Genomic DNA, 573,938 nt, shown 5'->3' with positions numbered 1-573,938 from the left:
GCCACAAGTTCTTTGTGTTGGAGGGCACCTACACCATCCGATCTGAATCGAGCTCAAAGAATTATTTTTACCATTGAGACGCCGCGGCAGCATAGCAAACGCTGCATCTTTAGGTCAGCGGCGCAGAAGAAAGCCATGAAGATAAAAAAAAAATGCTTATGCGCAGGAAATGGGCTTTTGTGTCTAACTTTGCATTTCGTTCCAGCCTGCGGTACATACTGAATGTCTGCTAAATAAATAATCGTTAGCAGGAGGAAGTTCTTTGTTCTTTTAAAGGCTACGAATGCAAGCTCGTTGGCAAGAAGCCATGCAGAAAAGACCGCGCAAAATAAATACGGACAAGGGAGGAAACAGGATGAGAGTGATAAAGAAATTATTTCCATTGTGGCGGAAAATAACCGAGGGCGCTTCAACGAGTAACAGCCGATAACAAAATCGTCTGTGGCACCCATGTCTTGCCTGTGTTGCTGATGGCAACAGGTCATGGCAGAGCTGCTGTGCCGACACATTCATGATTGACATTGAGGGTGCCACGAAGCGATTTATTGCTTAGAAACATCTAGAATAAAAGGTCGTCTAGTTGGGCGCGTTGGTCAAAATTCTTCTTGGGTACTAAGCACGAAGACACAGAAGAAAAAAATTACCGACGATTACGTTACTTCCTAATGCGAAATTTGAGCGCAGCAAATAAGCTGTTTCACCTTTTCGATAGATTGAGGCAAAGAAATCGAGCAACACATGTATGCGCTATGTATCACAGAATTTATTTTTTATTTTTCACACGTATTCCTTTAACAAAGACTCCACTAACAGTTCTTGACAGTCACGAAGGAAGCTTTGTGGTCGGAGAAATAGACTGATATATGTTCGACTTGGTACACCAATGCTTGATTCTCAAAGACGAGATCTATACAAGTGCCTCGCGAGGTTGTCACAGCCGTGGGACGCGTTACGAGCGAGAGGAACGGGATGTTCTCCCGCATAAGTGTTAGGAAATTGCTGTTTGTCTTTATGTCAACATTAAAGTCCCCCACTACTAACATCGGTGTGGATCGATGGACGGTTAATGCGAGTTGCAGGAAGTGCACGACGCATTAAGTTGTGGAAGGTGCGCTGGCCTCGAGGGATATTTGTAACCGTTTGTTGTCGAAAAATGAGGAATGTCACCTTTCCGCACAGATTGCATGCATGAAGAACACAGTCTGAATTGACACAAGTCCGAGTTGGGAAACGCACACCGGAGATTCTCACGGCACGTATCCGGAAGCGGTTTCACGTCATTTTGGAACCAGAGCCGATCACACACTGAACACACACTTCCAAACGGATTGTCTGTAAACTGTCGCCGGAAAGCATTTGTTGCACCCTGACTGTTTGCGAGCCTTTGTTTGCGTTTGGCCTCGGCCTCGGCCGCGCGAACGGTAGAGTCTTCTCTGCGACGGCGATGAGCTTCTGCTTCAGCCTCGCTTACTGCTGGTTGCTCTCGACCGCGGCGATGAGCCTCCGCTTCGGCGGTGCGAACGGCAGGGTCTTCTCGGCGGCGGCGATGAGCTTCTGCTTCAGCCTCGCTTACTGCTGGTTGCTCTCGACGGCGGCGATGAGCCTCCGCTTCGGCGGCGCGAACTGCAGGGTCTTCTCGGCGGCGGCGATGAGCTTCTGCTTCAGCCTCGCTTACTGCTGGTTGCTCTCGACGGCGGCGATGAGCCTCCGCTTCGGCGGCGCGAACGGCAGGGTCTTCTCGGCGGCGGCGCTTAGCCTCTGCTTCGGCGACGCGTACTCCTGGATCATCTCGACGGCGGCGACGGTAAGCTTCTGCTTCGGCGGCACGCACCTCTGGATTCTGACGGCGACGGCGCTGGGCCTCTGCTCTGGCAGCTCGTTTAGCAGCAGCAGCAGCAGCAGCAGCAGCAGCAGCAGCAGCAGACGGAGGACTTCCATCGGTCGTCTCGCTCATGGCTCAGAAAGAACTGGCAGATAATTTCGCAGTGGCGAACGGCAGCGGCAATTTCGGCTCGGGCGGTGCACATATACAGATCCGCCGCCACCGATCTGGCTCTCTGATTGCCACCGCACAGGGCGAACGGCAGCGGCAATTTCGGCTCGGGCGGTGCACATATACAGATCCGCCGCCACCGATCTGGCTCTCTGATTGCCACCGCATAGGGGTTGCATTGGAGGAGGAGCGAAGAAAGGAATTAAGTTCGAGCCGGCGCTTTGACAACCGGAGACTCGCAGGAAGAGGGGGGAGGGGGGCGGCGTGTACACCCAGCGGCAAACGATGGGGGCAGAAGCGCGCGCAGCAAGCGGACAACACGATAAAGGGAGGAGGGAAGAGATAGCAGCGACTGACTGATGCCGCTGACGCCGATAGTGAGTCAACCCCAGCTGCGGAGTTGGTTTCAGGGACAACGCCGCCAATGCCGACACAAACAATATGATACCCTCGCTTCCGCAGCGCTAAGAACCAGGTCTAGCCGTGGGAAGGTGGTCACGTATTCGTCGACGTGCCGGGGCCTACGTGAAATAACCGGCGCGTCGGCAACTGAAGAGCACCCTATCCGCCACACAAGAACAGGGGGGGGGGGACCCTTTCCTCCTCTTTCCGCATGGCGGCGACGGTGTTCTATGCAGTCACGTTATCTTGACTCTCTAGCGGCGTCAGCGGCATCCAGCGGTATCAGTCGGTCGCTGCTAGCGCTGGGGGGATGAAAGGGGGGCGGAGCTGGTTACGAGGCCGACGACAACGCCGACGACGACGCGAAACCCAGGAACGGACGCCAAAGAGCTGCGCTCTAAAAAGGAAGGAGAGGGGACAGAGCGCCTGTCCCGTCTCCTTCCTTGTTTCCGGTGTGTGTTCGCGCCAGCACCCAAGAAGGGTCTAGAATACTTTAGAACTTCATTCAAAAGGTAGTTTTCTTTGCCTCGTCTTTCAACTTGCTCACTGGTGCTGTCTGGCCCACCACGTCGGATTATGGCTCAGAGCATTGCATACATGACAGACCGAGGCAGACACAAAAAACGATGCGTGAAAATACTTTGGACCTCACCGCGACGAATTTGCACAATGGCTTCTGGAACTCCCTAGTCGTCAACAAATCTATCTCCTTACAGCTGTCATTATCCGTGACCCCTCTGCAATCATTCCAGAAACTGCAGCGCTTACCTTATTTCTAAAGTGCGAGTCAAAAGGGACAAAGATAGAACTTTACAGAGGAGGGGGAGAATAGGACGCTCCCGTGCTATGGGGTGGAAGGGTGGGAGGGGATAGGCAAAATGAGGCGTGAGAAGGCACGGGAACGCGGCCGCTGCAACACGAGAAGGGTTCCGGGAAAACTGGAGAAACTATTTCTCAAAAATACGCACCACGGAAGTATGTCAAGTGGGCACTAACGCAGGACGTGAAGAAGCAGAACTGCATTGTTGAAGCGCACTGCAGGGTCAAGGCGACACTACGGGAGCGATCGCACATCAAATCAACACTTTTTTTGCCCGCAGCAGTAGCTTTGCGACAAGGGCATCGCTCGAAAGAATCTCGCGTGTATTCGCGAGACTCTTTCACAATCGGAAAAACACTTATGTAGCGCGTGCTACCGACAGAAAGCTGCATGGGGAGTTTTTTATGTAGCTCTACAATTTTCTCATGGGCACTTTTCCTCTAGCTATAATGTTCGAGAAGTTGATTAAATAATTATGTAGAATGGTGTAAGTTGGCGTGATGTAAACAATCATCCGAGTATGTACCATAGACGCAAAATAGCATTTCATTTCAGTTTTATTTTGCAGAAAAAAATAGACATTTCTGGTAGGTATACCTGGGCACAAATCTATTTTTTGACAGTTTACTGGGCCCAGGCAACCTGGAAACATTTAGCAGCGGCGATATTTTAGAGATGAAATTGATTGATGAAAAAACATAGCCATTAATGAACACATGCAGGTGACATGCACATATTCTTCGACATATACCCACATATATACTAACACACACATCTATACCGACTTATACATATACACATATATATATATATACACACATATACTAACAGTAAAAGTTTAGAACATAGCCATTTCCAAGAATAATATAGGCTAGAACTTTAGTCGAGATGGAAAATAAGACCACTCATGAAATCTGCATTGCATCATGATATTTAACAGTTCAACTTTCAGAAATATTTCGGAAATATTCTTTAAGCTGTTTCAAAGTAAAGCCCGTGGTATGCTTGCAGTAGCTGTTTAAGATACTAGGTAAATAAATGTTCAAGGGTTTGTAACTTGTAGTTCGTTCAGAAACGCGGCGTAACCCACAAGTCCGTCTTTTGCGTGCACGTGTTACTTAGTGCGGGCTTTACTGATGCTGTGTGTGTAAGGAAATCGTGAAAGGAGCTAGCGGAAAAATAGAACGAGTCCAGAATACGAAAGTTGTACATGTGATGAGAGGCCGTAGTCTTATAGGTCTGGACTGCAACGCCAATGTGTGGTAAGTACGGAATGTGTCGAATGTATCGTACTATTTAGGAATGTATTAGGAATGTACTATTTCGGAATGGATCGAACTATTACCTTGGTTCGGTTCAGCTACATTTGCATATGATTAATGTGTGGCTCAAGTTACGTGCAACACCATGTATTGGCCTCCGACCTGGCTGGTGCACGTTTTAGTGGAGTTCGAGATTAGACGAAAAAAACAACAACATCGGTGTTTGTAGCTTGCAGTGTCAAATTCGTGCCCCTCAGACCACTGTAAGTATAACGCCGTGTTGTTGCAAAACGAGGCTTAACTCTCCGCAGTGCGAATGCTTAACTGTGTGACCACTACGTGAAATCACATATGCGACAAATTCGTGATCTTTAATGTCAATCGGGTTGGTGTCTTTCTTAAATATTTTTTACTTCATTTCTCGGGTCGTTGAATACACGGCCGTAAGCACTTGCAACTGACCGATGTTGCTTTCTGTGTCACTGTGATGCGAACGACCGTGGAATCGGATCTTTTCTTATCGTTTTATTTTTTATAATAAATTCGACCGATGGCGAACAGCAACCGCATATCGCGTCGCCAATCACTATACCAGAAAGCACGCCGCAGTCGTACACGTTCTTGCAGCTTCTGCTATAAGTATGCCACATCCGGCCAATAAATGAGCCATTGCCCGATATTGATGTAAGTTCCTAGTCGAAAGAAAGAAGTACCAATATAAGGATGTTAATCTCAGCCGCAACGTGCTACAACAATGTCTCATCCGTTGCATATAAAGGTTGCTCCTGCTTACGCGTAAGACCTTTCGTAACGAGACCCGTGGCTCACTGGTTTGCGGTAGCGTATCATAGATCCAAAACAAAACAAGAGAAAAAAGGATTGTGTCCGTGTCTGCATCGTGCATATTTCTTCGTATAACTGCGCGCATCCACAGCTAGCCTATGGCTAATGATACAGACGTTGTCGCATACCAGTCTTGTACAATGATCTGAATAAAGTTGTCATTATTATTATTGTATTATTACATAGCTTGGTGCCTCGGAGACGAGACAGTAGCCCGATATAGTCGGTTTGCGGGTCGTCGACGTTGTACACTTGCTTCTGTGGGAGAGAACGGCGCGCGGACAACACAGATCGGCATAAATTACCACGCAGATTACTCGTGCGTTTGTCGTACAGGCATCCTGCACCAACATACGCGAATATAGGCTGTTTACAAGTCACCGTCATGTTAGGCGCGCACGCGAAACGTGTCCTTGCTTGCGGGAAACTAGCGCAGAAAGTTCGGCTAGTTGGTGTTGACGCACTTGCTGAGACATATTACTAGCGCTAACGAGACTAACGGAAACAAAAAGTTGCGACAGGACAGGACACTAGCGCTCTGTCCTGTCCCAACTTTCTTTTTTCCATTAGTCTTGTTAGCGCTAGGTAACTTTGTCTCAGCTTGCAGATATTTTTTTTTCGCTGAGTTTGTTGACAATAAACGCTTGGTGATCATAAACAGCAAAAAAAAAAATAAGGAAAGAGGCACTAAGCGTCCTGTTCATCGCTGCCTTTGTTATAGGCTCTTATACTGATATCGGGGACGAGCGAGATAATAAATGCATAGATGCGTTTACATTATCCGTCTCCTCACATCATCAAACGGAATGGCTACACAGACAGAAAAAATAATGATTTTGAAAGTGTATCCTTGTACGAACTATTTAATACTACAACATAGCCTTCCAAACGAATGATGATTTACGTTCTTTACTCTTTCTGCTGATTTAATATTGCTTTCACGAAACATGAGTGCAGAAATTCTAAAGACAGAATTTCTAGCACTACCTAGACTTCCAGATTTATTGAAGCGATATTTTATTGCGTGTACTGTAATGGTCTTCTGTCGCTATTTGTGTGCAAACGAGCTACACTGTGTTAAGGGTGGGGGGGGGGGGGGTCTTTTGAGTCGTGCCTGCAGGACGCATTCCATAGACAACCACAGACAACCACCTACCGCAAAAAAATTTATAACAGTGGGGGCACAGCGCTGTGGCCTCCTCCGCTTCCCTGAACTGTCGAAGCAAGATTTTCTGTGGCCGCCCGACTAGGTGTGCAAAACTTACGGCGACTGTTTTCCACAAGTACTTTGTGTTGAAGGGCACCTACACCATCCGATCTGGATCCAGCTAAAAGAATCATTTTCACCAATGAAACGCCGCAACAGCATAGCTGACCTTGTATCGTTAATTCAACGGCGCAGAAGAAAGCCAAGAAGAAAAAGTGCACGTGCGAAGGAAATGCGCGTTTGTGTCAAGCTTTACACATTAAATATCTCTAAGGCAAAATATCTTTTCACACAGTAATTTACCAGCTAAATGAATAATCGCTAGCATGGGGAAACTTCTTTTTTCCTTTAAAATGTATGAATGCCAGCTAGTTGGTGCGAATTCATTGAGAAAAGGCAGCGCAAAATAAACGCAGTCAAGAGAGGAAACATGACGAGATTGATAATGAAATGAGTTCCATCGGTGCAGAAAATAACCGAGGACATTTCGTCGAGTAACAGCGGATAAGAAGATCGCCCTAGGCACCCATGTTCTGCCTGTGTCGCTGATGGCAACAGTTCATGGCGGAGCTGGTGGGTAGGTGCGTTCATGTTTGATAATAAGGATGTGGCGAAGGCTTTTATTGCTTAGAAACATCTAGAATACTTTAGAACTTGATTCAAAGGGGAGCCTTCTTTGCCTCTTTGCTTTTTCTTCGCCACCACGTCGGGGTCGCCTCGGAGGGTTGCATACATGACATGGACGACGCCGAGAGGAAAGGCGACGCGAGAAACTTGCTTGCGACCCACCACGTGGAATGTGGCCAATGCCCTCTGGAGCTGCCTGGTCATCTACGGGTCACCCTGTTGACAGCTGTAATTATCCGTGACCCCTCCACAATCATTGCAGAAAGTGAAGCGCTTACCTTATTACTTAAGTGCGAGTCGAGATAGGACTTTAACCAGTAAGTGCAAACTGTTCTGATTTCTGCCGCCCCGCAGGGGCGTCTGCGTCAGCAGGCGTTTGGTGTGTTGCGACACCACGGACCCGAGCACACGAGGGTTGGACCCTCCCGCGTGTAGCCGTGCGCGGCTTAGCCGTGTCTGGGGAAAAGGGGATCCTGGGGGTTGAGCTGATGCTGGGTGTTCGGACCTTTAAGGCCCCCCGGCGGAGGCAACACACCCCTTTGGCCTCTGCTTCACATAGACGGCACCCCCGGACTGACCCACCCGGGGGAAATCGGTAGTCGCCTTTTCCTGTCTCTCTCTTATCAAACCTTCGTCTTTATCTCTCACTTTATATCTTTCCTGTCTTCTTCTCTCTTCCATTTACTTCCTTTCTCCACGGCGGCAAGGGTTAACCTTGTGTGGATATCCTACCTTGGGTACACCATATTGGGTTATAGTGATGGCGTACGGCTGGCGTCGTGCAGGCTTGTACACAAGCTCTGCCGCGTCCCCTCGTTGGGCTCCGTGGTGGGCGGTCGGCGCTGTTGCCGAATCTTATATATTCTCATGGAAACTTCTTTCCCCAAACTTCCTGATCGCCCTCCGAAACGAGGGCGCACCGAAGATGTATTTCAGTTTTTCGGACACCAAATCCAGAATTTTCCCCGGTTCCACGTCATTCACTCTGAAAGGCCAAACAAAGCAGTGCGAAACATCTCACCATTCCTTGTCTCAAAGTCCTTGACTGATGTTTTTGGACCAGGTTACAAGGTGTCGAGGATGGCAAGCGGCGACCTCCTCTTGGAACTCCGCGACGTAAAACAATATGAGAAACTACCGCAACTAGTGTCATTCGGGGAGACCCCTATAACAGTAACGCCACACCGTACAATGAACACCACCCGCGGTGTTGTTTCCGATGATGATCTGCTTGAGCTGACTGAAGCGGAACTCCTGGAGGGCTTCAGTGAGCAAAATGTTATCAATGTTAAAAGAATAAAGATCAGGCAAGATGGTAAAGAAATTCAGACGAAGCACTTAATAATCACCTTTGGTTCAAGTGTCCTGCCCGAGTCAATCGAGGCCGGGTACATCAAGCTCCGTGTTAGGCCGTACGTGCCCAACCCACTCCGTTGTTTCAAATGCCAGCGCTTTGGCCACAGCTCGCAGAGCTGCCGAGGCCGCCAAACTTGTGCTAAATGTAGTGCCCACGAACACACATCTGAATCTTGTGAGAATGCTCTCCACTGTGTGAACTGTGACGGGGAGCACGCCGCATACTCGCGGTCGTGCCCCTCCTGGAAGAAGGAAAAAGAAATCGTAACGATCAAAGTCAAAGAGAATATTTCATTCAAAGAGGCACGTAGGCGGGTATCGTACCTGCCCAAGAAAGCCTTTGCCGATGTGACGCGTCAGGGGGCAGCGACACAACGGCTTCCGGCGGCTGTCCGACCCGCAAGCAGTGAGTCGGCAGTTACGCCACCTGCCCCCGCGGCGGTTGCAGCTAGCGCTGCTCCGTCACCCCAGCAGACGGGGCCATCTACCTCCGGGCAGGTGACATCGAGGGTCTCGTCGTCGAACGTGCCGAGGCCTTCACATCAAGCAAAGCGCTCGGAAGAGCGCGTGTCCAGCGCCTCGCTAGAGGCGATGGACACTACCACCAGCAAGACGGCGCCACCACCGCCTAAGGAGCGGCGAGAATCTCTCGATCGCTCCAAAAGAGATAAAACTCCTGTCACGGCGACTGCAAAGCGCCGGTGAAATAACCTTTCCTTTCCAGAACACACAGTATCCAACTCCATCAAAATGGATACACAAATTATGCAATGGAATGTGAGAGGTCTTATCCATAATCTTGACGACGTAACAGAACTCCTTCACAAACTTAATCCAAAGGTACTGTGTGTTCAGCAAACGCACTTAAAAGCTACACAGACAAATTTTCTCCGGTCACACACTATTTTTCGTAAAGATCGTGACGAGGTCAACACCTCATCCGGCGGTGTAGCGATAATTGTCCATAAAACTGTTGCTTGCCAACAGTTGCCGCTTCGGACATCCCTCGAGGCAGTTGCGGTTCGCGCAATTCTTTTTAAGAAGTTAGCCGTCTGCTCTATCTATATACCTCCAAACTATCACTTGAATAAAATTGAATTCCACGAACTCATTGATCAACTTCCAGAGCCATTTCTTATTGTCGGGGACTTTAATGCGCACAACAGTCTCTGGGGAGATTCCAGGACTGATTCGAGGGGTCGACTAATCGAATCGTTTCTTGTTACGTCCGGTGTGTGCCTCTTTAATAGAAAAAAACCCACCTACTACAATGCTGCGCACAATTCATACTCCTCCATAGATTTAGCTCTTGGATCTTCTATACTTTTATCTTACTTACAATGGAATGTTATAGAAAATCCATTTGGGAGTGACCACTTTCCGATAACTTTAAATTTACTAACACGACACGACACTAGTCCACAGGTACGTCGCTGGAAACTTGACTCCGCTGATTGGAAGGGTTTTAAGGAATCTACTTACTTATCACAAGATTTTATACGCGATTTTAGCATTGATGACGCTGTAGCATATTTTACCGATTTTATTATTGATGCAGCTGAAACGTTCATTCCACAAACAAATAGTCACTCATCTAAGAAACGAGTTCCTTGGTGGAATGAAGAGTGCAGAGATGCACGAAAAAGACAAAATAAGGCATGGGGCAAATTGCGCCAATACCCTACGGCGGAAAATTACATTGCATTTAAACATATCAAGTCGCAAGGACGGCGCACGAGACGGCAGGCTAGAAGAGCAAGCTGGGAGAGGTTTCTCTCAGGCATCAACTCCTATAACCAAGAGGCTAAGGTGTGGGACGGTCTGAGAAGGCTAAAGGGCCAGCAGATCAATCCATTACCTTTGATTGATGAGCGTGGAAATACTTTGGAAAACCAGGCCGATGCGCTTGGATTACATTTTGCTCGTATATCTGGTTCCATAAACTATTCACAAACATTCCTTAAATATAAGCAAATAGCAGAACTTAGGTCAATAAACCGCAAATGCAAACCTAATCTACCGTACAACTGCCCTTTCAATATTACCGAGCTTAGAGCTGCGTTGCGCTCGTGTATGAGCTCTGCACCTGGAGCTGACAGAATCATGTATGACATGATTAAAAACCTACACACTGACACACAGATGACACTTCTGGCGCTCTTTAACTCTGTCTGGGCTGCTGGATACCTCCCATCCTCCTGGAAAGAAGCTATCGTAGTACCGGTCTTGAAACAAGGCAAGGACCCATCCGATGTTTCAAGTTACCGTCCCATAGCACTCACAAGTTGCTTATGCAAGCTCTTCGAGAAAATGATAAATCGTCGTCTTTTACATTTCCTTGAATCGAATAAATTGCTCGACCCTTATCAATGCGGCTTCAGAGAGGGTAGGTCGACTACTGACCAGCTCGTGCGCATTGAGGCATGCATTCGCGACGCCTTTATCCATAAGCAGTTCTTTCTTTCTGTTTTCTTAGACATGGAAAAGGCATATGACACGACTTGGAGGTATGGGATTTTGCAAGACCTCTCAGAAATGGGTATTCGAGGGGATATGTTTAATGTAATTGAAAGTTACCTATCAAACCGTACATTTCGCGTTAGGGTGGGAAACGCTCTATCCAGGCCATATACACAAGAAACTGGCGTGCCGCAAGGAGGGGTATTAAGCTGCACCCTTTTTATAATCAAAATGAATTCGTTGCGCTCATCTATACCGCAGAGCATGTTTTATTCGGTATACGTCGATGACGTTCAATTAGGCTTCAAGTCATGTAACCTTTCTATTTGTGAGCGACATGTCCAGCTTGGCTTGAACAAAGTTTGTAAATGGGCTGAAGAAAACGGCTTTAAACTGAATCCTGTTAAAAGCTCATGTGTCCTTTTCACACAAAAAAGAGGATTATTTGCAGAGCCCAGTGTAGAACTACATGGACAGCACATACCAGTTGTCAAACAACACAAATTTTTAGGAATCATATTGGATTCAAAACTGACCTTCATCCCACACATAAAGCACCTAAAACAGAAATGTCTAAAAACATTGAACCTTCTTAAACTTTTATCACATGCAACATGGGGCAGCGACAGGAAGTGTCTGATAAACCTGTACAAAAGTCTTATACGCACACGGTTAGATTATGGGGCCATAGTATATCAATCTGCCAGCCCAAGTTCTTTGAAGATGCTTGACCCTGTTCACCACTTAGGTATCCGCTTGGCGACCGGTGCCTTCAGGACAAGTCCTGTAGAAAGTCTCTACGTTGAAGCTAATGAGTGGTCGCTCCATTTTCAAAGGTCATACTCCAGTTTCATGTACTTTCTAAAAGTGAATGCAAACCGCGACCATCCCTCTTATGTAAGCATAAACGACGTGACATCTGCAATGCTTTTTAATAACCGACCTGCAACTACAGAACCATTCTCTCTGCGCATTAGAAAGCTTGCTGAGAATATGCAAGTCACAATTCTACAGCAAAACCTGATGACCCCACCTAAGCCATTGTCGCCATGGCAGTGGAAGCCCATAGAATGCGATATATCATTCGTAGAGGTGACAAAACACGCTCCAGAAGCACATATTCGAATGCATTTCTTGGAACTTCAGTCTAAATACTCGTGCATAGAATTTTATACTGACGCTTCTAAGTCGCATGCCGGCGTGTTTTATGCTGCAATCGGACCATCCTTCTCCCAGTCCGGCGGACTGAATCCGGAAACAAGCATATTCACTGCGGAAGCTTATGCAATTCTATGTGCTGTTAAACAAATCAAGAAAGCAAAGTTGCACAAAGCCATTATATACACGGACTCTCTAAGCGTTGTAAAAGCCCTAATGTTAATCCGCAATCACCGAAACCCTGTACTTACCGAGCTTTATTCTGTCATTTGCACATCGTACATGTCTCAGCAGCAAATCATAATATGTTGGGTACCTGGACATAGGGGCATTGAGGGTAATATGCTGGCTGACCAAATAGCCACATCAATTGCATCACAACATATCCATCCTACCACTGCACTACCTGCCTTAGATCTAAAGCCTTTCATACGCAAGAAACTCAGAAGCCAGTGGCAGCGCTTATGGGATGCTGAAACAAATAATAAGCTTCACTTGATTAAGCCAAAACTGGGTTATTGGCCCCCCGCATCAAAAACACGACGAACAGAAGTCCTATTCTGTCGTCTCAGAATAGGACACACATATGCCACACACAGTTTTCTGCTAACTGGAAATGAACCACCATCCTGCGGTAGATGTGGTGAAAGGCTCACCGTCCTCCACGCTCTCCTGGAGTGTCGGGAAGCCGAAACAGAGAGAAAGAAACATTTTCCGCTAGCATACCAGCAGTACATCCCCCTTCATCCTGTAATGTTTCTCGGTAGCGAACCGTTGTTTGACACCAGAGCAGTCCTAAATTTCCTGAACGATGTTGTCTTACATGTTGTTAGCCCTACGAATTTGTAGCACCACCTCTCTCCAGAGGACGCTGCTGCAATAAAATATTTTTGTATAGCACATGCCTTCAGGCCCTTTGTCCCAAGGGCTCTCTTAGGCAGTAGTGCTTCTTGCAAACGTTTACCTTCATGTATTTTTAAATATCATCATTCTATCACAATGTATCTTTTGTGTTCTTAGTAGTACTCACTCGTCATTGTTATAACTTTAATACGTATAGCGTTTATGCACTTGATTTTACATCATTCTTCTATGATGGATTTTATTGTTCATAGTATTCGTCCTTTGTCATCGCCATAATTTTATAGCAAGTAGATTTTACGCACTTTACAGCGACTATTTTAGGCCACTTCACAGCCAAGTCACATCCTCCATAATACGTCGTTAACACTACCACTTGTCATGGCGCTCTTTGGCCAAACCTGGCCCTTGCGCCAAAAAACAACACACATCATCATCATCTGATTTCTGCCGCATATTTTTGGAGATTTCCGCGTTCCCAGAAACGAATTATCTATTGTAACTCACTGAGCATAAAGAGCCACTGATTACGATCAAAGCGAGCTACTCTAGGTTTATTCTCAATCAAGTTGGCATAGAACCGCGTCTATGCAGCATAATCTATTTGATGCAGACGAATCTAGCAGCACAAATGTCGCAGTGTGTGTATTTGACTGGCAACTGCGAAAATGCTTTTAAACGTAAAACAAAGCCACGTTTTATACGACGCCGTAACTTGGGCTACCAACGTTTAGGTTTATATCAGTGATTTGCGTAGGGCTGTCATTAAAGCCGTCTCCCGAAGAAGTTTCAAGAACTAACTGCTTTCAGCGAAAAAGCAAGCAGTACGACAAGGATCACTCACGCCGGTTGGCGAACTGAAAGTGCGGGTGACTGAAAGAACAATCAGCGGCACTTGCCATACGGTGTTGAGTTACGCTTCTATGGTTTGCTTAGTTACGGATTTTGTTAATTTCTGTATTGCAGTTGCGACTTTGACATCTTTGTAAATGTCATGTGCTGCACAGCGATCGCATGGCCACCAATCACTCAGTGAATAGGTAGAGAAGCGTCATTGCATCATTGTGCTCATGTTGCGATTAAGCACTCGCTGTCATAGTGCGGGATCGGAGAGGCACCATACGGATTTCGATGATAGCACTGGCGGCAGTTGTTATTGCAGTGAAGATCATGCCCATGTGAGGGGGCTGCCTCAAAAGAGGCACGCTGCACCAGAGAATAGAAGTTGACGCGAGGGAAATAATAGTGTACCTCTTAAATTTGCTTATTAGCGAAGCAACTGATATTGAATCTTGGAGAATGCAAAAGAGAAACCGCGCAGATGCATCCATAAAGGCAATGACGAATACTTGTAACGTACCTCGAAAATATTGGAAGGAGTCTAATACGTACTTTTAGCTACAGCTTTTTTTAACGCGGAAAACTCATACGCTCATTGCGACTACTTAGTGCATCATCAGACTGGCTCGATATAAGGCCACTTATTGCTAGTTTTACTATATATTATAGTTTTACTATATACTATATAGTTTTACTATATACCGACAAGTATACGCCCATCCAGGAATCCAGCCACGGGGAAGAAAGGCGACGATGAGAAAAGAAGAAGGAAAAAAAACACCTGGTATGTACCTAATCAACGTGCTGCAGCTGTTCAGGCCGTTTCCAGCCGACCACCGCATGGCACGCGAATAATGGAACAATTGGGGAAAGGACAAACAACATTTATTACGCACTCGAGCAGTGCAGGCATATCTTCAAAGGCCGCTGTTTCGAAGTTCAGCGCACGTGGTCACAGGCTACCCAATTGAAGTGGTCTATGCGGCCCGTCGTAAGCGGCACAGGGCTAGATCCACCGGTTACTCCAGGCCTAGGCGCCAGCGATGCTACCAACTCCGAAGATGCATTCCCGCAGGTGATGCTGAAGTTCTCCAAGTACTCCGTTGAACGGGCAGCCCAGACTGGCATGGAAACAGCGCACCGGCAGGGCCATAAGATGCTCTAGAGGGAAGTACACGTCGACGGCGTCTTCCTCCAAGAAGTATCCACCGTCGAGAGGACACCGGCCGAAACGGTGCCTGTGTTCGCAGCTGTGGCCATCGCAAGCGTCTTTGAGGCATCGACCACACAAGGTGTGACGGCAGGGAAGCTGCACCGCATCGTCCGCAACCACCCTGCAGTTCGCGCAGACGCGCACCCACGGCAACCGCTGCTCGAAGGTGATGGGTTGCTCGTTAACAAATGGCCAGCCGTATCCTCGAAGGGTGTACGTGGTCGCTTCCATGGTGTAAGTGTTGTCGTGGAGATCCTCGGAAGACCCTGATGGCTGCGACGGAGAACCAGGCTGCCTGTCTGCCCGGTCTGAGTCGTTGTCGTCGGGAGCGGTAGTCCGGTCGCAGGGTCGGCGATGGAGAGATTCTCCGTTCCTGCCAGGCAGTTGTGGCTCCCTAGGTCGAAGCTAATACTTCCAAGACGACGGGGCAATGATGGGCGCCTCACTGCTTTCGTCTGGGGCCAGCCGCAGGTCGTCAAGGTTGTTCGCAGCGAGGATGTGCGCGACGTCACGTCGGTCTGACTCGGACGAGCTGGGAGACGAGAAGAGTGTCGCCGAGATGCACACTGTGCCTTTTATAGCCTGGTAGGTGGGGCCTCCCTTCGGGGTCGTGATTGGTGACAAGTTGTTGGAGAGTGAGTTTGAAAAATTAACGTATCGCTGGACGTGTTTCGAGCAACAATGAAAGGAATGCCGGCAGCAGAGAGAGAGAGTGGGACACATGCACGCTCATCGTCCAAGGAGGGGTGAACTTTTCCAGGAAAGGCAAATAGCAATTCATTCGTCATCATTCAGCGCAGGAACTACACAAAGAAGAAACAAAATAAAGGCTGAAAGTCACGAAGGTATTCCAACTCTCTCAATTCTTGGTAGTTGTGGGAAAAAATGCAAGCTGTAGTAATTGGCCTAACCATGTCCGCATACCTCTCAACCAGCTGCTCCCACCTGACAATAGACAAAGTTACTGACACCCTTTCAGTTATGGTGCTTTCAGCAAATATCTTTAGAAGCATGGCTGCGCATTTTTTAGCAAGTTGCTTTCACACTATATGTTGTAAGCGCTAATAGTACAGGCTGTTTAATATAAATATATATATAGAAAAGGAACCTAAGTTCGTTAGGTTCCGGGCATAGGTAGCTGAACAAATGAAGTGGCACACTTACGAAAATCGAAAATTATATTTGTGATGTCTTAACTTTAGAATAAATGTGGCCTGGTTGATTCTGACGAAGGCCATGCCACTTCTGAAATGTTAGTACATATATATATATATTGTTACGGTGAAGTGAAGGAAGACGTTGAGTTGGACTAGAAAAAGACGAAGTCTGGCGGTTGCCTGAACGTCATATCCATCATTTGTAAATATAAGTTATTTTACACTCGTGGGCCTGCTTTCTTCCCGCAACATTTTGGTGGAAGGTGCGGGGTACCACCACGGAACTTCGCAGCGGACGTCATCTACCTGCTGCCACAATGGCAAATCAACCGACACAAGCGACAACGCCTCGGCAGCCCGTGCCCACGGTCATCCTCACTCACCCACGGGACCCGGGAACATTTTGTGGCACGGACAACGTCGACGTCGAGGACTGGCTTACGATGTACGAGCGAGTGTGCGACAACAACAGGTGGGATCCTACAATGATGCTTGCAAACGTAATATTTTATCTGAAGGGAACTGCGAAGCAATGGTATGACACACATGAAGCTGACCTAACGAGCTGGGATGTTTGCAAAGAAAAAATGCGAGACCTGTTCGGCAGACCTGTCGGTCGTCAGCTGGCAGCAAAAAAAGAACTTGCGTGCCGCGCTCAGACGTCCACAGAATCCTATGTCGTGTACATACAGGATGTGCTGGCCCTCTGTCGCAAGGCTGATGACAACATGACCGAGGCAGACAAGATTGGCCATATATTGAAAGGTATTGCAGACGATGCCTTCAATCTCTTGATGTGTAAGGATTGTGCCACTGTGGATGCAATTATTAAGGAGTGCCGGCGCTTCGAACAAGCGAAGGGCCGCCGCGTCACTCAAACTTTCGACCGGTTGCCCAATACCGCCGCGACATCTTCTTGCGAAGACCCGCCGCGGTTCGTTCAGCCCGCAGGACCGGAAGAAATAACGCGCATCGTTCGCCGTGAGCTTCAGGCCATGGCCCCGGCTCCCGTTCGTTCAGGCTGTCGGGAAAGCGTACCCGCTATCTCCCTTATACAAGCGGTCGTTCGGGAGGAAATAGCAAGTTTGGGCATTCCATCTCTCTGCTCAGTCCGCCATACCAACACCTACCAAATTTCTCCGACCGCTCGCTCCCGGACGCAAAGCTTTCCACCACTCCGTCGCAACCCAGCTGAATGGCGCACAGCGGATGATAAACCCATCTGTTTTAATTGTTCCGGTATTGGACACATCGCCCGTCATTGCCGCAACCACTGGTCGTCGCCTCCTCGGTGGTCGTCTCCGAGTCACTACAGCCAAGTACCCGACAATCGCACTTTCTCGACCTATACGCCGACTAGGAACATCAACGCCGACAGTGCTCCACCAAGATCCAGCCGATCCCCGTCTCCGCAAGGTCGTAGGTCCCGTTCGCCTCTCGTTCACCGCTCTTCGTCCCCTTCTGCAACCGGTCGCTTCGCTTCGGGAAACTAGGCGGTGCAGCTCCCGGAGGTGAAGCTGCAACTCCGACCCGGCCCACAAATCCTCTATTGACCCTGCCTACATGTGGAAACCTGCTGGACATTGAAGTCGATGGCGTTCCTGTTAGATCTCTCGTTGATACAGGAGCGCAGCTTTCAGTTATGAGCGCTGCTCTCCGCCGCCGGCTCAAAAAGGTTCTGACCCCCGCCGTACCGTGCACCGTGCGAGTCGCCGATGGGAGTACGTCACCTGTCCTTGGAATGTGCACAGCACGTGTGACCATTGGGGGCCATTATACCGTTGTTCTATTTATCGTCCTTGAACACTGCCCACACGACCTAATTCTCGGCCTCGACTTCCTTTCGAAACACTCTGCCCAAATTGACTGCTCCGCAGGTGTTGTACAGTTGGACCTGCCGCTTCCTGCCGACGCAACCACTTGTGCTCCACACCGCTTATGTGCTGCTGAATTTGCAAGGCTGTCTCCACAGGCTGCTACAAATGTCCTGCTGACGCCCTGTCCTCCCGTACCTGATGGCGAGTACGTCCTGTCGCCGCTTACTGACGTGGTTTTGTCGCGTAATATTGCCCTACCGAGCACCTTAATTCGGATCCGCGAAAACTGCGCTCGCGTGCCCATCCTCAATTTTGGGTTCTCGTCACATGTTTTGCCACACGGTATCGCCATAGCGCATATCACTCCTTTGGAAGAATTTCAGATTTCTGTTTTGACCTCTGAATCCTTCCTCAGTACGAACGGACGTTTGTCATCCACTCCTTCGTACTCGACGCCTGCGGACGATGTTTCTAAGATGATCGCCCCCGACCTTCCTTCCGAGCAAACCACAGCTCTTCGTCATCTCCTGTCATCTTATCGGGACATCTTTGATTTGGACGACCGTCCACTTGGCCAGACATCTGTTGTCACGCATCGCATCAACACCGGTGACGCCAGCCCCATTCATAGGCGGCCATATCGTGTCTCGGCAACAGAAAGGGCCATCATACAGAAAGAAGTAGACAGGATGATGGACAAGGACATCATTGAACCCTCCAGTAGCCCGTGGGCATCACCGGTTGTCTTAGTAAAGAAAAAAGATAACTCGTGGCGCTTCTGCGTTGACTACCGTCACCTCAACCGGATAACAAAGAAGGATGTTTATCCCTTGCCTCGCATTGATGACGCTCTTGACTGCCTTCACGGATCCCAATACTTTTCATCAATTGACCTCCGCTCCGGCTATTGGCAGATTAGCGTCGATGAGATGGACCGCGAGAAAACCGCCTTTGTCACACCGGACGGTCTGTACCAATTTAAAGTCATGCCCTTTGGATTATGCAATGCGCCAGCTACATTCGAGCGCATGATGGACTCTCTCTTGCGCGGCTTGAAGTGGTCTACATGCCTGTGTTACCTCGACGATGTGATTGTGTTTTCGCCGAACTTTGAGAGCCACCTGCGGCGCCTCACAACCATACTCTCCGTGTTTCGCAGGGCTGGCCTTCAGCTAAACTCCTCCAAGTGCCATTTCGGTCGCCGTGAAATTAACATGCTTGGTCATCTCGTCAACGCCGCCGGAATCCAACCTGATCCACAGAAAGTTCACGCCGTGCGAAATTTTCCTGTACCTTGTTCAACGAACGATGTCCGTAGTTTTCTGGGCTTATGCTCTTATTTTCGGCGATTTGTGAAAAATTTTGCGGACATCGCTCACCCTCTCACTGACCTTCTTAAGAAAGACGCCTCTTTCTCTTGGGGACCGCTACAGGAGAAAGCCTTCTCTACCCTGATTGAGCGGCTTACCACTTCCCCGATTCTCTCCCACTTTGACCCTTCTGCGCCCACTGAAGTACGAACTGACGCGAGTGGTCATGGCATCGGCGCTGTCCTCGCTCAGCGTCAACAGGGCCAAGACCGTGTCATCGCTTACGCTAGCCGCCGCCTTTCCACGCCCGAGCGAAATTACTCCATTACTGAGAGAGAATGTCTCGCGCTCGTATGGGCGGTCGCGAAATTTCGCCCGTACCTTTTCGGTCGGAGCTTCTGCGTTGTCACCGACCATCACGCCCTCTGCTGGCTCTCCTCTTTGAAGGACCCAACTGGACGACTTGCACGTTGGGCATTGCGCCTACAAGAATATACATTTTCTATTATATATAAGTCAGGACGCCTGCATAAAGACGCTGACTGCCTGTCCCGCAATCCCGTGGATCAACCGGACGATACCGATGCAGACTCGGACATCAGTATTCTGTCCCTCTCCGGCTTCCTCCACATTGGCGACGAGCAGCGCAAGGATCCTGTTCTTCGAACACTTATGGACCGCCTCAGCTCCTCGCCCAATGACCCGTCCCTTCGGATGTTCACCTTGCGCGATGGAACTTTATACCGTCGTAGCGTTCGTCCTGACGGCCCGGAGCTCCTCCTAGTCGTCCCCAAGCACCTTCGACTCACCGTGCTCCAGCAACTTCATGACGCTCCTACTGCTGGACATCTGGGCGTCACTCGTACTTACGACCACCTGCGGCGCCGCTTCTTCTGGCCTGGTATTTATCGCTCTGTGCGCCGTTATGTCGCTTCTTGCGACCTGTGTCAGCGCCGGAAGACGCCTGCTATGCCTCCCGCTGGTTTGCTTCAACCCATTGATATACCTACAGAGCCCTTCTTCCGTGTGGGCCTCGACCTCCTTGGTCCGTTTCCAATTTCCATCAAAGGAAACAAATGGATTGCTGTAGCAACCGATTATGCCACTAGATATGCCATCGCACGAGCCCTGCCAACCAGCTGCGCTACAGATGTCGCCGACTTCTTACTAAAAGACGTCATCCTGCACCACGGCGCCCCTCGCCAGTTGCTGACGGATCGCGGCCGCTACTTTCTATCGAAGGTCGTTGATGATCTGCTCCGCTCCTGTTCTACAGAACATCGGATTGCTACCGCGTACCACCCTCAAACGAACGGCCTCACCGAGCGACTCAACCGCACACTCACTGAAATGCTCGCCATGTACGTCTCCAACGATCACCGCGACTGGGACGTCGCTTTACCATACGTCACTTTCGCATACAACTCGTCCCGTCACGACACTGCCGGATTTTCACCATTTTTCCTTTTGTACGGCCGCGACCCCACCTTGCCTTTTGACACGTTGCTACCTTCCGCAGTACAGTCACCCAGCACTGCTTACGCTCGCGAGGCTATTGACTTAGCCGCCCAGGCCCGAGATGTCGCCCGTCATCGCCTCACAGTCTCGCAAGCTTCTCAAAAGCGACGCTACGACCTTCGGCACCGAGACCACCATTTTTCACCTGGTTCCCTTGTCCTTCTCTGGACGCCTTCACGTCGTGTCGGCTTGTCGGAAAAATTACTGTCCCGTTTTTCTGGTCCGTACCAGATCTTACGCCAACTGTCCGACGTGACCTACGAGATCGCCCCACTCGGTCAGCCTTCCGTGCCTCCCAACTTAACCAGTGATGTTGTTCACGTCACCAGGCTCAAGCCCTATGTCCCCCCAATAAGTGAGGCTGTTTAACTTGCACCGGGACGGAGCTCCCCCACCGGGAGGGTGATGTTACGGTGAAGTGAAGGAAGACGTTGAGTTGGACTAGAAAAAGACGAAGTCTGGCGGTTGCCTGAACGTCATATCCATCATTTGTAAATATAAGTTATTTTACACTCGTGGGCCTGCTTTCTTCCCGCAACAATATATATATATATATATATATATATATATATATATATATATATATATATATATATATATATATATATATATATATATAATAGGTATATACAAACAGCAGTGGTGCACTCAAGCTAACGTTTACAACAACGCGCTAAGCGTTGCAGAAGTTAGGCTTTCGCAGCCGACATCCTCGCTAATTATCGTCAATCAAAACAACCGGTGCAGAAAGCGTCGCTTACATCGATTCGGACAGTGCGTGGGAACTGCGTAACTTTTCATCTGAAAAAAAAAAATTGAACTTCCGTATTTATTCTGATTTTTTTTCTTCTTTTGGACGCCCTCCAGGCTCAAACATCATCCCTTGACATTTGAAAGGACAAACGCGGACTCTTGTCCTTCATGCTTTAAGGACGCATTCCATAGACAACCGCCTACCGTAAAAAAATTTACAACTGCGGCGGTACAGCGCTGTGTCCTCGTCCCATTCGCTGAAATGTCGAAGCATGAATTTTCTGTGACCGCCTGGCTATGTGTGTAAACTTTACGGCGATTGTTTGCCACAACTTCTTTGTGCTGAAGGAGACCTACACCATCCGTTCTGGATAAAGCTCAAAGAATTATTTTCACCACGGAAACGCTGCGAAAGCATAGCCAGCGCGGCGTGTTTAAGTCAACGGTGCAGAAGCCACGAAAAAAGTGCTTATGCAAAGGAAATGCGTGCTTGTGTCAAGTTTTACATTTATTTACTACCTCCAGCGCATATTTAATGGCTCTCAGGCAAAACATCTTCTCATACAGTAATTTACCAGCTAAATAAGTAATCGTTAGGATGAGGTAACTTCTTTTTTTCCTTTAAAAGGTATGAATGCGAGCTAGTTGGTGCGAATCCACGAAGAAAAGACCGCGCAAAATAAATACGGACAAGGAAGGAAACAGGACGAGATTGATATGGAAATTATTTCCATTGTGGCAGAAAATAACCGAGGGTGCTTCTACGAGTAACAGCCGATAACAAAATCGTCTGTGGCACCCATGTCTTGCCTGCGTTGCTGATGGCAACTGGTCATGGCGGAGCTGCTGTGCAGACAAATTCGTGATTGACATTGAGGGTGCCGCGAAGTCATTTATTGCTTTAAGACATCTAGAATAAGATGTAGTCTTTTTGGGCGAGTTGTTCACAATTCTTTTTGGGTACTAGGCGCGAAGACACACAAGAAAAAAGGAAGGAGAGGAGACAGAGCGCTTGTCCCGTCTCCTTCCTCGTTTCTGGTGTGTGTTCGCGCCAGTACCAAGAAAGATCTAGAATACTTGAGAATTTGATTCAAAAGGTAGCTTTCTTTGCCTCGTCTTTCAACTTGCCCGCTGGTGCTGTCTGGCCTACCACGTGGGATTATGGCTCAGAGCATTGCATACATGATAGAGCGAGGCAGAGAGGTAAGGCGATGCGTGAAACTTGTTTGCACCTCACCGCGTCGAATGTGCACAGTGGCCTCTGGAACTCCCTAGTCGTCAACACATCTTCCTCTTTACAGCTGTCATTATCCGTGACCCCTCCAGAATCATTCCAGAAACTGCAGCGCTTACCTTATTACAAAAGTGCGGGTCCAGAGGGGACGTTGATAGAACTTTAGAGACGATGGGGGAGAAGACGCCTTTGTCATGCAAGGGGGTTGGACGGGGGGGGGGGGGGGTAAGAAAAAGCAGACGTGAGAAGGCAAGCAAACGCTACTACTACGACACGAGAGGGGTTCCGGGAAAACTGGATCAACTTCAGTTCAAGGTACGGCCCTGTACGTCTCTGCTATTTCTCAAAAATAGGCACCATGGAAGTATTTCAAGCGGACAAATTGCGCAGGGCGTGAAAAAGCAGAGCTGCATTGTTAAAGCGCACTCCAGGGTCAAGGCGAAACTACGGGAGTGGTCGCACATCAAATGAACACTTGTTTTGCCTGCAGCAGTTTCTTTGCGACTATGGCATCGCTCGAAAGAATCTCGCGTGTATTCCCGAGATTCTTTCACACTCGGAAAAACACTTTTATGTAGCAGGTGCTGAGCAACAGAAAGCTGCATCGGGAGTTTTTCATGTTGCTCTGCAATTTTGTAATTGCCACTTTTCATCTAGATACAATGTTCGAGAAGTTTATTATGTTAATTAAGCAGAATGATCTAATTTGGCGTGATGTGAACAGTTATCTGGGTATCTCCAAGAGACGGAAAATAGCATTTCATTTCATTATTATTTTGCAGAAAAAATAGATATGTCTGGTAGGGATACGTGGGCAAAAAAGCTGTTCTTTGACAGCTTGACTGGGCTCGGGCAACCTGAAAACTTTTAGCAGTGGCGACATTCTGGAGATGAAACAGATTATTTATGAAAAAAAAACAAACTATACTGAATATATACAGGTGACATGCACCTATTCTTCCACATATGTACTAACACACGCATATATTGTAAATACGCAATTAAACCGATTTGACTTCGACAGCTCATACATATATCAACAGTAAAAATTTATAACATATTCATTTCCAACAATATTATAGATTCGAGTTTCAGTCGAGATTGAAAGTAATACCACTTGCGCAGTCAGCATTGCATCCTGATAGTTAACAGTATTATAAGGCTACATGTTTTGGAAATATTTAAGCTATTTTAATGTAAAGCCTATGTGATGCTTGTACCTGTATAAGATTATATTTAAATTATGTTCAAGGCTTGGCAACTTGTAGTTCATTCCGGAAACGCGGTGCAAACCACACGTCCGTGTTCCGCATGCGTATGTTACTTATTGCGGGTTTGAATGATGCTGTGTGTGTAAGGAAATCGTGAAAGGAGCTGTCCGAAAAATAGAAGCAGCGCAGAATACGAAAGTTCTACGTGTGAGGAGAGGCCATTATCTTATAGGTATGGAATGCAACGCCAGTGTATGCTGAGTACGAAATGTTTGCAACGTATCGAATTATTACCTTGGTTCGGTCCAACTACATTTGCATATGTTCATTGTCTGGCTCAAGTTACGTGCTACACCATGTATTAGCCTGCGACTTGGCTGTTGCCGCGCTTTAGTGAGGTTCGAGATTAGACAAAAAAAACGTACATCGGTGTTTGTAGCTTCCAGTGTGAAGTCCGTTCCGCTCAGACCGCTGTATGTACGACGCTGTGTTACCACAAAGCGAGGCTTAGCTCTCCGCAGTGCGAATGCTTAATTCTGAGACCACCACTTCAGATCATGTATGCGACGATTCGCCATCTTTAATGCCATTCGCGCTTGTCTTCTTTAAAATATCTTGTTCTCTGGAGGTTGAATACACGGCCTCGGGCACGTGGAAGTGATTGATATTGCTTTCTGTGTCACTCTGATGGGAACGGCCGTGGAATGTGAACTTTTCCTGCAGGTTTTTTTTTATTTTTTGATACCTAATACGACCGATGGCGAGCAGCGACTGCACATCTCGTCGCCATTCACTATATCAGAACCCACGTCGCAGTCGTACACATTTCTGCAGCTTTTTCCTGCTACAAGTGCCACATCCGGCCAATAAATGAACCGTTGCCCGATATTATTCGATGTTCCTGGTCGGGAAAAAGAAGTGCCAGTATAAGAATGTTAATCTCGACCCCAACGTGCTACAAAAAAATGTATCATCCGTTGCACATAAAGGTTGCTCCTGCTTACGTGTGCGAACTTTCATAAGCAGACCCGTTGCTCATGCACTGGGTTGTGGTAGCGTATTATATGTCCAAAACAAAACAAACAAAGAAAGAACGATTGCGCCCGTGTGTGAATCCTTTATTTTCCTTCGTATAATTTCATGGATCCACCACTATAGCCTATGGCTAAGGGTTCCGTCGCTGTCGCATACAAGTCGTGTAATTGATCTGAATAAAATTATTAATATTATGAAGTTATTATTATTAGACAAAAGAGTAGCTCAATGTCGCATTTCGTGCGTAGCTCATTAGTGGGTCGTCAGTGTTGTACTCCTGCTTCTGCGCACGACACGCATCGGCATAAATTAACATGCAGATTACTCGTACGTTTGTCGTATAGTTACTAGCGCTAACAAGACTTTAAAAAAAAGTTGGCACAGAGACAGGACACTAGCGCTCTGTCCTGTACCGACTTTTCTTTTTCGTCAATCTTATTAGCACTAGTTACTGCCGTATTTACTCGGTTCTAAGCACCGCCTTTTTTTCACGATCGCAATGCCCAAAGTGAGGGAGGGTGCTTAGATTCGAAAAATCTAGAATAACCCTACCCCCCTCCCTCTTTTCGCTGCGACATCACGACGAGATGGGCTCGAGAAATACCATTTTATTTTACAAACATTCGGAAGAAAAATCGGTGTAGACAATGAATCCACCGCTTGTGTAGGATGCTCAGTCACCATCACTGCCACTCGAGTACGTCGCACTGTTTGAACCGCTGCTCTCGGTATCCCACAGCAGGTCGTCTTCCGTTCCGTCGAAGTTGTTTGGGATCGAGCACTTCTCAAATTATTTGACCACAACGTCCACTTGGACCCTCTTACACGCATCCGAAATCCACTTTGCGATGGTTGATGGGAACGCTTTCTGCAGCTTTCCCGTCGGCGTCATCTTCCGGTCAGGATTTCGCACCCGCTCTTCGTGCTCCTGTCGGAGATTGGCTTTGAAGGGCTTGTTGACTGAAACGTCGAGAGGTTGCAGCACTGGCGTCATGCCACCCGGAATCACAACCACGTCGCTGTCGATGTTACGAAGCTTTGTCCTTACCTCCGGAGTCAGATGGCCGCGAAACGCGTCCAACAGAGACATCGAACGCGTGCCTGCAGGTCCGCCGAGCAATGATTCTAGAGTAAGCAAACGCGTTTGCCGGCCTTGGCTACGCGGTCTTCCTAACAAAGACGGGGGGTGCTTAGATTCGCAAGCACACCTTTTTTCTAACTTTTTCCCGCAAATAGAGTGTGTGTGTGTGTGTGGGGGGGGGGGGGGGGCTTAGAATCGGAGGGTGGTTAGAATCGCCAAAATACGGTATGTCTCAGCTTGCGGGTATGTTTCTTTGGGTTTTTTGTTTTTGTTGTTGTTGTTTTAACGCCTTCTTCTCTGTCCTCTTTCTAACCACTGTTTCCCATCCCCACTGTAGGGTAGCAAACCGGAGACTGATATCTTGTTAACCTCCCTGCCTCTCCTCTCCATTTCTTTCTTTCGCAATGTTTGGTGACAATAAAGGCTTCGTGATCATAAGCAGTGAAAAAGTAATAATAAGGAACGTGGCCCTAGGCGTCCGGTTCATCCCCGCCTTAGTTATAGGCTCTTGCAGATATCAGGAACGAGCGAAATAATAAATTCATAGATGCGTTTACATTATCCATCTACTGTCATCATCGCAAGACACAGAGAATGGCTACACAGACAAAAAAAAAAGATTTTGTAAGTGTATTTTTATACGAACTATTTATTACTACGACATAGCCTTCCTAACGAATCCTGATACAGCCTCCCTGTGATATGCAACACCTGCAAAACAAACTTGCGTGTACTCCAGGGACTACAAGCTCGGGCCCTAAGGACGTGTCTCGGTCTTCCGAGGTGTGCGTCTACAGCGGCAACGATCGTCATAGCTCGAGATCACCCAATATCAACGTACTTGGCAACCGACGCTCTCAGGGCGCATATTCGGCACGTTGCCCGATTGCCTTCTCACCATCTTGCCGCTCTACCCACAGAAAGGCCACACACAACTTTCAGTCGTTTAATTGATGCCAATCGCCCCTCATTGCCATCGAACTACATGCCTGCAGCAAGACCATCCTTACCTTTATGGTGCCGGCAAAGACCTGACATACGCCTCACCATCCCAGGAATCATGAAGAAAGCCAACATGTCCTCGTTTGCCCTTAAGCAGGCCACGTTAGAACATTTACATGAGGTGCACAGTGGCCGCGTACACGTTTACATCGACGGTTCAGTTACATCTGCAAGCGTAGCTGGCGCTGTGCTGATACCAAGAAGATCCGTCAAGATACAGCTAAAGACGTCACATCTATCATCAACGACAGCTGCTGAACTCGTAGCCCTGCGTGCGGCTCTTCATTTTATTAAGGAGGAACCATCCCAGGCATGGTCAATCTTCTGTGATTCCAAGGCAGCCCTACAGAGTGTACTCTCAGCACTGCGCCATGGATCACATGAGCAGCTCGCCGCAGAGATCAGAGAAGTCAACCATCGACTAGTTGACGAAGGACACGATATAATATATCAGTGGTTGCCTAGTCACTGTGGCATACATGGCAATGATCGAGCAGACGCAGCTGCCCGATCTGCCCATGACAGCGTCAACTGCGTTGCCATTCCTCTTTCGAGAGCCGACGCAGCGAAAAAACTTGCCACACTTGCGCGTGACCTGACATTAGCCCAGTGGAAATCATCCGATTTCACAATTGCACGCCTCCATACTCTGGACCCTAATTTACAACTCCATATTCCGTCCGAGCTTCCATGACGTGACTGCACCCTTCTTATCCGTCTATGGCTTAGAGCAGCATTTTCAAATGCCTACTCTTTCCTTATCGGAATGGTCAACAGCCCACTGTGTGACTTCTGCGGGTGCAACGAAACGATCGAGCATCTTCTTTGTCAGTGCTCTCGTTTTAACCGACAGAGAACTGTCCTGTCAGCCACCTTAGACAAACTGGACAAGCGCCCTATGACAGAAGACAAGATCCTCGGGACCTGGCCTTCGCGAACATCAGCGCGATCCGCTATGAAGGCGCTGCTGCGATACTTGAAAGACACGGGACTTTCTGACAAATTGTGACAGTACACTGTGTGGCGCAGGACTGTACGGTGACACTGCGTAAGACTAGGAATGCCTTTGCGGGTTGCGTGACAGTGCCCACATAAATAGTTCGTGTGTACGTGCGTGTGTGTGCTTAGGTTTTTTTTCCTTTTTTTTATCCTTCTTTCTTTCTCACCTATTGCATCCCCTTTCCCTTCCCCCAGAACAGGGTAGCCAACCGGAGATAATCTCTGGTTAACCTCCCTGTCTTTCCTTTGCCTTTCTCTCTCTCTCTCTCTCTCTCTCTCTCTCTCTGATTTGACTTCTTTACTCTTTCTGCAGATTTAATACTGGTTTCACCAAACGAGAGTACACAAATTCAGCAGACAGCATTTCTAGCACTACCTAGACTTTCACATTTATTGAAGCAATATTTTATTTCGTGTATAGTCTAATGGTCTTCTATCGCTATTTGTGTGCAAACGAGCTACGTTGTGTTGTACGTTTATTAATAAAAAAAATTTTAATTTTGTCGACTGTATGTTTTCTAGCAGCATCTTTGTGAATTACCGAAAGTTAGCTACCACAATTCTCTTTTTAATTTCTTATGCGTTGTATGTTTAAGCAGTAACAGTGCTTATATACTCACAATTTATATAGTTATCATTCGTTAGATGTTGCACAGATTGTTTTCACAACCCCACTTAACAGAGGGACCTTCCACAAGTTATTTTTCAAGTTCTTCGGTCGACCCGCCGCGGTTGCTCAGTCGCTATGGTGTTAGGCTGCTGAACACGAGGTCGAGGGATCGAATCCCGGCCACGGCGGCCGCATTCCGATGGGGGCGAAATGCGAAAACACCCGTGTACTTTGATTTAGGTGCACGTTAAAGAACCCCAGGTGGTCGAAATTTCTGGAGTCCTCCACTGCGGTGTGCCACATAATCAGAAAGTGGTTTCGGCACGTAAAACCCCATAGTTTAATTTAAGTTCTTGGGTCCCAGAAATGTAACATTTTTATGCATTCTATTCAGCTGGTGACCAAATAAGTGGTTCTATTTTGTTTTTTATTCTATATCTGTTACACCGGATTGTTCTCATTTCTGCAGCATGCCTATAACCACAATAACGCAGAATGTATAGCCTGAAGGACAGCTTTCCAGATTTTCAAGATTCACTAGGAGTATGTAAAACTGGGTGTAACTTTAAAACGCTCAGCCCATAGGGAACAGGAGGGAAAGTGGGAAAACATGAACGCGATAGCTACAAAAAAAAAAAAGATCGCATAGTTCACGTTGGCCGTGTGTCTCCTTTCTTTGAGGGGGGACCAGTCATTGCTACATAAGTTTAGTAGCTTTAGAAGCTGCTTTAGATGCTGACCGAATTTAGAAGCTGCTTCTTCGAGATGTCACTTTACAGCCAAATGATGTACCTTTTCTTTACGATGCATCAGGTCGTGCAATGGGCGCTAGACGTTGTGCCTTTTTTTATTCTGCATATAATATTTCCTATGAAGCCGCTCCGTTGTGCTTCAAGTTTACCTTCATGCTTTCGGAATCTCATATCTTCGAGCTTTCGCCATCGTCGTCGTGGTTGTCTCGTGAAAATGATTGGGCAGCGAAAGACTACAGCCGCGGAATAGCAAGCCATAGTGAAACATCTTGATAGGACAAGAAAAAGACAGCTAATGAAACTCGAACACTAACATATATTTCAGTAATTTGCTATTATGGTTCGACTGTAATCTGTGTTTGCAGAATATCAAATCATTTTCAATATTATATTCATAAACACAGACTAATGAGCGTGCCTCGTAATAAGATTGTGGTTTTGGCACGTAAAACCCCGTAATTGAATATATTAAAGATGCACATACATTTGCAGCGAAAATACTTCAACGCAGATAAAGAAATTCCCTGCCTTAATCCCGGCATCTCAGCCACCAACGGTTCTGAATGACTTTGATCCACGCATGATAGCGAATAGACTCTTCAACACCTTCTCTGTGACTGTCCTCGCTACAATTTACACACACGATCACTCGCAATTACGATAGCGCGCTTTGACCAAATACATCTAACAGAGGAACTTATTTCAGAATGCCGACACCACAAGCCATCGCAGCGGAGGGTGACGAGGGCACTGTTGTAGTTTTTAAGTGCAACAGAACTGGAGAAGCGGGTGTAGCCGGAACAGATGTTTACAATGCTGCAAGTGGTATACAGTGATGTGCGGTGACGGTACGCGGCGACAGTGACCGACTGTGACTGTATGACGGTGCTCCGTTCTTTCTTTATCTCTACTTTGATATCACTTTGCTTCTCCTTCCCCTATCTCCCCAGCGTAGGGTAGCAAACCGTATCTCCCCATCTCGTTAACGTCCCTGCCTTTCTCCTTTCTTCTGTCTCTCTCTCTCTTGATCCACGCATTTACCATTCACGTGCGAATTTCTCATGTAAGCAACCAAAGGCAGTTCGGAGAAAAAGCTAAAAAGTAAATAAAAATAAGAATATTTAAATGAGATCACACCGGTATCCAGTTAAAGGAGATCGAAAGACCGATATAAATGTGAGGAGGCTAGCAGAAGTCATTCCGGCTTACTGCCTTACGCAGAGGCTCAAGGGGGAAGTGTAAAAAGCAAGGAATGAGATCAGTCGTACAGATGGGACGGGGTTATAAGTAGCACTAATATATAGCACGGCATGCACGCGAGTATGTCGCGTAGTATATTTTTTATTTCGCGGGAATCCGCAGTAAGCTGAAACACTAATGCTTAATAGATATAAAGTTAGAAACTGCCTAATCGGACGTTTTTCCAAGCGTCCTACAACTTTCTACTTATAATTTTTTGCCCAACTTTGCTGCTTCAGAAGTTGGCAAATTAATCTTCACTAGTTATCCAATTCAGCAAAATACAAAAGATAGCGTGACACACTACCTACAAAAGTGAGCAACATGCACCTCGTCGCGTCGTCTTGGAGTGCATCAGCATACGTTTAAATTCAGGCTAAAGTTAGCGGAAAGTTAGTCAGCGATTCTATATATAATCTCTGGCTTACGAACTGCGCCCTTTACCTGAGCCTTCATTATCGTGGTCCTAAGATATCTTGTTCAGATAAAGCTCTCACTCGACATTTGTTGGGAATAATGAACTTGTACATTTATTATAATTAGTTACCAAGCTAGCTTGAACCAGGCTCCAAAGGAATGTACTAATGGTGCAAGATCCCGGATTCACCCCGATCATCACGCAAATATGCTTTCCGCGTATCCAAGGATCAATTCACCAGTGTTCTTGCATTCTGCCTGCACTGCCTGCCTGCACAAACGTCAATATCTTTTGGTAGCAAGCAATAACACTGTCTTGTTTCTTGACTGCAAATGTGAAAAAGTGCAGTGCAGATTTTGTAATATGCTTCACGAAAAATACTGCGTGCGTGGTTCATTCTATTGAATTTTTATTATTATTGGCTTCCACATGAAAACCTTGAATTGATGAGGTGCATTTGGGGACTTCTAATGTTTATAGTCGTTTATTTATGCATTTATTTAGTTATGCTTGCGCTGTTATTATTTGCTTGGCTTGCAGGATATCTTCGTCGTAAAAGCGTTCGCTGTAGAGTAGCAGCAGTACCTTGTTCCCATACCAATTGTGTAAAGGATATTCCTGGGAAATCCTTTCGCGCATGCGCAGTACCACTCTCTGAAGCACGGCAGAAAAAAAATGGAGATCTCTAATCTGAACACTCTTCATGTCCGCTTGTTCGTCGAACTCTGTTTGGCCTACGATGGCTTCTCGTGTTGACGCGCGAGAAACTGGGCATGGCCATTACTGTCAGCAAGTAAATCCAGAAATGAAACTAGATAAGGACAAGTAATAAGTCATACTGAATTAAACGAAGCAATGGCTTATGACTGTCACCCTAGTATTAGAGACCTTTCCCAACCCGCGTCTCTGCGTAAGAACAATGATGTAGAGTTTCATGACTGACAAAATATTCCATCGCGTATCAGTTTAAAAAATCAATTCATAATTATGCACGGAGGCATCTTTGCAGAAGATGTAAAATATTGACAATACGTTCGTCATGTCAAGTTTGCAGGTTCTCTTGCCATCAAAAGCAACGCTCTGTTTGTTACCCATAGATATTTCCCAGTGAATCTGGGGAATATCAGAAACGTTAACGTTATTAACGTTACTGTACAGAATTTAATTAAATCGATTCATTACGTCACTTGTTTTCGTTAGCTTAACTTTTCTTGGCTGCTATTGTTGTGCGCCCGGTTTTATTGGAGGGCGGGGACGCTTCCCTCTGCTGGTCACGTGGTAATAACTGTCGTGAAAGAAAAAGTCTGAAATGCATATCGTGCGGCACTCATGTAATCAGTTCTTTACGGCAAATGCTTGTGGCACCTGTTCAAGGTTGACGCGTCCTATTTGAGAATGTTAATTTCTGCCGGTTCAAGTACGTACGTCATATCCGGTGTGAGACAGCGCTGTTCTTCAATTTCTCGCATATTACTGAAGGACATGGGAATTTCTTTTTATTGAAATGAATATTATGTGAGGTTGCCGCCTCTATGGTGGCACCGGCTACTCCTTGTCAGTTGGCAAAGCAAACAAACTTGTGTAAAAAGGGAGAATAGCGACACAAAATATGGCACTCAGTGGAGAACACTGGATGAATAAAAAATATACAGTCCAATAGCACGTGAGTCGCAAAGTTCAATGCATCAGAATTACTCGCGTGGTAAGTCGTAGTGTCGGGTGGCGATATTAAAAGTGCAAAAATGTATTTTTATTTATTGATTGGAGGGGGCCTCAGGTTGCTAATGTTGTGAAAATAAGTTCTACCACACACTGGCATAAGGATGTATTGTGTCCATTCACCAGCTCCGCCTTTACCATCCCACAATGGTTCGCACCCAATTACACAGAGAGGGTTTGGTACTGCTAAAGGCTATTCATTGATAACAATGCTTCGCTGGGCTAACAAGGGCTTGGCTTGGGCTATTTCAAGAACGACAATTCGGAGTAAGTGCAAATGCATTTGTGTTTGTGCTTCCTCTTGGGTGGGGAAGAGAAAGGGAAGGCAGACCGTATTTGAGGCAGAAATGCCTGTAAACAGGAGGTTTTTCGTTGAAAAACAGCTTCGCGTACTTTTTTAAAGGTAATATTGCTCGACGTGCGCCACTGTGAAGAGCGAAACGGGACGGGGCAAGAGTGTGCCAAAATAATGGGGGGAGGGGGGTGGGGGGTCTTGTCGGTCGCGCTTAAAGGACGCATTCCATAGACAACCGCCTACCGTAAAAAATATAGAACTGCGGGGGTACAGTGCTGTGTACTCTGTTTCGCTGAACTGTGGAAGCATGATTTTCTGTGGCGGCCGGGCTACGTGTGTAAACTTTACGCCGATAGTTTGCCACAAGTTATTCGTGTTGGAAGAGACCTACACCATCCGATCCGGATCGAGCTCAAAGAATTATTTTGACCATTGAAAAGCAGCGACAACGCAGCCAACGCTGCCTCATTAAGTAAACGGCGCAGAAGAAACCCATGAAAAAAAAAGAGCTTATGCAAAGAAAATGCGCGTTTGTGTCAAGCGTCACATTTATTTCCTGCCTGCAGCGCATAATAAATGGCTCTAAGGCTATATATGCTTTCATACAGTAATTGACCAGCTAAATAAATAATCGTTAGGACGATCGAGGTAACTTCTTTTTTTCGTTTAAAAGCTAGGAATGCGAGCTAGTTGGTGCGAATTCATTGAGAAAAGACAGCGCCAAATAAACGCGGAGAAGAGAGGAAACAGGACGAGATTGATAATGAAATGATTTCCATGAGTGCAGAAAATAATCGAGGACGTATCGCACGTGGCACCCATGTCTTGCCTGTGTCGCTGATGGCAACAGGTCATGGCAGAGCTGCTGTGCCGACGCATTCATGACTGAGAATGAGGATGTGGCGAAAGCCTTTATTGCTTAGAAATATCTAGAATACTTTAGAACTGGATCCAAAGGGAAGCCTTCTTTGCCTCTTCTTTCGACTTTACCACTGGTGCTGTATGGTCCACCACATCGGGTTGGTGCTATAGCATTGCATGCATGGCATGGACGACGCTGAGAGAAAAGGCGACGCGAGAATTGCTTGGGACCCACCGCGTCGAATGTGGCCAATGCCCTCACGAGCTACCTGGTCGTCTACGGGTCACCCTGTTGACACCTGTAACTATCCGTGACCCCTCCACAATAATTGAAGAAAGCGGCCCGCCTTGGCTTGAGAAGTCGAGCCTCTGGACCTCATTACAATAAAGGTTTTCATACACACACGCTAAAGTTCGAGTCGAGATACAACTTTCACCAATCAGTGCACACTGTTCTGATGTCTGCCGCACAATTTTTGTAGATTTCCGCGTACCAAGAAACGAATTCTTTATTGTCCTCCACTGAGCGCAAAGAGCTACTGATTGCGATGAAAGCGAGCTGCCGTAGGTTTATTCTCAATCAAGTTGGCGCAGAACCCCGTCCATACAGCATAATCTACTTGATGCAGACGAATCTAGCAGCACCAATGTCGCAGTGTGTGTATTGGACTGGCAACTGCGAAAATGCTTTTAAACGTAACACAAAGGCACGTCTTATACGACGCCGTAACTTGGGCTACCAACGTTTAGGTTTATATTAGTGATTTGCGTAGGGCTGTCATTAAAGCCGTCTCCCGAAGAAGTTTCAAGAACTAACTGCTTTGAGCGAAAAAGCAAGCAGTACGACAAGAATCACTCACGCCGGTTTGCGAACGAGAAGTGCGGGCGACTGAAAGAACAATCAGCGGCACTTGCCATACGGTGTAGAGTTGCGCTTCGATGGTTTGGTTGGTTACGGATTTTGTTAATTTCTGTATTGCAGTTGCGACTTTGACATCTTTGCAAATGTCATGTGCTGCAAAGCGATCGCACGGCCACCAATCACTCAGTGAATAGGTAGAGAAGCGTCATTGCATCTTTGTGCTCATGTTGCGATAAGCACTAGCTGTCATATGCGGGATCGGGGAGACACTATATGGATTTCGATGACAGCACTGGCGGCAGTTGTTATTGCAGTGAAGATCATGCCCATCTGAGGGGGCTGCCTCGAAAGAGGCACGCTGCACTAGAGAATAGAAGTTGACGCGAGGGAAATAAAAGTGTACCTCTTAAATTTGCTTATTAGCGAAGCAACTGAAATTGAATCTTGGAAAATGCAAACGAGAAACCTCGCAGATGCATCCATAAAGGCAATGACGAATACTTGTAACGTACCTCAAAAATATTGGAAGGAGTGTAATACGTACTTTTAGCTACAGCTTTTTTTAACGCGGAAAACTCATACGCTCATTGCGACTACTTAGTACATCATCAGACTGGCTCGATATAAGGCCACATATTGCTAGTTGAACTATATAATATAGTTTTACTATATACTGACAAGTATATGCCCATCCAGGAACCCAGCCACTGGGAAGAAAGGCGACGATGAGAAAAAAAGAAGGAAAAAAAACACCTGGTATGAACCTAATCAACGTGCTGCAGCTGTTCATGCCGTTTCCAGCCGACCACCGCATGGCACGCGAATAATGGAACAATTGGGGAAAGGACAAACAACATTTATTACGCACTCGAGCAGTACATCTTCAAAGGCCGCTGTTGCGAAGTTCAGCGCACGTGGTCATAGGCTAACCAATTGAAGTGGTGTATGCGGCCCGTCGTAAGCGGCACAGGGCTACATCAACCGGTGACTCCAGGCCTAGGCGCCAGCGATGCTACCAACTCCGAAGATGCATCCCCGCAGGTGACGCTGAAGTTCCCCAAGTACTCCGTTGAACGGGCAGCCCAGACCAGCATGGAAACAGCGCACCCGCAGGGCCATAAGATACTCGAGAGGCAAGTACACGTCGACGACGTCTTCCTCCATGAAGTATCCACCGTCGAGGGGACAGCGGCCGAAACGGTGCCTGTGTTCGCAGCTGTGGCCATCACAAACGTCTTTGAGGCATCGACCACACAAGGTGTGACGGCAGGGAAGCTGCACCGCATCGTCCGCAACCACCCTGCAGTACGCGCAGACGCGTACCCACGGCAACCGCTGCTCGAAGGTGATGGGTTGCTCGTTCACGAATGGCCAGCCGTATCCTCGAAGGGTGTACGTGGTCGCTTCCATGGTGTAAGTGTTGTCGTGGAGATCCTCGGAAGACCCTGATGGCTGCGACGGAGAACCAGGCTGCCTATCTGCCCGGTCTGAGTCGTCGTCGTCGGGAGCGGTAGTCCGGTCGCAGGGTCGGCGATGGACAGATTCTCCGTTCCTCTCTGGTAGTTGTGGCTCCCTAGGTCGAAGCTAATACTTCCAAGACGATGGGGCAATGATGGGCGCCTCACTGCTTTCTTCTGGGGCCAGCCACAGGTCGTCAAGCTTGTTCGCAGCGAGGATGTGCGTGACGTCACGTCGGTCTGACTCGGACGAGCTGGGAGACGAGAAGAGTGTCGCCGAGATGCACACTGTGCCTTTTATAGCCTGGTAGGTGGGGCCTCTCTTCGGGGTTGTGATTGGTGACAAGTTGTTGGAGAGTGAGTTTGAAAAATTAACGTATCGCTGGACGTGTTTCGAGCAACAATGGAAGGAATGCCGGCAGCAGAGAGAGAGAGAGTGGGTCACATACACGCTCATCGTCCAAGGAGGGGTGAACTTTTCCAGGAAAGGCAAATAGCAATTCATTCGTCATCATTCAGCGCAGGAACTACACAAAGAAGAAACAAAATAAAGGCTGAAAGTCACGAAGGTATTCCAACTCTCTCAATTCTTGGTACTTGTGGGAAAAAATGCAAGCTGTAGTAATTGGCCTAACCATGTCCGCATACCTCTTAACCAGCTGCTCCCACCTGACAATAGACAAAGTTACTGACACCCTTTCAGTTATGGTGCTTTCAGCAAATATCTTTAGAAGCATGGCTGCGCATTTTTTAGCAAGTTGCTTTAACACTATATGTTGTAAGCGCTAACAGTACAGGCTGTTTAATATAAATATATATATATATAAAAGGAACCTAAGTTCGTTAGGTTCCGGGCATAGGTAGCTGAACAAATGAAGTGGCACACTTACGAAAATCGAAAATTATATTTGTGATGTCTTCACGTTAGAATAAATGTGGCCTGGTTGATTCTGACGAAGGCCATGCTACTTCTGAAATGTTAGTACATATATGTATATATATATATAATAGGTATATACAAACAGCAGTGGTGCACTCAAGCTAACGTTTACAACAACGCGCTAAGCGTTGCAGAAGTTAGGCTTTCGCAGCCGACATCCTCGCTAATTATCGTCAATCAAAACAACCGGTGCAGAAAGCGTCGCTTACATCGATTCGGAGAGTGCGTGGGAACTGCGTAACTTTTCATCTGAAAAAAAAAATTGAACTTCCGTATTTATTCTGATTTTTTTTCTTCTTTTGGACGCCCTCCAGGCTCAAAATTCATCCCTTGACATTTGAAAGGACAAACGCGGACTCTTGTCCGTCATGCTTTAAGGACGCATTCCATAGACAACCGCCTACCGTAAAAAAGTTTACAACTGCGGCGGTACAGCGCTGTGTCCTCCTCCATTTCGCTGAATTGTCGAAGCGTGAATTTTCTGTGGCCGCCTGGCTAGGTGTGTAAACTTTACGGCGATTCTTTGCCACAACTTCTTTGTGCTGAAGGAGACCTACACCATCCGTTCTGGATAAAGCTCAAAGAATTATTTTCACCATGGAAACGCTGCTACAGCATAGCCAGCGCGGCGTGTTTAAGTCAACGGTGCAGAAGAAAGCCACGAAAAAAGTGCTTATGCAAAGAAAATGCGTGCTTGTGTCAAGTTTTACATTTATTTACTACCTCCAGCGCATATTTAATGGCTCTCAGGCAAAACATCTTCTCATACAGTAATTTACCAGCTAAATAAGTAATCGTTAGGATGAGGTAAGTTCTTTTTTTCCTTTAAAAGGTATGAATGCGAGCTAGTTGGTGCGAATCCACGAAGAAAAGACCGCGCAAAATAAATACGGACAAGGAAGGAAACAGGACGAGATTGATATGGAAATTATTTCCATTGTGGCAGAAAATAACCGAGGGTGCTTCTACGAGTAACAGCCGATAACGAAATCGTCTGTGGCACTCATGTCTTGCCTGCGTTGCTGATGGCAACTGGTCATGGCGGAGCTGCTGTGCAGACAAATTCGTGATTGACATTGAGGGTGCCGCGAAGTCATTTATTGCTTTAAAACATCTAGAATAAGATGTAGTCTTGTTGGGCGAGTTGTTCACAATTCTTTTTGGGTACTAGGCGCGAAGACACACAAGAAAAGAGGAAAGAGAAGGGACAGAGCGCTTGTCCCGTCTCCTTCCTCGTTTCTGGTGTGTGTTCGCGCCAGTACCAAGAAAGATCTAGAATACTTGAGAATTTGATTCAAAAGGTAGCTTTCTTTGTCTCGTCTTTCAACTTGCCCGCTGGTGCTGTCCTGCCTACCACGTGGGATTATGGCTCAGAGCATTGCATACATGATAGAGTGAGGCAGAGAGGTAAGGCGATGCGTGAAACTTGTTTGCACCTCACCGCGTCGAATGTGCACAGTGGCCTCTGGAACTCCCTAGTCGTCAACACATCTTCCTCGTTACAGCTGTCATTATCCGTGACCCCTCCAGAATCATTTCAGAAACTGCAGCGCTTACGGTATTACAAACGTGCGTGTCCAGAGGGGACGTTGATAGAACTTTAAGAGACGATGGGGGAGAGGACGCCTTTGTCATGCAAGGGGGTTGGAGGGGGGGGGGGGTAGGAAAAAGCAGACGTGAGAAGGCAAGCAAACGCTACTACTACGACACGAGAGGGGTTCCGGGAAAACTGGATCAACTTCAGTTCAAGGTACGGCCCTGTACGTCTCTGCTATTTCTCAAAAATAGGCACCATGGAAGTATTTCAAGCGGACAAATTGCGCAGGGCGTGAAAAAGCAGAGCTGCATTGTTAAAGCGCACTCCAGGGTCAAGGCGAAACTACGGGAGTGGTCGCACATCAAATCAACACTTCTTTTGCCTGCAGCAGTTTCTTTGCGACTATGGCATCGCTCGAAAGAATCTCGCGTGTATTCCCGAGATTCTTTCACACTCGGAAAAACACTTTTATGTAGCAGGTGCTGAGCAACAGAAAGCTGCATCGGGAGTTTTTCATGTTGCTCTGCAATTTTGTAATTGCCACTTTTCATCTAGATACAATGTTCGAGAAGTTTATTATGTTAATTAAGCAGAATGATCTAATTTGGCGTGATGTGAACAGTTATCTGGGTATCTCCAAGAGACGGAAAATAGCATTTCATTTCATTATAATTTTGCAGAAAAAATAGATATGTCTGGTGGGGATACGTGGGCAAAAAAGCTGTTCTTTGACAGCTTGACTGGGCTCGGGCAACCTGAAAACTTTTAGCAGTGGCGACATTCTGGAGATGAAACAGATTATTTATGAAAAAAAAAACTATACTGAATATATACAGGTGACATGCACCTATTCTTCCACATATGTACTAACACACGCATATATTGTAAATACGCAAATAAACCGATTTGACTTCGACAGCTCATACATATATCAACAGTAAAAATTTATAACATATTCATTTCCAACAATATTATAGATTCGAGTTTCAGTCGAGGTTGAAAGTAATACCACTTGTGCAGTCAGCATTGCATCCTGATAGTTAACAGTATTATAAGGCTACATGTTTTGGAAATATTTAAGCTATTTTAATGTAAAGCCTATGTGATGCTTGTACCTGTATAAGATTATATTTAAATTATGTTCAAGGCTTGGCAACTTGTAGTTCATTCCGGAAACGCGGTGCGAACCACACGTCCATGTTCCGCATGCGTATGTTACTTATTGCGGGTTTGAATGAAGCTGTGTGTGTAAGGAAATCGTGAAAGGAGCTGTCCGAAAAATAGAAGCAGCGCAGAATACGAAAGTTCTACGTGTGAGGAGAGGCCATAATCTTATAGGTATGGAATGCAACGCCAGTGTATGCTGAGTACGAAATGTTTGCAACGTATCGAATTATTACCTTGGTTCGGTCCAACTACATGTGCATATGTTCAATGTCTGGCTCAAGTTACGTGCTACACCATGTATTAGCCTGCGACTTGGCTGTTGCTGCGCTTTAGTGAGGTTCGAGATTAGACAAAAAAAAAACGTACATCGGTGTTTGTAGCTTCCAGTGTGAAGTCCGTTCCGCTCAGACCGCTGTACGTACGACGCTGTGTTACCACAAAGCGAGGCTTAGCTCTCTGCAGTGCGAATGCTTAATTGTGTGACCACTACTTGAGATCATGTATGCTACAATTCGCCATCTTTAATGTCATTCGCGCTTGTCTTCTTTAAAATATCTTGTTCTCTGGGGGTTGAATACACGGCCTCGGGCACGCGGAAGCGACCCATATTGCTTTCTGTGTCACCCTGATGGGAACGGCCGTGGAATGTGATCTTTTCCTGCAGATCTTTTTTTTTTTTGGATACCGAATTCGACTGATGGCGAACAGCGAATGCACATCTTGTCGCCAATCACTATATCAGGACCCACGTCGCAGTCGTACACATTTCTGCAGGTTTTCTCTGCCACAAATGCCATATCCGCCAATGAATGAGCCGTTGCCCGATTTTAATCTATCTTCCTGGTCGAGAAAAAGAAGTGCCGATATAAGGATGTTAATATACCCCAACGTGCTACAAAAATGTTTAATTTGTTGCATATATAGTCTGTTGCTCCTGCTTACGTGTAAAAACTTTCGTAACAAGATCCATGGCTCACTGAGTTGCGGTAGCGTATCATAGATACAAAATAAAACAAACAAACAAAAAAAACAAAGAACGATTGCGCCTGTGTATAAATACTTTATTTTGCTTCGTATAATTGCATGGATCCACAACTAGCCTGTGGCGAAGGATCCAGACGGTGTCGCATACCAGTCTTTGTACATTGATCTGAATAAAGTTATTATTATTATTATTATTATTATTATTATTATTATTATTATTATTATTATTATTATTATTATTATTATTATTTTATAGCAGTGGGAGCGAGCATCTCGGAGGCGAAAGGGTAGCCTGAAGTCGCATCTCGTGCGTACCCGATTGGCGAGTCGTGGCTGATGTACTCCTGCTTCTGCGCACGACACGCATCTGCATAAATTACCACGCAGGTTACTCGTACGCTTCTCGCACTGGCATTCTGCGCCAACATGGCCGAATATCTCGGCGCGAAATAGGTTGTTTACAAGTCACCGCCAGGTTAGGCACGCATGCGAAATGTGTCCTTGCTTGCGGGTAACTTATGCAGAAGGTTGGGCTAGTTGGTGTTGATACATTTGGTTGGACATAGTTACTAGCGCTAACACGACTGACAGAAAAAAAGTTGGGATAGGGACAGGACGCTAGCGCTCTCTTCCGTCCCTACTTTTTTTTTCGTTATTCTTGTTAGCGTGGTAACTATGTGTGAGCTTGCAGGTTTTCTTTTTTTTCTTAGAGTTCGTGGCCAATAAACGGTTGGTGATTATAAGCAGTAAAAATAATAATAATAAAAAAGAGGCACTACGCGTCCGGTTAATCACTGCCGTATAGTTACAGACTCTTGGTGATATCAGGAACGAATGAGAGAACAAATGGACAGATGCGTTTACAGTATCCATCTCCTGACATCATCGCAACACAGAGAGAATGGTTACGCAGAGAAAAAAATATTATGAAAGTATATTCTTCTACGAACTATTTATAAGTAGAGCATAGACTTCCAAACTAATGCTGATTTACGTTCTTTGCTCTTTCTGCTAATTTAATATTGCTTTCGTGAAACATGAGTGCAGAAATTCAAAAAACAGCATTTCTCGCACTACCTCGTCATGGACATTTATTCAATCAATGTGTTATTGCGTGCAGTATAATTGTCTTCTATCACTATTTTTGTGCGAACGAGCTACATTGTGTTGTACCCTTAATAAAGAAAAAAATACTTTTGTGGACTGTAATTGTTTTCTAACAGCATCCTTGTACATTAACAATAGTTGTATATCTACCGCGATAATTTCTTTATTTCTTATAAGTCGTGTATTTAAGGAGTAACAATGCTTAATACTCCCCTATTTATGTAGTTATCATTGCTTAGTTACTGCACGCATTGTTTTCCCAAGACCACAAGACAGGCGGACCCTCCACATGTTTTCTTCCAGTTCTTGTGTGCCAAAAGTGTAATATTTATGTTTCATCTTCAGCTGCTGATCAAATAAACGGTTCTGTTATGTTTTTGTATTCAATATATGCGACAACTGATGAGCACCCCTATGACCACGATAATACAGAATGCTGACATGTAATAATAATAATAATAATAATAATAATAATAATAATAATAATAATAATAATAATAATAATAATAAAGGTATGGCGCCTTCGCTCAGGCAAGAGCTCGCCATATGGAACTGGAGGAAAACTGCAAGAACATGAACGCCATAGCAAAAAAAAAAAGATCGCGTGGTTAACGTTGGCTGTGTGTCGCTTTGACCTTGGAGAGGCATATTCAAAACGTTCCCGAAGCAATAGCAATACCTGGAAAACCTATTTGCATGGCGGCTTTAGAAGCTGCTCCTTCGAGATTCCACTTCACAGCAAAATGATGTACCTTTCTTTTACGACGCCTCACATTGTTGAACGGGTGCGAGATGTGTGTGTGTGTGTTTTTTCTGCATATATTATGTCGCATGAAGCCGCTTCGTTGTGCTACAAGTTTACCTTCATGCTTCCGGAACCTCATATCTTCGAGCTTTCGCGATAGTCATCGTGGTCATCTCGTGAAATTGCTTGTGCAGTGAAAGACGACAGCCGCGGTATAGGAATCCAGTAAAGCCAGTAAAACTCGAACGGTAATATATATTCCAGTTAATTGGCTATAACGGTTCCACTGTAATCGGTGTTCGCGGAGTAGCAAAACATTTCCAATATTATGTTCATAAATACAAACTACGGACCTAAGGGTCGCATAAATGTTTGTTAAGCGAAAATACTTCTACCCTTTTGGAGTATATGAAGGGGAAATACCCTGCCTCAATCCCTGCGTCCCAGCCACCAACACCATTGGTTCTGAAGTGACTTGATCCATGGATTTACCATTCACGTGCGAATTTCCTTTGTAAGCAACCAAAGGCATTGCGGAGCAAAAGCTAGAAAGTAAATAAAATCAACAACACCAAAATGAAATGACATCGCACAAGTATTCAGTTGAAGGAGATCGAAAGACCTCCATAAATGTAAGGAGGCTAGCAGAAGCCATTCTGGTTTACTACCCTTAACGGAGGCCCCTATAGACCTTTTCATCGGGCGAGGAGGAGAGGGTGGGTGGCGAGCCTTTCCACCTCTCCGACTTGTGTGATCCGGTGCGGCGCTGCTTCAAAGTATATGTATCGCGCGCTGTGGAACGATTTCGAGATGTTTTAGACCATACTTTGCGAAATATACGCAATGTCCGTTCATATAAGATCGTCAGGGAAGCCTTTCGGTGCATCGGAAACTGCAGTACGCGGAAATCTCCCTCGGGGGCGCCAAGATGTGACCCAAATTATCAGCCGCGGTGTGTGTATGTGTCGTAACCTATTTTGCGTATATCGGTTTTAATTCAATGAAGAGAACCGGTGTGCTCACTATCTGATCGCTTGTCGCAGCCGACCCTCGGAAGGTGCCAAACTCGGTTTCAAGCGACATGCACGCTCCAAGCCGTTGCCGGACATCCGAACTTATTTTTTTTTATTCTCTTTCTGTGAATTTTAAATCGCGCGAAGCGCAGCAAGTGCTTGTCTTTGTGCGTCCTTCAAGCTTACCTCCGCTCATCTTTGCCAACTTACCTTCGCTCACCCTTGCCCCTCGCTCAGCGAGATAGAAAATCGGATCGCGGTTGCTCATCTGCTTCGGTTGTCGTTCCAAGTACGAAGATGGGAAATATAAGACGGAGAAGCTCGATCAGGCGTGCAACGAACGGAAGACGCAGCAAAGGTCAACCAAGCATTAGACGACCGCGGCTGAACGAGGCATCGCATGTGTTCCGCGGCTGTGCGGTGTTCCAACACCGGGAATTCCAGTTCTGCAAAGATGTTCTGCTTTAATAATGACAGCTGGTAAGCACGAGTTTTTCACTCTATTTTATGAGCGCGTACTCATATGGCACGAGTAAACCAGTTCTTTGCAAGCCTCAGTGAACTGAGAGCTTGCACAGAAGCGTGCATTCGATGCAAGCATGCACGCATTCGATGCAAGCGTGCATTCAAGCGTTTACAAGCGTGTATTCAGTCCAAGCCTCAGTGAACTGAGGCTTGCACTGAATGTACGCTTGAGAGCAACACGATACCAGTGCGAAAACGCTCTGCCACGTGTTTCATTTTTTTTTTCATATTTCGCGGGCTTTCGTTGCAACCCGGAAAAAAAGGACTACGTGAGACGTATGGTACACGAAAGAACTCTGTCGGCGGTTTCAGAAGGTGCTCCACAAATTTGCTTCTCTCTGCCGGCTGCGATGCGTCGTGGTGACCTCGACGTCCGAGTTGTGTTCTTGCTGTTACGAAGTGTGTTCGCAACATATGAATCGTCACCTGTATGTGCGATGCGTCGCGGCTGTGCTCGGCGTTAAAGTGTTCGTTTTACACAATGTGCGTATGCTCAGAAGTCTGCGTAAGTGTTGCCGATCGCGTTTTCTTATGTAGTACCCCGAAAGGGAAAGCCGCACACCGGCCTCCTCTGCTTCGTACATGTATTTGTTTCAAAAGCTGTTACTGCGCACTTGAAGATGTTTCTGTCGGTGAGGGGAACTTAACGAACGCCTTAAGAGTTACATACTGCGAAACATGCAGCTGTCCTTGAGTAACCCAAGTGACCAGATGTCGGCTCGTCGTGGCAGGCTAATAGGATGTCGTCGCGAAGGGCTTGAGGAACTACTAGAAGATGTGGCTTGTCGCCGGCACCTGTGTTTCTTTTGTATAGGATGCCCTCTCGAAGGCAAAATGACGACAACCGTCGCGAAAGTGGGCGAGGAATGGGCGCGATGCCGCCTTCTAAGTGATCAATGATGGGCCTGAACTCAGCGTCCGATCGTTGTTTAGCGAGTAGGTCCGCTCTGCTGAGGGCTCCCAGGAAGGCGCTGTCGTCTTCCTCTTCAGGATTCTGAGATGCAACAGGTGCTCGTGATAGCGTGTCAGCATCTTCATGTTTCCTACCAGACTTGTATACGATGGTGATGTCAAACTCCTGGAGTCGCAGACTCCAACGTGCCAATCGTCCAGAAGGGTCTCGGAGGTTGGTATCGTATGTATGTATGTATGTATGTATGTATGTATGTATGTATGTATGTATGTATGTATGTATGTATGTATGTATGTATGTATGTATGTATGTATGTATGTATGTATGTATGTATGTATGTATGTATGTATGTATGTATGTATGTATGTATGTATGTATGTATGTATGTATGTATGTATGTATGTATGTATGTATGTATGTATGTATGTATGTATGTATGTATGTATGTATGTATGTATGTATGTATGTATGTATGTATGTATGTATGTATGTATGTATGTATGTATGTATGTATGTATGTATGTATGTATGTATGTATGTATGTATGTATGTATGTATGTATGTATGTATGTATGTATGTATGTATGTATGTATGTATGTATGTATGTATGTATGTATGTATGTATGTATGTATGTATGTATGTATGTATGTATGTATGTATGTATGTATGTATGTATGTATGTATGTATGTATGTATGTATGTATGTATGTATGTATGTATGTATGTATGTATGTATGTATGTATGTATGTATGTATGTATGTATGTATGTATGTATGTATGTATGTATGTATGTATGTATGTATGTATGTATGTATGTATGTATGTATGTATGTATGTATGTATGTATGTATGTATGTATGTATGTATGTATGTATGTATGTATGTATGTATGTATGTATGTATGTATGTATGTATGTATGTATGTATGTATGTATGTATGTATGTATGTATGTATGTATGTATGTATGTATGTATGTATGTATGTATGTATGTATGTATGTATGTATGTATGTATGTATGTATGTATGTATGTATGTATGTATAGCTGCAGTAGCTCAATGTGCTAACAAACATCAATATCCTTTGGTAACAAGCAATAACACTGTCTTGTTTCTGGAACGCAAATGTGAAAAAATGCAGTGCAAATTTTGTAATATGCTTCACGAAAAATACTTCGCGGGCGGTTCATTCTATTACATTTATATTATTATTGGGTACCACATGAAAACCCTCAATTGACGAGGTGGATTTGGGAACTTCTAATATTTATATTCGTGTATTTATGCTTTATTTAGTTATGCGTGCGCTGTTATTATTTGCTGGGCTTGCAGGATATCTTGATCGTAAAAGCGATCGCTGTAGCGTGGCAGCAGTACCTTGTTCCCATACCAATTGTGTAAAGGATTTTCCTGGGAGACTCTCTCGGGCATGCGCAGTGGCACTCTCTGAAGCATGGCAGAAAAAAAGGAAATCTCCAACCTGAACACCCTTCATGTCCGCTTGTTCGTCGAACTCTGTTTGGCCTACCACGGCTTTTCGTGTTGACGCGCGAGAAACTGGGCATGGCTATTGCTGTAAGCAAGTAAATCCACAAATGAAACTAGATAAGGACAAGTAATAAGTCATACTGAATTACACGAAGCAATGGCTTACGGCTGTCACCCTAGCATTACACACCTTTCCCAACCCGCGACTCCTCGTAATAACAATTAGGTACAGTGTCATAACTGGCTAAATATTCCATCGCGTATCAGTTTAAAAAATCAATTCATAATTATGCACGGAGGCATCTTTGCAGCACGATCTAAAATATTGACAATACCATCGTCAGGTCGAATTTGCAGGTTCTCTTCCCATCACAAGCAACGCTCAGTTTGTTTCCATCGATATTTCCCAGTGAATCCGGGGAATATCAGAAACATTAACGTTATTAACCCAACTGTATAGATTTTAATTAAATCGATTCATTACGTCACTTCTTTTCGTTACCTTAACTTTTCTTGGTAGCTATGGTTGTGCGCCTAGTTTTATTGGAGGGCGAGGACGCTTGCCTCTGATGGTCTCGTGCTAATGACTGTCGTGTAACAAAAAGTATGAAATGTATATCCTGTGGATGTCATGTAACCAAATATTTATAGCAGATGCTTGTGGCACCTTTTCAAGGTTGACGCGTCCTATTTGAGAACATTCATTTCTGCCGCTTCAAGTAGGTACGTCATATCCGGAGTGAGACAGCGCTGTTCTTCAATTTCTCGCATATTACTGAAGGACGTGGGAATTTCTTTTTATTGAAATGAATATTAGGAGAGGTTGGCGCCTTTATGGTGGCACCGGCTACTCCTTGTCACTTGGCAAAGCAAACAAATTTGTGTAAAAAGGGAGAATAGCGACACAAAATATGGCACTCAGTAGAACATTGGATGAATAAAAAATATAAAAAATATACAGTCCAATAGTACGTGAGTCGCAAAGTTCAATGCATTAGAATTACTCGCGTGGCAAGTCGTAGTGTACGGGTGGCGATTTTAAAAGTGCAAAAATGTATTTTTTTTATTGAGTGGAGGGGGCCTCAGGTTGCTAATGTTGCGAAAATAAGTAAGACCACACAGTGGCACAAGATGTATTGTCTCAATTCACCAGCTCCGCCTTTACCATCCCACAATGGTTCGCACCCAATTACACAGAGAGGGTTTGGTACTGCTAAAGGCTATTCATTGATAACAATGCTTCGCTGGGCTAACAAGGGCTGGGCTTGGGCTATTTCAAGAACGACAATTCGGAGTAAGTGCAAATGCATTTGTGTTTGTGCTTCCTCTTGGGTGGGGAAGAGAAAGGGAAGGCAGACCGTATTTGAGGCAGAAATGCCTGTAAACAGGAGCTTTTTCGTTGAAAAACAGCTTCGCGTACTTTTTTAAAGTTAATATTGCTCGACGTGCGCCACTGTGAAGAGCGAAACGGGACGGGGCAAGAGTGTGCCAAAATAATGGGGGGAGGGGGGTGGGGGGTCTTGTCGGTCGCGCTTAAAGAACGCATTCCATAGACAACCGCCTACCGTAAAAAAATGTAGAACTGCGGGGGTACAGTGCTGTGTACTCTGTTTCGCTGAACTGTGGAAGCATGATTTTCTGTGGCGGCCGGGCTACGTGTGTAAACTTTGCGGCGATAGTTTGCCACAAGTTATTCGTGTTGGAGGAGACCTACACCATCCGATCCGGATCGAGCTCAAAGAAATATTGTGACCATTGAAAAGCAGCGACAACGCAGCCAACGCTGCCTCATTAAGTAAACGGCGCAGAAGAAACCCATGAAAAAAAGAGCTTATGCAAAGAAAATGCGCGTTTGTGTCAAGCTTCACATTTATTTCCTGCCTGCAGCACATAATAAATGGCTCTAAGGCAAAATATGCGTTCGTACAGTAATTTACCAGCTAAATAAATAATCGTAAGGACGAGGTAACTTCTTTTTTTCCTGTAAACGGTAGGAATGCGAGCTAGTTGGTGCGAATTCATTGAGAAAAGACCGCGCAAAATAAACGCGGACAAGACAGGAAACAGGACGAGATTGATAATGAAATGATTTCCATGGGTGCAGAAAATAATCGAGGACGTATCGCACGTGGCACCCATGTCTTGCCTGTGTCGCTGATGGCACCAGGTCATGGCAGAGCTGCTGTGGCGAGGCATTCATGACTGAGAATGAGGATGTGGCGAAGGCCTTTATTGCTTAGAAATATCTAGAATACTTTATAACTGGATCCAAAGGGAAGCCTTCTTTGCCTCTTCTTTCGACTTTACCACTGGTGCTGTATGGTCCACCACATCGGGTTGGTGCTATAGCATTGCATGCATGGCATGGACGACGCTGAGAGAAAAGGCGACGCGAGAATTGCTTGGGACCCACCGCGTCGAATGTGGCCAATGCCCTCTCGAGCTACCTGGTCGTCTACGGGTCACCCTGTTGACACCTGTAACTATCCGTGACCCCTCCACAATCATTGAAGAAAGCGGCCCGCCTTGGCTTGAGAAGTCGAGCCTCCGGACCTCATTACAATAAACGTTTTCACACACACTCTAAAGTTCCAGTCGAGATAGAACTTTCACCAATCAGTGCACATTGTTCTGATTTTTGCCGCATGATTTTTGTAGATTTCTGAGTTCCTAAAATAAATTCCTTTTTGTAACCCACTGAGCGCAAAGAGCAGCTGATTGCGATCAAAGCGAGCTGTTGTAGGTTTATTCTTAATCATGTTGGCGCAGAACCCCGTCTATACAGCATAATCTACTTCATGCAGACGAATCTAACAGCACCAATGTCGCAGTGTGTTTATCGGACTGCCAAGTGCGAAAATCCTTTAAACGTAAAACAAAGCTAGGTCTTATACGACGCCGTAACTTGGGCTACCAACGTTTAGGTTTATATTAGTGATTTGCGTAGGGCTGTCATTAAAGCCGTCTCCCGAAGAAGTTTCAAGAACTAACTGCTTTGAGCGAAAAAGCAAGCAGTACGACAAGAATCACTCACGCCGGTTTGCGAACGAGAAGTGCGGGCGACTGAAAGCACAATCAGCGGCACTTGCCATACGGTGTAGAGTTGCGCTTCGATGGTTTGGTTGGTTACGGATTTTGTTAATTTCTGTATTGCAGTTGCGACTTTGACATCTTTGTAAATGTCATGAGCTGCAAAGCGATCGCATAGCCACCAATCACTCAGTGAATAGGTAGAGAAGCGTCATTGCATCTTTGTGCTCATGTTGCGATAAGCACTAGCTGTCATAGAGCGGGATCGGGGAGGTACCATGCCGATTTTGATGATAGCACTGGCGGCAGTTGTTACTGCAGTGAAGATCATGGCCATCTGAGGGGGCTGCGTTGAAAGAGGCACGCTGCACCAGAGAATAGAAGAAGTTGACGCGAGGGAATTATAAGTGTACCTCTTAAAATTGCTTATTAGCGAAGCAACTGAAATTGAATCTTGGAGAATACAAAAGAGAAACCTCGCAGTTGCATCCATAAAGGCAATGACGAATCCTTGTAACGTACCTCGAAAATATTGGAAGGAGTCTAATACGTACTTTTAGCTACAGCTTTTTTTAACGTGGAAAACTCATACGCTCATTGCCACAACTTAGTACATCATCAGACTGGCTCGATATAAGGCCACATATTGCTAGTTGAACTATATAATATAGTTTTACTATTTACTGACAAGTATATGCCCATCCAGAAATCCAGCCACGGGGAAGAAAGGCGATGATGAGAAAAAAAGAAGGGAAAAAAACACCTGGTATGAACCTAATCAACGTGCTGCAGCTGTTCAGGCCGTTTCCAGCCGACCACCGCATGGCACGCGAATAATGGAACAATTGCGGAAAGGACAAACAACATTTATTACGCACTCGAGCAGTACATCTTCAAAGGCCGCTGTTAGCGAAGTTCAGTGCACGTGGTCATAGGCTAACCAATTGAAGAGGCCTATGCGGCCCGTCGTAAGCGGCACAGGGCTAGATTCACCGGTGACTCCAGGCCTAGGCGCCAGCGATGCTACCGACTCCGAAGATGCATCCCAGCAGGTGACGCTGAAGTTGTCCAAGTACTCCGTTGAACGGGCAGCCCAGACCGGAATGGAAACAGCGCACCCGCAGGGCCATAAGGCACTCCAGAGGGAAGTACGTGTCGACGGCGTCTTCCTCCATGAAGTATCCACCGTCGAGGGGACACCGGCCGAAACGGTGCCTGTGTTCGCAGCTGTGGCCATCACAAGCGTCTTTGAGGCATCGACCACACAAGGTGTGACGGCAGGGAAGCTGCACCGCATCGTCTGCAACCACCCTGCAGTTCGCGCAGACGCGTACCCACGGCAACCGCTGCTCGAAGGTAATGGGTTGCTCGTTCACGAATGGCCAGCCGTATCCTCGAAGGGTGTACGTGGTCGCTTCCATGGTGTAAGTGTTGTCGTGGAGATCCTCGGAAGACCCTGATGGCTGCGACGGAGAACCAGGCTGCCTGTCTGCCCGGTCTGAGTCGTTGTCGTCTGGAGCGGTAGTCCGGTCGCAGGGTCGGCGATGGAGAGATTCTCCGTTCCTGCCAGGCAGTTGTGGCTCCCTAGGTCGAAGCTAATACTTCCAAGACGATGGGGCAATGATGGGCGCCTCACTGCTTTCTTCTGGGGCCAGCCACAGGTCGTCAAGCTTGTTCGCAGCGAGGATGTGCGTGACGTCACGTCGGTCTGACTCGGACGAGCTGGGAGACGAGAAGAGTGTCGCCGAGATGCACACTGTGCCTTTTATAGCCTGGTAGGTGGGGCCTCCCTTCGGGGTCGTGATTGGTCACAAGTTTTTGGAGAGTGGGTTTGAAAAATTAACGTATCGCTGGACGTGTTTCGAGCAACAATGAAAGGAATGCCGGCAGCAGAGAGAGAGAGTGGGACACATGCACGCTCATCGTCCAAGGAGGGGTGAACTTTTCCAGGAAAGGCAAATAGCAATTCATTCGTCATCATTCAGCGCAGGAACTACACAAAGAAGAAACAAAATAAAGGCTGAAAGTCACGAAGGTGTTCCAACTCTCTCAATTCTTGGTACTTGTGGGAAAAAATGCAAGCTGTAGTAATTGGCCTAACCATGTCCGCATACCTCTCAACAAGCTGCTCCCACCTGACAATAGACAAAGTTACTGACACCCTTTCAGTTATGGTGCTTTCAGCAAATATCTTTAGAAGCATGGCTGCGCATTTTTTAGCAAGTTGCTTTCACACTATATGTTGTAAGCGCTAATAGTACAGGCTGTTTAATATAAATATATATATAGAAAAGGAACCTAAGTTCGTTAGGTTCCGGGCATAGGTAGCTGAACAAATGAAGTGGCACACTTACGAAAATCGAAAATTATATTTGTGATGTCTTAACTTTAGAATAAATGTGGCCTGGTTGATTCTGACGAAGGCCATGCCACTTCTGAAATGTTAGTACATATATATATATATATATATATATATATATATATATATATATATATATATATATATATATATAATAGGTATATACAAACAGCAGTGGTGCACTCAAGCTAACGTTTACAACAACGCGCTAAGCGTTGCAGAAGTTAGGCTTTCGCAGCCGACATCCTCGCTAATTATCGTCAATCAAAACAACCGGTGCAGAAAGCGTCGCTTACATCGATTCGGACAGTGCGTGGGAACTGCGTAACTTTTCATCTGAAAAAAAAAAATTGAACTTCCGTATTTATTCTGATTTTTTTTCTTCTTTTGGACGCCCTCCAGGCTCAAACATCATCCCTTGACATTTGAAAGGACAAACGCGGACTCTTGTCCTTCATGCTTTAAGGACGCATTCCATAGACAACCGCCTACCGTAAAAAAATTTACAACTGCGGCGGTACAGCGCTGTGTCCTCGTCCCATTCGCTGAAATGTCGAAGCATGAATTTTCTGTGACCGCCTGGCTATGTGTGTAAACTTTACGGCGATTGTTTGCCACAACTTCTTTGTGCTGAAGGAGACCTACACCATCCGTTCTGGATAAAGCTCAAAGAATTATTTTCACCACGGAAACGCTGCGAAAGCATAGCCAGCGCGGCGTGTTTAAGTCAACGGTGCAGAAGCCACGAAAAAAGTGCTTATGCAAAGGAAATGCGTGCTTGTGTCAAGTTTTACATTTATTTACTACCTCCAGCGCATATTTAATGGCTCTCAGGCAAAACATCTTCTCATACAGTAATTTACCAGCTAAATAAGTAATCGTTAGGATGAGGTAACTTCTTTTTTTCCTTTAAAAGGTATGAATGCGAGCTAGTTGGTGCGAATCCACGAAGAAAAGACCGCGCAAAATAAATACGGACAAGGAAGGAAACAGGACGAGATTGATATGGAAATTATTTCCATTGTGGCAGAAAATAACCGAGGGTGCTTCTACGAGTAACAGCCGATAACAAAATCGTCTGTGGCACCCATGTCTTGCCTGCGTTGCTGATGGCAACTGGTCATGGCGGAGCTGCTGTGCAGACAAATTCGTGATTGACATTGAGGGTGCCGCGAAGTCATTTATTGCTTTAAGACATCTAGAATAAGATGTAGTCTTTTTGGGCGAGTTGTTCACAATTCTTTTTGGGTACTAGGCGCGAAGACACACAAGAAAAAAGGAAGGAGAGGAGACAGAGCGCTTGTCCCGTCTCCTTCCTCGTTTCTGGTGTGTGTTCGCGCCAGTACCAAGAAAGATCTAGAATACTTGAGAATTTGATTCAAAAGGTAGCTTTCTTTGCCTCGTCTTTCAACTTGCCCGCTGGTGCTGTCTGGCCTACCACGTGGGATTATGGCTCAGAGCATTGCATACATGATAGAGCGAGGCAGAGAGGTAAGGCGATGCGTGAAACTTGTTTGCACCTCACCGCGTCGAATGTGCACAGTGGCCTCTGGAACTCCCTAGTCGTCAACACATCTTCCTCTTTACAGCTGTCATTATCCGTGACCCCTCCAGAATCATTCCAGAAACTGCAGCGCTTACCTTATTACAAAAGTGCGGGTCCAGAGGGGACGTTGATAGAACTTTAGAGACGATGGGGGAGAAGACGCCTTTGTCATGCAAGGGGGTTGGACGGGGGGGGGGGGGGGTAAGAAAAAGCAGACGTGAGAAGGCAAGCAAACGCTACTACTACGACACGAGAGGGGTTCCGGGAAAACTGGATCAACTTCAGTTCAAGGTACGGCCCTGTACGTCTCTGCTATTTCTCAAAAATAGGCACCATGGAAGTATTTCAAGCGGACAAATTGCGCAGGGCGTGAAAAAGCAGAGCTGCATTGTTAAAGCGCACTCCAGGGTCAAGGCGAAACTACGGGAGTGGTCGCACATCAAATGAACACTTGTTTTGCCTGCAGCAGTTTCTTTGCGACTATGGCATCGCTCGAAAGAATCTCGCGTGTATTCCCGAGATTCTTTCACACTCGGAAAAACACTTTTATGTAGCAGGTGCTGAGCAACAGAAAGCTGCATCGGGAGTTTTTCATGTTGCTCTGCAATTTTGTAATTGCCACTTTTCATCTAGATACAATGTTCGAGAAGTTTATTATGTTAATTAAGCAGAATGATCTAATTTGGCGTGATGTGAACAGTTATCTGGGTATCTCCAAGAGACGGAAAATAGCATTTCATTTCATTATTATTTTGCAGAAAAAATAGATATGTCTGGTAGGGATACGTGGGCAAAAAAGCTGTTCTTTGACAGCTTGACTGGGCTCGGGCAACCTGAAAACTTTTAGCAGTGGCGACATTCTGGAGATGAAACAGATTATTTATGAAAAAAAAACAAACTATACTGAATATATACAGGTGACATGCACCTATTCTTCCACATATGTACTAACACACGCATATATTGTAAATACGCAATTAAACCGATTTGACTTCGACAGCTCATACATATATCAACAGTAAAAATTTATAACATATTCATTTCCAACAATATTATAGATTCGAGTTTCAGTCGAGATTGAAAGTAATACCACTTGCGCAGTCAGCATTGCATCCTGATAGTTAACAGTATTATAAGGCTACATGTTTTGGAAATATTTAAGCTATTTTAATGTAAAGCCTATGTGATGCTTGTACCTGTATAAGATTATATTTAAATTATGTTCAAGGCTTGGCAACTTGTAGTTCATTCCGGAAACGCGGTGCAAACCACACGTCCGTGTTCCGCATGCGTATGTTACTTATTGCGGGTTTGAATGATGCTGTGTGTGTAAGGAAATCGTGAAAGGAGCTGTCCGAAAAATAGAAGCAGCGCAGAATACGAAAGTTCTACGTGTGAGGAGAGGCCATTATCTTATAGGTATGGAATGCAACGCCAGTGTATGCTGAGTACGAAATGTTTGCAACGTATCGAATTATTACCTTGGTTCGGTCCAACTACATTTGCATATGTTCATTGTCTGGCTCAAGTTACGTGCTACACCATGTATTAGCCTGCGACTTGGCTGTTGCCGCGCTTTAGTGAGGTTCGAGATTAGACAAAAAAAACGTACATCGGTGTTTGTAGCTTCCAGTGTGAAGTCCGTTCCGCTCAGACCGCTGTATGTACGACGCTGTGTTACCACAAAGCGAGGCTTAGCTCTCCGCAGTGCGAATGCTTAATTCTGAGACCACCACTTCAGATCATGTATGCGACGATTCGCCATCTTTAATGCCATTCGCGCTTGTCTTCTTTAAAATATCTTGTTCTCTGGAGGTTGAATACACGGCCTCGGGCACGTGGAAGTGATTGATATTGCTTTCTGTGTCACTCTGATGGGAACGGCCGTGGAATGTGAACTTTTCCTGCAGGTTTTTTTTTATTTTTTGATACCTAATACGACCGATGGCGAGCAGCGACTGCACATCTCGTCGCCATTCACTATATCAGAACCCACGTCGCAGTCGTACACATTTCTGCAGCTTTTTCCTGCTACAAGTGCCACATCCGGCCAATAAATGAACCGTTGCCCGATATTATTCGATGTTCCTGGTCGGGAAAAAGAAGTGCCAGTATAAGAATGTTAATCTCGACCCCAACGTGCTACAAAAAAATGTATCATCCGTTGCACATAAAGGTTGCTCCTGCTTACGTGTGCGAACTTTCATAAGCAGACCCGTTGCTCATGCACTGGGTTGTGGTAGCGTATTATATGTCCAAAACAAAACAAACAAAGAAAGAACGATTGCGCCCGTGTGTGAATCCTTTATTTTCCTTCGTATAATTTCATGGATCCACCACTATAGCCTATGGCTAAGGGTTCCGTCGCTGTCGCATACAAGTCGTGTAATTGATCTGAATAAAATTATTAATATTATGAAGTTATTATTATTAGACAAAAGAGTAGCTCAATGTCGCATTTCGTGCGTAGCTCATTAGTGGGTCGTCAGTGTTGTACTCCTGCTTCTGCGCACGACACGCATCGGCATAAATTAACATGCAGATTACTCGTACGTTTGTCGTATAGTTACTAGCGCTAACAAGACTTTAAAAAAAAGTTGGCACAGAGACAGGACACTAGCGCTCTGTCCTGTACCGACTTTTCTTTTTCGTCAATCTTATTAGCACTAGTTACTGCCGTATTTACTCGGTTCTAAGCACCGCCTTTTTTTCACGATCGCAATGCCCAAAGTGAGGGAGGGTGCTTAGATTCGAAAAATCTAGAATAACCCTACCCCCCTCCCTCTTTTCGCTGCGACATCACGACGAGATGGGCTCGAGAAATACCATTTTATTTTACAAACATTCGGAAGAAAAATCGGTGTAGACAATGAATCCACCGCTTGTGTAGGATGCTCAGTCACCATCACTGCCACTCGAGTACGTCGCACTGTTTGAACCGCTGCTCTCGGTATCCCACAGCAGGTCGTCTTCCGTTCCGTCGAAGTTGTTTGGGATCGAGCACTTCTCAAATTATTTGACCACAACGTCCACTTGGACCCTCTTACACGCATCCGAAATCCACTTTGCGATGGTTGATGGGAACGCTTTCTGCAGCTTTCCCGTCGGCGTCATCTTCCGGTCAGGATTTCGCACCCGCTCTTCGTGCTCCTGTCGGAGATTGGCTTTGAAGGGCTTGTTGACTGAAACGTCGAGAGGTTGCAGCACTGGCGTCATGCCACCCGGAATCACAACCACGTCGCTGTCGATGTTACGAAGCTTTGTCCTTACCTCCGGAGTCAGATGGCCGCGAAACGCGTCCAACAGAGACATCGAACGCGTGCCTGCAGGTCCGCCGAGCAATGATTCTAGAGTAAGCAAACGCGTTTGCCGGCCTTGGCTACGCGGTCTTCCTAACAAAGACGGGGGGTGCTTAGATTCGCAAGCACACCTTTTTTCTAACTTTTTCCCGCAAATAGAGTGTGTGTGTGTGTGTGGGGGGGGGGGGGGGGCTTAGAATCGGAGGGTGGTTAGAATCGCCAAAATACGGTATGTCTCAGCTTGCGGGTATGTTTCTTTGGGTTTTTTGTTTTTGTTGTTGTTGTTTTAACGCCTTCTTCTCTGTCCTCTTTCTAACCACTGTTTCCCATCCCCACTGTAGGGTAGCAAACCGGAGACTGATATCTTGTTAACCTCCCTGCCTCTCCTCTCCATTTCTTTCTTTCGCAATGTTTGGTGACAATAAAGGCTTCGTGATCATAAGCAGTGAAAAAGTAATAATAAGGAACGTGGCCCTAGGCGTCCGGTTCATCCCCGCCTTAGTTATAGGCTCTTGCAGATATCAGGAACGAGCGAAATAATAAATTCATAGATGCGTTTACATTATCCATCTACTGTCATCATCGCAAGACACAGAGAATGGCTACACAGACAAAAAAAAAAGATTTTGTAAGTGTATTTTTATACGAACTATTTATTACTACGACATAGCCTTCCTAACGAATCCTGATACAGCCTCCCTGTGATATGCAACACCTGCAAAACAAACTTGCGTGTACTCCAGGGACTACAAGCTCGGGCCCTAAGGACGTGTCTCGGTCTTCCGAGGTGTGCGTCTACAGCGGCAACGATCGTCATAGCTCGAGATCACCCAATATCAACGTACTTGGCAACCGACGCTCTCAGGGCGCATATTCGGCACGTTGCCCGATTGCCTTCTCACCATCTTGCCGCTCTACCCACAGAAAGGCCACACACAACTTTCAGTCGTTTAATTGATGCCAATCGCCCCTCATTGCCATCGAACTACATGCCTGCAGCAAGACCATCCTTACCTTTATGGTGCCGGCAAAGACCTGACATACGCCTCACCATCCCAGGAATCATGAAGAAAGCCAACATGTCCTCGTTTGCCCTTAAGCAGGCCACGTTAGAACATTTACATGAGGTGCACAGTGGCCGCGTACACGTTTACATCGACGGTTCAGTTACATCTGCAAGCGTAGCTGGCGCTGTGCTGATACCAAGAAGATCCGTCAAGATACAGCTAAAGACGTCACATCTATCATCAACGACAGCTGCTGAACTCGTAGCCCTGCGTGCGGCTCTTCATTTTATTAAGGAGGAACCATCCCAGGCATGGTCAATCTTCTGTGATTCCAAGGCAGCCCTACAGAGTGTACTCTCAGCACTGCGCCATGGATCACATGAGCAGCTCGCCGCAGAGATCAGAGAAGTCAACCATCGACTAGTTGACGAAGGACACGATATAATATATCAGTGGTTGCCTAGTCACTGTGGCATACATGGCAATGATCGAGCAGACGCAGCTGCCCGATCTGCCCATGACAGCGTCAACTGCGTTGCCATTCCTCTTTCGAGAGCCGACGCAGCGAAAAAACTTGCCACACTTGCGCGTGACCTGACATTAGCCCAGTGGAAATCATCCGATTTCACAATTGCACGCCTCCATACTCTGGACCCTAATTTACAACTCCATATTCCGTCCGAGCTTCCATGACGTGACTGCACCCTTCTTATCCGTCTATGGCTTAGAGCAGCATTTTCAAATGCCTACTCTTTCCTTATCGGAATGGTCAACAGCCCACTGTGTGACTTCTGCGGGTGCAACGAAACGATCGAGCATCTTCTTTGTCAGTGCTCTCGTTTTAACCGACAGAGAACTGTCCTGTCAGCCACCTTAGACAAACTGGACAAGCGCCCTATGACAGAAGACAAGATCCTCGGGACCTGGCCTTCGCGAACATCAGCGCGATCCGCTATGAAGGCGCTGCTGCGATACTTGAAAGACACGGGACTTTCTGACAAATTGTGACAGTACACTGTGTGGCGCAGGACTGTACGGTGACACTGCGTAAGACTAGGAATGCCTTTGCGGGTTGCGTGACAGTGCCCACATAAATAGTTCGTGTGTACGTGCGTGTGTGTGCTTAGGTTTTTTTTCCTTTTTTTTATCCTTCTTTCTTTCTCACCTATTGCATCCCCTTTCCCTTCCCCCAGAACAGGGTAGCCAACCGGAGATAATCTCTGGTTAACCTCCCTGTCTTTCCTTTGCCTTTCTCTCTCTCTCTCTCTCTCTCTCTCTCTCTCTGATTTGACTTCTTTACTCTTTCTGCAGATTTAATACTGGTTTCACCAAACGAGAGTACACAAATTCAGCAGACAGCATTTCTAGCACTACCTAGACTTTCACATTTATTGAAGCAATATTTTATTTCGTGTATAGTCTAATGGTCTTCTATCGCTATTTGTGTGCAAACGAGCTACGTTGTGTTGTACGTTTATTAATAAAAAAAATTTTAATTTTGTCGACTGTATGTTTTCTAGCAGCATCTTTGTGAATTACCGAAAGTTAGCTACCACAATTCTCTTTTTAATTTCTTATGCGTTGTATGTTTAAGCAGTAACAGTGCTTATATACTCACAATTTATATAGTTATCATTCGTTAGATGTTGCACAGATTGTTTTCACAACCCCACTTAACAGAGGGACCTTCCACAAGTTATTTTTCAAGTTCTTCGGTCGACCCGCCGCGGTTGCTCAGTCGCTATGGTGTTAGGCTGCTGAACACGAGGTCGAGGGATCGAATCCCGGCCACGGCGGCCGCATTCCGATGGGGGCGAAATGCGAAAACACCCGTGTACTTTGATTTAGGTGCACGTTAAAGAACCCCAGGTGGTCGAAATTTCTGGAGTCCTCCACTGCGGTGTGCCACATAATCAGAAAGTGGTTTCGGCACGTAAAACCCCATAGTTTAATTTAAGTTCTTGGGTCCCAGAAATGTAACATTTTTATGCATTCTATTCAGCTGGTGACCAAATAAGTGGTTCTATTTTGTTTTTTATTCTATATCTGTTACACCGGATTGTTCTCATTTCTGCAGCATGCCTATAACCACAATAACGCAGAATGTATAGCCTGAAGGACAGCTTTCCAGATTTTCAAGATTCACTAGGAGTATGTAAAACTGGGTGTAACTTTAAAACGCTCAGCCCATAGGGAACAGGAGGGAAAGTGGGAAAACATGAACGCGATAGCTACAAAAAAAAAAAAGATCGCATAGTTCACGTTGGCCGTGTGTCTCCTTTCTTTGAGGGGGGACCAGTCATTGCTACATAAGTTTAGTAGCTTTAGAAGCTGCTTTAGATGCTGACCGAATTTAGAAGCTGCTTCTTCGAGATGTCACTTTACAGCCAAATGATGTACCTTTTCTTTACGATGCATCAGGTCGTGCAATGGGCGCTAGACGTTGTGCCTTTTTTTATTCTGCATATAATATTTCCTATGAAGCCGCTCCGTTGTGCTTCAAGTTTACCTTCATGCTTTCGGAATCTCATATCTTCGAGCTTTCGCCATCGTCGTCGTGGTTGTCTCGTGAAAATGATTGGGCAGCGAAAGACTACAGCCGCGGAATAGCAAGCCATAGTGAAACATCTTGATAGGACAAGAAAAAGACAGCTAATGAAACTCGAACACTAACATATATTTCAGTAATTTGCTATTATGGTTCGACTGTAATCTGTGTTTGCAGAATATCAAATCATTTTCAATATTATATTCATAAACACAGACTAATGAGCGTGCCTCGTAATAAGATTGTGGTTTTGGCACGTAAAACCCCGTAATTGAATATATTAAAGATGCACATACATTTGCAGCGAAAATACTTCAACGCAGATAAAGAAATTCCCTGCCTTAATCCCGGCATCTCAGCCACCAACGGTTCTGAATGACTTTGATCCACGCATGATAGCGAATAGACTCTTCAACACCTTCTCTGTGACTGTCCTCGCTACAATTTACACACACGATCACTCGCAATTACGATAGCGCGCTTTGACCAAATACATCTAACAGAGGAACTTATTTCAGAATGCCGACACCACAAGCCATCGCAGCGGAGGGTGACGAGGGCACTGTTGTAGTTTTTAAGTGCAACAGAACTGGAGAAGCGGGTGTAGCCGGAACAGATGTTTACAATGCTGCAAGTGGTATACAGTGATGTGCGGTGACGGTACGCGGCGACAGTGACCGACTGTGACTGTATGACGGTGCTCCGTTCTTTCTTTATCTCTACTTTGATATCACTTTGCTTCTCCTTCCCCTATCTCCCCAGCGTAGGGTAGCAAACCGTATCTCCCCATCTCGTTAACGTCCCTGCCTTTCTCCTTTCTTCTGTCTCTCTCTCTCTTGATCCACGCATTTACCATTCACGTGCGAATTTCTCATGTAAGCAACCAAAGGCAGTTCGGAGAAAAAGCTAAAAAGTAAATAAAAATAAGAATATTTAAATGAGATCACACCGGTATCCAGTTAAAGGAGATCGAAAGACCGATATAAATGTGAGGAGGCTAGCAGAAGTCATTCCGGCTTACTGCCTTACGCAGAGGCTCAAGGGGGAAGTGTAAAAAGCAAGGAATGAGATCAGTCGTACAGATGGGACGGGGTTATAAGTAGCACTAATATATAGCACGGCATGCACGCGAGTATGTCGCGTAGTATATTTTTTATTTCGCGGGAATCCGCAGTAAGCTGAAACACTAATGCTTAATAGATATAAAGTTAGAAACTGCCTAATCGGACGTTTTTCCAAGCGTCCTACAACTTTCTACTTATAATTTTTTGCCCAACTTTGCTGCTTCAGAAGTTGGCAAATTAATCTTCACTAGTTATCCAATTCAGCAAAATACAAAAGATAGCGTGACACACTACCTACAAAAGTGAGCAACATGCACCTCGTCGCGTCGTCTTGGAGTGCATCAGCATACGTTTAAATTCAGGCTAAAGTTAGCGGAAAGTTAGTCAGCGATTCTATATATAATCTCTGGCTTACGAACTGCGCCCTTTACCTGAGCCTTCATTATCGTGGTCCTAAGATATCTTGTTCAGATAAAGCTCTCACTCGACATTTGTTGGGAATAATGAACTTGTACATTTATTATAATTAGTTACCAAGCTAGCTTGAACCAGGCTCCAAAGGAATGTACTAATGGTGCAAGATCCCGGATTCACCCCGATCATCACGCAAATATGCTTTCCGCGTATCCAAGGATCAATTCACCAGTGTTCTTGCATTCTGCCTGCACTGCCTGCCTGCACAAACGTCAATATCTTTTGGTAGCAAGCAATAACACTGTCTTGTTTCTTGACTGCAAATGTGAAAAAGTGCAGTGCAGATTTTGTAATATGCTTCACGAAAAATACTGCGTGCGTGGTTCATTCTATTGAATTTTTATTATTATTGGCTTCCACATGAAAACCTTGAATTGATGAGGTGCATTTGGGGACTTCTAATGTTTATAGTCGTTTATTTATGCATTTATTTAGTTATGCTTGCGCTGTTATTATTTGCTTGGCTTGCAGGATATCTTCGTCGTAAAAGCGTTCGCTGTAGAGTAGCAGCAGTACCTTGTTCCCATACCAATTGTGTAAAGGATATTCCTGGGAAATCCTTTCGCGCATGCGCAGTACCACTCTCTGAAGCACGGCAGAAAAAAAATGGAGATCTCTAATCTGAACACTCTTCATGTCCGCTTGTTCGTCGAACTCTGTTTGGCCTACGATGGCTTCTCGTGTTGACGCGCGAGAAACTGGGCATGGCCATTACTGTCAGCAAGTAAATCCAGAAATGAAACTAGATAAGGACAAGTAATAAGTCATACTGAATTAAACGAAGCAATGGCTTATGACTGTCACCCTAGTATTAGAGACCTTTCCCAACCCGCGTCTCTGCGTAAGAACAATGATGTAGAGTTTCATGACTGACAAAATATTCCATCGCGTATCAGTTTAAAAAATCAATTCATAATTATGCACGGAGGCATCTTTGCAGAAGATGTAAAATATTGACAATACGTTCGTCATGTCAAGTTTGCAGGTTCTCTTGCCATCAAAAGCAACGCTCTGTTTGTTACCCATAGATATTTCCCAGTGAATCTGGGGAATATCAGAAACGTTAACGTTATTAACGTTACTGTACAGAATTTAATTAAATCGATTCATTACGTCACTTGTTTTCGTTAGCTTAACTTTTCTTGGCTGCTATTGTTGTGCGCCCGGTTTTATTGGAGGGCGGGGACGCTTCCCTCTGCTGGTCACGTGGTAATAACTGTCGTGAAAGAAAAAGTCTGAAATGCATATCGTGCGGCACTCATGTAATCAGTTCTTTACGGCAAATGCTTGTGGCACCTGTTCAAGGTTGACGCGTCCTATTTGAGAATGTTAATTTCTGCCGGTTCAAGTACGTACGTCATATCCGGTGTGAGACAGCGCTGTTCTTCAATTTCTCGCATATTACTGAAGGACATGGGAATTTCTTTTTATTGAAATGAATATTATGTGAGGTTGCCGCCTCTATGGTGGCACCGGCTACTCCTTGTCAGTTGGCAAAGCAAACAAACTTGTGTAAAAAGGGAGAATAGCGACACAAAATATGGCACTCAGTGGAGAACACTGGATGAATAAAAAATATACAGTCCAATAGCACGTGAGTCGCAAAGTTCAATGCATCAGAATTACTCGCGTGGTAAGTCGTAGTGTCGGGTGGCGATATTAAAAGTGCAAAAATGTATTTTTATTTATTGATTGGAGGGGGCCTCAGGTTGCTAATGTTGTGAAAATAAGTTCTACCACACACTGGCATAAGGATGTATTGTGTCCATTCACCAGCTCCGCCTTTACCATCCCACAATGGTTCGCACCCAATTACACAGAGAGGGTTTGGTACTGCTAAAGGCTATTCATTGATAACAATGCTTCGCTGGGCTAACAAGGGCTTGGCTTGGGCTATTTCAAGAACGACAATTCGGAGTAAGTGCAAATGCATTTGTGTTTGTGCTTCCTCTTGGGTGGGGAAGAGAAAGGGAAGGCAGACCGTATTTGAGGCAGAAATGCCTGTAAACAGGAGGTTTTTCGTTGAAAAACAGCTTCGCGTACTTTTTTAAAGGTAATATTGCTCGACGTGCGCCACTGTGAAGAGCGAAACGGGACGGGGCAAGAGTGTGCCAAAATAATGGGGGGAGGGGGGTGGGGGGTCTTGTCGGTCGCGCTTAAAGGACGCATTCCATAGACAACCGCCTACCGTAAAAAATATAGAACTGCGGGGGTACAGTGCTGTGTACTCTGTTTCGCTGAACTGTGGAAGCATGATTTTCTGTGGCGGCCGGGCTACGTGTGTAAACTTTACGCCGATAGTTTGCCACAAGTTATTCGTGTTGGAAGAGACCTACACCATCCGATCCGGATCGAGCTCAAAGAATTATTTTGACCATTGAAAAGCAGCGACAACGCAGCCAACGCTGCCTCATTAAGTAAACGGCGCAGAAGAAACCCATGAAAAAAAAAGAGCTTATGCAAAGAAAATGCGCGTTTGTGTCAAGCGTCACATTTATTTCCTGCCTGCAGCGCATAATAAATGGCTCTAAGGCTATATATGCTTTCATACAGTAATTGACCAGCTAAATAAATAATCGTTAGGACGATCGAGGTAACTTCTTTTTTTCGTTTAAAAGCTAGGAATGCGAGCTAGTTGGTGCGAATTCATTGAGAAAAGACAGCGCCAAATAAACGCGGAGAAGAGAGGAAACAGGACGAGATTGATAATGAAATGATTTCCATGAGTGCAGAAAATAATCGAGGACGTATCGCACGTGGCACCCATGTCTTGCCTGTGTCGCTGATGGCAACAGGTCATGGCAGAGCTGCTGTGCCGACGCATTCATGACTGAGAATGAGGATGTGGCGAAAGCCTTTATTGCTTAGAAATATCTAGAATACTTTAGAACTGGATCCAAAGGGAAGCCTTCTTTGCCTCTTCTTTCGACTTTACCACTGGTGCTGTATGGTCCACCACATCGGGTTGGTGCTATAGCATTGCATGCATGGCATGGACGACGCTGAGAGAAAAGGCGACGCGAGAATTGCTTGGGACCCACCGCGTCGAATGTGGCCAATGCCCTCACGAGCTACCTGGTCGTCTACGGGTCACCCTGTTGACACCTGTAACTATCCGTGACCCCTCCACAATAATTGAAGAAAGCGGCCCGCCTTGGCTTGAGAAGTCGAGCCTCTGGACCTCATTACAATAAAGGTTTTCATACACACACGCTAAAGTTCGAGTCGAGATACAACTTTCACCAATCAGTGCACACTGTTCTGATGTCTGCCGCACAATTTTTGTAGATTTCCGCGTACCAAGAAACGAATTCTTTATTGTCCTCCACTGAGCGCAAAGAGCTACTGATTGCGATGAAAGCGAGCTGCCGTAGGTTTATTCTCAATCAAGTTGGCGCAGAACCCCGTCCATACAGCATAATCTACTTGATGCAGACGAATCTAGCAGCACCAATGTCGCAGTGTGTGTATTGGACTGGCAACTGCGAAAATGCTTTTAAACGTAACACAAAGGCACGTCTTATACGACGCCGTAACTTGGGCTACCAACGTTTAGGTTTATATTAGTGATTTGCGTAGGGCTGTCATTAAAGCCGTCTCCCGAAGAAGTTTCAAGAACTAACTGCTTTGAGCGAAAAAGCAAGCAGTACGACAAGAATCACTCACGCCGGTTTGCGAACGAGAAGTGCGGGCGACTGAAAGAACAATCAGCGGCACTTGCCATACGGTGTAGAGTTGCGCTTCGATGGTTTGGTTGGTTACGGATTTTGTTAATTTCTGTATTGCAGTTGCGACTTTGACATCTTTGCAAATGTCATGTGCTGCAAAGCGATCGCACGGCCACCAATCACTCAGTGAATAGGTAGAGAAGCGTCATTGCATCTTTGTGCTCATGTTGCGATAAGCACTAGCTGTCATATGCGGGATCGGGGAGACACTATATGGATTTCGATGACAGCACTGGCGGCAGTTGTTATTGCAGTGAAGATCATGCCCATCTGAGGGGGCTGCCTCGAAAGAGGCACGCTGCACTAGAGAATAGAAGTTGACGCGAGGGAAATAAAAGTGTACCTCTTAAATTTGCTTATTAGCGAAGCAACTGAAATTGAATCTTGGAAAATGCAAACGAGAAACCTCGCAGATGCATCCATAAAGGCAATGACGAATACTTGTAACGTACCTCAAAAATATTGGAAGGAGTGTAATACGTACTTTTAGCTACAGCTTTTTTTAACGCGGAAAACTCATACGCTCATTGCGACTACTTAGTACATCATCAGACTGGCTCGATATAAGGCCACATATTGCTAGTTGAACTATATAATATAGTTTTACTATATACTGACAAGTATATGCCCATCCAGGAACCCAGCCACTGGGAAGAAAGGCGACGATGAGAAAAAAAGAAGGAAAAAAAACACCTGGTATGAACCTAATCAACGTGCTGCAGCTGTTCATGCCGTTTCCAGCCGACCACCGCATGGCACGCGAATAATGGAACAATTGGGGAAAGGACAAACAACATTTATTACGCACTCGAGCAGTACATCTTCAAAGGCCGCTGTTGCGAAGTTCAGCGCACGTGGTCATAGGCTAACCAATTGAAGTGGTGTATGCGGCCCGTCGTAAGCGGCACAGGGCTACATCAACCGGTGACTCCAGGCCTAGGCGCCAGCGATGCTACCAACTCCGAAGATGCATCCCCGCAGGTGACGCTGAAGTTCCCCAAGTACTCCGTTGAACGGGCAGCCCAGACCAGCATGGAAACAGCGCACCCGCAGGGCCATAAGATACTCGAGAGGCAAGTACACGTCGACGACGTCTTCCTCCATGAAGTATCCACCGTCGAGGGGACAGCGGCCGAAACGGTGCCTGTGTTCGCAGCTGTGGCCATCACAAACGTCTTTGAGGCATCGACCACACAAGGTGTGACGGCAGGGAAGCTGCACCGCATCGTCCGCAACCACCCTGCAGTACGCGCAGACGCGTACCCACGGCAACCGCTGCTCGAAGGTGATGGGTTGCTCGTTCACGAATGGCCAGCCGTATCCTCGAAGGGTGTACGTGGTCGCTTCCATGGTGTAAGTGTTGTCGTGGAGATCCTCGGAAGACCCTGATGGCTGCGACGGAGAACCAGGCTGCCTATCTGCCCGGTCTGAGTCGTCGTCGTCGGGAGCGGTAGTCCGGTCGCAGGGTCGGCGATGGACAGATTCTCCGTTCCTCTCTGGTAGTTGTGGCTCCCTAGGTCGAAGCTAATACTTCCAAGACGATGGGGCAATGATGGGCGCCTCACTGCTTTCTTCTGGGGCCAGCCACAGGTCGTCAAGCTTGTTCGCAGCGAGGATGTGCGTGACGTCACGTCGGTCTGACTCGGACGAGCTGGGAGACGAGAAGAGTGTCGCCGAGATGCACACTGTGCCTTTTATAGCCTGGTAGGTGGGGCCTCTCTTCGGGGTTGTGATTGGTGACAAGTTGTTGGAGAGTGAGTTTGAAAAATTAACGTATCGCTGGACGTGTTTCGAGCAACAATGGAAGGAATGCCGGCAGCAGAGAGAGAGAGAGTGGGTCACATACACGCTCATCGTCCAAGGAGGGGTGAACTTTTCCAGGAAAGGCAAATAGCAATTCATTCGTCATCATTCAGCGCAGGAACTACACAAAGAAGAAACAAAATAAAGGCTGAAAGTCACGAAGGTATTCCAACTCTCTCAATTCTTGGTACTTGTGGGAAAAAATGCAAGCTGTAGTAATTGGCCTAACCATGTCCGCATACCTCTTAACCAGCTGCTCCCACCTGACAATAGACAAAGTTACTGACACCCTTTCAGTTATGGTGCTTTCAGCAAATATCTTTAGAAGCATGGCTGCGCATTTTTTAGCAAGTTGCTTTAACACTATATGTTGTAAGCGCTAACAGTACAGGCTGTTTAATATAAATATATATATATATAAAAGGAACCTAAGTTCGTTAGGTTCCGGGCATAGGTAGCTGAACAAATGAAGTGGCACACTTACGAAAATCGAAAATTATATTTGTGATGTCTTCACGTTAGAATAAATGTGGCCTGGTTGATTCTGACGAAGGCCATGCTACTTCTGAAATGTTAGTACATATATGTATATATATATATAATAGGTATATACAAACAGCAGTGGTGCACTCAAGCTAACGTTTACAACAACGCGCTAAGCGTTGCAGAAGTTAGGCTTTCGCAGCCGACATCCTCGCTAATTATCGTCAATCAAAACAACCGGTGCAGAAAGCGTCGCTTACATCGATTCGGAGAGTGCGTGGGAACTGCGTAACTTTTCATCTGAAAAAAAAAATTGAACTTCCGTATTTATTCTGATTTTTTTTCTTCTTTTGGACGCCCTCCAGGCTCAAAATTCATCCCTTGACATTTGAAAGGACAAACGCGGACTCTTGTCCGTCATGCTTTAAGGACGCATTCCATAGACAACCGCCTACCGTAAAAAAGTTTACAACTGCGGCGGTACAGCGCTGTGTCCTCCTCCATTTCGCTGAATTGTCGAAGCGTGAATTTTCTGTGGCCGCCTGGCTAGGTGTGTAAACTTTACGGCGATTCTTTGCCACAACTTCTTTGTGCTGAAGGAGACCTACACCATCCGTTCTGGATAAAGCTCAAAGAATTATTTTCACCATGGAAACGCTGCTACAGCATAGCCAGCGCGGCGTGTTTAAGTCAACGGTGCAGAAGAAAGCCACGAAAAAAGTGCTTATGCAAAGAAAATGCGTGCTTGTGTCAAGTTTTACATTTATTTACTACCTCCAGCGCATATTTAATGGCTCTCAGGCAAAACATCTTCTCATACAGTAATTTACCAGCTAAATAAGTAATCGTTAGGATGAGGTAAGTTCTTTTTTTCCTTTAAAAGGTATGAATGCGAGCTAGTTGGTGCGAATCCACGAAGAAAAGACCGCGCAAAATAAATACGGACAAGGAAGGAAACAGGACGAGATTGATATGGAAATTATTTCCATTGTGGCAGAAAATAACCGAGGGTGCTTCTACGAGTAACAGCCGATAACGAAATCGTCTGTGGCACTCATGTCTTGCCTGCGTTGCTGATGGCAACTGGTCATGGCGGAGCTGCTGTGCAGACAAATTCGTGATTGACATTGAGGGTGCCGCGAAGTCATTTATTGCTTTAAAACATCTAGAATAAGATGTAGTCTTGTTGGGCGAGTTGTTCACAATTCTTTTTGGGTACTAGGCGCGAAGACACACAAGAAAAGAGGAAAGAGAAGGGACAGAGCGCTTGTCCCGTCTCCTTCCTCGTTTCTGGTGTGTGTTCGCGCCAGTACCAAGAAAGATCTAGAATACTTGAGAATTTGATTGAAAAGGTAGCTTTCTTTGTCTCGTCTTTCAACTTGCCCGCTGGTGCTGTCCTGCCTACCACGTGGGATTATGGCTCAGAGCATTGCATACATGATAGAGTGAGGCAGAGAGGTAAGGCGATGCGTGAAACTTGTTTGCACCTCACCGCGTCGAATGTGCACAGTGGCCTCTGGAACTCCCTAGTCGTCAACACATCTTCCTCGTTACAGCTGTCATTATCCGTGACCCCTCCAGAATCATTTCAGAAACTGCAGCGCTTACGGTATTACAAACGTGCGTGTCCAGAGGGGACGTTGATAGAACTTTAAGAGACGATGGGGGAGAGGACGCCTTTGTCATGCAAGGGGGTTGGAGGGGGGGGGGGTAGGAAAAAGCAGACGTGAGAAGGCAAGCAAACGCTACTACTACGACACGAGAGGGGTTCCGGGAAAACTGGATCAACTTCAGTTCAAGGTACGGCCCTGTACGTCTCTGCTATTTCTCAAAAATAGGCACCATGGAAGTATTTCAAGCGGACAAATTGCGCAGGGCGTGAAAAAGCAGAGCTGCATTGTTAAAGCGCACTCCAGGGTCAAGGCGAAACTACGGGAGTGGTCGCACATCAAATCAACACTTCTTTTGCCTGCAGCAGTTTCTTTGCGACTATGGCATCGCTCGAAAGAATCTCGCGTGTATTCCCGAGATTCTTTCACACTCGGAAAAACACTTTTATGTAGCAGGTGCTGAGCAACAGAAAGCTGCATCGGGAGTTTTTCATGTTGCTCTGCAATTTTGTAATTGCCACTTTTCATCTAGATACAATGTTCGAGAAGTTTATTATGTTAATTAAGCAGAATGATCTAATTTGGCGTGATGTGAACAGTTATCTGGGTATCTCCAAGAGACGGAAAATAGCATTTCATTTCATTATAATTTTGCAGAAAAAATAGATATGTCTGGTGGGGATACGTGGGCAAAAAAGCTGTTCTTTGACAGCTTGACTGGGCTCGGGCAACCTGAAAACTTTTAGCAGTGGCGACATTCTGGAGATGAAACAGATTATTTATGAAAAAAAAAACTATACTGAATATATACAGGTGACATGCACCTATTCTTCCACATATGTACTAACACACGCATATATTGTAAATACGCAAATAAACCGATTTGACTTCGACAGCTCATACATATATCAACAGTAAAAATTTATAACATATTCATTTCCAACAATATTATAGATTCGAGTTTCAGTCGAGGTTGAAAGTAATACCACTTGTGCAGTCAGCATTGCATCCTGATAGTTAACAGTATTATAAGGCTACATGTTTTGGAAATATTTAAGCTATTTTAATGTAAAGCCTATGTGATGCTTGTACCTGTATAAGATTATATTTAAATTATGTTCAAGGCTTGGCAACTTGTAGTTCATTCCGGAAACGCGGTGCGAACCACACGTCCATGTTCCGCATGCGTATGTTACTTATTGCGGGTTTGAATGAAGCTGTGTGTGTAAGGAAATCGTGAAAGGAGCTGTCCGAAAAATAGAAGCAGCGCAGAATACGAAAGTTCTACGTGTGAGGAGAGGCCATAATCTTATAGGTATGGAATGCAACGCCAGTGTATGCTGAGTACGAAATGTTTGCAACGTATCGAATTATTACCTTGGTTCGGTCCAACTACATTTGCATATGTTCAATGTCTGGCTCAAGTTACGTGCTACACCATGTATTAGCCTGCGACTTGGCTGTTGCTGCGCTTTAGTGAGGTTCGAGATTAGACAAAAAAAAAAACGTACATCGGTGTTTGTAGCTTCCAGTGTGAAGTCCGTTCCGCTCAGACCGCTGTACGTACGACGCTGTGTTACCACAAAGCGAGGCTTAGCTCTCTGCAGTGCGAATGCTTAATTGTGTGACCACTACTTGAGATCATGTATGCTACAATTCGCCATCTTTAATGTCATTCGCGCTTGTCTTCTTTAAAATATCTTGTTCTCTGGGGGTTGAATACACGGCCTCGGGCACGCGGAAGCGACCCATATTGCTTTCTGTGTCACCCTGATGGGAACGGCCGTGGAATGTGATCTTTTCCTGCAGATCTTTTTTTTTTTTGGATACCGAATTCGACTGATGGCGAACAGCGAATGCACATCTTGTCGCCAATCACTATATCAGGACCCACGTCGCAGTCGTACACATTTCTGCAGGTTTTCTCTGCCACAAATGCCATATCCGCCAATGAATGAGCCGTTGCCCGATTTTAATCTATCTTCCTGGTCGAGAAAAAGAAGTGCCGATATAAGGATGTTAATATACCCCAACGTGCTACAAAAATGTTTAATTTGTTGCATATATAGTCTGTTGCTCCTGCTTACGTGTAAAAACTTTCGTAACAAGATCCATGGCTCACTGAGTTGCGGTAGCGTATCATAGATACAAAATAAAACAAACAAACAAAAAAAAACAAAGAACGATTGCGCCTGTGTATAAATACTTTATTTTGCTTCGTATAATTGCATGGATCCACAACTAGCCTGTGGCGAAGGATCCAGACGGTGTCGCATACCAGTCTTTGTACATTGATCTGAATAAAGTTATTATTATTATTATTATTATTATTATTATTATTATTATTATTATTATTATTATTATTATTATTATTATTATTATTTTATAGCAGTGGGAGCGAGCATCTCGGAGGCGAAAGGGTAGCCTGAAGTCGCATCTCGTGCGTACCCGATTGGCGAGTCGTGGCTGATGTACTCCTGCTTCTGCGCACGACACGCATCTGCATAAATTACCACGCAGGTTACTCGTACGCTTCTCGCACTGGCATTCTGCGCCAACATGGCCGAATATCTCGGCGCGAAATAGGTTGTTTACAAGTCACCGCCAGGTTAGGCACGCATGCGAAATGTGTCCTTGCTTGCGGGTAACTTATGCAGAAGGTTGGGCTAGTTGGTGTTGATACATTTGGTTGGACATAGTTACTAGCGCTAACACGACTGACAGAAAAAAAGTTGGGATAGGGACAGGACGCTAGCGCTCTCTTCCGTCCCTACTTTTTTTTTCGTTATTCTTGTTAGCGTGGTAACTATGTGTGAGCTTGCAGGTTTTCTTTTTTTTCTTAGAGTTCGTGGCCAATAAACGGTTGGTGATTATAAGCAGTAAAAATAATAATAATAAAAAAGAGGCACTACGCGTCCGGTTAATCACTGCCGTATAGTTACAGACTCTTGGTGATATCAGGAACGAATGAGAGAACAAATGGACAGATGCGTTTACAGTATCCATCTCCTGACATCATCGCAACACAGAGAGAATGGTTACGCAGAGAAAAAAATATTATGAAAGTATATTCTTCTACGAACTATTTATAAGTAGAGCATAGACTTCCAAACTAATGCTGATTTACGTTCTTTGCTCTTTCTGCTAATTTAATATTGCTTTCGTGAAACATGAGTGCAGAAATTCAAAAAACAGCATTTCTCGCACTACCTCGTCATGGACATTTATTCAATCAATGTGTTATTGCGTGCAGTATAATTGTCTTCTATCACTATTTTTGTGCGAACGAGCTACATTGTGTTGTACCCTTAATAAAGAAAAAAATACTTTTGTGGACTGTAATTGTTTTCTAACAGCATCCTTGTACATTAACAATAGTTGTATATCTACCGCGATAATTTCTTTATTTCTTATAAGTCGTGTATTTAAGGAGTAACAATGCTTAATACTCCCCTATTTATGTAGTTATCATTGCTTAGTTACTGCACGCATTGTTTTCCCAAGACCACAAGACAGGCGGACCCTCCACATGTTTTCTTCCAGTTCTTGTGTGCCAAAAGTGTAATATTTATGTTTCATCTTCAGCTGCTGATCAAATAAACGGTTCTGTTATGTTTTTGTATTCAATATATGCGACAACTGATGAGCACCCCTATGACCACGATAATACAGAATGCTGACATGTAATAATAATAATAATAATAATAATAATAATAATAATAATAATAATAATAATAATAATAATAATAATAATAATAATAATAATAAAGGTATGGCGCCTTCGCTCAGGCAAGAGCTCGCCATATGGAACTGGAGGAAAACTGCAAGAACATGAACGCCATAGCAAAAAAAAAAAGATCGCGTGGTTAACGTTGGCTGTGTGTCGCTTTGACCTTGGAGAGGCATATTCAAAACGTTCCCGAAGCAATAGCAATACCTGGAAAACCTATTTGCATGGCGGCTTTAGAAGCTGCTCCTTCGAGATTCCACTTCACAGCAAAATGATGTACCTTTCTTTTACGACGCCTCACATTGTTGAACGGGTGCGAGATGTGTGTGTGTGTGTTTTTTCTGCATATATTATGTCGCATGAAGCCGCTTCGTTGTGCTACAAGTTTACCTTCATGCTTCCGGAACCTCATATCTTCGAGCTTTCGCGATAGTCATCGTGGTCATCTCGTGAAATTGCTTGTGCAGTGAAAGACGACAGCCGCGGTATAGGAATCCAGTAAAGCCAGTAAAACTCGAACGGTAATATATATTCCAGTTAATTGGCTATAACGGTTCCACTGTAATCGGTGTTCGCGGAGTAGCAAAACATTTCCAATATTATGTTCATAAATACAAACTACGGACCTAAGGGTCGCATAAATGTTTGTTAAGCGAAAATACTTCTACCCTTTTGGAGTATATGAAGGGGAAATACCCTGCCTCAATCCCTGCGTCCCAGCCACCAACACCATTGGTTCTGAAGTGACTTGATCCATGGATTTACCATTCACGTGCGAATTTCCTTTGTAAGCAACCAAAGGCATTGCGGAGCAAAAGCTAGAAAGTAAATAAAATCAACAACACCAAAATGAAATGACATCGCACAAGTATTCAGTTGAAGGAGATCGAAAGACCTCCATAAATGTAAGGAGGCTAGCAGAAGCCATTCTGGTTTACTACCCTTAACGGAGGCCCCTATAGACCTTTTCATCGGGCGAGGAGGAGAGGGTGGGTGGCGAGCCTTTCCACCTCTCCGACTTGTGTGATCCGGTGCGGCGCTGCTTCAAAGTATATGTATCGCGCGCTGTGGAACGATTTCGAGATGTTTTAGACCATACTTTGCGAAATATACGCAATGTCCGTTCATATAAGATCGTCAGGGAAGCCTTTCGGTGCATCGGAAACTGCAGTACGCGGAAATCTCCCTCGGGGGCGCCAAGATGTGACCCAAATTATCAGCCGCGGTGTGTGTATGTGTCGTAACCTATTTTGCGTATATCGGTTTTAATTCAATGAAGAGAACCGGTGTGCTCACTATCTGATCGCTTGTCGCAGCCGACCCTCGGAAGGAGAGTGCCAAACTCGGTTTCAAGCGACATGCACGCTCCAAGCCGTTGCCGGACATCCGAACTTATTTTTTTTTATTCTCTTTCTGTGAATTTTAAATCGCGCGAAGCGCAGCAAGTGCTTGTCTTTGTGCGTCCTTCAAGCTTACCTCCGCTCATCTTTGCCAACTTACCTTCGCTCACCCTTGCCCCTCGCTCAGCGAGATAGAAAATCGGATCGCGGTTGCTCATCTGCTTCGGTTGTCGTTCCAAGTAGGAAGATGGGAAATATAAGACGGAGAAGCTCCATCAGGCGTGCAACGAACGGAAGACGCAGCAAAGGTCAACCAAGCATTAGACGACCGCGGCTGAACGAGGCATCGCATGTGTTCCGCGGCTGTGCGGTGTTCCAACACCGGGAATTCCAGTTCTGCAAAGATGTTCTGCTTTAATAATGACAGCTGGTAAGCACGAGTTTTTCACTCTATTTTATGAGCGCGTACTCATATGGCACGAGTAAACCAGTTCTTTGCAAGCCTCAGTGAACTGAGAGCTTGCACAGAAGCGTGCATTCGATGCAAGCATGCACGCATTCGATGCAAGCGTGCATTCAAGCGTTTACAAGCGTGTATTCAGTCCAAGCCTCAGTGAACTGAGGCTTGCACTGAATGTACGCTTGAGAGCAACACGATACCAGTGCGAAAACGCTCTGCCACGTGTTTCATTTTTTTTTCATATTTCGCGGGCTTTCGTTGCAACCCGGAAAAAAAGGACTACGTGAGACGTATGGTACACGAAAGAACTCTGTCGGCGGTTTCAGAAGGTGCTCCACAAATTTGCTTCTCTCTGCCGGCTGCGATGCGTCGTGGTGACCTCGACGTCCGAGTTGTGTTCTTGCTGTTACGAAGTGTGTTCGCAACATATGAATCGTCACCTGTATGTGCGATGCGTCGCGGCTGTGCTCGGCGTTAAAGTGTTCGTTTTACACAATGTGCGTATGCTCAGAAGTCTGCGTAAGTGTTGCCGATCGCGTTTTCTTATGTAGTACCCCGAAAGGGAAAGCCGCACACCGGCCTCCTCTGCTTCGTACATGTATTTGTTTCAAAAGCTGTTACTGCGCACTTGAAGATGTTTCTGTCGGTGAGGGGAACTTAACGAACGCCTTAAGAGTTACATACTGCGAAACATGCAGCTGTCCTTGAGTAACCCAAGTGACCAGATGTCGGCTCGTCGTGGCAGGCTAATAGGATGTCGTCGCGAAGGGCTTGAGGAACTACTAGAAGATGTGGCTTGTCGCCGGCACCTGTGTTTCTTTTGTATAGGATGCCCTCTCGAAGGCAAAATGACGACAACCGTCGCGAAAGTGGGCGAGGAATGGGCGCGATGCCGCCTTCTAAGTGATCAATGATGGGCCTGAACTCAGCGTCCGATCGTTGTTTAGCGAGTAGGTCCGCTCTGCTGAGGGCTCCCAGGAAGGCGCTGTCGTCTTCCTCTTCAGGATTCTGAGATGCAACAGGTGCTCGTGATAGCGTGTCAGCATCTTCATGTTTCCTACCAGACTTGTATACGATGGTGATGTCAAACTCCTGGAGTCGCAGACTCCAACGTGCCAATCGTCCAGAAGGGTCTCGGAGGTTGGTATCGGATGTATGTATGTATGTATGTATGTATGTATGTATGTATGTATGTATGTATGTATGTATGTATGTATGTATGTATGTATGTATGTATGTATGTATGTATGTATGTATGTATGTATGTATGTATGTATGTATGTATGTATGTATGTATGTATGTATGTATGTATGTATGTATGTATGTATGTATGTATGTATGTATGTATGTATGTATGTATGTATGTATGTATGTATGTATGTATGTATGTATGTATGTATGTATGTATGTATGTATGTATGTATGTATGTATGTATGTATGTATGTATGTATGTATGTATGTATGTATGTATGTATGTATGTATGTATGTATGTATAGCTGCAGTAGCTCAATGTGCTAACAAACATCAATATCCTTTGGTAACAAGCAATAACACTGTCTTGTTTCTGGAACGCAAATGTGAAAAAATGCAGTGCAAATTTTGTAATATGCTTCACGAAAAATACTTCGCGGGCGGTTCATTCTATTACATTTATATTATTATTGGGTACCACATGAAAACCCTCAATTGACGAGGTGGATTTGGGAACTTCTAATATTTATATTCGTGTATTTATGCATTTATTTAGTTATGCGTGCGCTGTTATTATTTGCTGGGCTTGCAGGATATCTTGATCGTAAAAGCGATCGCTGTAGCGTGGCAGCAGTACCTTGTTCCCATACCAATTGTGTAAAGGATTTTCCTGGGAGACTCTCTCGGGCATGCGCAGTGGCACTCTCTGAAGCATGGCAGAAAAAAAGGAAATCTCCAACCTGAACACCCTTCATGTCCGCTTGTTCGTCGAACTCTGTTTGGCCTACCACGGCTTTTCGTGTTGACGCGCGAGAAACTGGGCATGGCTATTGCTGTAAGCAAGTAAATCCACAAATGAAACTAGATAAGGACAAGTAATAAGTCATACTGAATTACACGAAGCAATGGCTTACGGCTGTCACCCTAGCATTACACACCTTTCCCAACCCGCGACTCCTCGTAATAACAATTAGGTACAGTGTCATAACTGGCTAAATATTCCATCGCGTATCAGTTTAAAAAATCAATTCATAATTATGCACGGAGGCATCTTTGCAGCACGATCTAAAATATTGACAATACCATCGTCAGGTCGAGTTTGCAGGTTCTCTTCCCATCAAAAGCAACGCTCAGTTTGTTTCCACCGATATTTCCCAGTGAATCCGGGGAATATCAGAAACATTAACGTTATTAACCCAACTGTATAGATTTTAATTTAATCGATTCATTACGTCACTTCTTTTCGTTACCTTAACTTTTCTTGGCTGCTATGGTTGTGCGCCTGGTTTTATTGAAGGGCGAGGACGCTTGCCTCTGATGGTCTCGTGCTAATGACTGTCGTGTAACAAAAAGTATGAAATGTATATCCTGTGGATCTCATGTAACCAAATATTTATAGCAGATGCTTGTGGCACCTTTTCAAGGTTGAGGCGTCCTATTTGAGAACATTCATTTCTGCCGCTTCAAGTACGTACGTCATATCCGGTGTGAGACAGCGCTGTTCTTCAATTTCTCGCATCTTACTGAAGGACGTGGGAATTTCTTTTTATTGAAATGAATATTAGGAGAGGTTGGCGCCTTTATGGTGGCACCGGCTACTCCTTGTCACTTGGCAAAGCAAACAAATTTGTGTAAAAAGGGAGAATAGCGACACAAAATATGGCACTCAGTAGAACACTGGATTAATAAAAAATATACAGTCCAATAGTACGTGAGTCGCAAAGTTCAATGCATTAGAATTACTCGCGTGGCAAGTCGTAGTGTCCGGGTGGCGATTTTAAAAGTGCAAAAATGTATTTTTTTATTGAGTGGAGGGGGCCTTAGGCTGCTAATGTTGCGAAAATAAGTTAGACCACACAGTGGCACAAGATGTATTGTCTCCATTCACCAGCTCCGCCTTTACCATCCCACAATGGTTCGCACCCAATTACACAGAGAGGGTTTGGTACTGCTAAAGGCTATTCATTGATAACAATGCTTCGCTGGGCTAACAAGGGCTGGGCTTGGGCTATTTCAAGAACGACAATTCGGAGTAAGTGCAAATGCATTTGTGTTTGTGCTTCCTCTTGGGTGGGGAAGAGAAAGGGAAGGCAGACCGTATTTGAGGCAGAAATGCCTGTAAACAGGAGCTTTTTCGTTGAAAAACAGCTTCGCGTACTTTTTTAAAGTTAATATTGCTCGACGTGCGCCACTGTGAAGAGCGAAACGGGACGGGGCAAGAGTGTGCCAAAATAATGGGGGGAGGGGGGTGGGGGGTCTTGTCGGTCGCGCTTAAAGAACGCATTCCATAGACAACCGCCTACCGTAAAAAAAATGTAGAACTGCGGGGGTACAGTGCTGTGTACTCTGTTTCGCTGAACTGTGGAAGCATGATTTTCTGTGGCGGCCGGGCTACGTGTGTAAACTTTGCGGCGATAGTTTGCCACAAGTTATTCGTGTTGGAGGAGACCTACACCATCCGATCCGGATCGAGCTCAAAGAAATATTGTGACCATTGAAAAGCAGCGACAACGCAGCCAACGCTGCCTCATTAAGTAAACGGCGCAGAAGAAACCCATGAAAAAAAGAGCTTATGCAAAGAAAATGCGCGTTTGTGTCAAGCTTCACATTTATTTCCTGCCTGCAGCACATAATAAATGGCTCTAAGGCAAAATATGCGTTCGTACAGTAATTTACCAGCTAAATAAATAATCGTAAGGACGAGGTAACTTCTTTTTTTCGTTTAAAAGCTAGGAATGCGAGCTAGTTGGTGCGAATTCATTGAGAAAAGACAGCGCAAAATAAACGCGGAGAAGAGAGGAAACAGGACGAGATTGATAATGAAATGATTTCCATGGGCGCAGAAAATAATCGAGGACGTATCGCACGTGGCACCCATGTCTTGCCTGTGTCGCTGATGGCAACAGGTCATGGCAGAGCTGCTGTGGCGAGGCATTCATGACTGAGAATGAAGATGTGGCGAAGGCCTTTATTGCTTAGAAATATCTAGAATACTTTAGAACTGGATCCAAAGGGAAGCCTTCTTTGCATCTTCTTTCGACTTTACCACTAGTGCTGTATGGGCCACCACATCGGGTTGGTGCTATAGCATTGCATGCATGGCATGGACGACGCTGAGAGAAAAGGCGACGCGAGAATTGCTTGGGACCCACCGCGTCGAATGTAGCCAATGCCCTCACGAGCTACCTGGTCGTCTACGGGTCACCCTGTTGACACCTGAAACTATCCGTGACCCCTCCACAATCATTGAAGAAAGCGGCCCGCCTTGGCTTGAGAAGTCGAGCCTCCGGACCTCATTACAATAAACGTTTTCATACACACACGCTAAAGTTCGAGTCGAGATAAAACTTTCACCAATCAGTGCACACTGTTCTGATGTCTGCCGCACAATTTTTGTAGATTTCCGCGTACCAAGAAACGAATTCTTTATTGTCCCCCACTGAGCGCAAAGAGCTACTGATTGCGATGAAAGCGAGCTGCCGTAGGTCTATTCTCAGTCAAGTTGGCGCAGAACCCCGTCCATACAGCATAATCTACTTGATGCAGACGAATCTAGCAGCACCAATGTCGCAGTGTGTGTATTGGACTGGCAACTGCGAAAATGCTTTTAAGCGTAACACAAAGGCACGTCTTATACGACGCCGTAACTTGGGCTACCAACGTTTAGGTTTATATTAGTGATTTGCGTAGGGCTGTCATTAAAGCCGTCTCCCGAAGAAGTTTCAAGAACTAACTGCTTTGAGCGAAAAAGCAAGCAGTACGATAAGAATCACTCACGCCGGTTTGCGAACGAGAAGTGCGGGCGACTGAAAGAACAATCAGCGGTACTTGCCATACGGTGTAGAGTTGCGCTTCGATGGTTTGGTTGGTTACGGATTTTGTTAATTTCTGTATTGCAGTTGCGACTTTGACATCTTTGCAAATGTCATGTGCTGCAAAGCGATCGCATAGCCACGAATCACTCAGTGAATAGGTAGAGAAGCGTCATTGCATCTTTGTGCTCATGTTGCGATAAGCACTAGCTGTCATATGCGGGATCGGGGAGACACTATATGGATTTCGATGACAGCACTGGCGGCAGTTGTTATTGCAGTGAAGATCATGCCCATCTGAGGGGGCTGCCTCGAAAGAGGCACGCTGCACTAGCGAATAGAAGTTGACGTGAGGGAAATAAAAATGTACCTCTAAAATTTGCTTATTAGCGAAGCAACTGAAATTGAATCTTGGAAAATGCAAACGAGAAACCTCGCAGATGCATCCATAAAGGCAATGACGAATACTTGTAACGTACCTCAAAAATATTGGAAGGAGTGTAATACGTACTTTTAGCTACAGCTTTTTTTAACGCGGAAAACTCATACGCTCATTGCGACTACTTAGTACATCATCAGACTGGCTCGATATAAGGTCACTTATTGCTAGTTTTACTATATATTATAGTTTTACTATATACTGGCAAGTATATGCCCATCCAGGAAGCCAGCCACGGGGAAGAAAGGCGACGGTGAGAAAAAAAGAAGGAAAAAAAAAACACCTGGTATGAACCTTATCAACGTGCTGCAGCTGTTCAGGCCGTTTCCAGCCGACCACCGCATGGCACGCGAATAATGGAACGATTGGGGAAAGGACAAACAACATTTATTATGCACTCGAGCAGTACATCTTTAAAGGCCGCTGTTAGCGAAGTTCAGCGCACGTGGTCATAATCTAACCAATTGAAGTGGTCTATGCGGCCCGTCGTAAGCGGCACAGGGCTACATCCACCGGTGACTCCAGGCCTAGGCGCCAGCGATGCTACCAACTCCGAAGATGCATCCCCGCAGGTGACGCTGAAGTTCCCCAAGTACTCCGTTGAACGGGCAGCCCAGACCGGCATGGAAACAGCGCACCCGCAGGGCCATAAGATACTCCAGAGGCAAGTACACGTCGACGACGTCTTCCTCCATGAAGTATCCACCGTCGAGTAGACACCGGCCGAAACGGTGCCTGTGTTCGCCGCTGTGGCCATCACAAACGTCTTTGAGGCATCGACCACACAAGGTGTGACGGCAGGGAAGCTGCACCGCATCGTCCGCAACCACCCTGCAGTTCGCGCAGACGCGCACCCACGGCAACCGCTGCTCGAAGGTGATGGGTTGCTCGTTAACAAATGGCCAGCCGTATCCTCGAAGGGTGTACGTGGTCGCTTCCATGGTGTAAGTGTTGTCGTGGAGATCCTCGGAAGACCCTGATGGCTGCGACGGAGAACCAGGCTGCCTGTCTGCCCGGTCTGAGTCGTTGTCGTCGGGAGCGGTAGTCCGGTCGCAGGGTCGGCGATGGAGAGATTCTCCGTTCCTGCCAGGTAGTTGTGGCTCCCTAGGTCGAAGCTAATACTTCCAAGACGATGGGGCAATCATGGGCGCCTCACTGCTTTCGTCTGGGGCCAGCCACAGGTCGTCAAGCTTGTTCGCAGCGAGGATGTGCGTGAAGTCACGTCGGTCTGACTCGGACAAGCTGAGAGACGAGAATGACGCCGAGATGCACACTGTGCCTTTTATAGCCTGGTAGGTGGGGCCTCCCTCCGGGGTCGTGATTGGTCACAAGTTTTGGGAGAGTGGGTTTGAAAAATTAACGTATCGCTGGACGTGTTTCGAGCAACAATGGAAGGAATGCCGGCAGCAGAGAGAGAGAGTGGGTCACATACACGCTCATCGTCCAAGGAGGGGTGAACTTTTCCAGGAAAGGCAAATAGCAATTCATTCGTCATCATTCAGCGCAGGAACTACACAAAGAAGAAACAAAATAAAGGCTGAAAGTCACGAAGGTATTCCAACTCTCTCAATTCTTGGTACTTGTGGGAAAAAATGCAAGCTGTAGTAATTGGCCTAACCATGTCCGCATACCTCTCAACCAGCTGCTCCCACCTGACAATAGACAAAGTTACTGACACCCTTTCAGTTATGGTGCTTTCAGCAAATATCTTTAGAAGCATGGCTGCGCATTTTTTAGCAAGTTGCTTTCACACTATATGTTGTAAGCGCTAGTACAGGCTGTTTAATATAAATATATATATATATAAAAGGAACCTAAGTTCGTTAGGTTCCGGGCATAGGTAGCTGAAGAAATGAAGTGGCACACCTACGAAAATTGAAAATTATATTTGTGATGTCTTAACGTTATAATAAATGTGGCCTGGTTGATTCTGACGAAGGCCATGCCACTTCTGAAATGTTAGTATATATATATATATATATATATATATATATATATATATATATATATATATATATATATATATATATATATATATATATATATATATATATATATATATAATAGGTATATACAAACAGCAGTGGTGCACTCAAGCTAACGTTTACAACAACGCGCTAAGCGTTGCAGAAGTTAGGCTTTCGCAGCCGACATCCTCGCTAATTATCGTCAATCAAAACAACCGGTGCAGAAAGCGTCGCTTACATCAATTCGGACAGTGCGTGGGAACTGCGTAACTTTTCATCTGAAAAAAAAAATTGAACTTCCGTATTTATTCTGATTTTTTTTCTTCTTTTGGACGCCCTCCAGGCTCCAAATTCATTCCTTGAGATTTGAAAGGACGAACGCGGCCTCTGGAACTCCCTAGTCGTCAACACATCTTCCTCTTTACAGCTGTCATTATCCGTGACCTCTCCAGAGTCATTCCAGAAACTGCAGCACTTACCTTATTACAAAAGTGCGTGTCCAGAGGGGACGTTGATAGAACTTTAGAGACGATGGGGGAGAAGACGCCTTTGTCATGCAAGGGGGTAGGAGGGGGGGGGGGGGGTAGGAAAAAGCAGACGTGAGAAGGCAAGCAAACGCTACTGCTACGACACGAGAGGGGTTCCGGGAAAACTGGATCAACTTCAGTTCAAGGTACGGCCCTGTACGTCTCTGCTATTTCTCAAAAATAGGCACAATGGAAGTATTTCAAGCGGACAAATTTCGCAGGGCGTGAAAAAGCAGAGCTGCATGGTTAAAGCGCACTCCAGGGTCAAGGCGAAACTACGGGAGTGGTCGCACATCAAATCAACACTTCTTTTGCCTGCAGCAGTTTCTTTGCGACTATGGCATCGCTCGAAAGAATCTCGCGTGTATTCCCGAGATTCTTTCACACTCGGAAAAACACTTTTATGTAGCAGGTGCTGAGCAACAGAAAGCTGCATCGGGAGTTTTTCATGTTGCTCTGCAATTTTGTAATTGCCACTTTTCATCTAGATATAATGTTCGAGAAGTCTCTTCTGTTAATTAAGCAGAATGATCTAATTTGGCGTGATGTGAACAGTTATCTGAGTATCTCCAAGAGACGGAAAATAGCATTTCATTTCATTATATTTTGCAGAAAAAATAGATATGTCTGGTAGGGATACCTGGGCAAAAAAGCTCTTCTTTGACAGCTTGACTGGGCTCGGGCAACCTGAAAACATTTAGCAGTGGCGACATTCCGTTGATGAAACAGATTATTTATGAAAAAAAAACTATACTGAATATATACAGGTGACATGCACATATTCTTCCACATATGTACTAACACACGCATATATTGTAAATACGCAAATAAACCGATTTGACTTCGACAGCTCATACATATATCAACAGTAAAAATTTATAACACATTCATTGCCAACAATATTATAGATTCGAATTTCAGTCGAGATTCAAAGTAATACCACTTGTGCAGTCAGCATTGCATCCTAGTTAACAGTACTATAAGGCTATATGTTTTGGAAATATTTAAGCTATTTTAATGTAAAGCCTATGGTATGCTTGTACCTGTTTAAGATTATATTTAAATTATGTTGAAGGCTTGGCAACTTGTAGTTCATGCCGGAAACGCGGTGTAAACCACACGCCCGTGTTTCGCATGCGTATGTTACTTATTGCGGGTTTGAATGATTCTGTGTGTGTAAGGAAATCGTGAAAGGAGCTGTCCGAAAAATAGAAGCAGCGCAGAATACGAAAGTTCTACATGTGAGGAGAGGTCATAATCTTATAGGTATGGAATGCAACGCCAGTGTGTGGTGAGTACGGAATGTTTGCAATGTATCGAATTATTACCTTGGTTCGGTCCAACTACATTTGAATATGTTTATTGTCTGGCTCAAGTTACGTGCAACACCATGTATTAGCCGGCGACTTGGCTGGTGCCGCGCTTTAGTGACGTTCGAGTTTAGACAAAAAGAAAGTACATCGGTGTTTGTAGCTTTCAGTGTAAAGTCCGTTGCGCTCAGACCGCTGTATGTACGACGCTGTGTTACCAAAAAGCGAGGCTTAGCTCTCCGCAGTGCGAATGCTTAAATGTGTGACCCCTACTTGAGATCATGTATGCGACAATACGCCATCTCTAATGTCATTCGCGCTTGTCTTCTTTAAAATACCTTGTTCTCTGGGGGTTGAATACACGGCCTCGGGCACGTGGAAGTGACCGATATTGCTTTCTGTGTCACCCTGATGGGAACGGCTGTGGAATGTGATCTTTTCCTACAGGTTTTTTTTTATTTTGTGATACCGAATTCGACCGATGGCGGACAGCGACCGCACATCTCGTCGCCAATCACTATATCTGAGCCCACGTCGCAGTCGTACACATTTCTGCAGCTTTTTCCTGCTATAAGTGCCACATCCGGCCACAAAATGAACCGTTAGCCGATATTATTCGATCTTCCTGGTCGGGAAAAAAAAGTACCATTACAAGGACGTTAATCTAAACCCCAACGTGCTGCAAAAATGTATCATCCGTTGCATATAAAGGTTGCTCCTGCTTGCGTGTACGAATTTTCATAAGCAGTCCCGTTGCTCATGCACTGGGTTGTGGTAGCGTATTATATGTCAAAAACACAACAAACAAACAAAGAACGATTGTGCCCGCGTGTGAATCCTTTGTTTTCCTTCGTATAATTCCATGGATCCACACTTTTAGCCTATGGCTAAGGGTTCCGTCGCTGTCGCATACAAGTCGTGTAATTGATCTGAATAAAATTATTAATATTATGAAGTTATTATTATTAGACAAAAGAGTAGCTCAATGTGACATTTCGTGCGCTGCCCACTGGTGGGTCGTCAGTGTTGTACTCCTGCTTCTGCGGACGACACGCATCGGTATAAATTACCATGCAGATTACTCGTACGTTTGTCGTATATTTACTAGCGCTAACAAGACTAAAAAAAAAGTTGGGACAGAGACAGGACGCTAGCGCTCTGTCCTGTACCGACTTTTTTTTTCGTTAATCTTGTTAGCACTAGTTACTGCCGTATTTACTCGATTCTAAGCACCGCCATTTTTTCGCGATCGCGATGCCCAAAGTGAGGGGTGGTGCTTAGATTCGAAAAATCTAGAATAACACCCCCCCTCCCTCTTTTCGCTGCGACATCACGACGAGATGGGCTCAAGAAATAACATTTTATTTTACAAACATTCGAAAGAAAAATCGGTGGACAATGAATCCACCGCTTGTGTAGGATGCTCAGTCACTATCACTGCCACTCGAGTTCATCGCACTGTTTGAACCGGTGCTCTCGGTATCCCACAGCAGGTCGTCTTCCGTTCCGTTGAAGTTGTTTGGGATCGAGCACTTCTTAAATGATTTGACCACAACGTCCACTTGGACCCTCTTCCACGCGTCCGAAATCCACGTTGCGATGGTTGATGGGAACGCGTTCTGCAGCTTTCCCGTCGGCGTCTTCTTCCGGTCAGGATTTCGCACCGACTCTTCGTGCTCCTGTCGGAGATTGGCTTTGAAGGGCTTGTTGACTGAAACGTCGAGAGGTTGTAGCACTGGCGTCATTCCACCCGGAATCACAACCACGTCCCTATCGATGTTACGAAGTTTGTCTTTACCTCCGGAGTCAGATGGCCGCGAAACGCGTCCAACAGAAGCATCGACCGCGTGCCTGCAGGTCCGCCGAGCAATGATTCTAGAGTAAGCAAGCGCGTTTGGTGGCCTTGGCTACGCGGTCTTCCTAACAAATAGGGGGATGCTTAGATTCGCAAGCAAACTTTTTTCCTAACTTCTTCCCGCAAATAGAGGGGGGGGGGGGTGCTTAGAATCGGAGGGTGGTTAGAATCGCGAAAATACGGTATGTCTCAGCTTGCAGGTATGTTTCTTTGTTTTTTTGTTGTTGTTGTTTTAACGTCTTCTTCTCTGTCCTCTTTCTAACCACTGTTTCCCACCCCACTGTAGTGTAGCAAACCGGAGGCTGATATCTTGTTAACCTCCCTGCCTCTCCTCTCCATTTCTTTCTTTCGCAATGTTTGGTGACAATAAAGGCTTCGTGATCATAAGCAGTAAAAAAGTAATAAGGAACGTGGCCCTAAGCGTCCGGTTCATCCCCGCCTTAGTTATAGGCTCTTGCGGATATCAGGAACGAGCGAAATAATAAATGCATAGATGCGTTTACATTACCCGTCTACTGTCATCATCGCAAGACACAGAGAATGGCTACACAGACAAAAAAAAAGATTTTGTAAGTGTATTTTTATACGAACTATTTATTACTACGACATAGCCTTCCTAACGAATCCTGATTTGCGTTCTTTACTCTTTCTGGAGACTTAATACTGGTTTCACTAAACGAGAGTACACAAATTCGGCAGACAGCATTTCTAGCACTACCTAGACTTTCACATTTATTGAAGCAATATTTTATTTCGTGTATACTCTAATGGTCTTCTATCACTATTTGTTTGCAAACGAGCTACGTTGTGTTGTACGTTTATTAAAGAAAAAATTTTACTTTTGTCGACTGTATTTGCTTCCTAGCAGCATCTTTGTGAATAACCGAAAGTTAGCTACCACAATTCCCTTTTTAATTTCTTATGCGTTTTATGTTTAAGAAGTAACAGTGCTTAATGCTCACAATTTATATAGTTATCATTCGTTAGCTGTTGCACACATTGTTTTCACAACTCCACTTAACAAAGGGACCTTCCACAAGTTATTTTTCAAGTTCTTGAGTCCACCCGCCGTTGTTGCTCAGTGGCTATGGTGTTAAACTGCTGAGCACGAGGTCGCGGGATCGAATCCCGGCCACGGCGGCCGCATTCCGATGGGGGCGAATAGCGAAAACACCCGTGTATTTAGATTTAGGTGCACGTTAAAGAACCCCAGGTGGTCGAAATTTCTGAAGTCCTCCACGAAGTGGTTTTCGCAGGTAAAACCACATAGTTTAATTTATTGTGTGTTCTTGAGTCCCAGAAGTGTAACATTTTTATGCATTCTATTCGTGACCAAATAAGCGGTTCTATTTTGTTTTGTATTCAATATCTGTTACAACGGGTTGTTCTCATTTCTGCAGCACACCTATTACCACCATAACACAGAATGTATGGCCTGAAGGACGGCTTTCCAGATTTTCAAGATCGACTGAGAGTATGTAAAACTGGGTGTATGTAAAACGCTAAGTCCATAGGGAACTGGAGGGAAACTGGAAAAACATGAACGCAATGCTACAAAAGAAAAAGAAAAAGGAGATCGCATAGTTCACGTTGGCCGTGTGTTTCCTTTCTTTGAGGGGGGACCAGCCATTGCTACGTAAGTGCGACCTTGGAGAGGCAAACTCAAGATCTTCGCGAAGCAATAGCAATACCTGGAGAACCTATTTGCACACCGACTTTGGAAGCTGCTGCTTCGAGATTTCACTTTACAGCAAAATGATGTACCTTTTTTATACGATGCATCACGTCGTGGAACGGGCGCTAGATGTGCTTTTTTTTATTCTGCATATGATATGTCATATGAAGCGGCTTCGTTGTGCTACAAGTTTACCTCCATGCTTCCAGAATCTCATATCTTCGAGCTTTCACCATCGTCACCGGGATCGTCTCGTGAAAATGATTGGGCAGTGAAAGACTACAGCCGCGGAAGAGCAAGCCATTGGAACATCTTGATAGGACAAGAAAAGACAGCAAATGAAAATCGAACAGTAACATATATTTTAGTAATTTGCTATTACGGTTCGACTGCAATCTGTGTTTGCGGAATATCAAATAATTTTCAATATTATATTCATAAATACAGACTAAAGACCTCAAAGATGCATAAGCGTGCCTCGTAATCAGATGGTGGTTTAGGCACGTGAAAACTCGTAATTGAAAATTTTTAAGATGCATACATATTTGCAGCGAAAATACTTCCAAGCAGATAGAGAGACTGATATAGAGAGACTGATAGAGAGACTGATAGAGAGACTGACAGAGAGACTGAGGAGACTGATTACGGGCGGACACGCCGAAAAGTTCGTGACGTTCCCAAAGAGTGACAATCCCATTGAAATTGACTTGTCGTATTAGTAACACAACACTCAGAATACGAAGCGACTTGAAGAGCGGTTATGTCTCTGACCTGTTTGGTGGCACCAGGAGGACAGACTACCACGTCAGCGCCGCGCACGCGCAGACACAGCCATGGCGAACTGAGCGAGCGAGGCGTCTACAAGGTGGTTCCTTGCAGTGTGTGCCCAAGTCTGATCGATAGAGCCGTGTTGGTAAAGTAAAGTGGCCGCTATAGCTACAAAGAGAGGTTTTGTTGAAGGAAAAGAAAGGTTCCGCAGAGACAGGTAAAATTCTATAGTCTGCAATAGGTATAGTAATGCCTGATTAAGCTCGAGCAGGCTGGGTGACTATTTCTCTCCGCCCCGTTTTGAAGGGGATCCCAATAGAAATCCTGACCATACCTAATGTCATAATTATCATCGTCATTCAAGTATGCTGTGGTAGGCGACTAATCATGCAGCTTCATATTTAGCAGTTCATGCTGGCCCCACCGCCTTTTCAGATGTCATTTGAAGAAGACCTAGGTTCTGAATAACCTGTAAATTAAGATGTCACCCCTCTATACATTAGGTCGGCCACTGACCTCGCGACTACTCAGGTAATCTTCGGCTGACTCGATAGCTTCCTCGCGGTGCCTTTACTAATCCCCCGATGAATGGCCCTCGTGGGCGATCATGGAAAGGAGGGAGGTCACCTGTACAGAGCGCGGCTGCTGGGGTTCAAAGCCAACTCGAGGAGCTAATCTTTCACCGCCGCTGATGACTCCGACCAGCGGACTTTCTCAAGCGAAACCGAGGTTCGGGAGATCACGTGATAAGGAATGCGAAGTACCCGCGCTTCAATGAAAAGCCGTCTCTGTATACTCGAGCTTCAAGCCAACAACAGGTGCTGCCCTTGAATACTGTCTAAGCAATGTTCCCAATGTTTCCCAATCGGTTGGTGGTGTGCAGTCATAACGTCCTGTTTGACACCATTTTTGTTTTGTTTTTTTCTTACTATTATAAAAGAACAAGTCAGCCTGTCTGTTTCTTTTTTTAGTTTGATGAGATTTGTTTGCGTACCCTCAATCATCTTCGGGAATCCTCCCACCTGGCCTCGAAGATATATCAATGTACTCCTTTACCCAAATATACCGAAATATGCTTTGCCGAAATATACTAATGAGCTGAAGATGATCCCGGATGAAGCCTTATCTCCTTGCTTCTATGACCTCCAGAAACCGTGGCAGCTGAACATACATAGCCGAGAGGGTTACTTTTTGCGAGAACAAAACTAATTACTAAGTTGAGTAAAATATTTTCTGGGAGCTTTGACCTGCAACTTATCTAACAAGATAATTGTTCATGTCTTTTGCCGCGGTACTTTTTACATCTGTCGTTACAAGCACTCAGCCCCGGCGTTGTCAATCGTAATCATTGTCAGCCCACTTATGCGGCCTGAAGTGTAATCCCTGAAGTCTCCTACTTTGTTGCAGCGCAGAGAATAAGAGGAGCCCGTTAGACAACACACAGCGCCACTTTCTAATACAAGTTTATTTCCCATTTTAACAGCCGTGTTTATAACCCGGGGGCACATTTATCGATTAAAGAACATGGCGGCTGATCGTTTCCTTGCCTCTCAATAATCAGAGATGCGACTGCCGACCAGATTAAATGTAACATTTATTATGAGCGGAAACAAGTGCGAAACGACTCCCTCGATTATGTATGCAAAAAAGATAGCAACATTTCGTGACACATGCGCCAGTGAACCATCGATTTCGTCATAAAAAAAATGGGGGCCGACCCTAATCATTGACCTAGGTGTCTCTTATTGGCACTCGCACCTCGGCGTTGGTGTTCATTAGGTTAAGCTAAAGCCCCTTGAACTTCGTAAAGTTCCGACACGCTTTGAAGAGTGCCGCCTCCTCCTCGCGCGCTCTGGCCGAGGCCCACGCCGCGTCGCTATTGGCCTAATAGCATCACGTGGGCCATCGCGCCGTGCATCGGCGCCATTTTTGCTCGAGAAGCGTCTACGGAGTGGCGAGGAGCGCATGTTGGCGCCGTTGCTACGCTCGAGCACTGTGGGCGGCGCCACGGTCGAGGAGGGAGCGTGAAAGAGAGGAGAAACGAGGAGGAGTGAAGGCGGAGGAGGAGAGTGTCGCTACTTTACGAAGTTCAAGGGGCTTTAGGTTAAGTCAGCGAACGTCTTTCCCCTGGCGCTGTATGCGGGCGAGGAGAGAGAGAGGGTGAAGGAGGGCGAGGAGAAAGCGCAACGCACGCCACCTGCCGGCGCGTAGCCGCCTAAGGAGCGGCGCACCGTGGCCTCCGTGATCAGCTCTCCGTTGCGTTGCGCGCCGCCGGAGTTGATCGCGGAGGCCACGAGCGCACAAAGCGCACCTTACGCGCCCTCTCCGCTGATGACGTCAGAGCGACGTAACGAGCGCGCGCGCGCGGCTGTTGCCGACAAGCGAACGAGCGGGCAGGTGAAAAAAAAAATTAGGTTATTTAGTTTTACACGCCAAAACCACGATCTGATTATGAGGCACGCCGTATAGTGGGGGAGTCGAGAAAGTTGGACCATCTGGGGTTCTTTAACGTGAACCTATACCTTAGTACACGGGTGTTTTCGGATATCGACCCCATCGATATGCGGCCGCCGTGTCAGGGATACGATTCCGAGCAGGTGAGCGCCGGGAGAGAAGCCAGACAGGGGGGAGGGACGTCACATCCGCTCTCATACGCAGTTGTTCCGTCTATGCCAGGTAGCTGTTTTCCATTAATTAGCCCGTTGGCTATCGGGCCACCTTCTTGCGTGCGACGTCATTAGTGATGTCATTACTTCTGCTTCCTACTTCCGGGTTTCCAGGAATTTCGCCAATATCGTGCTCACGTGGTGGTTCTCTAAAGTCTGCGATTCTGTGCTTCGGTGTGCAGTAATCAGTGATGGCCCATTAATTCTAATTATTCCAGACACTTCAGTAACTCAACATGTAACTAAACTTATGCTCTGATATCATATCTATAATGAGACCCATGAATTTTGTACCGTACCATTTTGTTTCGATTTTTTTCTGGTTTATATTGAATTTCGTCCTCCGTCGTCTCGGGAGGTGAACCGGAAGTGTTGTGTAAGAAACAATAGTGTGATTCGTTGCTTGTGGCAGTAATAAAATACATTGAATAACTTTGTGCGCGTTGGACGCACCCTCCGTAATAAGTGTTGCCTCAGAAGTGTTTGCCTGCGGTTATCCCGGTTTGGTTTCTGCTCACCCAGCATCGTGCCCGTGTCCTGTGACGTTTTGAGGAGTATATAAGCACGGTTGCCCAAAGTGGAAATAAACCGGCTGTTGGAAATCAGCGTTGTGGTGTTGTCTAATGTACATTTCTGTGTCCCTGTCGTTCTGCTCGCGCTTCCACAAAGTAGAAGATGCCAGACCAACAGGCCCATATAGCTACTAGCTTCATCGACCTGATATTTCCATCCACCCCTGTCCTGCCAGCACAGTCCTACGCCGGCTAATCTCCATCCATATATTCGTTTATGTGTCGTCATATGCCGTATATTACCGTAATTTGGCACCACTTATGTTACTCTAATCATCATCATCACCATCACAGCCATTGCGATCATATTTATGTCCACTGTAGGACAGATATTTCTCCCAGCGATCTCCAGCTGTTCCTTTCTTGCGCCGGCTGGCCTCATATTATTACCGCAAGTTTACGAATTTCATCACACTACCTAATTGCCTCGACCGTCCTCGTCAGCAAGTTCCCTTCCGTTTGAACATTTTCTGTAACTCTAATAGACCCCTGGTTATGTACCCAACGCGTTATATCACGTGTCCCTCCAGTGTCATAGCATGCTCTATAGTAGAGCTCCGGCAAGCATCCCCTACATTGGCGACGCATCTTACTCAATAAAAACTCAATTATAAGCAGACACATCGCGGTGTTTGTGTCTACAGAGACACATCGCGACAGAATCAAGAAAGCCTTCTTGTGCTGTGCCTTACGATTTCTGTACAAGACGGTGCCAAAGTGCGCAGTTCCCATTCGTTGGAGAAAAAATGTTCGAAATTTGATGACTGTCTTTACTTTTCCCATACAGCAAAGGTGGGAAACCGCAAAGTAAAAAGTTGCAAAACTGTAGCTCGAACGGGACTAAGGAGTTAGCCAGAGGCCTAACTCTAATATTTGAAGTTTGTAAGTGGAAATATAGAAAACCGTAATTCGATTATACCGGGTGGTCCTTCGGAACCCATCTGAAAGGTTGTTTGTACAGGCAGGAGGCGGAAGTGCACGTTCGCAGTCCCATTCACAACAAGAAAGACGGCCGTGCGAGATCCATCTTTGTTTGAAAGTATAAACGGGCAAACGGATAAAGCAGACGGCACAGACGCATCACCTTTGGGGGGGCGCAACGATATCCTTCGCTTTGAAAGCCGTCACGGCCCTGTATTTACCTACCTGCCACGGTAAATCGATTTGAAATGTCGTAAGACCTTCTCGAAACAGAATTCCATCTACTTCCTTGGGTTCCGCCTGGTTAGCCAGTCTACGGGTCTCATACGCGATAAACTTATGCGATGCGTTATGCGATAAACTTGGCCAAGTCCTACGGGCCGAGACATCGCATTAGGGGCGCGAGTTTTTCGAGAATCCCTTGCACAGCGTTAACGCCTCGAGCGTTGCGTGGAAGCATCGATTATCATCGCCAGCCTGTGCGGTATGCAGTTCGTGCCGACTACACACCAACTCGCGCTGACGAGGTGCTATCGCAACGGCTTGCGGTTCCTCCAGGCGGCCTCGGTGAAGCAGTTTAGTGAGGCAGAAGCGCGATATTACGACAGTGCGCGGAACTCGGTCGTTCTCGTGGTGTAGTGCGGTGAATTGCCCGTATACCCGCAGACTGCCCTGGGCTTGGGAACTTCCATGTTTCTCAATCATCTTGAAAGGTTACTTCGTTTAGTGTTGCGCGGTGTGTGTGCGCTGGGGTGTCTTGCGTGAGATGCACGTCGATGGAGTGCAGCCGTTGTGGCGTAGATTGTTGCATTTGCCATCACGTTCATTTGTTAACATTCGTGGCCTTTTTTTTCTAGGTGTGTCAACAGGCAAGCTTCTCCAGCTTTATTACACAGTCATCCATTCCTTATTTCCTTTGTTCCTTCCTTCCTTATTGGTTCCTTTTTTTCCTTTGTTCTTTCCTTCCCTTCGTTCCGTTTATCTCGCCATGTTTTCAAAGCCCTTATGTCATAAATAATACACGGATACGTTGTTTAATATAAATGCTGCATTGCTTGATGTGCTCTAGGAAGCAGTTAGGTCGTTTAGCGAAATTGTAAGATTAAATGTTCTGTGTGCATGGATTCAGCGTGTATATATGCTTGTTTATTTAATATACAAACTCTGTCTATAATAGGCCAGTGGGTTGTAACAGAAAAACAGGAATGAGCCTGAGAAAAAGCGTGACAACATGAATAGAACTAACTTGGGGCAGAAGGCTCATCTGTCGTTGATCATGCATTCAAAGAAGGAGTAACGTGAGATGTCACAATTAAAAGAAATCTCTGGCTCTTTCGTATGTGTGCCTGCATGTATGCCTGGATGCATGTGTTAGTGTGCATCCCCGTTAAAGGCACTTGGTCGACAAAAGAAAAAAAATATTTTGTCTGGTACTTGCTGCTTTAAGTCATCAGAGACAATCGCCGCAAAAAAAAAAACACGCCATATGAAACGGCGTCAATTATGAAAGTCAGCATGTTGAGTCAGAACTACGCCTTTAGTGACCCTCTATAGGAAGGAGCTTAACGTTCCCACGCAAATCAGACAAACGTCCATGCAGAGCTCGAACATAAACATTTAGTGGACGTGTAGATGGTCTGACGAGCTTAATTAATAATCTGTCCCACATATTAATTAATTGTGCGCTGATCAGCACTATTGAATCTGAGCCTATCTAACAATTCTGGAAACAAAAAGTGCTGCATGCCCCATGAGAGGCGGCTCCTCATAATGAAACGTGTTTATTCCTCGTAAGACAGGTCCTACTATACTGGGAAGCACCAAGTATTACTCAGAACACTTTCATCACGTGAAGGCTTCGGCTTAGGACCGCATATTCGTTCGGTCGTTTCAGAGTGTAGTCAGAGCGTTCTGATGGTCATCCAATACAACAAAACGCTGTTATACAGACAAAATATTTCACTAGCGTTATTGCGGCTTCGTTGGCATTGTGGAGCGACATTATTGTCGCGATGAAGCCCGGATCAACGACCTTTCCAGCTAAGTGAGAGCGCACGGAAACCACCAGTCCAGTGTGCTATTATAGGATGACGCACTGTACCTCCGGACTTGTAGGGTCGCTGCGAGTTTTCCCACTGTCTCCATAGATGGCGCTGGCGTTTCATCGCGTACTCCCCCCCTCCTCCTTTCGGCTCGAGCGCGCGCGCGTCCCTCGAGCGCATTCGCATTCGCTGACCAGGTGCTCAGGCCCACGGTGCTCAGTCCTTCAGCGAAAGCGCGGGACCCTTTCGCCGAAGTTCGCGCTAAGTGCTTTGCTTATCGGGCGTGCGAGTTCCTCAGCTCTTTAAGTCTTTAAAGCCTTCAAGCTACTTCTCGTGCACTCAAACAAGAAGTTACTTGTGGATACCCGAAATCATGCAGTTCCAAATTCTCAAACCGAAGCTACTTCTTACGCAAGTATTTGAGTTGTTGTCAATTGCATTTATTTCGGCATCGACTGGCGACGGACGAAAAGGTGAGTAAGGCTTCGTATTGAGGTTAAGCTATTTTTTTTTTCCTCTAGCTCTTCTGTGGGTAGTTGTTAAGCTTACGGTATTATTTACGATCGCAGGTATTTCGCCGGCTATTATGCAAAACCTGTTGTCGACGCCGTAGTTGGGGTGTTTTGTTGTCCGTTTATGACGTTTAGTTAGACTACTGCTATGTCTTCGAATATGTCAGAAAATTCTTAGTAGCCCTGTTTAGAAAGAGATGCAATAGGTGTGCAATTTTCAGATGTTTATATTGCTCTCATTCCATTGATCTCTTTTGGTGCGAAATCTTCATACGTGTCGTCCGTGATCAGATGCTGTATCACATTTCCTTGTGGTTGGCGTAGCCAAAAGAAAAAAAGAAAAATACATGCGCTGGGGGTTTAATTTTGTTCCTCTTTACATTTCTACAGTGTATTTGATTAGACATGATAGAGAGCTTCCTGTAGCAGCCCTAGTGGCGATGGCATGTGCCGGTTCTTATTTTCTAGGCTGTTTGCTTCACCACTACGCATTTTATCTGCTTTGAAAATAAATATTTCTTTTTTTGTCGTGACCAGAGTTAAGAGGTTATGGAGCAAATAAGCTTACCGATTTGTGTTCATTGCTGCTTCATTCATGAACACATTGATTTGTGTCCACTGTTCTGCTTTGATAGCATGATATTCGGGTGGTGACTCCAAAAGTTGAGATGATATGCACCCTTCGTTATATTTCTTATTAGGTTTACACGCTTTGATCAAGTATAACAGAATACGATATTGCAGTAGCCTTTATTATCTAATAATATTTAATAACAGTGAGTAACATATATTGACTATACAGGTTTCCTTTTCCTTGGTGCTTTATCTCGAATTGTCGCTGAGAGCGAATATTTATGTCATAATCGAATTGGGATAGACAGATAGGCAATATTATCGAAAAAGTGAGAGCTACATTTTCACTTTCTTGCTTATCAATAAAATCATGACTCGTTTATTTTGTACCACCTCGCGAAGTGTGACGTTTTGCAACTGTCTCAGATCATCGTAGCATTCCTCGTTGCCTTGTGCGAGAATCCCGAATTCCCTAAATAGTCGGCGTACATTGCAGCCGATCGATTTGAGCAGGGATATTCAACTATTTTTCATTAGCAGTGCACTTCAATGCTAAATAACGAATCCCTCGCTGTGTAATCAGGCTCAGATTAAGGAGCATTCGACTGACCCATAGATTGACGACTTCGGCCTATTCGTTATCATATCTTTCAAAAACTCTGCGCAGTTTGTTTCAATGAAGCACCTCTTATATCAAAGAAATACTACTGGAAATGTTTTATGTACTACCGTTCGTGAGAATAGTATAGCAGCAACATTGGATCAAATCCGCAAAACTATTCATTCCTAAAAGCTACTTGAGACTGGTCGGCAATTTTAGGAAATCCTTTTGTTCGTTCTCATGCTCCGCGGCTTCTTGTCTTACGAACTTGTGAAGTATACAAATCGCTCTGTCATCCCTACAAGTACAATTTGAGCAAGAGAAGAAACTTAACACTTAGAGCTGAGTCATAGCATTATTACGCGGATGTCACGCACTGCAAGAATGCGAAAGGAATAGAACATAGAGTCGACGTGGGTTCATTAAGAAACTGAATACCTTGAAACCACAATCATGAGGAACTCCTTCATTCTTGAGGAATTATTTACTGTGCTGGTACCCCGCAGGGGCGTCTGCGTCAGCAGGCGTTTGGTGCGTTGCGACACCACGGACCCGAGCACATGAGGGTTGGACCCTCCCGCGTGTAGCCGTGCGCGGCTTAGCCGTGTCCGGGGAAAAGGGGATCCTGGAAGTTGAGCCAATGCCGGGTGTTTGGACCTTTACGGCCCCCCGGCGGCGGCAACACACCTCTTTGGCCTCTGCTTCACGTAGACGGCACCCCCGGACTGACCCACCCGGGGGAAATCGGCAGTCGCCTTTTCCTGTCTCTCTCTTCGCACACCTTCGTCTTTCCCTCTCACTTTTAGTCTTTCCTGTCTTCTTTTTCTTCTGATAACTTCCAATATTCCTGGCGGCGAGGGTTAACCTGGTGTGCTATGACCTACCTTGGTTATAACATATGTGGTTATAGCGACGATGTACAGTTGGCATGGTAGGGTTTGCTTCACCGCATACCCTGCCGTGTCCCCTTGTTGGGCTCGGTGGTGGGTGACTGGCATCGTCGCTGAATACACAACACATTTCATGGGAACTTCCAACCCCTTCTGTACCGATCGTCCCTCTAAAAGGGGGCGCACCGATGCTACGTTTCAGTTTTTTCTAAAAGGCACTCAGACTTTCCCTACATTTCATGTTGTCCACAGTGACAAACCCGACAAGAAAGCAAGAACTATTTCACCATTCGTTGTAGCGAAGCATCTCGCAGAGACCATTGGAGGCGGCTATAAGATCACCAAGCTGGCCAGTGGGGACCTATTACTAGAACTAAAAGAAAAAGCACAACACGACAAGCTAACAAACCTTGTACAACTTGGAGACATCCCTGTCAGTGTGACAGCACACCGAACCATGAATACAGCCAAAGGCGTAATCTCTGACATAGACTTGATGGACTTGACCGATGAAGAACTCCTGGAAGGATGGAAAGATGAAAATGTAATAAACGTACAAAGAATTAAGATCAGACGGGACAACAAGGAGCTGCCAACTAAACACCTAATAGTTACCTTTGGCTCTAGCACGTTACCAAAAACATTAGAAACTGGATATATCAAAATCAGAGTACGACCCTACATCCCCAACCCGCGACGCTGTTTTAAATGCCAGAGGTTTGGCCACGCTTCCCAGAGCTGCCGAGGGCGGCTAACATGTGCGAAATGCGGCATCAATGATCACTCTGCAGATGACTGTAAGGCTGAGCCCCGTTGTAGTAATTGTAACGGTGGCCACCCTGCATATTCTCGATCATGCGCAGTCTGGAAAAAAGAAAAAGAAATAATTACGATAAAGGTAAAAGAAAACATAACTTTCAGAGAAGCAAGACAGCGCATCTCACCAACATTTGCACAGAGCACATCTTTCGCCGAAGTGGTACGTCGGGGGGCAGTACCACAAAGGCACTTGGCGGACGCCAGCGCCACGCATAGCGAGCGTGCGGCAACGCCACCCGCCCCCACGGTGGGAGCAGCGAAGGCTGCCCTACCTCTCCCGAAATTGTCCACAGTGGAGGCCTCTGCTGGTGCTGGCACCAGTCAGCCCAGCTCCGAGGTCAAGACAAGCCCACCAACCACCAGGACGGTGGGCTCCAAGGCCTTGTCTTTAGAGACAAGGCCTTCGCGGAAAACTCACCGCTCGCAAGAGTGCGTGTCCAGTGCCTCTCAAGAGGCTATGGACACAACACCCAGTCAGAAGGCGCAGTTGACGCCTAAGGAGCGGCGCGACTTTGTCGACCGCTCCAGGAAAGACAAAACTCCAATTACAGGGCCTCAAAAGGGCGCTGTAAGCTAAATCAAATCTATTCTCCTTGACACATAGCACAACATTTATGTTAATATGGATACACTAATTATTCAGTGGAATATCAGTGGCCTGCTTTGCAACCTCGACGATGTCCAAGAAATCCTTAAAGAACAAACTCCAAAAGTGCTGTGTGTCCAGGAGACTCACTTGAAATCTAATCATAAAAACTTCCTACGTCAGTATGTTATTTTTCGGAAGGATCGCGATGATGCCCTCGCATCATCCGGTGGCGTAGCCATCATAGCTGACAAATCTATAGCCTGTCAACACCTACGGCTACGAACACCCCTTGAGGCAGTGGCCGTTCGTGCTGTACTTTTAAATAAACTGATAACCATTTGCTCTTTATACATACCGCCGCATTTTCAGCTTCACAAACAAGAATTCCAAACATTAATAGATCAGTTACCCGAACCCTATCTTGTGCTTGGAGATTTAAATGCACACAGCAACCTATGGGGCGACTCGCGCTGCGACGCGAGAGGTCGCCTGATTGAACAATTCCTTTTTTCTTCAGGGGCATGTCTTTTGAATGGGAAGGAGCCCACGTATTACAATCTGGCAAACAAAACATACTCCTCAATAGATCTTAGCATTGCATCTCCAACTCTTCTACCCGACTTTAAATGGAAAGTTATTAAAAACCCTTACGGGAGTGACCATTTCCCTGTAGCTCTATGCACACCAATGTCTAATGAATGTCTCCCACAACTACCTCGCTGGAAAACTGACTCAGCTGACTGGGAAAAGTTCAAAAATCTTGCTACTTTATCCTGGGACGACATGTGTGCTTTAAGCATAGACGCTGCGATTGAATATTTTACGGTTTTTCTCCTTGACACCTCCTCCAAATGTATCCCTGTAACAAGTGGATTGTCCACAAAACGCCGTCTTCCGTGGTGGAATGATGAGTGTCGAAAAGCGCGAAAGAAGCAAAACAAGGCATGGGCTTTACTTCGGGATTCTCCGACGGCAGAAAATCTAGTTAATTTCAAGCAGGTCAAATCCCAGGGTCGGAGAACGCGGCGACAAGCTAGAAGAGAGAGTTGGAGAAAGTATATATCGGGAATTAACTCATACACTGATGAAACAAAGGTTTGGAACAGAGTGAATAGAATAAACGGTCGACAGCCTTACTCGTTGCCTTTGGTGAATACTCAAGGCGACAGCATGGAAGACCAGGCGAACTTTCTTGGCGCACATTTCGAACAGATATCCAGCTCGTCGCACTATTCTGAAACATTCCAAAGGTACAAAAAGCAAATAGAAGGAAAACCACTAGACCGGAAAAGCACAAAATGCGAGGCATACAATAGACCTTTTTGCATGGCAGAGCTTCAGGCAGCCCTAAACAGCTGCAACAAATCTGCCCCCGGTTCTGACCGCATCTTATATGAAATGCTAAAACATCTGCCGCCTGAAACACAAAAAACGCTTCTTTGTCTTTACAATTCTATATGGTCGTCCGGCCAAATTCCCTCTGCTTGGAAAGAGGCCATCATAATTCCTATATTGAAGTCGGGTAAGGACCCTTCTTTGGCAAATAGTTATAGGCCTATAGCTTTGACGAGCTGCTTATGCAAAGTTTTTGAGAAGATAGTAAACAGACGCCTGGTACATTATCTAGAAATTAACAAGAAATTAGATCCATATCAATGTGGCTTTAGAGAAAGCAGATCGACGACAGATCAGCTTGTACGCATGGAAATGTACATCAGGGAAGCGTTTGTCCACAAACAGCTTGTGTTATCAGTGTTTCTTGACATGGAGAAGGCGTATGATACTACGTGGCGCTTCGGGATCCTTCGGGATCTTTCTGCAATGGGCATTCGCGGCAACCTCCTAAGAATAATTGAAAGCTATCTCTCTGACAGGACATTTCGTGTTAGAGTTGGCAACGTACAGTCTCGACCATTTTTGCAGGAGACAGGTGTACCGCAGGGTGGAGTACTGAGCTGTACGTTATTTATTGTTAAAATGAACTCCCTCCACACCGTATTGCCTCGCACACTTTTCTATTCCGTCTATGTGGACGACGTACAGATAGGGTTCAGGTCATGCAATCTTAGAATTTGCGAGAGGCAGCTACAACTTGGCTTGAATAGATTCTCAAGGTGGGCGGACGAGAATGGTTTCAAATTGAACCCCCAAAAGAGCACATGTGTCCTGTTTTCTAACAAGAGAAGTGTACTGCCACAACCCGATATTAACCTTAATGGAGAAACACTAACTTTCAGCCCTGAACACAAATTCTTAGGTGTCGTCCTGGACACAAAACTTAACTTTATTCCCCACCTAAAATATCTGAAAGAAAAGTGCCTGAAAACCATGAACCTCCTCAAACTGCTCTCTCGAACAACCTGGGGCAGTGACAGGAAGTGTCTGCTTAGCTTGTATAAGAGTCTCGTACAATCACGCCTCGACTACGGAGCCGTCGTGTACCATTCCGCTACAGACAGCGCGCTAAAGATTCTCGACCCAGTCCACAACCTCGGTATAAGACTGGCAACAGGCGCCTTTAGAACAAGCCCTGTTGAAAGTCTCTACGTTGAGTCCAACGAATGGTCCTTACATCTACGAAGAATATTCTTAAGTTTATCATACTATATTAGGGTAAAATCAGACACCGAACATCCATGCCATTCGGTCGTTAGCGACCTGCGTGCTGCCAGACTTTATAGTAACCGCCCGCGTATTAGAACTCCTTTGAGCCTACGCTTGGAAGCAGTGACAGAAAAAACAGACATACATCTCCCAGAAAATATCCTAATGCCTCCCACTCGCATTCCACCGCCTTGGGATTGGCAGACCATAGAGTGCGATACCTCGTTTATCGAAATAACAAAACATGCACCTGAGGCACACATACAGTCACACTTCCTCGAGCTCCAAGCGAAGTACTGCTGTCCCGAATATTATACAGATGCTTCCAGATCATGTGCTGGTGTCGCGTATGCAGCTCTTGGGCCATCTTTTTCGACCTCGGATTCTCTAAATCCCTACACAAGTATTTTCACGGCTGAGGCGTACGCGATACTCTCTGCTGTAAAACATATCAGACAAACAAATCTCAATAAGGCCATCATTTTCAGCGACTCATTAAGCGTAATAAGGGCCTTAATGAGTTTTCGAAAACATAGGAATCCTGTTTTAAATAAACTGTACATAGAACTATGCTTAGCCTTAGTATGCAACCAAAACATCGTCCTATGTTGGGTACCTGGCCATAGGGGCATAAAAGGCAATGTAGCTGCTGACGAAAATGCAGCGTCAGTTGTCTTTAATGAAACGGATGTTAATAGACCCATAGCAGCAACCGAACTTAAGACCTTCTTACGCCATAAACTTAGGAAGTACTGGCAACATCAATGGGATAATGCACTACAGAATAAGCTACACGTTATAAAACCAAAATTAGGGAACTGGATAACTGAAAGAACAGCAAGGCATAAGGAAGTACTTCTGTGTAGATTAAGAATAGGACATACGTATGCCACTCACTCTTATCTTTTGACGGGAAGCGAACCTCCTACATGTCCCAAATGTGGCAACAGGCTTACAGTTATTCATGTTCTTATCCAATGCACTGAAATAGAGGCAGAAAGGAAAAAGTACTTCCCCTCCGCTTATCTCCAACACATACCATTACACCCAGCATTCTTTCTAAGCAACGAACCACTTTTTACTTTTGGAACAGTATTAAACTTTTTAACTGAAACTGACACCCTAAATGTAATTTGGCCAGGCTACTTGTAGCACGGCCTCCACCTGGAGGTCGTAGCTGCAATGGAACCATTTTCTAGAGCACGTGCCTCCCAGCCCTTGCTTTCAAGGCCTTGCTGAGGCACTAGTGCTACAGCCATTTGTTGTTTTACTGATCACCCATATCTCATGAAACATCTATTTTCATCGCAGACACCATCACTCACTGTCATGTTTTTAGACTTGTATTTTACGCACTCCAGAGCGAATGAATTTTAGGCCCTTTTACAGCCACATTGCATCACATGTATATTTTCCACCTTTTAGCGAATATTTTTAGGCCACTATGCAGCCATGTATCATATACTCCCCGCAATCAACACCCACATATCATTGACACGCACAGATCATCGACTTGGCGCTCTTTGGCCACATCTGGCCCTTGTGCCAATAAACTATACAAATCAATCAATCAATTACTGTGCTGGTAGAAAGCGAAATGAAAACCTCGGTGTCTATTAATTCCAGTCAAATACGGCTTGGCGTCAGGGTTAATTTTTCTTGACAAGATAGATTCAACAGAACCGTCGCTATGAAACTTTAATGAGCGTTCTTTAGCGAGTCTCCCATGATAGAGGACCATACGTACTGGACCGTCTTTCGGCGGTGCACCAAAACGCATTTTTTTACATAAGTTTATAGTGTCCCTCCCACACGCACTCAGAGCTTACTCTCTCCCTTTCTCCCTCTTTCTGTTCCTCTTTCCTCCACCCAAGCTGTAGGGTAGCAAACCGGATGCTCTTCATGGCTGACCTCCCTGCCTTTCGTGTCCTTGCTTTCTCTCTCTCTCTCTCTGTCTCTCTCTCCCTCTTGATTGCGCATTGCTGCTGTTCTGATTTCGGATGTCTTTCTTTTTTGCATTTTTTCATAGTGTGGATGAGTTGCAGTAGTTTTGTTCTACGAAGTGTTACAGAAACGGTAAAAGGTGGCTTTATTAGTTTTTAAATAGTTAATAACTAAGGCGGATCCTAAGGAACATTGACCGTATTGAAATTTTATCTTGTGCACTGTGTAACTTCCGTTTTGTTTCCTTTTCTTCCTTTTTTTATTGCTCTAGTTTGTCGATTAGAGAACTGCCACCAATCGGGAGAGCACAAAACGGCCGTTTTAAGCTCGAGAACTTTGCTCGAGTCAAGCCTCGACATGCGAACACGTCAACTTAAACTTCAAAGAAAAAAAGCAAACAAACAAGTAATTTCTGCATACGTGAGACGTTTTTGACATTACGTATTTTGCTTTCGAAAAGCCGGCATTCGCTTTATTCGTGCGCGTATAGCTTGATCATACGTTTCTGATCTCACCATCCGTCGATAGCATGTAAATACGCTGCCCGAAACTTAGGTGGATGAAGCATGTCTTGCGTGACAAGAGAGCTTACGCAGACGAAGGTCTGGTTCTTTTTCTTGGCATGGCAACATAACCTTTACCGTTTCGAATGCACAACAGCGGCCAAAAACTATCGCGCGTGGAAAGAACCCACCATCAGCGCTGGTTGGCGGTGTGTATCGTGCTTCCTATCCGTCTTGGTGCTATATATATATATATATAGGATTGATGATGAATGACCGACTCGCCCAAGTCACAGCTTTATTGCGTAAACCGCACGCTTAATTATGTGTAGGGTAGCAAACCAGTTAAGCTAGCTGGTTAACCTCCCTGCCTTCCTTCTCCACTTCTTCCTTCCTTCCTTAATTATTTGCTCGCTGGTTTCTGTACAAACTCAAAACTAGGACTTCTCACTCGTGCACCGCCTACCTATTTGACGCGATGAAAAGCACGTCACTCTTTTGATTAGAGCCGCATTAAATGCCACATCATAGATGATTTGATTTGAATTGTATAAACGTGATGGTGGCAGAGAGTTTGTAAAAATTGCCTAGTAGGCAGGCCGGGGGCGGAGGGGGGGGGGGGGGGGTCGGCAGAGGGGGTGGTCGTTACAGGTGCCAGCATCAAGAAGGAGAGTAGAATTTTGCAACGAAAAAAAAAAACACTTTGATAACACTACATCAGAATAATAATATGCGCCACGGTTCAGATAAGCTTTCTTTTTTTTTTGAGAGAGAGACGAAGCTGTGCTGTAAATGGAACTCGCGTTTTATAGTCCCATAAGGCCTAGCGTTTACGCATGGTTAACAAGGGCTACCTAACATGTATTTAATTGCAGCCGCGAAAGTTGAGAAGAAAAAGTAAACAGAACGCTTTGGGAAAAAAATACAAGGAATTTTTTTACGACACCTCAAAACAAGAATAGTCGGCGCTGCGTCCAAAATGATTTCGTTATAGAAAAGAACAATTAAGGCAGCAAAATGGCTGAATTCGTGTTGTGCGACCTGTTTAGGCCTAACGTCCGCAGGGCTTTTCAGGAAAGTTTGAACTGCCGCTTATTGTGTATCTGAAACAAACGCCTGGATTCTCTTTTGAAGTTTCGTCCTTCACCTCAGACTTCTTATCAGTAGTGTAAGTTTGCGTTCAAACGTAGTTTGTTTCGCTCGTATTTTTGCTTTAAGAGATCTCTTTGTCATGTGCTACAAGATGGCACCCAACTCTCTCCGACTCGTTTTTGAAAGTCAATTTTACTTTTTACCATACTTTTTCCCGTTACTTCCGCGTAACTTCATCTAATGCAACCGCCCTGCCTGTCAACCCAAGAACACTTTTTTTGTATGTGTGTGTGTGTGCGTGTGTGTGTGTGTGTGTTTGTGTGTGTGTTTGTGTGAGGACATGCCGGGTAATGTGTTTGACATAGAAGGGGATGAAAATGCTGTCGTTATCATGCTCTAGACAGCAATAAAATAAAGGGTTCGAGGAAGCGAAGTTGGGTATCTGGATTAAGTATCATGACACTACCAACTTTTGTTTTGATAGAAAAGTTCTTCACGATAATGCGCATTACGCATATAGATATACACACACACACACACACACACACGCACACACACACACACACACACATATATATATATATATATATATATATATATATATATATATATATATATATATATATATATATATATATATATATATATATATATATATATATATATATATATATATATCAGCCCATACCGGGCCCATGCTGAAGGAAAGGTCCCCTTTGTTCGATCCAACGCCATCGGCATTCTGTTGTCCTAGGGGATGACGCAAGAACAAAAAAAAAACTGCGTTTCGTGATCAAAGGTAGAGGGCGCTCTGATGTGTGATGGCCCCGGTTTTATGCGTACCTAACCAGAGATCCTTGCTGCATTTACTGGGCGCCTTGCTCGTATGAAGTTAGCACCCGTGTTCACATTTTGGTTTTACCTGCGTGATCCCGATGCGCCTTACGCTTGCATTTTCTTCCTTTTATTTTTTTTTAAATTTTTTTCTCGACTTCTTGCGCAGGCTTCGAGTCTGATGTTTTTGGCTGAACCAAAGTTTGCGTTGTCGTAGAAACGGTAGAAAAGCATGATAAGAAGGCATAATTTTGAGTCTTATTGATATGTTAACGTGTTTCTGTTCTCTTTGAGCAAAAAAAAAATGAATCGCGTTTCCAGACTGCAGAAACGTTTTGAGAAACCGTATCTATAGAGTGATAACCCTCAGCCACTGTGTGCATCTCGTCCACATATTCGCCGGATTATATATATATATATATATATATATATATATATATATATATACACACCGACAAAGGCCGTGCCACGGCCGGAGCGTTACAAACATTCAAGGTACAATTATCGTAAGTGTGCACCTCCGTTTCTTCAACTACCTACGCACCGGACCTACAGAAATTTTCATTGAACTATATATATATATATATATATATATATATATATATATATATATATATATATATATATATATATATATATATATATATATATATATATATATATATATACGAACCCATTGACTGCGTTTGCCAAGTTATTGTTTTGAATCTGAGTTCAATCAGCGCGTCTGAAATCATGGGCACAGGTATTGTAAGGGAAAGCAAAAGGCTGACTTAAGGCTGGCTTAGGCACAATATGATGTAATGTACCACAATGCGGTGTATCGTTCTCAAGCAGAAAATACAGGGAACTAACATAAAATTTCAAGTCGCTACGAATTGAAGAAAACCTTTCACGCTTCGTAAAAGTTTCATGACATCGTATACCGAAGAAGTTTGCTTTTCTCTTCTTTCGGGCAAAAAATTGCTTCTTTCGGGCTATGCCGTCGCTATCAAGAGAAGCCTGAAACTTCATTCCATATATTACAGGAGTGTGAGTCAGTTCACCTCGCACGAACAGAACGACACAACTTCGCTGCTGAGCAGGTAGCCCGTCTAGTTAAAGAAAAGAGCCCGAGCGTTTCGGCTCGCGAAGAACCACGCTTAACGACTCGGGAGGGTACTAGACTGAAACCCGACTTAGTCATTGAGACTGCAGACGAAGTTGGGGTGTTGAGGGATAACGTTGGGGTGTTGAGGGATAAGACACGTGAAAACTCTGCGAAGTATGCTCCATTGCGGAGCTGCTTTGATCCGCACAAGACATTCTCCTCCCTTGTAATGGTTTTTGGTGCTCGGGGTATGACTTGTTTAGAAACTTTGCAGTTAGGTAAGACCTTGGGTCTTTCACGGGGTGATCTCGCTTGGTTAAGTGCGTGTGTCCTTAGGGGTAGTCTGATAGGTCTAAACAGATTCCGAAAACGAGTGTAGAGGTTCCTTGAGATTCGTTGCGCGTATCCTTTTTGTCGTTGTCGTTCTTTGTTCCTTTTTTGTTTTTTTTTTGTTTTTTATTTAATTATTCCTCTTTTTCTACTGCTACTGTGTTGCTCGTTATGACGTGTTAAGTTCGGAGGTTGGCCACAGCTTGACAACATAAAGATAGCAAAACACACAATAGCTTTCCTCAAGATAGTTCACACTCAAATGACGTCTTGGGGAGGCCAGTGCTGGACTGCAAGGACCGACGTGTGGTGGGGTTTCCCCTCCCGCGCTGGTCCTCTCCAATCGTCCTTCACACTAAATCTTGCTGTGGCCACCAACACCACAAGTATTGTGGTAATTTATGTTATTAGCTTTTTTATAGTTATGCATTAATAAAAGAGTACTTCCCTGTTGTAGTAGGGTCTCTTGCGATGTATTCCCTTTTTTTTCACTTTCGCGTGCTATGCTTTGAACGCGGTGCTTAGAACCTACCGTTATACTTATACTCTGCCTGGCGTTTGCGCATCTCACGTCCCATTGTCTAAGCTGGCTCGGTTTTAGTGAGAACACCATGAAATATAAGCAGGGGTAAGTAAAAGTATACGAAACTTTCGGGCTGTGTTACATGGCTGCTTTATGTTTAGGATTCCCATGTTCGCGCTACATTTTGTGTGACCAAGAGGTCGGGCAAAGCCGTCGTATTGAAGTACAAATCGGAGCTTTTTTTTTCTTTTCACTGTCTTAAAGATCCGGTGTGCGACGTCAATCATCGGCGCCACACCACGTAATGTTGATGCTGCGGGAAAATGCATTCAGTTCATCCACTTATAGCTTCCTACTGCAAAACTAGCAAGGAGCGTTGAGCTTGTCATAAACCTTCAACAGTTAAGTACTTTTCTCATGGAAAATACTTCTGCACGGAATAATTTAACTGGGGCTGAAGTTAGAGAGAATCCGCTTTGCTGAAGAACAGTACTTGCGGCAGTAATTCGTAAGCATCACAACCTACACATAAAGATGACCGTATACAACTGTATCACATGTGATTCTATATCAAACACAGTAGACTATACGAGTTTGATGATGATTCAATATGATGATTCGATGTGATTGATGATTACATGCGATTACGCGTTGTTCTGCTGGAGAAGATAAGGTGAAAGAAAAGACGTCCTGGCACGGGTGCTGTGGACATTGTAAATATACATATGTAACAACGCAGTCACGTGATCACAACCTGCTGCTGCTAGAGAAATCCACAGCAAATTTTCCGCGTCGCAATATGACAACGTGGTCACGAGAGAGCAGGAAAATCCGATACCAGCTGTAATTACTCCATCCCTGTTAATATGGCATTCGTACTCTTGCGAATTGATTCTTTTTGCGCCTAACTCATGGATCGCGTGTGTTACACAACACACCTTAAGCATATGTACGTAACTTTGCATTATGAGTATATAAATCGCGTCTTTCCGTGACTCTAAATGTATTCGTTGTAAGAAAACACGGACGCAATGTGGTGTGGTAGAAAATATTATGAGGCATTTTTTTAAAACTTATTTTGGGGCTCAGCGTTCTAAAGCCACTAATGGTCTGTGATAGACCGCCGTTGTGCAGTTTCGGTGCACACATTTTCACCACCTGGAATTTTTTTTCTTAACGAACACCCGAAACTCCGTATGCAAGCGCTTTCGCATTCTGCCCTTAGCGCAACGCCGCCGCCGCAGCCGGGAGTCGAGCCCGCGACTCGGTGCTCTCCAGCGATGAACGTCAGAGCACTTATCCACCGCAGCGGGTTACTGCACATATGTACCGCGTTACATACACAGGCACGATACGAAATCAGACATGCTCTACCGTCTGTGGCTAGGCGTTGCCTTTACAAACGCCTATGCTTTCCTCATAGGAATGGCCAACAGCCCCACGTGCGACACATGTAACATCGACGAGACGCTCGCACACATTATCTGTGTCTGCCCGCGATACAGTGCTGAGAGACAAGTGATGTGCAGAGTCCTGGACCAGTTGGACAATCGTCCACTTTCAGAACTAAAAGCTTTAGGCCAATGCTCCGAAAGAACATCCGCGTTGAAGGCCTTACTCGCGCTGGTAAGGTTCTTGCGGTCTACGGGGCTTCACGACAGACTCTAAGAATTCCGCCCCTTACCGCTCTGTAGTGTACGCGCTTTGTTCGTGCTTTTCTCACTTTCTATCTCCCCCTTCTACTCTGATTCTCTTTTTATCCCTCTTAACCCTTCCCCCTGCGCAGGGTAGCCAACCGGAACTAGCTCTGGTTAACCTCCCTGCCTTTCTCTGCATTATTTTCTCTCTCTCTCTCTCTTCGACGACTTTTCGGTGATTATCAGAACGATTTCCGCCGGTACATAGTTCTGCTTCCGTTTTCTTCGGTACCGTACTTGGCGATTGTCTCACCGTCCTGACACTACGGCGTAGGTAATTACTTAGCGTTTTTTCTTTCTTTTTTACAAGACCACACTACAGGAACAGTCCCAATATTATCGTGTATTGCCCGTAGTGGGGAAGAGATACGGGCCGCCATCATTAGGCTAATGACTTTCCTGGAGCTCATCGCACTTAGCCTGGGTGGGCTTCCCCGCCGCGTCAACGGATGTTGCGAGCAGGGGAGGTAGTAAACACGTCTGTGCCATCAAAAACCAAGTAGTCAATAGAAACCATGATTGATCCTGGCTCACAAACGCAGCCTGTAACTCTCAATGCGCGGCTGGAAGGAATCCCCATGGCATTGTGGAAAGTACGAGAGGCTGGCGTCAGCTAACGACGTGGCTTCAATCTCGGGAATCGGTTCGTTGATGAAAAACAGGACAGTCGTGCGTGCTTTGAATATACTCTAAACCTCCGCTGCCTGAGTGGGCTTGTTAGCGTACCTTATCTTTGACGTCACTGAAATAGTGTAAGACACTGTAAACTCTCGCCTATAATGCGTGTTCTTTCTATCTTTGTATAGTGGAAATTGAGTCTTGTGCTAAAATCCTGTTTTCATAAAATGTCACCTGGTTATTCTCTCTCTCTCTCTCTCTCTCTCTCTCTCTCTCTATCTCTATCTCTCTCTTTTTGTCTCATGTAGTTAAAACAGGGAGGCATTGCTTAGTCGATTGCGTCGAGCTCTCCTTCTTGCTCTTCATATTAAGTACAAGGTGCATGTTTCTATAGGTCTTTCTTGGAGCCGTAGCATGTGCCACTTAATGTCGACAGGGAAGGTTGCCATAGCGTATTTACAAAAAAAAAGATAATATTCTGCATCATGTTGCAACAACGCTAGTATACGCAGTCGAGCGTGATCTATGCAACTTCGAATACCTGGTCATGTTGTTCGCCACGTTCACGTAAAGGTAAAATGTTTTATCACTGGGTTCTTTAAAAAACGATGGGGTTTACATATTTTTCCCAGTTTTTTTTTTCTGCCATAAGTCGTGCGCACTGGAACTAGTTTACTGCTTGCCGCGGCCCTGCGAGGCCTCTTAAAGAAAGCCCTTACTGAGCAGACCTCCTCGAAACTGTTACTTAAATCTCGCCATCTCACGAGTTTCTTGTTAAAAATGGTGCCGCCACTTAAAGTTGATTCCTCGTACTGCGTTGAGTTTTCGTTCTTTACAAGTAGTTTGTCAACTATTTCTGAATATCTTTCTCTCCCGAAGCCTCCCCTTCCTTACTCCCGCCTCCTCTTTTCTTTTTCGTGTCTTTTTCACTGTATCATCCCAATGGGGCCAAATACTTCGAGGTCTATCTATATCGTTAGTATAGGGCTTGCAGCTCCCTTGGCGCGTTCAAGATGATGCTCTTAACGTTTCTTTCCCGCCGAAGTGAACCATGCTTTACTTGCGTGTTTGGTTATCACTGCCGGTGCCATAGCGAAAGACTGAGTATCGAACACCTCTTTTACCCTAAGGGCGTAGGTGTTCAATGTTGGTGCTTCTTCAAAGCTCGGTAATCTTCAGAAAAGTAAGTGCACTCAGGGAGACTATTTTCTATCATTTTTGGTTTATATGGCGCTGGGGAGTACTTTGCAAGTACTACGCCTCGCTTACAAAGCGCCTCCTTAACAAGAAACGGTGAGCCAGGCTTGTTTTTCTGCGTCTTGCGAACAGACCCCGCACTTTCTTCTTGCTCAGGGTTCGTTCGAGCTCGCCTTGGTTCTAGCAGGGTCTGCGAAGCTCACTTGCTTCTGTATTGTTTCCCCAATATTGTGTTAATTTCTGGTCTTTGCTTCAGTAGCTCAAAAGAAAGAAAACAGTCGACCCCTTGAACCTTAGTGCGTAGTCAGTATTCGCGAACTAAGAACTCGTACAGTCAGCATTTCCTGAGATAAAAATAAAAAGCGAGAAGCCTCTCCAATGTGTGAAGAGTGCTTAACAAGGAGGCACACTGATTGGAGTCCTCGGTTTGGCCTTTATATTTGTCGAAGACAGTCGACTATAGATTCTGTTTTGGCTTCATAAAGCGTTGAAAAAAATAATGGATGTATTCGTTACTGTTGTTTTTTACTGGCAGCTTCTCATTGTTTTATTACTAATTAATTATTTACTTCTTTAGGTCATTAGACTTAGTTCATTGGTTATAGTTCATCACTTATATTTGTGCTTCACTAGCCCAAGTTATTGCTTAATTCCTCACGGGTGGTTCTTCATTGCTCTTGTCCCTTTTATTATACTCTTGTTCTCCGTTGTTCTTCATTAACTATTTACACATCCAACACAATAGCGTCACCTCTACTGAATAAAATTACTTGCAGATAGTATTTTTGCTTTCACTAAGATGCATTGCTTTACTGATTCAGTAAACAATTACCCATACAATAGACTGACTACCTTGTTAAAAGTTACATTCCAGACCACCTCAGATGCTCAGAAGCTTGAATGCGCCTTACCTATACTTACCTTGATGCAGGTACTTAAAAATCGCTGAGGAAAGACAGGCCTACGCTCAATACGGATGTGTTTACTATGTCGGGAAATATCTCAACCACAAACAAGCCGAACTGAAAACGCCAGGAGCGAAAGAGAATTGCACTTCACCATGTCATGGTTACATCATCATCATCATCATCATCATCATCATCATCATCATTTATTGACCCTTATAGGCCCCTGTTGGGCTATTACATAAGGGGGGAGCATACATAAGAAAAAGAAACGTACAAACAGTCATGACTGAAGTGAGAAACAATAATAATAAACATTCAGAAGGGCAAAGAAGGTGCAATCAAACGAATGTCAAACACAAAAAGTAATAACCAATGCACTCAAAAAAGTGTGATGTAGTAAAAAGTAAAATCCATTGAGCATCAATATTCAGAAAGTTCGTTAGCACGTTTCGAAACTTGGTAGGGTTACGTTCGATTACTACGCAGTCCGGTAAACTATTCCATTCTGCAATAGCTACCGGCAAGAAAGAGCTGCTGGAGGATTTAGTAGAGCCGTGAAGACGTTGAATACTGAGGTTGTTTGAGAGGCGGCGTGAAGTATGGTTGGGTGGCAAGAGAAGTGTCTCGCGTAAATACGAAAAATTGTAATAGAGCTTTTGAAAGAGGCATAAGCGTGATATTTTTCGGCGATGTGCTAATGATTGGATGTGGAGGGATGATTTGATGTTTCTAACACTTAGCCGATAGTCGAACTGGGATGTAATAAACCGGGCTGCGTGATTTTGGACGGCTTCCAGTAGCTCAACAAGGTACGCTTGATGGTGATTCCATATTGCCGACGCGAATTCTAGTTTGGTACGGATAAATGTTTCATATGCTAGTTGACGGATCACAGGAGGTGATGACGATAGTGACCGTCTTATGAATCCCAGGGATCGATTAGTGGCAGTAACCACATTTTGGATATGTTCTGACCATGTAAGCTTGCTAGTGAAGGTGATACCAAGGCACCTGTATGATTGGACCAGCTCAATAGGAAGGGAATGCAAAGAGTAAGAGTATGACATGAGAGAGTGTTTCCGCGATACGCGCATGAACTTACATTTTTTGGCGTTCAGCTGCATGAGCCACTCTGTGCACCATTTCTCAATTGTAGTGAGGTCACGCTGTAAAAGCAACTGATCATTGTATGAGTTTATACGGCGGTACAGCACGCAGTCATCGGCAAAGAGCCGGATGGATGACGAAATACCAGAGGGGAGGTCATTAAAGAAAATTAAAAAAAGGGGGTCCAGGGACTGAAACTTGCGGTGCTCCAGATAATACTTCGGTGGCTGTAGAGTGACGGTGTCCAATCACCGTAAACTGTGATCGGCCAATTAGGAAGCACCGGATCCAGGACGTGATTAGAGGATGGAGACACAAGCTGTACACTTTGATCATTAGTCGTTCGTGAGGTACACGGTCAAAGGCTTTCGAAAAGTCTAGATAAATTACGTCTGTTTGGAAGAGAGAGTCAAGGTTTAAATGGAGGTCAGTAGTGAATTCAAAGAGTTGAGTTTCACAAGAGTGACCTGTCGGAAGCCATGCTGGTTACGAAAAGGAAAGAGTTAGCTTCAAGATGAGAGGCAACATGAGAATAGATTATATGTTCAAGAAGTTTGCAGGCAATACAGGTGAGTGATATCGGGCGATAATTCGATGGATCAGTTCTTTCGCCACTTTTGAAAATCGGGACAACCTTGCTTAACTTCCAGTCTTTAGGAATGGTACTGGTAGTTATGGACTGCGTAAAGATGATTTGTAGAATTTTATTAGTCAGCACCTTAGTGCTTTTAACTTTAGCGGGAATGTTATCCGGGCCGGGAGCACTGGAGATCTTGACATTATAGATGAGGGCCAAAATGCCTTCAGATGTGACGTCAGTTGAAGGCATGCAGGAAAAGTTGCAGTCAGGAAGGGTACTGTCCTTCCTACTGTACGGCCCTTCCTACCCTTCCAGTACTGCAGTACTGCAGTACTGGAAGGGTAGGAAGGGCAAAGGCTTCCGAGCTTCCTTCAGCCCCAAGGAAGCTCGGAAGCCTTTGCTCCTAAACAGCCAAAAGAAAGAAAAAAGAACTGAAAAAGGCTGTGGAACCAAACATGGGCGACCTTTCATGAAGTGTGCCGAAGGGGTTGTCTACGAGATCCCCCTTTCGTGTGGTCATTCCTATATACGTCAGACCGGGCGCTGTGGTAATGAGCGTGTCAGGGAGCATGAAAGAAATGTTGAGCAAATGAGAGAGGGTCCAAATTTGCCTAAATTTGACATCGGGACCTGTCCCTCACGCTCTTGTGAACCACGTTTTTCAGATGTGCGGATTCTTGCCCGAAGTAAAGATACTAGAGCGAGGGAACTGGTTGAAGCCTATCACATAGGCAAGAAAGGCAGCTTGTGCGTTAGCCAAACTTCGATATCATTATATAAGGCCGAGATGAAGTATCTTGAGCGTTGTGCGTCATGAATGTTTGATTAGATGCGTGAATGAATGATTGCTCTGAGCACATGTGTTGACTGACTGTATATATGTGCCTGCGTTTTGTAAATAAAACAGTTGCGAGGGGCGCCCTGTCCCGTTCTCTTCTCTTGTGTGTGTCGGTTTATTTGGCGTCTTCACATTTTATAATGAACAGCTACCAACTAGCCCAACAAGAAGTGCTTTTAAGATTACAGGATGGTTTCTCCCGTCTCCAATGCAGGAACAGGACCATTTCCTCCGTCACCGTTAAGGCTAAGCCTTCTGGAAGGCGAGCAGACGTCACTTCCTTGCCCCATCAACATGGCGTCGAAAGAACCCGTCTCTGTCATCTGGTTCCGCGTAGCAGACGTCAAGCTGAGCTCGTCCAGCGGCTTACCTCAAAGCATTGACACCAGCCAGGCACCAGAGAAAGTTTACGCATTGGTGGCTCCCGAGCCACCAACGATTACAGTGTTGGGATCAGCTGTCGGACTAGTTGACGGTGCCCACTGGAAGCAGCCATCGTGGATCGGCAGGGCGTTCTTTTCACTGCTGAGCGATCCGCCCGCTTTGCTCCTCAACCAACTGAATCGCTCTGACACCGGAAGTTACGTGTGCAACGTTTCGTACCGCGGTGACAACGTCACCGACGTGGGTGTAACCATAACAGAGGCTATCGTCGAACTGTTCGTCGCAGGTGAGTAGTTTCGTTGGGGCAACTGAAATTTCCTTGAGGAAATAGGTAGCGTTTTGTAAACAAACAGGAATAGTGCGGTCAGTAAGTTTGGACGACTACGTGCATTTTTCTTCTTGGCTTTTCACTGCTCCCAACAATAATCTCTGCCCCAAAATGATTTGGACACTCGGTCGAGCGTATTCGTTCTGCCTTCACGTAAAATTAGCGCAATTACCGTACGTCAATAATTGTTACATTATTATTATTATTCGCTAGTGCACATTTAAACAGCAGTGCCTATTCAACTTGGTGACTTTGCATTCTGCAGCTTGCTTGCATGATTGGATTTATGAAGATCACTGCCAGTATTGTTTCAATGTGATTTCTTTCGTGTAGAGTTTATTTGTTTTTGCTATCACTCTGAGCAGTTACAGCTATTGTGCCCGTGCAATCTCGTGGATATAAACTGGAAAGCAGTGGTATGCGTAATTAACCACGTAATGGGAGCCATGAAGAAACCATAGAAAGTTAAGCCTACATTTGCCACTTCGTCACAAAAAGAATGAAGAAGAACAAGAAGAAAGAAGAAAAAAATTTAAAATTGCTTCTTAATACAATATTTACTCGGCTGCACCTTAAGTCAGTCTTGAAAATTTTGTTTCCAGACGCAATTTTGATAACTCGGAGATTTCAACTACGTAGTTAATTTCACCGTGCAAAGAGAACGAGAGATCTTGCCGTAATCGCGGGGGCTAACGTGGTGCCCCTTCACTTTAAGAAACAAGACCACGACGCGTCCTTCAGTCATCAACGTATGCCATAACAGTGCTAAACATTCCCGCTCATTTGGTGCGCCTTCCATGTCAGTAGATGGATAACGTAATCATTGAGGCGTGCAAATGCTGCAGGTAGAAAACTGCGCAACAATATAGAGGTAACTACGCGAATAAAAAGAGACGCTTCGTCATCTTCAGTCCAACGGCCGCAGACTTTGTCATCGAGTGTCACGTGGCAACATTTCTAGTGTTTTCGCAAGTGAAAACCTTCCATGTCAACATGTCGGCAGTGTACGATTCTAAAGCATTGATTACACATATACAACTTTGGACAGTAATGTATAGACTATTCAGCAGTTTTAAAGCGACCGACTGAGAACACCTTCAATACATAGTATGCACGTGACGTCACATCCGCTGCTGTCGTCTGCTTCCGCTACCTTCCGCCATCTTGGGGTGCCTTATCAACAGGCGCGCGCATAGGCCTATAGGTTCCCCAAGATGGCGCTGCCGTAAACCGGAAGTCGCGGAATATCGTTGAATTACGTACGTGCATACTATGTATACATAGGTGTACGTGCACTATTCAGAGTCAGTCGGTTAAATACTTGGTGACGAGGCGTACTGTTTACTGTTTCATAAAATTCGAGTAAAAAAATGTCTGCATCTTTTTCTAAGCCGTGGACATGCAGCTTTTATTCGTATTACCGAAGGTCTGTTTTTCTCGGTGCAACTACCCGAAAAATACGTTTGACCCGGCAGATGTAATAGACGGAAGCAAGAAAAGTAACGCAAACACCTGGAACGCGAACTAAAGCAAAGGAAAATGTTTCGCCCCTTTCGCAAAAGCGTGAACGAATAGGGCAACTTCTAACTGAACTGCGGATGAAAACGTGTCCTGCGAAGAATATCTTGAGCCCAAAATATGCGGATACGATCGTCCGCGAGTCCTCTTCAAAGGAAAAAACGAATAAACGAAAGGAATAGACGGTTTCTCGTCTATTGCCCATTGTCTATACCGTATGTTGTCATTGCTCTTCATACTACGGTACTCTTTGAAGTGCGAGTGTCTTTCTGTACAGGAAGTCAGTATTCAATCTGCGAGCTGTCAGTTGCCACGAGAGATAGCGCACTCATACCCCCCCCCCTCCAATTTCTGAAGGGCTTTCAAAAAGCGCTGTTTCACTTTAGGCGGAAAACGTGTCCTGCCAGGCCTTTGTGCCCATCGATGGCTTTTTTTTTTTCGTCTATATTTTTCAGCTTGGGACGAAGCATTTTCTTAACATGCTGTATTTGTCAGGGACTCGGTTCCTCGCGCCATGAGAGCGATCGGCTTAAAGATACGAACGTGCTTTTGTCACTCGAAAAGTGCCGACAGGGAAAAGCGGATCTTTTGTTTTTTTTCTTCCACTGGGACGACCAGAACATCTAGCAAACTGACAGGGAAATGTGCGATCTCGGGGTTTTCATAGCTTTTCTCACTTCGTTTCACTTTTAAAACCGTTTGCGCCCGGTCGATCTTATTTTTGCTTCTTTTATATGTATATATATATATTTTTTGCGTTAGTAAACGGTTCAAAATCTCGCAACGACACCTCGAAAAAGTTCTCGAGCAGCGCTTGTTGATGTCACCGCTGTTGCTGCGTAGTTAGACGGGCATGGTCATTGCATTGGCGCACCACGCCTAAAGAAATAATGGTTCTTTAGAGACTTATGCGCGCACAAAGACGGGACGTCGAACGAACAAGGGACACACACCTTGCGGGGCCCCGTCTTCGTCAGAGCCCTGTCCAAGTTACCGAATTCCTTGCTCGCCCCATTAAGTGACAACTCTATATCGTTAACAGAATTTAGAAGAAAAAAAAACAAATTCTGCGGTTTTACGTGCCAAAATCACCGTCTGATTATCAGGCACGCCGTAGTGGCGGACTCCGCAATAATATTTCGACCACCTGCGCTTCTTTAACGTGCAGCTAAATCTAAGGACACGAGCATTTCCGCATCGCGCCCCCTTCGAAATTCGGCCACCATGGCCAGGATTCGATCCCGCAACCTCGTGCATAACAGCCCAAAACCTTATAACCATTATGCAACCACGACGGCGGGTCAGAATTTCGAAGATTTTCCCGTGGCACGTGGCACGTTTCCACTTCTCGAGCCAAACTATACTCTAAAAGGGAGATACGATCTCTCCAATGCTATTCACAGCATGTTTACAGGAGGTATTCAGAGACCTGGATTGGGAAGAATTGGGGATAAAAGTTGATGGAGAGTACCTTAGTAACTTGCGATTCGCTGATGATATTGCCTTGCTTAGTAACTCAGGGGACCAATTACAATGCATGCTCACTGACCTGGAGAGGCAAAGCAGAAGAGTGGGTCTAAAAATTAATCTGCAGAAAACTAAAGTAATGTTTAACAGTCTCGGAAGAGAACAGCAATTTACAATAGGCAGCGAGGCACTGGAAGTCGTAAGGGAATACACCAACTTGGGGCAGGTAGTGACGGCGGATCCGGATCATGAGACGGAAATAATCAGGAGAATAAGAATGGGCTGGGGTGCGTTTGGCAGGCATTCTCAGATCATGAACCGCAGGTTACCATTATCCCTCAAGAGAAAAGGATATAATAGCTGTGTCTTACCAGTACTCACCTACGGGGCAGAAACCTGGAGGCTTACGAAAAGAGTTCTACTCAAATTGAGGACGACGCAACGAGCTATGGAAAGAAGAATGATAGGTGTAACGTTAAGGGATAAGAAAAGAGCAGATTGGGTGAGGGAACAAACATGAGTTAATGACATCTTAGTTGAAATCAAGAAAAAGAAATGGGCATGGGCAGGACATGTAATGAGGAGGGAACATAACCGATGGTCATTAAGGGGAACGGACTGGATCCCAAGGGAAGGGAAGCGTAGCAGGGGGCGGCAGAAAGTTAGGTGGGCGGATGAGATTAAGAAGTTTGCAGGGACGGTGTGGCCACAATTAGTACATGACCGGGGTTGTTGGAGAAATATGGGAGAGGCCTTTGCCCTGCAGTGGGCGTAACCAGGCTGATGATGATGATACTCTAAAAGACAGGCACCACAGTCTCACGAAAAGTCTAAATTCTGAATCGACTGAATACCAAGATTTCGCTCAGCACATTTTAAACAAGTTGCATTACGGCGCACATTGTAATTTGCGTATTGTAGCCGGTGAGTTCGAGAAGAGAATCATTGTAACTAATTAGAGGTTAGAATTAGAAGACAACGAAATGCATTGATGTTCTGGTTATTTTTTAGCTTAACCGCGTGAAAAGTCGTATTGCCAAAAACGTTATGGGGAACAACAATGCATTCCTGCCGCAAGTTCAATAGCGCTTATCGCAAAACTGATGCTATAGTTTCGAAATTCACTCCAGGCGTGAATGCGCCGTGCTCGATCAGTGGCTTTAATTCACAAATTGGAGTACGTGCGTTAACGTAGTTGGTGAATTCGTTAATTAAATAATTTTTGTTAATAAGTTTAAGGTGCTCTTTTTGATTCCTTCGCAAGTAATGTCTTCCTGTTCATGTAATTCAGCTCAAGAAAAAGGTTTGTGATATATGCCATAGCAGATTTTTTTTTTAAAATTCACTTGAACTTTAAAGACATGGTATTTATCAAACACGCCTCCGTAGTTGAGTCCTAAAGCAAAAGTTAGAAAACGTGATAGCGTAATCGCGAAAGCAAAGCCGACTTTCACAGTCTCAAGAACACATGATGATGCGTGCGAATACAAACCACACTGTAAAATAATTTACACCCTAAAAAGTGAAAAAGGCTGTAAATGTGTCCATACCCTAGGGTAAATGTGTCCTCACCCCTAGGGTGCCCGTTATATAAATCACACCCTAAGGGTGCGAGTTATAGACACATTTGCACTCTTTTTCACTTTTATGGGTGTAAATTATTTTACAGTGCAGCGATATCATTAAGGGTGCTGGTGCAGCTCATTACGGTAAAGGCAAAGTCTGCTTCCTCCTGGAGTACGTAGCAGCAGCTCAATATAACTTTCGCATTTGGCTAAGGCTGAGGACCACAAGAGCCGTTTTTGAAAACGGCCTAGAGAGAGCTTCACTGAAAAGAAACAGAACCAAAAATCAACAGGACCATCGAGCGTAGTGAAGAACTGATGTCAGCGTCTGTATTTATGTGCGCAATACAGTCTCTCTACCTATATTTTTTTTCGTTTATAGTAGGTTTTGTCTATGCTAACTTCTTAAAAATTCTAATCGCTGTTTGCTCACTTACTTTTTGGCACGTTAGCCGCTTCATTTTGGAAAAAGGAAACTTTGGTACCCCAATTCAGGTAGGAATGTGGCACGTTCCATGTAATGAACACAGCTTCTGATCTTTCTCTTTCTTCTTCTTTGTCTTTAAGGGCATATATTTAGGCATGACCTTAAGGATTTCACTGCATTTGTAATATTCACATCATCTCATTTTGTGCACGTGGCACATTTTCTGGCGTGAGCGAACCAGGAGATGTTGGGAGCAATATGTGCGGCTTCTGCTACTCTTTACACAAGGAACAAGTGAGACCAGGTGTTTCTTATTGTGCGAAAGTTTAAAAAAATTATTAACATGACAACTCATACATTGGCTCCTGCCGTTTTCGCAGGTAAGCTACGTGGCTTGGCGAAAATTAGCAGCAAGAAAATCTTTGACAATAATTTCGCTTAGTGACTAATTATGCTATCTCCTGTTTTAATTAATGAATTTATGGCACATGAAAGTAGTAATGTTGACATTGAAGCCGATGAGTTGCAGAGTCATGTCTCCTTAACAAAAAAAAAAAGTCCTAAGAACCCACCCACGTTAGACCAGTGGCTTTGTAGCATTGTGCTTCTAAGCTCGAGGTGGTGCATTTCAATGGATGGGGGGGGGGGGGTCGAAATAAAAAAAAGTTGGGCAGAACCACATCCCACAATGACTGCCGATGGTAATGCGTTTAGCGCTCAATGAATATAGCAACACAACGTATTGCCAGCATCACAATGAGTTATTTACGAGGCAGTGTACTGCAGCAGGACTCCTCCCTCGCGCTTTCTTAAAAACTTAGCAAAAAGCCTACATTTTAATTAACTGTGCTTTTGTTAGCTCCGCCCTAATTACCACCAAAGGTCGTCGGGTTCAACCCCTAATTTTGATGCCATTGAATTTTGGTGCCATAACGCCGGGCGATCAATTTTTCGACCCGTGAGCCATCCAAGGCTTTCGCCTTAATAATACATAGAAGACGCAATAACGGTCCCATTCGTATGCTATGGGCTATCTCAGACGCTAGAGATTGAAAAGTGCGTTTGGTCTTTTCATCTACGATGATACCTACAATACATTCTTTCGTTTTTTTTTTCAATCGTTCCAACTTGTTACTGATATACATGACGCAGCGTTTTCCTCGCTTTGGTATCGCTGGGCCCAGGGGGGCAGCCCCTCACTAGTCTATTAGGCACCGACGCGCAGTATTCCATATGATTACCTGAGACAGAGAGAGAGCGAGAGGAATGTAGGAAGGCAGGGATGTTAATCAGTCAACAGTCTGGTTGGCTACTTTACGCTGGGGGAAGGGATAATGGGAAGACAGAGAAGGGAGAGAGCGAAGGTGCATAGACGTGCACGGACAGTACTTGAGCTGAAGCCGCTCGCGCAAACCACACGTTCTGAGCGAACACAAAAGTGCTTTCACTGCCCGGATGATACGAACTTGCAATAGAGGTGCGTCTGACACTTAGAAAGGAGCAGCTCGATGGTGGCGGCCTCTGTCTAACGTACTCGCGTAAACCAAGCGCGCGTTTTTAAGCCGCTCCTGCAAACTGCGATTTCTGGAACTCGATCCCTTTACGATGCGTCGAGCTTGCGCGAGCGCTGCATCTCAAGATTTAGCGCATAATTATATCTCCGTAGTAGAGCGTGGACGGGCTGACCCGGTTCCCGAGTTAATATAGTGCGGGGAGGCATGAATCTCCTTCTGTGTAGTTTGCCGCCTTGCGGGTTCGGTAGGCGCTCCGCCTTTCGACGTCATCCCTAACTCGCCTTGACGGCAGGCGCTGCGGCCTCGTGTACTCGGTGGCCACTTTTGAAAGAATCTTACGCTTCCGTCGCCCCTTCCTTGTCTCCTTGGCTTGTCCCACGTCTCATGATCCAGGCTTTCATGCGGAACGCCCTTAAAGTGCGTTATTCCTACCTTTCGCTCGCCTTATACGCGAGGTGTCCTGGTAGGCATCTCCCCTCGAGACCCAAGCACACCACCTAGACACAACGGCTTTTGAGTCGGTTCTTATTACTAGGCGGCATGTTATGGGCACGACAAAATAAAAATGGCCAGGCTTAGCTTGGTTAAGCCAAGAATGCGTTGCATATTGCACGAGTTGGCGCCCAGCTTTTCCTCCGGCCGTTGTGACGTCACGTCACGTGGTTGCGCTAAAGGTCAATGGTGGCTGCCCGGCCGCGCCCAAGGGCTGAATTGAGTGATTGCAATATGCAACGCATAAAAATAGAAGCAACTTAATAACAAACATAGCAAACTTAAAAGAGAATAGACCCACATATGAGACGCGCAGCAATGAACAATGGCTCATACCCTCAATGGTGGCTGCCCGGCCGCGCCCAAGGGCTGAACTGAGTGATTGCAATATGCAACGCATAAAAAAGTCGTATTGCTATAGCAATCGTATACCGATAGTTCAGCCGCACTCGCTGAGTTGACGTCGTGTCCCTGGTTTCGTTCGGCGAAAAAAGAAAGAGAGAGAGAATCAACTTGAACGAAAGAAAACGACGAAAACATTAGCGCGTAAAACTGCGACGCGATCTCATGCTGGCTGTAGACACGCTGAATATAAGCTTAAAAAGGAGCGATGCTAGAAGGTATCCCCTTACCTTTTGATCGGGCGGAAAGAGAAGTTAATAAGGCGTTTCAAAACCGCGCCATCAATAGCTGTAACCCAAAATGGAAAAAAAAAACATTTTTTAGACGCAGGGCACCCTAAAAAGAAAAGAAAAAAACGAAGTTTTAAGTGCACGTGTGGACGAGGAATGTGAGCTGTATGGATTAGTTCTGTGTATCCTTTATAATTCTTCACATAAGGAGCACGCCTTGACGTAATTCAGAACGTTTCTGGCGTTCGCACGGGACATTTTTGTTTTTCCTGTCGTTAACCTGTCCCTTGTGACAGCGTTCCGCAGCGCATCTGGTCAAGAGCATATAGCATTTGCAACGTTCATTCAGATGGCGTTTCGCGCTCCACGCGGCCTACACGAGAGGCCGCGTTTCTGCCAGAAAGCTCGCCTTCGTGCGTAGCGTTTGCCGCCAGCGTCTCCCGGTAAACTTTTAGCTTGTACGCTATTCCGGTAAACGGGAGCGGTTTGCGCGGATTACCGGATGGTCGGGGCGTAAACGTGAGCGGTGAAGCCGCCTGGTGTTGTAGAGCTCATCCAGACAAACGCATAGCTAAAACTGCAGTAACTCAGAATATCCTGCTTCGCCACTCGTGCAAATTTTTGGCAGTGGCGTAATTGTTAACACGATTACGCCACTGTCGAAAATTTACGCCAGCAGCTAAGCAGAATATCGTAATTAGCTCTGTGTTTGTGCGGTTGAGCTTTGCGCCACCAGCTGGCGCCACCAATCTGGCCGCTGACCTTGACGCCCCCGCTAAACCGGAAAACCGCCCGCGCTTGCCCGAATACCGGACACGCTAAACGTCTCTATTACGGTCGCATACGCTCCGGTTGCCGGGATGCGTGAGTTGTTGTTAAAAACTTTAATCTAACAAATGTGTTCGGGGCACGCAGGCCCCTGGGTCCCCGCACGACCGTACTCCACTCAAGTGTTTATGTTCCGTAGGTCCATGACACTGGCAGTCCGGCTGGTCGCGATGGTCTGCGTTGCCGGGTCCTCTGAGCGGAGCACGGTCTCCCAGTCCTCCCACGATGTCAGGTGCTCCAGGCCCCGCGGGGGTGGGTCCGCCGGGCAAAGCGAGAGGATGTGGATGGCGGATGCGAACGGTTCGGGACAGAGGGCGCAGGCGGGGGTGGGGAAAGAAGGATGGTAATGGGATAGGGTGACAGGGGAGGGGAGTGTGTGGGTCTGGAGTCGCCTCCAAAGTGCGTGAGAAGCAGACAGGGATCTTTGAATGCTATCGGGGCGCTCCACTCTTAAAGGCGAGGCTTAAGCGTTCTCCAGATTTTTATGTAGAGCAATGCAAACCTATTCGCAGTGCGAAAGTTTCATTATTAGGCGTGATTTTCTGGCCCGGATAAACTGGCTTGCGACGCAATAGCACCGTTGCTGAACTCAAAATTAACTTTTACGAAGAGAAAACCCTCAGGCTCATTTTTTTAGTGCGCTTGTGCTAGTTATAAATTTAAAGGACTGTGTCGCCTTCTACCATCTATTAGGTTTTAGGTCTTTTCCGGGCTTTGATGCAACATTAACGTAAGATGCTTGACCACGTTTAACAGAAAAACGTGCACAACTCAGGAGCCTCGAAAGTAGGTAAACTGGCTGTTCGATTCGTTTCAAGCGCTTCTCGAAACAACGATCAGAATTCTTTCCAATGCTGGTCATTGGCGCTGTATAGTGGTACAAGTGCAACCCAGTATTTCATACATCTCTGCATCAGTAGTCTTTTGCTCTCTACACTACAGTTCCTGCACCACTGGAGAAAACGTCGCGTTAGCCTATACGAGTCGTCTGTGCATTGCCGTAGCGTACCAGGAGGGCATGCGAACGTGCGTTTCCGTTTAAGCAGACGGCGTAAAGCACTACGGGAATAAGTAGCGGTGCGGAGACGTTCCTAAATGCGAGTCGAATCGGCCCTGCTTTTCGAGATGCATTCGATTCCAGAATTCGCCTATTTTGGAGCAGTCGAATCTTCGTTTCTTTCGTGTGCGTGTCAGGGGGCGAATCACCTACTGAAATCACGAGGGAGGCAGAACTATTGAACCCGCCGTGGTTTCTTAGTGGTTTGAGGGTTGCGCTGCTAAAAAAAAACGAAAAATAAAACCCGAAAGCGCGGTATCAAATCCCCGCCGCTGCGGCTACATTTAGATACGATCGAAACGCATAAGTGCTCGAGTACCGTGCTTTCAATGCGCATTGAAGAACCTCGAGGTGGTCAAACTTAACGTGGATTCCAACACTACGGTGTTCTTCGTAATCGTATCTTAATACATGATATATAATCATAATATATCATATATATTAGGGTTTCAGAACGGGTGCCAAGAGAAGGGAAGCGCAGTCGAGGACGGCACAAGACTTGGTGGGGTGATGAAATTTAAAAATTCGCAGGAACTAGCTGGAATCGGTTGGCGCAGGACAGGAGTAATTGGTGATCGCAGGGAGAGGTCCTCGTCCTGCATTGGACATAGAATAACATGATGATGATGATGATGATGACAACGACGACGACGATGTCTTGGTTTTGGCAAGTAAAACGGCAAAACTAAACAAAAACTGTTGAACGGGAAGGACAGGGACAAACGATTCCGCATGCAGAATACTTGCGGTTGCGGTACATGGCCATCAGTTCTTGAATGATCGCACGGCGCTGCGGACTTCTGCAGAATAATTTGTAGTCATTCAATAAAAACTGCTCGCTTTTAATCATCCTATGCGGGAATGTGTTCCAATTTATTCTCTGGTCAGTCTCACCACGTTTGCATTCATTTAAAACATTGTGTGGCGCTGTATGATGCCACATTTTGCTTCTTCAATACAATGCTGTTCATTCGTCTCTTAACGCGGTGTTCCCTTCTTTTCTTTTCATTGCTGTCAATACCGTGGTGCTTAAGATAATTGAAAGTAGCGGAAGGCTAAACGTACAGAGAGACGAAAAACAACAGTGCGGTAAGCCCTGTCTCACCGGACTAAAGCCCAAACGTTTGCCTTACTAAATTGAAGGCTGCTCGTTGTCATCAAGAAACGCCTCAATTACTCGGGTGTCTAATTGCAACCGGTTTCACGTGCGCATCTCAATGTATGGAAGCCTGATCTATTTTCTTTTTTACTTACCAAACAGATTCCTGCACAAACCGCCTATTTGATGCTGCTTCAGAAATGATAAAACCTTCATTATTGAATTCGTTATTCCTGGGTCGTTTCTCGCAAGTATTACAATTCGATTATATTCGAAGATTTCTCCTTTCTAGCACCCCTAGAATAAGATGAAATTAAGAGTGTCACTTGTCTGTTTGCGTAGCGTTTATGTGAAACAATTCGAGAACGTGTCGCCTAATGTAAATTCCAATGAACATGTGAGTTAGATCTGTTGTAATCGTTTTCTTTCCATTCGTTTTACTTGGATAGGCCTATTTGTTCTGGTGATCCAATGCCACTTTATTTGTGTCATATTATGCCTATAAGAACGTGGATATGATTGCGCTTTAAGAGGAAGCTTTAGCTCGGGTGCTCATATTTAAATACATGTAAAAGAGAATTCGTTTTTCTCGGCAACCATTGCACCGAATTTGACGAGGTTTGTTGCGTTTAAAACAAATACTTAAAATCTAAAGACTTTTAGTTTTCAATTGTTGGTTTAGATCGTCAATTTTTTCTTTAAAAAATGGCAAACAACGCAAACTTTCTGAAAACTAAACTATTAAGTTTACAACTCCATAACTCAGCAACCACAAATGATATGACAATTGTGTGCATTGCATCTTACAGCACATTTAAAGGGGACAAAATTGATATGTCACACATGTCAATATGTCAAATATATGTCAATTTAGTAATATGGAAATACAGCTTCTGCAGAACCCTTGTACACAACGTAACGAATTCACGTAATATGTAAATTGACGATCGGATTTCTCCATTTTGAATAATCTAACGGATACCGTTTACAGAACCGCGACATCTGTTCTTGATGCAGAGCTGTCAATGTGTAAGCTTCGTGCTCCTATATTTTTCAAACTTTCGAATTTTTGAATATTCTTTCAAGACAATTCAAGCCCTTAATCGATATTCCGCTTCCAACAGCCACTAGAATTTACCTTCTCTCTCAAATGCAACACATTTCATAAAAATCGGTCCAGAGGTTCTCTCAGAAAAGCGTTTTGGCATTTTACATGTACTTGAATAGGCCGCGACGTGGTTGGGCCCGATCTAAAAGCTTCCTCTTAAGGCTTGTAGAGGTGCCGGAAATTCTGGCGCACCCTCGTACGCCATGTTCGCGTTAATCGTGACCGCGTATAGTCGGAACACGTGCCGGATATCATATCGACCGCCCCGCGTCGTCCTTTCATATTCTCTTCCCCTGTCCTCGTCCTAATTAGCGGTCAATATGACATGCATCAGTAAATGCCAACTAGGCCATACTGAAGTTCTTCTGGAGTCAGAACACCAGCCTAGAAGTTCGAGAACAGCGCAGTGAGTAAACTGCCGATTTTTTTTTCTTTCTCTTTCGAACGAGCCCATAAACTACCAACCGCGGTGCCAACCTGTGTTGACATTGTCCCGGAGCATAAGAATACGTCTTAACTGTCAACGCTTGGACAGATGAATGGATTACCGGGCTTTTTTTCCGTATTGCACTGTCGTACGTCCGCGGCCATGGGCCGACCCGTTCCTGGTTCGGACTTTTTGCAGGAAATTTGTATGCACTGAGGGCCGTTCATTGATATGCAAGGCGCGGTTTCCGGACCTTGCGCTTGGTCGCGCGGTTACGGCGCTTCAGCGAGAGCGAACCCTTTGTTTGTTCCGGTACACTATAGGCAAACGAGACTTCCTGGCCGCGGCTTTCATCCAAGGCATGTCTGCGCCGTCGGCTTATTGTTATCGATGCGTTCGCTCCGTAGTACATTGAAAGGCACCTGTTCTCCGACTGGGTGGCGAACGGGATTGCCACACACGCGTTTTGATGAAGTCTTTCGTGTTGCCTCCTGAGCTTATACTCTCGAATGAGAGCTGTGGAGAGCGCCTCTTTCTTCGATTTCGACTACGTCACCAAAACGCTGACAACCGTCTAGAAAGGGGAGACCTTAAGTTTGGCTGTGTATACGCAAAAGATTAAGTTAGAAGGTCTTCTGACCTTGATTAGGAGACCTTAAGTTAGGCTGTGCGTGCACAAAGCTTAAGTTAGGCTTCGTGTACACAAAACGTTAAGTTGGCAGACCTTATGACCCCAAATAGGACCCCATAAGTTAGGTTTTTGCTCTGCAACAAAAACACAAATCTGGTAGTTGTGTAACATGTGCTTCTTAAAAAAACAAAAGAAAACTGAATGACGTCATTCGCGGCTCTATTTCACCAGTCAAACGGTTCAAATGTTTGCGGTTACCTAGCAACCACAGCAGTTGTAAGTGGCAATGATAATGGTTTTATTAGGCTTCGCACAAAATGTGAAGCAATGTTTTTTTTTTTTTCGTGCAACATATTTGGATGATGTAGCCCTAGCGTAAATGTTGTGCGACCTAGAGTTTAAAAAACAGTCTTTACGCTTAGTTTCCTCACCGGTACTCGGAGTTTTGGAAGCACTTACGTACCGTTTAACAGCCATGTCGCGTTCGTTGTCAGGCAGTAGCCACAACTGAATCAAGATGTGCCTAACCAGTAACGAGCTGCATTTCCCGGTAAAATTCTGCGCACTCCTGCTCGATCGCGTTGTAATGCGGCCGAAATATTCCACCTCGTTTCGAAGTTTGTACCGCGAAGTGCCTCTCGAATGCAGTTGACTCCACCAACCGTCGTCAAACTTGGAGAGACGGGGGCAATTTGCCGGCGGCGCATTTGCATAAGCGCCGACACGCGTCAGTTCTATAAGTGGCACAAGAATACGTGTACGCGAAGGAGACTTCTTGCTTCGGAGCTCGGGGAGGAGGAAGGGTGGCGGCCCCCGACGTATTTTCGACTGGAGGGCGCTCCCCATCGGCGGTTTTAATATCATTATTTGTTTTTTCTGGCGGATCATTTACATAATACCTAGCAGTGCTGTGCTATAAATGTTGATCTCGCTGCGTCTGAACTATAAGGAGCGGAATCGTGGAGCAAATTTTACGCAGATATCTCTTCGCAGCGACGTACTTGATAGTGAGCAAGTCTTCAGTAGTTATCATGTTAATAAATTTGAATTGCATAAGAGGTTGGTAATAAAAGTAAGAGTTGCCTATATTTTCGCCCGTCAATAAACAGCATAGTTATTATTGCGATAACAATTATATGGACACTCCAACCGAATTCTGACCATCGCCGTCACCGTCGTCGGGAGGCGTAGGCAGTACTGGTAATCGCCTAATTTTAAACATCTCTCAAATAATACGATACGAGACGAAATGAGCAGTTGCATGTTAGAGGAAATGACACAGATTTACATGACCACCAAAGACTTCAGCTCAATGCGGGTTCTCAGCGTTCTGGGTTCCGTGTCAACACCGATAAGAGGGAATGACTGCGAGTTTTTTTTTTATTTTTTCATCATGAACGTCTGTTTTCTTACGAGATGTTCGTGACACACACATTTTTGTAACAAATGTGAGAGAACGTCATGTACGTACGATGCAGACTAACAAATGTGAAATTTTACACTGAAAGGTGTTGCATCTGTACACTGCCTGAACATATATAGACTTTAAAGTGTACCGCCCCAAATTTTGTAGCTCTTGGCCATTGAGTCACGTATTCTTCTGTTTGACATAAATAAAGTTGACTCCAATCCAATCCAATCTGTTTGACCAGTCTCATTCTCGTTTCCAGGTAATACAACTTACGATGCATTTATTTTTCTCGCGCAGTCCCTCAGCAGCCGCCGGTTATTAAGGACTCCCAAGGTAACCATCTGCTTGCGACAGCAGGACCTTACGCTGAGGGCGACACCGTGCGGCTGACTTGTGCAGTGCCGGCCGGTATGAATGCACAGTTTCGCATTTACGTTAACCTCTGTGACTTCAAGTAGAGTAAGCGTTTAGTCTTTTCCGTGCCTGCAATACTATCTGGTTCCGCGATCGCTTGCTCACCGCATTACATTTTTACATTTGAGTTTACCTGCGTTTCGCCAACTCTTGCTTGTGTTTTTTCGCCAACCTCCCTTGCGACTTTGCCAGACGTCGGGAATCTCCCATCGCGAAGCATCTTTATTACATGTCGCGTGGGGTAGAGCGTCGCAATTGCGAATGCCTATGCATTCCTAAGAGGAGTGAAAAAAAAAACATTGCGGCATGACAGTTTTGTGGATGTGACGAGACAGCAAAGAAAAAAAGAGATTGAGAAGGAAGGCCGCACAGCCAATAAGAAATACACTCGTTGATAACACTAACACACCGGTTAGTCTCCGGTTGGAGAAGTATGAAAAGGGGCTGAAAGTGGAATGGAAACATAGCAAACGCACGTGCTGCGCCTTCACATTAGCAATGCCACAGGCGTTCGCAAGGCCTAGTGGTCTTGGACAAGGGCAGTATTGCTCTTATCACCTTTCTGCACCAAGTTATCTTGTAGCCAGGTTGCCAAGAAAGAAAAAGAAGCTGGGACTCTAGCGTAGCAGCAAGGACCGATAGGTGCTCAGCGTGTGAAAGACGGCACTAAAACACTCGCTTGCTTCCCGAGGCCACTCCACCGAACACCGCTATTCTAGCGCAACGGTTCCACAGCAGTCGTGCTAGCTTTGTGCGTAAGCATTGGACACTATTGAAAGGTATCTGTATAGCGCAACAAAACAAAGACGCAAGAAGAAACGAAGACGAAGACAAGCGCTTGTCTTCGTTTTCATTTCTTCTTGTGTCTTTGTTTTGTTGCGCTATAGAGATACCTTTCAATGATGACCAACCAACAAGCCCATATCGCCACCCTCGTCGACTGGAAACTATTTCGCCCTTTTTGTGTTTGCAGCCGACCACAATCTCACGCTTGCATGGAGGCGAAACGGCCAACCACTGCGCTCGACACTTGCTACTGTTGCGACGCGTAGCGGAGGATGGGCGAACCATCTCGGCCTCGGCCCTCTTTTCCGCGAAGATTTGTTCGCGAACATCAGCTGCATGGTGACCAGTGACGTCACTCTGCCCGTAGAGAGCTCGGTGCTTATCGACATGTACCGTAAGTACGTACAACCTTTCAATAAGAAGCGTTCGAATCGTCGGACCGTTTTCGTCGGACTGTACGGATGACGTTTTATTTGCGAAATTTTTCTGCTCACACGTTAGGTCACGTTACAGACAGTAATTAAGGCATGACGTCATACTCAAATACGTCATACGTCATGCACCAAAAAAAGCTTAATTGAAGTAATAAGATTCGCATGTCAGTTCCTTCCTTTATCCATTCATCCGTTATTTCATTTGTTAATTAAAATGACCTGAATAATTCCTCACTCATAATCAGCTCTCCCCTGAAAGCGCAATTCGCGCAACTCACGTTTTTTCAGTTGGGCGCAACTTTTGTTTCCTATGTGATGCGCATTTTTAATTTATTATTTGACGTTTCTTTTTTCCACATATGAATGGTGACTACAGCCACCAGTTACGTCTCTTTACTCCAGTGTTCCACCATATAGCTTTGTGTTCATAGTAAACGAAATAAAATAAATACCTTTCTTCACCCAATACGCCCCCCGCCCCCTCCGACCAATAACACCATGAATCCATAGACTTGCACATTTCTTTATAGGACTTCCCGCACAAAGCGAATTGGTTTGGTTATGGTAACCATACCTTTTGCACGCCTAAAACCCCACAATAGGGAAAATATGTACACTTCTTCCCCAACTACTTCTAGTGCCGTCTGCTGAAATTTCCATCTGGAGCGGACCTGATATGAACGTTGATGCCTCTGAATGGGCTATGGGCGCCCCCTTGGCAACTGGGGCTACGTCTTCGGCTCGGGCTTCCACATCCTTTCGCGAGCCTAGGAAGGGTAGCTCGCCCGTCTTCCAAGGAACCTCTCGGCCTGGATATACGGATCCGGATTTGTCTACCGGTTTCTACGCCCCACGCAGCTTCGAGTGCGAGGCAACCGGAAGTCGTCCAGCAGCAAACATCACGTGGTTCCTGGACGGACTGCTGTTGGACGAGCGCCTGAGTCACACTCACACCGATGGCAACGTGACGGCAAGCGTGCTTCTCCTGCCAACTCAGAAGTACGCGGGAAAGCTTCTGGAATGTCGGGCGACCAACGACAATTTGAGGGAACTCCGAGGAGTGCTCAGTCGCTATTTGGACGTGAACGTGTCAAGTAAGTAAAAATATATATACTGCTGTATTCTGTGGGCGACAGCACGCATATGTCATCCGCGACACGTTTTTTTAAAGGTTGTAGATCCATGCGCCCAGAACAAAATGTTTTTAAAAAGAAGCTTTTCCTCGGGCCCACTCTTACTGCCCTATTCATATACATGTCAAAGGTACAGATGCTTTTTATGAGAAAACTGATGGACCGATCTGAATAAAAATGGTTGCGTATGGCAGAGAACATTCCATTGCAGGCACTGTAGACCGCATAGTTTTCATTTATGGTGCGGATCATTCTTATAGTATTTACCTAAAAGTGCTAAGCTTAAAAAGCAATTGAAACACGAAGTTTACAAATACGTAACGCCCTAACAAAAAGAGCATGAGCAGTCAGCGGCAGCAAAAAAGAGTCAAATGCAGGACCGGCTGTGAATTTCCTAGTAGTACAAATTTAAGGGCAACGTCAAAAAAAAAGGAATGCATTGAACATCAGCGCTTTCCCTCGAGAATCATCAGGAGGTTACAGGCGTGGTTGCTAACCACAAAGTTAGCCGAACTTAAACTCAATAACATATGTCAAAGTAGCATATTTTCTGGAAGAACCGTATTGCGCAGAAACGTTCACCAGGCATAGTGAGCAATTGCATTATGGTGCAGTAGTATAGAGGCGATGAAAGAGCGGGATCAACAGAATAAAATGCAGTTGTCGTCCATGTAAAAAAAAAATGCAACGAGTAACAAAAAAAAACAAAAAAAAGATATGCGTGGCTCTGCTATCGCAAATACCAGAGACCAGTGGAGCTGCGAAAAGGCCAGTAAAGTAGTGCCACACCGCAAACTTAGTCATGCGTGGCTCTGCTCTCGCAAACACGAGAGACCAGCGGAAATGCCGGAAATTAAGGATTCAGCAAAATCCTCTGTGGGGGGTTTCGGTTGGGACGGCGCGCCACTTGAGGCTACCGCAGCAACAGCAGCGATTTGTTGAGACGCCACCGGCGAGAAAACACTCCTCCGTGGGGTCACGGTCACCGTGACCCCACAGTGACCGTGACCGTCACGACCATGACCGTCACGGTCGTGACGGTCACGGGTCATCACGATGGCTGCGTTAAGCAGGCATAATTGTATCACTGGGGTCTTTTCGTTCCGACAACCCGTTTTAGAATTTCTTTTTTTTGCGCAGACAAGCCAGAAGTGAGCGTCAAGCTAGGCACCGGTCTCAACGCCAGCCACATTGCGGAGGGAGCGGACGTGTACATGGAGTGCTCCGTCCTCGTCGCTTGGAGAGTCACTGACGTCGCGTGGAGCCGCGACGGGCTGGAGCTGGCGGGCGCGGACCTCGACGAGGACACGGTGGTGACTTCTCGCTATTTGGTGATCCGGCGCGTGACACCCCGGCACTCCGGAAGTTACTCGTGCCGAGTCACCAGCACCCGCGGAGACACCCTCGAGAGCACGCCGCTTCTCATCCGCGTCAGATGTAAGCAGCGAGTTACCCACAGTTCGGTGCCCCAGTGACTATACGGCGTTTTGCAGCTGAGCGGGAGGTCGGAGGTTCGACTGCCGGCTGGAGGGCCGCTTTTTGATGGGGGGGGGGGAGTAGAGTGCAAGAAAAAGCTCGTTCACTTAGGTTTACCTTCTGATGGAATAACGCCAGGTTTCCGAGCATATAACCTGGAGCCTTCGACTAGGACGTATTTCACGGAGCCAGCGTTAATCTGGCGCAGTAAATGCCACGAATCATTCGATCAACCAATCGATCGATTGATCAATAAAGTAGCAAATTTGTGGATGTACTTGTGGTTAGTGGCGAGGAAACCTGACAAAGCGCACTGAAGATGAAAACGACACGTTGATTACGTTCTACAATGAAAGCGAGTCATTATGACTCTTTTAGCGATAGTATCGTTTCGTCCAATAGTTGACTACAGTCTGGCGCGCTTTCAACCATCTCGATGGAGCACGACCATAGCACGTTAGTAATAACCTGGGCAGATTGATTTCATTTGCTGGTGGGAAAACTCTTGAAAATGAGTTAAATACAAGAATAGCAGTTCTGCCTGAAAAATATTCCTTACGGCGTCCTCGATTCTGAGCGAGTGTAGTTCACAGACAAAAACGAAAAAAAATCTCACAATTAAGGAGTCAATCGAACCACATTACTGCGTCGATTCGCCGAGTGGTAGTGACAACACTCAGTGCTGCACTATTACACCAGTTTTGTTTGCAGCCGCATTCGTTTCATTGGGTTCTGTTAAACGCACAAATTACTTCTCTCGTCAGCCTATCTGTTAACCTTCAAGCTTATGTAAGTCTAGCGTTTCATTGGATGACGCCATACAAGCGAACCTCGAATGTCATGTAAGAATGCGCATCGTTTATTACGCTCACCATTGCGGAATACACAAGTATCACCTTTCACGGACGCTTTCTGCCTTACCAAACTAGTGGTAAAATCGTAGCTGCTCTTCGCAACATGACTCAACACCTATTGACCTATATGTGCATCCTGTTCAAGTCGCCTGCCTTGCGAATTTTCATAGGACTGGCGTTCTTACGCAATGTTCATGCGTTTCAAGTTGTCTATTAATTCAGCCTCGCACAGCCATTCTTCTTAGCTTCCTTCTTAGCCCAGATGATGGGGCACCAAAAAACCTTGGCCCCGGGTGCAATACTCAGCCTAGGACCTGCGTTGCGACACCACGGACCCGAGCACACGAGGGTCGGACCCTCCCGCGTGTAGCCGTGCGCGGCTTAGCCGTGTCCGGGGAAAAGAGGATCCTGGGGGTTGAGCCGATGCCGGGTGTTCGGACCTATAAGGCCCCCCGGCGGAGGCAACACACCCCTTTGGCCTCGGCTTCACGCAGACGGCACCCCCGGACTGACCCACCCGGGGGAAATCGGTAGTTGCCTTTTCCTGTCTCTCTCTCCCTCCAGCCTTCGTCTTTCTCTCACTTTCCACCTTTCCTGTCTTCTCCTAGCTTCCGTTTACTTCCAATTTTTCCAGGCAGCAAGGGTTAACCTTGTGTGAATAACCAACCTAGGTTATCTCATATTTGGTTATAGTGATAACGTACAGCTGGCGTTTGCAGGACCTGTTTTTACAGTCCCTGTAACGTCCCCTTGTAGGGCTCCACGGTGGGTGGTTGGCGTTATCGCCGAAAATTACATTATTCTATGGCTAGTTCCTTCCCTCTCCTCCTTGATCGCCCTCACAAAAGAGGGCGCACCGAAGATGTGTTCAAGTTCTTTGGTCGTGAAAGACCCAACTTCCCACGGTATCATGTCATCCACTCTGAAAAATCCGATAAGCAAGTACGAAATATCTCCCCTTTTCTAGTTTCCAAGTCCTTAACTGATGTCCTTGGTCCAGGCTACAAGGTATCAAGGCTGGCAAGTGGCGATCTCCTGTTAGAACTACATGACCAGAAACAATACGAAAAGTTGCCCAGTCTAGTGTCATTTGGGGATGTTCCATTGACAGTAACTCCTCACCGCACTCTGAATACCACCCGCGGCGTTGTGTCTGATGACGATTTGCTCCAGCTGACAGAAGCTGAGCTCTTGGAGGGCTTCAGTGAGCAGAACGTTGTCAATGTCAGAAGAATTAAGATCAGAAGGGATGGTAAAGAAATTCAAACGAAGCACCTAATACTCACATTCGGTTCAAGTACTCTGCCCGAGTCTGTAGAGGCCGGGTACATCAAGCTCCGTGTCAGACCATAAGTACCGAACCCCCTAAGGTGTTTCAAATACCGGCGTTTCGGCCACAGCTCGCAGAGCTGCCGAGGCCGCCAAACATGTGCGAAATGTAGTGCCCTTGAACACGCCACTGAAGCATGTAATAACTCTCTCCACTGTGTAAACTGTGACGGGGATCACGCCGCGTACTCGCGGTCGTGCCCCTCATGGAAAAAGGAAAAAGAAATAGTTACAATCAAAGTTAAGGAAAATATATCGTTCAAAGAGGCACGAAGGCGGGTATCATACCTGCCCAAGAAAACCTTTGCCGATGTGGCGCGTCAGGGGGCAGCGTCACAACGGCCTCCGGCGGCTGTCCGACCCTCAAGCAGTGAGTTGGCAGTTACGCCATCTGCCCCCGCGGCGGTTGCAGCTAGCGCTGCTCCGTCAACCGAGGAGAAGGGATCATCGACCCCGAAGGTGGGTGCAGCCGAGGCTGCCTCAACCTCCCAGGTCCCTTCCAGCGCTGGCAACGGCCGGCGCAGCCAAATCCCCCAGGGAACCCCATCGACCTCCGGGCTGGTGGGCGCAGGGGTCTTGCCCTCCAAGGCGAGACTCTCCCTGGTGACTTCTCGCTCGCAAGAGCAGGTGTCCGGCGCCTCACAAGAGGCAATGGACACTACACCTATCCTCCAGGGGCGCCAAGCGCCTAAGGAGCGGCGAGGTTCACTCGAACGCTCCAGAAAGGGCAATACTCCCGTTACAGGGCCTCGAAAGGGCTCTGTAATTTAATCACAGTAATTTCCATAAACACTACTTCTGTTTCTGTACACACAGCACATATTATCACCCAATATGGATACACAAATAATTCAATGGAACGTCAGAGGTCTTCTCAGAAACCTTGATGACGTGCAAGAGCTCATTCAAAAACACAATCCAAAAGTGCTGTGTCTACAGGAAACACACTTAAAACCAAAACACACTAATTTTCTTCGACAGCACATTACTTTCCGCAAAGATCGCGATGATGCTATGGCATCATCTGGCGCTGTTGCCATTGTAATTCAAAAAAGCATAGCGTGTCAATGTTTACAGCTACGAACGGCCCTCGAAGCAGTAGCGGTTCGAGTTGTCCTGCTGAACAAACTCATCACTATTTGTTCGATTTACGTACCCCCGCATTACCAACTAAACAAACATGAATTTCAGTCCTTGATAGATCAATTGCCAGAACCTTATCTTGTTCTTGGCGATTTCAATGCACACAGCAGCTTGTGGGGAGACTCTCGTATTGATGCGCGAGGTCGTCTCGTTGAGCAGTTCCTTTTTTCTTCTGGAGCGTGCCTTCTTAATAAGAAAGAACCCACATATTACTCTCTTGCAAACAGAACCTTTTCGTCAATAGATCTTAGTATAGTTTCCGCGTCTATACTGCCCCAACTCGAATGGGAAGTTACAAATAATCCCTACGGAAGCGACGACTTCCCCATACTATTAAGAACACTTAAAGAAAATGAATATCTACCACAGGCTCCTAGGTGGAAGATTGACACAGTAGACTGGGAGGAATTCCGAAATTTAACTAGTATATCATGGGATGACATGTGTTCTTTAGAAATCGATGCTGCTGTGGAATACTTCACAGCCTTTATAATGGATGCCGCATGTAAATGCATACGTGAAGTAAGTGGCTCGGCATGCAAACGGCATGTCCCGTGGTGGAACGATGAATGTAGAGTCGCACGTAGGAATCAAAACAAGGCGTGGGGGTTGCTACGTGCTTCGCCCACTGCAGAGAATCTTGTTAACTTCAAGAAAGTTAAGTCTCAAGGCAGGAGAACCCGCCGACAGGCCAGAAGAGAGAGTTGGCAAAAGTTTTTATCGAACATCAACTCGTTTACAGATGAGGCGAAAGTCTGGAACCGCGTAAATAGAATTAGAGGCAGACAAACATATTCACTCCCTCTCGTAAACACCCAGGGTGATACGCTGCAACATCAGGCAGACTCACTTGGCGAACACTTTGAGAGTGTGTCAAGTTCAAAACATTATTCGAAATCCTTCCTAAAGTATAAACAAATAGAAGAATGTAAGCCACTCAAAGGAAAATGTCTACAAAATGAATCGTACAACTGCCCTTTCAGTATTGCCGAGTTCAGAGCTGCCTTGAGCTCATGCAAGAGCTCTGCACCTGGATCAGACAGACTCATGTATGAAATGATCAAAAACCTACCCAGTGATACCCAAGTTACACTACTCAGACTTTTCAACACCATTTGGGCTGCAGGATACCTCCCAACTGCATGGAAAGAAGCCATTGTGGTTCCTGTTTTAAAACAAGGCAAAGATCCTTCCTTAGTGGCAAGTTACCGCCCGATCGCCCTCACGAGTTGCCTTTGTAAGGTATTTGAAAAAATGATTAATCGGCGACTCATCCATTTCCTTGAAATGAGCAAAATGCTTGATCCGTATCAGTGCGGCTTCCGAGAAGGGCGGTCCACAACCGATCATCTCGTACGTGTTGAAGGAAATATCCGGGACGCATTTATACATAAACAGTTCTTCCTATCTATATTTCTCGATATGGAAAAGGCGTATGACACGACGTGGCGTTACGGAATTTTAAGAGACCTGTCAGAAATGGGCATCCACGGTAATATGCTTAATATAATAAAAAGCTATTTGTCAAATCGTACCTTCCGGGTAAAAGTCGGCAATGCACTCTCACGGCCTTTTACGCAAGAAACGGGTGTACCCCAAGGAGGCGTTCTCAGCTGCACACTCTTTATCGTGAAGATGAACGCGCTTCGTGCTTCATTACCACCCGCCATCTTTTACTCTGTCTACGTCGATGACATCCAAATAGCTTTCAAGTCCTGTAACCTCGCCGTCTGCGAGAGACAGGTACAGCATGGTTTGAACAAGGTGTCAGGGTGGGCAGAGAAAAATGGATTCAAAATCAATCCTCACAAGAGTTCTTGTGTTTTGTTTACAAGGAAGAGAGGCCTGGTTCCAGATCCCTGCTTAGAAGTGTGTGGACAACAGATACCTGTAAACAAAGAACACAAATTTCTAGGTGTCATACTTGACTACAGACTCACTTTCGTCCCCCACATTAAACATCTTAAAGAAAAGTGTCTAAAAACAATGAACATAATCAAACTTCTATCCCACACTACTTGGGGCAGTGACAGGAAGTGTTTATTGAAACTCTATAAAAGCCTCATTCGATCACGATTAGACTATGGTGCTGTGATTTATCACTCTGCCGCCCCGAGCGCACTAAAAATGCTAGACCCTGTCCACCATCTAGGAATCCGACTGGCCACAGGCGCTTTCAGAACAAGTCCCATACAAAGTTTATATGCAGAATCAAATGAGTGGTCACTTCATCTTCAGAGAACATACATGAGCCAAACATATTTTCTGAAAGTCCACTCAAATCCCCAACATCCCTGTTTTAATACCATTAATGACATGACATATGCTACACTCTTTCGCAAGCGTCCTTCCGTAAGACAGCCTTTCTCGCTGCATGTGAGGGAGCTTAGTGAAGAAATGCACGTTCCACTCCTCGAGCTTCCCCTAATGCATCCAGCCAAGCTACTGCCTCCGTGGGAGTGGCAGCTCATACAATGTGATATATCTTTCATGCAAGTTACAAAACACGCTCCAGAGATTGAAATCCTAATGCATTTCCGGGAACTCCAGCACAAATACTCCTGCACGGAGTTCTACACAGACGCATCGAAGTCACACGACGGGGTGTCCTATGCAGCCGTCGGTCTATCCTTCTCGGAATCCGACGTACTGCATCCGGAAACTAGTATCTTTACGGCTGAGGCCTACGCACTGCTGTCGACCGTAAAGCATATAAATAAATCACAACTCCAGAAATCAGTTATATATACGGACTCCCTCAGTGTTGTGAAGGCCTTCATGTCATTTTCTAAGCACAAAAACCCAGTCATCAACGAACTCTATTCCGTCCTATGTAAAACGTATATATGTAACCAGCATGTCATCATATGCTGGGTGCCCGGTCATAGGGCCATTGAAGGCAATGTTCTGGCGGACCAGATGGCCACATCAGTTGCATCGTATTCTGTAAATCCTACCGCAGCAGTCCCTGTCACAGATCTGAGGCCCTACTTGCGCAGAAAACTGCGGAACTACTGGCAACGCTCGTGGGACATGGAAACAAACAATAAACTGCATGTAATCAAGCCACAATTAGGTTTCTGGCCTCCCGTAACAAAATCCCGCCGGACAGATGTCCTATTCTGCCGTCTAAGAATAGGACACACTTTCGGCACACATAACTTTTTACTCACGGGAAACGAGCCTCCAACCTGTGGTAGATGCGGGGAGAGGCTGACCGTCCTCCACGTCTTACTGGAGTGTCGGAAAGCCGAATCTGAACGAAAGAAACATTTTCCCGTAGCATACCGCCAGCACATCCCCCTTCATCCAGTAATGTTACTAGGCCCAGAACCTTTATTTGACACCAACGCAGTACTAAGCTTTCTGAAAGATGTTGTCTTGCATGTTTTTAGCCCCACATGTTCGTAGCGGGTCCTCTCTCCAGAGGATGCCGCTGCGATAATTATTCTGAATAGCACATGCCTCTAGGCCCTTATGGTTCAAGGGCTCTGGCGAGGCAGTAGTGCTGTAAGCAATTTAAAGTCTCGCATATTTTAAACATTGCATCATTCTTTTACGATGGATTTTAAAGTTCATAGTATTCGTCATCAGTCATCGCCATAATTTTATAGCACGTAGATTTTACGCACTTTACAGCGACTATTATAGGCCACTTTACAGCCAAGTCACATCTTCCATAATACATCCTTAACACTACCACCAGTCATGGCGCTCTTTGGCCAAACCTGGCCCTTGCGCCACAAAACAACACACATCATCATCAGCCTAGGACCAATTTTCTTTTAAACTGCGAAGCACTTACGAAGGTTATACAGGCATCTTTTGTTTAGCTTTGTGCTGATAATTTCGCTCTTTCACTAAAGTCACTGTAAATAAACCTAGTTAGCCATACAACTCGATATAATTGACGCTGTTTCACCGCTCGCAAGAGCGCGTGTCCAGTGCCTCTCAAGAGGCCATGGACACAACACCCAGTCAGAAGGCGCAGTTGACGCCTAAGGAGCGGCGCGACATTGTCGACCGCTCCAAGAAAGACAAAACTCCAATTACAGGGCCTCAAAAGGGCACTGTAAGCTAAATCAAGTCCTCTTTGACACATAGCACAACATTGATTTTAATATGGATACACTGATTATTCAGTGGAATATCAGAGGCCTGCTTTGCAACCTCGATGATATCCAAGAACTCCTTAGTCAACTAACTCCTAAAGTGCTGTGTGTCCAAGAGACTCATTTGAAATCTAAACACAAACACTTCCTACGTCAGTATCTTATTTTTCGGAAGGATCGCGATGATGCCCTCGCATCATCCGGCGGCGTTGCCATCATAGCTGACAAATCTATAGCCTGTCAACACTTACAGCTACAAACACCCCTTGAGGCAATGGCCATTCGAGCTGTACTGTTAAATAAGCTGATAACCATCTGCTCCCTATATATACCGCCGCATTTTCAGCTCCACAAACAAGAATTTCAGGCACTAATAGATCAGTTGCCTGAACCATATCTTGTGCTTGGAGATTTAAATGCGCACAGCAACCTGTGGGGCGACTCGCGCTGCGACGCGAGAGGTCGCTTGATTGAACAGTTCCTTTTTTCTTCAGGTGCATGTCTTTTGAACGGGAAGGAGCCCACGTATTATAACATGGCAAACAAAACATATTCCTCAATAGATATTAGCATAGCATCTCCTACTCTTCTACCTTACTTTAAATGGAAAGTTATTAAAAACCCATACGGTAGTGATCATTTCCCTGTAGTTCTAAGCACACCAATGGCTAATGAATGCCTTCCACAATTACCTCGCTGGAGAACTGATTCGGCTGACTGGGAAACGTTCAAAAAGCTTGCTTGTTTATCCTGGGACGACATGTGTGCTTTAAGCATAGACGCTGCTGTTGAATATTTTACGGCTTTTCTCCTTGACACCTCCGCCAAATGTATCCCTGTAACAAGTGGATTGTCCACAAAACGCCGTCTTCCGTGGTGGAACGATGAGTGTCGGAAAGCGCGAAAGAAGCAAAACAAGGCATGGGGTTTACTTCGGGATTCTCCGACAGCAGAAAATCTAGTCAATTTCAAGCAGGTCAAATCCCAGGGTCGAAGAACGCGGCGACAAGCTAGAAGAGAGAGTTGGAGAAAGTATATATCAGGCATTAACTCTTACACGGACGAAACAAAGGTTTGGAATAGAGTTAATAGAATAAAGGGTCGACAGTCTTACTCTCTGCCTTTAGTGAATACTCAAGGCGACAGCATGGAAGATCAGGCGAACTTTCTTGGCGCACATTTCGAACAGATATCCAGCTCGTCGCACTACTCTGAAACATTTCAAAGGTACAAAAGGCAAATAGAAGGACAACCATTAGAGCGGAAAAGCACAAAATACGAGGCATACAATAGACCCTTTTGCATGGCAGAGCTTCAGGCAGCACTAAACAGCTGCAACCAATCTGCCCCCGGATCTGACCGCATCCTATGTGAAATGCTCAAACACCTGCCACCTGAAACACAAAAAACCCTTCTTTGTCTCTACAATTCTATATGGACGTCCGGCCGCATTCCCTCTGCTTGGAAAGAGGCCATCATAATTCCTATTTTGAAACAGGGTAAGGACCCTTCCTTGGCAAATAGTTATAGGCCCATAGCATTGACGAGCTGCTTATGCAAAGTTTTTGAAAAGATGGTAAACAGTCGCCTTGTCCACTATCTAGAAATAAACAAGCAATTAGACCCATATCAATGTGGTTTCAGAGAGGGCAGATCGACGACAGATCAGCTGGTGCGCATGGAAATGTACATCAGGGATGCCTTTGTCCACAAACAACTTGTATTATCAGTATTTCTTGATATGGAGAAGGCGTATGATACTACGTGGCGCTTCGGGATCCTTCGGGATCTTTCTGCAATGGGCATTCGCGGCAACCTGCTGAGAATAATTGAAAGCTATCTCTCTAACAGGACATTTCGTGTTAGAGTTGGCAACGTACAGTCTCGACCATTTTTACAGGAGACAGGTGTACCGCAGGGTGGAGTACTGAGTTGTACGTTATTTATTGTTAAAATGAACTCCCTCCACACCGTATTGCCCCGCACACTCTTCTACTCCGTCTATGTGGACGATGTACAGATAGGGTTCAGGTCATGCAACGCTAGCATTTGCGAGAGGCAGCTACAACTTGGCTTGAATAGACTCTCAAGGTGGGCGGACGAGAATGGATTTAAATTGAACCCCCAAAAAAGCACATGTGTCTTATTTACAAACATGAGAGGTGTACTGCCACACCCAGACATCAATATTAATGGAGAAAGATTAACTGTTAGTCATGAACACAAATTCTTAGGTATTATTCTGGACACAAAGCTTAACTTCATTCCCCACTTAAAATATCTTAAAGAAAAATGCCTGAAGACCATGAACCTCCTCAAGCTGCTCTCTCGAACAACTTGGGGCAGTGACAGGAAGTGTCTCCTTAGCCTGTACAAGAGTCTCATACAATCACGCCTCGACTACGGAGCCGTGGTGTACCACTCCGCAACAGAGACTGCGCTAAAGATTCTCGACCCAGTCCACAACCTCGGTATACGACTGGCAACAGGCGCCTTCAGAACGAGCCCTGTTGAAAGTCTCTACGTTGAGTCCAACGAATGGTCCTTACATCTGCGAAGAATATTCTTAAGTTTATCATACTATTCTAAGGTAAAATCAGACACCGAACATCCATGCCATTCCATCGTTAGCGACCTGTGCGCTGCCAGACTTTACAGTAACCGTCCACGTATTAGAATCCCTTTGAGCCTACGCTTGGAAGCAATGGTAGACGAAACAGACATTCATCTCCCCGAAAATATCCTACCTCCCACTCGCCTTCCACCGCCTTGGGAATGGCAGACCATGGAGTGCGATATCTCGTTTGTCGAAATAACAAAACATGCACCTGAGGCACACATACGATCACACTTCCTCGAACTCCAAGCGAAGTACTGTTGTGCCGAATATTATACAGATGCTTCCAGATCATCTGCTGGTGTCGCGTATGCAGCTCTAGGGCCATCTTTTTCCACCTCGGATTCTCTAAATCCCAACACAAGTATTTTCACGGCTGAGGCGTACGCGATACTCTCAGCTGTAAAACATATCAGACAAAGTAATCTCAATAAGGCCATCATTTTCACAGATTCATTAAGCGTAGTAAGAGCCTTAATGAGTTTACGAAAACATAAGAACCCTGTTTTTAATGAACTATACACACAACTATGCCTAGCATTAATGTACAGCCAGAACATCATCCTATGTTGGGTACCTGGCCATAGGGGCATAAAAGGCAATGTAGCTGCTGACGAAAGTGCAACGTCAGTCACCTTTAATGAAACGGATATGAATAAACCAATATCAGCAAAAGAACTTAAGCCCTTCTTACGCAACAAACTGAGGAAGTACTGGCAGGACCAATGGGATAATGCAGTATTGAATAAGCTACACGTTATTAAGCCAAAATTAGGGAACTGGATAACTGAAAGAACAACAAGACATAAGGAAGTGCTTCTGTGTAGATTAAGAATAGGACATACGTACGCCACTCACTCCTACCTTTTGACGGGAAGCGAACCTCCGACATGTAGCAAATGTGGCAAGAGCCTTACAGTTATCCATGTTCTTATACAATGCACTGAAATAGAGGCAGAAAGAAAAAAGCACTTTCCCTCTGCTTATATCCAACACATACCGTTACATCCAGCATTTTTTCTTAGCAATGAACCCCTTTTTACTTTTCAATCACTATTCAACTTTTTATTTGAAACTGACACCCTAAATGTGATTTGGCCAGGCTACTTGTAGCGCGGCCTCCACCTGGAGGTCGTAGCTGCAATGAAAACATTCTCTAGAGCACCTGCCTCCCAGTCCTTGATTTCAAGGCTTTGCTGAGGCACTAGTGCTACAGATTACATAATTTACTGAACATGCCCATCTTGTGAAACATCTGTTGTCACCGCGGAAACGATCATTCACAGTCATTTTTATACCATGTATATACTTGTATTTTACGCACTTTAGAGTAAATAAAATTTAGGCCCTTTTACAGCCACATCGCACCACATGCATATACTCAGCTTTTTAGCGAATATTTTAGGCCACTATACAGCCGTGTTTCATTACTCCCCGCAATTAACACCCATATATCATTCAGAAGTACAGACCATCGACTTGGCGCTCTTTGGCCACATCTGGCCCTTGCGCCAAAAAACCCTACTAATCATCATAATTGACGCTGTTTCTCATTTTTTAGGTGCACCTAATATTAAAAAAGCTTGATGAAAAAAAGTTTAGTTGGCAGTTTCCACTACCTAGTACACATAATATTTGTATAGAAAGCATTCCATGATTTGATCCGATGCGATTGATGCGGGTTTGTTGTACTCAAACTGCGCGTCGCCAATGTGAAATGTTGTGTGAACAAACTATAGCAATCTGGTTCTGATCACCTGGCCTTCTCGCTTTTCATCCAGACCCTCCGAGGTGCGATTCCGAGGAAGACCGCATCCTGAACGTCGAGAGAGACGCGGCCGTCAACGTGACCTGCGGTGTGCGAGCTGATCCTAGCGACGGCCTACGCTATTTCTGGCAGCTCGCGGAGAACGCCACGGGCGGCACCGAAGCCACGGGGAGAAGCCCGCCTGCCCGGCGCATGCAAGCGCGCCTGCCGCTCGTCACGACATCGAACCGCCTGGAGATGATCGTCAACGCTTCGCTCTTGAACGCGGCGCTAGCGTGCTGGGCGGAGAACGCCGCGGGAACTCAGAAGAGGCGCTGTCGATTCAAGTTCCTATACAAGGGTGCGTGCGCAAGCAGTCGTTCCGATACCACGTGCCCGAGCCATATTAATGTTTTATATTTCACTCCTTCTTTTTTATTGTGATAGCAATTATATGGACACTCCAGGCGCATTTATGCCGTCGTCGTCGGCGTCGGCGTGAGGTTTCGTAAAAAGTCCAACGGCGATAAAAGCGCCCCCGCGCGCCATATGCTGTATGAGCAAGTGAAGGCGTGCGAGGGTGGCCCGCTATCACGGCTCAATCTCGCGCGCGAAAGGGAGGAAGGCGGGGAGGAAGCGCGCCGTCTTCCGTCGTGAGCAAGAGGGTAGGGCAGGGGAGGGGGGGGGCGTTATATGAAAGATCCTCCAAAACGTTCAACCAGACTAAATCATTCCGAAACAATCTATCTTCCCCCAAGTCGTGTTAATGTTCGCAAGCATTCCCTTTTTCCGTCAGCCATTTCCCAGTGGAACAAGTTAACTAACGATATTGTGTGTTGCAATAACATCGACCTCTTTTGTTAACCGTATTCAGTGTATTGACTTGTCATCATGATTTTTTCATTGCATTTCTCTACCACTCCTTGTGACGGGCCGTGAGGAGCCTACAGTATACTCAAATAAAAAAAAATTCCAGGTGACCCAGGTGGGTGCGTTCGGCCGCCCGGGCCGCTGTATCTTGAAATCGATCTGCGACAGGCACGGCGTCTGCCGTGCGCTGTGTTTTCGCGGCTTAGTTCGCGTTGTTGCGAGAGACAACGCGAAGGTCAATTCGCTCGCTGTTGCTGCCGCGCTTCCTCATTCCTGCGTTTTGACAGCCAGTTTCCGCGATCGTGGAATGAGATGCGTTCATATTTGCTTCTGCGCACGTGACACCATGGTTGGTAATTTAGTTAGTACGCTCATGTTAGACGTTTATACGTCTGATAAAACTATTGTCCTTACTTGGTAGACCTGTCGACTAATTGGCTATTGCAATCAATGCTTCGCCTTTCGGGCGAAACTGCAACTTTCTTTCAAGCTGCTGGAGAACACAAAGGCTTTCTCTTTGAAATCGTTGCTTCGAGCTGCTCGTGTCTCTTTTCCCAATATCTTTCCAAGAACTTCGAACAAAAGAAAATGTGTCGATTACGTTTATGTATATACTTTTTTAAAGCTAAAAGTTTTGTTAGGTAATATGTATCCCTCTCTATCACCAGACATAGACGCCAGACACAGACAGCAGACATCTTCGCATTACCAGGAAACAGAAGCTTGACCTTAAAACTAGAGAATTTAGTCTAATTACATAGCAGCGATGCTAGTTCATTCATCTTTCATAATGAAATGATGAAAGGCAAGCAAAATAACACGCAAACAACGCGTACACTCCACGCGTTTCTTTAAAAATTTATTTGGGAAATTTTCCGCACAGCAAGACGACTTCTACGCATTACCACGGAACTATGCTGTGCTAGTGGGGGCAAATAATAGTGAATGGTGTTATCGTTTATTTTCTGTCTGGTCTGCGTAACGGTATGCTGGCTAAACCCGCAACTGAGATGCCCTAGACTGATACTGTATCGTGCAATAGTTCTTAACTTTGACAACGACTTGATACTTAAAGTAATTTGTAGATTCTGCGAAGTGTAATAATGTTCGTTTCTCTTTCTCGCTGTCTCTCTCGGTCTCTCTATGTGCAACTTACGGCGGGGTTCCACAAACACCAACTGAAGCCAACTCGCTTGCTTCAGCTCAGTACAATTTATAGGCCTAGGTGTTTCGCGAACTGATGATTCTTAATATCCCAAAGAGTGAGCGAGTGAGTGAAGCAACTTTATTTGGTCCACAATATACGGGAGTAAGCTCAACGTCACCTGGCTAGGCCCACTCGTGGGCCATCAAGTGAAACCTGACGGCCCTCTCGCGGGCCCTCAGGACTGCCAGGATTTGAGAGGTCTGGTCCTGGGCCCTAATGAGCTTCATCATTTCCTCTTGGGTGAAAGTGGGACCGGCAGAGGCGCAGCCCCACAGGACATGCTCAGGAAAAAAAATCAGTGCTCCTTTAAACAGCCGTAGAAGTTGTCGTCAAAAATAAAAAGAAACAGCGTCCACCGGCCGTCTTCGCAGGTCGGAACTCGCCCGCTCTGACGTGCAGTGCGGGAAACTACACGGACAGCTCCTTCTCGCTGACCTGTTTCGCGCCTCTCGTCAACGGCACGACGGCGACGTCCACGAAGTTGAAACAGGAACGGCGACTCCTAGTAGAAGTACTTGACACCAGGAGGGGCAACCGGTCGGAACGGAGCTTCTGGAGCACGGACCTGGGCCCGATACTCGTCAACCGACTCCGCTCTGCCACCGACTACTTGGTCGTCGTTCGAATGCCTCCGGAGGCGAGCTTTCGGACTTACGTGCGCACCCTGGGCCCGGCTCAAACCCTGATTGGTCAAGGAGGTGAGACAACGTGTCGTGCCGCATGCTTCTTAGAGCGTGGGACACGATATAATGAAATAGTGCATCGTGGAATGCAATTCGAACCTCTGAAAGGAGACTGTGTGAACTGGGTGCTTGCGTTCTTTTGCATCGTCAGATTTCTCCTGTGAGGATTGCTGATGGACCTTAATGAGGGCCTGTCACAAAAAAAAGAAAAAGGAAAAACGTGATACCCTGATGTGTGACTGCGCCTTCGAATCTGTCTTGCCTCTCTATAGTAAGTGTTGTAAATTGCTTCGGTGGAGACTGACGCACCCGCTTTTCGCCTCACTAGATGACCCCGACTTCCTTGAAGAATGTCAGAGAGCAATGCTTTATTTAGACTACGTTGTGCCAAAGCATGGCGAATGACTTCACCTTCTATGAAGCTGGCAGCAGGGCAGTATACATTTAAAAAAGAAGAGAAAGCTGATAAATCAAATACAAGAAATTCTGTTGGCGTATATGTAGGCGCCGTATGCTACTCCCCATAGGGAAGAAGGTCGGGAACAGAAAGGCCCTAGGGAGAGGAAAGCGAAAAAAAAAGCAAGCAAATGTACGATCATGGTACGTGCAGGTAAGACAGAGGTGATGTACATGGACGTTAATAGGCTAAAGCGTGTCGATTATTTCAGCGCCTTGAAGGAATGAGAAAAGAAAATTTAAAGCTCTACGTTCCTTTGGAGGAGAATGCACAGTAACTGCTATTCTTGCTATATCTAGTGGTTTCTCAGAAGAAGAACCCGTTCTACTGAAGTTACAGCTTCTCTCGTCTCTGAAACCTGAACATTCCAATAGAAAGAATGTGTTCCACAGTTTGTAACGCACCGCACTTGTCACACTACGAGTTGATTTGTCAGTGCAATCCCCGAAAGGTACATTAATACAACCTGTAACACATTGTTAAGATGTGACGCCGGAGTATGGGCGTACTCCAAGGCCTAAGAACGACTCCCTTCGAGCCGTCTTCCTCGCATTACCCTACCGTGTCATCTCTCAGAAGTTTTCCCTCTAGACAGTAGGCAGGACTCAGTGAATTGACGTTCCCATTGAACTTTGAGAGTGTAATTTTAACTCGCCCGCAGATGTCAAGAGGAACTCTCCTGGCGGAAGCTCGACGCTTGCCCTGAGCGTTGTCGTGCTGGCGTGCAGCCTCGCCGTCACACTGGTGGCACTGATCGGCCTTTACTGCGCGTCGGCCCGCGATAACTGGAGGAGGAAGCGGCAAAAGCCACCGGACAAGGATTACAAAAGCGACACCGGCTCCGCTGGTCGTGAAGACGTGGACTCCGTGCACACTCGAGACCACAAGGCCTACCTCGCCGCGACGGATAGCGGCTGACAGCGTGGACTGAACGCGCAGTGTAAAACCCAACCTGGATCGATAGTCATCGATAGAAGAAGGCAGGGCCACGGATATTTCGTGAAGCGGAACGCCGTTTGATGATGATCGGAGCAGATAAGGAAGTTAGCTAATTGCGGACGCTAAGTTACATTAGCGAGCTTAATGGACATTAGAGAGCAACACGGTAACATGTTGCCGGTGCTGTAGACGGCAGTGGCAACGCTGTGAGCGACTTCCGTGACGCTTTGTGCAACCGCAGCCTCTTAGAAATGTTTGTTACACTGGCGTTCTTGTCGAAGAAAAAATGAGAAAGGAACTGCCACGATAGATACTGTGTCGTTGCCGAATCTTCAATCCGGCAGCTAAGTATAATGTGGTTGATTACAGCACTGTATGCTCGGTGACCTCTCTGGTTAAATTGCGCGCCACAAGACGGCGCGAACAGCGCGGACGACGTCTCCGGTAGCCTGGCTACCCGTGAAACGCAATGCGTTTTACGGACAAGTTAAATATCTCTAACAGCTTGCCATAACAGCGATCGAGAATGCATGGCCTGTACTACGCGAATGTTGCGAGCAGCAAAACGACTGCTTTCTATTTCTGTCCAAATTGAGTAGTTTTGAGCAGTAGACATATTCTTAAGGGGTATGTATATCTTACGGGCTTTGGGTTGCTTGGATAAAGCCATATTCTGCGACAGACTGTGACTGGGTGACACTGTGCACAGCATGACGTGGCATATCTCTGTGTGCCACACTGACACTGTTCGTGAGCGCGTGACGCTTTGACAGACTGTGCGTGACGGCGCCCACGACGGTAGTCTAGACAGTTCTTTCCGTCATTTTCTCCTCCGTTTTCTTTTCTGTTGTGTTATCTACTCTTTTTTGGAGCATACTGCAGTCTGCGGGGGAAAGCGTCGGGTAGAACGTTTTGCCTTCCCTTATGTTTTATTTTTCCTTATTATCTCCATTAAATAGTGGGGAAAGAGGTTTCTCAGACGATTGCACACAGCATCTGGTGTTTCCAGGAGGTCACCAGACTATCCGAAGAGAGGTACAACGTCGTTCTCTTACGTTTCTTGCGAACAGTCCGATACTGTATATCCAGAAAAAGGGGCTACCGACGGATCTCTTTCCGACATCGTCTGCAAGGCTAAAACCGCCCGGAACACCACCACCATCGTTGTATCTCTGATTACGAAGCCGCTACATCTCCGGGAGGCAAAAAAAAAAAGAATCGTAACACAAGGAAAATTAGAACGAAACATTTGAGATCGGTTCTAAGCTCTGTGCCGTGTGTTATGTACTTTCTCGTCTCTCGTCTGTGTGCACTCGTTTCTTGTTCCTTTTTTTTTTCTTAATCGTTTACGTGTCTTGACGAAGTGCGTACTTGGGTAGATTTTCACTAACAAAAGCCTAAAGAGACAAAAGGAGCCATCGAGAAACAGCGACCCCCTCCCAACATTCAGAGCTCTGAATGATTGGATGGGTTAAAGCTACCACTACAAGGTTTCTACGCATTTTTTTTTCCTCTGCAGAAACGAGTTGACACAAACATATGTGAAGGCTGCCTGCTTTTCCTTAGTCTATCAAGAGGGTTCTTAACGCGGAGTTCCACATCGAGGAAAATTAAAACAGCTATATATGTGTGCAGATTTTGTACTTTGTTTGTTTTATCTTGGTCTGCAGTGCAGTCCAATGTCATGAGTTGGCGAACAAGGAGGCCCTCAGCATAGTGTCAGTACTTGTACACATGGACGTGTGTGTTGAAACGTTGGCTCAGTGAGGAGGGTTCACTTGTTGGCCTTTTCTTGGTGAATTCGAGTCTCTATCAGCGAAGGCTGGAAACTGCTCGTGAGACAGACTGCGTGAGACGTCAGGTTGGACACTTCTTTTTTTTTTCTTGTAAAGTTTGACACACGTTGAAGGTGTATCAAATTAACTACTTATTAATGAGACGTTTTATTTATTGTCCATGCGTGCGGCTTCAGGCTATCGTGGCTGTGCATTTCGATGTTAAATTCATTTTCGGTGGAGCAAGTGCATGAGTACAGGAATCTAATCATATACGTTCAGGTTTATATTGACGGTAGACACGCAGCAATGTTAGCTACCTAACTGGGAGAATAGGTGGGAAACATTTTCCGCCTTTCGTTATTTTTCACAATCGAAATAATGTGTGAGGATAAAACGAAAGCTCCAACGAAAGCTCTTAGAGATGCACAAAGTGCTTTAAAGTAGTTCATGCTTCACAGAATAGAAAGACAGCGATATTTCACCGCCCCTACTTTTGCGCTACTTGTCGTTAAACGTTGAAATGGAGAAGTTGTCGCTGGGTAAATATCGAAAAAGAAAGCGAGCAAAAGTAAAAGAGAAGTCGCATATTTCCCGAAAGGATACGTTGCTTTATATAATGCATTAGACAGCTACATGAAGTAAGGTTAGTACTTTTATCGGCCGTCTAAACTCCAGTAAAAGTTCACTGAATGATCAGGTTGACAAGCGTTGTGTCACGCGTGCACGGGAAACTATGAACACATCTCACTCGATGGCCACGAACACTCACTGTCCCAACTCTGGCGTGACAAAGGGCGCCGAAGCGAAAGTTTCGTATTGCCTTTCGCCTCGCCCCTTCTTGGAAACTTGAAATTACGCGACCTCCAACAGTGGGAACGCGGGAACACAATGCACATGAAGCGACCCGCCATCCCGGCTCACCCTGGCTTTGCACCCGCCGCAGATTACATCCGTGATTGAGCACGCAGGCCGCGTATGCGCTCAGTCACGTGGACACCCATACGCAGCCACGGCCGGGTCAGAGCAGAAGACGCGTGCTCACCTGCCACCCCCCCCCCCTCTTGGCATACGCTTCATCCCGTGACTCCCCATGACGAGCAGGCGGAACGGCGACTCGAATCTAGCCACCGTCGGGCGCTCTCTTATCGCATTTGCACTTTACACGAAACATTGCGACAAAATGTATTAATTCATGCAATGTTAAGGTACTAATAGGAGGTCCTCCTGACAGTTCTTGTAACTCCGGGACTTCCTTCTGTACTAATGATGAATGATTAAATAAACATGCCGCAAAAAAAATATGTGACGACACGGAAAGCAGAAAAAAAATCGCGAGGACGGCGTCGAAAATTCGCCTAGGGTGTCCGTATACTTGTCACAATAAAATACCGCGGTGGTTCTGCTGTGAAGCTCTACGTCACTGCTTCGAGTGCCGGTCGTGGCGGCCGAATTCCGATAAAGGTTGAAAGCATAACCGCATTAGCACTATAGTTTGCTTTCTGAACCTCATGCGGCTAGATGTCAGAATTTTGATGGCTCGATGTTCTGTAAGGGGTGACACCGGAGCTCCGGTACCGCTCGTAGGCGTCCAGGGAGCCCGATGTCAGCCTAAGGGGCAGGGGTTAGTCGACAAAGCGCTTTGCCGCTTTACTCAGCGATACAAAAATGCACGCAGAAACTCCAGTTGTATATAAGTATGCGTAAGCACTGTACCCCTTGCTCATCTCCACAAAGCTCGGTCTCATTATCAATGTTATGAGACTCGAGACAACCGGTATAAATGACAGCGCTGCGGCAACGCCAACTGTTGCGGATTTCGGCGCAAGAAGCACTGATAACGCAAGCAAACTACTTCAGATGGCGGCGAAAGGTGCGCTGATGATGTTCCGATCACTAGAACCTGGTATCGCTCTTTATGGCGCCTTATCCATCCATGTTGAACCACTGTGCTCCGCGCAGACCATATCTTGAACGCGACCTGCGATGCAGACAGAGTGGCGACGGCTGATAGCTTCGCGCGCTGTGTTCTCGCCGCTTCGCGTTGGATAGAGACGCGCGGACCCGTATAAGCAATCAGCGAAAGGGCCGGGGTGCGGTGTGTACTGTGCGCTTTAATAATATTTGGGGTTTTACGTGCCAAAACCACTTTCTCATTATGAGGCACGCCGTAGTGGAGGACTCCGGAAATTTCGACCACCTGGGGTTCTTTAACGTGCACCTAAATCTAAGCACACGGGTGTTTTCGCATTTCGACCCCATCGAAATGCGGCCGCCGTGGCCGGGATTCGATCCCGCGACCTCGTGCTCAGCAGCCCAACACCATAGCCACTGAGCAACCACGGCGGGTGTGTAGTGTGCGCTTTGTGAACGCTGTGCTCGCGCCGCTTCGTTCGCGTGGAAGCGACAGGCAGCACGAAGCTGAAGCAAGTAAAGCCTCCGGCGGCTACGGGCTCTATCTGTACTACAAGCGTGATTGCTGACAATGTATGCACTTTGCGTTTCACTTTGCCCAGTGCTTGAAGCCTGCTTCACCTCCGCCGCGGGTCGACCCGATATTGCACAATCTCCGGGATCGGCCCACACTGCATGTCTTACGTGACGGACGGTTTTCTCGTTGGGCAAGCATAGAAATGCTTACGCATTTAGAGTCACACAGTGGTGCGGTACCACCGTGCGACGTCACCGGTGGTAAGGACAGCGTCTTCGTACAATTCTCACGTTTTGCTACGCTGCCGTTGAGACGCTGCTCCTCTACTGACCAGAGCTGCTCGCGGTGACTGTACGGGGTTAAGAACTGGTCCTTGAGGAAGTGGCGCTCGAAGTACCGGTTGGCTCCCGCGTACGCGTAAGCTTGGTGCTAAGGGGTGCGCAACCCACAACGCATAGTGCAACATAGTGCCACAAATCACCTCTCTCAGAGCATACAAAATGCTTTCTTGAATAGCAACCGGGGCTGGTTCTTCGCAGATAATTCAACGTATTCATGACAAGCAGGAAAAGCGGTCGGTTCTTTGTAAAGAATATAGAATTCCAGCAGCCACTTCTCAATGAAGCCAGATGCAGCATATAGATTCTTCGCTGTTATTATACACATCCCACCTAGCTCTCCAGGTGTTCCAGCTAAAAGTTCATTTATATATTAGCAGAACCTCCCGCAACCTTTTTATGCAGGAAACTATGATTGAGAACTTCTTATGCGGCATACGCCTTTTATTTGATTATCTTGAACACAGTCACCGTATCTCTTTTTGTGCAAAAGTTATAAGTTGTAAGCGTGCACTTGTGTTACACGTTGTTTTTTTGTAAGAGTGATGTCTTCATTCCTTACTTCATATGTTTCTTCTTTTTTTTTGCTTTCCGTCCTCGTCCCCCACGTTTCCTAGACTATCACTTTCCTTACATTATTCGGTGAACCGGCATAGCTCCTCCTGCTCCCCACTTGAGTGGGGAGAGACGCATCGACGCGTTCCTAAAGAAACCAGTCGCTTCACTGACGAACACGAGGGCCCCTGTTTGGCTTCGGCGACATTCTTTGTTCTACAAACTGCTAATCACGAGCAGACCAGAGCGATCATACGCTTTAAAAAGTCAAGGTCGCGTCTCCCCGATGACGACTCGGTTTACGAAACGTAAGGCTATTGTTTTCACGTTGCCTTGTATCATTTCTCGCATCAGGCGCCCCCGTTCGTGTACTTGCGTGGAAGTCTAAACGAGCCGGGTGCAGCTATACTGGCCGAGAAGCCGAAGGTTCGTCCATCGGAGCGCACGACAGAAGTCAGCGAAATCACCGCACCCACTGACCGCTGACGGCACTGGCAGTGGACCAGTGACGTCAGCGTCTTCGCAATGAAATGGGCAGCATGGGAACGCTGGCACGATGAGCGGCATCGGAGCCAGCTGTGAAAGAAGACGACGACGAACGCGCGAAGAGTGACACGAAGGCGTCTCTCTGACAGCGTCACTTTTTAACGCGAGAGCGTTAAAGAGTTCGTGTCGCAGGTGTCAGCGTCGGCGTCGTTGGCGTTGGCCGTGAGTGATAAATCCCAGCAGGCACTTCATGAATAAAAAAAATGGCTGTGGCTTAGGTAAGGTTAAGCCCAGGATGCGAAGCATACTAGCCTTTATTTTAGTTGTTGAACCACTGTTTAGCCTGGTGAACTGCTGTTGCTTGGCTATATTTGGTTCGGCTAGACGAAGAAACAACTCATGCATTACTTCTTCGCCTTCAAGAGTGGAACGCGACAGCGTTCCCGTCGACCCGCCAAGGGGTGTAAGACAATGGGCTACAGGGCAGCGACTACGCGCCCCGCATTGGACGCGGTGAGCGTCGAGCAAAGCAGCGTTCGGCGCGGCAACGAAATGTGCGCCTGAGCAAGAGACGCACGCCTTAGAAACAGCGCGTTTCTAAGGCAACACCGCATTCACTAGAGGCGCTTTTGTACCGCTTTGAAGCGTTGTACTCGTGGCTCAGTGGTAGCGTCTCCGTCCCACACTCCGGAGACCCTGGTTCGATTCCCACCCAGCCCGTCTTGCAAGAGTTGAGCCAAAGCCACTTCTCCTCTGTCGTGACGTCACGGTGTCACGTGATTTCATGGTCACCGCCGCGCCTGAGGAGCTGGGTTGAGCCCTCGTAATATGCTTCGCATAAAACAACTTGCAAGATGGGCTGGGTGGGAATCGAACCAGGGTCTCCGGAGTGTGAGACGGAGACGCTACCACTGAGCCACGAGTTCGATGCTTCAAAGCGGTACAAAAGCGCCTCTAGTGAATGCGGTGTTGCCTTAGAAACGAGCTGTTTCTCAGGCTCAGGCGTGCGTCGCTTGCTCAGGCGCACATTTCGTTGCCGCGCCGAACGCTGCGTTGCTCGACGCTCACCGCGTCCGATGCGGGGGGCGCGTAGTCGGTGCGCCGTAGCCCATTGTCTTACACCCCTTGGCGGGTCGACGGGAACGCTATCACGTTCCACTCTTGAAGGCGAAGCTTAAGCGTCCTCCAATTTTGCATCTCTGGCCACGCCACCGGTTTTCCGCTTCATGCTTGCTCATTCAATGCTTTGGCATTAAAATTATTAGGGAATGCTATCGGCCCTTTCACTGTTTACAAACATAGGCCCTGGAAGGCTTCCGGTTTTGCTCATTCACGTAGTCCCCTAAATTTAGTGAATAAGAAATTCGTTCGCTGCAGTATCAAGTAGCCGGAGTGCGTTAAAATCTAAGCCCGCAAAGATTTTCAGCATTTTTTTGTACATAACGACAATTTTACGTGTGAATGTTACCGTAAATTATACGAACATTTTTTGTACTAATCTTGAGGCGTAAAGGGCATGACCTTTACCTCAAAACATAAATACAGACTTTCCGCACGGTAAGACAACTGAAAAACGCGCTTTGTGTTCCGGCGCAGTAGACCGATAAGGCACGTGACCGGAAGTTTCTTCAGGCCGTGCTCTCGCTGCTGTTACAGGGCGAATGAAGCCTTGGACAGCTTACGGGTTTGCTCACTGACGTAGCCCGCAAAATGCAGCGAGCAAGAAAGGGATTGGTGGCGATATCAAGCATGCATTAAAGTCTAAGCCCGCAGATTTTCAACAATTTTCCTTTGTCCATAACGACAATCTTACAAGGCATGGTTGCCGTAAGTTATACAAAAAATTATGCATTAGTCTTCACGTGCATTGCGTATGCATATTATCTAACAACTTAAAGATAGACTTTACGCACAGTGAAACAACTTAAAAACGCCCTCTGTGTTCCGGCGCAGTAGTCTCATATGGCCCGGGACCGGAATGAATGAATGAATGAAAAACTATTTTCACAAAGGAGGTATTTCGGCGAAGGTGGAGCCCTCGGTCCAGGGCCCCTGTGGCCTTTGCCATCTTGGTAGCTCTGTCGATCAGCTTGAGCCATTCTTCAGTGACCGGAAGTTTCTTGGAGTCGCACTCTCGCTGCTGTTATCGTGCGAGCGAAATCGTCTGTACTTTTCTTCCTGTCGAAAGCAGAAAAACGCAAGCCCTTTCGACTCAGACAAAAGCGTACACCGCCGCAGTATTCAAATGCCATGCCATACCTTTGCGCAATCGACCAGCCGGTGCTCCACCGGAGGATGCCCGTTCGCTGTCTCGTGATCTCAGTCGAAGCGTGATTCCGAAGAGGGAGAACGCCGTTTGCTGGTGAACGTAGCGATGGATTCCGGCACGGAAGGACTTGTTCTTTTGTTTTGTTGCGGTGTTAGAAGAGGCGCATCAGAGAAAGCTGTTGTGCCTGTGCTCGAGTTCATGATGAGCGTGCCTCGGGAAAGGAACAAATCGCGCGGTTTCAATAAGAGTGTGAAAGCGAATCAAGTGTTGAGGCATACGGCTAAAGGCGCTGGGAGGTGCGTGGTTTCTTTGGGTGCGTGCGTGTGTGAGGAAAATGGGAGGGGGGTAGCAAGGCGATGAGAGTTGAGGCAAACAGAGCAGCTGCCCTTGCAAATTCTCATGAACGTGTGCTCTAAGGAAACTTTATTTAACGCTATATGAACTCAGAGGAAAGTTGCTGGATTTGTTCTGCCGTTTAGTAAGAAAAAATTGTGCGTAACTATGTGGACGACAGGTCAAAGCAGGCGTATATACAAAAATAGGGACCGACAGCCCCGTCTGTCCTCATGCATGCGTGCGTGTCCTTTAGCGCTTGTTATCACCGCAGTTAGGTTTCAAAACAGTTTGTTACGTGGGAAATCCCGCTAACTATGTTTTACTTCAAAGAATGTTTCATCGGTTTTGTATGATTGTACTCTCCACGACGAGATATGAAGGTAAGTAAGAACATGAAAGCCAACAGGCAACGAAGGCAACGAAAGCGTAAGGGTAATTATCCGTGGTTGACATGGATAGGCAGATAATACAGAGTAAACAATTCACCGGAGATTACGATAGTCCCTAAGGTAAAATGTGAGCGTAACTCTATACGGGTTTTCACAGCGCGAACAATCTGTCTATTGCGGAGCGTTGTGAACGGAGCAAAATGTAGCGTGACTGCCTCGCCAACTTGACGATCGCGAGAGGCATCGCACGGGTGGCGCGTGGGCGCAATGCACAACAGCCGCCGCAGACAGACCTCCGCTCACGCAGCGCTTTGTTTCCATTTGTGGTAGCAATGGCTTCATCGGTGAACAGACGACGCGTGCTACTCTGGAGCCAGCTCGTAGCCATCGTCGCCGCTGAGCCCATCTTGCGCGGCACTACGCTTCTCACGCTTTCGCCATACCTTCCTCCTCCGCTTTCCTCCTCGTGCTCTCTTCGCTATTGCTGTCTCTCACCTCACACTGCGCTTCGTATTCGCTCTTTCATTATGTGCTCGTTCACTCGGATACGAGGGACGCCGACGCCGACGCTCGCCGCAGGAACGGGTGCCTAAGAGCTGCGCTCTAAAAGGAAATGAAAGGTAACTTGTCGCCGGTGGCAGATGAACCCGCAACCCGCGCATTACGCATGTGTTGCACTACCAGTTGTGCTACGGCGACGACCATCAGTTCATCCCCTGTCTTGGGTATTTATGTGTACTAGATCAAACACTGAGAGTAGAGCCACTCGGTCCATGACATCGGGCCATGCCATGGGCCATGCACTCGGGCAGTGCCAGTGCCACTCGCGCCATAGCGTGGTGAAACATCTTTTTTCTTTTGCCTGATGGAATACGTAGCACATGAACTTAACCATGCGGGCACAGTGGTAATAAACCCTTTTATGCTACTTATAAAAGCATGATGACTGCCAGATTCAAGACCTTCGCTATGTATGAACGAGGTAATTTTAATTGTAATGGTAACTGTAATTGTACTGATTGAGCTGCTGTTTCTTGTCAATGAACTTGTATGTTAACAATGTACAGGAGGTCCCAATTCAGCGTTTACTATGGGACCTCCTTCTGTATACCTCTATCTGCACAATATGTTTATGTAATAACATTGATTGATTGATTGATTGATTGATTGATTGATTGATTGATTGATTGATTGATTGATTGATTGATTGATTGATTGATTGATTGATTGATTGATTGGGAAGCAGAGCGGCTCGATTTATTGTTAACCACGACCAGGAAAACCTACTATAAATGATGTCAAGGAAAGCATAGGGGTAAATACCTGTAGCTGTAATTGAAAAGTCGGATATAATCAGGAAAAGGGAAATGAAAGTGGACGAAGAGATCACTTGCCGAACCCACAACCTGCGCATTACGTGTGCGTTTCGCTACAACTTGCGCTACGGCGACGGTCATCAATCCAGTGGCCAAGTAACTGGTAGCTCAAGTTATTCTTTTTTTTTCCTTGATGTAGGATTTTGTTCGGACATCATAGGGCTAAGGACCTATTGATAACCAGTCGACAATTAAAAGCTCCTGACCGGATTAACGCCAGTCCTTTTGATCACCCCTTGTTATTAACGTTTGTGTATTTTTTGGAAAACACAACCAGCAACTTGATAATAATAATGACGACGACAAAGTTGGTGATGACAATGAAGATGATATGATCATGCCCATCGTAACGAGAGGATGGCAAACGCCCACAAGCTCGTTCTCTATCATTTCTTGTATATCAAGATATTTCAAAATTTTTTTCATAAATTAATAATTCTTAAACCAAGGAAAATTCTGCACATCTAGCTTAAGATCCCAATTCCGCATTGCCTTTCGTAGCCGAAATGCATTCGGAATTGAGGCCGCAGTTTGTGGCCATTGGAATGTGTGAGAAATTGGAAGTGGTTATGCGCAACGAAGGCGAGCGAGAAACTACTGCGTCGATTGGAATACTCCGGGTTTTCGGAAAGCTGGAAGCATAGAGTTTCATACGATTACTAGAGGGAACTGTGGTGCTAGTGTCTGCTGGAGCTGCAAGCGGGGCAGTACGGCCAGCATGAACGATGATGGGTAGTACACGGATCTGCCTCAAGTTCGTCCTTTCGGCATTACACGGCTTCGTGGGTTTGCAAAGTGATCATCTTTAAGAAAGTACTGTGTTATGAATAACGAAATGACGTTATTAAACTTGTCCGACGGCAGGATTCGAACAGAGGACCTCTAGCCCAGATTGCCGATATTGAAATCATTACGACACATTACGAAATCATTACGACATTATGCGTGCTTTCAGCGTCTATAACTTGATATAAAGCTGGAAATTGATTTGGAATTTAGGCACATTCATGCTCAGATAAGGCGCAAAAAAGTATACACCGACGATTACGATGCTCTCTAACGCGAAATTTGAGCGCTACTCTATACGTCTTTTTATTTCACGATATATTGGCTGGCGCGGACAGCTGCCTCGTGCGACACGTCGCAAACGACCGAAATGTGGCGCGAATGCCTCGTTATTCGGAAGATCGCGACAGGGTGGGGCTGGTGACGCGTGGGTGCGATTCAGAGCAGCCGCCGCAGACGGACCTCCACTCATGCAGCGCTTTGTCCTGACGCGCTCGCCGCATGCCTTATCGATTGCGTCAAAGCTGAACAGACGACCCGCGCTACTCTGTCGCTATTTGCTCGGTGCACCGCCGGCGGTAAATCGCAGCTGCGGCATAGCGGTCACACCAACTGACGGCGAGACGCTGCGGGAGTCACGTGACGGTATGAAAATCTCGCCTCCTCTTTGTAGGTGCGAGACGTCGCGCGCGGTTTCCTTCCCCTGCTGACAGGTCAGGGCAGTGTTTACGTTCTTCGTCCTTCGTTGTCAACGCGTGTAATTCCTTATGAATATGACGTCATTGCCACTGATTATAGTCATTTTGATGGGCTCTCTTCTGTTGTGGCGTCGCCGCGTTCTAAAGTCAACGAGAATGAGGCACTAGGTGTCGCCTCTGCGTCCTTGTATTTAGGGCTTGTCGTGTCGTACAGAATCAGATATCGCGCACTGTCTCCAAAAAAAACTTTCCATCAGGACGTCTCGGTTTAGACTCATCACTGTAAAAAACAAACTCAAACCATGACAACTGAAACAAGCACGAACGACACCAAACCAAGCAAACCAAACAGGCGCGAGCGAGAGCTGACGCGAGCAAACGATAGTGCGAAACGAGTGATCCGGCTGAGACCAGATAGGAGTACGCATCGAGTGGTCAAGCGGGACCGCAGGACACAATTTCCGGCACGCGCGTCACTGAAGGGGGCGCTCTCATTGGTCTCCGTCTTTCGCGGCTCTCGTCTTTCATCTCCCCATCTGAGTTCGCTCTTTCATCCTTAGCTGTTGTGATCGTTCTCTCGGTTATGCCAACAACGAGGCCAACACTGACACTTGCTGCACGAACGAGCGCCTAAGACCTGCGCTCTAAAAAAAGAAGCCACAAGAACGTCTGAAGCCCAAGCAGAAAGACAAGACAAATCCACGCACTACTTATCATTCCCATGGTGGCTAAACAATCGTAGCGTCAGAGTTCCCTCTAGTAATTGTAGGAAACTCTACTGAAAGACTACGTGCTTTAAGCTGGCCGTAAAACAAGTTTTGAAACGATCAAAGAGTTGTTTCGATTGAATTGTTATCTTCGAAACGCGGTCGCCAAATCAAAAGCAGACCGCTTGATATTAGCCTCCCGTTGAAGTCGCGGTCACGCGCTTTTCACAAATGGAGATAAATATCGCTGATAAGGTGAACGCGGGATCGCTGGTCCGACTACAGTGTGCGGCACTTTTTTTTCGGCATAACGTGGCACAGCTCAGCTATTGACAACATGTGGTGGAGCTCTACGTGTAACTGCATTCGTTATAGCAGAAATTTCGAACTTATTACTGACGGGCTGCCTTGTGACCTCAGAGAGACCAAGTTCCCTTCTAAAGTCTCCGTTTCCTAGCCACAACCTTTTTATTTGCTGTCCTTAACGTTTTGCCTGAAGGGCCAACACGGCTTCCTTTAAAAAAATGCAATCAATTTAAATCTTTCGGCCATATGTGCATACATACTGCCAGCAGTTTGAATGAATCTGTCTATGCCAAATGTTTCAAGCCGTGTTCAAACGAGGAGCTTAGCTTCCAACATAAGCGACTCCCCGGAAAACCGTCCTCGGCTAATGATCTGGATTGTGTACTAGTCTGAGTGCGCGCCCGGCAATTAACTCTCTTAGGAATCGAAGCGGCGTATTTCCAACACATCGATCTTTCGCGTGCGTCGCACGAGCCATATGGGGGGTCAGTGATTCGGCGCGCGCTAACCGTGCGCAGAAAGTTTCTGCAACGAGCGCTGCTGGGGTGTTATAACCTCAAATACTGCTCGCCGGTTTGTCGCTAACTATCTAACTAGGTGGCAACGAGGCATCCTGTCGCGTATTGTATATGCAGACGTTGCGTTATTGCTTAAAGCCGGCTATGAAGAATACGGAGCACAGAAGAAATTTAATGTTGTTGTCTTTGCGCTCAGAACCACTGGGTATCTGATTAGTTCCAGGCTTAGCTCACTGAGAGCGCTTTTGCTAGCAGTCGCTATAAGGAATCGCACATACTCTCAAATCCCAGCAAGCATTACGAAAGTTTACTAATTCACGATACAACACATTTTACGTTTCTGTTTAGGGTTTAGATAAACGATGTTGTGCACTAAAATTTCTCAGTTTAGACGAAGGTTGTGGTTATGCAATTGGCACAAACATCCTCTTTTCTTTCTGTTCATCGCGCTCTAACGAAAATGGAAAGAAAAGGAAAGCAGAGATTTATGAATACTTAAAATAGTTCGTCAGTATGCATCCGTCTATGCGATATTCTGTAAGTAAAGACGGGAGGAGGCCTAAACATCTCCGCTCGGGTGAGCAGAATAAAATAACAGAAAATATGAGCCTCATAACACTCGCTGCTCTCATATATCAGTGGAATTTATTATATCGAGTACACTTCAACCGAAAGTACTCGAGGTAAGCCAATGTTTCGAAAGGCAGCCTCTTGCTTGGAGGCGTGCGAAGAGGCTCCACGGATTCGTGCCCCTTCGGTCGCAAGGTCTCGGGGATCCAATATCCAGCTTTCGATTTCTCGGTTTCCCGATATTGATCCGGTTTCAGTTCCGCTCGGCGGCACGATCTTTCAGTTTCCGCGAGATGTGTTCGACCAAATACACAACGTCGCAGTGATAGCAATACGAATTTCCGGTCTGATTAAAGAGGCACAGGTGACCCTTAGTTGCTGGGATGTTTGGTCTTACCTGGTTGTTTTCTGTTGGTGCAGTTGTAGGTGTACGAGACAGGGTCGAGTAGTTAGCCTTGGGTCGTGCAGTGGGCAGGGGTAATCCCGTACCCCCCACACCCCGGGGCGTCATACTATAGGCAACCCCCCAATTACCGGCTGCTACAAAGGAGAATGTTACAAGGGGATTATTTTTACAGCGTATGCTGTTCTGGGCTCATCCCAGTAGCCGTTTCGATTGGCGATGGTGTCCACCGCCGCCGCCGCCGCCACCGCCGATGTCCGGTGTCCGGTGTCCATGCCGGCTATCACCGGGAATGAGAAAAAAAAATGTCCAGTTCAACATGTTCCTAGGGATGGGCAGCGCAACCCGGACGAAAGATCAAAGGAAGTGCACGATACGAACTCCGCCTTTCGACAGAAGTGGCCACTGTGCTTCAATGACACACCATGACAATTTTTAACAAGCGAGCTCGCTTCTCAAGAATTGTCAGCATCTTCAGCCTATGGGCAACGCCACTCGATGGTGGCAGAGCTTCTAGTCGAGGGTTGGCGGGCATCGTATTCAAAAGGAGGAGGGGGGGGGGAGGAGGTCAAAGGCTGAAATGAGCAAGTTTCAAGAACTTTGCCTAAACAACTATTTGGCTCCGCCATGTTTTGAAGAGAATGCCAATAAATTACATTATCATCATCACCGAGTACAGGAGGCGGATTGTTGAATGAATGAATCCTCTATAATGAGAGCGTAAGGGTGCGTTTACGCCAGACCACCATTGTAGACAGTCTACTTTTACTCCTTAAGAAGATGACTTCGAGCACAAGTAATGGATCGCATCTCGAACAGCCTGGAAGGTTCCTCTGCGACATGACGCCACTTCACTTCGAAGATGACACTCCAAACAAATTATACTATATTATTATATTTTAACACTTTGCGCGTGCGAGCCCATGAAGAACCCAACGTCGCTTGCATCAGGCGGTTAAGAAAGCGTGACTATGTTTTCCTGTAAGCAGACGACCTCCTCATAGAGTTCCAAGCGTTCTGCTCAGCCACCATCTTGTTTGGACAGCAAGGTAGCCCGTAGCGTTTCCGATTTCGATGCCGTCTTCTCGAAGCCGTCTGTTTTGCAGAATTAATAAGAATTGGAGCGAGTCTTAAGGCGGCGGCGTTCGCCTTGTTGTTTATTGAGTTCTGCACGGCATTGGAATGCAACTATAAGATGCGAACTCCAGCCTCGGCCACCCTCCTGGAAGACTTGCCGCGAAAGGCCGTATGTGGTTCCTGCTTGGAGTCACATTTACGGCAACTAGCTCTTTCAGTGTTCTGGCAGCTGCAAGAAGCGCTTCCATCGCAGTTGCATCAACGTACGCCCGGAAGTCTAGAACGTTTTCGCGGAAACGGGACTGAGCACTTTTAAGTGCACGTCCTGCATTCGGCGGTCATCTAAGCATCGTAAAAGAATGGCGGTGTTGCAGGCCCAGGAATCCCAACATTCCGGCATTTCAGCGCGACAGCACCCAACGGTGTCGTGCTTTCGCCAGAAGTTGTGCGCACGTTTTCTGGTATTCTAAACGAAGTGGCCTCAATCACGACAGAAGTTAAACGTTTGAAATGAGACGAAAAAAACTTCTTGCGCTCAGAACTGTCGCGACTACGCAAGAAGACCGTGGCAGGCACTTCCTCCTTATCGAATGTGACACGCCCACTTTTCTCGTCCACTGCTGCGGCGAACGCGGCCGTGCCACCTACTATACGACGAATGCGGCAGTCCAACAACGCCTGACTAACTCGGTTTCCAGCGCTTCCGGGTGCCCTGGTTCGTGGCAAATTCCAGCCGAGTGCGCGAATCTAAATTGCCCCAGTACACCTGACAATGTGAGCTTTGACGTTGCCGGCGTTGCGTGGACGTCGTTGGAAACCCCTAGGGATGGGTTCACATCGTGGAAATCCAGACGCCCAAAAGAGGCCTCCAAAGGGACTTCCACGGAACGCAAGGTAAAAAGTGCCTCGTAAGGCCCAAAGGCTTGTTCGTTTCTCGGCTTGATACGTACACTACAGCCCATGGTATTCTTGAAATAATCACGCCTTGTCTAGATGGTGTAATCATGCCTTGTTTGAAGCTCCGAGACAAAGTTCCCATCCTACGCCTCTTTCAATGTATCCGGGGACGAGGGGGCATTCCAGGCGCTGAAATTTCCTGAGCTTTGGCCAGAGGGGTGAATCTTCAATATATTTCACGGCAAACTGAATCCGTATCGAGTTTGTGAACCCAGTGTCAGATCTGATGGCGATTGAGAGTAAGATTAAAGTATACTACCATAATGTTAGTGGAATGCGTATGAAGGCTGACCAATTTCTGTCCAGCTGAATAGGAACATGTTTTGACACAGTTTGCCTTACTTAAACGTAGCTGTGCCCTGATTTGTTGGATGCAAATTATTTCACTGATGATTTCACTGATGTCTTCCTGTAGACATTATATTGTTTTCCGCCGTGACCGATGTTATGCGGTGACTGGTCAAATTTTTTTATCGCGTAGTCCTCGTAGCAATATAAAAAACGCTGAAAGCACGCATTAGGCCCGATCTTGAATCTTGGGAAGAACGCGTTCGGGTAGAACTTCCTTAATGTGACTATTGTAGTTACCTCATAAAAAATTACCACTTCCCACCAAAATCTGACTGCTTTTAATTCGTAACACACTTCTACAGCCTTTCAAGTGATACTGATTTTAGCAAACACAGAGTCCAACTATGTCGTAACCTTAAGTCTCCCCATATTCACTGGGTTTATCAAAGTACTAACCACTGCGATTTGATCACCGCAAGTGAGGCTTATGTGTTTATCCCTTTTATCAACTTTTGTGGGCTCACGCAATGCAGTAGCTTAAAAAGATTCTCGAAAATGTGCTCGACTTACTGCTATTGCGTTTTCCAGTAGACATTGTGGTTTGAGCTGTGGACCCAACGGTAAAAGTTGCTCTCTTTCGACCACCTTTCGTGGCTGAATTTAGGTGTGCCTTTGTAACCCGTGTGTGTGTGGCGGGGGGGGGGGGAGCAGGGGAAGAGGGACGAGGGTGTTTTTGAGGCCAGTTTACGGTAAGCGCAGGTGCACTACATCGACCTTTATCAGCACATCTAATTTTTGAGGTGGTCAGAAGTCTTACCTTGAACTGATGCCAGTTCAGCCGCTGCTCATCTAATGTGGCTGGTAAAGGAAGGTATCTCTAGACACCTGCCACAGAGAATGTTAAAGCCTGACAAGTTTGCTTTCTGGTTCTGCGGGGAGTTGGAAATAGCTCTGTGAAAAAAGGACGCTTTCATGCTTGCTTTAAAATCATCATCATCATCATCGTCGTCAGCCTGGTTACGCCCACTGCAGGGCAAGGACCTCTCCCATACTTCTCCAACTACCCCGGTCATGTACTAATTGTGGCCATGTTGTCCCTGCAAACTTCTTAATCTCATCCGCCCACCTAACTTTCTGCCGCCCCCTGCTACGCTTCCCTTCCCTTGGAATCCAGTCCGTAACCCTTAATGACCATCGGTTATCTTCCCTCCTCATTACATGTCCTGCCCATGCCCCCCATTTCTTTTTCTTGATTTCAACTAAGATGTCATTAACTCGCGTTTGTTCTTTCATCCAATCTGCTCTTTTCTTATCCCTTAACGTTACACCCCTCATTCTCCTTTCCATAGCTCGTTGCGTCGTCCTCAATTTCAGCAGAACTCTTTTCGTAAGCCTCCAGGTTTCTGCCCCGTACGTGAATACTGGTAAGGCACAGCTGCTGTACACTTTTCTCTTGAGGGACAATGGCAACCTGCTGTTCATGATCTGAGAATGCCTCCCAAACGCACCCCAGCCCATTCTTATTCTTCTGATTATTTCAGTCTCATGATCCGGATCCGCGGTCACTACCTGTCCTAAGTAGATGTATTCCCTTACGACTTCCAGGGCCTCACTGCCTATTGTAAATTGCTGTTCTCGTCCGAGACTGTTAAATATTACTTTAGTTTTCTGCAGATTAATTTTTAGACCCACTCTTCTGCTTTGCTTCTCCAGGTCAGTGAGCATGCATTGCAATTGGTCCCCTGAGTTACTAAGCAAGGCAATATCATCAGCGAATCGCAAGTTACTAAGGTATTTGTCTTTGTCTAGATGCCATGGACATTCGAGGATCAGGTGCGCTAAGGTGTCCGGTATGCCGCACATAGGGCAGTGGTATCATTGTAGCGTTGGGTATAGTATATGCATGAGGATTCCGGGGGTGTAAGTATTACTTTGTAGTCTTCTGAGTGAATAACTTATATTCTAGTTGATATAGAGAGGGAAAATCAGAGCTCGGCAGGCCCTGTAACACGTAGGGCAGGTAACCTATGGACGATAAAAGTTACAGCATGGTTCCCAAAAGAAGGGCAGCGCAGTTGAGGACGGCAGGTAATCAGGGGGTGTTATGAAATTAGGAAATCTGCAGGAATAACTTGCCTTCATTTAGCCCTATATAGGGGTAATTTAGATCGCTGGGGGAGGTTTCCGCCATGGGCAGTCGACATAAAAAAATAAGCTGCTGATGACGATGACGACGATTCAATTTAAAAAGCGCTATCTCTAGTCGTCATCGAATATTTGAACCTAAAACTGCAATTTTCATTACCCACTTCTCAAGTACTTTCCCTCCGGGAGCCTTGAGGAATAAATAAATAAATAAATAAATAAATAAATAAATAAATAAATAAATAAATAAATAAATAAATAAATAAATAAATGAACGAACGAACTCGCTTCGGCTGTGAATCAACTGTAGCTCAGTTAAGTGCCGATCTTTTTTTTCTTAAGCTTAATTAGCTCCTCTACCCGAATTCACACTTAGATCTTGCTCTAGAACTGTTTGTAAGAGACAGCTTCGGCCAATCCTGATGCCGAACGTAATATAAGTGAAGGCGACCGGCTAATTAGCAACAAGCACTTGCGACAGAAAGGTCCTGTATATTCGGCCCCATAACTTTTGCTGTGGACGCAGCCCCAAATGAGATTGAACTCCTTTCTGCCAGATCTGGCGCTTGCTTCGCATTCACAATCGTTGATAAAGCCTTTTTTCCCAGCTCTCCTCGCACAGTCCTTATAAACACGTCTTTATATATATATATATATATATATATATATATATATATATATATATATATATATATATATATATATATATATATATATATATATATATATATATATATATATATATATATATATATATATATATATTGCTGCACACCTCTCCAGGTGAAAGCATCGAACTGAGGAACAAATCCATCTTCACTGTTGATGCACTGTGGGGATGCTTTCGAGAGCGATTGGCTCGAAAAAGTTTTACTCTCGTGTATAAGATGCTGTTTCTTCCGCACTGCTGTCATGCTACGTTCCCGCGCTCGGTATAATAAATTGTTCGTCTTATTTTCGGGTATCCCGACTCGATCTGCCTTTTTTTTTTTTTTTGAATAAGTGAAACCTGCCTGAATGCACCGGAAACTGATCCCGACAACAAACAGCCCATACCTTGAGTTTTCTGAAGCATGCGTGGCTTCCGCTTTCCGAGGTCAGTCCTTTCCTTTTGGTTTCGCAGCAGATTTACATTTGCTGCAACTACGCTTGGTGCAAATTTCAGAATTCTTCACATCAAAGGAAAGAAGAATTCTGGACCCTTTCCACTGAATATCAAAATGCATGTCAGTGATCAAAGCAATAAGATTACAAGTTAGCCTGTACGTCTGTCTATCTATACGATCAATATTTATTTCGCTTCTTTATGTTCGTTTATTTATTTGTTTATGTAACTCTCAATCAACCGGATCGCATAACCTGGATGAACTTATTGTGAGGGGTAGCGTACGAAAAATTCCTGTCAGCTTCTTCTGTGGAATACTTCAGAACGGTACCGAGGAGGTGGATAACACTTGGCTGAATAATAACAATCCGACCGAATATGTGCTTGCAGCATTGACATTTCATCGAGCTTGATGCGAAATGACATATTCGTGTTATGAGAAAAACAATAAGAAATAAGGTATAGTGGCAAATATCTCAGGCCCGCAATTTCGCCCCGCCTCCGCCACCCAAGTTCCTTTGTTTTGTTTTTTTTTGTTTTTTTTTACAGAATAAGAATTTATTGTTAGAAGTTGGGTCACATTACAAGTATTCAGTATGCAGAAGGAGGTCCCATAGTGAAAGACTGTATCGGGGACTCCTAATGCAGTGTTGTATTCCTCGCGTTCCGATATATCATCCACGACGTGTGTAGAACACATGTCGATATTTTAGGGTAATTTCGTGTATTGTTGCTGTGTCGGTTCGTCCCGTAAGCGATTCTTTACGTTTGGTCCTAAGCAAAATATACTGACTGAAAGAAGTACAGCTCAGTTTACACCACAAAGGATTTTTTATCCTTCCTTATATTTTCTCTCTATTATGTTTAAAGTTAGAGATATTAGTTAATTCTGCTCCGACGTTAGTTTGCAGCCACATCAAGCGAATTTGTTTCCGCGCGAAATGTCTACATCGCAGCGAGTGACGTCAATCTCTCGAGCACGAACAGCCCTCTCCCTCTCCCTCTCATCTCATCCTTGCTTGCGCTGCGCCGAATCCTTCCTCGAACACATTTTGCTTAAAACCATACGTAATCCATTGCCTATAATTTGAAGTGGCCGCCTCTCCTCCACAACATATACCCTCTCCATGGTGCTCGATTCAAAGCAAGCCACTGCATACTTCATCAAGAAGCCTCGGAAACGTCTCTAGTATAAACATAGAATATTTCTGTTTCTAATATGGCACAGGTACGCAGAGGTTTCCCTTTAGGAGTAGCCCTCACACACGGCAACCACTTAGAAATAAGAGCCTTCCTCCCAAGAACGCCTCCTGTATCTCTTTTGCAATAACGTATTGGTCCATCCACGTCCCCACACTTTGTTCCCTTATGCCAGACACGTAGCGCACATACCTGGCTGCACACTCAGCAATCGCTGAAGCAGCCGTGAGCTGTGCGCCAAGCGGGCGACAGCGTATTGTCACGTGGTAGTGACGGTGACGAAAGAAGCAGTACGGTGGAATACAAAACTAGCTTTTATTGGGCGAACCTGTGCCCACAAAACAGGCTACACTTATAGCACAACGAAAGCGGCGATCGACGCTCGGCGATCGTCGAAAATCTGATCAGCGGGTCAAGCGCGTCGGCTTTTATAGATCAGTCGTCGAATGTTCCAGATTAACTGATGGGACCCGCGTGTCTTCCACAAAGTTCTACACCATTCGTGTCACGCGATGAAATCTGATAACACAAGGTTCGGCGACAACAGACACGCGGATAGAAGCGTCGATAACTTTCCAGAAACGTCGGATACATGCAGGCGCGTCCCTCGCTCTGCGATTACAGTTGTTAAGCGGCGAAACGTGGTTGCGCGATAAAGATCAGTACACGTGTCAGTATCTTCCTTCCTGCATGGATCTCGAGTCCTGGTGCAGTGTGATGCTTGCGAGTGTCTTTCCCGCGCGGTGCTTGGTTGCATCTGGTATTGCTTGGACGCGGGCGCTTGGTGGATGTTTCCGGCGTGGTGCCCAATATCGCTCGCACCGAGAAGGCTAACCCCTGATATCAGGTTGGATGACTCTGAAAATGCTGAAGCAGACCTCGTTCCCGACCCTGCATGATTGCGATCCCCTGAGACCCGCAGGCATTTCAGGGGCATAATCGATTTTCGTGCTGACTTTTATTACCGGCTATTAGAGTATGCGAACGTGAAAAGCCTTTTTCTCTCGGTTAACGCCATGGTCGTATGCTCAAAGCTGCGTCTCTTGGTATCTGGAAAAGTAATCATCCCCGCCCAATTTTGATGGCAAAACGCTAACTTACTTGTCTAAACACAAATTTCGACAAAGTTTTCTAAGTTGGCATGTTTGTAGCTACGTGCTCCGTCTGTATGCGTTGTACATGAAACTCAGATCAGCGTTGCTTTTTGTCGTCTGGAACGACGGTCTAAATCAAATTTGGTTTAATTTTCATCAAACCAAAATCACTATGATTAGACTACTCTCATACTATACCGCATGCGCCAAGCTGACTTCCTAACGGACATGAATATTTTACGTAACCGTTATTCGCTCTCGCCTCTCCTATGCTCACGCGCGGTAACCTTTCTCTTTATGTAACCGCTCCCGAGTTAACCTTTAAAAGTTCTGAAGGTCATGCGACAACATAACCTACGAGGTCCTTCACGAGGATTTAATCACTAGCAGACGGGTGAATCGGCTCATCGCATTGAAGCTCATCGCATTGAAGCTAATCCACAAGCAATTTGTGGTTGTTACACCTGTGAGTATTTTTTTAGATCAACTTTAATACTATATACTTGGCTCTTGAGCAAGATCGCACCCTGCTTTCTTTTTACACCGCAGAGAAGGCTTTTCTCCAGGTCTCCTACAGGCTTCTGTTTCACGAAAACGGCGTCATTGTCCCCGCGTAACGCAACCAAAGTACTTCAGGAAAGTGGCACATATGTATCAAGTGTGCACATACGTATAGCCAGCCATCTGCACTGCCCATGGATACATGCCAGTTGCCGGTTGTCAACGAATGATCAATAAGCAATCTCACTTCATTGCAGGAAGTATAGGAGTTTAATCCCCATCATTACTTTAATAGACCTCACTGATTTATTTGACTTTTTTCTTGCCGCTTTACCGGACTCTTGACTGATTATCATCCCGGCCTTCCTTTTACCTCTCTCTCTCTCTTTTCTTGCCGTTTTAAAGCGAATCGCTTTCCTTGATTCCGATGGCCATTTTAGAACACGAACGTGCGCGTTCGTTGCTGAAGGCAAACTAACTTTCTGAGACGCACGTCTCAAAGAGCTGATTCCGGGTATTTCGATCATACATATCTCAAACTGCGGTTCATGATCTCCGAATGGGTCATGAGCCTTTTTTCTGGGGTATCACGGATGGTCCAACTATCACTATCAGCGGTTATGTCAATGCACGTTACCGACCTTTGACTGCGCGCTCTAAGCTGTTCGCTTTCCTTTTCGCACTCCTCCGTTTATTGGCGCGAGACAATGAAATCTTTCCGGAGAGGTAGCCAAAGAAATGCTACCGCATCTATAATTCGGGACTCAGGGGCTAAACTACATCCTTCTCATTAAAACATATGGTTAAGTCAATCCTTGTTAAAGATAATTGACAAGTACTTTAGTAGTTCTGCCTGCAGTGCCTAACATCATTTAAATAAATAAAATTTATATGTACGGCATCGTTGCAAAGCGGTAAATTTTCAGAACACTTATAAAGGTGTGGTGTAGTGGTAGGTTTGGTAATGATAAAAGGGGTCACGTACTGGAAAATTTTAAGAAACACTGGTTCAGACGCTGTTACCGGTGGTGGACGTTTGTCGTGTTTTTCTGTTGCTCAATATTTTCTTGCCTTTTGGTTCCTGCTCTGAAAATGTGCTGCCTTCCTATGAATAATACACATTTCAATGCAATAGACTTGCATACCTGGCCACAAATGGCCACTCAGTGGCTGCTGCTTCTGCGATAACCTAGTTTGTTTCAGAAATAACACGGTGCTAATTTTTGAACATAATTTTAAAAGAGACACGCCGACCTTCGTCCAATGCACGAACATAGTGAAGCATATTAAAAGGCTGGGGTACAGCGAAAGAATAGGTGGTGTCCATATCCCCACCCCAGCGACGTCTTTCTCTGGACAACTGGACCACATCTCAAAGGCTACACCTTTTGCTGGTTGCATACGCCGGATGTGATTCGGCAGCTGCCAACACGTCATATTCTCCGTGTTTTAGACGTCATCCATTGCATCCGATATAGAGAGGAGTTTGTAAAGTCTTAGGTACCATATTTGCACATAAATAATGCGTACACAAATTTAACGCTGGAAAGAAAGAGGGGGTGGTGTCTTTCGGTCTTTGCGGGAGAGAATTACAATCATACATTACAATTACATTAGATTATATGTACAATTATACATTACAATTATAGCTCGAATATAACGCGAGGCGCGTGCTAAAGCTGGAAACTTAGCAAAATACAAAGGACGCGTTATATCCTAACTTTCGGGCAGTGGCAAAACTGGTCCCTAGGACTTCCGGAGACTGGCAGAACGGCCTTGCCCAGCCCGGCTGTCTTGGATGTGCGAGGTGCATGGATTGACATACATCTGCGTTGAAAACGCCAGCGCCCCCCCCCCTCCCGAATACGATACTTGCTCCCAGTATCCTTTGTGACAAAGGTAAGGCGCAATTCTAATCCGTCTTCACTCACACAGCCGGTGTCATCGTCTGGTCTGACACCGTGGACCATTACTGGACACAGAGCACTACAGGTCCAACAGGAAACGTGGGCCGGTCTCGGAATGGTAAACTCGAGCCGCCATCGTGCCACGCATGGCCCAGTAATCGTCATGCTGCGAAACGTGGCACATATGACGAACAGTTTGATAGCATTTATATAACATTTATATATGACGCAAGCTTCGCTTCACATATAATCCGGCGCGTGCGTTGGATATGGCGTCAATGTGCCTACGTAAAAACACATACACCTCACAAAACTTATAAGAATGTTTTTCGCATGCTTTGACAATTAGCGGTGGCCAGATAGCATAGCGAAGATTCATCGAACAGGAAATTGTTGTGCGACTCATTCAAGTGCAGGCACTCGGGTTACAACGAAAGTGTAACGGGGTCACGGAGCCAGCTTGAAATGGCAGCGCTACGCACTTGCCTGCCTTGATTCCTTGGTCAGCGAATTAACGTTTCTCTTTCTAATATTACTAAAACGTTGAGCAACCTGAACGTACAAAAACTACAATAAATAACTTCATACGTTGAAGGTGCTATTTAATTTAACCTCCCAAAGACAAGTAGCAGAAAGACAAAAATGTGGGATTTTGTGCTATTAATATTGCAACTTAGTTTTCTAGAGAGGGGACAAAACGATAGCAGTTCTAACCCCCCTATTCAGAAATGCAACTTAAGTTGAACAGCATGCTTGGCTTTATTTAAATGACGCCTGGCGTTAACGTGCCCAAAGACGCTCACTGCATTTCCTTCGGCGCGTTCACGGTAGGCGTCATCTAGATCAATTCAAGCGTGGGCTTCAAATTAAGTTGCATTTCTGAATACGGGGGATAGACAACCGCATCGCAAAAAGATATATCTCGCTGACGCGAAAACGTTATGTTGATGAAAAAATTGTGGTCACTGACCAAGTCAGAGTAAAAAAAAACCCACAGACTTTTCGGGACCCTTATGGCGTCCTTAATCGCACGCATGGACCATCCGGAATGTCCGTGGGTTTTTTTGAGAGTGTGATGAAGAAACCTGTACGGGTCCCGAAACATTTGTGCGGGTTTTTTCGCCTTGACTTGGTCAGTGACCGCAATTTCTTCATCATCATGTTACCTGGTCAGACGAACCTTCATCGAACTCTCGACTAAGAACGTCATTTCTTCTTATTGGCACTGAGCGAATATTCGATCTTGGGAATGCGAATGTGATATTATTCATTAACTATGCGTGTTCGTATTCGAAAAGAAACTATTCCCTATTTTCAAACATTCGAAACTAATTAAGTATTTCGCTACAATCGAATGATGCAGTCTGGTTTGCCAATTATCCGGAGCGCGACAATTACATCTTTTTTTTCTTTTTCGAAGCGTTCACGATACAAAATGGGCTATGAAAGCTTTCTTTTCGGTTTCGCGGAGGGATCCTACATGGCAACCTGGGGATTTTCACTTGTAGTCTGCCATTTAGTTTGTCTGGTAGTCCAGTCTTGTAGCAGCTTTATTTTAACACTGATATCTGCCGTGGTGGTTTCCTTGCATCAGGCGCTTTCACATGTGCATACGGAAGAAAATATTTCCAGCAGCATTTTTCTTTTCAATAACTTTCTGTATTTCCGGCAACCAATAATTTCGATTTTATGGAAAGCTAGTCATGCAGCCGCCCCTACATTTTTGGAAAACTTGCTTGCAACCGGGCTCTAGAGACGTTGAGAGGCTACTCGTTCAGTTTATTTATGGACGATTAGTGATCTTGTGTTCAAAGACTAGTCCTAGAGAACTAACGTTTGGGGTGGTGTGACTCGCTGGTGATGCTTCAACGTGAGGTAAATAGACGGCCGTTAAGTACTTTTCCTACTTCTTCATTATTCTTGTAATATGTCATTCCAAGCCATAGTTCTTAAGTCTGCTAATCAAAGTATCCCCAGGCGGGAGGCACATATCTGGACACATATAATTTAAATATGTATTGAACGTTACTTGGTCTATGCAAATTATGCCTCGTTGTAGCCCACATGACTTCCGTAATTCTGCCACACTTCGTGGACAACGTCACGGAAAATTTGCACACGTATGAAATTGAAGATTCCAGCTATGAAGAAGGAGGCTAAAATAAAAAAAGAAAGTCACGCGTCCGTCTTTTTTTTTTACAACGTTTTTTATTGTTGAGTAACTTCAGTGGTCCCAAAATAAACTTCCTGCCGTTAATCTTACAGCGAAGGTCTCGAATCCGGCAGGCTTGAGCCCTTCAGGGGTACACGAGGGTTTATTTGTTAGCTGACTGCCCATAGTGTTCCTTCTTAACCTCCCTGCCTTTCCAGTCGTCTCTCTCTCTCTCTCTCTCTCTCTCTCTCTCTCTCTCTCTCTCTCTCTCTCTCTCTCTCTATCTATCTATCTATCTATCTATCTATCTATCTATCTATCTATCTATCTATCTATCTATCTATCTATCTATCTATCTATCTATCTATCTATCTATCTATCTATCTATCTATCTATCTATCTCTCTCTCTACTCGTGGAAGGTGTCATTGTTCAAAACTATGATTCACGTCCGCCGCGATTACCTGAGTGGCGTTGACTAACACTCCCGGGGTTACGTACACCTAAACACCCAAGAACGTTGACGTTGGAACCGCCGCCGCCGTATCACAAGTGCTGGCGCGTCGCACGCATAATGCAAAGGTTGTGGGTTCGGGTCCCATCGCCGACAAGTTGTCTTTTCTTTTTCTTCTCCCAGTTTAACTTCTCCTTAATTTATCAAAGATGAAGGCGAGCGCTTTTTTGGCGCACTGTGACTGCATTTTGCTGCCCAGCAAGAGCCCAGCGCTCAACGGCAGCGCAAGAAGTGCCGGCTGATTATCGGGTTTGAATTGTCGAGAACTGTACACGGCATTTATGTTGTCTGTTTTTCACGCAACTAAGAATAAGCGCTGCGGCGTAAGCGTGGGTCCCGCTGCTTAAATGATTTTGCGCGACATAAAAACGACACGGACGTGACAGAAGACGACACACCAAGCGCAATGGTGTGTCGTGTTCTCTCACGTCCGTGTCGTGTTTATGTCGCGCAATATCATTTAAGCAATGGATTACCAACTTGCCCGGAACGCTGCTCTCATTAAGTTCATTTCTAGTTCAACGGGCCCTTTTCTAAATGTTCTTCGTATTGCGCTTGGTGTGTCGTCTTCTCTCGCGTCCGTGTCGTTTTTATCTCGCGCAATATCATTCAAGCAATTGATTATCAACTTGCCCGGAACGCTGCTCTCATTAGGGTCCCGCTGCCAAACTTCCATTCAGACGTCACGAGTTCCGCTTTCTTCCCTTGCCGCTTTTTATTTGCTTTTTGTCACGCGAAACGAATCAATATGCAATTTTCCCAAGTGCTTCTTAACGAGCCGCTGCGGCGTTCCGGCCATTCTCGTAAATTTTACCGCATCCAAATCGCCACTTGACCCTGCGCACGCTCTTTGCGGCATTACTTCAATGCAGGCTTGTTTTCCTTTTCTGTAGCAATGAGTCCCACTTAAACGTAGATAGCGAGAAATTTCTGGAAACTATTGGTATTCGATAGCTGAAGTACCTCGAATACCGTGTTTGTTTTCGTGATCTGCGAGGACGTTCACTGTGTGCCACTTCCTTGCCCAGACACGCTCTTAGGACATCAAGTTTGCTTGTATTCTGTGCGCTAGGAATCCTCACAGCAGCCGGCACTTGCCTACTGAAAGAAATTATTAATTTGTGCTGCAGCCTTGCATATTAAGTGGTTGGGTTTTTATAGCGCTGCTTTCTTTGCCTATTTTCCCCAGATTTGGTGAGGCTGCCTGGTCGGGCATTATCCCGGCCGATACGTGGGTGGATGAATAAACGAAAACTGCGCGCCGAATGCTAGCGCCAGCCAAAGGGCTGGTGCTAGCATTCCGGTATTACTGCATAGCATTCCGCTAGCATTCCGGTATTACTGCATAATACCGGAACGAATAATGAAGTCTCACGGGTACCTTTAACTCACATCGACCTGTTAATAGATTGACATATTATAGCAAACATTTATATTGTATTTACTTCATTTTCATTGATTTATTGATTGCTACTATTGCGAAGTCATCAGGATGAGCATTTGCCACTGCGACAAAAGAAGGTCAGAATCCTTAAATATAACGAGACGTGTGTGACACTTCTATGTGCACACACCCTGTCATCGTCATTCACGCCTCGACAAGTGTCGTACATTGCCTTCGTCCTAATGACATCGCTGCATAGACGTCTAGAACTGCGCATGCGCCTGATCTGGTGTTTTCATTTCTACAAGGCTTGTGAGCGGTGTAGTGCGTAAACATAAAAATTTCCATTATAATGAAATTATGACTTCAACCCGGTGGTTATACAACAGACGTAAAACACGGGAAGTTATAGTTTAGCCTGCTGCCCAGGGACTCCCGACTTTGCGAATAAATTGATTGTTTGTTCTCGCCATTTGTGCTTTTATTAGGCAAGTATTTATAAAAGGCAATTTAATGACGAAGTTGCTAACTTCATGAATACACTCGGATGCGGAGCTCGATGCGTGAGAACGGCAGTTTATTATTCGAAAAGTACTCGAAACTCTACTCTATTCGCGTCTGGAACTACTTCATTCGTATCAGACTCGGTCACAAAAAAAATTGCTCGCACACACCTGCTTTTATTAAAGGGAAAGTCAGAAATCCACCCGTTCGTAGCAAGTGCTACAAAGGAAACCCGTACGGGTGCCTCGAAAGAAAAGCCTCGCAGTAGAAGAAAAATTCGTCCTGGTCCGGCACTCGAACCCGGGACCACCGCCTTTCTGGGGTAGCCGCTCTACCATCTGAGCTAACCATACGGCTAGCAGACAGTAGGGCGAAGTCGAATTTGTCAATAACTCGAAGCAAAGGCAAGAGTCTGGCGTAATAGATCTGCGCGAACCCGCAAGATGGAGTGGCGTTTGGGTTTCCTTTCTAGCAATTGCTACGAACGGCTGGATTTTCCCTTCATTAATTACTTCTCTCCACCTTGCGGGTTTCCACAGAATTATTACGTCAAACGCCTGCTTTTCTGTCTGCGAAAGAAGCACCAGAACCTTCGCATGCAAGAAAGTTCACCATTGTTTGGGTCTCACAGGATCTAGCTTTCTCTGGTCTCACTCGCCTTCGCAAGCAACCGCTATGTTTTTGTAAGGACAAGCTTTCCCAAACGGAAGATACTCGCTAGGCGGAGCCATCTTCGTGACGGTAAATCCTGGATCTTGTACACTTTGCTTTTCCGCAGTACGTACATTTATGCCGTGAACCACGCTTTACAGAGCGCACATGCGTAATTATTTCGGGATGGTTGATACCTACTGCTTGCTTTCCCGCAGTATGACTCTTAATGCCGTGAACCACGCTCTACAGAGCGCACAAGTATAGGTATTTTTGGCGGTTTGTTATCTTTTCTGGCGTATAGAAACAAAGGTAAACATTTGGCACATATCTGCCTGGTTGTGGACAATTAAATAAAAGCGAAGGAAAACTATAGTTATTTTTAAATATTTGACGTTTCATAGCCCGATCGGCTCCATCTTCAGGGGTGAGATGGTGTGAGGCATAACAGTGCTTATATGCGCTTTTGGCGCTTTGACAGGCGAGCACCCACTTCTTGTACACATTGAGAGTAAACGATAAAAAGTGCTCCTGACGAACGGTTGATATTACCCGGCGCCTCCTGCATTTGTCAGTATTCCAAAAGGAGCCCCCACCGGTGGTTGTCTTTTCTCTCCAAGACGACAGCGACGTCGGGGCTAATCTGGCGATGCAATAGCTCACAGTGTTGTGTCACAACACTGCGTTCTCTGTTTAGGTGGCGAAAGTCATTCTTGTGTTGACAATTATTTCCGAAAAGCTTTTCGCCTCGGAAATATACGACGCCGGGCAGTCGGTGCAGGTGATATTGCACACAATGCCCTGCACCTTTTCAACAAGAACGAGGTTCTTCAGAGACGCTAAGCAGCATCGAAAGACACCGTGCGGTGCTTTCGATGTTCACTAGCGTGACAGTGCCTCTTGGCGCTTTCCGTGACACGTTTGTGCGCTCGAATATGACCCCACAACTGAAAGACCACACTCCCCTTTCTATTAACCACACCTTCTCGGTTGTTGGAATTCTGCCTTGCAAGCACTTCTCTTTCTCAACAACCAGTTAACAGAAAGACTAGTGAAACTGCTATAGGTTCCCCAGTCTCGGTCACACATGCCGCACTCGCCATGCAGGAATGAGGAAAAGCGACAGCTTTGCACTTTCACCCCAATCCAAGTATGTTTGTGCGCTACGTGCACGATTGTTTTTTGCGGAGTGAAGTCATTCGAGGCGGACAATTTGCTCGCGCTATGGGACTCCGCCGAGCCGGCTATACAGTTTACAGTGCAATGCCAAAATTCCGGTTCTCTCCATTTCTAAGATGTCCTCGTGAAAAGAGAGCAACCGAACTTTTCCTTTTCCGTTTTCATAAAAACGAAACATGCAGGACGATATCTTCACTTCAATTCCGATCACCCCACCTGCCACAAGTTTTCTGTAGTCCGAAGCCTCATCGAGAGAGCCGAAGGAAATTGCTCGTCCACGGACCTCTAGAAGGAAGAAGAGAGCGCGACTATCCGTGGCCTTGAGCTGAACGGTTATACAAATACATTTATTCACCGTGCCCTCCGCCCACAGAACGACAATGAGAGGAAGGTGGTGGCTGCCGCACCAAAAAGACAACGGCGCCATGTCTCGATACTCTACGTTCGAGGCGTCAGCATGACATTAGCCCTTGTGCTGCGAGAGCAAGGAGTTGACGTCGCTCACAGGCCTCCCTCTACGTTCGGTATCCTCCTCCCTCGTTTAAAGGACCGCGTTCCTATCGAAAAGGCCCGGGGCATTGTGTACGAGATCACCTGCACCGAATGTCCCGCGTCGTATATCGGGATCCTGGTGCACCCACAAGACGCCGGGTAGCATCAGTCGTTCGTCAGGAGCACTTCCCGGCGTTTACCCTCATGGTCTACGAAAAGTGTCTGCGCACCTGTCAAAGCGCCAAAAACGCATAGAAGCTCTGCTACGCCTCATGCGATCTCACCTCTGAAGAAGCCGTGGTCGGGCTTCGAGATGCCCGTTTTTTTTAATAAGCTTTTGGGCGGAGTTTTTATTCTGTTTAATTATTTTGGGGTGGGCTACACTGAACACAGCGGTGTCAATATCAAACGACTGGAGCCCATGTTATATTGCGTCTGAGTAAACGGTGCAATATTGCAGGCAATAGGGTTTGAATGGGCTATCCAGGTAGCAAAAATACTGGAGCTTTCCGGGGTTTAATATGCTGCATCACAGGCCACAAGCCTCTCCGTCGTATATCGTAATTCTACAGAGCATGTGCACAATGTATTGAAGACGTATTTGTGTAAACAAACTTATTGGCGAGAAACAATTAACTGAGCAAAATTTTCTCTGATGAGAAGACGCACAGATTCATTGAAAGATAACGTGTTTCGTCACGTCTTACATTTCTTTCGTCTGCATTCCTTTTCTTCCACTCCGCCTATTCTTTATTCGTCTGCTACAGCAGCGTTCTTTCCTATTTTTGGTTAAGAAAACCGCTATCAGCAAACGTAATGTAGCAGGGGACGAGCATTCGTGATGGCCTCCTTTCTCATACCCTGTGAAAATGGATTCTCTCGTATTTTACGTGAAGTTGAACGCGAATCGCTGCACCTCGCTGTCTCTAAACTTTAGAAGGAAAGACAGAGAAGCGATAATACAATGACGAGAAGTCACAAAAAAGGCAGAAGGCCATCTTCTCTGGTTTCAAAGTGCAGCTCTCGTCTGAACCAAAGCCAGCGTGCACCAAGTCACGTCTCGTGCCTGGCCCCTACGCCGCAAATCGATGGGGCGCAAAAGTAGAACTGACGTCTCAAACTAGCGTGCAAAGCCGCGTGTGCGGCTCTTCGGCTTGTGAAGGGTCTTTGTGGACAATCTAAGAACGCATATACAGTTATCCATGCGTTGGCTCTCTAGCCAAACCTCCTCGGGTGTACCTGGCCTTTTCATTTTACCGTTTCTGTTTTTTTTTCTTACTCTTGAAGGCGAAGCAGAGTAACGCATGAGTTGTTTCTTCGTCTAGCCGAACCAGATATAGCCAAGCAACAGCAGTTCACCAGGCTAAACAGTGGTTCAACAACTAAAATAAAGGCTAGTATGCTTCGCATCCTGGGCTTAACCTTAGCTATGCCACAGCCATTTTTTTTTCTTCTTTACATTCCGAGAAGCAGTGGCTGAGAGAAAGACTCGCGTCTGTTTGGGTTTAGGGTTAGGGAGTTAGGCAAGTCTGGCTAGCTCTATAAGCTTTTTATATCCGTAAGCCTCCCCAGCATTTCGTCATCTTTCTTCCGCTTCGCACTAGATATAGTCAGACGGCAGTCTGTTCTAGGCTATCTATATTCCTTAGGTTTCATAGTTTGTTCAGATCCTACTTTTTTTAATCGTGCTTGATGCCTCACTTAGATCAAGCGTTTTCCACTCTTTAGTAAGCTTGTGGTGGCACTAACCCTAACTCACGCTGGCTATATTTATTCTTTAATAATTGGTTTTTTTTTTACTTTTGGTTTTGCTGAGCACATCTATTGGACGCAGGTCGAAGCGAAACAAACTTGTTTTTCTTTTGCGAAAACTGCTGTTAACTGATGTAAAGATGTGGCTGTTGGAAATTCTTCATTTAAAGAGCGACTGTTTAGTTACAACTAAAATTTTGTGGTGACTCTTGCATTCATCATAGCGTGTATTATTAGCACGTGTAACCGTGACGGGAAAAAACAGGCTGTCACAAGTCGTCAGTTTACCGCAAACTTGATGAACGTTGAAAAGAATGTTAAGAAACGACTATATTGCCTTATATGATGTGCGAAGATATCAGATGGAAATGAGTGGCTACCGCCCGCACATGTCTAACCTGTGGAACGCTGATCAAGCAACCGCACTCCAAAAGAATGTCAGATATAGCGGACCTATTTATCGCATGTCGCAGTGTCTGTAGTGACGCCTGCAAGGCAGTGGTATGGCTCGTTCCTTGCGGAGCTTTCATGTAACGCGATGAAGGTTACGCCGAAGTCTAAGAAAACGCCGTCGACGATGCTCCTGAAGACATTTCCGATGATGTTAGCTTGGCGGCAACGCATGTGATTCACTCGCGATGAAGTGCTCGCTAAATGTTATCGCTGCGAATAACGCGCACGCAGGTGCAGGAAGACGACGACGTTTCCACGCAGACGTGGTTTCCTTGTGTTCCTTGGAAATTGCTCGGCAGCAAAGAAAATCTCGCCCTTATCCGGATACGAAGCTCATCGGAAGCCTATGGGGACCTGTGGACTCTGGTGAGGACTCTTCTTTGCCTTGTCCTACTGATCCTGCTCGTCTGATAGACTCAAAACAAGCACGGCTGGCGCTTAGGCTTAGTACGGCCGAGCCGCCGCGCTCGCCCGACGAAGAAGTGTTTGCGCCAGATGTGAGCTCCTCATCTGTACCTTCCACCGGACTGCTGCGCGTGACAACATCCATGCCAACCATGCAGCCGAAGTGTGCATCCGATAGGTCGAATACCCAAGATGAAACACCGAAGGACAGTCCTCTTCGTGATGTGAATGTGAACCTATCCGCAGTCGTGCCGACGGACACTGGTGACCCTATGGACGTGCAGCCCTCTGGCGGTTCGACGAATGCAGCCAAGCGAGGTCCCCCTATCAACGTGCTTCAACAAACCGGCAAAAAAGGTAAGGGCCACCCCAGACTATTCCTCCACGGCCTCCCCTACGCCCGCTCCCTCTCAGTCTTACCCAACGCCCACCCCTTCTCAATCATATCGAGTTCACATACGGCCCCTTTCATGCTACGACATAACTTCAGTAGCCACAAAATATGTCCAAAGGGTCATCGACCAATCTCTTGAAACCACCGGATACAAAGGGTTCGCAGCATATAAATCTACCAACTCGATCACTGTGCACTTGGCATCTCTCAGTGATGTGCAGAAAATGTGCACTTTAACATCTATCCCGCTGTCAGAAGATCAACACCTGCCTGTGCAGTGCTACTTTGCATCGGGCCCTAATATACAGAGGTGTGTTGTCTATGGCATTGACCCAGAAGACACCCCTGAGATAATATGTCGTGAATTGACCTCCACGACACACAGGGTGCTCGCAGCTAGATTTATGGGCAAAAGCCGTACATGCTTAGTGACGGTACAGGGCCCTCAATGTATCCCAGAACGGTTTTATTAATATGGTTGCATATTGCGACCTAAACCATACCTCCCTCGAGCAATATTCTGCTACCGCTGCTTTCAACGTGGACACATGCAGGCATTTTGCCCACAGCGTACTATTGATCCAGAAAAGCTCACACCAGAAGGCCAACCACGATATCGATGTGGCTTATGTAAATCTGATGAGCACGATTTGACAAGCACAAATTGTCCGACTAAACAGAAGGCCACAATCCGGATACGAAAGGCCACACCAAAAACGACTATAGTAACAACACACAACCGTTATGAGGTTCTTGCAGAAGAGCCAGAGATGCTCCTGGCAGAAGAAGAAAAAGCCCCAGAAACACAACTGTATTCTTCTGTTCTTAAACGTGGCAAGCAGTCGCAGACAAAGAAACAGAAATTACCGGAACCTCTGCATCAGTCAGATGATGACCATGATGACATTGACGCTCGGATAGACGCACTGGCCAGAGAGATTGAGCGACTACGCAAACATAAAGAATTGGTAATTCTGCGTCGTCAGAAAATAGGACTGACACGTGACGCTTCAACCACTGCTAATGCCACCGTTACGCCTGGATCCCGTCCGGCACCACAGGTCAACCAAGCTGTTTGGACAGCAGTTTTAGATCAACTTGCTCAGCTAACGTTACTCATTCAGAATTGCCTGCATCATGGCTAATTCTCTGCAGCAGCTGTCACAGGATGAAATTCTTCAGTGGAATTGTCGGGGCCTAAACTCCAAGTTAGGAGAAATTAAAACCAAGCTTCAATACAATAAGCTACATGTGTGGGCACTGCTTATTCAAGAGCATAATAAGCTATTCTCCCTAACCAATTTCAATGGGTACCATAACCCATCTATTAGAGATAGACGTACTACTACAATGGCTTCAGCTCCGGGAAAAGCTGCAGTTTATATATCATCGCAAATTGCTCACACAGTGATTGACCTGGAGCCATGGTGTAGTGGTAATCAAGAAGTTCTCGGGGTCCTGACACGACCAGTGAAGACTCCTGTCATTCTAGTGTCATTCTACGCCAGACCGCAGCGCACACGTTTGAACTTGGGGTGGATAGCCCATCTCCGGTCTACGTACCCGGGAATTCCTATTCTCGTGGGTGGAGACTTCAATGCCCCACATACAGAATGGGGGTACAAGTACAACTCCCGAAGAGGATACCAAGTTAAAAACATCATGAGCGATGCCACTTTTACACTGCTGAACCATCATGCTGTGGCTACCTGTACTGTACCCGCAGTATCTAGAACAAACGCCCCAGACCTCACGTGGTGGTTGGGTCCTGGAATGCCGCAGTGGCGGGTGGAACCAGATACATGGGGCAGTGATCATATGCCAATAATAATTAGTTTGCACAGAACGTGCATAAAGAAAATTCGACGACGAGTAACAGTCACGCATTGGGATAAGTTTCGGGAATCATCGACTGATAAAGTACCCTCAGAGCCCTCAGAAATTCTTCCCGCTTTGAAAGAACTGCTACGGAGGAACACCACTGTAACCACAGTTGACGAGGAACAACCTCAACCGGACCTCACCCTTTTGCAACTTTGGGCAAAGCGACGTCAGGCAGAATTGTATGCGTCGAGAAATCCCGATGCACCAGGTAGCCGTGCACGTGCTAACCATATAGCGGCGAAGGCGCGTCAGCACGAAAAGCAACTTTCTCGACGACGATGGTATGAGTGGTGCGAGAATCTTGGATCGGGCATTGGAAACAGAGCACTTTGGCGCACGTTCCGGTCAATGGAACGCGGTCATAAGCAACCTGACCCTGCAGCGAGCGTTAGGTTAGCGATGCAGAGTTCGCCGCATCAATTTGCAGAACACGCTGCTAGAGCGTTTTTCCCGAAATACGATCAAGCGTCACCTATAAACTGCCCCGAAATTGATGAGTGTGACACAACTTCCATATCCGATATATCCAGCCCTTTCACCATGGCCGAACTAATAGCGGCGATTGAAACTTCGAAGAAACGAACAACACCTGGTCCCGATGGTATTCCTTATGAGGTTTTCAAGAACATGGAAGGAGCAGCTCTCGACGCACTTCTTCAGGCTATTAATAAAGTATGGGAGACTGGAAACGTTCCACCTGATTGGAAGCACTCAATTGTTGTCGCGATTCCGAAACCAGGAAAGTCTCCAAATAGCCTGCAATCTTTACGCCCAATTTCACTAACCTCAACTGTCTGCAAACTCGCTGAAAAGATGCTGGCCACACGAGTTTCCTGGTGGCTTGAACGCCACGATAAATATCATCCTGCTCAAATTGGATTCCGTTCTTACTTGGGAACTGAAGACGGACTTTCTATCTTATCAGACGATGTTTTACAGATTTCTCCACACAGTCACGCTGTGCGCACGGTAGTAGCAACAGACATAACGAAAGCTTATGACAATATAGACCATGAAATCATTATATCCAACCTCATCGACCTGGGACTTCCACCGCGGGTGATAAGATTCATCTACTCATTCCTTCAGAATCGCACATTTGCGATTAGAGTAGATGGAAGGCAAGAAGGATACTTCACATCGAACAGAGGAGTTCCACAAGGTTCGGTTCTGGCTCCTCTTCTCTTCAACGTTGCTCTAATACCTCTAGCCTGGCAACTACATCGGATTCCAGATGTGAGGTTCTTAATCTATGCAGATGACGTCACTTTGTGGTCCGCGCATAAAGATATATCTAGACAAACCCAACAGCTTCAAGAAGCCCTTGATGTGCTGAACAACTACGCTCGGAAAGCAGGATTGGACATTTCCGCCCAAAAATCAAGCTATGTTGTGGTGGCCAACAAGAAAGGACGCACAAGAATCACGCAGCACCCCTTTACATTTAGACTCGGCGCAGTGACAATCCCTGAGGCTTCTGAGGTCCGCATACTGGGTCTCGATATTCACCAATCCGGCAGTGGTGCACACTGGCTCCGTAAAACCAGACAGAGTTCGACAAAAACACTTCACCTTATTCGTCGCATTGCAGCAAAAGCAGCTGGAGCTCGTACTGACGTAGCTCGACGGTTGGTGCGTGCAGTCTTGCAGCCACGAATTTTATATCAAGCACAATTTCAACGGCTGACGTTGGCACAGCTAGCACAGTTGGAGACGATTAATCGCGATGCTATGCGCACAATCACAGCACTGCCCCGCATCACTCCGATACCAGCCCTACAGGAACATGCCCAGCTCAACACAATTGCAGAGCTAATTTTGCAACGTGAAAAAGCACGTGAAATAAAAAAGCAACTTATTCCGGCTGTCGCTGCGCTGCATGCTCATTTTCACCGCGGCTCTCGGATTGACAATCAGCCCTGTCCAATGCCTCCCTGGGAATTCACCAGCATCAGAACTAATAAGCCAACGAAGTTACGACGCAGCGATACAACAGGTACTATTGACGAACACAACATCGTCGATGCATTATGCGTTAACACCTGCAAAGTCTATACGGATGCTGCCATTCTCCCAGACGGCGGAAGGACATCATTCCTGAGTACAACGCATAATTTCATCAGCGGCCACCAGCGCTATTTATCTACGGAAGCCAGCGCTCTAGTAATGGAACTTCAAGCCATCCACGACGCTATGCAAGATGCGACATCTAAGCTGCCTACCATCAAGCAACTAGACATCTTCACGGATTCTTTAGCGGCTATTCAGGAACTCAAGAAGGTCGATAAGGCGATGGAAATCTGCGAGAGAATACACACTATGAATAGTAAGACAGCTACTTGCGTCAAGGTACACTGGATTCAAGGCCATTCAGCGAACCCTCACAACATTGCTGCTGACCAGCAGGCACACTGCCCTCCTAATCCTGATCCTCCACCTATTCCCCTCCCACCCCAACCCCGTAACTCGCTGCGAGCCCGTAAAAATGTTCTCCGGCAGGACACACGCGCTCTTATCCCACCGTGTGTCTGCTCCCTCCCCCTTCACCTTACTAGGGCGGAGGAAGTTGTGCTTAGGAGGCTTCGGGCCGGGGTGGCCCTTACACCGGCTGTTGTCTCAAGGTGGAACTGGTCGCATTTACCACTGGGTGCTACGTGTCCATACTGCTCCGTTCCTGTGGTGGAATCTGATGCATACCACCTAATATGGACATGTACGGGTTTACAATCGGAACGCTCGCGTCACCTACTGCAAGCCGGCCTCCGCTACAGTGTGACAACCAGCTATGACCGCTGGACACATGATAACAAATTTCACAAAACACTGCTTCAATTCATACACAACACAGGCCTCACAGCACACATATAATACACATATACGCTCCAACAATTACGCCTTAAGGGCAAGCCTTCATCGCAATAAAAAAAAAAGGTGCGACTACGTGGGTGCGTGCCATGACCTAGCGCAGACTCATCGGCACGCGAGAATGGCGATCTGCCCACCTGGTATTCCCAACACACGGATAGCTCAGCTGCTAATATTAACCTAGGAAACGGAAGCGCTGCCACTACTAGCATTAGCAAACTTTGGCGTGGTACGACAACCCCAAAAGTGAAAGAAACCTACGAAAGAACAACCTAATAGAGAAGTGCCTTCACGACCTTCAGCATCTTGATTGTAGAAACGCAGGGCCGGAAAATTAAATCGTGCTGCCCGCTATATACCATTATGCGTGATGCATATGAGTCTCTCGCCTGTCACAGTTGAATATTGTAAGAGGTTCGCCATGGCTTCTGAGTCGTATGCGCCAGCAGACAACTGATATAAGAAAAAAATATGTTCTAGCGCCTCCATCGTATAGATCGTATCATGTAGCACGGTGATTTATACTTTATCCTCTACACACAACAGCACGAACTCGATGCTACCAACCCAGAATTCAGGAATATTCGTTGGAAAGGCTTCGCGAAAACCCGCAAACAAACGGCAGGCATAAACATCTGCGTGCATCTTCATTCGCCACCAGAGCGGCAAACCTAGAGTGAACGCCAGGAAGGAGAGGGGGGGGGGGGGGGCGGGGGTGAGGATCGCAGGTGCCACTCGAGCCGCCAACAAGCAGCTTTTTACCTTCGCCCCTCTCAATTCGCTTGCAAATGGGCGCAAGTAAATGAAATGCGCGCACAAAACTACTGCACAAACTAATTCACTCGAACAGCGCGTCCCGCAGGAGCTAAGAGCATTCGCGAAGGAGCGATTAATCAAGGAGAACGAGGTTCGGTGGGAGAACACTCGCTAGCACCGAGGCGCGTGGGAAACCCAAGTGCACCGAAAGTAAGTGCCGGTAATTTCTTTTTTAAAAAGAAGGAAAGAATATATGAATTACACTGATTGTTTACACATTTATTGTTTTATGTGTGTTTGTCACAAAAGGAAGGCTTCCCAAATCTAGAACAGCTTCTTATATTCTGCTAGTAACAGCGCAAGATGTAGACAAGAGACGAGACAAGAAGACACCACAAGCGCTGCTCATATTCTGCTTGATTTTTGAGATTTCACGAAGTCCCAAGCGGAGTACATTTATTCTCGTGTTCGAAGCGCACAGCAGTAGGTTATGCCAGAGCGCTATGAAATGTATTTAAATATGAAACACGTTGTGACGCGAATCGCTAGCCCTTCGTTTGTAGGCCAAGTTCATGTTTTCACAGAGGGGCATGGTGCTTAGGAAGATGAATGGATGTAGGGCTTATCACTGTTTCGTTACAACGATGTCTATCTTCGTCGTCGGTATCGGCTGTACCGCCGAACAATTTAATATATATAAACTCTAGATGCTGGTGAAGTAACTGCACGTTTGAAACACATCGATGTGCTTATGTTACACACCATTATCTTGCTTTTTTTACATATTGCCACGTGCGTTTATTTCAGCTTCTAGCGACGCGAGGTACGCAGCTCGCGTCGCTGCGACGCGACCGGCGTCGCTGCGCCGCAGGCGGCGTCGCTTGACGCGTTTCGATCATGCACGCGAAACGTATAAATGCGGGACCACCGCCTGCGCTGGCTCAGTCCGACGAGCGCCCCAGACGCGCTTGCTGCTTTCGCCGTCACCGCGTTGTTCACTTGATTTCGGGCACAAGTTCGCCCATTAAACTCTTTTTACATCTAACCTCGACGAAGTGTTCCTTTCTGTCTGCCTGCGTGCCAGGTAGCTCACCGTGACCTACGTGACATTTTGGTGGAGGTGCTTATGCCCCGGACACCCCCTCAAAGCCGTGACACCAGCCCAAGTGCATCTGGAGCTGGCGACGCGGAAGACAGCTCCAGAGAAGACAAGAAGGAAGAAACCCGGAGCAGCCGCCGACTTCAAGGACTGCTGGCTGAATTGGGACCACTACCTGCCCCTGGTCGCCGTGTGAACCACCGCTCGACGTCACCAATGCAAGCCGCCACTACACCTGCGCCGCTCGTCGTCCAGCAGCCGCGAGTACCTCCGCTTTTTAGCGGCTCCACTTGTGAAGATGTACAAGATTGGCTGGAACGTTACGAACGAGTTGCAACCTTCAACAAGTGGTCTGATGAAGACAAACTTCGGAACGTCTTCTTCTCTCTCGAAGACTCTGCTAGAACCTGGTACGAGAACCAGGAGCTGTCCCTGACAACGTGGGAGGCTTTCAAGAGGCACTTATCTGCAACTTTCGCAAGTATTCTGCGCAAAGAACGAGCTGAGGCCTTGCTTCAAACTCGCCAGCAGCATCCAAACGAGTCCGTAACCGTCTTTGCGGAAGAAATGCAAAAGCTCTTCCGCCACGCGGATGCCAACATGACTGAAGACAAGAAGCTTCAGTACATTATGAGGGCCGTCAAGGAGCAACTTTTCGTTGCTCTCATTCGCAACCCACCGAGGACCGTCGCCGAATGGATTAGCGAAGCGGCCACTATCGAGAAGACGCTCGAGCTGCGCGCAAAGCAATACGACCGCAACTTACGCACACCTCCGTCAGACTGCGACGACTCCCGAAGTACCTCCGCAGTGGCCCTTCGAGATACCATCCGTGCCATCGTGCGCGACGAGCTGCGCAAGTTGCTACCGGGTCCGCAACCACAAATATCCTCGCTCGCCGACGTTGTAAGGGACGAGGTACAACAAGCGCTGGGCACACTCGATCCTGCCGAAACGGCGCCAACCATATCGCCACCTTGCCAGGAGCCACGCGTTTCAACTTACGCCGCCGCTCTGCAAAGCCAAGTGAGGCCGACCAGCTGGCGACGGGATACGTACGCGCCACCTCAACGCAGCCAAGCCTACCCGCCACCGCCGCGTCCGCAGCAGGCCGTCCGCTCAAACACGTTTCGGCAAACCACCACGAGGAAGACTGACATCTGGAGAACCCCAGATCGACGACCGCTTTGTTTTCACTGTGGTGAAGCCGGCCACCTCCTTCGAGAATGCCCCTACCGTCAGATGGGCCTCCGCGGGTACAACATCGACGCCCCACGACCTCTTCCTGGCCAACGGCCTCGAGAAATTGAAGCCTATCTTCGAGCGACCGAAGATGCCGCCGCACGTCGTTTCAGGTCCCCGTCACCCTACCCACGCCGTTCGTCTTCGCCGTACCCAGGGCACGCGAGGGAGAGGTCACTGAGCCCTCGTAGGGGAAACTAAAGCCAGCGACGTCAGGAGGTGACGCCGCTCTCGAGCGAAGACCGAAAAACCCTCCTACAACCACGACGCATTCCGCCGCCTCGACGCATTCCGACGCCTCGTTGCATTCCGACAACAAGACGCGACCCGACGCACCGACGCCACAAAACACGAAGCCGCAACCCGACACCACAAATTCGATGACGCGGCTGAAGGCCACAACAGCACCTTGCCACGAGGCTTCCACCCGACGCAGCCGCGACCGTGCGAAGCGACAGACCGCACAGTCGGTGACCGATCGACATAGAACGCGAACACCAAGTGCCGACTTACAAGTTACCCTAGATGGACATTCAGTGGTTGCACTCGTCGACACCGGGGCTGACTACTCCGTCGCTAGTGGACGATTTTTGTCACAACTCAAGAAAGTCAAAACCGCATGGGAAGGTCCTCAAATACGCACAGCAGGAGGCCACCTCATAACCCCGACGGGACGATGCACTGCGCGAGTGGCTGTTCACGGTCACACCTACCCTGTGAACTTCATCATCCTACAGCACTGCTCTCGCGACGTAATCCTCGGGATGGACTTCCTGAACGAAAACGGTGCGGTGATCGACCTGCAGACGAAAACCATAACACTGACGACAAAACGGTCAGAAAGAATGCAAAGCAATCATCATCGCGCCGCGTTCACCATCCTCGACGATCAAGTGAGCCTCCCGCCAAATGCTGGCGTCATCGCACTCGTCGAAACAGACGCGTCCTCAAGCGGCGATGCGATTGTCGAAGCGAACTTGCAGCTGCTTCTGGATCGCCAAATTTGCGTCGCACGCGGTGTCGTCCACCTGCGTGAAGGCAGAGCGGCTGTGCTAATAACCAATTTCAGCACAGAACACAAGCACCTCAACAGGGGTACGACGGTCGCTTTCTTGGAAGAGTTCGCCGAAATAAGCGACGCATTAGCGCTCTCCGAGTCGTCCCATGAGGCGTCGTCGACGGCGGCTGATGAGGTGAACTTCGACATTAATGCCTCCCTGCCTCAACAAAAGCAAGAAAAGCTACGTTGCCTTCTTCTGCGATATTCCGAATGTTTCTCTAAGTCGTCGAGGATCCGGCAAACGCACATAGCGAAGCATCGCATTATAACCGATGAATCGACTCGTCCCGTCCGCCGAAGTCCCTACCGCGTTTCAGCGCGAGAACGTGAAACAATCAAGACACAAGTTGAAGAAATGCTTCGCGACGACGTCATTCAGCCGTCCAAGAGCCCGTGGTCTTCACCGGTGGTGCTTGTAAGGAAGAAAGACGGTACCCTACGATTTTGCGTCGATTATAGGCGTCTCAACAGCGTCACAAAAAAGGACGTCTACCCGCTTCCGAGAATCGACGACACGTTAGATCGACTGTGCGGTGCCAAGTATTTTTCGTCGATGGACCTCCGCAGCGGCTACTGGCAGATTGAGATCGATGAAAGGGACCGTGAGAAGACTGCCTTCATCACGCCGGACGGTCTTTACGAATTTAAAGTCATGCCATTCGGACTATGCTCAGCGCCGGCCACATTTCAGCGTGTCATGGACACCGTGTTGTCTGGGCTGAAATGGCAGATATGCCTCGTATATCTCGACGACGTAGTCGTTTTCGCATCCACCTTCGACGAGCACCTTAATAGGCTGGAGACCGTGCTAGAGGCAATTAGGGTGTCGGGACTCACTCTGAAACCAGAGAAATGTCGTTTCGCCTACGAAGAGCTCCTGTTCCTCGGTCACGTAGTTAATCGCGAAGGCGTGCGTCCGGACCCCAAAAAGACGGCAGCCATCGAAAGTTTCCCGATACCTAGTGACAAGAAAGCTGTCCGTAGGTTTTTGGGGCTCTGTGCGTATTACAGGCGTTTTGTCCGAGATTTCTCTCGAATTGCAGAGCCTCTCACTCGCCTTACGAAAGCCGACGCGCAGTTCACATGGAAGAAGCCCCAAGAAGACGCTTTTCGCGAACTTCAACGACGCTTGCAGTCACCGCCCGTACTCGGCCATTTCGACGAGAGCGCTGACACCGAGATCCACACGGATGCAAGCGGCATAGGACTCGGTGCTGTGTTGATTCAAAAGAAGAACGGCCTGGAGCGAGCCATCGCCTACGCGAGCAGATCACTGTCGAAAGCCGAATTGAACTATTCGACTACCGAAAAGGAATGCCTCGCTGTCATCTGGGCGGTCACAAAATTTCGGCCGTACCTTTACGGGAAGCACTTCGAGGTCGTCAGTGACCACCACGCTCTGTGCTGGCTCGCTAACCTGAAGGACCCGTCAGGTCGCCTCGCTCGTTGGAGCCTGCGACTACAGGAGTTCGATGTCACCGTCGTGTATAAGTCAGGCCGAAAGCACACAGACGCCGACTGCCTTTCGAGAGCCCCTGTTGAATCCGCCCCGACCTCTGACGATGACGACGATGCCTTCCTTGGGCCCATAAGCTCTAACACCTTCGCACAAGATCAACGTGCCGATCCTGATCTACGCTGTGTGGTTCAATATCTCGAAGGGAAGACCGATTCAGTGCCAAAGGCATTCAGACGCGCGCTTTCATCGCTATGCCTGCGCGACAATGTGCTTGTGAAAAAGAACTTCACGCCGTACAAAGCGGCATATCTACTCGTCGTGCCAGTCAAGCTAAGGCAAGAGATTTTAGAAGCGTCTCACGATGAGCCGACAGCGGGGCATCTGGGATTCACTCGATTACCTACCTTGGCTATTGAAAGCATCCGCCGCACCCGAATGGTGGCTCTCTGGGGTGCGGAGCCGGGTTCCGGCCCTGACGGAACCCGGCTCAAGATAGATAGATAGATAGATTACAAGATAGATACAAGATAGATAGATAGATAGATTACTATACTCGTAGTTACTGTATAATGGCGTCCTAGTATTATGAGTGTTGGACGAAGGGGATGTTGATTACAAGAACCTACGAAGACAATGATAGGCCACATGACGCAACTCTCAGAAGAATTCAAGAGAAATACTACTGGCCGGCCCTGAACGCAGACGTCGCACGCTACGTGAAAACCTGCCGAGATTGCCAACGTCGGAAAACACCGCCTACAAGGCCAGCCGGCCTCCTGCAACCAATCGAGCCACCATGGAAACCATTCCAGCAGATAGGCATGGATCTGCTTGGCTCCTTCCCGACGTCTACTTGCGGGAACAGGTGGATAGTGGTAGCAACGGACTATCTGACGCGCTATGCCGAGACAGCGGCGTTAGCATCGGGAAATGCAATCGAGGTCGGCAGATTCTTCTTAAAGAACATCGTTCTCCGTCATGGTGCACCCGAGGTCCTTATTACAGACAGAGGTACGGCATTCACAGCTGAACTTACGCAACAGATTCTGCACTTGAGCCACACGAGCCATCGGCGCACTACAGCGTACCACCCGCAGACAAACGGCCTTACGGAGCGTTTAAATAAAACACTCGCCGACATGCTCGCCATGTATGTGGACGCCGGGCACAAGACTTGGGACGAAATCCTTCCGTACGTGACGTTTGCCTACAACACCGCGCCACAGGAGACAACGCAGATGACGCCATTCGAGCTTGTCTTCGGTCGCCAAGTCTCCACGATGCTTGATGCGATGTTGCCTCACGTTGAAGACGACAGCATCCATGCAGACGTTGCCGGCTTCCTTCAACGTGCCGAGGAAGCTCGTCAGCTAGCCCGAATGCGTATTAAAGAGCAGCAAAACGTCGACGCCCGACTCTACAACCTACGACGACGAGACCAAGAGTACGCACTTGGTGACCGCGTTATGGTGTGGACACCGATTCGTCGCCGCGGCCTTAGTGAGAAGCTCCTGCGCCGTTACTTCGGGCCCTACAAGATAACTCGACGACTTGGACCGCTGGTGTACGAGGTTGTGCCCGATGGAGTGACGCAGTCACAGCGACGTCGCGCACGACCTGAGATGGTGCACGTCGCGCGCCTCAAGAAGTTTTTTGAACGTTAGCGGACTAACAGACATTCTTTTTTTTTCCGTTATCCTTGGTTGATTGCATGCTTACAGGTTTCTTGTTTTCCTTAGCATCGGGGCGATGCCTTTTCACGGGGGGGGGGGGGGGGGGGGGTAATGCCACGTGCGTTTATTTCAGCTTCTAGCGACGCGAGGTACGCAGCTCGCGTCGCTGCGACGCGACCGGCGTCGCTGCGCCGCAGGCGGCGTCGCTTGACGCGTTTCGATCATGCACGCGAAACGTATAAATGCGGGACCACCGCCTGCGCTGGCTCAGTCCGACGAGCGCCCCAGACGCGCTTGCTGCTTTCGCCGTCACCGCGTTGTTCAGTTGATTTCGGGCACAAGTTCGCCCATTAAACTCTTTTTACATCTAACCTCGACGAAGTGTTCCTTTCTGTCTGCCTGCGTGCCAGGTAGCTCACCGTGACCTACGTGACAATATGCAAAGAATATTTCATTCAGTTTAGTCCTTATAGAATATACATTCAGGTATGCAGTATGCACTGAAAGACGTCGCAAGGGAGTGCAAGACAGGATTTCCTGGTAATGCGAAAAGAAAAAATTAAGATTACATCAATGAGAAAACTGGGATGACACGTAGAAATCGGAGTGTTAACACATTTATAAACAAGAGAAGCTAGTTATGACAACGCAAAAAATACTTCAGAATACAAAATGGAGCTTATATGCTGGATCCTGTGCCTTCACTCGAGAAGATTGCTTTTTTTAGTTCACTGCTGGAAATGGGGTGTACCAATCGACTTTCTTCAATTTGCAAGGAATTTTTTTTCTTCAAAAATTTGCCTGTGGTATATAGCGTTGCTCCACCTATTCAGGTGGAAAGCAATTCTTCTGGAAGGCGTGGAAATGAACTTAATGATAAATAGCAGTGTCCTGGTACCGAGTAAAAAAATGTTAGGTGAATAACTCATAGCCTTGTATATAGGAAGCTATGGAAAAACTCTTAATTATTTGCTTTAGATGACACGTAGCATTCGAGAAATTGAAGTCAAACCTGTAACGAAAGACAAATGTAAGCTTAGCAGAATTTCGAAGAAAAGCGCTGCTCTCGAAATGTGCGTTAAGATGAGCTGGGAAGCGCATTAGCTTCTTTCCGCGAGATGGCACCTTAATGGCCAGCTTCAAAGAAAATTCATTTTGGCTAAATTTGTTGCAGATTAACTGCTTTGCCAATGAAGCAATCTTCGTAAGTACTTAGTGTAGATCACTGCTATATTTTTGCTTATTATCTAAGCGCAACACCCGATAATTCTTGAGGCAGCACCTTTGATGAGGTAAAGAAAAAAGCTGACCTCATTTGCACTCGACTATGGAGCCGTAAAGCTATTGAAAACCCTCTCAGTAAATCTAGCTATCTCTGCCCGGCGGTAACACTGAACGTTAAACACTTTTATGGAGCGGACGCAGCCGTGAGTTAAAAAATCGTGCCCTGGGGCAATGAAAATTCGCGAAAATGTACTTGGAGGTGTGAAACTGAACAGTGATCAAACTGAAGACTATGAATGATGGATTATGGACGATCCGTTCTATTGGTCACTACTGCAATATCTGCACGAAACGGGCCTGCGTGCTTTTATTTAATTTCATACTGACGTTATGCCGCGTGGCAACCCAAGCGAAAGAAGAAAAATGAAGCTTATAATTTCCATCTGGCGCTTCGGTCAAATCTTCTATAATAACGACCTCCTTAAAAGCACCCGCAGCCCCTTTTTCCGGTTTCCAAGCAGCATATAATAACCCTGCAAGTATAAAAAGCGTCCCTAAAAGGAGTCCACAAACCTGGATTTGAAGCCACCTTGCCTTGTCTTGTGTCCCAGACAGTGGCGCGTACCCACTATGGGGGATTGGCCAAAAAGCAGGCGGTTTTCCGCATGGTTAGAAGTAGAGAGCCACCTCTTGTGTATTCCTCCTCCTTTTCCTCCTCCTCCTGCTATTGGTATTCGACCACGGGTTAAATACGACAACAATGACAATGAGGGCCGTACTGAGATCGGCAAACCGGCGATGATGTAAATCATACCGTTTCCTGCCATTACTGCACGAAACTATGGGATCTGAACCCGGTGGTGTCAATCCTTCTGCCCTGTGACACAGCAGTTTCTGCCGACTCCCTCGTTCAGCACACCCGACACATTCAGGAACACCCCGGTGTGTTACAAGTGGCGACGCTTCGGAGAATGTGCCATTGGGACAAATATTTTGATCTCTCTCTCTCTCTCTCTCTCTCTCTCTCTCTCTCTCTCTCTCTCTCTCTCTCTATCTATCTATCTATCTATCTATCTATCTATCTATCTATCTATCTATCTATCTATCTATCTATCTATCTATCTATCTATCTCTCTTCTGTGAGGTAACCCATTTTCAGCGACGATATGCGGCGGTCCAAGTAGACGCTACCACCGTGGCTTTGCGGCGACGTCACAGTTTTTTCGACGCAACAACACGGAGCGGGAAAGGTAACAACCGGAAAGCTAATGCACGTGACCGTATAGAAACTAAGTGGGACCGGTGCTTCAGGATGTAAGAGCAGGGAGAACGTAACACGCAGGAACGTATCGACGAGGTTTCATACTGTATGACGCAAACATCAGATTACAACCACCGATATTTTCAACGCGCCGTGGGTGCCAACCAATACCAGAGGTCACGCCGAGGGCGAGTTCTGTGTCTTTCTTTGGTGAGTGCCGATGACGCCATATATGTCTATTGCGTCTGTGTGAAAAATATTAAATTTTACCAGCTTTCTGCGACGCATCCGCTCGCCTTTCAAACGTTTTCCGCCTCGTTCGCAGAATCGCAAACCGGCATCGAGGCATGAAGGAAAGCAATCTTCTCAGGCTGATCAATGCCTTCGTACTCTGCCACCTCACGTACACGATTTCTATGCACAACTGGCTCAGAGCGGAGCGCGACAAGCTCAACGTTCTTATCCGCAAAATAGTCAAGAGGGCTCTCGGGCTACCCATCAGGACGCAATAGGGCGCAAGCCGTTTCGCTTAGGCTCCTACAGACCAGCACATATCAGTGTCTGTCCGCTCTCCATGAGGCTTACCCCGACGTGTATCGCGACGACGCCTGCCCGTCCTGCGGCCAGACCTCCACTCTACCTCACATGCTCTGGGAGTGCGGGTCGACATACCCCAAGTTCATCAAGGAGGAGTGGGACTCGCTTTTGCGTAGCCCCGCTCTAGAAAAGCAAATCCTGGCCGTCCGGCGTGCCCGCGACCGGGCTGGTGGGCTAGACCTGCCGGTCCTGACGTGGGATTAGCCGGGTGCGCGAAGAGTTCGCGTCCTCGCCGGACCTACAATCAAGTTTATTTACTCACTCACTCACTCAAACTCGTGACCTCGCACGGGAGACTTCTGTCTATCTACACTTTCTAAAACTAGCTAGGCTAGTTTGTTTCGAAATAACGTCGCAATTGGGTTTTCGTGCAGTTTATTCTGCGAAAATTCAGCCTGTAGCACATAATCTAGAGGCATATAATAGTAACACAGAGGGCGCGATGGGAAGTGCGACGTCATCGAGGGCGGCAGAGGATGATGAGGATTGAAGACGTAAGGACATCCTTCAGGGATAGAACAGGTTTGCCTGGCGATACGGACGACACGCCTCGGCCACCTCTTGCAGATGTCTTCACCCTGCGGAGATTTAAGAAAAAGAAATTGGTTGATGGTGGCTGCTGCTACTGATAATAACAAAACTCAAACGCTCCATTCTAGAAACGAGGAAGAAGAGCGAGACCTCGCGAGGCACGCGTTTTAACCCGCTGGCTCGTGCGCAGAAAAGAACACGACGGCATCGCTGAGGACAGGAACAGAGCAAGAACAAGAGAACGGTGAGCAGGCAACGCACCACAGTTTATTATTTCTGCTCGCCTCCTCTTCGTGTTCTTTTATTTTTACATCGATGCTGTTAAGGGCTAGTTCCCCTGGGCTCGTGTCCGTGTGTAGACGCAAAACAATTTTCTGTTAAGACTCACGCTGTGGTAGGGGGCCGCAGTTTAATTTTGATTGGCGGGGGTCTCTTTAACGCGAACGCAACGCATGGCACACGGGATGTCTTTGCAATCCGCCCTCACCGGGAAAAGCCGTTGGAATCGAACCCGCTACCTCGAGCTCCGCAGCGTCACGTCTTAGAATGAGCGACGCATGAAGAGTCATGAGAATGAGAGACGCATGTGAGTTGGGCTAACCTGTTGACAGCGTTCATACCAGCACCAAGGACGGTAAACAACACATGCATAAGCGTGCCTCTAGTCGTATGTCTTCCTTTCGGTGCCTGTCCTGCGCGCTGTTACGAATACCGCTAGCGAGAAGAGTCGTTGCCTGCTGTTTCCCACCTAGCGTCGTCGTAAGATATCTAGGTACCGTATACACTCGCGTATATCGGCACTGTAGGTTTAACTACTCGATCTCGGGCGTACACCTACAGAATCGTTCGTTACGCCCTTTCAGTATCGCGCCGTTTAATGCGCCGCATGAAGCCAGCAGCGCTTTTTCTCTCCCTGTAGAATGCGTTGCTCTTGAGCCTGCAATGTACGTACCAAGATATGCATTCTAATAGCTTTTGCGTTGCGGCAAAGTTGGCCGGTATTTGCCCCAGCCCATGCAGGAGATTTCGGGCATAACGATGACAGTGAGCGGCATATACAACATATCATTTTGCTTTTGGCACAGCCTTGCGAGGGAGTGACCTCCCGTTCGCCATTCTCCCATCCGATGCGGCTGTGTCTCATTAGCCGATCGCTGACCACAGGCCATCCACGGGCAGCTCAGCGCGCAGTCTTGCCAAGGCTCGGTCATCTGGCAGTCTTTCACAGTGAATACCAGGTAGGCCATGGCCTCACTCTTAGTCGGGTTTGGATGGTGCATACATCGTAAATAACATTCTGTTTGAGGGCCTGTAAAGTACGCCGTTCAAACGTTCCACGCGATGTTTTGTTGTTCATGCGATGTGTACAAGTGCAATAAAATGAGCTACTAGAATCCAGTCGGGACCGAGCAAGTTGTTTATTAAATTGATGCCATGGAAGCTTTAGTATGAGTTGGTCACTGTAAAGACGGCGTTCACTGACACACACAAAAAGGTTTTGTATAAACGTAGACAGGCCTGTTTCTTGACATGCCGGATGATGTTGGCGTAGAATTTCCTGTAACCGGAGTTTTAGAACCACTCCAAGCGAATGTGCCTTAAACACAGGCGAATATGTTTTCTTGGTTCATTAAGAATCAATAAGAACGTTGAATTATTAGTTGCAAGTTACAAAACTAGTAGTAAGCTTTGTTATTTAGGCGGCTATACAACGGGAATTTCAACCTTGCGATTCAGAAACAATAGCTTGCAAAAGGCAGGTGTTGCAAAGAACCATCAGAGATCCAGCCTAGGCTTAACGAGACGTTAATAGTTTACACGTACAGTTGAACTTTCAGCCCGTTTGTCGCTATGAGCAATATTTTTCGGTGATAAAAGGGCAGTTTGGGTGACCAGTGTTTAATAAATCGATTTTTTCTGATTATTCAATCTCCAACACAGCTAGTTTTCTTCCTTGCCTTGCTGCACGAATTGCAAGAATAGGCAGCTTCCATGGCGCCTTTACCCGCGGAGAATCTTCGAAGGTAACAGAAGGCCGTACTTCAGAGTATGCAGGTGAATGAAGCGACGATAGATAGATAGATAGATAGATAGATAGATAGATAGATAGATAGATAGATAGATAGATAGATAGATAGATAGATAGATAGATAGATAGATAGATAGATAGATAGATAGATAGATAGATAGATAGATAGATAGATAGATAGATAGATAGATAGATAGATAGATAGATAGATAGATAGATAGATAGATAGATAGATAGATAGATAGATACATACATACATACATACATACATACATACATACATACATACATACATACATACATACATACATACATACATACATACATACATACATACATACATACATACATACATACATACATACATACATACATACATACATACATACATAGATAGATAGATAGATAGATAGATAGATAGATAGATAGATAGATAGATAGATAGATAGATAGATAGATAGATAGATAGATAGATAGATAGATAGATAGATAGATAGATAGATAGATAGATAGATAGATAGATAGATAGATAGATAGATAGATAGATAGATAGATAGATAGATAGATAGATAGATAGATAGATAGATAGATAGATAGATAGATAGATAGATAGATAGATAGATAGATAGATAGATAGATAGATAGATAGATAGATAGATAGATAGATAGATAGATAGATAGATAGATAGATAGATTACTATACTCGTAGTTACTGTATAATGGCGTCCTAGTATTATGAGTGTTGGACGAAGGGGATGTTGATTACAAGAACCTACGAAGACAATGATAGGCCACATGACGCAAGCCTCCTAGGTGTCCTTTTAGTGCGTTCGCCCACGTTTACTTTCATAATCATCACCATGATTATCGTCATCAGTCCATTTGTTGTCCGTTGCAAGACCAAAGCTCTTACAAGCTTTCTCCTATTACCCTTGTCTTGCGTCACTTCACTCTATGTATATGTACATTTCCTAATTTTATCACGCGACCCCCTCGTCACATACAACGATCTCACCCAGCACTATCAGTTAGTCAGGAGAACCATGCTGCTACCACACGAAGCACTCAATAAAGCACAAGAAGTCACGTACAGGCGGCTTCAGACGGGCACCTACCCATGCCCGGCCTTCCTGCAGAAAATCTTTCCGGACGCGCACCCTCACAATGCGTGTCGCTTTTGCAAAGATATAGCTAGCCTTCTCCCATGCGCTGGGGTTGCCCCCTGGCACCAAAGACCAGGACCACAAAGGAAGAGTGGGACCGAGCTCTACGCAGCTCGGACCTTGAAGCACAGCTCTGTGCTGTCCATCGAGCCCGCGATGCGGCAGAAGGGCATAGACTCTCTGTCCCGACGTGGGAGTGGCCCGCTCCACGCTAATCGCGCGTACCGAAGGAACTTAAGAAAGTTATTCATCCATCCTTCACGCCACCTGCTTCCCACCAGGTACAACATGCCCGTCGTTAAAGATTATTATGAATGAACCAAGGCTGTGAAGGACGGTAGTTTTGACAGTGTGAATAAAACTCGTCTTACGAGCCAAGCACCTGTTCTCACCATAAAAATGCACAGACCGTCACCAGGCATGGCCAGGCTGTATGCACGCTAGATACGCTCGTAACTAACTCATGTAGAACCAGGCAGCTACTAGGCATTCCTAGAGAACCCGAGAGCTGTAATTTGCATTCTACGTGAATCGTCTTTGGTCAAGGCGTTTCGGGTAGAAAAAGTAAGGCGTATGTAATTCTGCTCTAAAGTGATTCCAGCCCCCTGTTTGTGTGTCTCCGATCCATACGCTTGGCAAATTCGATCGCAGGCAATCGCCGATATGTTTCCAAGTCATGGAGTCACGCCTGTGTCCCGAGCGGCAGTCTCCATTCACTCGCATCAGGCTCGGTTTACGTGCATCGGGCTCATCGTGCTGTCGCAGCTGGTGGTGATCACAACAGCGATGCTCAAGCGCACCCGAAGTCATCGAGGGTTGCCGCAGCGGCTACATGAGAGCGCCAGCGCGGCCGAGCGCTCGATGCCTCCGTCAGCGCAGCTGCACAACACTACCTCACGTGGCGGGTTGCCGCAGCGGCTACATGGGAGCGCCAGCGCGGCCGAGCGCTCGACGCCTTGGTCCGCGCAACTGCGCAACACTACGTCACGTGGCGGTTTGCCGCAGCGGCTACGTGGGAGCGCCAGCGCGGCCGAGCGCTCGACGCCTTGGTCCGCGCAACTGCGCAACACTACGTCACGTGGCGGGTTGCCGCAGCGGCTACGTGGGAGCGCCAGCGCGGCCGAGCGCTCGACGCCTTGGTCCGCGCAACTGCGCAACACTACGTCACGTGGCGGGTTGCCGCAGCGGCTACGTGGGAGCGCCAGCGCGGCCGAGCGCTCGACGCCTTGGTCCGCGCAACTGCGCAACACTACGTCACGTGGCGGGTTGCCGCAGCGGCTACGTGGGAGCGCCAGCGCGGCCGAGCGCTCGACGCCTCGGTCCGCGCAGCTGCGCAACACTACGTCACGTGGCGGGTTGCCGCAGCGGCTACGTGGGAGCGCCAGCGCGGCCGAGCGCTCGACGCCTTGGTCCGCGCAACTGCGCTACACTACGTCACGTGGCGGGTTGCCGCAGCGGCTACGTGGGAGCGCCAGCGCGGCCGAGCGCTCGACGCCTCGGTCCGCGCAGCTGCGCAACACTACGTCACGTGGCGGGTTGCCGCAGCGGCTACGTGAGAGCGCCAGCGCGGCCGAGCGCTCGACGCATCGGTCCGCGCAGCTGCGCAACACTACGTCACGTGGCGGGTTGCCGCAGCGGCTACGTGGGAGCGCCAGCGCGGCCGAGCGCTCGACGCCTCGGTCCGCGCAGCTGCGCAACACTACGTCACGTGGCGGGTTGCCGCAGCGGCTACGTGGGAGCGCCAGCGCGGCCGAGCGCTCGACGCCTTGGTCCGCGCAACTGCGCAACACTACGTCACGTGGCGGGTTGCCGCAGCGGCTACGTGGGAGCGCCAGCGCGGCCGAGCGCTCGACGCCTCGGTCCGCGCAGCTGCGCAACACTACCTCACGTGGCGGGTTGCCGCACCGGCTACGTGGGAGCGCCAGCGCGGCCGAGCGCTCGACGCCTCGGTCCGCGCAGCTGCGCAACACTACGTCACGTGGCGGGTTGCCGCAGCGGCTACGTGGGAGCGCCAGCGCGGCCGAGCGCTCGACGCCTTGGTCCGCGCAACTGCGCAACACTACGTCACGTGGCGGGTTGCCGCAGCGGCTACGTGGGAGCGCCAGCGCGGCCGAGCGCTCGACGCCTCGGTCCGCGCAGCTGCGCAACACTACGTCACGTGGCGGGTTGCCGCAGCGGCTACGTGGGAGCGCCAGCGCGGCCGAGCGCTCGACGCCTCGGTCCGCGCAGCTGCGCAACACTACCTCACGTGGCGGGTTGCCGCACCGGCTACGTGGGAGCGCCAGCGCGGCCGAGCGCTCGACGCCTCGGTCCGCGCAGCTGCGCAACACTACGTCACGTGGCGGGTTGCCGCAGCGGCTACGTGGGAGCGCCAGCGCGGCCGAGCGCTCGACGCCTTGGTCCGCGCAACTGCGCAACACTACGTCACGTGGCGGGTTGCCGCAGCGGCTACGTGGGAGCGCCAGCGCGGCCGAGCGCTCGACGCCTCGGTCCGCGCAGCTGCGCAACACTACGTCACGTGGCGGGTTGCCGCAGCGGCTACGTGTAGCGCCAGCGCGGCCGAGCGCTCGACGCCTCGGTTCGCGCAACTGCGCAACACCGAAGGTGAGCGCATGTTTTGTTGATCTCAAACTTTCCAATATGTATCTTTACATCGTTATCGCGGAACCAATAATGATGTCTTCGTATGGTGTTGAATAGTAATTCGGCAGCCCCAATGCCACCGAATACCAAATTCAATGCGAGAATTCAAGAATAAGCAGACTGTCATAATCAAGATTTATTACACTCATTGCAGCCAGCTTTATTCAGAATATAACTTAGTGGCTGTAGCACATCGACTTTCGAGAGTTGCCGAAAACACTGCCATACGACCAGTCCATGACAGCATAAAGAACAAATGCAATGATGGTAAAAAACCAAGCCTCTCTGATTGGCTCAAAACTCGAACATGACCAACTGTGACAACGTTGTGTAATTTGACAGCATTCGAATTGGCCCTTCCGAGCGTAGCAAACCTCAGAATTGTTGCTTTTGCAGACAGGCAGTTCTGTCGTTTAGGTGCCTTTCTGCATATATAAATATATATATATATGCAGGAATGCAGTAAGGTCGGCCTGAGCCATAGCTTGCTCTGGCATGCATAAGGGCATAAGGGAACAGAGTTGACGCTGGTCCAGTGCTTGTGCGTGTCCAGTGTGTCCAGTGCTTTCTTTGCATTCGCGTCTGTATTGCTCAATATTTAATGAGTTGCTATTAGGAGTATTAATATGGAAAGAAGTGTATGTTCGTGAAGTGTGGGAAGCCAACCACGTGGTATAGGTAGAGAATGAATGGGAGAGCTCAGAAGAGCGTGCACGCATATATATTGCAACTGGAGCCGACTTCACAAAGCTTTTCGTTCTTAAGTTCTGTTTGTCATTGGCTAATCGCCTTCGCTAATGATAATGTCCCACATCACTATTGGTTGGCACGAACGCTTTTAGCGTAAGAACGTTCTCGTGAATACGGGCCCTGATGGCCTGCTCCGGATCACCACCAGTTGCAGTTACCTTCTCGAAGATGCAGGCCATGTGTCGAGTGAGCTCCTGAACAAGCAGCTGGCAACGTGGTGAACGAATTTAAGTTACGGATCTGGTACCTCAGATAGGTGCGACGAAATGCTCACGCATTTCTCTCGCATTTACCGCGAAATGTTGACTGAAGTTGTTTTCGTTCACAAGCATGTACCAACTCTCCTAGTCAGAAACTCTTGCTGAAATTCAGAATGGCCATTGTCCAAGCCCACGCCCTACTGACGAGTGACCTGTGTCTAGCAGAAACCAATCTCGAATGTCGTGCTTTTTTTGCTGGCTGATTTCGGGATGGCGAAATACGTCATGTTTCCATATTTCGGACATCACCATTAATAGCATGCTCCTTCTCGAACGCAGGAGACGCTGGGCCGCGGCGACGACCCGTGCGACAACCTGTACGAGCACGTGTGCTCGGGATGGCTGTTGCGGCTGTCGGGGAAGCTGCTCAAATTGCGCCTGGCAGAGCGCAGGGTCTCGATGGCTTCCAACAAGGCAAGGGCGCGTACCCGCACATTCGCCGTTATCCCAGATTCTCTCTCACACGCTCGGTCTTGTGAGAGATAGAGATACAGTCAGATACGGTTTTGATACGGTCTTGATACGGTCGGATAGAGATATAGTCTTGAGAGATGATAGAGATACAGAGTCTTAACTCGCCGTTACCACGCACCGATGCCGCACTTGCAAGTTGACGTGGCCAGTACTAGAGCGTAGTACGTCATCAAACGGAGAAACTGAGTAAAAGCTCCGAAGCCTTAAGACAAATACAACATGCGGCTGCAACTTACATAAACACATACATTGTTTTTATGTTACAGAACCATTCGTATTCATATTTCATGGTTTCTCTTCTGGCACTTTTAGAACGTACAAGTTGTGCAGCTTCAGTGGTATGAAAGGGCGTATTCTCTGTACTGGATTTAGCGCGAACATACATTCCAAGCCTCTCTCTTTCGTGCCACGTACGTATGACCCTGTGTTATTCTCAGAAGAGCCATGTCGACATAGATTAGATTTTATTTCTGTTTATACTGATCAAATATATATGAATTATATAAATATGTCTTTCTTGTTATTATTTTTGTAATATATTTTCTAGTCTAGAATTCAATTCGTACTGTTCAGTTAAATCAACTGCTGAGGTGCACACTACTAGCGCAAAAAAAACGCATTGTCCAGGAAGCTAATTGGAGAAATTCCATAATGAACTTTTGAAGTATTCAACGTGGGACACACGCTCCAAATGCAAAATTGAAGATGAGCAGTAGTGAAACCATGCCTCCTTAGTATAAATGCTACAAATAGTATGATTTTCGACATCTCCTTATACGTATTCTGCTAAAATAATCTATTCGCGTTCCATCAAAATCGTCCTAATAATCGTCTTAGAGGGACTCCCTCTAAGACTAAAATCGTCTTAGAGGGACTCTATTATGCCAGCGTATTCGGCAGCACAGACGGATGAGGCCTTTAACTGTAACAGTTTTGATAATATGCGTGGTCTAAGTCAGTGGTGTGATTTCTGTAGGGCGGAACACTGATGAGCGGATACAGAAAGAACGAAGGGGTTAGCGAAAGAAGTACAAACACGAGCGCTCTGTCTGTCTGTCTTTCGCTAGCCATTCGTTTTTTTTTTGCCACACTTCAGTGCTTCACGATACAAAGAAAAAAAACGCGCCACGAACTGTAACGTCAGTGTATTCGGTAGCAAACTCGGACATGGCGTTTGTCCTGTGCTTTTGTGCTAAGACGCGAAAGCACTATTTCCTAGCTTTGCTTTTTGCAATTGCCACTGGTGCCGTAAAGTCAGCAATTGAAGAGGTTATACCTGACCCGTCTTAATAATTTTTGGCCTAGTAGTGGTAATCATAACGTTTTGCAACCAATTTCCGACATAGGAAAGGAAAAGTGAATACCAAGACCTGTCTCAGAAACGTGAGCGTCCGCATCTCAGATTACGAGAGTGGTCAATTCTTGCCACAGGTAAATGTGATTTTACATGATGTTGCGCAAATATACGTGCGTCGCATCAAGTCCAGGTTATGCCTTCGCACAGTATCACTAGAGCATGCTGCCTAAGATATATGTCTTCTGGTGGCACGAAATTCTCGTCAAATATTTTGCGGCCACAATTCCCGCCTTTGCAATTACGAATAAAGTAGTTCGTAGAAACATGCGGAATCTCTAACGCCCTGATTTCTTGGCAGTTCACGGGAAAAACTTTTGATATGCTTCCAAAATGTGCACTAAGAATGTGCATGGGCTTTTTTTTTGCTAGTGTTTATTGAGATGCAATAAATATAAATTTCTCACTACATAGATAAATTTTGCGCCAGGCAGGGTTATTTACCCACCAGGCAACTGTTACCTCTCATGCAGGTAATATCCAGGTTTTGTAGAAGTTTACCCGAAAAGAATGAGCAGCGCTGTCTCACAGAGGCGATCTTTAAAGAATGCAAATGAAGCAGTAAGCAGAATGGGTGTCATTTTTACTTAGAGATAATATTTGTAATCTGGAGTGTACGCATTCACTTCCAGAGGACTGGGGCAATGCAATAGTAATTCCTGTTTTCAAAGGTGGCGATAGCATGCAAGTAAACACTTGCCATCCGGTATCAATGACGTCAGTATGCTGCAAGCTTTCGGAGCACATTATAGCAAAATGTGTTATCGGTTCCTTTTTCAATCTAACCAGTGACTTTGCCCAGATCAGCACGGATTTATGAACTGCCTTTCTACGGTGACACAATTATTAGGAACACTTCGTGCGTTCCACTTGAACGTAGACAGACACCTGCAAACAGATGCAATAAGTGTTGATTTTAGAAATGTGCTTGACACGGTTTCTAAATGCAAATTGCTTTTTAATCTCTAGGAATAAGTGAAGGACTAAGTAAACAACTAATAAAATGGCTAAAGGCTTATTTATCTATGTGCAAGCAGGCAGTAACAATAGGCAGTTGTTCTTCAAGCCCGTTCAGCTGCATTCGGGGGTTCCCCATGGATCCGTTTTGAGGTCAATACTGCTCTTTCTGTATGTTAAGGATATTTCTGCCCTAGTTGAAGCACCTGTACAAATGAAGCTTTTTGTCGATGATTGTTGCCCCAATAGCATGTGGAGATGGCCAGATTAAACTGAACGGACGTTTACAGGCTCTAGATGGGTGGCGTGCGAAATGAGGCATGGAAATAAACTATAGTAAAGCAACATTTACGCATATTAACAAAAGCAGGCGCCAACTTTCCTTTGTGCACAATATCAGAGATCATCTTTTAGAGAATGAAAATTGTTTCAAATACCTAGGAGTTACGTTATGCACACGTTGCAATGGCACTCACACATTGATATCGTTTGCTATAGGGCGCATCAAAAGCTGTCCTCTCTAAAGAAAAGGCGAAATTATGCTGCACGAGAGGTAATGTTAGCAGCCTGTAGCATTTTTGTTCGTGCGGTCTTGGAGCATGCTTGTGTGGCGTCGACTCCGCATCGAGAAGTTTGGAAGGCTAAGATAGAAAGAATGGCAGCCCGTTTTATATGCTCCAAATAACGACGCAGAAATTCTGCTTTACGGCCATGTTATAATTATGCAAGCTAGACTCACTGGAAAATCACAGACGTAAGCGTAAGCTAAAGTTTCCTTTTTAAGATTAGAAAGGACACACAAGGGTAAATAAGAAGTTGTATTTGGCAACCTCAAAGAAGAAGCCGTGCTCGCACAAACTGCAGCAGTGCTAATCAGCTTTGCTGCAGAATCGCAGGGCACCCCTCTGAACCCTTGCGTTGCTTTTGGACCCCGTCAGTGAATCACTCAGTCAACCCTGTCCCTCATCATCATCGTAATAATCATAATCCGCCTACATCTATTGTCTACAGCGAGATGAAGGCCTCTCCCAGCAGTAACCAATCACCACTGTCTTGAGCTCGCTGATTTCAAGTTGTTACTTCAAAATTTTCTAGAGTCGTCGCGTACCCGCCGTGGTTGCTCAGTGCCTATGGTGTTGGGCTGCTGAGCACGAGGTCGCGGGATCGAATCTCGGCCACGGCGGCCACATTTCGATGGGGGCGAAATGCGAAAACACCCGTGTGCTTAGATTTAGGCGCACGTTAAAGAACCCCAGGTGGTCGAAATTTCCTGAGTCCTCCACTACGGCGTGCCTCATAATCAGAAAGTGGTTTTGGCACGTAAAACCCCATAATTTAATTTTTTTAAGAGTCGTCACACCACATAGTTCTCTGAAGTCATCGCCTGCGTTTCCCTCCCTTGGCATCCATTTTCTAACGTTACAGACCACCGGTTACCTGCCCTACGCATTAAATGGCTTGTCCAGCTTCATTTTAATGCGTTCGCATTCTTATTGTAGTTCGCACGCTTCTGGGGGATTTGTATCCATCTATATAACCGTTTTCTCGCCTACCTGGGTCACTGGTTATTTCGTGGTCGTATGGTTAGCGCATCGGGCTACTGCGCTGTGAGGTAGCACGGTTCCAAACCAATCATCGGAGCAACTTTGGTCACTGAGTATGTGCCGATATGCACAATCGAGTGCAAAAGTTTAAGGACCAGAGTTGCCGCTAAATTTCATTTTTCTTCTCAGCCTAGGCATAGAAGGGCTGAAATCAAGTGTACTGCCCACGTGCGCCTGCTTGACTAACACCATGCTTTTATACAAGTTCACGTTGCAGGGCTGTGCTGAAGAACTTTGTTTTTTGCATATGCCGTGGTCTCTAGACTTTTGCAAAATGCAAAGTTGCATTCGTCTTCGAATAAGCTAGCTGCTACCAAGGCTGTACTAGCATAAACCCTTGTCGCCGCCTATCGGCAGCTGCGGAAAGCAGCCGTTCAGGGATGTTTGTCATGCGTTCCCCGATTCTCTGGAACACACGGCAACGCTAACGTAACAACTACGACACAGTTCAACAACGAGGCTGTTGCGCCTTCATTTGTGTCAAATACAGGACATCGTGACCAAAGCAAAGTGCGTCACGAATACTAGCAGTAAGAAAAAAAGTTCACAAAAAGTTCACAAATAATCCGTAATTTGACGTAATCTTATCTCTACAAGTTGTACTTGTAATGTATGAAGCATGTGTAGTTTGTACAAATCGTCGTAGGGTTTAAAGCAAACAGCGGTGCAGAACGCGCGCAGTTGAAACATTTTATAACCGTACTACTTTGCGCAGCTTCCGCAGCGTTGCCTGCCAAATACGTAACGGAGTACAGCTTTGCGATTACAGGTGGCGCTGCGTATCGTTCTCGGTTGCGCAGGCAGACGGTGCCACCAAGTGGACAGTTCTGTGACGGCACCGCCATGTTTACTCTGACGCCAGCCAAGCTGCGCCGAGTAGGGCCACGACTGCAAAGGTGTCTGGGCAGCTCCTGCTTTGCGGCGTGCGCGGAGATTCGCAGGATGTGCGCAGCGTTTCATCCGCCGTTTCTGGCTGAACGCGCTACTTAGCCACGTCGACACGCTGGCTTCATCACGCTCGATTCGCCGGCGTGCATCTCCCGTGCATAACTGCTGGATGATCAAATTTGTTTATCGACTTGAATGCAGGTGTTAGCGTAATTTAAAATAAATTCAGCTCATCTATCGAATCAGCTAGCCTTTTCTTTCCTAATACATAAATACTTGAAGTAGTGTCTCCTACTTCCCCGTGCCCCCGTGCCTGCGAGTCCAGCTTTACCAGGATGCCACTTGTCCAAGCCATCGGGCGTCAGGAGCAATCCAATGCTGGCCTGGACTCTGTGTGCGCCATCGCTCCTTCCAGCCTAACTGTCCGTTTCCCTGTTTCGTATGTCCAAGGCCAGAGGCTACGTCGCCGCAATCCGGCCAAGTGGAGGACAGCTCAGGACCGGCTCATTTGTCTTAATTGCCGTCGGATTGGTCACGTCGCCCGCTGTTCAGCCCTATGCTCCTAACCGGCGTCCTTCTGGCCACCCATGCAGGCCGCTTCCAGCCTTACCACGAGTCACCTCGGGACAAAGGTGGTGACGCTCCGACGATATCGTACCATCGTTCGCCATCTCCGCATGGTCACCATTGACGTTCGTCCTTGTCTCGTCGCCTCTAGTGAGTGTGCGAATGGTATTAGCTTGTTCAGGACCCCACGAAGTCCAGGCCAGGCGCGTGAGGTGGCTCGTGGTGGCGCGTGGTGTCCTCTGTCCTCTGTCGTCTTGTCCGTGTCAATCCAGCGCTATGACTCCAGTTGATGCAACTGACCAACTAGCCCAAAAATCTACACTCCTGTTTGGCAGCTGCCAAGCGCACCCTCCCGCCAAATGACGTCACCAGGGGAGAGCACGGCGCAACATGTTTTCGAAAAGGTCCATTCCATTAAGTGCATGTGAGAGCTACAGGTTGCGTCTGCGTACCAAGAAAAACCGGAAGTGCTTCCCTCGGGGTGACGCCGACGCGGTGGAAGTTTCACGAAAGGATCTGTACCGCAACAGGCGAGCGCCCCCCTTTCGCTCTTCAGTTAACACAGCACGCACTCGTTACATTGGCGCTCCCGTCTCCTAGATGGCACAAGGAAGGTGCACTTCGACCCACGACGTCATGCTAGCTTACACGGCTGCCGTAGAATGGGAATACTGCAGAGTAAGTCGCGGTGATTTTTGACATCGCTTTTGTCATGCGGGCTTGGCAATGGCTATTGCGATCCACGTAGCGTGACGTCATAAAGCTGAGGCCTGTGCTGCGCCGTGTTAAGCAACAGCTTTTATCGTGGTGACGTGGATGCTGGGCTGGCGTCACGACGTGCGAGAAGGGGAACCGGAACAGCCAGGAGAGCAGCGTGGAACTTTTTCTTTTTTTTTGCCGCACACAGCTGCCCACTTCGCCAAGGATAGTAGCAGCGGCATTCTGCACACGACACGCGTTTCTTTCTATTGAATATGCTCAAGATGTCGAAGAGATAGTTGGTCTCGAAGTTAAAACAAGGATGTGGGAGCTCCTGTAGTCGTAAACAATAAAGTAAGGAAGAGACACAGACTAAAACAAGTTTATAATACTTTGAAATCGGGCATTAACAATGAACTGGAACTGACGCCAAATTACACGGTTATTTCATCGCCAGAAAGGGGGCAAAAGAACTTGACAAGAGTAATCGCACAGGCACGCGAAGCAGGAAAGAGAACATGGCGCCGCGAAGCACGGACAGCGCTGACAATCGTGAAGTACTTCAGACCACGGTCTCGTGCAATAACTCTAGGTGGATCTCGAATATCACCTTGCCGTCCATCAGAAAACCACCGTTTCTCAAAAAATCCAAGCCTATGTTGAACTCGCGGTGGAAGTGTTTCATCGAGTCGAGATCGCGCGCGCATGCGCATTGAGCGTCGTTGGGACCGCCTAAGGAGCAGTCATTGACCGGATGTCGCACCTTCACGCGCCAGTCCTGCAGAACGCACCGAGAGCCCGCCAGCAGCCCGTCAAACGCGACGTCCACAACGAGGTCACAAGTTTCGCCGTGGGTGCGCTTGGAGACGGCTATCGTCAGATACGTGTCCCTCGTGTGCCACAAGGTGACCTCGGCGAACCGTCCGTCGTCCTCCCGGCAGAGGAGGATCTCGTTCGCGTTTTCGAGTGTCAGCACGTAGCACACGCTCCGGAGTACTTCGGCCAGTCCCTGTTCCACGGACAGCGAACTGGCGAAACGCCGAAAGGTGTCCGAACAGACGACGAGAGGCTCGCAAGACGCGGTCACCGGGCTTTGACCGTGCCGGGCGACGTTCTGCCGCAAGTACTCCAGGGCGTTGAGCGCCTTGTGGGCGAAGTGCTCCAACTTGCGGAGTATGAGCCCGTTCTCCGAGCCCAAGGAGAACGGCGACGTGCTGGATGCGCGCGCCGAATTCTGCCGACTCTCGGGCCGGGGCGTGTCGGCGGCGGTGGCGATCTGGGTGAGCTCGTCCCTCAGGTCCTGCTCGGACGTTCCGAGCGCCCGAGAGATGTCCGCGAACCTGGCCCTCCGGTTCCGGGCGGTCTCCGCGAGGTTGGCGATCAGGCTCTGAAGTCCGGAGAGCAGCTCGTCGGGCCGCACGTCCTTGGAGAGCCCCTTTATGTCCTCCAGCGCGTGGCCCAGGTCCCGAAGCGTCACGCCCGCAGCTCTCAAGGGCGGCTGCTGCGTGGCCGCGGAAGAGTCGGAGACGGCGCATCCGGCCGCGAAGTGCGCCGACAGGTCGCGGTGTAGGACGCCCTCGCCGCAACGCAGGCATTCCACCGTGTGGAAGGCGCATTCGGTCTCGTAATGACGCAGCAGTTCATCCGCGGTGCCGACAAACTTGCAGCCGTGCGATTCGTTCCAGCAATGAACCTTGAAACGAAAAAAAGAGCAAATATTAAAAAAAATTAACAAATTTGAGCAATTTGCGCTCAACAGTTGAACAACCTGGTGCAGGGATAGTAACGACATCGCACAAAACCGGGATCCCAAAGATGGCAGGAAGACCCCGCCCTGCAAACTGTCTCTGGAACAGGGGCAGCTGCGATGAGACCTTGGAAACCATGCAGTATGTTTAAATTAAATCCAAGGTACCTTGAGGTTAGTGTGTTCGGTTTATGGAATTTCACTGCATTTACAGGCATAAATAGTATCTACAGTGGGCCTACTCGAACTGTGTTAAGTTTAATGTTGAAAAATGTGTACTGTTTAGTGACGAAGAAACGGGGCAACTTGATACAAACGCGAGCAAAAGAACATGGTGAAAACAGAATATTAATGAGCACTCGCATTCACCCGAATGCAGAAATTGAAGATGCAATAAAATCACGAAAAAATTGCAGAAAGAAAAACTAGCAATTATAGAAATCAGAACCATTAGAAACGAACAGCCCATTAGAAACGCCCTCTCCAAAAAATGTTCAGGATGTTCAAAAATGTTCAGGTGTCCAAAAAATGTTCAGGATGGGCGGCTGGCGCATTTGCTGTATTTTGTTTTTGTAGAAGACATTTGTCTTGTCGGCTAATTGACCCGTGGGCAAAAAGCAGAACCATGGCGCATTCATTAGCTAATTCTGACCCGCACACTTCGTCTGGAAGTCACGCTGAATATTCAGTATTACCCTAGACCGAACAGCTCGGATTACTCTAATCGTAAATGTAACCTTTACCTTTTCATGTCAAGTCACGCAGAAACTCCTCTGGTTGTTGTCTAAGTATGCGTGAGCATTGTCCCAGTTGCTCATTGTGTTATGCTACCTGTACGCACGTTTTGCAGGCAACCTTACACTCTTCAGGGACAACGACGTCTGGAGTGGGATGTCTCAGTAGGTTACGAGACTTCCTTGAAGGTTACGCTCATGCGAGACCGTTTGCCCACCAGGAGTTCCCATATCACTGACAGCCTTCGATCCTCATTTGGCCACGCATAATTTAAGGAAATCGACACTATGTACAGCCACCACCGTATTTAATAATATCACGCGAGCGTTGAAATGGCAGCATGTCCATGTTAGCGCCTGATAACGAGAAGTGGCGAAACCTGCGACAAACCACTGTAGAGTAATTTACGCCCTCCAAAGTAAATAACGCGTAAATCTGCTTATAACACATATTTGTACTAAAGAAGGCGGGAAGTTATAAATAGATTTACACCCCTCTTATTCTTTTAGGCATGTAGCCTATTTTACAGTGCAGACGCAAGCGCTGAAGCGAACGTTGTGCAAGCAATGCTCCGGTTTCTTGCGATGCATACGCCCTGCCGCACTAGATGCGTAGGCCAACTTTTCAAGCGAAGCATGTATTAGTTCGCAAGATAAGTGGCGTTGCCGCCGTCACGTAAAAATAATACACAGTTGCTCCCATGGCAGAGCAGCTGTGGGAAAGAGCAATTCGATGAGTTGACAGCTAGCTGCGCCTGCGCCGGACCGCGAGACATTAGCAAGGATTCCAGCTGCATAGGCGCGCGCTTAGGCCATGCGCGCAACCAATCAGAGCCGTTTCGGGTCCACCGGGGAGGGAAAGAGCAGGAAAGGGTTTCGCGCGCGCTGCGCCGGCTTCATTTCTGTGCAGTTGAGTCTCAGAAAAACGGATGGGAGGGCCACGCATCGTGCGTTCCTCCAAGAAACTGGCAGCGTTAAACGAGCGACGGCCTGTGAAAGAGTGAGCCATCGGCGCGCTGGTCCAGCAGTTAGAGCGAGCCGAGCCTAGGCAATCCGACAGCAAGAAGATCCCGAGATGAGCGGATAGGGAGGCCGAAGCAATCCGGCACCTTTACTCGTGGGTTACTTAACCGTGACGAAGGTCAGGTGTACACAGGACAACCTTCGCTTACCGCCATTTTTCGGCAGGGGAAGTGTTGGTCATTTTCATTTTGCGAAGATATGACGCGAAGAATAACAAATGAACGGGGAATACACCGTCCGCAAAGCGCGTACGATTTTCTTGAGTCGTTAAATTAACAAAAAACCCAACGCATCCCCCGTCTCGCATTTCTAGAAGTGACCGTTTTGCCACCCATTCGAGTCACAAAGTGCGCCGCAATGTCGTTAATATTTGGGTGAAAGTAAATTTAGCGGCACCTTACCAAGCATTTGACTGTGCAGCAACGCCTCCACTGTGCGCACAACAGCGGTTCTTCCACATGCTCCGCACGTCATTCCTAACTCGGGTCACTGCAACGTGCCGAGCCAACACCACCTAGATTGCACAAGGCACGTTCACTCCAATCCATGACGTCATGCTAGCTGGCCCGACTGCCATATATTCTAATGGGGATGCGCCCGAGTAAGGAACAGCGATTTTGACGTCAGCGCTTTCATCACGCCAGCCTTGGGAACGGAAATTGCGGGCCAGGTAACGCAACGTCATGGATCGGGGTGAACAAACCTTATGGTATCTAGGTGACGCTGGACGAGTAGTCACTTGTATTTAGAGATACGCCGACGCATGAAAAAAAAATACGAAGGTAGTGGTATTATAGGTGCACGATACTAGCTGTGCAGTCATGGTGATATACGCTGGTGCATCGCTTGTAACAAGCGATGAGTATTTCCTGAGGACAACGGCGTAGCAGGGGATGCAGAGCAGTAAGAGCGTGCCGCGAGCGTTAACGCTAGCTATCTGCAATTTTTTTCGGACACCAACTCCAACACGTATCATGTTGTCCCCTTGCAATCATGCCTTGTCGGTGCCGGACTTAATCGTAAACAAATAAATCGACAAATAAAATTTAGAGCGCCGTTCTTTTTTTGGTGTTTTTTTTCCTTGAAGGCAGCCATTTTTCTGCGACTACGGGAACTGGTCAAAAGAAACGAAGGAACAACCACGGTAACATTCAGTCTCGTATCGCCTGCTTGGTGGCAGTGTTCACTTGCCATAGCTTTGTGGTCAGCTGCCCAGTCACCAAGCCCGCAACCCAGCGTGGGCAGCGCCGACAGCTGTCGATGGGGCGAGTGCAGATTAAGTGCACTTGTTTGAAATGGCCCTGTGAGAGCAAAATGCAATGGTCTCTAAGGCACCATTTAGCGACCACAATGTTTCGACCCACAGGCTGTCTAACAACTATCGTGAGGCCACATGTGGCGTAAGAAATGCATGTAGCGTCTCGTTGTGCGAATTCCTCGAAAAACCATTCCCTGGACACAGGAAAGCCGCACTGAAGGACCAAGGAATCCGGCAGAGGGGAGATGAGTTCGTGACAAGTTGAATCTGTCGAACAACTATCATGTGGCAACATGCGGCGTAAGAAACGCATGTAGCGCATTACAGAGGATGAAGTTATCGACATGCATGCATCCTATATATACATATATAAGCGAGAGAAGGAGAAACGGTGGGATCGATTTTCTTTGCCATGACCACATAAATCCAACAGACAAGGAAGCCAAGTAAAGCATCGGGAAAATCAGCTGCAGTTGAATTAAAGTAAAAAAATAACGAAGCAAAGGAAAATGAAAGTGGACGAGAAGATACCTTATCGAACCACGTACACATAAGTTGTAAACTGCGGCTTTTGATTCAATATTTCACCCCGCATGAACAAGCGTGAAAAAGGATTAATGCTCGACATCCCCCATAAGTATCCGCTGGTTTCTGAAAAATTAGGGACGCTAAACAGGAACGCAAAGACAAGCTGCATTATCGGTACGTCGAACTTCGGCAACCGGAAAACAGCCACTGATTACTCTTAGGCGTGCAAATACGCATGAGTGCAACTAATGCAAATTATGGGAGGTTTAAAAAAACAGCAGAAGCCGTTTCGTTGGTGTTTTTCTCACCTTCCACTTGTTCGCTTCCCGCGCGCACAGCTCGACAAAGGCGCACTGCGTTTCCCCGAACGGCTCTCGATCCAAGGGACACGACGTAACGCCTCCCTGGGAGTTGTCTGCGTAGCAGGGCTGGCAAAGGACGTGCGAGCAAGGCAGTACCAGCGTCCGCAACGGAATCATGCGGCAGAGGCCGCACACGCGCACGTTGGGCACGTCGTCGACAAACCGCGTCGGTCGCCAGTTGACGCCTGCGACCGCGTGATCGCGAAAACGGTGCACGGGTCCCCGCTTGGCGTCCGGCATGGCGATGTATGCACAGCTACACTGAGTACCGAACTCACGGGATGGCGGCCTGGCTTGTAGTGGAGCCTGCGGCTTCTTGTAGTCCGATAGATGCGGCGCGGCAGGCGTGACAAGGGAAAGTTATGCGACGATAATGCCACGTGACGTCACGCGCGCGCAGCTCCTCACCGTGCTGGTACCAGGGCGTGGCGGTAGCGGTGACGTCACTGTGCCACGTCATAACGTGTGGATTGTCATGCTTCTTTTTTTCGACGGTGATAGTTTTTTATCCGGATGATCACCGTTTTCGATTCGACGCAAGACACGGCTGTCGGGCTGTCACAGTGCCTGTTTATCAGTGTAAAATATTTTGCACCCTTAAAAGTAAATAAGGGTGTCATTGTGTGTATACGTCACACCCTTGCACTCATTTTTGGGTGTAAAGGTGCGAGTCATAGACAGAATTGCGCCCTTCTTCTCTTTTATGGGTGTAAATTATTCTGCAGTGTACGCGGCTTCTCCAGCGCTCCAACATAGCGGTCACGATGACGTTTAAAAAAAATCCCGAGTTTTACACGCAAAAACCATGACTTGATTATAAGGCACGACGTAGTGGGGGCACGGTCATTTTTCGTGGTTGTAAAACCTTTGACGAAAAACGGTCCAGGTCCATTGGTGAGTGACCTATACAAAGAGGGAGTGCTGTTTGAAGCGCGAATAGGTGAGAGGGAACAAACGCCATTAAGAAAAAATGCCTCTTAAAGGAAGGAAAAACCATGAAAAGCTTTATTTTATTTAAACAAAATGTAATTATTAATTAAGTAGTCAAGTGGGATGCGCTAAAGAAGAAAGGAAAAAGACGATTGCCTTTTACTTTAGTATTAATAAGAATATTTTTATCAGCGCCCCTAGAAGAAAAAAAGGGGGCGTTCACGCAGCTATGGCAAAACTCGGTCGCAAAGTTGGTCTGCTAGGAAAACGCCCCCCTTGAAATGTTTTCTTGTTTCGCTCCTCCGTGCGGGACTTCTGAATACCGGTGGCACGCGCTTTACGCTCGCCGAGCGAGGTGTTTCCGAGGTGCGTTGCATCATCAGTCAAAGCGTTCAGTTGAAGAGTTCTCACGCGAAGCGAGTCGGGAACGCCGTGCAACTGTCGGCTTCAGCGGTCCAGGTGCGACTGCTATGACCGACGTGCTCGCACCTGAAGTTGCACCTGAGGTTGCACACAAGATACACAAGGGGTACGTACACACTGCGGGAGTGTTTCCCCCACAAGCAAGGCTTCAGCTCATTCGTGAAAAGCTGGCTGTTTCCTCGCACGCTGCGCCTCTTTTTTTTGTCCTCTTGATGAGACGTTTCTTGTGATTGATTGATTGATTGATTGATTGATTGATTGATTGATTGATTGATTGATTGATTGATTGATTGATTGATTGATTGATTGATTGATTGATTGACTGACTGACTGATTGATTGATTGATTGATTCGTCGCAGCCACCTTGTCACTTTGCACTACAACGTCTTTGAACGCATAGCAGGCCGCGTGGTGTGCAAAATGCCAGATCAATTACTAAGTTAGGCTTGTGTCTGCGTCAAGGTTCCTGCGCGCGCATCTTTCCTCTCATCCTGAAGAAGTGTGGAAGATAACATGTCCTATGTTTGTTGGGGGGGGGGGGGGGGGGAACACACATATCACTTCTTTTTTTGAAAAACAGTAAAGCTAAGTGTGCAAACCGAAATGTTACATCGACCCTAAACATAAATCTAGAACGTTCCCACCAACCTGCCGATAAACAACTAAAGAGGGCATATCTTTATGACAGGTACGCAAGGCAAGAATCAACTTTTGAAGTTGCATCTACATTCTGGTATAACAAGTTACGGTATGTACGCATGTTCTCTAGTCACTCTGCTATTGAGGCAGTTATGCGTTGATGTCGATGACGCATTGTGATTGTTATGCGTAAGGGTTTTTTTGGGGGGGAGGGGGGGAGGGGGTGAGCGCCTAGTGCTCATATTTTTCGCTGCCACAGTTATAGTTGACTGTATGCCACACTATAATTCTCGTCTTGTGGTTTCAGCCAATAAAACTCGATTATTGTCATAAAATTGGGCGTAAATGGGAATATCTTTGTTTCAGCACGAACTCATTAGCAAGGCGGAGCATCACTCTGTATTTCAGGATCCCCTACACACCTGACAAACAATGAAATAATGCAAGAACATATGGTACGTGGCCGGGTGTTAGCCAGCTGAGAAATAAATAATAGCCAAGGTCAAGGTAACAGCAAGGTCACGAACGCGTAAAGACCTGATAAGCGAGAAAACGTACCGAAGAAAATTATCGTTGTTCTTGCCGATTTGTTTTGGACACCATTTCAAGCAGGGCACTAAAGGTTGTAACATTTTGGTTAGAACACCTGCCTCAAGGCCTTAAGAAACTAATCACTAATTTGAACTCCATAACTTGAGGTCTGTACAGCCAGTTTCGCGACCACTTGACTGCTATACAAAAAAGTGCGTGCTACGTAGAAGTACGTGTAGATTCCGAGACAATTCTCGCTAAACGCGCAATTGGTTACTGATGGACTCGCTACTTCAAGTGATTCTCTTAAGTGTCAAATTGATTGGGAGGCTAACATCCCATTCTCTTTCATCGTATTTAACCTGACGCAACTTGTGCACCGAATTTCCTTCGTTATATGTAGACGTTTACTATAAGAAGCTAGCGCTAAGTCGTGTGTTGCGTGATATTGCGACAGACCATAGCGAGAGTCAGACAGATTAACCCTATGTGTTTAGTGTTTACCGGCGTAGGGCCTTGGCACCTGATGCATAGTCTGCTGTGGACCATTCATCAGGTTGGTTGTGCTCTTGTCGGTGTTCGGCGCAGTTTCGAAACCGGTGCCTATACCTACAGACCATCCGCACACCGCAGGGTGCCGCGAGCCGTTAGGGACATCAATTGGTGAAACCTGCTAGTTGGCACAGTGCTCGCTTAATTCGTGCAGCCCTACTCACTATGGCGCAGATCCGGAGTGCCAGGACCATGTCTGCCGCGGCGACCTCTGATGTAAATAGTCAAGAGGGGAAGAAAATTGTAAATAGACGTGTTTCGACGACAATATCATAAAAGATCGTACTGAACAATGCCCCCGCAATTCTATCTCTGAAGAGTGACTACGAAAAACAAATTCCCTCAAGCGTCTTCTATAATACTAGAGCCACGAAAAGTTAGGAAATGATGTTCACAGTCTCAAGCATATTTGTTCAATTTACTGGGGAGGTATAGCAAACCGAAGCGACACGGGAGCTGATGGGGACCCTGTAGAGGAGGGCTTGAAATTAACTTTGACCCATTACGGCAGTGTAACGCGTACCGAAAGCTCAGTGCATGCAAGTTTTTTAATACTCTGCGCCCAGGGAAGTGGGCACCGAGGCTAGGAACGAAACATTGCAACCACGTGCCCACCAGCAGTATGGTCTAGAAAATCGAGCCGCCACGCTGGATATCATGCAACTTAAAATGCTGAAAAGTTCGAAACACTGGGTTTAAAAATTGAGATTCGATAAACTAACGTTTGGTCAGCTAACTGATGTTTAGAAAAAGTTAGTTTGACTGGTGTTAAATACGTTTGCTACGCGTTAACTATTGGTATTGTTGCCTGTCAATCCGAGCCTTTAGTCACTACGAGGCTACCAAGAAAAAATAGCCCCAGGTTAGAGGCACATATACCGACACACATTTCACATGTGCCTCGGAAATTGCGTGACTTGGTCGCGTACGCAATTTATGACACTCTCTAGCGCGCTTTACTTGCGTGCTTGTTCCACTTCGTGAGCAATGTTACAAAAAGTTGATACGCCTGAATTTGAAAATACCAGTTAACAGAAAGGAGACTGACCAGTGCAATGTTCAATGAGTTTATTAGAACGAAAGCACATGAGGGAAAACAGAGCCGCACAATCGCGTTACATATTGCACAAACCTATAAAACAGGAATCGTGCTGCGCTTGCATAAAGTCACAATAGCTTTGAATTATTCCTGTAATGGCAATTACAGTAATTGCGCTGTGACGAGATGTCACATGGCGAGACCAAAGAAAGAACAAAGAAAAACCCATGGGAGCGAGTATGGTTCTGTCAACATTGTCATCGCACAAACGTCTAATGCTTGCGACGGTGAGCATTCTGAACAAAATGAACCGCGGAAATGAAGTTTAGTAGTGTGGTTCGCTCGGCCAGTTGGTGCATGGTGAACGTACATGGGTTTCCGGCAAGTACGGACGCGAGCACAAGTAAAACGAACGGACAGGAGAACGCTTGACTTGGGAACCCAGCTTTCCAAACCAGCAAGTGCTCACGTTCTACACTCCGCTTCTCAGAGTAACCAAGGCGTCGTAGTGCCGTTCGACGCTTCTTTAAGGCCTCCGTCTCTTCCATACTCAGTGCACGCTTTGTGTAGTGACTAGTTCAATGTTCCTTACGCTAAGCCAATTTTTATCACGTCGCTTCTTTCTCCACGCTCAGATGCTTTTGTTACCGTGTTACCGACTGCTGCAAGTTACGGCAGTTCAACCCACATCCCTCAATGCATACTCTGGTCTCATTTTGTTCTCTTCCCTTCTTTCGACACACTGCTTCCACTTCTCTGCAGCCGATTTTTTCGCTTGTTTTTCGTGGTGGATTTTCTTCTTCTTTTCTTTTCTTTTTTTTTTCACTTCCCGGCAGGTCAGCGCTCCTCACTCGGTGGAGGTTTGTCCTAGTTTGTTCACTTCATTACTTTCTCCTCACTCGCCTGCTTCTTATGCCGAATCCTTTCTCACTCCTGTGTAGCCTACTTCAATTTTCTGTTATCCGATTTCTTCCCTTCTTGCCTCTTCCTCTGCTTGTCTGTCTGAGCACATACCCATTGTCACATTACCCGATGACACATAAACAGTGGCCGAAGTTAAAACCGCAAGGTGTGACGAAGAGGCAAAAGAAGCAAAACACGAGGCACAATTTTTGCCTGTGCTTTGAACTGACCGCATTTTTCACTCGACGCAACACATGTATAAATTGCCCCCTTTCAGTGATTTAAGACACTGCTCGCCAATTAATATACAGACTTCTCCAACGTTACAAGCCAGTATGTCCGCATATCCTTCTACAAGCCAGACTGCGCTGCAGTACTGTGTCTAGCTATGGCTGTTGGGTACAGAAAAAAAGATACCACAAAACACACGCACCATAAAACGCAGGCTTCACAACACACATGTAACACGAACCATGCAAACGTTATGCCTGATGGCAAGTCTTCATCGAAATAGTAAAAAAAAAGAAGAGAGAGAGAGACGTTCATACACCAGCCTCGTTAGCATCGATATCAACGAACCGTGTTGTACATCACGTCCAAAGTTCTGTCCACTTCGTCATCGGCTCTGACGGCTCGGTTCATGGCGCAAACGCAGGCTGTGGTCACGTCTACGGTCTTATTTTGCACAGACCACTGGGAGCCGCCGTTCCAGCGTGGGTACGACACCTTGATTTTTTCCCTCACTTCCTGGCACCGAAAGTCCCCCGTAGGGCTGCACAGGTTTCCGGGACACTTGCACTTGACGCTGGGTATCTCTGGCGGAATCCTGTGGGAGTCGATGTCCAGGACCCGGGTGAAGGTGCACGTTGCCCTGTTTCCGACGCCGTACGAATTGGGCTGCGGGGCGCACTTCCCGCTCGAGGCCTTGAGGACCGCACCACCGGCGTCGTTGAGGGCGACTCCCGCTGAGAACGTGCAGGAGGCCAGGAGGACCATCTCGCGCATTCCGATCATGCTGAGGGTCGGAATTCCGGGTAAATCTGCGGATACACATGGACACGAATCATGAATTTGCTCTTGGTAATTCGCTCAGGCGAACGGGTCGAAAAAATTTACCATCCGGCGTTATGCCACCAAAATTCAATGGCGTTGGGAGTTGGAGTTGGGAGTTGAACCCACGATCTTTGGTAGTATTTACGGCACAATAATTAAAGCACATTTAATTAAGGTATAGTTAATTACGGCCCTCGAACCCAAGTATTTTGGTGGGCGTCGGATACACGACTTTTGGTGTTAGTTAAGGCAAACTTAGTTAAAGCACATTTTATTATTGTAGAGCTAATTAAGGCACGCGAACCCACGACCTTTGGTGCTTATTAGGGCGCAGTTAATTAAGACACAGTTGATTAAGGTAAAGTTAAGGCACTCGAACCCACAAGCCTTTGGTGGGAGAAACAAGTAATATGAAGTAACGCATTCGAGTGAGAATGTCAAGTAATTTAGCGAATGGGAGTTGGGAGTGTCAAGTAATTTAGCGAATGTTTCGTGAACGTGGAGGCCTTCACCTTCATCCGCTTTAGTGCATGCTAAAGTGACTGTCAACTATACATAACCAATTTACTGGTTGAATGAGATAAAGGCTTAACGGTTCGTTGATTGAGCTTAACGTCCTAAAGCAGCGCAGTAGTTGAAGACTCCGAACTGGTTCCGACCATTTGGGCCACTGTAAAGTGGACCCAAATCTCTCGTTTCCATTCCGCCTCCATTGTAATTTGTAAGCTGCGGCTTGGAATCGGAGCCTCTATCTTGGGTCCAGAAGCACAACGTCATGGCCATTTGCCACAGGGGCCTTTCAGAAACACCTACAATTTCTTAGCCTAGCAGATACGTATTATGCACCGGAAATGTGTAACGGAATATCAGAAGATGTACCCAGGAACATAACCACGGTGTCGAAACCTTGTTACGCGGTGGAATTCAACACAAGAGGAAGCAATAGTGATCAGCAGTCGAGATTAGCAAGAAATATTTTGTGCACTGGTGCAAAAAAAAAAGAAAAAGCAGAGAAGCGTTTGATATAGCCCGACTCGTTACAGGCAACTGTTCGATATAGAGATAGAGGGTTTAATGAAGAGAGAAAAAATATCAAGGAGAGATAGGCCAAATGCTAGGCTGTGACATGCGTTTATAATACTTGATTAGCTCAAGTATAGCTAGGTGACTATTGGTGGCTTAGCACGAGGTCGCGGGATCGAATCCCGGCCACGGCGGCCTCATTTCGATGGGGGCGAAATGCCAAAACACCCGTGTACTTAGATTTAGGTGCACGTTAAAGAACCCCAGGTGCTCGAAATTTCCGGAATCCTCCACTACGGCGTGCCTCATAATTAGAAAGTGGTTTTGGCACGTAAAACCCCACAATTTAATTTTTTATTGGTGGCTTCCCCGTTTCGAAGTGGGTGCCAAGAGAAATCATCTATCATCGCCGCCGTCTTTCAGATAGTTTCAGATTCGTTCCATTCCTTGGTCTGGAATCTGCCTTCTTATCAGCCAACGTAAACTGTCTCCAACACTGGCCAGATTTGTACCAAACCTTTAATAGGTTGTTAATTCCGTACATGCCTCTTTTTAGTCCGTATTTTCCGTCCGTTGTCACTGGCTCGCCATTCGCCGCGCCGCGTTTAACGCTAACATCCAGTAGCAAATAGTTTTAGCTGGAATGATGTCGTTTTAGCGTGGCCGTTTTAGCAGAATTCTCGAAAGGGAAGGTAAACAGCAATGTCTTAAGTGACTGCTGGTGACGACGCATGTCCAAGTCAAAATGTGTTGGACGCGTTCCTCTCTATATAGTGTGACTGTTCCGCTGCCGGAAAAGCGCGAGTATGAGGAAGTTTGCGTTCCTGCGAAGATCTATGCACTGAAAGAGCCGAAATCCACTGAACGCAATAAATTACCAAATGGCCTTTTTTTTTGCGAGCAACATGGCACATTGTCGCCACTGGCGCTGGAGGTCGTCGCTGTAATTGTAGCAACCATAATTTTAGTAGCGAAAGCTGTCTAGTATAAATCGATAAAATTGAAAGCAACGAATTTTTGCAAGACCTGACGCTATAGATTTCATATCTCCATTAACAAGCCCCGTCGAATAAAGACACCAGCCACGAAACGATGAGAAATATAAACAAGCATAGCCGTCATCTCGAAAAGTGAATCCCGACCAGGAACTTAGGTTCGTGTAATCACTGCTTATTATCGCGGCACACTGCCTTTGCAAGCCGATGTAACAGAAGCTTAGAAGATAGCAAGAATCACGTAAAGGAAACGGATAAAAAAGGACCAGGCAACAATCGACCTAATTATGAATTGTATGCCTAACGGTTTGAAATACACAGCAGTATGCATCAGAGCGCCTCGTATTTTTTTATGTGCAGCAGACATCGTTGTTGAGATTAAAAGTGGAGTTGGGCAGGCTACGTAATTCGTAGAACTGACAACCTACTATCTTTCGTGGAAACAGAGAGGGTGCTGAAGAAATTGAAACAGAAAAAGGGCTTCTGCTTACAGCTAGGGGGCAGGGGAAACATAATCGGAGATCACCCACAGGTGTCTTAGTTCCGCAGTTGGGCCTACATTTGATTACGCCGGTTATCCGATCGACCCCGTAGAGTCGCTGCCTACGAGCACCCATGTATGTAGTCTATTACGCTACCTCGCAATTCTGCCACGAACTGAACGACAGTTCCGACGTTATGAGTATGACGATTACGATGTGCAAGTCTTACCCTCAATGCAGGAACACAGCACAAATAGGGTATACGACGCACAAGCCAGAGACGAACTAATACATACGACGGTACTCGGGGCGCAAGACGGCAACCAGCTTCCCCGGGAATCTGCGTCAGTCTTTATGCTCGTGTCGCGTCGTGAAGTTATTCGAAAACATAGTCGCGCACGGTCGGGTGAGAACCGGATTTTGCCGTGGCAATTTCAGTCGGAGGGCATTCAGTTCCCCGGAGTATGCGCACTAGTGTGCTAGTACGCATCTACAAAAAAAGAAAGAGCTAATAAACAAAATTAACGCCGGGAGCTGTCAAGGGGGAATCCCGCGCTAACTTTAGGCGCCTGATGGTTTCCTGGACTTCACAGGTAAGACCGAGAGCGTACCGAAGTACAAAAACAGGCCTACGCTTTCTTTTTTTTTCGCTTTGCTTTATACGTCGAAAGATTTCGAGCACCATGTATACGAAGTTTATGAGGCGTGCAGTGGTGAGACCTCTGACTTATTGACACTGGTCGCTGTGCATATACATATATATATATACATATACATATATATATATACATATATATATATATATATATATATATATATATATATATATATATATATATATATATATATATATATATATATATATATATATTCATGTGCCGTCATGGACGCAGCACTCACTGCGCTAGTACCCAAACATGGCGGCCAGGATGACGTCACTGCGCTGTATTATCACGCGCACATTGTTTTCCTTATTGGCGGTGATTGTTTTTCCCCGATTCATCACTGTTACCGCTTTGTCGTTTGACACAAGACGGGGGTCCACGGTGCTGTCATGCTTTCACGTTTTCTTGATTGCGCTCTTTCTCGCCGTGCTAGTGCCTAAAGATGGCGGCCGCGATATGACGTCTGTGCAAACCTATCTATCGCGCGCTCGCATGGCGGCGCCAGTGCTGCCGAACGCGACAGCGCCACTGCGGCAAGGTCGTCGAGCGACGGTCTCACGGAGAAACGCGCGCCCTGCGATACATCGAGCGACTGCGGCCGAGCACGTTCAACGTGTTCCCCTTCCCCCCGCGCGCGTTGACAAGTGGTGTGTGCGGTGGCTGTCGCCGTGCGATAATAATGACATCGCGGAACGCGAGCTCCCGCTTGTTGTTTTGCATCTGCGGAAGGGCGCGCCACGTTGACGGGTTACATACTTCAAACGAGGCACTTTGGTTCGCGATGCTGACTTGTACGCCGCTAAATCGCAGCCTCTCGGGGAAGAAATCAACGAGCGCTCTCGGTTTGTCGAAAAACTCTACGGAAAGTGTGTGGCACGAATAAAAGAATTCAGAGCCACTCCACTCTTTGAAGGTTGATGGCCAGCGGAGCTGTATGTAGCGTGATAAATATGTTGATGATAAATATGTTGATTGAAAATACAAGACACGTACCACAATAAATTTCGCTTCTTTATTGATTATTTTTGTTGTTTCATTACACTGCAAACTCGATGCATTTGTTTTTATTTTTAACCTCATTTTGTTTGCTTTTTTGGATTTATTACTTGGTCATCAAGGTGACTGTCATTTTATGACCGCTATGATATATGGACAGTTGCTCTGTGGCGACACTGGAACGCTTCTGGGCCAATGTGAGGTCTATACACTACCGATGACGCGTCAGGGACACGCTGGTGTTCGTGCGACATTGAATGCCGAACCTTTCCAAGAGAAACGCCACGAACCACTTTCCTTCTCGCCGAGACACGTTTATGTTGAAATCACCCGCAATCAAGATGGGAGTGGAGTCGGTAGTGTTTATCCAACCAAAGGTACGTACGCTTGGCGTTTGCGGCACGATCTTCGTCCGTATTACGTGCCGCCCGCCCTCGCCGCCCACGTTCCCTCTTCTCTTCACGACGGTGCTATTCGTAGGCGCGCTGTCTTTCCGCAGTCCTCAACGCACGCGGCCAACCCATTGCACGGGTGGAAGGGAACTGAGATAAGGTTACGCTGGTTTGCCTATGGAGCCCTTGACCTCAAACCACAATCCATACGAAAAAGTGTCTATTCCGGTTTTACTTTTCTTTATTACGATATTTTTTTATCACGATACGTTTTGACATTTCTCTCGATTGAACGCAGCTGGTGCGTATCCGGCGATACGCTTTTATCACCGTATTTGTCACCGGGATAGACCGGTCGTGAGCTATGGGGAGACCGCCATCTTTTTTGCCTACGAACAAAACCCCTAGAACCTAGCGTGTATCAGCTCCGCTGTAAAAATCGGGAATTACGGCGTGCGCTTAGACGTGAAAGCGCTGTTTTCTTGCAGAGCGCTCTGGTTGTTGTTTCTTTTTTATTTATTTATAGAATACTGTCAATCCCCCATGGGGATTTTTACACGGGTGAGCAACAAGTCACATCAATGAACAGTACTAAAACATTCTCTAGAAAAAGAGCACATAATGAGTGGACACTATTCAAGAATAGCAGTGTTACATGCATACATAATAATACACACAACGAAGCCAATGTACATCAACCAGCAGTAAAACTAGAAAACAAAAATGCAGTGTAGAAGGCCTCATTGAAATACAACATGCAAAGAACAAAAGGTGTAGGCAAGTTCTTTCCTATCACAAACTGAATCGGGATGGATTGCATGGCGAAAGCAATTTAGTCGCTTATATTGACAACTTTTAGGCAGATACAGCATGCTCAATTAAATCCATAAATTTTGCTAGTGTTGGCTGGCGTTTTGCGACTACATCCAGTGTATTCCATCCACGAATTGAACGTGAGAAGAAAGAATGCATGCTTACAAACAGGCTTCCCAGAAGACTTCCGGTTAAGCCCTCTGGAACACCGCAAGTTAAATCATCATCATTATCAGCCTGGTTACGCCCACTGCAGGGCAAAGGCCTCTCCCATACTTCTCCAACTACCCCGGTCATGTACTAATTCTGGCTATGTTGTCCCTGCAAACTTCTTAATCTCATCCGCCCACCTAACTTTCTGCCGCCCCCTGCTAGGCTTGCCTCCCCTTGCAATCCAGTCCGTAACCCTAAATGACCATCGGTTATCTGCCCTCCTCATTACATGTCCTGCCCATGCCCATTTCTGTTTCTTGATTTCAACTAAGATGTCATTAACTCGCGTTTGTTCCCTCACCCAATCTGCTCTTTTCTTGTCCCTTAACGTTACACCTGTAAAGATGTTTATTGAGCGAGTCCAACAAACGGGCGGTAGCTCGGAACAGTGAGCGCGGAGAGCAAGATGGTGGTCTTCGAACGCCGGTCTCGCGCCCTCTGTTCTTGATGATGATCGGTATGCCATTCTCCTCCTTTCTTCATTACAATTGCCCCCGTCGAGAAAGGTGGAGCCATCCTGGCGATCTAACAGGTGGGTACAAGAGGGTCGAAGTACGGCTTGAGGCGGTTTACGTGAACAACATCACGTCCACGTCGACGACGGTCGCCTTGCAGCGTAAGAGGCTCAATGACATAGTTTACGGGGGAAGTACGCTCGACGATGCGGTAGGGACCATGATAATTTGGGAGCAGTTTGGACGACAAGCCAGGGGAGCAGGGTGGTACAAGCAGCCACACAAGTGCTCCAGGAGCGAATGTTGCGGCCGGAGAGTGATCATCATCGCGGGCGTTTTTCTGGCGTTGTTGGTCGGCTGTAGTAAAGCGCTTGGCTAGTTGTCGGCAATCTTCAGCGTAACGGGCCGCTGCTGACACGGGCGTGCACTCTGAGGTATCTGGTGCGTATGGCAGCAACGTGTCGATAGTGTGCGTCGGCTGGCGACCGTACAAAAGGAAGAAGGGGGAAAACCCGGTTGTGACTTGCGTAGCGGTGTTATACGCGTATGTCGCAAATGGGAGAACCAGGTCCCAGTTTGATTGATCAGATGCAACATGTGTCGCAAGCATGTCACCCAGAGTCCGATTAAACCGCTCAGTGAGACCGTTCGTCTGAGGGTGGTAGGCAGTACACGTCCGATGTACAATTTTGCACTGGTGGAGAAGTGCTTGAATTGCATCGGAGAGAAATACGCGGCCACGGTCACTGAGGAGTTCGCGAGGAGGACCATGCCGAAGCACAAAACGCCTCAGGATGAAAGAGGCGACGTCCTGTGCTGTCGCCGTGGGAAGAGCAGCGGTTTCGGCGTATCGTGTAAGGTGGTCGACAGCAATGATAGCCCATCGGTTTCCGGCCGTGGTCAAAGGTAAAGGTCCATAAAGGTCAATTCCAACGCGGTCGAATGGGCGTTCTGGGCATGGAAGGGGCTGCAATGAACCTGCGGCAGGATGCGGTGGTTTTTTTCGTCGCTGACACTCGTGGCAGCCGCGAATGAACTTGCGGACAAAGCGAAACATTCCGCGCCAGTAGTACCTTTTCCGTAAGCGTTCATAGGTCTTGAAGACACCACCGTGAGCACACTGCGGGTCGGAGTGAAAGGAAGCGCAGATTGTAGAGCGAAGCGTTCGAGGGATAACTAGGAGCCACTTCCTACCATCTGGCGAGTAGTTGCGCCGGTACAAGAGGCCATCACGGATGCTGAAGTGTGAAGCTTGGCGTCGCAGAGTTCGAGTGGTCGAAAGAGTGGGTGCCCCGGATAAAATGTCAAGAAGCGAAGCGATCCAGGGATCGTGGCGCTGTGCAGAGGAGACGGTGGCGACGTCAAGAGCTGACAATGGAAGGTCTATAGTGGATATGGACGCAGTTTCGGTGGATAGTGGTGACCGCGACAGTGCATCAGCATCGGCATGCTTGCGTCCGGAACGATATATAACGCGGATGTCAAACTCTTGAAGTCGAAGAGCCCAGCGGGCAAGGCGACCTGACGGATCCTTCAACGAAGACAACCAACATAATGCATGATGGTCCGTAACTACATCAAACGTGCGGCCATATAAGTAAGGGCGGAACTTGACAAGCGCCCAGACTATTGCCAAGCATTCTTTCTCGGTGACGCTATAGTTTGATTCAGCCTTGGTGAGCGTTCTGCTGGCGTATGCGACGACATACTCTGCGAACCCAGGCTTTCGTTGCGCGAGAACAGCACCGAGGCCGACACCGCTGGCGTCTGTGTGCACCTCAGTTGCGGCCGTAGGATCGTAGTGGCGCAGTATAGGTGGTGACGTCAGGAGACGGCGAAGGGTGGAGAAGGCTTGGTCACACTCAGAAGACCATGACGAGATATTGGAGGCGCTGCTTAGTAGTTGGGTCAAAGGCGCAATTATAGAGGCGAAGTTGCGCACAAACCGACGAAAGTAGGAACATAACCCTATGAAGCTTCGTAACTGCTTTAGAGTCGTCGGTTTGGGGAAGTCAGTCACGGCACGTAATTTAGCTGGGTCCGGAAGCACACCATCCTTTGATACAACGTGACCAAGAATTGTAAGTTTTCGCGCAGCAAAACGGCACTTCTTGAGATTTAGTTGCAGCTGAGCGGTTTTCAGACACGTCAGGACATGGTTGAGGCGTTCTAGATGGGTTGCGAAATCTGGCGCAAAGACAACAATGTCGTCGAGATAGCAGAGACACATGTGCCACTTCAAACCCCGCAGAACCGAGTCCATCATGCGTTCGAAGGTGGCAGGCGCATTGCAGAGGCCGAAGGGCATGACATTGAATTCATATAGACCGTCAGGCGTGACGAAGGCTGTCTTTTAACGGTCGGCCTCTGCTAAAGGTACCTGCCAATACCCGGAACGCTAATCTAACGACGAAAAAAACTCGGCACCTTGTAGGCAATCAAGGGCATCGTCAATTCTGGGTAAAGGGTACACGTCTTTTCGAGTGACCTTGTTTAGGCGCCGGTAATCCACGCAGAAGCGAATCGATCCATCCTTTTTTTTAACGAGAACCACAGGGGATGCCCACGGGCTTTGTGAAGGGCGAATAACGTCGCGTTTAAGCATATCGTCAACCTGGTCGGTAATAACTTGACGTTCCGCGGTGGAGACGCGGTAAGGGCGTTGTCGCACTGGCGAGTTGGAGCCGGTGTCGATGTTGTGAACAATGGTAGAAGTTCGGCCAAGGGCACGTTGGGCAACATCGAAGGAGTCGCGGAACTGGTAGAGCAGCTGGAGAAGAGCAGTGCGTTCAAATGGGGACAGTCCGTCTGCGATGGACGAATCGAATAGGTCAGCAGCTGGAACATCAGAAGGGGTAAGAGCACTGATGACGTCGAGGTCGCGTCGAGCTGAATCTTGCTGCACGGAAAAAATTTGGCCGACATCAATGGGTTGCACGCATCCAAGGGATTCACCTTTAAGCAGTCTGATGGGATATGGAAGAGGATTTGTGAGGCAGAGAGAGCTTGTTCCATTCGAAATAGAGAGGGTCGAATAAGGCAAAAGAAGTGGCTTCCGATTTAGAAGAAGGCATGATGGTTCAAAGAATGCAGCTTCATCACATATGCTGTTGCAGAATACGGGGAGCAAAACAGCTGCTGTCGGCGGAATTTCTGTGTCTTCTGTGACGACTATTTTGTGTGCGGCTTGATGAGCGGGGTAGTAGGACTCGTCACACAAGGGGAAGAGCTCAAGTTCAGATCTGGCACAATCAATAACGGCGTGATTATACGATAGAAAGTCCCAGCCAAGTATAATGTCGTGCGAGCAAGAGGAAAGGACGATAAGCTCGACAATGTAGTGTTCTTTAGCTATAATAAGTCGAGCAGTGCAGGCAGCTATAGGCCGAACAGGGTCTCCATTTGCTGTACGTAAGGGCATCATCTCAAGAGGCGTGGTCACCTTCCGAAGCTTGCGGCAAATTGTGGCGTCTATAACAGAAACGGCAGCACCGGTATCGACAAGAGCATATGCACGGATGCCTTCTACGAAAACTTCGACAATATTCGACGGCAAAGTTCGAGGACTTGAGCATTTCGACAGCGCAGTTCTTGCCTCACGAACTGCGGAGGCTAGTTTCCCTCATTTTCAGGGGCTGGTCGACGACGCATGGGCGACAAGGAGCGGCGACGGGGTGAAGGTGAGCGACGAGACGTGGGCTGCGGATAGTCACGTGAAGACGTGCTTGGTTGGGGACCCGGATCTTCATAACGAGAGCGGGGACGATCTATGTAGTTCGGTGAACGGGCGTCTGAATATCCTGGCGCGCGACGGCGGCAGAATCGGGCGATATGACCAGGGCCACCGCACGCAAAACAGATCGGCCGGTTGTCGCGCGTTCGCCAGGGATTTGCAGGGATGGGAGCAGACCATGTCACGGACGGCTGAATCGGGGCTGCAGCATACGACACACCATGGGGTGGTGAGGGCTGTTGAAGCTGCTGCCGCTTTACTACCTCAGCGTAACTAAGAGGCGCGGCGACAGGTTGCTGCTGAATGGGCACCAGCATGGCCTCGGAAATCTGCTCTTGAATGACGTGTCGAAGCACGGGAGCCAACGGGATTGGTCGCTGCAGTTGCTGCTGTTGTGGGAGCTCCTGACGCTGAGCAAACGGCAGGAGAGACAACTGACGGGGCACCTCCTCACGCACAAATTCTTTCATTTGTGCGATAAGGTATGGCTGGGCAGGCATGATGTCCAGTGCAGCGAGCGGTTGATTGTACGTCTGAGATGAACGTCGGGTGAGAGCCCGCTGCCTTCTCAACTCGTCGTAGCTGTGGCACAGAGTTACCACTTCAGACACTGTGCCAGGAGACTTCGCAAGAAGCATCTGAAAGACATCGTCGTCGACGCCCTTCATGATGTGCTGTATTTTGGCACTTTCGCTCATTGAGGCATCGGCGCGCCTGCAGAGATCGAGTACGTCCTCAATATAGGCGGTAAATGTTTCATTCGGTTCCTGTGCCCGTGTGCGCAGCCGTTGCTCGGCGCGTAACTTCCGCACGGCAGGGCGACCGAAAACGGCAGATATTGCCTCCTTGAAAGCAGACCAGTTTTCAAATTCCGATTCGTGGTTCGTATACCACAGCTTCGCCACGCCAGCCAAGTAAAAGTTGATGATGATGATGATGTATGTTGTTTTGTGGCGCAAGGGCCAGGTTTGGCCAAAGAGCGCCATGACTGGTGGTAGTGTTAAGGATGTATTATGGAAGATGTGACTTGGCTGTAAAGTGGCCTAAAATAGTCGCAGTAAAGTGCGTAAAATCTATGTACTATAAAATAATGGCGATGACTAATGATGAATACTATGAACATTAAAATCCATCGTAGAAGAATGATGCACAATAAAAATATATAGGATGGTAAAATTACTTAAAGCACTGCTGCCTCGCCAGAGCCCTTGAAACACAAGAGCCTAGAGGCATGTGCTATACTAAAGAGCTATCGCGGCGGTATCCTCTGAAGAGAGGACCCGCTACGAACATGTGGGCTAAAAACATGCAAGACAACATCTTTCAGAAAATTTAGGACTGCGTTGGTGTCAAATAAAGGTTCTGGGCCGAGTAACATAACGGGATGAAGGGGGATGCGCTGCCGGTATGCTAAGGGAAAATGTTTCTTTCTTTCGTATTCGGCTTCCCGACACTCCAAGAGGACGTGGAGGACGGTCAGCCTGTCCCCGCATCTACCGCAAGTTGGAGGATCATTTCCAGTGAGTAAAAAGTTATGTGTGCCGAAAGTGTGTCCTATTCTTAGACGGCAGAATAGGACATCTGTCCGGCGGGATTTTGTTACGGGAGGCCAGAAACCTAATTGTGGCTTGATTACATGCAGTTTATTGTTTGTTTCCATGTCCCACGAGCGTTGCCAGTAGTTCCGCAGTTTTCTGCGCAAGTAGGGCCTCAGATCTGTGACAGGGACTGCTGCGGTAGGATTTACAGAATACGATGCAACTGATGTGGCCATCTGGTCCGCAAGAACATTGCCTTCAATGGCCCTATGACCGGGCACCCAGCATATGATGACATGCTGGTTAGATATATACGTTTTACATAGGACGGAATAGAGTTCGTTGATGACTGGGTTTTTGTGCTTAGAAAATGACATCAAGGCCTTCACAACACTGAGGGAGTCCGTATATATAACTGATTTCTGGAGTTGTGATTTATTTATATGCTTTACGGCCGACAGCAGTGCGTAGGCCTCAGCCGTAAAGATACTAGTTTCCGGATGCAGTACGTCGGATTCCGAGAAGGATAGACCGACGGCTGCATAGGACACCCCGTCGTGTGACTTCGATGCGTCTGTGTAGAACTCCGTGCAGGAGTATTTGTGCTGGAGTTCCCGGAAATGCATTAGGATTTCAATCTCTGGAGCGTGTTTTGTAACTTGCATGAAAGATATATCACATTGTATGAGCTGCCTCTCCCAAGGAGGTAGCAGCTTGGCTGGATGCATTAGGCGAAGCTCGAGGAGTGGAATGTGCATTTCTTCACTAAGCTCCCTCACACGCAGCGAGAAAGGCTGTCTTACGGAGGGACGATTGCGAAAGAGTGTAGCATATGTCATGTCATGAATGGTATTAAAACAGGGATGTTGAGGATTTGCGTGGACATTCAGAAAATATGTGTGGCTGGTGTATGTTCTCTGGATATGAAGAGACCACTCATTCGATTCTGCATATAAACTTTGTATGGGACTCGTTCTGAAAGCGCCTGTGGCCAGTCGGATTCCTAGATGGTGGACCGGATCTAGCATCTTTAGCGCGCTCGGGGCTGCAGAATGATAGATCACGGCACCATAGTCTAGTCGTGATCGAATGAGGCTCTTATAGATATTCATTAGACACTTCCTGTCACTACCCCACGTAGTCTGGGATAGAAGTTTCATTAGATTCATTGTTTTCAGACATTTTTGTTTAAGATATTTAATGTGGGGGACGAAAGTGAGTTTGTAGTCAAGTATGACACCCAGAAATTTGTGTTCTTTGTTTACAGGTATCTGCTGTCCACGCAGTTCTATGCAAGGATCTGGGATAAGTCCTCTCTTTCTTGTAAAAAGAACACAAGAGCTTTTGTTAGGATTGATCCTAAATCCATTCCTGTCTGCCCACGTTGACACTTTGTTCAGGCCATGCTGTACCTGTCTCTCGCAGACTGCGAGGTTACAAGATTTGAAACCTATTTGAATGTCGTCCACATAGACAGAGTAAAAGACGGCGGGTGGTAGTGAAGCACGAAGCGTGTTCATCTTCACGATAAAGAGCGTGCAGCTGAGCACGCCTCCTTGGGGTACACCCGTTTCTTGCGTAAAAGGACGTGAGAGTGCATTGCCGACTTTTACCCGGAAAATACGATTTGAAAGATAGCTTTTTATTATATTAAACATATTACCGTGGATGCCCATTTCTGACAGGTCTCTTAAGATTCCGTAACGCCACGTTGTGTCATACGCCTTTTCCATATCGAGAAATATCGATAGGAAGAACTGTTTATGTATAAATGCGTCCCGGATATTCCCTTCAACACGCACGAGATGATCGGTTGTGGAGCGCCCTTCTCGGAAGCCGCACTGATAAGGATCAAGCATTTTGCTCTCTTCAAGGAAATGAATAAGTCGCCGATTTATCATTTTTTCGAACACCTTACAAATGCAGCTTGTGAGGGCTATCGGGCGGTAACTTGCCACCGAGGAAGGGTCTTTGCCTTGTTTCAAAACAGGGACTACAATGGCTTCTTTCCACGCGGTTGGAAGGTACCCTGCATCCCAGATGGTGTTGAAAAGTGTAAGTAGTGTAAGTTGCGTGTCATTGTGTACGTTTTTGAGCATTTCATATAAGATTCTATCAGATCCTGGTGCGGAACTCTTACATGCGCTCAAGGCCGCTTTCAACTCGGCAGCACTAAATGGGCAATTATAGGGTTCATTCTGTCGGCATTTATTGGTGAGTGGCTTGCATTCTTCTATTTCTTTATATTTCAGGAATGTTTGCGAATAATGGTTGGAGCTTGATACACTCTCGAAGTGCTCCCCAAGTGAGTCTGCTTGTTCAAGCAGGGTATCGCCTTGTGGGTTTACCAGGGGGAGTGAATGTGTTTGCCGCCCTCTAATCCTATTTACTCTGTTCCAGGCTTTGGCCTCATCCCTAAACGAGTTAATACTTGATAAAAACTTTTGCCAGCTTTCTCTTCTGGCCTGCCGGCGGGTTCGCCTGCCTTGTGATTTTACTTTTTTAAAGTTAATAAGATTCTCTGCAGTGGGGGAGGCGCGTAGCAACCCCCACGCTTTGTTCTGGTTTTTACGTGCGATCCTACAATCGTCGTTCCACCACGGGACACGCCGTTTGCAGGACAGACCATTTACTTGTGATATACATTTAGATGCGGCATCTATTATGAAGGCTGTAAAATATTCGACAGCAGCGTCAATTTCTAGCGAGGACGTGTCATCCCACGAAATACAAGATAGAGTTCGAAATTTTTCCCAGTCGGCAGTGTCAACTTTCCACCTAGGAGCCTGTGGTGGATATTCCTTTTCTTCGGGTGTTCTAAGCAGTATTGGGAAGTGGTCGCTTCCGTAAGGATTGTTGTTAACTTGCCATTCGAGTTCAGACAGTAGTGACGGGGAGACTAGGCTAAGATCTATTGAAGAAAATGTTCTGTTTGCAAGAGAATAGTATGTCGCTTCCTTCTTATTCAGTAGACAAGCACCAGAAGAGAAAAGGAACTGTTCAACAAGACGTCCTCGCGCATCTATACGAGGGTCGCCCCAAAGGTAGTTGTGTGCATTGAAGTCGCCTAGAACCAGATAAGGTTCTGGCAATTCATCTATAAAGGACTGAAATTCATGTTTAGTTAATTTGTAATGTGGGGGTATATAAAGCGAGCAAATAGTGATGAGTTTGTTTAGCAGAACAGCTCGCACCGCCACTGCCTCAAGGGGCGTACGTAGCTGTAAAGATTGACATGCTGTACTTTTATGAGTGAGAATCGCCACACCACCCGATGATGCGACGGCATCATCGCGATCTTTGCGAAACGTAACATAGGTACGGAGAAAGTTTGTGTTTTTGGATTTTAAGTGTGTTTCCTGTAAACACAGCACTTTTGGATTGTGTTTATGGATAAGTTCTTGAACATCATCTAGATTCCTAAGTAGACCTCTGACATTCCACTGAATGATTTGTGTATCCATATTTTAAATTTAATTGGTGCTGTGTTTACGGAACCGGAAGGGATGTCTTAGATTACAGAGCCCTTTCGAGGCCCTGTGACCGGGGTTTTGCTCTTTTTGAAGCGTTCGAGGGAACCTCGCCGCTCCTTAGGCGCCTGGGGCGCCTTGGGGATAGTTGTGGTGTCCATTGCCTCTTGTGAGGCGCCGGACACGTGCTCTTGCGAGCGAGAAGTTACCAGGGAAGGGCGCGCCTTGGAGGGCAGGACCCCTGCGCCCACCAGCCCGGAGGTCGGTGGGGTTCCCTGGGGGATTTGGCTGCGCCGGCCATTGCCAGCACTGGAAGGGACCTGGGAGGTTGAGGCAGCCTCGGCTGCGCCCACCTTCGGGGTCGATGGCCCCTTTTCCTCGGTTGGCGGAGCAGCGCTAGCTGCAACCACCGTGGGGGCAGATGGCGTAACTGCCGACTCACTGCGTGTGGGTCGGACAGTCGCCGGAGGCCGTTGTGACGCTGCCCCCTGACGCGCCACTTCGGCAAAGCTGGCCTTAGGAAGGTGTGCAACCCGCCTGCGTGCCTCTTTGAAAGTGATATTTTCCTTGACTTTAATTGTTACTATTTCTTTTTCTTTTTTCCAAGACGGGCATGACCGCGAGTATGCGGCATGCTCGCCATCACAATTGACACAGTGGAAAGCATTCTCACAAGCTTCAGAGGAGTGTTCGTGCGCACTGCATTTCGCACAAGTTTGGCGGCCTCGGCAGCTCTGCGAACTGTGGCCAAAACGCTGGCACTTGAAACATCGGAGGGGATTTGGCACGTATGGTCTTACACGCAGCTTGATGTACCCGGCCTCGATTGACTCGGGCAGGACACTTGAATTGAAGGTGAGTATTAGGTGTTTGGTCGCAAGTTCTTTTCCATATCGCCTTATCTTAATTCTTTTGACACTTGTAACATTCTGTTCGCTGAAGCCCTCCAAGAGCTCAGCCTCAGTGAGCTCCAGCAAATCATCGTCCGAGACAACGCCGCGGGAGGTATTCATCGTGCGGTGCGGGGTTACTACTACTTGGGTCTCCCCAAATGATACCAGCTGTGGCAGCTTCTCAAATTGCTTCTGGTCGCGGAGCTCCAAGAGGAGGTCACCGCTAGCCATCCTTGACACCTTATATCCTGGGCCAAAAACTTCGGTAAGGGACTTAGATACTAGGAACGGGGAGATTGTTCGTACTTGTTTAGCCGGTTTTTCTGCGTGGATTACATGAAAACGGGGAAAATTGTGGACTTGACGTCCGAAAAACTGAAAAACTTCTTCGGTGCGCCCTCGTTTATGAGGGCGATCAGGTAGTTTAGGAAAAGCATCTTCCATAAGTAATGTTGGGTTTTCGGCCGCGATGCCGACCACCCACCATGGAGCCCAACAGGGGGACGTGACAGGAGCTTCTGCTATAGAAACCCTGCCAACGCCAGCCGTACATCGCTGCTATAACCAAATACAGCATAACCAAGGCTGGCTAGCTACACAAGGTTAACCCTTGCCGCCGGGAAAGTAGGAAGTGAGGAGAAGTGATGAGAAGACAGGAAAGATGAAAAAGGCGAGAGAGAAAGACGAAGGTAGGAGAGGAGGACAGGAAAAGGCGACTGCCGATTTCCCCCGGGTGGGTCAGTCCGGGGGTGCCGTCTACGTGAAGCCGAGGCCAAAGGGGTGTGTTGCCGCCGCCGAGGGGCCGTAAAGGTCCAAACACCCGGCATTGGCTCAACCCCCAGGATCCCCTTTTCCCCGGACACGGCTAAGCCGCGCACGGCTACACGCGGGAGGGTCCAACCCTCGTGTGCTCGGGTCCGTGGTGTCGCAACACACCAAACGCCTGCTTGCGCAGACGCCCCTGCGGGGCAAGTAAAAGTTCGCGGTACTCAACTTAGTAGCGTCATCCCACTTGTTGGGTCCACTAACTTTTTCGTAGGACGACAGCCAGTCCTCGACGTCCTGGTCTTCCGTACCCGAAAATACCGGGGGGTCTCGCTGGCGAACGGGGCCGGGACAAACGGCGGCCGGGAGAGGTGGCGGCTGTTGGGCTGCGTCAGCTTGCATGGTCGAGTGCAACGTGCGGGATCGGAGTTCCAGGGTGCCGACGATGTGCGTACCCAGCACGATCCACCAAATGTAAAGATGTTTATTGAGCGAGTCCAACAAACGGGCGGTAGCTCGGAACAGTGAGCGCGGAGAGCAAGATGGTGGTCTTCGAACGCCGGTCTCGCGCCCTCTGTTCTTGATGATGATCGGTATGCCATTCTCCTCCTTTCTTCATTACACACCCATCATTCTTCTTTCCATAGCTCGTTGCGTCGTCCTCAATTTAAGCAGAACCCTTTTCGTAAGCCTCCACGTTTCTGCCCCGTACGTGAGTACTGGTAAGACACAGCTGTTATACACTTTTCTCTTGAGGGATAATGGCAAACAGCTGTTCATAACCTGACAATGCCTACCAAACGCACCCCAGCCCATTCTTAATCTTCTGATTATTTCAGTCTCATGATCCGGATCCGCGGTCACTACCTGCCCTAAGTAGGTGTATTCCCTTACCACTTCCAGTGCCTCGGTACCTATCGTAAACTGCTGTTCCCTTCCGAGACTGTTAAACAATACTTTAGTTTTCTGCAGATTAATTTTTAGACCCACCCTTCTGCTTTGCCTCTCCAGGTCAGTGAGCATGCATTGCAAATGGTCCTCTGAGTTACTAAGCAAGGCAATATCATCAGCGAATCTCAAGTTACTAAGGTGTTCTCCATTAACTCTTATCCCCAATTCTTCCCAATCCAGGTCTCTGAATACCTCCTGTAAATACGCTGTGAATAGCATTGGAGAGATCGTATTTCCCTGCTTGACGCCTTTCTTTATTTGGATTTTGTTGCTTTCTTTATTGAGGACTACGGTGGCTGTGGAGCCGCTATAGATATATTTGAGTATTTTACACCCTGATTCCGTAATTTCTTCATGACTGCTGAGGTTTCGACTGAATCAAACGCTTTCTCGTAATCAATGAAAGCTATATACAGGGGTTGGTTATATTCCGTACATTTCTCTATCACCTGATTGATAGAGTGAATATGGTTTATTGTTGAGTTGCCTTTACGGAATCATTCCTGGTCCTTTGGTAGACAATAGTCTAAGGTGTTGCTGATTCTATTTGCGATTACCTTAGAAATGCTTTGTAGGCAATGGACAGTAAGCTGATTGGTCTATAATTTTTCAAGTCGTTGGCGTCCCCTTTCTTATGGATTAGGATTATGTTAGCGTTCTTCCAAGGTTTCGGTACGCTCGAGGTCATGAGGCATTGCGTATACAGGGTGGCCAGTTTTTCTAGAACAATCTGCTGTTACCTGTTTCTCCCCAGCTGCCTTACCTCTTTGCACGGAAGTTACACTAGAATATAAATTAACAGAGCCCTCCAGCTGGCATCAGCTTCGCTGAGAAGATGGAATGTTCTACAAGTGAATTTTATTGTTCAGTGCAACAAAAAAAGCCCATGCATGAGATCGACACATGCCGCACTTTATATCTGAACACATCAAGAATTTGTGCCTACAGTAAACTATGCGCAAAATACTTCCGTTTTCTTGGCAAACTTGACTATCAGAAATGCACGACCTGAAGTTTTTTGGGGTCATCAATGCGCTGCTGCCACAGCGTGGACAAAGAAGGTCTATACAGATGTGCGCATGGTGTAGTGTGGCGGCCGTGTCTGGTCTTGACGCTAGCAGAAAGTGGGCCGTGGCCCGGACCGATGATAGACCTAGTTAGTACCCGGGCAAGGCCACAGTTCACAAATAATCTCTTTCGTAAGTGATATTTGCCATCAGCCGGCCGCCGTCTCTAATAATATGTCCGGCAACAGGATCGGCTGTATAATTTTTTCTTGCGAACAATAATTCTACCTTACAAAGCTTTTTGTGAATACTGGCCCAGCTTAAAAGCTGAGCTCGCGGCGCCAGATCAGGACGCGTAAAAGAAGCGAGAGGCAGCACGAGGTATCGGGATCGAATACCGGCCGCGGCGGCCAGTATTCCCGGGCATTCACACACCCCGGGCATTCACACAGGTAGCACGGTGCCCCTGAGCAACAACCACAACTATCATGAAGCAGGATCATCGGAACACACCTCAGGTCCATTGTATTGTTTCTCCCCAGACGCTTAAGCTTTTTTCATCTCTTATATAGTCGACAGCGACAGTTATTGCAACAATGGATTCTCCAATCCAATACGACTCAAATCACGGGGACTCTTCGATTCGGATTCAAGATTTCGAATATTCGAGCAACCCTATTGCATGGTTTCCAAATTTCGTTGCGCGGCTGCACAGAACATTCTTCGCATTCTCACCGCATTTATCTCCACAGTGTTTCAGCTCATCCATATTGTAAAACCGGTTTCGCAACAATTCAAGCATGAAAATTGTATAACAAGAGTGTGCCTTCTTGCCCTCACTTTTGCAGATGCTCCAAGCAACAATACCTCATTATGGCCAGACGCGCAAACACACGCGAGCCAGTCAACGATTTCCCTTTGCTTAAAATAAGCGTCAACAGTGCAGAGGCATGCTGGTGGCGGCAACATCCGCCGCGCTGATAGCTCCGTATCATTTTCTGCCAGGACCGTACAATTTCCTGCCGCGCTGCAAGTCTGATCACATCTCGTGTCCTTGGCCGTGGCTGTCTGAATTATTCTCGGCGGGGAAAAAACAGACGAAGGAAAAAGTGCTGCGACTGCTACGCCAATCTTCCTTCCAACAGCCGCGGCTGCAAGTTATCAAAGTAAACACCGCGCTCTCTGACGCGAGAAAGTTGGTTGAGGCCAGCGGCGTCAATCGACGAGCTCTCCCTCCTAAAGCGGCTGCGAAGCCCCGCGTGACAGGTCGACTAGCGCAAGGGACGCTTCAGCACAGCAACATAGTATTTGTCCAGTCAATATCTTCCTGTGAACGCAAAGGGGCCGCCAGCATGGTCACCCCACCGGGCGGCAAGCCTACATTGCGGCGGTCAGTGTTGGCTTCGGCGTTCATCTTCGTCACAGCACTGGAAACCGTAGCGCCTCTCTCGGTGACCAAAGTGGTGGACACAAGCTCCTCGTGCTCGGACAAGCAGTTCAAGTGCGTCGCCGGAGGGAACTGCATCCCGGGATGGTGGCAGTGCGACGGAACGTGGGACTGCAGAGACGGATCGGACGAGCAGGATTGCCACGCGAACAGGAAGTGTCTCGAAGATCAATTCAAGTGCGGACAAGCCGGTCACTGCATCCCGGTCACCTTTCGTTGCGACGGTGTACGCGACTGCGAAGACGGATCCGACGAGGCCAACTGCACCTCGGCGGAGAACTGCAAACAGGCTGGCTTCGCTTGCAGGGATAGCGGAGAGTGCATACCTGTGCTCAAGCGTTGCGACGGTAAGCGGGACTGCGAAGACGGCTCGGATGAAGAAAGCTGTACGTCCGCACGCGCTTGTTCGGAAACAGAATTTGCCTGCAAGGACAAAGGTCATTGCATATTGGCAACATGGCGGTGCGACGGTGACACCGACTGCTCGGACCACTCGGACGAAGAGAACTGTACGTCTGCACGCAATTGTTCAGAAATAGAATTTGCCTGCAAGGACAATGGTCATTGCATATCGGAGAGATGGCGATGCGATGGTGACCCCGACTGCTCAGACCGCTCAGACGAAGAGAACTGTACGTCTGCACGCACTTGTCCGGAAACAGAATTTGCCTGCAAGGACAATGGTCGTTGCATCTTGGCAGCGTGGCGGTGTGACGGTGACTCCGACTGCTCGGACCACTCGGACGAAGAGAACTGTACGTCTGCACGCACTTGTTCGGCAACAGAATTTGCCTGCAAGGACAATGGTCATTGCATTTCGGCGACGTGGAGATGTGACGGTTCCACCGACTGCTCAGACCGCTCAGACGAAGAAAACTGTACGCCCGCGCGCACTTGTCCGGAAACAGAATTTGCCTGTAAGGACAATGGTCTTTGCATCTTGGCAGCGTGGCGGTGTGACGGTGACTCCGACTGCTCGGACCACTCGGATGAAGAGAACTGTACGTCTGCACGCACTTGTTCAGAAACAGAATTTGCCTGCAAGGACAACGGTCATTGCATATCGGAGAGATGGCGATGCGATGGTGACCCCGACTGCTCAGACCGCTCAGACGAAGATAACTGTACGCCTGCACGCACTTGTCCGGAAACTGAATTTGCCTGCAAGGACAACGGTCATTGCATATCGGAGAGATGGCGATGCGATGGTGACCCCGACTGCTCAGACCGCTCAGACGAAGATAACTGTACGTCTGCACGCACTTGTCCGGAAACAGAATTTGCCTGCAAGGGCAACGGTCATTGCATATCGGAGAGATGGCGATGCGATGGTGACCCCGACTGCTCAGACCGCTCAGACGAAGAGAACTGTACGTCTGCACGCACTTGTTCAGAAACAGAATTTGCCTGCAAGGACAACGGTCATTGCATATCGGAGAGATGGCGATGCGATGGTGACCCCGACTGCTCAGACCGCTCAGACGAAGAGAACTGTACGTCTGCACGCACTTGTTCAGAAACAGAATTTGCCTGCAAGGACAACGGTCATTGCATATCGGAGAGATGGCGATGCGATGGTGACCCCGACTGCTCAGACCGCTCGGACGAAGAGAACTGTACGTCTGCACGCACTTGTTCAGAAACAGAATTTGCCTGCAAGGACAACGGTCATTGCATATCGGAGAGATGGCGATGCGATGGTGACCCCGACTGCTCAGACCGCTCGGACGAAGAGAACTGTACGTCTGCACGCACTTGTTCAGAAACAGAATTTGCCTGCAAGGACAACGGTCATTGCATATCGGAGAGATGGCGATGCGATGGTGACCCCGACTGCTCAGACCGCTCAGACGAAGATAACTGTACGTCTGCACGCACTTGTCCGGAAACAGAATTTGCCTGCAAGGACAACGGTCATTGCATATCGGAGAGATGGCGATGCGATGGTGACTCCGACTGCTCGGACCACTCGGACGAAGAGAACTGTACGTCTGCACGCACTTGTTCAGAAACAGAATTTGCCTGCAAGGACAATGGTCATTGCATTTCGGCGACGTGGAGATGTGACGGTTACACCGACTGTTCTGATGGTTCGGACGAGCATGTTGCCATGTGCAACGAAGGTTTCGTCTGCCCACCCAACAAATTTCTTTGCGAGTCTCTCGGTCAATTTGTGTGTGTTCGCAACGAGCGGAGGTGCAACGGCGATATTGACTGTGACGACGCCGTGGACGAGAAGAACTGCACCCGACCTCAAACGTGCTCAGAGAAAGAGTTTACCTGCACCGACAGAGCACAGTGCATACCTGTAGCATTGCGCTGTGACGGTACACGCGACTGCGTAGACGGTTCAGACGAAAATTTTGTGGGCTGCCTAAGTAAGGCACCATGCCCGACGGACCAATTCGCTTGCAGACGCACGCAGGAGGGCTCGGCGACGTGCTTACCTAGGACGTTGCTGTGCGACGGTCACACACAGTGTCACGACGGCTCCGACGAAGTCGGCTGCGAGAACCGAATCTGCGAAGCCGGAGAGTTTCGTTGCCCGACAGGGCGTTGCGTTCCCCAGCGGTGGACCTGCGACGGCAAGGCCGACTGCCCGTACGGATCGGACGAGGACGTAAGATTATGCAACGCGTTCATGACAGTATGCACTCCGAACCAGCTGACCTGCGCCTCGCACGACGACGGCGTTATCTGCGTCGACGAAGCGCAAAGGTGCGACGGACATGTGGACTGCGACGACGGTAGCGACGAGAGGCTGAACTGCGCCAGGTTGGCCTTCCACTGTAGAGGGAGCCACTTGCGGTGCGACAACGGCAGGTGCATACCGAAGCCCTGGAGGTGCGACGGTGAGGATGACTGCTTCGACGGAAGCGACGAGAAAGGCTGTGCCAGCACCGACGAGGAACGTTCCCAGAATTGCTCGGTCGACGAATTTTCGTGCTCCTCGGGTTCGTCGTGCATCCCGCTGAACTTGCGTTGTGACGGCCGCCCCGACTGCCCCGATGAGTCCGACGAGCACGACTGCCCTTCAGAGATGTCCAATTTCGTGTGAGGCGACGTATGTTGCGTGGCTACAAGCTTGATGTGTTTTTGCGTGTACGTGTGTGTGTGTACGCCGTTGTTCGTGTCCCAAGTGCACATTGTCTTCAACAAATGTGTTAACGGAATTGTGCTTACCGTCTGTGTGACTCTGGCTATACCCGAAGATTAAGGCCCGTATTCAGAAACAGAACTTAAGTAGGGCGTCAATAGGTGCGGGAAAAGTACAAGTGTTAGGAAAGTTTTAGGCGAGTTCTTCAGAAACTACACTTAAGTATCACTTTCGAAAGTAACCCTTTTCGAGTCAAGTATGTCGTTTGGTGTCGAGGATACGTGAATATTTGGCGTGTACGATAGGTTCAATCGCAAAAAAAATAATTTTTGCAGCAGAGTAATGTGGATATAACTGTTGCAGTGCTTGCTCGCACATTCTTCTGAGTAATATATAAAGAACGGTATGGTTTTAGCGTTTTACTCAAACTCGTCTGGCCACAAGTTCACGTTGACTCTCGCAGCCACTGCGGTTCCGCGTGTCGCCGTCCCGACTTTTTTTTTGTTTGTTTGTTTTGCTGCTGAAAACTTGCGGTGTTCTTGCGCAGAGAGTGTGTGTGCGTTGCGTGTTTTCAACCCGCGCGGACGATGGAAAAAAGGAAAACAATCTTTTCCGAGGAAGAACGCGCCATGCTCTTTGAGTTCGTTTCGCGCCATCGCAGCCTTTCGACACTGAAAAACCTCCGCGTCATCTCCTCCGGGACTACTGATGGGTACATGAGTGCGGTCAATGCACCCGCTCACCCCAGGAAACCGTGCAAAGGCGTAGAACTCCTCCATTACTGATGCCAAATCATTACCATTTCGCAACTTCACGACCTGCGGGAACAAAGTCTCGGCAATCATTCTTGACATTCGTGCAATGATTCGAGACACAGTTGCTTACGAAACATTAACGAGGTTCCCGGTGACAACCTCAAATGTTCCGGCGCCGTAGAGTCGCAGCACGATTAGAAGCTGGAGCAGCGGCGGTACGGGGTGACCGCGGTCATTGTCTGTGGGGACCAGTGGCAGCATTTCCAAAAGCCGTAGCACCGCTTGCTTGGAAAAGTGGTACCGCCACGAGAATCCCGCGTCGTTGTATGCTTCCATGGGATTCTGTCGATCCTAAAGCCGTGGCCGTAATGGCGGCAATTATCGGCATGCCTCATCCTTCGTAATATTGCGCACACGTCCGGCGAAATCAGCAAAGTCGTCGAGGCTGCCGTAGTAGGCGGCCTTCTTGCTCGCTGGCGAGAGTAGCGAAAGTCACACTTCAGGTTGCCAATGATCGTACTTTACTTTCCGGCACTCAAGTGTCGATTTAAGTTTACTTTAAGTGCAAGATTTGTCTATGAAAGGCGTTAAGCATCGACCGGGTACTTAAGTCATAAGTTAAGGGTAAGTTCCGTTTGTGCATACGGGCCTAAGTGTTGTATGGTTGCTCGCGTCAGCTCTCGACTGCCAACTACGGGATCGGCCGTTTTTTGTACTCTCAGCTAGCTTTAAATTTTCCGTTGCCCAGAAACGCGAAGCACTCCCGTTGCTAACTCTCAATGAATGAGCCTCAACAGCAGGACTCAATCGTTGGATTGTTGGGTACCTCTATGATTGTTTCTGGTTCAGCGAGTCCTGCAGGAATCGTAAATCTGTACAAGAAGTGTTTGACTAAAATAAAAAATAATGGCACAGATTACGTCAAAATACGTTTAGCTCCCCTAATTACATATTTCATGTGGACTTGGAGCGGCCAGATTCCTTGTTCGGCTATAATATGTTTTTCTTAAGTACAACACATTGGCATATATTAACACAAGGCACAAGGCATATAATGTTCTTTTTGACGCGCGTTAATAATTTTCGAATTCAATTTGGTTATTCCTCAGCCGCAAATTGAAAATTTGTAAGCTTTCAGTAACGTAAGCTTCCTCCAGTGTGCTGAGTTCGCGGCGGAAAGCTGCAAACGGTTCTGGTGGACTGCAGTTGAAATTCTACAACTTTCCTCAATTTCTGTTTCAAATACATATGTAGGGTTTTTGTCCTTACCAGAACAAAGCTCAAACCACCAAATACCGAACCTCCGATTAGCCCAGTGAGACGTCACGGAGGTATTCTTGAAAACACTCTCTTTTATTTGCATTTCATGCTTCCGCGATTAATAGCCCATTGACGAAATTAAGATCACAGGCAGCATAATTTGTTAGATACATTGCAAACAGTCGGACTTGACAAGTCTTGATGGAAAGCCGTTGTTGGCGCTATTAAAACCTGGAAGAGCAATTTTAAGCGCTTTTTATTCTTGTTTGTCAGAAATTCTATATATATATTGAAGTGGGGTTTATGTAGCTCGTTCGAGGGATCGCAGGTAGCTCTAGATACGAGTCCTAGCGCTTCGTACCAACAACCCGCGCTCGTGTCTCGCGCCGCAGCGGTGGCAGTCCGCACAGTGCCACATGCATATTACCCACTACAACTACAGTGCCACATGCATATTACCCGCTACAACTTCCCCCGGGGCGAAGAGGAGCCATCCTGGCGACCTAAGGCGATGATACGATAAGGGGGTCGTGGTACGGCTTCAGGCGGCTGACGTGAACAGTCTCGCGGCCACGGCGGCGTTTGTCCGAAGATGGCGTCACCGGTTCGACCACATAATTCACAGGCGAAGTACACGCGACGATCCGGTACGGACCTTGATATTTCGGGGCAAGCTTTGGGCTAAGGCCTGGAGCTTGGAAGGGCAGCCGAAGCCAGACGTGAGAGTCCACGGCGAAGGACTGTGTGGGCTGATCGTTGTCGTGACGATCTTTGCGGATTCCTTGGGTATCCGACGTGAACGAGCGAGCCAGTTGGCGGCACTCTTCAGCATGGCGAGCAACTTCGGAAAGAGGGGTGAATTCAGAGGCATCCGGGTGATATGGTAGTACGGTGTCGAGGGTAGTGGATGGTTCACGCCCATAAAGAAGGAAAAAGGGTGAGAAGCCTGTGGTAGCCTGAACGGCGGTATTGTATGCGTACGTCACAAAAGGGAGGACATCGTCCCAATTGGAATGATCCGACGCAACATACATGGTGAGCATGTCCCCAAGGGTGCGGTTGAATCGTTCCGTTAGACCGTTAGTTTGTGGGTGATACGCCGTAGTGGTGCGGTGAATAGTGCGGCACGCGGCGAGTAGCTCATTAATAACTTCGGACAAGAAGACACGGCCTCGGTCACTGAGCAGTTCTCGCGGTGCGCCGTGCCGTAAGACGAAATGCCGTAAGATGAATGCGGCGACGTCGCGAGCAGCAGCCGAAGCAAGTGCAGCAGTCTCAGCATATCTTGTCAGGTGGTCTACTGCGACAATTATCCAACGATTTCCGGTAGCACTGCATGGAAGAGGCCCATAAAGGTCGATGCCAACCCGATCAAAAGGACGTGCAGGACACGGTAAAGGTTGCAGAGGGCCTGTCGTATGAGAAGATGTCTTGCGTTGCTGACAGGCTGCACATGACCGAATGTATTTGCGGACATAAGAATACATGCCGCGCCAGTAGTACCGCTGGCGGAGCCGCTCGTAGGTTTTCAGGACGCCAGCATGAGCTTGTTGTGGGTCTGCATGGAAATACGTGCATACGTCGGAACGCAAATGGCGAGGGATGACTAGTAGCCATTTGCGACCGTCGGGCTGATAGTTTCGGCGGTACAAGATGGCGTCTCGTAGCACGAAGTGGGTGGCTTGGCGACGAATGGCTCGAGGGCATGTAGACGTTGAAGAACTGCTGAGAATGTCAATAAGAGAAACAATCCACGGATCTTTTCTCTGTTCAGACGGCATGTCAGTAACAGCAAGCGTAGCAACCGGGCACTCTGTGGATGAAGGTGGCCTTTCGTCTGATCGCATGGGCGCACGGGAGAGCGCATCTGCATCAGAATGTTGGCGCCCGGATCGATAAATGACGCGAATGTCAAATTCTTGGATCCGAAGAGCCCAACGTCCAAGACGCCCCGACGGGTCTTTCAGTGACGCAAGCCAGCAGAGCGCGTGGTGGTCTGTCACAACGTCGAACGGACGGCCATACAAGTAAGGGCGAAATTTGTTTAAGGCCCAAACAATAGCTAAACATTCTTTTTCCGTGACAGAATAAGTGGATTCTGCCTTCGTGAGAGCACGACTCGCATATGCAACCACATATTCTGCAAAGCGAGGCTTCCGTTGTGCAAGGACGGCCCCAAGACCAACGCCGCTGGCGTCGGTATGAACTTCAGTCGGTGCACTCGGGTCGTAGTGGCGTAGAACAGGCGGTGAGGTAAGCCGACGACGCAAAGTGGTGAAGGCTTGGTCACACGCCGGAGTCCAGTCGCGAAGGTCACCAGAGCCAGCCAGGAGCTTCGTCAGGGGAGCGATGATGCAGGCAAAATTGCGCACAAAGCGGCGAAAATAAGAGCAAAGACCGACGAAACTGCGGAGCTCTTTCACCGTAGTCGGCCGCGGAAATTCTGCGACAGCACGAAGTTTGTCAGGGTCGGGAAGGACGCCGTCTTTGGACACGACATGGCCAAGTATGGTCAGCTGGCGGGCTCCGAAGCGGCACTTTTTCAAGTTAAGTTGAAGGCCGGCGGTGGTAAGGCAAGTAAGGACTTCGCGTAGACGAGAGAGGTGAGTGGTGAAATCAGGGGAGAAAACTACCACGTCGTCTAAATAACATAAGCATGTCTTCCATTTGAGGCCGCGTAGAAGATTGTCCATCATCCTTTCGAATGTCGCGGGTGCATTGCAGAGCCCGAATGGCATTACGGTAAACTCATACAGGCCATCAGGCGTAATAAAAGCTGTCTTGGAGCGGTCGGTTTCATCCACTGGCACTTGCCAATAGCCCGATCGCAAGCCCAAAGAAGAAAAGAATTCGGCACCATGAAGACAATCTAAGGCGTCATCTATGCGCGGTAGAGGATAGACATCTTTTCGTGTAATCTTGTTGAGGCGACGATAGTCCACACAGAAACGAATCGAGCCATCTTTTTTCTTAATGAGTACTACAGGAGATGACCAAGGGCTGCAGGATGGCTTGATAACACCACGTTCAAGCATGTCTTCAACTTGCTCGGCGATGACACGACGCTCGGTGGATGACACGCGGTACGGACGCTGGCGTAATGGTGCGTGATGTCCCGTATCAATGTGGTGAGAGACGGTACTTGTGCGGCCTAATGATGCTTGGTTGCAGTCAAAAGAGGCGTGAAAATCATTTAAAAGAGTAATAAGCCGCTCACGTTGTGTCGGCTCGAGGTCAGCGGCAATAGAGCGACAAAAAACATCCGGTGGTACTCGGTTAGATGGCACATGGGGTGCCAGTGCTGTTACGTTGGCAGTATCCACGTCGTCGGGAACAGGGAAATGCACAATAACGTCAGCGTCCACAGTCTGGATGGTACCAATAGTCTCGCCACAGTGCAAAGCCAAAGTGTACGAATTTGGGTTAGAAATCAGTATTTCTGCAGCCCCATGGTGCACCGTGAGGAGAGCGAAAGGCAACAATATAGGCTGGCGGCGAATGAAGACGGCAGCGGGTGAAAACATGACCGTCGCTTCGGCAAGCGATGCGCATGAAAGAGGGACAAATACCGCGCTGTGAGGGGGAAGGTCAGTATCGGAAGCTACACAGATCCTGGTAACATCATGAACTTTAACGTCGTGAGATGGCATATCGCACAGAACGGAGAACTGAACCTCAGCACGTGCACAGTCAATGACGGCGTGATGGCGCGACAGAAAATCCCAACCGAGAATCACATCGTGGGAGCAACAAGTTAGCACAAAGAAATCAATCGGATACAAAATGTCTCGAATCAACACCCTGGCAGTGCACATAGCGACTGGCTGAACTTGCTGTGCACTGGCTGTTCTGAGCAATAATACCGAAGGCATCATGGTCACTTTCCGTAATTTACGGCAAAGTTTCTCACTAATCACAGATACAGCAGCACCTGTATCGACGAGGGCAAGACATTTGATGCTATCAACAGACACTTCAATAACGTTAGCGGGGGAAAAACGAGGACTTTGATGTTCCGACGATGACGCAGTTCGTGCCTCAGGAACTGCGGAAATCAGTTTTCCGCCTCAGTAGTACTGGCACTGGGCCTACGACGCATGGGTGAGAGTGAGCGCCGACGAGGGGAAGGCGAGCGACGAGTATTGTAGAGCTGTGACTGCGGTGCTGGTATGTCATCAGCAGCGTAGACTTCCGATGGTGGTCGCTGAGGCATACGGTATGGTCGGAATCCGGAGCTGGGTGGTCGCGCGGTGCCCACGAAGGCCGGCAAGCGCCGGCGGCAGAAGCGCGCTACATGTCCCGGTGTACCGCAGGCATAGCATATTGGGCGGTTGTCAGGAGTACGCCAAGGATTTGTGCCTTGCTGCTGTGCGCTGAAAAAGGGAGCGACCTGCTGGCGAGGCGAGGGCGGATGAGAGAACACCGGCTGGAGAGGCGCTGAAGGCGGAGGAGAGAATCCCGGCAGACGAGGCGCCCGTGCAGCGGCTTCAGCATACGTCAGAGGCGCGGCCACGGGAGCCGGCTGACACGGAGGTGGAAGAGCTTCGGTCACTTGCTCTTGAATTACCTGTCGGATCGCTGGAGCCAAATATTGAGAAGGCTTCTCCGTGGTCGGCAAAATCGAGAGCTGTCGCGCGACCTCCTCGCGCACAAATTCTTTTATTTGCGTCAGCAAAGTTGCGTGGTTGTCGCCAATAACCAATGCTGCTAACGAATCTTCCGTAGGCGGTGGGCGCCGAGCTAAGATGCGTTGTTTCCGTAGCTCGTCAAAACTTTGGCACAAGTTGATAACTTCGGCCACCGTACGCGGATCCTTCGCTAGCAACATTTGAAATGCGTCCTCATCAATGCCTTTCATAATGTGTTTGATCTTGTCCTGTTCCGCCATTGACGAATTCACGCGCTTACACAGGTCAATGACATCTTCGATGTAACTTGTGAACGTTTCACCGTGATGTTGCGCGCGCCCCCGTAAGCGTTGTTCTGCGCGAAGCTTGCGCACAGCGGGGCGCCCGAACACTTCTGTGAAACTTGTCTTGAATCTGCTCCACGTTGTGAAATCGTGTTCGTGGTTTCGGAACCAGAGGTTCGCGACGCCGGTTAAGTAAAACAGCACATTGTGCAACTTTGTGACGTCGTCCCACTTGTTATGCTGGCTCACCCTTTCGTAAGATGACAACCAATCCTCCACGTCATGATCATCGGTGCCGCTAAAGATGGCAGGATCACGCTGGCGCAATGCACCGGAAACGATGACCGTCGGAGGCTGGGGTGCATCTTCCTGGGTGGTTTCGTCAGGCATGGTCGCAGCAGTCGGTAGCGTCCGGCTTCGGAGTTCCAGTTTTTGAGGTTACCCCGCAGCTCCACCAAATGAAGTGGGGTTTATGTAGCTCGTTCGAGGGATCGCAGGTAGCTCTAGATACGAGTCCTAGCGCTTCGTACCAATATATATATATATATATATATATATATATATATATATATATATATATATATATATATATATATATATATATATATATATATATATATATTCATGGGCCGTCATAGACGCAGCACTCACTGCGCTAGTACCCAAACATGGCGGCCACGATGATGTCATTGCATTGTGTTATCACGCGCACATTGTTTTTTGCTTATTGGCGGTGACTGTTTTTCACCGGTTCATCACTGTTACGGCTTTGTCGTTCGACACAAGACGGGGGTCCAAGGTGCTGTCATGCTGTCACGTTTTCTTGATTGAGCTCTTTCTCGACGCGCTAGTACCTAAAGATGGCGGCCGCGATATGACGTCTGTTCAAACCTGTCTATAGGCATCGTGCGCTCGCATGGCGGCGCCACTGCGGCAAGGTCGAGTGGTCGAGCCACGGCCGCTCGGCGAGAGTGAGTGAGTGAGTGAGTAAATAATTAATAGAATAATTAATTAATTAGTATTTATGGCGCGAGGGCTACAACGGCCAAAGAGCGCCAGCAACGATGTTTAGTAGTGCAGTAGAATGTTATAAACATGTCAGCGGGTATAGTGGGTTGCAATGCCTGTGATGTACTGCGGTGGCTCTAAAGGCCTAGGAATTAAAAACATGAGGCTTGCATTTCTTGGGAGAATTTAGGATGATCATGTAGGATTTCAGGCAGCGTAGACAAGATGAGTTTAAAAGCGGTAAGATATATTCTTCAAAAAGTTCACATCATTAAGATAACTTAACAGCCGGTCGAGGGGGAACATCGGCTCAGCCGATAGAAAAAATGCAGGATGCATAGGTAAATTGGTGCGGTAAAGTTCAGGAAAGTATTTTTTTCGCGTAGCTTCCATGCCAGGGCACTGTATAAGAACGTGGATGACTGTGAGTTGATTTCCACATCTAATGCAGACCGGTGGATCAGTACCGGTTAGCAATTATGAGTGAGTTGCATGTGTGTGTCCTATCCTCACTCTCGACATCATTACTTCTTCCTGTCTATGCCGGTGTACAGGTGTTTGGGTAATGTAGGGTTGGATGATGTGAAGTTTGTTATTATTTTCTGTGTCCCAAGCTTCTTGCCATGCGTGATGCAGTATTCCTCGAACGACAGGTTTCATATCTGTATATGGTACATAAATCTATTTGGGGCCTTAGACCTGCTAAGGCCGCATTTGCGTCTGCTGCTTCGTTACCAGGTATACTAGTATGGCCAGGTACCCAGCAGATTGTAATATGTAGCCCTCTCTTGTAGGCTAAAGTTAAGCTGCTGATGAGAGTGTTTATCACCGGATTCTTTCTTTGTTTTTCATTGTGTATTGACCGGACCACACTTAAGGCATCTCTGTATATTATCGATTGATTGATCTGTTTTGTTGTTATTTCTTTAACTGCGAGGAGTATAGCGTGAGCTTCAGCAGTGAAGATACTTGTGTATTTGTTTAATCTTAAATGGGCTACAAAATCTGGACCAATTGCAGCACATGGTGTTGTTTCAGCAGTTTTTCAGGCATCAGTACAATTGTACTTACTCTGTAGTGATAAGAAGTGTTGTTTTACCGCTTCTTGGGGTGCATGCTTTTTGTTTGTTTCGGTGAACGAGAAGTCACAATGTATGGTGACTGATTCCCATGGTGCTACTAACTCGTTAGGGTTATGCAGGATAACGTCCGACAGCAATGTGTTGTTTTCTTGACATAGCGACAGTGCTTTCAGTGGAAATGGCTTTGCTAATGATGGCCGCTTTGCAAAGAGGGTTTGTGTTTCTGTGCTCTTCAACATTTTGTAACACGGGTGTTCTCGGTTGGAACTAATCTTAAGTGCGTACATAAAACTACAGTAGTTACGTTGTCGGTCTAGGTTCCACTGATTAGCTTCTACGTGCAAACTTGGAACAGGGCTAGTACGGAATGCACCTAGGGCTAGCCGCATGCCAAGGTTATGAACAGGATCCAGAATTTTTAAAACAGAACGTGAAGCTGATTGGTAAACAATGTTCCCGTAATCGATACGTGTTCTAATCAAACTGTTATACAGCGAGAGCAAGCATTTCTTGTCTGTTCCCCACGACTGGTACGAAAGAATTTTGAGGATATTCATAGTTTTTAAGCATTTCATTTTTATGTTTTTTATATGTTGCACAAACGAGAGCTTATCATCCAATATAACGCCGAGAAATTTCTGCTCCTTTTTTACACTAAGCACATACCCGTTCATCGTAATATTCGGTTCAGGATGTATGCCTCTTTTCCGAGAAAATAACACGCATGTCGTCTTTTCTTCACTAAAGCGAAAGCCATTCTTGTCCGCCCATTTTGAAAGCCTGTTCACTCCCAGCTGAATCTGCCTCTCGCATATGGACAGATTGCATGATTTAAAACTTATCTGTATATCATCTACATAGAGTGAGTAGGATATAAATGGTGGGAGTTTTTTTTGTAGTGTGTTCATTTTAACTAAGAATAGTGTGCGGCTGAGCACACCTCCTTGTGGTACACCGTTTTCTTGCACAAAGACTCTCGACACTGCAGTTCCCACCCTTACTCTGTACTTTCGTTCGGACAGGTAGCTTTTTATTATATTAAACATGTTGCCTGACACGCCATACGACGCGAGGTCGTGCAATATGCCATACCTCCAGGTAGTGTCATAAGCTTTTTCGAGATCAAAAAATACTGATAGACAGTATTGCGTATGAACAAATGCGTCTCGTATATAACTCTCAAGTAGAACTAGGCTATCTGTTGTACACCTTCCTGGTCTAAAACCGGCTTGGTGGGGATCCAGAATTCCATTGTATTCCAAAAAGAACATTAATCGGCGGTTTGTCATTTTTTCAAAGACCTTACATACACAGCTCGTTAGAGTGATAGGTCTGTAGCTCTGTACATAGGAGGGGTCTTTTCCATGCTTTAATATTGGCACTACTATAGCTTCCTTCCAGCAGGACGGCAATCGACCACTGCAGAAAATTTTATTGAACAGGTATAAGAGGAATTCAAGTGTTTCCTCGGGTAAGTGCTTGACCATCTCATAATTAATACTGTCTAATCCTGGCGCAGAGTTTTTGCAGTTGTGCAAAGCTATTTTCAATTCTTGCATCGTGAATGGGCAATTGTACCCATCGCTATGGGATTTTGGGAAGGAGAAGGGTATTGACTCAGCTAATTTTTTATAGGTCAGGAATGCTTTTGTGTAGTTCGCGCAACTCGATATGTGCTCAAAGTGTTCGCCCAAAGCATCTGCTTGCCCTTCTAATGTAGTAGCAGTGTCATTTACCACAGGCAAGGGTAGTGTGGTATTCCCCTTCAGCCTTCGAACCCTACTGTACACTTTCTGGCTATCTTTGTATGAGTTTATTGAGCCGATATAATTTCTCCAACTATCTCTCTTGGCTTCCCAACGAATACGTCTTCCGTTTGCTTTTGCACGTTTGAAATTTATAAGGTTTTCTTCTGTTGGATATTTGGAAAACGTACGCCAGGCTTTGTTTTGTTCTTTTCGTGCTTGCTTGCACTCTTCATTCCACCAGGGCTTAGGATTCACTATTTTACCAGAGGTTTGTGGTATCGATTGTTTCGCGGCATGAATAATGTGTTCAGTTATATAGGCGGTCATTTCTTCAATGTCAAGCTGCCTTATGGATTCAAGGGATATACATGCGAGCTCTTTGAATTCTGCCCACTTTGCAGCATTTAGTTTCCATTTTTTTGGATTCACAGGTGGATCATACGTATGTATTGCCTCTAAGAGAACTGGAAAATGGTCACTTCCAAAGGAGTCTGTGAGAGCTCTCCATTCAAACAATGGCAGAAGTGTTGCAGAGCCAACCGCCAGATCTATTGAGGAGTAGGTGTTATGCGTAATGCTATAATAAGTCGGGAACTTTTTGTTAAACAGGGATGCTGCAGAGGATAGAAGGAATTTTTCAATTACGCGGCCTCTTGCATCACAGCGTGAGTCCCCCCAGAGTCCACTATGAGCATTAAAATCACCAACCACAATATACGGCTCAGGAAGCTGGTCTATTAGTTTTTCAAACTCAGTAATGTCGAGCCTCTAGTCTGGTGGGATGTGCAAAGAGCATACAGTAACAAGCCTATTAAGCAAAATAGCTCGTACGGCTATTGCTTCATAAGGCGTGTTAAGTTGGAGATTTTGGCATGCAACAGTCTTTGATATTATTATTGCCACGCCACCTGATGCAGCATGTCCATCTTCACGGTCTTTACGAAAAATTCCAAACTGAGTTAGAAAGTTCGAGTCATTTGATATTAAGTGCGTCTCCTGAACACAGAACACTCTAGGCTTATATGTAGATAACAATTCTTTGACGTCATCTAGGCTATGCAAAAGCCCTCTGGCATTCCATTGCAATATCTGAACACCCATTATGACAAAGGTGTTTTTGGGAGTGTTCTGTTAGAGTGATAATATTATTTAGGTTTTGGTGGAATTATTCGAGGGTTTTTTTTTCTTTTCTACGTCCCTCAAGCAAGCTGCGCTTGTCTTTTGGTGCCACTGGCACCGATGTACTTGCGTCAACCTCCATCTCCTTCTGAGAGGTGGTGGAGGCGGGGTCACGAGGCTCTGAGAGTCGTGTCTCGGGCCCCGATTTTTGCACAGTAATGCAGCCCTGCAAGAGCAAGGTCTGCGTGTTGTTGGATTTGGCAGCACTGGGTGCTGCCTGTGTGGGGGCAGAAGAAGTCCCCCGTGGTTCACTGCGTGTGACCAGGGCGGGCTCTTTAGGCCGTTGTGAGAGGGCCCCCTGCCTCGTCACAGCGGCAAAACTTTCGTTGCGAGGAAATGTAAGTCGCTTTCGTGCTTCAGAGAATGTGATGTTTTCATTTATCTTAAGCGCAATGATTTCTTTCTCCTTTTTTTCCAGATTGGGCATGATCGTGAGAATGCAGGATGATCCCCTTCACAGTTCGAATGCAGGATGATCCCCTTCACAGTTCGTGCAGTGTAATTCAGCATTACAATTATCTGATGGATGATCGTTAGAACTGCATTTCGCACACGTTAATTTTCCTCTGCATGTCTGAGAGCTGTGCCCAAACCTCTGGCATTTGAAACAACGTCTAGAATTGGGGATATAGAGCCTCACACGGATTTTCACATAGCCTGCTTCGACTGAGTTTGGTAGTGTGGTGGAGCCGAATGTTAGGATTACATGTTTTGTAGGGATTTCGGTGTCATTCCGACAGATCATGATTCTTTGAACTTTCGTCACATTTTGTTCTGCAAAACCTTCAAGCAATTCTTCCTCACTGAGATCAAGCATGTCTTCATCAGAGATTACCCCACGAACACTGTTCATCGAATGGTGCGCCGTGACAGTTACTGCTATGTCACCAATGAATTTGAGGTCTGAAAGCTTTTTAAGTTGCTCTTTGTCGTTCAGTTCCAGAAGGATGTCGCCACTAGCCATCCTTGTAGCTTTGAATCCTGGGCCTAATGTGTCTCTTAGGCACTTCGAAACTTTGAAGGGAGATAGTTTTCTGGCTGTTATACTGCCGTCACTGTGGATTACATGGTACTTTGCAAAGTTGTCGTAGCTCTTGAAGAAAAATCGAGTGGTTGCTTCGTTGCGCCCCCTTTTTAGAGGAGGATCAGTTAGAGAAATGGATGGAGTAGCCATAAAAAGTATTTGTCTTCGGCAGCAGCGCCAGCCGCCCACCACCGAGCCCAACATGGGGACGCCACAGGGCTTGTATCTCAAGACTTGCGAACGCCAGCTGTACGCCACTACCATAACCGTACATGGTGTAACCAAGGCTGGTTAGCCACACAAGGTTAACCCTCGCCGCCAGGAAATTAGAGTAGAAAAAAAGATAAGGAAAAGAGCGGAGAGAAGGAATGGTGCAGAAGAAAGATTATAGATGGAGAGGGGGACAGGAAAAGGCGACTGCCGATTTCCCCCGGGTGGGTCAGTCCGGGGGTGCCGTCTACGTGAAGCCGAGGCCAAAGGGGTGTGTTGCCGCCGCCGAGGGGCCATAAAAGTCCAAACACCCGGCATTGGCTCAACCCCCAGGATCCCCTTTTCCCCGGACACGGCTAGGCCGTGCACGGCTACACGCGGGAGGGTCGAACCCCCATGTGCTTGGGTACGTGGTACGCCTGCTTGCGCAGACGCCCGTGCGGGGAGTGAGTGAGTGAGTGAGTGAGTGAGTGAGTGAGTGAGTGAGTGAGTGAGTGAGTGAGTGAGTGAGTGAGTGAGTGAGTGAGTGAGTGAGTGAGTGAGTGAGTGAGTGAGTGAGTGAGTGAGTGAGTGAGTGAGTGAGTGAGTGAGTGAGTGAGTGAGTGAGTGAGTGAGTGAGTGAGTGAGTGAGTGAGTGAGTGAGTGAGTGAGTGAGTGAGTGAGTGAGTGAGTGAGTGAGTGAGTGAGTGAGTGAGTGAGTGAGTGAGTGAGTGAGTGAGTGAGTGAGTGAGTGAGTGAGCGAGCGAGCGAGCGAGTGAGTGAGTGAGTGAGTGAGTGAGTGAGTGAGTGAGTAAAAAACTTTATTTGGACCACCATAGACGTAAGAAAACTCCACTTCACCTGGCTAGGCCCACTCGGGGACCATCAGGTGAAACCTGATGGCCCTCTCGCGAGCCCTCTGGACTGCCAGGAAACAACTTTACTGAGCCGAGCTCGACACCTTCTTAGACGCCGTCGATGGGAGTGGTTTCCTCTTCACGGGACCCATGTGCTTCCCTAGCCGCCTGGGCCCCTGGAGATCAGGACGAGCTGGTCTTCCAGGGCGGTGCTGGTTAGCAAGGTCTCCCAAACGTCCCACACGAAAGTATTCTCCGCTCGGCGAAACGCGCGCCTTCACTATGGGACCTCCTTCTGTATACTAAATACTTGTAACATGAACCACCTTCTAATAATAAGTTCTGATTCTGCGATGCATTGACCGACCGCGGTAGAGCACATTCCACGAGTTCCCCTTCCTCCCGCGCGCGTTGACCGATGGTGTGTGAGGCGGCTGTCGCCGTGCAATAATAATGGCATCGCGAAACGGGAGCCCCCGCTTGTTGTTTTGCGTCTACGGAAGGTCGCGCCAGGTTGGCTGATGAGTGTCAAGAGTGGGGAACTTTGGGACAGCTGGTCCGACATGTTTAAAGACGCAAAGGACCGCGACTTCAGACGGGACGTAAGACGAAGGAGTGGACAGGACGAGCGGACAGGACCGCTCGTCCTGTCCACTCATTCGTCACGGCCCGTCTGAATATCCCTCTTGGACTTCATTAAGTCAGCAAATCTTTTTTCATTCATTTAATCATCCTTATTCCCCCCCATCCCATACCCTTGTATGCCCTGAGGCATTTATCCTCGCATGTTGACATGTTGACGTGTACTAACGTCAAACGAGGCACGTTGGTTCGCGGTGCTGACTTGCGCGCCGCTAAATCACTGCGTCTCGGGGAAGAAATCAACGAGTGCTGTCGATTTGTCAAAAAAAAATATGTGGAGATCTAGGGCCGGTACAACTAAAAAATTCAGAGCCATTGCACTCTGTGAAGGTGGGTGACCAACGGAGCTGTATATATCGTGATAGATATGTTGATAAATATGTTGATTGAAAATAAAAGACACGTACCACAATAACTTTCGCTTCTTTTTTCATAATTTTTGTTGTTTTATTAAATTGCATACTCGATGCATTTGTTTTTGTTTTTAACCTCATTTTGTTTGCCTTTTTGGATTTATTATTTGCTCACGAAGGTGACTGTCCTTTTCTGACCGCTATGATACACGGACAGTGGCTCTGTGGCGACACTCGAAAGCTTCTCGGTCAATGTGAGGTCTATACACGACCGATGACGCGTCGGGGGCGCACTGGTGTTTGTGTAACACTGCATGCCGATCCTTTCAAAGAGAAACGCCACGAACCACTTTCCTCCTGGCCGAGACATGTCTATGTTGAAATCACCCGAAATTACGATGGGAGTGGAGTCGGTAGGAGTGATTTACCCAAGGTACAGAGGTCCATAAACTTGTATAGAACACGCGAACCATGTGCTTTTGACTGCGCTGGCGACATCTAGCGATGAAAACTTGCGCGAAACCGTCTGCGTGTGAGCATGCGCGACTGTATTTCCAGGCGCCTAGTCTTCTCTTGCCCTACTGGTCTCACCATGCTCTGACAGTTGCTTTGGCGTCAGGGACGCGTTCTATACAAGTGTCTGGACCTATGTACATATGCTTGGCGTTTGCGGCACGATCTTCGTCCGTATTACGTGCAGCCCGCCCTCGCCGCCCACATTCCCGCTTCTGTTAACGACGGTGCTTTTCGTAGGCGCGCTGTATTTCCGCAGTCCTCACCGCACGCGGCCTACCCATTGCACGGGTGCATTGGAACTGAGATGAGGTTACGTGGTTTGCCTATAGAGGCCGTGAGGTCAAACCGCAATTAATATTAAACAGAGTCTATTCCGATTTAACTTGGTTTTGTTAGGATATTGTTCATCACAATACGTTTTGACACTTCTCGCGATTAAACACAGTTGGTGCGTACCCGGCGACAGGCTTTTATGGCCGTTTTTCTCACCGGGATGGGTCGGTCGTGAGCTCTGGGGTGGCCGCCATCTTTTTTGCCTACGCACAAAAACCGCTAGAACCTAGCGTGTATCAGCTCCACTGTAAAAAGCGTGAATTGCGGCGTGCGCTTAAACGTGAAACCACTGTTTTCTTGCAGAGCGCTCTGGTTGTTACTTCTTTTTTATTTATTTATAGAATACTGTCAATCCCCCATGGGGATTTTTACAGGGGTGAGCAACAAGTCACATCAATGAACACTACTAAAACATTCTATAGAAAACGAGCACATAATGATTGGAGGCTATTCAAGAATAGCGGTGGTACATGCATACATAGTAATACACAAAACGAAGCCAATGTACATCAACCAGGAGGAAAACTAGAGAAAAAGAAATGCAGACTATAAAGCATCATTCGAATACAAAATGCACAGAACAAAAGGTGTAGGCAAGCGCTTTCTCATCACAAACTGAATCGGGATGGATTGCGAAGCGAAAGCAATTTAGTCACTTATATTGACAACTTTTAGGCTGATACAGCATGCTCAAATAAATCCATAAATTTTGCTATTGTTGGCTGCTGTTTTGCGGCTACATTCAGTGTATTCAATTCACGAATTGAACGTGAGAAGAAATAGCGAAACGCGTTATTAATAAACTGATATTCTACAAGTTCCCACGCATGCCGTCTTGTGGTCGGTCTAGTATCACGAAATTTCCAAGTATGAGTCAGGGTTTATACGGAATGATCTATGCAATAGCTGGTATATAAGTTTGAGCCGAAAAGGCTTTGCGCGACTTTCAAGAGTAGCTAGACCAGCACGCTGTAACAGAGCAGTAGGCGAGTCAAGGCGTCCGTATCTGTTAAAGATAAAACGCACTGTTTTCCGCTGCACCCTTTCCAAAATGGCGATATCGTTCGCGGTGTGAGGGAACCACACAGTATTGACGTATTCTAATACCCCTGTCACACGGACGCGGCTAAAGTCCTTTTAATTCCCTTCAACCAAGGACGTCTTTATCTCGAGGAAGAGGCGGGCCGTGTCACACGGCGGTCCTTTGGCAAAGGAAGTTTAAGGAAGCTCCTAGCGAAAGGAGATGGAAGATCTCCCTTGCAGACTGAAGGGAGTACTCTTGTTCCCAGCGTGCTTGAATTTCGAGTCGAGAAATCACCCTTTTTTATTAATTTCACTTTTACCAGCAATTATAACTGTTTTTATTGCATATAATATAGTATTTGAGCACTGACAAAGATATTTGAGTTGAGCAGCTTCATTCGACTCGAGTAGGCACATGGTGGCTAGCAGAGCGGACAAAATCGCTGTGTATGAGGTACATGCTATGTTGATTGAGTACATGCTCGTTTTTTTTTTGTCTTTAAAATGAATGACATTTTTAAAATGCTATGCATAAATAATTGTATTTTGTTGGAAAAGACAAGTAACCAAAACTTTTTAGCAATATATAACGCGTTTCTTTCATGACTGCGTACGAGGTGAACAGCGCCTAATGGGCCTTCAAGGGGAGTATGGTAGCGCGATTCAAAGACGGGACAAGAGAAGACACAAAGGGACACACACAGCGCTAACTTCCAACACTGTTTATTGCCGAAAACCAGGTCGTACTTATACACTCACGGAACATGAGTCACAGCCACGTGAACAGATTAACAATCAGAGCGATACATTTTGTGATATGTTAGGCCTTGCGCAAAAATTTCAGTTCTTTTTCAGAGAGAGCCAATGATGGTTTGCTGATACATGTATCCCCTAGGGCATCAATCTGCTCGGCTTATATTATAAGTCTAGTGAGTTCGCACTTGTTTCTACCGGTAATGGTTGTTGATTCGAAGAGAGGGGAGCACTTATGTTGCTTACAATGAAGGGAGAGAAAGCCATCTGATACAAGTTTGTCGACTTTATTTTTGTGTTCGCGCAGTCTATCATTTATGGCGATAATGGGCCCCCAGCGGCAGCTTTCAAAAGCTCGCTTATAGGCCATGTGACACGGAGCTAACTCCTTTGAGGTGAAACTCCCTTGCGATCCTTTAAGGGAAGGAAGTTTGAAGGAAATCCGAGTTGCCCGTGTGACACGGGTATAAGACTGGGCGGACAAAAGTGACGTATGCAAGAAGCTTTGTTTCATGTGTAGAATATGACAAGGCCCGTTTAATGAAGAACAGTTTAACGCTTTATTTGACACTTGACGCACGTGCTCTGTCCAGCTGAGATTAGATGATATTATGAGACCTGGGTATTCATACTGGTTTACACTTCGCAGTGGCACATCGTTAAAATGGTATGGAAATTCAAGCTTAGATGATTTATTTGTAACGGACATGAATACGGTTTTATCAATGTTTATTGTTATTTACCAATCTACACACCACTCAGCTATTTTATTTAAGGCATTATTTAATTTCACCTGGTCATCGCGGTGTCGTACTTCATTATAGAGCATGCAATCATCAGCAAAGAGCCTGAGTTTCACGTCAGCATAGTTAGTTATGTCATTTATAAATATTAAGAACAAAACTGGACCTAATACAGATCCCTGGAGAACACCTGATAACACTGGAGCGAGGTCGGAGGAGTGAGAGCCGTACTGTACAAATTGGTAGTGGCCTGTTAAGTAATTAGTAATCCATTGGTAAACTGGGCCATCACCTAATATGCAATTAGATTAAGGAGTACTTTCGTGTGTGAAACGCGGCCAAAAGCCTTCGAGAAATCGAGAAAAATGACGTCAGTTTGAATGCGCTCGTTAATGCCGAGGGCCAGGTCATGCAGCGTTTCGACACGCTGTGTAACAGGGGATAATCCAGATCTAAAGCCATGCTGATTCATGTGGAGGATATTGTTCGACTCAATAAAACTTATTAAAAATTTTAATACAATGTGTTCTAGAATTTTGCTGCAAGTGCAAGTGATAGAAATAGGCCGGTAATTAGAAGGAGACGCTGTATTACCTGATTTGAATACGGGAGTAATTTTAGCAATTTTCCATTCAGCAGGAAGGCAACAGTCTTTCAAAGATATGGAGTATATGAGATGACATTTGCTGACTGGCTCCGCGTACCGTTTCAAAAAGCTGTTGGGAATTGCGTCTGGACCGCTACTTTTTCTTTTCATTGATGCCTAATAGGAGTGAAAGGATACCTGCCTCCGATAAAGTAGGCATGCCTAGTAATCGATTATCCCGATTGTACAAGGAAGGATTTATTTTCGCAGTACCATTATCAGTTGTGAAAACCGAACAAAAATAGTCGTTAAATCATGAGCTCTAGCCTGATCTACCGCATCTGGTGAAGCTGGATTACTCAGCTTTGCATTCATATACTGCCAGAATTTGTGAGGCGCGTTCTTAATAAACTCGTGCAATGCAGAGCCACAGAATTTCTGTTTAGCGTTACGCACTTGTTCCTTAAGTAATCCAGTAAGAGAATTTACTTGAGAACGGTAGCCTGAAACATTTCGCCGCTTGCTGGTTTTTCCTAACCTCTTGATTTTACGTTTAGTGTGAATTATTTCACGCGTGATCCACTGATTGGGTTTGCGAGTTGATTTTCACGCAGTTGGGACGAAATTACGCATACAATGCATGACATGAAACTTGAATTTTAGCCAAACCGCATCGATACTATAACGTTCATCGGTACAAAAATCATGAAGTTCAAGGTACTCGTGTGCAAGGTACGTCATTATAGCGTCATCATTGGCTCTGTTAAAGGCGGGTATTTGCTTTAATTGGCCACGTGATGTAGGTGGGCTAGTGAGTGGCAATGAGCATAAGACCCTTTTGTGGTCGGATAGTACATCAAGTATGTCTACTCGCGTCTCATTTATAGGAAGTCTGTTACTGACAAAGACAAGGTGCAAGATTAAGGATGACGTTCGCTGTACACGAGTTGCGGCGGAAACAAGCTGGTCAGGATTAAAGCCAAGCATAATGTCCAGTAGGATACTTTCAGCTTTTCTTTCAGGGACAAGGGAACACCACTCAATCTCGGGAAGGTTAAAATCGCCAGCAAGTACAATCGAGCCCCCGTGCACGTGCGATTGCATATAGTCAAGCAAAGATTCAAGGCACACACTTTCAGCATTCGGGGGCCTGTAGAACACGCCCACTTTAGCGATCGTATCTTTAAGATGCACGTTGCACCACAGAACTTCAGTATCTTTTACGTCGGGCATAGTAGAAAGGTGGATCCCTTCCTTAAAAAAAAAACGCGACACCCCCACCACGTGATTCCCTGTCTTTGCGCACTATCGCATATCCTGGGTGTACAACATCCTGATCAGAAATACTGAAATGCAGCCACATTTCTGTGATACTGACGATATCAGCTGCATGTGCCAGGAGTATTGCTTCTAGCTGATCTACTTTATTAATGAGGCTGCGAGCATTTATGTTGATTATTGTTGCTGTCTTCGGCTTCTCGTGATACGTTGTTCCCTCGGTACATCTTTTTTCATTGCCTTTTGCTTGGCGTTTTTTGTTACTGCTGTCATTTTATTGCTGTATTCGTCCCAAGAAAAGAGCCTTCCATCTACTTTAACCTTATCATACACAAGGCGTACTTCTTCCTGCCGATCAAGATTTTCTTTCGTCTGAGCGCACAGCTTCCTTCTAATTTCTCGGATAGGCTGGGGAAAATCCTCACCGACGCAAATTGTGGAGCCTTTCAATTTTGAGCAGTTTTTCATAATGTTGGTTTTATCTTGGTAGTCAACAAGCTTCAATATGACAGGCGTGGATTTTTGCTCATCGCCCTGCCTTGGCCTACCAAGACAGTGAATGCGTTCGACTCCCGATATCGTTACGCCAAGCACATCCTCGAAAATTTACTTAACTACAGTTGTTTCGAGTACATGAGTCGACTCGTTTTCTCGTTCCTTGACACCATATACGATCAGATTAGAACGACAGCTTCTATTTTGGAGGGCGTCTAGATTTTGGCCATAATTTCCGTACTACATTCAAGTTCAGCTACTTTGTTGACACAGCCAGTCACTTTAGTCTCAAGGCTAACAATTTTCCCTAGCTTTTTATCAAGCGCATTGAGTTTTTGATTTGTCTCTCCTCGGCCATTTTTTATTTCACCCGCAATAAGCTTCAGTTAAGCGGCGAGTTCTTCAACTGAGGGCCCCGGATTGAACTCGACATCGCCACCCAGAAGCAGAAAGAACCGCATAGAAGCACAGGAATTACCAACCAATTGTTGCACCGGTTTTTGTAATGCCGGCAGTTTAGAGAGTTATGCTTTACGAACAGCTTGCCGCGTCCGCTTTACCCATGCTTACAAACAGGCTTCCCAGAAGACTTCCAGTTAAGCCCTCTGGAACAACGCAAGTTACATCATCATCATTATAAGCCTGGTCACGCCCACTGCAGGGCAAAGGCCTCTCCCATACTTCTCCAACTACCCCGGTCATGTACTAATTGTGGCTATGTTGTCCCTGCTAACTTCTTAATCTCATCCGCCCACCTAACTTTCTGCCGCCCCCTGCTACGCTTCCCTCCCCTTGGAATCCAGTCCGTAACCCTAAATGACCATCCGTTATCTTCCCTCCTCATTACATGTCCTGCCCATGCCCATTTCTGTTTCTTGATTTCAACTAAGATGCCATTAACTTGCGTTTGTTCCCTCGCCCAATCTGCTCTTTTCTTATCCCTTAAAGTTACACCCGTCATTCTTCTTTCCATAGCTCGTTGCGTCGTCCTCAATTTAGGTAGAACCCTTTTCGTATAAGCCTCCACGTTTCTGCCCCGTACGTGAGTACTGGTAAGACACAGCTGTTATCCACTTTTCTCTTGAGGGATAATGGCAACCAGTTGGTCATGACCTGAGAATGCCTGCCAAACGCACCCCAGCCCATTCTTATTCTTCTGATTATTTCAGTCTCATGATCCGGATCCGCGGTCACTAACTGCCCTAAGTAGGTGTATTCCCTTACCACTTCCAGTCCCTCGCTACCTATCGTAAACTGCTGTTCTCTTCCGAGACTGTTAAACATTGCTTTAGTTTTCTGCAGATTATTTTTGACCCACCCTCTGCTTTGCCTCTCCAGCTCAGTGAGCATGCATTGCAATTGGTTCCCTGAGTTACTAAGCAAGGCAATATCATCAGCGAATCTCAAGTTACTAAGGTATTCTCCCAATTCTTCCCAATCCAGGTCTCTGAATACCTCCTGTAAACACGCTGTGAATAGCATTGGAGAGATCGTATTTCCCTGCTTGACGCCATTCGTTATTGGGATTTTGTTGCTTTCTTTATGGGGGCTACGGTGGCTGTGGAGCCGCTATAGATATCTTTCAGTATATTTACATACGGCTCGTCTACACCCCGATTCCATTATGTCTTCATGACTGCTGAGGTTTCGAGTGAATCCAACGCTTTCTCGTAATCAATGAAAGCTATATACAAGGGTTGGTTATATTCCGTACATTTCTCTATCGCCTGATTGATAGAGTGAATATTCGGGCATTCACAGAGGTAGCACGGTGCCCCTGAGCAACAACCACAACTATCATGAAGCAGGATCATTGTAACACATCGGGTCCATTGTATTGTTTCTCCCCAGACGCTTAAGCTTTTTTCATCTCTTATATAGTCGACAGCGACAGTTATTGGAACAATGCATTCGCCAATCCAATACTACTGAAATCACAGGGACTCTTCAATTCGGATTCGAGATTTCGAATATTCGAGCAACCCTATTGCATGGTTTCCAAATTTCGTTGCGCGACTGCATAGAACATTCCTCGCATTCTCACCGCATTTATCTCCACAGTATTTCAGCTCATCCATTTTGTAAAACCGGCTTCGCAACAATTCAAGCATGAAAATTGTATAGCAAGAGTGTGCCTCCTTGCTCTCACTTTTGCAGATGCCCCGAGCAACAATACCTCATTATAGCCACACGCGCAAACACACGCGAGCCAGTCAACGATTTCCCTTTGCCTAAAATAAGCGTCAACAGTGCGGAGGCATGCTGGGGGCGGCAACATCCGCCGCGCTGATAGCTCCGTATCATTTTCTGCCAGGACCGTACAATTTCCTGCCGCGCTGCAAGTCTGATCACATCTCGTGTCCTTGGCCGTGGCTGTCTGAATTATTCTCCGCGGGGAAAAAAACAGACGAAGGAAAAAGTGCTGCAACTGCTACGCCAATCTTCCTTCCAACAGCCGCGGCTGCAAGTTATCAAAGTAAACACCGCGCTCTCTGACGCGAGAAAGTTGGTTGAGGCCAGCGGCGTCAATCGACGAGCTCTCCCTCCTAAAGCGGCTGCGAAGCCCCGTGTGACAGGTCGACTAGCGCAAGGGACGCTTCAGCACAGCAACATAGTATTGCTCCGGTCAATATCTTCCTGTGAACGCAAAGGGGCCAGCATGGCCACCCCACCGGGCGGCAAGCCTACATTGCGGCGGTCAGTGTTGGCTTCGGCGTTCATCTTCGTCGCAGCACTGGAAACCGTAGCGCCTCTCTCGGTGACCAAATTGGTGGACACAAGCTCCTCGTGCTCGGACAAGCAGTTCAAGTGCGTCGCCGGAGGGAACTGCATCCCGGGATGGTGGCAGTGCGACGGAACGTGGGACTGCAGAGACGGATCGGACGAGCAGGACTGCCACGCCAACAGGACGTGTCTCGAAGATCAATTCAAGTGCGGACAAGCCGGTCACTGCATCCCGGTCACCTTTCGTTGCGACGGTGAACGCGACTGCGAAGACGGATCCGACGAGGCCAACTGCACCTCGGCGGAGAACTGCAAACAGGCTGGCTTCGCTTGCAGGGATAGCGGAGAGTGCATACCTGTGCTCAAGCGTTGCGACGGTAAGCGGGACTGTGAAGACGGCTCGGACGAAGAAAACTGTACGTCTGCACGCGCTTGTTCGGAAACAGAATTTGCCTGCAAGGACAAAGGTCAGTGCATATTGGCAACGTGGCGGTGCGACGGAGACACCGACTGCTCGGACCGCTCGGACGAAGAGAACTGTACATCTGCACGCAATTGTTCAGAAAAAGAATTTGCCTGTAAGGACAACGGTCATTGCATATTAGCAACGTGGCGATGCGACGGTGAACGCGACTGCTCAGACCGCTCAGACGAAGAAAATTGTACGTCTGCACGCGCCTGTTCGGAAATAGAATTTGCGTGTAGGAACAACGGTGATTGCATATTGGCAAGGTGGCGGTGTGACGGTGACCCCGGCTGCTTGGACCACTCGGACGAAGAGAACTGTACGTCTGCACGCACTTGTTCGGAAACACAGTTTGCCTGCAAGGACAATGGTCATTGCATTCCGGCGACGTGGAGATGTGATGGTGACACCGACTGCTCAGACCGCTCAGACGAAGATAACTGTTCGTCTCCAGGCAATTGTTCGGAAACAGAATTTGCCTGCAAGGACAAAGGTCATTGCATATTGGCAACGTGGCGGTGTGACGGTGACCCCGACTGCTCGGACCACTCGGACGAAGAGAACTGTACCTCTGCACGCACTTGTTCGGAAACAGAATTTGCCTGCAAGGACAACGGTCATTGCATCTTGGCAACGTGGCGGTGTGACGGTGACTCCGACTGCTTGGACCACTCGGATGAAGAGAACTGTACGTCTGCACGCACTTGTTCGGAAACACAGTTTGCCTGCAAGGACAATGGTCATTGCATTCCGGCGACGTGGACATGTGATGGTGACACCGACTGCTCAGACCACTCAGACGAAGAGAACTGTACGTCTGCACACACTTGTTCGGAAACAGAATTTGCCTGCAAGGACAACGGTCATTGCATATTGGCAACGTGGCGGTGTGACGGTGACACCGACTGCTCAGACCGCTCAGACGAGGAAAATTGTACGTCTGCACGCGCCTGTTCAGAAATAGAATTTGCATGTAGGGACAACGGTGATTGCATATTGGCAAGGTGGCAGTGCGACGGTGACCCCGACTGTTTGGACAACTCGGACGAAGAGAACTGTACGTCTCCAAACACTTGTTCGAAAACAGAATTTCCCTGCAAGGACAACGTTCATTGCATATCGGCGACATGGCGGTGTGATGGTGACCCCGACTGCTCGGACCACTCGGACGAAGAGAACTGTACGTCTGCACACAATTGTTCGGAAACAGAATTTGCCTGCAAGGACAACGGTCATTGCATATCGGCGACATGGCGGTGTGATGGTGACCCCGACTGCTCGGACCGCTCGGATGAAGAGAACTGTACGTCTCCACACACTTGCTTACCAAAGCAGTTCGCGTGCAAGGACAATGGTCGATGTATATGGACCAATTGGAGGTGCGACGGTGAACGCGACTGCTTCGATGGCTCGGACGAAGAGGACTGTAAGTCTGCACGCTCTTGTTCGGAAACAGAGTTTGCCTGTCAGGGCAACGGTCATTGCATACTGTTAATGTGGCGGTGTGACGGTGACCCCGACTGCTCAGACCACTCGGACGAAGAAAACTGTACGTCTGCACACAATTGTTCGGAAACAGAATTTGCCTGCAAGGACAACGATCATTGCATATTGGCAACATGGCGGTGTGACGGTGACACCGACTGCTCAGACCACTCGGACGAAGAAAACTGTACGTCTGCACACAATTGTTCGGAAACAGAATTTGCCTGCAAGGACAACGATCATTGCATATCGGCGACATGGCGGTGTGACGGTGACCCCGACTGCTCAGACCACTCGGACGAAGAAAACTGTACGTCTGCACACACTTGTTCGGAAACAGAATTTGCCTGCAAGGACAACGGTCATTGCATATCGGCGACATGGCGGTGTGACGGTGACCCCGACTGCTCAGACCACTCGGACGAAGAAAACTGTACATCTGCACACAATTGTTCGGAAACAGAATTTGCCTGCAAGGACAACGATCATTGCATATTGGCAACATGGCGGTGTGACGGTGACACCGATTGCTCAGACCACTCGGACGAAGAAAACTGTACGTCTGCACACACTTGTTCGGAAACAGAATTTGCCTGCAAGGACAACGGTCATTGCATATCGGCGACATGGCGGTGTGACGGTGACCCCGACTGCTCAGACCACTCGGACGAAGAAAACTGTACGTCTGCACACAATTGTTCGGAAACAGAATTTGCCTGCAAGGACAACGATCATTGCATATTGGCAACATGGCGGTGTGACGGTGACACCGACTGCTCAGACCACTCGGACGAAGAAAACTGTACGTCTGCACACAATTGTTCGGAAACAGAATTTGCCTGCAAGGACAACGGTCATTGCATATCGGCGACATGGCGGTGTGACGATGACCCCGACTGCTCGGACCGCTCGGATGAAGAGAACTGTACGTCTCCACACACTTGCTTACCAAAGCAGTTCGCGTGCAAGGACAATGGTCGATGTATATGGACCAATTGGAGGTGCGACGGTGAACGCGACTGCTTCGATGGCTCGGACGAAGAGGACTGTAAGTCTGCACGCTCTTGTTCGGAAACAGAGTTTGCCTGTCAGGGCAACGGTCATTGCATACTGTTAAAGTGGCGATGCGATGGTGACCCCGACTGCTCGGACCACTCCGACGAAGAGAACTGTACGTCTGCACACACTTGTTCGGAAACGGAATTTGCTTGCAAGGACAATGGACATTGCATTCCGGCGACATGGAGGTGTGACGGTGACCCCGACTGTTCTGATGGTTCGGACGAGCATGTTGCCACGTGCAACGAAGGTTTCGTCTGCCCACCTAACAAATTTCTTTGCAAGTCTCTCGGTCAGTTTGTGTGTGTTCCCACCGAGCGGAGGTGCAACGGCGATATTGACTGCGACGACGCCGTGGACGAGAAGAACTGCACCCGACCTCAAACGTGCTCAGAGAAAGAGTTTACCTGCACCGACAGAGCACAGTGCATACCTGTAGCATTGCGCTGTGACGGTACACGCGACTGCGTAGACGGTTCAGACGAAAATTTTGTGGGCTGCCTAAGTAAGGCACCGTGCCCGACGGACCAATTCGCTTGCAGACGCACGCAGGAGGGCTCGGCGACGTGCTTACCTAGGACGTTGCTGTGCGACGGTCGCACACAGTGCCCCGACGGCTCCGACGAAGTCGGCTGCGAGAACCGAATCTGCGAAGCTGGAGAGTTTCGTTGCCCGACAGGGCGTTGCGTTCCCCAGCGGTGGACCTGCGACGGCCAGCCCGACTGCCCGGACGGATCGGACGAGGGCGCAAAATTGTGCAACGTGTTCATGTCAGTATGCACTCCGAACCAGCTGTACTGCGTCTCGCACGACGACCGCGTTATCTGCGTCGACGAAGCGCAAAGGTGCGACGGACATGTGGACTGCGACGACGGTAGCGACGAGAGGCTGAACTGCGCCAGGTTGGCCTTCCATTGTAGAGGGAGCCACTTGCGGTGCGACAACGGCAGGTGCGTACCAAAGCCCTGGAGGTGCGACGGTGAGGATGACTGCTTCGATGGAAGCGATGAGAAAGGCTGTGCCAGCACCGACGAGGGACGTTCCCAGAATTGCTCGGTCCACGAATTTTCGTGCTCCTCGGGTTCGGCGTGCATCCCGCTGAACTTGCGTTGTGACCGCCGGCCCGACTGCCCCGATGAGTCCGACGAGCATGACTGCCCTTCAGAGATGTCCAATTTAGTGTGAGGTGACGGATGTTGCATGGCTACAAGCTTGATGTGTTCTTGCGTGTGCATGTGTGTGTGTGTGCGTCGTTGTTTGTGCCACGAATGCACATTGTCTTCAACGAATGCGCTAACGGAGTTGTGCTTACCGTCTGTGTGACTCTGGCAACCCGAAGATTAAGTGTTGTCTGGTTCCTCGCGTCAAGTCTCGACTGCCAACTGGGTGATCGGCCGTTCTCTGTACTCTCAGCTAGATTTAAGTTTTCAGTTGCCCAGAAACGCGAAGCACTCCCGCTGCTAACTCTCAATGTACGAGCCTCAACAGCAGGACGCAGTCGTTAGATTGTAGGGTACCTCTATGATTGTTTCTGGTTCGGCGAGTCCTGCAGGAATCGTAAAACTGTACAGGAAGTGTTTGACTAAAAGAAAAAAAATAACGGCACAGGTTACGTCAAAATACTTTTGGCGCCCCTAATTACATATTTCTTGTGGACTTGGAGCGCCAGATCCTTTGTTCGGCTATAATATTTTTTTTAAATATGGCACGTTGCATAGCTCTAAGATTATACATCTGTGCCACAGCTTCGGAGCGCGCTGCTTAAGGCATATGTAATGTTCCTTTTGACGCGCGTTAAGAATTTTCAAATTCAATTTGGTTATTCCTCAGCCGCAAATTGAAAATTTGTAAGTTTTCAGTAACGTAAACTTCCTCCAGTCTGCTGAGTTCATGGCGGAAAGGTGCAAACGGTTCTGGTGGACTGCAGTTGAAATTCTACAACTTTCCTCACTTTATGTTTCAAACACATATATAGGAATTTTGTCCTTACCAGAACAAAGCTCAAGCCAGCAAATGTCAAACCTCTGATAAGCCCAGTGAGGTGTCACGAAGGTATTCTTGAAAACACTCCGTTTTATTTGCATTTCATGCTTCCGCGATTAATAAAATTAAGATCGCAGGCAGCATAATTTGTTAGATACGTTGCAGACAGTCGGACTTGACCCGTCTTGATGGAAAGCCATTGTTGGCGCTATTAAAAACTGGAAGAGAAATTTTAAGCGCTTTTTATTCTTGTGCGTCAAACGTTTTTTAAAGCTTTCGTTCCATGTTTGTTATGGTAAATTGCAATGTAAAGCTTTACTACGGCTAATAAATCACCTACTTCAATGGTCCCCTTTCTATACAGCATTTACAGCAACCTAACAAGACAACTGACATGCTAAGCTTTGTATAAAGCAAAGTGTGCTTTCTAGTTGGAGTGCCGATGAACCCTAAACGTTGCTTGCTTCTTCAACACGCAGAAACAAAAAATGACAATACGTGTGCATACACGACGATGACAAAAGCCCTCTACGCTTTCAGCAAATGTGTCCAGCCTTCTTCTATCGGCAGATTCCTTGCAGTACGTGGGTACACCCAAGTGCAAAAGTTTTCGGAGCAGAGCATCTCTGAAAAAAATGAGGTACCCTCACATTCAAAGCAGTGGCCCTCGAATCATAACGCGCTGTGGGTACATCCCCGCATGACCACCACGTTGTTCATATAAATTTCAGGCTGTTTGATTGGTTCATTGATTGATTATTTTTATTGACACGGAACGAAAATGTCACACAAGGTACACAAGGCTTGTTTCGACCCATGGCCGTAAGTATTGGGTCCAATTATGACACGTACTCGCATACACACAGCGTTCAGCGGCTTGTAAACACAAAATGCGCACAACAAATGCACAATGTAAACAAAACGACATTGAAAACTAGGATATTGTCAGCAAATCAGCTAGATATGGACGCTACCTTGAACGAGAGTGTTCATTTTGAAACGGCAATTTCGTCACAGGCGTAGTTAAATTACGTGCAAATTTAACCTCATCGGGTATTGTGTACCAAATGAGAACCCCAGTAAGTTCTATTAACCACTGCTCACATTCGTTTCTAGCAACTAGCAGGTTAAAACGATTGTTAGTTGCAGCCCCTGTGCCACGTGTAGGCAGTTTAAATGCGCTGAATGATATGATTCGTCATTTCATGACACGATGGGAAAAACAACGAATGAAATTGTTTTCCCAGATAACCAGAAATCAAATAAGAATAAACAAAGGAACATACATTCGCCCCCCTCTAAAACACAGTGCGCGTTTAAACCACAGTGCTAGTGTACAACCTTATAAGACACGCCTTGATGGTTTTCAATACTCGTTCTTTCCTTCGTGTATTAATATATGGAATGGCCTTCCGGACTGCACTGTAACAGCACAAGATGCTAACAAATTTTATACTTAACTAGAATTGTATTACAGGCAACGGGATAATTAAGAATTGATCATGCTTACTGTTATTCTGTGTATAGTTGTTCATCCTCCCTGTAATTTGTGTTTGACAATGCGCTGTATAACGTTGTATTTATTGTCAGTGCTGAAATTTATATTTTTTATTTTAGCAATTCCTCTCCTGTAATGGCCCTCATGTGAGAGCTACAGTATTCCTAAATAAAAAATATAATAAATAGAGTATGACGAACTGGTGAGTAAACTTGCCTTTTTTGTGAATTACGTGATACAAAAACTTGTTTCTGATCGTGCCCATTGAAAGAAATGGTGGCTTCCAACACTTCATTCGCAGCAAAGCAGAGCGCAGCCCTTATACGGTAATTTTCTTTCTTAACTGAAGACTGAGCAGGCAAGGAGATTTATTCTGCCCCTGCACCCTCCTGCATCAGGCACAAGTACAGATCGCATGCCGCAGTAAAGAACCGTGTAGCTAGATTCGAGACTGGACATCTCAGCACTGGGGAGCAGAACGGACTTGAAAGAACCTCGCGACGTTACTGTAATAGAGAATTCCACTATTGGTTTCCACCTGTGCTACTGTATTGAAACACAGGTTCATACCTCACAGACGCAGGTTTGACACGAGAGAAAACTCTCGAGGGGGCCTCTCTGCGAGAGGAAACTCGCTGTATAGCCTCTCAAGGCCAGGCAGAGAAGAGATTGCGCGTTTTACTCATATGTGTTTCTTTTAGGTTGCGTACAAATGCTCTTTCAGAAACCTATATGTACTATATAGACACACACACACACACACACATATACATATATGCAGAGCGTGGGTAATGGTTGAAGTTCTTTCCATATATATATATATATATATATATATATATATATATATATATATATATATATATATATATATATATATATATATATATATATGGAAAGAACTTTAACCATTACCTACGCTCTGCAGAACCTCCAGACTGGACTCGAGCCGAAGCAAAATGATGTGTTACGTGGTTATTGCATCTTTGCATGCCATCTTATGGCGTCATTGTCAACTTTTATCTTTACTTTTTTTTTGGCTGTTTTTGCCATCTTTTCTCTTTCCCCTGTGAAGAGCAGCAGACCAAAAGATGCGTCAAGGAGAATTCATTAGGCTTTTCGGTAATAATTAAATTATCTTGGCTCTCTCTCTTTCTCTCTCTCTCTCTCTCTCTGCACTATGGCGTGGAGAATCAGCAAAAGATTGCACACCCCTTGCAACACTGAGTGAACGTGCACTCTTCTCAAGAGCTACCTGATACTCACTAGGGCAAGGTTTTTCGAAAGCGGAAGTTGACTTGCTCTCTTAGACTGCAATCAACTTTATGGCCTCGGCCGAGACACTACAGAGAATGCTTACACTTCTTGCGTAGAGGGAAGTGTTATGTTACTCACCCTCGCGAACGCTTACAAAGAGATAATTCTCGAGCGTAAGGTCAACGGTCGTGACGACAGAGAGATTTCTCAGACTCTCAATCCTCTTCAAGATATGTGTTTTTTTACAAACATCGCACATTCTCTGCCCATATCTGTGTTCCGCAATGAGCAAGCTCGTAACTCCTCACGACTTCCATGTTGCTTGGCTCTCGTTCAATATGCGTGAACCCGTCAGTTCCTTTCATCTAGGCCAATGAGGCAACACCGACGGCCTCAAAAGCGACTGAAGTCCCCTCGCCTTAGCAGGCGTCACGGAACGCGTTGCGAGAAGGCCAGCACAATAGGGCACGAAGACTGCAATGCGAGTCTCAGAGCTCAAGCGATAAAAGCACGCGCCCGAGTTCGAGATCCGTCACAACCGTTCCGCAAACCAGAGGTTTGCAAAACACGGCCCCACCGCTCGCCGACATCTTCAGCATTAGTGGTTCAGGCCAGGGTGTAACATTCTGCGAAGTTCTCCCTCGAGCACCAGCTGTCAGAGAGACCAGTGCCGTCATGTCTGCAATTCCTACAACCCTGCTGTCTATGCTGGTCTTCCTCGGCGGTCTCACCACAGCACTGACTTACAGCATTCAGCCTGCTCAAAAATGGGACCCTTGCTTGGCGAATGGGTTCCAGTGCGCAAGCAACGGCAAGTGCATTCGGGCGGCGCGTCTCTGCGACGGAAGAAACGACTGCGACGACGGCTCCGACGAAAGCGGCTGCGTACGAATCCGCGGGTGTTCGGTGACGGAGTTCCGGTGCCAAAACGGCCAGCGCATCCCGAGCTGGCGACGGTGCGACGGCAGGCCCGACTGCGACGACCTCTCGGACGAAGGCGAGGCAATGTGCGGCTCCGAGACTTGTCACCTGGACCACTTCGCGTGCAAGAACCGCACAGGCGCTTGTATTCCCGCCGAGTGGCGCTGCGATCGAGTTCGCGACTGTGCCGACGGCTCGGACGAGCAAGACTGCCCGAATGCGACCTGTTCGGAGGAGACGGAGTTCGCTTGCCGGAACGGCCGATGTGTCCTGCGGGGCTGGAGGTGCGACGGCGACGACGACTGCGGCGATGGGTCGGACGAAGAGGACTGTCCGCGCCGCACGTGTTCGTGGTCAAAGTTCGCGTGCAGCAGCTAGAGGCGAATGCATCCAGAGCGAGCTGCGATGCGACGGCCATCGGGGACTGCCAAGACGGGTCGGACGAAGATTCGAATACCTGCCCGGCAAGGACATGCCACGACGATGAGTTTGCCTGTGAGCTTCCTGCTCGCACCTGCGTTCCCGTGAAGTCTCGGTGCGGCGGTCACGAAGACTGCGCCGACGGATCAGACGAGAAGCAGTGCAAAAGTTCAACCTGCGTCGAGTATGACTTTTCGTGCGCTAACGGCCAATGCTTCAGGATTTTGACTCGCTGCGACAGCTCGGATGATTTGGCACTCCTGTTGACGTAGTCAGGAAAGACCATCCGACGAGAAGGAGTGCGAAAGTTCAACCTGCGTCGAGTATGACTTTTCGTGCGCTAACGGACAGTGCTTCAGGATTTTGACTCGCTGCGACAGCTGGGATGATTTGGCACTCCTGTTGAAGTAGTCGGGAAAGACAATCGTGTCGTGCTGGAACCTATTGCGTGCTCCTCAATTCCCGCTGAGATTACCTTGAAGACTGCACCGCAGTATTCTCCAAGAAATGTTGAAGTTGAACCAGCTCCAACAATGAGCTGTAGGACTGTTGTGCTCCTACACAACGAGCGGGCAGGAACTGTCAGTGCTCGCTTCGAGGTTGCTATTGGGGGATGGTCCTAATGGCTGCCCATACCTGTTGGACGAACCTTATTTGTTCTACAGAATTAAGACACATTGTCTCAATGAAACTGTGTGATCAGTGCAGGCGAACGTGCGTTTCGAGGGTATATCGGTAGTGTGGAATACCGCACTGGTAGCTGTCACAAAAATGAGCAAAGAAAAACTCTCCTTCAGATATGCTACTTTGATATAGACTCATAATCGCAAAGCCTTTAGCGCAATTCAAAGAGACGGGGACGTGTCACGTCCCTGTCTTCTTTAATTGCGCTAAAAGCTTTTCCATTATGAGTAAACCGTGCCAACTAGCCCAAGAATCAGCCTTGTTGAATTTCATATAGACACACCTATTCAAGCACTATCTACACAATCACAGTGTATCGAATGTATGTGTGCTAGTACCTCGAGAAAGTTGTGTCGACAACACACATTCTCTATAGGCATGTACATAACCATCTTGCATCCCTTGAACAAGTGATGGCAGGCATCAGAATAAATACTTCATGTGCAAAAATAATGCTACGTTGGTTATATTTGCTCGTGAGTCATGTGGTTCGTGGCAATATTACATTTTCTTTCATCCTTTTCAACAACTGCTTTTCTTTCGAACGTGTTCAGTCTTGACCGGCATTAGGTGACTTAACGCATTCGACTTCCTTGTCATTTTGGTGCGCAAGCTTTCCCAGAACCTTCCATGAGTTTACTTTTGTCATTCTGCTCCCAACACCGCTGTTTCTCGTAACACCTGCAGCGACGGTGAAATAAGCAATTGCACAGAGCATTATAAATTGCTCCTGTGAAGGATCCTGCAGGATCTTCGATCTGACTGAAATTTCCTCCCGTAGTGATCACGGTGTACCAGGGTAGTGCGGACGTTTACACACTGAAAGGGGAGTACGGTAGCGCGATTAAAAGACGGGACAAAAGAAGACACACAGGGACACACATAGCGTCCCGTCTTTTAATCGCGCTACCGTACTCCCCTTGAAGATGCATTACCAACAAGCCCACATTGTAACTCTCGTTTACACACTAAAATCGTCTATTGCGTTGTCGATGCACCCCCTGCAACAGGTCCAGGAAATAAAGTTGAGCACTTCGGTTTTAATTTTTTAATTACTTGCTCGTTGTATTTCATTTCGATGTTTCGAAGCATACTGTATGTATTTCTTAACGATTATGTTTCGGGAATTTGAACGTTAATGGCTATGTTTTAGTAATTTTATATAGAGGTGTAAAAAACGGTTTTTATAATATACCTTAACAAATTGAATAAATTCCGAGATATTGCGCGCCGAAACCAGAATCTGATTATGATGCCGGGAATAAGTTTGGCCACTTGGGGTTCTTTTATAAGAGTAACATGAAACTGCAGTGAATTCCGGCATTACATCCGACCATGGAAGAAGGAAAACTAGGAGAGGCCCTATAACGCGTCCGCGCGCTAGGAGAAAAGTGTGTAGAAAATGACGTAGTACGTTCTTTTTTTTTTCTTTCTGTTCTTTTTTATTTATTTTGTTGTAGCGACCACGCCTTTCGGGCCACAATGGCGGCTTTGCTATGGTAGTGTGCGCACACACGTGTTGCTCCGCATAGGTTTCGTACCGTGCGCAAAGGCGCCGTGTGGGCAGGTTCGCGTTTGTCTCCGTGTTTTGCTGCGATGTGTTATCTGAACCGTGCTCTCCCGGATGTTCCTGTGGCCAGGTGGGACAGGAGGAACTAAAGTTCGTGAAATGAACGCGCATGCGACGCTTTGCGCAATGTATACCGCGCCACGGCAGTGGCAACGGGCGAAGGAATATCCGCGGGCAAACTTCGCCCTCATTGGCGGAACCATGCCAACGTGCCATCGCAGGCCGAAATCGATGCGTTTCAGAATCTGTGCAGTGAACGCCTTGCAGGTCAGTGATTCCTGCTTTTGACAGCGCATATGGTGCATTTGCGGCACGTAGAACGTAGGTTATGAATGTATAGTTCGTGTTCAGTAACAACTTGCTTTTGTGCATATTCAAACACAAGTTGCTTAACTGTTGCTTGTTCCTCGCAGTACTGTTCCTCGCAGACAGCATGAAGTCTTTTAAGCAGAGCGCGTTCGAGGTTCATGCACACCTGCACAGGTGTGCCCCGATCAATACACGTGCTGATAGAACGTTACGCAAGATATGTGCGTTTTGCTGCGCCCGGCACCGAGCGCCTACCAGCCGACGCTTCGTCCCGGAAGATAGGAAAGAAGCGGCTGCTTTCACTAATCCTCCCTATACCGCAGGCGTATCTTATCTATCTTATCTGTGCGCGCGATAAGCGCGGAGAAGTGAGGGTTAGCGGATGCGCTGCAACAGGATGTGCTGAGCAACGCCAACTTCCGGCTTCGCTTATAGATTCGCAAAGAGTGACGTCAGGACCCTTCCTCAGTGGGAGGGAGGGCCCTAGATTCAACCGCCACGACGCGACTGAATCCGTTGCGACGGTCCAACAGGTGATAAAAACGTCAGAGCGCGCGGTAGGTTTTAATACTCCCTGTTGATTTTTTTTTTATATATATACACATTTGAAACCATTTGAAGCTCTTCAAGTAAACGAAAAACATGGCTACCACTGCGGCACCTTCGCGTAATGCCACGCTCAAGTTTCTGGATTGTGGCTTCGAATCGCGATGTTGCGCTATGCGTGTGCGTTCGGCCAGCCGCATCACAGAGAATGCCTCTCAAGAGTGTCGGAAGTTGAAGGTGATTGTTGCAGGCCTATAGCTGAAAGGTGCGCGGTGTTGCTACACTGCCGACTGCCTTTGCGGTAAATGCGCGCTGCGGTTCGTGTTGCAGTAAATTGCATAGTAATGTCTGTTTGTCATTTCAGAAGGTAAGCACGCATACCCTTCATTTATAGAGGGAGACTAAAAACCGTGTTGTAAGCATGTCGGTTCTCGTGCGAGGGTTAAAGCAAAGTTTAGCTTGAGTTGGAGCACTGCACCTTTCTCTTTCGTTCGCCGATACGAGTTATGTTTTACGCACCGTGGTTGCTTAGTGGCTGTGGTGTTGGGCTGCCAAGCACGAGATTGCGGGATCAAATCCCGAAGACGGAGGCCGCATTTCGACGGGGGCGAAATGCAAAAGCTCACGTGTACTTAGATTCCGGTGCACGTTGAAGAACTCCGGGTGGCCCAAATTATTCCGGAGTCCTCCACTACGACGTGCCTCATAATGAGATCGTGTTTTTGGCACGCGAGACCCCATAATTTCTTTGTAATAAGATCGTATGCGTCCCATGACCCACCGCTTGTTCGTGTTCGCAATACGCAGTGTTCGAAGCAGGGCCAGTGCTTGGGAACATAGCGAAGACCGCATGACCCGACTGCGCATATAGATATCAAACGCCAAAAGCTGGAACAAGCACTGTTTTGCAGCTGCTGCTGCTTTTCTTGGGAGCAGATAAATTTACAACGCACCGCGTTTCACGAGAGAACAGCTTAGCACGTACGTAGCAAATGCAAATTACCGTTTCTTGCGGGAGTCGGCGTCATCTGAGGCAATAAGCTCAACCGCGTTTGGCCTGCAAGGATGACTCCGCTCCCGCAAGGCGATCAATCGCATGCACGCAAACCCTCATGCGTAAGCTGCCACTGATCCAGCGACAATGCAAATCAATAATGCTCGCATAACAGCGTGAAGTACACGCGGGCAAGGCCTCGGTCAAAATGTGATGAATACATATCGCTTATTATCGCTCACAACGGTCAGTTTACTTCGGCCGAAGTATATAACCTGTAGCCTAAGTGCACTGACGTTGGATCGTGAACCTCTCACAGCTCGCCCAAAGTGCAGAACGCATGCCTTGCAGGAAATGACCGAAGCGAAACAAGCATCCGGAGAAAAAATTGGCAGTGGCTTAGCTCGGCTATACCCGGATATACGTAACGAAAGCTAAGGCATAGCATGGTTAGCCTTGGTTAATCTTGATTGCAAGTCCAGGTTAGTCTGGTTGTCAAGCTATGTAGCGGCGTTTAGCCAGTCGTTCGGCGCGCTGTTAGTCTGTTTGCTGGGCGATTCGTTTCCTCTTCATCTCGTTCCGATGTCGATTCCAGGCCTTCACCTGCTTATCAGAACTGTCGCCGTCCGTACTGCCGCCTCAACTGTGGTTGCGGCGCAGGCGAGCTCTCCTTTTCAATCATCCGACATGTTATCAGGCATGCGGCGCAGCTGGCGAAGCGAGCGGAGGCGAGCGCAACGACGAGGAACGCGGTGTGACGTCATGTGCCTCCTCGGAGCACCGCCACGGCGAAATCGCAAGTTCGCGGCCAGTAAAGCTTTCGCTTTAAAATGCGACCACATGCAGAGCAGCTGAGCAGCCACGGTGGCCTCCATCTGAGCAGCTAGCGTCTGCCGGCCGAGCGCGCAACGAATGAAAACTACCAAACGTCTCGGCAAATCACGAATTTCCTCCGTGATCTGGACGCGAGAGGTGACGTGTTGGACCGCCACAGTGGCTTCAAAGAGCTTTCGCTTGCCAAGGATGGCTTCGTGACGTAATGCTCCCTCCTGTATTTTTCCTTCCTCCATGCACCCGACGAAGATTATTGATTTTGGGTTATATGGCGGGCAGCATTGCCAGGTTGGACAAGGCGGCACAGCCCAAAGCTAGAGAACTTGCAGCCCAAATGTAGCCAAACACAAAAAAAGAGCAAGAAAGGATTGTATCCCAATACAGTAAAAGCTCGTTAATTCTAACCGCAAGGGGAAGCCGCTTCAGTTCGAATTAACGAAAGTTCGAACTAACGAAAGTGAAGGAGAGCAACACTACACTGCGATTTGGAAGCAGTAGGGCGTGTCAGAAATTTGGCGTGTTCGAAAGTGATGGCTCTGGGTCCGAAAGTCGAAGCTCTGGGTCCGACTGTGCCACACCACCGATGTCCACCGAAACGAACGAAAACCGAGGCTTAACACCATCACAATGAATCGCGACGGCCGATACCTCCTAAGCTGAAAACAGAGGTGCACAACCGACGAAGACTGCCGAGACAAACATGCTGAACATGTGAAGGTGGCGAAGGCCCTGATTCGTTGGTTCTTGATTGCAAGCGCAGCTGCGACGTACTTGATTCGTTGTGTTTTGGCGCTTGCCGTGCCATCTCCGCACAGCATTAGCAGCTGTACAAGATTTGCAAAGCCTCCGAGATTCGCAACGGGCAAGATGTCTCGGAGGTTACGTAGAACGGAGAGGCAGCAGCCGCCGCTGCCTTCTGGCTGACCCCGCGTCGGTTAGATTTTTTCCGATTTTGCCTTCTCTCGCCATTCTCTCCGTTTCGGAGGCAATACAGCCTTGTGTGTAGGCAGTAGGCGCGTTTCTCTGGCCGTGTGCCAGGCGAGCGTAGTTCGAATTATCCGTGAGGGAACCTTCTCGCGTTCGAATTAACGGACTTCTTTATACATAGACTTCTGTGGAGCTTGGCCGGACCAAATCGTACAGTTCGAATTATCCATAAATTCGAATTATTGAAGTTCGAATTAACGAGCTTTCACTGTATAGCCATTTTTTTATTTGCAGTTTTATTTGCACATACATTTTTACATTCGACTACGGCAATCCCTTTTTGTGCAACCCGTCGTGACAAAAAGTGCGTGACCGTCGATTCTTGACATCAACAACAGCGACCACCATGCGCTTGCACACACAGCAACTCTTTGGTTGGCCCCGGAAACTCAAGTTCCAGCGAATCGCTGGAGAAGGCGAACCTATCGAGATTAATCTTGCATGTAAACACGCAAAAAAATGACAATCATTACACTCAGTGGCGTAGCAACCAGGGGGGGGGGGGGCGGGGGGCCGTGGACCCCGGGTGCATGGGGCCAGTAAAGGGGGGCGGCGGGTGTCATATACGTCTTAAGACACCCGAAAATAGTCGATATCCTCACCTTCCTCGACTACACCCGGGGGGTGACACAAGAGCTAAGGGCCCCGGGTGCCAGACGACCTAGCTACGCCACTGATTACACTCTGTGAAGATAGAATGGCAGCGAAAGCTAACGACAGTCAAAGCTCTCAAACGAAAAGTGCTTTCGATGCCATCCCATCTTCACAGAGTAGAATGGCTGTCATTCTTTGCGTTCCGAGTCTGGCGTCGTTGCTCGTTCGGAGATGTCCGGGCCCGCCATTGCCGCTTTCGTTCAGCCTCGCGGGAACGTTCATCGTCGGTGGTCGTTTTGCGCCGGCGCCGTTTACATCCACGTTGCTGTTCCCTCCGGCGCTCCTCGTACACATGTTGTTCTTCGCGTGTGCGAACTATAGCGTCCGCAGTATCGATAACGCAACTGTTTTTTAGCGCCGATACCTCTCCTGCTTATATCCCGCGATAACCTTGACGTCACGCTATTGTTCACGACGAGAGTTTTAATCTGTTCCGCATTCTGACATTTGCGCCGCCGCACTGCACCCGTAATTGGGTTTGTAGGAAATCGCCAAGTCCGCTTCTGTTGCCGGACGCCCAAACAAACTACGAAAGGTTCGTCATGTACAGTTTGCGCTGTAAAAACTGGGAGAACGCTTCGCCTTTAAGAGGGGGAACGCGATAGCATTCCAAGATCCCCGACTGCTTCTCACGCTTCTTGGCAACTGCAGCTTATGTAACCGTAATGCTTATACCTGCAAATGCCGGCGCCTAACCATATGCACGAAGGCGGGCTTTCTGGTTCATTTCTTTTCTTTCCCCGGAGTGGCGTGCGCCGCCGCTGCCGCGGATGCGAGCGCCATCGGTATGGCGTTGCAAGGAACCGAGCGCTCTGTTCCCACGAATGGCGAATTCGGCAAAACACACCCCTGCCCACCGCGGGGCGCCCCAATGCGCCGTTTCATCCAACCATCCTCGACCCAGTATGGCCCCCGGTGGGCGTCGGTGCGATTTGCCGAATTCGTCGTCAGGCAGACTTCAAACGGCAGCCGGAAAAGGGGTTTGTGCTGAGTTTCCGTGCAAGAGAAATATGTTTTCTCGTACATTTCAATTACAATCCGACGGTATATCATGCCTGTAGGTTGTGTGCAAGTCGTATACTTCAAGAATTTTGTGGGGCATTTTACTTGGAGAAATTCAGTTAGCTCAGTTAGGCCTATGCGCCACGGCCAGAGCCTGCGTGGTTCGGGATCATTTTTCTCGTACGGACAGCGGCGTCGACACCAGACGCCAACACCGGATTTTTTTGCGGCACGGTGCAGTTAACGCTGTCGCGTTAAAATTTATCTCGCAGGTAAAGGAAATTGGCAGTAAAGCTCACCGTAGGACACGTGGAGCAAGTCGAAAGCTGTACGCGGTGCAACACTCGACGCAAAAACGATGGCCACGAACACACTGGAGCGTGTGATCTACCCGGACTATCCTTCTTTTATGTCGGCGCCACAATCGCCCAACCCTATTTTATTGCTCTCCCTTTCTGAGCGTAGCCACGACCAGTGTACTGTGGAACACCCTCTATACTTCCAGGCTCATTCCGATGCCTGGTAACCGGGTGTCTGATGATTGAAGCCGATAAGACGAAGGCGTGTCGATATTGCAGGTGCAGATGTTCGCACGGTGAAGAGCGGTCTAAATTTAGGTGCATCAAAGATGAAATCCATGGGCTCAGACAACGGCACACTGAGGGGAGTGTGGGCATTTCGCGCACCCACACACGCGCGACCACACTGTCGGCTAAGCCATCTAAAACATAGACTTCGAGATTTGTTTCTACTCTCTGAGAGCCACCTCTGAAGCGTGGATTACGGCGTCACGTAAAGCCCAAACACAAACAAGTCGCAGATTTTCAGCAGCCCAAATATATCCATACAGCCAACTCGCCCAAGTCAACGCCAAAGAAATTTTGTTCTGTAGCCGGGCAGCGATCGTCAGCGTCTCTTGCGGCACCTTCTGTCAAAACTGACACTGACGCACCACGCTACTCAGGCTGCCCACGCGGATCTGCCAAAGTGATCATATCTTCATGCTTGTTTTGAAACGAATAAATAGCGCAAGTTTTGCTGTGTGGTTTCAAACCAATCTAAAAATTAGACGGTAGGATACGGCCGGCCATTCGTCGTAACGGGGAAAAGTTCTCCGCTGCCGGCCGGGTACGTTCACAGCGTGAAAGAAGTCGCCGGTGTGACTGTGCTGGCGAAGTGTCACTCTCAGCAAGGCAAACACAACCACAGCGTGTCTCTGAACGTCAGTACACTCAACCAAAAGCAGCTCAATTGAGCGTGCAGGCATGGCTTAAGTTTATTAAGCGTTAGGCGTAGGTGTTCTTGGCCAACCATTCGAGTTACCGTAGACAAAACGTGTTCTTCCGTGGTGCTGTTTTGACACGCTTGCAAAGCCTCGTTGGCCACGGATGATAGGCGTCATATCTTTTCGAATTACTAAAAGGCTCTTTTAAACAACTTGCACAAATATTGTATTAGACTGCTATGTTCTGCCAAGCAACCGCATTACTTAGTTTAGCACTGCCGAGGCACCGGCACGACCTTGAGCCGCTCCGGCAGCCAAGACTCGGGTGACAGTATCCGGCAACCTGAACCCAAGCAGCTAGAGCCGCACAGCGTGAAGCGCTCAGCGACTCACGCAAGCCAGAACGCCTGCAGCCACCGCGCTTCGTACAGCAAATAGCTGATCTGAAAGATAGGGAGAATCGAAAAAAATATGTAAGTTGGCTTCCCGGCAAGACTCTTTCCCGACCAAAAACTCCAGTCTACTGACTAGACTACTTTCCAGTGCGATCCTCCAGGGAGGTAGCGCGAGCACAAAACCATGGCCAACCGGGAAATCTGTAGTGTCGGAGAGCAGGCAGTCCTGCGCGGCCGTTACATTCTGACGCAGCAGTACCGTCGTCCCCACGCTATATTTCCTCGGCAGTTTTCGATGTCTTGCACATCTGCCATTGCAAAACAGCGGTATGAGAACGTTTACCTACAGGACGGTGGCGCACGTGGTTCAGAAGTTTCGAATCACACGCGGTTATGGTGGCTAGACGCGGTCATAATGGGTGCGCCAGCTGGATTCTACGCCGTCAACTGAAGTTGGATCAGTGCCAGAGTTGTGCTTTCGACGCTACAGGTGGCGCGGCCGTCGCCGGGAAACTCCACTGTCAGGGGTGGCAACACTGATGGTGGGAGCCCACTGTATTGGAATGCGCAACAGTTTGACGATACACACAGAAGAGACACACACCACAGAGCGCTACTTGCAACTATCGTTTTATTCCCTTGTCAGTGGAATAAATACAGGAAGATACTCAGGGGGGAGGGCGGTAGCGACAAAAAAACAAACAAAAAAACTAAAATAGTTTTGACAAATATTGCCATCTACCAATGCCAAGCCGGCTTTGTCATGCGATCGTTTTCGCTGCACTCATCACAAAAAACCCCGGATACGAAATTTCCGATTAGCGCTTGAGGAAAATAATTCCTTTGCACTAAGGGAAACTGAGGGCGTGCTCACGTACATACTACCCAAACGCGCAATCTCAGCAGCTTCGATTATCTCCCGCGTTATTTGGCTGCCATCTTTACTAACAATCTTACAATTCTTGAATAATGGCCGGCATCCGCAATCTCTACAATGTATCCCAAGGTGTCCGGCGACTGTTCTTGAAACGTTATAATCATGTTCCTTTAATCTTTCGTTTAAACATCGTCCAGTCTGTCCGATGTACTTTCTGCCGCACTGAAGTGGAATGGAATATACCACTCCCTCAGCGCAGTCGACGAACTTCCTTCTGTGTTGTGTTTCACAACCTCGTTTCTGTGTGGCACCTGGGTTAACCTTTGCACACATGCTCAGCAATTTCTCCGGTGCGGAAAACACCACTTTTACCTCGCATCTTTTACCAATTTTCTTTACTCGGTGCGCGATCGAATGAATGTACGGCATCACCACTATTTTTTGTCGTGTGCTTGGACCGCAAGACTCCTTCCCAGATAACGGTGCCCTGGTTCCGATTTCCTTGAACAAACATTGTGCCACAGATACTAATAGTTGTAAAGGATAACCTGCCTCCGTGAGCCTGCGCGTTTGCTCCCGAAAGCTGTCAGCAATGCTATGATGGCACGATTTTTGCAACGCGTTTCTGTAGCATGACTTAACTATGCCTCGTTTTACGATTTTGGAATGCGCAGATTCGAAGGGCAAAAGAGGCTTATTTGCACGCGGTTCGTACTGCCAACAACAATGACTGGAGCCCAGACTTAGTTTTAAAGGGCCCCTGAAATGGTTCGGACAAATTTTGTAGGCGCGTAGGGTACAGCTTAAGTAGAACATTCGCACCACAATTTAAGTGAAGCGTTACGTATTAATGGAGCTGCAAGCGATTAGAACTTACCCTCCTCCCTAGCTATGCTTTTCCTCCTCAACTCGCTCGCCGAGCGAGCGGCGCTAAGCTCCGCCTTCACTGGTTCAGCGTCACGATGCGACGTCACATCGCTAACTTCCGGTTGTTTAGGAGCACGCCCCCTCCCGCGCGAGACCTCTCCGCTAGCCGCTTGGCCGTCGACCGAGAGCTATCGAAGCAGCGTGCGTTGCGAGCATTCTGTCGTAGCGCCGAACGTGTCCGGTACTCCGCTTAAAACAGGCAAGCTGGTCATTTCGGCAAATGACTGGAGGCATAAACACAAGCTGATGAAGGAACTTTAGCGTAGACGTACGTGAGCAGCCTGATCGGTCTGCACGGTCCAGACATTTGCTGGCGCAGCGCTTAACAAGTCAAACAAAGCGCTAATATTGCTCTAACCAAGTGTAAAGCATTTTAAACATTTATAAATCAACGTGTTGATGATTACACTCCTGCGAAAAATGCACACCAGCAGCAAAGAATACACTTCGTTGCTGCTACTGTGTATGGTTGAGCTCTCTGCCACCAGGTGGCAGAGAGCTCACATTTGCCCTTTTGCTCATCTCGTGGCTCATCCCGGCACAGTCAAGCGGCCAGACCCTGTCACCTTGCGCTTGCGTTTGCCCTAATACTGGACTCGCGGTTTGCAGGTCGCTAGGTTTGCAGTCCACAAGGCAACAATGTCGAATCATAGTGCTCGCGAAAAGACTGAGACCGACTCTGACCGCGGAGCTCTCGTCAAAATGGAGTACGTTGTAACACAAGCAGACGACACTTGCTGTGTTCCGGAAGTGCTGAAGTGTACTAAAAAACTGTTCTTGTGTATTCTCTTTAAGTTATTTTCTTTTTACAAAAACAAAGTAACTAACATTCCAACTATTACGAGCATCATTTGTTCACCATAAAGTTGGAAAAATTATCGACCACGCGCTCTGGTCAGCCAATCAGATAGCTCGCCCATGTGACGTAATATGGGTTATTTACATCATATGGGTAGGGGCGGCTTAAAATTCCGCCGAGCATTGCGCTGCGATCGGCAGCGATGTGTATTTTTAAAACCTTATAATAAATTACACGCTTTACGCAGAGCACTTAGATGCATCAATTAATGATCAGAAGAACCTACTCTAACGACTCAGTACGTTTGTAGAAAATCGCCAAAATCGTTTCAGGGTCCCTTTAAGTCAAGAAACCTAATTGCTCCACCGTCTGGCTCTTCACTTGTGATCACCAATCACCGGCTTGGCATTGGTAGATGGCAATATTTGTCAAAACTATTTCAGTTTTTTGTTTATTTTTTTTTTGTCGCTACCGCCCTCCCCCCTGAGTATCTTCCTGTATTCATTCCACTGACAAGGGAATAAAACGATAGTTGCAAGTAGCGCTCTGTGGTGTGTGTCTCTTCTGTGTGTATCGTCAAACTGTTGCGCATTCCAACCTCGCACTTTCCAGCGCCTATAGGTGGCGCGGAGAACGTTGCAATATGGCGGGGATAGAGGTGATGGAGGCTATACGAAAGCGTGCGCATCTGCAGAAGCAGGCGGCTTACGGGCCTCTGGTATCTCTAAGCGCGATCCCTAACATTGCTAAGGAAACGCAGGGATGTGTTGTAGAGGGAGAGGCTACGTTTAACGCTGGTCATATAATATGGTGTGAAATACGAAAGACGACAAGCGCGGCTGTTCAGGTCGAGTAACTCTGCCTGCAGACAAGCGCCGTGAGAGGCCCGCCGCATACTATAACAGTTCAAGTCTGCAGTGTAACCGGCGCCGTAAAGGTCACTATGTATCCTTACGCTTCGTAACCTATACGCGATGTACAAGAATTGACACCAAGCAGTTAATCGGTAGCGCTCAGATGTAAACAAAGCGCAGTATGCGCTTTATGCCGCTGCATAAGGTAAACGTTGGGTGCATTCACGATGAGATAAATGGCTCGACGCACCGGCTTATATACGGAATGCTTGTTAATGATGCCAGATAATACGTAAACATTTCAGTAGTGCCGATTTACAATATATGAGTGACACTATGACGTGTGCCAGCGCGCCCCGTTTTACAGCACGATTAATGTTTTCGCGTGCTGTAGGGAAGCTCGCATGCGCATTCTTCATCAATGATCGCTTCAGGTACGTAGTCCTGGCCCTTGTTTCTTGCAACATTGTTATAGAAGAGATACTTTAAGACCAAACAAAACTACAAAATCAGAAACACGTGCGCTCGACCCCCGATCAGTACACACCTTTGAATACAGCAAAAGAAAAAAAAATCACCGAACGCCTTGTGCATAGACCGCCTGTTTCGTTCTCACACAAAACGACTACGAACAGTTGCGGAATAGGTTCTCTAGTTTGCAATGCTCGCGACGCAGCGTCAGGCACCGTCGCAGAGTATTTGCCGAAACAGCGCGAGTGCAGGCAGAAAACTCAATAAACGGTGACACTTGTGTACTTAAATTTACTTTGGGAATCTGTAGAGGGCCTTCTTCGGCCAACGCTAGGTCTCAGTTACACCATGGTCTCAGTCTTGCTTCGTGGGACCGCAGCGGGATCTTTTGCGAAGGCACAGCGTTTCTCTTCAGCCGCTTTCGTAAGAGCTCGCCACAAAAATAAAATGAAATCATTGAGCAACAGTCAAGTACACACACCAAGGTGGCCCCAAAAGAAGTTTTTGTTGAAATTCTCGCTACATATGACTATTTTTTCGCTCACTTGCTTCCCGATGCGGAGCTTGATCACCTACAACTTCCTGTCTTTTTTTTTTCTTTTGGAAAGTGGTGCTTTTCCCAATACTTTTCCCAATATTGCATGATTTGTGCATTGTGGCACACTGCACATGCGGTTGCTCTTCGCTCGTCGACTGTTTTTTTTTTTTTCCCATATCAAATGGTACCAAAACGCCAACACAGCTGCAGAAACCGCGTGGGCGGGAGATCCATCACCGCCTCCCGGGTTCCGAAAAAATCCGCGCGGCGGCGCTAGCGTATCTGGAAAGCGCGAATACCAACACGCCCAGTCGTCAACCTTGGCAAGTATTTCTTGACGAGGTTAAGTGCCCATACACTCCCAAGCAAAATTACACCCTTTTGCCACAACGATTCTCGTCATCTGTCTTGTCCGTATTTCCTTTTTTTAATGCGGCGAGCCCGGTACTTTCCAGTAACGAACGGCATGCGCGTTATCAGCATGACATAGCATTCCCGACAGGAAAGTAGCGGGCGCGACGTTTTCAAGAAAGGAAACGCAAGCAAGGCAGATGACGATTATTGTGTGGCAGATACACCCCAAAGGGTGTAGCTTTGCCTAAGGGTGTAAGAGTGCAGTACTACACTCTAAGAAATGTTTACACCCTTTAGAGTGCCCCTTCTGCCACATAACGATAATCGTCATCTGCCTTGATGCGTTTCCTTTCTTTAACGCTGCGAGCCCGGTACTTTCCAGTAACGAACGGCATGCGCGTTATCCGCATGATAGCGTTTTCGACAGGAAAGTAGCAGGCGCGGCGTTTTCAAGGAAACGCATCAAGGCAGATGACGATTATTCACTCTAAAAACTGTTTGCACCCTTTGGGGTGTATATTTGTCCCACAACAATAATCGTCATCTGCCTTGCTTGCGTTTCCTTTCTTGAAAACTCGGCGCTCGCTACTTTCCTGTCGAGAATGCTGCGTCACACTGATAACGCGCATGCCGTTCGTGACTGGGAAGTACCGGGCTCGCAGCGTTAAAGAAAGGAAACGCGGGCAAGACAGATGACGATTATTGTTGTGGGACAAATATACACCCCAGAGGGTGCAACTGTGTTTAGAGTGTTGTTGTGTGGCAGAAGGGGCAATCCAAAGGGTGTAATTTTGCCTAAGAGTGTACACTCTCAGACAATGGTACACCCTTTGGAGTGTATATCTGCCACACAACGATAATCGTCATCTTCCTTGCTTGCGTTTCCTTTCTTGAAAACTCAGTAGTAGTGGCGTCTACGTTAACACCTAAATTAAATTTGAACTGCTTGCCACGGTGACATTTAGAAGGCGAAGCACTATGGACACTCCCCACTCTGCAGTAGCCTTCTCAGTGCAAGGCATTGAAGAAGGAATGGGAGAACAGCGGACAACGTGTTTTATTACCAATAAACATCACTTCTGCTGTATGCATTGAAGTACTTTCTGCGGCAAAATATTTCTGAAACGACCTATTTTAACTTGAAATGCATTTATCCTCTTCGAGAAAAAGTGGTTTAATTATGTCTTTTCTAGCAGTAGTACACACTTGTAGATCAAGGTAGACGCTTTTCATGTATTCGCTGGCTTCTTTCACGCTCAGAAAAACACTTTTATGTAGCACGTATCAAGCAACAGAAGGCTGTGTCGGGAGTTTTTCATGTTGCTCTACAACATTCTCATTGACCCCTTTCATGTAAATATTTGAGAAGTTTATTAATTAATTAGGACTAATTACATAATTAGGTACAATGAAAAATATTATCTGAGTATCTTCAAGCGACGGCAAACAACATTACCTTGGTTCTTTTCAGCTACGCAGCATTTGCATATTTCTAATGTTCGGCTCAATTTACACGAGACAGCCTGTATATTAGCCCAATTTTCACCAGCGGAGGACAGTGCCCCGGAAAGGTAACAAGTACACGTGGCAGCATATATAAACATAAATATATAAATTTCCAACAGACCATTCCAAACCCAGCGGTGTCAGCACAGAATCTGTTTTTGAAGATGTTTAACCATTAGATCCCGGACGCATGCCTCAGAAGGTAGAAAGGCCCTCATCGTTAAGGCCAGTGCTCCGAGAAGATTGGTGCGTTACAAAAAGCAAGCAAGCAATAGCTTAGATTGAAGAAAGTTACGGGACAGGTTCGTCCCCTAATGTTGCTGGGCGTCTCTCATCGTTCCTACTGTGGTGTGTTTCTACAAGCTCAAACACATCGTTTATTGGACAGTTTTAATGCTGAACAAAAGTGCCGCTTTCTCTGCAAGGTCCACCATGGTTGCCGTAGTGCCTGTTCGTCAATGAAATCTGCAGCACACATCTCTGTCGTAATGTGCAATGTTGTCGGGCTTACGAAGATATCAACCCAAGGTTGGTCCTGCCAGGAATTTCATTTCTTACTACTTTCGTCCAATTATGATGGTCGTTTAAGTGGCATAGCCAGAATTAGTTTTTTGGGGCAGCGGAGGGAGGCGGGACACACACGACTGGGGATGGGGAAGGAATTAAGGAGGGGTGCTAGGTAGACCGCTTGCCAACACACAAAAAATTCAGATGGGGGGGAGCACGTGCATGGTGTTACACCTCTGGCTAGGTCAACGGTCGTCAGCCTTAATTACTAATGTTTGAAAGACCTACCTTTGCACCAGCTTAAATAATGCAAATTGCCCCCTTCAAATTTCTCCAAATGAATGCAGGACAGTGTGGATTTTCCATGCTTTAAATTTCCATGTTTTGTACGTGTTTCTGTCGGTGTGCACCTTGCCTTACTAAACAGCTTTCAGATATGACAGTGACAAGACCTTTATTAGAGTGTCCTGAGGAACTCGATTGGCTCCCCGATCAGGCTGGTGACTCTGCCCACGACTGGACAGGGAGGTGGCGACTCTCCGCGACGTCGCGGGCCCTCTGGACAGCCTGTAGTTGGTTTGTGAAATCCAAGCTCTTCAGCAAGGCGTCCCACTTGGACTTGTTATGAAAGTAGGAGCCCGCGTTGTACGGGCACTGCCAGAGCATGTGGTCGAAGGAGCAGCACGCGTGACCGCATTTGTAGCACGATTGCGGGAAGTTCTGGTCTATCCAACTAAGCGCTCTCGGGGTGAGGTAGGATCTCGTCTGTAAAAGCCTGAGCCCTGTTCAGTTTTCGGCGGGGGGAGGGAATATCCTCCTGCTGTGTCTGTAATGTGACGCAATTTCGTAAAAGGTCGTAAGATTATCTTTGAAGGGGCAATCCTGCGGGAGAGCCAGACTGTTAGCTTGGCCGCGGTTCGTGAATTCCCGCGCCAGGCAGTTGGCCCGCTCGTTAGGGTTCAACCCGCTTGGTTAGTTGCATCGTTCATGTGGGCCCGGAACCGCGCTATGGTATGACCTCCAGTTTCTTCTCGTGTAGTAACACGAAAGGATCTGTTGACGATGTCAGCTGCATGTTTACAAACTAGATCGCACGAGAAAGCCCTGGCCCTGATACGAGTCAAATTTCCTCAGGACAAACAATATCTATCCTTGCATTGTTATGTTCAAGATCCTTTCAAGGTGTTAATGTAGTGTTATGCAATCTTCCATCTAACTTAATTACTTCCAGCATTGTATGAAAGCACGTGGATGGTTGGTCTCTGTAAACCAGACATATATTTTTGTTGCAGAAATCCTATATCATGGAGAAGACCGACAATATACTTGAGCTCCCTGAATAATACTAAAGGCAGCGACATTTTTTTTTACCTTGACACCCAAGCTGCCAAGTGCAGTCTTCGTGGGAACAAGCGTGTGAGACGTGCTTCTTTCTCATATTTTCCAGAGCCAAAATGTCCCTAGAGAAAGATCAGGGTACTTAATCATCGGATACTTTTGTGCGAGATTGCGACTATTTGCTGGGGAATCTTGGTTCTAAATGTGCCTTTGCATAGGGACTGCAGATGACGCATTGTGCTCAGTTTAACTTAATATACTTGCTTGGAATGCATGTTTTTTCTTGACATTCTTTATGCACGTCTGAGTATATGTTCCCAGGTGCTGCTATCCGAAACTAAGCTTGAAGGTACAGACCTTTCAAACGGGGAGGAAGAGTACCTCCTCTCTGGAATGTTGAGTGTAAATACAAAGGCATGCACTGAAGACTCTGCAGTGCTTTTGTGGAAGAGCCGACGTAGAATTACAACAGCTCAGAGAGAATTTGATAGCAATGCTCAGGAAGCTCTCATTGGAAAGGTCTATAGACTAAAGGTTAGATCACGTGAAGCTGTCCATATTGCAACTGACGCAGCATTCAGCACACCATGACCAAAACTAAACAGAACAAACCCAGCAATGAAACAAGTTTTTATTTACCACAATGAGTCAGCAGTGTTGACAAGAGCCGTGTCAAGCAGAAATGAAACAACAATAACCAAAAGTTAATTCTGTGCTATCCATTGTGCAATGTGCAAGCCATACACGTTGGGGCATGAGGACTTGCAATCATCCTTTTTGGCACGGGCCACGGTTCCATTGATGAAATCAAAGAATGAGAAAGCAGCTATATTTGTCGCACTAGAAAAACTGCAGCTTACAAGGCCAAACACATATGCAAACATAGCTTGAGAACAAGCAATTGTGGTATGAATATACAGGGTGACCCACATAACTTGAGCCAATAATTTAAAAATGAAAGGTGCGTCGGAAGCGAATTCAACCAAACGCATACTATTCACTAGAGCCTATAGTAACTCAGGCACTTTTTTGTTTTCCCCATAGGTCACTAATTAATTAAGTTTAATTACGCAACTTGGGGTCCCCAGCCCCAGTTATACCTGGGGTCCCCAGCCAATAACTAAGGAGTTGGGAAAACAAAAAATTGCCTGAGTCACTATATGCTATTGCAAATAATATGCATTCAGTTCAAAACGTTTCTGATGCGCCTTTCGTTTTTAAATTCTTGGCTCAAGTTATGTGGGACACCCTGTACAAATATATATATATATTTATGAATCTGGATGAAATAAGACAGATAAGCTCGCACTTTCTTCAATTGCTTGCATTCCTGAATCAATAAAGGTTGTGCCACATGTTTGTGGTTATTGCATAATGGTAAATGTGGGAAAGACTGAAGAACAAATGAATGACATACCAGGAACTCTGGTTCAACTTAGAGAATTTCTTAGTTGCAAGTCAAAATGTGGCTATTATGTGTAATTGCTGCTCGACATCACGCAATAATATACTAACTCCATACAGTCTTTGTATGTGTTTGTTTAGTTCACATTCATATTCTATAGGCTATAGCCTACATTTTATATTCTTTTATGCAGGCACAGTGCTAGACGTAAATCTGTATCACTTGGCGCAACATACGTAGAAATCCACGCGCACACAATGAAATTACAAGAGAAAAACGTTGATGACTCATCATTTTGAAAACAAAACGCAACAGAAACTTCGTTGAAAAGTGCTCAAGAATGGATCTCAAGGCACCTCCACACGACAATAAAGATAGATAGGGGGGGGGACTCAAGAAGTTAACTGACAGGAATCATGTTCATCTGATGGGTGTGTCAGTATGATGAAAGTTCTTGGAGGTGTGCACATGCATACTAATTACCAGTGATGACATGCCGACTAAAAAGCCTGACATAAGTATGCTCATAACTCATTAGGAAATGACTCTCCCAGCTCTCTCTCTTGCTTGCAACATCGAAGAATCCCAGAACACATTCACGAAAACTTCTGAAGCTTATCAGCCAAGCATGACTCTTCTTGAAGCTTGCTTCATTTAAGAAGCTGTCATCAGCTAAAGCCGGGACAAACATGTACTGAAAAAATTCCGCATACAATGTCATAATTCCATATGTATTCCATATTATTTGCATGAAAATTATATGGTTCTTGCATCAATTTCACTTAATTCTACGTACAAATATGTAAGAGAAGTGGAATTATGAGAATTCACACAGCTTTCTGTGTTAGGGAAAGTTGATCTTTTCTCTGCATGGCCCCACGTTCAGGTTAGGAGTGCCTAACTGGCACACTATTGAGAGCCACAGTTTTGAGCAACTATATAGGTAACTGAAATTGCATTTGTGCCCTGTGCTCATAAATATATTCTTTCTCGCGGACTCGGTATGTGGTGAGCGTGTGATTTTGACCAGGCTTGGGACAGTCGCAAAGCAGGCATTACAAAAGGTACAAACATTCTTTAAACTGGCTTACAAAAGACCGACAGAGCAGCTGCCCCACCAGGTTTAGAAGCCAGCGACTCAGACAGAAATCTTGCGCTTGGGAATGCGAATGCGCTGAGTTTTCCGTCTCCCCTGCTCCGCGGGGGCTGCATCCAATGCCGCCGCCTCGAGCCTCACCTCTCCCGATGGTGTCTGAAATGCTACCATTGTCGCCACGCCAGCGACCATCTTGGGAGCAGACTTTCTTGCCGTGTGCACGGTGTCGCCGAGTGCCGAGAGTTCCGATTCCAACTTACACCCTTGCTGCACCTTTGGCAAGTGGCTTGATGTGCCATTGGGTGCACCGCCAGCTTTTGGAATGCCCAACTTGCTTTCTTTCTCCTCCTTTTTAACCTTTTTCGCACTTGGCGCACCCATGGATGACTTCCCTTCCACCGATTTCAACTTTGAGACTACCGCCGCCGGAAGCCGTGGTACCTTCGGCTTGGCGATTCTCCCTCGCCCAACTCCGGATTTGGTTTTGACAGCAGATTTCAGTGGCTTGGCAGCAGCGGCCATCTCGACTTGCTTCTTCCGACCCGGCTTCCCTGGCTTCTGTTGCGCCGGCGCTCGCGCTGCCTTAACCATCTTTGGCTTGCCTGGTGTCTTTGCCGAGCATTTAGCTGGCTTTCCGCCGGCCAATGCTGTCGGCTGCTGCGCAGAAACGGAGGAGGAAGAGGCCTTGCCATTGGTGGCCGTTCCGACGCTGATGGTGTTGAGGGGACCAGGGCACACCTGGAAGGGCTTGGTGTCAAACGCGGTCGACACACTCACTTTGTGCACCTTGAGCAGGTGCTGGCGGAGGTTTTCACGGATGTGGCAGATGAGGCCGCAGCGGTGGCACAGGCAGAGACGTTGAGCAAGGCTGCGCAGCTCGTGACGCCACAGCTGGAGCAGCAGACGCGTGCGTACGCCGCAGCTCGAGCACGTGTACGGGTGGCTCTCCGTGTGCACCTGAAAGGCAATTAAATTTTGACCGATATTACATTCCAGTTCAGCTTAAACGTGTGGCTAAAGCAATGCCAGTCATCATGGTCCCTAACTCGGGGCTCACAGTTAATCGCACTGGTGAAGTTGGAGCACCTTCCTTCTGCTCTGCGAAATGCAATACTACTATATACGCCTGTTCAGTTCACTTGGTGCATTTAACTCTTTGTGGTCCAATGATTACTGTGGGAATCGGTGTGTCGCAAGAAATATGTGACATCGAGGAAAACAAACAACAAAACCGTTTTCAGAGATGTGAGTGTCAGCTATGCTAACTATATATTTTGTAGGCGTTGTTGTACCACATCTAAGCATGGCTTTCCCTGAAATTTTATGAACGCCTATATGTCTTGCATCACACTGAAGTTAGGCCTCTGCACTCTATCTTTGAAGTCTGCTGCCTAATGCACGCAACTTGCTGGGCAGCACAAAAAACTTGTCTTCGAAGTAATCTGTGGCATCATTTCACACCGTAATATTATGAATTGAGAAGTCTGAAGAAATGCATGCTGCTTACAACACACTGAGTTTCTCGCAGTTCATGAGAAAAAAAAAACTTCAATTTATTTCCAGAATCTAAAGCGGAAATTTTCGCTTTATTTGTTTCTGAGTTTTGTCAGTCAAGAGCGTGTAACATGAATTTCTCACTTCGTTAGAAAAGCTTCAGACCAGAAGGGGTTAATTTTTTGCTGCTAGAGTACATTTGGATGACTGAACACCCAAGGTGAACGAGTCTTGCCCACGATTTTAACTTCAATTGAGAGTGATGCTTAGTTCTGAAAAGGGCCTGTGCAAGATCGCAGTGCCATGAGAATGGACGCCAGATATCCTACACACATTGGACAGAACGAAGATGACAACAAGACACAACTACAACAGACAGAGCAACTGAACCCACACGAGTCAAAGCTATGTGAATGTATGTCTGTGTTTCACAATGCAAACACAGAATTAGGATATATTACTTCTAGAACATGCTTGCATGCACTCACATAAGCTATCTGCGAAAACAAACACCGAAGAAAAAGAAACCTAGTATCTACACCGAGTTAAACGTGCACAGCGTAGTCTTGGCTAACTAATCAGTAATGTTTGCTAAAGTAAGTTGTTAGCGGGTGAGAAAAGGATAAGTAAATTAAATGCTGATATTAATGAGCAAACATTTATATTTACTTCATCTTATTCTGTAATTTGTTATATCCATGTTTGTCATACAGTAGAACACGGTTGGTACGTTTTTAAAGGAACAATAGAAAAAGAAATGTAACCGTGAGGAAGGGTGCAAATCACCACAGCACATCAGAAACAGTCTGAGTGGTTACCAGTGCAGTTATTAGATGTCTCGGTGCTTGTACTATGACCAGGAATGGCACATGTGTGCACGTATAATTAAGGGACACGTACAGCGTTCTGTGACAGTGGCCCCCACTGCAATATTTTTTATACGCTTCAACACATAATGCGGTTCTACTGCTCTGAAGCTGACTTAAAGGGACCCTGAAACGATTTTGTACAAACATACCGAGTCGTTAGAGTAGGTCCTTCTGATCATTAATTGACGCACCTAAGTGCTCCGTATAAAGCATGTAATTTATTATAAGCTTTTAAATATGTACATCGCTGCTGATCGCAGCACTTCGCTTGGCAGAATTTTAAGCCACTCCTACCCATTTGACGTCATTTACCCCAATGACGTTAGTAAGGTGAGCTAACCGATTGGCTGCCCAGGGTGTGTCATAACATTTTTTCAACTTTATGGGGAACAAATGTTGTTCGTAATAGTTTGAATATTAGTTCATTTGTTTCTATACAAAGAAAGTAACAGAAAGAGAATGCACAAGAGAAATTTTTCACTACGCTATTATGCACTTCCGGCACACAACGTTTGTGTCACAACGTCCTCCATTTTGATGAGAGCTCCGCAGTCAGAGTCCATCTCAGTCTTTTTGCGAGCACCATAATTCGACTCTGTTGCATTGTGGGCTGCAAACATAGCGACTGGCAATATGTCAAGCTGCAACATCGTGTCCCCCAGGAAGGCAGCAGATGAGCTTACTGGCTGCAGCGCATCAGACTGCCACTAGCCAATCGGCGCCAGGATTTGCATGTTTGTGGCCGTCACTACACACCGGAAGATTACGGCTGCAATAGCTTTTCGCAAGTCCAGTATTCAGGTAAACGCAAGCACAAGGAGACAGGGCCTGGCTGTTTGACCGTGCCATTTCACGGGATGAGCAGAAGTGCAAATGTGAATGGTCTGCACGGTGTAGCCACCTGGTGGCACAGAGCTGAACCACACACACTTGCAGTAACGAGATGTATTTTTCTTTGCTGCTGATGTAAATTTTCTGCAGGAGTGTAATCATCAACACATTGTTTTTATGAATGTTTAAAAGGTTTTACACTTGGTTAGAGCAATATTAGTGCTTTGTTTGGCTGGTTAAGCTCTACACCAACAGGTGACCGTGCAGACCGATCAGGCCGCTCATGTACGTCTACGCTAGAGTTCCTTCATCAGCTTGGGTTTATGCCTCCAGCCATCCGTCAAAATGCCCAGCTCGCCTGTGGTTACCGGAATACCAGACACGTTCGGTGCTGCGACACAATGCTCGTAATGCATGCTGCTTCGATAGCTCTCGCTTGAAATCGAGTGCCAAGTAGCTGGGGGAGAGTTTGGAGAGGCTTCGCACGCTCGCTCCTAGAGAACTGGAAGTCGACGACACGACGTGCCATCATGACGCAGAGTCAGTGAAGGTGGAACTCAGCCTTGACCACTCGGCGAACGAGTTGAGGAGAAAATGCGTGACTACGGAGGAGGGTAACTTGTAATCCTCCGTAGCTCTCTTAATACGAGACAATTCACACAAATTGTGGTGCGAATGATTAACTTTAGCTGTACCCTACACGTCTACAAAATTTGTCAGAACCGTTTCAGGGGCCCTTTAAGAGAAGCGGCAATTGCGAAACAGAAATAAGACCATTGCAGGCCCCAAAGTTAATGTACTTTGTCAGAATTGGCCCAGTGTGCGAGGTATTTCAGTAAGTTTTAGATGATGCGCATTATTTCAGATGCTTCGACACCTGCTCTGTGCATGCTATCTCCCAAAGTTTGTGCAGTGCCTGGCTTGTACAATTTCACTGGTTTATCGCAAACTTCAGTCTCTTGCCGCAACGAGCTGGTAGCTTTTTGCGACGAATCCGTCACTTGTTGCAACATGCAAGAGCCAGTTTTTCCTAGCGCAGTTATGTATATGTGGTGGCCACTTTCAGATGCACTGCAAGATGCGGAAACATTACAGAATGGCGCTGTATCAAACAGGGACATAATGGATGGAAGTCAACAGGATTTAGCTTGGAACCACGAAAACACGACGCAGCAACCAGGAAAGTGCAACAGCGAGGAACAAATCAATGGCGGTTCCACTGTATCAGGCTTTGACTCTCATTCTCCTGTCACGCAAGACCGGCTAGTGCAAGTTTCCATGATACTTCACCTGCAGATGCAGGAAGAGGCTCTCCGGCAGGCAAAACCGGGCGGGGCAGTATCTGCAGCCAAAGGCCCGCACGTCGCGGTGCATCATCCGGTGGCGCAGGAACACTCGCTGGTTGCGCGTCACGTAGCCGCACCGGTGGCACACCGCCACTTCGCCAATTGCGGTGCCGTCCACATCCTCCTCTTCCTCCAAGTCTTCCGCGGCGAACGCTGAAGTCAGCTTCTCCACGCGGCTGATCGTTGGCCGGTGGACCCGCCCTGCAGGTGCCACTACGGGCCCGTTCCAAGACTTCCAGTGCAAGCTCCGCGGTGGCTGCAAGTCCTCTGTCCACTTTATCTTCCGCAGCTATGAAGAAAGAAGACAAAAAAATTAAGCAGATCCCACGCATTGTCGGAACAGGTGGTGTCTAAAACATGGTGATCATGATGTGTGTCCGGTTCCGCAATCACTTCTGGCGCATGCATCCCACAAAAGCATAGCCTTCAAGATCTTTTTCTACTGTGCAGAGGCAACCGTCACAAGGACGTGGTTTTCAACACCACCTTTTGGTGTTATGCAAATCATTTTTCAGGTAGCAGACGAGCCAGCACTGTTTGGAGTTCTACAAAGCATTACAAACAGACCAACATGTTTGTGTAAGGCAAGCAAGTATGCGAGAGATGAGTGTGCATGTGACCAGAGCGCCAAGGTCACGACCATAGTATGACGATGGTGGCATGAAGGCAATTGTACAAAGAAACGTTAAAATCTGGGTGGATCCCGAAGGTGATGCAATGTCATGCAGCATCTACGTAGCATTAACTGCCACGGGGAAGGAACTGCGGGAATGTGGGCTAATCCTGAAGGTGGTGCAGAGTAACACAGTGCCTCAGTGTGCTAGCAGCCATAAGGGAAGAATGCAAGAAGCTGGCGTGCACTCTTTTCGTGAGTACATTGCTGCTATGCAAAGTGATGCATGCAAGAAACAGTGGTAAGGTCAACTGTTATTCACACATGTCATTCTTGCATCTGTGGCCTTATGCTATCATTTGTGCTAAGTGACATGACACACATAGACACCAATTGTTTCAAAGGGATAGTTAATGGAGATAGCCTAATGGTCAGGGCGTCAGACTGCTATGCTGGGAGACCCAACATTTGATCGCACAATAGGACATTTACATATCTTTTATATCGAAAAGGCCTGAAACAAGGCATGGTAGTAACCTACTTATTGCCTTAAGTGCCACAAAGTACTGTAGGACCTGGTTCATACGTTTTGGAAAAAACCACAAGAAAAAACATACTAACCGGGAAAACGTACAACTTGAAGTAACTAAAAAAATTGTACAGATTCAACTACTGTTGCCATCTACGTAAAGCGAAGCATTGCACGGATCGTTACGGCACAAGACGTAGATGCGTGTCGAGCTGGTGGTGCTCCGGTGGCCTGAGACGCGCTTTATTGTTTTCCTATTGTGCACCGTTTTAAGAAGGCGAAGGGAAACCGAAACAAAGTCGAGCTGGTGGACCACACTGGATGTTGCCGAAGTGAAACATGATGCCCACATCGTGCCGCCTGCAGCAGGGAACATCGGCGGGCTTGAATTATCGCCTACTCAAAGCGCACAGTATGCTACCAATGGCACTATGCACCACGCACTGTAAAACAATACAGCGGAACCCCGATTATACGACTTTCTCGGGACTGCGAAAAAGCATCGTAAAATCCGAACATAAATTATGCCTATAACAATACTACTCATTTCGGCGACGGATTTACGAGAAACTTCAATGTAAACTGCTAACATACTCTGCAGGACTTGGAAACCCAAATTACCAAAAAGTAAATGCGAAAATAATTAATGCTGCAGTACAGGTACCAATCATGCTTTATTCAAACGAACCTTTACGGCACTCCACTGGCCACTACCGCGATTCCTGCCAGCCGGCGCAAACTTTAAGAAAAGTCAGTAAGTTTTTTTTGGACCTTGTTTGATCCGTGAACCAAGAGCTTTCGCTCAAGTTGGGCAACATCCAAAAGGAGGTACTCTGCGGTGTCGCGTGAAAAGGTGAAGTTCCGGATGCCGTCTATGTGCCGTAGCATCTCGGCGAATGCAGTAGGCACAGGCACAGCATCTGCGGCATCGCCCTCGTCCTTGTCCAATGTCACAGCGGTGTCAGCACTAGGCAAAGCCACCTCGATGGCGTCATCCAGCGACACCTCACCGCAGATCGCAACGTTGTCGTCAGTGTCCATGTACTTGGCGAAGGTCGTGATGAGGTTTAAACCCTTGAAATCGTCATCGGCGAAGCCTGCATCGGCCTCGAGCGGAATCGAGGTTGTTACGTCCCCAGCAGAGGAGGCAGTCTCTCGCTTAAAGCCACAGTGCTTGAATGAGTTAGCGATTGTGCTTCACGACACTGCGTTCCACAAACTGTCAATAAAATGCATGTCGTTCAGCACAGTGATCTTTTTTTCTGACTTACTGCGCTCCATAACCACCAGCCGACGCTGCACTAACCGCTTCCGGTACCCTTGCTTGGCACACTTAATGATACTGGCATCCAGCAGCTGCAGCCGGCTTGTGCAGTTGGGCGGAAAAAAAACAACCTTTATGTTCCTCAGGCTGGATGTATCAGGTGGGTGGCACAGTGCATTGTCCATGAAAAGCAACATTTTGTTATCCAGCTGCTGCAAAAAATTGCTGAAGAGCAAAGATGTCATCCATGCCATTTTGTTGAAGTTGTAGCTGCACGGCAGCGTCTTCAAGTTTTTAAAGCACCATGGCTTTGCAAACTTTACAACAACGAGCACGGGCAGCCTCTCGGAACCGTCCTCGTTAGCAAAATATAGTGCCATCACATGCTCTTTACTATGCTTGCCACCATGACAGCTGTCACCCTTAAACACAAGGGTTTGCTCAGGCTGAATATGGCAAAATAAGCTGCTCTCATCGGCGTTGAAAACGTCGCAGGACTTGTATGCAGCAATCATCTCCGGCAGCGACTCCATCCACTTGTTCACCATCGAAATGTCCACGGAAATGGTTTCTCCGTAGGAGCGGCTGTAAACAATTCTGTTTCGTTTTTTAAAGCGATCCAGCCACCTGTTCAATGCCTGAAAGTCGTCGACGTCAAGACGCAATGCCACAAGGTCCACCTTTTCGTTTAGAATGGCGCCATCAACGTTGATCGCAGAGCTCCGTGCTTGATGCAGCCACTTGACCAGAACTTTTTCTAACTTCTCGTGCTGTCCTTCTTTTGCCACTTGTTGGCATTCTGCAATATCACCGCTTTGTTTCCCAAGATCGTCTTAAGCGAAGATTCAGATATCTTAATGTCCCGGGCAATGCTGGCTTTTGCGGCTACATGCCGCTTTTCCGCTTCCACGATAATATTCAGCTTATTGCCGGGCGACAGAAGTGTCCGCTTTCGGGAGATCGCGCATCACGTTGCTCCACACAACTCAAAACCTCTGCTGAATGCTGGTCGCTAGGATTACAACGAAGAACACATGTGATAAACCTAGGCCTCTCCACGCTACCTTGTCGGTGATCTGCTGCTGGGAAACTGGAAGGAGAGAAACGCTTCCCCAACACAACAAGAGGCGACGCCGCTGAGAAGAGGGGGAAAAAGTGATTGTGGAGAAGGAAAGGCGCTATTTCAGCACAGCGGGCGTCGCGGGCGGTTGCTGGTGAGGGGGAGAAAAACGAATGATGAGACGAGGCAGGGAAGAAAGCTGCGCCGGAATGAACCGGTCGAGCAGCATCAAGCGCTCCGCATACAGAGAGACGGAGCGAGGAAAGAGACCCGCGGCACTTTTGTTTCGTCCGCCGTTTCGTCCAACGCTTTGCGAGGGTCGTCGTACAATGCGGGTCAAGCATAAAATTTCGTCCGATAATCGGGGTTTTTAATGCATTGCTTCTATAGGGACTTCGCCAGGACTGCGCTAATCCGTTGTAAAACCCGGGTCGTCGCAAAATCGGGAGACGTATAACCGAGGTTCCACTGTAGGTGAAGATGCTTATCGCAATAGGTTTGGCAGCAATAGCTGTGAATGCGGTGCGTGACAACCGGCTTGGGGATTTGCTGGTACCAGAATAAGAAACTGTATGCGTCATCATTTTCGCATGAGACGAGTGGCTATATACTGTTCTCAATGGCGGGTGCCTTGCCCCTGTTCTTGTTCACATGGGATCTAGTAGCTGGAAAACAGATGAAGCAGTCTGCAGCAGGGAATGGCGGTGCGTTTCTGTTGTCGCCTATTAAAACCGTGCACTGCACTTCCAACGGCACCATGCGCTGTGACACAGATTGGCAAAGATGCTTATCGCAATGGGATTGACGATTATAGCTGTGAATGCCGTGTGCGTTGACCGCCGAGATTTGCTGGACTGAAATAAAAAATTGAGTGCACGCCGGCATTTTCACTTGACACGGGCAGGTGAGTAATGCGGTGAAGCTGCCGCAGTGGACAGCTATATACTGAGTCGATCACGGGTGCCTCGTGCATTTTCTTATTTACATGGTATTCAGCAGCCAGTATATGTATCATACGATCGCAGTTTGGCGGCGCACTGAACGCTGGTGCCGAACGATCATGTTCTACAAGAACATATCAACGAGGTTCTACTGTATCTGGTATTAGGCAAAGAATGGCTTGCATTAAAACATGATCCCCAGTATCTCCTCCTGTGCTACTTACTTCATAACACTAGGTCACGTACCATGTGACACCTGCAGTTCACGGGATTTTCCAAAGCAGCGGAACTGCAGTGCATGGAGTGTCGAGGTGTAGCACCGTACCCGTAAATTAGCATACAGCGTTCCACTTGTTTGTTTGCAATGCCCAAACCTGATGAGGGGCCCTTTAAAGTCACAGGCATATCTAACAGCACGGATGGCACGGAGGACAACTGCATCCATGAGTGTGCTGCCGAATCGAGCCTGAGCACTGGCGATGGCAACAGTAGTGAGGATCAAACAGGCACTAAAAGCGTGACATGCATGCATGAACAAACGAGTGTGTTATGAAGATACTAGTGTTTCCACTTTTGGTACAAATGGATCACGCACAGCTGGAAAAATTTAACTACAATGGCCTAACCTTGTAGGGCAGCACCTTGTCATGATCACGAAAAACAATTTCGAGCCTTACACGAGAAATTGAACATTGAAAAATTTGACGGACTCAAATGTGGTTTCCATCTATGTAATGCGAAGCATTGCACAAATCGTTGCAGCACGAGGTGCCAACACAGCGACGTCAAGCTGTTGGAGCCCTAGTGGCCCGAAACGCACTTTGCCATTTTCATATTGCCTAATGGTTTAAGACATTGAACGAACCAGTGAGCAAGAGAATGAACAAACGAGTGAGTGAGAACGAACGAACGTTTTCCTTGCCAAGCACTTTGCTACCACATCTAAACCTTCAGACACATCAAAGCTCACAAACCATAGTGCACGACGCCGAAATATCATGTCACCAAAGTGAAACTTGATGTTTACTTCGCACCGTTAGTCGAGGTCACACGTTGACATCATTCATACTCAATGCGCTTGGCTGGTTCTCCCAGTGTCATCCCACGATGCCACCATCCGAAGCGCCAGCTACTTCCCATCCCTGACTCCAGATGGCACTAGCTGTTTGCTTGTTGACCCACGAAAACTACGGGATTCAGAAGGAACACTGGCTTAAAAAATGAAACTCCTTTCTCACCTTGACGTTCTTGTACTCGTCGCGATTGGGTGGCGTCCATCCATACGACACTTTACCCAGGGCAGCCCGGAAGCGCTGCTTGGCCTCCATCCAGTAGTGTGGACTTTGGGCAACAGGCCGCTTCTTCAGTTTGTCCCATTCCTGAGCAAATACAAAAAGAGAAAGGAACATTACTGTATGGTCCGATGACAAAGCGAACGCCTAGGTCGCACCCTTCACATCACTTTATTACATGTACGAAAATAGCCCTATTCAGGTTCTTGTTTTTGCAGTATGTTTGACAGACTCTGACAATGACACGAAAGAAGGGGTGCGTGGACTAAGGGTGGTGGTAGCATTGCCAGTAGCATTATCAGTAGAATTGCCAGCTCTACATTGCAAACAAAGCAGTTAATGAATGAATGAGCTTAGAAGTATGTTGAATTGAGGTTTTCGGTACAGAACCCCTTGTTTAACACAACGCACACAAACAACAAAGAGAAGACCTATAACAATGCCCGTATCTCATAGTATGTTGTCATTCATTGTGTGCCTTCTCTTTTTAAGATTGTGCTGCATTAGAAAAATCAATGAGTGAGCAGACGTTCAATTTCATAGGAGTACCCCAATGACTGACTGGTGAGAGCAAGGCATCAGGGCAGGATACTAACAGAAAAATTGGTGCAGTCACTAATGATGACCTGTGGCACAGGCCTGCCTTGATGACTAATGGCACATTCAGCTGGTTCCTACTCTGCTCCGACTCAGTTGGCAGTGATAGGAGGCCCTCTCGAGAATGGAGTCGGAGAAAGTCAGCGGCAGCCGTCCGTTTCAGCTGCTCCAAGAGAAGTCAGAGGACAGAGCCCCGTGACCAGAATCCTGTTGGACTTTGGTCATGCTCCCAACTCAAAGGCAAAAGCGACTCCGAGCGCGCCAAGCTGGAGCATAGCGCACCAAATGGACCAGGCAAAATGTGTTCCAAGAGCTCAGTTTGGACCAGACGAATGCAACGCTTATGGCTAGAGCCCTTGAAAGGTGACCAGTTGAATGCACCATAAGCTGCACAAAGCAGGTGGCACATTGCATGCAATGCATGCAAGATATAGATAGTCATGCAGGGCATACACTTCACTGGCGCGGGTTAGGCTGTGCCAGACTGATACTAACATCAGCTTTATATGAAAAGGGGTGATGACAGACCCACAGACAGGTCATAACCCAACTCACCAAGAACACAACGCAGTCATCATTTGTCCACTGAGCTGCGTTCTTGTGGTACCAGCCGATCTGGAAGATGCCCCTCTCACGGTCGACCCACTTCAAGCGGTTACCAAATGTACCGTCGTCAAGATGGGGAAGCAGAAAGTCCTGCAGGCAAATTGAAAAGTCATGCCGTCCAATTCCCACATGAAAATGGGCTCTGAATTTCCAGCTGGAAATGGTATTTCCAGCCAGGTTTCCAACTGGAATTAGCCCTTCCAGCTGGAAATAGCTGGAAATGGCACTTTCCAGCTGGAAGTGGAATCCACCTCAGCTGGTCTTCCAGCTGGAAGCAGCACTTCCAGCTGGAAGTTTTCCAGCTCCAGCTGGAAACAACTGGATACAGCATTTTTCAGCTGGAAACAACTGGGTAGAGCATTTTCCAGCTGGAAGTAGAATCTACCGACTGGAAAGTGGCAGGCGTAGAATAGCGGGATGGTTCCCACTTGCATTAAGACATTTTTTATATCTGCAACATGCCCATATTTAGTCCTAGGTGGTGTTTGTGTCAGAATGAAAGCTTTACTCTTGCAGCGGCAAAAGTTTTGTTTTTCTTCGTTTATGTTGTGACAGCAATTGTAATTAATTGCATGAACTGCATGGAAATGCTCATCACTCGCGGGTACCTTTGATCGCGATCGGGCCTGATCGAGATCGATTGCAATCGAAAGTGCCCTGTGTGATCGAGTTGCCAAAAAAAAACATATAACCAGGAAAACCGCCACTTTTATTGAACCTTACTTGTAGTAGACAAAAGCGACGCGCTCCTGATCGACACTGTTATCTTGCTACACTGTCGACGTCGTCTAGCGAGGAGCTTGCCCGATTGGTCATGATGAGCCGTTGCACAAATGGCTAGTGTTTACAGCATAGCAATTCCTTCCCTGGCTACCAAAAAAAAGAGCCCTAACATATGGCACGTTCAGCAGTTATCAGGCTGCAGTGACCGCTGCTCCTATCTTTTCCTTCCTGCACAACGCCGCTACAATCGCCGCCATTTTTGTTGAATGCTTAGTAGCTTTAGTCTCGTATCTTGTCTTGATGTGCTCTTTTGACACAAATAATAAAATAATTGGCTGGTATGGCAATATTAGTAGTTCGCAGAGAAGCTCGGATTTTTATTCGAAGCAAACAGCAGCATTACAGATGCAGGCCGAATATATAAAATATGACGACTCCACAGTGCCCCCAGTTTCGTACAGCACATGGCGGCACATAGCCGGGCAGTAGGACAACGTGAGACTCTCGGGTGTGCGTTAGTGATTGATGAACAAGTTTTTATGAGGAACCTGCATGATCTTGCACATGAAGTAATTCTTTTTAAACAGTTTCTTCTCTGGACGACGTTACAAGTACAGGCTAGCGGGTGTCAACGGTTTTTATTGCTGTAATTTGTGGTGTTGTGGATTCACCAGTGCGGATCGAACAGCACCGTTTTCTCCAGCCCTGATTCTACCATATCAAGGTAAATATTTCACTTGTCTATGTTTTGAACGTAATTAATCTTCATTTTTATCCTGAAAGTTGGCACGCTCGAGCATGGTATCATAGGTCCATGCTGTACGTGATGTTCGTATGCAAGGTGATCATCTTTGTTTTACGGAATTTGTAGAATTCACCTGTGGCAGATAGCATAATTAATGTCGCTGAGCTGAATTATTCGAAGAGGTACACGATTATTAGCACGCAAAATCGCAACAAATCTTCAACTAATTATCAAAAATTGACAAATTAACTTCTTAACTAATTACCTTGCTGTATACATTGCAATCAACGAGCTGTAGCCTGTGAGTTTGCAAAATGCATCCACTTTAAATGAATTTCCAGAATTGCGCCAGTTTCGAGATATTATTTTCCAAAGTGTGAGACGAAATAAATAGGCATTCCAATTACTTTTGTGCTCCAATGCATAAAAGAGTGTTTTGATAAAAAAGTAAGTAAATCAACAGTGCACATTTACGGCGAATTTGATGACGCATATTTCCAACTGGTGTCATTCTGGAAGTCCAAGTGGATACGCCTGGCAATCTCATCGGCTACAATTCGTAGATTGCTATATGTGCCGTAATGTAATAAATTAGGAAGTTGTTTCATTTTTTACAATTAGTTGAATTTGTGTTTCGATTTTTTGTGCAAGTAATCACCTCTCTGAAGGGTCCAGCTCAAGGACTAGAATTACGGTATCTTCAACAGGCGATTTTTAAAAATTGTATAAAAACTAAAAATTATCATCCTGTATATGCGAAGTGCTTTGCCAGTTTGCATAAGCCCCTTTTGTCTCCAATAGTCCACTTGGAAATGGTGCCATGCAATGTTTGTGCCCAATGTTGCGCATACACCTATGAAATACTAGTGTGTATGTGTCAATCTGCGCAACACAATATAAGCACAATTATGGCGTGCTTTCTTTGCAAGTGTGTGTTTGCAAACAGGCATTTAAATTGGTGCAAAACGACGATAACATAAAAAGACTGGCCCTCAAGCTCCTGCGTTATTCAGAAGATAAATGCTTCTTGGGAGGCTGCTGAGTTACATCACACGCCTAGTTCAAAATACAAGTGAGCTCATTTGAACTCCATTTAGACTAAAGCTACCGTCAACGGTGCTAAGCAATTTAACAATCACTGCATCGCTTCTGCAGGTCAGGTTGAGAGCCTTGCAAGAGCTCAGGTTGAGGCCTTGCGCCACATTAACTGTAGAAGGGGCTGTGATGAAGGTACACTATGGTACTGTCCAAAAGCTGTTGATACAATCCATCTGATTTTGGTAAAGGTCACTGTTTACTAGAACTGAGTGGATTAAAGTCATGATTGTTTTAAGTTTCACTCAATGTGTTTGAATATGTCTTTCAGATGGTGTACAAGGAGATGCGCAAGAATATTCCACATCTTCAGGGAGATGCAAGATATGCTTCCGCGATCCTTGCTGCAGGTGTTCAAATAACTGATTTAAAGTTTCAGCACTGTGCTGCGTTGGCTGTGTGTATTTTCACTGGACTGGCTGGTCCTGCGGCCAATCACATTAGCAACTAACTGTGACTTGCGACAGCGAGCTAAGATCCATGCGAGCTCTGGCCAGTTTGTATCCTGCTTGATGCGAACTTACACCCTGGGATTTCACTTGGGAATGACTCAACACCAAAGCGGCTGGTGAATGGTTTAAAGCTGGAAATGTAGTAGGAACATTTTCTGGCTCCAGCTGGAACCACTGAGCCTTCCAGCTGGTAGATTCTTCCATTTCCAGCTGGAATGTCTATTGGTCGCAGCTGGGAATACAGCAGATTCTAGCTGGAAATTATGTGGTTTCCAGATGGAATCTGCACGCTTTCCAGCTGGAAATTATGTGGTTTCCAGCTGGAAATCATATGGTTTCCAGCTGGAATCTGCATGCTTTCCAGCTGGGAATAAAATTCTTTCCAGCTGGAAATTGCGTCGCTTCCAGCTGGAATTTTCCCAGCTGGAAAACATTTCCGGTTTCATAATCCAGCTGGGAATGGAAATTATTTTCACCTGGGAATTATTTTCTTTTTCTCAGTCATAACCGCAAGTTTATTAAAATTAAAACAAGATAATATGGTTCCATCCATGAAGTAGAAAAAAGAAATTAAGCTGACTGATGCGCAGACCAATGCTAAAGGAAAAGAAAGGCAGAAGGCAGGGATGACACCAACACTACAATCGCAAAACAAGCAGGAGCTCGTTGAAAAAACAAATTCTGTCGTTGAAAAAATGCAAATGCCTGAGTGTTATACATTGTTATGGCATGTAAACTGCATCTGTATTTTCCCCAGACATTTCAGTGTAGCACATAGGCAAATCGGTCATATTACTCTTAAAGCTCAATTTCATTACATTGTGACCGTGTAAAGGCATGCTTTAATATGGTGCAGATTTAGAGGAGCTTTAGTGCAAAATTTGAGATTTTAAATACAAACAGAAGCGCCATGAAAAGCTTGCAAAAATTGCTGCTTTTGATATGAACACTGACAGAAATACCGCTGTTACCGTTTGCCGAAGGTGACACATCACCTAGAATGCGCCGCTCCTCAGTATACTGTTGGAGAAAGGCAACACCTACGGCTGTCGGCGGTGCCCCAAAATATCTCAGAAACGGCTTGCATCATATTGACAACTACCAGGTGCACGCGTCGTAGGCTTAGGTGCTGTTTAAAGGCAGTTAATAAGATTAATAAGAAAACTATGCAATTACTAGGCCTGCCGCATTGTCAAAATTGCTTTTGTAGCTTGTTTTTGCTCATCTATAATGAATTTAGCCAGATTAAAGTTTCGTTCCAATTTGCCTTATGTACGCACTTTTGCCACAAAGTATAGCCCACTGGAAAAATCTTGATCCTAACTTAATTATATGGAAGCATTTTAACAGACTCGAAATGCTTTGTTTATAAGTTGATGATGTTATACACACCCTGTTATAACCTCAAAAGGTAGCAATACTGTATATTAAAAAAAATTATTTCTAGCTCTGTCAGCTGACCAGTTGATCCCTTTACCTGCATCAGTCGAGGTCCCTTCCGAGACTTGTGATGCCGACCGGTGCGAGCTACCGGCTCCGATAACGGCGGCAGGTAGTCCTGCGAATCATCGTCGATGTACTCGTCATCCAAGCCATCATTGGGGTACGGCGGGTAGACGGTCACTTCCGTCGAATTGGGATCCTGCATGGTCACGGTGAACGTCGTCCCCGCAGGCACGGAATCAACGGGCCCACTCCCAACTACAAAGGTCTCGCCCCCGCCGCTGCCCGCCACCGCAGAGGGGGAAGAGGCAGGCACGGTGACGTAGGTGATGGTCGGCCCAGTCATCGCCCCACTGCTGATGTGTGACTGCTGGACGAGCGGTGGCTGCTGACTGAGCTGCAAGAGCGGGAGCGCCGCTTCCACTGCCTCCATGGCAGCCTTGAGAGCAACGGGATCCTGCAAATTGATTGATTCAATTGATTTGGCTGACTGGTTTGACTAGTAGCATTGCCACAAGCGGGCACTTGGGATGGCCGCCAACAAAGACAACAGTCACCTAGGCATGAGCTTAGAATGTTCCCGCTTGCACCGCCAATATCATAGTGTATGGCCTCGTTGGCTGGCTGCTATTGGACATTTACAAAGCAACAGTTCAGTTCAGTCTCGGATACAAGGGCAAAAGGCAGATGTGCTCTGCCTGACGAGACCCCAGCACCGACCGCACCTACTATGCACCTACAACTTTTGACTTGCAGTTATTCTACAAAGCGAACATTCAACAATGCATTGATGGAAGGATGGCTGAGCCCACAGTTCAGCCCATGGCTTCACCAGTTCAAGTCTGAGGAACAGGGGAAGCGGACATTACTTGGATTTAATTTACTTATTGGTTGGGTTGACTGACTGACTGAATTGATTGGTTGATTACCTTCACAGCAACTCAGTGGCTACGGCACTGTACTGCTGGGTTTGACGTGGGTTTGACTGATTTATTTGGATGGTTTAACATATTTAAGGGACATTGTGGCTACTAGAAACACTCTAGTGGAAGGTTGCAACTTAATTTCGACCACTTGGGTTTCTGTAACCATTGCAGGTACATTAACTTTTCTGCATACGCTCCCACTGAAATGTGGCTGCCTTGGCCGGGAATTCAACCTGCGAGCTCATGCTTAGCGGCAGAACACTATAACCATACCGAGCCACCATGGGGCGTGTTGCCCGGTGGCTACATAAAGTCCCCAGAGCGATTGTCATTATCATCCTAATTATGTTTACTGCATGATGAAGGACTCTCCCAGTGATCTTCAATCTCCCCTGTCTTGTGCCGCCTGACATCCCCCCCCCTCCCCATGCCTGCAAATTTCCTAATTTCATCACATCAGCTACTTCTCTGCCATCTTCTACTACGCTTCCCTTCTCTTGGCAATCATTAGGCAGCTAATAGACCATCGATTATCTGCCCTACACACTGCAAGGCCACAGTGAATACTGCACCATATACAGTTACACTTTGATATAAAGAACTTCAATATAACAAAATTCGCGACATAACAAAATATTTGACGTTTCATAACCTATTGTCCATAGAACAACGTGTATTTACAACTTCAACATAATGAAATTTCGCTTCCACCACAGAAGAATGGTGAGGCAATAAATGAAAACTTCCGCAGACGCAGATGGTCAATTGATTGAATTACAAGCTGCTGCTTGCAAACTCACCTCTCAAATTGCAGGCAGTGCAACAAGAGCCATATATCGGTCAAGATATATGTAAGAGCTAGATATATAAGAGCTACAATAAGGGCTAAGTATATCGGTCAAGCAGAGCCGCATCGTGTTCCGGATAAAGTCCAAGTGCGATAAGATTCTATCAAGCCCCGCATAATTTGTGCTTTAGGTGGAGTCAAAGTGTCCGAGGTTGAGACAAGAAAGATGGTGGCTTCACAAGTGCCGCCTTCCCACTCATGCAAAGGGAAAGAGAAAGGGAAGCGAGCTCATGCTAACGCGATCAAGCGTGCGCTAGGGGCGGGGGTAAGTTGGAGCACGCTTCGTCCGTAGCTGTGCATGAAAGTCATCAAAAGTGCAGCTGAGTGCATACGCATCTGTGCACCCTGCTTCAGAGGTAATCTGCCGCAAGTGCAAAGAGCAAGCGTGCCGAGATGGCATGGCATCATGTAAGCTGTCTTTCAGTGCGTTTAGTATTGAAGGTTGCGTAATCTCGAGTTTCGGTGACCCGTTGGAGTGAAAGGCAGACGAAACATTTGCTCCCAGTTCGGGCGGCACTATCAGCCGCATGGGTTAAGTGCACACGAAAGCGTGGCTGACTTCACCTAATTCATACCACCAATGTGAAGATATTGTCGACGCACGTGGCACGAATCCGTATCATCTATCGCCGACTCCCAAATTCATCAAAATGAATTTGTTTTTTCATTCAAATTTGCTTTCAACCAGCCTCTTTCAGCGTAAGAAAAACCGACTGGCGACTGTACTTATTTGTATACTAGGTCGAATTTCAATAGAACAAAATTTCGATATAACGAAGCAAATTGCCTATTTTACCTACTTCGTTATATTAGGATTTAACTGTACAAAAGTAAAATCAGCGCTCAGTATCACTCAAAGTACCAGTCTTGTCATCACTCGACTTCAGCCTTGTCAACAGATCCCCGATGCCATTGCACACTAATGGGCACCTGCCAAGATGCGGCTGAGATGCTATACTCACGAACCTCGGCATCCACGACGTTCATCACGATACGATTCTGGTCCTCGGGGTCAAACTTGAAGCTTGTGAACCTCGGTGATGCAGCAGATGTCTGATGAAGTGTGTGAACACAAAGTTATTTCAGCAAAGCAATGCCGCTACTCTTTTTTCTGACAGTGCATCGGGGAAATCAGTTTTGTTACACAGTTGAATTTTGCTATAACAAAGTCCCTCCTGACATGAAAACATCCTCGTTATTTCCAATATTTGTCATATGCACGTATCCATTACCTACCAGTATCGGCGAGAAAGATTTCAGTTACTTTGTTATATGCAATAATTTGTTATATCCAAGTTTGTTATATTGAGGGCAGACTGTACAGCTGACTTCCGTTAATTCTACTCTATTTAATTAGACTTTTTGGTTAATTTGATCCCGACCAAAGGTCCCGCCCAGCGCCTATGTGCAGTGTGCTCCACTTATAGCAATACCACATAACAATATATCAGTTATAACTATGAGACGACTTGAGAAAGTCAACTTGTACATTTGGACTATGAGAAAAAAAGACCTATATAATGACACGTTATTGACCACATATCGCATATGACAAGAATTTTTTTTTTCCTTCTGAACAGCGTTTTCCATGTAGAATAATCATGAAATTTGCATTCCCAAGTTCCAGTTAAACGAACAACGCTGAGACGGGCGATACGTTTGCTTACGCGAGCGCATATCTGCCATTATTAGCCGCGCAATGAGTCCTGCCCACAAGCCAATTGCGAAGGTTACGCACAGCATCACTAGTTGGCGGAGCACACCACAAGATGGCGCCAGCTACCTCACGTTGCCCACAATTGAGATATGTGTGAAGAGAGCAACAAAAAATGCCAGAAGCGAAGTGGCACCCACCCTTTTCCCCCTTCTCAGCAAGCGCGGAAATGCGCCGCGGAAGCGAAGCGGACAGCCCGGTTGATAGAAGACAGCGCAGACAAAGTGGAATGTTCTATCACTTGAGACGAAGCTGCAAATTTTGCAAGGCTCAAAAAAGTACGAGGTCGCACAGGGGTGCAGCGAACATGAAGGCTGCAACCAGAGGCCATGCCAATCAATGGTGGGCTTGGTGCGCCAGAATGAAACCCCCCCATGATAGTGAAACCAATACGGAGGAAGCCACTGACATTACCGAGCTCTAGGAGCACGTCGCTACTGACAGTGAAACAGGTCGTGCTGCAATGGGGGAGTTTCTGAGTGCAGATAGTGCTGTCTCGTTAGGTGGAGAGATCTCTGATGGGGCAATCGTTGTCGTGACACACGGTGGTGTTGTGTGACGGGGCGACAAGATTGACAATGACCTGTCTTTTACACCGACCCCGATGTTCACATGAAGTGCACTGTCGTCGATCCAAGTCGCTCGTTTATTTCGTGCAAACTAAATCATTGCCGCTAGTGTTCGCACAGCAGCTGAACACCACAGTTTTGAACCTGAAACTCCCGCAAAAGCAAGTCCGGATTTCCAACTATTTCAGCATGCCTAACGCTTGGTACGCTCTTTAGAGGTATAAATAAACCTTTCATTTTTCGCAGTCTACTTTTTGCAACGTGAATTTTTTTGTGCAAGTGGTAAATTTGGTTTCACAGCTACAAAAGTACGTTCGTCAGTTTTTCTTTTTTTATGGCAGTCCAGATATAACAATGATCAGTTATAACGATTGGATTTTTCATTCTTCTGGATATTGTTATAAGTGGACAGCACTGTATTTCTATGGGCCCCAAGTTCAGTTATTTCGGTCTTAATATTGCCTTTCACTGGATAATTTGAACTTCATTGGTCAGCGTTGCCAGAATGTAGCAGTGTTATGTTGAGAAGCATGTGCAATTTACTGCGGTGAGGCATACCAAGAATGGAAAGGGGCCACTGTCGTGGGACATGGCACGCATTTCTTAATTATAGAGGCGCGCATGTGCCATCTACAGTCACCATAGTACCTAGATGTCTAATAAGCTTACTGGCAGTCCTTCACAGCTGTTTCTGACATTGCTGTGACGATTTGAGCCCTCATTTCGCCTGCCACGTGCGTCTCATGTATACGAGATCGTTAACGGAGCCTAGTACATATTCTATAATTACACGTGCACACATGTGCTATGCACCGAGAAAAACCACTTGTGTTTTGGGGAAGCTAGCAAAAAGGAAAGTAGTAAGATGAAAAAGCTGGGAAGGTTGAGGGGACACTTAAAGCCAACAAAAAGTAGGGGTCTATTTGAAACTCTGAAGGCCTACCAGCAGTGGCGTAGCTAGGTCGTCCGGCATCCGGGGCCCTTAGCTCTTCTGTCACCCCCCCCCCCTCCCCGGGTGTAGTCGAGGAAGGCGAGGATATCGCCAATTTTCAGGTGTTTCAGACGTATATGACACCTCCCCCCCCCCCCCCCCCCTACTCGCCCCGTGCACCTGGGGCCCATGGCCCCCCGGCCCCCCCTGTTGCTACGCCACTGCCTACCAGTAAACTTATTAGGCATCTCGGTGCTCGTGCTGTGGCTGGAGATGGTGCATGTGTACATTAAGGCACACAAACTATGTCCCGTGACGATCACGGCGCCCCCCCTCACCCCCGCTTAATATGCTTCACCACATAATACAATTGCATTGTGGCTAAGCTAACATTAAAGTCAAATGAATCGATGGCGTCTTTTGGCATTTTTTGTGTCTTTTGTTTAATTCGACCAGTTTCGTTGACCACTTCAGGTTCGAATTAACGAAAGTGGACTGTATTAAGGATCTGCACAAACTATGGTAAAAGACAGCAACAGCAAAAGTTGGAAGTGCCTCTTTTGTCTATTATTTCATTCCATGTTTGCGACAGTTGTGGAGTTCTATAAGTGCAGTATATCAATGCACAATTGACAATGCGAAGGATGACATGCTGTAGCCCACAAAACAATGATAAAGTGCCATTAGACAGTGACGAAAATGGACATTAAAGGGCCCCTCATCAGGCCCCATAGCAAATTTTGGTTATATGCTGGAAGTTGTTACATGTCCTCTAGGGAGGGTTCTGCCACCAAAAAATTTCAGATCGGCTCGTTAATTGACGAGATATAAATAGTTCAGTGTTGCAAACCCATGATTTCAGGAGGCGAGCTTCACCGCAAACACTGACGCTTTCTCCACTCGCCCCGTCTGGCCTCCGCAAGCAAAATTCCTTCCCTGTGTTCTCCCATACCAGACCTCAAGGATCGCGCGATATATACGTCACGGGCCTCGCCTCCATCTTTCTTTTTTTCCCCTCGCTTTTTTGCCCTACAGTGCACTTCCGCTGACGACGTCGCGTGCGAGCTGTTCAACTGTCTTGTTTCGAGCAGCACACGATTTTGCAAGCTGTGTACAAGGACACCTTAATAGCGGTATATCTCTGTGCTACACGAACACTGAGGCAAAAACAAGCGGATCACAGAGCGTGATTTCGTGCTGGAGCACAGTAGAAAATGACACAATTTTGGTGTCTGCGCGCACGACGTAAGAATAAGCAGATGAAACGGAAGTACATCTCTCCTGCTGCGGTGCGAAGTAAAACAAAAACATGCAGACATTCGGTTCGTGTGTTTTACCATTTCTCTAAGCTTTAATTCATCTATTCTAGCAACATATTATACAAATAACAGATGTTGGCTCAAATAATTCATGCAGTCACGTGTCACCACAAGCAACATCGCAGTGCAAACACGTGTACAGTCGCCGACCGTTTATTTGGACCTCACGGGGACTGCGAAAATGTCCGAATAAACAGGTGTCCGAAAAAGCAGATTAAGAAAAAATAATGAAATCCTTTATTTCCACGCACTTAATCGGGCTCGGCAGCAGGCTTGGAAGAAATCGTGAATGCTCCGTTGCACGCTGTTCCGTTTACGCGCTATCAGATAAGCCTGAATCTCGGAGAGGGTCGTACGGTCACTATTAGCGGCTGAAAGCACAGTCACTGTTTGTACACGCTCCGCATGCCACGGCAGCATAGCACATGGTGCGTCATCTTCCGACTCAGTCATCGTCCGGCGATGCAGCAGAAACCTGATGAATGATCTTGCCGTCGTCAAGTTCTGCGCATGTCAATACAGCAGTGTCAGCACCTATGAAACTGTCAAATGAGACGGTGTCCGGAATCGCAATGCAACCACTGCGCAGGTCTCGGCAGAACATTTCCCGCGTCAGTAGAGAGCACATCGGAAGGCGACAAGTCTTGGGGCTCCCGGCACCCGCTTGCCGGCATTCCCCAGCGCAGTCTGCGCCGGCACTGTCGGCGCCAGCAGACCCTTGACGCGATGTTTACGTATGCCGCGTTGGATCACCGAAACCTCGACACAGCACACAAAGCAAACACCACCGTGCCGACACCAGTCGCACAAACGAAAAACCTGCTCGCAGCGTCTTGCGCGAAGAAACAAATCAGCTGCTGGATTGTCTTGACATGGCTTGCTAAGCTGAAACCGGAACTGCTGCAGAGCCACTCTATCTAACCAAGCAGAAACGATGATGAGCGGGGATTTCCAGTAGCGCCACTACGTGGGGCAGCAAGGAAGCTCCGTTCAAAATAAAAATGGCGTTCAGCAAGTCGAACCATGCACCGGTCAGAGTCGGTGCATGGTGCTCTCGACCGAGTTGGCTCAAGGAGTGTCCGAAAAATCAGACGAGAGGTTGCAAGGTGTCCGAACTTTCGGCAGTTGTTATACATTATGGTCTATGGGGAGAATGGCGGGGCCGCGAAGCTGACCGAATAATCGGGCATGTCCGAATTTTCGGAGTCCAGAAAATCGGTCGGCGACTGTACTTAGGGGCACTAGAACGCGCATGTCATCCTCCGGCTTGGAGCGTGGCGGCCGCGAGAAGGGAAAACGGCGCTCAGTCTGAAATTTCAGATCTTTCTGCAGCACGCAGTGACGTAATGCTTTGCAGACACAATCGTTATCATGCATTGTATACTCTGCACTTGTCAGCTTAAAATGGCCAGGCCTGGTGAGAGGCCCTTCAAGTGTGAATAAATTTCTATTCTGTAAAGGTAAACTTCACTGGATGCATCTTTTTACAATTGCCAGAATTGGAAAATGCTACACTTTCCTTGTTAAATAAATATGGTGCATGTTAGATTTCCACTTTGTTTAGGATATCTAATATCATTCTTTGAGCCCCAAAAAACTTAGTGCGTGTTAGATTCAGAGGCTTGTAAGAAAAAAAATCAAACGAAACAATGCCACATGAACAAGTGGTGCAGCTGGTCATTTTTTCTGTCCCTTCTTTAATATGACCCATGAGATAATTCGATCAATCTTGCCAGTCCCATCAAAGTTAAATATGTGGCGGTCAATTGTGCTTTATGCCATGGCACAACAAAACAGTATTTTCTTTCTTATCAGCACAGCTTTAGGTGTGGTAAGGTTGGCTGACCAGCAACCGAAAGTCTCACAGAAGTTGCAAGAACCTATATCGCCTCGCTTGCACCAGCCTACCTTCTGAGCCAAGTCGTCAGGAAGGTGCACCGTGGGAACGGCATACATGTGGTCCTCGATGTGGTCGGGAAAACGAGGCGGGTCTTCCACTTCAGCTACTCGCTGCTCGCCGAGGGTCTCCTACAAAAGCAGGTGCAAACAAAAGTCATTGAGAACGATACCCATAACAACCTTGCAGAGTGTTAAGAGCACCACTGCACGCAGAGCACTTCAGTCAAATGTCATTATAATGCATTCGAATCTGACACAAAAACACCTTCGTCATAAGCCTGTAATTGTTACATGCTTATAATGGCAGGAAACATTACAGTTTCACTTGGTTTTATCGGATAATTTGTAAGTATCCATGTTTCTTATGTCAAGGTTCAACTGTATGTATTGGCAAGAAAAAGATATTGTGTGAACTCTGTTGTGTTTGACTTTGTGCTCAATGCTATGGACAAAGGGAGGCCATGAATACCACCATGATTCCCGAAACGATGCTGTCTTCATTCTCTTATTTTTTAGTTTTGCCTTGGATCGCTGCTGGCTTCTGGATTGTCTTGGATTGGCCCGCTACACTATAGACTCCATGCACTGTGGCAATTAATTTAAGCAAAGCTTTTGTTGGTGAACACGAGGAACCCTGTTCCTATTTAGAGACAATTTGCTCACAAAGCACACAATAAAGTGGGATGCGTTTGCATTGGGAACAATGCTGCTCAAAGTGCTTTTGTAGTGCTCCAACACAGCACATGTGGGTAACTGAAACCAGAGTCTCACACACATATTCCACACCAAACTGAACTGAATGAAGTATTTCTCAGATAACTTGTTTGCACCTGTGGATGACATGGACATATCCTGCTGCTCCCTCGTCGCTGTACATTGATGCTTCCCCCACTTTGCATGCGCAAGCAAGTGTGCACTAGCATTCCAAGCCGTCCTTCGCTTTATATCAATGCTGCTCCATTATGCGTTTCTGGATGAAATGTGCTCGTCACCCATCAGCAAATGCACGCAGCGTGTGTACCCCGTCAAAAGAAAACCGAAAGCTACGACAGCCACAAAATTTCTTACAAAATTACTGAAAGAAACTCTACTGCTGTGAGCTTTCAATTGCTACTACAATGATGGTCAGTACATGGATCTGCCTAACATTCATGCTTATGGCTTCAAATGTTTGAGTGAAGCTGCTCATTATGCTTAATCTTTCTAAGCTTTCAAGCACTTGTGGTTGTGCACTCATCATGCGTAATGCCAATATAAGGTAGTATTTTGCTGAAAATGATAAATTTGCAAAGTCGTAAAGCCATTTGCAGCCATAAGGATAAAACTTAGGCAAATGCGTTTACTGACCATCATTCCCATGCTAGCTGAATCGCCATGCTTGCAGCGCCCGTATATGGATGGATGTGGATGGATGTTATGAGCGTCCCCTTTGGAACGGGGCGGTGGCTTGCGCCACCAAGCTCTTGCTACTATGCTGCCTAATATCCTACCTAGGGGCGCTATTCTGGACATTCCGCCATTTTCTTCGGAGCGTGACGTAGGCGCGACGCAAACAAAATGGCGCTGGTGGCCCGGTTTTGCTTACGTAACGTGACGCCAACTTGACGTTTCGCCTAAGAAACTGAAATGAAGGCACTGAATGTAGCGTTATCAGTAAAGCAAAACAGTTTTCCTCCGCAGTAAAAATAAAGCAGCTATCTCAAAGCGTATGATTATTCTGTCGAAAACGCTTCTCGCTTCCGTCGTCTGCTGCGTACAAGCCGTCGTCTGCTTCAGTAGCTCGGATGCGTGTCCCTGGAAAATGGAATGAGTCATCGCATGTTCGTGCCAACGCGCTTGTTTTCTTTCTTAAGACAACATACGCGAACTACCAGTGGTGATGCGCACACGTTCTAGGCCACGTTATCGCTATTTCGTGAAACGCAAGTGACTCAGCCCGACTCGGCTGGCTTAGAAACGGCCGAATATCACCGATAGCGTTGCGCGCGCCAGAGATATCCACTAGAGCGACGCAAGCGCCGGCGCTGCCATCTCTTGTTCATTTCGCTGGTTACTCGCACCGCGGGAGGAAACTTCAAGGCGCCGCCTTGCGTGCATTTCTTTTTGTAAGTTAGAAAAAGGCCGTTGTCATAACTTTTGATTGTGCGAAAAGGCATTAATCTCGATTACAATACAAATGCAGCAGTGAAAAGTGGACAACATTGCTGAAAGTTTGCTATATTCAACCAATATTATTTCGTATTTACGCGTTCTTTTAAAAAACGATGGCCCAAAACACAAATGCCAACACCACCCGAGAGCGATGCAAATACTATGAGCACGCGTTATGAACAAAAGATTTTCGTGGCGCCAAACGACGGGGAAAATGTGGCGATACGCATTCCTCTCGGCTGCCATTGCATATGGCTGCCCATTAGCATAATTCGCGCGGCTCGTCGCAGCAAAAATTATGGCGGAAAATCTCAGCAATGGCGGCCCTGCGCAACGTCACGCATCGTCAAAATGACGTTTACGAAACAGCCCTTCCTGTGACGCTGTATATAACTAGCACCACAGTTCCCTCTAGTGAGTGTTGTCAGAAACTCTGTGGTGAAAGCAGAGTGGCGCCATCTATGGGGGCCTAGCATCGCACAGAAGTAAGACTAGCAGGTGCCAGCTGAGCAGTGGGTAGGCAGGGCAGGCTTCAAGGCACATGTGAACAGGGGACCTGTATGGGCCCTGAAATGTGGAACTTTGGTACAACGAACATGTGACGAAGTAAATTAAAATGTTTCTAGCCGACACCAGCATGTACCAATATGTGTATATAAAATAGTTCGGACTGTATTATATCTTAATTTATTTGACAAGCGCATATCTTTACTCCAATTACATTCCCTCCTTGCTGGACAGGCTTCCGTCAAACACTGCGCTGAACAAAGTATACATGCCTCTTGAACAGAAGCACTTGAAGCAGGCCTCTGCTTGACAGCCACCTTCTGAGGGCTGGCGGCCGTTGTTTGTACGACAGGGTTTGGCCGTCGTTGAACCGACGTCCGACGCTTACTTGCAAAGCCAAAGAAACGCCGAAACTTTTCTGTAAGAAAAAAAAAACGACATGACACTTGAATAAGCATCACATTTACTCATACCTAAGCCACTTTTCAAACGCTCATTTTTCCTTGTTTTTTCATGACATAATTACTGGACTGGAAAACAACTTTAGGCTTTGAACCAAATAAGCAATATTACAAAGTCAAAGCACTCTCGTTTTTCTAGAAACTTGTGAGCAAACAATTCAAACTTATTTCAAGCTTAAAAACAAAGGTTAGTCAAGGGAGTAACTCTCTAGAAAAAGAAGTTTGCACTCTTTGGGGTGTATCTTGTCCCCAAACAAAATCGTCATTTGTCACGCTTGAGTTTCTGTTCTCGAAAACTCTACGCTAGCTACTTTTCTGTCAAGAAAGTTATGTCACACTGATTAAGATGCATGGTGCTCGTGACCTAGAAGTACTGGATACACAGCATTAAAGAAAGAAAAGGCATGCAAGGTAGATGACGATTATTGTTTGGAGACAAGATAGGACCCCGAAGGGTGCAAAAATTTTGTTGAGTGTAGTACTATACCCTTAGTGCTATACACCAGAAGTTGTCAACACTGTCTTAGACACAACTCCGTTACATTTTTAGTTAATACAAGGACAACTGTGTTGATGTGCGACATGCCCTTTGTCGTCACCTCGTCAAGCAAAGATGCCAGCAGCAACTTGCAGCACGCAGTATGGAGGCATTATATATATGTGTGTGTCTGTGTGTGTGTGCGTGTGTTGAAAGTCCTGTTTTGCCATATTCTAGCATCCTCTGTTCCCCTTGCGCTGTTCTATTTTGACAACGTTAAAGAAATACTGAAATTACATTTTTGTTTCCCTCATTTAAGGAAGGCCCTGCACCTAATAATGTTACAAAAGGTACTGGTAAGCCTCAGAGCACCCTAAATAATTTACTATAATAAGTTTTCTAAAAGTGACTTTCAGTTTTGTTTCCTGCGAAGTGTACGTGTCACGACGTCATGACACAGATGGTGGTCACACAGGAAGCTGGACATCGCAACATTTTCGCACTCGCTCCAGCGCATTAATTTGGTCTGTTATGCTGCTAACACAATGAGTAGCAGCATGGCAGACAACAGAGCGAGCTGGAGTGATTGCAACAACTTCACGCTGTCCTGACCCCATGTGACCCCCTTCTGTGCTCATAGCTAAATATAGACACTTTCACCGACACCTTCTGTGTCATGACTTCAAGGGACATACACCTCCTCGTAGATGGAACAAAAATGTTTTGTACTTTATTTAGGGAACTCTGGTCATGCCAGTATTTCTTCTGGAGTTTCAAGTTCCAGGACCTTCATTTCAGTTTCACTTTATTATTCTTTAAATACAATGAGTTGGTAAGATACAATATACAGACGAGGGTCCCAAAGTCAAAGACTGCAAAGGGGACCATATGACACAAAAATGGGCGAAGTCAATAATGCCATGTCACTGTTCCTTCAACCACCAACTCAGCAAAGCTTGCCATTTTGATGTGAAAGTCGTGCGACGCGCAACATTAGCTACATTAATTCTACCACCACACCCAGTATGCCAAGGTTTTTGCCATGCATAGCGTGCAAATGGCTAGAACTGGCTTACTCTGGCTTTTATTGGGCAGCAACTTCTGCTTGTTGGCGCCCTTGGACACAACTTGGTCTCCGTGCTTAAACAGAGTGGGGACCGCGTTCCACACTAGCTGGTTGCGGTAGGTGCTGCTGAAGTTCTGCTTTGTAAAATGGGTCGAGCACAGCCGGTAGTTGGCGAACAGCTTCTCGGCTGGCTTGTCTCGCAAGTCGAGCCGTCCGCAGTTGGCCACCCACTTTCTGCATCTACACGGCGTTGAAGTGAAATTGAAATCAGCCATCGAAGCTAGCACAGATGCCAATAAAGAACACAGTTTCCTACAAAAAAAATGTTAGCAGGAACTCCAGCACTGCAAGTGTTATGTCGCCGTGGGAGCAAAGGCCAGTAATGTATGGATTTGCCTAGTCTTCATGCTCACGGCTTCGTATATTCTTGTGTCATCATTTTTCATGCTTTTTCTTTCTAAATTTCCCAAGCAATCATAGTTTTCTAACATAACAGGCGCAATCATTGTGAAGTATTGCATTTATAACTAAATGTCTTGTTGAAAATGACCAGTGTGCAGAGTCACAAGCCCATTTGCAGCCAGAAGGACAAAGTTTAGGCAAATCTATACACTACACATTGTTCCCTCCTGGCTGAACCATGACACTTGTTGCTTCTATAGATACTAGCACCAGAGTTCCATCTAGTAATTTTTGTAGAAAACTTTATGCATGGAAGGAAGAAATGCAATCAGGCAGCAGTAATTTTCAAGCTTCGTTACTGACATCTTTGCCAGTATCATTTTCAGACCATTTAGTCGACTGCATGACAAAAGAGTCTCCAGGAAATTTCCATTCAGCTCTGCCCATGTCCACCAAACAGGATCTAAGCCTGCAAATTTTCTTTTCTATATCACCTGACATGGTCCCCTGCCATACTGAACTGCTTTCTTTTTTCTTGCCTTGGCACTTAACTTGTTAATCCAGAGGCTACCAATTATGTGCTCTATACATCACGCTTGACTCAGGGAAGTATTCTTGGTTGATCACTTCTGAAGACGCTGCCACATTTTTCTTATGTAATGCACAGTGTGATCACTCACTCGAGCAATGAGCATCGCGTCAATATCCATTAGAGCGATCCATCAAGACCATGGCACCTGCGTAGCTTTACTTTGCCCTATTAATCGAACGTCATCTATCCATGCATGGTGCCCAATCTAACCTGTACGTTCCAATCTCTTGGCAGTCATGTGGACTCGTGCGAGCAGAAGCAGGTGAAGGACTCAACGTTTGCAAGAAAGCCTGCAGACACTGGTCTTTAATATTAGTCTTGCACTATTACGTCTAAGCATAAGCTGTTGTCAAAATTAAATTGGGGGTGTGAACATCGTCATGCAATGCACAGACTACGAGATATACTGTAGCAAGGGGCTTTCAATTAAATTTTGACCACCTGGATTTCTTCACCATGCTCCCACAGCTTATTTACACCTGCCAACTTGTGAACTTTAATATTCAGAAAAATACCACGGATGCAGCACTGGAAGGAGAGATGAAAGGGAGATGAAGTTTTTTTTTTTAAGTTTGCCTTGAGCGCGAGCCTTCTGTAGGACACCTATGCACTTACTGACAATGAATCACCTTTGAAAGCAGCACATGAGCCGCAGCTAATCTGGAACAGCACAAACTGACAAACAACACACTGTTCTCAGATTGCAGCCACTTTTTCAGCAACCTTGGTGTTGCCGATTTTGCCTGCTTCAGGAACTGTTTGCTTGAAGCAGGTACCCGTCTGGAATCCTTTCTCAATCAGAAGATTTTCAAGGACATGGTCAGAGACCGGTGAGAGAAGCTTTCTTCACAAACAGAATTTGTTTGTTGGAAAACTTGATGAAATTTTCATAAAGCTTGTAGGACGATCCCAAATTCGTAAACTGTATGAAAAATTCAGGAGATTTGGCAGGTGTGCTTGTTACACAAGCATTTGCGCATTTCACTGCTTGAACCCATGACCTCTCATTCAGCAGCAGAATGCCGCATAACCACAGGGTAACCATGATGGGTAAAATTACTGCTACACATCTAATCAGCACTTAGTGGTCATTAAAATGTACAAACTGATATAGATGTTAACCAGTTCATGCCGCAAGGCAATGAAATCAAAACCAGCGTCGACAAGAAAACACGTGGCAATAAGTTGCCCCAGGTGAAAGAAATTTTGCCTGTAATGCTGGATTATTAACCAATCCCCAACTGATAGTAGACATCAGTTTCAATAGACTGCAGCACTACTGAAGTTACCACTATAAGAGCTTTATGTGTGGCAGCACGACATTTAGTAAGATTGGTATATCCCGCATGAACAGTTTCTGCATTGCCACTCGGTAACTGCCAGTGTTCCATTTTCCACTCAAGAAGAAAAACAAAAGAATGCTCCAAACTGTAACTTAGTTTATGCCAGGCCAGTTAAACATAGTTGACACCAACAGTGCTCTTGGGCATAAGGTTAATGCACCGAATAAAACTTCCAACTACATTAATAAACAATAAAAACAAAGCATGCAAATTTTTATGTATCGTGCATTATTGTGTTTTGAGGTATTTATTCACATGATATTTTTTTTGATCCTTTTTTTTTTCTTGTACACGAATTTAGTATACGTTAAGCAAGTGCAACTCCTAATTTAATGTAGAGCAGGCATTTTATGGTGGAACAGCTGTAGTGGTGACTAAATTGTGTCAGAGGAGAGTTCACGTGCAGTCATAACAGCAACCACTCTGGAGCTGTATCATGATCAGATATCATGCAAAAGGAAGTTTAATCAGGCATTCCAGTATAATTATGATGCTCGGGTTTGTCTAAACACGTGAGATTTCTTTTTTTTTTTACATTCCCGAAATTAGGTGTTTGCATCCATAATTGCACTGTGCTCGGTTAGTTTAGTTTTTTTTGTAAATTTCTCGCGTCATATGACAATTCTAATTTTCACAATTAAGAAAAACCTAATGAAGATGTGCAGCTCGATCTTAGTAAAACTGTAGGTGTGAAAAGAACGGGAGTCGGCACGTTCGAATTCCGCATGAGTACGTTTGGCAGCACATAAAGTGCGGTCATCAGCATTTACCTAGCAGCTGCCGAGAAAGCGATTTCAAAGCACCCACAACTCAACTTTTGCTCGGCTGCCAACAGCTTCCGAGTGCTCGCGCATGCGCTCGTGGAAATATTTACACCATAGTTCCAGTTTCGCATCGCACCGATGCAACCTCGATAAGAAGTGCGTTCACAGCGTTTTGAAAGATCAACAGGTTACGCGTCGCCACGACTTCAATCGCGTAGTAAGCGAGCAGTTGGAAAAAGGATCTTGACCCTCAGGGCCAAGCAATGAGACGGGGGTGCCGTACACCGTAGTCCGAGCCGACATATGCGAAACGCCAAAATCACAGTGACGAGAAGGGGCAAGACGCAACGCAAAACATGAATGGATATATTCACCGCTGCAGCAGGTGTATTAGATAACTCTGGTTGAATGACGGCTGCGTGTCTTTCTTTTTTCTCTCCGACGTCAAGAAAAGAGAAGTGAAAGCCACGCTTTGATAAGATTAATGGCGAGATCCTGCAAGCAGAGACGCGCGTTGCCGTGAACGCATCTGCACGCCTCTCCGCAACGCAGGGGAACGCGTCCGTGCAAATAAAAAAGAAAAGTGGGAGCCCCAAGTCTACGACAGGAAGGCGAGCTCGCGTTTCCAAAGCCGCACGGCACGCATCGATGAAGGAATCTACGTAGACGCGTCGCACTTCGGCGCCACATCTTACGCGTGACACCGAAAATGAAACCGTAAACGCAGCAGGCCTTGAAAAGGCGCGACGTTAGGCTTAGCGAAGACAAAACCAGAACCTACTTTTGCAGTGCGATTTCGGTTTGCGAAGTAGGCGCGAAAAGTGCGCTAACCGCGTCGACGACGCTGTAGAAAGTGCCGCAACGAAGTAGACAGACTGCTGGGCATCCGATCTCTGGCGCACGCTATGCAAGGAGACGATATATATAACGGCGTCTTACCTCTCTTCGTCTTTGGGGAATCGGAAAAAAGACACGCCGCTCGTATTGTCCGAACTGTTGGTGCAAGTCGGCGCGCAGCATCGGCTGACCGGTTGGAGGTTGGCGCGTGGAGGTTCGTGTTTAGTCATGATCGGCGCCGTGGTTCACATGATAGGCGATGATTTGTTGGTGGTCTGGGTTAATGCGCGTAATGTGTCAGATTCCAACGCCACCCTTCAGTCGTAATTTCGAAACGAGAGGTGCGCACGGCGAGAAATGGCTAGACACTAAGCGGCGCTAGAGTCGATATGTTGTTGATGATAGTGACGACGTTGAGCCCATTTTGTAAACACTTGATAGAACCAAACATATTACATAATAATAAAGACCAAGCAACATATTGTATTTTATTTTAGCAAAATAGTAACTAAAAGTTTGGCAATAACAACTCAGTAAACGCACGTTTAAGTGATTGTCTAACTTTAGCGAAAGGTATAGTTTTGCAGGCCACCATTACTAAAAGTTTAAACTGTTGTTAGTAGATGGCGCAACGGCGGCGCGAATTACGTTTTCGTCGCTGTCTTTTGCACGATGGAGGGCAATGCTGGCAAGTTTCTATTTTGTTTCTTGAATGATTGTTTTGCGTAAGTTGCAACGGAGAACGCCGCATGCAGTGATTCACTGACTGGACCCTGCGACGAGTTTTCTTTTCGGGTAGGCAGTTAGCGAGAGGCGCCGTGCAAATTTACACGCACGATGACTCGAAAGACAAGATTTTCCGATGCATGTTCCCTGTCAGTTTTTCACTAAAATACTCTAATAGTGTTGGTTTCAGCACGCAAGCGAGCTCTACGACGTGGCATATACTCTTATGCAGAGTTACTTGTTTTAAATCAAACATAGGTTCAGTCGTGATTTGTATGGAACGTACTTGCTCTCCCGCCAAAACTGCTTCGATGCCAACGGTAAAGCCGCTATTTGTTGTGCAGTTTAGTGAAAGCGTAGCCTTTGGAAAATTTAGTGCACGGTGATGGTGGGAAACGGCACATATATTGAAGAACAAAAGAGAATAAAGCAAGAACAGGTCAAATGCCACGCTTTTCTGGCGGACAAAAGCACCAGGGCAATGCCTCGGACCGCTGTGTCGTCTGCTTCTGGATTTTTGCAGACGACAGAGACTTGTATCCAGACTTCTCGGCTAAAGGCGTTCTGCGGCTTGGCTCGCTCTCGTTCCACTCTTTTAAGAGGAAGCTTTAGCTCGAGTGCTCCTATCTAAATGCATGTAAAAGGAGAATTCGTTTCCCTCGGCAACCACTGCACCAAATTTGACAAGGTTTGTTGCATTTAAAAGATAAACTGAAAATCTAGTGACTGTTGGTTTCAAATTTTCGAGTTAGGTCGTCAATTTTTTATTAAAAATTGGCAAAAATCGAAAATTTTCGAAAAACGAAACTATGAAGTTTACAACTCTGTAACTCAACCACTAAAAATGATAATACAATTCTGTGAATAGCATCCAATAGTACATCTAAAGCGGACAAAATTGATATGTTGCACATGAATATAAAAAAATTTAATCGTAGGGAAATACAACTTTTGCAAAACCGTTGTAACCAACGTAACAAATTCACGTAAGATGTAAAATGACACATTGAATTTGTCCGCTTTGAATGATCTAATGGATGCCGTTTACAGAAGCGCGATATCAGTTCTTGATGCAGAGCTATGACTTTGTAAACTTCGTGCTTCTATTTTTTTCAAACGGTCAAATATTTGAAAATCGTTTTAAGAAAATTCAAGCCCTAAATCGAAATTCCGCTCCCAACAGTCACTAGAATTTAACTTTCTCTTTCAAATGCAACAAATTTCATCAAAATCGGTCGAGGAGTTATCTCATAAAAACGTTTTTGCGTTTTACATGTATTTGAATAGGCCACGTCGGAGTTGGGCCCGAGCTAAAGCTTCCTCTTAAAGAGGCGTTCACCTCGCACAATCATCAGTTTTTATCACTCAAGTTGCAAAGCTTACAATAGGCGCGTAACGTGCTTGCTAACGTGCTTCATCTGCAGTGTGCAGTGGCGTAGCCAGAAATTTTGTTCGGGGGGGGCTACGCCACTGGCCCAATATATATATATATATATATATATATATATATATATATATGGCTGCACGTTGCAGCTCAGCTTCCTCTTTAAGAGGAAGCTTTAGCTCGGGTGCTCCTATTTAAGTACATGTAGAAGGGGAATTCGTTTTTCCCTGCGACCACTTCACCACATTTGAGGAGGTTTGTTGCAATTAAAAGAAAAAGTTTAATTCTAGTGACTACTGGTTTCGAATTTTTCATTTACGTGGTCAATTATTTATTAAAAATTGGCCAAAATTGACAAGTTTAAGAAAACGAAACTATCAAGTTTAAAACTCCGTGACTCAACAATTAAATATGATATCACAATTCTGTGAATTGCACCTAATAGTACATCTACAGCGGACAAAATAGATATGCTACACATGAATCTCAAAAAATTTAGTATTGTGGAAATACGGCTTTTGCAGAACCCTTGTACACAACGTAACCAATGCACGTAAGATACAAATTGACACAGCAAACTTGTCCGCTTTGACTGTTATAATAAATGCCGTTTACAGAACCAGTATATCTGTTCTTCATGCATAGCTATCAGTTTGTAAACGTCATGCTTCTATTTTTTCAAACTTTCGAATTTTTCAAAATAATTTAAACAAAATTCAGGCCCTAAATCAAAGTTCTGTTTCCAACAGACGCTAGGATTTAACTTTCTCTCTCAAATGCAACCAATTTCAATAAAAACGATCAGCAGGATTATCTCAGAAAAGCGTTTCTGCGTTTTACAAGTATTTGAATAGGCCGCGTCGGATTGGGACCGAGCTAAAGCTTCCTCTTAAGCAATTTATCGAGGGATCAAATACATGAATAATAACTGCATTGTCATTGCCAAAGATGCTGCAAACGAATTCTTGAAAGCTACGCACTGTAAATACAAGTAAAATATGTATTTTTTCATAAAATATTATACTCGTATGTGCCAAAAATTGTGCCCAACATAACTGACGTCAATGCTTCCATGTTTTTTGTCTATTTATTAGGTAAAGAAAATATCACACGAACTTTAGAACTATATCAGTTCGAAACCAGGAAAGCAGTGCATGCCGCTGATATGAAAAATTAAAAGGCAATGAACTGAACAAGTTGAGGACAAATATGTTAATGAAACTTTGTCATTCAAGAACCGTGCTTACATTCTTGTATATATGCAATGGCCAGTGAAAAATCTCAGTGACGCTGTCGTTTGTTCCAATGTATTACGCAGGAGTAGCTGTCCCTGGTCGTGTATCGTGAGTAATTGCACCGAAGTTATAGTCGCGACAGAGAGCACGTATAAAAAGCAGGAGTTCTGCAAGATATATGAGGGCAAGTCAAATGAATGAGCCAACAACGGGGCACTTTATTTAAAAGTAGTCTTCATGAGAATTGAGACATTTGTCCTATTGACTAACGAGTCGCGTGATTCCCGTCTTATAAAACTCATTGGGTTGCTGCTTCAAAAAGTCTGTATCTAGTTCCCTTGAGCTGTTTTTTCAGTTGCCCCAAAATGTAGAAGTCGCAAGGTGACAGGTCTGAGCTGTATGGCGGATGTTGCAGCGTTTCCCACTTGAACTTTGCCAGTTTTGTATTAATCACATAAGCGACGTGGGGAAATTTAAGGCATTGTCGTGGAACAAGATGACCCCATTCGTCAATTTTCCACGTTGTTCGTACTTGATTGCGACACGCTGCCGTTCTGGCGTTTCACAATATCGGAAACAATTGATAGCCTCTCAAGATTTAGTAAATTATATCAGTAATGGACCCTGTCGATCGAAAAAAAAAGTCAACAACACCTTTCCAGCGGAAATGATGGCCTTTACGTTCTTTGGGCGTGGTAAATTCGAATGTTTCCACTGTAAGCTTTGCCGTCGTGTTTCAGGCTCGTAGTAGTGGCACCAAGATTCGTCCCCGATCACAGTTGCAAACAAGAAGTCGTCATCCTCATTGTGATACCCGATCAGATGAGTCAAGGCAGCGCGAAACTTCTCCATCTTCTCGCAATGGATCAAAATCTTGGGGATCCATTGCGCACCAAAGAGCCGATAACCGAGAAGCTCATGAGTTATGGCGTGAACCGAGCCGTGACTGATGTTCAGACGGTCTGCCAGTTCATCGATGCTTATCCTCCGTTCTTGTTTCAGCAGCTCATGAACCTTTGAAATTGTGGGGGACGTGGGGGGGTGGGGTGGGGGAGGGGGGTCATTGCACGGTGGTTTTGGCCCGGTCTTGGAATGTCTTTGCAACGTCCTTTGAACCGTTTGCTCCAACGCTTCACACTGGTCAATGAAATGAAGTGTTCAACGTACACGGCAGTCATATGGTGATTAATTTCTGTTTTGGAAACACCTTCAGCTGTCTAAAAAATCGCGACACCGAGCTGTTTAACTTTTGAAGTGTCCATTATGTGACGCAACCTTATTCAACCAAGTGTATGAGAGCATTAAAGAACATTTATATTCACACCTGTGTGTCACTTTTGTAAACGAGACATGCCATTCTCCTACGCTTATGCCTCGCAGATAATGAACCGAACCATTATTGCGTGGTTAGGGTAGGCTCACTTTAATTTGACTCGCCCTCGTACAATATAAATGCAAAGATACAATGGGATATACAAATGCGAAAATACGGCTTGATAAAGGACAAAAAAGTGTCACTGGAAACAAAGTTCACTGCATGTATACACAAAACCTCGCAACAAGATATTTAAGTATACGTATAAGTCTCCAATGAGTCTATGTATGTAAGAAGAAGTAACTGTATATAATGCGTCAAACAAGGCAAATAAACATGTTGCACAATCATAGATTCACAGAATCCTAGATTCCGCCCCCATTCCATCCACTCCCCCCGATGTATTGCGCGCGATGGAAGGCGGCGCGCTTGCTCCCCGCTTTTCTCCTTTGCGCACACAAGACTGAGCCACCATCGTCCGCTCACCCATTCCACCTCCCCTCCTACGTTTTCACTCGCACATACAGTATGCAGCGCGTGGTCACGATGTTATCACCCTTGGACTTTATACGAAACGTGAGGGCGATGGCAGAAATGCGCCTGGAGTGTCCATATAATTGCTTTCGCAATAATATAATAAACGTATCCGGCAACTGAAGCGTCCCGTCGCCCATTACTTTCCGCAAAAGGAGTATCAAAATCGAACTTTCACCATGCGACAATTCGCTGCGCCGCAACAATGTATTTTTTTTCTGTGAGGCGGAGGCACCGAAATGAAAAAAAAAACGGATAAGAAAGTATATTGGCCAGAATCGAATGCCTGCTTCGGGCACCTAATGGGGCTACGGAAGGAATACCGAAGAAAACATGAGACGCTTGGTCCACTGAGAACCATACGCATACTGCTCAGTATCCAACAGCGGCGAAACAAGACTTTCCGGAAAGGTTACACTCAAGGAATGCGGTGCAATCCTTCGAGTCCCCACAGTGATGGCGGCGAGCGACCATTTTTTTTTCGCGTCTGCTAGCCAGAAAGCGTCCAAAACTCTGTCAGGTGAAAATCCACTCGGCCAGAGCAAACCGAACGCGCACCGAAGTGCACCGCATGGTGGTCGGGGCCATACGAGACAAACGTATGCGCTCTGGCTGGCTCTGGCAGCCCGCGGGTAGGGTAGCGAGAACAACAAAAAAAAAAAAAAATGAAGAGGCTCAATGTGTCCTCGCGAATAAAAGTCAAAGTAGAAAAAATAAATAAGAACGTAGTTACTTTGGCTGGCTTTAGTGTCTTGACGTGGATGTTCTGGCGTAGGTTAAAAAAAATGTTTATATTTTTTTATGTGACATGACGGCACAAATGAACCACCCCAACGCTTCGTCTCATTGGACCTCACTGCCTGCTTTGTCAACTCGTCTGCTAGTGTGTTGATTTGGCTTGTCTCGTTGCATGTTCCGATGTAAGACTTTTGAAAAGTCAATACACCTTTGGCGTCAAATGTTTATATAATAACATTAAACCCACAAAGTTCCGCAATTGAAAATATAAAGCACAACTTTGGAAATGTCAATGCACCTTTCACATCAAGAGCTTATGAGATTTATACCCATAAAGTTTCGCAATTGATATCCATGCGCTCCATAGATTCCGTGGCCTCAGTGAGATGCCGCGGCGAGCCCGCTCACCAGCAAAGCGCCCTTGAAACTTTGTGCTCGGATGGGACTGCTTGGCGTTATGTGACTCCCGGTGTATGGGCGTTGCCACGAAATCCAGTCCGAGTTTGCAATCTTCGCGGTTAAATGTCATTTCGAGCGTCAAAAAGACATTCTAGACAAAATACAGAATGATTTCCGGCGCCGGGGGTCGCTTTGGTCGGTGGTGCATGGACAGCACGAAAAAATTTCGGGGGGGGCTGAAGCCCCATAAGCCCCCCCCCCCCTCCCCCTGGCTACGCCCCTGGCAGTGTGGTTGTGATAATGAAGCTGTTATATGCAGTGTTGTGTGTCTACAACATATATGTTGTACAGCGTAGGCGGTTCCATTTTGGCACAGTGTCTAATCTAGAACTTCATTGAGAGTAACGCAGCTTTTCGAAAAATACATTGGAGCTTTTAGGAAGGTGGCTTCACCGAAAAGAAGGCCTGAAGTCTGTAGAGCTGATTATCAAAAATGCATTACACGCTGAAATGGTAACATAGGTTACCGCTGTATTTGCGTAAAATGTTGCGTTTTAGAGCAAACCCCGGAAGTAATACTCCCAGAAATGTCTGCAAGCTTTGATGCTTATCTAGTAACTAACCATAACCATTGCTACGCACATTTTCCAAGCCACGAACTGCATACGCATATATCAGTAGGGTGCGGACCAGAGTGGCTACGTTTACATGAACCCGACGGGAGCTAGCGGATGGATGGAAAAACTTTATCGTGGAAAAAAAATTGGGTCGAATCAGAAATCGGGCTGACCTAGCCCGAAGTGGCCGCATTTACGGGAACTCGCCTCCGACGGGTCTGAACGACGCATTTGAACTTCCCGCCTCCGACTGCAGCAGCTCTATTTAATGGCTCTTATCGCGACAATGAGGGTGCGCTCCACAGTGGTTGTCTTTGCCTGGTCCTGTTATCTGCCCCCGCGTACAACGCTGACGTCACTGATCCCTCGAAAATCTTAGCGCTATCTGGCCCGGTCCGTCCGGCGCGCAGCAAACGAGCGTGGCTGCGTCGACCTACCCCACGCATGTCGAGCTGGCTCAACTCGACCTGACGCTCGTTCGACCCGACCTGTTAGCCTTTACGTCAACACGACAAGCCGATTCCACCAGAAAAACCGACGCGACCCTTTTCTGTTGAATTCGTGTAAACGCCCGAGTGCTAAATAAGTAAATGCACGCAAGATCGAGATTACCATTGTCGTCATCGCTGCTAAGCACGAGGTAGCGGGATGAAATCCCGGCCACGGTGGCCGCGTTTCGATGGGGGCGAAAAGCAAAAACACCCATGTACTTAGATGTTGCCTCTACGGCGTGCCTCATAATTGGATCGTGGTTTCAGTAGGTAAAACCCCGTAACTTAATTTAAATTTTAATTACGATTGTCGTTTCTGGGCAAGAAATATACGCCCGAGAGATATGGAAGATTTCATTGCGTAGTGATAATTTATAACACATTAATTACTGGGGCCGTCAGATCTTCTCTACGAGTATTGTCGCAAACGCTGGATAATTACTTCGTCTAAATAAAAATAGTATTAAACACCATGGTTTATGATTGCGAAACATCGTGGCGTGGGCAGTTGTAGCTAGCGATTCTGGCCACCGCATCTGACAAAGCGTTTTTAAGTGTACAAAATTGGCATAGTAATTAATAATATTACTTTGAACTTATTCGGTTAACCGAGACGCATCACGCTGCTGGGCTCGAGGTGGCGCTACAGGGCCACGTTGTGACGAGGGGGGGGGGGGCAGAATATGCAAATGTCTCGTGTTCTTAGATTTAGGAGCACGTAAAGGAACACCACATGTTTAAAGTTAATCCGGAGTACCCCTTTATACAGCGTGCCTCATATAATATCGTGGTTCTGGCGCGTAAAACCCCAAACTGATTTGTTCTCCATTTGTTTGTTTTTTTGTTTTTTTTTGTTAAGCGAAGGCTGAAACCCTCTACACCTTCAAAAATAGAAAAAGATATTGGCAAGTGCCAGAGTAGCTTAAAAAGTTTAATACTTGTTTCTACAAATAAGTGAATGCTCGTGACGTCATTACACACTGGCTCGCTCCGTAACTCTGTGGTTCCTCCGATCGCTGCGGTTGCGACTACAGTGTACTCTAATCTGGTACACTATGGGTGCGATCTTGTACGCGTTCCAAAATAGAACGGAGGCCGTTCATTCCACTGAGCCAAATACGATTCGTCAATTTGAACCGTGCCGAACGCCATGACGTCAATTGTGACGTGATATCTGCTGTCAATCATTCCGTGTCGTCTGCTATCGGACGAACGGAACGGAACATACGGCCTATTTCGTGACGTATAAAGAACGAACCGCCTCCGTTCTATTTTGGAACGCGTACAAGATCGCACCCTATAGTTGCGACGTGCGTCCGCAGCATCCTTATTTATTCATCATCATCAGCAGCGGCAGCCTATTTTATGTCCACTGCGAAAACGAAGGCATCTCCCTGCGATCTCCATGACCCCTGTCCTCCGCCAACCGATTCCAAGTAGATTCCAACCGATTCCAAACCCGCAAGTTTCCTAATTACGTCGCACTACCTAGTCTTCTGCCGTCCTCTACTGCGCTTCCCTTCTCTTGGTACCCATTCTGTCACCCTAATGGTCCAACGGTTATCCAATCTGCGCATTACATGACCTGCCCAGCGCGATTTATTTCTCTTAATGTAGATTAGAGTACGTTTGCTCTCTCATCCAAACCGTTCTCTTTCTGTCTCTTATAGTTATGCCTAGAATTCTTCGTTCCATCGCTCTTTGCGCGGTCCTTAACTTGCTCTCAAGCTTCTTTGTGGTCGGTCTTTATTATTATTATTACTATTATTATTATTATTATTAATTTATTATGAGGATGATTATTATTACTATTAATAAGCAACGTCTTTCATACTTAGCCCCATTGATACAATCTGAGCAAAATTTTCTCCCTGTCATGACGTCACGTATTACGCCTGTGCCTCCAGGTCGATACGTAATATGACAACTTCAGTGTGGAATTAAAAATATCATATACCCAAGTTACCTGAAATATACTTGCCAAGCTTCATACTTGCTAAATATCATCATATTTTACGAGCGTGAAGCGTGTGATTGAGTTTCTACAACTTAGAAATGACGCGTCAGTACATGTGCCACATTAAATGTGTCAGTCTGTGTGTCAGCTTGAGCAGACCACAGAGCGTTTGATGTCGCTCGATTGTCCTCATCCGTACCGCTGTGTGGCGCTAAATTCCCACGCAGGTAAAGGTTCCCCTGAAGGTTAACCATTTTTTCGCCAGACAAGCGCAAAGGTAGTTCTTACGTGACGAGTCCACTTACCAGGCCCGCGTCAGTTGAGTTTAGTGACATCTGCCTCCATCATTGAGTGAGTGATTGATTATGATACTGGAACTGTCGGCAGCAGATATGTCATCGGCCTCTTCTCGAGGTTAATGCAAAAACGCCTGTGTGCCGTACATTTGGTGCACGTTGAAGTTAAAGAACCCCAGGTGGTCAAACTTACACCGGAGTTCCTCACTACGGCGTGCCTCGTAATCAGATCGTGGTTTTGGCGCGTAAAATCCCGGAATCTAACTTTGTAAATTTTGTCAAGGTGAAATAATTGAATCAAGTGAGTGGTGGTACCAGTGAGATATGAAATGAATGCTTGCAGCAATTAATCAGCTTATCGATTTACCACTGCACTCGCGTAGCAGTCACCATTTAAAATAAAAACCACACAACGAATACGGAGATTTAGCACGGTTCGCGTAGTCTGTCTGCGATACGTCAACGAAACGGTCCTGAAGTGATTAACAGTCGTCGAACAAGGAATGTCGCTGGGTCTAACGCTTCGGCGAGAAGACGTCGTGTTTGTCAGGGCTAACGTTCTTGTATATATAGCTAGACACTGTCCTAACAACAATAATACAAAATGAATAAAAAAGATACCATAAAAAGAAGAAGAAGAAAAGAGTTGCACAGATTTTGTCCTCCTTGATCAATCATTGACTTTTGAGTTCAAGCCACTGAACGCCTGGTTCTCAAGAAGAAAGAAGGGGTGGTGGGGGGGGGGGAGGGAGGGGCAAGAAAAAGGTTATAGTTGCATTAGTAAATTACGCTTCTGCAATAAAAAAAAAGCCACTGTTACTGTGAGTAAACGCTTGATAAGCCAGAAGAACGGGTAATAAAAGACAAGAAAGACGGAGGACGGGGAAAACACTGTCGTGAAGTTTCTGCACTTGCTCGACGTGACGTCAGAAATTTTAACGGCCTCTGCTCTGGCTTATAGTTAATTTTTGTCAGTGAAGATTGACCACATATTGCACCGTAAAAGAACCACAGAGTGAACGTAGCAAGTTTTGAGAACCTTTACTAAGCCGGATGAAGTACGGAGAAGGTACTTCGAAATCCGTGACGTCACACTGACGTATACCGGCGATGCGGGGTGTTTGGCGCGAAGCACAAATAACGAACCTTTGACCTTTATTTTCTCCTCTAATAACCAACCTACTGTTATCGCGAAATTAACGAAAACTAAGTTCAGAAATAATAATCTGTCAGCCTACGCTGGTTTTTAGTGTTTCTCTTTAGTTTACGTCCGTTTAAGAGCTTTCTACAACTGGCTCTTTCCAGCTACTGCAACAATGGGACGTGTTGAACCGTTTACGTCTCGCCTCTTCTAGGTTTCTCGCTGTGTGCTGCTGTAACGAAACCGCGACCACATGGAGGACGCTATGAACGCCGTACCCACGGTTCGTCTACCTAGCGACTTGGTGGCTCAGGCTCAAAAGGTAGGCTTGAGTCATTATACGGGTCCTCGCACGTATTGCGAGACTTTCGTTCGGGGGTCAGTCAAGCTTACTGCGCAAAAGATTGTGCAGCCAATAAAAAGCTGCCCATATCGGAAAATATATATATATATATAAAGAAAATTGGCAGTGGCTTAGCTCGGCTATGCCAAGATATACGTAGCGAAAGTTAAGGCATAGCATGGTTAGCCTTGGTTAATCTTGATTGCAAGTCCAGGTTAGTCTGGTTGTCTAGCTATGTTGCGGCGTTTAGCCGGTCGTTCGGCGCGCTGTTCGTCTGTTTCCTGGGCGATTCGTTTCCTCTTCATCTCGTTACTATTCCAGGCCTCCTCCTGCTTATCAGAACTGTCGCCGTCCGTACTGCCGCCTCAACTGTGGTTGCGGCGCACGCGAGCTCTCCTTTTCAATCCTCCGACATGTTATCAGGCATGCGACGCAGCTGGCGAAGCGAGCGGAGGCGAGCGCAACGACGAGGAACGCGGTGTGACGTCATACCAACCGGCGGTGGCGGAACACCTGTGGCTCGATGCTACTAGTGGCGCATGCGCAGTAGTGACTAGGGAGCGAGAGAGAGAAAGAAATATCCGCGGCGAGGCGCGCCTTGTGACGTCATGTGCCTCCTCGGAGCACCACCAGTGACGTTTCACTTTTTGAAAGTGGGGGGCGCGCAATCGTATTTGCTATAACGCACACATATCGTCTTTTTATGCGAAGCATACTAGCCGCACAACCACGCTCTTTCTTGCTGCGCCGCGCGCGGCCGCGTAGCTACAATATGACGTCAACAGCTGCAAAAGCGGAGGCTCAACTCGTGCGCTCGCTTGCGGCCGCGTAGCTACATAGCCGGGTCTCAGCTCGTGCGCTCGCCTGCATTTCTTCGTCTAGCCGAACCAAATATAGCCAAGCAACAACAGTTCACCAGGCTAAACAGTGGTTCAACAACTAAAATAAAGGCTATAGTATGCTTCGCATCCTGGCTTTAACCATAGCTAAGCCACAGCCATTTTTTCCCCACTCTCCTCTGGAATCTTTTAATCGCATTCCCCATCCCTATACAGAGTACCATGCCTGTGGTTGTATACGGTTGTATTATTGAATGTGGCTGGGGCATGTTTTTTGTTGTTTTTTTATAAGGAAGGAATGACCAACAGAGTAGAAAACGTAGGCGTCGTTCCTACTCATAATGGCAAAGCCTTTAGCGCAATTCAAGAAGGAAGGGAGGTGACAGAAATACAGGACAGCGCTAAACAGGACAGAGATGCAATTGCGCCAAAGGCTTTGCTATTATGAGTAAACCGCACCAACTAGCCCAAGAATTAGCCTTGTTGTCGTTCCTGCATTAACAACACGCATTCCTGCATTAGCAGACGACGACTCGGATTTCCCGTTCTTTTTTTCCCACAGCGGCGCTGCGCGGTGCAGACGTCATTAGCGGAGTCGTCCGCGGCCAATCGCCCTTGCCCCGCAGCAGACGACACCGCGCTTTTTCGTCTGTCGGGAGGACGACTTGTCCTCCGAACTAATGACTCGTGCAGGCCGCGGCAAGCACTTCCTAGCACGAGAGACCGCGAGAGAAAGACAAAATTAAGCTCGCGCTGCGTCGATGCCCGTTTATTGGGCCGCTTAGAAGCTTGCGCGTGTTGTTCGTACACTCGCACAGAAACGCGCTCTCACGCGCTGTTCTCGAAAGAGCGCCAGAAGGCCCAGAAGGCCGAGGAAGCGAAGAAGCGCTTTTCGGGGTTCGCCCTCCGCTGCAGGCTTTCTCGGCTTTTCGCTTGTCTTATTTCTGCAGCGCGCGAGGTCTCGTGGCCGAGAAAGCAAAAGCTTTACTACGTCGTCGCCTTGGGCGCGGGCTTAAATATAAATTCTGCCGATCCGACTGGGATGCAGGAAGACGACGCGAGCTCATCTGGGGCTCTCCGCTGGCGTGCAAGTTTGTTGCATGGTTCCGAAATAAGCGACGCTCTCTCCGTGCGCGCCACGCCCGCATCTTGTCCCGAGGACGCGGCGCTTCCCGTTTGCGCGAGGATGCGATGTTGCTGCTGTCGCAGCGGTACCTGAATAAGTGGCGAGGAGGCACGGTTTTCACGACGAAGACGAAATGACGGTGAAACAACTCTATTTGAAAACAGCGCGTGTCACCCTGACGACTATATACTAAGAGCAAAGCGAAGAAGTGGGAGAGATCAACAAGGAACACTGTGTTCGTTGCGCTGGCCTTGCGCAGCAGACGAAAAAAAAGTAATGGGTGCGCGTCGTCTGCTCGGGACGCCTGGCAGAAGTCACTTTTGCTTTGCCGGAAGTACGTCGTTGATGTCCTTGTAATTTATGTAGAACATGGCGTGATAAGCCGTTTTTCTAACGAACGTTTTGTACTTCGCTGTCAATGAGTGAGCACGCTTTTATGAAAGCACGTTGTCACGTGCTGTATAATTCAAAAATATATGGCCGCCCTCTGTCCTACAATTAAGTTCACTTTTAACAAGCTTTACAGCGCTAAACCGTCGTGAAATGAGCTGTCTTCGCAGGCACTTATATTTTGCAGCGTGCCATCTGTCATGAAAGTGTCCTCTTATCCTATACGCTGTATAGTCTCGCGTAGCTCACGTATTTGTGTCTTGTTTCCGACTCTTCTTCAGGTTGTGCGCCCGCTTCTATCACCGCCGCGCTTCACAACACATATACATATACACACAGCCGCAAACACAGGCACATCGACAAACACGCGCACGTATGACATCGCGCGAAACGTACACACAGCCGTACGAAACAAGTAGTCAATGAAATAAACAAGAGAAACCACAGGAGGAATAGAGTGTTGCTTCATGATTGCACAAATTCGGCGTACACTCCGGTTTATCAGTTCAGTGGTGGCCACATATACACGTCAGCTTTCTTGAATATCTGCATATGTGTGCAAGATTATAGCCCTGGGGAGGAGGAGGAAATAAAGAAAGAAGGAAGGCACGTTAACCAGAAATGCGCCTGATTGGCTACCCTACTCTGGGGGACGGGAAAAACGGGAATAGAAAGACGACATAGAGGGAGGGAGGGGAGGGGGAAGAAAGCTCTGGGAGTGTTAGCCAGCGCCATGCTCATGGTCGCAGCGGCGGATGTGGAACGTTCCTTCCGCGGTTGCCGCATCCTTTCAATTTCGAACCAGCGGTTAATTGAAAGGCATAACCGCCACCATTACCGTGAATGGCGCTAGCTAATGCTCCTAAGGCTAACGTATTGTAAACACATAAACAAATATTCAAGACATTAGACAGGTGCGTACTACCACTGCCGTAGCTCCATTGGCAAAGCACATCGCACGAGTAATGCGGGAAATGTGGGTTCGGCTCCCACCAGAGATAAGTTGCCTTTTCGTCCGCTTAATTCGTTCTCGCCTCCTGTTATTTCAATCAAGACAACGGTTGATTTCCGTCCGTTTTCTCTGTTTACTTCACAGACATGAAGACGTTGTTTACGTGAGTCGCTAATTCTGCTGTCTTTCAATCAAATTGAGTTAAATGTTTCTAAAACTAAGTTGATTGTGTTTTAAGCCCAGAACAAACCTGATATCACTGATATTTCTCTTCGTTTTGATACCTGTGTGATTGAGCAGGTATTAGTATTTAAATTTGTAGGAGTACACTTTCTGACGAAAATTTGAATTGGATTCCTCATATAAATAAATTGCATTCGAGCATTTCGAAGTCTAACCACACCTTTTTCTAAACTCCGGCATCTGGTTCCGACTTGGCTAATACGTCCGTTGTATTATTCACTCATTCATTCTCATCTATACTACTGCTTATTGATCTGAGGCACCACAAGCAAAACAAGCTTGGGTAGGCTACATTCCTTCAAAAACAAGCTGTCCACGACATAGAAAACCTCGGATGACTCGAATACAGCATAATCCTTTTACAATAATGAAATACCAAATGTTGATCAGAAATAACCTCAAGCTAGCTACATACATACACGGCGAGATACAGTAAAATGAGTCTGCATTTACTGACACATACTTAGCTAATAACAAGCAATACAAATTAAGATATAGCCACCTTCAATTTCCACTCTGTAGAACCAAGTATGGAACTAAACAACTTAAGTTCCTAATACCAACTTTATTTAAACCAACACCTGCCAGTTCTAACTAATGTGAAAGAGTGTATGTCAATGTCTCGTTTCGAAAATGTTGTTAAATCTTATTTGTTGTCCTGTGCACTCGCATAGAAAACGTATGACGTCAAGCACTATGTGGTTTATGTTCGTAAAATTATATATTTTTTGTCTGTGTTATTAATTGTCAGTAATTTTGCTGTGTAAGTTTTTTTTTTTCATTCCCCTACGATGCATCCACTATCTACTGTTTAATCTCTTATAGAGTATTCATGCGACTGTTGGACAGTGCACGGGTGGTAGGGGCATTGTCAGGCATTGTTTTTCTACCTTTAGTCGTACCTGCCCCTGACCTGTATTGTGTCGCACCCACGCACACATGAACGTACAAACGAACGATCGAACGAACAATCGAACGAACAATCGAACGAACGAACGAACGAACGAACGAACGAACGAACGAACGAACGAACGAACGAACGAACGAACGAACGAACGAACGAACGAACGAACGAACGAACGAACGAACGAGCGAGCGAGCGAGCGAGCGAGCGAACGAACGAACGAACGAACGAACGAACGAACGAACGCAATGTTTTCGCTTCATGCACGCTGCTCCACCTCTGTCGTATCTCCGAGCCCACGGCACCACACACACGAGCCCATACGCGCACTCACAAGCTCACGTATCCACCCAGCCTACCGAGATACCATCTTTCCGTTCATACACTCTGGCGGCGTTGTCACATATATGTGCCCGCCCCCCCCTCTCCACGTCGTCGAAGGCTGTATGCCCACGTGTGTACACTCTCTCGTGCGGCTCCGTATATACACAGATTGCGCAAGAGTGCGCCTCATCTGACAGCGGCGGTGTGTATACACGTTCGACGGGACACTGGGATCTCCGTTCTGGCAGCGTTCGAGGGTCGAAGAGCGCCGAAGGGTAGGTCACGACCCCGGCCACGAGATCAGACGGGCGCAGGCCCGTATTCCTCCTGCTCCCCCCCCCCCCCCCCTTCCACGCGCCCTTTATGTAGCATAAACCGCGCAACGAGCAACAGCACTGCCGGGGCCTCTCACGAAGACGGATGGCCGACTGATCGTCGCGGCTGATGGGTGATCCTTCTTCTGAATTTCTTTTTTTCGGGCTCCAGAGTTTATTCTGGTGGACGGGAGGGCAGGGGAGGGGGGAGTGGCTGTGACTGGTCCCTCGTCTTCCTTCGCATTCGAAACCCCTCCGCACAACGAGTCCGGTATACGAACCTTTCCTAGCATACTCCGCACCATCCAGCTCCCTCGATGAGTGCCCTACCAGTGTCCTGTATGTTGGCGTGCATTGGCTCCAGGAGAAAGGAATACTATAGAGACTGAATTATCGTAGTAGATTGAAAGCCTACGCACAGGAAAAAATGTAAATGTGAGAGAACAAAGAAAGAAACGGAAAATTTTGATTTCTACCACAGAAGATTCCTTATAGTGAAAGAAACAGAAACTATTATATGTTAACAAGATGACTTTTTCTTTCTTTTTGTGGTTAAAGGTAGGAATTAGCTCGGTTCTAACGGGAGAAAGTCGGAATATACGGCAAAGGGAAAATTTTGTCGGCAGTAACTGCGAGCGGAATTAGATTTGATAGGCAGATGGATATCGTATGCGCGAGTCAGTTGGCCTTAGTTTCTGAATAAGGTGCAGCTGCGATAAGGGTGATGACATGCCTCTCAGATAATGAATATAGGAACTCACATAATGAATATAGGAACTCCTATAAAGTGGATACTTGGGCGTGTCCCGTAGTCCCCGGTGTCCTGGCGCCAGATGTCTTGTCGGGGAGATGTGGGGGGAGGGGGGAGGGGGGTCATGTCTGACACGTCCTGTGTACAGCGCGCTTATATGTTCATGTATGATCTGTTACAACCACATCCGATCATTTTTTACTCTTTTGTAGTACATGAAAGGCTGCAGTCGTGACTGGACTAAAAGTTACTGCCTTAATGCAATAAAATATCTAAAAAAAATCTGTAAAATTACGAAAAACCAATCAACTGATCATTTTGGTGAAATGACGGGAAATAGTAGGTAACAGATGTGGAAAAAACAAACAAACAACCTATGCTACGAAAATCATCATACTTTTTTTTTGTTTTTCTCACCAAATGGTTGTAATGGTGTAGTCGTTCGAAGCCGTCTTTTAGTAACTGTTAGGAGCCTGCTCCGCTCGTCGTTTTAATGTCCTCTGGTGTCCGTTGCAGGAATCCCACAGGGCTTCGCGAACATAAAAGAAGGATGTGACTAGTTATGATGATGTTGACATTAAAGTATTTGGTCTGAGGCTAAATAGATTCACCGAGTATGGTTTTCTTTTTCGTCCTCTTCTTTCTCACCAGGAAAAGGTTCGTGCGCATTTTGTTTACTCCAACCGATGCCGCACGAAACGAAGATTTACTGCGCATAATACTGCGCCAGGTATCGCGTAATGCTTCGCATGATCATCATCGTCGTCGTCGTCCTTTTTAATCATTAAAAGGCCCCTTTCGGTATATCATAATCATCGTCAGTCATTAACCTTTAAAAGGCCCCTTTCGGGGTATTACATAAGGGGGAGGGGGTAAGAACAGAAATACAGAGTAGTCATGATAACAGAAGTGGTATGGTATGGTCGAAACTGCAGTTTTTTTTTTTTTGCATGTCTTGTATAGGGTAAAAAGTTTTTTTTTTTTTATGGGGGAAGGGGGGCAGGGATTGTTTATGTTTCATTCGCTATATACTGTCGTTGTCAGGCCCGATGCAGGAGCGCAGTAGACGATCGATACAGCAAAAGCGAGCATCAAAGCGCCGCGATGTGTCTTGGTCTCACGTGACACCTACTGCTTCGTGACGTCATGGCGCAGACACCTCCTTGGAGGGGAAACGGAAAGTGACTGTGAAGAAGCTATTTTATTAAATTATTTAGGGCGCTCCGAGACTTGCTATTATTTGTTATATGGTTTACAGAGGTCTACTACCTTCAATTAATGAACAATAAAAACGAAGGAAACAATGTAAAAAATATGTCAGTAGTCCATCGTTCTAAGGTCCTGCGTCTTCAATTTTATGGCCTTTTTTAACGCGACAGCGTTAAGGAGCTCGTGTCGCAGAAAAGTCGGTGTCGGCGGCGTTAGCCGTGAGCTATAAATCCCAGCAGGCACTTCATGAATAAAAAACAACTTGCAAGATGGGCTGGGTGGGAATCGAACCAGGGTCTCCGGAGTGTGAGACGGAGACGCTACCGCTGAGCCACGAGTTTTTTTTTTTTTCTTTATTGAATCTGAGCCACGAGTTCGATGCTTCAAAGCGGTACCATTTCGATGCTTCAAAGCGGTACAAAAGCGCCTTTAGGGAATGCGGTGTTGCCTTAAAAACGAGCTGTTTCTAAGGCTCAGGCGTGCGTCGCTTGCTCAGGCGCACATTTCGTTGCCGCGCCGAACGCTGCGTTGCTCGACGCTCACCGCGTCCAATGCGGGGCGCGTACTCGCTGCGCCGTAGCCCATTGTCTTACACCCCTTGGTGGGTCGACGGGAACGCTGTCGCGTTCCACTCTTGAAGGCGAAGCTTAAGCGTCCTCCAATTTTTTGTCATTGCTCTAGTAACAATGGTCAAGCAACCAAGGACGACAGGAGAACGTGTGGTGTGATAATATTACGATATTCGCAGATATAGGGCGGAGTCAGCTGACGCAAGACAGCAATAATCGGTGATCCCTAGCAGAGGCCTTCGAACTGACATAAATTAAAATGATGGTTGGGGTGGTGTTTTAGGGTGTGGTGCTGGTGATGGTAAGGATGATGATGATGTTGAATAAACGTCAACGAGCTCCTTTGGTCGCTGCGTCCGCGATTGTACTCGCCACGGTTGCACGTAATCACGCGGGCTCTGAAAAAAAGGAAGGAAAATTACCTGAGAGATGTAGTGGTTCATTTCACCTAACCTTCGAGGGTCGGTTGCCGAGGTGAACGTCCCTGGAGGGGCTTGTTCCCTGACCCGTGCACGTGCCGACCTTGCCGGAGAAGCACAGAAATTCGATCTCGACACGACAGGCGCTCGGCCTCTCTATGCCGACGTGGGAGCGGCCCGCATCAGTCCCAGACTGATCCCTCAGGACCTAAATAAAGTTCTTCATACCATACCATACCGATAACGCTAACCGCCACGTGACGGAAGTCATTTGCGCCCTCGATGAAGGCAGCAAGTGACGACGTGAGCGAAAAGGCAACTTAACCCAGGTGGGAGCCGAGCCTCCACGTACGTTATCCGCATTGCGCGTATACGCTGGATTACGAGTTACGAAACCTCGGCGTCTTTCTCCCGTCCACTTTGTTGGCTATCGGCGTATATGTGTGCCACATCTAGTCCTGGGGGTGTTAGCCAGTGCCATGGTGGCGGATCCGGTGCATCGCTTAATTAAACCGCAGGCATCACTTGATCAACACTCGAGCTTAAGCGGAGGCAAATGGCCAGCAAGCCCTATCGGCTACCTCGTGCATTCAAGGCTGCTGCCGAATTCGCGAACCTCTCGGTCCTATAACTGACCGAGCAAAGCCGCCGGCACGCGCGGGTCACGCGCGCGCGCATGCAGGGCTGGTTATACGACGCGAAAACGCGGTACACATGTTCCCGTGCCTTTTATTCAGCCCAACGCCAGCCACCCCGCCGTGCCTCCTCCTTCCTCGTTTCGGCCGTGACGGCAGGCTGCAGTGAGCGCAGGGGTTGCGGTTGGGTGCTCCGGAAGCAGGAGGGAGTTGGGTCTTGATGTGGAAGAAGCTGACTTAAGAGCGGTGGAGGGGTTTAGGTAGGGCAAGCCTTCACTCGCAGTTTGCCGGCCGCCGATGTCCCCTCTCGCTTTTGCCAGAGCGGCGGCCGGTTATTACGGGCACCGCTCTTTTCGTTATTTCTTTTTTTTTTGTTCCTGCTTGGCTTGTATGCGTGAGCCCCCCTTGCAATCCCTCTCTCTTTCCCTCCTTTCTCCCTATCTACTCTTTCCCTCGCCCTCGAGCAGCGCTTACTACTTGACGCTCGAGTAACGGCGCATGTGACGACGTCAGACCTTTTTGGTTGAGCCATATAGCAGCCCTGCGGGAGGCCTTTCTGCGTCTACTCCTCCTCCCAGCGTTTCCCTCCTTCGAGCTGTGTATGTACAGACAGGCGACACAGCGTGACGTCACGCTGGTGTGGTGGCGCTGTTGTGAAGTTGAGGTTTTTATTTTTTCTTCTTTTTTGGCGAGCATTCAGCGGTCAGCAGTCGGAGAAAAAGAAGAGGCATTTGGGAGTATTAGTGAAAACGAATTAGGGAAGGAATTCATAGGACCATTGATAGCCAGTTACAGGCATAGATAACCGACTATATAAGGTGCATATACAGGTTCTAAAGAAGTAGGAAAAGAATAATGATACATGGGAAAATGCTAGACTGATAAATATGTATCGATTACTCGATTAGCTCAAGCAGGCTATAGGCAACTATTGCTCATCGCCCAGTTTCGGAGAGGATGCCGATAAATTATTATTATTGTCATCATCAGAAGATGAAGGCTAAATGAACAACTCTCCCCGTCGAGGGAAGTGCGCGCGTGTGGATTTTATTAAAATTAAGTTGATTCAATTCTGCGGCTTTCACGTGACAAACCCACGATCTGAGTATGAGGCACGCCGTAGTATAGGGGAGACCGGATTAATTTTGATCACCTGGGGATCTTTATCGTGCACCCTAAGTCTAAGTACGCGACAGTTCTTTTTTTTTACCTTCTGGTTAATAAATTCGCGCCCGTGGAAGTACTGCCGTCGTGGCCGCGGCACCGAACCCGCTACCTCGAGCTCTGCGGTGCAACGACATAGCCGTGGTGAGCTTTTTATCGGGCGCAGTAATCGCAAAGTTTTGCTTTTGGCAATCCGCAGAAAACCTGTAGCCGGTTTTCCCCGTGGAGTCTTTGTAGGGTATACGCATAAACTGGCTGGGCACTCGCGGTCCTTTGTTCTCGTTAGCTGGTGTCTTTGATGAGGCGTACCTAATTAGGGCGAGGGAACAAAAGCGAGTTAATGACATCTTAGTTGAAATCAAGTAAAAGAAATGGGCATGGGCAGGGCATGTAATGAGGAGGGAAGATAACCGATGGTCATTAAGGGTTACGGACTGGATTCCAAGGGAAAGGAAGCGTAGCAGGGGGCGGCAGAAAGTTAGGTGGGCGAGTGAGATTAAGAAGTTTGCAGGGACGACATGGCCACAATTAGTACATGACCGGGGTAGTTGGAGAAGTATGGGAGAGGGCTTTGCCCTGCAGTGGGCGTAACCAGGCTGCTGCTGCTGCTGCTGATGATGATGATGATGATGATTTAATTAGCAATGAGGGTGGGTACACACCAAAGCGTAAGAGGAATGAGCATATCCGCCACCGCGTCTAGACAAACACTTGTGAAAAGCTTCCTGAGGCCTTCTCGAACAATGAAAGAGAACGTTTGCGGATTTTGAAAAGTGCGAACGATGAAATATGATGAAGGCAATTAATATAGCCAGCCTCTAATTTGGACAAACAACCCAACTTCCTGCCAAGCGCTGCTCTTTCTAGTGCCGCCGCTTCCTGCCTTTCTTGTCTTTTCATTTCTTTTTGTCTATGTGCTGTTTTCTGTTTTTATTTATGTGCTGGAACATTGCCATTGTTCCTGTTTCAAGGGGCTCAACTTTCTGCGTTAAGCTCTTCCTAGAACAAAGAACTATGAACAAAGAACGCGTGGTTGGCAAGTTGGCAACAGAAAGATCAAAGGAGAGCCGGGGAAAAAAATACGCGCCAACATATTTTTTCTCGATTGACAAATCCATCGCTCCGTCCAACTTAGTTTTACTTGTAATCACTTGGAACGGTCCTCCAGGGCTGAAAGCTTCCGCGAGCGGCCTGACTTGTGCCAAGAGATTTTGTATGCATGACTTACACGAGAACAGCTCGCATCTTTCACAAACCACGCTTGTCGCCATATGAACCAAGATAAGGCAATCGAAAGCATATTAGCGACAACAAGAAGAAATAAGTGTATCAAAAAAGAAACATCGACGTGCTTTTGACAGCGCCTAGATGGCTAACGTGCCTTATAAACGGCGCTGTAGTAATGCAACAGTGGCTCGCTAACAAAACTATTTCCTCTTTCAATACACTTATCTGGCGTATGATTATTATAGACATGAGGAAACATTGTAAAACGATGTAAAGTGCCACTTATACGTGACTACTGTCACTTAACTCGTATGTCACTCGTACATCCAATGCCGTGTGAGCAGTGTCATGTAATCAACAAGGTTACGCCGGAACGAACATGCAGTAATTAATTTCCTATATGTTTCAATGGAGGTTACGTGTAGCAACGATCATTTATTGTACATAATAGTTAAGCAAAACAAGAGTGCGGAAACGGCACAGTGCAGTAGTAACAATGCTTAATATTACGTACAAAAGGTTTCCAGGAACACTTATTGCGGAGAGCCATGCGTTGCATTCAATTACAACTCAAGCGATATTCAATGGAAGGCAAAAGAAAGTCAATCGAAATACAACATAATTTAAATGTATTTTAATGGAGCGCGACAGTTACGCATATAAGACCGAAAGAATATCAGTTAACTACCACGATACCAGCACACCTTTGTACCGGCACAAATAACGCTACGCAGCTAATTTGCATACAGTTATCGAGCGCTCTGACCCGCCCATCCACACAGACAAATTAAGATGGAAACCTAGGCGAGTTGGCAGGCCGCTTCACGTTGACATTTGTGCAGCGCTCTCAGTTGGACGGAGGACAAAGAAAGTGCGCGGGACCATGCGCTGACTCTCAACCGACTTCTTGATGGGAAACGCACGACGAAGGAAAACTAACAGTGCATGGTTAAAACACGTGAAAAAAGAAAAGAAGAGCCGGACCATTTGTAAACTTGAAAGCGCATTATCAAAACCAAGCGCAACAGTGGCCCGTTATCTATCTTAGGCTGCCGCAACGAGTTCACCAAATATTCAAATTCTTTATCGCAAAGCCGTATTGATGGTTTACTCGCATGGCCTTCCCCTTTTCGGCTGATAAGAAATGCGTGAATTGCTTCGCACGCAAGCTGCAATCTGTGTCTCGACAGCACCATTGTGTTTTTGAAGGGCGCAGAAGAACTACATTCTCGGTAGTTAACCGTTGAGTGAGACAGCTTGCTTTTTGCTAGCGAGCGCTTAAGATAGAGTGCCGCTTGTGCGAATGGCTTTTGATCGTGCGCTTTCAAGTTTGCAAACGTTTTTTTGTCACGTGTTATAACTATGCTGTTAGTTTTCTTCGAGCGTTTCCGAAGCAAAAGTCAATTGATAGTCAGTGCTTGTCCCACGTACATTCCTTGTCCTTCGCCCGACTGTGAGCGCTGCACAAACTTCGACACGCTCGCTAACCAAACTAGCAATCGAAATAAATGGAGGCTCAGAACGCCAACCCCACTACTGAAACGGGACTAAGGCCGAAGAGCAAGAAAGAATCAACTCTGGTTATTCGCGAATAATCATGCGTGGCACTCAACGTAAAGTCAACGGAAAGTCAACGGAAAGTCAATTTGGCGGCAACAAAATTTCAATACAAATGCAACCGAATCTCCATAACGGGCTTTTCTAAATGATTGCCGCAGTTACGTATGCGGTGTAAGGCCGGGAGCACGCCTGCAGTTTACCGCCGTGCTACCGGCATCAGACGCTGCACCGTTATGCCTCTTTGGCACGTCTGCCTTCGTCGCAGCAAGCGCGAGCGGCTGATTTCCAAACACATCGTTGCGGCAACGACTGCGCTAACGAGTCTTTTCGAAAAAGAGAGATCGAAGAAAAAAGAAAGTATTAGCAGACGCAGATGAGTGGCGATCGGGTTTTATTGGTACCATATTTTTTCGTCGGAGCTTTCACGATGTGCCCACCGGAGGTTGCGAGACCACTCCTGTCTGAAGAGCCGTGGTCCCGGGAGGCGAGAGCGATACGCCCCTCCTCTCGACGTCACCACCCTTTCCACTGAGCGCGTTATCTCGGTCCACTCGAACGGTGCTGGGGCTCAACGCCCGCTTCGCTTGCCTGCGCTTGTGCGTGCGTACGTCTCACCGGTTGCACCGACCTTGCACCATCCTTGCACCATCCTTCCGCAGCCGCGGACCATCGCACGGTTGCGACATTTGCTCGCCGCCCGCCGCGAACAGCCGCTTCCACTCCCTTTCCAACTCGCTCCCCTCCTCCTTTCTCGTCGGCGGCGTCGGAGCTCGGAGATCGCAGCGCCGACGGGGAAAGGGATGGGGGGAGGGAAACTTCATTTTCGTCGCTGACTTCCGATCGCCCCACACCTTTGAGAGGACATAGGGGGGGGGGGGGAAGAGAGAGAAAAAGCGTCATTTTTCACTTTGGGAGGTAATGGCCAATTACTACACCGACTCCGGCAGCGTCCTCTTCTGAAGGAGTGAGAATTTCTTTTTCGGCGCCTTTCTTCCTTTCTTTCTTTCTTTCTTTCTTTCTTTCTTTCTTTCTTTCTTTCTTTCTTTCTTTCTTTCTTTCTTTCTTTCTTTCTTTCTTTCTGTGTTCTTTGTACTCGCGGTCAAGTTTCTGTGGCAATGAAAGGAAAGCGACGGAGCCAAAGTGAGCGCAAGTAAAAAGAGCGAGCGCTACTAAAAAAAAAATAAAGTCCCGCATTCGCACTTGCGTTAATTTAGGCTGGGGAATGTAAAACATAAACATCTCATATACAACAGCAAAATAAGCAACACTCACCATTCAGTGGTAATTTGATTCATTTTACCGCTTTTCTCTTTCGCGTCGCAAGTGTAGTGGTCGCACGTGTAAACTACGCCTGATTCAGTATCTGTTGCAAGAAGCCCAACGCGCTATCGAATGTTGCCGCAAAACTGGGCGCAGTAATACGTAATCTGCAGAAGCTACGCCCCCCGTTGCTTTCACTTCAGCGTCAGCAGTACACTGTCCAGGGAGCTCGCGGAGATGGTGGCTGCGTTCCGCAAGCTTCGTTCTGGATTCGTTCTGTGCGCAAACAGGACGCCTCGAGCCGAGTTGACATTCCAAATCGTGCAAACGCGGGTTGTTCGAACCGCCACCCATAGGATGGAATCGTTCCGCTTGCCGGGGCACAAAGCAACGAGACTTGCAGATCGATCGATCAATCAATCAATCAATCAATCAATCAATCAATCAATCAATCAATCAATCAATCAATCAATCAATCAATCAATCAATCAATCAATCAATCAATCTTTATTTTCGATCTGTTAGAAATACAGAAAGAAGGACTGTGAGAAAAAGCTGTTTGTCAGAACAGCTTGACTGGGTCACAGCACCAGATAGGGGCATTCAAGTCAAGTATCAATCTCGAACGTTGTTGGAGGGAGCAAGTTAGTTCGGTCGTATAACCGGGCTTGCTAGGAAATGTGCGAAAGATGCATTGCAATGGAGCTGCTTTGCGGAATGATTGAGTAAGGAGGACTGCTGAGTCGGTGTCTTTAAATTTTTCAAGTTTTGCATAAAGGTGTATACTCATGTCATGTGCCTGTTGGTGATCAATAAGAACAGCAAACGTAGCGCGCAGAATTGGACAAATATTTGATCATATTGGCAGATTAACAGTCAAAATTCCAGATCTTCACGCACATCGTGTCGCTACTGGAAAATGTTAGTTCTTTAGCAGACAAAGCAATGGATGCAGTGCTGACGCAGCTGTCCTCCGAGCTTACAGACATGACTAACTGACAGGTCCAACGTGGGCCCAACATTGGGCCGCACTGTTCATAGAGCGGCTACGTTCGCCCATCATTTGCCTTTCTTACAACGAGACGTGAGTAAATGTAGTATATAAGCGGCTTCTTGCACGGAACGGACGAACACAAAATGAGTGCACGCATGGACAGGACACCACAAGGACAATTCGCGCATTTACAGCACAGGCGCTGTCCTGTTTAGCGTGCGTAAATTCCTTTCGCGATCGTCTGCTTCGTGCGCGAATCTACTTGTTTACCGTTACGCACCAGCTAGCTCAGCAACCTTGTTCTTCTCTTCTTACGGGGGTAATACGTTTTGTGCTCTTTTTGTGACTCGAGTCATTGTCCTGCAGTCGTTCAAGGATAATGAGATATTTGAGACGTCATTTATTCAGTCATTGCTTTCGCCTCCCTCTCTCTCTCTCCCTCCCTCTCCCTCTCTTTATCTCTCCCCTTCACTCCCTCTCTTCCTCTCTCCCCCTCTCCCTCTCTTTCTCTCTCCCCTCTCCTTTTCTCTCTCTCTCTCTCTCTCTCTTTCTTTCTTTCTTTCTTTCCTGCAATACTTCTTCATCGCTTTCTTCGTTTCTCATCCGGGGCCTTTCGTTGGCCCCTCTGTTCAGGCCGGAAATAGCAGAGCCTTCACCCCCCACCGACTACCTCTGCTTTGGAAGCGCGTTAACCGCATCGTGTTTGGTCTTTCTCGCTCTGTCGGGTTCGTCGAAAATCACGCGCTCGTTCGCGTCTGGGTGGCCGCCGCCTCCATCCCCGCAAGTTCGGCTGGATCACGTGCGCGTCGACCCGTCTGCGACATAAAAAAGTGTTTCCACTTGCACGGCGCGGAGCAGTTAGTTGGGTGCAGTGAACGCGCGCGCCTCGTTAACTGGCTCGATTCGCTGTGACACGCCCGAAATATGTCGCCGGCCTCTCCTCAACATTAAGCTGTAGAAATGATGAAAGCATTGGAGTGCCGCGAAATGCATCCTTACAACAATTAGATGGGGTTGACTGCCACACGTGGAGCTGTCCACGTGAAAAAAAAAATAAGAAGAAATAACGTGAAGTAGAGAAAGATCCAACACTTTCCACATAGTGCGCGACCTCTCTGCGACAAGAAAGTGTTTCCACTTGCACGGCGCGGAGCGGTTAGTTGGGTGCAGTGAACGCCTCGTTAAATGGCTCGATTCGCTGTGACACCGGAAACGTTTGCAATCGATATGTCGCCGGCATCTCCTCGACATTGAGCTGTAGAAATGATGAAAGCATTGGAGTGCCGCGAAATGGCATCCTTACGACAATTATGTGCGGTTGACTGCCACACGTGGAGCTGTCCACGTGAAAAAAAAAAGTACGAAATAACGTGAAGTAGAGAAAGATCCAACACTTTCCACATAGTACGCGATAAGAATAGTACGCAGGACCTATTGCGCGCTCTTGCGCACTCTATCACAATTTTGAGGGAAAAGTGAAAGAATTAATTTTCTTCTTAATGATCGAATTTTTTAATGATATGTACGACGATAAATTTTGTGTCTTTCACTAGTATAAAACATAGCGTTAATCTTGAGCGTTATTTTAATGATTCGAACGTGTAGTCGTAATCTCGCTTCGAGTTACACGTGCTTGTCTTAGTGGCGATCGTACGTAATGTGTGGGCTCATTATGTGCATGATTAATTTGCAGCTTGACAAGTTCTTATCATACCTGTCTTCTCGGAGCAAGTTTGATCACAGGTGGGGCCAGAAGCAATAACATCCCTGGTCGAACACAGACATGTGTAGTATTTCAAGCAAGGAAAGAACGAGAAAAGAGAACCGAGAACACGTATTCTTTTTTTTTTTTCTCTCTCGGTCTACTGGTTTTCCGCAGAGTTCAGCTGTCCGACTTCTGACCCTGCCCTCTCCTGTAGGGTTATAATCACACCCGTCAACTCTCCCGAACTTTTCGTTAAGTTTACGAATGTGAGCTCGTTTTACGATATTGCGAATGTTGCGTCGAGTTTTACGAAAAAAAAAAAAAAAGAAACACCCTCTGTACGCGAAAAGGTTTCGTTCTTCGGTCTCCGAATCTCCTCATAGGGGCATGACTCCCGAGTTATTATGCAGGCAGAATCGACAGCATCAATTCTCAAAGCATCAAAGTCACTGCAAAAGTCACTGTTATCTCAGAAATAATGCGCTGCTTGTCAGTGTCGGCTCACACAAGTTTGTCGCTGCTTGTCTACTGTGTCTAAAGAGACAGTAGACAAGCTGTTGAAATGCGCTATTGAAATCGCTAAATCGTTCATCGCTGTTGAAATGCGCTAGTATCCCACAAAATGTGCGAGCTATAATGGCAAAGGAACAAAAACAAATTGTGCTATCCTGTCGTCCCTCCCTCTCGGGAGCGTGCCTGCGGTATTTTCACGAATTTTAAAGCCCACAGGTTGGCAGGTACGGTTATAATGCATAGGAACCTATGCACTTCGTCGTATCAACTCTGTGCAGAGAATGGAATGACATAAAGTTCGCGTCAGGCGATCAGCGGCATTAGTGACTGCAGATACGTCTTCGTGTAGTCTACAGAAAGTACGTATAGACATTTGGATAAATGTATAAAAATTGTCTATAGACCATTTTTTAGACTAGTCCGTTAACAGTACAAGGGCTTAGGACCTTACACTTTTATCGACAGTTATCTGTACAAAGTTCGCAGGCAAATGTATATAGACTGTCTATAGCCAACGTCTACAGACTAGCCTCCAGACACGCTAAGGGCTTATGACGTAACATGTTTCATCGACAGTTACCTGCAGAATATCTGTAACGGACTCTTTGGACTGGTCTATAGAGACTGTGTATATATTTATAAAGGAAGATAACACGTATAAAACGGCAAGACAATTCACAAGAAGTCCACAAACAGTCTGTAGGCAGTCTATCGACATTCTAAATTAATTTGCATGTAAGAGACGACTGCGTGTTCCAGAGGAAGGAGGAGGAGGGCTTGACCACTGCACGTTACTAATCTTTCCGAGACGAAGCTTACATTTAGCCGGCGTTGCGCGAAGCGCTATCACAGACGGACTGGCACTCTTTTTTCTGGTTGGCTAACCATGACCCGCAGCGTTGGCTACACTGCACGGAAGTTGGTGAGTCGGAGTACAATTCAGTAATTTGCTAAGGGGCTATAGATGGTTATATATAGTTATAGTCACAATAATAGAATGTTATAGATCGACGCAGGTGTAGCACTTGCGATGAATGCAAGACGCACCTTCGATCCAAGGAATCAGCTGTGTCGGCGACATTCGTGGGCGGGGATCTCTTCCATCGAGGAGGGTGCGGACGCGGTCGCACGATGCCTTGGCGCTACGCTTGGCCTCCGAAATCGGTCAGCGCGCGGTGTCCCGCGCTTGCTGCGCCGATCTAGGAGGCCATGTTCTAACGGCGGAGTTTTCTATAGACGTTACTAGAGAGAATTGTGGCGCTGCGATCGTTCACCTACCATACTATTGAAGGGTATAGTGCACGGATTTGTCTAAGCTTCTCGCTAGTGGCTTCACAAGTTATTGTGGCACTACTTGTTGCGCTTTATCCGTTCGAATTGCCAATAAATTGTATTTTGCTAAATGAATGACGGCTATACGGTGCCGGGCATGCGCACAATCCTTTGCGAATCGTGGCATTGTTTTTCTGACACTGATTAATTTGCAAAGTCATCGAGCCAATTGAAGCCGCAAGGACGAAATCTTGGCTAATCCACGAATTAGTCATCCTTCCTACGCTGCATTAACCGGCATGCTTGAAGATCATCTAGACACTAGCGCCACAGTTTCCCGTAAAAAAACTTTTTGGGGAAACTCCACGCGACAACGAGCCTGCCTTGGTGTTACGTTGTTTCCAGGTTCAAGCTGCTAAGGCAAACTGACACTTGCGACCTCTCGGCGCTTAATTTAGTCTCATCTTAACGTTTGGTTTAGTGATCACTGCGCAGAATTGAAGTTGCCCGACGGCGTTAACTCTCGCCCATTAGCTCACCTCGAAAGACCGTTATGTAAGACTCTCCCTCTCATACCTCTCATACCCCTTCTCCTCTGCTTTCGAACGGGCCGCGCCGAACAGAAACAAGATTCTATTCTTCCACAGCAGCGCCCCCCCCCCCCCCCACCACCACCACACACACTTTCGCGCGCTTTCAAAGCGCGCGCCAACAAAGAAAGCGCGGGACACAGAAAAGATGGCGCGAAACGGCGGTAGAATGGAGGGAGAGGGTGAGACGCGGGCTTCCTCGAAGCACAGTTCTTCAAACGCAGTTCTCGCGGTGCGCTTAACTGGAAATGTCTTTTTTTTTTTGTAAGAGAGGCGGTTTCCCGAGAACATCTTGGCAACTACACTTGACCGTTATTTGCAGAAATGGCTTCTCTTTTCCTCTGCCATTCGTTCGTTCGTTCGTTCGTTCGTTCTTTCTTTCTCTCTTTCTTTCTTTCTTTCTTTCTTTCTTGTTTTAGGGAATCAGAAATCTCTAAACAGCCTCGTTTTTCGGGCCATCGCCCCTATGTAGTCTCGGCGCTCGTCTCATTCAGCGTCGTGTATTATCGTGTTTTGTCCGTTACGCGGCCGGTTTACGGATGTGTTTGACCAGCGCAATCAATCAATCAATCAATCAATCAATCAATCAATCAATCAGTCGGTCGGTCGGTCGGTCGGTCGGTCGGTCGGTCGGTCGGTCAGTCAGTCAGTGAAGGAAAATTATTTTTCGCGCTATGTACAGCGAAAAAAAAAACGTGGATGGAAAAAGAAGCTGCACTTTCGCAGCTCGACAAAGCTCCAGCCACCCGTACACAGCAGTGGTAGCGTGCGGACCTGTGACTTGTCTGCAAAACCTCGCAGAATGCGATCTTTCAATACGGCTCTTGTTGTAACAGCGTTAAAGATCAGCAGACAGCAGTTTAGCGCATTATAGTCTGCACGGCTGCTGCGCCATAAAAATCTCAAATCATAATCATCAGCAGACTTACGTGAGTAGTGGAAACTCAACAGGTGGTTTTTTTTTTTCAAGGCAAGCACTCGAGGCGCGCCAAACACGACTATTTGCCTCTCACATGCGATGAAGCCGGTATGGACTCCAAACGGGGGTCGCTTTGGGCCTGAAAGCGACAATAAAGATAAACGCTTAATTAGTTTTGAATGTTAAAGTATACTGCTTAAAAATAAGAGTTTCGTTAACTACACGTTCCCCCTCTTATTTTTTAATAAATTTCGCGCCTAAGCGTCATCTGAAGACGTCGGGATGACGTCACGGATTAGCAAGTATTTTTTCTTTTCGTGCTTAACGCTCAGCCACGTCTGTCATGCGCAGCCACGGCTGGCCTGAAGGAGGAGACGCGCTCTCACCTCCACTCCCCTCGTCTCGCGATCCCTTCATCACGTGACTTCCGTCATTGGGGGCGCGGGAAGCCGGCGCGCATCGAGCCTCCATGCCTCTCAGCTCACCCTCACGCACTTAGCCAACACCACCTAGATATTCCAGCAGAACTTCTTGTTGGGCTGGTTGCTGCATGTTACTGAAGTACGATAGCGCCAAACAGACGACACAAGAAGAGACACGGACGAGCGCTTGGGAAAGTAAGCGCTCGTCCGTGTCTTCTTGTGTCGTCTGTTTGGCGCTATAGTACTTCAGTACCACCTAGATAGCACAAGGCATGTTCACTCCGATCCATGACGTCACGTTACCAGGCCCGAAATTTCCGTTGCCAAGGCTGGCGTGACGAAAGCAGTGACGTCGAAATCGGCTCGGTTTAATCGGAAGTATCCCCATTAGATTCTATGGCATAGGGCCCGGTTACATGTCGTCATTTTTTTTTAATGCGTGGGTAAGTGCCTCAGGGCATACAGGGGTATGGGATGGGGGTGAATAAGGATGATTAAATGAATGAAAAAAGATTCGCTGACCTAATGAAGTCCAAGAGGGATCGATAATGCGGTCCCTGCGTCCAAGCAGTGTAATCGCTCGGATTATGCGGCGAAAGTCCCGCTGCTGCGAGGTGCCGGAGCCTCGTCGGTTTCAGTGCAGGGCATACCCACAGCAGGTGGTGGATGTCGGCTTATATATCGGAGTGGTCAGGCCTTGTGCTATGTAGGTGGTGTTGACTTAGCACCCGGCGCGCCGGGCCTGATAGGATATTATCACGCTTTCAACTTTATACGGAAACACCACCGCGACGATGACTGCGGCGAAAGTTAGCATGGAGGGTTCCTAAAATTTGCTATCGCAGTGAAGTTAACTGCGTCTGGAGACTCCGTCCAGTGGGGAAAAAAAAAGCCTAGAGAAGCCAAGCCAACCGCGCATTAGTGACGTAATTCTCGCTGCTTGGCTTGCTGGGTGGTATTAACAGCTGCCTTGTTTATTTAACTTTAGGGAGCTTTATGTGAGTGGCGGAAACGGCTTTCGCATCCCTTGGCTGCCGAAGCCAGTCGAGTCCCGACGAGACGCAAGCAGAGTATATACGTGTTTCTTCTCTCATGCCTGCTTTTATCGAGCACCTGTCCTACATACTTTCACTAAAGAAAGAAAGAAAGAAAGAAAGAAAGAAAGAAAGAAAGAAAGAAAGAAAGAAAGAAAGAAAGAAAGAAAGGAAGGAAGAAAACGAGAAAGGAAGAATAGATTCTGGGGTTTTACGTGACAAAACCACAATCTGATTATGAGGCACGCTGTAGTGGGAACTGCGGATTAATTTTGACCACCCGCTGTTCTTCAACGTGCGCGTATAAATTTTTTTTGACCATACTGCATTTTTAAAGCCATATATGGAAGTTAGCGTAATTGTAGTTTTTGAGCTGGACTTCTCAGAGCAGCGGGAATTACTCGCAAGAGAACTGGAAATGCATAATCTACTAATTAACAAACATCTGTACGTAACTTCTTAATTATTTTACGGCACATGTTGCAATTCAGTAATTGTAGCCAGTGATATACACAAGCCAAATCGACTTGGAATGAATTCTAAGGATCGTATGGATATATAGATATGCGCTTTAACTTTCGCAAAAGATGCACTATTGTTCGACTAATACATTTCTAACGAACCACGGTTTTATTCTTTGAAAGACAAAAGTTACTGGAACGGCCTTGTATTTCGTCGCACATTTTAGGGATGAATATTCCGAAACTATAGTGTAATCTTGAAAAATTCGTTCCAAGTGGATACACCTCGCGAACTCACCTGCCGCAATTCGTAAAATTGCAATGTGTGCCATAAAATAATTGATTAAAGAAAGGTAATTAGTCTATTGTTGTTTGGTCAATTATGCGTTTGCGGTTTCTCGTGCAAGTAATCTTTGAGTAACGCAGTTCGATGCCTCGAATTAGGCTTTCTCCCACGGGCAGTATTGAAAAAGTCTGTATACAAAAGTAAACAGACCAAAAACACTCAGTATAAATGCACGAGTAGCTTTTTTGTTTCTTTTTTTTCTGTTTCTTCTGTTTCTTTTTTGTTTTTGATTTTCACTTCACCCCCACCGAAATGCGGCCGCCGCGTTCGAACCCGCGTCCTCGAACTAAGCAGCGCAACCCCATGGCCAGTGGTCATAGCCACTACAATACTGCGGTGGGTAAAGAAATACAGAAAAAAGAAAGGCGAAAGGAAAGAAATGAGAAAAGAAAAAAAATGGCCAGGCTTAGCTTGGTTAAGCCAAGAATGCGTTGCACATTGCGCGGCCACGCAATATGCGGCCGCGCGCGACCGCGCCAGTCGGGGCCCAGCTTTTACTCCGTGACGTCACGCGCCGGCGCAGCGCCCCTAGCGGGAGGAGTGGGAGTCAGGTGGTGGCTGCGGCCGCGCGAGTTGGGGCCCAGCTTTTCCTCCGGCTGTCGTGACGTCACGTCACGTGGTTGCGCTCAAGGTCAATGGTGGCTGCCCGGCCGCGCCCAAGGGCTGAACTGAGTGATTGCAATATGCAACGCATGAAAGGAGTAACCTCGCTGAGGTACAAATTGTCTCTAATTAACAACTTCGAGGGCAAAAAAATAAAATAACCTAGGCAAAAACTTCTTTCTCGTTGCGTTGTGCAAGAGGATTCGAGTTAAAAGATATTCGTTGGTGACAAAGCATTTTCTTGTAGTTCCAATCAGGTATTATCCATGGCAATTTTTGAAGAAATATATCTGCGGAAGCTGCAGAGTGAGCTTGAGTTTTCACGATGGTTATGCCAGATGACGCGTTGTGAAATTGACCGCGGTGTAATGATTTGTTAAATTTTTTGAGTCCATTTGCTGCCTAATTTCCGACCACCGTAGTTCTTGTATCTAGGCCATCAAAAGTATTCACTGAATACACATGAATGTCGGTGCCCGTGATTTCTCTTGTGGTCTCATGATCTTCTCTCTACATACACATCATATAGCGTCACTACAAGACTATGTAAAGTCACATCATCATTGTATACATAACCATCGTGTGCACTGTATATATTGAACATCATTTTGCATATTGTGACAGTTAGTTTGTGTGTAACTGCGTGGGTCTATGTGGTTATATGTTAGTGAGTGTGGACCCGGACGCTTTCAAAACGTGCCATGCATGCAATGCTTCGTATGCTTTGTATATGTTGTCCTCCTGGGGGGATTGTGCCGTCATTGTGACTCAGTGTTCGTATCGCCTTTTGTTGAAACAAAACTTTTCTCTACATAATACGCTGACGAGGTCAGTACGTGATCGCTTGATTTCACTAGATCAAGAAAAGGCATTCGATCGCCTTGAACACAGCTCCATGTCCGATGTGCTCACCTCGTTCTGCGTTTCGTCAAATATTCGGAATGCCTATTCAAATATCCGAAGTACGTTGTTTCCTGATGGTCGTGAAAGGGCAACATGTACCGTTACTCGTGGTGTTCGTCAAGGGTGCCCTCCCTCCCCAGTACCCTTTGTGCTTAGCGTGGAGCCATTTCTGCGCGCGGTATACTGGGAGGCCCTCACGTGTGCGGCCTCCCAATGCCTGGTAGCGGTGTTGTGAAGGTGACAGCGTTCACCTATGACACCGCATTGTATCTATAGAACGAAGACAGCGCATCCCGTAGCCTTCGAATTTTCAATCAGTGCGGAAATATTTCAGGCGCGGCACTATATTTTTAAAAATATCGTTCGTTGTTCATTGGTTTCTTGCAGACACTCCTAAGTCGCCTTTCCCGTCTGCAAAAGAGCGATTCTATTCGTATCTTTAGGCCTTGCTTACACCTATGATGGCATACCAGACTCTCTGTGGCTTTCAATTCTTGAAGATGTAAGGCGAAATGTTCAGGATGCTCAAGGGTATGATTTACTCCTATTAGAAAGAAGGTACTTAGCAGGTTCTTTATCTTTCGGTCGTGTGCGGTAAGTTTGCCACGTTGTACAGCCACCATTGCGGGTTACTAGGTCCTTGCAGTCTCTTATTAATTAGTTCCTTCTTCTGGTCGGGCAGCACAGAACTGGTCTGTCGCGCGGCGCTTGGGCAATCACGCTCTCGCGGTGGGTTCGCGTTCCCATCCGTCTTTGTCCGCCTCCAGCTGCTCGCTCTGCGATTTCTGCTCCGCCTGTTACACCGTGATCAGTGTCCCGCGTGGGAACTTGCCTGCTATTTCCCTGGCCAAAAAAATATATATATAATTACGAGCCACAAGTGTTAAATACGCCTGCATTTTACTCTACGGCCATGGCATCTTTATCGGCACGTACAACAGGTGTCTCCTGGTGCAGACGTCCTATAGAAACCGTGTTGTCCATAAAATGCCAGCCTCGCTGGTTCTTCTTGTTACTCCCAGCTTGTCGCGCACGTTCCAATAATGCGTCGTGGGCTGCGATAACAGGGTCATTTCTGCCTGGCCACCTACGTAACTTCATGTGTCGTCTATAGGGTGGCAAGTGATCCCAACGCGTGACAGACCAGAGCGGTGGGCACGGCCCCATCTTCGTTGTGTCCCAATTGGCCCCTTCAAGAATCCAACAAGTACGTGCTGCTGCAATGCATCGTTGCTAGGGGTGCTTTGGAGGGCCGTATATAAGTGTATGCTGGTTTGCGTGGCCTGCAGGAGTTAACCGCGCTTTGTCACATCTCAGCTAGTGTATCCCATGGTGCAGAGATGACCAAAAAGAAAAAAAAACACAGCTCACTTCAAGTGAGCGGCTCGGAACGGCTCACGGTTCACTTAAAGTCTGTGACCTGTGCTATGCGTATAGTGAACCGCCACTCACTTACACCGAACCGTGTCTCAGCCGTTCACTGAAAAAGAGCGGCTCAAAAGATGACCGCTCGCTCCTGAGCGACTCGTCTCTATAGATGTTGAGCAAAACGTGAACAAGGTGAATGCAGGAGCCAACGTTTCGACAAGTGGACTTGTCTTCTGAAGAAGACAAGTCCACTTGTCGAAACGTTGGCTCCTAGAAGACAAGTATACACTTGTCGAAACGTTGGCTCCTGCATTCACCTTGTTCACGTTTTGCTCATCGTCTTGAATCTCCATCTCCCGCATTCGCCGTCTTTTCTCTCGTCTCTAGACGTGTTTGACAATTCGTTTGCTGCGTAAGATGTTAACTGCGGTCGTGTTCTTTATCTGCCCAAGCACGGCCGGTCGGGGGGTGAGGAGGGGCGGTTCGCGAGACGCGCTCGAAACCGGCCGTGGCTCAAGCGACCAAAGGGGGCCAAAGGACGTGGGTTCGAGTGCCATTTAGAGCGACAGAGCATTGAAAGGACCGCCAGGTGGCTTCAGACGCGGTTCCCTTTATTGTAGGAACAATAAAGGAAGCGTAACACGTAAGCGCAAGGACGTTTACGCAAGCTTGCGTGTGCGCTATAGAGATGCAAGAAAGCTGCTGTCGCTCTAAGGGCCGAAAGAACGGGGTTGGTTTCTTTATTTAAGCTAACTATGGCCACTACGTTCTGTTAAGCTAAAAACGCGCACTGAAGAGTGGAAGAACATTACACGACCCGCAGCACACTGCAAACTAATTGACACCGTTAAGACTGCACAGTGGTATGAATTAGTTTACCGCGATGATGCTCCCGATGTTCTTTTTTTTTTGGCATAGTCTCAAAGTACGAAAGTTGGAGATATCAGAACCGCATACTAAAAGTGCGCCTTAGTTGCAAAGCTAAATCTGGTTGCATAACCAGGCGGCCGTGATGTAAATGCGTGCTTAAAATAATTTCTATGACGCCGCTGTGGTATAAATATTTGACCTTTTAGTTATGTGGAAGCATCCTCATGTTATATGATTCCTGTTTTGGGGGTATCACAAACAGGTGCTTCGATTTGCTACACATCCACAGAACAATTATAATGTATGCACGCCGCAGAGGCGCAAGAAGATCGTAAAATTGCGTATCAAAAAAGGGGTCAGGCAAGGAGACACAGTAGCTTCAATGCGACTCACTGCACGCTTAGATGAAGTATTGAAGCCATTAGACTGGGAAGGTTTAGTTGTTGGGATCAGCGGCTAATATCTCAGCAACCTACCATTTGCAGATGACATATCGCCCTGTTCAGCAACGCTGGAAATGAATTGTAAGAAACTATATTGAGGACTTTAGAGGAGAAAGTAAGAGTGGGGCTGGATATTATTACGCAGAAGATAAATGTAATGTCTAACAGCCTGGTAAGGGAAGAACTCATGATTAGCAGTCAGCCTCTAGAATATATGCAACAGTATACGTTTAGGTAGGTCAGTTATACACAGCGGACCCCGATCGCGAGAAAAAAACTTTCAGAAGAATGAAAATGAGTTGGAGCGCATACGGCAGGCCTTATAAAATTATGGCCGGCAGCTTACGCGGCTATTCTTGAAAAGAACAGGTGGACAATTATTGCATTCCTCCGGTACTAAGGCATGTCGCGCCCGGGATTCGAACCCCCGACTTCGTGTACAGTCGCGCAGCGCCGTAGCCGCCAAGCCAGCACGGCGGGTACAGTTCGTAGAAAAGTTACATTACATTACTTAGGGCACTCTAAGCATTGCGAGCGTATTCTTTCTCTCTGAGCGTTTCAAGGTCAAGGACATAGATTTAACGCGCAAAATTAAAACCGTAAAAATATCATTTAAGTACTCTTTTTTTTAAAAGGGCCGATGACATACGCAGTAAAATAAAGGCAGTAATGACGATCGCATTGCAGCAGCAGCCACCACCCCCGCTTAAAATAGAACGCTCATGAAATCCATCCATCAATGCGACATATTACTTTCTAGAGAAAAAACAGTAGTGTAGAGCCTTCGGACCCGCTGAAGCTTCCCAGTATTTTTTTTTCCCGGAATGCATGTTTCATATTCGCGTTGCGGCCGAGTTCCTTTGAACGAAGGACCAACCTTTGCGTGTGCTTCCTTTTTTCTTTCTTCGTGGAACTCGCCGCTCTTTAATTAAACCGGCGCGCAGTCTCGGCAGGCGAACGACCGACCGACGCCAGCGTCTGAGCCAACGCAGCCCTAGGCAGGTGCTTTCTTCCAGGTATAATATGCGAACGCCCCCTCACCGTTACTCTACGCCCGTTAGTAACGTCAGACGCTGCGAGCGCAATCACTGATGTTCAAAACATGACGTCTCTATGACGTGTTCCCGGTTCTAGAATCGCTTCCAGCGCCTGCATTCAGCAAATGCATAGCCTACGAGATATGTATCTATTTTCCAGGGAGAGTCGTCGCTGGGGCGTGGATTTTCGTCACCTACTGTGCATTCCAAGACAGCACAAGATGTCGCACCGCCATGAAACTATTCCGCTTGGATTTGCACTGCAAGCTTGAATCATGTGTTAAGGTGTTTTACGTAATATTTTACATCAGGCATACTTTTTTTTTCATTGGCTGGATACGTACCTTTTAGTTTTGCTAGACGTAAAGTAGTTGCCGTTCTCGTATCTGACGCTCCTGTCGAGAGGCTCTCGCACGGAATCCACAAACGCGGTTTTACTGAAGAAAAAAATTTCGGAGGACCCATCTCACGACGAGTTTCGATGGTAATGCTTTTATCATTGAATCCGAAGAGCGGCACAACGTATTGCCACCGTCGAAACGAGTTATGTACAAGGCGTGCACTGCAGCAGGATTCGTCTTTCGCGCTTTCCCAAACGCAATCGGCGCCATCTATCGCTGCCGCCGCGAAGTCTGCGTTTGGCCTCCGAAATGCGTGGCGTGCCGGTGGATGCGAACGCTGAGAGAGAGAGAGAGAAAACAAGGGTAGGTAAGGCAGGGAGGTCAACCAGAACAGCAACCGGTTTGCTACCCTACACTGGGGGTGGGAGAAAGGGGAACAGAAAGAGGAAGAAAGGGAGAGAGTCAGCACTGAGTACAAGTGGGAGGGACACCATACACGAGGACACTATTCGTGCACTAGTGCGGTACTTGAAGTGCACGGGCTTAACAGACGAACACTGAGAAACGCGTTGTGCGGCAACCGGGCTCCACTCTCGCGCTTCTTTCTGCACTCGCTGCGCCATCTACTGGTGCTGCCGAGAAGTCCGCGCGTGGCCTCCGAGACTAGAAGCGTGGCGCGCCGGCGCCTGCGAACGCTGAGAATGGTTCCCTGGCTTGCCGCACCCTCAATGGCGCACATACTCCGCAACTCAAGGTTCGTTGAACAGTGGCACATACGTATCAGTGTATTCGTGGCACAGCCTGCTAAAGGATTGGATTGTTGTCCTTGAGGAACGCTTGTGACGTGGGTTCTGTGCTGCTCGGCATCGGATGAACTTACGGGATATTTTTGGTCATTGTAGAGCAGCACATTCCTAGTGGCGCATACCTAGTTACTTAAGTAGGCGTCAAAGACGTTCATTGGAGAACGGCGCACACGAAGGTGATGCAGTAGACTATAACGATACAGACGAGGGGAAATTAAGATTATGGGGAAGCTGGATGCGGGAAGAAGACGTTGCTCGGAAGAATAAGATGCAGTATGTTGATAATCAGAAGGACAGGAGAAAATGTTGGATGAAGGTGGTGAAGAGGAAGTGAGAAATTTATGACTAAGCAGATGATAACGCGGAAGAAGTTGATGCAGTTGAGGCGGAAGTTTAGAACTTCATTAAGAGACAAAGAGAGTGCCGTGCTGAATTTGTAAAATTATCAATTATTTCTGTTATTTCACTTCTTTATGTAAAAGTATTTCATCTCAATATTTTAAACAATATTGTTTTTAAACTTATAAATCACATTTTTTTACTCCCACGCTCTATTATCCAAATTTATTTCTGTTTTAATTCTAAGCATTCTGGAAACCGACTGCTTCTTGGCCAATTCCCCATAGAGGATATGCGCCAGTGTTTGGAGACAAGACAAGACAAGACAAGAAGATGGTGTCAAGTAGTAGAAGATGGGCAGCAGGAAGATGGTGATGATTACAAGCTCAAGGAGAGGTGTATAGATTATGATGAAATAGATGATACAGAATAGAATCGCCCGTGTGTGCCGTTCTTCAGTGAACGTCTTTGACGCCAGGTTGCGCAACCAGGTATGTGCGGCAAGGAATGTGCCGCTCTACAATGACGAAAACGATCCCTTAAGTTTCTCCGATGCTGAGTGAAATCGAGCCCACGTCTCAAGGGTTCGTCAACGATAGCAACATTTGGCAGGCTGCGCCACAAATGCACGGGCTATTTGTCACGTTATGACATGAGGCCTTTCTCCTGCTCTCTTTCATTCCTTCGTGTTTATTGCCGTCATCGAGTCTCTGGAAACTTGCCGGCATGCAGTGCGGCGAAATGACAGCATGGACACTGCAACTTCGCGCAGATCATGAGTCGCGTTCTCTCAGCAGCTGTGTCCTAATTTTTACCAATTCTTCTGGCGAAGACTTCTCAGCAAATTTTAAAGTTTGTGCAGTGCGGAAGATCTAGCTTGTTGATCATATACGTAGTGAACCCTCCTTGAGTTGTCCTAAAAGAGTTAAATTTATCTACTAATTGTGGGAAACCCTGAGACGCGATGTCTGCCAACATCACATAATGAGACAACTGTCCTTCGAGGTCGTACATTGGCTAAGCAGTCACTGGTTTTACGATCTCCTTCGTAGATGGTAAAAAAACAGAGTACTAATTAAGCGTCTTCAATAGCTACATATTGTCACTAATATGTGAGACATCGTGTACTTACATTCACAAAATTTCATGAACGAATGTTTATAAACAAGCTTCGTTGGACCTTATGTTTCGAGAAGTTGTGCAAGAAGTGCACCACGTATTTAAATTCCTCCGAATGCCACTAAGTATCATTTACGCGCATGCGTTCTCCAGTTACAAATATATGTGCAGTTTATACCAAATGCGAGTTACGATTGTTTCAATTTATAAATATCTCGGTACGTGTTTTTCTTTTCACCTTACCTGGAACGAACTGATTGGATACGCCTGCGCAAAGGCAAGTAGAACGTTGAACTTCATTAAGTGCAACTTTCCCGAAGCTTCACTTGGCGTCAAAAAGATGCGTTATATTACTAACCTCAGGGCTATGCTGGAGTCCGCTTTCGCGATCTGGGACCCTCAATCTGCAAACTTATGCCCTATGCTTTAACGTGTTCAGAATGTAGCTGCCAGATTTGTTTCAACTGACTATTTTTCTAGCGGCGCTGCATCGATAAAAGCTACATTAGGCTATACAAGATATGCATTGAAAAAAATCGAGTTGAAAAAAGAAAACGCTACTTTTGGCCTCCACATTTTGTGCATTGTCGTCGCGACCATGCCTGGACGGTCCGCGAAATACAGTGCTTCACCGATGTGTTTTTAAAAACTCGTTTTCCCCAGTTTCTACGTTGAACAATCTACGTGAACCCGTTTACTGATTGCGATTCTGACGGCATGCGCCGTACATTGCTTTCCGAGTACAAGTTTGTCTGTTCGCAAATTTTTCTCGTGCTTGCTTTACCTTGTTCGTTTGCTTTCCTTTCCTTTGTGCTTGTTAGGTCAGTTCCGATATGTAGCATGCGCTTCCCTGCAATACCGCCTTGTGGGCGCTTCGGGGAACGGTTTAAGTAGGTAAATCATCGCAACCGCACTTTTTTCTCTACGCTCCCGAGCCTCCTTTCTCGTGTGAACGGGAATTTCATTTTTCAAAGAGCAAAAGAGCCGCGACTTCAGACGGGGGACGTAAGACGAAGTGGAAGAAGTGAAATAGGAATTTCGTCCTGTACACATCTTGGATTATTTGTTTTATTTTGTTTTTCGGGTTATTTATTTGTTAACCAATTTATTTTACTTTATTTATTGAATCATATTACCACCCGATTCGTGGCCTATCCCCCTCAGTGGGTTCGTGCCATTAACTGAGGCTTCATCATCATCATCATCATCATCATCATCATCATCATCATCATCATCATCATCGGCGCATTGCGTGCCTCCCAGCGCGGCCAGGGCGCCTGGACAAGGTATTGAGGAGCTAGCTCCTCCAACTCTGGGGAACTCCGGCTCGGAAGCGTTGCACGCTTCCTGGCACATTGCACGCCGCGCGCGGCGCGTGTAGGTGTGCAGCCGTCATCGCCTTACGCGTTTCCTCCCGTTTATTCCCGCGGCCACTTCGGGGAACGCGGTATAACGATCGCGCCGAGCGACATGCTTTTCGCGGAAATGAGTGCGGGCCAGTAGCGTTTTTTCGCCGTCCGTGGCGTGCATTTCGGCAGTCTCGCAGGTATAGCGATGACGACGGCATTCCTGAGAGATTGTGTTGGCTTTCTCATAAGTCTCGCTAGAGGGACGCTAAGGTTGTATAATACTTTTCTTCTATCTATCTATCTATCTATCTATCTATCTATCTATCTATCTATCTATCTATCTATCTATCTATCTATCTATCTATCTATCTATCTATCTATCTATCTATCTATCTATCTATCTATCTATCTATCTATCTATCTATCTGTCTGTCTGTCTCTCTGTCTCTCTCTCTCTCTCTCTCTCTCTCTCTCTCTCTCTCTATATATATATATATATATATATATATATATATATATATATATATATATATATATATATATATATATATATATATATATATATATATATATATATATCATGTCTTTCCATCCCAACACACACAGAAAAAAGCGAGGAGGGCACGGAAAATGGATGGAAGATTGAGCGCGGAACGGAGGGCACGGAAAAAGTGAGGGAAGATTGAGTTGGTGATGAAGTTGAGGGGCAAGAAGATGTAAAGGGTGGAAAGTGAGGATGACGAGGTAGAAGGCGAAAAAGAAGATGACGGAGCAGAAGAAAACTGAAATAGGAGCGAGGTACATCTATTTATAACGCAAATAATGGAGCACGGTCGTCTTATTTTGACGACGTAGAGCGGTACATTATCGCGGCGCAGTCATAAAATCGGAGCAAGGCTCGAAGTCCGGCCGACTTCAGAAAGTCCAGTAGGGAACGTACTCTGAAAGGAAGATTACGATGAAATAGATGATGAAGAAGACGATGATGACGACTAACAGAAGGAGGGAGATGACGAAAATAACAGATGAAACTGAAGTGGGTGGGGAGGGTTGGTTCGTATAGTTCAATTCGTGGGCCCATATTTCGAATGCCCGCTGGATTGGCCGCTGGATGCAGCGGGCAATTTTTTCCCCTTCATTTCTTTGTAAACTTCTCAGAAAGATCCGCATTGTACGGTAGCAAACCGGAGACGGATATTTGGTTAACCTACCTGCCTCTACACTTCATCTCTCTCTCTCTCTCTCTCTCTCTCTCTCTCTCTCTCTCTCAGAAAGCACTTCGGAACTTCTGCAACATCAATACTACCAGGGGGGTGAGGCCATAACAGGCTGTCGCTGTAAACGTTACCGCAACGTTATGAACGGGTATAGGGGACCGTGAACGTGGCAGCACGTACTGTTCGTAAAGAGCTGGTTGATGACATCAGTGCTTGTCATGTATACTAAGTATGACGCACTGGGCTGGAGACGGTTACGGATGCGTATATTTGGATAGAAAGAAGCGACAGAATGAAGCAGGGGACATGTTTTGCAGATGCGCAGTATCACTTCGCTAAAGCAGGCCATACCGCCCATGTTTTCTTGCATATTATATCGCGTGCACACCAAGGTCGCATTCTCACGTCTGTCACCACGAGCTTCCGCTAACCTACCTGATGACGTGTTGAGTAATGTATGAAATGAAAGGAAAAAATATGCATGATGCGAGGTCTGTGTGGTTTCCTCGATGCCTAATGCCATGGATGAAGGAACAAGGACGTATCATGACGTCAGGCAGCTATAACATCGGCGAGGCAAGCTCACCTGACGCCGCGCTTGCTTTCTTGGCGTGGCCCACCCCCGTCGACTCTTGAGAAATAATCCCTCCATGCTTTCCGGACGTTTCAAGGCGTCGTTTGATCAGTGGCAGCTTTTAGTGACGCCTTCGCATGCGATCGGGCCTAGCCACCCGTCCTCTGCTCGACCCTTTTCCCATACTCTTCGCACGGTCGGCGGATAGAAAATACCGATTGCCTATCACGTGATGGAGTCCTAGCTACTTCCCATGAACCCTTCCTTTATATTTGTCATCGATATAAGCTTCAAAATTATCATGTGACGCTCTCTTCTGCTTATTTTCCTTCACGCCATATTTACTGTCGTCGTCCATGCTGTTGCAGCTTCTAGCGCACAGTGCGGTGTAATCGACAGCGCCATCACTGCAACGTCGTGCACTTAATGAATCGAGTCCTCTCGGCGGCCGTCTCCTAATTGTTGCTGATTTTTCTCGCAAAGGCTTCTAAGCAGTTCTTATTTTTAAAGTTGTGCGGTGCGGAAGCACTATATTTTCGGGATCATCTACGTACTGAACCTATCTCGAGTTTTTTTTTCTTTTTTAATTTACATGCATCTCCTAATTGCTGGAAACAGTAAGATCAGCATTTTTTACCAACAGCACACAAGGAGTTACTTGCAGCTTATAGGTGTCTTATATAGCCTAAGCATGCCACTGGTTTTACGATCACCTTATTAGGTTAAAATGAGATAGAGCACTGAGCATCTTAAGTTTTCTTGGCTGCTCGTCTCCTCTTGTTAATAAAATTGTCATTCATTACAGGACGTGACATATTCGTTAAGAGGCACGACAGCTTGCATGCGGAAGAAGGAAAATGCATTTTCCTTCTTCCTCCTTTAGCATTGGTACATTGGGGTACATACAAGGCACATTGATATCGCATAGTGTTGGAGTATACTTCTTCAAATGGGCTAGGTCACACCTTGCTTCGTACGTGCAATATATGTTACCATATCCAGCCAACATAGTTAACGCAAGCCCATTTCCCTTTTGTGGCGATTCAAGCATTCAACTGCACTCCAAAGGCGTCGTATGGCATCAGAACCGGTGGCGCCACCTCTTTTGCGTTTACAGCGCTAGACTTCCTTCTAATGATTTTTTTTTCTGTCATAAACAATGTACATTACATGGTCTCCGAGTGCACGTTGCGCCGCCCTATTTCGGAGGACATGCATTCTAGTACGCTTGGCAGTGATTGTGGCCTCCGAGATCCTCGAAGCAAGCAAGCTTGGCGATCTCGGAAGCCACACAAGGAAACAGATCCGCGACGGTTCAACGCTCCGCATTGTTACTGGAGCCAACGCATAAGCTCGTGTTATACATTTCGCCGCCTGTACAGCGTACGCTCGCGCGCTCGCTTTGTAAACACAGTGTAGCTTGTTAGCGTGGCCTATTTCGGGGATCAGCGTGCAACCCAGGCAGCAGTCACGGCACGCCAGTCCCGAAACCCAGCTTTATATTACGACGGGCCGCCGGTCTCTGTCGGCGAGCGCGTCTATATTGCTTGCGGTCGCGCGAGAAGGAGCGTACCGCATTTTCTCGCGCACTAGCCTCCGCGAAACACATTTGGCAACGGTAAACCCATTCCCTTTCAGAACTTCGATCAAGTTGAATACCATAGACCCGCTTGATTAGTGAGCATCAGTGACCCAATTCTGTTTCAAAGACTGATTGCCTAGTATGAAACAATACGATATTAATCGAAGTACATTTAGATAAGTGCTTACTCCAGGACATTGCCTGTTTTGCTATAGTTCAGTTCAGTTTACTGTGCTTAAAGACCGCCGGAGAGGAAATTCTTGTTTGTCATTTAAATTGCTACGCACTGTGGTATTCACTTTCGTATTTCTTTCTGAAATATCACCCGTCTTTATATTTGTTGCGCACTACTGTTTTTGGCACTAACTTCTCAATTTCACACTTGCAGACGATGAATCTGTGTTCACCGATAAAGCTCGAAAGTGTTAAAGCGGGATGTTTCTCTCACCAAAGAAGTTGACCGCAGGCATATTTTGGCAGTTACGTGCAAGTACTTTACAGGTAGAAGTAATTCTTTCTCCTCGGACAGAGGTGAAGTGTTTCGCGAATATCCGACAAGTCATCGACTTCTAGTCTGTTGTCGTTTAGCGCATGGCAAAGCTGGATGCCAGCCACGTATACACTGTAGCAGCTGTATACGCGTAATTTCATTAATACAACATTGATGTAACATCGATGCAACATTGATTCAACATTGATGCAACATTGATGCAACGTTCATTCAACATTGATGCAACATTAATGCACTGAAGGGCTGTGACCTTAAGGTTGGCCGATCGTGGGGCGCAGTTCTAAAGAGAAGCTTTCTTTTGAGATAGCTCCCTGATTTTGGCGACCTTGACAGCACGGCTGTATAGGCGAATGTCCACGTGCCTCCACGACACGATGCCACGAACGCAAGAATTAAAAAAAAAACGAGCGACTAATAACCGTCCTTACAACTGCAAGAGTCAGTTTAACTAACTTGACGGACTGCGGCCACCATATCTTCCGCACCACGTACTTCTTTCTGCCCCCATTCGCCTCTCCTCACCCGTTCTTCCCCCTTGACAAACATCACTCATTGCTTTCGTCCTTGTGGCTTCGCTGCGGCAACGTCTTAGCAGGCTTGTAACTTTATAGGGGGAGAGCTAAGAAATCATGGCACCTTCCCCCCCCCCCCCCCACCCGAAAACATTAAGAGAGCTAGAGAGAGGAATGGTCTGAGAAAGGCAGGGAGGTCAACTGGAAGAGCTTGTTATTTCCTACCCTGCACTGGGGAAAGGGTAAGGGAAAAAGAAAGGCGGAAAGAATAGCGGAGATATATAGAAAATCCGCGAAAAAAATAACAGAGGAGGTGCGGTACGTCTATGAGAAGTATGGTCGCTCTAATAGGCCACTCGGGGGGTAAAGAAAAAAGGCCCTGTCGAAGTTTAAGCGTATATCAAAAGCGTTGAAGCGTATATCAAATGCCGCGCGTTACAGGGTTAAGGAACCTTCGAACGCACTTTCTGAAACACCCAGTGCACGTTTGAATGGTTGGGTGATTGAGTGGGGTTACGCGCGCGAAAACACGGTAACCGCGCCGTCGCAGCCCGATGAGTCGCCGCGAGTTGTCTTTTTCGCCCTTCGGAGCGAACGACCTCGCGAACATAACAGAGCGTGCGTTCCGCGTGCGGCCGGGGCGACCCATAAAGGGGCAGCCCCTGCAGGCCTGTCTCTGTTTATCAACGCACACAGCGCTGCGTTTTGTTCGGCGAGGATGACCTCATAAGTATACACGCTCCGTGTCATTAAACGCACGCGCCTTTGCCGAGGTTAAAGGCCGCGGTGGGCCATGTCGCTAAGTCCAGTAAAAACACTGACGAAGGAGTGGAGATTGATTGATTGAATTTATTTATTTATTTATTTATTTATTTATTTATTTATTTATTTATCTATCTATTTACTGACTGACTGACTGACTGACTGACTGACTGACTGACCACCGCTTGATTGATAGACGTAAAGACACTCACGAAGACAGTGAGACCGAAATTGTTTTGCTGACCGACCGACCGAGTGGCTGGCTGGCTGACTGACCGACTGATCGATCGATTGAGCTTAATGTCGCAAGCCTAGAATTGTAGGCGTAACGTTCAGAGAAAGCAGAACAGCGGTACGATTCAGAGAGCAAACACGTGTAGTTGATACTCTACTTCATATAAAGAAGGGCGAGCTGAGCAGACATGTCTCGTAATGCGAAGAATGTCCACTATAGAGTGACCGAGCAAGTGCCGAAGGAGACACACAGTTGACGGTGCCAGAGAATGTAAAGGGTGTGATAATATCGGGAAATTTTTATGCATAGGAGACATGGACTTCTGCGGACGGCGGTGCAAACTGAATTGATGACGCAAACAAAGTACAGCAGGTGGCGACACCGGGGGCACTGATGACGTTCCGATCATTATAAGTCGCTATCGCTCTTTAGCGCCTTATCCATCCGCGTAGAACCATCACCAATCGCGACCAATCTCACTCCGGCGGCGGCTGGATCTGGCGCTGCCGTGATTGCCGTATCGTATCTCGAAAGCAATCTGCGATGGCGACAGAGAGCGCCGGCTGCTGATAGCTTCGTGTGCTCTCTGTTCTCGCCACCGAGTTCGCGTTGAAGGGAGACGCGCGGGCCCCAATCTTGAAAGCGATCTGCGATGGGGGCTCGAGCGCTGACTGCTTCGTGTGGTCTCTGTTCTTGCCGCGTAGAGAGAGATGCAAATGAAAGGAAGGCAGGGAGGTTAACCAGACTTAAAACGTCCGGTTTGCTACCCTGCACTAGGGGAAGGCAAAGGGGAAGTAAAGACGGAAAGAAGAGCGTGACAAAAATGAAAGCATGAGAAAAAAAAATATGAGAAGGGACGGAATGGGGTCATTAGAGTCTTTCTAAGAGGCCACTGTCACGTAGAAAAGTCAACAGAGCCTTGACCGACTTTTGCTGCCACGACAGTTCACGTCGGCATTCCAAAACTGACTGTTCTGAAAGCGGCCTGTCGTCAAGGCGCGCCAACGCGGTCGCTAGTGACAGCCGGTGCGCGCTGTATCGAGGACAGTAGCAAAGCACGTGGTCGATAGTCTCTTCGCCGCCGCAGTGTCTGCAAGCCGCGCTGTCATCCATACCGACTCGGAAGGCGAAGGATCTTGTATAGGCGACACCAAGCCACAGTCGGCAAAGTACTGCTATTTCGAGTCGAGAGAGTCCAGGTGGGGGTCGAAGTCGAAGGGGTGGGTCCAGTCGGTGTAGACGTGTATGCTCTAAGCTGGGTGTGTTCCATAAAGTTTTGATGGCTTCATTTGCAAGCACACGAATTTTCGTTGCAGTGTAGCTCGCGTTGAAGCCAACGAAGGTGAATTCGCTCGCTGCGGCGGGCGCTATCTCGAAAGTGTGTGTAGTGATTTTTGAAGGAGAGGAAGAGAGAAGTGCAGTGCCGTAACTGTCTCTCAGAGGAGGACACCTCAACAGCACTGCACAGGGAAAGGGGAGTCGGAAGAAAAAGATCAGGGAGAGAAGGAAAGGAGGGCGGAAAAAGAATAACAAGAAGGTTGAAGAAGCAATGCGGGGCTTACAGCCGCGCTCTCAGATGCGTGTCACAGCAAAAGTCAAGTAGGGCAGGAAGCACTTTCTTGACAATGGAAGGGTGGGCTGCGCTATCTCGAAAGCGATCGTCTTACGGGACGAACGGGCGGTTTCTTTCTCGTTGGGTACGCATACAAATGCTTCGGCATTTAAAATCAAACGTCTATGACGCGTTTTCGGCTGCCGCAGTCGCTTCCGCGCCATGCAACCAGAAAACGCATAGCCTTTAAGATCCGCGTTCTGAATCCAGGTGGCAAAATCCAAATCCATCGGAGCGTGAGACCGCACTACACCTATTTTCTTCAGCACACATCGCAATCGAGTTTCGTGGCACGCTGCGTATCATGACCAGAGAGGGCGACGCAAAAGTATACAGTTCCAGAGCGTCCAATGCCTACGTCGTCCTCCATTGCCAGGGTTCTTGGTTCGCACGGCAGGCGTATCTAATTACCACCGGTGTCTTCGTCGACTTTCGCGTCAGGGCTTTTCGTCATTGACGGCTTCGAAGGTGTCGTCGGTCGTTAGTGCCGCGTAACTCATGTCGTCTTCAACCTTGACGTATATGTTCGTCAACCATCACACGCGCTGCTGTGTTGCAACTAGGGGCATATATACGAGTTGAGCCGTTTCACAAGCTGCTGTGCAATAGGGCCAAAATTAGTCGCCGTGACCGGCACGCTTCGGGAAGCGCGTCGCTAGTACTAGCGTTGACCACAGCTGCAGCGGTGGCTCAGGTGGGCAGCGGCGGCACTACTGCGTTGCATTCGTTGTACAGGCAAATTCGTTGTAGCCGTCTTCGCTGTAGTGTAGATGCGAATTCACAACACACAATACCGCCGCGGGACATACGGGATCATTTGTTTCGCAGGTAATTTTTGTTGCAGTGGCGTTCGTTGTACAGCAGTGTTCGATCGTATTAACTACTCCGATTCGAGCACGCACCGAATAGAATAAAATATGTATTCGATCCGTAATTCAATATTTTCGAATGTTCGCACACCACTATATAAGCAGTGCGCTTTTCTTTCCTTTCTTTTTCTTTTCCTTTTTTTTGCGATGCAGTGAACACCTTATGTCATCATCCACTGATCTGTTCAATCCATCGATCTCTATTACAGCACTTGTATCCGGCAGGACGAAGTCCTTTCCGTGGCCTCCGAGATCGGTGGGCGCGATGACCCTGCGCGTCGCCCGATCTCGAAGGCCGTGCCTTCTACCACAAATCTCCATTTACTCCTAACCTTGCACCAGCCGACTCGCCGCAGCTCTGTCGTTTGTACCGGTTGGATGTAGTTCCATAACACTGATAATGACATCGGGCTGCGTGGAGGTGAGCAAGTGGCACACTGCTGACGCATACTTAGACAGCTCCCAGATCAGTTTCTGCGTGAATTTTTTGGACACCAACTGCATTAGCGACTTCTCTTACTCTGTGTGCCTTGAATTCGTTTTATAATTAACAAAGGTTTTATTTTGCTGGACATGCACAGCAGCCTGCTCTGTTGGGAACAGCACGTTGCGCAATCTTTAGAACGAAGTAAATGTGGCTTGTGTCTGTAAAGGTGTGCCAAGCCTTTTGTGAATGTTTGCCTGTGCACTTCGGCATCATGACATGTGCGATTGGCATCATGACGTGTGATTCGTGTTTGTGCCTGATGTTGGTAATAAAGGTGACCTTGAAGTTGGCCTGTATGACTCGGAGTTTTGGACGTCCCGAGTGCTTCGTTATAAAGGCCTTTTGACTGTATTCGAAGTGCCGAATATTTATCGGGTAGTTTTCGAATAATCAGCACCTCCCTGCGAGCATTCGAAAAAGCGCGATATATAAACTAAAGCAGCGATGGGTACGTTTTTTTTTTTCATTTTCGTCTTTGGACAGCTCGTACGTAACGCATATCCCATGTTTTAGTGTGATGGGGCGATTCGTTGATTTCGGAGCGATGTTTCACGCATAATGCTCGTGTGAATCTCGTGATCGTGTTCTACCATTGGGTAATCTGATAATGTTATCATATGGTGGCTCTCTATCAGGCAGCTTTTCTGTTGCTCATGCTCTCGGCGGTACCCTGGCACTATCGCTTCTCTCCTGAATCTGCCATTTTGTTGAACATTTTGTTTCGTTTTAATGCCTGACTTTAAGAGATGATGACAAAAACAGCATCCCGAGTGCCAGTCACTGCTGTATAAGAGCTATATTTCCGCCGTGCATAGCGTTCCCGTTGTTTGAAATTTTTGTCAGCGCCGCAAGTAAAATTTTTCAAAAATCCAGCACTCTATTGGAAGAAGTAGTATTATTATTCGGAAGCAATTCGAAATTAATTTGCTTCGTGTTCGTGTTCGGTATCATCACTGTTCAATTCGTGTCCGACTCGGTTTCAAAAATTGCTATGCGCGTGCCCCCTATACTCATGGAAGACTATGTGGAACCGACGTCATCCCACGAGAAGCACAAAATTGGACTGGCTGGTAGCACTTCAACACTCTGAAAAAAAAAAAAGATAAAGGTGTAAGGCGATTCAACCTGCACTTTAAGTCGATGAAAGACAGCCTTCCTTGCCTAACTGGAAGCGAGAATTGGGTGAAGGAACTAAGGAGGTTTAGCAATGTATATATTTTTAGACCTTCTTTGCATTACCCGAGGCCTTGGTAGGAACCTCCTTGGTAGAAACCATTCGATTTACTCTGAGAGGCCCGCACCGTCTCAAAACGAAAGCGTCTGCGTCTCTTCGACCCAGATGCGTGCAGCGTCTCGGCGACAGTCTCAAAACGCTATAGCTGTCACGATGGACGAATGCGAGAACGCTCCCCTCTTACCAGTACTACCGCACGGCGGTATACCGGCTCCTTGCTGCGCTACGGCACGGTTGTTACCACCGGGAGCGCCAGTACCAGATCGATCTATACGGAATTTGGGCACGTAACTAGACTGCACTATCACCGGGATCGGCCCGCGAAAGAAGCTGGAAACGTACCCGATGCGGAAAAGCGGGTGTAATTAACCGTGCAAGAAAGCCTGTGTTTTATGAAACAGCGCTAGTTTAAGAAGACCGTGGGAAGACTGATGGCACAGTGTCTCTTCTGTACCGTCAGTGCCTTCTGCTCACCATCCACATTTTTTTTTTTTTTTTAAATGGGGATGGTGAGCTACGCAAGACATTCCGCTACATGTCCGTGCAAGAGAGACTGTGTCTTTCGAAACAGCGCTAGTATAAGAAGACCACGACGGGAAGACTGACGGCACAGTGCCTTCTGTGCCGTCAGTGCCTTCTGCTCACCATCCACATCTGTTTCTTTTTTTTTTTTTCAAGTGGGGATGGGAGCTACGCAAGACATTCCGCTACATGTTTACATCCGCGGCGTCTGTCTGCCACGTGTCACGTGTGTTCGTGGGTGTGTTAGTGGCGTCTGTTTATGCGTTCCAGAGGGTGGTGGCTTTTTATTTTTAATTATTAATTCTTTGTGTTTGTGCGTCTGTACGAGCGCGAGGGTCTTGCGGTAATCGGGAAAAGTCAGCTGACGCCGATCGTCTCGTGGGGCCGGTAACCTCGCAAACCACGCGCCGTCGAAAACACGTGACGATGCATGTTTGTCTCTGTGTAACCGCTGTACACCTCACGTGCTTGCCTTTGTTTTTTTCGTGGCGTGAGTGTGTGCCGCGCGTGACCCCAGGAAACGTCCTGTCGCCATGGGGCGCCCGTCGCGCTGGTTTTATTATGCACATTTGCCAAGGAAAAATGAGTATTTTGTGACGTAATTTACAATGCGTACATATTTTTTTTACACGTTCGAATAAAAGATAAATGTGTCATGCGTCGAGTTCGTGTATGTAGCTATTTCGCTCGACCAGCGCTAATATTCATTTATCGAACAGTGTTATAACTGCGCAGAAAAACTGGCGTTAGTGTTAGAGTGCTCTGCAGTCTATTGAAATGTCCATTAACATCGTTACCCACGAAATTTATAGGTAATCCTTGGTCAGGCTAAATTGTCTCATTGAAACAAACTTTTTGTAAACAATCGTCTTGTGGAAACATGCGCGTGTACACTTAAATACTGACTTGTTATGTTGCGGAATACATCTTTCATAGGAGGCGCGAACATACAGGCGTATTGTCGCTGCAGTCTGTATAATGCTTAGGGAGGTCCGCGTATATGCTGTCACCAGGTTCGTGTACTCAGGGGTGACGGAGAGGTAGTCGAGATTCAGGGGTAGAAAAAGCTCGGCCAACAACACTGTGTTCACCCTGATCCCGTGGCACCCAAACCGGATGCTTCACGCCGGCTTGAGCCTTCGAGGTTTCGATAACCTCGTCGGCCGCTAACGGTGCCATTCTACACTTCGCGCAATTTCTGAACGCGGTTTCAGACACGTGAGGCGCGATGGGTATCCGCTAGAGCGATAGCTACCTCTTCTGCTATCATTGGGTTATTATTGCAATGGCGATTATGTGGACACTCCAGGCCCATTTCTGCCGTCACTGTCGGTGTGAGGTTCTGTACAGTCGCGATCAATTTGAAGGTGATCGCGCGAGCATCGACCGGCGGGCCTTCCAAGCAGCATAGCGGCCGATTTCGGAACTGCGAAGATAAAAGTTGCGCTGCCTTCTTCCCCTTTTATGCTCTTCCAGGCTGCAACCGTCATCCCCAAGACTAACTCGCAACATTTTTCTTTGTTTCCCTTTCATGGTAATGATGTGTGTGCGTCGATGTCTCATGCATATCTTGGCTACAATAACGCCTCTGTGCAAAAGCTGATAAGGTAACCGAAATGAATTCGCAGGTTGTCTCGTGAAGGGTGACGGGAGTGACAGCTGCTCAGGGAACAGCAAAAGAGAGAGAGAGGGGAGCTACCTGATGCTTCCCTCTCGACTGACGGCGGTGACGTAACGTGGCGCTGCTCCTAGTTTCGGTCGCCGCTCGAGCGATCACCTTCAAATTGATCGCGACTGTACATAGTCCAAGGCCGGTAATATCGTCGCCGCGCACCGTGCGCCGTATGCGCGAGTGAAAGCGTGCGAGAGCGACCCGGCAATCGCGGTTCAACCTCGCGCGCGTAGGTGAGGGAAGCGGGGAGGAAGCGCGCCACCTTCCGTCGCGTGCAAGGATCCGGGGAGAGAGTAGGGAGGGAGAGGGTCTCCACCGGGCCGCAGTATCTTGATAGCCTTCTGCGATGGGGGCGGAGCCCGGCCCGGCCGCGCGCTGCGTTTTCGCGGCTTGGTTCGCGTTGATGCGATGCGCAGCAGGAAAGTCAATTCGCTCGCTGCTGCTGCCGCGGGTCCTCGCTCCAGCGTTTTGACGGCGAGTTTCATCGGTCATCGAGTGAGATGTTTTCATGTTGGCTTGTGCGCGCGTGACACCGTGCTTGTTAATTTAGTTCAAAGTTCAAAGTTTCAAAGTTCAAAGTTTATTTGTCAGTACAGCATACAAATACATAAATTCTGACCTGCCTAAGCATGTTGTGCTTGTTGGCTGGTCAGGCAGCAGGTGGAGAATCTTCTAAAAGAATAACTTCATATACATGCATTTCATGTTATGCACGACATTGCCGATAAATCTGACAGCACAGGATAACATACAAAACAAGTAAAACTATACACAAGGCAATAAATTTACGCACCAATCTCGTAAACCAGTCATCATCTTTCTCTTGCTGCTTGCAAGACATATATCATCAGTAATTTCATTAAACACAGCTGGTACATAGTAATTGCGCATCTTTTTACCATAATTACTATAGACCCGTGGTTTAACAAAACGTTCTGTTTTCCTCAGCTTAACATCTTTTTTTACAGGAGTTTTATATTCATTTGAATAATAATACCGCGTCAACACAACAAAATAAAACAGCTCACGAATCTGTAGGATGCCTAACTCAACGTATTTCTCTTTCATGTCAAGCGAGTGTAGTTTGGTACCATAAGATATACTGTTCACGAGTTAGTATGCATATGTTCACAAATTTGTGCAGCCCATAAAACTACGATCCTTACTTTGTTATAAATGTCCACTAATTTTCTATCGCAATCGATGATTCGTCTTTGTGACTAAACTGTGCCTTTTTGCTTTTGATGGTTGCCCCGTTGATTAACGTTATATTCCCGTCTACAATTACCAGGACCCGCAGCATCTGCATAAGTCTCTCTGGATTGCTTTTGCTCTAGCTTTTCTTCTTTCCTCATGGTAGCACGGGTGCATGTTTCTGGGCAGGGGGGTTGTTTTGAATGGCCCCCGCCAGGCTTTTGGGATGTCGACGTCCTTATCCATGAAATGGGATTTCGAAGTTCAGGTCATTAGTTCAGGTACTGCTATAGCTATAGCTATATATAGCTATAGCTACAACTATGTATATATATATATAGTTCAGGTTCAGATCGAAGTTCAGGTCTTGCTATAGCTGTATCGTTTGGGCTGAGAGGTGGGTTTCATTGAGCTCCTGGACTGTGTTATGGATGCCCAGTTGCAGTAGGCGCTCGGTAGAGGCTGACAGGGGCAGGCCTTGGGCTTGCTCGTAGTCTGTCCGGAGCATGTTGTCTAATTTCTTGACATCTGGCTCTTTCAAGTTCAAGTATGGGACAGCGTAGACTATCCGGCCGACAACGAATGTCTGGGCCAGGGGTAGGGTGTCCTTTTCGGGCATCCCCGTTCTTTTGTGCGTTATCCTAGCAATTATTCTACTAAATGTATGCCCAAAGTTGCGGAGCGTAGCTACAGTGATTGCGTTTGCCTTTGTTGTCAATGGTTACGCCAAGAACCTTGAGATATTCCACTTGTATGCTCTCTCCATCCATGCATGTTGGTGTCGATGTTTTCCAGATCTGCTTTCTTCGGGAAGACGAGGAGTTCCGATTTTCCCGGGTAGTATTGGAGGCCGCATTCCTTGGCGTATAGTGCTGCACGATGGTGGCTTCTGTCTGGCCTAAATCACCTCTGGTTGTCCAGACGGCGACGTCATTGGCATAGAGAGCGCCCGGACGCCATCGATGTCGTTCATCCGGGCGGAGAGCCGCCTCACGGCTGAGTTGAAGAGCAAAGGTGGCAGCACTGCATGACCGCTAGGTGGCGACACCGGCGTTACGAGGTTCCCGAATTACCAGGCGTACGATGATGCGGAGTGGTCCAGGACAGGGTTAATCGGGGATCGTGATCGGAGAGGTCTTCGTCCTGCAATGCATAAAGGTTCCTGCAAGATATACGCTCTAGAATTCGTGCTTTGCGCTCGTTAAGCTATAACATGAGAATAATGGTAAGTACATGTGTTTGTATAACCGTAGTGCTTGTTTCTTCCGTCGTTCCTGCGGCATTATGTTTTGTTAAAGTTTCATCTTTCTATAATCTCCAAAGCAATCAAAGTTTTCTAAACCTATAGCAAGGCAGGAAACTTCGCACATGTGTAATCGTGGCGAATCATTGCACTTAAACGCAATATCTCGTTAAGAATGATCAATATTCAAATTCACAAAACCGTCTGAAGCCAGAAGGACAAAGTTTAGGCAAATCCATATATGGAAGGTTCATCATTCTCATGCTGGCAGAACCGCCACGCTCGTCGCTCCCATAGACACTGTAGAGTCAAACTTCCCCTCTATAGTCGCATACAACTTTAGAAAAAAGGGGAGGCCCCGCCCAGATGACCGAAGCGGCGAAGTCACCGGCCGTCCGGCGCATGACGTCGGTGCTCGTGTGCATCTGCCTCGGAGGAGTAAACGCCCCCTTTTTTTCTAAAATTGTATCCGACTATAGTAATGTTTTGTAAGAAACTCCACGCTGCAGTCACGGAGGAAGAAAATGAACTTGCACGGAGAATTACGTCACGCAACTCTCCGTGAATCCATCCCCTCGCATGTTCGCCAGATGGCGAACTGGAACTTCAGTCGCTTCTTGCCACGTGAATATATATATATGGTGATTATTAAGGAGGACAGAGACGCTTAAATTTCTGCAGCCCATCAGGGAGCACGGCGCAGCGTCATAGTGAAGAGGGGGAGTAGGAGGAAAAGAGGAAAGAAGAGAGATGGTGAGATGACTCGTCCGCACATGGCAGCAGAAGAGGCAGGGACCTGCAGGGGCAGGTGTGCTCAATGGTATATGCTGCTAACCCACTCCCCTCCATGAACTCCAAAAGGCTGTGCAGTGCCGGGAGATGGTAGCGGGGTGGGAACAGCAGGTCAGAGAGTGGGCCAGCAGGAAGGCCCTGCAGTCTATAGGCTCGTGTACACCTAATACGCTCCGTTGCAATGCAGGAGTGCGCCAGCCGCAAGTTCCTCTCTCACCGGCTGTCTTTCCGGAAGAATCACGCGCACATCATACGGCTGAGAGTGGCGGTTGGGCGCACTAAGACGTACCGCGACATGATCGCGGGCTGGGCCGACGTCTTCTGGCTTTGATCGTTTCGCGTCGCAGTCCCTCCTAGTTCTTCCTTCGTTAATGGCTGCAGTGGACATATAACGCGGTGACTATGATGGTGACGATGATGACGAACCGTTGGCAGACCTCCAAGAACACCTCCAAGAAGACCTTCAAGATCTCCAAGCATGTCGAACAAAGCGAGCATTTTCTTTTCCCTCTATCGATGGAAAACGAGTCGAACAAAGCGACGAATTAGGAAGAGTGGGTTTCGCCACAACAGGTGCCTGCCTGGCGCGGTCAGCGCCCCCTACCGCCCGCCAGTCGCGTGTCCGGTGGCGCAAGCAGGAGGCGGCGGTGGTGGCGGCAACCAGCGGAAAGAGGACAGAAAGAAAATGCAAAGGGACCGGCGGGTGCGCGCGTTTTTTTCTAATTCCGATCGGAATTATAATCCCCGGCGGGGCGCAGCCGCCGCCGTCGCCTCTGTCGCTTTTGCTGCGCTAGCCGGGCGCCAGGGGCCGCTCGTAATCCGCGAAGCGCCTGCGTGACAAAATAAACGGAGATAGAGACATAAATAAGAGAGAGAGAGAAGAGAGGGACATAATTAAGAGAGAGAGGGAGAAGTGACAGGGAGAGAGAGTCAAATAAGAGAGAGAGATAGAAGAGAGAGGGGCATAAATAAGAGAGAGAGTGAGAGATAGAAGAGAGAGGGACATAAATAAGAGAGAGAGAGAGAAGGGACAGAGAGAGAGACAAATACAAGAAAGAGAGAAGAGAGAGGGACATAAATAGGAGAGAGAGGGGGGATAGTGAGAGATATATAAATAAGAGAGAGAGAGATAAAAGTAAGAAAAAGAAATCAATCGGACCGCACCAGCGAAGCACACGCGCGCACACAATTCTTGAGAAACCGGACGCCTGTAGTTTGCACAAGCTTTCATTTTTTTTTATTTGAGTGGGGCGAGTGGGTTTACAACAAATAAGTTAGTATATCACAGTGGAAAGAAACAGTACACAGGAGTGGCCTGTCTGCATGTGTATGCTGCGCTAACGCCTGTCCTGTGCATGTGCAGCCTTTTTGTCCCTGTCTTTTTTGCGCTCTGACTCTTGCCTTTGGGTTTCGGTTTCTTTTACCCGCCTCGGTGAACTTAGTGGCCGTGTCATTCTGTTGCTAAGCGCGTTCGAGGTAGCAGGTTCGATCCCCGGGTGCGACTGCCGCACTTACACTGGAGTGAAATGCAAAAACGCTCGCGCACATTTTGTTTATTATTGTTGTTGTTGTGTATAGCTGCCCTACGGCATCAAAAGGAAATGTTAAACATCATTATGAAGCTCTGTGTCCCCGCATAATGTGTATACGGACATAATGTGTATACGGTCATCAAAACAAAATGTGCGCCTGAGCAAGCGACGCACGCCTGAGCCTTAGAAACAGCTCGTTTCTAAGGCAACACCGCATTCACTAGAGGCGCTTTTGTACCGCTTGTATCGAACTCGTGGCTGAGTGGTATCGTCTCCATCTCACACTCCCGAGACCCTCGTTCGTTTCCCACCCTAGCCCATCTTGCAAGTTGTTTTTTATTCTTGAAGTGCCTGCTGTGATTTATAGCTCACGGCCAACGCCACCGACGCCGACGACACCGGCTTTTCTGCGACATGAGCTCCTTAACGCTGTCGCGTGAATAGAAGAGGCGTCGATATGTTCTCGTTGCGCGCGGATGGCCCACGTGACTGCAGCACTCACGCGAACTCTTCGCAGCGCCCTCTCTTGACGGATGAGGCCGCCCGGGAGGTCGGAACCACTCGGATTCACAGGCTCACGTTTAACGAACCGCAGGTGGTCAGAATTAATCAAGAGTCCTCCACTGTATATCGCTTCCCTCGTAACGCACTGTGCGGTTTCAGGATTATGTAAAATTACTTCCTTTTCTTTTCTGTTGCTACGTTTCGGTGGTTTCCCGCGGGCAGTAAATCGCGTCTGGTCCATGCGTCAACGCCCTGTTTCTGTTTTTTTTTCTTTACGCAAGTGATGACTATGATAGCTATTGATAGCTACTATGGTATTTGTTTGCCGGCTTGAATCATTCGAGGAGTCGCAGTCGCTGTTTGTCGTAACCCGTTGCGCGCAGTTTTCTTGTTTTCTTTTCTTAATCTCTCAAAATCCAACAGCAGCAGAACCGCCGGGGAATCGCGCAACAACGAAATTTCTAGGGTAATACGCATTTATGGGACCCACTACGGAATGTGCCAGAGCGGGTCCGATAAATGAGTTGTAGGCTAGAAACGTATCCAGTTGGTATACCGAGACCCATTAGTGATGCTGACTACCTTGTTTGGTGAACAACGCTATTGACACCACAGTTGCAAACTGCAGTTACGCCAAGGTATATAGTCCATGCTGTGACGTATGCAACTAGGTAGTCTGTCTACAATGACTTTTTTCTTCCATTTTATTAGGAGTGCGCGCCAAGGATGGTGCTGACTCTGCTCTCCGTAAGCATGCTCGATCGTGCTGAGGGAACGAATGGGCACCCACCTTGTTTTGAGTTCGTTTCACCCACTTACAGTGTGAGGTTAGCGAATGTGGCCGCGGGACCTACTGGCGAAGGTTTCGCTAGCGAAGTGCCGACACTCGTGTAAGCCGAGTGCCTGTGCAAAGGGATGTGACTGCATTGTTTATTCAGCTCCCACTGTCTTCCCGCTCGCAAGAGGCGTATAGACGATTTTGAGCCGGCTTGAGCCCACTTGAGGATCATCGTTGCTGCGTTTCAAGGCGACGGATCTGTCGGGCTGTCGAATCGTAAGCCGACGGATCAAGCTCAGCAAAGGTATAACATGGAACGTAACAAAGAAAGAAGAAAATGACAGCTTCTCCCGAAGGGCGAATCACTGTCAGCGATATCAAGGCATGGCTCTGCGTTTGAACAGCTCGGACAAGTTGTTCTAACTATAGGCGAGTCTGATCGACTGACGCGGATGCAACATAGGCGGGTGTGCAAACATTCTGTAGCACCCTTATAAGGAAGTTGAATCACTTAAAAAAAAAGCAAAGTTAGCTTTCAGCGAATTATTATACGAAAATGGTAGTTTAGTATAGGCACAAGTCACCGCAAGTCGCTTCGACTTAGCAAAAAAAAAAAAAACGGCCAATGGAGCCTCTGCGGTAGACGCCGTGGGTCGGTTAACGGACATTGAAGACGAATATGATCGTGACGTCATCGTGAGTTGCCGGCAAGGCGCGAGATTAGAATAGGGCGCTCACACGTGACCCTTGCAGTGTTGACGTCATCCTCGCGCCCCGCTTGTTTGAGTTTCGACGAAAATTTTAAACGATGATCGCGGCTCTGCTAGGTGCACAATCGAGAACTAATAGCTAACAGGAGTTGAATTTTGCTGTGGCAGTCTTCCAAACCACCCTGTATATTTCAATGCTAAAGCCTCTTGAGCTTCCCTTTAGCTTTAACCTGCCGTCTAGGACATATATGTATTGGCATCGCACGGACCCCAACGCGCTGTCTGCAAAGAGAGGCGCAAGTGCAGTGCCACTTTCAGCTAGACTGTGAGCACCGGCATTGTTTTGCACTTTTTAATAGGCTTAAGAGAGGTTCGAGAAAAAGAACGTGCGCTGTGAGTGACACTTTTTTCGGACTTTTGTTTTCGCGCTGTAATGCTAAAGAAATTCTCAGGAATATCTTAATAAAAGTGTGATATCTGGCTTGAGCATTTTTGGCGGTTAATTAGTATAGCACCTACACCTACCTACCTACCTACCTACAATAATGCTGCTAATGAAACGAACTTTTTTATCGCTGCTGTATGCCATTTAGAGTAACTGATGCATTAAGGAGGGCGAAGTACCATAAGCGACTTCTCAAGCTTTTCGTAAGTAATAAATAGGGGTGTGTTTGATGTCCATTTAAAATGGAAGCTTAGAGCATCGCGTAATTAACACATTCAAAATGCACGTTTTATTAATTGTTTGCGACGCTTCACCAGCATATATACAGTCATATATTAACATTTGTAGCGTGCTATTTACAATTTACTTCGTCTCTCGCTTTTATTTACTGCCATTTATAGTTACGTCTCAAAGCGAAAAAAGTTCGACACTCTGGCTGTTCTTTGATTAACAACCCGCCGTGGTTGCTCAGTGGCTGTGGTGCTGGGCTGCTGAGCATGAGGTCGCGGGATCGAATCCCGGCCACGGGGGCCGCATTTCGATGCAGGCGAAATGCGAAAACACCCGTGTACTTAGATTTAGGTGCACGTTAAAGAGCCCCAGGTGGTCGAAATTTCCGGAGTCCTCCACTACGGCGTGCCTCATAATCAGAAGCTGGTTTTGGCACGTAAAACCCCATAATTTAATTTTGATTAACAGCTGATATGCCAAGCACACCGGCCCACACCGCCACGTGACGAGAATCGTTGCGTTGCCGAACTCCCCTTAAGAGCATCGCCGTATAAGAAAGCTCACAGGTCCTATCATACGCTACTCCGTATAATGCGATGGCGTTGTCACGGCCGGCCCACCCGTGCTTTTGAATGCACTGCCTCTAGGACTGGCCCACGTGACATTTGCTAAGACCTTTTTCATGCTTACAAACAGAGTTTCCTGAAGACTTCCGGTTAAACCGTCAGGAGCAACATAAGTTACACTAACCTATAAACTTACATGACCCTCCAGCTGGCACCAGCTTTGCTGGGGAGTTGGAGTATTTGACAATGAATTGTATTGTTAAGTGCAAAAAAAAAAAAAAGCCCGCACCTGAGTTTGACGCATTGCGCACGTTCTTTTATCTGAAAACATCAAGAATATGAGCCTGCAGTGTAGTATGCGGCAAAATACTTCTTTTTTCTTGGCTAGCATGACTCTCGTAAATGGCTGACCGGAAGTTTTCTGGGGTCATGAACGCAGTGCTGCCACAACGCAGATGAAAGAAGTGTCAAAGTGGTACATTGCAGCAGAGCGGCTTAATACATGCAGTCGTTGACTCGGGGCTGATGGTGCTGATTGTCTTTCCCATCAGTATTATTTCATTTGTTGTATTTATTTATTCACTCGCTCGCTCGCTCGCTCACTCACTCACTCACTCACTCACTCACTCACTCACTCACTCACTCACTCACTCACTCACTCACTCACTCACTCACTCACTCACTCACTCACTCACTCACTCACTCACTCACTCACTCACTCACTCACTCACTCACTCACTCACTCACTCACTTGCCCGAAGGCGTAGCAGAAAGGCCTGGGGTTTAATGATCAAAATATATGCGCACGGGTTGACTTGGTTGCAAAATTATATTCTTTAAAGCTGCCTTGAAGTTTGCGATACAGTGGCGTGTCGGAAACAGGAATGCGTTTCCAGTCCAGGCTTGTGTTTCGGGAAAAAAGCGATAGTCATGAGGTAAGTCTGTTCTCCAAGGTGGGAACACCAACTCTTATAGATTATAGTCTATATACGCCCCCTAACCTTTACCCAATTACATCCCGGCGATGACTAAACGACACTTTAAGTCTGCGGGGGACCAAACCCCTCCCCCCCCCCCTTTTTGACCCAGGCTCACGCGAAGCAAGAGTTGGGGAAACAGCCGCAACTCCGCAACTCTTGACTGCTTCACCTTCGGCCGCTCCTTGGCAGCGGAAGTTGTCTAGCTATGTCTCTTATACAGCCGGTTGCGGAGGAGATGTGCGAGTCTTGTAGAGCCAGCAGGCGCTGCGTACCCCTAGTGCAGCAAGTGCTACTGTACTGTGTGGTGACAATATGCGGTGACAGTGACCGACTGTGATTGTATGCCTATGCGCCTTTCTTTCTTTATCTCTACTTTGCTATCACTTTACCTCCCCCCTCTCCCCAGCTTAGGGTAGCAAACCGGATCTACCCATCAAGTTAACCTCCCTGCCTTTCCCCTATCTATCTATCTATCTATCTATCTATCTATCTATCTATCTATCTATCTATCTATCTATCTATCTATCTATCTATCTATCTATCTATCTATCTATCTATCTATCTATCTATCTATCTATCTATCTCGTGGTGGCAGTCGCCACCTACCTCTCTTCTCTGCGATTGTTTTTTTTTGCAGCGAAGCTGTCTATGGCTTTAAGAGCCCGGATATTTTTTTTTTTTTTTCGCGTCCCTCACGTCGACAGACAACCCAGCGGGCCGATCTCGGCGGCACTGCAAGGTCAGGAGCAATATGGGTCATACCTCCCCGTAAAGTAGAGGCGTGAAGCGAACATGAAGCACAGCTTTCGTTTTCAGTACGAAACCCGCCAATAATAAAAAAAAGAGAGCCGTAAAACCACGTGATGGACGACGAGGCGCGAGCACTTCCGCGTTGGTCAGCGTGTACGTTGCGGCCGGAAACGCCCGCGTACCGTAAATTAAGTACGTATTAGGTGTGCGTTAAAGAACCCCCGTGTGGTTAGAATCAATCCGGAGTACCCCGCCACGCCGTGCCTCGTATAATCGCATTGTGGTTTTTCGCGCTTAATACCCCAGGGTTTAATTTAATTTACGCTTCGTTGCTCGCGATAAAGCTAGACGAAGGAACGTAGTCACCGCGTAACGATGGGTGCAGTGCAAAGTGACCGAAGGCATACTGTTCGGGACATTCTCTAATTCCGCCATACTGTCAACTTTTTTGAGATGGCGCCATTTCGAGCCAATCCGACATGCACAGAGGGTTGGTGTACGGACTCTGTGATGGGCTCAACATGCCGCCATTACCAAATTTGTCGACATGGCCGAATCAGGCAATGTTCAGAATAGCGCCCCTACTAAATGACGTACTGACTGACTTACCGACCGGGTGATCGGTTTTACAACCAACCAATAGACTGAATGACTAAGCGACTCGCCGACTAGCCCATCGTGCGTCTGACTCGCCAACCGACCGCGGCTGAAATACCGACTGTTTGCGTGACTTACCTAGCGACCGATTGAGGCACTGACTTATCGACCATCTGACTGAGTGAGTAAATGGTTATGCTACCGCGTGACTGACTGATTAAATCACTGACCGACCTACTATTCGTCTTACTTAAATAGCGATCGACTGACTTAGTGACCGACCACAGCGACCGACTTACCTACCGATCGGAGGTAAGTCGGTAGGTAAGTCGGTCGCTATGGTCGGTCACTCAATCACTCACTAGCTACATTTACTCACATGATTACTGCCGTACTACCGAACGACCGAAAAGCTCTGCAAACTTACCGAGTGACAAACCGATCGGTTCGTCCTTGCGTCGGTCGACTGACCGATTGATTGCAGCCGAAGTGGCTACATCCCAAAACGCGCAACAGGAGGAGAGAGACAAGATGTCCCGTTCTCGTTTCTCCAACTTCCTCATCGTCACGCACCCCCCCCCCCCATCCCCCCTCCGCATTCAACAAGTATGCGTCGCGCGCACCGCGGAAGCATATTGCAAGGCACTTTCCAAGGTATAAAGCCTTCCACTCCACAGCAGCAACAACTGTCACTAACGCGTTCTTTACGCTCGCAAAAACCGCTCTCCGCCGCCATTTCTTCTACAGACGCGCGCAGAAACAAAAGAGCGTCAGTTCTCCGCGCTGCTTTTGACCCTGGGCCACGGCGAATGAAAGCGGGCGGCGTCAGCTCTTTGGCCGCTTCGCCGCCGCAACCAGCTCGTGTCGGTGGGCTTTCCTCCAAGGTCGAGGCCCGGTTGAAGGTGTTGCCACCGGCCACAGAGCCTTTCTTTCTTTCTTTCTTTCTTTCTTTCTTTCTTTCTTTCTTTCTTTCTTTCTTTCTTTCTTTCTTTTCTTTTCTTATCTTTTCTTTCCCCTGCGTGCTCGCGTGTTTGTGTATCTGCTCGTATCCGCGTATGTATACTCGAGCGAGCGGTAACACGCAAGAACACTCGCTCTGCCGGGCAAGGCACACTGGGGCGCCGGCGGGGTAGACCTTGCGATTTGTGCGTGTGTTTACTTGAATGTGTGTGTGCGTGCGTGCGTGTGCGCCGCGTTTCCGGGCGACCCTCGGGCGCCGAGCACCGCCTTGGAGGCGCGCAGTCGGTCTCCCATATGTGTATACATAAACACTCTTATCACGCACTCTGCTTTCTCTTTTGGAAGTAGGGGTATGTTGGTTGCCTGGTTTCCTTTTGGGAGCAGAGTGTACACGAGGCGCCGAACTTTCTTACAAGGGGAGACGCTCAGCGCGATGCATTCTGTAACGGTTTAGTCGCGAGGAGTTGTATATGCTGTAATTGGCAAACACTTTGGCGTCGCGACTGTAAAATGGAGTCGATGAGGATAGCTATAGGGGCTTGTTGGTACGGCATATCTTATTTGGTTGTAGCGCAAGCTGAGCAAGGACAACAGAAAGGCACATTTGACACACACAGCGCTAGCTTTCAACAACAGATTTATTTCCCGTATACTCGTCGCTATGTATGCACCCTCGAACCGTCATACAGCACGTGTAAATTTCGGCAAATTTCGGTTTAAAGTTAGCGCTGTGTGTGTCAGATGTGCCTTTCTGTTGTCCGTGTTTAGCTTGCGCTACAACAAAATAAGATGTAAAATGGGGAGTGCGGAAAACCGCGCGACGGTTAGAGGCCTCAGTTGTAATCGTTACCACAGGGAAAAAGGAATAAAAAACTATTTTCGTCATTCTTCTCCTGCCGGAAATGGCACCTCACGACCTAAAGGGACACTAAAGCGAAACACTAATTCAGTTTATACAGATAAAGCGTTCTTTGAAAACGAGTGTATTGTCGTTAATTTCGAAATAATAGGTTGATTATTACGAGAGAAAGTAAAGGTCAACGTTCCAGTTTCTGTAATATCGCCCCGATTCACCTACGCCGGTACGTCACTGTGGCGTCACAGATTTCGCAGGGCCTTTTCGTGTCTATGGGGTGCGTCGGCTCAGAAAAAAGTTCCCGAAGCTCGCCACGTGCAATCTTTGGCTCCTTTAGAACACAGTATGGTCTAAGTCTTTGCCGCTAAATAATTAAGTAGGCCCTAAAAGACGCTGTAGAAATCTGTGACGTTTTCTAAATTTGCGCGTCTTGAATGAAATAGACGAATACTTATGAAGCTAAGAGCCGGCGGAAGCATAAGGATAAAAAATGAACTGTTATGTTTAATTTAGATGTTCGAATGTGACGCTGGTAAACACTCCTAGTGGCGATATTGTGTCATCATCATCAACATCATCAGCCTGGTTACGCCCACTGCAGGGCAAAGGCCTCTCCCATACTTCCCATATTGTTTATTTATTTATTTATTTACTATACAGTCCCACATTCGCTCAGAGAGCATTATAGTGGGGGGGAAGTAATACACATGTTAAACAGTTGTAATTATGGTCACATAACAAAAAAAAAAAACACGGTGACGAATAATGCAGTGCAGGCAGCATAACTATCCCAAAACAAAAAGGAGAAAAAAGAAGAAATGGACTATATGTACATACATACACACATACATGGGCATACATGAACATATGAACACATCTACACTCAGAAATACATATAGTAGGCAAGCAAACGCGAAAAAAAAGCGAGAAAAACGTCGAAACACGCGAAATGATCACATGTCAAGGAGTTCTTCGAAAAAGGCTGAATTTGATGTTTTAGAAACGGTATCCTGAGGCAGAGCATTCCATTCATTGATTGTTTTTGGAAAAAAAGAATACTTTAACAAGTTCGTTCATGACTTCATTGGCCTTACTTTTAATGGGTATTCACGGCGATGGGATGTGTAATGCGGGTTAAGCATGTATTTTGATTTATTAATGCCAGTATTGTTGTAAAATATCTTATGAAAAAATTTGAGACGCAAGCAGCGCCGGCGTTCGGCTAACGTCGTAAGCGCTAGGCGTATTTTCATTTGTGTGACGCTACTACATCTGCGATAGCTCCCAGTGATAAAGCGTGCCGCTCGGTTTTGCACGCGCTCTAAGATGTACTTAAGGTTGTCCTGATAAGGGTCCCATATCGTGCACGCGTATTCAAGAATAGGCCTTACGTATGTCGTGTATAATAACTTTTTGGTTGCCAGAGGACAGGGATGAAAATTTCGAGCCAAGAACATTAGTGTGTTATTCCCTTTCGCGGCAACCTCTGCAATGTGATCATGGCAAGTAAGATCGCTTGAGAAGTGAACGCCGAGGTACTTGGCCCTTGTTACGTTCGAAAGGGTCGAATTATTTAGCCTGTAAGAATGGGAAACGTCAGTTTTTTTTTCTAGAAAAGCACACGTAGTTGCATTTTGATTCATTTAGTGCCATGCACCAAGTGGTACACCAGTTCGAAATTTTATTAAGGTCATCTTGAAGGATTTTGCAGTCATTGTGTACCCATACACATATGCCCAAGGAAATTTGGCGGGAGGCTGACCACTGGGTTAGCTTAACGGGCGAAGCACTGCACGCGTAATGCGGAAGGTGCGGGTTCGTCTCCCACCGGCGACACATCGTCTTTTCGTCCATTTTCGTATCCCTTTTCCTTACTATACCGTTGGGTTGTTTTTTTCTTTAGACCATTAAATTTTTTGTTTTGTTTTTTTTGTTTTAGATTGCCTGTGGCAGATATCGTAATTCTAGTCACTGAGCTGGAATACTGCAAGAGGCCGACATTCCTCGCACAAGAAATTTTACTGCACAATCGACTAATTTTAAAAAATGACTTCTTAACATTATAATTAATTACTTTTTGGCGCATTCCAATTTGCGAGTTGTAACAGGTGAGTTCGCAAGGTGTATTCATCGGTAACGAATTTTGGAGGGTGACACCAGTTTCGAGTTAATTGATACATATATATACGCGTGCGATGCTCTTTCTACTAGGAAACATAAATACCCAAGAAAATAGACGGGGAAACGGCGCCGCGGTAGCTCAATTGGTGGAGCATCGCACGCGAAATGGGAAGGTTGCGGGATTGTTCCGCACCTGCGGCATATATAAAAACGTCTACTGGCAAGTTGTTTTTTCATCCACTTTCATTTCCATTGATTTATCGTTTCTTTATTTCATTCATTAAGTACAAGTAATGTCCCCTAAGTCCTTGGTGTCAGTGTTTGTTGGCTTCTTACGATATGACTAATAAAAATCGGGCCCCTCGGTTAACCCCTTTTCCCCCTCGCTTATATATATATATATATATATATATATATATATATAAGATAAAATTCATGCCGCCATCCCTTCGTCGACGAGATGGGACTGGACAGGAGAGCGAATGCGATCGATGACAGCGCAGTGGATCAAAATATACGATGTATTTTGTTTTAAAAAGCAAAAAAAAATTACCGACGATTACGTTACTTCCTAATGCGAAATTTGAGCGCAGCAAATAAGCTGTTTCACCTTTTCGATAGATTGAGGCAAAGAAATCGAGCAACACATGTATGCGCTATCACAGAATTCTTTTTGTTATTTTTCACACGTATTCCTTTAACAAAGACTGCACTAACAGTTCTTGACAGTCATGAAGGAAGCTTTGTGGTCGGAGAAATAGACTGATATATGTTCGACTTGGTACACCAATGCTTGATTCTCAAAGACGAGATCTATACAAGTGCCTCGCGAGGTTGTCACAGCCGTGGGACGCGTTACGAGCGAGAGGAACGGGATGTTCTCCCGCATATGTGTTAGGAAATTGCTGTTTGTCTTTATGTCAACATTAAAGTCCCCCACTACTAACATCGGTGAGGATCGATGGACGGTTAATGCGAGTTGCAGGAAGTGCACGACATCTTTCGTGAGTGCGGTAGCGGACTCACGAAAGCGGTATCAGTCGGTCGCTGCTAGCGCTGGGGGGATGAAAGGGGGGCGGAGCTGGTTACGAGGCCGACGACAACGCCGACGACGACGCGAAACGCAGGAACGGACGCCAAAGAGCCATTTGTGTAGCCAGCCCTCCTCCACAGTCTCTCCTCCTCCCTTCCATCATCCTCCCTCGCCCGGAGAGCCGACAGCGCGCATGCGCGGCGGCGGAGCAGATTCGTCGGCGAGCTGGTTACGAGGCCGACGACGACGCGAAACCCAGGAACGGACGCCAAAGAGCCATTTGTGTAGCCAGCCCTCCTCCACAGTCTCTCCTCCTCCCTTCCATCATCCTCCCTCGCCCGGAGAGCCGACAGCGCGCATGCGCGGCGGCGGCGGAGCAGATTCGTCGGCGAGCTGGTTACGAGGCCGACGACAACGCCGACGACAACGACGACGCCGACGACAACGACGACGCCGACGACGACGCCGACGACGACGCGAAACCCAGGAACGGACGCCAAAGAGCTGCGCTCTAAAACAAAAAAGAAATAAAGTGACACCGGCAGAGCCGAAAGAGATCAAACGAACAAGGACAACGCGAAGCCCTATACGGCACGGACAGCCATGTCTCCGGGCCGGCGGGCTGAGGGTCAGGATTTAACCTTCGTCGGCTTCGCCCTTCGTCGGCCCTGCGGGCGCCTTGAAACGCCACTTATAGTTTATACTGTATACACGCGGGCTCCCTTTCAATTTAAAGAAAAAAAGAAGAAGGAAAAGAAAGTCCGCATAGATCTATGTGTGCGCGAGCGTCTGTGTTTGTACTTGCCGAGCGCGTAACGTCTCTGAAGAGCAGTTAGCGGTTACGCGCGCACCGTAAGTTGCCAGCGGATCTCCGTCCTCGTATAGGCGCGCTGCTTTGGGGGGAGGCAAATATTTATGCGCGCGTACCGTATAGAGGCGTGTATTAGTGGCGCTCGTGTTTTAAACGCACCGCAATGCTTGAAATTATTTCACGTTATCCTGTTTTTTTTTTCTGTTTGTACTGGACACTCGTCGCTAGTCCTGTGGCGCTGCGGAGCTCGAGGTGGTGGGTTCGATTCCGGCCGCGGTGGTCGCGCTCCGATGGGAGAGGAATAAAAAAAAAAAGACGCTCGAGTGCTTTGCACTAGGTATGCACGTAAGAAAGAACACCAGGTGGTCAAAAATTAATCCGGAGTTCCTCACCACGGAGGGCCTCACAATCGGATCGTGGTGTGGCTCCAAAGACGCCAGAATTCAATTTATGAGAGAAAAAAAAAACACTTTCGTTCGGTCGGTCAACACGTGCGAGCTCCCGTACTTATATCTACACGTTTCCCACACGGAGAAAAGAAAGTAAAACCAGGAAGTGACATCGCATCGCGCAGCCGGTCTCCACAAGCCAACAATCTGTGAAGCAGCCCCGCCCCCTTCGCTCTTTTTTTTCTCTGTCGCGCTTCTCCGAACTTTAACGCAAGACGTGACTGGCTCGGCGTGCTCGGTTCACGGTAGGTTTTAATCAATGCACTCTTGGCGGTTCGGGTGCTTTTCTTAGCGTTCTGGGCACATTCTATCCACCTAAGCGTGCGCAACGTCGATCGCTTCTTGCAACGTGTCTATTTATCGTCGTCGCAACGCGCTATAATTCGGCAGCCGCACTTTCTTGCCGCACTTCTTGTCTTCTCGGAAGAGCGCACCCGCCATGGTTGCTCAGTGGCTATGGTGTTGGGCTGCTGAGCACGAGGTCACGGGATCGAATCCCGGCCACGGCGGCCGCATTTCGATGGGGGCGAAATGCGAAAACACCCGTGTACTTAGATTTAGGTGCACGTTAAAGAACCCCAGGTGGTCGAAATTTCCGGAGTCCTCAACTACGGCGTGCCTCATAATCAGAAAGTGGTTTTGGTTCGTAAAACCCCACAATCTAATCTAATCGGAAGAGCGCGAGCTGAGATGGCGGAGAGCGCCGGTGGGATGCACTAAAAACCTTCCGCGACGTGATCACGCGCTGGGCCTACTTTTAGAGCGTAGCTCATAGGCGTCCGTTCCTTCGTTGAGCGTCGTCGTCCCTCGGCGTAACCGTGCGAACGCGCTCGTGCCACTGCTCGCGCGTTCGTCGTCGTCGTCTTCCACAGCTGGCTCTGATGCCGTTCATCATGCCAGCATTTCCACACTGCCCCTCCTCTGCGGCGATGTCCAACGCCTCTCTCTGCGGGCAACTTTACGCCGACTGGACTCGAGACCGTTCACCGGGTCGAAGATACTCGGACCGTCGCCACACCCGTCACTGGCTCGAAAAGCGATTCGTGCACTAGTGCAGTAATTGAAGTGCACGGGATTAAGAGACCCTTTATAGTGTCCTCGTGTATGGTGTCCCTCCCACACGTACTCAGTGCTTACTCTCTCCCTCCCTTCCTCTTTCCATTCCAATTTCCCCCACACCCAGTGTAGGGTAGCAAACCGAATGCTGTTCTGGTTGACCTCCCTGCCTTTCCTATCCTTGTTTTCGTTCTCTCTCTCTCTCTCCTCTGTGAAGGCGCTGATGGCACTGGCTCACTGCCAGTCGGTGTGGTCATTCCGGTCTCAAATTATTTGCTTCAATATGTCGCGAAATGAAAACGCGCATACACCTGCGCTCAAATTTCGCATTAGGAAGTAGCGTAATCGTAGAACATTTTTGTTTTTACTTGCTTCAACTCTGTCACGTCGCACTCGCTCCTAGCTTTTCTTCCTGCGTAGTTTCATACTCGGCAGGCAACACTACGGATGCTGTGCAAGTAGTTCGGTCATAGCAGTATCGCTCCGCGCGTCTCGCAGAGCAGTTGCTCTTTATCTACGGCGCAGGGGTTTGTTTCCCCAAGATTTGAATTTAGGGAGGGTGTCTAAATTTCTATAGGGGTGGGGGGAGGGAAGAAGGGTGTAGAGGGTAGAGGAGAAGCGGCAGTCACCATTTTTTATTTTATTTTATGTTCTTGGTGTGTCGCGTGGGACTAGCAGTGTTTGACTCCCATACTCAAGACAAAGACGGCAGATAACTACTCCACTTCACACAAGGGCTAGACGTCGTATTTATGGAAAGGTAAAGCTAAAGAACAAGGGCTACATAAAATGTGTCTTCTTCATATTGTGGTGTTCACCCGCGACGCTCACGGCGCGCCGGACGACCACCACCGCGGGTTCGAGCACTCCGAGCCGCCGCGCGCGCAGGGCACCGCGCGTCCGCGCCTACTCCAGCCCGCTCCGTGTGCCGACGCGCAGCTGCGCGCGTACGCGCCCCGCCGGCCCCACAGCTTAGGGGAAGGCGAGACCGCGCGCGCGCAGCAAGGGAGACCCTAGGCAAAGCTCTCAAGAAACAACAAAGAACATTTATTAACCTGGGACTCAATACAAACACACGTTTTACCCGCACCGCGACAGAGAGAGAAACAAAGAACAAAGAACCCGATCAGTAAGAATTTGCCTATCCTTCGGTCAGCGCCTGCCATCGTGCGCCCCACAGCAGAGAAAAGGGAAATAGAGAGGAACGACAGACGAACAGATGGGGGCACGATCGGCAGACGCTGCCTCAGGACATCGAGACGACGGAAGAGTGCGCGCACGCCCGCCGAGGCCGGGACCCCGACGAGCCGAAGTAACCATCGGCCGGCGGCGGACAAACGGGGCCGCCGCCGGCAGAGAGGAACATGTACGCACCTTCCGACGCCCCGATGTGGTCTCGCCGGGCGCCCGTCTTGCGCGCGCTTACCCGGAGTGCACGCAAGCGGGGCCCGAATCCCGCCAAAATGTCGGCCAATAGGCAAAGCCTGTTGACCTTCGCGTGGGCGGGGTGACAGCAGAGCGACAGTGTTTTATGACCCGCTGCCACCCCGTCCAGGCAAGGAGGAGAGGGACACAGAGCCCCCTCGGCAATACAACGTAATGGCCTCCTCACAGCCATCGCGAGAGCCTGAAAACGCTGCGAGAGCCAGAAACCCCACAATATGCACCCTTACATCTTCCACCACAGGCCGGCTATGGACGATGTGTTCCTTCGCGTACATGCCCTTAGTACGGCGCTAATAAACAAAAATTCCTCATCGTGTGCGAATAAAATCCGTTACAGATTAAAGGAGGGTCTTCAAAAAAAACAAGGGGGGGGCGCAGAGAAATCGCTATCTACGACGCGTTCTGTACACAATAACTACTGCATATGTCACAACTACAGCTTGTGGACGTAAGGTTGCGTCAAATCATATATAATTTCTGCAGTCTGCCACGTATACTATGTATTTCCTTCGTGAGCGAACGCTCCGGGCGCTGGTTCGCAGGAACGTACGTGTCACTGCGCTTGTTCGGTGAATCGGTGCTGTACGTTTACATCTGGTCGCTGCCTACCACGTGATACAATTACCGCAGAAAGGTTTTCTTCGTATCTTCTCTTCGTCTCTTATCTTCACGTCACCTCTTATTTTCTCATGTTTTCTGCACTTTCCCCATCCCCAGTGCGGAGTAGCTAAACCAACGAACCCCTCTGCCGCTGTCATTTTCTCCGCCGGCTATGTGCGCGTCTATACGGTATATACGCGACCTTTGCTATAGCGGTGCGTGGTGATATGTGCGCGCGCCCAACGCGCTCACGCAATTCTCTCGCGACGCAGAGCCAACTCTCCCGGAGGTCGACGCTAGCTAAGGGGGGATCGGTCGCAGATGACGTCATCGATGTCGGAAGCGAGGGCTCGATAGAGAGGGAGAAAGTGAAAGAGGGAGGGGCGTTTCTTCGGGAAGTCGCGGTAACCTCATAACCGTCGCCGCTGGGAGACGGAAGGGTGTCCGTGAAAGACAACTTTCTCGTTTCTCGAAGCGAGGGCACCGTCCTTGGTAATATGCCGTCGTCCGTGCGGTTCAATTAGACGTAAGTGACGGCCGCGCTGCTTTCTTGTCCGGCGCGCCGGCGGGGGCGTGAACGCGTCATATTGACGGCACACATGCAAATACGGCTCGCGTCGGATGGATCGCGTTAATGCTGTCGCGAGAGTCTTCACGACTTGTCAGTCTTGCGTGTTTGTCCAGCTCGTTCAATGCCAACTGACAGTCGCAAGGAGAGGCGAAAGCGATTGAAGCTTGAGCGATGGTCGTCGGGGTGTTTAAGAACGCCTTTTAACCTGCCGTGGTTTCTCACACGCTATGGTGTTAGGCTGCTGAGCACGAGGTCGCGGGATCGAATTCCGGCCACGGCGGCCGCATTTCAATGGGGACGAAATGCGAAAACACCTGTGTACTTAGATTTAGTTGCACGTTAAAGAACCCCAGGTTGTTGAAATTTCCGGAGTCCTCCACTACGGCGTGCCTCATAATCAGGAAGTGGTTTTGGCACGTAAAGCCCCATAATTTAATTTTTGTAAGAACGCCTTTCTGCTACGGTCCTCTGAACTTGCATCTTGACTGACTGACTGCTTGAGTGAGTGAGTGAGTGAGTGAGTGAGTGAGTGAGTGAGTGAGTGAGTGAGTGAGTGAGTGAGTGAGTGAGTGAGTGAGTGAGTGAGTGAGTGAGTGAGTGAGTGAGTGAGTGAGTGAGTGAGTGAGTGAGTGAGTGGTAGGTCGGTGAATTATGTGGGTGCGTATGTGCGATGATGATGATGATGATGTATGAAGTATTGAAAGCTTTGCATTGTTTGACAAACGAGCATTGCATACATCTGCAACAACCTTCCTGCGTTTGAGGTTCATCCGCCCAGAGGAAGAATTATGATTAACTTAGACCTCGTTATGGCGGTTCTTTTATCTGCATCCAAAATGCCAATACACGCCGGCGCTTTTGTCTTCGGAACTTCGCTGGAATGTAAAATCCGCGCGGCTAATAAAGAAGAAGGCGCTATATTGTTCTTCAGCACTACGACGCTGTTGGCGAAGAGGGCGTCTGGGGAGCGAGTGTGGTTGGGCAATACGGAGGCCGACGGTGTTCGCGGTGCGACAACGCGCAGAAATCAAGAATTACGCTTCGTCTTTCAGCAGCCAAGGATATGCGAAGAAACAATGTGGGTCAGGAGGATCAAAGCCATCCCTCTAGGGTCAGGGAATGATACGGAAAGGCGCCCCGCCGTCACGTCTGCTTTCGTTCGACGCACTCGTGGTGAGAAAGAGCGAGCGAGATAACTTTATCCGGAATCCGGCGATTCGGGGGCCCGGGCCTAGAGCCGCCTAGGTGCACGGCCACCGGGAGCTGCTGCTCCAGTACGGCCTCCATGGCTCGCTGGACGGCCCAAAGTTTTTTAAAGCGAAACCTTTAGTGGCCGCGAACTTGCGATTTCGCTGTGGCAGTGCTCCGAGGTGGCACATGACGTCACCACGCGTTCCTCGTCGTTACGTTCGCCTCCGCTCGCTTCGCCAGCTGCGTCGCATGCCTCATGACATGTCGGTGGATTGAGAAGGAGAGCTCGCGTGCGCCGCAACCACAGTTGAGGCGGCAGTATGGACGGCGACAATTCTGATAAGCAGGATGAGGTCTGGAATCGACATCGGAACGAGATGAAGAGGAAACGAATCACCCAGGAAACAGACGAGCAGTGCGCCGAACGACTGGCTAAACGCCGCAACATAGCTAGACAACCAGACTAATCTGGACATGCAATCAAGAATAACCAAGCCTAACCATGCTATGCCTTAGCTTTCGCTACGTATATCCTGGCATAGCAGAGCTAAGCCACTGCCAAGTTTTTTTCTTGGAGTTCTGAGCTGAGTAGCGCGGCCGACCACCGCGTCCGTCGATTTTCCGGGGGAGACTGTCATTTTATCTTGATATATTTCACATCCCCACAACATGCGTTCAAGGGTGGCTCTAGCAGACTTGCATAGCTTTGCATATATCGCTCTCGCATATCTCGGGGTAGAAAGTTTTAGTTGCACGGGAGTCGTATGAGCGGCAGCATTAATTTCTGTACAGAATCATAAGTAACCTCACGGTGACGGCAAGAGAGGGAGAGAGATGAATAGGAAAGGCAGGGAGGTTAACCAGAGTTAGTCTCCGGTTTGCTACCCTACACGTGCATGGGATTGCTATCGCAGTAAAAATGACTCTCTCTCTCTCTCTCTATATATATATATATATATAAATATATATATATATATATATATATATATATATATATATATATATATATATATGTGCCACTACAGCGGCGAGCAGTTCGGACCGCCTGCTGGGCGTTCTAAACTTTCCACAGACCTTCTTAAAAAAAAATTACTGAATAACATTTAATTTCATGAATAAAATAAAATTTGAAGCAACGCAAGTACACGAGCACGCAAGAACACACACACAGGATCAGCGCTGGTCCTGAGTATATGTGTTCTTACGTCTTCGTTTACTTTTGCTGGTTAAATTTTTTTGCAGCATGTTGCACCAACTGGCCCGAACTGAAGAACTCCTAAGCCGAAAGATCCACCAGTTCGTTCCCGCAAAATATTTCTCTATTTAACGAAATATCCTCATTCTCAGTGTACGTTGAACATCGCGGCGAAAAGTAAGCATTACCCATCGGTATTTCTTTGCCTCGTTTTCACTAGGACCAGTATCATGACCTGCGTCACTGTTTCCTATCTGTTAGTGGAGCACACTGTGAAATAATTTACACCCTAGAAAGTGAAAAAGGGTGTAAATGTGTCTATAACTCACACCCTTCGGGTGTCCATTATACAGATAACACCCTAAAGGTGCGAGTTATAGACACATTTACGCCCTTTTTCACTCTTAAAGGTGTAAATTATCTTACAGTGCACTTAATTGTTTATAACGGCGAATGCACGCACGCACGGACAAGGATAGACACTCGCACTCGTGCTCCAACGGAGAGGCAGAAGCAACCACGCAATTACATACACACGCGCAAGCCCACATCAAGGGGTACGTAAACGCCGACGATCGTCCGGATCACTGCACGGAACTATTCAAGTACAGCGAAGGAAATGAACGCGGGTGCAGTGAAGATGTTGAACACCACCGCCTTATGACTTGCGTATGAATTATTTCTGGTCCACGGACACGTGTGCTCTGGATGTTTCCCCGTGGAGTTATAATAGTTGCCTAACATTAGGCGTCGGTCTCTGATCTCCTATAGCCTGCAAGAACGCTAAGGATATTGTACGATTCGATTTCTAGCTAATCCTCTGCCATGTCTCTGATTATTATTATTATTATTATTATTATTATTATTATTATTAGTAGTAGTAGTAGTAGTAGTAGTAGTAGTAGTAGTAGTAGTAGTAGAAGAAGTAGTAGTAGTAGTAGTAGTAGTAGTAGTAGTAGTGGTAGTAGTAGTAGTAGTAGTAGTAGTAGTAGTAGTAGTAGTAGTAGTGGTAGTAGTAGTAGTAGCAACGGCATCAGCATGACAAGTGGCACTTAAGGAATGCCGAGAATATCGGGTGCTTAAGCACACAAATACTGTAGCACGCGCAATAATTGGTTTTGATATGAACGACCTGACAACTCGTCAAATAATAGACAGATTTAGTTTAGCGTACGCTATACCATTGCGTACGCTATAATATAGCGGGTCGTTACTGCGCATGCGCAGAACGATAACCGACCCATAGCGTGTAGCGTACGCATGCTATTTCTCAGAGTTGGCGTTGGCGTCTTTGCGTGGTTTGCGGAGTTTGCGCGAAACATGGCGGTGGTCCCGGATGTCCGCTTCAAATTGAATTTGGCGTTGCTTTTGTAAAATGCACTTCGTTCGTAGCAAATGACTGTGTAAACGGCTTTCGCTTAGTCTGAGGCCGTTTCGACGGCAGATTATTGTGGATAACCTTGCGGTGTTCTCGAGATCGCTTCTCGTTTCGAACGAGTCGAAGCCTAACGAAAGAAACATTCGAGATGTCAGCGTCACCTATCACTACAGTTGGGAGATAGCCGCAACGACGCCATATGACCTCTGAGATTCAAGGATCTCGCTGGCCAACTAAAACTGTAAAAAAACGTGCGCTGCTTAGCGTACGCTATACTATAGCGTATAGCGTACGTTATAGTTGCGTACGCTAAACTAACGCTGTTTAATAGCGGCTGCAAAATTTTGAGGCCGCAAGAGTTACGCCACCGTTGCCACTTTCAGAAAACGCGTCTTAACATACGGCGCGAGTGCGATTTGAATTAAAACACTTCTAAAGGTCACTTAGCGTTGGACAAGTGAGAGAGTCTGTACTGCGACACTCACCTCTGCCGGTGGCAGCCTGAATATGACGCACGAGCCAGCCGCGGCCCGAAAGCTGTCCCTGCGTGCGTAGCTCGCCGAGAAAGCAAAAGTGCATACGTCAAGGCTGGCTTCTCTGCAATAAGATGCTGTGCGTGGAGAAGCCCACTTCACGCGTTTTCATTCTTCAGTTGAGAAAGACTCAGAACCCAGTGTTTTCGGAGCCTGCCGTTCGACATTAGAAAGAAAAAAAGAAAGAAAGAAAGAAAGAAAGAAAGAAAGAAAGAAAGAAAGAAAGAAAGAAAGAAAGAAAGAAAGAAAGAAAGAAAGAAAGAAAGAAAGAAAGAAAGAGAAAGGTAGCTAGGTAGGTAGGTAGGTAGGTAGGTAGGTAGGTAGGTAGGTAGGTAGATGGATGGATGGATGGATGGATGGATGGATGGATGGATGGATAGTGGATGGATAGATAGATAGATAGATAGATAGATAGATAGATAGATAGATAGATAGATAGATAGATAGATAGATAGATAGATAGATAGATAGATAGATAGATAGATAGATAGATAGATAGATAGATAGATAGATAGATAGATAGATAGATAGATAGATAGATAGATAGATAGATAGATAGATAGATAGATAGATAGATAGATAGATAGATAGATAGATAGATAGATAGATAGATAGATAGATAGATAGATAGATAGATAGATAGATAGATAGATAGATAGATAGATATAGTACCGTAGCTAGCTCTTCTGTCTTGTTTGGCTTTTGCGCGGTGTACGAACGATCTGACATTCCGCCCCTGTCAGAGTGTGGCAGCCGCAGTGGGAATCGAACAGACGGCCTCGTCCTCAGCTACACAACACCACAGACAGATATTCACCCCATCGAGCTATCCTCCCAAGAACGTCCCCTATATTGGCTTCGCCAATAAAAGAAAGATTATTTGCGGGGAATCTGAACCGAGGCCGTCGAAGGGAGCGTGCAATCAGGTCACCCCGTGCTGGTCCTTTTGCCTCCAAGTGTACACAGGGAGAGCGAGCGGGCGCAGGGGGACACGTGACGGAAAGTGCAATCAGGACGCGCGTCAACTGATCAACGGCGTCTGCCGGGACGCTATATAATGCTTTGACGGCGGCACGCATCTGTCCTCGTTCATTGCCGCCACGCGAGCCCGGGGTCGGAGCCCACGGCACTCGCCGGCGGCTCCATTTCCGCCGGGAGCGCGGCGTCCCAGTCGACCGGGCCATCCGTATTAATTAGCGCGGCCTTTATCGGCCTCGGACCCGGAGCATCTCGCCGGGGACGGCGGGGACGGAGTGAGAGCCCGGAGGTGCGTCTGCCAGCGTTACGAGTAGTATATCCTACCCTTACAGAAGTCGTTATCGAGGTGTACCGTTGTGTCAAAACAGCAAGCTGCGCGAGTTGGCAGGTTAACATCTTGGAAAACGAACGGCAAGCAGCAGACGACGAACAGACGACAGTCGCCGTTCGTCGTCTGTTTCGCGCTGTTCGTCGCTTAAATCCTTGTTTGTCGTCTGTGTCGCGCTGTTCATTTTGGAAGGTGCTAATGTTGTGTTTATATTGATTTGCGGTTTCCTTCAAGGAGGAGGAGGGAAAAAGAAAAGCAGAAGGCAGGGAGGTTAACCAGAATAACGTCCGGTTGGCTACCCTACAGCGGGGGAATGGGAAAGAGGAAAACAAAGATGGCAGGGAGAGAGAGGAGGGAAGGAAAGAAGGAAATTAGCGGTGCGTTCGGTGACGCATGTGTTCTAACAGTAATTGCACTAATAGTCACAGACGTTCACACAAGCGCGTCGTCCGCATGAAGCACAAAAGTGCCTTCACCGCTTTATGGGCCGATGCAGCAGCACCTGCATGGAAAGCGGCCGATTGTCCAGTTGTCGGAGATTGTTAGCAAGTTCTTGTCTTTCGGGGGCATATCGTGGACAGTTGCACAGCAGCTGTCCACGATAGCAGCAGCTGTCCACTGGTTTCCTTCAATAGAATGTGTGTTTAGATGCAGTTGAATACTATGCATTAGTTATGTAAGGGTACGCACTCACGAACAACGTTACGTGGCTATGGAGCGAAGTCTACGGAACCGAAGTGTGCGTGTGCCACCGCTACTGAAATTAGTTTCCGTAATTTGGTGTTTCATAACTTCGGAAAAATAGAGCGTAATTATTTTATTTTTCTGCATCACATAAGCTTAAAGCTAGACGTTTTTCTCTACGGCATTAGGCAACTGAGCAACAAACACTACCTAAATATTTCACGCCGCCTTCAAGAGCATTGTTCATTTATTAGACAAAATTAATTTTCGTGGAGAGTTCTGCCATTTTTAAGGGCGATAGATAGATGATTTTTCTGCCTCTTGCGCCGTTTTCGTACTTGTAGGTAGTGTTTCCTACTTGTGTACAGATAAGCTTTGTGCTTTGGAATTGCCTTCTTTTCCCCTGCTAGCCAGTAATATCCAAAGGTTTCGCACAAAAAGAATTCGACTGTTATTTGTGATGACACAATTATCATAAAACGGGTGAGTGTCTCGTAGAAGACGGGAAGAACAAAACTGAAAAAAAGATTAAAATAAAACGGTTTTCATCCTCGTTATTATCATATCTAATGCCGCAATAAGGCCTCGCAATTATCTAATGCTGCAATAAGGCCTCGCAAGTTCATGCCACATGCTTGGGCCATGCGCTATGCACAAGAAACAGATCTATTGCCCAGCATGCACACCTGCTTCGGACGCTCGTGCAGTTTACAGCTGGGTTACTCGACCACTCGTCAAGTGTGACTCACGTTGTTCATTCACGCTGTTATAACTAACAAAAACTATCCTATTCGTGAGGAGAAATCTCGTCCAACAAACGAGGTACTCGCACAATTTCTCTGCAGATGACAATTTGAACGCTTGTCAAAGTAAACAGCACAACTTTTTCCACGGTAGAACTGTGCCCACACTGTTAGAACCGTCCTATGTTTCGTATGACTACGCATTCCTGGTAAACCACATCTTAAAATTACAATGAGAGGGCTGCAGTAAGATCACACTCGTTAAACGAGATGTCAGAAGTACACAACTGATGTCCGAGGCTGATTGCCTGCTCAAATACGCGCGCTCGCATCGTTCTGGGTCCCCGTCATACTAAATAAATTGCGCGAGCGCGAAAACAACCACCAGAAATTACCGCCGAGCGTATACCTGGCATACAGCACGGAGCGCTCGCCTAAGCCAACATGCCGTCTGCCCATAGATGGAGCCACTGCCTAGGCAATATGGCGGCGCCCATGAAAAGAAGGGTCTCAAGCCAGGATCTCCGATGAGGTGGCCTGGTGGCCATTTAACACGGTAATACACAATGCATCGCTGTCGCCAATAAAATTGTTTGGCATCACTTCACTGCACAAGGACCACGCAGTGCCGCTGGTTGCTTCTTTTGGACGCTGCGTTCATGTCCTCCGAGATTAAAGCTAATCTCTCGAATCTCGAAGCCCGTGCTGCAGGTTATGACCCGCGGTAACGGTTCCTCTTAAAGGGGCTGACAAACGATTTTTAAGCACCCAGTTTTTAATGGCGCAGCAAATACCTCAACCTCGGTAGTGTTTACACCTGTAGCGGTTGCTTCCAAAAGCGCGTGGATATTTGGTAGACAAAAGTTTTCGATTTGAACAGCCTGTAAAATATAGAGTCCCTCCTCCAACAATGCTGAGAAGTGAGAGCGATGCCCATAGCCCGTCTCGCAAATTGTGAAAGCCGTCCATCACTCATTTTCTCGCGACGTTTAGTGAAGAATAAAAATGTATATATCCACGTTTAAACGGTCAGACAACCGCTCAGAACACGAATTGAGACAACCCCGCTGATGGAAAGATTTGTCTGTTGTGTTGGCTGAAATGAGCCCTAGCTGCTTTTCTCATTAAACGTGGATTTATATTTTTAAGTGTATGTATGTATGTATGTATGTATGTATGTATGTATGTATGTATGTATGTATGTATGTATGTATGTATGTATGTATGTATGTATGTATGTATGTATGTATGTATGTATGTATGTATGTATGTATGTATGTATGTACAGTAGAGTGCAAACGTTTAAGGTCCAGAGGCGCGATAAAGTTATTTTCTTCTTCGCAGCCTAGGCCTAAAGGCTGAAATCAAGTGGTTTCTATCTACGTGCGCCGGCTCGACCAGCGTCATACCTTAATACAATTTCACGTTAAACAGCTGTGCTAGAAGAAATTAATTTTGTTTGCTGATTCCGTGGTATCTAGACTATTGCATTCGACTGTACATACATACATACATACATACATACATACATACATACATACATACATACATACATACATACATACATACATACATACATACATACATACATACATACATACATACATACATACATACATACATACATACATACATACATACATACATACATACATACATACATACATGTGATTGACTGAAGGAAGAATGGAAGCAATGCCAGTCAGTGAGACAGACGCCAGCGACTGACTATTATTCCGAGCCGAAAAACGCTCTTGCGTGCTTGCCCTCCAAGTCTTTTACAAGGCAACACGCCGCGGCAGCTTAGCGGTTGCACGAGGGCTTAGCGGTTAGCACGAGGGCGTGGGTTCAAATCCCTATCGCGGCGGCCGCATTTCAACGGGGGCGAAACGCAAAAACGCCTGTGCATTGGGGGCAGGTTAGAGATCCCCTAGTGGTCAAAATTAATCCGGAGTCCCTCACTACGGCGTGTCTCCCAATCAAATCGTCGTTTGGCTCGTAAGACCCAGAATTCACTCAGAATTCATTTTTTAAGATCATTTTCCTGTGCATGATGTTGCCTTGGTAGTGGTCGCGCTTTTTTCTGTCTGTCTGTCCTCTCTTTCTCTCTCCCCCATCTCTGTGTGCGCTCTCGCTTGGTTCCGCGCCTGATGCCCCGTGACTCATCTCCAGTTCGCGTCTGCCTTTTCTCAATTAACCGTGGCGAAATCCTTCCACTTGCGGCGTCCCACTCTTCGAGGAACCAAATGCCTCCGGAATGCCGCCCTGGCGTCTCGCGCAAGATTCAACGAACTCGTGGGTCACAGACTCCGGTTGAAGGGTGTCGGCCACCGGTCACAGGTATCCCCAGCGTTCCAGGAAGCGGTAAGAAGAATGACCTCCCTATAGACTCTGATTGCACGTTGTCTAAACAAGTACCGAGACCGGATCATCTGTATTCTAGTCTTTCTTGTGTTTGCTCTCGAGCTAATTTCCAGCGCGCTATTGTCAGTCTTTGTGCGAAGTCTGTCTGCTTGAAAGGTTGTGCAATCGTCACTGAGCACGTGCTGGTGGGCGAGTTGGTTATACATGATTCCCGCGCCTACGTGGTTGTCCCGTGTCGACTTCATTCGTCCGTTGTTTTATTTGGCGCCTGCGTTGTAATCAATCGTCACGTTGTAGCAACGGGGAAAATAGTCTGTCTGTCTGTCTGTCTGTCTGTCTGTCTGTCTGTCTGTCTGTCTGTCTGTCTGTCTGTCTGTCTGTCTGTCTGTCTGTCTGTCTGTCTGCCAATCACATCTGTCGATCACGGATAACTGGCATGCTAATCACGAGCTAGGTGTATTTGCCGCTGGATTCTTAAATCGCCACCGGCTGTAGCCATTTCGTGCCCGATTTTCGAGGTTGAACATCGATGGTCTCAGAGTCCCACAGAGGGCGCCACGTACAGAGTTTCAGAAAACTTCGCTTCCGTTCCGTTAAGGCAATGGTTTCTTGGAATTCTTGTAAGAAAAGGTGAGAGGCGTGTTCTTTAGAAAGCTGTGCACGGACGCACAGACCCACACACACACACACACACACACATGCAGGAATGCATGAACATATCTCTTTAGATATTTCTGTATATCTCTCTAGATATCTCTAGATGTTTAGCGCAGCGTTTTAGGGTGACACTGAAACAGATTCTTGCTTTTTCCAGGCTTTCAGTTCGCATTCTTTTTTGTTTCTCGTCTTTATTTTACGATACCTCCTGCCGCCGTTACTCTTGGCTTACCTTCGCACTAGGCGCGAGCCGTAGATGGAAATCATTAAAATCATCGTCGTCTTGCGCACGTGGTTTCACAACGAGAGCAATGTCTACGATTTAGCACGTCACACGACATGGCAAATGGCTCGTGCACTGTGGTCGCGAAACTGACTATACGCCGTCAGTATATTCGTGCAGCTGCCTCGAGGGAAAGCTGGCTTACAATTACGGAAAGGTGTTCGTTACGCCACCACTAAGAAAGCACGAGCGCTTGCACGATCTTGGAGTGTGTTCATGCATTATCTGCACTATGTCACGCACGAGTGTCTGGCATTATACTTCACGTGGAAGCCAGCGCCTGTTGTTTTGTACGTGTATATGCATATATATAGTACGCGGCTGAGCAGTCTGTGCAAGTGAAACAAAACGGTGAAAGAGGCACTGAGGAAGGAGAGATGAAAGATTGCATTAATAAAGGATCTAAACATACTCCGGCACGTGAAGCTTTTGCACTTACTCAGCTATTGAAGTTCCCGGCTGGTGACGCGCCCTTTATTTGGACAAACGCGCAATATTCAGAGAAACGAGTGATTACGAGGGAAATCAGTTTCTTTTTTCTCCTGTGAGTTCTCTGTAAGGCAGCGCAATGTTTGTGTCAGCCCCTGCCCATCTCGTGTTTCTGCGCCGTGTGCGATCTACTTTAATCACGAACGCTCGCACGCCTACTTTGGGCGCTCAACGACAGGACACGGGTAACACGCGGCGTGCACAAACACGTCTGGTCCACGCGCACGTAGACTGTAGGCATACGTACAGAAAAGAACAGTGGTCTGGCCGCACGTAGACTATGGGTACACGCAGAGGAGAACAGTGGTCTGGGCTTCTTTCCGCCCGACTTTCGTCCGTTTCGAGAGTTTCGTCAGGAAGGTTCTCATATTCCGCTGCTCTGCATACTCGCGTATGTACCGACAGAGAAGGAAGGGAAAGGACAACAGGAGAAAGAGGGGGAGGGGGCAGGGTTCGGGTAGGCCTCTCGTCGCCGGCGTCTGTCTGTCTTTCTGTGGGTATGTGTTGCGTGTCGCGTTTTCTTTCGTTCTCTTCGCCCACGGTCCTGTTACGGTTCGCCCTTGCCTGCCGCCGCCGCGACGGCTCACCACGGACTTGTTACCGGAGGAGACGCGGGAGGAAAAGGGGGAGGTTCGAGGACCAAGGTCGACGCATTGCGTGGGACGGCGGCGACGGGGCGTTGCTGGGTCGAGTTGACGGGAGCGCGTCGCACGCTTTTACGTGAGAGCCGAGCTTTTGAAAGCTTTGAAAAAAAATACATGAAAAAGTAAAGACGCTTCGTACATGCTTGCGCGCTTGCTTTTCGTAATCGAGGAGAGGTGTTCGACGAAAGTTGACACGCTCGGGCGCGTCACGTGACGGCGAAGAAGGAGGAGGAGGAGGAGTCATCGGTCGGGAGTGTCGTGGGCCCGCTCACGTGTCTCGGCGCAGACGCACCATTTTTTGTGTTTTGTTTTTCATTTCTGTTGACAAATAGTTGAGGGTCGGGCGATAGTTGGCCTGCTTGAGAAAGGTCCCAAACAAAGAGCTTCTTCTTTTATTTTATTATTATTATTTATTTTTTTTGTATCGAGTCCCGTTGAAGTGTCGTGCGTCAGCGGGCAGACTCCGACTTCGCGGGAAACGCTCGAGCTTGTCTGCGGAGTGGTGGGCTTGCTTGGTCGCGGGATTAGATTGGCCAAAGCGTAGTTTGCCCATCGCGAGGGTCCTAGAGTGAGCTGTCGACTTATCGCTGTACGGGGGCGTGTCTGTCTTCTTTGGGGCACGCATGTTTACCCTTCGTAGTCGTCGGTTTGGCGAAAGTTGATACGTTCGAGCGCGTCGTTATCTCGACGAAGGAGTCACTGGTCGAGTGTCCTTGGACTGAGAAGCTTAAACATTAATGCGGGTGTGGCCTTTTACTTTTTTTTTTCTCGTCTTCTTTATCGAAGAATTGAAGATTGGACGAAAAATGGACATCTATAGAGAGATCCCAAACAAACAAAAAATCTTCCCTTTTGTGCCGTATCAGACGGAGGAGCGTCATGCGTCAGCGTGAAGTGGCCGAATTTACACGAAACGCTTGAGCGCTTCTGGGTGGAGGGGTGGAGGGGTGGAGGGGGGGAGGGGGGCATGCCTTGTTTTGCGAAGAAAGGCTTGGTTTAAATCGAGCGAATTGTAGCTTGCGCGTCGCTCGCAGAGAGAGCCTCTCACTTATCGCTCAACGCTTGTGTGCCTGTGCTTCATAATGTTTACCCTCTGTATAGTTAGTGCTTTGACGAAAGTTTGCGTGGTAAAGCGGGACGCGTCTGCAATGTCATTTCATTGGTCGAGCCGTTGACTCGAAGCCTAACACATGTACAACGTAGGTTTACCCTTGTGTCAAGGTTTTGTTGAAACTTGGTCTTGGTCAAGTGTCATGTGTCCGTCATGAAAGTGAACGGAGTGAGTGTCGACTGGATGTTTGAAACACTCGTATGCCAAACACTCGTATGCTTTTGTTGGCGCTTTTTTTTTTTCGTCCTAGGGCGTATTCGAGGAAAGTTGGCATAGTCAGGCACCACGTGTCAACGAAGGAGTCACAGGCAGGGTGGCTCACGAGCGCTACACATTGGTATGTCTCGTGGATGACAGCTGAGAATTCGACGAAAGTTCGATCCCCGACCTTGGGGCAGACGAGAAAAATAAGTTTATTTCTGTACGAATCCCGATAGGCGTGTCATTTGACGGCGTGGGAGTGAGCGGTTGAGACAGCTCGCTGGCACGAACTACTTGCTTGGCTTCGCTATTTATGAAGGGTTCGGTCGGTCAAGCATCGTGCATCCTGTTTTGTGGGCGTTACGAAGTGATTGACGTGACGCTTAACCCTCGCGTATGTTTGGCACGCATCTTCACTTGGCATTAAGTGTTTGGTCAGGTGTCGCGTGTGGACGATGAGTCCTCGATCCAGTCATTGACCTTGGGCGACGCGCTCGCGTATGCCCGTCTGTGTGCGTAACTTTTCTTTGGAGGGTTAGGCGAAATAGAATGAACTGCTGGAGGCCATCGAATTTACTGCGAATCACTTGTTTGCTTATTTCAAAGGTGTTTGCATTCTCGTAGAAAGGGCGATCGCCTGTAAACGAAGGAAGGAAGGAAGGAAGGAAGGAAGGAAGGAAGGAAGGAAGGAAGGAAGGAAGGAAGGAAGGAAGGAAGGAAGGAAGGAAGGAAGGAAGGAAAAAGTGGAGAAGGAAAGGCAGGGAGGTTAACCAGTTTAGCTTAACCGGTTTGCTACCCTACACATGGGAGAGGGATGGGGGAGATTAAAGATTGGGAAGGGGGAGAGGGAGAGAGAGCACATAGCACAGCACACACACAGCGTCCATTGGAGTCCACCAATCTGGCATGGTAGGTGATATCACTGTCACAGCCGCTTGTCCAATCCCGTCTGTTTCAAGAACCGGAGTAGTCCCTTCGTCGCCTTCACCTGCGATGTCTTCTGTCGGTGGCATGTGAAAATCGTTATCATAAACGGAAGCTTGTCATGATGCCAAAGCACTTGCGTGTCTACGTATATGTAGACGGGACAGCGGCGTGTGGTGGAGGGCCCGATTAACATTGGCTTGACGATAAAATCTGCAGCTATGCCCGTACCACTGATAGCGATATCGAGGTTTAGCCTTGCGCTCGAGCTCAGCAGGCTGTGTTTTAATATTACGCCGTACAAACGTGTTCGTGCACGGCCACTGTACTGCGGAGCAGGAACATCACCCTGGCAGCTGCCGGGCGTCTCACAACGCTGGTACGGTGAAAGGCACCGCCAGGGGTTTGGAGGCGTCGTTCCTGGATATCGGACATCTTGTTGCGGTTGGAAGTTGAGCAAGCATCGGGGGGCCGGTTGGATTTGGGAACCCACGGTAAAGCCACAAATTAGGCACTGCAGAGTGACACGGGCTTGGCCTCTTTTGAGGTAAAAGTGCAGAGCAAAATAAGTTTTGAAGAGACTCGGGAACATGGATGAAAACAAACGGGTGGCTAAAGTGCGCGCGTACTTGTACCTGAAAAGCGTGGACACAAAATGAAGGAAGAGGTCAAGAAAGTTGGCAACCATGTCCGTGGTAACTTAAAGTGTAAATATACAGCTAGAAGTCACCAGTAAGAAAAAAAAACGAAAGTGAGAGAGAAAAAGAGCGGTGGATTGGGTGCGAACGTTGGAAACAAAAAATACCATGACGAATTACAAGAACGGGAAGGAAGAAATAAGAAGGGAAAATGTGTACGATAACACAAAAAGCAGTGTTTTGCTACTTGAGGCTCGAGCTGGTTGCCTAAAAACGAAAACATACCGGAGCACGTATTCGCAACAACATGAGGCATGTGTATGCTGTATGCGAAAATTAGGACACCACTCAGCACATCCCAATGAAACGCCAAGGGATTCATCCAGTCAGACCCGTAGGTATAGTACACCAAAGTGGACTGAAGCATCAGCCGGTCATCAGTTGTGATAATCAAGGGACGTTTAGAATATTGGCTGAAAAAAATCGCCTACGATTACGATAATCCCTCGTGCGAAATTTGAGCGCAGTTCTATACGTTTGTGGCGACGAGCGACCACGTAGACCAGTAAAGTCGGGCTCTCGCAGGAGAGGAAGCACCAACACTCGATCGCTTAGCGTAGCATTCTTTTTAATTAATCTCCTTCGGAACGCTAGCCCGTGCCGGAGCGTGCCAGCCGCTCCAGGCTCGTGTAGACGCGAGCGTCTACGTCAACTCTCGTGCGACGCCGATGCTGCTGCCCCTACACGTTCTTTTATTTCTGGATATATTGACTGGGGCGGGCCATCTGTCTCGTGCGGCACGTGGCAAACAGAGCGAAGTGTGGCGCGACTGCCTCGCTAAATCGGGAGATCGCGAGAGGCAGCGCGTGGGCACGATTCACAGTAGCCGCTGCAGACAGACCTCCGCTCATGCAGCGCTTTGTTTCCATATATGGTATCTGTGGACGCGCTCGTCGTATGCCACCGGTGAACAGACGACGGCGTGCTACTCTGGCGCCATCTCGTAGCGGTCGTCGCCGCAAGCCCGTCTTGCGCGGCACTACTCTTTTCCTCTCACGCTTTCGCTATACCCTCCTCCTCCGCTTTCCTCCTCGCGCTCTCATAACTATCGCCCTCTTTCTCACTGCGCTCGTTCGCTTGATTACTCATAGATAGCGGTACAAGTTAGGTAGAGAAGTTTTCAGGAAATAAAATAACGGCTATACTCATGGATGGATGGATGGATGGATGGATGGATGGATGGATGGATGGATGGATGGATGGATGGATGGATGGATGGATGGATGGATGGATGGATGGATGGATGGATAAAGGGAAGGAGGGAGGGAGGGAGAGAGAGAGGGATGGAAATATATCGAAAATGGTGTATAGTCCTGAGAATTCGCTCCAAATGGAGGCCTATCCGCTTGGAACGAATTGAATTAACACGGCAAGCTGGGTGAGTTGGTGATTGAACATGTTCCTATGGGTGGGTAGCGCAACCCGGATGAAAGACGAGAGGAAGTACACAGTACGAGCGGAGACTAGCAACTGGTTCATTTTTTCTTCTTTTTTCAAACAAGGGATTAAAACATACAGGAAATGTAAACAATTGTAAAGTGACGTTTACGAGGGTGTTAGCCTATCCTCACTTTACACGTGTTTACATTCTCTGTATATTTTAGTCCGTTGTTTGAAAAAATAAGAAAAAAATAAACCAGTTGTTAGTCTGCGCTCGTATTGTCTACTTCCTCTCGTCTTTCGTCCGGGTTGCGCAACCCACCCATAGGAACATGGAATGAATTCTCAGGACTACATTTTCGAGATATTAATTTTTAGTGTCCAACGAAATGCATTGGCGTTCCAGTTACTTTTGTGCATTAATGCGTAAACCAGTGTTCTCGTTCATTCTTTACCGCAATTTTGACGGCCCATATACCGAGACCGCGCCAACCTCAGAATTCGTTACCAGTGGATATGCCTCTGAAGCTTACTAGCTTCAATACGTAGACTGAAGCATGTGCCGTAAAGTACTTCATTAAAAGTTAATTACTGTATTTAGAATAAATATTCAATTAAGCATCTTGATTTCTCATAGAAATAATGGCCACCTCATCGAGTCATTTAACTCAATGCTTAGCATTGTGCTGCCACAGGCAACATTTATGCGTGTGGATTTTTCTTTATCTTTCTGTCTCCTCTTTATACCTCTTCCACAGTGCAGAGTAGCAGACTGGATATCTATCTTCCGGTTAACCTCCCTGCCTTTCGTATCTCATTTATCTCTCTCTCTCTCTCTAAAGATTTCGCGCAGCAAAAAAATAAACAATAAAAAAATCAAACAACCATATAGATGAGTCGCGTGCTCACACGTTATCGCCGATGGAGTCGGCGACTTGGCATGCGACCGTTCTTGCCTACTGACAGAGATTTAGACAAAGCGGAAGTCTATATACAAGTGGGAAAGAAGTGGGAATCTCTGCCGGTTGGAAGTCGAACCTGCGACCTATAGTGCCTTCGTGACGCAGAGGCATGAGGACGAAGAATCGGCAGACTTCGTTCTCGGCGTCTCTTAAACTCGGTTCTCGTGACAGCGATTAATCGCTCGCCGTATAGGGGAGAATGTGCCTCGACGTGGTCTCCATTGGCCATTTGCGGATAACGTTGGCTGCATGTGTTCGGCTTGCACGTCCTCAGCTGCCACTAAACACTCTCTTCTGCACGAGTCCTGGCCTCTCGATCAGACCCGCCGAAAGGATTATCTGCAAACAGCCCTCATCTTACGAAACAACTACGCCGTATTGCGATTCTTATCTCGAGATCCGTGGACGCCATCACTGTAATAATAATAATATTTGGGGTTTTACGTGCCAAAACCACTTTCTGATTATGAGGCACGCCGTAGTGGGCGACTCCGGAAATTTTGACCACCTGGGGTTCTTTAACGTGCACCTAAATCTAAGCACACGGGTGTTTTCGCATTTCCCCCCCATCGAAATGCGGCCGCCGTGGCCGGGATTCGATCCCGCGACCTCGTGCTCAGCAGCCCAACACCATAGCCACTGAGCAACCACGGCGGGTCGCCATCACTATAAGCCCACTGACGCACATCGCCGAAACGTCCCTGGATTTGCAGATCTAATCAATTGTGCCCTTGGGCAAAGTCCCCAAATTAAATAAATAAATAAATAAATAAATAAATAAATAAATAAATAAATAAATAAATAAATAAATAAATAAACAAAATCTATTGCGCGCATCGTTTTGGCCACAGAACATAGTATTATTGCATGCAAGGTGGAAAAAATCAATAATTAGCGGGCAGTGACTTTGGACGTTAGTCTTCCATTAACATCTGAAAAACGCTCTTAATATGAGCTGGCAAGCGTTCAGCGCTCTTAGCCGCAAGGCATGCGTCTTGTAGAAAATGTGCGCCGCCAAACTAATCCGCGCGCAACGGCACTAAGCTTACCGGGTATGAAAACCACATAAATTCTGCTTTGCGGAGCCACCTGCTAATTACCGGTTGGATCGTATATCGCGACAGAAAGCGAAAGAAAAAACAAGAAACCAGATGAGGACAGCTTTCCGGCGGGCTATATGCTTAGCTTCAGAGCGTATCTTTACCGCTTTTGTTACGTGAATACCTGTAAAAGAAATGCGTTCCGCGAAAACTCGGCTCTCGACACCCTGCGAGAGCTTAAGTAAAGACGGAACGCTTGACTCCATAGATGAGCACGTCGTTTAAGCACAATCCTCTATCTGGTATATACCCTATCTGGTTTTGAAGCCGGCGTGGTATATAACGCCCTCTGGAAGCAACGCGTCCAATTATAAGCAACGTCACCTTATTGTACGCTGGATTTTACGGTAATCCCGATTGCATGAAATCCCTCCCGCGAGCAGTTCTTTCCTAACACGCACCCCGCCATTGCCGCAACAGCTTCTGTGTTGGCGTCTCGACTCATTAATACGTCTGGCTCGCCTTTCTTGTGTTAGCGTTATATATCGCTGTGGCGCTACGCGCTAAACCTTAATTTATGGAACGCGTATACGAAACTGCGGCCTGGCTTTGCCGCCAAGGGTATAGTCAATGCATTCCACGGTATATCACAGCTTTAGTTTTTTTGTTCATTTTTCTCGGCTCAGTTCTTATCTGTTATGTTTTTTTCGGTAGAGATGGAGGTAGAGAGTACTTCGACTGCTCGATTTCTCCATATTATAGAGCGAAAAAGAGGAAAATGATTATAAGAGTGAAATTAATAAAGTAACAAGGAGACTAATAGAGATATAACAACACCGGGAGGGAAGAAGAAGACGACGAACCTGCTGCTAGCCTGTCTGCGTAGCTGTGCCTACATTTATCGTTATTTTCTGGTAATATTACTGCTCAGAACGGTTCAAGACGTCTGTCGACTCGAGAAGGTACCTTCCGTATCGGAGACCGACGGGTGCTGCCCCACCCGCCGCCTCACAAGGTGCTAGAAGGAACCAAGCTGGCACCGACGAGCACCCCGCCATGACCTCCCAAGGGCTGACACCGGGTCAGAAACGCCAGCTGGTTTGTACAAGCCAGCCTGACTGCAAGCGACAAGACACTGGTGAATCTGAAGACGAGTCAACTATCATCGACGACGACAACGTGGCAAACCCTTCAGACCTGGACATGGACGAGGGTGGTTTCCGAATTGTGCGCCATCGTAAAGACAGGGCGGAGGGCATTCCAGTGTTAATCACTGCAGCATCCGAAAGAGATGATTTAAGGCAAGTAAACCCTATTGTCCTGTATTCTGAGCTTGAAAGGATTCTCGGTGGAGCACCAGTGAAGAGCCACTTCACAGCACAGGGTGCATTGCTCTTAGATGTAGAGACAGAAGGACAAGCCAACGTCCTTCTAGCGACCAAGAATATTGGCGGCATAGTCATATCTGCCCGTGTCCCACACAGTTACCTGAAAAATACGTGCATTGTTAGAGGAGTCCCTAAATGGTACTCGGATGAAGAGCTACTCACCTACCTGAGACCTCAGGGCGTGTTCCATGCAAGAAGAATCATCCGTCGGGTCCAAACCTCGTCATGTGAGTGGGAGTCAAGGCGCACTAACACGGTGGTTCTCACATTTGCTCCAAATTCTGAACGCCCGGAGAAGATCAACCTTGGTTTCACCAGACACGAGCTTGTCGACTACGTGGAGACACCACCACGCTGTTTTAAGTGTCAGCGCTTCGGACATATCGCTAAGTACTGTCGTGGGGAACAGAGGTGCAAGCGCTGTGGGGGACCTCATGACTTTAAGACGTGTGCTAGTAAAGACAACTTTGTGTGTGCAAATTGCGGCGGTGACCATCCTGCTAGCTACGGTCGATGCCCTGCGCGGACAGCTGCTCAGCGAAGAAATAAGTTGTTTGTTCTGGGTCCAAAGAGTGCAAGCGCACCATCGAACACGAAGAAGACATCCAGAGCGCCACAACTGACTGGTTTGGAAACAGAATACGCATCCCACTTCCCGCGTCTCACACCGATAAATGAAGTTACTGAGCCAACGCAAACGGTCTCAGCGGCTGAGAAACCTGTTCGAAAAGAGCCCGAAAAACGCACCTATGCGGCCGCAGTAAACCGACCTCAAGTACCACTTGGCAACAGTCAGCAGGAAAACTGCGAGCATGTGATACGCGCTTTGTTCACGGCACTACGTTCCCACGTTGCGAAGATGCCTGCTAGTTCGACGAAGGATATGCTGGAAGCAGTGCTGGCTCTTGAGTCAGTAATACTCTGCTCTACTTCCACATACACTCAGTAGCATAATGGCAATGTCTCGCCCACTTGGTCCATTCCGTCGTCCAAAAGTGCCCTTAATAATGCAATGGAACTGCGCCGGCATTCTACACCGTCTTTCTGAACTCAGCCTTTTCCTTCGAGACATACCTATACCAATTCTAGCCCTCTCGGAGGCCGGTCTCCCAAATGGAAGAACGATCCCAGGGTACATCAGACATGGAAATCCGAGTATACCATCATTTGCAAATGGAAGTGCGATGATATACATCAGGCGAGAAATACCTCACGTCACCTTAGCAGTGCAAGACCTTTGTTCTCCCTTCTTGGAAGTCGCCGCTGTGCGAGTGTGCCTAGGAAAACGAAAACTCAGTGTGATGTCGGTGTACATAAGTCCGCGCAGGAAGGTCTCCATGGAGGCGTTCATAAAGGACCTTTGCATTCGTTGCCCTTCTCCTATGATAATCTGTGGCGACTTTAACGCACATCATTCGCTTTGGGGAGATAAGACTGCAGATTCCCGAGGCAAGGAACTTGTCACAGCCGCGGATGCTGCTGACTTATGTATCGCGAACGATGGCAAACCGACTTTCTTCAGGCCACCAGATCCATGGAGTGCCATAGACCTCGTTATCCATTCTCCAGACCTTGTCGTATCGTCAACAACGGCCCCAGACAGGATGGGCAGTGACCACTTTCCAATCTTCACGAACATCACCGGATTTCACACTGCTGGACGACAATTCTGTGCTGTGACCCGCTGGGACACATACAGAGAAGCGTTGGACGAATCCCCTGGTGAGCTGTTCGCAGATATGCTGCGGAGCAAAAGAGTGGCTACCTCAATGTTGAAACTGCCAGATCATTTCCCTACTCCTGATTTGAAACTAAAGAACCTCTGCGCAGCGCGTAGGAGAGCGGAGCGGAAACTAATGAGAAAAACGGGCAATCCATCTGCGAAAACTGAATTCAACAGGATAAACGCTGTCATCCGTCGTCACACAAAAAGGTTAAGACGAGTTCAATGGGCTGCTTTCTGTGAGAGTTTATCGGCGTTTACTCCCATGACAAGGATATGGGGAGTAATGAATAGCCTATCCGGAAAGATTCGCCTGCACAGGCCATTCGAAGCACTGGCTTTAAAGCAAGGAAAAGATTTGCAAACCCTTGCAGAAGATTTTGCAGACGTATACACATCTGGCAGATCAGCAGGAGTATCGAACCCTCTGTTGTCTGAAGCATCACATACCATGGATACGCCGTTCACCTTTCGTGAGTTGGATTTGGCGCTTAGCAAATTAAGAGGACGCTGTGCTGTGGGTCCCGATTCGATCAGCAATCAGATGCTGACAAATCTGCCATATGAACGAAAACAAGCACTTCTGGACATATTTAATCACGTCTGGAGCACAGGAGAGATCCCAGAAACATGGAAGACAGCATGGGTGGTGCCAGTGCTCAAGTCTGGAAAGGATTCTACAAACCTCACCTCATACCGGCCAGTATCGCTAACATCATGCGCATCAAAGTTGATGGAAAGACTAATATGTACGAGGTTAACATGGTATATCGAGGAAGGAAATAGACTGCCATCATGTATGACTGGATTTCGTCCACGGTTGAGTGCCCAGGACAGTGTCTTGGATCTACTGAGCCATATCGAGCACCATCGCGCAGACGGCCTTTCCACACTCGCCATCTTTATGGACGTTGCCAAGGCATACGACTGTGTGCTTCATACAGGCATCATCAACGGACTCCGAGCCATGGGCGTCTCGGGAAATGCTCTCCGATTCGTCCATGAATTTCTCAGTGATCGCTGTGTCCAAGTTAAGCTCGGAAGTGTAATGAGTGACAAGCGACGAATTTCCCTCGGCGTCCCACAAGGAAGTGTCCTATCCCCCTTGCTTTTTAACGTTGCCATGGCCAGCCTTCCAAATGCCCTGAAAGTAGGTCGGACGGCAGTTAAAATGTCCATCTATGCAGATGACATCTGCATTTGGATCTCGGGGTACCAGCACAAACGTTTGGCCCGAATAGCCCAGGCCGCAATCTCCACTATCGATCGCCACTTATCGACGCTTGGCCTATCTTTATCAGCAGAAAAATCGGCCTTCATGCTTTTCCCGGGAGTGAGACGCAAGTCAACACGTCTGACGCTGAATATCCGAGGGCATTCAATTCTTCGTGCAACTCATGTTCGATTCCTGGGCGTCACCATCGACAACAGGCTGCTATGGCGTGGTGCGGTCGAAAGTGTTGTGGCTGCATCAGTGCAAAGAATCAACGCACTTCGTCGATTGGCAGGTATACGTTGGGGTAACAATCCTATATCCATGCTTAAACTGAACGCTGCACTGATAACAAGCCGCATACTCTATCAGCTCCCTCTGATATCACCGTCATCGAGTCAATTCGAGCGCTTGGAGGCAGTGCACAGAAAGGGACTTCGCTTGGCGATGGGAGTTCCAACGGCGGCTTCAAACAAGAAAGTCACTAATGAGGCAGAGTCTCTTCCACTCCGCCTCTTGGCATCTCAGGCCTTGCTGACGCAGCTATTAAGGCTGGGCGAGTCACGCGCAGGCACGGCGCTTCTCCGGCGTCTAAGAGCAAGAACTCGCTCACATTTCCATGCGGCGCTGAACACCTTCCGATTTTTAGGATTGGAATGGCCTAAACGAAGTCGCCTTGACCCGCCATGGTCTTTTCCGGACGTCACCTGCAGCCTCAATGTACCCCACCTACCGACGAAACGCACCATTTCAACTGCCGAAGCCAAGTTCTTAGTGCTGGACCACTTGAGCACTGTGTTTCAAAGCCATCTACAAGTGTACACAGACGGTTCCGTGTGCGCACAAACAGATAGCTGTGCAGCGGCATTCTGCATACCATCCCTTGACGTGTCATGGTCTGGCCGACTGGATCGCATAGTTTCCTCTACAACAGTAGAAATCGCCGCAATCACCGCGGCTTTGCGGAAACTCCGGGCCTTTTCTGCACGAGATGTCGTGGTGCTGACGGATTCCAAGTCAGCATTACAGAGATTACATCGGGGCCTACCTCTAGAGAAATTTACAAGGCAGTCTCTGGCACTGATCGACGACCTAACGAGCAAGGGATTTAACATAAGGTTTCAGTGGATTCCATCACACGTAGGAATTGATGGAAACGAGGAAGCTGACGCCCTTGCACGCCTAGCGCTGACATGTGTCCCAAAAGTGAAAGCTCCAAAAGCTTCTCGAAACCCTAAGGGTGCAATCCGCCTTCACTTTAGAGAGATGTACAATAATCCACACGAGTCCTGTGTGCCTCATGGATTTACACGCGAACAAGCGACGCTTTTATACCGCAGCAGGACCGACTCCGCGTACACCCCAGCTTGGTTATTCAAGACTGGGCTTCGCGCTTCCCCACTCTGTGTTTTCTGTGGTGACATTGGCGACATCGAACATTTCATTTGGCTATGCCCTCAGTTTGACACAGAACGAAAAGTACTGGTCGACAACCTACAAAAAAGCGGTCTCACGCACGGGACCTTTGAAGATGTTGTTTTCCCCGGAGGGCCCGCGGCATTGAGGAAGAGAGCGCAACGACTTCTGATAGCCTTCCTGCGAGACACGGGGTCATCGACACCTGGTGACACACCACTGATCTCAACTCGAAGGAGGATCAGGCGGAACAATTGCCGGCTATGTATGCCAGGCTAACCCCGCCTGCTTCAACATCATCACCACCACCACCACCACCATATAACAACACCGCAACGGAGAGTTAACTTGACGTCTATCCATGCGTCTAACCGAATGATATATGTACAATTCGTATAACACGTACACTAGATGGATTGTAGGTTGAAACAGGCATGCCTCGTTTTCCGTAGAATCTGTGTGGCACATATACATATATGTACACATTATATATATACATATATGTACATATAACTGTACAGGATCACTTCTTTTACTAACGCTTACCTGTGTGTCTGCTAAAATGCCGTTTTACAAATATGTTCATCTTTTGCTTCGGATGGACTTGCTGACCACGCTCCTTGTACTGTTTGTATTGATCGGTCGCTGCTTAGAGCTATAATTCCATTTCCCCGATTTCGCGCTGATAAACAGTCATTAATGTGCAAAAATAATCACCTTGCACGCTGACGAAATCGTTAATTCGTTTAGTCTTTTCGTTTCAGCCTGCGTAATTCCAAATTAGTGTCGCTGGGCTAGATGATACAGTTACTTCTTTTCTAGGTGCTTTGCTATCAAATCAACGTTTCGACATGAATCGCCGGTGGTCACAGGTCGTGCGTGGACTTTAGACGTTAGGCATATATCTACGTATGTATTTGCAACTTGATGTCATACTTTTCGTAAGCAAGCTTGGTTTCTCATAATAAATTCTGATTGTTTTGTCTGGAAAAAATTGTTCTCTTGCTTGGCGCCTTTATTGCAATAGCAACTGCACGAAAGCTTGAGGCGCATTCGCGTCGTCGGCGCCGCCGTTGTCGTGATGTCCCGCTGACGGCGCATGCGCGATTCGCGCGCGGAGGTTACGGGAATCTCGGGGGACATGCAAGCCGCGTCCGGCTGCATAAACGGTGAAGCAACCGTCAACACTGCGCTGCATATCGCTTGGCGAGCACGAGAATGCGTCCTGCCTTCCGCTGCTGGCATGTGCGCATGCGCACTGTAGGAACACTAGCGTTCCGTGCAGATCTGCTGCGTACATGCGCTGGTCTGAGCGGGACGGCCAGTAATCGTCTAACTAACGTCATCTGATAGTTTCGCCGGGCGCTGACTAACACCGACGGTTTTCTGCCGATCTCATCTCGTGCACCATCGCGGTGCTACACCTGCAACGCCCACGGCGGCACCCATCACGGCAGCATTCTGAGACGCCTGGTAGCTGCCCGGGCGCTGTTTCTTTTTCGCTCAGCGGGATTTGCCTTGCGTGCTGCCTCGCCCCAACATGTCGGGTATGTAGCTAGAACGCCGTCAATTGATGTCCAAGCGCAGCGTGAAGTCAATGTTTGGCTCCTCGGGAGAAACTGCCAAAATTGTTTTGTTGTTTTTAGCGGTGATTTTGGAACAGCCGGCTTTTCAGAAGGCCGAGTTCCCATACTGCCGCGGCTAACAAATAAACAACCAAAGCGTTTCGTACCTTGAAGCGAAAGCTATGCATCGCATCGGCCAACCAGAAAACAGAGCCAAATAGTGATGTTATCTCCGTTGTCCGCCTTTGATCGCCTTTGATCGCCTCTTTCGCGCTACGCTGCCCGAATGGAAGCTTCATCCCAGAAGGATTACTAGCACAAAACGGGTAATCCGCTTCTCCCTTGTCTGAAACAAACGGCCGGCTCTCGTTCCCCAAATGGTTGCAGAGAAGAATGCCTCTTCCTCTTCACAGTCATTCTCTCTCTCTCCGATTGGCTGGCACGAGCCTTAGCCTTCTCCGCACTGCACTGCGTCGGTCAGACCAAGTACATGTTCGTTTGTGTCATAGCCCAACGGGAGTAGCCCTACTGGCAGGCAAAACGCTTACGGTAAGTCTGCGTACCTCTTGTAGACGTCTTATATAGTTTAGTTTGCTTTATCTATTTTGTTCCCATAAATGCACATGTATACCGCGTATGTTGCCTGGGTAACCGAGTCGGCTTCCTCTCGTCTGTAGAAGTACTGAAGGGGACGCGAGCAGTCTACGCTACGTCTCTACACCACTTGGGGAGATTTTATCGATTAGTTTGCATGTTGCGTGGGTACCCGACTACAGTCAGCTGCCTCCAGTCTGTACACAGTCTACAGACAGTCTGCAATGTTAGTCTAAAAAACCTATGCTACGCCTTTATACCATTATAGACATGTTATTGATTGTTTTGCTTGCTATAAGCTTTCTTCGTAAATACACGTATAATTACTGCATAAGACAAAGTTGTCTATAAAATGTGTATGTACTAACAAACGATCTCAACCTACATTGCGGAACCTTGGTGAAAAGCAGATTCAAGAGCGCGACACTGGACACGGTAATGGTGACTAGGACAGAAAGCTCTATCCTTGCGGTACCTTCTGTGTTATGTGCCGCGCTGTTGAATCTACTCGTCACGAATATGTACGAACCAATCGACCCGACATAGCACAAGGAATACAGCGACTCCGAGTCCTGTTCTGCTGACTTTCTGCAGCGAAATACGTTTGCGGGATGGTCATATACCACTTCTAGACGTATTGTAGATCACTTCGTTGCTTATGTTTTTTTTTTCTTAAGAAATGGGCATAACCACCGGATAAGATGTCTATGGACAAATAAATCATTTCAATTTAGTTTTACAATTTTACAGCTTTGTGGGAAGGCAGATTTAACAAGGGCCACAAGAAGAACCACAAAGACGTGGAGCCACATGGATCCGTGGGGCTCACTTCCGTGTCGACAGTTAAACTTGTTCGTCACTAAGACGTATACCAAACGACCAGACTGGTCACAAGGTGTACAAATTCTGAGACCTCTGTTCCGCACACTTTCTCCAGTGATGCAAATAATTAAGCTCATAGGCTGTAAACCGCTTCCAGGCATCTTATAGATTACTTGGCTCTCTATGGATTTTATCCTAAATGTGCGCACAACTACTGTACGAGCCAATGTGGTCTCCTATATGTCTAAAGACGCACGGACCGTCTCAATCAGTTTTAGCTTACCGGGTTACCGGATAGGTGTACGGTAGCAACAACGCTGATAGCGGCACCTTGCGACGCTTCATAAAACCACAAAGCATTGGACACGTATTCGTTTTACATAAATGTTTTCGCCGAAACAAAAGAGTCTAAAAAAGAAAACGTGCTCACGACTACGGCCGCTGCCGAAAATTTACGCCGAAGTAGAACACACTTGGTTACCTCAAACCTCAGTAATAGCTCTGTGCTTGTCTAGTTGAGCTCGGCGCCACTAGGTGGATCCGCAAACAGTCAGAAGTCTGCGGACAAACGAAAACACCATTTTAATGCGTCATATAGGTATATATATATATGAAGCATGCCTCGCTCCCCTTATTTCTGCTCTTCACCAAGATGCACCAGCCGAGCCAATCCAGCAAACCTTTCACGTCCGTACTCGCTGCGATCCTCTCGCGCGCGCGCGCTCGTATATTTCAGGCAGCAGACGGGCGCGTTCCGCTGCAGTGCGTTCAGTCTACACACACGATCCGCCTCGCTTCTTTCTTTTCTTTCTTTCTTTCGCCGCTAAACCCCCGGTTAGATGTCGAGGAGCTCTCGCTCTTACGAGATGCCGAATGCGTGCGTGCGTTCGTGCACGTGTAGTACGTGTATATACGCGTATAACGTTCGCAGGGCGTGCGCTTCCCTCCAGCGGAGCGGCTCCGAGACGCGGCGGTACGCGGTTTCGCCGGCGCAAATAGACCGCGCCCCTGCCCAGCCCAGCCCAGCCCGGGCACGTATGTATGCTATAGCGAATGCGCACGCGAGAGCCGAGGGGCGCACTGGTTCGGGAAGGGGTTTATATGCCTCGGCCTCGTACTACCGCATAGACTCGAGTAAGGGCCACACTCCTGCAAGGGGAGTGTGCACCCGCAACTTCGCCGCTCAATTGAATTAGTATATATTTATGGACAGGAAAGACAGAGAGTACCAGAGACAGAGAGACAGAGACAGAGACAGAGACAGAATATATCGTGGTCTGGGCGGGGATTGGCGCATTGTCAGGCATTCAGTTGCCTTTTCGCCACCCCTTCCCGCTGTACCACTAGATATGTATGCTGAACTGATGATGAAATAAACCATTCATTCAAACATTAATTCAAACAAGGTCGACCTGAGCTAGTGCGCTCTAGTCTGGTACTCTGCGCTGGGGAAGAGGGAAGGGGAGTGAAAGTATTGGGATGGATGATGATGGTAGGAGAAGCGGTGAGTGCTTATGTACATGAGACAGTTGCCTCGCTAGAGCCGCTCGCCGAGCTTGGAGTCCTGCAGAAACTTCAACAGCACTTTAGTTGCACGCATTGAAGTTGCCGTGTCAGGCCATGGGCCGAGGATAGCTTCCTCCGACAGTGGTTGCCTGCCGACGCTGGCTAGGAAACTTTCTAACGTCCTTCGCCGCTCAAAATTCGAAAGAAAGAAAACACAGCAACAACAAATTGTATGAAGACAAATATGAAAAGAAGTTAATTGGCAGCCTCCTGTGCCTAAAGCTGCGTTTTACACGAATGCAACAGTAGCGTATCGCATTTGTAAGCGCATTGTGGTAAAAGTATGCGACAGTAGTTTCTGTGTAGTAGGTGTGGACCCACAGTCCACCTTTGCGTGTAGGCATTTTGTCTGCGCCCGCTGAAAACCGAAGCTGAAAGAAGAAGAAGAAAAAAAAAACAAGCGTCGCTTTTACCCCTCGCCGAAACTGAGGCATGTCTGAAGACCCGCGGCACCTCGACATGACCTCCGAGATGCAGTTGGCACATCATCATCATTATCAGCCCGGTTACGCCCAGTGCAGGGCAAAGGCCTCCCCCATACTTCTCCAACTACCCCGGTCATGTACTAATTGTGGCCATGTTGTCCCTCCAAACTTCCTAATCTCATCTGCCCACCTAACTTTCTGTCGCCCCCTGCTACGCTTCCCTTCCCTTGGAATCCAGTCCGTAACCCTTAATGACCGTCGGTTACCTTCCCTCCTCATTACATGTCCTGCCCACGCCCATTTCGTTTTCTTGATTTCAGCTAAGATGTCTTTAACGCGCGTTTGTTCCCTCACCCAATCTGCTCTTTTCTTATCCCTCAACGTTACACCTATCACTCTTCATATAAAGGCATATAAAGGCGCCTAAATCACCCAGATGCGATCTACTAAGTGTCCAGCGCTTTCAGTCACGGTGACTACACTTGGAGACTCAACGTACATTTGACTATTCCGACTTGTGACGATCCGCTAAAGACGTTTAACACAGCGCTGAGAGTAAAGTTAACCTCTCCTAACCAACACTAATATCGTGACCCGAATTCGGGCGGAGAGCAATACAAAATGATGGCAACTTAAGAGGTGCACCACCAGGCTTGACAAGAGGTTCGATGAATTGCTCTGTTTGAATCACGGTGTTAATTGATGTTTCTTTAATCAGGAGGCCGTCAACTCAAAGTTCGGCCAACGCGGCTGCTTGCAACAAACATTCCAGTTTTAACGGAGTAACGCGTCGTCTACGAGAGGTCGGTATTCGTATAATCAATTAAATTTTGTAATAATGACGACCGGCCTGATGTATCTCGAACATTTATGCTTACACGTCCAAATTTCTTCCTGCAAATTTGGTGCCTTGTTTCCAGGTAAATAAATCTGGTGTTTATTTTTATATGGGACACTTTCTTTTGCAAGAAACTGTCACTCTTAGGGCCCAACGCTTATTGCAGATAAGCCATGCAACCAGACGGGCATAAGTTGCACGAAAATCTTCGACAATAATTTCGTTTAATTACTGAAAATGTGCTAAATATTTTTTTTGATTACTCACTTTAGTGCACGCGTTGTAATCGCGAAAGCAGACTTGGTGAGTAATGAAGTCACGCATGCACAAACCTCAACATCAGCTGCGAAATACATCAGCGTTCCGGTTAACATTTTACTCAAAAGCATGTCTCTAGCAGATCAGGGTGATCTCTACTGGATGAACGCCGAAACATTTTTTAGCACATTTTTGGGACGGCTATATCTCAAAAGTTGCGCTAGTTTTAGCTGACACGTCTTAATTAGGTTTCATTTTGCAATTACACCATGTGTCCGGGGATTAGTAATTAAACGTTATTTAGAATATTTGAGTTAATTAGCGATACGATCGACATTTTTCTTGCTACTAATGTCCGTCTAGTCCCGCAATTCATATCTTCAAAAACGGTAGGAGGCAGTGATAGGACAGTTCCTTTTAAACAAAGCGCTCCACAGAAGAAGAAATACCCTGGTACAGTGTGCCCCAGGCAAGTGCCTGGACACCTGGTCTGTACGTAAGGCGCTTGAGATGCCACTAGTTGGTGGACTTGGATATGTACGCACTTCTCTCTTGTCAGCATCTTCATCATCATAGTCAACATCTATCTATCTATCTATCTATCTATCTATCTATCTATCTATCTATCTATCTATCTATCTATCTATCTATCTATCTATCTATCTATCTATCTATCTATCTATCTATCTATCTATCTATCTATCTATCTATCTATCTATCTATCTATCTATCTATCTATCTATCTATCTATCTATCTATCTATCTATCTATCTATCTATCTATCTATCTATCTATCTATCTATCTATCTATCTATCTATCTATCTATCTATCTATCTATCTATCCGTCTGTCCGTCTATCTATCTATCTATCTATCTATCTATCTATCTATCTATCTATCTATCTATCTATCTATCTATCTATCTATCTATCTATCTATCTATCTATCTATCTATCCACAAAGTCAACGGAGTCAACGGTATGAAAGTTTCCTTTAAAATAAAGCGTCCCGTATCAAAAAAGAAATATCTAGCTACCATAATGCTGGAGGACATAATAAGAGCGCTTGGTAGTAACTCGTAACCGAAGGGGATAAAAGGAGGTGCTGTCTTTACACGAGTGTATGCGGCATAGATCTGGCCTTGGGGGGAGTTAAGTGGCTAAGTATAGCGCGCGCACGTTGATAAGGGAAACAACCGCGCGCGCAAACGCGGGCCTCCCCCACGCAGCGTAAGTATACGGCGACGGCGACGTAACGAGACTGTGCGCGAGCTGAGCGGGCGCGCTTACGTACTACACCGACAAAAACTTCCGCGTAACGTGACGGACTGACCGGTGCGCATGCACGCTGCCTACACGCGTCTTGAAAATCGAGCAGACCCACTTCCCGCACCTCGAAAGCGTGAACTTTACTATAGTCTGTTGAAAGACATTTGACATCTGTCTCTGCGGCCTATGCAGTCACTAACGTATTTCTTCGCACTAGAACGCTTAGTCAGCCGAGAAATACATTCAGGAAAAGAAATGGTCCGGCAGAACCCGTTTCCTGATGGTTGTCGACGTTAATGCGATTGGGATTCAGGCTATGAAACAACGTACGGTATTTCTGAGGGCACTTTCATTTACAGTCTGTAGGCGAAGAAATGGGCTTGCGATGCTAATACACACCCACGTGCCGTGGAGCCACGGCAAGCAAGCCACATCAAACCACCACACCACGCCTTGTCACGAAAGCGTCACTAAACGCGGAATCCCGACCGGAACCAGTTTTTGGCTGTGTGGCATTGTAGAATTCGGGTTCGGCATAGGTGACATTTAACTACGACGCTACTGCTTAGCCAGCAGCGCCGATATTACAGAAATAAAGTGTTCCTTTCTTTGCTTTCTTTTTTTCATTGTCAACTGCAAGAGTGCGCGTTCTCACTTTTATTAGTCGGACATGTGGTCGTGAAGGGTGCTCACCGCAAGTCAACAAAGGTTAGAAAGAAGGAAAGGCACCGCGGCATAAAACTGAGGTAAGTATAGGCAAAGAATGCTATCGCATTTAGTAACAGCCCAGAAAGAGGACCATGCATTGATAGACAGAACAATACAGCTCAAGAGCACCGACTTTTGGGCAAGTTGGTTAGGCATATCACGGTCAAGCGCGCACGAACAAGGACAAAGTGAGGAGTATACAACACAAGCGCTTTGCGTTTGTGTGTTTGTTTGACAACACAGCGCCTGCGTTGTTTCGTCCTTCAGCAATAGTGGTCCTTTTGCCGCGCTTTCTATTTCAATGCGATTAACATCCTTTGGGAACGCACATCTTTTTTTTTTTCGGCATGTCCGCAGGTATACCTAACCTCTTTCATGCGATATTGGGCCACTGGATACATGCCCGAATAGGCAACTTTGGTCACTGGGTGTATATGTGCAACTGGACATGTGTGGTTATTCTTGGCCGATCCTCCAGAATGGGTGTGTGCCACTAGGTATAGGTGCCCGGATGCACAAGTACAACAAAATGTGAGAAGTGAATTCGGCAACCGAAAATTGAAAACGTCAGCTACACTGCAGAGAGGTGAAAGAGTCGGCATAAAAAGCAACCGAGTGTGGAGAAAGAAGTGAAGTGAATAGGGTGGAGCGCGGATTGAGCGAGAAGCCTGCAGAGAAGTGACCAGGACGTCGGTAACAGAAAATTGAAGAAGTCGGCTACATAGAAGTGAAGAATTCGGCAATACGGTGTGCAGGGTTTGTACACCTCCTTGAAATCCTTGAATACCCTTCAACTTAGAAAAAAAAAAGAAAGATGCAAGCACCTTTAGGTTTCCTTGTAAATAAATGTGATTCCTGAATTCCTTGAAAAGTGGGGTTGGGGGCAATTTTTTGAACGATCGGAGTAACAAAATCCGCATAGGGGCTACGCCATGGACCCTGTCTGTCGGACCGTTGGCAATCTTTTATAAATTACCGTTGACATCGTGGAGCTAGAAAAAAAGCCAAATCAAGCGACCAGGTCGTGGTACGTACTACTTTGTTCTGCTAGTTCACACCATAGCCATCATGTCTCTAGCCATGATAGCCATCATATTTCGAGCGCTTCGCTCTAGAAATGCCTGGCTCAAAGTAAGTTTCAGCCGTTTGGTTTTAACACGACAAGTCTCCTTGGCTTAATTCGGACGACAAACTAACCATCACGCCGCATGGCCATTGACGTCACTACAGCAGGATAGTCAACTTAGTAGAGCGACCTGAATGGCTTGAAGCCTGTATCCAGCTGAGCAGCTGCTTTGCTGCAAGAAATTCCAGTTAAGAAGCAGGAGATTTCACTATTGGTTGGTGTGCACGTGTACAAACAGGGTTTCTTTCCCCCTCCTTGAATTCTGGCCTTTGGGGCATCCTTCAAATCATCGAATTGTGCTTGAATTTTGAGTAAGTGTTGCGCATGAACCATGGGTGTGTCTTTACATTGCGTAAATGCTAATCTCATTAACGTCTACATCCATCGTGAGAAGGGTCCTTCCTGAACAATCTTTTTTTTAATATGAAGTTTGTGTAGGCAATTTCATACTGCGCCATTTTTTGCGGCTAACTGTCTCGTAAGCTTAGACAGGTTTAATGTAGACTGATTTCTTTTTTTATAGACTCGTTCCTGTGTCTGTAGAAAGGTTGTTCTAAGGCAAAAATGTTGTTTTTATCATATATCCAGATGGGTTCACTACCACCTTCGTGCTCATCGCTGAATTTTCTCTTTCTGCTACCATTCTTTCACCGCAAAGTTGGGTATAGCTGATCAGATATCTCCTTCAAGCCGACCTCGCGGCTTCTTCTTCATAATACTGATAAAGAGAATACAAGGTTCGATCCTTTGTTCATTCTTTCCGATAGTATTTCTGCTCATTCACTGCCCACTATGCCGCGGTGTTGTTGCTCCACACACATTAGGAATTTAAACGATACGCACAGCTGGTCCACTCCGTTCCTGTTAACACGTATTCTTTCGATAACACGAGTGGCGTTATTTTCCAAACCGCTCGCAGGCTACAGCTACACAAGCGTGGTTTGAGCTCGCGCTACCACGTACTGCACATGTGGAGCGTGCAACTCACAAACCCAGACAGTGGAAACACGGGGAAGGTGGGGGGTGGAAATTCAAGAAGACGATCAAAACGAGAACCAGGTAAAAGCAGGAGCCAACGTTTCGACAAGTCGACTTGTCTTTTTCGAGGCGACGTATGCTTTTTCTTATTATCATTTAAAGGTAAAGCATATGTCGCCTTGAAGAAAGACAAGTCCACCTGTCGAAACCTGGACAGAAGAAGACAGTGCATGCTTGCCCCCCTGACTCTTAAATGTTGCTCTTGACAGTGATCTCAACATTCGACGCTATTGAATTACTCCATCTCGTCCAGGGTTAACAACTTACGTCGCTTTCTGCGGCCTTACGCAAGCTTTCTCTTAGGTATACTACAGAAACCGGTCGTGACATGTAGCGTTTCGAAATAGCAGCCGACAGACTGTGAAATCCGAGCGCGATCGAACGCGAACGTACCACGCAATCCCCGATGCAGACTCTATGCTTGCGGAGATTCGAATTCCCGCCGCATTGAAGTGAAACTGCTCGGCCAGTTCGGTGCAGAATCTCCATCCGAAGCTCCAAGGGCACATGGAAGGCGAAGATTTGCCTTAATCGCCTTATGCGCGAGCTGGCGAGCGACGGTTTTTCTCTCGTTCGTGCGGAGAAAACTGACGAGAAATAAACGAAGAAAAATGAATAAACGAATAAACGAGCAAACAAACGTAGACACATAGGCAAATTCAAGGCGCGCATCCTTCCCATATTCTGCGGGAACCGCGACCTCATTCGACACCGGCGCCACCACGCGGAGCATGCGGGATTCTTTGTGACCAGTTGCAACAGAAAGCAGCTTACGGAACACCCTTGATTTTCTTTCTCTCTCTTTGTTTCTTTTTTCATGTGATCCTTCATCTCCTTTTTTCGTCTGTGGTATTAAGCCTACATGCGCAGATTGCGTCGCGAAGATGTACGAATGTTGAAAATTGTATCTCTCTCCTTTTTTCGTCTAACTCGAGCCGTCTTTATCGAGTACTTTCTTTCTTTCTTTCTTTCTTTCTTTCTTTCTTTCTTTCTTTCTTTCTTTCTTTCTTTCTTTCTTTCTTTCTTTCTCGGTAGAAATGCTCCCGCAGTTCGGACATACGACAGCGTCTGGACCACCGAAGTGTGTTGCAAGTGCGTCACTATAGCGTTCTGATGTACCTCCAGCATCGCGGCTTTATAGACTATATTTGGAGAGCACGGAGATTCTGAGAAACCCCCGCGTGGTAACAGGGTCGCAGTGCGGCAGGTGCTGTCGTCGCATATGCATATATAGCGATTTCGCGAGCATTTTCGTTATCTTCGGAAGCCGCGGTCATACGCTACCGGAGGTTGCGTAAGTTGGCACTCACGAAGAAATCTCAGATGTGGTATCTTTTTAAGCCTGATGTGTAATATACGCCGGTGCGCTGGCGTATTGAGGTGCATTTTGTCTGCTCGACCAGATGTTCCGGATGATTTCGACATGCCTCTGTACGAACTTGCGCGAAGGAGTTGCATTTATATGCACCGTGAAGCATTTTGCACTTCAGCTGCTACTGCTGGGATCTGACGCTGATCGTACCGTGCACGACAATCAGCACGATCGAATCCATGACGAAACTGTATACGCTATTGCATCATCCTAACTCGAGCTTAACGTGCTTCCTAAACAGTCTGCGGGTTTTTTCTCCTCTTTTTTACTATGCTGGAATGTAGAAGTAACGCTTTCTACAGTTACCACTATTTCATTCCTATAGGCTCTATGTTCTTTGTTCTTGTAAGTCAAAGTGCCATTTCTTTTGCATAGCTGAGAAAAAAGAAGGCGTGTCACTAATGCGAACATCCTTTTATATGTGTTAAATTTAAAGAACGTCAGGGCGACGGCGACGGCAGAAATGCCCCTGGAGTGTCCCTATACTTGCTATCACACTAACACAGCTATCAGGTAGGCTGTATCGGGGACGCAGCCGGCAGGTTGATACGTAAAGCGATGTGTGCGTGGAGCCGAGAGTGTTGTTAAGAACGGCCCAGCTGTGGTACAAGTTTTGCCAGCCAGTTGCGACAGCGGCGTCAACTTTCCTGGAACGCTACCGCAAACCTCTAGCCACGGCGTCACTAAGTCGATTGTGTGTGGAGAACAATGCGCGCGTCCTGGACTTTCCGTCGCCGGAGCCAAGATGAGTTCGACGAAACAGGCTTTGTGCCGGAACACGACACCGCCTACCCGGTTTGCCGCGAGCGGGGGAGTCCCCGAGGGAACGTAGTTCGAGGACCCTTCCCACGCGCCGTTCAAGACGCAAGACAATGGGCAACCGGCTGCACTGCGGGGGTCAGCTCGGGGAATAAAAGGCGCCTTTCCTGAAGTAAGCCCCGAGTTCTACGAAGTCCGTCTGACGTCGGTTGAGGACCGTGAACCTCGCACAAAGAAGTGTGTGTGTGAGTGTGCGTGTGTAATGCCTCGCGCAGAGAGGCGACTTGTTTACGATGACTGGTCGAACATTTCCCTCACCTTGGGATTGAGGGAGGACCGAGTGTTTATAAACCGCTGTTGTGCGGACGCTCAGTGCACTTTCTCTCGCAGTCATGCTAGACTGATGAACTGCAACGTCCTTATGTAGATACTGTAAATAAACCCATATTCCTCGTTCTCGATGAGGAGCAGTCCTTCCCTGGAACAACGTCCTCAGCGTGGATAAGTTGGACGACGGCATGGGCATGGGCCAGCTACCTTCTAATTCATGCCCGACTCCAATCTTGACAACGGGTTACGAGCGATGGGATTGAGCCCCCAATCCTGACAACTGGATGTCAGCGCCGGGATCGTCCTACAACTCTTACAGTGTATCCATGGCCACTTTAGGGTACAGAGATGAATTTACCGAATACACCAATAACATTTATTCGCGCATTGCAAAAAGCTTACATGCTTAACCTATGATTCAGCTATTGCGGGGGAGGGGGGGGGGGTAGCAGTCATATCCGGTCTATAGTCTTGCAGTCGTTCTCACTCCTTATTCGTATAGTGGGCCTGCCTCGTGGTCAAACGTGGTGGGTGCCTATTGGGATCCCTCTTTCTTGCTGCCCGAGTCTGTCCATGTCGTTTCTGGGCCCTACGTGTCGAACGCAGGGGCGATATATGGCCGAGAAAATTTCAAATGTCTGCAAAAAAAAAGAAGAGATGCACAAGTGTAGACATTATAGGTCCTGATAAAGACACTCACGTATAAGTCCTGATAAACACCTTCACGTTCTCAAAATTCCGAGGAATAACTTCGTCAAGAATTTAAACTTATTTATTGAACTTATTAGTAAAACTTATTTACTTGAACTTAGCGAATGTTCGTACGAACGAGCGAGTGAAAGAATTAAACGCCACTGAGCGTAAATTTTGACAGACTAGCTCTAGAAACATTGTAGACGTTTGTCACTTTTTTGTGTGTGTGAAATCAGTAAATTTCTTACGGAAAAATCGACCCGTGGAATCCTGGTCTTACACTCTTCATCTACTAGTGTAGCTGCCACGTTCTGAAAAAAAAGGAAATTATGCAGATTTCACGCACTGTAGAAATCGATGTTGTGCGAAGCTTTATATAGCAGGAGTAACGTGCTTGTGTAAGACGAGGAAGTGTGTGTGTGCGCGCGCGCGCGCGTGTGTGTGTGTGTGCGTGCGTGCGTGCGTGCGTGTGTGTGTGTGTGTGTGTGTGTGCGTGCGTGTGTGTGTGTGTGTGTGTGTGTGTGTGTGTGTGTGTGTGTGTGTGTGTGTGTGTGTGTGTGTGTGTGTGTGTGTGTGTGTGTGTGCGTGTGCGTGTGCGGGCGGGCGGGCGGGCGGGCGGGCGGGCGGGTTCTGGAGGCTGTAAAATGTCACAATGTGTCTATGCAGCACTATAGGGAGCATTCACATGATGTCACGTAGGCTATTTTACAGTCCTATGCAAAGCTTCCACTGTGTGGCTGAAGATAAAGTAATCTAGATAACGCGCAGTTCTTCATCCAGCTAACTGTACTACAGTATGGCGACCTCCGTGAAGTCGGTGAATAATATTCGCGTGACGTCATGTACGCCATTTTGTAGTCCTATTCACAGCTTCCACCGTGCTGCTGAAGATAATCAGATCTGGATAGCGCTCAGCTTTTTATCCTTCTGGCTGTACAACAATGTCGCGACCTCCATGACGTCAGTGAATACACCCTACAGCTGTTACTAGGAAGGGAGCGGTAAAGGTCAGCTTCGAAGGCCGTGCAGGGTAAGACAGCATTTCAAAGGGCTAACCGCCATAAGGAAAGAATGAGAAAAAAAACTGGCCCGCTTTCACATTTATAAGCAACTCGTTGCCAGAGACGACGCGTCGCGAAAGACAGTGATAAGGTTCACAATAGAGAGTTTTAGCTTGAGCGTTTTTACGGCCAGCGGGGCGGAGCGGGCGAGCGGATACACCAGCGGAGAGGCGCGCGAGAAAATAGTTTTAGCCGGGCGGATTCGCCCGTCTTTTCGAGCGGAGTAGAGTCACTTAAAGCCCCTTGATGTTTGAAAGTAGCGACACTCTCCTTCTCACGGCGCTTTCCTCCTCTATTCTCCTCGCCCGCCGGCTGCGCACGGCACGCTATTCCTCCTTGGCTACCGCGGACGGGCCGCAGGATTCTATGGAGGCGTGTTATTTTGGGCCAGTTGCGCGCCCCAGTGGAGTTGAAAATTTTGAGAAATGCTAACAGCAGCATCGATAATGCTAGAGGCAACATTTATGAAAAGGTTGGTTTTTTCCTAAAGCCGTATGAACGGGGTATACCGATGTAAAAGGAGCTTTTGAGGCGAGTTCTATACTCCAGACAATTTTTCTGCCGCATGATGAGATGCTTTATTTCGTGCGTCTGATATAGTATTGCTTGTGACACATCCCTTTGTGTGTGGCTTATTAAGCGAAAGCCTTAGACCTCTGTATCAAGGTCCCGTTGTGGGCTACAGAAAATATCACGTGACCGAAGGAAGGCGGGAAGCGAACCAAAGCATGTGCAGCCGTGCATAGGAGATGATTAATGATTAGCAAAGTAATGATTGATTAGCATTGGATTAAGATGAATTCGGGTGTATTAAGGAGGGTTAAGTTGAATTAAAGTTGATGAAAGTGGATTAAGGTGCATAAAGGAGGACAAGGTTGGATTAAGTTCGATGAAGGTGGGTTAGGGTGGATGAAGATGTGTTGAGGTGCATTAAGGACGATTATAGTGGATTAGGGTGGATTAAAGTGCATGAAGAAGGATGAGGATGGATTAGGAAGGATTAAGGTGCATTAAGGAGGATTATGGTGGGCTAAAGTGAATTAAAGTGAATGAAGGAGGATAAGGGAGGACTAAGTAGATGAATGTGGATTAAGGTGAATTAAGGACGATTGTAGCGGATTAGGGTGGATTAAAGTGGGTGAGGAAGCAGTAGCGTTGGTTAAGGAGGATTAAAGTGCATTAAGGAGAGTTAGAGCAGATTAAGGTCGATGACGTTGGATTAGGGTTCAATAAGGCGGACTCTCGTGGATTAAAGTGAATGAAGGACGATTAAGGTCGATTAATGTGGATTCGGTCGATTAATGTGCATTAGGGGGATTATGGTAGACTAATCGGGCTTAATACTCAATGAACCCTTATTCACCTTAGTCCACCCTAATCCACCTTAATGCTCCTTCATCCACCTTAATCCAGCTTAATACTCCCAATCCACCTTAATACAACCTAATCAATCTACATCGCCCCTAATGCACCTTACCTACCATATACGTTCTTAATCCTCCTTTATCAACCGCGATCCATTATAATCCGTCTTAATCCTCCATCATCCACCTTAATCCTGCTTAATAGTCCCAATCTACCTTAATACACCCTAATCCACCTCTATCAAACCTAATCCAGCTCTATGGTCCCTAATCCACCTTAATCGGTCTTAATTCTCCTTTAGCAACCATAATTCACCTTAATCCACATTAATCGGCCTTAATCCTCCTCCACCCACCTTAATCCTTATTCATGCATCTTAACCCTTCTTAAGGCACTCTAATACACCTTAATCTTCTTTAATACACGCTAATCATTAATCCTCCCTAATCCATTTTATGTCAATCACTAATGATTCATTAATTAACTTGGGTAATCATTCTCTTATGCAGGCGCGGACATGATTCGGATCACCTCTGGCCTTCCTTGGGTCACGTGATACTTCCAGTTTACAAGGCGACCTTGAAACAGAGATCTGAAGGCTTTCGCCTTAAAACTTAAAAAAAAACTCAATGTTGACTAGCTAACGCTCATCACCTGCAATAACACGGGTATACTTGCCACTATTTTTTTCAGGGCGCAAAGCACAATCTATAAGGCTGCACTTCCGACTGAATAACAACAGTTCGCGACGTGTGAGGGGAATATTAAGCATACTGAGGACAACCGCAACAAAAACGCTGGTGAGTGTTTATGAGCGTGGTGGGCGTGGTGAGCGGAAGAATGAAAAAAAATGCAGCATTACAGGATGCTTTGCTACGAGCTATAAGAAAGACGCCTCAGCTCGCAAACAACGCTGTTCTTTGTCAGAACAGTTCTTTCGGCCATTGTCATGCAGCCACTGCTTCCTGCGCAAGCCGTCACGCTTTCCTTATGGTATCATAAAAACGGCATAACCATCTTCAGGCTTCTTGCTGCAGTTATATGCGCAACAGCCCGGCATAGCGCTAGCACATATAGAAGGAAACACGGCGTACAACGTTCGCTACGCCGAGCTAAAGCGCCGAGCCAGCCGTGCTGAGGAGGAAAATGGCGCGAACAAAAAAGAAAAACACAAGCAAAACTCAAGATGCGCGCGTTTCCAAGGGCAACGGCAGGGAGACCAATCGTCGTGCAGAAAAACGGGGGCAAAATTGCTTACCACGGGGGGAACGCACAAGGGGCGAGGAGGAGGCGAGGAGGTCGCGCGGCGGCGGCAGAGTTCAAAGAGTGTCGCTACTTTCAAATCATCAAGGGACTTTAGAGTCACTTGCTCTGCTGCTCCACCTATTGGTCACAATTCGAGTTAGAGTGAAAATAATATCAATTAAACCTGCTAATAATGCGCTGAAACTGTTTAATAAAGGTAGGTTATGTGTTTTTAGTTAGTTATTTGGTTAAACTTCTAAACGGGACTGAGCAGCGGTCGCCGTCGACAACGCAGCAGCGCCGGCGCTTGTGTTGACGGCGGCCATCTTGAATACCCATACACGCCCGCGCGCTTTTACGCACGCTCGCGCGCTGCCTATCGCTCCGCTGGAGGGGGCTTCCCAGCGGGCGTAAGCTGCGCTCCGTAAAAACGCTGGCCGGCCCAGCGACGTGCGCATGCGCAGTGGCGTCTGCGCTCGTCCGCTCCGCTCCGCTGGCCGTAAAAACGCGCAAGCTAAAACTCTCTAATAACTGGCGCGTACCACTCCTGTACGGACGTGGCCTAAGGGAAACTGGCCCGCGCGCACGTTCTTTCGCTTTAGTTTGTTACCATGGTGACGTGACGCACTTGCCATTTGCCTCAGATAGCCAGTTGGCGTTGTCGTAAGACAAGTGTTTAGGCGTGTGTGGCATAAAATTTCAGAGCATCGATCTTGTTGTTCTGAAATTCAGTTTTAACTATGGGACCCCCTTTTGTATACTTCTATCTGTATATTATTTTTAGGTAATAAGATTGATTGATTGATTGATTGATTGATTGATTGATTGATTGATTGATTGATTGATTGATTGATTCTGGTTCGATACCACCGTCGGATGCGTAAATTTTTCCTCGAAGAGGCTTGAAACGAGGAGAGACTGCAGGAACAATGCCTAGCTGCAGCGGACTGCTTGGCGTGAAGCAAAGAACGCTTCGCATTTAAACTGCTCACGGAAGTCTGTAGAGATTACAATAGGCAAACGAAAACACAAATACTTTTTGTCCTTAGATAGCGTAGAGACTATACATGCTCAAAAGTCTGCAAAGAGACTCTGTCTACAAAAAAAAGCAAAAGACAATTCACACAGTCCCCAAACTTTTTTTTTTGTGAGTGTAAAGTGTGCACCTCGTCTGAGGGCACAGTTTGACCCGATGGCCTCGTATCAGTTCGTTCGGTTGCAAGTGCGAAAGCGAACCCACGCTGCAGAGTGGCACTGTAACCTAATAATTTGCTTCCAGTCGACTGGAGTGAACCGGTTGTGCCTCTAGAAAAGAAATTTGTTTAGGAATAAAACTGCCGTTGACTGAGAACAAACAAAAAATGAAAAAAAGAAGAAAAGAAAATGTCCCCATTCGGCGCTCGGACTGTATAGCTTAGTTCTGAAAGAAAACAGTTTTGCCGGGGACGCACTTTCGTTTCCCCGAGTTGCATGGCTAATTCGGCCTCGAGCCGATTTTAGTTGCCGTTTATTCCTTAACCCGGCTGCCGTTGAGTGTAGTACGGCAAGTGTAGTAGTTTTTGAAGTTTGGAGAGAACTCGAAGAGCCGGTGATATAAACAGGGTCACTCCTAAGCACGATATGCTCCCGGCTATATTGCGCCAAACTCAAAACTTCAGCAATGTTCTCGCAGAATCTCGTTCAAACGCCCACCCGCCGTGGTTGCTTAGTGGTGTTGGGGCTGCTGAGCACGACGGCGTGCCTCATAGTCAGAAAGTGGTTTTGGCACCTAAAACCCTATAATTTTTTTTTTCGTTCAGACCAGCCTCCATACTCCAGCCAGTGTAAGCTATGTAAAGCCAGGGCCGATCTTAATCGCAACCTGTGGGAATGCCCGCAGGCTCCCTCTGAGGGAAGAATAAAGTCTTTAGAACAATGGGAGACCTTATTGCTCAGCTCCGATCCGGAGATTCAACTGAAGACCATCCGACTGGCCGAAACCGCCGCTAGGGTCCAAGGAGAGAGAGAGAATAAACTTTATTCAAGAACCCCGGTCCGGGTTCGCCTAGGTCTCCTGGCCGTTGTCTAGGTGGGAAGGCTTAAAGCCTTCCCTACATCTGTTGGACAAATGAAGTTATACAATCCAAAAAAATCGTTCAGACCTGTACGCCCCCACCCCTTGTATCCCGGAGAAAGAAACAAAATAATTCAGGAAGGTAACTAAAAGAAAACGAAATGCTCTAATACCGTCATAAGTGTTACCGAAAACAGCAACGACCGGCCCGACGATGCCAACGACAACCGACTGGCAACCGCGGCGCCAAAGGATGTTCAAAATCGCCCTTCCGAAGCGAATTCGCGCGGCACTGTTTCCCCACCAGAACGGCGCCGGTCGAACCTTATCATCGCGAAGAGAAGGCTGATCAGGGTCAAGCAGATGGCCGCGGTCACGTGTGCACCAACTGTGGCAATCTCTCTCCTGTGTTCCTAGCTGGATGAACTGTATAGCCTACGCAGGTATACGCACTACTGCGACGCAGTGTCCGTTTACTCGCTTCACGTCTTTCTCTCTGTGTGCGCGCGGGTGTGTGGGCCGCGCGGCGCGGAAGTCGGACCTCGGGCGGCGACCACCACGAGCGATAACGCACGGGCGTCGGCGTCGTAATCGGCAGCCTTAAAGAGAGAGAGAGAGAGAGAGAGAGGGACGCGTGCGCATTTTCGTGACGGTTGCGCGCGCAATCGCCCTCACACCCACCCACATGTACGCGCGTACGCGGCGCGCCTGCCTCACACGCGTTTCGACGTTGCACAAGGGACGCGCGTATATTAGGGGGCGTCCGATTCGGATCGCCCGTGAAGGGGTTGCGCGCGTAGCGGTCTTTTTTTTTTTGCGGCAACGTCTTTCGATGACGTATACGTATACGTACTCTGTGTCCTCTTGTTTGATCGAGTCCTCGTGCGGGGTCAGACACATTTCGCCGCGTGTTAGCGCTCACGATTGCGAGATCCTTCGGCGCTACAGTACACCTGTACGTGCAGGAAGAGGTCGCCCCGAAAGTCGTGGGTTGCGCATGCGCAGTCTGCCCCACTCTTGAGAGGGAACGCGTACCTATACTTTATCTAGAAACAAAGGCTGGTAGGACCCATCGTGGGCTGACGTCTATGCGTTAAAACCAAACCCAGCTTGTATGCGTTCGTGCCGTAATTCAGTTGTAACTCGTCTGATGCCAAATGTGGATTCCTTCTTGAAGCATAGCAGGCTGCACGCTGACTTTGCTCGGTGTTTGCTTTTAAAGTTGGCCAGACCGTACGGTGACCTTCCTGGTTTGATCACTTTTAATGCGTACCAGACTGCAAAGTGACTTAACTAGTCCTTATACAGTGGCTTGCCGTTTTCGTTCCCGCATCTTCAAAGAAATATCACCAGCTTGGCGTTGCTTCGTTGTTGCTAAAATTTCGCGACAGAATCGCCTGTCTTGGTTCACATCGTTTATTAAAGCTCTTGGCATCGTATCTTCTCTGGCTCAGCCGTAAAAGGCCGATACAGATCCGTAACTCATCAAGATCGGAGAAGACAGCAGGCACGTACCCAGGATTTTTTTTCGGGGGGGGCCCACCACCCCCTCCATCATCATCATCATCATCATCATCATCATCATCATCATGCTTTATGTCCACTGCAGGACGAAGGCCTCTCCCTGCGATCTCCATTTACCCCTGTCCATCATCGATCGGTTGTATGAACCTACGTGGACCACCGGGATACCCAATTCCGAGGTAGGCGTCCATTTATTCGGCAATTAGAACCGATTTTGTGACCCACGAAGAGCGCCCACCGGCCTCGGCTTCGGCCGAGGGAAGCGGTAGGCCTACTCTCAGGCCGCATTGAGCCGCAGCCCATTACCGACCAATCGCTAATTTGACAAGCGGACAGTGACCCAATATGTCGACCGCTATGAGAATTGAGGTCGATGGCGAAGAAATTTCGCCGGATCAGCTCACGAGAGCCGAGGGGTGGAAAACCGCCGGCGAGAAGTTGAAGCAAAGGAGCCACGCAAGCCAAGATGGCGGGGAAGCCACAGTTGACGTCAGCAACAGACGTGGCGATGACATCAATGGCACCACCGACAAGAGCCTTCGTCACAGGATGAAGCGAGTAAACAAGGGCAAGCTGCTCAAGGGCGCGAGAATGCCGGACCTCCCGCGCGAAGACGTGAAGATTGTAATGCGGCCACGCGGCGGGCTTCAAGTGAGCGATGTAGCCCGGGTCGAAATCAGCCGAGCGATTACTGGGGCGGCCCAAGTCGATGCAATTGCAGCAAGAGAAGATATTATTTGTCCAAACCATCAACAGAACATAATCGTTGTGAGTACCTCGAAGAGGGAGCACGCCGACAAGTACGCCATGGTGAAACGCATCGACATTCGAGGAACGGCCCACGAGGTGAGCACTTACGAATCGGCGCCTCACGGAACAGTTAAAGGAGTGATACGAGGCATCCCGCTAGAGGACACCGCCCAAGAAATTCAAGACCTAGTGGTGCACAAGCACAACCCGACGGCGTTGCAGGCGAAACGAATTGGCAAGACCAGATCCGTGGTGATCGCCTTCGAGGGACCCAAGGTTCCCAATTACGTGCGTTACGGGAACCTGCTCGTTGAATGTTCACTGCACCGCAAGCAGATCGACGTCTGCTACCAGTGCGGCCGCGTCGGACACCGAATGGACGTGTGCCCCAATCCCCAAAATCGCATCTGCCGGGGGTGCGGCATCGCCAACCCGGACAAAGAGCACGCGTGTGTGCCCAAGTGCGGCCTGTGCGGCGGCAAGCATCTCACCGCCGACCGGGCCTGTAAGGCAAAATTCAAGACGCCGTACGTGGTGCGGCGCCGGCGCTGGGAACGGCGCCGGGCCATCGACGACAGTAGCGAAGAAGATAGAGGTCCTGCAGGCCGTGCCCAACGCAGCACCTCTTCGCGGAGCCGTTCGAGAACGCCGGCCCGCAAGGGCAGCCACCAAAGCCGCCAACGATCGCGATCCCGTTCCCGGGATGGCCCGAACAGGGCCGACCAGGCGCCATCGGCTGGCTCCAAGGACGGCCGCCGCTGGGAGATGATGGGGAAAGGAGGCAGTCGTAGCTCGAGTGGAAGACGCCGGGGATCCCGTTCGAGGTCCCGGACCAGATCAAGAACCCGGGTCGAGTCCAACCAACGAGGGATACTCGCCGAGAAAAAGGTGGGCTGGACCAACAGGTCTTCCGTCGCTCTAGGGGACGACAGAGAGTTCCCACCCCTCAACCCTAACCCACCTGCCCCCTCTAGCCAAAACGCCGCAACACGCCAAGAGTGCGGCGAATGTACAGAACTTAAAAGACTAATCGAAAGGCAAAACGCCCAGATTCAGGAACAGAATGTGCAGATCAGAGCACTCATGAGTAAAATAGACGCGCTAGCTAGCGGCAGCTCAGCGACTAAATTAACCAAAACGAGCCCGGCACCCGAGGACGCCAACGAGAAACGCAAGGTGCCGCGGAGGGACCCCCTCTCGCTGCGCCTAGAGCGGAGAGGAGAGGCGCAGCCCATGCACCAAGCATTGAATGTTCAAGAAGCGATGGACGCTGAAACCACAGCTGACTGCAAGACGGCAGCAGCGGCACCGCAGCCGTCAAATCAACAACAGCAACCACCGCAAGAGGGCAAACTGGCAGCGATACTCGCAGCCATCAATCAAATTAACGAGAATCTCGACAATATGAATGCCAGGTTAGAGGTCTTCGAGGGTCAAATTAAGATCCTGTCAGTCAAGCACGAACGACTGGCGGCGAAGACAGCGACGATAACCGTGAAGAACAAGTTCGCAGCGCTAAGGAAAGAACGCGCCAATAAAGTCAAGGAATCGATCGCGTACAGGCGCGGTCGCATCAAAACGTCAAAGGAAGATGGCGCAGACGCCGAACAGTAAAAAGCAAATCCGCGGGGGGGAAACAACGATCATTTACCAATGGAATTGCAGGGGCATCCGCACCAAGGAAGCCGAGTTACAACTTCACTTAGATGGGCTCGACCAGAAACCGGATATTATCGCGTTACAAGAGACACACGGCAGACCCAGACTCCCGGGTTACATCACGTACACGGATCCGACGGAAGGCGGGACGGCGTTACTGGTGCGCACCAACATAGCAGCCACCCAGCACCTCACCGCGCAAAAGGGCTGCGAACACACGCTGGTCGAGGTTCACACAAGGACTATTGGCAGTGCCGGAAACCTGTTTGTGATGAGCGCATACTGCAGGCCGTCACAAAGGCAGTACGACTTTGAAACAACAGTGAGCCAGGCGAAGAGGTTGGCGGGAAACAGGCCGCTCCTGGTCCTAGGCGACAACGCCCCTCACACTACATGGGGTTACAAATACCAATCTAAACGAGGCAAGGCTCTAGCAAAGGCAATGGAGGACCAAGAAATGGCGCTCCTCAATGAACCGGGCGTCGCCACCCGAAAGGGAAACAGCGTCAACAGGGACACCACCCCGGACCTGTCGTGGATGGCGGGCTCCCTAGAAGTGGCCTGGCGGAACGAAGACGTAGACCTGGGCTCCGACCACAGTATCATAAGTGTAACGATCAAGGGACCAAGGTACCGGGCAGCCCTCGGCAAAGCCCGGATCACCGACTGGGACCGAATGCGCAAGCACACGGACGAAGAAAACGAGACCTCCGGAGAAAACGCGGAGGAGGGCAGACATCAAACGTACGCAGAATGGGCGCGAGAACAAAAGATCGCGCTCGACAGATTTACTCAAGAAGTTGTGACAACGATGCAGACGCCCTTCGTCGACGCCAAACTAGCACACATGTGGGAGGCGCGGCACTCGCTCACGCGAAGATGGAAGCGTCAACGACGAAACAAGAAGCTCGTCAAACGCATCGCGCTCCTCAACAAACAGATCGCTGAATACGCAACCAAGCTGTGCCGAGAGAACTGGATGAGTACGTGCGACGGGCTGCAGGGAACGCTGTCGGCGCGCAAGACCTGGTGCCTGCTCAGACACCTGATCGACCCGTTGAGCAGCAAGACCGCAACCAACCGCAACCTCACCAAAGTTCTGAACGCTTACGATGGCAACGGCCAAAGGCTCATTGAAGACCTCAAGGCGATCTACCTCAAGACGGAGAGAGGGCGATTTCCGATACCGGAGGAGTACGGGGGACCGGAAAATCCGGCATTGGATGAACCGTTCACCATCACGGAGTTGTTAACAGCCATAGACGAGAGTAATAAGGCGAGCGCACCAGGAATGGACGCCATTACATACAAGCTGCTCAATAACATGAGTGATGCGGCGGCACGTGGGCTCCTGGGTCACATCAACAGAACCTGGGAAAGCTCGAAGTTGCCCGCAGAATGGAAAGAGGCCGAGGTACGGTTCATACCTAAACCCGGCAAACCTCTGACCATCGAGAACATGCGCCCCATCTCGCTCACGTCCTGTGTGGGCAAGGTCATGGAACGCATGGTTCTCAGAAGACTTCAAGCACATCTGGACGAGACAAATCAGATGCCGGCGACCATGTATGGATTCCGCCAGCACCTGAGCACCCAAGACGTCTTGATCCAATTACACGAATTGGTGATTAAAAAAGCAACGAGGCACGCGCCCCGGGGTATACTGGCTTTGGACCTCAAAGGGGCCTTTGACAACGTGTCCCACGCCAGCGTGCTCGAGAACCTGCGCAAGACGGGGTGTGGCCGCAAGACCTACGGTTATATCAAAGATTTCCTAACCAATAGAGCAACAACTATCCGGATAGGAAATGAACGGTCAGAGTCTGTGGAGCTCGGAGACAGGGGTACCCCACAGGGGTCTGTCCTGTCGCCTCTGCTTTTCAACCTAGCACTCCTGCCCCTGCCCGAACTACTCAATCAGATCGAGGGCGTGGACCACGCGTTCTATGCCGACGATATAACGGTGTGGACGAACCGCGCGGGTTCCGATGCCTGGGTGGAGGAAGCCCTGCAGAGAGCGGCAACGACCGTCCACGAGTATGCCAGGACCTGTGGCCTGAGCTGCGCTCCACAGAAATCGGAGCTGCTCATGGTACAGCCCGGAAGACCGAAGAAAGAGCCGCCGCCAAACATAATCATCACCATCGACGGCACAGAGATCAAACCAACGCAGCAGATCCGGATACTGGGCCTGCTGTTGTGCAGCGACGGCAAGGCGCACGCAGCCGTCAACAAAATCAAGACCACATCCGAGCAAGTCCTCAGCATGATCCGGAGAGTCACCAACCGGAACAGAGGAATCAAAGAAGAAGACGCACTGCGCCTGGTGCAGGCATTCGTCGTGTCACGCGTAACGTACTCCGCCCCGTACCTCCAGCTTGCGAAGGTGAACCGCGAAACGCTGAACACGACGATAAGGAAAGCAGTAAAACTCGCCATGGGCATCCCAGTCTACTCGTCAACGCAGAAGCTGCTGGAAATGGGAGCCCACAACACGGTGGAAGAGCTGGTGGAAGCACACCTATCCCACCAGAGGGTAAGGCTGAGCCGGACAGAGCACGGTCGGGCCGTCCTACGCAAGATAGGATGGCAAATTGAACAGCTACCGACAACGGAGCCGCTCCCCACAACGTGGAGAGACATTATTAAGACCAAGCCCCTCCCCCGGAACATGCAGCCGGGGAGGAACAACGAGAGACGCTCTGCGCGGGCCAAGGCACTGGCTCGACAGCTGGAAGAGGACCCCGAGGTCCTCTACGCGGACGCCTCACTTCCCAAGCACGGAACCAGAGCAACGGCGGTCGTCACCACCATAGATAAACTTGTCACAGGCGCGTCGATACGGACGACGAATACAGCCGAAGCAGAAGAAGTGGCCGTGGCCCTCGCACTCGCACAACCGGGAGTGAGGACCGTTGTCACAGACTCCCAGACCGCCTACGCAAGCTACCGCAAGGGGAACATCTCTTCCGTGGCACTAGCGATCCTCAACAAATGCAAATCACCGGGGCGGGCCGTTGAGCTCGTGTGGGTCCCGGCTCACTCGCAAGTGGAAGGCAACGCACTCGCCGACCACTATGCCCGAGAACTATCGATCCGGGCCGAGGACGAGCCAGGGCTACCGCACCCCGTGACAAGCTACAAAGACATCACGCAAATGTACAGAAGCGGCAGATGTAGGCTTCCCCGTCCGCATCCGCAACTCAACCGAATTCAGCAAACGATCGTGCGACGCATGCAAGCGGGGTCGCTAGCGCATCCAGTGCTCTTGCATAAGATGTTCCCAACAGAGCATGACACTTCATGCCCTTTTTGCAGACGGTCAAAAGGCACTCTAGCACACATCCTTGCAGAGTGCACTAAGCTCAAGAACCCCCCACCACCCCTACCCCCCACACTCCCCAGCCCCAACCCCCCCGAGCGATGGGAGACCTTGTTGTCCAGCCCCGACCTACCGACCCAGCTCGCGCTGGCGGCTAGGGGCCAGGAACTGCTGGACACATATGGGACCTGAGAATAAGGTTCCACCCCATCTGGTGCAAGCGCGCACCACCCGTCACTAAGGGCTCAGCACAAAAGTTGATTCTCTCTCTCTCTACCCCTGTCCTGCGCCAACCGATTCCAACTAGCGCCCGCGAATTTCCTAATTTCATCACTCCACTTAGTATTTTGTCGTCCTCGATTGCGTTTACCTTGTCTTGGTAGCTATTCTGTAACCCTAATTGTCCAACGGTTATCTAACCGGCGCATTACATGACCTGCCCAGCTACATTTTTTCCTCTTGATGTCAATTAGAATATCGTCTATACCCGTTCGCTCTCTGATCTAAACCGCTCTCTTTCTCTCTCTTAACGTTATGGCTAGCAATCCTCGTTCGATCGCTCTTTGCGCGGTCTTTAACTTATTCTCAAGTCTCTGCCCCATATGTCAGCACTGGCAAATTGCACTGATTGCACACCTTAGTTTTCAATAATAATGGTAAGCTTCCAGTCAGGAGCTGGCAATGTCTGCCGTATGCGATCCAACCTATTTTTATTCTTCTGTGAATTTCCTTCTCATGATCAGGGTTCCCTGTGATTAATTGACCTAGGTAAACGTACTCCTTCGCAGTCTCTAGTGGCCGACTGGCGATCCTGATCTCTTGTTCCTTTGCCCGGCTATTTATCATTATCTTCATCTTCTGCATATTCAACCCCACTCTTACACTCTCTCTCTTAAGGTCTCCAATCATTTGTTGTAACTTGTCTGCATTGTTGTACAATGGAACAATGTCATCGGCAAACCGAAGGCTGCTGAGATATTTGTCGTCGATCTTTACTCCTAAGCCTTCCCAGTTTAATAGTTTGAATTCTTCTAAGCACACAGTGAATAGCTTTGGAGAAATTATGTCTCCCTGTCTGACCCCTCTCCCTATAGGTATCTCCCTGCTTTTCTTGTGTAGAATTAAGGTAGCTGTAGAACCTCTGTAGATATTCTTACGCGAAGGACGAGTCAGTAAGACGAGAAACTATTTACAGATTATATTTACAACAACGGTTGCAGCGCTGACCGGTAAGATTCACAGCGCGAGCCCAGTTCGTTCTTCCTCCTCTTTTCTGGAGTGATGGCACCCACGCACCTCGTTCAAACAAACAAATACCACACACATGTAGCAACATTTTTCAAGCTTTTTACGTAAGCGTTCTGTAGTCCTTGATTACGTAGTGCCTCTATGACTGCTGGTATCTCTACTGAATAAAATGCATTTTCGCAATCTATATAAGCCACATAGAGAGGCTTATTGTACTCTGCAGATTTCGCGATAACCTGATTGATGGCATGGATGTGATCCATTGTAAGGTATCTCTTCCTGAAGCTAGCCTGTTCCCTTGGTTGACAAAATCCAGTGTTGCCCTTAATCTACAGGATATTATTTTGCTAAATATCTTATATAATACTGGGAACAAGCTAATGGTCCTATAATTTTTCAATTCTTTAACATCTCCTTTTTTGTGGATTAGTATAATGTCTGCATTCTTCCAGTTTTCTGGAACCCTTGCAGTCGAAAGACACTTCGTATAAAGAGCCGCCAGTTTTCTGAGCACTATGTCTCCTCCATCTTTGATTAAATCGACTGTTATTCCATCTTCTCCCCCCGCTCTTCATCGTTTCATGTCTTGCAGGGCCCTTCTGACATCGCTAGTTATAGGAGAGTTTCTGTATCCTGTTCATTACTGTTTCTAAGTGAGGTATCGTGACTCCTCTGGGTACTGTATACAGGACAGCTTAGAATTTTTCCGCTGTTTTTACTATATCTTCGAGATTGCTTATGATATTATCCTTCTTATCTTTTAGTGCATACATCATGGTTTGTCCTATGCCAGGTTCCCTTTTTACTGATTTCAGGCTGCGTTCATTTTTTTACGGCTTCTTCAGTTTTCTCATGTTATTGTTTCGAATATCAGTTATTTTCGCCTTGTGGATCAGTTCTGACAGCTCCGCAAATTGCGTAGCGCTGTGCGGCCGCCATTCCCATACAACCGCGTAGAGCGCAGGACTCTGCGATTCTAGACGTACTGCGCTCACCGCGAAAGGTTAGAAAAACACCCACATGAGCACAGCAGAGAAGTGGCTACGTGTGGCGGTTCGACCGATAACTGTTGAAGAGTCATTCAAAGCAAGTAATTATTCTCCACTTCCGGCGCGGCGTTTTCTCTACTTCCTTTTTAAACAAAAAGACGTTGATCCATAAATATTCTCATAAACAAAGGTTACCTTTTCTTTTTATTCGCTGTTGCTTGCAGTTTGGTTGTTGCCTTGGCTCTCTCCCTTAGTAGATCGCTTAATTTCTCAACTCCTTGCGATTTTTGTTTCCAGTTGCCAACTTTGCACGAAAAGTGCTATACAATTACGGAAAAACAGACGAGATAACGGGCGACCGTCATCTTGCATATGGGTTTAAGGGTTATTGCAGGGTTTCATGATGGACGCTCTTATTTCAATCTTATCTACCCCACATCACGTGTATATGGTTCCGGGCATCTGTCAGCGTCGCGGCGAGCCGTAACTCAAGGAAATAATGAAGCAAAGGGAAAACTTAAATGCAATTGGCGTTTCCTCCGGCCGCAACTCGTTCCATGAGAGTACAGACCAGCTGAGTAACAGCCGCATCCCTCTCCTGGTCCCAGGATCAGCCTAAACAAAGAAGGTTGAACTAACAAAAGCAATAGCTATGCGCGTCACGATTGAATAGATGGTGACAACTGAACGCATCTCGAGTTAATCGTGCGGGTGCGGAATCTATGAGAAAACTGTCCTTCACATTACAAGAGATGCCGATAACTACCGCCATCTAAAAGGAGTGAAAAAGGCAGCATAATGCTGACCGATGAACAGCTGCCAAGTCTCAACATCGATCTGGCGGCGCTTTAGAAATATGTGAGGAGTGGTGGCGTGGGTGGGGAGGGGGGGGGGTATGCCATAGGATTTCGGGGGGGGGGCCCGGGCCCCCCCGGCCCCCCCCCCCCTGGGTACGTGCCTGGAAGACAGCATGTGTCGACAGGCGTTCTATATGATACTGCACCTCGAACAGGTGCCTGGACAGTTGGTCTGGACATACGACATACGAGGTAGCACAACTCGCTGGACTTTCAACAGACGCACTTTTCTCTTGCCATCCTCGTCACCAGCATCGTGACTCCTTTTCTATCGCCGTTCCCCTGTCACATCCCGGAGCAGCCGACCAGAGCAAGCCTTTGACGGAAAATAGTTTGCTCTAGTGGAACTAGATGGCGCTTTCGGCGGCGGGCAGCACGTTGCCTCGAGAGAAAGGGCACGAATTCGAAACTGTTAGCACTCACTCTTTCTTTTTAAATCGACTGCGAGTAGGCATCTATAAACTTTCCACACAATATGCTAATACATTGCTGCGATATATTGCATAAAAAATGTAGCAGAATGGGCGAGTTGTAAAGTATTTGTGATAATCAGGTCGCAAGAGACTAGATTTAACAGTAAAATGCGGTATAAAGCGCTAACCGTTGAGCGTTTGTTGCAAACGCTTGGAAGATATATGCATGCGATACTTTGGGGGATTAGTTGCATTCTTTCTTTTAAAGCGAAAGCTTTACTGGTCGCGAACTTGCGATTTCCCCGTTGGCGGTGCTCCGAGGAGGCACAAGACGTCACAACGCGCGCCTCGCCGAGGATATTTCTCTCTCTCTCGCTCCCTAGTCCCTACTGAGCATGCGCCACTAGTAGCACCGAGCCACAGGTGTTTCGCCGCCGCCGTTTTGTATGACGTCACACCGCGTTCCTCGTCGTTGCGCTCGCCTCCGCTCGCTTCGCCAGCTGTGTCGCATGCCTGATAACATGTTGGAGGATTGAAAAGGAGAGCTCGCGTGCGCCGCAACCACAGTTGAGGCAGCAGTATGGACGGCGACAATTCTGATAAGCAGGAGGAGGCCTGGAATCGACATGGGAATCAGATGAAGAGGAAACGAATCGCCCCGGAAACAGACGAACAGCGCACCAAACGACTGGCTAAACGCCGCAACATAGCTAGACAACCAGAGTAACCTGGACTTGCAATCAAGATTTACCAAGGCTAACTATGCCTTAGCTTTCGCTACGTTGTGTTTCGTTACGTTACGCTATGTTGTGGGAGAGGTCGCGCTGGTTGGATTCGTGGCCGCATTGCGATTTTGATTTAATGCTTACACACACACACACACACACACACACACACACACACATATATATATATATATATATATATATATATATATATATATATATATATATATATATATATATATATATACACACACACACACGATCGTTTGTCGCGCTTTGGGCGCATGTTCAGGAATGTTCACTTACGGCGTCCCTCAGATATCCAAACGCGCAGCTTCGCTAACAATGCACGTTAACAGCGCAGGAAAAGAAGGAAAGGCCCCCCTATCGTCTCTCTCGCCTTCGTCTCCTCTTTGCGCTCTTGACATTAGTTACGAACGGAAACCAACTTGCTGCAATGCTGCGTGTAGTGCGGCTTCGCCTTCTGCAGGTCGCAAACTTTCGTTATCCGAGTGGAATATACACCGCGCATATACGAGACCGCACGAGACCGCACAGACTAAATAAACCCTGCGTACAGCTGCGCGCCCGGACGGCACAACACGCGAGACGTCTCTTACGCGTCGGTTGTGGTCTGGGAGTTGCGTTCGCGAAAGCTTGTTTTTCAACACTAATCGTAACGGCTGACGAGTTCCATGCATGCAACGGGGTCGAAAGTAGGGCGAGTTGGTACGGTAACGTAATTTCGGAGCTCATCTGTCTGGTGAAAACTACCATTTAAATCGCCATTGTTCCGTAAAACCATATGTATTCAAAGAAAGAAATGTAATTTATTTGATGTAACCCACTGTTCTTTATTTTTTTCATTTCTGAAAGTGTTCTTTGCCACCGGTCTGCCAATATGTAAAAGGGGCCAGGGACCACTCAAGCTGCCAATAAGCAGCTTTTACCTTGGCCCCCTCATTTGCTTGTAAATGGGCACAAATAAAATGAAATGAAAAAAAAAAGAAATGAAATTTTCTTGCAGCGCGAAGGAATGAAGACGTTGACGGAGGGACACAGGAGGAGCGCTGACCCTCAAGTGTAGATTTTTTTTTTTTAATATCGTACATAAGCGAGTGCAATACGCATGGAAACAAAGAGAAAAAAGAAATTCGTCAGATACAAGTACGAAGGTTAACGTAGCATAAAAGCTCAAAAGAATCAAACGTGAGAAACTACGAGGAAAAAAGTGGACCATGAAGGAAAGACAAAAACTTAACTGCTGATATACATTTTATTTTTTCAATAAATATCTTCAGTTCAGAGTTTGCGTTCGTTCTGTGTATCACGTCCGCGTCTTTGTCCTTTCGCGCCGCAACAAAATTAAGTCCCGCGTGCGATGTCTGCGGCCTGCGAGGAGAACGCGATCCACCTATTGTGCCACTGCCCTCAATTTGTCAGACAAAGGCAATCAATGTCCAACGCCTTCAGGCGACTGGATGATCGCCGGCTCAGTGAGCGCACAGTATACCGAAACACCGGCCTCACCGATCATCGCCCCAGAAGGAAGTGAAGACACTTTTTGCGCTTTTTGAGAACGACTTGGTTGTTGCGATCGTGGCGTCATGGTGCTGTCTGCGCATGCGCACGCATTCACCGCTCTTTCCTCCTCTCTCTCTACGTTACCCTTTTCACACTTTTCTGGTTAAGATCCCTCCCCCTCTCTCTCTCTGCCCCCCTCTCTCTCTCTCTCTCAGCACCTTAAACTTCACAATTTAATTTTTATATTTATACGTATCTACCCTGCGCTTACACTAAGCGCTCATGTTGTTGGACGCCAACCCTAATCCCGTGTTTTCCTCTTCTTGTATTTCGTCCCCTCCCCCCCCCCCCCCTGCACTCTGACAATCACGAAGTTTCGAGACCCGTAGAACAGCCAAAGCCGGCCAATAAGGATGCCATCACTGCTCCGATTTCTCGCGATCTCCCCCTCTCCATACGTCCATCGCTTATTATTAATAATGTCATCTTTATTTCTTTTTCTTCTTTTTCTTTTTTTTTTCTTTTAGTGGGTGTCCCTCTCAATCCACGATCGACGGGCTCCTTAATACAGGTATACATGTATAACTGGGTCTCCGCGAACGCGTCTTTTCCTCCGTTCTCGATTGACCGTCTCTCCCCCTCCCTCCTTCCCCTTCCCCGAGGCTTGTTAAAGTCTTAAACGGTGCGCCGCCTCACTATAGAACGAAAAGAAGAAGCGGGTCAGGCTGGCGACGTCGCTTTTTTTTTCTTTTTTCGTTGAGGTGGTTGCATCAGTTTTCCTTTATTTATTTTTATATATTTAGTTTTTGGTCCTTCTCTCGGGGAAACTATAAACGCCCGCTGGCGCGCCCGCCACATTTCGCGAAGCGTCGTCGTCCCGGAGGGAAATCGTTCGTCGCCAACACCCCCCTCCCCTTCCCCCCCCCCCCCCCAACATCGCGGCAATTCGGTGAGCCCGCGGGCCCGGCCCTCCTTTGTAAACGGCGCCGGGGCTAAGACGAAGCTCAGTTAGTGATTCAAGTACCGAGTGTTGCGCACTGTAGTCTGCGGACTGTTTGATTTTGTATTGCTATTTAATTTTAAATGCATGGGAGGAGATGCTGGTGCTTCGCGGAGGCGTATCGCTTTTTCGCTGCTCCGTCATGTGGTACAAAAAGAAACACGAACGGGCTTTGCGAAGAATAATAATCGTACAGGCTCACACAGAGCACTTAGGGTGGTACTCGGAAAATTGTTTTTATTGGGTACGAAGCATTTCTTGGCGAACATTTGTCACTTTGAATCTATCTATCTATCTATCTATCTATCTATCTATCTATCTATCTATCTATCTATCTATCTATCTATCTATCTATCTATCTATCTATCTATCTATCTATCTATCTATCTATCTATCTATCTATCTATCTATCTATCTATCTATCCGCCTACGTCATCGTGCTCACATGGTCGTCTCGTTAACTTGGTATGCACCAAAGTTCTCACGGTGTGACAAGAATGTAGACGAACATAAATGATAGGTCATGGCATGAATATCATGACAAGCGTGTCATATAGCTCATGACACACCCGCCTACGTCTTGGTATGTACCGGAATTGGTATAGTATGACAAGAGTGTATGACGAACATAAATGATAGGTCACGGCATGAATATCTTGACATCCGTGTCATGTAGCTCATGCAACAGCCGTCTACGTCTCGGTATGTACCATAATTGGCCAAAATTAGGTGTACCAAAATTAAATGAATAAAATTTGTACGGAATTATACCATGCTAGAGATATACTGTAGGACAGTATATCAGAACACTCGGGTCAGATATACAGGACAGAAAGAACACACAGAACCGATATACTGTCCTGGGCAGATAAACGGGACAGACACAAGACAGAGGACAGATATACTGTCCTGTGTGTTCCTGCCTTCTGTCTTCGTTGTCTTGCGCTGCCCCTTCAACATGTTCCATGCTAGAGAGCTGCTTTAAAGGAGGCATCTTCGGCATTACTTACAATGCGTACGGGGATGTGACTGACTGACTGACTGAGTAATTGATTGATTGGTTGATTGGTTGATTGATTGATTGATTGATCGATCGATTGATCTTTTATTTTTATTCCTTTGCAATACAAAAGAAAGTGCAGAACTTTCTCACGCTAGAGCAAATCGTAAGAGCCGTGATTCCAGCTAATCGTGAAGGTGGGCATTTTTATTAGCGAAGGTGACGGACCACAATGGCAAACAGCACTCAAGAACAAAATACCTTCGTGAATCGAGTTCGTGCAAACGCTCCACGAGTCGCGGTGCGTGTCTGCAATTGCTTGCTTATATAACCAGGGTGCGATCACGCACAACTACCGTGGTGGCTTTCTATAGGAACGGTATACTTGCCGCTGGGCACGCCGAGGTCACGCGTTAATAATAATAATAATATTTGGGGTTTTACGTGCCAAAACCACTTTCTGATTATGAGGTACGCCGTAGTGGGGGACTCCGAAAATTTTGACCACCTGGGGTTCTTTAACGTGCACCTAAATCTAAGCACACGGGTGTTTTCGCATTTCGCCCCCATCGAAATGCGGCCGCCGTGGCCGGGATTCGATCCCGCGACCTCGTGCTCAGCAGGCCAGCACCATAGCCACTGAGCAACCACGGCGGGTAAGGTCACGCGTTCGATACCCGCTCGCATTCCAACAGGGTCGATGCAAACGCGCTCGTGTGTAGCGTGCACGTTAAAGAATTGCAGGTGACCAAAATTAATCCTTAACCCCCTGCTATGGCGTCTATCGTAGATCGTATGTTGGCTGGGGACGATATAGGGGACAATGAATAGAAAGTCGTCACCATCATCATCGCCGTCATGAGCCCATTTATGTCCACTGCCGGACGAATACTTCTTCCAGTGACCTCCAATATTCGCTCTCTTGAGCCAGCTGATTCCGTTATTATTCCAACTGTGTTCTTAAATTACCCTGCCACAACGCCAGAAAAAAGAAAAGCATTCCTACCGCTATAAAGCGCTTGGTAAGCCTAGAAAACGGAGTGGAGGAAGATGTCCGGAAAGTTTGCAACCAAATAGAAGAACAGGTTATTTGAAAGTGTAAATAGACAACCAGGAGTCATAAAAAACGAAAGTGAGAGAAACATAGACGGCGAATTGATTACAAAGGATGGAAACAACAAAGATCACGGATATTTACGAGAACTTCGAGAAAGAAATCTAAGATACAGATAACGGTACAGGTACAGATAACGAAGAAATCGTTATCTGTACGATAACCGAAAGGGGGGGAATGCGTTGCTAATTGAGGCCCGAGCTGGCTTGCTGAGGAAGATGACATACTGAAGTAAATGTGTGCCGCAGGATGAGTCATGCGTGTGCTGCCAAAAAAAAAAAGAAAAACCTGTAACGATTCGGCACATCCTAGTGGAATGCCGAGATGACCCAGTGAGACCCGAAGGTAGTGTCCACTTTCCGGAGGCTCTGGGATTTAAAAAATGGATGGGAGGATTAACTGACCACCAGTCGAGATAAACAAGAGAAGATTAAGAGTATTGGTGGAAGAAAAGTAGGAAAAAGACGGATGGAACCAGAATCATTGCAAGTGCGAATAACGGTATATAGTATTGCGATAGAGGTTTTAAATGCGAAAGTTAAGATCGAGATCAGATTGGCGAAAGGCTAGATAGCGATAGATGTAGTAAAACCATATTAAATCAAGCAGGCTATAGGGGTCTATTTGTCCCCTCCCCGTTTCAAAGGGAATGCCACTAAACATCATCCTCATCAACAGCGCACAAAACCCTAAGACTGGTGGCGCCGCCCCCTCGAAGTTCGCGCACTAGAGCTCGATCGGCGTGACGTCATGGCTTTCGACGTCGCCGCAGCTGTTCTGGCCTAGTTCATTTTTAATGGTGGGCATTATACTCTATAGGAGGGGGGTGTGGCAAAGGCTGAACTGAGCAAGTTTCAAGAACTTTTGCCGAGCCACGATGGTCCAAATATGAAAAAAAAAAACTTTTAAATGAGCGAAGTCACACTCACGTACTGGCGCTAGGGCGACGGCGCAAAAAAAAAGGAGAGCATCGATCTTAATTTTTTCTTTTAATAACCAACCTATGTTCACCCCTGAAAGACTGCCATTTTTACACAAGCTTTCGAGGGAGAGAGAGAGAGAGAGAGAAAGGATACTTTATTGCAGGTCAAAGGAAGATATAGATATTCCTCTGCCAAGAGGACCATGACCAGCTAGCTGGTCGGCGAAGGCCGCCGACGCCAACCACACCCGCCCGAGAGAGAGAGAGAGAGGGAGAGAGAGAGAGAAGTGGAGATTAGGGTTCCTCTTAACAAAGCTTCCTGCGAACTATCCGCCAGCTAGGTGCGGAGTTGTAGCGTGATAATTGCGGTATACTAAGCGGCGCCGGAAGGAACGATCGGTATCCGGCTCTTAAAACGCACTCCGGGGAAAGAGAGAGGGGGGAGGAGCGGGACGGCTCATCTTTGTCGCCCCTTAATGAACCGGAGGTTGCGGGTGAGCAAGACTGTGAAGTTAGTCGGCGCAGCGTGGCGGTCGGCGCACAATTATTATAGAGCACGCGCGAGCGAGCGCGTAGAACCTCTTTCGGTGCCTTTTGTCGTCGCGTAGACGACTTCACGACGTCTTCACGGCGGTCTGGAAAACCAGCGCGGAACTGGAACGGTCGCCCCGTGTGACCTGCCTCTCTTTGACCGTTTTACTCATTCATTTTCCCGATCCCTTTTTCCTTCCTTCGTTTCTTTCGTTGTTTGTTTCTTTGTTTCTTTCTTTGTTCCTTTTTGGTACTGGAAAGCACTTTTGTATAGGCGCAGTGGCGGGACTTGCTATGCACTACGCCCTTGCAGTGCCCTCCATTTACGAACACGTATAACGTTCGGAGATTTTAGTCGCTTAACGTAATAGCCGTCAAGTGCTTTCTTTCCCAGTTCTCCTGTACGTTCTTCTGCATAACGTGCGCGCAATTCATGTGAACCATAGAGGGCTTTGAAGATCGCGCGTCCGTGTCTGTGTCTCTCTCTCTCTCTCTCTCTCTCTGTGTGTGTGTGCGTGCGTGCGTGTGCGTGTGTGTGTGTGTGTGTGTGTGTGTGTGTGTGTGCGTGCGTGCGTGCGTGCGTGTGTGTGTGTGTGTGTGTGTGTGTGTGTGTGTGTGTGTGAGTGAGTGTATGTGTGCGTGCGTGCGTGTCCGTCCGTCCCTCTGGCTATGTATGAGAGAGATGACTGTGCGGGCTTGGTGGCCTTGTGTGAGTAAGAGAGAAAGAAAGTGATGGTGGTGGTGGTGGTGGTGTGTGTGTGTGTGTGTGTGTGTGTGTGTGTGTGTTTTGTGCGTGCGTCCGTTCTTCAGCACGCCTCTGGTCCCTTTGAAAATAGACACGCTGCGCGCAAAAGCAGCTGGGAGGCTTCGAAAGGGCATTTATCGTTCCACGCTCACATAAGGCGCCAGATTGAAGCCCGTCGAAATGGACTTCCATATAATGGCAGAACGTCTCTTCGGAGGGATTAAGTTTACGTAATCACCGGGGGCGTCTGAAAAGGACGCTTATATATGCCGCTACGCGCACCGGAGACCGTAGTCCATTAGGAAAGGTTTGCCCGCAATCCGCCCAAAGCGTCTTCTGCTCGGCTGATCTTGAATGCTCTAAGTTACGCAGGAGCCCACATCTTCGAAGTGGAGGCTCTCGAAGCGGAGCGGGTTAGCTGGCTTATGAACGACTGGGACAAAAACGCCTGTGACGACAGTGCGACTTCTTATGAGCAGAGAAGGCAGTAGAAATAAGGGTGACCTCATTCGACGCTTAGGGCGCGCGACGGATCTGGGCTGTGTGACGCAACTTCGACAGCTTTCCTGACTGCTTGACGTATCCGGCATACATGACTGTTAAGCGGAACAGGGTCCATATACTCAAAAAAAATTTCCTTCCGATGTGAAGGTTCGTAAGAGCTGATGCCACTCGATGGCAACATTGTTGCTTATTTAATATGGGTGACACAGTGAGAAAATGGGCCACAGAAGCGGGAAGACATAGGGAAAAACTAAGAACCTTGGGAAAAACAAAAAAGGGAAATAATAAATAGAAATGGCAGAAAGAATAAATAGCAGCAAACTACAACATCTCTTTACTCAAACATAGCCTGCTATGCAATTGGATAGGTGAGATCCAAATCCACGCCCTCCCTACTCACCCCCCCCCCCCGCCCTAGCCACGGCTCTCTCTGGGTAACCAAAGCCAATCTCGAAGGCTATACCTTTGCTAATTGGATGCGCCGGAATCAACATTGGAGCCGGAATTGCGTCATTAACGCCACGTTTTAGACACAAGTCGTTAGGCGTAGCCAGAGCGCCCTGTAACGGTGACATGCGAACATGCAGTCACAGCAACCTGCCCAGGTTCTCTCGTCGAGCACGGCCTCCGCGGGCCGCCGCATCTTGGAGGCCATACCGAAGCCACGCAGTCAGGAGAGAGAAAGACGTTAGTGAGATACTGAGCGCTCGAGATGTTAGCCAAGCGAAATAGCTGAGATGCTTGTTCAGATGATTCGGGTTAAGGGTTGTGGGGATCGCACGCGCATCCCGATATCTCCGGAGCGGCCACGCGGTTATCACGCGATAATCACGTGCTCGCTCGCGGAGGGTAGCGAGGAGAGGGCACCTTCGCCACTCCCGCTGCTCTTCGCGCCTGGCCGCGACGCTGCAGCCAAGGCACCCCGTTCCCTCCTTTCCCTTTCTTGGAACCGGGGAGACTCCTCTCCGCCGCTCGGGAGAAGCGCTATTCCCCCGACGGATCTTTGGTCTCACGGTGGAAGAGCTAGCGAACGGCCGCATCTCAAATCCGCCGCTGAGACCGCCGCACGCCGTCCCCCCTGTTGCGCCCGGCCTTTGTGTGCGACTCACCGCCCCAGGGCCCGAGCGCGGAACCACTTTGGGTGAGCTGAACTCTTATCAGCCTCTTTTGTGGCTCCCACATTGTGCGGTTTGTTTCACCCCAGACGTGCGGAATGCTCCGCCGCTGCGGTTGTGTTTTGTGCTGTATTTGTATGTGTTGTGGCTGTTGTTGTCTGTTGGAATCTTTGTACTCTAAGGTGAATAAACACCTTAGGTCGAGACTCACCCTGTCCCCACTGGCCTGAACCCGCCGTGGTCGCAACTCACTGCGAACCGCGGGTTAGGGGTCACAGCTCTGACTGCTAGGGCTGCTGCGAAAGTGCTAGGGAGCGACTGCCGCTCCGCCGGCGCTGTGCGATCCAGAGAAGGGTCAGGTGCGCACGCGCGAGCCTGAGTAATACCCCTATAGGGTTAAGTAAAAGTTAATAGAAGTGATAATTGAAGGAAATGAAAAAAAAATGGAGAGAGAAGAATCAATAAATGCGAGGAAGCAATTTCAATGTACCCGCTTATATATTGTTAGGTTATAGTTAGCGCCGAGACGGCGCCGTTACAGGCGGGGGTTAGCACCCGCTTATATACTGTTACGTTATAGTTAGGTTATGTTACGGAGCAACCAAGAGTGGCGCCACTCAAAAGACGACGATTTCACATGTAGAGGTGGTATCGGTCTCGACAGCCATTTTGTTTACGCATCGTTGTCTCTCTCGTAAATATTGTAAACACATCTCTATACGTGACTTCTGCAACGTACCAATATTTACCCGCCAAATATTTGTTACAGTGAGATGCGCTGGTTAACATTCAATGAAGGACCTTTTTGATGCAAGAGATCACACGAATTAAGAGCCAGTCGTACAGAACAACTCGTCGAACTACTCATCAAGGCTGGTTAGTGTGCTGTTGTAATTGCCTTATGGCACGTTCGACGGGTAGATTTCGAGCTCTCCAGTACGCTCTCGCCGTGCGGATTGCATTCGGTTGATCGATATCAAGTTATCGGAACACATCCGTCTGTTCGATGTAAAGTGATCAGAACACAACCGTCTGTTCGATATCATGTGATAGGAACACATCAGGGGCGTAGCCAGGGGGGGGGGCTTATGGGGCTTCAGCCCCCCCCGAAATTTTTTTGTGCAGTCATGTGCCGCCGACCAAAACAACTCCCGGCGCCAGAAATCATGCTCGATTTTGTCTAGAATGACCTTAATTCACGCTCGAAAAGACATTTTAGCCCGAAATTGCTAAATCCGCCTGGATTTCGGGGCGACGCCCATGCATCGTGAGTCACATATCGTAACGCAAGGAGCCCCACCGGGCACAAAATTTCAAGGGCGTTTTGAAGGCGAGGCGGCTCGTCTCGGTATCTCGCGGAGGCCGCGGAATCTACGGAGCGCTTGGATTTCAAATCTGAAAGGTTGTGGGTATAAAGTTGTCATAACATTTTGATGCGAAAGGTCCATTGAGATTTTCAAAGTCATGCTTTAGATTTCCAATTACGTAACTTTTTTGGTTTAATGCTGTTGTATACATTTCACGCCAAAGGTGCATCGACTTTTCTGAAGTCGTACATCGGGCCATACAACGAGACAAGCCAAATCAACATACTATCAGACAAGTTGACAAAGCACGCAGCGAGGTCCGATGAGACAAAGCGTTATGGTGGTTCATTTGTGCCGTCAGGTCACAGAAAAGAATATGAACATTTTTTTTTTTCACCTGCGCCAAAGCATCCATGTCAAGACACTAAAGCCACCATTGTAACTAAGTTTTTATTTATTTTTCTACTTAGACTTTTATTCGCGAGGATATATTGAGCCTCTTTCTCATTTCTTTTTCTTCTTTTTTTTCTCGCAACCCGCGGGCTGCCGATCCAGCCAGAGCGCATGCGTTTTTCTCGTGCTGCATCGATAACCGCGCGGCGCACTTGGATGCGCGTTTTTCTCTGGCCGACTGCATTTTCGCCTGGCAGAGTTTTGGACGCTTTCTGGCTAGCAGACGAGAAAAGAAACAATGCATAGTCGCTCGCCGCCAGCACTGCGGGGACTCGATGGATTGCAACGCGTTCGCTTGAGCGCAACCTCTCCGGAAAATTTTGTCTCGCCGGTGTAGGATACCGAGCAGTACGCGTATGGCTTTCTGTGGACCAAGCGTCACACGTCTTCTTCGATATTCCTTCGGTAGCCACACTAGGTGCCCAAAGTAGGCATTCGATTGTAGCCAGCATGCTTTCCTTTGCGTTGTTCTATTTCGCCGCCCTCCACCCACAAAAAAAAAAGACATTGTTGCGGCGCAGCGAATTTTCGCATGGTGAAAGTTCGATTTTGTTACTTCTTTTGCGGAAAGTAATGGGTGACGGGACGCTTCAGTCGCCGGATACTATTTTATTATTGCGATAGCAGCTCTATGAAGAATCCAGGCGCATTCCTGTCGTTGCCCTCATGTTCCGTATAAATAACGGCCAAGGGCGATAACATCGTGACCGCGCGCCGCATACTCTATGTGCGAGTGAAAGCGTACGGGAGGGGGAGAAGGGGAGGGGGTGAGCCGAAGACGGTGGCTGAGTCTTGTGTGCGCAAGGGAGAAAAGCGGGGAGGAAGCGCGCCGCCTTCCGTCGCACGCGATACATTTTGGGAGTGGAGGGAGGAGTGGGGGGGGGGGGGGTGCTGTGATCTGTGAATCTGTGGTTGCGCAACATGTTTATTTGCCTTGTTTGACGCATTATATATAGTGACTTTTTCTTTGGTACGTAGATTTATTGGTGACTTATGCGTATATTTAAATATCTTGTTGCGAGGTTTTGTGCATATGCGCAGTGAACATTGTTTCCAGTGACAGGTTTTTGCCCTGTATCAAGCTGTATCTTCACATTTGTATATTCCATTGTATCTTCGTATTTCTAATGTACGAAGGCGAGTCAAATGAAAGTGAGACAACCCGCTCCGCGCAATAATGGTTCGGTTCATTATTTTCGAGGCATCTGCGTAGCACATACGCATCTCATTTACAAGTGACATGCAGAGGTGAGGTTAAATGTTCTTTAATGCTCTCATACACGGGGTTGAACATGGTTGCATGACATAATGGACTCTTCAAAAGTTGAACAGCTTGGTGTCGTGAGGTTTTTGACAAATGAAAATGTTTCCCAAAAAGAAATTATTCGCCGTATGGCTGCCGTATGCGTTGAACATTGCGTGTCAATGGCTACTGTGAAGCGTTGTAGCAAAGTGTTCAAAGAAGCACACGAAAGTTACAAAGACGATCCATGGCCGGGCCAAAGCCACTGTGCAATCACCCCCAACACAACTGAAAAGGCCGTGGTGGCTCAGTGGCTATGGTGTTCGGCTGCTGAGCACGAGGTCGGGGGAAAAGAATCCCGGTCACGGCGGCTGCATTTCGATGGAGGCGAAATGCGAAAACACCCGTGTACTTAGATTTAAGTGCACGTCAAAAAACCCCAGATGAGGGTGACGACTTTTTGTCTGCAATTGTGGCCGGGGATGACTGATGGTGCCGCTACTACTAGCTTGAAACACTACGGCAAAGCTTACAGTGGAAACATTTGAATTCACCACTCCCAAGGAAAACAAAGGCCGTCATTTATGCCGCAAAAGCGTTGACTTCTTTTTAGATCGTTAGGGGCCACTATTGATCGAATTTTATAAACCTGGAGAGACTCTAAATCGTTTCAGATATTGTGAAAGATCGAATCGGCTGCGTGTCGCAATTAGGAACAAACGACGTGGAAAATTGAGCATTGGGGACATCTTGCTACACGACATTGCCCGTTCCCACGTCGCTGATGTGGTTAATACAAAACTGGCAAAGTTCAAGTGGGAAATGCTGCAACATCCCTCATGCAGCCGAGACCTGTTGCCTTGCGTCTTCCACATTTAGTAAAATTTGAAGAAACTGCTCAAGGGAACCAGATTCATGTCGGAAGATGATGTGTAGTCATTTAGAGATTTTCGAGGCAGCAACCCAAGGAGTTTTATGAGACGGGAATTATGCGACTCGTTAGTAGGACAAGTGTCTAAATACTCATGGTGACTTCTTTTAAATAAAGTACCCCATTTGTCATATATCCGCATTGACTCACTTTCATTTGACTCGCCCTCGTATATGTTGCAGAACTCCTGCTTTTTATATGTACTCTCTGTTGCGACTATAATTTCGGAGCAATTACTCGCAATGCACAACTGGTGACAGCTGCTCCTGCGCAATACATTCTAACAAAGGAAAGCGTCATTGAGATTTTCCCCTGGTCGTTGCATATGTACAAAAATGTAAACAAGGTTGTTGAATGACAGACATATATATATATATATATATATATATATATATATATATATATATATATATATATATATATTGATCCCTCGACTAATTTTATAAGGCGCAGGCCGAGCTGCAAAGTGAGCCCCCCCCGAACGAAATTTCTGGCTACGCCACTGGAACACATCCGTCTGTTCGATATTAAGTGATCGGAACACATCCGTCTGTTCGATATCAAGTGATAGGAACACATCCATCTGTTTGATATCACACATCCGTCTGTTCGATGTCAAGTGATCGCAACACAACCGTCTGTTCGATATCAAGTGATCGGAACACATCCGTCTGTTCGATATCAAGTGATAGGAACACATCCGTCTGTTCGATATCACACATCCGTCTGTTTGACGTCAAGTGATCGCAACACAACCGTCTGCTCGATATCAAGTGATCGGAACACATCCGTCTGTTCGATATCACACATCCGTCTGTTCGATGTCAAGTGATCGGAACACATCCGTCTGTTCGATATCAAGTGATCGGAACACATCCGTCTGTTCGATATCAGACATCCGTCTGTTCGATGTCAAGTGACCGGAACACAACCGTCTGTTCGATATCATGTGATCGTAACACATCCGTCTGTTCGATATCATGTGATAGGAACACATCCGTCTGTTCGATATTAAGTGATCGGAACACATCCGTCTGCTCGATATCAAGTGATCGGAACACATCCGTCTGTTCGATATCACACATCCGTCTGTTCGATGTCAAGTGATCGCAACACAACCGTCTGTTCGATATCAAGTGATCGGAACACATCCGTCTGTTCGATATCACACATCCGTCTGTACGATGTCAAGTGATCGGAACACAACCGTCTGCTCGATATCAAGTGATCGGAACACATCCGTCTGTTCACTCAGAGCGCCGCTCTGACCTGCGAGAGAGCGGAGCTTGGCGCATCCGTGCCTGCCCACTCCATCGGCTGATTGGAGTGGGTGTTATGCAAGACTACGTGCACAGACTATTAAAAAGACACTGCGCAGTTACGAGTGTTAAGGACGTTACCTGTGTTTGGAAAAAAAAAGTTCGTTACTTGATTGACTATCGGGAGTCCAGTAATAGTACAATGCACCGTGCACGAACTCAAAGATGCAAGTCCGGTACACTCTAATTCCGTAGTCAAATTTGACTGACGTAGACTTACATAATACGTGACATTGATAAGACAACACGTACAATGATGTGTTACTAACACGGAGACGCGTTTACGATCAATTTGCGACAGATGGAATTACGCTTGTTACATTTGCATGCTGTCGCGGCAACCGCGGTTAAATGAGTAATGATTCTGTGTAGAAAAATTTTAATTGCACTATTTACTAGAAATGACGAAAATAAACATATGTACACTACTGTATGTGCACAGAGGAGAGGCCTTCGTGCTGCAGTAGACATCAATATAGGCTGATGATGATGATTTGTCTATAGATAATACATATGCGCACGCTATTAAACAGACTCTATGATTCAGCCAAGCTCACTCTGTAAAATGGCTGAGGAAACCAATTCTTAAAGGTATATGCCACCTTGCACGACCCCGCTCCTTTTCCCGGCTATTGACATTACGTTTGTCTTATTTGCTAGCATGTTCTTCAATTTTAACTTACACAAAGTCACAATAAGAAACTTTGTTCGCAGTTAGCACATGTTCTTTATTGTGTCGTTTTCAGCACAAACAGAAAAAAAGAATGACAGAGGGTGGAATTCTGTGCCCATAAGTCTGCGCCGTCACCAGCAGAGTGCGTCTAACGTCTAGAGAACGTCTTTCTTTGACGAATAATATCAAGATACGCATTTTTGCGTAGCGCGGAAGCCTTTGTAGAGGTATGCCATCCCGGGTAACCCACGCATCTAGGACAGCGCTGCTGTACAAGGGAGTTCTCACGCCGCCGCCGCCATGTAATTCCTAGGGGTGGTCTGTTTTGCCAGTGCCCGAAATCTATACCCAAGACTTTGCAATCGCTTCGCTGTGATGTACGGTGCAGCTCCTTCGCTGTATGCGATTCTTTTTTCGTATACAGGGGAAAGAGGTATGTTGTCGTCACCCTCTTAGGTCTCTCGGGAGGGCCGGCAATGATGGGCTGAGGCCCCCTATTGATTAGCAGCAGGTGGGATTCCTGGCAGACCCGTGGACGCCGAAGCAAATTTCTCAGACGAGACGCTGACGGGACGCTGACATAGCGTAGAAACGTTGAGGCGCTTCGTATGCCGCCTAAACAGTAATCGATGCATTAAGATAACATATTTCAATGTAATAGCATTAACTATAATCATGCCACACAAGCGCAGACTTTTCGGCGGCGAAGCGTTTGTCAGGTTAAGGCGGCCGCTAGACTGCGATGTGGTTAAACGCCACGTGCGAAAACACAAAAACTGCAAATTGCCGGCAAGGATAAACGCGCAAGGGGCTTGGGGTCGAATTCACATAGATTTTCGTTCGTAAATACTGTTTGACATTGGCTGTTTGCCTTCGATAATAATTTGTCCCACATTACAACTGGTTCATAAGAAATAAGAAATCAAGAAAAAGAAATGGGCATGGGCAGGACATGTAATGAGGGAAGATAACCGGTAGTCATTAAGGGTTACGGACTGGATTCCAAGAGAAGGGAAGCGTAGCAGGGGGCGGCAGAAAGTTAGGTGGGCGGATGAGATTAAGAAGTTTGCAGGGACAACATGGCCACAATTAGCACACGACCGGGGTAGTTGGAGAAGTATGGGAGAGGCCTTTGCCCTGCAGTGGGCGTAGCCAGGCTGCTGCTGCTGCTGCTGCTGCTGCTGCTGCTGCTGATGATGATGATGACCATTGGCTGGCACGAGCGCTTTTAGGGTAACGTTTTGGTAAATACGGGCCTTGATTTCTATTCGAGTGAGGTATTCAAAAGGCAACTTTTATTCTGTGGTTCTTGATAAGTTACGTTTCAAAGCGAATTCGAGGCACTGACGCAGGCTGTGTTGTTGGCTCTCCTACGATTTCCGTCTCACACCGAGCGCGCCGCTGTCGGCCTTCGTCGCTGCAGGAAAAGGGCCGTGTTAAGTCCCCGTGTAACAGCTTCGCTGTAAAATATGAAATTAAAGAAACCGCGCCATCGCAAGGCCCCCGGTTGTTTTTCCGCGCCCCGTTTCTCATTGTGACGTGGGGTGTGCTCATCCCAATTCGCAATGACTACTTCGGCCGTTTGAGTTTGTTGGGACGTATACAGTGGGCTTGCGTGGACTTTCCGTGAACAGTGCGTGAGCGGGATCCGTGTTATATTTACATTTTATTTGTCTTTCTTTTTATTGTTTGTGTGTTTATATGCTTACTTGCTTGCTTGTTCCTTTGCTTGCTTGCCTGCTTGCCTGCTCATTTGTTTGTTTGTCTGCGCCGATTTGAGTTTGATAGGCACCGTTTGATTAAACTTGGAGGAGTAGCCAGCATATTGCACACGCACACACGGATATAATAATAATCTCGACGACAGAAAAAAGAAATGCAACAAGGTGATGCGTTTCCAGAGCGCCACTCTGCGAGGAGCGAATGAAAAATAAAAAATGAGAGAGAGAGAGAGAGAGAGAGAGAGAGATTTGTGTGTGGAGCGTACCCGAAAGATACCTCCACCCGCCATGTCAGTGCGCAGCGTACAGTCGTGTATGCGCGCGTTGGCGGCGATGGCGTGCACGGCTTGTGCGAGCTCACGCGGTGCCGACCATAGCGGAGACTCGCGGACGCATTCCTCGCGAGGGACGTTATTCGGCTATCGGCGCCAGATGGTCATTCAGGAAGGGTCTCGCGGCACGCTGAACTGCGCCCACGCCGGACACTGGCTGGAGCGGTATTACAGCTCCTTCTGGGCTGCGCGCTACGGTGTATGTGTGTGTCTGTGTGTGTGGACACGTGTGTGGAGAGGAATGCGCAAGCCGCGCGCGCAGCTGTTCGCGTTGCCCACAGTGCGCTCGGCGCGACCGGGATACCGTGTTTATTCGAATGTAACCCAGTCCCGGTTCGTCGTTTACAACGCTGTAATGCATCGTCGAGGGAAAAGAAGCGCACTCGAGTACGGCAAAATAGTTGGGGTGAGGAAACGAGAAAATTTGCAGGCGCAGGTTTGAATCAGCTAGCGCAAGACAGGGGAGGGGCAATTGGAGATCGCCGGGAGAGGCCTTCGTCCTGGCAGTGATCATAAACTGATGATGATGATGATGATGAGAAGGAGGAGGAGGGCATTGTTTATCTTCTGGTTAGTGCGGCGCTTACCGGAAATGCATACGACCATGCACCTGCGCTGTAGCCTCAAATATTCTTCAGTTCCTGCCCAGTCGCTCCGCAACGCATGGGAACCGATGGGCCACTGCGGTTGCAGCACATTCCCAGTCGTTTTACCCGTGTTGTTGCTAGAGCATGGACAACTTTAGCAGGGCGCTGATGCCGCTTCTTGCCTTCTGAATGACGTGCGATGAGAGATAGTCTACGTGATCCTAGCCGTGCCCTCAAAAACTGTGGTCAACTACTGGGAAAGTAACGCCTTCGAAGTATTTCCTGGTTTTGGTGTTACTGGGCTGGCATTGGATATATATATATATATATATATATATATATAACAAAGCGTAAGAGATTGACCGACAAGAATGCATTCCACCCTGCCCAATTTACCGTTTCAACCAGTGCGGATGCTTTGCGGAGGTCACACTTTTTTTTATATATATAACTTCCAAGATTCCTTTTTATTTTTCGCGGAGCGCTCCACAGCAGCTGTCGACGCGCCAACAGCTCTAGTGTATAGCAATGCGTCGGCGCCTTACACTCGAATAAACACGGAACAAGGCATTCGCGCGCAGCCCACGGTGCGCTGTCGTCCGCGGCTATCCCCGATACGCGCTATACGGACCGGTGTCCCGTGCACGTATACCCCTATACACGCCGCCTCTCGCTATAACGGCGCGATCTCGGTGACCCGGGAACAAACTCAGTGCTATCCCCCCCACCCCCACCCCCCTTCCCACGCATCGCCGGTTGCGGACATTCGTTCGAGGGCGTAGTCAACTATGTGCGCTTTTTCCCGTCCGTGCGAGCATTCGCATGACTCGCATAGGCGACGCCGGATTGCAGACGGAGCCGCTATCTCCTTCCCGCCGGTTCCGGCACATAAATGCCGGAACCGGCGTCGATTCCTTTTCTTTCTTTCTTTTCCTCTTTTTTTTCCGAAGGAACACCACCAGGGAACGTGATCTCAAGCGCTCGGCTCCAGTGGCAATGTCACGATGCTCGACACCCGCTGCAGATGTGTCCTGGAACGCGCGCGATAAGTGCTATACGATTTTGATAAGTATAAGGCTGGACTGAAGCCAGGAGGTATATACCCGAAAACTACGACCGTTGGGTGGCGGACAGTATAGTTTGCAGAGACGGGGCCTGCTGTTTCTGCTCGACGAAAAGTTGGAAGCTTTCATTTCATTTGTTTTTTAGTACTCTTACGCCTCGGGGCAAGTCCTTCGGAAATAAAAAAAAATGCATATATTTAATTTTATTTGGTTGGAAATACCTGATTGCCGTGATGCTGGAGATGAAAGGCATCGTTAAGGATCGCCTCACTAGTCATCTGGCACCACAGTATACATTCATCACGCAGTGGCATTGCTGGCAGGTTTTAAAACATGCACTCTAACGCAAAAAGCTTGGCACACAGCTTGTAAGTAGCATTTAACATTCTCTAATAGCAAGGCAAAAGTAAAAAAATAAAAAAATACCATAACATGTATGTGCAATACAAAAAGAATTACATTGTATAAACAATGTTATTTGTTTGTTCATTTACTGGGGACTCACATCCACTATAGACGGCATGCACACTACACGACCATACACATGTTAAAATTATGTTGATAATTTATTGGCATCCCCTTCGAAAGCGGGAGGTGACAAGTAGTCACCTAGCCTGCTTGAGCTGATTAGGTACGCTATATATATGCTTTTCAGACTAGCACTTTTTCTTTCTACATCTCCTTTTAACCTTCTTGCTCTTCCTTAACACTTCTATATCTACTTTGGACCGTTACTTATGCCTGCTACATATGCGGACGCATCTTGCTTTATTTCTTTCTCTCACTAGTACTCTATAAACGTTTCTGGCTTATCTCCAATGCTGACCGGTTAATGTTTCCATTCTCTCTAAATCCCAGCGCTTCTGGAAGGTGCATACGTTACTTAGGGGTCTCACTGAGTGAATAACATCGCATGCCATTTAGGATGGGCCGAGTATACTTCGCTCTTTTTTTGGTGCAGCAAACACGTGCCCTAACCCGTGGCGAATATATTCAAAAAAGTGAGCCACCGTGGAGCCACCCAGCGGTGACGGTTGTTGGGGATCACGTGCGAAAATGCGCCACGCTCACTCCAGGAACAACGCCTACTGAGTTAGATCGCGAGACACTTTCAAGCACTGTCACCTTTACTACCCTCAGCTGTGTCCAGGCTTCCGGTCTCGTTTTTTACGGAATCACTCAGTGATAATACAAGTGATACCTAAATATCTAATTGCAACAAATACGTGTTGTTAAGAGCGCAATTCCTTCAATATAACAAACGTTTCTAACCTTCATGTGCCTATTTTCTTAAACCGTTAGGTGGACATGTGCACAAGACGGCAAAATATTGCAGTCGTGCGGATTTGCGTGAATATGATTGCGTGACGTATGTACGTACATGGAACATGTTTTCGGTGGAGCCTGGCATAAAGCACTTTCGTAATTAAAAACAAAAAAGATCAATCGCTTCGTCGTCTCCGCTACATGGGCACAGGGAAAAACGCGTCAGATTCATCCTGTGACGATAAAAGTGTGGCTGCTATAGTCGCCGTTGCAGCCGCTGTCGTTGTTGCGGTCATTGTCGACGTTGTTGCCGAAAATCAGGGAATCGAAGCGCGTATAGGGGTGGGTCTATCGTAACTATGTCACCTGTTGCTGAAAGAAGATAGTCGGTCAGAAAAATTATTTTTCAAAAATTTTAAGGCGAAAGCCTTTAGTGGCTCACACCTCCGATGGCCTTGAAAAAAAAAAACGCGTCGTCCGGTCCAGTGGTCCAAAAATATCATCATCAGCAATGTCTCATACCCCTAAGCAAGCAAAAAATGGAATAGCTCATCCCTCTCGGAATGCAGAGGCTACAAGCGCTCAGAAAAGTGAAGCGTACAGTGTGTACATTTATTGGAATCACGCATACAGTGTACAGAAAACGCGGTGTCTAGTCGAATGGTAAAAAAAAAAAAACACGTGACCTCCTCAATGGCTAATACCCCCGTAAGCAATGGCTATGAGCCCCCGTAAGCAAGCGAAAAATGTAATGGCACATACCTCCGTAAATCTGAGGCTATATACAAGCGCTCAGCAAAGTGAAGCGAACACTGCACATTCATTGAAATCACCCATGCAACGCACAGAACAGCATACGTTCCAATCCCCTGCTGAGCGGATGCAACGTAAAGTCGAAGAGAAACTTCGCTGGCGGGAGTCCGACCCCGCTATACGAGCGTTCGAAGCCGCAGCTAAGAGTCGAAAACGAGCCGAAAGAAGCCGAACCGCGAAAGCAGCGACGCGACGATGCAAGACGCCGCACTACCATGTGTGCAGCAGGCTTTCGCCTTCAGGTGGCAGCAGGCTTTCGCCTTCAGGTGTTACGGGAGTGTAACTTGCTGCCGAACTTTTTTTTATTTCGTCTTTCGCCTTAATCGCCAGGGACCAAATTCGCAAGGCTTTTCGTCCGTACGTGCTGTTTGCCATTGGCCGGGCGCCTTCGCTAATAATACGTCCCTCAGCGTGATTGGCTAGCTTTTACGAACTGTTTTAGTGTATAGTATATACTTTCTGGGAATACGGGCACCGATGTAGCGTGCCAGGCATACCGCTATGCTAACTCCGCCATCCCTCATTGAAGTCTCTTTCTCTCTACTTCACACATAGATCTGTAATCCGTATGCTATATATAGCATACACTATAAAATAATTTAAACCCTAAAAAGTGAAAGGGGTGTAAATGTGTCTATCACTCACACCCTTAGGGTGTTATCTATATAACGGACACCATAAGGGTGTGAGTTATAGACACATTTACACCCTTTTCACTTTTAGGGTGTAAATTATGTTACAGTGTAGTGGACTCACCGCGGCAGCCTAGTGACGCGTTGCGCTGTCGCTCTCGATGTAGTGGGTTCGACTCCAGCCACGGCGCCCGCATTTAAATGGCGGCGAAGCGCGGAAACACTTGTGTATAGTTGCATTTAGGCGCCGCTTTAGAGAACTACAGGGGGTCAAAACTAAGCCGCAGTATACCACTACGACGTGCTTCATAATCATGTCGGGATCCTTTTTCCGCCTGAAATCACCAGAATTAATATTTTTTCACGAACCGACACTATGCTATACGGATCCACACGCTTCTCAAGTGCTTCTTGTATTCATTTTGCCTTGTCGGAATAAAATTCAAATTCTCAAATTGAATTGGCAGTGCGCGGAGCGTCCATGAAGGTATGAGCGTGCGCGGATAATACAGGGAGACAGAGATCACCAGACAGGACAGAGATATGGGATGCAGTTTTTTTTTTTTGCCGCGTGTCTCTGTCATTGCGACTGCCCCTCCCTACTCCTACAAGCCCCATCCCTTCCCCGCTGCTCAATAATCCCTCTCACTAGTTCCGCGCAGGGCAGCGAAAGGCTATACAGCGCTTGTGTTACCCATTCAACAATGAGAGATGGCTGCGTATTACCTATGAGGAAAGGAGAGCTCGCTCATTGTACGCCACTAATCCTTCCGTCGCGAAGCTTTCCGTTCAGTCGTCGTCGCGAGTGTACATAAAGAACTACCAGAGCCGTACTGCGGGTGAACCCTTCTTCTGCTTATCTCTGTTCCGGTTCGCTGAAAACATACGGGTAACAGCGCAAACAGACGACCAGCAGAAGGGAGACACGTACGCAGCGCTTGCGTGTACGTGTCTCCCTTCTGGTGGTCGTCTGTTTGCGCTTTTACCCACACGTTTCAGGATTGAAGTATTGATCGGATTGAAGATTGATTGAATATTGAGGATTGAAGTAAGTATAAAAAGAAGTATTGATCTGGTTCGCTGAGACGACGGACTCGTAGCTTGATACTGCGCTGCGCAGAAGTCGGCGACACGGGGAGTAGAGCGCGGAGCTCTATATACGGCGACCTAGGCCTCGCACTAGGCGACCGCGATCACCTCCTCGAAAGCCGCGAGGCCAGCCGCCGCAATGTCGTACTCCTGCGGTAAGTATTTCGGGGACGCAAGCGAGAGCGCGCGTACGGACGACACCTTTCCTCGTTATGTCTCTGCGTCGCCTTCTCCGAAGTTGTGTGTCGCATCGGGTGCCCCGAGGAGAGGTAGGTGTACAGCCGGTCAAAGGAGATCGCGCGCGCGCGGGCGCCAGAGAAGAAGATCGGCTCTTCCGATAACCGAGCGAATCGAGAAGCCGGCTAGCTACGGCTTATAGCTTCGGGCTCGCTCACCTAGAAACTCCTTGCGCCTTCTTCGCCGACAAGCTCTGTTCCTTCTTGTAGGTCGCGGGCCGCGAGGAAAGTATTTAGTCCGGGTGTTCGTCGCCGAGTGAATGGCTACACTCCCCCCCCCCCCCCCCACATACACGCACACGACTTCTCTCCCCCCTTCTAACCCTGAGGGGTTTCGTCGTCGCCGAAGTGGGGGGAAAAAGATAAAAACGTCGCGCGCCGACCTTTTCTTCATCTCGCTTGTCTACCCCCCCCCCCACCCCCCTATCCCGGTCTGCGCGGTCACGTTTTCTTTCTTTCTCTCGTGTTTCTTTCTCGTGCAAGATCAAGAACGGCTCGGTCCCGTCCTATGCGTGCACGCACGCACGCTTGGCCCCCGGGTGCGTATCTCGATCACGAGTCTCGATGCCTCGTCGATACATTTATAGCACTCCACACACGCGAACGCGCCCGCTTGGTGTGTGCGGTGGTGCACCTCGCGGTCGCCGCCGGAGCACGAGGAAAAAGAAATCGAGAAAACCGTAGCACGCGATGGCGGGGAGAAGACCGCGCACGAATCTTGGGCCGCGCGGCCGGTCTGCGAACTGTGTAGGCGCGGCGGGAGAATCCGCTTTCACGGACGCCTTCGGGGCTGTTCGCGACGTGCTATCTGTAGGCGTCGGGGTGTGTACGCAGCTGGAAGCGCGTTTGCATTATTGTAGCGGGTTCGACTGCCGTATGGTTGCCAAACTGCTTGCAGGCGCCCGCCGCTGTAGAAGAAAAGGACGATGGCCCTGCGCTGTTTTGAGCTCGTGGTCGTACGTTCGATTTCCCCATGGCCACGTTTCGATGGAGCGGGATGCTAGAAAGGAACTCTCTTCTTAATTAGACTTAGGCGCTCGATAAAGCATCCAAGGCAAGGATGTGAATATGTATCCCTGCATTAGGCGTTGCTCATGACTCACTCACTCACTCGCTCGCTCGCTCACTCACTCACTCACTCACTCACTCACTCACTCACTCACTGACTCACTCACTCACTCACTCACTCACTCACTCACTCACTTTGTCTGTCTGTCTGTCTGTCTGTCTGTCTGTCTGTCTGTCTGTCTGTCTGTCTGTCTGTCTGTCTGTCTGTCTGTCTGTCTGTCTGTCTGTCTGTCTGTCTGTCTGTTTGTCCATGGTACGCTACTAATCCTTCCATGATGAAGCTTCCATTCAGTCGTCGTCTCGAACATAATAGCGATCAGAATCGTACTGTGGCTGATGAGTAAGTCAGTCGATCGATCGATCAATCAATCAATCAATCAATCAATCAATCAATCAATACATTCTCTATTGAAAATTGGCTGCAATCTCCGTGCATGTGGCCGCTCCTTGCTTTTCGTCACAGTGAAGTACCACTTGGCCACTTCGTGCATGTTCATCTGAGCCTATACGCTCACTTTACACACTTTTATCTACTGAATGTTCAACTTCCCACCCGGAGTCCTTTCACTTTCATGGAGCTTTGCCTGTCGCACCGTGCTGCCTTGTCGGGACCCCTTTTACGACGTCGGCCGCAAAGTGGCGCGTTCATTGCCGAACGGAGACAACGCGTATATATATCCAGTGTGCCGCTATATATATATGCGACATCTCGAAGGCTTAACGACCACTTCCAGCAAGCTTGCATTCCGGCCACGCAATGTGACAGATCCGCCCCCTCCCATTCTGCGCCAAAGCAAACCGCACAAATGCAGGCTCAAACATTGCTTTTCCGACCCACAGCTATAGCTAAGGCTTTCTTTTTTTCTCACCGCGACAGTATCGCGCCGACTGCTCACTCGCCCCACGCTGACCGAGCGAGTACGTCCCTCGGTCAGCAGTATGCCATACCACTGAGTGAGGGAGCCACTTAACAACAAGGGCTCCTTCTATGTACTGCGCGGCTCGGTGTACAGCTGCGGAGGCGGACCAAGACGGATGGCAGGCACTTCGCGAGAAGCACTGCGAAAGGAGACAACGCGCGATTTGCTCTCTCACTCTTTCCCTGTCTCTCTCTGTAACGCTGTTTTATGTAAGGCCATTCGCGTAATTCATTTGCGCCCCAGCCATTTGCAGGGTACAGCGTTCGCGACATCTCGATTGGCGCGCTACGCCGGTACCTCCACTATGCTCATACCGCGCCAAACCCATACGAAAGTCATTAAGAATCCGTTGAGTTTTTATTGACTTTTTGTTTGCACTCAGCTGAGTTTTTGTTGAGACACAATTGAACATTGTGGGCGATGTTTGGGAAAGAACATTACGGGGCAAGATTTAGACACACTTACCCAGGTATTTTTATTTGGCTATTGCATGACAGACGCAACACACATGCACTCAAACGCAGAGAAAAGACATGTAGCTCGTCTGGACCGCCGTTTTCGGTGGGTGTCAGTGTGCACCTGTCGTTTAACAGCCATGTTTAACCAACTACACCAACAAGAAATCTCTTCTTTCTTTTGATGTCTGTCGTTCTACATCGCCAATAATTTACGGGCGCGCTAAATAATGATTGCGACCAGCTGAATAATGAATTTATTGTGTATTTATTGACTCTCCATTGCATTGAATTTACTTTTTCTTGAGGCGCGATTGAACATTTTAAACGGCTTTTGCAAGCGGCGACCTCAATGCAAGATTTAGTGTGTCCCCACGCCACTTAATTTCTCTTTCTCTCGCTTCAAGCATCGCCATTTCTCCGTGATCGCGTAGGACTGCTACAAGCGTTTAATGAACCTACTGTGTTTTATTGACTCTCGGGTGCTTTCAGTCACGCTTTAGTTAAAATTAAGTCGAGCACCACGATTTACTTTTCCAAGGGAAGACCGGGGTGCGAGAGTCAGAGCGGCCTCTGTACATCTTTTCATTAAGACGAAAGCCTTATACGTCTCTTCAGTCAGTCGACTTTCAATGTCCTTTAGCGAGAACGCGTTGATGACAAGAAAGGTACAAGAAGGCTACGAACCCTTTACGTTTGATAGGAGTTGAACTCACTACCTTTGGTGGTAATTAAGGCGAACTTCATTAAGGCACTCGAACCCATGTCCTTTGAGGGAGTCGAACGCACGAATTTTGGTAGGAGTCGAACCGCGACCTTTGGTGGGAGTCGAGCCCACCACCTTTGGTGGTCATAAGGTGAAGTTAATGAGGGCGAAGGTAATTAAGGTATAGTTAATTAAGGCACCCAAACCCACGATTTTGGTTGGGAGTCGAAACCTCGATCTTTGGAATTAAGAGGGATGAGTAAGCGAATTAAGAGAGATGGCTAAACGAAGTAGACCAAGCGAATTAAGGGGGATGTGTACGTCATGTGTCGGTCTTTAATGCATCGGCACTTGGGCTTTCGCCTTCAAGTCGTCTTAGGGATAACATAAGAGACCCTGTGAATTTTTTATCTGCCTCTTACTCTATCAACCTTAGTTCATGAGGGGGCACAGGTCTGCGACCATATATAAAAAGTCTAGTGTGTTTTTGTTGACTTTTTATAGCATTCGGTTGACTTTTTATTGAGCGTCAATTGAACACCATTACTGGCTTTTCCAATGGTTACGTCTGCGTAAGATCTAGAGCCCCGCCCCCCTTCTCTCCCAGTTATTTTTATATCTTTCTCCCTCTGCAGTGTCAGGGTGTACAGGACGAAGCGGTAAGAACAGGGCGACATCAGCCAGGGGTGAGTGCCCATTAATAAGGGAGTGCTCTGAAGGGTTGACGATCTGTTTTTGGTTAGCGATTTTCACGAGGTTATTCAAATATCCGCACTTTGAGGACGTAGCGAATTCAACGCGTTCTCAGCAGAAATTAAAGGCACTAGTCCCCGTCTTTAACGAAGGCAGGCACGCATCCCTGTCCGCACGATACCATCCTGCTTCTGGTTACACCTGGTTAACTTCTGGTTAACTTCTGGTTAAACACCCTCGCAACGTAACCGTATAACTAGGCCTGCCTGCCCCTCTGCATTGCCACTACTTTGTGAGCGCGCATTACTGCGACCGGATGGAACGCGCCTGTGTGTCCTGTCGTCGCGGTGGTCGTTGCTGTGCTGTAACGCTTTCTTTTTTTCAAGGCCGCACATCGGACTGAGACCGTGAGTGATTCGATGGGAGTGCCGCCATACCGTGGACCTTGGCACGGGCTGTGCGTCCAGCGCAACGTGCGGCGTCGGCGGTGCGAGCGCACAGTCGACAATCTGGCGCGTATGTTTACCGCATTTTCGCGATCACAAGCGGCCGCTTGCTTGTATAAGCGGTCCTTCTTCTCTTTCTCGCACCGGAGTAACCTTGTGCGCAAGGAACACACAAGCAACTGTGTTCTTGAGCAAGTGAATATGAGGGAAGGTTTGTGCGCGCACTGAACTGGCTGTGCAATTTATGGTCGCTAGTTTTGGTTACTCACCAGCCCTTCTGATTTCCGAACAGATATTGAGTATTTCTGTGTACGAAGTGAATGCATCCGGCGGACAACGGTTTATTGCGCAATGGTTTTCCTTCGCGAAGTGAAAAAAAAAATACAGTGGAGTGCCGTGCATTGGACGCACGTTGGAGACTACCAAGCGCTCAAAGTTAATCCAGAGTGCCCCCTCCCTCCCTCCCTCCCTCCCTCCCTCCCTCCCTCTCACTTCCTCATAATCGTATCGTGATTTTGGCGCCTATAGAAGCCCGGAATTTGAACTAATTTAATCCCTCGGTACGTACTCGTTATCGCATACGACGACCACACAACGAAGGCCTGCGAGTGAAAAATGACGTTGTTGGCTTGCAGTCGGGTCAATGCGGTATCCGCGCAAGAAGTGGCCCCCTTTCGCCGAGTCGTCGAGATAACGACTTATGCATCGGGTGCAGCGGATATTGCGTACACCCGTATATGCCTGTGGCACGCGCTATAAAGAATACGAAGAGCTGTCCTTGACAAGGAGATCGTCCCCGCCTTATAGTTCGGCACTCGCGCGCCCCCGTGATGGACGCCCGCCGAGATTAGGCGGGCTTTTGCGGGGCAACCGTGCCTGGTGCGTGAGTCAGCGCGAAATTTGTTGCGGCTTCCAAAGCCGAGTGATTGCGCTGTGTTTGTGCTTGACAGAGGGAAAACCCCTGGCACTCGCTTCTTTGTGCTTCTATACTATAGGTCTCCAGTGCGTCCCCATCCTGTATTAGAAAAAAAAATTACTTAATCCGTAGACGACTTGTGCAATACTTTTCCTCGCACACCTCTGTTGAATCTACGAAAGTTGGTCTTACTAGGAACAAAAGCTTAGAAGGTCGTTTTGATTATGGCGACAGCATCCGACAATATTGGCCAGAATGTCGCTTAAAAAGAACGTATGAGCCCTACAACAAGAAACTCGCCCTGTATATTTATGCAGAAATAAAGAAAAACGGTTTTGTTTTACTTCAAGCACATTGGTGATTGACAATTATAAGTTCAGAATAACTAGGTATAGAACTCCAAAGGTAAGAACTAATTATGGAATTCACTTCTTGGTGTAGCAAATCACCAGCTTTTCGAATAAAGACAAATGGAATGATAATAAATAACTCAACTTGCCATTGCTACTATTATTTGATAAATTTCTGAATGCACTGGCGTCTTTTGAGCAGTGCGTAAGCCCCATTGTAGTTTTTCTTTTGTACGCACGATTCGATCAACTTTTCCGTCCAGCCATTGGCGGTTAAGCTAGCTGTGTGTATGTGTGTGCCTGTGTGCCTTGCGTTGAAAATGTGGCGCGGCACGGCAAGGCACGCAAATAGTTTTGATGATTAACTGCTGTATTTATTATAAATTATCAAGCTCCAGTCACCTTTTTAAGTGCTAGGCATGAGTCCTTCAGTGTTTCGCCGACTTCGTTACTTGGTCTCTTGTGGGTACAAAATCAATTCTGCGTTTTCATGCATGATGCATAAGCTAAAATATTTTGTAGGTGTGCTGTTTCTTGCTCTCCTCTTCGTATATAAAGTACATGACGTCAGGGGCGCAGCAGGTGCAGTTAACGCCTTTTGTTTTTGGCGTTTTAGTTGCCTGCAAGCAGGAAACCGAGAGTGCTGAATAAACTACAGTAAAATTTCCGTTTTGTTTGTAATCCATAGCGCTTTAACAGATGTGCAAGGCAGTCAGTTCAGCGTGCTTGGCCTCTATCAAAACGCCGTCCTCTCTGAAAACATTGCATAAATCTATAGGTTTTCATTTTACCTGTATGTAGCCACGGACATTCACTAGATGTGCAAGAGCACTTGTAGACGTCGTGCTATAGACCCCTCGTTGAGGTCACTGCTATCGCTGAAAAATGAAACCCGAATGGGATATTTCTCGCCCAGACATCGAAATCGGATTAGTCTGATCGAGCTAGGGTTCATATTAGATTGGCTGAATAGAACTCCGGCTTTTGGCAAGCCTTGAAAAAGGGATTGCACATTTGATTGTTTAACAGAGCGATGAATTGGGATAGCTGTAAAAAGTTCGTTGCTCATTATTCCATGCGTGATCACATGAAAGCTTATCAAAAGATCAATCAAATTGATTATTTGGGACGCGTTCACGCAGTTCCAATGTTCGCGTTCACAGTCAAAAAGTGGAAGCTTCGCCCGAAGATCGAAGCGTTGATAACGATAGCAAGGTTTAGAGTTACCCGCCGTAGTTGCTCAGTGGCTATGGTGTTGGGCTGCTGAGCACGAGGTCGCGGGATCGAATCCCGGCCATGGCGGCCGCATTTCGATGGGGGCGAAATGCGAAAACACCCGTGTACTTAGATTTAGGTGCACGTTAAAGAACCCCAGGTGGTCGAAATGTCCGGTGTCCTCCACTACGGCGTGCCTCATAATCAGAAAGTGGTTTTGGCACGTAAAATCCCATAATTATAAAAAAAAGAAAGGTTTAGAGTTGCGCTTGGACCCTTTCGTTTGGGGCCACTACTCTGCGATTCAGCCACGGCAATGTTTCCTCCACAGTCCAGAAATTTAACGTGGTGTCCATCCACATGCCCTGTTAAATTTGCACATTTTCCTTTTTTGATGCGAAAGTGTCATGTGCCCCACTGAGCGAAAAAGACGCCGTCTGTAGCAGCGAAACGGCACCTAAAGTCCCATTGGCTGCGACGCCACGTCACGTGGGGCGGCTCGACAAACTCCCGTTGGCTGTGACGTCACGTCACGAGCGCGCCTGGGCGGAGCAGAGCGGGAGAAAAGGAACACCTGGAGCGATAGCGCGCCAGGTGCTGCGAGAGGGGAGAGGGCATCGCCGCGACGCCACATCACTCTCGCTCTCAGTATCCGGCGCGAGGGGCCCGTGCCAGCACCGCAGGCTGCTCCTGCTTGCTGGGCTCGGCGTCGGGGTCATGCATTAAAGGTTCTTTGTTCAAGTCTGGCCTTCCCACCATTATTATTCATTTAGAGGATATATCGACATACAATATCAGTGACATCATATCAGTGACGGCGACCGCGAAATTGCGGATGGGGTGTCCAAACGATTGTTATCGTAATAATAGGCATTGTGATCTGATACTGAGCTACAGTTGGCAGATCGCCTTTCTTTGTATCCGTTTCTACTTCCCTTTCTTCTAAGCCTTCCTTTCGGCCCGTTAGTTTGTGCCGTATACATAGCGTTATAACAAAAAAACCTTTAGCCAAATTCGCTGAGGGAGATGCTTTAACTTCTGGTGCACGTTTACATATATATATATATATATATATATATATATATATATATACAGTAAAAGCTCGTTAATTCGAATCGCAAGGGGAAGCCGCTTCAGTTCGAATTAACGAAAGTTCGAACTAACGAAAGTGAAGGAGGGCAACAGTACACTGCGATTTGGAAGCAGTAGGGCATGTCAGAAATTTGGCGTGTCAGAAGGTAATGGCGTGTGCCGCGGGCACACGCCTTCTTCAAGTCGAAGCTCTGGGTCCGACTGTGCCACACCACCGATGTCCACCGAAACGAACGTTAGCCGAGGCTTAACACTATCCCAATGAATCGCGACGGCCGATACCTCCTAAGCTGAAAACAGAGGTGCACAACCGATGAAGACTGCCGAGACAAAGACGCTGAACATGTGAAGGTGGCGAAGGCCCTGATTCGTTGGTTCTTGATTGCAAGCGCAGCTGCGACGTACTTGATTCTCTGTGTTTTGGAGCTTGCCGTGCCATCTCCGCACAACATTAGCAGCTCTACAAGATTTGCAAAGCCTCCGAGATTCGCAACGGGCAAGAAGTCTCCGAGGTTACGTAGAACGGAGAGGCGGCAGCCGCCGCTGCCTTCTGGCTGACCCCGCGTCGGTTAGATTTTTGTCCGATTTTGCCTTTTCTCGCCGTTATCTCCGTTTCGGAGGCATTACAGCCTTGTGTGTAGGCAGTAGGCGCGTTTCTCTGGCCGTGTGCCAGGCGAGCGTAGTTCGAATTATCCGTGAGGGAACCTTCTCGCGTTCGAATTAACGGACTTTTTTATACATAGACTTCTATGGAGCTTGGCCGGACCAAATCGTACAGTTCGAATTATCCATAAATTCGAATTATTGAAGTTCGAATTAACGAGCTTTCACTATATATATATATATATATATATATATATATATATATATATATATATATATATATATGCCTTCTCGGGCAGGTATAACAACCAGAAAGGCGTCAAAATGAAGTTTTCAACAAAAAAGACGCACCAAGTTAATGTAAAGCTATGTACGGAGTATTAATAATGCGTAATTAGCGCAATACGGCTGAAATTAAGTATGGATGTGCTCATTCGCATTAACCTAAGTTTGGCTTTATGCGCAATCTAACAATGTTGGCTTATTCAGAAGGTATAGTGCAGTCTGAGCATCAAGCCGCATGGTACATTAACGCGCCGAATAAGAGATTTTATTCAATGAGAACCGTTGTTGACTAGCCTTTGTAGGTCTTTACACAATAACGTACTCGTTGTCTTCTGCTAGCAAGGTCTACAGGCCGTCTTTACGTTGTCTCGAGGTATAGATAGCAGAGAACTGTTTGCTAACCTAGTTGGTGCTTGCTGTATATAGCACATAGACATGGTCCATAGACTAGCTGTGCATGGCTGTTATTCTACGTAGATGTTTGTTATACTTTCTAGACTGGCAAAACTATTTTGTTTGGAGTGAGGAAGTCCAGGCCAGCTGTAGCAGCGCCAAAGATAAGATGGCACATTACACAGGGCACGGGGTTGAAGTGTCCCTCACTGTCGATTTAGTCCCAAGCCGGCGCAATGTTTTCTGTATTCTTGCTCCCTATTCTGTGCATTCCGTGGTGTTATTTTTGAATTTTTCCCCCAATTGTCAGCATGGCTGAAATGCGCAAGAGCTTTCAACGGGCCCAAATCGATTACGTCGGTCTGACTCTCGTCGCTTCAGTTTCACCCTCTGGCAAAGCGAAATAGCTTTCTGTTCTCGCATTTCCTTTCTATATTTTCTTCTTTCGTCCTTTCCGAAAATTGAACGGGTCGGAAGAAAGGACTTATGCCTGAAGATGACAAGACCGCGTACAATTCGCCTGCACGCGAGTTTCTATGCTGTCCACCTCTCGCGTCCCTTTAAGCTTCTCATCTAGTGGGACAAGTCACACTGAAATGAACAGAAGAAGCGAGGTAAACTTCGCCAACGTGTGGCGTTGAGGTCCACTCGAAACACCCGTGCTATTAGATTTAGGTGCACGTTAAAGAACCCCAGGTGGTCCAAATTTCCGGAGTCCCCCACTACGGCGTGCCTCATAACCATATCGTGGTTTTGGCACGTAAAGCCCCAGATTTCTTTTTCCCTTTTACCTGGATTCGCTAAGAAAGGAAACCGCGCTATCGTTGCTTCAGAGCGTAGCTCTTAAGCGCCCGTTCCTTCGCTGAGCGACGGCCCGTCCCTCGGCGTCCCTCGTGACCGAGCGCATCGAAGGCTGAAGGAGCGATCGCGGAGCGCAGCGGGAGCCGAAAGACGCTGAGAGCGAAGAGAGCGCGAGAAGGAAAGCGGAGGGGGAGAGTGTGGTGAAAGGGGGAGGAGGAAAGCGAAGGAGGAGGGTACAGCGTGAGCGGGAGGAGGAAAGCGGAGGAGGAGAGTGTGGCGAAAGGGGGAGGAGGAAGGCGAAGTGGCGCACGAGACACGCTCGACGGAGGCGACCAGGCATGCGGCGAGCGCTACGTAAACGAAGCGCTGGCGTGGACTTCGGACACATGGCGTTGCCGCCGCTAGAGAATGCGATCCGCGCGCCACGTGTTCACGCGTTCTTTCTCTACAATGAGCGATGCATCCACTGGAAAGGTTTCGCCTGGCACTGCTGCTAAGCGACCTGCCTGAGCAGCGGCTCAGCGCCGCAGCCGAGAGGAGGACCCTGTGGTTCGCAATGATATGGTGTGTCACAACATGGCGCGGATTCAAAACACTGAACAGCTCTGCTCAAAATTCGCATTCGGGAGTATAGTAATCGTCGCTGAATTTTCCTTTCTTTTTTTTCAAAAAACTGTATATGCAAATGCTTCTTCCTGATTCTCGTTATCGTCGTAAATATCTCTAATCAGTGTTGATTGGTTGGATGAGTTTGAATGACATTGGAGCGTAGTGGTGGTGGTAAACTTTATTGAAAGGGGGAAGGGTAAAGGGGGAAGTGGCTGAGGGATCGGGCTCAAGTAAGGCCCTGGGCTTGCTTGATAAAATTATCAGCGGACCGCTAAAGTTGGAGGTCCGACGACAAGACTTGCGCTCGCTTTGGAACAGCTTGTCGTCTGTTCCTGTTTTTCTTCGCTTGGTTATGCGCTGTATGTGAGTAAACTTTGCTGGAAGATGTAACATGCGTGAATGAAAACCTTTTAAGAAGATTTTATTTTAAGAACGCGTTATATGTGTAGCCATATCCACGTTTTAGACGAAACCTTTTACAACACCTGCCAACACAACCCTCGCAGACTTATATACCGTCATTCTCATGACAGCACAGCGCCCCGTAGACGGTGGCGCCAGATTTCCCTCTGGGTATTAGAGGGAGAAAATCGATGCCTTTAGCGTCCTCCAAATTTTTTGGTCCCCTTCTCTGCTCCCTTGGTCCCAGGCTAGAAAGCTAGAGCGTACTAGCAAGAGCCAACGTTTCATTTCCGTCTAATAGGTACATATTTTGCTAATTGTTATAGTAGGTTAAAAGACATACTCCACGTGATCTATGTTTTCCAGAATTGCCTTCTTTTAAACAAACAATCAACTGCTTAAAAAATATGTTCTACGACTTTACAAGTAAACCTTGAGCTACTGCTGTGGTCGCGCCTCGTAGCTTATAGGTAGAATTGCGTTTGAACGCTCGGCTCCATCGGAAGAACTTGTGCGATGACCCATATATTCGACACTATTTCATATGTTCATCTTTTTTGTTTACATCAAGTATGATGTATTACATGTGATGTACCTCATATTGTACTTTTCGTTCCTACCACAGTTGTAAGTGTGCCTACGGGTGAATAAATTTCCTTGTCAATCTTCGACACTATTTTGACATCCTGCAGTCTGAACAATGTTTCGATGTTATTATCATCCTGGTGGAATTGTGCCGTGATTGTGACTCGGTGTTCTCCGCCCAGTCCATCGAGCCGTCGATCAAGTCGCCGCCCAGTCCATCAAGCCGTCGGTCGACGTCCCCGGAACTGAGTCAGGCTGTCCAGCCAGTCTCGCTGCTGACGGTGGCATGAGAAAACGGGATCGAGGTGCAGTCCCACATTATGTGTGTGAGTGTTCCTGTTCGTGAACAGGAACATCATTGGCGCGTATGTAGTCGGTGTGATTAGATGTGCGTGGCGTGTGTGCGTGTGATCGGTGGGCGCGGTATATCATTTTTCACCCAACACTTGGAGTGTTGTTGGAGGCTCGACTGCCTATCTATCTCTCTCCAAGCTTAGCGTTTCAAGACAAACACCTTGGCTTCGAACTTCGCGTTGTCCGTTTATAATAGTGAACGCTAGATTTTCAAAATTTCGGATATCAGCAGTATTTTTTTTCGCATATGTTAATAATACGGTGTCGTGATAGCAGAGAGAGAAGAGGCTGCCGACATCATCCAGGATGTCGCACACATTTTGTAAGGAAGAGGGAAAATAAATGTCGGGAAAATCAGCCCTCTTCATACTCGGCATAATGGAGTACACTATCTGAGAACAGAATGACCGTCAATAAAGTCACGCTCTTCTTTTACATTTTATAAGTAATTGGCACACTGTTCCATAAACAATGGTAACTTCCCCAAGGTTTCGGGACACGTGCAAGTCACGCCATCTCTCGGCGGCGGTGCGCCGTAACTGAATGGGGAAAAAAGAGGAAAAAAGTTATATCTCACGTGCAAAATTAGCTATCGAAAAATGACTTTGGGCTATACATAACACAGACCCACTGGGACATTCTGGTGAAATTCCAGTGGCGTGCTTCGAAGCACGTAGCACGTGTCCTCAGACATCTCAATATTTTACAATGCAACCAATTGGAAGAGTCCCATAGGTTCTGTTGTGAAATATTCAAATGTCCCGCAACCTATACGTGCTCTGCGGTACGCGATGGCACGCCACCCGGCGTATTACGAAGAGCCACCCACTGTGGCGTACCTCGTAATCGTATCGTGGTTCTGGCACGTAACACCACAGAATCGAATTTTAATCAACCTTCAATAAAAATTTGGTCCTACAGTGCACAGTGATTTTCCCTACAGAAAACAAAAGAAACTGTACGTAAACGTTTGGCGATAGTCTACGTCTGTTGATAAACGAGGAAAAAATATAATTACCGAGACAGGTGCGTGATGTGCAGTGCTAAGTATACGCACCTCTCAACGGAGACATACGCACAACATAGCAATTGGGGCTGCATTTGCGCATAATGCGCAACGGGGGCGCTGCAGTGAAGCCAAAAATTACCGTCAAGGAAGGCCGGTTATTTAAGGATCTCTAGCTTCCGCAAGGCATTTTCAACGCCGAGTAAATTTGTCCCCGCTTAATATAGCCTCGCGAAAGTGGCAGTTACAGTCGCCGCACAGAAAGTTGCAGAGTGACAAAGATAAAAGAGTTTTACACAAGTGTCAGTCCTTATATGTCTCTCGACTAATTACTGCGCGACAACTTACTGTCACCCTCGCGAAGCTTGTTAGCCCTAGGTAATTTCCTCGAGTGTAAAGCGCTAAGTGCTACACTCATCGGGTGTTGAAGCAAGGCTTCAAATAACTCGCGGCTCTTTTTTTAAAAAAAAGAACAAACAACGTAAAACTGTGACTGAGAGTATTTGCAGGAGCAAGTCAAGAGATCCCTGAAACACTATTTAAGGCCATGATTCTCGTTGTTATCCTTCTGTTACCACGTCAATGAACGAAAAGCAAGAGGAATTAAAATAATTAACGCTTACAAGCCAAGTTATTGGTCACAAAATTTTCACATTAAGATAAAAACTAGAGTTACAATCGACTCAAATGTTCACGCTTCTGGATGCCACATTTTACTTTCCCATAACGCAGAACTACGGCGCCCAATAGCGGAAGAACACGGACGTGACGTAGTGGAAGTCGACGCGCCATGGTTACCAAGCCTGCTCAGCTTGTTGATGACGTCAGCATGACCTCCGCTATCGGGCGGCGCGCGTTCAGATCTCGGAAGCCGTGGCGCCATTTCAATTGTGATAATTAAGCCGTAATTAAAATAGTTGTAAACGCTAATGCCGTGTTATTTTTCCGCAGTACTCACAATATTGCGCGAACGCACATCTCACATTGCATTTTCAACCAATGATCAATCGTCAACCAATGCACATCGACGTCAAGTCCGTTGCACAAGTGCACGCAGTAGCCGCATCGTCACGATGCCATTGGTGCCGCGTAACAAGCTTCCTCGGAAGTATTGCACTACCTACCCGCTTAGGGTCTCTCTTAGGCACGTTCTTGCTTACATACTGCATAGACTTGCTTTTCAATCGCCGCCTCATGTGCACGGGGACCAACCTGTACTTCGTTGTGTAGCCTCGGTGCGTCCTTCAGTGCGGCATTTCGGTACCATTTAGCACTTACTCGGCGAATGAAGGCTGTTGCCTAAGGTATTTCGGCACGTAGCGTTGCGTCTTCTATAGTGCGGGTGAGGTGGGGGGGGGGGGGGTTGACATTTAGCACACAAAGCGTCATATGCGATGACGCGAACCAAGTAGAGAAAACACTAACTACACCTTCCAATAGCAGGTAAAAATTTCCATGGTTACACATCTCGGAGGCACCTGTGACGCAAAAGTGGCTTCAGACATGAGTAATCACGGCATAGTGCAAACATTAAGTGTAAGTTGTGTCCTGAAGGGAAGGAGTGCAATGGAGATTTAAACGGGCAACTTTTTTTTTCAGAAGTGCAATGTTGCCTCCAGGCCGCATCATTAATTGTATAATCGCTGATGGACTCGTAAATTAGCCCACTGACTTCATTTAAACATTCACTTTGGTACAGATGTTAAGGTTGCAAGCATTGAAGCCGACCAGTGCTCAAGGCCTACTCACTTTGTAGCAGTAATCGTAATACTATATATCTCATGATGAAGAAGCCGAAGGGAGCGGATGCACTTCACGCCGGCTCTGTCTTTCGTAAATGATTTCGCAGTGTTTATTCAAAATATCTCTGTAATTTTGCACCATCATCTCCCGCAAGTTATCCTGACTCTACCGATATTCGTCTTCAAGGTGGGAACTGCATTTTCACCGCTTTATTGGACCATTTCTGCCGAGCCGCTGCACCGCCGAGCTAAGCTTACTGCTAAGCTTAGGGCTCCGGCCGCTACGTGAGCCGCAGTTACGGCTGCGTGTCAACTTTCTTCAAGCCGCCATGGAAATACAAGTTGCAGGAACTGACATCTCACTCACCGAGATTTCCGAAGAAGCAGGATGGTGCACCATTGGCCCGCGTGAACGACTTTCTCCTTGGGGCAAGCGCGCTAACCCTAACATTGCATCAGCCTCCCAAACCGGCGTTGGAGACACCAACAAGGCGCAGCGAGGCCCGCGCGCTCACAAGCAGCAAGTTCTGAAGGCAGGGAAGATGCCCACTCTTCCACGTGATCACCACAAAGTAGTTATCAGGCCACGGGGCGGCTTGAACGTTGCAAAAGTCGGGGTCGTCCGCCTCGCTTCGGCCCTATATAGGGCGGCAAACGTATCTCCACAAGACGCCACGGAAGACATTGTCTGCCCAAATATTCAGCAAAATATCATCGTTGTGAGTACCCCTCACTCTCCCAATGCAGAACGGTACCGCCGACTCGACAGCTTTGAGGTCGACGGACACAAGTTCGAGATACGGGCATATGAAACTGCGCCCGACTATACAGTCAAGGGAGTCGTCCGAGGCATTCCTCTCGAAGAAGACGCGAAAGACATTCACCTCAATATCGTCAACAAGAGGAACCCGAGTGCCTTAGCGGCCAAAAGACTCAGCAAGACCACGTCGGTCATCATCGCCTTCGATGGTGGCCGAGTACCAACGTGGGTGTACTACGGGGGTGCTATGCTCAGGTGTACCTTGTACAGAAAGCAGATTGACATGTGCCACCAGTGCGGACGCGTCGGCCATCGCATGGACGTCTGCCCGAACCCCCAAGACCGTGTGTGTAGAGGCTGCGGAGCCTCGAACCCAGACCCCAATCACACATGCACGCCAAGGTGTCACCTTTGTGGGGGAGCGCATCCCACTGCGGACAAGGCCTGCAAGGCTCGATTCAAGACCCCCTATCTTGTTAGGAAACGACGCGGCGACCGACAGAGGGCAGCTGCGGAGGCCGCCCTCGAGCTACAGCAACAGACCTACGACCAACATTTCCCACCTGCCTCCCGCTCCCGCTCTCGAGGCCGGGCCCGGTCTCGCTCGGTAGCGGGGTCTCCATCCCGCCGGCAGAGCAGGTCTCGGAGCCGGGCGCGCAGCAAAACTCCCAGGGCGAGCCGTAGCCGTTCGAGCTCTCGGCGTCCGAAGCAAGCCGGCCAGCAAGATTCGGACCTACCTGACAAGGTGAGCTGGGCAGATGCGGTTAAGGGCTCGCTGAGACGCAAGGCTCAGGGAGCTACTGCCTCGACTCCAATACTGCCTACTGCCTCAGAACCCAATAATAAGAGGGACCCCAGGGATGTGGCATTAGAAGAAATGCAGCGCGAAAACGCACAATTACGTACGGTCGTGCTACAATTAACCCAAGAAATTCGAGAGATTAAACAGTCCATGGCGCAGCCATCTATACCTAAACCTCCTTTAGTCCCGACTCCCGTCACGAACGGTAACGACAGTGCGGCGCCGCCCACAAAGAAACGCGCGGCGGCCAGTTCCGAGTCTCAACAGCTCGAGAACCTCGAATCAGCAGTAAGTGATTGGCGCAAAGCACATGTCACGATAAATGACTGGCGGAAAGAACAAGAAGAAATGAGGAAGCTGCTTTCAGAAATTCAAACCGGGATCCGCAACATCGGCGTTGCGGTCAATAACCTCACTGCTCGAACAGACAGGGTTGAAGTCCATATAGACAAAATCGAGACTCACATAGGCCTTCGCCCAGGCGTGGAAATGAGGCCCACCATGGGCCCTACAGTCATTCACCCTAGCCCTATTTCAGGTAACGCACAAGTACAGCACCACGATGGCCAGCCCCACTAACGAGCTCGTGGTGTGGCAGTGGAACTGTCGGGGCTTCAATAAGAAGCAACCACTGCTGCAACAATACATCCGACACGCGCAACCCAAACCCGACATCATAATGATACAAGAAACAGTAGGTACCGTACCAAAGCTTCCAGGTTACACTGCGCATGCCTCGCCGATTCCCGTTGATCGCGGACTTGCAATTTTAATTCGGAAAGGGACAGTAGCGCAAGAACACAGCGTAAGCGGCACACATGCGGAAAACATGCTTGTAGAGCTCCTTCCCAATAGAACACGCAACCACAGTGTATTTCTCCTCAACGTATATAGTAATCCGGCTCACTCACGGGCTCGTTTCCTCTCTCTGTTCCGAGGGGCGCTTGCCTTGGCGGGCGCAAACCCGTTTCTGGTCGGGGGAGATTTTAACGCCCCGAACGAGGCCTGGGGCTATGGCTACACTACCGCCAAAGGTCGACGCCTGTGGCAGGACCTACATGATGCCGAGTTAACTCTTATTACCGATCCCACGGCGCCGACCCGCACGGGCACCTCTACGGCACGGGACACGACACCAGACCTGACGGCGGTCCGTAACATCCCTCAAGCAATGTGGCGCAATACCTTTGAAGATCTCGGTAGTGACCACATGATCATAGAAACACGAATTCCTCAAGCGGGTACACCCCCTTTTCCTAAGCAATTCAAATGGACGGACTGGGACAAATTCCGAAAGCAGCGAGCTGAACAGAGAGGTGAGGAGAACATCGATGACATCGAGGCATGGATGGAGACGCTCAACGACGACATGAACAAGGCGACGCAGACGCTCGCACCCGAAGTCCAGGTTGACAAGATCGACAGCCGACTAGCCCACCTCTGGGAAGCCAAGACGTCACTAACCGCAAGATGGAAAAAGCAAAGGCACAACCGAAAGCTTCGTAAGAAGATCGCACATATCAATCGCCAGCTGGGAGAACATTGCCGGACCTTAAGCCGCCAACAGTGGTATGACATCTGCAACGCGGTCGATGGGCAGCTCCACAATGGCAGTACGTGGCGCCTCCTTCGTCACCTCTTGGGGGAAACGCAGAGCAAGTCTGCTCAGCAAGCAAACCTGCAACGCCTTTTGCACAAGGAACAGGCTACCACGAGTGATCACCAGCTCGTGACACGCCTGCTAGCCAAGTACTTCCCTCAACGGCCCGATGTTCAACACGGAGATTACACTGGAGAGACAAATGTGACACTCGATGAAGAATTTCACGAGTCAGAGATCCGCGCAGCTCTCCACGACCTTAATGGCAAATCAGCACCTGGTCCCGACAAGGTAACGAACAAGACTCTAAGAAACCTCGATGATGCCTCGATAACCGCTCTTACGGCATACATCAACAAATGCTGGCGAGCAGGTTGCATCCCAGAGGCGTGGAAACGCTCTAAAGCAGTCCTGATACCGAAGCCAGGCAAGCCGTCCAGCCTCGATCACTTGCGGCCCATTTCCCTCACATCCTGCGTTGGCAAGGTGATGGAGCACGCGTTCCTCTTCCGCATCAACCACCACCTCGAGGACACTGGAGCCTACCCACCCACTATGGTGGGCTTCCGGTCACACCTCTCCACTCAAGACGTCATGCTCCAGCTCTACCACCAGATTATCAATGACCCAACTAGTGGCAACCGGGCCATCCTCGGTCTAGATTTGGAAAAGGCATTTGACAATGTAGCACATGCAGCAATCCTGAGCCGCATAAACAAGCTCAACTTGGGTGAGCGAAGCTACAACTACGTCAGAGACTTCCTGTCGCGCCGCACAGTCACCCTCGCGGTCGGCAGCATGACATCCGACGAACATACACTAGGGAGCACCGGCACTCCTCAAGGATCGGTCATATCCCCGCTCCTTTTCAACCTCGTTATGCTGGGTCTCCCGGCCTACCTCGACCAGATCGATGGCCTCCATCACGCCTTGTACGCAGATGACATCACCCTGTGGGTCAACAAGGGCAGTGATGGTCAGATAGAATGCACCTTACAAGCAGCGGTCTCTGCAGTCGAAACCTACCTCCAAGACACAGGTCTCCGACTATCTCCACTGAAATCGGAGCTGCTCGTCTACCGCTCGCGCCGCCGGCCCAAGCCTACAGCCGAATCGCGCCAATGTGACGACATAATCCTCTATACGCAAGACGGCTCCTGCATTCCCCGAGTCCCGAAGATACGTATCCTAGGCATGCATATAACAGCCAACGGGTCAAACATAGAAGCTATTCGCAAAATCGAAGGCAAGGTTACAGCGGCTACCCGCCTGATCAAACGCATTACAAACAAGCACACGGGCATGAAGGAGGACAGTGTCATGCGCCTCATACACTCTTTCGCAATCAGTCACATCACTTATGTGGCTGCCTTCCACAATTGGAATGTCACTGAAAGGGAGAAAATCAACACCCTTATACGCAAGACTTACAAGATCGCCCTTGGCCTACCGGAGTCCACAAGCACTGCTCGTCTGCTACAGCTGGGGGTATACAACACGCTTGAGGAAATTGTGGATGCGCAAAGAACCTCTCAACTCGAACGCATGTCTCTGACAGCCACGGGCCGCTACATCCTGCAGAAACTCGGCTTCAACTACCACGTCCAACACGGTCAGAAACAGGTCATTCCACCTGACCTAAGCGACACGCTGATTGTCGCCCCTATACCTCGAAACATGCACCCCGAATTTAATCGGGGCCGACGCCAGGCCCGTGCCAAGGCACTGCTGCGCTCCTTGGGTGGAAAGAGGACTATACGCGCTTTGTAGACGCCACAGAATACACACGAGAACACCGGTTCACGGCGGTAGTCGTAGACGTTAGCTCCCGGCTTACGCACGCGTGTAGTGTCGCAACAGAATACCCAGAAACAGCAGAAGAGGTAGCAATTGCGCTTGCGCTTACCGACCCCCTCTGCGAGGTAGTTTTTAGCGACTCACAATCCGCAGTTCGCAACTACGCGCGGGGGCGCATTTCCTCCGAAGCTCTCCAGATTCTAAGGAAAGCTGGTCGACAGCACTTAGATAACACCGCCATCATATGGTTTCCAGCGCACGTCGCCACCCCCACCGATGAGGGCCTCATTAACTTGAACGAGGTAGCACACCGCTCTGCGCGAGCACTGACCCGCCGCGCAGAATCGGAGACCGCCTCTTCGAGTTCAGAACTGCTGGCTCAAAACACGCGAGAACGCCTGGTCAGGTACAATGACATCACCAAGCACTACCAGCTAGGCAGGCGGTTGCTGCCCCCACCTCACCCCATGCTGAAACGTCGCCAGGCAGTCATCTGGCGACAACTGCAAACACAAACCTTCCCCAGTCCGGTGCGATTGCAGCACATTTTCCCCGCGCAATACCCGACTGCTCTTTGCAAATTATGTCAGGCAACTAGAGCGACGCTGTCACACATGTTGTGGGAGTGTCGGGTTACATCAGCTACAATGGCAGTAGCTCCGGAGGCTCTTGCGTCGAAGTGGGCCGCCGCTCTGCGCAGCTCCAACCTCAAGACACAAGAGTGGGCTGTCCAGCAAGCCCGAGAGGCGGCGACGAGGCAAGGCCTCGAAGTCCCCTCATGGGAGACCTGAGCCCGGGTCGTCAAATTCGCCGGATTCAGAATAAAGTTGTTTCCATCCATCCATATATCTCATGATTATGAGATTAAGCTGAGATTGATCAAGTTGACATCCGACAGCAACTAATGAGCAGGTCTGAACTTCTCCGCGATTAGTGTTAACGCTACGTCGAACAATGACGTAAGCGGAGCTGAAAAGACAGCGCTGCATTCTTTCGTGTTTACCTTCGGGCGTGGCAGCTTTAACGTGCCTGACCAACTGGCCCATACCTGCACCTTGCCCAACTCACCTAAACCACTTGGAGCTTTCCAGCTTACCAGCGCTGTGTTTTGCCTGGTCATTTTCGTATACGGCTTTGCGCTGTGTGTCGTTAACCAATACCACACGTAGTGCATTATTCGATGCAACCAGCACCATTCTACGTGAGACATGCGGCCGAAAGAACGCCGGCAACCGCCAAAGCTTACACAACCAGTCTCATTCGACGTCGTAAGTGCACATGTCCAGTAGAAGTGTTAGGGCACCACGATAAACTCTTGAGTGCATCCTCTTTCAAGGGCTGACGCCACAGTGCTGTATTTAGGGCACCGCTCGTTCGTGCGATCATTCTGCATATACGCGCATTCGGTCGAACAAACACGTTTATTTAACTGTTCGATTCGTTCTGCACGACGATTCCTTTCGAACATTTCCTCTAAACAACGTGGTCCATCAATCAATGCCGCCGCATTATCGTACGGCGCGCGCGGCCACACGTCCTTGTCAGATTCCCCCGCGCGCCTCGTCCCACGAGACCGGCAAGCACTGCTATAGGCAAAGCTATAGCAGTGCTTTAGCCTCGCCATGCGCTTTTGCATCGCGCGCATTGCAGAGGTGCTTCGGGTATCTCACCGGCTGCATATGCATTAGCGGACGGCCGTTTGTTTACTCTCATGCCCCCGGCAGTTGAATAGGAGGCGTGGCCCCCCACCATAGTTCGACGTTGACCTCGCGTTCAGCGCGCAGCAAGCGAATGGTCGATGCAGCGAGATAGTCACGTGTCGACGCGCGACCGCATTCTGTGCGCTTCGTTTCTCTAACGATTAGATCGCGCATGCGCACGGAGAGGAACCAAGGTTAACTGCGCTGCGCGGAGGAAACGAGGTGCTCGACAAGCTCTCTTTCGGCCATTTGGAGATGACCTGTAGATGGCGTTGGCTGCGCGGCGAGAGGGGAGGGGGGAGTTGAGGGGGGGGGGGGGGTGCGAGGCTTTTGTGACAACTGAAAGCGCTCCAAATTTCTTCTGTACACTTGAGCAGAAGCTCTAGTTTGGTGTCGTCCTTTTTTTTTTTTTATAGAATGGCAGCAATTGAGGGTATCCTACAGGTTCCGTGACCATACGTCGTAGGTATTATCAATTTTTATCGTCACTGTCGGCTGAATTTCGGTCTAGTGCAGGCTTCTCCTGCAGAAATGCAGGACGAAGGACTTTGCAGAAACAATCTCAGAAAGTTTCTGCTAGTCTTCAACGAGCACGTGATCAAGGCCGCTTGTGTGCTGCTGTTGGCATTGTTTCGCTAGTGGTGTCGGTGGTGCCCTAGCACGACAAGAAACGAGAGAGAGAGAGAGAGAGAGAGAGAGGGGGGGGGAGAGAAAAGGCAGGGAGGTTAACCAAGGTTTCGCCCGGCTGGCTACCGTACGCGTGGGGAAGGGGAAAGAAAGTTAAGAGGGAGAGTTCACTCACGATGGATGTTCACTCACAGACGCCCGTCTATTCCGGTTCTCATCAACGAGCGCATTAGCGCTTCGGTGGTCTTGTGCTCACTAAATGTCTGCGGCCAAGGTCCTAGGATTTTAGCTTCCGAGAACGCTCTGTCGTCTAAGCGGCAACTCCTGGTACGCAGAAAATGTCGTTGAGAGTTGCAAGTTGGACATTGGCACGGGGTGCGTTCAATGGTATCATCCCGCGTGCAAGCGAAGGCAGTGTAGTCGTAACCTTCTGTCATATTTACCTTGCACTGGCCCACGTGGCCACCAACATTGGAGCTAGATTGGCACCAATTGCAATGTTCTACTCTGGTACATGGTATAGTAGAGCTACGGGTGAGTTTCCATGGCGACATGAGGCCAGCAGTTGCTCCGCCTGAGGGCGTCTTCCGCAATGCCACTGAAGCATGTCACCACGCAGACATCCAACCAAACCAGCGCGACTGAGTAACACACGAAGACGACGAGGTGAAATTTCCTTGCAGGCTATGGTGGATCCTCCTGGATACACCACGTGTTGCAAACACTCACGCGGAAGACCCTTCTCTGAGCAGAAAGCTTCTCGGCAAACGCGCCCCCCTCTCAACCCTGTTTCAGCGCTGTCCCGGATGCCATTTTCATGCTTGCAAACATAGTTTCCAGGAGACTTCCGGTTAAACAGTCTGGAGAAACGTAAGTTACAATAGCCTAAAAATTTATAGGACCTTATATCTGGCACCAGTTTTGTTGCAGAGTAGGAGCTTTTGACAAGTGAATTGCAGTGTTAAATGCAACAAAAAACGCGTATACATGAGCTCGACATACGGCGCACGTTTTTTATATCTGAAAACATCAAGAATATGTGCCTACATTATACTATGCGACAAAATACTTCTTTTTTTCTTGGCTAACTGGACTTTCCAAAATGACTGACCGGAAGTTCAGTGGGGTCTTGCATGCACTGCTGTCCCACCGCGGATGAAAAAGGTCTGTAGCGTACTCAGCGCGCCGTTTTCAACCGCGATGTTTTCACGTCGACTGCCTTGCCGTGCGCTGTGTTGTTGCACGATGCGTGACACGAGAGTCGCCGAGACGCGCGAAAGGGACTGGAAAAAACCAGCGCTGCGATCGCGTGCGTTCTTCTTCTGCAGGCTTACACTTCACTCATCCGACCGAAACTGGAATGTGCATGCATTGTGTGGGATCCCTATAAGAAAATTAACATTAACATTTTAGAGATGGTCCAACGTAAAGCTGTCAGGTTTATTTTTTCTAAATATAGACTGAGTGACTCTCCTACCGGCCTAATGATTCAACATAATATCCAAACGCTACAACTACGCAGGAAAATACAACGACTGAAATTTCTTTTCTTGCTTAAAAACAACTGTTTGTCCCTCCAGCCACAAGCTTATGTTAAGCCACTTACAGCGCGCCGAACACGGCATCGTCACGCTGATTCTTTGACGCCTTATAACACCCGAACTAACCTCTTTAAGTTTTCATTCTTCCCTCGCACTGTAAGAGATTGGAACAGCCTGCCATTATCACAATTGATAAACACCGATTCTATTGACCACTTGTGTCTTTGATACTGGGGGTATTGCCATATGGGCAAACCTTGTTACTGTTTTCTTCTTTTTTTACACGTGAATATTGCATAATACTTTCCACATCATCCTTATTCTATTCAGTATTTTGCAATGAGCGCTCGTTGACCTTCTGGTACTTTTTTCCCTCTCTCGATAGTGGTTGCCAGTGCTCATATATGCGGCAACCACTACTGCAGGCACAACCAACTGCAGGCCCTCATTTGGGCCTGCAGTATTGTATAAATAAATAAATAAATAAATGACATGTTTTTCTGGCACCGGCTCGCGACGCCATCTGTTGCGGTAACAGCGGGTGGGATTCGGGGAGATGTCGGAGGAGGCAGGGACACCTGAATAGCAGCTCCTCGTTTGCAGAGTTCCAGGAAGGACAGTCTCTCCGACCTGTCACCGCAATGGAACGCCGGTATGCAGCAAGACCTGCGCAGAGGGAAGTCAAAAGAAAAGGCGTGAGGTGTTGCGACAATTGTTTAGACGCATCTCGGCACGAGCAATGCAAGCACTCGTGGTCGGTTGGGAAAGCTGCCCAAGCGCTACCTCCGGCGATGTTTCTGTAGCGTCAAACATATATATATATATATATATATATATATATATATATATATATATATATATATATATATATATATATATATATATATATATATATATATATATATATACATTGCCTACATTGAGCGGCTTTTCTTATCTCATTGGCTGATAAGAGGCGATAAGCACGCGCAAGTGGAGAGGGTTTCGATGGGGCTGAGCCAGCGCACTGAAAATAGATAACCAGATGTAAAGGGAGGTGCCGGCGTCTGCGATTGGTCCGCTTTCCTTTACTTCCGGTGGCTTGTCTAAAATCGCGGCGGCCTGCCACAGACGGCTAAAAATGCGGCTAAAACGGATCATCAGCGAAGAATTCGTAGAGCGATGTCGTATACGTGCAGAAAGGGCTCAATAACGTTATACGGTCACGCAAAGCGTTTTGTTACACGCAAATAAACCCATGCTCTCCGGCAGGTGCGAGTAGCCAGTGTCTGAGCGATCGGCGGCAGCCATCTTCTATTCCTTTCCGAGCGGTACAGTCTCCGGCTATTCAGAAAAAAAAATCCAGTTCTATTTGGACTATCAATGCATCTATAACGCGTACACGTCACTTTGACGCAATGAATTTTCATGGTTTTGTGACGTCGAGTGACAGGCAGGTGAAGTGCATGGGTGCAGCGTTTTGACCACTATCAGAGGGTTAATGGCGTAAAGGCGTCGAACCAGAAACAATTATTTTTCTTTCGGTTGGTCGAATCATGCATAATCATTGTGTACAGTCATCTCAGATTGGGGGCAATCGCGGTTTTCGTGACGTCGCATGACGGACAGGCGAGGTGGAGGTGGTCCAAAAAAAGTTTTTTGACCAATCTCAGAGGGCTGATTGCACAATTATAATAGAAAAATTCGTAATAGCTTTACGTTATAGTGCCCCAGATCTACGCTGAGATTTAGCGAACTGCGCATCTTAAATATCGAACATCCTGTTCTTACCGGGTTGCATATATGGTACCCTGGCTCGTTTCCGACCCCTTTAATATCTAAGAGGGAGAAAAACAACTTAACTTTACGCGATGAAGGTGGGGGGCTCCAGCAACACGCTCTAGATAAAAAGTTTGCGCGCTTTGAACTATATGAGCACAAAAAAGGTTATGCGCAGAACGTTCGACTCGGTGCTCCTCCCGGTGCCATAAATACTATGCTCAATTCTTATTTGATCTGCTACAGCATTCGATTTCAAAATTCGCAATTTTACCGCCACTCTACTTCTGGTATACGAATAGGCGCCAACAGGTGTTGGTTGTAGATACCTTTATAGAGGGTGTCCCAGCTAACTTTAACCAAGCTGTTCAACAACAACACAAAATTTAAATGCAAGGTACGATCCCAAGACCAATGATGTTTGGTCGTCACCTTCTGATAAATGCACGCCGTAGGTTTTAGAGAAAGTTAAAATCTAGTGACTGTTAGAAGCGGATTTTTCATTTATGCTGTCAGTATATTTTATAAAAATTTGTGAAAGCCGGATATTTTCAGAAAGCGAAAGTATCGAGTTTACAACTCTAGCTGAAGAACAAGAAAAATGATATCACAATTGTGTAAACTGCATCCAATAGTACATCTAAAGTGGACAAAACTAATGTATTACACACCGCTCTTTAATATAACCTTCTTCTGTAAGTATCACTTTTGCAAAACCATTGTCACGTTGTAACAGATTCACGTAAGCTATAAACTTATGTATCGCAATCGTTTGCGTTAGATGCCCCAACTCATGCAGTTTGCAGAACGGCGATATCTGTTTTGGATACGGAGGCACAAATTCGTTAACTTCGGGGTTCAATTCTTTTTGCCTTTTTTACTTACAAATTTTTAACATTTTCTATAAATACGTTCAGGCCGTAAATCGAAATTTCGCTTCCAGCGGTCACTAGAAGTTAAATTCATCTCTAAAATGCAGCAAATGTCATTAAAGATCGGTCCAGGAGCTATCTCTGAAAAGCATTTCTGCGTTTTACGTGTATTTGAATAGGCGGCGTCGGAGATGGGGCCGAGCTAAAGCTTCCTCTTAACAGCGCCGTAACATGTGTCCTACTTCGTCAAATAACTCCCGCGGTGATCGACAGCGCTTTCTGTATCATTTTTTTTTCTCGGCACAGATATACTTAACCAGCTTAGGTCGCTACATGCAGCGGTTTATGCGTTTGCCATTATACGCTGAGTGTTGCACTTCGTCTCATTTTCATATTAATGCTGAGAGTAAACAACCTCTCTCTGTTCCCCCCGGCTAAATAGGCGAATGACCGGCTGTGGAACGGCTTTCAGGAGCTCTAGTCACGTACTACGTGCTTATCCTCCGTGCGTTTCCATTCATTGCCTCAGAGATTCGTCCGCCTCGCACCGCACGTGTGGCTGGGTGTCACGAGTGCACCCTTTCTGAAGGACTAATGACGCGATATTTTGGACCGTTCTTTCTTTCTTCTTTTGAGGTCCTAAGCTTCTGAACTTCAAAAATTTTCTTTTTTCTTCTTTGGGCCTGTGCAAAGGCCTACAGTATTGTTAAATAAAAATAAACTAGGGGCGACGGTAATGCGCAAGCGCAAACTCAGACGTAGCGGTCTGCGCATGCGCAGTACCGTGGCGCCTAGTCCTTGCGTACACAAGCCGCTTGCGTCCGCTACTCTAACATCTCTATTATATTTTCGAGCATTCATTTGGACAGGGAAAAAAAAAACTAGTGGCAAGCCTTATTAAGAGCGCTGTAAATAACTTAATACAATTATGTTTTTTCTGCTGCCAGTTTCAGGTCTTACTTCCCAGGAGGATTCTATGCTATGACGTCATGACGCAGTGTGTTGTCACGTGAGAACAGGACATTGCGCCTCGTGGTCTCGTTTGCTGGCGCTCGTTGTGGGTCGACGAAGCCGTTTAGCGGACGACCGAGTGATCCGGAGAGAGCGCCCCCCACCACCCCCCACATAATAAAACGTTATCTCCTGCTCTTACGTGACCACACAGTGCATAATGACGTCACAGCGCAGTAGAAACGAAACCGAAACTGCCCGTGGAACGCCTATTATGTTAAATTATTTAGGGTGCTGCGAGGCCTGATATTATTTCTCTTCTTCTGGAGTTTAGAGGAACCGGTCTTTCGTTCGAAGCGATTCAGTGTGGCGGTTTAGCGGTAAATTCGAGAGAAATGCGCGAGCATTACGTCGCACCTCTTTGAGGTATCGTATCTGTGATTTAAACCGCGTTCACAACATTGCAGAAGTGTGGTTCAGGAGCTCACTCGACGCACGTCCTACCTATTCGAGGACCTAAGCGCAACTGATGGCTGCCCGGAGCACGCCTACGTCAGCTGACGAACGTATACATATACACGCAAACATTTTCTACTAAGCTCTCCCTCTCTCCCTCTTTATCCCAACCACGTGACCGGCTTCCATCGCTTCACACACGTGCACTTTCTTTTTTTCCCACTTTGGCACTCCTAATGCTAACGCATTAAAAAGTGAATGCTCGAAAATATAATAGAGATGTTAGATTAGGGGACGCAAGCGGCTTCTGTACGCAAGAACTAGGCGCCATGGTACTGCGCATGCACAGACTGCTACGTCTGAGTCTACGCATGCGCATTACTGTCGCCCCTAGTCTATTTATTTTTATTTAACAATACTGTATGCCTTTGCACAGGCCCAAAGAGGAAGTCGATTGTAAAAATACACATGAGCACGGGAAAAACGGGAGAAGAAGAAAAAAAGAAAAAAAAGAAGAGAAAGTATAGAAAAGAAAAGGAAACTGTCATACAACAACACTGTCATTCAACACAAGGCACTTTCTTTGCTTCTCACAAATCAAGGAATAACAAAAGGTGCTCCAAACAATTGCAATATTAGTCGTATAACATTCTTGCAGTTATCGGGGCTCAACAAAACGCCACTATTCAGCACATTGCAATATTTACATTTGAAATTCTTACGTTCTTGCGTACTCAAGCGGCTTGCGCCCCCTAACCTAGGCCTGCCCAATGTCAGCACCCATTTAAGGGAACGACGTGCATGCCTAACAGTGTCGACCCGCGCCAGCCCCAGTCGTGGCCGACGCCCCCCTGCGTGCATTTGGGGGCGCGTCGCCGCGTTCTGCATTGCTCGCAGAAAACTGGAGCACAGCTGCACGACGGGCTCGAGGCGACACTCGAGTATTGGCACGTCGCGGGTGGTCGCGTCCCTGTCGCCCTTGTTCGCGCGTGGGTCGCCGCGGCTTGCACTGCACCGCCTGTTCTCGCCTTATACGTATACACCCCGCTGGGGTGGCTGGTTTTTTCTACGGCGTCCTGCCGCCGGGGCACGAAGTCGGGGGTGCGATTAACCGGTCCCGATATATAAAACACAAAAGAAAAGAATGATCGATTTGCACGTTGTTTGACGTGTCGTTCAACGTCGGTAGAGCTGGTGGGTCGTCCAGGATCGTTCAGGATTTACCCCGCCCTTCCACCAAAGACCAAGTCGCGGGTGCGATTAACCGATCCCGATATATATAAAAGAAGAAAAGATAGGATAAGAATTATTGATTCATGCGTTGTTTAACGTGTCGTATAACGTCGTAGCGCTGCTGGGCCGTCCAGGATCGTCCCCGCACTTCCACCGAAGATGTTACGAAAGACGGTTATTTACGGAGTGAAACGGGTCGAAGAGGAAACGAACTGAAGCAAGACTGCGAGTCGGCCTAGTTGGAACAGATTCAGCTCAAAACTTACTGTGCGCCAACAAACAGGGACGAAGAATAGAAGAAACACAAGGACGAGTGCTTTATAACAACTGGTTTTATTTTTGAAGAACCACCTGCTTAAACACCCACAGATCTGCGCGATCTAGTCAGGAAGGAAGAGGCAGCCACTGGGAAGGACCAGCCCCGCGCGGAGTACGGTCGAGCCAATGCGCATGCACTGTACTTCTTTCTCTGCATCGGTCGCGCAGTGCTGCGACAGTATGATCTGGGAAGTTTTCGTTCCTCTGTTATTTATGTCTATCTACTGAAAGAGCGATATGGTTGTCATCCATCCATCGATATTACAGCACGGAAATACGAAGGGAAACCGCGCGGATTTCTCAAAAAGAAACTTCGCAGTTGAAGAAGTCTTGAGTTTTTTCTGGCCCACAAGTAGTGCCTTTTCGCGGGGCAGTTCGTTCTGCTGTCCGAGCTATAACAAGGAGGCAACGCACTTCAAGGAGCGATGCCAAATTATTTGACCAACACGAACCGGCAGGGAGACAGAGACAGCAGCTGCTGGGTGGATGGAAGTATTTACGTCGCACCAAACTTGATCTACATGACTGATTTGCAGCTGTCCATTAATCAACGATTCGAATCACAGTAACGCTATAGACAGACGGCCGGGGTTGATGTGCTTGGAGTGTAGTCGATTAATTTGCCCTTGCGCTGCGATCCGCTAGCCTCCTGGTTAGCTCCTGCGTTAGCGACCGCTCCGGAATGGCGTTGGGCCCCGGGTTCGAATGCCGGAACAGGAAGAATTTTTCTTCAACTACGAAGCCTTCTTTCGGGGAAATCCGTATTGGTTTCCGTTGTAGCTTCGCGTTACACTCTGGGTGGGTAAAAATTTTCCCTTGCGTGGCATTTGCTCCACCTTGCAGCATTCTGCGGAACTGATTTGCCATATTAAGGGGTATGTGTTCAGTAAAGGGTGTATTGGCACTATTCCAAACAACAAATTTATTCCTCTAAGGAGTTTTTACATAGCCGGTCGATAACAAACCTCTCCATTGCTGACGCTGTGTACCAAATTCTTATTACAGTAATTTTTATTTAGTTTCTAAAGAATTTTCCACGTGAGCGCGCATTATTGATTCTTTACAAGATATTTTATAACATTTTAGTTGTATTTCTTAGGAGTTTTGTTAACTTAACTAGACATTCCGTTGTCATGCAACGAAATATCATGCATACTCTTCTTTTTTTTTTTGCAAGAGGATAGCAAGCGTATTTACAACCAATGCCCGGAATTCTTAACAGCGCGCCACCGTTGATACTTCACGAGTAATATCCGGAACTGATCTTATCAGCCTATAGTTTCAAGACAAAACAAAGAATATGTAGTCTATCTCCACTCCAACCCCCCCCCCCCCCTCGCCTCCCTGAGCCGAAGTTCTTCCGTTTGCACATAAATATGCGCGAACAATCTCAGTTTACAAGGCTTCTGCATTTCGTTTCTCGCATATCGAGCGCATTTTCTTTCTCTTCTTCTTTTCTTTTCTTTTGCGTTGTCCCCCAGTGTATACGTCGCTCTGTTTTACCTCGCTTGCTTTCGGCACCGCTGGAGTGCTGTGGTATTTCGCGCTCGGGCCGTCGTCCTTGCTTCGTCCCGAAGACACGTTCCAGGGACCGACCGTAAACACACACGTCTACGCGCGTCCAGACGCTCCCCCGGGGGTGAAGAAAACGTCCTGCAAGAGAGAGAGAGAGAGAAAATTATAGCGGTGACACCTTTGTAGCGCGAACGATAGCACGCAACGAGAAAGCAGCTATAAGTACAACAGCGACAACCTGAGGCAGAAGGAGCGATGACAACGACCGCAAGGGAGAGAGAGAGAGAGAGAGAATTATAGCGGTGACACCTTTGTAGCGCGAACGATAGCACGCTACGAAAAAGCGGCGATAAGTACAACAGCGACAACTTGAGGCAGAAGAAGCGACAACAACGACCATCGCCATATAGCACAGCTGCTCGTATATACACGCCAGTGGGAAGAAAAAAAAAGACAGTGCCACGAAAAGGAGGCTGGGAGGCCGAGGAGCTTGACTGCGACCGTAGGGAAGTATAGTAGCAGCAAAGGCGATCACTGTACACGCTTTTATGCTATACTGTGCCTCGCGAAGAGTTTGCGACGTGGACACGACGTGGAAAACAGAGGCCGGTTGGGGGAGATGCAACTAACTCAAGGTATAAAAAAGAGCTTATCGGCTTCTTAATTGGCCTTTCTTTTCTTGTATTTGTTTTTTTCGTGACTTGAAGCAGCGCTATCGAAACACTCTCGCAAACACAGAGCGCTGGCATATACCCTCAGTCAGTGCTCGCTTTGCGTGCCTTATTATGTTTTGTGAGTGTCGGTGCTCTTAAAGTGCGCTTATTCTATCGGCGTCATGAGTAACCAAGTGGTGCGATCAGCATATAAGCTTGTTTGTTTGTTTGCCTGTTTGTTTGTTTGTTTGTTTGTTTGTTTGTTTGTTTGTTTTCGTTCTTTCTTTGCTTTCTCCGACAAGACTTGGTTTTGTAGGTCCACATGATGATGATTTCGGATTTTTATGGCGCAGCAGCCGTGCAGACTATAATGCGCCAAGCAAAATGTAGGTCCACAGTTTCCGGTTGTATTTGTTCTCGAGTCCAAGCTTTTCGTCTGTTGTCATTGTTGTTCTTGCCGTTGCCGGCAATCAGACCGAGTCTGCACGACAACGCACCATCAAAAAAAAAAAAGAGGACTAACAGTAATCTGCCGCGCATATATCTTCCTCCTAAGTGGCCGTGGAAGTCTAAGTGTCTGTCGCACTCATCTAGAGCTCGATCTCTCAAGCGTTCTTCTTTTCCCGGAAACTCACTCAACAAGACTTGCTCATCGTTGATGGTATAGTTATATCATTATGCTGAAAGAAAGATGCAACGCAATGTACACAAGTGTGCACCAAAAGCCATGAAGACGCGGACGATGTCCGTGTCTCTCCCTTCCTTCGTTGTCTAAGTGAATGTGTTCCAAATCCTAGCGCAGGTGGTTACTGTGTGGTCTTCGTTGGACAAGCCACCATCTTAAGCCCTGTTGCAATATGCTTACGTAGCTTGCAAACGAGACAGCTTTGAGAAGACGGCACCGAAGCCTGCAGCGATGTAGGCAATACTTTGCCGCCTATGCAGCGCGAACAGACGACACAGACGAGCTGTGGTATCAACCAGGAAGTGCGTGACAAAGTAGTGCCACGTGACCCTTGTTAAGCCAGACACACGGTCGCGTTCGGGACCTGTGGACGTGACTGAGGCGTGAAACCTTTAGCGCGAGTGCCGTTTGGGCGAGAGCCATGTGACCGCCTTGGGAAGAACATCACTTTAGGAAATCGATACGCATGAGGCCGTGAAACCACAGATATCTGGGCCAACAAACAGTCGTGTACCCGCAGGTGAAGTACGTTGCACCATAGCTCTAATAAGATGTGAGTGAAGTAAGTCAGGTTTTTTATTATTGTTATTAAAGCGAATAGATTTCTTTGGAAGCCGGGTGCGTCTGCAAATTAAATTCTGCGGTTTTACATGTCAAAACAACCATCTGATTATGAGTCCCGCCGTATGGTTAGGGGACTGCGAATTAATTTTGACCACCCGGGGTTCATTAATGTGCACCTAAATCTAAATACAAAATGTTTGTATCTTCTTTGTTGGAATAAACTTTTTTTCTAAAGAAGCGCGCCTGTTGTAGCCGCGATTCTAACGCGCAGCCTGGAGCTCAGCAGCGCTGCAGCATAACCACTAAGCTACCACGGTAGGTGGCCGATGCATTCCAGTGATCGAAAAAAAAATGCACGGATAATTCAGGCAAGGTCACAAAGCTGTTCGCTTACTTAAACAATCAGCTTCGATGGTTCTTACTTATTTTCTTCTACGGTCCTTTTCAAGACAATTACTCACATAGATTTCTTTTTGTTTGTTGTTTTTGCCTTGGCGCCAGAAATTGGGTGCTGTTGTGCCATTACCACAAGCCCGGATTCCGAATCTGCAAGATGCAGAATCTATCCTGCGAGCGCCCTAATTCTCCCTTCACAAGTCAAGATGCTGAGCCGTCAGGCAGCGGTGTCCTGCGGGAGAAGCATCGGCAGGCGACGTGTTTAGACGTGTCAGCGTGTGCCAGACAGCCCGGCGCCGCACCTCCTTTTGCATGGAGGTCTCCGCGCGCGCGAACTTTGAACCGGGTGGCCAGCGCGGTCGCTGGTTGGACCCCTCGGACGACCGTCGTGTGCTGACTTTGTATTGGGCCGTTTGAGTGACAATGGTTCCTCGGGGATTATAAAAGCAGCGACGCGCTGCCTGAAAAACGGGATCCGCCGACCCACCGGGAGACAGTGTCGCTCCCGACTGGGGTGAGATGTGTCACGCGTTTTCGCCGGACGTCGTCGTGCGAGAACAGTCGCGTTTGTTGTGAGCACTCGGCCCCAGTGCCGACCCGTTCATGTCCTGTATGATAACCTGTATATAATGTATAAAGTCCCTTTTGTTATTCTCATCGACGCCAGGCTCGGAGTCTTCGCTACCAACGCTCTGTCACGAAACGGGTGACGAGCGCTACGGGACCACAAAGCCGTAATCGGGGTGCAGCGGTGCAAAGTCGTAACACTGGATGGCAGCTACGGGATTGACCGGCATCAGCTACCTCGGCGCGGTGAGTGCCTGAAGTTTACCTCAAACACCAGACTTTCTCTGACACAGGTTATAGTAGCTTAGGGAAGGATTTGGTGTTGCATTGTGATAACCTTGTGTGTTTCAAGCCTAGTAAGAGTGTTTTGAAAACCAGGGGATGCTGAGGGGGTAGACAGGGCAGTGTGTGAAATACTTGCATATGTCTTACTAGTAGCATTATAGTAGCGTACGGCAGGTATATTCAAAAAGGGTAAACAGCAGGAGGATAGTGTGAACGATGGAGAAGTACAAGGTGAAGGAACTTCTCGAAATTTGTGAGGAGTTGGGCATTGAGTTGGGCTCAACCAAAAGAAAGAATGCGATCCTTGAGGTCATGAGGACTGGGGACGTAACGGCTGAGGAAGCCGCAGAGGCCTTGGCGGGTATCAATGAACGTCGGGAAAGGGAGGAAAGGGAGAAGGAACGTTGCGAGCAGGAAAGGAGAGAACAGGAACGTCGCGAAGAGGAAAAGGAGGAAAGGAGAGAACAGCAACGTCGCGAGGAGGAAAAGGAGGAAAGGAGAGAGATTCGTGAGCACGAGCTTAAAATGAAAGAGTTGGAGACCCGAAATAGCTCGCCAGCGCCTAGTCTCACTTCCAATGTTCCAAGAATACGCGATCAACTTCCACCCTTTGTCGTCGGAGAGGATATGGCCAAATACCTCGTGAAATTTGAGCACGTGTGCGAACGGAATAGCATTGAGCGATCCCTCTGGGCACAGAATCTGTTAGCGTTGCTTCCTGGGGAGGCATCAGACGTAATAACTTGCTTATCGAAAGAGGCGTTTGAGAGCTACAGTGATGTGAAGGAAGCGCTACTGCGGAAGTACAAATTGTCGCCCGAAGCTTTCCGGCAGAGGTTCCGGTATGCAAAAAAGGGCAAGGAGTCGAATGTTGACTTCGCGTTTCGTCTAAAAGCCGACCTGGTGGAATGGCTGAAGGGCGAAGAGGTTTACGACGACCGCGACAAAATTGTCGAATGCATCGCGTTGGAGCAGTTCTACCGTTGCATTGATGAGGATGTCCGGCTCTGGCTGCAAGATAGGCTAAAGGAGGTTAAGCTAAACAAGGCAGCAGAGTTAGCGGAAGAGTATTACACACGCCGCAGCTTGCACAGCAACGCAGTGCGCGTAGAAAAAGCTTATAGGAGAGATTGGTTTTCCGGGAAGCCCGACGAACGGAAGCAAATCACGCGTCGCGAGTTTCGGGACGACGAATCCCTTACCAAAGAAACTGTAAGGGAAGGACAGAATGCATCTCAGAATGATGACGATGGTCCGAAACAGCGAAACGAAATGACGCGTTCTTTTGAAAAACGGAAACCGTTAACCTGCTACAATTGCAAAAAGCAAGGGCACATCGCTGCAAGCTGCCCAGAGAGAATTGCTTTTGCAACGATACAGGAAACTCACAAAAACATACGTCTATTGGAGCCCTATGTGCAGGAAATTAAGGTAAACGGCAAGAAGTGCCGAGCACTGCGGGACTCTGCAGCAACTATGGACGTTGTTCACCCGTCTTTCGTCTCCTCGAGTGATTTTACGGGAGAGTGCGTTAGGATACGGCAAGTGGCCGAGAAGGAGAGTGTCTGTTTACCGATCGCAACGGTTATCATTGAAGGAGAGTTTGGGAAACTTAACACCGAAGCCGCTGTGTCAGCCACCCTCCCGGAGCAATTTTCCTACCTCTTCTCAAATAACTCGGAGCAGCTGCTGAAGGATCAGGGCAAGTCATTCTTTGCCGACGTGGCGTACATGGCGCTCACGCGATCCAAAGCGCGCCCACTGTCGAGGGAACTTGACTTTGCGTCGGTGAGCGAACAGCGGTGCGGCACGCGGACGGATCAAGGTAACTTAAGTGGTGAGCAGGCACGGGAGAGGCAGAGCTCGGAGGCTGGCCTAGGCGAGCGGGTCCTGGAGGTGAGTGGGAGTGACGCGTGCAGTGCTAGCCGCGATAGAGACGCGACGCCGCAATTAGGCGACGCGGGCTCCACACTCGCTCCGGTTTCCGCCAGCTGGCAGGAGCAGGCTGCAGTTGAAAGGGAAACTCGGATTCGCGAGCAACAGGAAGATTGTTCACTAGCCGATCTGAGGAAGAGCGTCAAACGGGGAGTGAAAAAAAGGAGGGTTTCATTTGGCAAGGAATCTGGCTTATTGTACCGCCGCTACACGGATAAGCAGGGTCGCAAATATAAGCAGCTTCGGATTCCGCGAAAATATCGCCGGGAAAAATGAATGACCTCATTTGCTTCCTCAGTAGTATGTTTTCGGTCCAAAGCGATTTCAAGGGGACCATTCTATTTGTCATTATTATTGCTGATTATTAATTGTTTCTATTTTGGTGTGTTGTTAATTTGAAAACTGATTGTTTGAGCCTTGTGTGCTAGATCGTACACCTGCCTCTTGTTGCAGCGGGAGCAAAAGGGGATAGCGATTTAGTTAGGTTGATTTGGATTATGGCCTTGTCTGGTGTTTGACGGGAGACAGAGGGCACTTGTTCGTGTTGGGTGTTGCCTTTTGCCGGTCGGTTTTGCAAGCTGCAGAACGACCAAGCGGGACCAGTGGCGAGAAGCAAGGTCTTAGGAACGACCCGAGCGGAGCTGGTCAAGGTGCCTTGGCGACGACGCGGTGAGCAGAGCTCCTGTCCTGGCGAGTCGGACCTGGGCACGTGAAGTTACCTGGCGTCCCGACACTGGACGTGAACTTGGACGAGCCTGACGAACGTGCGCGCCCGGCATCCGAGCCACGTGGAGGCAGCTCGTCTTCCCGGCGCCTTATCTGAGGGCGGGGATGCTGTTGTGCCATTACCACAAGCCCGGATTCCGAATCTGCAAGATGCAGAATCTATCCTGCGAGCGCCCTAATTCTCCCTTCACAAGTCAAGATGCTGAGCCGTCAGGCAGCGGTGTCCTGCGGGAGAAGCATCGGCAGGCGACGTGTTTAGACGTGTCAGCGTGTGCCAGACAGCCCGGCGCCGCACCTTCTTTTGCATGGAGGTCTCCGCGCGCGCGAACTTTGAACCGGGTGGCCAGCGCGGTCGCTGGTTGGACCCCTCGGACGACCGACGTGTGCTGACTTTGTATTGGGCCGTTTGAGTGACAATGGTTCCTCGGGGATTATAAAAGCAGCGACGCGCTGCCTGAAAAACGGGATCCGCCGACCCACCGGGAGACAGTGTCGTCCCGACTGGGGTGAGATGTGTCACGCGTTTTCGCCGGACGTCGTCGTGCGAGAACAGTCGCGTTTGTTGTGAGCACTCGGCCCCAGTGCCGACCCGTTCATGTCCTGTATGATAACCTGTATATAATGTATAAAGTCCCTTTTGTTATTCTCATCGACGCCAGGCTCGGAGTCTTCGCTACCAACGCTCTGTCACGAAACGGGTGACGAGCGCTACGGGACCACAAAGCCGTAATCGGGGTGCAGCGGTGCAAAGTCGTAACAGTGCCGAGAGGTGAACGATGTCCAAGCACGTTCGTGTTCCAATACGCAAACTGACGCAGATGATAAGTGGCTGTCTACTTCATATAGTTACATAGACAACTCACTACATGCGGAACTCTGGCTGCTATGCTGTCTACATGAAATGCAAGGGTAATGGTTCAGACCGCATGTGAGTGACGCGTGCTATACGTCAATTGGCCTAAACATCGTCCTTCTTCACGTTCAGACGACCATGTGGCTTTGCAAACTGATAATATTCAACGAAATATTCCCTTAAAAATGCAGGGGGTTCAGTTATCCTGACTGTGCGCAAAGCACTAACACCTTCGCACATTCAGGAAAATATAATTGCATTGGAGGTTAACTAAGAGACTCGAGAGGACATTGAAGACCGTGTGACGGGCATCGAAAGGCAAGAAATGATAGACGTAACGTTAGGGGGCAGCAAGACACCGATGTGGATTAGGGAGCAAACGGGGCAGATCGATCCGATATTCTAGTTGACATTAAGAGGAAGAAATGGAGCTGGGTAGGCCACGTGATGCGTAGGGCGGATAAGTCGGTGGTCTATGAGAGTAATAGAATGGGTTCCAAGTAAAGGTAAGCGCAGTCGGTGAGGTCAGAGAACCAGTCGGTTCGATGAGATTAGGAAATTGCAGGCACAAGACGGGGTCAGCTGGCACAAGACGGGGTATCGATTCAAGATTGCTGAGAGAGGGCTTTCGTCCTGCAGTGGGAATAGAATTATGATGATGATGATGGTGATGATGATGATGATGATTGGCCTGAAAATTTAGGCCAATAAAGGCAGACTAAGCGCAATGAATAAAGCCACACGCGCGTTTGAAGCCGCAAGCAGGAAATTAGACGACGCCGTCATTCCCGTGGTATAGCCAGGTTTTCCCTTTAGCTAATGTTAGCAGGAAACTGCGCGGTCTTCTAAGGCTCAAAGCTAGACATCTTGCTTTCCTGGAGCGAATTGGAGCCCACCCCTTGTCGCGCCGGATATTCCCTACAGAAAAACTTTAGTCGCCTCGTTTTTTTTTTCTTTTTTTAATTACATCCATCTGATGCGTCGATCCGCTGGCTAGCTGCCCTTGCCGTCTCACTTCGATGGGAAAAGCGACGCAAACGCGCGAAGTCGGCTGGGCATACCGACCGTCAGGCGGTGTCAGTTCTCCCGGCGAAAAACGCGTTTCTTCTTTCGCCCATTGTCCGAGTGCTCAGGCGCCAAGCGCTGCCTTTGTTCCGTCGAAGTTTGCGCCGTATCCGTGCGTGTCGGTACAGACCGGCGGCGCTTCTTCTGGGGGTACGTATTCTGGGACGATCACTTTCGGCGATGGAAGTGTCGCCGTCTGCAGACGCGCGCTGATTGGCTTGTTGAGGAAAATCGGATAAGCTGATTGGCTGGCTGAGCGCCGCATACGTCACGCGAAGGCGATGTATAGTATCGCCGAAGTGATATCGTCGCAGAATACGTCTCCTGCGTGCACGCGCCATACTCCGTTTCGTGAGTTAAGCGTGCAACGCCGTGGAAGCGACGCAAGAAGTTCGGTCGACAAAATGTGTTGCTCCGTGCGTTCCGTCTATTCATCATCATCATCAGCCTGGTTACACCCACTGCAGGGCAAAGGCCTCTCCCATACTTCTCCAACTACCGCGGTCATGTACTAATTGTGGCCATGTTGTCCCTGCAAACTTCTTAATCTCACCCGCCCACCTAACTTTCTGCCGCCCCCTGCTACGCTTCCCTTCCCTTGGAATCCAGTCCGTAACCCTTAATGACCATCGGTTATCTTCCCTCCTCATTACGTGTCCTGCCCATGCCCATTTCTTTTTCTTGATTTCAACTAAGATGTCATTATCCGTCTATTTGCTGCGTGCCAAATGCGTTTGCACACGCCAACACGCACGTGAGGCTGCTGCGACATGCATGCTGCAAACGTAACGACCCGAAAAGAAAGGCAACGAAAAGCAAATATATCTTAAAGCGACGCATTAGAAGTCGTGCAAATACAGGATCGATTCCGTTTCGTGGATTCATTTATTCTTAATGCGAAAGCAACGCGTGCCCCATTACGCGAAAAGCACGGCGTCGTCGGCATCGAGCGACGGTACCAAAGATGGCCGACGGCGCAACCAGTAAGAGCACGCAAATAATGTGCGGATTGACGTCAGGTTTCTCAGGGACGTTCCCGTCAACAAAGTAAATCGATGGCGTGGGAAAGAAACATTGGTAAATTTTGGCCTCGGTATAGGAGTCGAACCCGGACCTCCGGCGTGAGAGACGAGCACGCTTCCCCGACGCCATGGCAGCGTCACGTGCGGTTCTGGATGACTAAAGGCGTGGCCTAGTGCACGCGTCATTGGGCACGTGACGGCGCAGCCAATTACAAGGAGGTGGCGCCACGTCATGAGTGTATAAAATAAAAAAGCGTTAATGTCCATTTGAACGCCGTCGAGCGGTCATTCGAGTTACGAACTCCTCAAGGGCAAGCGAGCGCGTTGAGACGCTTGGCGCGTTTTGATTCATTAGCCTTGTACCGAGGTGCAGTTAGAACGCAGGCGAGAGCTTGAGCGGACAAGCAACGCGCGTATAACGTAGGCTTCTGAGAGCGAGGGTGACGGTGACGTGGCGTCGCGGCGATTCCCTCTCCCCCTCACGCAACACCTGGCGCGCTACTGCGGCCGCAGGAGTTCCCTATCGCCCGCTCGTGACGCGTGACGTCACGCGAATGGGAATTTAGGTGCCGTTTCGCTGTTGCAGACGCAGGACGCCGGCTTTTTCGCTGAATGAGCCATTTGACGCTTTCGCATAAAAAAACAGCTTCACCTGATTGCGGCCAAGAACACCGAACTATTTATTCGTGCGAATGCAGCCACTGCAGAAAGCCTTTCTAGCCTCTACAACGTTGCACATGATGTATGAAAACGTGTGTAGCAGTCGGAACAGGAGCCAGCATGTTGAAAAAGTGCATAATTGTAAATGGCACAACACACAGGATTTGTTTTTTATTTGTAAGATAGTAAGATGAAAGGGAGGAAAGGCAAATGAAAACGCAGGGAATGGGTGGGGGGGGGGGGGGACGAACCACAACAGAAATCAGGTTTGCCACCCTAGAGTGAGGGGAGGGGGGCATATTGTAACAATCTCAAAACAATACAGGTATAGAAAAATTGAAGGAAGCGCCCCTGCCTTTGTCATACACCAAAGTTGAGGTGACAATGTTCGGTTAAAGCTAGAAACCAGAACGTATTTTGTTTTTCGAAGCTGGAAGTACAGAGATTAGACAAATATATATGACCACCCATCATCTGCCATGGTAGCGCAGTGGCTATGGCGCATGCGCCGCTGAACTCGAGGACGCGGGTTCGATACCTGCCGCGGCGACTGCGTCCCGAACGGAGCGCGATGAAAGAGTGATCGTGTATCGTGCATTGGGTGCACGTTCGAGGATGTAGGTGGTTATCAAAATTAATCCGGGTACACCCTCCCCACCCCCCGCCCCACACAGTGCGGCGTGCCTCATAATGAGATCGTGGTTTTGGCACGTAACATCTCGGAATTATTTTGTATTACCCATCATTGGTTACACAGAAACAAAATGCTTGACCGCCATATTTCTTTCTAGCAACACCGGAGTCAAACTTAGTCGCTGTCGCTTCTTTTATGCGAAGCATATTACTAGGGCTCAACCCAGCTCCTCAGGCGCGGCGGTGTCGCCTTGAATACCACGTGACACCGTGACGTCACGACAGAGGAGAAGTGGCTTTGGCTCAACTCTTGCAAGATGGGCTGGGTGGGAATCGAACCAGGGTCTCCGGAGTGTGAGACGGAGACGCTACCACTGAGCCACGAGTACGATGCTTCAAAGCGGTACAAAAGCGCCTCTAGTGAATGCGGTGTTGCCTTAGAAACGAGCTGTTTCTAAGGCCCAGGCGTGCGTCGCTTGCTCAGGCGCACATTTCGTTGCCGCGCCGAACGCTGCGTTGCTCGACGCTCACCGCGTCCAATGCGGGGCGTCCAAGGCGAAGCAGAGTAACGCATGAGTTGTTTCTTCGTCCAGCCGAACCAAATATAGCCAAGCAACAGCAGTTCACCAAGCTAAACAGTGGTTCAACAACTAAAATAAAGGCTAGTATGCTTCGCATCCTGGGCTTAACCTTACCTAAGCCACAGCCATTTTTTGCTAACGTGTCACTCAGCGAGACGGGTGTTCAGAGTATTTGTTGCGTGCTGTAAATCAATTTATATCATTTTTTTGCCGATGTTACTTATGTTAGCTTAAAAAGCACACGCGGTGGACTGAATGCGCCTTCACAGCAAACAATCGTGCATACTGTGACGAATGTCGTAGAAACATTTTGGCAACAGCAGCAAAGACTGTAGGAGCGACAATTATGGTTCTGCAAAATGACTTTTGGCCGACACCTGAACGTTCTGCGTGCAAATGTAATCTGTAACATCCTTCGTTTCGCTTTAACCAAGTATGAATTGAACATAATTTTGTATAATGAGACAATTAGCATAGAGAAAGAAAAAAAAGTTAAGAGCGGCCACTCCCATACACCCCCAGCGGCCCAATCGAACCTAGCGCACCTGGCGCTTGATGAGAGCAACTGGCCTGCACTTCCTGTTTCGGTTCCGCTGGCGCGAAATTTGGATTACCCCGCGTAACCGACGTTGGGCTGTCGCGGAAGCTTGTCATTTCAGACCACTTTTCGTCACCCAAATGGCAACGCTTTTATTTGTCGCTTTGATTTAGCGATTCACTCTTTTGTCTAGTTCAATATTTGGTGTGAATTGAGGTAGTGACGCAATTTTTATTTCGATTAAGTTGTAACAGATGGAGATAGAGGTAATCATAATTCGCTACGGCTTTATCCATCGCGCTTGTCTTTTGTATTTGGGTACAAGCGCTCATATGTATCAGAGAGACAGAGTTTCCGCAATGTTTTTATTGCAAGTCAAGATAGGCTTCTTCTGGGTTCTGCCGTTGTCAAAGCACCACGACACACTGCAGTAGCTGCCGTAGCTTGGACCGCCGGACGGCATGGCATCAGCACGGTCTGAAAATGTCAATAAGTGCACGCTTCATTATTTACCAAAAACATATGCACACGTCATAACTGTACCAGGAACCGCTTTGAATGAATAGCGAACCAATGCATAATATAAAACCACCGACACATCCTGACCTCTGACCCATATAACCCGGACTTACAAGGATAAATGTTGATACCCCGTACAGGGGTGTTCAAAAGTTCCCAGGCCGCTTTCCCATTTAATCCCATGGAGGGCATCGCGGCCTGTGAAGTTTTGGACACCCCTGTACGTACTCAGTATAAGGAGTACATTGGTAGGCAAAATAGCAGTTCACATAAGCGTGATGAAGATACATTCGAAACGTCCAAATACGAGGCCTTTGTTCAAATGCGCGCCACGCCACGCCTACGCGACAATACGTTGTGCAATGTCTTCGCCACAAAAAAAATGATAAGGAACCGAAAATTACTAGAATGCGCAGTACTTTCCAACACGGCCGCCGCAATAAGTACGTGCAGTAGTCACTGGTGACTTTTCTCCACCGTTACTTTTCTGTATAAACAATCCGCACGGACGCATACACCAGCGTCCGTCCGTGCGTCTTAGATACACACCTCGCTAAAGTACCAAACGCAATAAGCTATGCTCGCTGTTTATGTCACATGCCATTGTTTGCAAGCAATATCGTTAAAATATTCAGGAGCCCTTACTCTATAAAGGAAACGAGCAAGCAAAACTTCGCTACAGCGTGCCTAACGTCCTGCTTTATTTAGGTAGCGCCCGTCCCCGGAACGCCGTTTTCGGACTGAATCAGCGTGGCGTCTTTTATGTTCTTTCCAGCGTTCATCAGCCTCTAGAACGGGCCAACGAAAAAACCGTCAACCGTGACGCGATCATTTAAACGCGGTTTAGGAATTCAATTTTCTCGAAACCGGAATTTTCCTGAAATGCGCAATTCATGATATCGACCTTAAGCGTTGTCCAGCAGATCATTTTTAATTCGCCAACACGAACTATTTCAATGGAACGCCGATACCGCGGTTATCGCAAACAGCGCTGGGCAAGAACGGTTTACCCTCGCAAACCTAGACGCAGCGTCTCGATGGCGTCTGACAAGCTGCGAGTCGCAGTGCAGTGCACAGCCGTGAACCGGTGGAAGGTAATGGCAGCTTCGCGTCGTTTGATTATTTTCACGGAACGCAACCAACAAAGATTATGCCGTTCTCGGTGGAGATAGCAAGGAAGTACAGCTAGTACAGCCCTCTTGCTACGCGTTTCTTGAGGGGGGATGCTTTTCGCAATGTTCGCGTCTCGCCGCCTCATATAGAGCCGCAAACTGCTTTTTTTAGCGAACCTCGTCGCGCTCACAAGTCAATTACTCCAAGCTTCGCTTAAAAACGTGACTCACCTTTCTCACACACAAGAACACCGCCGCAGCCGACGTTCACGAGACGTTCCCGCTGGCACGCCGCTGGTGTCGTTGATTTCTTCTCCATGGACGAATGGTGATTGGTGTTGATGGCAGTACGAATGAAGAACAAAAAGCACAGAAGGTGTTCTCGATAAATTCTGTTCTTATGTATCAGAAACACGCCAAATTTGGGTGTATAATTATTATTTTGTAAAGCGATTGAGCAGAATTCATTACAACATTTTCTTTTTTTGCGCCTGCGTCCCCTGGCGTTTGATGAGAGCATTCGTTCGTTACGTAGCCGTGACGTAGTTCCTGAGGCCAGATTTCTCGGAGTGCCCGCTCTTAGTCTTTTTCTTTCTCTATGCAATTAGTACTGTACAAGGACTCGGACATTTCTTTGAAAACATGCATGCTTTGAAAACATGCATCCACTTTAAATCCCAGTGCTTCTGGAAGGTGGGTGTTCCCCACGGTGCTTGCTGCGCGAATATCTTGCGATTCTGTTATAGGATATTCTGAGTCTTTCCCGGACTTTGCTGCAGCACACAGGTGCCTTATCTTGTTGCGAACATTTGCTCCGGTATGTATTTGTCTGAAATTTGTATGTCCTCCGGTATGTGCTCGCCCTTTCATCATCATCACCATCGTCGTCGTCGTCGTCGTCGTCATCATCATCATCATCATCATCATCATCATCATTCGCCCTTTAGCATGTGTTTGTCCTTTGGTATGTGTTTGTCCACCGGTATGTGTTTATGATCTGGCGTGTATTCTTCCTCTGGTATGTCTTCGTCTACCGGTATGTGTTTGCCATTTCTGCATGTGTTTGTCCACCGGTATGTGTTCGCCTTCTGGCATGTGTTTGTCCCCTGGTATGTGTTCGTTCTCTGGCATGTGTTTGTCCTCCGGTACGTGTTTGTCGACCGGTATGTGTTTGTCCTTCGGATAACCAAGGTGAACCTTTGGTTAAACTTGAACGTTGTCCTTTCGGGCAACTTTCAACTCCGCAAGATCTTTGACTTTATGCGCAGAATGACATTCGTGAACGCCAGCGCTGCCACCTTACTCCTTTCCAAATTTCTCGCGACAGCTCAAATTCATTGCACCCCCGAAATGTGACATGTTTCGTTGTTGCGGCATTAATTCCGCGCTTCCCTTTCATCTTCAGAATTTAGTGTTTTCTTTCTTTTAAGTGTACACATAGGTATTTTATATGGCTTAACTATTGGTGTGACTTTCTGTTGAGCTGATTACAAGTCATTACTCGTCTGTTCATTACAGATAATTAAACATGTTTCAGCGCACGCGCGGAGTGGATCCGCTCAGCGGGGCGCAGCGGGGCGCTTGCAGAGCATAGATGGCGGGCTGCTTATGGCATCGTTCGCTGCTGGCAAAACGCGTTTTTACGCTAACGCGCCGAGGTCTCAGACGGGCGGCGGTTTTTTAAAAGTGGGATCGCCCAACTGCCGACTGCGCATTCTTTTGATGTTGTCGCGCACTATAGCACTTAGCTTCAGTTGCGCAACTGCGCCCTGTTGTAATAACGTACCGCACGCCATTTCTCAGCGACTACGCAATTTCCGCAGTATATGGTCGGATAAACCGCGGTCATATTTAGACTCTGTCTTTGTTTTATTACGCCTTGTTTAGATTAGTCGCTGTCTGAATGAAAAGCCCTCAGGCATGAATTCTGCTCAGACACACATTTGGTGGCACTCTGGCTCGCCTTCTTTCTTTCTTTCTTTCTTTCATTCTTTCTTTCTTTCTTTCTTTCTTTCTTTCTTTCTTTCTTTCTTTCTTTCTTTCTTTCTTTCTTTCTTTCCTTCTTTCTTTCTTTCTTTCTTTCCTTGCACAATCGCTCATAGCCCACATTAAGCATGTGCCAACCCCTTCACTCTAATTTTCTTTCATTTTCATCTTCGCACAACCGTATAACCATTCGGCAACGCCTCTAGAAGACGATCGTTAAGTAAATGAGGTGAGCACCCATGCGGAACATATAACTCAGAAGGAAAAGTCTTGCAAATGACCCTGAATCCTGCAATCGACGAGCGATTCGCAAGCGCCGCGTTTCGTCGCTAATCACGGTTTTTCGCTAAATGCTTCGAGTTTTAATGAAACTGCTGTGCGAGATTCATCTCTCGGGTGTATTCAAGTGTACGCGGGCGTCGGAGAGCGCTTGCATAAAGTTCGGAGAGTTATACGGCTGTCGTCTACAGGGATATTGCGAACTTATTTTGAGTCGCGGGACTCGGCTGCTATCTTTTTAATAGTCTATAGCGCAAAGAAACGCACGACACGAGAGAGGGCACACAAGACACAGCGCTAATAACTAATGCTTTATTGCACTTGGTCACAGTGTATGTAGCACCGTGCAATAAAAGACGGAAAGGCAGTGAGAGTAAGGGGGCCCACCAGTTTGTTTTGTCGAACTTCGTCGCTATCTTTGTAGCGATACTCCTCCTCCGGCTGGTAAGTGTGGCGCCCCGTTGAAGATCGCTAGCCAGCTTTTCATGGTCGTTTGAGGGGTGTCGATAAGTTTAGTGCAATAATCTATCTATCTATCTATCTATCTATCTATCTATCTATCTATCTATCTATCTATCTATCTATCTATCTATCTATCTATCTATCTATCTATCTATCTATCTATCTATCTATCTATCTATCTATCTATCTATCTATCTATCTATCTATCTATCTATCTATCTATCTATCTATCTATCTATCTATCTATCTATCTATCTATGTTACGTTTACGCAGTACATAAAAGTAAGCCTATTGTGACAGATATACGACATGACCTAAGTGAGTTAACGACTAAACGACCAAGAAGGAATCAAAACTACGGTAACGTCAATAGCAGCAATGGGCTGAAATTTGTTTCAGTAGCAGGTAATATGGATGTTCGAGCCGTGAAAGCTCCTAATCCAATCGAATACGAACATCCTAGAAAAACGGCCTTCGTATATGACATTGAATACCGGATATTTTTATTTCTAAACTAAGTGAAATATGAAGTTCTCGTGGAATCTGTTTCGTTTTACTAAAATAATTGTTCAGAAACCATCGATGGTGATGGACCAACGAATAAGCCAGCAAGCCAGCAAGAGAGTGAGCGGGCGAACGACTGAACGCGGCAGTAAGTGGGAGAGCGTGCGACAGAACGAACGTTTACTTTGCCGAATCCGACCATCGACCCTCCACCGACCCAGCACGAAAACCGCGAAAGAAGTACATAATGCTATTCGCCTTAAAAAGGCAGTTCCATCGCTGAACCTATGCTAGGCTATACCGTAGAACCTGCGCCAGCTGGGTGAGCCCACAGGAATAATGAAAATAGTCACAAGTACGTTTGCAACCACATGGCGTTAATTGAAATGTATATTACCCATGGAAGAATTAAGAGTGCTTGGCCACATCTTGACAGGAGATGCGCAGCGGACTTCGACAAATGCACCCCGCAACCGTTAGCCTATAGGTGGACGAGAAACGCGACACTTCTCTAACTTCTCTACCACTGACTAGATTATTCATAGCATCAAACGTCACAAAGCTCTCGCGCAAAAGCGGGTCTGTTCGATTAGCCTGCACCACTGTTAACTGGCTCACGACGGTTCACGAGAAGTTCGGAAATTGTGAAGCTGGATTTCTGAGGTGGAGGCCCATCGAGACACTCGAGAGGAATGCAAATGTACAGACGCGGTGCAGACGTCATGTTACGTTGGGCTATAATGTGCACAGAATGCGTAAGTTTGAGAGGTCCTCAACTGCAGGGATGATCGGCTTCTAGGGCGTAAATACCCACCACACTTGCGTATACACCTCAGACGTGCGTAAGCGTGGTTTTAGCACATGCTCGCGCCCGTGTGCAACGCCTGCTGCGCTGCTGCTTCGCACCTGTACGCCTGCACTAAATCGGCACTTACTGTTAAGTGGATGCAGCAAAATCACGAACCAGCCCTGCACCTTTCCTGTACCTTTTGAAACGAACGGCGTGGTTCAGCGGGCTCCGTTGCTGCATCGCTGAAACGAATGGCAGGGTGCAGCACCTCGTGAACATGGTTCAGGTGGTGCAGGCGAATCGAACGTACCAAGCATCTGCGTCTCAAACAGGTATTTTTTCGTTGTTGGCATTCGGTGACGAATGCGCCCAGCAGTTCGATTACGCGAGAGAAAGTGCTCGATTGCGCGAGAGCAAGTGACCAATAGCGCGAGAGCAAGTGCTCGATTGCGCGAGAGCGAGGGCCTGATTGCGCGAGCGCAAGTGACCAATAGCGCGAGAGCAAGGGCCCGATTGCGCGAGAGCGAGGGTCTGATTGCGTGAGAGCAAGTGCTCGATTGTGTGAGAGCAAGTGCTCGATTGCGCTAGAGCAAGGGCCCGATTGCGCGAGAGCGAGGGCCTGATTGCGTGAGAGCAAGTGCCCGACTGCGCGAGACAAGTACGACAACGAGCGAAAGAGCCAAAGGAAACTATTCGTTTGATAAAAGGGAGAAAGGTGCCAAAGAAATCAATTGGCGTTTGTTAAAAGAACGGTGCGCTTGATGGTGTATATTTGTTGCGGTGAGTATATTTGGGGATACGTTTGTTTCGGTCGTATAATTCTATAGGGAGCAGAGCCGGTGACGAGCGCATCTGTAACGGTAATACAGACGGCCTTACGCGTACAACGTCGACTTGTATGTGTTCTGTGTTATGTTGAGCCACGTCGGACGATGACCTATAGTTTCCGTTGACGTAGACATCGAGAAAAAGCCGGTTCTATGCTAAAACGCTTATTTTATGCATGTACGGCTCCGGGCAGTTGGGGAGCACGTAAGGAAACGAAAAAAAAACAAGCACTATTCGATTCGGATCCGAAATATAGAATATGCGCATACAGGTATAGTAGGCAGACACCTAGCCGCGTATAGCTGCTCCCTTGGAAATCGGTTGCCCGAGTGCGTCACGAGCACGCAGGCGCGGTGAGCGGGCCGCACTTTATGAGCAGGCAAGCAATCTTCGATGCCGGCAAAAGGCGATCACAGGGTTTCGTTACAATAATTATTAAATCGCCTTCAGTACGAGAGCTTTCATAGTGGATTGTTTGTTACGCATCTCTTTTGACAGTGAGAATTTGCATATCCTGTAAGAAGAATTGATGCGGTGAAAGAAAGAAGAAACGGTTGCGAGCTCTTACGTGAAAACCGGTACTTTTCCGACCCCCTATACGTACTACGCGCGCTGCGCCTCGCCTCTTGCAAATATTTGGAATAATTCAAGAACACGCGCGACAAAACGGAAATAAAGAAATGGAGCTACGAGAGCCGTCTCCTCCCCCCCTCCCCACACACGCACACACAGCACCCAGTATAGGAAACGACGACGGCGTTTTCGGCTGGAGTGTAGGATGCCAAGGACGACGACGTTCTCGTACGCCGGCGTTACAGCACAGCAAAGGCGACCCGACAATCACGTGCATGCGTGCGTACGTACACTCGGGCTCCGTACCCGCCTCGTCGTAGCGTCGCGTCGCGCGTCCTCATTAGCGCCTCACGTCGTCCCTTGGCGCCTCTCGCGCGCGGAGGGCGCAGACAGCGTGGCTCGTTTTCGCCCGCGCATCTGCTCGCCGCCGCAGAGAAGGTGTCGCGTTCTGTCGACATCGCCGGGAGACAAACAAAGAAACGAACGAACACTCGCTCCTCGAAGCCAAAACGAAGCGAAACGGCGACAGAACGCACTGGGGGGTATGCACCGCCGGGGTCAACACCCACGAGAAAAAAAAGACGGCGTGTATAGCGGCATCCGCAGCACAGACTCGGCGAGCCTCTTTTGCATGCCTCGCGTGCCCTCTGTCATGGTGTGAAAAGGATCGCGAGCGGTGCTCGTGGAGGAGGGGGGAACGACGGCGCACTCCAGTATGCGTGCCCACGCGTCTTTTCCTTTCTTTAAAATATAAATAGATAGAAAGAAGGCGGCGTAGGGCCCGGAGCGGCGCCGAGTGTGGCGCCATACGCCACTTCCCTATCAGGTGTTTCAGTCGGGACCCCCCCTATACAGTGCCCTGAAAGTGGGCGGCTGGCTGTTTTGGAGCTGTAGAGCCTTTCGCAACGCGCCAAGTCGCGCGCGCTCCGATGCACTTGAGTATGTTTGTTGTGCGGGAGATGGTGACAACGCTCTGGAACAATCGCCCAAATAGTGTCGGTATGAGGAACGAGAAAAGCTAACGGTGTACCAGTGGAACGCTGCAGGAGGGGCGACGTTATACAACGGACGCCGGTGAACCTCTACCGCCATTTCACCATTTGCGAAATAGCGAGGCAGTCACTTCTGCCTTCCTGTCCTCTTGTTTTGTTTTTTCGCCTTTTACACCATAACAAAGAACGAACCAAATGATCCAGCAAGCAGGAAAATGTTAAAGTTCTTCCTTATTTCACCACCCTGGCTAAGCCTTCACGAAAATTGCCTCTCACATTGGCACATCGACTTCGATCGCTTCCATCGCGAAAGTGACCTTGGCTCAGCGAAGTCATAGCAAAAATACGAACTCTGTGCGGTAAAACCACCTGCGGTCACAGCATATGTGATTCGTTGCTGCATGGCGTTTAACCTCCCTGAGTAGCCCTGGGGTTGTGAGACTCTGCGGTGCAGGGTTGCGGGTTAATTTCAATCCCCATCGGGTTCTTTAACGTGCACCTTGCTTTACGTACACGAGCGCTTTCTTACATTACTGGCCCAATCGAAATGCGGCCGCCGCGTCGAGGAATCGAACCTTCGACCTCGGGCTCAGCAGCGGAACGTCATAGCCACCAAGCAACGGCGGCCTGAAGCCAAAGCTTCGTCAAGAGGTCTTATATTCGTCAGAGCAGCATGCTTTACTTTGGAGCCAGCCCTACTATAAGGGAACTTTAGGGTATCAAGCCTTGCCTTGGCGCCAACGCGTCGGCAAGAAGACTTATCTTCGTCCGGGCAGCATGTTTTATCTTGGAGCCAAGTTCCCTTATCAAATTCCCTTATCTCGATAAGGGAACTTGTTTTCTTTAGGATATCAACCCTTGTCTTGGAGGCAACGCTTCGTCGAGAGGACTTATCTTCACCAGGGCAGCATGCTGGCAGGGCAGCATGCTGGCACTTATCTTGGAGCCATCGCTTCGACAACGGAACTTGACTTCATTAAGCTACCAAGCCTTGTCTTAGAGCCAATGCTTCGTCAAGATGACTTATCTTCGTCAGGGCAGCATGCTTTATCTTGGAGCCAACGCTTCGATAAGGGAACTTATCTTCTTTAGGGTATCAAGCCTTGTCTTGGAGCCAGCGCTTCGTCAAGAGGACTTATTTTCGTCATAGCAGCACGCTTTATCTTGGAAACAGCCCTTCGATAAGGGAACTTGTTTTCTTTAGGGTATGGATCCTTGTCTTGGAGCCAATTAACGCTTCGTCAAGAGGACTTATATTCGTCAGGGCAGCATGCCTTATCTTGGAGCCGACGCTTCGATAAGGGAACTTGTCTTCTTTGGGGTATCAATCCTTGTCTTGGAGCCAACGTTTCGATAAGCAGAGTTGTCTTCCTCTGGGCAACAAGAGTTATCCTAAAATGAACGTTTCCATAAGGGAACTTGTCGTCTTCAGGGCACCAAGCCTTATCTTGAAGCCAGCATTTCGATTAAGAAAGTTTTGTTCTTGAAGGCAACAAGTCCTTTCTTGGAGCCGCTCTTTTCATAAGGTGACCTGTCTTCGTCAGGGCAACAAACCTTATCTTGGACCCAACATTTCAATAATAGGACTTCTTTAAAGCGTAGAGGCTTATTTTGGAGCCAACAATTTGATAAGAGGACTTGTCTTCGTCAGGAAAACAAGCCTTACCTTGGAGCCACCTCTTCGATAAGGCGACTTGTCTTCGTTAGGGCAAGTTGTTGCCCTGACAAAGAGAAGCCTTGCCTTGTCGAAATAATACACTCATCATGATTCTTCTCCCTTCACGAATATAAGAACCCGTGCCAAAAAAATGGGTCCTCAATAAGACTTCTCTTGTTAACCTCTCATTGATTTATTCTTAACTACCTGGTAACGTCATTTCACGAGACGCGCATGGCTGAAAATTATGTGGGTGCCGAACGAAAGGCACGCCTTTAGCCCTCCGTGACTGCGCGCGACCGTTCAATTTCTTCACGGGGCTTCTACATTTCGAAAACATTCGAAATATACGTGACTACCACTATGCCAGCTTTTTTTTTTGTTCTTGTAATTGTATAACAATGCGGAGGCTTTCTTCGTTCGAGTCGGCTACCCAAAATTCCAAAGCTGTTACTATATAAAAGAAGGAGAAAACAAAGAGCCGGAAAGAAATATCGACAAGCTTAACACACACACGGACACTTCACAACCGCGCAGAGTGCCTCTGCGGTCACCAGCATCGATAGCACAGTCCAGTACTTGTGACGGTCACCCATCACGCAGAGGTCAAGTATCCAGTTTGTTGTCGCTGTTGTTGTTGTTGTTCGCCCGCTTATTGAGCTTTGAACCGGGGCTGTTCCTCTGCAAAGAATTGCGCAAACCTCGCTCTCCCCGACTCTAAACCTGAAGTCTTCCGTCGCACTTTCTCGTACAAGAGACAAACACGACCACACACGATGTGCGGGCAGGTCGGTGCACGCAGCAGCTTCACTTGTTTTTAAAGCTTCGGGCAGGGATATTTCCAAGCTACGCGTTGCGTAACGGCCCCGTGCCGACGTGGTACATAACCGCAATTTTTCATCACGTCCGCAGCGAGAAAGAAAACGCGATGAGCCGCTATACACGCGTGCATCGCCTCTTCCTAACAAGACACGACGGCGGCGGAAGCCTCTTGACAGTTCTTGCAATGCGCGGGTGGTGCGTCTCTCTTTTTTCTTTTTTTCTTTCTTTTTTTTTTAAAGAAGAGACTTAGCCTGCGCAGTGCGCGTGCGTGCCTCGAGTAGCAATGGTGAAGGTTGTGCTTTGCATCGGAGCCCGTCTCTCTCGACACACAGTGGGTTGGTTGCGTGTTGCATTGAGACGCGCAGCGCTTCGTTGCACGGGAAGCGTGGGGTCGGTCACGGTGTGGAAGAAAAAGGCGAGCAAGACGGCGCGTCGTCTTCTCTGCGTTGCGCCTCGCGAGCTTCGTGGCGCGTCCTTGTCACCCTGACGTTAAGCCGCGGGGAGTCTCTGGGCGGCGAGGCCTTTGGCGGAATGAAGCTGTGCGCGGTGCTGTACCCACGTTCGGTCCTTACACGGTTGTGAGCATAGAGTTTCCTGCGAAAATTTTACTATAGGGCGGACTGTGGCGCTGCGATCGTTCAATTACCGTGGCAATGTGACGGGTAATTCACTAATTTGCCTCGTCTTTGCGCTCCTGGCTTCGGCTGTTCTTGTAGTGTCATTTATTGCGTTTCATAGATCTTTATTGCTCCAAATTTTCGAGCAACCATTTTATGCGATGCATACTAGCCGCACAACCACGCTCTTCCTTGCTGCGCCGCGCGCGGCCGCGTAGCTACCATATGACGTCATAACAGCTGCAAAAGCGGAGGCTCAACTCGTGCGCTCGCTTGCGGCCGCGTAGCTACATAGCCGGGTCTCAGCTCGTGCGCTCGCCTGCATGAGTTGTTTCTTCGTCTAGCCGAACCAAATATAGCCAAGCAATAGCAGTTCACCAGGCTAAACAGTGGTTCAACAACTAAAATAAAGGCTAGTATGCTTCGCATCCTGGGCTTAACCTTAGCTAAGCCACAGCCATTTTTTTTTTTCAGGCGGGTGAAGGCAATAAGATTCTGCGGACGAGCATTATACATTGCTAACTCTTCTGCTTGCAACGCAATGTTTCGTCGAATATGATCAATTTGCAAAATCACAAAGTCGTTGGAAGCCGAAACAACGAAACTTAGACAAATATACGTTTATACTCATTACTACCACGCTGGCTGAACCTCCGAGATCCGGTGACGCGCGCTGTACAGCTGATCTCGGAGGCATTGATGAAAGGACCGTTCCGCGTCAGCCACCTTGTCGGTGAGCGGCGCTGGCTAGCCCTCCTCAGACTCCTCGGGGCTAAACTTATGCACATGTACAAACACCCAAGAAAGTGGGCTGGAGTGTTGCCGCCGTGGTAGCTTAATCTGGAAGGTGCGGGTTCATCTCCAGCAGGAGGCGTTGTTTTAGAGCGCAGCCCCTTGGCGCCCGTTCCAGCGTTTCGCGTCGCCGTCGGCCTCGCCGTAACCAGCTCCGTAGATGGCGCCAGGAGCGCGCTGCTCTAGCTGCGCGTGCTCCTGGCGCCATCTCTCGCGCACGGCGCGAGCCTCGCTCTCTTCGCTCCTCCTCCAAAGCCGGATCACGTGTTCTCGCCTATCCTCTCGCCCCCTTCCTGCGCGCGATGCTGTTGCGGTGACTCCTTTTCGTCCACCTTCATTGCCCCTTCACCAGATTATCTCTATATTTCAAAAAGAAAGAAAACGGCATGGAAATTCATTTCCCCGAGGTTTCATCTGGCTTCGTTGCGTTGTTGGCCCTGTGCGGTTGTAACTAACAATGCATCCATCCCCTCAAATATCCTCATATTCATTTAGCTCACATTTCTATGAACAATTTGAGAACGTAATCGTCACGTTTTCGGCGCTACGTCGCGTCTTCCTATTGCGAAGTGTCAGCGTCCCCGTATAGCGAAGTATACACGTTCCGAGCGCCTTTCGAGCCGCCAAGGTCGACGCTCGCCCGACGACGCGTAAAAAAAGAAAGAAAAAAAAGAAGAAAAATCACGCGTGCGCGCGCAAGATAATCCGTGCGTGGCGGGCTCATCCACCTCGGTGCGCGACGACGCTCCTAATCTGCGTGCGAGCTCTTGGAAAGCCGCGGCGCGCTGGGGCGTCGATGCGTGCGAGGCGGTGAACGGGATTCTCCTTTTTTTACGACAAAGATAGCCGCGACAAATGGCGACGGCGTCGCGAGCGCCCTCTTTTGTTCCTTTTCCGCGCTACTTTTCTGCGTCCTTTGCCTCGGTGCTCGTTTTACTGTTCTGGTTGTCTTCTCCGACAAAAGCGTTTTAGAGAGGTCGCGTGTGCCATATTTTCTGTCGTTGTTGTCTAAACAACAGTGACGCTCACGCGAGACGCACAGAGCTGTAAAGGAGTGCGAAGGTCAACTTCTGAAGTACCAATGTCGCGGTGCTGACTTTCTCGCATACTGTTGCCGAACTAAGCGCGAAGTAATGCACTGGCAGCCAGCTGAGCTCATAATGCGTTTTGACATCGTGGCCGCCAATACGCATCGCTGTGTCTATACTACGTCTCACAGAGGGCGGATTTTTTTGTTTAATTCGTTATACTTATTAATATTGCTATTTTGGCCAGAAAAGTATACATATATATATATATATATATATATATATATATATATATATATATATATATATATATATATATATATATATTCCTACTTTGCGGCAGTATGCGTGCAGTTTAAGATTTTTCGGCAGCCCGCGGCACTCTTCTTTCTTTCTTGCCTGTGGACGGTGTTTAGTTTAGTTTCAGTTGGTGAAAAAGAAAGCAATAATTACACATTTGTGTGCATACTCACCCACAATCCTGCGCTAAAACATATTCTGCTCCATATTTTTCCCGGAGCACAAAAAGACTGGAACGACCTTTATCCCGACCAGAGACCTTCAATGCTTTTCGACATCGCCACTATCAACCGCCCGTCAAGCCTCATGCATAGCGTGTCAAATGTAACATCACATTGACCGTTGTGACAACAATATTGTTTGTTGTCCCCTTATGTGATACCCCCTCGGGGGTCTTTAAGGGAATAAAAATGAGATGAAATCAAATGCAGGAAGCTAGGACGCACTCAATGCGTAAAGCAAGAGAGATAGAAATAAAAAGAGAAGGCAGGGATTTTAACCAGCGAGAGTCCGGTTGGCTACCCTACTCTGGAGGAAGGGAGAAGAGAAATAGAAGGGAGGGAGGGAGGGAGGGAGGGAGGGAGGGAGGGAGGGAGGGAGGGAGGGAGGGAGACGTGCACGAACAGTGGTATTACGGAGTCGGAGGCGCTCCCACAAGAGAAACCTTCTCAGAAAGCACAAAAGTTGCTTCACTGCCTTCTGAGCCAATGATCCGTGGGGACGGTGCTCTAGTATTGTCTGTTCGCGGATGGTCATCTACTCTCCCTAAATGCCTTAGAGCTTAAAGCAAAAAGCTTATCCGGCACACGTGCTCAGGTATTAAAAAAGGCGTGAAAACAACATAAGTGCGAACAAGTTCTTACAATGCTGTAGCACATTTGTTGATCCGACTTCTTTTCACATATACTATACAAAAGCCTTGCGTCTGAACAACTACCCACACAGACGCCCAACCGCGTGCTTCTGCCCGAAAAGAAAGGCTGTTTACGCTACCAACACGTCCATTGAGCACGGCTAGTACAGTAATCTATCCTACTTTGAGGGTCGCAAATACGCTGATCATACAGAGACGAACAAGCATCTGTGTACAAAGAGAGTGGTATCGGTTTTCTCAGGAATTACGACCATTAGTTACAGTGTCGCCTTCGCTTCCGTCTGTTCTATCTGCAGCCACAAACATGGGCTGCTGCTGTAATTCGTGGAAGCGAAAGTGTGTCATCCACCCGACGGTATGGCCGAAGTTATACGAAGGCGGACAACGCTACGAAGGCTAGGGAGACTTGTTTCACTGCTCGGATTCACAACCAAGAAAGAGTGCGTCACACATTGAAGGAATACATAGGCTTGCGTCACGTAATTCGACGTAATGTTGAGTCTCATACTATATCATGTCGCAAAATGTGACGCAATTATTACACTGAAGGCGTGGCACATCGGAATCTCTCTACCTCCGAATTGACGGAGGGATACATTTCAGCGGGTGGCAATCGCTCGCGCTCGCGACGAGAACATACCGGTACAACTTACACCACAAGGGTGCCCAAATAATAAGTGATGTGACGTAATCGTAACATCTGCTAGCTGTAGTTGCAATTAAATGAAGTAGTTACGTTGTACAAGGCATGACAAGTTAGAATAGAAAATAACAACTGCACTCCGAAATGCGCGCGGAGTGAGACATCTAAGGCCGCACTACTTGAGTCGTCTCCACGGCGTCGTCTGCTATTCATCAAGTGGAGTTTATAGCTAGCTAGCCGCGTTACGACTACATTGCGGCTAGCAGTAAAAGCACACAAATATACGAGACGGACCGGAACGTCCATTTCGGTAGTGTGGCATACGCGGGAATCTTTCGCAAATGCAGACGCGGCGGTATTACGCCGCCCGCGGGCTCTCCTCCACATAACGCCTCGCCGAATGGCTCCGTCTCTCATGCTGTTCGTCTTCCGTTGGATAATGGCTGCCACGCTGTGGTTATAGTAACGCCGCCTTTCGGCACAAGCGGTAAGGAGGGTACAGAAGAGGGAGAGTTATACGTGGACGAGGCCTGTGTTAGGCAAGGCTTTCGAGATGCGACTATCGGGGGAAAAGAAATAATTAAAAAGAAACAATCACTATTTTACGTCATCTCACCAACTTCTGTGCAGTGCGTTGAGTGCTATACAATCACGTCAGCCAAGAGGGGAAAAAAAAGCAATAGGGTTGTTTTTTTTCTTTTCTTTTTTCTTAAACGCAGTTGCAGTGTTAAGCGCTGTTAACGGATGTTAACTATTGCTCCTTTGAGCAAAACAATACGGACCAGGAATACCGCATTAACGCCGATTTTATTCTACGCCTATACATGTAACCTGAGATTGAGGACTGCTGAACGAACTTAGAATTGCGACCTTTACACTGAACTCGTTAATTTCAATGTGTACCTCTGAATTACGAATGAACTCAATGTTGTTGTTCGTGGTGGTGTTTTTTTATAGTCGTCTTGTGTGTTACGTGGCAGTGTCGTTGTTTTTCACATTGCTACTTAGACAGTTCTTTATTAACTTTATTTGTTGTTTACTGTTATAAACTGTTATCTATAACTGCATAAACCATTATGAATGATATTTTAAACTATGTACGATGGTATAGGTTAGTAGATAGAAAAGTTGAGCTTAAGAGTGCATAAAAGCACAAGCGTATATAGTTATCTATTCACAAGACGAGAAGCATCGTTGGAACCAAATTCGTGTGCCAAAACGCTTTTTTCTTACCTTATCAATAAAAAAAAAAGAACAGAAAGGTTAGCCCCACGTCTCCCTCTGATCGCCCCCCGCGCGACGCTGACAGACAGGACGTTTCACGGAAAGATTTGTAGCGTAGAATGGGCGAGACCCTCCAACTACCCTCTGTGGGAGCCCTCAGCCGGCTGTCACTGCTGATTGGCTGACATGAGCCCCGTAGTACTCACAGCACGGCATCTAGTTGGCGACACGGAGTATCGGAAAGCAAAAAAAAAAGGAATGTTGCTCGGATGTACGAAAATCCGAGCACCCTATGTTTCACGAGTGAAAGGGAGAAACCAGAGCGATGGAATAATCTATAGAAATAAATCCGGTTTGTTACCCTACACTGACGAGAGGAGGAGGCCGGGTGACGTAGAATGAAAAGAAGAAAACAAACACAGAGAGAGAGAGAGTAAAAAAATAACGTGCATGCGCACTGCTGTTCATAGATAGCAGTTAGCACTTGTCAGGGCTGTAGTCACCTTTGCAGGTTTGTTGCCCGTAAGAAGTGCAACAACGCATTAGAGTAGACTCTCTGCTGAGAGGGCGTGAGACGTTGCGCATAATAAATGGATTTGTTAACCTATACTTCGAACTTGCACATCAAAGACAGCGAAGCTGCATGATAACCCTGACACACGAGCATTTCAAGGGCCTTTTGACTATAGGTGCCATCTGTAGAAAAAGGCGTTCACGCGGGGTTACACACGACGAAAGGATAGTCGCCCTCTTCAGTGCAAGGTCCCTTGCGGAAGGGGACACGTCCTACCCCGTTTCTGTACCTAAAGAGGCAACCCTGTGCGCGGCGGTTTCAGCACAAAACTTACATGTACACAACGGGGACTTATTAACAATTTAGTGCTTGCCAAAATGAATTTGTAGGAGTGACGTGATTTCACCAGATGCACCAGGTGCTTAACGTTTTGTCAGGTTTATTTCAAAGGAGAGCCATTTGCTTTACTTCGTTGCGTACTGAAGACATACCATGCCGTACCACGTGTAATCGGGGGAACCCCATTTCGTTAAGGGGGTCCCTCAGAGTAGAAGAAAGGGGCATACTTCGAAGCACTAAATTTCGCCCATATCCCAGGGGTACTAAAACAATTTTCGCACCTTTCGAAGTCTTATGCTCCGCTTTGCCGCTGCCCATAATCTAGCAAAGGCTTTGCAAGTGTTTCCTTATATGCGCGCTATAACTCCTTCACTGAAGCCAGCATTTTCGAACGCTTTCACTGCGTGTATAGCAGACTATATAATGAAGTAATTGCATCGTGCGCGAAGTAAATGCCTAACGATGTCGAGTATCGTTATTTCGTTCTGTTTTCCATGCTTTATGCCCGCTCCTGCAATGTCCCAGTGCATCGGGATAGCAGTATGTACGAATAAAACGTAAAATGAAAAAAAAATAATGTTGCGGTTTTACGTGGAATGATCACGATCTCATTATGACTCCGGAAATTCTGACCACCTGGCGTTCTTTAACGCGCACCTAAATCTAAGTGCACGGGCGTTTTCGCATTTCGCCCCCATCGAAGTGCGGTCGACGTGGCCGGGATTCGATACAAATGGAAAAAAAAAAGAAAATGAAACAAAAAAAATGGCTGTGGCTTAGGTAAGGTTAAGCCCAGGATGCGAAGCATTCTAGCCTTTATTTTAGTTGTTGAACCACTGTTTAGCCTGGTGAACTGCTGTTGCTTGGCTATATTTGGTTCGGCTAGACGAAGAAACAACTCATGCATTACTTCTTCGCCTTCATGAGTGGAACGCGACAGCGTTCCCGTCGACCCGCCAAGGGGTGTAAGACAATGGGCTACAGGGCAGCGACTACGCGCCCCGCATTGGACGCGGTGAGCGTCGAGCAAAGCAGCGTTCGGCGCGGCAACGAAATGTGCGCCTGAGCAAGAGACGCACGCCTTAGAAACAGCGCGTTTCTAAGGCAACACCGCATTCACTAGAGGCGCTTTTGTACCGCTTTGAAGCGTTGTACTCGTGGCTCAGTGGTAGCGTCTCCGTCCCACACTCCGGAGACCCTGGTTCGATTCCCACCCAGCCCGTCTTGCAAGAGTTGAGCCAAAGCCACGTCTCCTCTGTCGTGACGTCACGGTGTCACGTGATTTCATGGTCACCGCCGCGCCTGAGGAGCTGGGTTGAGCCCTCGTAATATGCTTCGCATAAAACGCTCTTTATTAGGCAACCGCTGAGCCCACTTGAATGTCAAATTTGTTGCGTTTTAGCGCGTCCGTGCGTTTTACATGTATTTGAATAGGTAAAACGCAGTCGGCCCCGAGCTACAGCTTCCCCTTAACAGCTTCTCCCTAAAAGGAAAAAAACATGAAAGGAAGAAAAAAAAATGTTTCGAGTTACTCAAGAAGGCCAGTACGGTTGCCGCAGTTCTACACGCGGTCGATGCGGCGTGCGAGAGCGGCATTACGTGCATACGCATACACGTCGCCACTATTCTGTATTTGGAATCGGACTGTGGGGGAGGTGGGGAAGGGGGCCGGAGGTTATGGGGTCCCGACGGCGTTTCGAAACTGGAGTGCCCCCCGTAACCCGAGCGTAGGCCGGCATCGATCGTTCGCGCAGAGGTGGCTGGCTGCTGCCGCTTTGATAAGCGCGTGCAGCAACATGACGAGCAAGAGAGAGAGAGGGAGATTCTTGTTTGGGAAGGAAGAAACATGGGGTAAAGTGCAGCGCAGTAACTGTCTCTCAGATGAGGACACCTCAACCGCACTGCACATGTAGGGGGATGGGGTAGAAAAGAGTGGTGGAAGAGACAGGGAAGCAACGAGCAAGAGAAGATGTCGCGTTGTGTGTGGCCTTTTTCAGAATCCCCTCTCGCGCGGGAAAAAAAATAACAGTAAGAAAGCGCCGTTATATAGGGTATACGCGCGTTTATAACCCCGTTGCGCGAGAAAGTTATTACGGCTGTCACAAATCAACGAAACCTGCCATAGCGCATCTGAAAGAGGACATGATATCATATTTCAGTGGCTGCCGGGACACTGTGGCATCGTTGGTAATCACCTCGCCGATGACGCTGCCCGACGTGCCCAGGCTGGCTCACCGACAGTCCTTATACCTTTATCCAGAGTCGACGCTGCAAGAGAGCTTCGCAGTCTCGCTCGTGCAATCACGTTAGGTTGCTGGCATACACCACAGAACTCTAAGTGTCGTTTACACAACCTCGACCCATCACTGAAACTTACATTACCAGCGAATCTTCCACGACGTGACGCAACACTGCTGTGTCGGCTGTGGGTAGGAGTAGCATTCACCAACTCCTACAGCTACCGTATTGGAATGGCGGATTCACCAATGTGCGCTAGGTGCAAGTGTGAAGAGACCATCAGTCATCTTCTGTGCCACTGTTCTCGCTTCGATAATCAACGTGAGACTCTCCAGTGTGCCTTAAATAGACTGGATGGCAGGCCATTTACGGAAGCGAAGATCTTGGGAGCCTGGCCTCACAGTTCATTGGCCCAGAAAGCCGTTCGAGCGCTTTTTCGCTACCTGAGGGCAACAGACTTGAGTGCCCGACTATAGACATCCTACACTTAAGTTCTCTCTCTTGCTCTTTCACTCCCCATTCCCCTCCCCACGTGTAGGGTAGCAAACTGGACTCAGTCTGGTTAACCTCCCTGCCTTTCCGTCTTCCCTTCTCCCTCTCGCACGGCTCGCGAGAAAACGCCGGAGTAACGTGGCCCGCGGGGGTGGGGAGGTGGGGGGGGGGGGCGAATTCGTGTTGCGTGTCTGACGCGCGCAACGGCGACGGGCGCGGATTTAACCCGATCGGCGCGGCTGACGCGAGACCTTCTTATGGCGGCGACACTTGTCCGATTCGGTAGAAAAAAAAAATCGTTGACGCTTGTGAAATTCAAAAGGCTGTAAAGCCTCCTGAGCGTGAATTTTTCGTATCACTGTAAGATAACTTACACCCTTAAACGTGAATAAGGGTATATATTGGTCTGTAAGACCCCCTACACTAAGAAAAACAAGTGTATAAGTCTGCGACATAAAGATCCAGTTTACATCATCATTAGAAAAGTAGAAAGATACCTATAAAGAAAGGGGCCAGACAGGGAGACACAATCTCTCCAATGCTGTTCACTGTGTACGTGGAGGAAGTATACAAGCTAGTAAACTTGGAAGGCTTAGGAGTAAGGATCGACGGCGAATGCCTCAGCAACCTTCGGTTTGTTGATCACATTGTTCTATTCAGCAACGCTGCAGACAAGCTACAACAAATGATTGAGGACCTTAACAGAGAGAGTGTAAGTGTTGGGGTTGAGGAATAATATGCTGAAGGCAAAGCTAATGTTAAATAGCCGGGCAAGGGAACAAGAGTTCAGGATCGCCAGCCAACCTCTGGAGTCTGTGAAGGAGTACGTTTACCTAGGTCAATTACTCGCAGGAGACCCTGATCATGAGAAGAAACTTACAGAGCAATAAGAATGGATTGGAGCGTATACGGCAGACATTGTCAGATGCTGACTGGAAGCTTACCATTATCATTGAAAAGGAAGGTGTACAATCAGTGCATTTTACCAGTGCTGACATATGGGGCAGAGACATGGAGAATGACTAAGAAGCTTGAGAACAAGTTAAAGACAGCCCAAAGAGCGATGGGACGAATAATGCTAGGCATAACTTTGACAGAAAGAGAGCGGTTTGGATCAGAGAGCAAACGGGTATAGACGATATTCTCCAGAAGAACTTCAGTTTGGCCTAGTTGGTACTTACTGCAAATCATATTGACCGCAAAAAAGAAGGGGACAGAGGAAGAAAACACATAAACAGCACGAGCTGTAACTTTCAACTATTTTATTCATAGCAGCCAGTGGGCATATATAGGCAAAAAGAACATGCGCAGATCGCAGCAAACAAGAATCGCAGCAAACAAGCATGCACATCAGCTTATCGTGGCAACCAATTATCAAAAAAATCTATTTCCGCTTGAAACAACCTAATGGAGGTATCGCTAACACAATCATGGCCTTTCTTTTTTATGTGGTAAGCCTCCATCAGTTCACGTGCAGTCTGGTAATGGCTTCTTCCCAGAATATTCCCAATATTCTCATTGACATTAAGAGAAAAAAATGTTGCTCAAATAGCACTATTCGCGAGGAACTAATGAGGTCGCTGGTCGCAAGAAAATTGTGCAAAGTTCTTCGTAGCTTATCTTTGTTTACAGGGACAGGATCAGGGGCCGATCAGTTCTCTTAGAGATAAACGACGCCTTTTCCAAGGCGTTAAGACTATCGCGAAGCGTTTCCCGACGTTGGTCAAATCGTGGTCATTAATTCCATGAGGACATAGGTTCTGCAGTATAGTTTCGGATTCCACATTGTGCGCAGTCGGTAGAGGGTCTTTTTCGCATGCGACGTAGAAAAACGGGGGAATGACTAAAGAAAAAAAGTAATTCGCTTCGATCGCTGACATTGGCTTCTTTGCGAAACGTTCCGACGTGACGGCATTTCCAAATAAAAACCTTTTTCACCTTTGACCTTTTTCTCACGCACGCAACCAACGAACGCGAAGAGACAGCGTATAGCGTGGCCAAGTACCTCGATAAGCACAGCCACTGTGGTGCGTTTTACACTCGCCCAAACGTTGAGAAAGCAAATACCACTTAAAGCTAACACAGGTGTAACCGTATGCGTGTAATACGCCTGTATGGAGAGTATTTGCTTTTCTGTTAGCTTCCGAGAGATCGCAGTGCGAAGTTATGCGGAAGCAGTAGCGAGCGGTAAAAGGAGTGCGTCATTACACTCTTAGATTCGTTCGACAAGAGTTCCGTTCAATCGGTGCACCGTTTTTTTTTATTTTTTGCAATAACTGTTGCACTTATGTTCCGCTTACTTATGTGTAAGAAAATTAGGAGTGCTGTAATGACAATAGGACGCTCCACTGATGGTAGAGCCGATGCTCAGAGACCCCCATGATAGGTTCACATACGTTTCTACTTTCCATAGGAACATTTTGCAAGGATGTGCCATAGCAACACACACACACACACACACACACGCACACACACACACACACACACACACACACGCACACACGCACACACGCACACACACGCGCACGCACACACGCACACGCACACACGCACGCACGTGCGAGTGCAATGCATAAGCAATCAGAGGAGGCACGCTCCACCGCTTTTCGCCTCGACGCAATTGACGACAGGTGGAAATAGATCGGCAGTTGCTTTTACATATACAGGAGTCGGGCCATTGAATTCGCCAGCGTGATGAATTCTTCCATTGCGCGATAAGAGATTTCAAATCTAACCCACGCAATGGAAGGAAAACGTTCCCGCGAAAGTATACGTATCACCCTAGAACGATCGTTATTGCGCGTATATAGAAGGGCTTTCCATCTCGGGTATGCGCGAGCACTGACAAGCGATCAATACGTGAAGCAGTTCTTACGCTAACATAAGCGTTCGCGCTTATAATAGCGGAGCGACACGAATACGGTTCTGCATCCATTGTCTCGCTAAAGACAGAAGGCGTTGCGAAAGTGTCAGTGCTCACGTCACCCAGTCGTATATACAAAAGGGAGTAGGCGTAGAGAAGGCGCGAAACGTGACGTAATAGTGACGCGGTGGTGCTGTCGTTAGTCTATCATCGTCGATCATCATCAGCAGCAGCAGCAGCATATTTTAATACACGCCATAACGAAGGGCTCTCTCAGAAATCTTCGGTTACCACTTTCTTGCACCAGTTGAAACCATCTTACGTGCCTTCAAATTTCCTAGTGTCGTCACAGCACCCAGTTCTCTGCGGTCCCATCCCTTGGCACCCATACTGTGATTCCAACAGACTCCGGGTGATCTTCTGTACACGCATTACGTGTCAATGTACTCGCGATAATTTTCACGCGGGCTGTCTTCAGGAAAGCTCGCGCTCAAAGAAATTTGCATCCTTTACAACAATCGTCTGTTTTGCGTGTGTTCCTGTTCTTTAACGCTGCGATCCCAGACTTTCAAGCCACGGTCATGACATAGCGATCACTAAACAAAAAAATCACGCCCTTTTGGGTGTATCTTGCCCCCATGCAGCAATCGTCATCTGTCTTGCGTGCGTTTCCCTGCACTAACGCTGCGCGCCCGGTCAGGAACGACGAAGCTAGTTATCAGCGTGACATAGCATTCTTGACAGGAAAGTACAGCGAGCACAGATTTTTCAAGAACGGAAACGCAGGCAAGACAGATGACGATTAGCCTTTGGGGAGAATGAGTACGTTCCCAAAGGCTGTAAACCTTTTTTTGCAGTGTTGCTGACAGTATGGTAGCCAGCGCAGAGAGTTAAATAAAGAAAGTGAGCGCAAGGATTTATGTCGATTAGTGCTAGGGGACGAGATAGGCCCCAAGTGGTGTAAATATTTCCTTAGGGTGCACGGATCTCTATAGGCGCCCTAATGTCTCCGACGCCTTCGGTACCAACGCTACCCGTGCCTGGAATAACTCGACTTGCTTGTCGTTTGTGTGGTTTGGAAAAAAAAGAAATGGCTACGAAGTTTCCCTTCCTTGTAGGTTTCCCGCCAAAATCGCATCGCCAATAACACTGCGTCAATCTGACGACGTCGCAAGTTGAACCGTACATTCTGCAAGTTGTAGTCGTTTTCGAGCGGGAAAAGTTTTCTCAAATCTCGCTCGGTACAATCGATGGTTTCTTTGGATTTGCACCGGGGGGAAATCCTTGTTTACCGACGAACCATTAATTAGTCCCCAGCAGACGCTGTCAAAATATGTGACGTCACGGTGCTATTGCGGAAACATCGAGGTGGCGTCGCCACTTGTCCTCTGTTCGTGTTACGTAAAGTCTCGTTTTCTTTTTTTTTCTTTTTTGTCGAATAGTTTCTGCTCACTTTCTGGGCATAACCAACTCGGGCACTCCGTGGATCGAAGCTAGAATCGATGAAAGCAGACTAGTTAAAAGAGTTTTATTCATTAACCACACAAGACTGGAGGCCATGAAGTCAGATACTACTAAAGCTTTACGCTGCGTACAATAACTTGCCAGCCCAGTACGGTAAAATCATTTGATCATCTGAGTCGAAAGGTTGCTATGGTATACGCAGACAAACTGCGGCAAATTAAAACGTGGACAATTTAAGTTAGGAAGCATCTCGACTATCAACTTCACAAATTAATGAATCGTGTAAGCCTAACTGATTAGAGTAAGCTACTCAAAACAGCTGTCAGAAATGTTTGTACGACCGCAATTGTGTACAGCTGTTTCTTATAGAGGTCCTGTATTCAGTGAAGCAAGTTCGTGGTATGAAAACAGTGTGTTATGCAGCTTCTAAGCAGCGCGCGCGCGTGTGCGTGCGTGTGTGTGTGTGTGTGTGTGTGTGTGTGTGTGTGTGTGTGTGTGTGTGTGTGTGTGTGTGTGTGTGTGCGTCTGTGTGTCTGTGTGTGTGCGTGTGTGCGTGTGTGCGTGTGTGTGTGTGTGTGTGTGTGTGTGTGTGTGTGTGTGTGTGTGTGTGTGTGTGTGTCGGACGAGGTCGCGGTATCAAATCCTAGCGAGCCACGGCGACCGCATTTCAATGGGGGGCGAAATGCGAGAACACCCCTGTACACTTAGACTTAGGCGCACATTAAACAACCCTAGGTGGTCCAAATTATTGCTGAGTCCCCTCACGACGACATGCCTCATAATCAGATGGTGGTTTTGGCACGTAAAACCTCATAATTTCAACGCGTTGTTTTAGATCATTTTGATTTCGTTGTTGTTCTGTACGCTTTTTTTTTTCAATTTGTAGCCCATTGCGGGGAGCCTCATGTACGTGCTTGCGCCAGCGAAACGCCCTTGGGTCGCAGCGAGGCATTTACGGATCGCGCGGAGTGATACATATTCGTGACCGAACTTCTTGCGTAGCCTCCACGTATAGCGTAGCGCCTGATCTGCCAAACGGAGTATCATCATCATCATTATCATTATCATCAAACGGAGTATAGCTATGGCTAAACAACAGAGGGTACTGGTCATCGTTGAACGTGCCACTGTTTACTGTGGCGACGCAGCAGGCAGCATACTAAGAGATATATCCGGGCTCTGTATTTCCTGTTTCGCTTTCAGTATGAGAAAAAAAGATAACAAAAACAATCAATGGAATGCGTTGCGTCTTCTCAGAACCGTTGTTTATGTTTTCAGAATTATTGGAAGGATGACGAAACGTGGCACTGCTGAGGCGCCATGTTTTTCGTTGCTTGAATAAACTGAATAATTCACCTGCAATTTCTTGAAACCCAGGGCATGTATGCAGGCCACAAGTGATAAGGCAGACCCGGAAAAATAAATGGTTGCGACAAACGGGGTACCGGTCTGTGTTTTCCCTCGAGTTCCTCCAACGTAGCAAAGCGAGTGCGCGTCTCAAATGTATAAAGATTGTACTTTATATTGTGGCGTGATGCATATCGTTGCAGTGCCTTCGAACAATAATTTGAGGAGTATGTGCTACAAATTTATTTTTTGAATGTAGTGCTTTGTGTGTGGCTGTCTATAATTGAATAACGTTGATAAAACGTCACAAACAATTAATAGCAAGTAAGTTGCTTGCGAGATACCATAAACTTCCGCCTTCAAGCAATTTGTCATTGGGGGGAGATCAACTTTCATTGTAGAACCAGCACTTTATGATGGCCGGACCTAAGCCTCCCATGAGGGGACGTCGAGGGCTTGCCTCGCCGCCGCCTCACGGGCGTGCAGGGTCGCCCAGGTTTGGTCGTCGAGGGTGGAGCTCCGCAGGGCCTCATGCAGCCTCGACGAGAGAGAGGGTCGTGGTGTTAATGTGTGTGCTGTGCTGGGCACTCCCACAGCATGTGCGTATGCGTAGCCAGCTGAATGCTTCGGCACCGGCAGTCGGAGGTAGTGTAAACGTCTAGGTGCGAGAGAGAGAGAGAGAGAGAGAGAGAGAGATAGCAAAGAGAGGAAAGACAGGGAGGTCAACCGGACGAGCGTCCGGTTTGCTACCCTACACCGGGGGAAGCCAAAGGGGAAACAGAAAGAGGAAAGCGGGATAGAGGGAACACTGTCTGTGCACGCAGGAAAGTGCGTGGGAATCATTCAAGTCAAAGCAAGTGCTGCTTCGATAGGTTAGTCTGCCGTCAGTCTTGGTGGCTCATAGCTAGTGATGCACGTTGAAGTCACCGCTGAAAACCAAGGATCCGGTGGGCGTCAAAACGTCTGGGAATATTAGGTGGAGGTGGGCGGGTGAAGGGTAAGTGTTTGTTTGTAGCAGACACAGGGTGGTAGCCTGCGCCCGGCTGAACTTGCGATGAGGTGGGGGGAAGGTTCGGCGACTGAGGTAAAAGGCCTTAACGAGATCGTTATAAGTGGTCAGATTGTCTCCCTGGTGTCCAACTCATCCCCAGTGACTACGGCGCGGTTGACTAGGCCTCGCGAAGTGGAGTGGGTGACTTCGTTGAGATTGGGGAGGTGTGGGTGGACAGGGCCCGCATGGGCCGGGATCCATGTCAGGGAGATCGTGCTGTCTTTAGAGTGTGGTGCATGGCAGAGAATGCGAAGAGCTTGGGGAGAAATACGGCCTTTGCTGAAGTCAGTGACGGCTGAGCGAGAGTCACACACGATGGTGTGACAGGTGGGATCTAGAGTGACCAGGGCGATGGCCACTTCTTCAGCCGGCTCGGCAGTGGGGGTAGTGACGCTGGAGGCGTGGTGTAGGACTCCATCGCGTGTGGCGACGGCCACAAGGGTCATTGGTCGGCATTTTTTATTATTATTGGCCAGGTAAATAAAAGTTTCACGTGGTGGCGAGCGCGACCACTGGAAAGAATGGCGTGCAATCGGAAGAGGGGGAGGGGTTGTGCCGAAGGTGCTTTGCGAAGCGGCAGACCTTATTGTGCCTGCGCCCCAGTGACACGGGCTCAGCCACTGCCGACAAAAAGAAAAAAAAACTTACGCCTCGCCGTTACGGACTCTGTATGGGCCGCTGTGATCGCGTTTGCACGGAAGTGCCAAAGTGCGTCGTCTTCCGTGACGAACATCCTTTGCCTATCCTCCCGGGTCTGGTGTGCCTGCTGGGTCAGTTCGTATCTCGGCGGATATGTTTGTGGATATATATTCGCGGAGCTTATAGGTGCACAGACTGAAAGTATGAGAGACCCACAAAGTACTGCAAGTAAGCGCGTCCCTGTTCTGCGCAACAAAAAGAAAGCTTCCTGCGTAAAACCTGGACAAATAACGTCAAATGTAATAGGGTGGTGTCGTTGAGCTGAAATACGTGCGGGGAGAAACGGAATGGGCAGGACAGACGCTCACTTACAGCTGAAGGTTTAGTGAAAGGTTTTCCAGGTAGCGGAGGGCAGCACATGCGCTGTCAAAAGGCTGACACAAAGCTCAAGCATAATCACGTGCGAAAAATACTAACGCCCAAGGAGATATGTAATTTCCTTATCCGTCAAGCCAACTGACGTGATACTTGTGGGTTAGTATTTTTTGCATGTGATTATGGTTGAGCTTTGTGTCAGCCTTTTGACTGCGTATGTGCTGCCCTCCGCTACCTGGAAAACATTTCACTAAACTTCAGTTGTAAGTGAGCGTCTGTCCTGCCTACTCCGTTTTTTCCCGCACGTATTTCCCGCTCAACAACACTACACGCTGCACCGACTAACCGAACACTCCACTTCAAATGCAATTATCTGCTAAAAGAACTGCGAACCAAATTCCGAACAATGCATACCCGACCACAGAAGTTGCTCAAACCTTGTGTTTCATTTTTTACAAAGTTATCCCTCGGAATATTCAGAAGGGCAGCCCAAAAAAAAAATGTACTTTAACAAAACATCGGCAACGCATGTCCTTTATCTTAGCTTTTCTCAAACTGAAATATTACAAGGGCGAAACAATACCAGGACGTCGACCCACGCAAGAGGCCGCTTTTCTAGCAGAAAGCTCCCCTTTATGCATAGCGTTCGCAGCCAGCGTTTCCCTGTAAATGTTACGGTTACATAAGCTATACAGTTGCCGGGAAGTACGCAAAGCAGTAAAGCCCGGAATACATGGAGCGTTTTTGAGGCGATTTTCGCCTCACGGCGCCGATTTGACGCCCGGCGTCGCGAAAAACGCCCGCCGCCGCCGATCAGGACCGGCTAGATTTTGACGCGGCGCGCACGCGTCTGACGCTACCGGAAGTGCCTGTCGGAGTCACTTCCGTCTGTTTTCGGCGGGAGCGGCCAGCCGTCTCGCCGTTCCTTGCCGTCCCTTGAACACTTCGCGCGCGTGCGCTGGTCAGCACCACACTGTAAAATAATTTACACCCTAAATAGTGAAAAAGGGTGTAAATGTGTCTATAACTCGCACCCTTAGGGTGTCCGTTATATAGATAACACCCTAAGGGTGTGAGTTATAGGCACATTTACACCCTTTTTCACTTTTTAGGGTGTAAATTATCTTACAGTGCATGGCTACGTCGGCGAAAGCATCACGCGTGGAGTTTAACGACAAACTACAGACATATTAGTGGGGTATTTATTGCATAATTTATTAATTAGAACACGAGCAAACAACATATAAGCATTGTTCGTTCATTTAATGGTAGCCAAAACATTTTTGCCTTGTCTGGCCACACTGCGGCGGCGTTCGCCGCTCGTACGCCTCATGTAGCCTGGCCGGCGTCCCGCCAGCGCGTTTATTTTTTGGCGCGCGATAATCGCAGGAGAAAAACGCCCCATGTAGCCCCCGCTTAAGGTGTCTTTGAGCGCTATCGCATTCTAATCGCCTTATCGCGTCTTATCGCATATTAAGCGTCTTATCGTAGTAAGAGTGGTGTTTTTCGTGTTCTAGAGAGGTAATTTATTGATGCAGAAGAAATCATTTTTCTCTTTAGTGCCCCTTTAGGCATCCTCCAAATTTTATGCTGCAGTTACTGGCGTGTCATGCTTACGAGCAATACGAAGAATCCAATAGACGAATGTCAGGGATTGTGTCTGGCCATGAGAGATCTGATATGCCTGCAGGCTAGCTTTAATGTGTTATACTAATAAGCGGGCTTAATTACTTGCTCTGTCCTCTAGATTCCGTACGCTTGGTCACATTCCAATCTTTTGCTCAAAAGCAGTACGAACGTGACGTCACGCTCAGATCAGCGTGACGTCACGCTGTAGATCGTTCTCATGGGCAGCCTACAAAAGACGCCAGGATAACATTTGACGCAGAAGGAGCCGTCGAACTGAATATGATATTTGCAAAGTTTTCTGATTACAGTATTATTAGCATGGCCGTAATCATTTGCTAAAGGTGCATATAGTGTAACACCAGGATTTAGCGTTCAAGTGCGCATTTTAAATAGTTGTTACGGGCAAGAGATGTTGAGATATGATTTAATAAACAAGGCGTTGACGAACTGAAGAGTTGCCAAATTTCGGGGTTGTGGAATGACAGTCATAATATAAAATTTCAACTTCTCAATTTCAATTTTATTTTCGCAAATCAGAAGTATACATTTGAAAGAAGACCATAATACACAAGCAGGTCTCATAGTCAAAACATAAATGCGAGACTTCCTGCTAATCCGTACATCAAAGAAAAATAACGATACAGTGAACAGCATCAGATTATTCAGAACAGCTGACACCATATAATGAGGAACAACTTTTAGTGAATGCAATACAACGTTGCAAACAAACATGAAGAAGTTTATTGACTGGAAAAGGCAGAGAGGTCGGCCAGAAAGAGGGAGTATCTCACCTGCTACTCTGCGCATGGGAAGGGGAAGAGGAGAAGAAAGAGGGCCACAATGTGGGAATGATAATGGGGGACACGAGATGAAAGAACACATCGCATAAGTGCTACCATCACAAGCGCGAGTCCAGCACCGTTTCGCCTGAGAAACGTGAAAAAAGCTCGCATTGCCTCTATCGTCTGCCAACTCTCCGGATATGCGTCCAGCAGAAGGTCCCCCGATGGTGGTCTGCTGTCTAAGCGCCTCAAGGTCAGCGTCAGTCTTTCACGCGCATGCGCAGGGCACACCACGAGCACGTGATGTATAGTTTCAACAACGCCACACGCTGAACAGTCCGGGGAGTGCGGCAAACAAATATAATTATATTTAATCGCTAAAGGATACACAGTGACGTGGTTCTCACGGGAGCTCGCAGCCGTGATTTCAGATCGCAACGCTTGTTCTTTCCTTTCACGAAGTCAGGTCCAAGCTCTCTCAGATAACAGTCAGTGAAGACTGTTATCTGAGACACTAAGACAGAAAGAGAGCGGTTTGGATCAGACAGCAAACGGGTACAGACGACATTCTAATTGACATTAAGGGGGAAAAAATTGCGCTGGGCAGGTCATGTAATGCGCAGATTAGATAACCGTTGGACCATTAGGATCACAGAATGGGTGCCAAGAGAAGGGAAGCGCAATAGTAGAGGACGGCAGAAGACTAGGTGGTGCGACGAAATTAGGAAATTTGCGGGTGCTAGTAGCAATCGGTTGGCACTGGACAGGGGTAATTGGAAATCGTAGGGAGAGGCCTTCGTCCTGCAGTGGACATAGAATAGGATAATGATTCCCGGAAAAATTCGTCCGGGACCAGGACGAATTTCTCTTCAACTTTGAGGCTTTTCTTTCGAGGAACCCGTATGGGTTTCCTTTGTGGCAATTGCTACGAACGGGTGAATGTCCGATTTTCCCTTTATTAATTAGGTTGATGATGATGATGATGATGATGATGGAGTGTCGTCGTCATGCCGTAGTCGTGTCGTTGTCTCGCCGTCACATCATAGTCAACGTCGTCGTTTGCATGTCATCGATGTCGCGCAACTACGTCGTCGTTGCTGTTCGTGATAATGGTGATGATGATGGGAACAGCCATTATAACGGCAATTCTGAAGTGTTTTTTCAAAGGGACGTGACATAAGAAAGGAAACATTTTGCAAGCGGCGCGCTCTCTGGCATGTCATTTGTCAACTTTGATGCCACAGGTGCGCTGGCCTGACAGCGAAAGCGACTTCCTGTCGCAGAACGTCAACTGTTGTCCTTTGAAGCACGAGTGATTAACCTATCGATTCATCGAGACCGAGTTACAGGATTTCATATTGTAAATCGGTAGGCTGCTCTGTAGAGAGCGCAAATCCGTCATGGTGCCGTCCACCCAATCCAGATGGCGCCAGTTTCGTCTGCTCTTAATGCCGCTAGCAAGCAGACGACACGGACGAGCTGCAGACGAGAGAGCGAGAGAAGAAGCAACAGGTCCGCCGGCGATCACGCCGCCGACGGATCGGTCTGCGACAGCTTCACAACAAAGACCTGAACGTTCCCTCTCCTCCCGTTCCCTGGAGTTAGCATCTGCCGCTGCCTTCACAATCACACACTCTCTCTCTCTCTCAAACGCAGACAAACCTGTCCAGGCGACGCGACGCGCGTCCCCACGAGCAAAGCAAGCGTCACCCCAGGCGGCGGCGCGGAGCAACGGGAAAAAAAAGCTCGCTGCTTTCGCGATCATGATCACCGCGTCGTCGAGCTTGCCGCAGCGCCGAACAGCGTTGGGGTGAGACCTTCGTGCAGGGCGCGCTGCGAATGGTGGGAAGAGGCTAGGGGCGAGCAATAAGACCCGTGGCGGTAGCAACCGTTGATCCTCGCCACTTCGGGCCTTCCTTCACCCATCTTCCCCGCTAAAACGGTGCATCGTAACTCAGCCTGTAGCCGGCGTGAGACAACCGCGCGACGAAATGGCGGCGAAATTGCGAAGCTCCTGGCTCGAATACGGGAAACATAAAAATGCAGATTTTATAGCAATATATTTATTTCAGCATCGCTGATTTCTTAACACGAACTATATGAGTCCTAAATGTCTATAACAGGCGCAGGACAAAGGTAAAAATGACGATGCAACATCGCGTTTTAAAGATGTTCATGATATCCATCCATGCATCCACCCATCAACGCTGCACGCAATTAACGAGCCGGAGTTCATGCGGTAGCAAGAGCATACACAGTGGAAGAAGGCTCGCGATGGGCGACGCGGCTGCTGCCGATCGCTCTCGGAAACGGGTTTTCTCGCTCGCTTCGAGAGCGAGGGAGACCAGTGACCCGACCGCCGGACTTCGGCGAACGACAAAACAAACCCGTGAGCAGGTGCTCGCTGCGGCTTTCTGCGGGCTGCTGGTGCAAAACAGCTCCAAGAAAACACGCGAGAAACAACAGCTTCTCGAGAAAGCAGCCAGCGGACCACTTCGCCTCTCGTCCCGAGCAGACGGCGACGATGAGTCTCGGCCAGACAGGTCGGCGTCAGCTGCAGCCGCGGTGCGATAGCCGCAGTGAACGCTAGGGTTGCAACGAGGCCTCAGAGATCTCCTGTGTACGTTGAGGATCTTGGAGTCTGTGGTTGTTGTCTCGTAGCGCTGCGAAACTCAACTTTCTGAATGCTGCCATCTTAACGAACCGATATTTGAGGATCTAGAAGATCCGCACTTTCCTCTTGAGCAGGAAACGCTTGAGCTGTTTTATTATTACAAGTATTGAGCATCGGCCAGAAACGACACTTATGTAAATCGTCCACGCAACCGTCTCTTTCTGTGGTTGCTTTCAGTGATAGTGTGCACGACGTCAATCTTCCTGTTGTCGTTGCCTGCACTTGGCACGTGATACGACAGGTGACGGCTACACGTGCGCCGATTGGTTCAATATCCACTAACGGCTGTAGCTTGTAATACGAAAAAGTTAAGATCTAGTTCAGTTAGCTCTGTTTTAGACTTGCCGTCGTTCAAGAAAGAGAGAGAGAGAATAGGACAAGCCAAGAGGCTACGGCAAGACACACATAGTATGGTGTACCGGTAGATAAAGTGACATCCAGATAGGGCAGAAAACTGGAAAATTGTCAGCGGTTATGTCAATTCACTAGCGCGATGCTATGGAACGCTTGCTGCAGATACACTTGCTGCACTTGCTGCAGGCAGAGATGACGGGCTTTCTTTCTTTCGCAGAGCCCGCTTTTGGCAGTCTCTTTCTTCTGGGCAAACGATTGCCCAATCCAGTCTGGCGATGCCGCCGCCTCTCGCCTCCTTTTCCAACTTTGAAGCGGAAAAGGGGAGTTGTCAGGGAGAGGAGAAACCCAGACAGCACTAAAGACGGGCGAGGTCGCCCCTCTCCATCTCGCTCGTGCACGCTCTCGCCTATTCCTCCTCTCCACTCTTTGTCGGGGGCCCGTCGCGGGGTCTCCCCGGTCTCCCTCCCCCGTCTCTTCGCCCGTTGGGTCCCGGCGTTCGCTCCGTCTCACCAAAAACGTGCAGTGGTACGAGTCCCCGAGGCTCTGGTAAGACAATCAGTTATAGCAAATGGGCGCTACGCCAACCAACGTTGACGCCAACCCACCCACCGTGGTGGCGTAATGGCTAAGGCGTTGCGCCACTAAGCCCGAGGTCGCGGGATCGAATCCCGGCCGCATAGCGATGGGGGGGGTGAAATGCAAAAACGTCCGTGTACCGTGCGTTTCGTGCATGTTAAAGAACACCAGGGGGTCAAAATTAATCCCGAGCCCCTCACTACGGCGTGCCTCACAACCAAATCGTGGTTTTGGCTCGTGAAACCCCAGAATTTTTTTTGCGCCAAACACAATAAATCCAATTTTTCTTTTAGGATAACAAAGGACGTTTAAAGACTTCCGAACAGCAATCCTTTTTTTTTTCACAATTACAGAGACGTTCGCAACTAGCAAGACGTTCCCTTAAACTGGCCTGAACATGTGACGCAGGTAGGGAACGCAAACTGTCCGAAGATTGCCATCACTCCTACACAGTGCGTGCGGTGCAGTCTGCATCAATATGGACTCAAGATCAAGGCGCCGTGATGGTCGCTTTTCCCAGGCAACAGAGCACTCGAATTCCGCCCGTCGATACATGGTCTTATTGCGATCACTGTTGGCTTTCATTCTTTACCCTTTTTCAATCTTTCATCCTCGCCAGACGGGGCTTCAATCGAACTTTGCACTTAACCAAACACAGGGTTCGTACACTTCCTCTGAAATCCACGGAAACCCTTGAATTTAGAACAAGATTCAAGGGCCGTTAAAACGCCTTGAAAATAAATGTGCTGCTTGAATTCCTTGAAAATTAAGGTTGGGGGCGACCTTTGAACACGTGAACAAACTTCGCATTGGGGTTATGTTATGGAGTCTGGACACTGTCTACCGAGAAATTTTTTGTGATGCAATATGGCGTGTACAAAGCCAGCAACGGCAGGCTTGTTTCAATTACCATTATCGTCGTGTGACTAGGCCAAGCCAGATCAAGCGACCAAACCGTACTACAATTTTTGTTGTTTTGCTAGTTGGTTCACACCGCATCCATCATGACTACATTTACGAGTCCAAGGTCCTAGAAATGCCTGGCGGAAAGTTTCAGCCATTTGAATTTAACGCGAATAGTGTCTTTGGCTGAAGCCGGAAACTACTAACCACTATGCAAAAAGGAGATTGACATCATAACGTCAACATTGAAAAGCCACCTGCAGAGATTAGCGCTTTTGTCTCAGCTGTCAATTGCAGCTGCTTAGCTGCCATTTCTTGCAGCTAAGAAAGAGACCTCACTTTTTGTTTTTTTGTTTTTTCAATATATGTCTGCGAATAAGGTTTGGTTTGCTCCCTCCTTGAATTTCGGCCTTGAATATCCTTGAATTGTGCTCGAATGTTCTGTACGAGCCATGCGAATTATGACGGCGAGAGAGAAAGAGAGCAACTTAATTTTGCAATTGGCTCTGGCGACTCCTCTTGCAGCACATATACCATATACTGGGAATTTCCCAGCATCAAAGGAACGAACGGTATGTCACCAGCAACGACGGATCGACTAATAAATGAGCCGTCTGTACAGTCAGGACCGAGAAACAGCTTCAAATCGCGCAACGAAAGATGAGTTAATAATACTAATAATAAAACAAAAGGAATAGCCGACCAACTGTGAGCCGCTAATCCACCAGCGACACTTCTGCTCAGCCGGCTATATACGGTGCAGGAGGGGGGCTTAGGGACGGAACAGCAGGCGACAGACAGGCCTTCTGGTTATCACTTCTGGTTTGCCCAGGCGAGCCGCCGGGCCTTCCGCTGTACTGCACCGATTTAGCGGGTCTCTTTCTCGAGACGATGCGGGCACGCTCCCACGCCGGCGACGCAACAACGACGGCCGTGCACCACGCCACAATCGGGCGCTCTTTCTCCTCGCGCGTCTCTCGCCTCCGTTCAACCGGCTGACTGCTCTTTTGAAGCTGCGTCGCCGGGTCGTTTTGGCAACGCACCCGGAGGCTGGCTACGCTTGGCTCCGTTCTTGCTAATTCGCCAACTCTCTCTCTCGCTCGACTCCCTCTCGCCTGCCCCCGAGGCGCAGCGGATGTATTATGATGCCTGTTGTGATGTTGCTTCTTCGCCCGTGTGGCAGAAAGAAGCCATACCGGAACGGGCTGGGCCGTGACGGAGGGGGGAGAGAAAGTGCATCGCACGTTGGGCAGAGGTTGCGGGGGGCTGACCCGAACACTGGCCTCCACGGCGGCGGTCGCTCACACTTTTGGGATGGTCGCGGCGGAGGCGGAGAGGCGCCGCGTCGGCCACGTGACAATGAATGTTCGTTGGCTCCGCCGCCGCCACGTTTTGTGGTGCGACGTTGTCGACTGTGATTTACGTCGTGGCCAACGCCTGTTGGCTCGCCTGCTGTAGCTCGGCTGCTTGTTTTCAACGGTATAACTGTTCGACACTATGCGTCGAGTCCCGTTTGGGTCGTCGCAACTGGGCGATAGAATGGCCCAGGTTTTCCGACAATGGAAGGGTGGGTGTTTAGAGGACGTTGGGTACCGCAAAGGCCCGCGCGTAATAAGTGCGAAAGGAGAGGCCAGAGGTGCAAAGTGCACACATCGCTGACTTAAAAACTCCGGAGGGGGTGGGAGGGGGGGAGGAGTTATAGGTCATGACTAGATCAACAATCCACTATCCTGCCGCAGGATATAGCAGCCCGTATATAATAGGAGTGACAATTCTGACGCAGCGAAATTAGAAAAAAGGAAGGAAAGATTATGGGCGTTTATTACAGCTAGGAGACACTGGCCTTTTGGTAGCGTTAGGCGAAAAACGAAACTATAGTCGGATACAACTTTAGAAAAAAGGAGAGGCCCCGCCCAGATGACCGAAGCGGCGAAGTCACCGGCCGTCCGGCGCATGACGTCGGTCCAGAGTGCGCGCCCATTGGTGGATGCTCGTGTGCATCCGCCTCGGAGGAGTAAACGCCCCCTTTTTTCTAAAGTTGTATCCGACTATAGTGACACTAAAGCTCATAAACCTTCGTCATCGTCAGCCATTCAGGCACACTGCAAGAGGAAGGCCTATCGTGTCATTTTTAATTCTCTTTACCTCCTCACCCCAGCGCAAGGTAGCCAGCCGGTCTACGCACGGGCTATCCTGTATTCCTCCTATTTCTGCCATATCGGTGGCCTCGTATTACGTGCGGCATATTACGGTACTCGACCTTGCGTTTCGAAACCGGTAGTAACTGCTTGAAAGACGGCACCCGCACGTACGTCGAAGTGCGATACTCGTTATTTGTGCGTCGTCGTTCCCAGTATCGAAAACACTACGCGAAGTGCAAAAAAAACAAACAAACTGGAGTTCATTGTTCGAGGACATCGCGTGGCTGCAGCAGGCGCCGGTCGCGTTTCGAGAGCCCGTAATAAATGCGTGGAACATGGCCCGCTACACGACGTGCGAAGCGCTTGTTTTACTGCGCGCCGTTTGCAGCTGACAGCGTTGTTCGTTGCGCTGTTTATCGCCAACGGCGCTAGACAGCTCCGCCTATAGCGTCACCAGTTGACGACCTTTGACTCGGAGGCAGGATGAATCGCACTGCCGCGCGAAGTTGGAAAGTTGCGAAAACTTGTCGAAACTGCGCCTTGCAAAGGACCTTGTGTGTTAACATTTCTTTAAGTTTAATGGTTTTTCTTTTCTTTTATTCCCCCTTTTTTTGTGCTCCATTGCGGTTGTTGAGTCACTGCTCAATAGCTCAACAATCGTGCACTTCTGCTACTTACACTTCTGCAACGGCAAAACAACCACTCGAACTGTGAGAGCAAGTTCAGTGAGCCTGAAACGATGCAACAAGGAAAAAAGGATGGCGACGCCGTCTGGAAGTTGTCGCGCTAGCTCGCCGTGACGTCATCGACATTGGCATCGTCTGCTTGGTTCCGGCAAACCGTTTGTCTAGTAAAGAACAACTGTACATTGCGTTCCAAAGGAACTAAGGACACGACTTGGCAAGTTTCGATAACTATTCCTGCCCCAAATAGAGCCCGAATGCAAAGAGTTCCTTTGAAATAGTGGACGTCACAAAGACGTAGGCGCGCTGAGGCTTCGGCACGCAATTAACGAGTGTAAGGTTGGCTTTAATTTTAATAGTAACAATCGACTTGTCTGTCTTTCTTTTTTCATTCAGGCAAGTGAAATTATTATTGCCTGTCTTCCTTCATTTTTTTTTTTCATTCAAGCAAGAAAACTTATTATTTGGAACTATACTTGGCCAGTCCAAACTATCTAATGCTGCGCTTTAGTAACCACCTTGGAAACGAGAGCTGGCTGACGTCAATGGCTCTAGAGAAGGGGCATCTCCACCCCGATGCCGTGCAACGCCTTCTGCAGTGGTATATGTTACTGGCTCCAGCTTATACCAGATCCGTGGGTCCAGCTTCTTTTTCTGTTTTACTTCCAGCTTCGTGGCAACCTGCGCTTGAGGTCAGCTTGCAATGCCGGAGCCTCTCGAACGAAACGAGGGCGCGTATATTCAAAGGGACGCGCGGTATATGCATTTCCACGCCGGTTCTGCGCAAGGTATGCACATCATTGCTTAGCTTTGGAAAACTTCAGCAACGCCAGAGCCATGGCTGCGAGTCCCATTAAAATGAGCGACACTAGACTTTATCACCACTTTCATCATCAGCCTGGCTACGCCCACTGCAGGGCAAAGGCCTCTCCCATATTTCTCCAACAACCCCGGTCATGTACTAATTGTGGCCATGTTGTCCCTGCAAACTTCTTAATCTCATCCGCCCACCTAACTTTCTGCCGCCCCCTGCTACGCTTCCCTTCCCTTGGGATCCAGTCCGTAACCCTCAATGACCATCGGTTATCTTCGCTCCTCATTCTATGTCCTGCCCATGCCCATTTCTTTTTCTTGATTTCAACTAAGATGTCATTAACTCGCGTTTGTTCCCTGACCCAATCTCCACTTTATCACCACTTTATCGCCACTTTATCAACACTTTATCACCGTGAAGTGGTTTGTAGCGTTGATCTTTCACATCCACTCAAAGTGAGTGCATGAACGAATGAATGAATGAATGAATGAATGAATGAATGAATGAATGAATGAATGAATGAATGAATGAATGAATGAATGAATTTTATTGCGCTGTCAACGAAGGGCAAAGGGGCGGCTCCGCTTCGTTTGCCTAGTCTACCTTCCCGCGCTGCTACTTTCTTTGCCGGTCAAGGTCGAACTAACTCGCGGAGTCCGAGTCGTCGCGAGAGACCGTGTCACTGGCCCCCTGCCGCCGGAGCCGCTTCGCTTTCACACAATACCGTCACGTGTGCGCGCGCCCCGGCAAACATTGGAGGCGCGCCATACGACGGTGTTGCCACGCAATCGAGGCGACGACACAATTAAGCGGCCCTGCGCCGGAGAAAAGAGGAACGCGGCTGTACACTCCGCGTCGCGACCTCCAATCTGTCCCAGGGCCCGGTGACAACTTTCGCGTGGCGCCAGCTAGCCCGGTGTATTATAGCGGTGTCGTCGGGGTGGGGGACGCGTCTGTTGCGTCAGAGGCGGTTGGACGCCAGGGGAACCAGCGGAGCCCGGCGGCAGCGGACAGCGGTGGCAGGGCGGATGGTTGTGAAACGAGTAGGGACATAGAACGGGCTGTGTTGAGCTCGCTAGAAGCACTCTCGTTACGTTCCCAGCGTTCAGTGCGGCGTTACGCGTACCGCTGTAGAACCTTTGTTTTTCGCGGAGCAGTTTGTCCGAGAGAAACGAGATGGCGCTTTCGTATGCGCGCCGCACGTTGCCTCAGTGAAAGCGCAGGAATGTCACGGAAGCCGTCACCGCTTCTGCCGTGCTACTGTTGCGATCAGCTGTCGCGAATGAAACTGGGTGATCGCTAATGCACTGTGTTCCATTCGTGTTGCAAAACGTGGAACGGTGGAGGGGATGACGCGTGCAGTATACTGGCTGCATGCAAGAAAATAGTCGCTGGCATATTAATGGAATGAATATGCGCGGCCGAATTCACGAACCGCGGCTACAAACGAACTGGGCTTCGGGTGTTGCTGGTCCTTCACGCTGCACGGCTTTCGTCGAGGATATAGAAAATTCACTGATCGGCCAGCGTAACTGTATATCGCTAACCTCCAAAGCAAGTGCATCAAACCCGGAACACCGGCGAAGGTGAGTATCGCTCGTTCATCATCATCATCATCAGCCTGGTTACGCCCACTGCAGGGCAAAGGCCTCTCCCATACTTCTCCAACTACCCCGGTCATGTACTAATTGTGGCCATGTTGTCCCTGCGAACTTCTTAATCTCATCCGCCCACCTAACTTTCTGCCGCCCTCTGCTACGCTTCCCTTCCCTTGGAATCCATTCCGTAACTCTTAATGACCATCGGTTATCTTCCCTCCTCATTACGTGTCCTGCCCATGCCCATTTCTTTTTCTTGATTTCAACTAAAAGATCATGATTTCGCGTTTGTTCCCTCACCCAATCTGCGCTTTTCTTATCCCTTAACGTTACACCTATCATTCTTCTTTCCATAGCTCGTTGCGTCGTCCTCAATTTAAGTAGAACCCTTTTCGTAAGCCTCCAGGTTTCTGCCCCGTACGTGAGTATTGGTAAGACACAGCTGTTATAAACTTTTCTTCGCTCGTTACACAGGGGCAAAGGGAGTAGCGCCGCTTCCTGGCATATAGTGAGTTTGTCACACGTTATCTGCACACATCCAGCCCAACTCACACGCAAACTTACTCCCACTCTATCGTCAAGAGAGTAAACTTTATAGAAAAGAGCGCACGAGTTGTCCTCAACGTGTCACAGATAAATGAACTGGCGCACTCTTGAATCAGTGCGTTTAAGCATGCGTGGGCGAAGGTGATTACACCGCGACAGCACACGAATGTTCGAAGCTGAACGTTTCGCGATTGTCCGTAAAGCGAGCGAATTACTAGCGATAATACCACTGTCGTTGAAAATAAATGTGTATGGACGTCAACGGAGCTGGGCAGGCCATGTAATGCGTAGGGTAGATAACCGATGGACCATCAGAGCTATACAGAATGGGTGCCAAGGGAAAGGAAGCGCAGTCGAGGACGGAAATGAGGAAATTTGCAGGCGCGAGTTGGGATCAGTGAGCGGGAGACAAGGGTAATTGGAGAGCGATATGTTACGGAAGGATGAGAGAACAGAGAGGAAGAAGAAGATCGGAGACGCTGGATGGCTACGTGTTGGTGGTGGCCAGCCATCTTAGCTATTCTGACTCATCCTGTATATATATTGTAAATATAGTTTTTTATATTCTCGCAATATCCCGTAACAATATTATGACAGAAAAGCTGAGAGGTCGGCCTGAATCATCAATGCTCTGACCTGCTACTTGGTTATGGCGGAAGGGGAAAGGGTATAGAAAGATGGAACAGAGAAATTCGAGATCACAGGGAGAGAGAGTGAGGGGATACAAGGAAGGCAGGGATGTTAACCAGTCAAAAGTCCGATTGGCTACACAACGCTGGGGGAAGGAAGATGGGGAGAGCGAGAAGGTAGGGATATATATATATATATATATATATATATATATATATATATATATATAGAGAGAGAGAGAGAGAGAGAGAGAGAGAGAGAGAGAACGAGGGTATAGAGACGTGCACGCACAGTACTAGAGTCAAAGCCGCTCGTGCAAGCAAGACGTTCTCGGAAAGCACAAAAGTGCTTCGTAAGTACTGCAATGGACATAAATAAATAGGCTGATGATGATTATGATTGCAAGGTACAGAAAATCTACGTTCCTAACCTTGCGCGCAGCAGGAACAAATCAATCGCAACGGAGCCCACCCGCGAGCGATTAGGCAGAAAATAAACAACAGACAGTGACCGCACCGAGGAGCGTTACGAAGTCAGAAGCGTCACAAGCCGCTGCTTCAAAGTATTTGCCAAATAAAGAAGGAAGAGAAAAAAAAACACATTGATTTGGGGTTTTGTTATCAAGAGAAAAGCTTTGGTAAGATCTTGAAGAGGGCTAGTTGGTTCATATTTATAACTGTGATCAAACAACGCGAATAAAACAAGGACACGAGGAAACAAATGTGACGGACGAGCGCTTGTCTGTCGTATTTGTTTCCTCGCGTTCTTCTTTTATTCGCGCTGCTTAACCTCAGTTGTAACAAGAAAAGCTTGGACAGCTTGGAATATGTTTCGAGCCAAATCTCCGGAGTTTCCAACTACGGCGTGCCTCCTAATCAGATCGTGGTTCTGGCATGTAGAACCCCATAACTTAATTAATTTAATTTTACATTTCTAGCCCCGCTTCTGGTATATGCGTATATGAGTATAGTATATGCGTTCTGGTATATGGTATATGGTCTATATGGTATATGGTCTGGTATATGCGTTCTGGTATATGAGTATAGGCACAATGCGCTCTGAAAGCGCCTACATGTCTTCTCAAGGTGTGGCCAAAGCTTCATGTCGTCCACCCAGTCACCGTCTGCGATATCCGCCGAAACGGAGGTTTGCAGAGCCGCACCCAAGTCACGCGAAGTCCATCGTAAACGCGGAGGAAACGGAGGCCGTTGAAGCAAGCAATGGACGCGCCACCACGTGATCAAACATGGCGGCGCCCACGCGTGATCGCCGTTCATGGTTATATTGCGCTCAGTTTTACACAGACGATATTAAGGAAGGACAGGACGGACGTAGACGTGGACGGACAGGACGTCCGTCCACGTCCTGTCCTTCCTTAATATCGTCTGTGTAAAACTGAGCGCAATATAACCATGAACGTTCACCAACTAGCCCCCTTCATTGCTTTACTAAGTGATCGCCGTGAAAACACTCCGTAGCAGGCGACAAGCTAAGGATTCAGCACAAGCTTCTTCACAAAAACGTACTGCCCCTGCCCCTCCCCTCTGAAAGAGGGCCGAGCCAGCTGGAGTCCACTCACGGCTCAATGACTTTGCTCTGCTAACGTTAATGCTAGGCTAACTGAGAAACAAAAGCTCGTTTTTTTTTTTCAAGCGACAATATTTACTTTATCTGAGAACTGATGTTAGGAGTCACCCATGCGTTCAGGTTTCATTTTAAAAGCAGTGCCACAAAGACAAATCTGTACGGAGAAATCAGTTGTTTTAAATGCGCTCGTGCGTTTGAGCGCTTGGTGTCACATAATTAAGCGTATCTGATTGATTGGCGCACCTAATCTTATATCACGAGGTCGTCACCAGTTATATATATATATATATATATATATATATATATATATATATATATATATATATATATATATATATATATATATATATATATATATATATATATATATATATATAAAGCACTCTGTGAGGCGATTTATGCGGAATATTAGTGCGACTGCAATTATTTTCATACTTCGGCCACTTTCGCATGCTACTGCTGTTGCGCACTATCTGACCCCTGAATTAAGTGTCGCTCTCAGGATCACGAAACGAAAAGGTAAGTTATATGTCCGACTGGTAAAAGTGGCAGCGAGCGCTCTCCTAGCTGACATTGCAAAAAAAAAAAAATATTACGCCTGATGAAGACATTTTTTGCAATTATTCCTTGTTCATTCGAAGCCAGATATAATGAACCTCATTTCTACGCTGCCAGCGGGACAAAACTGGCTACATACAGTTGGGAGGCCGCTTTTAAGAATGCAGGAACATACAGAAACGCAAGAACGCTCGTGTACTTATAGATTTAGGTGCGCATCGGAAGAACCCCCCTGGTGGTCAGAATTATAATCCGGTCCTCCCACTACGGCGTGCCTTGTAATCAGATCGTTATTTTCGCCAAGTAAAAATTCCACAATTTTTTTTTTCTCTCGTTTGTTGGCCTCTCAGCTTCGTTTCCTCTTCTTGCTTTTTGTCTCTTGTGAGACGTAAACTTATTTTGCAATGGCTGCGTGCGAAACGCATTGACATTCGTTGCTTCCGCGTATGCTAAATTTACGATATGTTTTACGTATGTTCTTACCATTTCTTCTTATCTCTTACTTCCCAAGCCAGTCCAATTCCTTTGAAAACTGTGCTTTTCTTTATGTGCGGATCAGAGAGCAAACGGAGATAGCCGATATTCTAATTGACATTAAGAGAAAGAAATGGAGCTGGGCAGGTCGTGTAATGCGCAGGTTAGATAACCGGTGGACCATTAGGGTTACAGAATGGGGGCCAATAGAAGGGAAGCGCAGTCAAGGACGGCAGAAGACTAGGTGAGGTGATGAAATTTAGAAATTCCCAGGCGCTAGTTGGAATCGATTGGCGCAGGACAGGGCTAATTGGAGCTCGCAGGGAGAGGCGTTCGTCCTGCAGTGGACATAAAATATGATTGCGACGACGACGACAACGATGATGACGATGATGATGATGATGATGATGTTGTTGTTGTTGTTGTTGTTGTTGATGATGATGATGATGATGATGATGATGATGATGATGATGATGATGATGATGATGATGATGATGATACGCGTGAACTCGGTGTATTCACTGTACTACATCCATTCGTTAGAAACTCTTTAAAAAAAGCGTCTGCGTCCGTTCTTTCCACATCGCGGACTCAATAAAGGGACACTAAAGTGAAAAATGATTTCCTCTGCTTCAGTAAATTACCGCCCTACAACACCAAAAACACCACTCTTACAAAGATAAGACGTTTAGTAAGCCAGAAAAAGCGCAAGAACGACATACGGGTGGCGACGCCTACTTAAGTTCCCTCACCTGGGGGCTGTGACGTCTTGGATTTTGATGGCATCTTCTAGGGCCTACTAATTATATATAGCGGTACAGATTGGCTACATTGTGTTCTAAAGGAACCAAATATTAAGCATGCCAAGTATCGGGAGCCTTTACTCGGTCAACGCGGCCCAAATGCGAAAACATACTTTGGAATCCCTGACGTCACGCTGACGTACCGGCGCTGGGGCTTCGGCGCGAAATTCAGATACTGATACTTGGACCTTCACTTTCTCATCTAATAAACAAACTATTTTTTTTTAATGACTGCCTGCAGGGTTCTCAAACAATGCTTCGTTAGTCTAAACTGATTTATTGTTTCGCTTTAGTGTCCCTTTAAGCACCAGCCCTTTGATGATTTGACAGAGTAGCAAGCTCATAAGGCTTCTCATTCCTTCCGGCGTCAAGAGGACGAGGTCCGCGGTGTGCACGTATGCAGGAGGACACTGCGAGGCTGGTTGGTGGCAGAGCGCCGGTCTCGGAAGAGCGAAGTAGCAGCTGGTCCCACAACGCGCGGGGTCGAGACAGGTCAGCGATACTGGCAGCATTTCGCGGCCACTCGTATACGAAAGGCCGGGAGTACCGCATTTTCCGGTATTTAGTTCGCGCCGCATACACCTGTTGTGCAGGAGGCTAACATCGTATCCATTTGAATGCAACGCTTCCCTACATTGCATGCCTTTACGATGAAGTGCAGTCCTTCTTTGTCGATTAAAAAAAATTAGCTAGAGCCATGAAAAGCAGACCCTGTCAGACTTTTCATGACATCAAAGCGAGCTAGGCTTTTTGCCGCCCTCCGCTGAGGCCTCCGTCTGTACATATTTCATGGCTAAATGTAATTGCATTATGTGTAATAAATAAAATAGAATTGAATTGAATCCGCGTACTTAGTTTTGTGCATCTTTACTGGCGCTCCAACCCTCCTTTCGTGGTAAGAGTGTCATTTTCACTATTGTAGAAGCGCCATTTATAACTACAGTTTGACTCGATAATCCTCCTTAGTGTCCCCCTTGTTATTCATCTTTCAAGGATCCTCATCAAACAGTCCACTCGTTTGCTCAATTTCTGTCGCATTCCGCCCAAACCGGTATACACTTCGCGAACTACGTTCCGGAAAGCACGGCACACGTGAACGCACATCGTCTGCCGAGCAGACGTGCGTTATCTCGCTGGCGAAGTAGCGAGCAGACGACAGCTGTGCTCATGCATGGCCTCGCGTAAACAGCTGTGGCGTGTACGTACTACGCTCGTCCGTTGCCGATCGTATAAGCAGCAGCAGCAGCAACCAAGAGCACCGCTTCGCCACCCGTCGCGGACCCGCAACCATCGAGGACCGTGCCGCGCATAGCAGATGTGGTTCCGTTCCGGCGATGGCCGCCCGTCCGCCCGCCTACATTGCCCGAGAGCGATCGGCGGCGAAAACCGCTGACGTACTGCATCGGTGCGTCTCGGTAAATCCGTGCACTGCAGTCAAAGCCACCGATCGTGTCGGCCAGCGTCAAAGGGACATTAAGCAGGAACAAAATGCATAAGTTTAGACTAACAAAGCGTTCTTTTAGAACTCTTATTATTGCTGACTTCGGGGTCGTAAATTTATTGGTAGAATAGAAAATGAAGGTGAATGTTCCAGTTTATTTTAATTTTGTTTTCGTGCCCAAACCCCTAACGCCAGTACGTCAGTTGCCGCCGCACATTCCAAAGTGTGCTTTTTTTTTCGTACTTAGGCTACTGTGGCCCAGTCACGTCATATAGTGACGTCACGGAGATTTGGTACGGGAACTTCAAATGCGGCGGCGCCACCCATATTTTATTTTTGTCTTTTTTTCTTAATTGTCAGCCTCTCCTATATCCATGTAGGAAGCACTTTTTTTTTATTCTGGAAGGGTAACACTAATACAGTAAAACCTTGTTATAGCGAAGTTGAAGTCTGAGCCAAGACTGCTTCGCTCTATTCAGTTCTTCGTTATATCCGTTACTTTGTTATATTCATGGTTGCATGTACCGCGCTATGTATCTGCATGAAGATTTCGAGGGAAATTTTCTCTCTCTCTCTCTCTCTCTCTCTCTCTCTCTCTCTCATCTTTCTTTCAATATAATTCCTTCGGCATGCAGTGGTCGTGGCCCTGTGTGTCAGACCCTGACGGGCGCATGAAGCTTGTTTTCCGGCCTACCCGGTTTTGATAGGCGTATGCACCGGTTCTTATTGAAGCATTGACATTGCATTCTGTACGTTGAACGTACATATTCGGGGCTCATTTCAGTGTTTGCCATTAGCGTATGCCATCTACATATGAATAAACCTATCGGTTGCATATACATAGTACACGTGTGTACATCTGTGACACTGCATTTGTACATGTCGTAGCGTCAGTGTAATTGGCTATGTAAGTCTGTGTAGGTCAGTCTTGCCGAGTACTGTTTTGTTAGTGTTTTGGAACAATGCAGTGCATCGGACTCGGATGCTCCATGTCTTATACATATTCTACAGTGCGCTGAACTGTGATTGTGTTTTTTGTCTGTGAAGTAATAAATTGCTCATAAACAAAATAAAATGGATCAGATATTGAGAAAGCTAGCACCAATGATACTTTAGTAAAGAAAAACAGTTGTATACTGCAGTGCACACAAAGTTAGTATGCTCTAGCGAACAGATTGCGCAAGATAAGAATAAAGGAAGCAGCAAAAGCGTTTCTCCAAGTAAACAGATATTGTATACTGCAATAAACACAAATTCTGGCAAATACATTGTACAACTGCACGCATACTGAAAGGACGGCTCACTTCCATTATCCAATGCAGAGGAACAGTTGGCAGTACGTAAACAGGGGAAACAGAAAGGGGGAAAAAAGTCATATCCATCTTCATGTGGGACGTGGACCTTTGCAGCACTGCATTTTGTAACAGACGACAATTTACGGAGGCGCAGACGTGAGGCGAATGACTTCTGCTTGTCGTCCAGACGACAAGCAAGACGGGCGGACGCCTGCGAAATTCTGTCTCTCTTTTACGGTCAGCACTGCGGCGCAAAGGCGTTACGAAACCGCGGCCATGGAATGCGCGCTGTATCTGTATACGCGATCGCTGATTTATGTGGCTAGTCGGGTCGCGTAACGGTACGGCCGACCGCGCCTGATTTATTTGTGCCTCCTTCCCCGCCCCCTTGGCTGAGCGGTAACGCAAGACCTTGCTCTCGCAATAGTACCGCGTTGGCTTTCGGTATACTTACCCGCAGCTATGCCAAGGCTGTATAACGAATCCGTGAGCAATTCAGAAGGAAAGCAAGCGCTCTGACTTTAAGATGGAATAGTTAATTTGACCTTTATTACTAAGTCACCCTTCTGCAATATCAACAAAACGCCACTCTTACAGGGGGAAGAGGATTCCTAACTCAGAAAAGATGTAACAACGCAATACAAGTGGCGACGCCGTCTTGAAGTTCCCGCATCAGCTAGTCGTGAGGTCATAGATTCTGACGCAGTCTGCTTCGGCCTATAGTTAATTTCTTATCGCTAAATATTGATTACATCCTGATTTATGAGTGACAGAGGCTGAACTTAGGGAGGTTAGAGAAGGTGTACTGAGCTACAATAGCCCAAACATACTTAAAAAAAAAGAAAAAATGCTTTGAAATTCGTGACGTCACACGGCTGTAACGGCGCAGGTGCTCTGTTACGAAATTCAAAAATGGATATGATTCATGCTGCCGCCTGTCTTCATGCCATTACAGCGAAATTAACAGAAATATAGCTTATGAAGAACGCTTTCCCAGTCTAAACTGTTTTATGGACTCGGAAGTACCGAAAGTTGGGCTAGTTGATATGCTTTTCATAATGTTCCAAGCAACTGGAAAAGAAGCCGACAAAGGGCAGAGGAAAAATATATACCGGGCAAGCGCTGCGCTATCGTCTAAAGTTTATTGAAGCAACTCGTAATAAATATGCAAGAAAATGGGGGGGGGGGGGATTCAAAGCATGGTTGCGCACTGCACAAACTCAGCGGGGAACTAGGAGATTAAAGAACTGAAATACGCCGATAAAAAAAAATATGGCACCAAACATAAATCTCACCCAACTTGCACGATAATCTGCATTTCTTTGCGCCTGGGCACAACCGACGCCTGGCTGATAAGCATGCCGTCAGGAGGGGCAATATGACAAGTTTCCATGGCTTTCCTATAGTCTCCTTATTGGAATGATAAAACAAAATGGCGGTATCATATAGAAGACGGAGGAGCATCCAACATTTTGTTTTGTCTTGCTTTGTTTTGTTTTGCAATGGGTCGGCAAATGGCCGTACGAGGCTCTCATCGAATAAAGCATATAGTGTGCAATGCGCAAACTACCCTTTCCTCGGAATTTGCACAGTGCACGTTATGCTTTGAAACCTTCTCCTCCTTTTTCTTGTATGTTTATTACGCGTTGCTTCAATAAGCTTCAAATGTCAGTGCAGCGCGATCGTCCGGGCTTCTTTCTCTGCCCTTTCCCCGCGTCTTTTGACGCTGCTTGGAACTTTATGAAATATGTTTTGTTCCTTTTTTTATTATCTCTTATGCGATG

The 573,938-nt window shown here is 47.5% G+C and overlaps 7 protein-coding genes and 2 long non-coding RNA genes across 12 annotated transcripts in view; 4 read left to right on the top strand and 5 right to left on the bottom strand.

The window, feature by feature from the left end:
- LOC135914570 (hemicentin-2-like) overlaps positions 1-151,387 on the top strand; it is a 179,763-nt gene extending 28,376 nt beyond the window's left edge. The window contains exons 2-10 of one of the 3 annotated variants that reach the window (XM_070540372.1): positions 88,263-88,405; positions 115,086-115,541; positions 130,057-130,167; positions 131,147-131,353; positions 132,032-132,487; positions 133,667-133,963; positions 145,839-146,165; positions 148,253-148,579; positions 149,683-151,387. In XM_070540372.1, coding sequence (XP_070396473.1) covers positions 115,166-115,541; positions 130,057-130,167; positions 131,147-131,353; positions 132,032-132,487; positions 133,667-133,963; positions 145,839-146,165; positions 148,253-148,579; positions 149,683-149,939 — 2,358 coding nt within the window. In that variant the 5' untranslated portion in view covers positions 88,263-88,405; positions 115,086-115,165 and the 3' untranslated portion in view covers positions 149,940-151,387. Of the gene's footprint in view, positions 1-75,112; positions 75,245-88,262; positions 88,406-115,085; positions 115,542-130,056; positions 130,168-131,146; positions 131,354-132,031; positions 132,488-133,666; positions 133,964-145,838; positions 146,166-148,252; positions 148,580-149,682 lie in introns of those variants that run through there. The other 2 variants (XM_065447482.2, XM_065447483.2) reach the window with 2 other exon arrangements.
- LOC135914589 (E3 ubiquitin-protein ligase PDZRN3-like) lies at positions 14,860-15,273 on the bottom strand. Its single transcript, XM_065447511.1, has one exon. The coding sequence runs from the start codon at positions 15,271-15,273 to the stop codon at positions 14,860-14,862; it is 414 nt and encodes a 137-aa protein (XP_065303583.1).
- Positions 66,785-67,198, bottom strand: LOC139047007 (E3 ubiquitin-protein ligase PDZRN3-like). Its single transcript, XM_070520940.1, has one exon. The coding sequence runs from the start codon at positions 67,196-67,198 to the stop codon at positions 66,785-66,787; it is 414 nt and encodes a 137-aa protein (XP_070377041.1).
- Positions 151,388-199,905: 48,518 nt separating the features above from the next.
- LOC139060996 (putative uncharacterized protein ENSP00000383309) lies at positions 199,906-213,320 on the top strand. Its single transcript, XM_070540371.1, has 5 exons — positions 199,906-199,954; positions 200,875-200,948; positions 203,554-205,506; positions 206,835-206,969; positions 211,745-213,320. Exons 3-5 carry the CDS (start codon positions 203,566-203,568, stop codon positions 211,775-211,777), a joined length of 2,109 nt encoding a protein of 702 aa, XP_070396472.1. The 5' UTR covers positions 199,906-199,954; positions 200,875-200,948; positions 203,554-203,565; the 3' UTR covers positions 211,778-213,320.
- Positions 213,321-213,462: 142 nt separating this feature from the next.
- LOC135914572 (uncharacterized) lies at positions 213,463-219,083 on the bottom strand. Its single transcript, XM_065447485.2, has 2 exons — positions 218,697-219,083; positions 213,463-214,791 (listed from the first exon to the last, which is right to left on the bottom strand). The coding sequence occupies exons 1-2, from the start codon at positions 218,988-218,990 to the stop codon at positions 213,661-213,663; spliced, it is 1,425 nt and encodes a 474-aa protein (XP_065303557.1). The 5' UTR covers positions 218,991-219,083; the 3' UTR covers positions 213,463-213,660.
- An 871-nt stretch (positions 219,084-219,954) lies between these two features.
- LOC135914556 (uncharacterized) lies at positions 219,955-495,446 on the top strand. The gene is made up of 4 exons (XR_010568337.2): positions 219,955-220,209; positions 220,793-220,852; positions 343,928-344,035; positions 495,329-495,446. It is a non-coding gene; the product is annotated as an uncharacterized lncRNA (long non-coding RNA).
- Positions 244,420-277,844, top strand: LOC135914562 (prolow-density lipoprotein receptor-related protein 1-like). The gene is made up of 2 exons (XM_065447466.2): positions 244,420-247,711; positions 270,948-277,844. The coding sequence occupies exons 1-2, from the start codon at positions 244,565-244,567 to the stop codon at positions 275,409-275,411; spliced, it is 7,611 nt and encodes a 2,536-aa protein (XP_065303538.1). The 5' UTR covers positions 244,420-244,564; the 3' UTR covers positions 275,412-277,844.
- LOC135914573 (uncharacterized) lies at positions 298,289-333,258 on the bottom strand. Of its 2 annotated transcripts, XM_065447486.1 has the most exons (10): positions 332,983-333,257; positions 328,953-329,182; positions 327,210-327,355; positions 324,289-324,408; positions 318,814-318,900; positions 316,109-316,531; positions 311,566-311,706; positions 310,360-310,500; positions 304,659-305,003; positions 298,289-301,131 (listed from the first exon to the last, which is right to left on the bottom strand). In XM_065447486.1, the coding sequence occupies exons 1-10, from the start codon at positions 333,108-333,110 to the stop codon at positions 300,217-300,219; spliced, it is 2,676 nt and encodes an 891-aa protein (XP_065303558.1). In that variant the 5' UTR covers positions 333,111-333,257; the 3' UTR covers positions 298,289-300,216. The 2 variants fall into 2 exon arrangements, with proteins under 2 accessions (XP_065303558.1, XP_065303559.1); XM_065447487.1 differs by lacking the exon at positions 318,814-318,900 and having other exon boundaries at positions 332,983-333,258.
- Positions 495,447-525,692: 30,246 nt separating the features above from the next.
- On the bottom strand, positions 525,693-527,437 carry LOC135914557 (uncharacterized). Its single transcript, XR_010568338.2, has 2 exons — positions 527,204-527,437; positions 525,693-525,818 (listed from the first exon to the last, which is right to left on the bottom strand). It is a non-coding gene; the product is annotated as an uncharacterized lncRNA (long non-coding RNA).
- Between the last annotated feature and the right edge of the window lie 46,501 nt (positions 527,438-573,938).

Source organism: Dermacentor albipictus, chromosome 6 (genome assembly GCF_038994185.2).
Source record: "Dermacentor albipictus isolate Rhodes 1998 colony chromosome 6, USDA_Dalb.pri_finalv2, whole genome shotgun sequence".
Classification (NCBI taxonomy): Eukaryota; Metazoa; Arthropoda; class Arachnida; order Ixodida; family Ixodidae; genus Dermacentor; species Dermacentor albipictus.
The sequence above is the reverse complement of the archived record's forward strand: the minus strand, read 5'-3'. Positions and strand labels throughout refer to the sequence as shown.

What these genes read in the sequence shown, in the direction of transcription:
- LOC135914589 (XM_065447511.1), bottom strand. Translation starts at nt 15,273, where the DNA reads ATGGAAGCGACCACGTACACCCTTCGAGGATACGGCTGGCCATTTGTT.
- LOC139060996 (XM_070540371.1), top strand. Translation starts at nt 203,566, where the DNA reads ATGTTTCCAAGTCATGGAGTCACGCCTGTGTCCCGAGCGGCAGTCTCC. An exon ending in GCAACTGCGCAACACCGAAG is followed by an intron (nt 205,507 to 206,834) that starts GTGAGCGCATGT and finishes TCTCGAACGCAG; the next exon opens with GAGACGCTGGGCCGCGGCGA. An exon ending in TCTCGATGGCTTCCAACAAG is followed by an intron (nt 206,970 to 211,744) that starts GCAAGGGCGCGT and finishes TCGGTTGCGCAG; the next exon opens with GCAGACGGTGCCACCAAGTG.
- LOC135914562 (XM_065447466.2), top strand. Translation starts at nt 244,565, where the DNA reads ATGGTCACCCCACCGGGCGGCAAGCCTACATTGCGGCGGTCAGTGTTG. An exon ending in CTTCAGAGATGTCCAATTTC is followed by an intron (nt 247,712 to 270,947) that starts GTGTGAGGCGAC and finishes TCCTTCCAACAG; the next exon opens with CCGCGGCTGCAAGTTATCAA.
- LOC139047007 (XM_070520940.1), bottom strand. Translation starts at nt 67,198, where the DNA reads ATGGAAGCGACCACGTACACCCTTCGAGGATACGGCTGGCCATTCGTG.
- LOC135914572 (XM_065447485.2), bottom strand. Translation starts at nt 218,990, where the DNA reads ATGCCGGACGCCAAGCGGGGACCCGTGCACCGTTTTCGCGATCACGCG. An exon ending in GGGAAGCGAACAAGTGGAAG is followed by an intron (nt 214,792 to 218,696) that starts GTGAGAAAAACA and finishes TTTCGTTTCAAG; the next exon opens with GTTCATTGCTGGAACGAATC.
- LOC135914573 (XM_065447486.1), bottom strand. Translation starts at nt 333,110, where the DNA reads ATGACTAAACACGAACCTCCACGCGCCAACCTCCAACCGGTCAGCCGA. An exon ending in CTGACGACTTGGCTCAGAAG is followed by an intron (nt 318,901 to 324,288) that starts GTAGGCTGGTGC and finishes ACACTTCATCAG; the next exon opens with ACATCTGCTGCATCACCGAG. An exon ending in GCCTCTTCCTGCATCTGCAG is followed by an intron (nt 301,132 to 304,658) that starts GTGAAGTATCAT and finishes ATTGCCTTTCAG; the next exon opens with GTGCACACGGAGAGCCACCC.